Source organism: Maniola jurtina, chromosome 17, assembly GCF_905333055.1.
Source record: "Maniola jurtina chromosome 17, ilManJurt1.1, whole genome shotgun sequence".
Taxonomy (NCBI): Eukaryota; Metazoa; Arthropoda; class Insecta; order Lepidoptera; family Nymphalidae; genus Maniola; species Maniola jurtina.
In genome coordinates, this window is record NC_060045.1 from 7,834,521 (window position 1) to 8,314,780 (window position 480,260).

Consider the following 480,260-nt stretch of genomic DNA (forward strand, 5'->3'; position numbering starts at 1 on the left):
GAAATAGCATCGACACTCAAATCGTACCTAGGCCTTCATTTAAAATATGGTCATATAGACAACCGCCTTTTCCAAGGAATGATATAGTGAGATATTTAGCAAAATTATATGGGCAGTAATCTTGCTTACCATACCATACTTGTATAATATTATGAACCTAAATCAGCGATAGCTTCTATTTGTGAGACAGGTTCGAATGTTAAAATTTTATACGGTTATTCATACCATAAAAGCAGTGACTTTAGCTGAACTGATTCCACCTAAACTTCCTATATGGGATGCGAGGATATTCTGTACATACTTGCAGGTAACAGGAATCAAATAAAAAAGTTGATATAAGAATCCTACTTTTGGTATTATAAATGGAGATAATTTTATAATAATTTTGAATCTGAGCTGACCTTCTCCTGATTAATCTTTTTATTTTAATATTTGTTTTTAACAGATGATCTCCAACTAACTTATTAACTTGAGAGACATACAGGCCAGATAGTTAAGCTATTATTTAGCTAAGTTATATATTATGCTAATATTTAACATAACTAAGTTGGGTTTAGAATCTATTGTCCGAAGCTGTGACAGACTAAATCAAATAGCTTTCAATCCACAATGCCCTCCTTTGGGCTTAAGATTATTCTATTAATTATTCTAAAGCAAGTTGGTGGTAAAGAATACATTATCATAAAAAGACAGATTTCAAATCTAAGTTCCTTATTCAATGTTTTCCAATATCGAGTAAAGTTTTACTACCAAGTTTCAGTTTTCTGTTATCATGAATTATTAGGAGTGCGAAATCGAATAATAATGCGAATAAAGTAGTGTAGATATTCAATATTTTCCAGTATCAAGAAAATTTTACTATTATCATCCATTAACAGTTATCGGTTAAGGATTACTTACATATATGGTTATTTAAATATCTAATACTAACGTTTTTAATTTACATAACATAAAGTTATCACATTGTTGCGTTTTTCCTTTTCACAAGCCACCAGGAGATAACAAACAGGTCTCTTCATAAATGGACTTCGGACGTCAAACGGAACACATAATATTAAAATTTTACCTTGAAATAAAATTTCTATTATGTTTCCTAAGACGTCCGAAGTCCAGATGATGTCTTCCTGGTGCTACTATTATATCTTACCGTACACATCATTAATCATTATGAACCGAACAATGACGAAATATGGTGGCTTGTTGTGGCTTGTGTTAGTTAGTTCACAGAACGGCCGTTGGCGGCGTTGGAGGCACGGATTGCGTGACGGAAATCAACGACATCTAGCGAAAAGGCGTGGAAGGAGCGATGTACTCTTCATAAATGGACTTCGGACGTCTTAGGAAACATAATAGAAATTTTATTTCAAGGTAAAATTTTAATATTATTTGATTTAAGATCTTTAATACTTATTTATGCACTTTCTCAAAAGCTGTAGCAACGGCAAAACTTCATTTTTTTTGTTCTACCAGTCACCTTTTGCTAGTAAAGAGTTTATTAACGTACATACAACCGACGTTTAGCTAACTTCACTGCGATACCTCTTTTCCTCTTTCTACTTAGAAAGACTGACATCATCGTGGCCTCAACAGAAGCGTAACTATATTCAGGCTGTACAGGGAACAGTGTCCCAGTGGCTCAGCGGTTAGAAGGTGGCATCCCAACCGGAGAGGTCGTCGGGTGGAGGTTCGTCCGCGTCCGGCGGGTACTGGTCAAAGTTGTGGGTATCTACGGCTGATTTTACAACGGGCGTGATTGGTGGATCCAAGGTACGCTGCGCCAGACCTTCCCAGTTGAAGCCATCGAACCATCTGGAATGTTACATTTTTTGTGAGGCAATATTTTATTAAATGACCAGCTACAGTTTTATTGTAATTATAGATGATTCATGAAGCATAAAGCTTTTTATAGACTCTTGGGCTCTACCGCCAAAGAATAGCTCTGGTGCTGCAAATGCTCATGAGAGGCGGTAATCACTTACATCAGGTGAACCACCTGCTCGTTTGCTCGCTATTTTTTTTTTATAAGTCACTGTGCCTTTAACTTCCCCAAAACACATGACGAGATAGCAACTTAATATATGTATTGACTTCTTCTTAACTGGACTTCACTAAATTAAATGAATATTAAATTAATTGTTGGAGACCTGGTGTAAAATTTTTACAACAGGTCTTCCGTGTTCTTAATACATCCTCCTTACTAGATCATACGATACACACGCTCCCAGTTCAGGAAACGTTTGATTTCTATAATTGTAGACATGAACTGCCCACTGCCATTATATGAACTGTCACTTTTGAACCTAGTCAGACATATTATGTAGGTTAAGTTATCTGGTAATGTCTGGTATAGTTTCTTAGCACGTTCCGCACAATTTTCCACAGGGTCTTCAGGATTTCGTAAGTATAGCAGGGTCTTACTTGTGTTTCTGTATCTCCGTGATGCCGCCCCGCTGGTAGCCCAGGCGCTCGGCAGGGTTGTCACGACACAGCTTCTTGATGAGGTTGGCCGCGTTCCGCGTGATGCTGCGAGGGAACTCCACCGCGTCTATTCCCTTTAGGATCTTGTTATAAGTCTTCATAGGATCGGTACCCGTGAAAGGCGGAGAACCGGTGAGCAGCTCAAACATTAATACACCTGGGTGGAAAATACTCATATTAAAAATATATCCAGAAAAAGTGTGAGTGTGAAAACTATTCTTCGATCCAGTGATCCACTTGCGAACTAATTTTATAAGAGTCAAGTAAAGGTTGAAGCTACTAGCTAAATGATCGTTTTTGGATATAATAAGGGTACCTATTGCTTATGCTTTTTTAATGTTGACAAGGGTCCTAGGGTAGTTTGTGGTAAAACCGGTGATTACCCTGTTTTTCATACACATAACCCACCCAATGTCTAAAATGGCATCTGTCAGAAATCCAACGAATTAAAAATCTGAATAGAGTCTTGATACTGTACCTGCGGGTTATGATTAATGGGATTTTATAGTATGAAAAAGTTGTATTGAATGGTCATGTTACCTAAGGACCAGTAGTCGGCGCTGATGTCGTGTCCGCGGTTCATGATGACCTCGGGCGCGACGTACTCGGGCGTGCCGCAGAAGGTCCACGTCTTGCGGCTCGCTTGCAGTTTCTTCGAGAAACCAAAGTCCACTAGCTTCACGTAGCCCTTCGAGTCAAGCAGTAGGTTCTCTGGTTTGAGATCCCTAAAGACAGAGGTCAATGTTAAATAAAATAAATAACTGAAAAGCCTTTTTATTTGGAAGCCAATTAACAGATAAATTATTCTAGTTCACTGCAAAATTAATAAAAAAACCCGTCAAGTGCGAGTTGGACTCACACACGAAGGGTTCTGTACCATCGTCCAAGGTATACCCTAACACTTTATGTGAAATAATTAGTTAATTATTTTTTTCAAGAAGATTTTTTTTTTAAATAATAAGAAAACTAGCAGACGGGTCACCTGATTTAAGTGATTACCGTCGACCATGAATATTTGCAGCACCAGAGGAACAGCCGATTCGTTGCCGGCCTTTTAGAAATTTCTTGGTAACCCCTTGAATAGCTCCATGGTCATTTTTTGTGATATTGGTAACCACAAATTTACGGTTTTCGGATTTTTTCCTTTACTTATACTATAAAATCTATCTACCTGCCTTTCATGATTCTAGGTCAACGGGAAGTACCCTATAGGTTTTCTTGACAGATACGACAGACAGACAGCTAATAAAGTGATCGATCCTATAAGGGTTACTTTTTTTCTTTTGAGGTAAGAAATCCAAAAAAAAAAAGAGTTAAGCTCACCTGTAAATTATATTCCTAGAATGTAAATAGTGGAAAGCTTCAACAACACACGCCGTGTAGAATCTTGTGGTTGCATCGTCGAATTGTCCTGAAATGTTACTTTTATTTAATAACAATTCATATAAATCGTTAGCCAAACCCTTGGTATCTAAAGCCAAGTTTCCTTTTTTATTGATGACTATTAGCTGGTAAAAATAACCGTATCTCTAATGATTTGAATTAACACTTAAACCTGTGTTTTCAGTCTTATACTCCCAATTTAATATCCAAAGCTATACTATAGTTCAAGGTAGTAAGTACATTATGAGGTCCTTGACCGTCTTGTACAATGTCAATTGTCAATTTCCGGTTTCCAACATAATCCCTGTTTTGACATGATGTACTATTGGTACATTGTCTCAACTTCAATAGCCATCTTTATCCGTTTCAGTGTAAATGACTACGTAACCTGGATATAAATTAGCCGATTTAAAATATACAGTTGTTAACAATTTCTGACCTCTATCCCTCAGTATAGTCCACAGCTCCCCACCAAGGCAAGTCTCCATCAGCATGTACAAGTACTTGCGATCCTTGAACGTCTTGTACAACTTTACAATGAATTCACAGTTCATTTCCGACATGATCTCCTTCTCTGACATGATATGTTGCTGCTGCCTCGTCTCTACTATTTGAGCCTTCTTCATCTGTTTCAAGGCGAAGGACCGACTGGAGTCGCCGTGGATCTGGACCAACTCAACGCGACCGAAGCCACCGATACCCAGGGTCGCGATGATTCGGAGGTCTGAGAGTCGGAGATTCGCGAACTCTTCGTTAAGTCTGCAATGCAAAATAATTAACGTTAAGTATGGATAATGGTAATTGATGCTGAGAAAATGTGTATCTTACTATCTTATTGGTTATTTGGTAATTCGTCAGTGTTTCAGAATAGTTTTGTTCGATGGTGTACCCAAGAAAATATCTTTGTTTTATAATTTACTTATTACATGTTTATTACATCACAGATTAATGTTTTTGCAGTGTTTTGGTATTGGTGAAAAATGTGTTATGTCTGGTATTTTGCTTTTTCTTTCTTTTGTTATTACTGAGTGCCAATGAGCTACCTAATTGAACTACGATCTAGCCATTAGCCTAATTTTTGGCTAATTAGTAGTTTTACTTTAACCTAAACTTATTTTTACTTTAAAAAGAGACATTGAACCAGTGCCAAGATGAAGTACTGTTAAGATTTTTATGGTTCAAAATGGTTCAAAAATATCTGATAAGCGACGAAACCCAGTTTAGATTATCTAGGTAATCTTATCCTTTCCCCTTAAATGGCGAGTTTACTATATATTGAGCTCACTGTATTGTGGAGCAGCATTATCTACAGCCGCGAAAGCCAATTCTTTGGCGTTTCGCAACGGAGCCGTGAACAAAGGCTGTTACTAAGTATAAAATAATCTTGAAATCCATTAGACCTTGTTTTAATTAGTCGAAAAATAAAGTACAATCGCCCACAATCAATAGTCGTTTATCACGTACCGAAGTGCGGCTGCATTGTTTCAGTTGACAATACTGCGATAAAACCGCGAGAATCATCAATTGTGCCGGCTTTACAGCAAAAAGGTTCAAGTTTCTATGCCAAAGAGGAAAGTTAATAACCCGCGATTTACTTCCACTGTTCAATACTAATTTCTTTCACCATTGCGGTTGATTGATAGTGAAAGTGATAAGCGCTGACTATAACGTTTGATGGTTTCGTAATTTATTAGGAAAATATTGGTTTAGTGTAGGTAAAATTCAACGTGTACGTTTTTTACGAGTTTGATTTTTATTACCGAACTCAATTTCTCAAAAAAAAAAAGTTTCTCAAAAATGTTTTCTGTAAATCTTCCTACTATTAAAGAAAATAAACTATGTTAAACGTGGTCCTATCAGGACCTATCCCATCAATTGAGCCTGAAGCTTGTGCTAGAAGTAGGTAAGATAATATAATAGTGCAACTGTCGATTACTTGGATTCCAATCCATTCTTTAATCATTGAGTTTTCAGATTAGCGAAAACATTGGGTTTAGGTTGGGATTTGGTTGAGCTCTCGAGGCTTTGAATTTTCTAATCCATTATAACAATTATATTTTACATTATATTTTAAATATGCAAATCACTTACCGTAAAAATATCCAAGTTTGCATTAACAGAAATACGTGTTATTCAACGGTCAGACAAAGGCGAACGCCCAAAATAGTAACGTTTCAAAATAAAGCACAAAATACAATAGCATGTGTGAGTATAGACTGTGGTCGCATTCTTGTGAAACCTATTGTTGTCCGTATCGGTCTTAGATGGGGTTTTTGTGAACTTGACACAAGAACTTAATGTTAATGTACGAGCACAATGTATGGCGAGCATTATGTGGCCTGGTTCCTACAGCATATTTCTTTATCTATCCAAATGATTCTACGACAAGGACCTCAAGAAAGTCATGATAAATTTAATTCCGTCCTGTACCGTCTTCTACTTTGATTTTCAAGTAAATGGTAAAATAATCTCTTTTTATTAGTGACCGAACCAATCAGATTTTATTCGAAAATTTTTAACTAACAGTGTTTACTTTTAAATGATTTAACATAGTTGAGCATGACAGAAAAACCAATGTATCTAGTATAGTTATTAAGTTTATGTTAAATCGCTAGTAAACCATTAAATAAAAATAAAATAAAAACAGGCTATAGTGTGATCCATTTTATCTTCTGCTACGTCAATAAATAATGTCGGCTTTTTAGCCATAATTAATCCGTTTGTTTTTTATTATTTTAACAGGTAGTTAAGGAAATATCGACGCATCTTCATCGAGTATAAATGTGTAGTCGAATAAGTGTAGTTCTGTTACATGCTATGCTTTGAATAATATGATAGCTGTTACAAATTTTCGGATCTGCAAAATGACCTTACCTTTGCCTATCATCACCCTCGTCCTTGTATTTGCTACGGATCTCGTCCAAGGTGGATATGAGCTGGTTGAAGGTCTCCCGGTCAATAACTAGACAAGTGGTGCCGTTCGGAGAGTCGCAGATGATGTTCGCTGTCCGCAAATCGTCCCTGAAAATTTTGCCAGTCGTTATTTAAAATGACGTACGACATATCATGAACTGATGCCAGTTCAGTTTTTGGGTCAACCTATTAGGTCAAAGGAAATTTTTTTTCATACAGTATCAGGAATCTAAGTCTAAATATTGAGTCTAAGTCTAAGTCTAAATATGGAGTCTAAGTCTAAGTCTAAATATTATATTATAATGTGAGCTTTAGTCAGAAATATTTGTAAAGTGATAGCCAAGCAATCCAACTGAAGTTATAATTAGTCGCTGAAAATATTGTATTATTTCATAAAGCGCGTTCAAACAGACTGTCATATTACATAATCTTATGATCGTACTGATAAATATCTATCTAAGTAAACCTAATTTCAGTCTCAGGTTCTAGTGAGGAGTTGTACTCTAGACGATATCGTATCGTAAAGTAATATGTATTTAGGATACTTTGTGTAAAGTGGAAGTATTTATCGTTGCTGAAAATATTGGATAATTTCAAAATATAACGAGTTCCAGATCATGACTACCATTATTCATTTACCTATTAATCGTTCGCACTGATTTATCATTCAAGCACAAACGTGTCATCGTATAAAAAGTTAAAAACCAGAGTCATTTACCCTTGTAATGCTTTCTCGCCAAAGAAATCGCCTTTCGTGAGAGTTCTAATGAATTTCTCATCGTTGCTATTTGGTTGCTTCTGAGTTACTTTGACCTGAAACGAAGAAAAACATAACATGAACAAATTGAACAACAATATTAATTGATCAAAACAAAGGAAACTGGATTTCGTAATATACAGTATACTAGTAGTGCCTACTTGTAATTACGTATTTTCCGGTCTTAACCCACATTTCATAAGGTTGAAAACTGAATATATCTTGAATGAATTCGATACAAAAACAATTTCGACAATTTTACTTTTTTCCTTTTCAATGTAAATAGACCAAGCCGACAATCTTTTTGTCACAAATTTCGGTCGTCGTACACGTATCGATAGACTTTTTTAGACCGTAAACAATACTTACAATATTATCTTTGACCCTAATAAGTAGACTTATTTGAATAAACCAAAACAAAGAATGATAACAGCTAACGGGGCACTGGCGCGGTCAAGTTTCGAGTATTGTAACCAATTTTCCTAGTAATTAGAAGTTACTGATGTAGGTACTTACTACATATTATTCTACTATAAGTCGTAGACATCGAAAATAAATTGTTATTTTTCATCAGTGATATAAGTAAGTAGGTAAGTATGATTTGAGACTTAAATATGAGTCAAGAGATGAAATTCAGGTTTATAGGCGTTAAACAATATAACTTATTCAGCACGGATGTACCTATTATACACATAATATATAATATGCATGACATGTATAGATACACCTAGTAGTACCACTTTTAACTATTAGGTACATGTATGAGAAAAATAAGGATGATTACGAAAGGATGTATAAGTGCTGCAATGCATCACATGTACTAAGTTTAATATCTTTTAAATATACAACATAACAAAGAAGATAATAAGATGATACAACGCAATTTGAGTCACGGTTACAGAAAAGATTACATAACTTGAACCAATAAAGTTCGTAAAAACTGCAAAATGTCAATCAACAGCACCACTGAACAAAGTTTTGGTTACTTTCCTTTTGATACAATTTATATTGATGTAATTTCTTGATGCAATTTACGAGTCGCAGGTATTTTATGATTATCGATTTCTCTTTTAAATGTGCTATCACAAAATTTTGTCAACTCAATTTGCAATTCTCAATGTGTGTAATCAATTGATTTGTATGCCTTATAAGTAAAGACTTATACAGACTTGGGCGCGTTTGGAACCCTCGTAGCTTTAGTTTTAAGTAACGTAATTAATTATCACCACTATATCGTACAAGTTTAACAATTTCGACCATCAATTGTACCTACTTTGAATAAATGATTTTGACTTTGACTTTGTCTTTGACTTTGCTAGATATTATTACTCGTATTTTTGCGATAAAACTCTAAGTATTTTCCGTATTTTACATTTTATGGTGATACGATTCTTTCTAACAGATAGATACAGCATATCACTCGATATGTGGAAACATCCCAAAAAGTTCCGAAAATACAACAAAATACGTTAATTACACGGTAGAGGAACAATAGACAAAAGCAATTAAGTAGGTAGGTACATAAATACACCATGAACGCGTTAACCAAATAGGTACATCCTGGTTCGCTATATACCTATGTCTTGTATTGAACCTTCCCAAAATATATATTTTATCAATCAGTTCAGGTACAGAAATTAAACTTCTCTCATGAATCATGTTTTCTTCTAATTTACATTTTCAGAAACCACATAATGAGTCCTTTCACATGGAATCAAACTTCATTTATCGATCTTATTTTTTCATCGTACATCTTTTATTTTATTTCTTTATTTAAGAGTTTACTAGCGATATAAAATAAAAACTTAGTAAATACATTGATTTTTCTATCATACTCAACTATGTTTAATCATTTGAAAGTTAACACTGCATGCAAATTCCGTACAAATACCAAGTTACAAAGAGGTAAAGTATAGTTCGTCCTATTTGTCATATTCGCCATATTGGATTTGTCATAACTGTCACACGGTCTATGACGTCGTCTAAGAGAACAACCCTTGCACGCTCCCCAGCGCCATTCACACAAACGTAGTTTGGCTCTCATTTAACGACTCATACTACATTTGTATGAAAAACGTTGACGCCTGGTTACTTCTTTTAACAGGCAAACACCTGCTTAAACTCTATACACTCCCGTAGTCTGGTAAAAAGGGTGGATCAGGATTTAAACCCGCATCTCTCTGGTTATCCATCGCCCCGGGGCCTTTGATCAATTCAGCTACGGTTCGTCAACTCGTCCGTGTTACAAATGTTGACATAAACGACGATAGACCATTTTTTATACAAATAACTAGAATATAATAGCTAACTGTTGTTTACTTTACTGTAAGTTTTTACCAACTTGTAGTAGATAAGTAAGTAGGTAATCAGGTAGGTATTACTTTTAAGTGTCACTAGCTGATGCCCGCGACTTCGTTCGCGTGGATGTAGGTTTTTAAAAATCCCATCGGAACTCTTTGATTTTCCGGGATGAAAAGTAGCCTATGTGTTAATCCAGGGTATAATTTATCTCCATTTTAAATTTCAGCCCAATCCGTTCGGCAGTTTTTGCGTGAAGGAGTAACAAACATACACACGCACACACACACATACACACAAACTTTCGCCTTTATAATATTAGTGTGAAGTGTGATACTGTGAAGTGTGATAGTGTGATTGGAAATAAATATTCAATGCAAAACAAAAAAAGCATTGAAGTTTGTAAAATTAGAACTCAACCACGTATGAGAAGTCACAACATTTTCTGTAAGTAATTTAAATACAGGTTTGTAAATATTTACTCAGTAGGGAAAATTTTTGTAAAGAATGTATACTTAGTAGGTAATAATTAATATATTTATTATTCGTTTGTTGCCTTTTGTGTGGTATTTAAATTATGCTTAATAATTAAGATTCTTTTGTAATAGAATATAATTAGTGTGTTTTGTTTAAAAAAAGGTAGGTACTAACTTACTGTAAACATCGAATTACTTTATTACAGTTAGATACGATAATTAATATTATTCTAAATATTCTTCATAGATAGATAATAGATGGGATTCGAATCTCAATAATTGATATGCCGTTATATAGATTTCTACTAATATATTGCCTAGAGATTTCTCTTAATATATTGGTTGATATTGGTTAATTAAATTGCGGCGGTTCCTCTGATGCTGCAAAGTTATGGGCGGACCCACCTCCTCGATTGATTCATATAACCTATAAAAAATTCATAAACATTTGAGTAGCAAATTACTTTTAGGTAGGTAGGTACTTATCGATCGATTCCACAATAGTTAATTATATTTATTTATGTCCATGAAATAGGTACCTATATTTTGGGCCAAGAAATCAGTCTGTCACCGTTACGGTTTTGGGAAAATGTATATAGTATAATAGTATATACTATATAGTATAGTATAATAGTATATATAGTATGTTTTTTCGCTTAAAATGTAGCCTATGTCACCCGGACAATAATAACGAATCGATTCATCAAAATCGGCTCAGTGGTTTAGGCGCTACGGTATGTACATAGTTTGCTAAAATCATAACCCTTCCTTTTGGCTTTGCCGTAGTCGGGTAAAAAGCAAATCGTCCCATTCGCAACTCTTCATTTCCGTTCGCAACACTAAGTTGCGATAGAAAGGTTACATTGCAACAGAATCTGCATGGGTAACTCTGAGCCGGAGGCTTCACTCATGCTTGACCCTGACATGTACCGTGTGACGCAAAATTGCAAAAGGTTCATTTAGATAACCATTTTACACGCGGACGTACAGAAATCTGACCTCATATACCTCTCGTTATGGTAACCGCCCACTATAAACCATTGCAAAGCTACTGTCAAATTATTTATTTACTAATAACCGCCTGCGACTTCGCTCCTGTGGAAATTCGAAAAATGTGACCTTAGATATTCCTTGTTTTTACATAATAAAGAGAAACTGTGCACAGCTTTCTAGGTGCAAGGGTTTGGGTTAAGTGTACATCACAAGTCATCAAATATGTTGATTATTTGTAGTCACAAGGTACCTAAATCAGGACTTTTCTTTTAATTGCATTAGATTATGTAGATATCTACTTAAAATTATGCCCTTATTTCATAACTTTTGATGTGTATTTTAGGTATATTTACAGGCTGTCCAATGTTATACTATGAATTATTATGTTTTATTTATGTTAAAAATTAAATATTTATTTCGTACTATTAGTCAAGGTAAATGCATAATGATAGATAAATCTACATTAATAGAAAATAATTATGTTAATTATTTAGTTTAGAGCTAAATGTCTTACCAATTTATTAAGTTGGTATTTAAAGTCAAATCAAATTTATTTATTAAATTATAAAACTTGTTTAGCGCAGGTGGTATTAAATGTCATTAAAACTGACCATAATTTGCTGTATATTTTGTATATTTTAATACATTGTAGCATACAAATTATGCAGATATACACCAATTACGATACAATTATTTCGAATGTCTTGATTGCTAATATACTGTTCAATGCATAAATTAACATTTTATCAAACATTATAATTTATAACACATTGTTATTAATAAGTATAGCATAATATTTCTCTTGAGTTTGAGAACAGTAACATTTTATAATCAATTCGATTGCATTGCTTCAATTAGTCCATATTAACTAACGTGCATAATTTTAAATCCGCGAGAAATGTTGGGTTCTTTTTACAAGTTAAATGAGTAGTTCTTTTCCGCAGAAATTAGTGTGTTACTATTTACAAGATTTCCTGCGGATTTCTTTATAGAATAAAGTTTGTATCTATAATTTTTTTTACACTGTATTAGCACCGCTAACAAAATTTTGTAAAGTTGAAGTATGCGATGACCCTAATGTGGCCGCCCGCGCGGTGCGCTGACCTTGTAGACACAATAGCCCGACACTACAGCCTCTACAGCCTCCAATGCTTGTGTAAAAGCCTTTACACCTCTCACTGTGCTCTAAACTAGAATAATAAACATATTCCTGCCATTTATATATCGCATTTATACGGACCCCAGGTATAGTGACCTTAGTAATTAAAGCTTTACTCACATACTGACACTAGTTGAGTAAAAATGTTCCTCTCCAAATGAGTGGGTGGGTATCCATGCATGCTATTGTGGAAAGGGAAGTAGGGATAAGGCATATTTACTCGACCAGGTATTTACACCAGGTACCTATGACCTTCAAAATTTGCATAGCTGGTTCGTAAAAAATACGTGGAGGGACTGACTTAGTAATAACGATCCCAAACGCACCCGGATCGCGTCGACCTGACTCGCATAGCTGAGTTGCAAGTACAGTGCGCGACAGGTCGAGATGGCAATCAAGGTACATGAGCCCCTGCGATAATCCAGTGCGGGATAACGCGGGTGACGTGCGGGTGTGCGGGGCGTTCCTCCGCCTCATACCCCGATTGCCATCTCGGTCTGTCGCGTACTATACCTATTTAGTACTGGTGCTCTCGTCACTCGTGACCCGACACTAGAGATCTAAATACATATATACATACTTGCAAGTATTTTGAGCCTTATTAACTTAACTTTGAAGCCCTAGTATTCAGTTTTGTTTGTATTACCCATCTCTAAGAAGTAGGTAGATATATTTTATTTATCTGACCGATTGTTCCCGAATGAACTTTATATAACGTGAAATTGCACTTGTCCTTGTTGATTGGTACCTACTCTATATTTTTAACCCTCGATCCAAAAAACAGGGGTGTTATAAGTTTGACGTGTGTATCTGTGTATCTGTCTGTGGCATCGTAGCTCCTAAACTAAAGAACCGATTTTAATTTAGTTTTTTCTTGTTTGAAAGGTGGCTTGATCGAGTCTTCTTAGCTATAATCCAAGAAAATCGGTTCAGCCGTTTGAAAGTTATCAGCTCTTTTCTAGTTACTGTAACCTTCACTTGTCGGGGGTGTTATAAATTTTTAATTTACACTTGTATAATCACAGAATCTCCTCAGTCAGTGTGAAAGGGGGTTTATTCACAGTGACAAGAACAATGTATTGCCGAGAATGTTTACACGATGATGATTATAGCCTGTCTGTCTGTAGATATGTATTAGCATAAATGAGATAGAAAGTGTAGTGGCGTATTATTATGAATGAATACCTATTGAATTTTTTTTAAGAGCTACTACTTTTGGTTAGTTAACGTTACTAGTGCAATTTTCTAAGCTTGTGTTTGAAGAGACTTGCTTAGAATTGATTTGAGAAAAAATTTAAACGTTTGCAAATGAATAGTGATTTGAGGTTGGAATTATATTTTCGTACTTAGGTACGTACCTACTATGTACAATTATTATCTGTGTGAACATTTAAACAAAAAAAAAATCTATTTACCAAAATTGAACCTTAATAGGTTACGTTTAGAAACAAAAGCTTATGTCATAATCCATACTAATATTATAAATGCAAAAGTGTGTCTGTCTGCCTGCTACCTTTTCACGGCCCAACAGTTTAACCGATTCTGACGGGTAACAAGCAAAATAAAAAATAAATAGCTCTAAACTTAGGTATTATTTTAGCTAGGTTAGATAAAGTTTATTTTAAAGGAACCTTTTTTCCTTATGCAGATTTTCCTAATTAAATCTATTAGCGTATCTCTCGACGACGCTCAGAATTCACGGAACCGATTGGTTGCGGGTTCAAACCGTGGTGGATCGAAAAAGGTTCTTTTTGTGATCGAAAAACCTGATTCGACATAGAATCAATGGAGTGTTGAAACTGTTATTATTTTGTTGTAACATCCGCGTATGTTTTGCATACAAAATTATTCTAATAAAATGAAACAGAGACACAATTCGGTACGGTTCGAATGGTCTTGTAGAGGACACGTTAACAATAATTATAGTTACCTACCTACTATATATACCTAGATATTTTTCTAGTTTACCTTTGTTCTCTTTTAACTTTTTATTGTGTCCTTATTGAAAAATACCAATTAAAGTATTTAATAAGAATCGTTTAAATGAATTAAAATAATAAAGTATTTTAATCCATTCAAATAAAGTTTAATTTGCAAGTGCTGTTTCAAAATTGCAAATTGTTTGTATCTCAAAGCTGACATAGGTATCGAGGCCCAGTTAAATGCCAAGGTGAACCACTTATACTTACAATCACCGTGTCTACGCGGATAATAATAAATTATTTCAAAGTCAGTTCTAAATTATAAAATAAAATTATTATTCATATGATTTAATAAAATTATTATTTGTTGTCCACTAGTAAGTTGATGTTGTTTTTCGTGTGACCAACAATATCAAATGGGTGACAGTTTTTTTTGCAGACATTTCTTATGGAAGCTATCTGTGTTTAAAAATTATCGGAGAATGTTCAGCATATAAATTATTAGCATATATTAAAGGTTTAGATAATCAGACATACAGAAACACTCGCACTTATAATGATGCGTCTCTTTTCTTTAGACTGATTTTGATCTAATTTTTATCCGCTATCATGGTACCTATGTATATCTAATAACTGTTGTAGATATCGATAGGTAGATATTAGAACTTTGGTCAAAATCTTGAGGAGTTCCGGGACCGTTCTTCGTTGGAACATGTTCTTACAACGAACGCCATATCTAGTAGAACATTTATATCGCTGATTCAATTATCTTTATTGTTTAATACAATGACAAAGAATAAAATACAGGATAGACTTGAAAACAAAGGGCAACCTTATCACTATAAATAGTGATCTCAATAATTAGGTATAGTAAAAACAATTTTGAAAGATAAGTACTGACATTAAAAAAAAATGGCGTGCATGAAACTAACAAAATATGATTGATTTTTAAATCTATGAGAAAGAAAACAGTAGGTAAGTATAGGTCACAAGTGAGATTTATTAGGGTTCCGAACCTCAAAAGGAAAAACAGAACCCTTATAGGATCACTTTGTCGTCTGTCTGTCTGTCGTGTCTGTCAAGAAACCTATAGGGTATTGGGTACTTCCCGTTGACCTAGAATTATAAAATTTGGTAGGTAGGTAGGTCTTATAGCACAAGTACAGGAATAAATCTGAAAACCGCGAATTTGTGGTTACATCATTAAAAAAAATTAAATGTGTTTTAATTTTCAAAATGAGATAACTATACCAAGTGGGGTATCATATGAAAGGGCTTTACCTGTACATCCTAAAACAGATTTTTATTTATTTTTATGTAAGTATAAGAGTTTTCGATTTGTCGTGCAAAATGTTGGAAAAAATACCCGAGTACGGAACCCTCAGTGCGCGAGTCTGACTCGCACTTGGCCGGTTTATTAGCCGTATAGTGCCCCTCGTAACCGTAATAGCATTCTAAGCAACTTCTATAGCTATCTCTATTTATATAGCTACTCATACTATCTCGTAAGCTTTAATTGGCTTTATTGTCACATCCGCTATGAAAACGGGAATTAAATTTGTACAAGAATTTCTCACTTTCATTACATAACAACAAATTGTATTAGACAGAACTAAAACTTTCGTGGTTTGTACATATCGATATACAGAGTCTACATTGTTTATTATAGTTAGCTCATCGTATAAATATACTACAATACTGAAAGCAGTATTTTTCAATATGTACTGAGAAAGTGAAAACTTTCGCAAAATGATGTCAACACATTACTTTGACGTAGATTCAACAATTAAAGAACCTAAGCTTTGTTTGACTCTTATTTATTTTATAAGAAAAAAAGGAAGAACGCAAAGATACAGGTATAATATTAAATGATCTGCCGAATACAGGATGATCTGGAAAATAATTGATTTTTCAAAATCCATTTTTAGAAGGAATCACGACTCTCAACCGTGAGCAATACGTACAACGCAAAGAGATAACGTTAGCTAATGATACCTTATGTTATTTAAATAGAAGAATATCAATTTACAACATGAACTAACTACTGAAGCTGTTCCACGGTTTATCGTAAAAGACGAGCCAGATAACAGAAGTGAGACGAATCGGATATGTACAAAACATAAAGGTACGGTCAGACTAGGGCTGCGTATCTACTGAGATGGGTGACAAGCGTTCTTTAATCCCTGAAGACATAAAAGGCTTAACACCTTAATGTCAAACATACCTATCAAAGAATGTCAAAACTGAAGTAAAAAAAAGATTAATAATAATTTTCAAACTATGTAAAGTTGAAAAAAAAAGATATTAATAATAGTTTTAAAACTAGGTTCAGGTTTAAAAGGTGTCTATTACAAAAGTTAATATGGGTACTAACTTTGCAAAGTACTTTTTATACTTTGGTAAGTAATTAAGAAGATAAATGTTGTGATTGTGATTATTTCTAAAGTATCTTAAATCATTACGTCTAAAGTAATGACCCGAGGAATCGAATGAGAGGAATTATTCCACTACACTTACATTGTTTTAGGTATTTACGCAGCACACGCCACGAACTCTCAGATAGGATGATTTTGCCAACTAATTCATTATAAGTACCAACATATTTTTGCAAAATGTTCATAAAATATAGCCTATAAATAACCGTCTTAAATGATCCCTCTTTCTATTGGTGAAAAGTAACCGTATGCATCAGCAAAGTTAATAAGATAAGCAGATACAAACAAGAACTCAGCGCGGCAGGGTACTTTATAATGTTTATAATAATATTATGTAGTGATGATGCTATAAAGTTGCCAGCCCTAAGCCAGACCAGTCTTACTCGAAAGTCGATCCACGAAGCGAAAGTGAAATTTTTCACTCTCGTGTTCGAACATCTTCACGTGTTAAACATCCAGTATTAATACATGTATGAATTCTTTACGCCTAGTCATCAAAACAAATATAAAAACCTCTAAGCACGTCTGTGAAATTGTTCGACATTTGTTAAGAAAACATGTGGTTTTCTATCAATACTCAACTCGGTCATATAATATAGATACAAGTGTAAATTAAAAATTTATAACACCCCCGATAAGTGAAGGTTACAGTAACTAGAAAAGAGCTAACTTACAAACGGCTGAACCGATTTTCTTGGATTATAGCTAAGAACACTCTCGATCAAGCACCTTTCAAACCAAAAAAAAACTAAATTAAAATCGGTTCATTATTTTAGGAGCTACGATGCCACAGACAGATACACAGATATACACGTCAAACTCATAACACCCCTCTTTTTGGGTCGGGGGTTAAAAAGGGGAAATTGATTGAATGAATCAACGTACAGCTCAAACTAGTAGGTATAAGTAGGTTCTTGAGATTTAGCACGTAGCCATAAAGAATGTCTCGCCTAGCTTATATAGGGTTTATATTATTCGTAGCTAAGAGAGGATTTTTCGAAATTCCACCCAAACGAAATCGAAGCGGGTTAGTTCGTTCTTCTTTGTTAGTTAGTATTTTTTTATCTATTTAAGATATTAAAATTACTAAAAGAAGATCATAAAAAGACAAGTGACTCACTGTGTGACTCATTAACGCCCAGCCCACACCTTCGAATCTATAGTGCCTAATTAATTTTGCACACAAGTTCCCTTTGTAATATAGAAGTAGGCAAGATTTTTAGAAACAAAACTATAATAATTCATTATATGGGTAATTTAGTGGTTTTTACAAGCTAAAAAATCTTGCCTTTAAAGTTTAATAGAGTAGGTTTACCTACTGAAGTAAGTTTGGTGAAAATCGGTTTGTAGAACTCGAGAACAGGTTGACCCGAATATCACAAGAACAAATCCGGTTAACGTTTAAACTGAATGTCCCATTAATGCCCCGTTAACGGTTAAGTTTTCATGTCCCTTTAACTCCTCAATTAGTACGTCATTTAGCATGAAATGTGTTAACTTGGTTGCAATGGGCAATAACAATCAATTAGCGTTTACGTGAATTTATTTCATGATAATTTTTTTATTATACTTAGGGCCTGTTTCACAACCTCCAGATAAACATTATCTAACGTTAAGAGTTAAGACGGTTTTTGTATTGGGAATCTGTCAAAATGACTTTATCCTTTAGATAAAGTTTAGCTGATGGATGTTTTGTGACTTTGGAATCTTTTAATAGTAACTTTAATGTTTCAATATGTTCTTTTTGGGTCTTCTTTATGAAAAAGAAATACGATTGTATACAATTTCTTCGATAGAAATAATTCGGAAATCTTAATATTATCACACTAATATTATAAAGATGAAAGTTTGTGTATATGTGTGTGTGTGTGTATGTGTGTATGTTTGTTACTCCTTCACCCAAAAACTACTGGACGGATTTGGCTGAAATTTGGAATGGAGATAGATAATATCCTGGATTAGCACATAGGCTACTTTTATCTCGGAAAATCAAAGAGTTCCCACGGGATTTCAAAAAACCTAAATCCACGCGGGCGAAGTCGCGGGCATCGGCTAGTCATTAAATAAATCTATCGTTTTTCCATTTCTTACTTGGTTCAAGCACATTGGGCCGTGAAAACTAGCAGACAGCCGGACAGACAGACAGGAACACTTTATTTATAATATTAGTATGGATTAAAGTGCAAGAACGACCAGTTTAATTAATGACTTCCTTTGAAGTTTGAAGCAATTGATTTAAAACTTGTACCCACACGAATTTCGAAACATGTTCTGGTGTCGATGCAAAATCTTATTTTAATATCTATTTTAATTAGGTTTCCCGCCACTGCGTGTTAAAAATGCCTACCTAAGTGTAGGCACCTCCCTACATTTTATCTGTTTCATTAATCCTTGAAAGTTCATTCCTATTAATTGCATATTCAACTGTTCCGAATGCATTTTAAACGAAATCATGTTTTAAATATTTGTTCGATGCAAAACTGTAACACGAATACGATGTTAAATTTTTTTTTCAAAAAGGGTAGGTACTTAATCGATTTTTTTCCACATTCGTAGTCAATGTGATGGTTAAAAAGATTTGCCTACTAACAATTATTATAAAATCGCTTTAGAATAAATTACTCAATTACTCAATATCGTAAAGGTGAAGGTTTTCTACAACTTGCAAGTTAATCAATGTTTTATGCAATGTGCTTGTGCAGATAATTTTATGTCATTAGGTACCTATTACAGTCAAATTAAATCGTTGTACTAATCTGGTAGTTCTGTGTCATAATTAGCAAAAAATTGGTACCTATAGGGACTGACTAACTCTACCTACTACAGGATGCTCTAGCGATTGTACCCTATCCATACTTAATATTATAAATGCGAAAGTGTGTCTGTCTGTCTGTCTTTCTGTCTGTCTGTCTGTCTGTCTGCTACGTTTTCACGGCTCAACCACTGAACCGATTTTAATGTTTGGTACAGACTTGCGATACATTCCGGGGAAGGACATAGGCTACTTTTTGTCCCGGAAAATTGAAGAGTTCCTACGGGATTTAAAAAAACCGAAACCCACGCGGACGAAGTCACGGGTATCCTCTAGTAAGTAATATAATAAGCTGTCACCTTACCTGTCCCTTTGAAATAATGAAGAACGTATCTCCCCTGGCTCCTTGCCTGATGATATAATCCCCGTTCTGGTAATGCGTCTCTTCCAGCACGTCAGATATCTTAATGAGCGTATCTTCAGGCAGGTTTTTGAAGATCGGTACACTGTGGAAGATGAAGAATTAAATTATAATAATAGAGTTTAAACATACATAGATAAGAGTGGTAGCACCTACAGAAAATATTTAAAAATACTCGTTTTATTATGATAAATTACAATAAAAAGTCAATCAGTCATCCGGGTAGGAAATGGCGTAAATGAAATAATAATTTTATATCTATTGTAAATGTATGAAATGTTAAAAGTAAGCCTGACCTTAAAGTTAAGGAATTTATACGTATAGGATACCTATGTCAAACTAAATTATTTTGAAACTTCGCCAGTCACCGGTTTCAATTTCCTGAATAGTTACAACAATAATAATTTATGTCCATTATAGGTATTAAAATACTTGCTTAGCTTACACAATAAGCAATAATGCTTTTACAAGCTCAAAACTTGTGCCCAAGAAGGCCAACATATTGCCAGCTCAAAGTAGGTAGGTACCTAGTGGAAAGAATGGGTAGATGATTAGGGTAAGGCGGTAAGAAAAGCATATCTATCACCATATGATTTTAAAGTCATGTTTTATTGTTGTATAGAATAGAATAAATCTAAACCTAAAGACTGGCATATTTGTAGTAAATACTATAATCAGTGGAGAAAACCTCCTTGCTAAGAACAACCAAGTAAATATAATAAAATGCCCTGTACATTGTATAAGATTAATAAATATCAATAAAAAAATAAAAAAATGATTCCTTCATGTGGAAGGAAAAAAGAGAAGAAGACGACCAAAGAAAAGGTGGATGGATTGCGTGAAAGAGGATATGCGTATAAAAGGGGTAGATGATACGTTGATGGACGACAGAAGAGAGTGGAAGAGGAAGACATGTTGTGCCGACCCCACGTAGCATGGGACTTATCCCATGGGCTGGAAGAAGAATAAAAAATAAAAAAGTGAACAATGGTTCACAGGACTCGACACAAAATAAAATTGTACCTTCTATGATTAAACAGTTTTTGGTCTAGTAAGTATAGTTGGACTAAGAGGAGTAGATAGTACACGTAAAAAGAATGGCCACATAGCATTTATGTACATTGCGAGATTAAGAAATGTAATATGATACTTGGGTATGTTAGATATACGAGAGCATTCCGTTGGTCACGTGTGGTCAGACGTTAATTGCAACACGCGTATCAAAAATATGTATAGGAAATTACCCAATTGCTACTTAATCACTGGGGCATATCGTTACGGTTCAAGTTGGTTTACGATCGGCCCATATTAAACCTGTTCATACTTCTAATCCATACTAATATTATAAATGCGAAAGTGTGTCTGTCTGTCTGTCTGCTACCTTTTCACGGCCCAACAGTGTTACCGATTCTGACGAAATTTGGTAAAGAGTTAGCTTATATCCCGGGGACGGACATAGGCTACTTTTTATCCCGGAAAATCAAAGAGTTTCCACGGGATCCACAAAAATCTAAATCCACGCGGACGAAGTCGCGGGCATCCTCTAGTTAAACTATATTCTTCAAACGTATCACTCTCTGTTGTAATGTCTCCAGAACATTGATGCTCTAATTATTGCGTATGTATCAACAGCGTGTACCAAATAGTTAGTGTCATGTGCCATAGATTCTTTCGTTATCTCTGCTACTTGACAAACATTCAAACAGTTGAACGAATTCTTCGAAAATTGCTACGATCAATTCCGCGATCAGCTGTTTGTAGGGTTGTCAATTGAAATAAGTTGTAATATGTATCATGCCACGAAATATTTTTTTGATACACCTAAAGTCTAAACTAGGTATTAAAACTAGGTATATAATAATTATTATTACTAATAGCTGATGCCCGCGACTTCGTCCGCGCGGATTTAGGTTTTTAAACACCCCGTAGGAATTCTTTGATTTTCCGGAATAGAAGTAGTCTGTGCCAAATAATCACGTCGAAGGACAAACCAATAAACCAACAAACAAACACACTTTCACATTAATAATATGGGTAGTGATTGTTGCTTGACGCTTTGTCCGTGCTAGCAAATTGGAATGTGTGAAGTGTGGACGCATCTTATCTCAGTTAAATATTCACGTGCATACATTCGTGAATTTTTTAAATTTATTATTCAAACAAATATGTGAGAACGAAACGTCGAGTTTTCGAGGAAATGTTATCCCTTGGTTTGCTTATGGAGTATGTATTTATATTGGGACTTGGCTTATCAATTGAATGAAATATTTTGTTGCATGCCGAGAAAAATCATCAACAATCAATCAAAACCCGCGACTTTGTCCGCGTGAATTTAGGTTTTTAAAGATCCCGTGGGAACTGTTTGATTTTCCAGGATAAAAAGTTGCCTATGTCAATTGCAGGGACGTAAGCTACCTCGGCACCAAACATACAATCGGTTAAGCGGATGGGTCTTTAGGAATCCCGTGGGAACTCTTTGATTTTCCGGGATAAAAAGTAGCCTATGTCCGTCCCCGGGATATAAGCTGACCCTGTATAAAACGTCAGAATTGGTTAAACTGTTGGGCCGTGAAAAGGCCAGACAGACAGACAGACAGACAGTCAGTCAGACAGACAGACACACTTTCGCATTTTATAATATTAGTATTGATAAGCCCGTAGGTATCATGACTTGTTCGGTTTGAGAGTTATAAAATTATCATTAATGTTATCATTACAAAGGTTTTGTATATGGGTCAGTCTTACGAAGTCTACTAATTACCTACGTAATCATTAACCAGAATTGAATTTTGATTCTATTCCTTAGGCATTTCATTAAGAAATATTATTTTATTAACAAGTAAATTACAGTTGTGAAATTATCTAAAAAAAATTTTAATCTCAATCGTATAATAATATTTTTATCTTCAGTTGCTAGAGTAGACACTTGACCTTAGATCTGACCTCAAACTAATATTATTGTTTTAATACATAACCTCTTACATCACCCAACTACAGTAAAACTATGAAGGTCGCCTACATAAAGTAAACAAGTTTACTTTTTAGCTAGTTTTTGAACGCAACGTCAGCACCTTTTATCTAACAAGTGTAAATTAAAAAATTATAACACCCCCGACAAGTGAAGGTTACAGTAACTAGAAAAGAGCTGATAACTTTCAAACGGCTGAACCGATTTTCTTGGATTACCGCTAAGAACCTCTCGATCAAGCTTCCTTTCAAACAAAAAAAAAAAAACTAAATTTAAATCGGTTCATTAGTTTAGGAGCTACAATGCCACAGACAGATACACAGATACACACGTCAAACTTATAACACCCCTCTTTTTGGGTCGGGGGTTAAAATGGCTTACCTGTAGGTACCTACCTACTCTTGGAATTGTATAAGAAACCTAATTTGATATCGAAACAAAAAAATCTAATCTTTTTCTTACTTTTACTAACGTTGCTCTAGATAACGAGAAAATTCTCTGCGCTACTATACCTAAGATCGTAATGTAATGAAGTTAGAAGAATAAGGTGATTGATATTAGATAACGATTATTATTATAGGTCTATTATCATAATGAAATAAAGGCCGTGTTTGCGCCACTGTTTACGTAAGATAATAATGGGTATTTTATAGCGTCGTGAGTCGTGACGTAAATTTATATAGCCGAGACAAACATAAACCGTCTTACAATAAAGACCTAATGGTTATGTCGAAATGCAATTTTTAGCCGCGGGCGAATTCCGAAAGTTGAGACTCGTAGATTTTGTGGTTAGAGACCTTTGAGGTGCTTGAACTTTATAATTAAAATTTGAAATGTTCTAAATGGTGTAAACTATGCATTTTAAGTTATTACAAGTAAGGTAAGGCGAAACGTAGATATGCTTGTACTATTTCTTTTCTACTGCTGTTTTAACTGCAGGGGATTTCCGAAAGTTAAATATAGTTTTGTGGTTGGAGACTTTGAATGAAAATTTGAAATGTGTATAGTTGCATAGTTTGGTAAAGTTAATTAAGTTATTATAAGATTTTGCAAACAAAAAATATTTTTATGGTGAAACGTAGACATTCACACCTACTCGTATATGCGTATTTATTTTCTGCGTGTTAGTAGGCATTAAATCCGAATGGAAAACATATTATTCAAAGGATAAGAAGGAAAATGTCTTCACTGAATTAAAAATCTTTTTGCAATAAACTCCTGTTTACGATAACCAGCGTGTTATTTCAGTAAAGTGTAATTTTTCACAAACAATGTTCAAACCTATTTATTCTTTTATAAATGATAAAACTTACATTCAATTCATATGTAATGATACTGGGCGGTTAATTCCATAGAACACACCATCCTTTAACTCAATAGAAACTAATTTACAGCCATTGCAAATCTTTTTAATCAAATAATACATTGTACTTAGTCGCAAGCAGGCAAAGGCCTTACAGATAGGAATTATTGAGAAAAATCTCTTATGAAATTATGATGGGTAAAATATTTTTATATCCGCTTGCACGAGTGATTGCATAACAGTACATAGTACCTAGAAGCAGTAAATAAAGTGGCCTGATAGACAACTAGGTAATTACTCGTTGATATGTGTCGGCAATGTGTGTCGAGGCGGTGGACGCGTTAATGGGACCTCGTTGACCAATGTTTTACAACACTATTCTAGTTAGGTATATTCCTTTGGCCTACTCATAATGTCAAACTAATCTTTGAAGGTAAACCAAGGGTTTCTTTTCTGTGAGCTTTCTGAAGCGTCGAGCTTTATATGTTTCGCAAGGGTGTAATGTAGATTAAGTACTAATATTGTAGTATCAGTGTGGAGTAATTTTTTTGTATTTTAAAAGAACAGCATCTTTGATGAAAGCTCCCAGTCGGCTTGATTCCTTCCGACATCTTGAACCCTTGATTCCTGATTATTTCATGTTTTGTGTGCATTAAAGTTTTCTATCTATCTTGAACAATAGTCATTTATTTCAACAAATTATCACATTATCACAAAACAACTAACAAAACTATAAGTACGTATAAACCTTCCTCTTGAACCACTCTATCTGTTGATGAACCCCGTATAAATATATGTTGTGTCCAGTAGTTTGAGTTGTGAGTTGATAGATCAGTCAGTCAGTCGCCTTTTCCTTTAATATTTATATACCTTATTGTAAGCGCAAGACACATTTGTCGAGCTCTATTCCCACGAGTTTTTGTAATAAATAAAAAAAACCTGCCAAGTGCGAGTCACTCGCGCACCGAGGGTTCCGTACTCGGGTATTTTTTTCCAACATTTTGCACGATAAATCAAAAACTACTATACATAAAAATAAATAAAAATCTGTTTTAGAATGTACAAGTAAAGCCCTTTCATATGATACTTAAGTAAAATAACTATACCCACTTGGTATAGTTATTTTACTTTGAAAATTGAAACACATTTTAATTTTTTTTTAATGATGTAACCACAAATTCGCGGTTTTCAGATTTATTCCTGTACTTGTGCTATAAGACCTACCTACCTGCCAAATTTCATGATTCTAGGTGAACGGGAAGTACCCTATAGGTTTCTTGACAGACACGATGGACAGACAGACGGACAGACAGACAGACAGACAACAAAGTGATTTTATAAGGGTTCCATTTCTCCTTTTGAGGTACGGAACCCTAAAAAATTAATATCCATGTGATTGTGACACAACGTTTCCGCCATAGTGGCCATGACGCGTTTGTGTCCAGTCCACAATCTTCCTAGAATGAAACGAATGAAACAGTACACAGTGGGCAGTGAAAGGATCGAAAATTCAAATGTCATGAGTTGCGCGTGACATGTATTTCGTAAAGTATCGCACGAACCCTATTGGGCAATGTAGCGTTTCTCAAGTCTTTGTCTTACAATGTAATTTACGAAAAATCTTGGAATACAACGGAATACGAATTATTCGATATGTGTAACGAATCACACTAATATTATAAAGGCGAAAGTTTGTGTGTATGTATATGTTTGTTACTGGTTAACGCAAAAACAACTGGACTTTGGCTGAGAGGTAGATTATAATAGGATTAACACATAGGCTACTTATATCCCGGAAAAACAAAGAGTTCCCACGGGATTTTTAAAAACCTATAACCACGCGAACGAAGTCGCGGGTGTCAGCTAGTGCGATAGTAAAATGTCTTATTCTTTCTAGAATCTAGAAAGACCTTCGTGTCATAAATTACAAGTGGAAGAGGAAGTCACTGTTGTTACTTGTTAGGGAAAATATTACAAATGTATGCGGGACCAATGATAAAACATCAACTTCAGCTAAGTAGGTACCTATTAAATATTTTGTTTTTTTTTTGTATACAAATATATTAAGCTGAATAATTTATTGGTTATATGATCCGATTCGGAAAATTCTTTCACTCATTAATAGCTAAGTAGTAGCAATTATCTCCGACTGCTATTACATAATCCATGATTTCCTGGATAACTCAGAATATTAGCTATAATGCCAAGTTTCATTTAAATCCGTTCAAGAGTTTCATTCTGAAACGTGCAAGACAGATAGACAGATAGACTCCCAAACAAACATACAATAGATAAAAAAATACATTCGTATTCTACTCAATGAGCTTTAAACATCGATGTATAGCTTTAAACAATGATACCCCACATGCTGATGCATGGGTAATTTTTTTTAAATTATTTTATTAAAACAAAAGACAAAAAATTTATTGAATTTCTAATTCATTATTTGGTTTTGGGTCAACATTTTATACCAATTAGGTACCAAAATTTCAGGTTTGTAACTTATATCGTCTACGAGCTTGAGACCTTGAGACACGCGGACAGACAGACAGACCGACAGACTAGACAGCAAAGTGATATGAACAGGGCTCTATTTTTACCCTTTGGGTACGGACTACGGAAACCTAATAAAATGAGTATTTTTGTAAAGTTGATATAATATTAGTAACTGACCCAGTTAGCGAAACTGGGCCACTAACTGGTTACCTAAAAGTAAGAAAATTGATACTAGGTACAACCTAGAGAACCTTTTTAGAGCTAGAATAACATGATATGCTGTAGTTTCGAAAATAATTTCGAAAGTCGACCTACTAAGAAATAGACGATAAAATTATCATTTTTGAAACTGTTTTATTGTCACAATAATTTAATATTAAAGTCACGTACAAAATACTAACCTCGGCCGTACTTTTAATGTATTCCCGCAACAGACTACTTGTCTTAAGGATTCAGAGAAACGTACGTTCCGTAATATATGATACGATAAAAATATCTTAGGTACTTTCTAGAATTGCATGTAGATGCGACCACACTTAAGCAGAGCACTAAGTAATTAGAGCATAAACACTTAATAATTTTTTCTCTTAGCACTATCTACTCTCGAAGCAAAATAACATCATAATTCTGTGAAGACGGAATACGAAACTTTTCTACGATAGCAAATTCCAAATTAAAGTGGACAAATTCAAGTAACTATTTCGAAATTTGTTTGAGAAAGAAGAAAAAGAAAACTGACATACGAGTATAAGTAGCTAGCCCACCCCAGTCTACTCGCGTGGAGTTTTTGAAAATCTGTGAGAGAGTGAATTTCCAAAAATCCTGAAACAATTTTTTTATCTTTTGACCGAAAGCCTAAATATGCCTAATTTTCTTGGATAGAACTTGAAAAATAATGGACTTTCAAACAAAGTTTGATCCCTATTTAACTCCCTTACAGGTATTTTCAGAAATCCTTTCTTAGTGCACACCTTCCTCATAAAATAAACCTACTGACAAAATTTTAAGTTCTAATCCCACCGGTTTACTGTGCGTTGATAGATTAGATCGGCCAGTCAGTATAGATATCCGAACGAGTCTTACATTGCATGACTTCATATTCCTGACATTACATTTCCTCTTAATAAGTGGTGTAGACGACAATTTCAAGTCCCTACCGATGAAAGAAGAATAGGCCGTTGCACGCCCATTGAATTTGCATAAGTGCCTCGGGTCAATACCCGCTTTTAACTGTATGCTCCTTATGTAGATATCTTCTCATAGTATTTACTTTAAGACTAAATAAATTCACTAGGACTCTGGTGATCAAGTTATTTGTCGTTTATTAAGTTGATTCTAAAAGCTTAATTTTTAACCATTAAAATTAGTTCAAAGCAATTTTAAAAAGCAAACTAACGTTGTAATTATAACGAGAATAAGAATAACTGCAGAAGATACTTCAAGGCAGTGGTAAGCTATAAACACTTTAATAAAAGAACAGCCCCATTAATCTAATTTATGATTAGTACACAGCCACAGTCAATTCAAAAAAAAGTATAAAAACTAGTAGTAGAACCAAAAACATAAAGAGAAGACCGTTCGTTATTACAAGTGTTAACAACCGCGGAAAAGCAAATAGGAATCACATAAAAATAAACTATAAACAATTTTATGAACCAAACAGACCAAACTTAAAATAGGTACAGTGTTCTAAATTCACTGTCCATGTTATTGACCGAGCCGGTAAACAACATGTCTCATAAATGAACTCCAAAATAGATGTTTGAAAAAGAGTCAGTTTTTGTGACCGGATTAAAAGTCAGATATCAGTCGAGAGCTAGACAAGATAAAATATGTATATGTTTTATCTGCAAGTTCATACTTTTTTGAGCCATGACTTGTGAGATTGACATTGTAAATTAAAAAGTGAACGTTAATATCCTAGTCATTTGCAAAAGAGAAAAACACAGTGTTTTCTGTAGAAGATTTTGGGTTAACGAATGAAGTAAAAGCTAGTTTCAATTTAACACTTTGCGTGGGTTACGCAAAGGTCAATGATTTAAATGCATGCAGCTTAATAAATGTGGGTGAATCAGATAGGGTTATATCTAACAAAGGCTTTATTTATTAACTTTGCCTCGATACATCTACTTAGCATGCTAGACTTGTAAAATTGGCAGATAGGGAAATCAGAAACAGTAACTACATTGTTGTAGATCTTGAAACCGGTATTTGTCGTGAACTTAAGTGTGTCTTTAAATACTATATTATACTTATGCTTCCTCAAAACTAAGTAGGTAAGTAGATATCACAGTAAACTAAATATTAAATTGCTGTCAGAACGGAAAAAGGAAATACATATGAGTAAAATATCAGTTTCTTAAGACGGAGTTGTAAGGATGAAATTGTAATTTGTATCATCATGAATAAACCCATCGCCAACTTTCTACAGACCACGGGTCTTCTCTCAGTATGAGAAGGATTTGGCCATATCCTCTCAGCGGAGTGGATATGGCCAAATCAGTCTGCCATTCCGCACTTGGCCAGCGGGTCAAGACTTTATACACATTATGGAGAGCTCTCAGATATGCAGATTTCCTAAGACTGTTCTCCTTCACCTAATATTTAATTGCTTAAAACGCACACAGCTCCGAAAAATTAGACGCCTTCGAGATCGATACCCCGACCTCCCGAATAGTATGCGGACTTTTTAACCACTAGGCTATCACGGCTTGTATTGTATGGACTGAAATAAAAACAAAGGACTTACCTCTTGAGGAAGTCAGTGTATTCGGCCTGTCGGATGAGCCCAGTCCTCATCATGATGGTTTGGAAGCATTGTCGTTCAATGGCCCATAGACGGCAATCGGTCGCAGCCTTGATAGTGGCGGTTCTCTTGCAATTGTATAGGATTGCCAGCTCGCCGAAGACCTTTCCGGGTGCCATTGTGCTAAGGTACTTGTTCTCGCGAGATACTTCCACTCGACCCTCTGAGGACAATATAAAATCTAATTGAAATACTGAATCAAAAATGATCACAAGAGAAGAAAGATATAGAAAAAGGAGTTAAACTCCTTTTTGTACAGTCGTGTCATAAAGCCCTGAAAATACGTATTATTTTTAGGGCTCATGTAGGTATGTATGTGAGTTTTTTAGTCCACCATAACTTCCAAACGCTTGAACAGATTTGGATGTATGGGATATCGTTAGAATTACTATATCATTCCGAGTGATAACTATAACTTTTTTGAAAAAAAAAAAAAAAACAATATGGCGGCTGTATGGCCCCATTTTTAAAATTTGAATTTTTAGCATGGCAGTCGTGATTTTTTTAATCAAGTGCAAGTTGAACGTTATCTTGTCTCAGCACTTAAAGTTTTGATAACTACGTACCTACATAATTTTAATGTTTAAACTATCACGATAGTTTTACGATTTTCGATACTTTTTCACGTTTCCATTTGAAGTAGGTATAGAAACTAGTTGGGTTTACATCGACTAAATACGTGAGTGTAGCCGCTACATTCTATACGTATCTACATAATTGTTGAAAATTATCAGATATGTTATATTTACTTATTCAAATCACTGTCTATCTGCTCTAAAATTAACAAACTTAACCCACATATACCTAGTATAAGTTGTAAATTTTGATTTATAACTCAACTATGTAATCATTAAATAGATCAGTCCATAAATACATTAATTTATATTTAATTAAAATAACCTGCATAATTAAAATTAATAATATCATTTCGCAGCGATCAAAATTTTAATAACGGAACTGTTTATTGACACACAACCATAAGTGTTCAAGGCTAATGCTAATACAGAAACTAATCGTTTCTCACGATGACTCATAACCAGTCTCGTTGGAAAACTTGACAGGATATTGCAAAAAGTTTCATACTTAGCAAATCTTACAAGCACTGCAACTACTAGACAAGCAAAATAAACTATGATCGATGATTAGGAAACTGTAAAAGCTCATTCTTCATTCGCTTTAATAATACTGGAAGTTAGTAAAGGGTAAGTATGTCAGTCTTAGCATCTTAAGTTTAGCTAATGTTTAGGTAATTTTCCTCTTAACAATAATTCTGATTGCTCTCTATTTTTATCGTACTCTTCTTTTCTGAGTTGCGTAACTCCTTCCCATTAATAAATAATAATAATACAATGGTAAAGTTTTCTTAGGATATTGATGCGTTAAACTCTCAGGATGAGATCGATAGACTGCACTTTGACTTTTCTCAGACCTAAGACTAAGTTAAAACGAGATAGACTTATATCTCTACATAAACCTGTCTCATTTTAACTCTCACTTAAGCATGAGTAATGTCAATGTTCGCTTTACAGATCTGAGCTTATGCACTTTATAGATCTCTCTAAGGCTGAAGGGCATACTTTGACTTTTCTCAAGACATAAGTTTCAGTTAAAAAGAGACAGATTTATGCCAGCAATATAACACTGTCTCGTTTTAACATTATATAAAATCTGAGCAAAGTCAAAGATCGTTCTTTAACGCTCAACTTCAGATCCTTTTGCATACTGATTCTGAGTGCTCTACTTGAATAAAAGTATCTTACTATTTTGACTTATTTCTTCAGATTGAAGGCATGCATTACATAGTAGTTACATACTTGTACTTTATTTAACTTAATAATGTATGAAAGACAGAACAATTGAGTCAAGGTGACAACCGTGCGAACAAACAAAGAGGCGTGTGATATCGTTCATTGTTTTCTTCATTCTTGTTAAATCACTTCATTAATACCCTGAATTCATTATGTTGTATTAACATTGTGCCATCTTTAATAGCGAGAGTTGTTTACGTGAAAAATATATATTTATTTTATCGTAAGTTCATTAATTAGAAGACGGATAGTAACAACACTTACTCGTACATTGTTCCCTCAGTTATAAAGTTTACTTACTTTAAATATCTATACTAATAAATAAAATTGGAGTGTCTGTCTGTAATTTCGAAATAACTACCTCATATTAAGCTCATATGGTTATTTGAACGATACCAACACTGAATCATACGTTTTTAAAATTTTTGTCTGTCTGTCTGTCTGTCTGTCTGTCTGTCTGCCTGTCTGTCTGTCTGTCTGTTTGAAAAGGCTAATCTTTGGAACGGCTGAACCGATTTTGACGGGATTTTCACAGACAAGTAGAGGATTGACCAGGGCGTAAAATAGGCTACTTTTTTAACCGACTTTCGAAAAGGGAGTTGTGTTTTTCTACCTATGTACACCGAAATCTCCGAGATTTCTGAACCGATTTGCGTAATTTTTTTTTTAATCGATAGAGGAACTTTGTGACATTGTTTCATAAAAAAATTGGATTCCAACTCCTCAATCCTGATGCTGCAGGGGATCTGGCCAATCCACGCGGGCGAAGCTGCGGGCATCAGCTAGTATAAAATAAAGTCACACCTTCAAGGTGAATATGTATAACACTTCTGATAACATTATAATTAATTTAACCAAATATGTAATGTAAATGCATAGACTGATTGATATAATGTAAAATTGAATTTTAATCACCGTGAGTTTAGGAAACAACTTAATTGAAAAGTTCTGATCAAAATACAGATCTCATAACTTCAAATGGATCATTGACAAAAACGAAGGTAAATAACTGAATTCACATATTATTAAAAGTTTTTCAAGGCGAAGCGCATTCAAATTGCAGGTTGAAAGATCAAAACGCGTTTTTATACTATTAGCATATTTACTAGCTTAGCTTCGTATAAAAAATATTCTCACAATTTAATGGTTTAATTATATTAATCACAGATGTTATGCTTATCAGCAAGTATTTGTACTTGAATTATCAGCATGTGGTAATCCAATTTACGGCCGTTAACTCGATCTGATTCGAAAAACAAAAAACCGGCTTTCCTTTTATGAAATTAGACTGACAAACTAGTGTCGGAAACAGGGTTAATTCAATTAACAATATTCATTCTTCTTCTACGCTTGCATGATTAACTATAAAAGTAGGCCAATTTAGACTTGTTTTAATTTATACACGCAAGTAGATTCGTTAAGCAACGTTTAAGTAGGTATTCCAACCGAATAATTATAAGTAACTATTGCATATTATTACTAGATTTGTTCTCACAAGATCATTAAAAAAAAAATTAAAACGATTTTGCTTTGATGTATTTTAGGTATGTGTACTAACAATCCAGTGGCTAGTACTAGTCAAAGCCGAGTGAAGTTTCAAGGATGTTTAAAATGTTCGTAGATACTAGAATGAATATCTTTATCTTCTTGGATCAGATCCGTTAATTATGAAAATTGATTTATGGGGAAATAGGAAATATTTTTATTTGTTTATAATGAAATGAATTTTAGATAAATAAATGAATTACAGAGTTAATTGGTACTTCCAAAGACATATCGCATCTAATTCTTATAATCGTACACATTTTTAAAACTCTATCAAACAGCGCAATATCCTCATAACTTTTTATAGAATCAAAACGCGTTTTATTGCAGGCTGTAGTAAGATCATCGTCTATCTACGTGTCAGCATCTTATACAATATATTTGCTATATAATATAATAATCACATGAAAAAGATAAGGTGATAAAAACAAGCTAAACACAAAAATACAGTTGAGAAGATAACAAGGTTTACCTGAATCTCCATTTCGTTGTAAGTCAAATGGCTTGTTGTCTTCTAAGCGGGTAACGTCGAGCAAAATCCCAGCGTCAAGTGAAGATTCAGTGGCTGTACTATCTCGCTGACAAAGATTTCCAGTTCTCCTTTTACGTGTTCCGTATGTGTGTACAGGCACTATAAGTTTTGGTCGAGGTATAGAAAAATCTGAGTCGGACCCACTAGATGAACTTTTAGCACTTCGCGAATAAACACCGTTATTATTACTCACACGCTCTTCAGGAATACGATCTTTAGGTGAACTGAACGATAAAATGTCATTGTACCTATCATACCTATCTTCACTTTTCACTCTCACCGTATTGTATAGCTTCCCGTATTTATCCGGCTTAATTTGTCTAGAAACACCGTTAGTCCGATAGTCACTTTCTTTTCCTAAGTCGACGGAGTGAAATCCATTACTAGTTACAGGAACAGGTGGAGGTTGACTTCCACGCAACATTCCATATTGCATTAGTGTCAGCTGTTCACTCGGAGAGAGATTCCTTTTTGGTTGTGTAACAGTAACGCCATTATACATTTTACTATCATTTTCTACAGTATCGAGATAAGCTCGAAGTGGCGCTCGTCCTTCACTTTTTACTCTTAAAGATTTTGAGCGAAAACTAGGCCTAACATCGTCCGCGCGTCCGTTCCGCTCATTTTCAGGTTGCGTTATGTGCTCAGGAAGTTGTTCGCATGTAGATAACGATTCATTAATAGGGTGCATGTATATGCCTAAATCTTCCGCTTCGCTATCTATGTCGAGGTTTTTGTTTCCGGATTTGGACTTGATGGGGGTTAAATCTAAAGTTGCCATGGAATTTATTATTTGATACATAGTACCATTGCCGTAGCCACGAACGGACCCGTTCATTTTAGCATCTCCATTTTGAAGATTTCTTTCTTTCTTTGGATCTTTTTGAATTAACTTTATCTTATCGCTGTCGGTATCGTTGTTTTGTTGGCTAACTCTCGAATAGTATTCGTAATATGATTCCGATGAAGGATCTGGGGGTACAGGTCCAGGATCAGGCAGAGGATAGCAATTTTTCTTTGAGTCGGCTTTTCTTTGGCGATGAGCATATTTCAGAGAGTCTTTTCTTGGTGGAGGGACTGGAGCTTGTCTATCACTAGAACCAAAGGCTTCGATGTCCCATTCAGTAAAATTTCGTCTCTTTACTCTTCTTAAAGTTGATGGTTTATACCCATTTGGCATATCTTTAAAACTATAACTATGTTTTAACTTATTTTGCATTAAGAAATTATTGTTAGCTCTAGCTTTTTCTTCAATATCTTGTTGATATTTTGCTAACTGAGATATGTTTTCATTAGGAACATTGTTTTTGTAGTTGTGACCACGACTTGCCCGTGAGTATGTATTGTATTTTTCATCTTCTTTTTCGACGCTGCGTCCCACATCTCGACAGGATTTGCTTCTAGATATGGAATTAAATGAAGATTTATTCGACTGATTATCATCATCCTTGTAACCAAGATTGTTAGCCCCCACCCAGTTGGCGGCATAAACCAGATCCATAGTTCTATCGTTGATAGATAGCCACGGGTCCTCCATGACCGCTTTTCCCGGGTAATGTTTAATTTTCATAATGCTTCAAAATATAATATTACTTTATCATTCATGAAACTTTGCAAACACTTTCTTGACACTTTTACAACACTAAAAGATTCTTGATCCATCTTTGTAATTGAGTCAGTTCAGTTGGAAATTCGCGATTTCAGTTGTCGATTTTCGTATTGATTTTTTAAATATATTTCATATCTACATAAAAGAAGACAAGATTAAAACACAAAACTTTAACCCTTTATGCCACAACAATCTTACTTATACGAACGCCTTCAAAATATATATCTTTATTAATACACCTAACTAGGCATTTAAATGCAGTTTCAAGATATCACATTGTATTGTGAATTGATAAATATACCTATCTAGTCACTCAGATTTTTCTTTTGTCATAAAGGTTCAGATTTTGCATTTGGTATTATATTATAGGTAGGTTATTATAAAGTAAAATGACCATTTTGAAATAAAGAAGTCCAGTAGCGAATTGGTTTAAATATGTTTGAGAAAGATGAAACAATAAAGAGAAAAAGAGAGGTTTAGTCAGTAGAAGAAGAATTTTATTCACGAAATCAACTTTATTTATAGAGGTACCTAAAACACGGGTTGACATAATTTATGCGAGTGTATGAATAAAATGCCTGATTCCGATTCTGGTTAAGTGACTCAATGATTCATAAACTTTGTATGATTCATAATAATAAGGACCCAGATACCTACACATTGTTTTTTCCCTACCAACTACCAACATCGGCTGGAGTCAATAAAAATTAATTCATATATACCTACACATACTTACAATAGAAGAAAAGGGAAGTCAACAAAAGTAGAAAAGTTTTGACTGCTTTTCTAATCTACTTAAGTATTTAAATTCTACATGGATTCTAGAGGGCTTTCACTGGCACATAACTGAAGGTCTCCATATTTTGTTCGGTTGCGTATGGCAAGTGCAAACTAAGCTTGACCTTTATCAAGTAAAGTGATGAGTAATATATCAAGTTATAAGTATAGTTCATATCTTGATAGCACGCATACATGCAGAAATACCTAAATAATGCACTTATGAGCAAAGTATGCAAGAGTTAACGAAACCGTTCATCCATACTCAATATTATAAATGAGAAAGTGTGTCTGTTTGTCTGTCTGCTACGTATTCACGGCTCAACCGCTGAACCTATTTTAATTAAATTTGGTACAGAGTTAGCTAACATCCTGGGGACGAGTATAATCAAAGAAAATCAAAGAGTTCGTACGGGACTCTTAAGGGTCTATCCGTTTAACCGATTTACTTATATGTTTGGTAGGTACAGAGGTAGCATACGCCCCGGAAATTGACTTCGGACACTTTTTATCCCGGAAAAGCAGCGTGCCCACGGGAAGACCTACATCCACGCGCACGGAGTCGCGGGCATCATCTAGTAAGTACAAAGAGTTCCCACGGGATTTTGAAAGGACCTAAATCGACGCGGACGGAGCCGCGGGCATAATCTAGTCACACTAATATTATAAAGGTGAAAGTTTGTATGTGTGTGTGTGTGTGTGTGTATGTTTGTTACTCCTTCACGCAAAAACCACTGGACGGATTTGGCAGAAATTCGGTATGGAGATAGATAGTATCTTGGATTAGCACATAGGCTACTTTTTATCCCGGAAAATCAAAGAGTTCCCACGGGATTTCGAAAACCTAAATCCACGCGGGCGAAGCCGCGGGCATCGGCTAGTAAGTAATAAAATAATGCCCTTGATAGACCTGCATGTAGGATCATAAGTGACTGTTCAACTGTCGCTATACATTAGCCTTGAAAATAGTTCCATTACCAGTTTTAAGCCAATATTAATTGAACAAGTTAGTGCCTTGTTTATGCAAATAGCTATACTTCGTCGAAAGCCACACAATAGAGAGACATGTTATTCTTATTATAAGATTTATAAATGCCAGAGCTTTTATTAAAGTTCAGTCTATCTACATAACTGGTTTTCAGCGACTCTTATAAATAATTTAAATAGGTACGATTATTCCATTAGTTTTTTTTTAAGTTTTTAATTTAATATATTTTTTTAAAGTTTTAATTAAGATTTAAGTTTATTTTATAGAATTGTCAATTGTTATTATTATAACTAATATTTTTTTTTACATTTTTTTTTTACATTATTACATTATTACATCGGCAATATATTTTTTATACATACTTATGAAAATTTTAATAAAAGGAACAAAATAATGATTGAATGCTATCATTTAAAATTTCCCTACTGGCGAAGTGCATAATACTGATTTGGCCGCAGCTCAAAATAAAAGGATGATCATTTGCTTAAAATAAAAATGAGTTACAACTGTTAGCTTCAGAATCATGGAATGAATAATACAAGATAAAGTTCCTCATTTAAAAATAACGAATGCACGTATAGGTAAGTAAAGGTACTTATAGAACAAGTGTAAATTAAAAATTTATAACACCCCCGACAAGTGAAGGTTACAGTAACTAGAAATGAGCTGATCAATTTCAAACGGCTGAACCAATTTTCTTGGATTATAGCTAAGAACACTCTCGATCAAGCCACCTTTCGAACAAAAAAAAACTAAATTAAAATCGGTTCATTAGTTTAGGAGCTTTGATGCCACAGACAGATACACAGATACACACGTCAAACTTTATAACACCCCTCTTTGGGTCGGTGGTTACAATATTTGAGAGTTAGGTATTCTCCTAAAAAAGAGAGAAAATCATAAACAAAGATGGTAACACACTAATGTAATGAGCTAATTAGAGAACGTTTCGATTTTATCGCTACATAATAAAGTACAGCTTTTCACTTGTGAGAATACATTTATAATATTATAAACGAAATAACCGTCCATAAGAACGGATGCTTCACGGACCGTGGGCACGAATTGCACAAGCCATCATCCATGAGGAAACAACTGGGCCCCAAGAGTCCGTCAAATACAAACTGTACCTCGTTACGCAATAATTAGATAATGGACGAGACTTTATTCCGTCCACACAGTAGCCAGTTTCTAGGGTTGCGTACCCGTATTGCTAAGACTTCGCTGTCCGTCCGTCCGTCCGTCTGTATCTAGTGAACCGTAATAAGTAGAGAGTTGAAATTTTTACAGAATATGTACTTCTATTCTCACTATAACAGCAACATAATAAGAATTTCAAAGTGACAAAAATGTGTTATTTCTTCAACGATGGTACGGAACCCTTCATGTGCAAGTCTGACTCGCACTTAGCCGATTTTTTAACATTCATTGTTATTGCACTTTCACTGGTAGTCGTATTTACTGCACTTTGGTAAAGGCGCATGCACACGCTTCCATATTACCGCGCGATTGATTTGTGAATCATTTATACCTTTGCATAGTCATTTATGATACCTAGATGAGTCTATTATTTACAAATTACAAATAGTAATAAAAGAGTACGTTAATTTTTTTAATGATACTTTTGACGTTCTAGCCGCAGAAAAAATCTAAAACGTCTCTTCTTTAAAACTGGCATTAACTTTACCTATGCTTGTATCTCGGTCTAAAGTCTAAACTCTAAACTATTATAAACTTTTATACACTAAAACTATGCCTACAAAGTAGGTACATAAACAGGCAATTTACTTACTTTATGTGAACGGTATTCTATTTTAATTCTGTTAAAGCTACTTAATGATATTTAATTTAACTAGTAAAGAAGTTGTAACTTATAGTTTTAAAATACACGGTCTCACAAAAATCATCGTGTGTTGAGCGCCTTATAGCAATGCAGACTGCAGACATCAAAATAGTTTCACGATGACACAATGACAAAAAATGTAAAACAGCTATCAGTTTGCCAACAGCGATAGTTATTGAAACAGCAGTTATTTAACTACTAAAGTTTTCTTTTTTGGACAAGTATTTTTTTTTCTGAAACGGTACTTTTAAATAAGAGTCCGTATTCCTTGAGGAGAGTGTTCAATCTTGTCAGTTTGTAAGTACCTAACTAAACTAACTAAGTTTGTAGTTCTAATACGAATCTTGCACAAGCTGTTATCATAGTATAATAGGTAAACCTACTTAGTTCTGAAATAGAAAAAAATTATAAAAATGGTTAAGTTTCAGGAATGTAGTGTTAATTTTATCATTTCCATATTATCATTCTGTGTTACGCGTGAAGGCACGGTATAAGGCACATTGATCTTAGCCTAAAATAAACCTAAGTCTTACAAACTCCAAAAAGGTTATCGTGTTTAATCGAGCAGAAACGCCTCACGCGAAATCTTTAGCCAATCGTAGCTTAATTTTTAGCAAAATTAGGCACACAATACATCACAATAATATGAACATACTTTGCAAATTGAAGGTAATTATTAAACGCATGATCGAACTACTAGAAAACGATTTCTATATCGATAGAGTTGAAACCAGTTCAATGGTCCACATATCCATTGGACTGGCCAGCTGATACGTGAGAATCTAGGAACTTGAGAAATCTTTGCCTAGTTTATCACTCACTAGCCTTATTAAGTCCAACAAGTGATGAACAAAAACTGAACAGTATAATGCAGAAGAAAAAAGAGACATATTCAATAAGTGCGATACGGTGAAGAATAATGAAGGTAAAATTGAGCATTTGGACAAAGTACCTTACCAAGCTAAAGTAGGTACGCCAAATATCTTCATTGATTGAAAAGAAATTCGGTAATGGGTAAAAATATTTTTGAAGAGATCTTGTAGAATACCTATTTCGAAGAAAAAGAGAGGAAGGGGACAAGTTAAAACTTTCTGCAGATTCAAAATAAACAATCTAGATAAAACAATCAGTCTGATAGGAAAACGAGCAAACAATAGATAGGCATGACGCCTTGGTATGTGTAGCTGTAGAACAATAAGATATTCTAATAACAATGTTCTCAAGACACCCAAAATAAAAACAATTTGCATACAATTAAAAACTTTTACAATAAGTATCTACAGTAGCCGGTATTAGAAATTAATATAAATATTTATATACATAACTACTTGTATGTCGTATCTGTATAATTATAACAAACAAAAGAGCGATGTTACTTTCGTGTTTTCGCTGTGGCTGGTTTATAGTTCTACCATAACAATAATTATTATTATTGAATCTAATATGTTAGTTCAAAAAGTTCTCAAAAAAATCTTAAAATCGGTTTAAAACATAAACGTTATATTTCTAATACGGTTTGAACATTGAATGTCCTATTTCAGTGAAAAGGTATAGTAATGATTTCAGATGATCTGACACATTACTACTGTTTTTTTATGTGTTAGTAGCTTCACTAGATAATAAGGTAAGGTATGTTTAGGATAGTACTGGCACATGAGTAAATATTACTGGCCACTAAGATACGGGTTTTATTAGTTTAAGGGTCAGTATTCCAGTGTATTATAATTTGTACTGTATTGAGTTTCACTGATAAAGGTTTTCTAATTTTTCTTACCTAGTTTAAAAAACGAGTAATGATTTTCACCATCTTCTTTAAGAAATATTTTACAGTTACTTGATATATAGCTTAAAAACAGGTAAATTGCATCCTAAAAACTTCATCCCTCAAATCCAGACATACCAGCAAAAACAAATGCGAGCTCTATCCAGATTAAACATTCGATATCAGAATAGACTAACAATCATTCGTTACCGTCCACAAACCAGTTTAATTAACAAAAAACAGTATAAAAGATTTTTTACTTGAATCAAGTTAGTATTTAACTCACGGTTACGATTTAAACCAAACCTTTTGATAAATATCGATGATAAGTTGGAGTATAGGTATTAGAAATAGTATCACGCCTCTGTAATGTATGTATTGAGAAATGATGCAATGACTCATCAACTTAATATGAGCCACAAAAGGCAAGAATCACAGATATAAATAACTCATTCCGGATACGTTTTTCTGTAACTGTTAAAGTAGTAGACAAAAGAGACCTTTCTTCCATTGGACTCAATAATGCATTACGACATTAGAGGCATACCATGAACTGAATTTGTATGAGCTTATTATCTGAGAAACAACTGTCCGTCTTACTTAGAAAAAGGTCATTCATTTAGTTATCGAATTAATTTCGTAATGAGTTGATAATATTGTAATATAGATCAAACAAATGTCATTATAGTCTTTATGACCATGAGTTTGGACCAAAAAACATTAAACGTGTGAATGTTTGACAGGTCGTCGTACAAAACCGAATCTTACTTATAACTTGTTTTAGTTTTCCGTTCGCATTACAAGTAAATAAACTCTCTGACAGATTTCAACACTTAATTGAAATGCTCAACAAGTTCCTCTTCAATAAATTACATGCAACGACAATGCAAACGCGCCGCGCAGTTCGGTATTTTAACAGAAACTGAGTTTTCAACACGATTTTATGTAAATGTTTCGTTAGTGCAAACTCATGGTAACTAACTAAAACTTAATAGGTACCTAAATATTTATATGAGTGATGGTTTCAATATGAACACAAACAAAAGGCCTTCATACAAACTTTCTATAGCATAGTGACAGCCGTTATAGCCCACACTATTATTAAATGATAACATCGATGTTATACATGGGTTCGTATACCATGTTGTTGAACCAGTAAATCACGATCATAACATGAGACAGATGAATTTGATAAAATCAATGGTAGGTACTTTCTAATCGCAGAGAGAATAGAATGATATGCATTTGAACTTCTGTTGATAGTTTTAGTATCTTTAACCACAGAAAATAATTACAATCTATCTGTGTGATAAAAAATAAATAAGCTATGACGTGTTCAAATTAACCCAAGACCGGTTGTGTTGTATATCACAGATTAACCTTGTTACTCTACATTAGAAGTAGGCACCAGGTGCTAGTTTTGAAATACTCGTAAATGAAGTTGCCAAATCTGATCATCAAAACAGGAATATAAATCAATAGATCAATACTGGGTCAATCCGAAAAAATCTAAGAGACTGTGAGGCTGAGGACATAGAAAGCTCCGGACTTAAACATTAATATTATGCTAAAAATCTTCACCGTGAAAACAACGCTTCAAAATACTTTCACGACACATTCGGGTAATGCACGCGAGCATGACTTGATTTCAATATCAACCGCTGAGAGTGCAGTCTAGCTTACTTGATCATGCAGCGTATCACTGGGTAAAAGTTGGGTTTCTTGTATAAAGCAAAATCTGATGGTCGAAAAATACCATTTATGTTAGCACGTAAAACCTTGATTTGAATATTTTTAAATGTTTAAATATTAATGAAGCATAATAGCCTATTCTGATGCTAAGCACCAAAGTCGTAACGAAATATTGTTGTGGCATAAAGCGGATGCACGCTATCCAAGCTTTTCATCACGATAGTCACTTAATATCCTTCGAAATCTTTGTGTTGTGACAGCTGCGAGTTGCGCGAAAAAACACCTTGGCACTTCACTGCGTTCTCCACAACTTTGTAACTGTATCACTAAATCATGAGCTTGAAGAAAAACTTGACATCACACAAACCATCATCCTGAGAAATGAGATATATCGCGTCGAATTTTAATCCGAGGACATAAAACATAGAACGCAAGGCGACCAATCACGACGGCGTCGCCCCGCTTACTGTTGCACTCCGATTTTGATCAACTCCTGCGCACGTAGTGGTGACGTGAGCGAGCGAGATCAATACATAGGCAGAGACGGACAATTTTATACCTGAATTTAAAAGCTCTAAGATAGTAACAATAGACGTGATATCTTTGTTAAAATTACTGAAATATCTATAGATATTTTTAAATTATTCATTAGGAGTTAAATTAGATACATTTATTAAACTTAACGTCAAACAAAACTTATATTTTAGTAAATAATAATAATTAGAGCTACTAATAACGTGGATACAAAAAGACAAGATTAATACGATGTTTTTTCCTACTCCAAAAACATTCTTAATCAGGAAATTATCAAAATATGTAGCTATTTATGTGACGAAAATAGTATTAATCAAAAAAAAATAGAGTTTGTAACCTAATAAGAATAAGTGGCAGTGAAGCAGCAAGTCACAATGAAAGTGAAGGTCTTATCCCAACAATAATACAATAAGAAAATATTATATTGATTCTTAGAAGAAGTAAGATACGATATGAATTTAGTTACAACCAGTGCAAGGTAGTGATATTGCCCATGACCGGCTATTCGAATGCTAATTGAAGGTTACGACGAAAAAAATATTATCAGTAGGTGTTAATAACTTTACATTTAAAATTAATTATATTTGCTAGCGTTTCCCACCAATATGGTATTTTGTATAGAAATTTAACAAACTTAAATATTTTTACAGAACGATGAGCTTAATTAAAAGTATTATGAATTATGTGAAACACTCACACTTGAACAAATAGAACGACTAACCACAAGACAAACGTAAAAAGATAACATCGACATTCAAAGATTGAATGCAAGATACAAATGATTATTTCATTTAAGGTAGCACGAAAGTGATAATTTGAATCAAAAACCGTTCTAAAATCCCATTAAATGTAAATAAGCTCATATGATGGTGTTGTTACGTTCATTCTGGTTACGTAAGTTACAACATAATCCGGATAACATGGAAAGCGGCAGAAATGAGAAGGGAAAGTGCTAAATGATATTAAATATAAGTAGTATAAACGGCCTATAACAGTTTTATGAAACAGAGCATTTTAAAATGTATTAATCACTTTTTTACAGTGGTCTGTTACTTAATTTCAAAGTTAAAAATGTAAATATAACTTATAATAAGTAATTAACCGATATCATGGTGTTACCAATTATACAAGGTTTTAATTTTAATTATGCTAATACAGAACAAGTTACTAGTTCAAGAGATGGTATTATGCACACGTGTAGAACCGGTAGTCAGATTGCGATTGGATAATAAGAAGACGTAGGTTAAATGCCGAGAAATAATTATGCTAACTCGAATATAATTGTCAGATAATAGCACAAATAGACGCTATCCACAGATCTACGAACACAAATAGCCGTATCAAGTTTGCTGTGATACATTTATCATCTAGAGTCTAGATGTTCTCAGTATATTGATTTCAATAAATAAACTACAGCCTCTTCATATTTCAATAGTACATTTCAAACAAAAGCAAATAATATTATCTGGCAAGGATTTTAAGATATCGGTAGATGCCAGAAGTATGAGACAGCTGAAGGGCTCTCTATATACAGACGTGGAAATCTAAATTAAAGACCTAATAATTTTATGTTGTACAGAACAGTCTCTATTGACTCTATCAAATTTATTAAATCTTAAAAGTATTGCTCTTGCTTTAAAAACAGTGCCTACGTTACGGTATTTTATTAGGATAATAAAAGCCTAGAACTGTATGTAATGTGTTCTGAAATGGTGCCTTTATTGCAAGTCAAAGGTTATACCGTCATTAAAGTTATTATGTTCACAGTGAAACCATTTAGCCTCATACACAAATTAAAAATCGCTCATCGTGGCGTGCTATTGAGCGAGATATGTCAGAGATATGAGCTTCTCTCAGAGATCAAATCTGGAACGACGAAATTTGTGGAAGAACAAATTAGAAAACACTGACAAAAGCAAAAGTGACCGACATAGCTCAACGGATCAGCTGAAGTAAAATCAGTGGGCAGGTCATACCTGTCGCCAAACCAACGCCGGCCGATAGGAAAGACATGTTCTGATTTCTGAAATGTAGAACCAGTAAGCGCAGTGAAGAATAAGTTGGAGTCCATTGCGTTGGATTATTGACTTCGGAAACGGTTGGATCAGAAAGGCAGAGGACCACGATAGGCATCACACTCTCGAAAAGGTCTATATCCAGCAGTGGATACGTGCAAGTTGATGAAATGGAATGAAAACATTTAGATCAACAGGATTCACTTCGGTCTTCAGTTTATTTAAGTCGTAGAATAACTTTAGAACAAAACATTGATTGATACTTTCAGACGTCCTTGAATATGAAGACTTTGCAAATCGTCTCTGAAATTACTTCTGCGAGCCACTTGAACAATACCAAGTAATAAATCTCATTAAAACAAATTCATTTATAATGAAAAATACAGAAAAATGACTGTGGTAAGTTACGATAATGATTACAAATCATTATCAGGACTATGAAATGCATTTAAATACATTTTGCACTGTAAGGCATAAAATATAAGTCATGTCTTTTGACTAGCTTGAAGGAACAATGAGGTAGGTACCTAAGTCATTCCATATAAAGTTATGTTAACACTTTACAGAACTAAATGTTGCTGGTTCATGGTTGACAAGCCGTAGTAGGTTGGGATTAAATTTCTCTATACAACCTTTCAAATGACCTGTCTATAATGCGGATTTGAAAGGTTATGAAGAGTTTGAAACTAAAGTTTAGATACGTGGAGAAAGAGTAAAAATTTTCACAGGTACCTACTTAAGTACCTAGAACTATTTATTTTTATTTCTATTCAGATACAAGTTAACCCTTGACTGCATTTCATCTGGTGGTAAGTGAAGATCAGTCTAAGATGGAAGCGGGCTAACCTGGAAGGGGTATGGCAGTTTTATTAAACCCATACCCCTTTGGTTTCTATACGGCATCGTACCGGAACACTAGATCACTTGACGCCTAGGCCGGAGTCTCCCGCCAGACCAGACCAGACCAGAGAAAATTTAGAAATATTCCAAATGTTCCCTGCGGGGAATCGAACCTGGGACCTCTCAAGACTACAACGCTAACCACTGCGTCAGGTATTTCGTCCAAAGTGTCTAAAATAGTGTCTAAGCATTATAAGGGCGAACTGGTGGAAAGTTCAAGTAAAAGTAGAAATGGTAATCAAGAGGTTTCAATAGCGTATCATTTGCGTCGCAAATCAGACCGCGGTCAAGGCTGGAATCGTGGGGTTTCGCTTTCACAAATCACGACAAGGGAGCGTTAAAAAAATATCAATGAAGTTCTTTATAGCGTTAAAGATTTACTGGATCTTCCGTCTACTGGATGGTATGTCCGTCTGTCCGTCTGTCGTGTCTGCCAAGAAAACCTATAGGGTACTTCCCGTTGACCTAGAATCGTGAAATTTCGCAGGTAGGTAGGTCTTATAGCACAAGCAAAGGAAACATAAAAAAATGTGTTCATGAACAAGTTAGTATTTTCAATTTTAAAAGTAAGATAACTATACCAAGAGGCCAGAGGGGTACCATATGAAAGGGCTTTATCTGTCAATTCTAAAACAGTTTTTATTTATTTTTGTGCATAATAGTTTTTGATTTATCGTGCAAAATGACGAAAAAATACCCGAGTATGGAACCTTCGATGCGCGAGTCTGACTCACACTTGGCCGGGTTTGTTTTGTCCCATTACAAGTTAGTTCTTCAGTGCAGCGGTCTAACCTGATGGTAAGTGATGATGCTGTCTAAGATAAAAGCGCGAGCGGGTTAATTTGGAGAAGGTGAGAAAAATCTTTCTATTTATCTTGCGTTTGATACTTTAATGTGGGCAGTTAAGAGAAACCTCGACATGAACGGATACAATAATTATGGTTGCTGTCTGTGACAGTATTTCACGACCAATTAAAGAGTTAAACGGTTTACATCTAACGCCATAAAACTGTTTACCGTTGGAAATTGTTCAGATAACACTCATATTTTTAGGGTTCCGTATCTCTAGAAAAAAGAATCCTTATAGGATCACTTTGCTGCCTGTCTGTCTGTTTATTTGTCGTGACTGTCAACACCCGTGAAGGGAGCAAAATCTATAGGGTACTTCCCACAGAATTCGAAATAGTACTTCCTGTTGACTTCAATTGGATATGTTGCAGAATGTTTTATAGCTCAAGTAAAGTGAAAAGGCCGAAAACCTTTAAAAAGGCAAAAATAGTTCAATATTTACTGTACGATGGTACGGAACCTTTCGTGCGCGAGCGCGACTCGCACTTGGCCGGTTTTTTTTTTGCGGAACTAGAACGTAACCAAGAGACGATTAGCACCATGCGAAGGAAAAGTTTCAAAGAATTCGTTATGCATGTAATTAGCTACTGGATTGTTTAAGATTTGATCTATATAGCGTAGGTAATTTTCCGAGCAACTGATAGTGTTATTGATTTGAGAAATGCCGCGAATTGAATGAACAAAATGATAAAAGACTCAAACTAAAATCATATATTCAAATTGAGTACCATTTACACTTTTTGATTGTCAACCAATTTTTGTGGGTTACTTTAAAAATGACGGACTATCATGAAAATTTCCTTTCAAATGAGTGCATTATACGTGAGTGTACGTCATAAAAGGAACCTACTGAGTATAATACTACTGCTGTTGCTGGAGAGTGTCCCATAGTATACCACAGTTCACGACTATGCGTTGATAAATCAATCAGTCAGTCAGGATAATTCTATTTAAATGTTTCTAAGATTGAATAGATATTAAGGTAAGTTGTAGGTAGGTATATTCACTGAAACCGAAGGCAACCTCCAAGACATTTGATAAGCTAGTGTTGCAATTTATTTTTGCTGCAATTAATGCAATAACCGCAATCCTTCTTACTGGCCGCTTGAACTTTAGCACGATTAAATTTTAGCAAGAGAGGTACGAAAAATTTAGTGAATAATTGCAATACAACCGCTTATATGAGATCTACCGTGGTAGATTATTTTGACTATTCAAAAGCACTTGTAAAAGTTTAATTGAATATTTAATTGAATAAAAATATTTTGAATTTTATTGATACCGCCTATTTTGATAAGGTCGCCCTTTGTTTGTAAATCTTTCCTGTATTTTATTCTTTATCATAGTTTTTGAGCAATAAAGTTGTTCAAATAAAAAAGTAAAATAAAATATTTTGTGTTTAAGTTTTAGGGCGTGATAAATTCTGAGACAGGTAAATTTTCCACAGCAATTCTTTCTTAATTTACCTCCTAGCATTTTTTTTTTCTCGTCTGGCTTTACAAAGATTAGCCAATATCGAGTTTGTAGTTATTTGTAACAAGTTAGTTAAACTATACAAGTATGGACCCCGTCTGTGCCGGCGCTCGCCGACATACGCACGGCACCCCCTTAGAGCGCTTTCCAGTCAGTTTTAACAAAAAAAAACACTCCAAAAAGGCAGAGCACGCCCGCCAGCCAACACCAACACAGACGAAGTCCTCCTAGTATTTTACAGTGCGTGTACATAAAGCAATTTTTATCTATAGTAATACCTAATCGTACTTCAGCATTTCGTCATCGGCCTACATAACAATATTTCTCACAATAACCTATAGATATTAAGGCCATATTATTGGCTAATGGTGGTCACTAAGTGAGTGGAGCTAAGTCGAAAATTATCTTCATACTACATAGAAACGAAAACACGATTTTATCCCTTGTTGGCCTTGCTTTATGGATTATATTGCGGTATTAAGATGGTCTTAGTAGGACGGGATCTGCTTTTCTTCTAGCTCAATTTTCTTAGAATTTGTATTCTAGGCTTGCATTAACGTAACTGACCGTAACTGATTAAAAACTGTTTCGATTTGATTTCCATCTTTAGATGCATGTTCAATACATACCATACATACCTTACCATACGTTCCTACTTAGATTAAACTCACGGTTCGTACTTCGTAGATATTAAATTGTATTATTTAATTATACAGGGTGGTCAAAAAGTCGTGGATCAAACGCAATAGGGAGATAGAGGAGGTCATTTCCAGCAAAAAAAAAATCTACAGCATGGCCATATTTAAATTGCCCTAAAAGTTATGAATATTTTTGGGTTTTTTAACAAAATACCAGATTCTCTTACAATTACACTAATTAAAAAAAAATGTGATAAAAAACAATAAAACAAATGATGTTGTGTCATTACTAGATAATGTATCAGCACTACAAACCTTCTATTGAGGCTCTGGCTGCCAAATTAGAAGAGCAATTAATTTTTTTCCAAAACTTTTAAAGCGTTACCAAAAATTAAGTGTCACTTTAAAAGCGCACTGTGAAAAAAAAATGTACTACGGAAAAATGACCCTGTATTAGAAAAACTTGCTGATTTAATGCCAATTCAAATGAGGTATAACACATTACTCTTTGTTTCGTAATTCTGGTATTATAATCGTTTTTTCATGTCAAGGTGCAAATTTCAGTAGATTAGTTTAATTCAAGTTAATTTTGAAGGTTATCATGCTGCTAGTTTAACTGCTAGTTTTTGTACGTTGGAATGCTAGAAACATCACTGTGCTTGTCACACTTAAAATTTGTGAAAATAACAGAAACTCTTCACTACCACCACGTGCCAGAACTACCCAGAACGCCCGTCTTGCAAGTAGTTCATCTTTTCTAGGAAACAAAAGGATAAAGAAACTATGCCTCTCTTTCAAACTAATTATCTTTCCTATTTGCATTGTTGAAATAAGGATAGTTTCTTTATCCTTTTGTTTCCTAGAAAAGATGAACTACTTGCAAGACGGGCGTTCTGGGTAGTTCTGGCACGTGGTGGTAGTGAAGAGTTTCTGTTATTTTCACAAATTTTAAGTGTGACAAGCACAGTGATGTTTCTAGCATTCCAACGTACAAAAAACTAGCAGTTTAACTAGCAGCATGATAATCTTCAAAATTATTTTGAATTAAACTAATCTACTGAAATTTGCACCTTGACATGAAAAAACGATTATAATACCAGAATTACGAAACAAAGAGTAATGTGTTATACCTCATTTGAATTGGCATTAAATCAGCAAGTTTTTCTAATACAGGGTCATTTTTCCGTAGTACATTTTTTTTTCACAGTGCGCTTTTAAAGTGACACTTAATTTTTGGTAACGCTTTAAAAGTTTTGGAAAAAAATTAATTGCTATTCTAATTTGGCAGCCAGAGCCTCAATAGAAGGTTTGTAGTGCTAATACATTATCTAGTAATGACACAACATCGTTTGTTTTATTGTTTTTTATCACATTTTTTTTTAATTAGTGTAATTGTAAGAGAATCTGGTATTTTGGTAAAAACCCAAAAATATTCATAACTTTTAGGGCAATTTAAATATGGCCATGCTGTAGAATTTTTTTTTGCTGGAAATGACCTCCTCTATCTCCCTATTGCGTTTGATCCACGACTTTTTGACCACCCTGTATATAATATAATTGTATTATTTAAATTATGATATATAATTGTATGTACCACGTACTTTGAGTTCCTTTGTTGACAGATGCCGCATGTTCATTAAATAGTATGAAAACCAACCGTTGTTTTTATTTTTTTACCTACAATGACATCATGTGAGTCATTTAATGGTGATCACTGATCACAACGCACAATCACAAGTTTCAATGGCAATCAGGGAGCCTAGCCAATAGACTTCAATTATAGAAGAGAGAATCGATTTTTGTATTTTGAAAAAAAAAAATTGAAAATTTCTCTCTGTTCGGTTTTACAAATTTCGTAAAGAAGGTTAAGCGTATTGATAGAGGAATGAAAATAAAATGGTCGTTTAGCACAAAGACTATTTTGGGCACGCCTGAACGGACGGATACGGTGTCTTCAAGTCCATAATAGCTATACCCACTCTTTAAAACAGCGATTGTGTGTAATTGTGGAAAATAGAAACGTACATTATTGTAGGCATTCCGGCAGTCCAATTTATAAGAATGGATTTATTAAGTATTAAGTACCTACCTGGTTAGGTAAATTTTAGTTACCTGATTCGTCAATATTTTATGAAGCATGCCACTTATCAATAAACCGCGATAGAATATTAATTAATGAACGTAATTAGTCGCACATATCCTATGATCCTTAGTTACTGTCAAATGTCGACACATTACGCTATACACTTTCTCTTCCTAGTCTTTGTGTACACGTGTTTGTAATTACTAATTAAAAACGAGTTATGCGTAGCTCTTTATGTCTGGAGTCTGGACCTTGCATAATAATTCATAGTTTTTGAGTGCCATCTGCTATTTTTAGTTAAATAAAACTGGACTTTACTTTCTAAAAACAACTTTTGCCAAAAGTATGCCATAGCTACCTAATACCTTTACTTACTAGTCTAGCAACGCGTAGAAATTATAGGTAAGTATACATTCTTACTCATATCTTACGAATTAGGGACGTAGTTGATGTCCGCGACTTCGTCTCGGATTTCTGAATCCACACGAAAAAACCCATGGTAACTCTCTGATTTACCGAGCTGAAAGATGTACTACGTAAAAAATGTACTTTGCCTGTCGTCAAAATCGCTTCAGGAGCGGTGAAAAGGTAACAAACTTTTACATCAGTTCAAACGCGAAAGTTTGTTTTTTGTGGCTTTATTGGTTTGTCCTTCAATCACGCCGCAACGGAGCAATAGATCAACATAATTTTTGCATGGATATACAAGTAGACGGAGAGTGACATAGAACATTTTATATCCCGGAAAATCAAAGAGTTCCTACGGGATGTTTATAAAACTAAATCCACGCGAAGTTCTCTTAACCTTCAAAAATCAGCTCCGCCCGTACTCGAAATTTAAAAGCTAAGCATGTTTTAGAACTTTTGTAAAATCACTACCTAGGTATACCCAAGAAGTTTGTGATAATAAGTTGTAGGTATAAATCATTGCAAGGCCGATTGCCAAGGCTCACGTATCAATTGCTTATTGCAAATCATTTCGCAAGCAAAGTACAAAGGAGAATACTAACAATCCACTTCAGTGTTGCGATTTCCAAACACCGATCGTTTCGCACTGCTTACTAGGTAGGTAGGCAGGTATGTAGATAGGTAGGCATATCAGGTACAAATTGGCAAACAAAAATGGTAGGTATATACTAAGTAGAAAATATATCTACAGGTATCTAATGAAGTATAACCTCTTACTACATATTCATAATATCCATATGAATCACACTAATATTATAAAGGCGAAAGTTTGTATGTGTGTGTGTGTGTGTGTGTGTGTGTGTGTGTATGTTTGTTACTCCTTCACGCAAAAACTACTAGACGGATTTGGCTGAAATTTGGAATGAAGATAGATAATATCCTGGATTAGCACATAGGCTACTTTTTATCCCGGAAAATCAAAGAGTTCCCACGGGATTTCGAAAAATCTAAATCCACGCGGGCGAAGTCGCGGGCATCGGCTAGTGCTTAATAATTATTATCTATACATGTAATAAAATTGTAGAAAAGTGGTGTTTGTACAATGGAAATATATAAAAAAAAGTAGCAGGGGTTGTTATTATATCGATGCCAAACTCGAAAATGTAATTAATTTTTTTTGTCTGTTTGTCTGTGTGTTTGTGCACGTTAATATCAGAAACGGTTTATTCGATTTAGATACGGTTTTCACTAATATATTGTAGTAAGCTTCACTTAACATTTAGTGTTTATTTCATGTCAATCGGTTCATAAATAAAAAAGTTATGTCAATTAAAAGAATCACGGCGAACATTTTTAACGTACATGCTGCCCGAAAAGTCACTATTCCACGCGAACGAAGTCGCGGGCACAGCTAGTACTTATAATGTTAACTATTCACAGCACATCTGTTTAACTGGTTTTGACTTTAGACGTTAAAACCTAGATTACTTTTTATACCAGAAAATCAAAGAATCCCCACGGGATTTTTAGAAAACCTAAATCCACGCGGTTGGTATACTACTTTGTATCTCAAAAATCAGAGTTTACTATCTACCATGGGAAATACCTACAAACCAACTCCACGCGAATGAAATCATATTCAATAGGCATCATTTATTTATAGATAGATAGATAATAAAATAATATAATTGATGAAGTGAGAGTCAGTCTCTGATTTCAAAATAACTGCCTTTTCTTAAAACCCCGGGATTTTCTTAAAACCCTGGGAATTACCAACCTCAAAAAAGCATCGGAGGAAAATACTAAAGTTATTCTCTATGATTTACTCATTTCGAATCTCTAGAATTGATAATGGACCTTTTGGTTATCTATAGTTCGGTGTAAATCCCGTATCACGTTACATTACGATCTTTCAGACATTTTGATTCTAATTTTTGTAGCAACACAATTTTAGTTTTCGGACTTTTTTCTTTACTTGTGCCTACCTACCAGCCAAATTTCATGATTGTAGGTAAACGGGAAGTACCTACTTACTCTATAGGTTTTATTGACAGAAACAACAGACGGACAGACGTGATCCTTAAGTATAAGGGTTCCATTTTTCCTTTAGAGGTACGGAAAAAAGTGCTTGTAAGACTTGTTGAAAAATGTTTACTAAACTATAGAATAAAAAATGTCGCGTGATTTCTATCAGAATGCATAAGGTTTGCCTTGCCAACCTACCTACCTACTCCAGCATCTCGTAAGAAAACTTAGTGTAGTTGCTGTTTTTCCGCTTTCTCGTTGGGAGAAAGTTACCGACTACGCAAACGGGCTGAATAATATCGATTATAAAAAAACTACTGTTTAGACATAAACTAGGTAAATATATTTTAATTAGAAGGAAGAACCTATTTCTCCGAATTAGCATTTTATGTAAGTAACTAGGTATAATTTATTTGTTTAAAAAACGTTTTGCACATTTTATTTTTTCCAAAAATTTTAAATTTAACGAGATCCTTTTACGAGATCACAAACAAGTAATTATTAAAATCATTAATTTATAAATCTTTTGTTTTTAAAAATAGAAAAATTCGCGCGCTTTTTTGTTACTGTTAATTAATAAAAAATTATGCCCTGCTCAGCAACTGCCATCTATATCACTATTATTTTATAATTTTTAATAGTTCAACTACTCCTTCATAGATGACGCTACTTTGTTCAGTATGCTAACTAAACTGCCCACCGGATGGCAAAACAAAAAATATAGATTAAAAAGAATGCAATCAAATATTACATAGTTAGAATTGTAATTTATTGTAATAAAATCATATTTATCAATTCTTTTTGTGATTATAAATAGTTATAATTATAAATAGTGATAACTGCCATCTACATTTGACATTAAAAACTATTATAAGTTTCTTAATCTACTCTTTCATAGATGGCGCTTTATCTAACTCTGCTAGTCCCCAATAGATGGCGTAACCATAGATGGCGTAACTAGTACATATTAAAGTTTTAAACTTTACTTATTATATTTATAAAAATAAATTTAAAAAATAATATTAAGGTGGATGCGACATAAGGGGGCAGACCCGTCTCATGCCCCTTAATATAAAACTTCCTAGCAAGCACTTCCTTACCTTCCATGACATAGACAATGCTGCCAACATCCCCTTCCTTGATGATGAGGCTGCCGACGGCATATTCGACTGGGTACATGCAGTCCACAATCTCGCGAATCTGAGTCATCTCCAAGTTCTTCATGAAATCGTTGTCCAAGATGGCACTCTTGATTAGTTCCCGTGATCTGTAATTAATACAAACATAATAATTAGTACCTAATTTAAGTACTAATGTACCATCAACTATAATTTATATATTTATGTTTAAGTAGGCACCTGTATTTATAAAACACGACACGATAGGGTACCTAGGTAGATACCTCCTTAAGCAAGCTTCTTCTATTTCAAGGTACCTACCTATTAATTATCATTTATGACATAAGGTTATTTATCGATTACACACCATTTTTAGGGACGTACGTATGTGAAAACGCATAGGTTCCTATCACTGACATGGAAAATTTACATCGATGGTCAGTCATTACATCAGTAAATTGCAATTGTTAAGTAAGTAACGTTGATCCAATTCAGTCACTAGGTGGATGATCTACATAATTTGGAGGTCCTTTGACCTCACCGATTTCTCATGCCTCAGATAGCAGGTTAAGCCGTCGCGTTAGTCCTGCCCCGTTTGTCACTACATCATCTAATAATAATTAAAAAAACCAAACATTCTCGTAGTAGAATTGTATGAGAAGGGGTCTGGGAACCCACCACACAATTATCCCAAGAAAACTCTTACCATTATAGGTCTATACCATTATATTATAGTGATTAATAGAAAGGAACCTCAGTAATCACACTAATATTATAAAGGAGAAAGTTAGTATGTGTGTGTGTGTGTGTGTGTGTGTGTGTGTGTGTGTGTGTGTGTATGTGTGTGTGTGTGTGTGTGTGTGTGTGTATGTTTGTTACTCCTTCACGCAAAAACTACTGGACGGATTTGGCTGAAATTTGGAATAGAGATAGATTATACCCTGGATTAGCACATAGGCTACTTTTTATCCCGGAAAATCAAAGAGTTCCCACGGGAATTTTAAAAACCTACATCCACGCGAACGAAGTCGCGGGCATCAGCTAGTAAGGAATAAGACTGCAGGGAAGATCCATCCATTCTAAGATCCAAGATGTTATAATATGGCGTGTTATGAATGTTAGATAAGTCTTTGTAATTACTTCTCAAGAACTTTAATAACATCGACAATGGAAGGTACCTATCCGTAAGGTAATTAATACTAAGTGTTTATGATGACGAAAAGGAGTTGCATCTGCGATAGGATTGCATAATATTTTAATAATAGTAGGTTGCTGTTGCAGTTATCTCTGCTTTTTAGATATTATAAGACGGCAGTGGCATTAGTTTTTTAGTTAGACATAAAAGGTGGTAATTTTCTAAGACTAATATTTAAAAAAAAATCTACGTTAGGGATAACGTTTTTTTTAACCCCCGACCCAAAAAGAGGGGTGTTATAAGTTCCTATATAGCAAACTTTTTTAATTCACATGTTTTTGGCGGTAACTCTTATAGAGAAAGAGAGGTGAAGGCCAGAACTTCGTTATTAATTTATAAAAACTGAAAATCTGATCATCGTAGCTTTGGCAGATTGTAAAATCTTACGTCAAAGTATAAAGTGTATTTTGCTATATTTTTCTCCGGAATAGTATTAGAAATCACGTCATGCATTGGCCAGACACTCGTTGAAATCCATAGAGGGCACTTTGATTTTGCTTAGACTTAAGTTTCAGTTAAAACGAGACAGGTTTATGTCAGCGATATAACGCTGTCTCGTTTTAACTGTTCTTAAGTCTAAGCAAAGTCAAAGCGCGCTCAATAGATCTCAATTTTAGTATCGTGGTATCCCCCCTGCCAGACACCCTTTAGCTGGGGTTTCTTAACTTAAGTTAAAGTAAAGGAAAAAATTCGAAACCCGTGAATTTTAGGTTACATCACAAAAATAAAGATGGTACGGAACCCTAAGTGTGCGAGTACGAATCGCACTTGGCCGGTTTTTTCTTTGAGACAGAATGAGTAATTCATGTCACGACCATCACGACGCTCCGTCGTCGTGCAGTGACATTAATATCTGCCGCAGCCCAATTAAAATGACTACGTTTTTGAACCTGACATCAAAGGTCACTTTTTAAAAAGAGCAGACTCAAGTTTATTTATGTTTTATACAGGGTGTAACCAGAACGCTACCAAAAACTTAGCATTTAAATACTACCTTAAAACAACCCAATTCCAATAACCATTTGCCTGATCTTGTAGTTTTAGTGATGTAGTATTTTTCAAACCCGCATTATATAGCGTGCAAAACTCGGGTCAATGCCCCACCTAGGACGCGGCATTGACTTAGAGTGAGCTATTTACGGAACGTTCATTGACCTCTAGCGTCAGTCAGATGTTTTATTTGCAATATGTTGTGAACTTTTAAAAATACAGGATTTAACAAAAACTATTCGTAGTTTTTATGTATCTTATCAGTAATCACTAATCATCAGTACTATCATCTGTCTTCGTTTTTGCTAGCGTTTTGGTTGCACCCTGTATTTAGGTAGGTCAAGACTCAAGACTAAGGGTTTTATAAAAATGGGCACTCTTTGATTTTTTTTTATTCACTATACGCAAGCGTTTGACCACAATCACACCTGATGGAAAATGATGATGTGATCTAAGGTGCCTATTCATTCTTGTTTTAAAGATACCCGGATTGTAATTGGTAGGAAACAAAGATCGCGGAAGTGTATTCCAAACCTTAGCCATACGAATGAGGAATGATGACGCAAAACGTTTCGTGCGTGTAGATGGAATGTCGACGACATAAGGATGGAAACTCGCCCGGGAAATTTGCGGTATACAAAGCTATACTATCCGTTTCCGCAATGCAAGCTACCTATATTTCTACCAAACGACAAAAACGGTAAGTGGATGGGCCGTAAAAAAGAATTAGTATGGATAATGGATAATATATGAATTACATACCCCGATGATATTACATAGATATTGTAAAATGTGCATGTAAATATATTGTATGTTTTAAACAATAAGCACTTAGGAATAAATAGCCAGATCGTTCCAGACAAGGCTGCTTCGGTAATAGAGTTTAATGACAATAACCTTTATATTATTACAGTAAATTGATGTCATAAACTGCGCTCAAGTCTACCATGCGTATTAATAAATCTTAAGTATGTACTACCTAAGTATGTAATTATGATTCATACGTAGAGCCGAGAAAAATAGTAGGAAAATTTTCTAATCCCAATACAAAGTAGGCAATAATATCTAAAACATAATTCCCAAATTACGGGGAAGGATTCCTCATACGCTAAGGTTTGGAATACTCTTCCGCGATCTGTGTTTCTACCAATTACAATCCGGGTATCTTTAAAACAAGAGTGAATAGGCACCTTAGACCACATCATCACTTTCCATCAGGTGTGATTGTGGTCAAACACTTGCCTAATAGTGAATAAAAAAAAAGGATCATTTGAGGGGCAAGGGAGGTCACTACGTAGGTCGCTGGATGAACAGAAGTTAACAAAAAACATAAATAATATACCTACCTACGCATCTAAGAATACCAACCAATGACGGTTGAATTATTATCAGTAATATAGGTTTCTGGTGATAGCTAATCAAATACATAATCACAGTCGTAAACCAAATCTTAATGGGTTAAGAAAGTATGATAAAAATTTAACTTTAGTCAAAACGAACTGCTGAAGTCAAGCTTAAATTCTTAGTTAGATGAATAAGCTGACCATAGAGAAACGTGGAATATATTTTTAAACCTGGCTAAACTTTTTACGAAAAATTTTCACCCACGAGTTCGATCTGGACAAAGCAAATGCTCTTTTAAACACCATTTTTCCAAGTGGTATTTCGGTCAAATTATTCTCGTCTTGGGCAGTGTGCCTGTACTTCAAATAAATATTGTTCCGGTTACGCTCACGTAAAAGTTTTTCCAAATTATAAATAAGCACGCTAAAATTAAAACAGAACTGAGGGCAAGAAAATATAAGTGAAAAACATTGTATATTCGACTTCAAATTAGCATATAAAGTTTACGAGATCTAACTGAGATAATTTTGACGTTTTGAAGATGTTGTATTGGAATCGAACGATTCGGAGATATTGTATTGGAAACTTTCCGGAAGTCTGCCAAAATGGAGTTAAAGTTTATTCGGTTCGAAAAATCAGCTCATTGTAGTTGCGTAAAATTTTCATGACCATTACAAACTACCTAACAGCAGCCGCAACTAAAGTGTATTTATCACTAATTATTCTTTCGTTAGTGTATAATAATTAATGTTGGCCATATTTTGTATGTCAAACATGAACTTAAAATGTTATTGAAAGAAATTAGTCACTGTGGCCATATTGTAACGAACGACATAGCCCGTCAGCGAGTGCCATAGGCGAGGACAATCGTAAAGTTCGTTCGTAATTATCGTAGACTGCCGCGATCATACTTTGCGAACTGGCCTTAATGCAACAGCTGAATCTACTGAAAAGTAGATCAACTGATCAATTCGAGTATGCGAAAATGTATCGATGTAAAAAAAATGTGCAAATGTATGAATAGTTGACAGGTTTTTACACAGTTTAACATTTTTCACAGTAGTTATTTTTTGGTGAGTATGTATGCATGTGGACCGTACATTTTGCATTTTGGCAAAAACATTGCCGTGTGCTCGATGGAATTTTCTATCAGCAACATCTCAGGAATCATCCGAATTTTCTCAAATTCGTTTCTTGTTTTACTCCCTCGCGAAGTGAATTGCCATGAAACTGACACAGCAGATTAATTTAACTAAAAACCAAATTCCACGTTTCAACTTCTATACTTATTCGTTTTTAATTATAATAAATGACGTACCTACTTACTTCACATACAAATTTTCCTCCCTTATTTATCGCCTTAAGGGTGAATTTTCCAAAGCCCTTTCTTAGTTCTCACCTACTTCAGCTAAGAAACTTGTGTGCAAAATTACATCTGCTGCAGTCTAGAGCTACAGGCTTAAGCTATGTGCTGATTGACAGTATCAGTGTTATTTTATGAAGTAGTGTCAAAAGTACGCGATGGAACGATGGCGCGATGGCGGGTAGAGCCGCCATATTGCTGCTTAAAGGTAATTATACCAAATGGGAGCGATTGAAGGCACTCCGGCTAACACACGTCGACCTCGCTTCGACACACGCGGCGAAGAAATTCAATCACCCTGATTGATTACATTTAAGTACATTTCAAGATACTTATTAATCAGTTAAAATTAACTAAGTATGAGTCGCACGAAGCCCTTTTTCTTCTTATTTTACTTTATGGCTTTTAATAGTGCCAGTTGCCGTACCAGTAGGCGTTTACCAGTATATTATGTAGCGTAGCGTAACCAGCGTAGCCATGGATGGGTCATGTATAATAGAAATTATAATGACAATGATACGCTGAGCAGTGAGCTATGAAAATGAATCAATTCTAAGGGCACGTACTGATTACAGACCAGAAGCATCGCTTGTAATTGTAACAGCTAGGATTTGCACATTACATTGGTGAGCATTTTACAACGCTCACTTTTGTAATGAATGATTCTACTACGAATTTTGCTGTTGTGAATGCTGTAGTAAGTGTTACAAAAGCAAAAATCCTCATATCAGTTCTGCACCATTGTTATGTAATGCTCAAAATCGAATTCTAAATTGTTAAAATATATGACAAGATGCTGGTCAATACCAACCCTTATTGGGGGTTTCACACACCTACACACATCCTTCGTCAAACATTCTTGGCAGAACAGCCCATATATAGAATTATTTTTATTAATCCCTTATTAATCTAAATTACTTACTTGTGACTCTTCGGTATTTTGATCAACTTCATTTCATTATCCTGAGACAATGAAGACAAAGGTTCCGCTGATATAGCTGTCCTTTTAAGTCTCGGTTCACCAACCGGAAGTATTCTTGTATTTTCTATGCCCGGTGTTTTTACGTGTTCCTCTTCAGTGTCAACACCATTCCTTTGTATATCAAACATTTGTCTTGTTAGTGGCTTGACCACTTGTCTGAATTTATCTATTTCGTTCTTCAAATATCTTATTGTGGCATCTTTGTCGTCGATTTCATTTTCTAACAAAGCTATTATTTTATCTCTACGTTTCAATTCTTGCGTCTTCTCTATGACTATTCGTTTCATTTCTAACAACTTTTTCTGTAGTTTGTAATAGTCGTCTGTTTTACACTGAGTGGTATGTGTTTGGGCCATTTTGATCCAATAAATGACCCTAATTACACAAAAGTTACACTATAGTCATATAAGTAACACTTACGTCTTTATCAACTTATGTACTGGTCACATTATCTATAAATATATTTCATTTTTAAGCCCTGTGTTAATTATTGATATTTAAAGTAATTAATTAATATAACGAGCTGTTATCAATAGATAAATTTTACTGTTTCACTTGTGCAAACTAGCCTTAACATGAAATAAATTCACAAGAAATATTTAAGGATGTATAACGTCATAATATTTCTATTGTATTTTTAAATTGTATACAGCAGTTCCAGCGTGATTAGGTTACAGAATACAGATGATAGTAACTTGTGGACTGAGGCAGGTATTCACCTGAAGTGAAATAAAACCATTTGTGTTTAATAAAAAACCTTAGCGAAATTAGCTCAATAACAAGCTTATCGAATAAATGTTAATTTGTTTAATTAATTTTAGCAAGGACATATTTTTTTAATCTATAGCAATTAGCATCCCATAACACTTGCTGCATTGACGTTCTCCTAAATAATAAACTATGTACGTGATGTTTATAACACCCCCACTAGTAGATATGAAGCGGGATCGGATAATATTTTAAATGCACCATTATTTAATTAAATTTAAACTACGTTGGGTAAAAATCGTATTAAAGAATTGCATTTCCAAGTTTCTAATCAAAAATGTATTTATATATTTTATCTACTCTTAAATGTAATTAGGAGTAGATCACACTAATATTATAAAGGAGACAGTTTGTATGTGTGTGTGTGTGTGTGTGTGTGTGTGTGTGTGTATGTTTGTTACTCCTTCACGCAAAAACTACTGGACGGATTAGGCTGAAATTTAGAGTGAAGATAGATTATACCCTAGATTAGCACATAGGCTACTTTTTATCTCGGAAAATCAAAGAGTTCCCACGGGAATTTTAAAAACCTACATCCACGCAAACGAAGTCGCGGGAATCAGCTAACATATTATTATTATTAACTTTATTAATTAATTAAAAACATATTATTATTACTCGTTTCTAAAATATGTAGGTGGTTACACATAAGGTCGATGTATCAGCAACATGTATCAAGAAATCATTATACCTTTCAAAGCTTAAGGCAAAGGCCATTACAAGATTAATTACCAATGAAATAATTTGGGACATATTATGAGAGCTTGGGACTATGATTATGAAACAAGTAATAATAAATCAGATCATATTGAAATAGTTGCAAACATGCAATTTAGTTAATTAGTTTTAATATCTTATAACGACTATAATTGTAGATTTATCAGAAATAAAGTTCAATTGAGAAGATATATAGTATTAAAAAGTAGTAACACCGGAACGTCAAAAATAAATTGATATATTTTGGTATTCGCAAGTAAAGTTTTGCATATTAATTAAATAAATCTTCAAAATTGACCTATTTTGAAAGGTCACTGCAAGTCGAAATAACAGTTGTTACCTTAATCTTTTATTAAGTAAGTCATGCCAGTCACTTTTAACTTGTAAGTTGTATACTAATTATGATTCTATATAAATAATTTTAAATCTCAATAGCATTGATTATAGTAATTAGTTGATTGATTTTATCAGGTCTTGTAGAGCGATTATATATTAGAAATATTTCCCTTATGTTTTTTGATGTTAAAAATTAATTATGATTTTCAGAAATGCTGAAGATCATTAATTTAAAATTAAATTGAAGTAATAGTACAACAATTAACATCATAATATTATGCGTTTATCTTTGTACGTAGGTATCAAGGTAACATATATTGCATACAGTAAAACAGTAAAATTGCCACCACTCATATTTATTTGTAAATTCTGTATTTACGTAAATAAACTATGCTTTGTAAACAAATAGCAGATATATGAGGCATTTTTAATACTATATTTTAACTCTATATAATATAATACTCTCTCTTCTCTTCTATACTTTAATTTTTATATACCTAGAGGAATGTGCAGCGCCTAGACAAGTCGACAAGACTTAAGGGTGTTAAGAACCTATGTAAATATCTATGAGTAATATTGATATAATAAGTAAAATAAACTCTTAATATCTGATTAAATATGGGAGCTGTTTCTTCCTCTGTTACTCTGTAAATGATCAATTATTTTATCGGAAGTTGACCTCCAATCTGCTCTGCTTTAACAGGGCTCTCTCCGTCACTCGCTTCATACAATCGTAGTTCCAATTTCATTTGAATATTAAGCAACCGAAGTCCATGAAATTTTGCAGACATATTCTAGAAACTAATATCTGTGTCTGTGGTGTTTTAGATTTTTCTAAAAATATGTAGTTTTAAAATTACAGGGGCTCAAAGATTTGTATGTAAATTTTTAAGACTGCGTAACTTTGAAACCGAATATTTTAACAGAAATCTGGAAAACCACAGACATAGATATTAGTTTTTAGAATATGTCTGCAAAATTTCATGGACTTTGGTTGCTTAATATTCAAATGAAATTGGAACTACGTTTGTATGAAGCGAGTGACGGAGAGACCCCTCTTAAAGAATATTCGTTACATCACTTTCAATGGTTTATGCAGTTTGTAGTATGCTCTATATTCTCAATTTACGAAATACTTTTAAGGAAAAGTAAACGGGTCAAGTACAACGCGTATGATATTGCAATGGGTTGCTACTTGCTATCTTATACAACCGTCTCGGTATCGTCACTTTCCGAAAATATTATAGCCAATAACTGATGTCAATGTAATGTCCAATCACAATCTTCCAGAATTAATTCGTTAGAATTTTATATTGTATTCTATCTCTTCTGGTTTATTTTTAGAAGCTGTTATTGATAAAGCATGATAGATAAGATAGTGTATGGATTACCTATTGCCAATCACCAGAGAACGACTGCTATACATAAATGTCATAAATGTTATTTTTATGTAAAAAAAATATATATATTATTCCACAAATTATGTGGAATGTATATAATATCCACCACAAAGATTACTCACGCATGATTATGATTACAATTCTTTTAATTATTGTTAAACATTGCATATGACTTCTTGTGATATATATAGTTATTATATTATAAAAAGTTAATTTATCCATTCCACAACATAGTCAAATATTTCTTAAAATCTAGCAGATGTTACTAACCTAACAATTACATACTTTCGAAACTACTTACAAAATATATATTTGTACAATAATACGAGTGTATTCCTTTTCATTTTACACGAAAATTAGATGATAAACAATTTGTATAAATATCGAAAATGTCTTCTGTCCTAGACCTCATTTCTTCAGTTGGCCTCGAGCCCAAAAATTTTGCTATAAGTTCATTCTTAGTATTTTGACCTGTGAAAGTATTTTTAGTTTTTTTTTATAAGTAAGATGGATGCTAGGAAGGTTTACTATATTTACAAATTGTCAACTTCAAAAAATAATTTTTTAACAGTTTTTTCTGAATTTAAATGTAAGTATATATTTTTGTCGTTTTTTTTCTAAGCATTGTTAAATTTATATATGTACATAAATAAATGTAATATGTATCTAATAAAGTGGAATAAGAATTTAATTGTTCGGCATTGTTAAATAAGGAGGCACTTATTAGTTAAATTTTTCATTTAATATGACACAAAATAATGTTCTCAGTCTTACAATAATATCAGTCTTTAAATTGTTTCTGAAACCAAAAATAAGTAAATCCCCCTTCGATATCGTAATCCGTTGATTAAAAAAATAACAAGATAATAATAATCATTATAGATCGCAAACATAAGACTGCTGCGCCGGCTTGTCCGAAATGGAAAAAACTTAAAACTTGTGATATAGTAAATACTAGCCGATGCCCGCGACTTCGCCCGCGTGTATTTAGGTTTTTTAAAATCCCGTGGGAACTCTTTGGTTTTCCGGGATAAAAAGTAGTCTATGTGCTAATCCAGGATATTCCAAATTCCAGCCAAATCCGTCCAGTAGTTTTTGCGTGAAGGAATAACAAACATACACACACACACACACACACATACAAACTTTCGCCTTTATAATATTAGTGATTATTCTAGTAAATACAGTTAATAATCTTTGTAATAATGCAACTAAAAACAATTTTACTGTAAATATTACACATTAAACGATAATACATGTTTATATACATGCTGTAATTAAAGTACCTAGTGTTTGTGATTTTGCTTAGCGTGATTTAACGTCCAGGCGCGACAATTACAAAACGAATATGATAATGAACGGGTAACCCAGTACATTGTAATTATTCCGTGCTGTAATGATTACTACCAGCTATGACCAATTACCATTCCTATTATCGTAAATTTGCTACTGTATTTGTTTAGCTTCGAAATTATTGTTGTGTTACTAGAAAATTATTGGACCTCGGCTCCGACCTAACGTTCTACAATTTGTTTGAGTACTACGTACATATTATTACGATTGTAATGCAATTAGTTTACTGGATTTTATACAAAGCTGTTAGTTAGCGGCATAAATTTCGACTTTACATCTACTTCATGTCCCACTACATATATTAAAGAGTAATGAATTTATATTTTTATTTTTATTCTCAAATTCAAATACATATTCTAGAAAGATTTAATTAAAATTCATTTTTTAGTTCTGATTTATATATTTCGTCGGTTTTTGAATAATATCACTTAATTTTAATGTCTCATAAAATGAAGCTCAGTTAAGTGCGGTATAATTAGCAAAAAAGTCAGATGACCTATTTTAACCATGTACAAATTTATTATAGGTACCTACTAGTTTTTAGCATAGCTATAACAGCGGACATCGTTGCTTCCATTTTGGATAATATGGTGAGGTAACGCTTTACATATATCGAACCTGATTAATATTATACTCAACTAGCTGATATCCAGTTAACTTTATTTTATCTAAAGCCAGCTAATCTTCTTTGCATCTGACGTCATGTGACGTGCCATTTAAGCCCAATTTAGCTGAGGTTGTCAAAGAGGCTAATGCTATTTATGGAGCTTGACGTTATCACGATACCAGCAGAACAGCCAAAACCATTAGGGAAACTCTGTTAGATTGCGTAATCATGGCAACCAAAATATCACCAAGAGTTAGCTACCACAAACTTGATGTTCATATCAAACATGTATAATCTACCTTTGCTGACGTGATAGGTCAAAATGACAGAGGTGCAATTAATCAAAAACTCAATTTACCTAAACAGGAAAAGATTTGTGGAATGGATAGTAAAATATAAGAAGTCATTAGCTCAAGTACAAAGTTAGAGAGATATATGAGTTCAGCCTATTAGACCAGACAGCCAATGAAATTGCGAAAGATATGATACGATTTGAAAACAATGATCCTAATTTTTCTAATAAAGTTGAAAAGTTTAGAATAGCTATTTGTCTTATTATGATCCTCGACAAATATGAAACTACGGTAAAATCAATATCAGTAAAGTCAAAAGACGAAAAATTGAAGTCACTGGAATGTAATGCTACGCTTAATGCGTTATGCTATTTTGGTTGACATTGAAAGGCCATTTGGATGCTGTCGAAGAAATACACGATAATACGTATTACCCCCTGCACCTAAACTTATTTTATCTCCTTGTAATATTAGTGTAGAATGTAGATACATTCCATTTCTCAGAATCTAAGTAATCTCATATCGATCAATTTTGCAAAAATTTGTATTGTCACTCAAAACAAAAATACTCTGTCATACACGATAAATATATATTTTAGAGTATTTTAGTTAAAAATTTAAAAGAAATAAAGTTAAATTAAAGCAAATATAACATAAGACTCAGATTAATAAAATTCTTTAAAATTTAATGGCACATAAAATAAACCATTCAAATGTCGACGAGATATCTGCCCAAGACTGCCTTAGGGAAGGTTTATTTGCTGTCCTTTACATTAGTAATATCCATGAGTTGGTTGTGACTAAACAGCACTTTATACTAATAATATTTAAAGAAGTGGTTGAAAATTTGCAAATAAACCAAAGTGCGGTACTTAAGCTTCCACAAAGCATCTGCGTAAACATGATTTCGCTAAATTTAACTATGAGATTTAAGGACATCGCAGCAAGGTTAAATGCAGTCTTAAAAAATATTTCTTTTTAATATTATGCAGTACCAGCTGCATTTTTCCGACAGTTTCTTTGTGTGTTTTGAAATCATTATACAGTTTATGATATATTCAGCAGAAAAATTATCTCAAGAGTAAAATTCAACATTCCAACGTCCACGTTACACATTTTTACCTGTGAGCATACAAATAGAATGTTAGTAATGAAACTATTTTTTTCCTAGAATGAACCTTGACACAGAAACTATGAACAGTTAAAGTCGCTAGAGACAAGAGAAAGATTACTGTCACTTAGTGTAAACAGTTAACTAGACAATGCAAAGAAAATTATTGTTTCAATTTAATTATAGCTATTCTATTTAAACAGTTATAAGATAAAATTTAAGGTTATTCTATAAATATTACGAACCTAATAAGAAATCGTTTCCAATCTCTATTTATAGCATCTATTATAAATTTTTTGATATCCATTCACTACTACATCCGTAGATTTTCATAAAAAATAGAAAAAACATCACCTTTTTCTATTCACGGAAACAAGAATATACGTGCAAATTAAATTTAAAATACTCCTAAATTATTTTTCTCATAATTAAGTCAAAACGACCGATTAATTGCCACTTTATTATTAAATAAGACACTTTTTGAGATTTTATTACTTTGAACAATTTAAATATTTGTTGTGAATTACTTAATTTTAAATTAGTGTTCGTGAATAGCATAGTTCTCATAATATGTTTTTTATTAAAAATATTACAATAAAACTTAATGCCTTATCTTATTGAAATGAAACTTCAATTGATTTGTTAATTATACTGGAATTACTGAAATATGTATAAATGTGTCATAAACTTGATCAAGCAAATAAACCGAAATGCATTTCGTGTGAAAGTGAAGGCCAAAAGAATATTATACCTATGATATTTTTATTGAATCCTAAGTAAGTAATAATATAGACTTGACTAAGTTATAAAAAGTGGATATCCGGAAGATAGTTCCAAGGTTGCTCTTGAATCTTGATGTTACCGTAGTTGACGACACATATCGGATCAATCTACTGTACTTACAGATCACGTCCTCAACAACCATGTGAATATATGAAGGTGACTGAATGACATTCGCAGTCAAATTTCAATGACTATAGCCAAGTCTGCACTAGCAATAAAACTTGCAGAAACCATTCTGCATAAAATTAAAAATGCAAGTGACTAGCCACAGTTGACTTCTGTAAGTTTAGGTAGTGGACATTTGGTATGGGAAACATATTTTACCAACTAACTCATAATTTTGCCATGTCGGACTTTGTATTTTTTTATGAACTGCTAAACTGAATTCTGATATTATCAGGCTATTGACTTTTGATTTGATGTCACATTTTAAAGTAATCTTTGAACTATTTCAATAACTGCTGAAATTAGGTAGTAGTTTAAAATATTAAAATCACTGTTTTTAACCGTTTACTAAAAAGACCCAAGTTAATTTTGCGATTATTATTTTTCTGACACTGAAAGCAGTAAAACTTGTAGGCTTGGGCCTCGCTCTACATCACCAAGGAAAAATTGCGAGTCCAAAATAATGTAGCGAGCTTCAGTGACTTGAGTAAAGTATTGATGTATAGAAAAATCTTCCATCTGATTAAATTCAAGGGATTCAAAAGGCTAATTGTATTTGCAGAATTGTAAAGAAGTAAACCACGATCAAAACATTTAATTGCTGCCAATTAAACATTCAAGGTAGTCAGTTACTTTAAAAACTCTCTATATTAAAAAGAAAATCCTAAGATTTTCCAGTAAAACTCAAGCTAACCAAGTTTTAATGTAGTTGGAAAAGAAATGTAGTCAGCTTATATAAACAGTAATTTAAAAAAACTTTTTCAATCGTTTGCTGCTTTCGTGCTCTGTCTGTCGTCGCTTTGCAGCCATAAATGTATTTAATATTAGGTACTATGTTAACAACTACTTTATTAGATACCATTGTATTGTATAATATCTAGTTACCAAATACCAACCTAGTAAAGTCGCTATTCATCCCATAGTATTTAAAAGTGCCAAGTTAATATAAATTGAAGATATATGATAGTTGTTTGTTCCTTAAAAGTAGGAGTTATCGTCTATTCATGCTATCAAATAATAAATTATGTATCTAGTTAGATAACTAGATTGATAGCTCTAAATGTTACGATAAATTCACTATGAATGATCTGTTTCGAGTTTGTATACTCAAACGAAGATTCAGACTATAATCTGTTTTGAAATGTATGTAAAAAAAATTGGCAGCGATAACTTAAAACTATGAAATAACTAGGCCCAAGGCGCCTAAAGAAGTATTCACTTCAAAAATTGCCTCTATATTTCAGTTTCTGTAATTTTGCTAATAAATTTATATTACCCGAGTTAACAAACTAACTCGCTGACATTTTATGTGCTATAAATTAGGATGTAGAGACGTTACAGATGTATTAACATTTTAAGCTGATATAAAAATACGTTATGAAGAGTAATATATCATAAAGTAGTTAATAAATCTCTATCAATATAATTTTTTATTATTATTTATACATTAATTGATCACCGTTGAGATTTTGATCAGAATAGTAACTGTATTTATCAAGATGAGTGATTATAGATAGATGTAATAGGTAGTGAAAAATAATCGTAAGCAATAAAATGAACTTAAGTATCAAATAAATATCTGAACTGAAAAACTCCTTGAACTCGAGATAAAGAAAATATTATTATCATATTTTAATCTTATCAAGATTTCTCTTGTCGTACGATATATTTAAGTAGGTACCTATATATAAGTTTTTGAAGGTAATAAGCTATGAAAACTCGTAGAACAGCCGTGAGATTTCTTATGCACAGCAAATGGATCTAATATCATAATCATTTTAAGCTGATTATTATGAAGGATTTACGATTGATTGGTCAAAGTATTAAAAAAACACTTCCCTCTTTATTTTTTGAGTTCATTTAAAGTAATTTTAAATAAGTAAGTATCTACCTATTGAGATTTTATTCACTATTCTACTCATTACTGTTTTTCTTCCTTTCGCGTTTCAAAATTATTTGTTCGCTCGCGATTTGCATTGAAAGAGATTTCACAGTTATCTGTCATCGTTAGTTACGTAAACAGGTACGTTTCTTTTTCTATTGTTACAATACTATAGTAAAAACATTTTGCAAGTCAGAAAGTGGTTGTTATGTTACGTTTCATTTTTTAAATTATATATATGTTTGTTTTAAATACAGAAATAAATTTAAAGTCTTAATTTAAACATTAGTGATTAATGATTATACTCAGATTACTAATGTCATGCCTTTTTATGGTAAAATTAACTAATATGAGCGGAATAAGTTCAAATCATAGTTCACTTTGGATTTTAGTTTGAAATAAAAGTTTACATAAAACACCTACAGGTATGGTACATCGAACCAATAAATTTTTAAACTATTGATGACAGCTCTATGACTTCATAATACAAACAATAAAAACGTGCGAAGTGCCGATTGCATATCAACTACTAAAATATTAGTCTGAAAAAAGAAATAAGTAGAACCGGACACATCATAAAAAAAACTTAATTCAAAAGTGAAAGTTTTAAAATGAAATAAAGGTGAAATTTTTAATCACTTTCTGGATAAAATAAAAACAACGCGCGTTCTGAAACGATGTTCAGTTTTTGTAATGCGTTTGAACGTTCTGCCGGTTCGGAAGTCGCGGTTTGACTAGCTCGCTCGCGATACGTCAACGCGAATCAGTCTTATGTGTGAAGTGCTTATTAGCGTACGATCACACTGGGGATTTTTGTTCGGAAACTTTTTATCTAGTCGTCTGCACGTGACACACCTGTCGTGAAGACACTAAGCAGTGTATTAGATTAGTATTTAGCACGAATCTTTTGCAGAGACATCATTATCATCCTCAGCTCAACCCACCGCCAGCCTATTACTTAGCACAGGTCTCTTCTTAGAATAAGAAGAGTTTAGGCCATAGTCTACATTTGTAGATTTTACACACCTCTGAGAACATTGCGGAGAACTCCCAGATAGGCAGGTTAAATCAAGTGATATTTAGTTGCTTAAAATGCCCTTTACTCCGAAAAATTATAGTTGCTACTTGGAATCAAATCCTGGAGCCACCGAATAGGCTTATTTACTCGTAAATCTTCATTAAATATGGGCGAAAAAACAACAACAAATACAATTTTGGCAGTTTTATACACAGTAAAGGGTGATGGGTGGATGAGGAAGGCCGAGGATCGTGTGTGGTGGCGCGCTCTTGGGAAGGCCTATGTCCAGCAGTGGACGCAAACAGGCTGATTGATTGAAAGGGTAGTGAAAGATACAATCAGGGATCTGCATGAATTTTGAATTATTTATCAAAAGAAAAGACGATGATTGGTCCGCAAAAAGAATCACCAACACATTCAGTCACGAATATAAAAACAAATATTTCTTCTCCATCTGAATATTGAGTAAGTAATCCATTTAAAAAAAAAAAAAAATTAAAAGATAGAGTAAAAAACGTGGTCATCCGCAAGAAAACTAAAGTCACTGACGCCTTAACTTTCGCACTACAAAGAAAATGGAAATGGGCAGGTCACGTGGCTAGATACACCGACGACAGATGGACCACAAGGTCAGTTACATGGTCGGGACCAAGAGGCAATAGAGCGAGAGGCAGGCCATATGCCAGATGGGTAGACGAAATAGTGGCGACAGCGGGTCGAAGATGGCCAGCCGCAGCTACGGACAGAGAGAGGTGGAATTCCTTGGAGGAGGCTTTTACCCAAAGGGGGTCCATACAATATAACAACCTAGACTGAAGACACACACTACCAATGTAAATAAATTGTACTAACAAACTAACCATAATTTTTATTTGTAATATAATTACTAACTCACTAATCTATACTATTCTTAAGTTTATTATTATGGTATCAAAAAAAAAAAAAAACTTGTATTTAATTTAATTTTATTATTTTTTGTATGGAATTAAATAAAGCTTCATTATTATTATTTATTATTATTAATCCATTTTACTATCCTTGAACAGTAAATTGATATTTAAATCTTCTCATATAAGACGTTTGGGAATGGGGTCTGCACGCATTTGCTGGGCAGCGCGTATGTCGTGGAAAGGCCTGTGTCCAGCAGTTGACGCATACAGACTGATGGAATGGAATGGCATATGTTCTTCATATGAGTGAGCGGGATACCTAGTGAAAGGACTAGATTTAATACCTATACAAAGTGTAACAACCTATGCTTCTATTGGATGCCCACTATTTCGCTGATCTTCCTCGCATTTTTTGTTGGTAAACAGCCGTTAGCGAAATATGGACGAAAGACACCAAATAATTCTAAATATTCTGAATTTCATAACACAAATTACTGGACTATTTACCCTGTCTGTCTTCGGTAGCCTTTTGATGTCGATATGACGTCAAATAACCGTATGACGTGATTAAATGTGTGCATCTTCGTGTTTTTCCATACAAATACCTACATACTTAAGTTTTAGTAACGATAGGTAGGAACGTCTCAAGGTGCTGGAATGCCTTCGCTCAAATAAATGGTTTTGACTTAGACTTAGACTTTGATGAACTCTCTTATCCACGCGGACGAGGTCTCGTATAGGGAATGTAGAAAACGGACGTCTATTGATTGATACGATGACGACGAAGTAACTTTTTACTGAGTGACAGTCGTTAGTGTGGTCCTGTCCCTATTATTCTTATATTAATTCATACTTTAATGAACGTTGCGTTTGACCAGATGGGCGTAATTGAAGGATGTGCCTACTGCCTATTGTGTTTGATATTTTGTTGAGAACTCTCTGGAACAATAATAATTACATTTCTATTTATGGCTTTTAACTGAGTAGAGAACAAATTATAATAGACTGTTCAATTAAACCCAATGAGTCGCTACCTATTTGATTTCGTAAATATTTTTATAGCAATGGAATTGATTGATTGATTTTACGTGTTTAGTCACACGAGCTATCAAACAGTAGGTATCTTTCAATTGTTAATTTTGAAAGGTAAATTTTAATAAGCTCACTATGGCCATGCAAACTTTTAATGGCCAAACGTCCGTCCCCTTGATATCAAATTCGTTTGGCACATCTGAAGGCGAATTAATAAAAATAAGATTTATATAAATCACTATCATTTGCGACGGTTAATAGAATATGAGATGGGTGTACCTCTTAAATTAGCGCAGCCTCGTTGCTATTTTGGACACTGGCAAATTGGTTTCAGCCTTGAAATTGTTTTGCCATAAACCAGGTACACGGGACCGGCCATATGAAACACGGCTTACTTATCATACAGTTCAGCAGGGTTATTCCTTAAAATACACGACTACCTACCCTTAATTACTATATGAATGACAAGTTCAAATGAAATGAATATAATACTTTCATGGAGCCCTAAACTAGGAGAATCCGTAAAGGGATGAAACCTTCCCAAACATAGTATGTACCTAATTTATAATAGATTAATTTGATTTGAAAATATTAATAAATGTGTGGACACTAGGTACTAATATATTGAGGCTACGAATAACGAAATGGCATGGACAACGCGGTGCGTCGAATTTATGCACTAACAATATTTTGGATTAACCAAATAGCCTGGTATACCTTTTGCTATTTAAATGGATATTTTAAGGACACTCGTTTGAAGTTTTTAAATATAGTCTACGTATCGAATTATTGACTAACAAGAATCTTTCTAAGTTTATTTAAAACTAGCTGATGCCCGCAGCTTCGCCCGCGAGGATTGGTCAGATCCCCTGCAGCATCAGGATTGAGGAGTTGGACTCCAAATTTTTTATGAAACAATGTCGCAAAGTTCCTCTATCGATTAAAAAAGAAATGACGCAAATCGGTTCAGAAATCTCGGAGATTTCGGTGTACATAGGTAAAAAAACACAACTCCCTTTTTGAAAGTCGGTTAAAAAAGTAGCCTATGTTACTCCCTGGTCAATTCTCTACTTGTCTGTGAAAATCCCGTCAAAATCGGTTCAGCCGTTCCCAAGATTAGCCTTTTCAAACAGACAGACAGACAGACAGACAGACAGACAAAAATTTTAAAAACGTGTGATTCAGTTATAGTATCGTTCAAATAACCATATGACCTTAATATGCGGTAGATATTTCGAAATTACAGACAGACACTCCAATTTTATTTATTAGTATAGTATAGATTAGTGGTTACGATATCTCGATACAGAAGCTCACTCGAGTGAGAGCTCACTTCGCTCAAGAGCCCTTATAGAATAGCCGTAAGGAAGCAAAATCACTAAAAACAACCACGGATTGAGCCCTAAAAAAAGGCATTTCTGGAAGAGGTTTATTTTGTAATGTCATAGCGATCCTTCTGCATTAGTGACGTGTGCTATGGATTTTAATTTAAAAAACATTCAACTACCTATGTCAAGGTGGGTTAAATTGGAAAATTACATTTTCTACATGGTTTCTTGCAAACGGAAATTATTGTGGAGACTGAGAATCCACGTACAAACTGATGCTGTATTGCCGCGTTGCCAATTATCTTATTAGTATTAGATATGTATGGCGGTTTCTGAACTGTACGATTGCTAAACTTTGACACACAAAATTGTCTAAACTAAACACTATTAAAATATTTTTAGATGTTATTCTTATATTATTCCAGGCACGTTTACTGGATGATAACTACATAGTAACTAGATTAACTTCTTGACGATTTTTATCTATTAAACCTACTGATCCTTTACTTCGCTCAAGAATAAAAGGTCCTACTTTCATTATTATTTTTATATTCGTATAGTAAGGAGGTAAAGTTTGTAAGTTCGTTTGTAGGAAGTAGTCTCTGGAACTACTGAACCGATTTAGAAAATTCTTTCACCAGTAGAAAGCTACATGATTCCTGGCGACATAGGCTATATTTTAATTACCTCCTCCTTTTTGAAGTCGGTTAAAAATATAAAATTTTACTTTTATGTTAAGTTTTTAATCTTATAGCAGATAAATATTGAATTAAAAAAAAAAATTCTTTTGCCAGTCAGCTGTGATATATGGCTGTGATAATAAATTAGATAAATGCCTAAGTTAAAAATTTAATTAAAAAATGCACCTCTTTTGTTAGCTTTTTTTTGAAGCGCCATCTTGATGCGGGCATACTAAAATTATTTTTCTTAATAATTTCTACTCGACGACAGGTGGCGTTACAACAGAACAGCGATTTCAAGAACTTTTTGTTTCATCTTTTATAGTTTTTAAATGAAAGTACATAAATGAAATATAGAAAATGATACAATTTTTACTAAAACAAAAAATATTTTTATCCAAGCTTTTCAAATATTCAGCGCCATCTATCGTCAGTTGACCGTTTTTTTTCAAACCTTTTGTCTATGGTGGTTCTTTAAGTTTATATTATCATAATAATTTTATTTATTTATCTATTATTGTTTTTATTTAATTTACATTTGATTAGTAGGTATGTATAAAAGTTATGCTAAAAATATTAGTACTACCAGTACCTACTACCTATGAATGGGGGGCATTAACAGGGGACAATATATTACAAATGCAGCAATAAGGCCGCCAAACAAAATTAAGGGCAGCCGTATAAAATCAGAAATACCTACCTAATTATTACTGATTTTAAATCCGACACGACAGGAGAGAGATCGGGTGCAGAACCGAGGACTTTATGTGCTTTCTGAAATACGGAGTCTGGCCAACAAAAGAAAGCATTAGCCGACGTTTGCTCAGAGTGTAAACTGGTGTAAACATTGTGTAAACGCACCATGACAGCCTGCTGTTGTGGTCTACTGGGGTCAGTGCCATATAACTACTTATATATTATTATTATTATTTATATAATTGCTTGTATAGTATGGCATATTATTGTAAATTGAACAGTTGAAAAGAGCAACCGCCGAGTTTCTTGCTGGATCTTCCCGGTAGGAACGGCATTCCGAACCAGTGGTAAATTATTTTGACGTTTCAAAAGCACTTATAAAAGTCTACTTAAATAAAAAATCTATTCTATTCTGTTCTATTCTAGTGAAGGCCTCTTGGTAGGATTAAGACTTTTTCGGAAAGATATTATTATCTTTCAAAAAAAAAAAATGCGCTTGTGATTGGGCACATATTATCAACTTGTGCACTATAATATCCTCCGCGCTAATTTATTATCTGGAGATTGGCGTATTGACCGAAATTCGGCCGTGTGGACAATATTTTTACTATTTTTAGATGTGTAGGTACTTACTTAGTTTGTCTGTACCTAGCACTTAATCTTTAGGTACATGATCTGGCTCATAAACGTGTTCTTAAACAATTATTTAGGTAAGTAGGTAACTACTTACTTAATTTTAATTGGTACCAACTAAAAATAAAAAACTTAGTTAAGTATCTAAGTACTAGGTAAACAAAGATATAAAATGCAGCAACAAGCTCGCGCTGCAGTCACAAAGCCAGATAGGTCAAAATGATTGCGTGTTACTGTTGATCATGGACATGCCAGTTTGCTCGTTGACTAAAAATAGGCCACCTACTCAACGCTCGCCTTTATAATAACGTCCTTTTATTGTTCGACCAACGCAAATTGTGTGGAATTCAGCGCGAGATATAAGTCTACAAAATACTAATATGTATTACTAGATGATACGACTTCGTTCGCGTGGATGTAGGTTTTTTTAAAATCCCGTGGGAATTTTTTAATTTTCCGGGATAAAAAGTAGCCCATGTGCTAATCCAGGGTATAATCTATCTCCATTCCAAATTTCAGCCCAATCCGTTCAGTAGTTTTTGCGTGAAGGAGTAAAAAACATACACACACACACACATACACACAAACTTTCACTTTATAATATTAAGTGTGAAGTGTCATAGTGTGAAGTAACTAAATACTTAGTACTATAAAAGCATATTTGTAGTATACATACATTAGTAAACGCTTAGATGTGAAATTGCTTACACAGCTGATAAGAATTTTGTAGAGACATAGAAAATTAAAATTTAGAAAGCTTTAGGTAAGGTAGGTAAGCAGTAACTACTACCATAGATATATTCAAAAATATAGGTAATATTATATGTACAGCGGTTCTACTATCAATATACAGAAGAATTGGGTGGAATGTGCGAGACTCAACATGACATATTATGTTAAAAGGTCGTCGTGGTCGTCATTTTCCATGAAATCAAAGGCGTCGGACTACTGCGTCTCTACACTGTGGTATTAGTTACTTATACGAGTTTATACTTAGAAAACAAAATTTCCTGTCTTGTACGTAGTTGTAAATTAGATACACCTAAGTTGGCATAAGAAGTAGTTAAGACTAGGTAGGTACTGCAGTCCACTGCACTTCCCTTGACTGATTATATCGGAACTCGATATGCGAGATACCTTTATGTCCAGTTAATAAGGTGAAAAACACATGAGGCGGGTGGAATTCGGATTTAATTTATAATGAGTTGACATACTGTTTGCAAGATATTCCAAATAAGCTGTATTCAACTGTCAACTGAGGGATAAAACGTGATGAGACATAATGAGACTGTTCAATGAGTACTTTAGTATATTGTATTCCTCATATTATAAGTTACTTACTGTATAAGTGTATATGTTACAGTCATAGTGATTAAATAGCTATTATACATAATGACTGGTCATTATGTATAATATCAAAATTGACTAGACAATGTAATAAATTAATCACTTTATCCGGATATTATTCATAATAGCGGTTCAAAGTTAGCCAAAGTAATAAATACGGTCTAACTTTGAACCTAACCTAACCTAACCTAACCTAACCTAACCTAACCTAACCTAACCTAACCTAACCTAACCTAACCTAACCTATGTACCCGTTATAATACATAATTATGTCATTAAACCACGAAATAAGTCTCAAAACAGTATAATATTGCTACACATATAGTTAGGTATGCATAAGGCAAATTGAAATATAATTTTATAATATTTACCTGTAAGTACCTACTTGTTTTATTACATCATCCAAGTCTTCGAAGAAATTATATAAAATTGCTAGTTAATGTGATTAATTCTGTGTCAATTATCAGTTTATCTAAATTGGGTAGACATTATAAATAATGACTAGATAATATATATAATATCAGGATTTATTACTTTGGCTGTGACATATACACTTATGCGTAAGGAATTAAGTTAATTCTAAGTACATAGTTAAATATGATTGTAACCGCTAGGATCATTGTGCAACTTGTAATGTAGATACAAACTATTTTGAACCTTACAATGATGTAGTAGGTAGGGTTTTTAGAGTTCCGTACCCAAGGGGTAAAAACTGAGCCCTATTAATGTCACTCTGCTCTCAGTCAGTCCGTCTGTCTGTCCGTTTGTCTGTCCGCCGTTGAAAGTTCTCTAGCTCGTAGACGATATGAGTTACAAACCTGAAATTTTAGTAAGTATTTTGTGTAAAACGTTCACCCAAAACCAGGTTTTGGGTCAACGTTTTGAAATTCAATTAAATTACTTTTCAGGGGGGCTCCCATACATGCTGATTGCTGATGACTGAACTGCGGAAGCGAGGTATTGAGCGGACCAATCAGATTATTGAAAGATCAATGATACTTTTATCACCTCACCTTTGAATAATTTGATAGGTTTTTTAAACACCAATCGCTCCACTCCAATAGAGTAAACTAGAGTTAGGAAACTCTTGGTTAGACGTTTTGTTACAAGTTCCCTAACTGTAAACTGTGGATCCACTTCAGTACTTCCTTACAAGTGGAAGCTCGGGCCTTTTATATCCATTGCCAAATCTTGCGCCATACCTACAGTTTTCTCTTTTTTTGTATGTCATTACGAAATTCCACAATATGCTTCCTAGCGTCTTTATTTATCAACTGTTTATCACTTTATAAGGCTTATTGCGCTACTCTAAAATTAGAAATCCGAAGTTAAATTTAGGAAAGTGTATTAAGTAGGTACTTATTAGGACATAGGGTGGTTCCATACGTCCAACTCGCTTAGTTTAAATCCTAATTAGGATAGGGTTTCTAAATTCAGAGTAGGTTTTGTGATAAGTAAGACTTTGAAACCTAAGCCTCCATAGTATGTTTAGTAGGTAGGTATATTTTCGCTAGTTTATCCGCCAATAGAAAATAAATACTTTATTTTTAGATCATTATTCTGTGTTGCTCGTTACGACGCTACCTATTTAGGAAGAGTATATTTAAATTACACATTTACATACATAAAGTGTGTACTTAGGGCTTATTTACGTGTTAGAAATATTGAGGCAATACACGTAGAAATCAACGTGTGCGCTTTTTAATGGAATTCGACAACAATAATATACCTACTTGATGATCAAAACATTGGTATTTAGATTAGGTTTGGCTATAGGATAGTTTGTTTATATGTGCGGATATACACACAAACAAATTTTACCTCTTTACAGCATAAATAGGTATTAGTTAAGAATAAATAATTGCTTTGCAATTAGGCATTGTAAGGTCTACATCTGAGGATGCTCCGGTGTCGGGGCGAAACGTGAGTCGAGTGGTTTTGGAATCTGTGTGGTGCTGCGTGGTGGTATATATTACAGATTTGTCTGGATTAGCGGATTATAGCAAATTAAGCGTTTGATTCCTTGAGTTTAAACCTAACTAAACAAAGATTGATAAATAATTTATCAACTTAAATCAATAAATAAACGCTTCGTCAGCTCAAAGCCAAATATTATTAAGTTCATGGAGACTGTCTCAAACGAGGCGAGTGACTTGGACTTGACAGCTCGGTCAGTACTTGCCGACACCCGTAGCTTTACACATAGCTTTTATTACTTAAAGCATAAGGTTCAGAATATATCTATAAGGTTTTCTGAAAGCCGCACCAGACTAACAGGCCACACACGTAATGTGATTCAACAAGCTAACTTAGCAGACATTCTAGTTTTGCTGAGATATTAGAAAACTTTAATGAATAATATTATGTAGCTCAGTAGGGAAATAAAAACTTTACAGCGCAGTTTGCTTTGGAATAAAAAGTATACCTACTACAGGATATTTAATTAATTGGCCTTTGCCGGTATGCTGTCTCCACTCCAGAACACATCTCCAGATCACATCTCCAGAACACAACTCCAGAACACATAGTCGTCGGTTCTGCCACAGACATGACCTGCCCATTGCCACTTCAGCCTGCTAATCCTTTGATCTATGTCGGTCACTTTTGTTCTTCTTCGTTCCTCGTTCCGGATTTTAGCCCTGAGAGTAATATCCAACACAGCTTGTTCCACAGTGCACTGAGCGACTTTTAGTTTGTGGAAGAGGCCCACTGCCAGTGTTCACGTTTCCGCTTCATACGTCATAGGACACACTCGTTGAAGACCTTAGTCTTTCAGTATCACAAGTAGCTAAAACTCAGTAAGTTTGTTACGTTAGTCAGTCAGTGATTCATGAAATTTCCAGACGTTATAAAATATCAATAAATTAATTGGTATTTACGATTTCCTAGGCATTTAAACAGACCACCAAACGTAAACAAATACGTTTAACTTCTTTTCCAGGATTTTTTTAATTTTACAGCCAAGCATTTGGGAAACTGGCAAACATAAAAAAGTGCTAATGTAAAAGTGTAATCTATATTTTACGTAGGTAAACGGAAACGCCATATATTTAATTAATAATTAAACCAGGTAGGTACGAAGCGAAATATTAAATGATTTTTTCACTTAATTATATTAAGTATGAAAGTAAAAATACCTATTATGTGCTTGGAAACTTGTCCGTTATTAGGTAGGTGTACCTACTAGGCATACTAGGCATTTTTTAGGCATTTCTATAAAATTCTTCTTCGTCTAGACTCACTGGCCTGAAAACATAGATATGTACCCTGAAAACTCAATAGGCAGTCGAAGTTTTGGCTTTGGACTAAGCACTCTGGACATTCCCGAGGATTGCCTAGGCCAGTCGTAATGTGCCAGTATTTTGGCTTTGGACTACATCATTCATAATATTGTATTACACAACAAATCTTCACATTAAACAGTGCAATTTAAAGCATCTCATATTTCGTAATCGAAACTCCAAATATTTTTGCATGTGTAATTACATGCTTTAATAGGTTTGCTTGGAGAGTAATTATTAATCATTAAGTATTTCGGTGGTCCGAATTTCTCAAGTAGGTAAATTAATTTTGCGGCTTGATAGGCCAATTAGGTAATTGTTTTATTGTTATGAAGGCCGAAATTCAATGATTACCAGATAATGAAAGATACTCGTGGCCGTTACAATTTTTTTCATTTGGGAAGAAAGTATAAGTACAGCGATTCTTTTTAAGGCTTTACGATTCTTTTTTGATAACATAAATAAATATTTGTAATAAATCTTTATTAATTTTTCAAAACAGTGATTACAAACTTTAGTGTGAGGCCCTGCCTCCCGATGAAGTGAAAACTGATAACGTTTATAATTTTACTTTCTTTATTTTTGGAACAGTTACGGGAACCTTGCTAATTGAAACCTTGAAAACGTTTTATTATGCTGTAAATTAATTATTACTATAAAGATAATTTATTATTATTTAATACAAATTGGAGAGAGTTCAGACCATTAATAAGGTATTGTGAAACACAATAAACAAATAGGTACACAATACACAATTATTAGCTAAATTACTCAGTCATTAAATTAATAAATAAATGTTATATAGTTTATTTGTAAAGATGCTTGTATTTTTTTGCAAAGGAGTGTATTATCAAATGTATTCTGTATGTTTGGTTAATTGTAATCACAGTCTTTCTTCCCGGGTATGCTTGCGTTAGGGCACAATTTATTGCAGCCATCGTCTTAATTGCGACTTATGACATTGCATTTCTGCGTCGGGCTTCAAAAATAAGGAGATGGAATTTTATTGCGTTAAAATAATATAGTGAACACGCATGCAGTCTCACAGGAGTTATTTAACGTCTGAGATATTAATTACTGTCTCGGAATGAATTCGGCGCGGCATTCAAAATGAGTAATTACAAATCCAACAGAAACTGCTCTAAATTTAAGATAATACCGTTTAACAAGATTTCGTGTCTTACACATGTCGGGTTCCGTAAATCGTGATAACAAGATTTTATGTTTGTACCTACATTTATAAATTCAAAATTCTTTTTCTCAGGCAGTTTTTAATTAAAATAAATAAAAGTAGAGTAGGTAGGTATGTTTAACTTTAAAAGTTAATTGAGAACTTTAACGGGTAGAAATTCAAGTACCATGGACAATCACTATGACGATTCAAAAAGGGATTCTTAAGTTAGGTATATGCTTACGCTGCTTAACCGGTTGACCCTACCGTAGTATAATTACAAAGGGAACCCGCAGAACCACCCAAATGAGCTTGCTCTTAAGCTAATGATTGGAGATGAAAATAGACTGACTCAAAAGGAAAAATAATGATATCAGAATAGTAAAGAATAGATGTCCCCAATGGAGAACACGCTCAACATGAGAAACATCATTAAATACATATGCTTCAAGCATCCCAATGTCTCTCAGTCTTTGAACTAAATAGGTAATTGCCCTGCTCGCAACCCATTGAGTTACATCGGTTACTCTGGTTCTCCTACGGATCTCCTCATTTCTTATTTTATTGCGTAGAGAAATCCAAGCATAGCTCTCTACACCGCCCGCTCTGACTCTGAGCTTTCTAATGAGGCCCATAGTTAGCGACCATATCTCGGATCCATATTGTCATCACTGGCAACACACACTGTTTAAAGACTGGTCTTCAAGCACTTAGGAAGTTTAGACAAGAAGACATCTCGAAGCTTTCTGAACGCTGTCCACCCTTGTTAGATTTGGCGGCTAACCTCTTTCTTGGTAGTCTATACTTAGGTAGAAATAAACTTCGCTTCTGTACAATGCAAATGTTCTGGGTGCTGACGTGTCGAAATTCCCAATCACAATGTAATTTGCGGTCAGAGCAAAGAGTCAGGTAATGATTGGTTGGACTGATCAGCATTATAGGCTTGCACCGGCATTTTCAATTACGTACCCCGTACATGGGCCGTGTGACGCGATCATACTAATTTTCTGTAACTCTAAGTATCCCTTAGCAGAGGTGAAACATGAATTTCCATAATAAGTTAAGCTAAGGACTGCTTTTATTAAAAAAAACTTGTTCACGTTCAATGTTTCAACATCAAAGACATGCAAAGTGTAAATCCATACTAATATCATATATGCGAAATTGTGTCTATACTTCTGTCTGTCTATTAGTTTCTCACGCCCCATCTGCAGGTCAATTCTGGAAAACCTGTATCATTCATTATTACAATCGCAATTGTTGTGATCGGCTGAATTTATGGTAGGTACTTGTTGCAACAATGCATTGTAGCCAATAGCGAGCGAGCGTCAACAAATCAGAGGTGATGATCGTGACATTGGAGTTGTCATTCTGCCGCAATCGAGCTTCCATTTAACCGATTTTGACATTTAATACATAGATAAATGTGCCCCGGGAACGGAATTAGGCTATTTTATGGCCCGGAAAGTAGGAGAGTCTCCAAGAGATTAAAAATTTAATTTGTGGGCACGATCCACTTGATATATTGCATCCTGGAAATAGTATAGGCTACTTTTTATCCCGGAAAATTAAAGAGTTTCCACGGGATTCCACCTTAATCCACGCGGACGAAGTCGCAGGCATAATGTAGATAAGAATTAAGTCTGTGCACCTTGCTGTATTTTACTTTACAAACGTAAAAAATAACCTCTGCGAAATAATGCGTGGAATCTTGTTATGGTGTTTCTGTCACTATAAAATGTTACGATAATTACCTAAATGCTATCTAAATGCTATTAATTAATTAAACACACTACCGATAATGGTTAAGAATTTAAGGTCGCTAGACACGATCGTATTGTAGACCCATTGAATTATTTCATGGACTATCTAAGTGAGAGATTTTTCCTATTTACCTAATTTCTATTTCTATTTCCTAATACCTATTTCTTGAAAATTATACTTACAAAACTACAAGAAAATGTTAGAAGAAATGGTACTTAGTAGGTACGTACTCGTATATATCTGTGCAATTGCCCTAAGTCCTATGGGATTTTAAAACCTATATCGACGTGATCGAAGTCTTTGGCATCATCTATTTGATACAGAGATGCTTGCATCTCAGAGACGCATGTAGGCTATTTATATAAATATTACGAGCCTAAGAAAATTAGATGAAAAAAATAATTTTGCTATAATAAGTAGTATAGTTTATAACAGTCCAACGTCTATATCTTTTATTTAAAGAATTTATTTGCTGTATTTTGTATAACTAATTTTACTAAATCAATGGAAAGTTAAAGGGACCCAAAAGAGGGTAAATAAAATACGAGATAACACAACAAGTAATAATATGCCAAATAACTCTGTTTTACGAATTTTCAAAACAAAAATATGATAAAACTTCATAAATTGAACACTTAACTGCACACATTGTTCCGAATTTAAAATGTGTTGCGTTCATCGATGTATTGCGTTACATAATGACTTCATTTGTGTTATTTTGTATATTGCTTGGTGTCACGAGATGTACATTTTATGGTGCACCTACCCTTTAATCTTGGATCTTAACGATCGACGGAATAATTGGTTAGCAAATTCGTTGACACCAGTGCATGCTGACATTTAATTTCGTTTTTTTTTTTATATTATTGACAGCTGGTTTGTACTTAATCATTGTTTCACCGTAATTACAGTTCACGACAGTTATTTAACTTCTAACAAAATTCCGAGGCTTTGACGTCAATGGCAGGCGTCAAATGTTAGTACATTTTGACGCAGGTGGCCCTAATGTAGCCCTATTTTTTTCTATGATTTTACGTCACCATAGCCTAATATTTGACATAATCGATTCAGAATCTCGATAGCTCAACGGTTGAGGAGCGGACTGAATTCCGTAAGGTCGACGGTTCAAACCACGTTCAAACCCAACCGTTGCTCTATTGTCGTACCCCCTCCTGGCAGAAGCTTTACGCTTAATTGGAGGGGAAAGGGACTGGATATGCGACATGTAAGCAGAAGCAATGCAAGCAACAGCGCATGAGTTTACGCATAATATGAATTTCTATTAAAGTGGCGTGTGTTGCGTGTGTATCCCAAAAGAGGGAGAGGATCCAAGAGAGTGTGTGTGTTATTGTGCGTACTACAGGGTTTTAATTTATGGTTTTTTTTTTTTTCTTAAAATTGGTCTTTTAAAATTAAAAATTCGCGTGTGTGCGTTTGTGTGTGAGTGTGTATTGTGTATGAGTGTGTGTTTTTGTGTGAACACGTGTGTGTTTTGATGCATGTGCTATAACCAGCAAACATGAGGCATCCGCACAGGCATACATCTGGACCGTGCCGACTTAACGCTCGCGTTGAACGCAAGTTGAAAGCGCACCAGTAGTTAGACCTGATAGCTGTATGATGAAGTAGTAGTAATTGATGTAGTCTAAAGCTAGAGTATATCTAGCCGTTGTAAAGAGGTTGTAAAGAAATATGGATATTATGGATATATGTACCTGTGAACTTATTACTTGCTCGTAATATTTTAATTAATAGCATGTCATGAGCAGAATAAGTATATCGAACACAAATATAATTTTTGTTCAATTGACGAAGTAGGTAGTCAGTCGATCAATGCCCTTTCATTTCGACTGATTAACGTCAATCGCAATTTAAATAATATGTCGATCGATATTAATCATTTGTCAGTATTGCTAGATAAGAATTCTTGTACTCATTTTCACTCCGTCCACTTAAATAGCAGTAGTAATTTTATTATTTGACCACATATCATTTAGTGACATATAGTCAAAGCGTGGTAAATAAGGATTTAACTAAGCCGGTGACATCTGTAAACGATTCATTAAATATCCTTTAGGTTTTCGATCCAAAAATATAGTCCTCAATCGAATCGATCGTTTAATTCGCTTGTGGCATTGCAAGTTAAATGTTAAAAGAAAATAAGTTAAAAATCGGTCAGAGGCGAGTCGGACTCAGACACGAAGGGTTCCGTACCATGGCAGATGAAATAACACTTTTAAATTTTCATGGCGGCCATTTTTTTATGGTTGTTATCATAGCGGCAGTAGAAATACAAACTGTTAATATTTCAATTTACCTACTATGGTGCATAAGACACAGCTCCCTGATAGACAGATGGACGGACGAACGGACAGACGGACGGACAGCGGAGTCTTAGTAATAGAGTCCCGATGGCGCCCTTCGGGTGGGGATTGGGGAACTGTAAAAAGTAGTAAAATATTTACAAAATATCAAAAGAATTGTAGGTCAATCGTGAGTCGTGTGTCCAATAACCTTAACATGTTCCTACCTAAGTGAGAACAAAAATCCAAACAGCTGCTACCCAATCCATCATAATCAGTCAGAGTATTTGTATTTATATCCACCTACAATGATTGATGGTTGAAATAGACTGTGGCTTATAAGGCTGTTAAAATAAACAGGTTTTACTTTCATATTATTACGCATTTTTATACCTACTATGTAGATTGTGCCCGCGACTTCATCAAGTGATGTTTTCAAAATCCCACGGGAACCATAGATTTTTACAGGATAAAAAGTAGCCTATGTGTTAATCCAAGGTAAACTCTACCTCCATTCCAAAATTTAGCCTGATCCGTCCAGTAGTTTGAGCTGTAGGTTGATAGATCAGTCAGTCAATTGTCTTGTCCTTATTATACTCGTATTTAGACTTGATGAATTAAACAGTCTTAAGCTTAATACCATTTAAGTTTTACTTATCAAACTACAACCTATCAAGTTCAAAGTTTTAATTCACTATAGGTAAGCGCGTGACCACAATCACACCTGATGGAAAGTGAAGTGGCCTAAAATGGAACGCGTTTACCTGGAAGATGCCTATTCACTATTGTTTTAAAGAGACCCGGATTGTAAGTAGTAGGAAACTTATACACTTAACTAAATCAAATGAAAAATTAAAAACGTATCGGCAGTTATGATTAACTTAACATTTAAGATAGAATAAGAAAATCGATAGATAAGTTAAAAACCCACAATAAAAACCTTTTAGTGACACTCTTAGCTATAAACATTACTAATGAAGTACTAAACGCCATACTAATATCCTACTAAAATGATATCATGCCAGATGTCCTTCCTCCACAGCCGGCCACTTGAACAATAAAATGATTTCTCGAATAGCTCTCTTGAATCTCTTGACATACATTTTGTAAAACGGAATTAGTTTCAGCTATCAACAACAAAATGAGACTGGAATAAAAAATATCTTTGTCATATTTCTGAAATTCATCACAGAATTTAATGACGAATCATTTACCAAAATCGGTTGAGCCGTTGAGAAGTTAGAAACTGACATACTCATATACAGGTCAAAACACATCCCCTCCTTTGGGGGTGCGCCGCAGTCGGATAAAAATACGGTATAAGGGAGAGCCTCTTCAATATGGTAATAAATTGTATTGTAACAAGAAAAAGTTAAAATTCGCAAGTCGTATGATAAAGGCCAAATTGGAAAACGTGATTTCACTCATTGCCATCTTTGGGATTCGACAAGTGAACTGCGCACCTGTATTTCAACTCGGAGTGTACGAATTTATTTGTTTTGCGTGCTGCCTCTCGTTTCGCCTACTTAAGCTAGAGTTATGGCACACGCTTCCTTTTAAAACGACTTCAAACCGTGGTGGATTTACTGACATAATAAAACAATTGGAAGTCAGTGGCTGACGACAGAAGCGAAAATTTAAAACATGAAACAACATATTTTTAAGATGAATCAAGATCAAGATTTTTAAGGAATTTTCAAATAACTTTAATAACTAAAATTTCGTAATATTTTGTAAATTAAAACCATTAAAATTAGGCCGCAATTACACCTGTAAGTTTTACTCACGTAATTAGCTTACATGATTGACTTACAACAAATTTATTTATTTAAAACACTCTTATAAGACGTGTCATTTACCTTACTAAAGTTGTCAATTAATTACGTAAGCTTACGAGCATTATTAATATTATCATGTCGGTGACGCGACCTTCATTTTTTCCCATCCCAAAATCGCCCAACGCGCCTAAGGGGTTTTCACTAAAAAAAATCATTTCAGTGTAATGTTAAGAATTTAAATCTTGAATTAAATATGAATCAAAACTTGCATCTGATCCAACGAAGATTTTTTTTAAATACAGTATTAATAAAAAAGACTTTGAAACATAAATTAGCTATTATAGCGTTTGAAGTTACAACAGATAAAGAAATGTATTATTAAATTAATGAATATTATATAATGAACGAGCTATTTTTGGCGTTTGATACAATCATCGTGATTATCAAAAGCAATAACGATTACGATCTTTGATCATAATATATACCTATCAGAGATATATACGTAACATTTATCTTATCTGCCCCCTGTTAAGTAATTTATTTTAATAAATAAAGCAGCATGAACATGAATTTATTCTGCATGTACGAAGCAGCGGCATATAATATTTACATTTAGTTTATGTCTTACTCATATTCCAAGTAAAACTCCAGATACTTTATGACTTGTGTAACTCTCCCTGGTGACAATAAATAAGATTTATTTTGCATATTGATATTTTAAGTATATCTACTATACCTACTATCCTACGATCAAATGTACTAGATACATACAGACTGAGCTTTATCATGAATATGATTTATTCCAATGATATCACATACCAAATCACGGTTTTATCTTATTTCAATCTAATCTGTCACGCATGACACAGAAATACATTAAGTAAGCCGTTTGCTCGATTCTCTATCGTAGTTTTATTTACGCCTAAATAAATATACTAATCATCTTTAACAATTTTTGTAACGTTCACAACGATAGGAATTAAAATAACACTTGTATTTTGTTTCATTTATATACGTGCATGTTTATGCATATGTGTTTGATCTCATCTGATAAAGAATATTAATGTTATCGCGCAACTTGAAACAGTTAGATATCTAATTGACAGTTATAAAATTGTAGACATTGCCGAATTAGGTATATGACTATGTAACAAGACTAACCACGGAAATGTAACGCTTAAGGCTGAATACTGAAAGACATTTTAGAGCTTCTTTACTACTGTGACCATTTTTTTCGACGATTGCTATATTGTGCTCCTTCACCTTTCCACTATCGTACCGCAAGGCATGGTCAAACTCTGCACCCGTAGTCAAAATTCCATGGACACGTACTAAGCGATTTATCTCCTCTTTTCTCATTATATGAAACGCTCTTCTGGTATCATTTTCCCCTTCAGTTTTAATATAGGTATCTTCAAGTTTCAAGAGTGAAGGAATCTTCTGGACCAGAGCATTCTACCTTAGGCTGCATCATTACTTGCCAGCAGGTCAGATTGTAGCCAAGCGCTAGTCTATAAATTAAAAAACCTTGTTAAAATGAGCGTACTGACAATATCTATTCAATGAAGTTCCCAGTATTCGGCCGTTAATCATTTAGAAGTAAAAATGATTAAGAGACAAAGGTAGGAGGAACACCTTGTAAACCATAATCTACTTTGGACGCGATAGTAATACCAACTGAAGCAAACAGACCTCGTGATACTGATGCAAATGTCGAACAATTAGTACTTCTTTTGAAGTCAGCCTCGCAGATAAGGTGGTACTGCCTTTCACGCTTAAAACTTTTAATTGGGCGCGGTGGTATGTAGTTGTACATGATAATTAGACAAGTGGTACTCTGGTTACTCATTAATAGGCTCATTTAAAGAACTTTCGTACGATAAACGATTTACAAATTACAGATCTTTAATACTTACACTGAACTTTGTCCTGGAACTCAACTGTCAATTAAAAAACCACTAGTACTTACGCTCGAAACAATTTTAACGTAAATGTTAATATTAAAAATTAATTTAAATGCAAAATGACAAATCGTACATGAGTTCGTTATTGTAAATTAAGAATTATTTTTAATTAAGACACCGGATGTAGTCAATCAGATTATGAAAATTGATATGAGTGAAATTTAAGAAGCTGATAAAATTAAACCAAAAATAATATCGACTATGTATTTGGATGAATTTAGCGTGAAATGAAATATATCCAATATTTATCAATCCAAACAATATACTTATCTTGTATAATCATAAAATCACAATAATGTATATTAATTTCTTCTTCCACAATAATCTCTAAGTATACAAACATGTATAGACTGTCAATAAAATTTTCTATTGCAGTATTATGTGTTTCGACTGACCATCTTTGGATCCTTGCTCGCTATTACCCTAAATTTCTGTAACCGTAACAGTACTAAACATGCTACTGTATATAAAATCTAGCGCTATTAGGCAAATAAATAGCTTCATAAATTACACGAACTATTTTAGGTACCTACACTTATTATGTGTTTTAGTCTAGAATAGAACAGAAGTTCACGTAGGTACTAAAGCTCTAAAGACACCACGCGGTCTCCACCGAAATTTCGCGGACTCATGCGACGCAATTCGCTTCTACGTCTCTAATACGCACTGTTAGAATATCCAGCTTCCCTTTTGCCCACTAATTTCAGTATTGGGACCGTATAAGAAGAGTGAATAGGAATCTTCTAGGCAGGCGCTCTACCTTAGACTGCATCATCTTCTATTTGGTATCAAGTCAAGTGTCTATTTATTAAAAAAAAGCATATGCCTATATTGTTTGCGTTGCGTGTACAAGGAATAACGCGGATGGTTTAAAGTTTGATTGCAATATCTGTCACAATGCGTCTACGATGTCGTGAAATAAAAAGAAACTTTAAATTGAGAAAATTTAATGAATTTATCGATGCAATAAAGATGCAAAGACCCCAATTTAGATTGACATTAAAGATAACAGTCATGAGACATTTTAAATTAAAGTAAAAGTCAATATGAAGTCAATATGGTAGCTAAATAATCAAACTTTTCTGTACCCTTTAAATAATATAATTTGTATCTTTGTTTATTGTAATAATATATTTTTGTTTGGGGATATACTACATACAAATAATAATTGAATAGATGATACCTGAGAATACGTCGGCGTGGATTTGAGTTTTTCATAATCCTGTGGAAAATCTTAGATTTTCCGGGTAAAAATAACCTATGTCGGTCTCCAATTCCACGTTACTTCCACATTAATATTCATGTGAAAATCATGTCGATCCGTTTTTTTAACTTCTAATACGTCGTGATTGAATCAACAAATAAACACACATCGGCATGATCATACAGATATTTTTTTTGAGAAAATCATTGAGTTCCCGACACAAAAGATTCTCATCAAAATGTGAACCTTTATAATTTATTATAATCAATTATGTACTTGATTTAACCTTCGCATAGAGGAAACAAAATTATTTACAAATGAAGTAAAATCTCAAAGTTTCTATTATGGTCCCAATTACAATAAAAAAAAACAGCTTCTAGTACGCTCACAGCATACGGGTAAGATGTCGTAACGATAAGGCCAATCCGGGAGGCTATCTCAATACCTTGAACCGCCGTTTTTGACAATACTTTTAAACTACTAACAAATGCTAATAAGATGCCAAGGGAGTTTATCTAGATCGTTTAGTACAGGTAATCTTATAGCTCGGGAAAATTGTAAAGTCACGAAGTGTGTAATTATGTAAATCAATAACAGAGACAACTTAAGAACCAATAAATTGAGTCGGTTAAATTACATTACTTATAAAGTATAACTTTATTTTACCCGACCACAAACTAGTAGATTGAAATAATTATTACTTTATCGAAGAAAATAATGCTGTGCAGAACTATAGTAAAGCATATAACAGACAACGTTGAAAACATACGGATACTCGATTATTAACATTTCATCACCAGAGAACTACATTATGATGCTAAATTCATATTATTAGAATTTCATTAGAATCGAAGGTGAATAACTATAATTTCAATAGTGACCATCTAGGCCTCTTGCCAAATAAGATTCATTTTCTTCATTTGTGACATTATTGGGTCATTGGTTTACAGTACAATCTTTTATTCATCGTCCATACTAAAAATAACCAGTTGTTGATCCATTTTTAACCCTGAAATAAGAACACTTGCTACTTGAATGCCTTACACTGTATACATTGTTGCATTAATAATAGGAACCCTAGAAATAGGAAAATATTTAACGAATGTACTTGAAAGACATAAAATAAATAATATCCAAGTTAAACCAAAAATACACAGGTTTTTGAACTCTAGAACTTAAAGTTATTCGAACAAGTGCGTAATAATGTAAAACAGTTGTTTCATCTAAAAATGACAATGGCAATGTATAAGACGTATGTCGTTATAAATTGCTTTCCAAATTCATATGCATTAAAGCCCTCAAATATCACATTAGGCAAGCCCATAAATTTAGATAAGGCTATATAAACACTGTACCTATTGCCAAAACTCTCCCGTATCAACCATTGCGCATACTAATGACTATTTTAAAATTCAGGGTGTCATTCAGGTTTTTATCACTTTTGGGGCAATGACGAATAAAAAAGTATTGTGTAGTGAATATTAATTAATAGGTAACCACTGACTGATACGTTTCAATAGCAAACATAGCATAATTGGCCAATTTGGACAATAAAACCAATACTGCTTGGGAATTTAAATAATACTATCAATCACAGTTTATCACTAGTCTGTGACATGGTTTTGTAAAAACTCACGCTCTTGTTTGTTGTTTTGAAAGTTGAACACATCCATTATTGATTTGGAGTAACGTAGAGTATGCGAATGATTCCATGTACATAAGGTACTCGAAAGAATAAGTTTATATAATGTGTTCAACCGTACTAAAGTAGTTATAAGCTATTTGAACGATTTCATAGATTGTACAGCAATGTGTCTCATAAAGGTTGTTCAGGTTTTGCAAACAAAACCTTTCCGGATAGCAATTTTATATAAAAAAAAATTGATATTGCTATTCTTTGTCTTTTTTTCAGGCAAAAAGTTTATATTGTAAATTAGATCACGATGTAGGAAGTAACAGGTCAACATAGGTTGGTAAATATTAAGGACAACATGAATGTTGCGAAAAAACTAAGTGTCCTAAACAGGGTCAAGTATAGTCACCTTCTTATTTTGTAAAATGTAAGACGGTCAAGTTTTGTAGTGTAAGGATTATTACAGGTAATATTTTTGGACCTAGTTTCGTTAATGCAAAAAATTATAATAAAGCCTATATATAGAACTAAGATCAAATAAAGTGACTATCAGATTTTGAAACAAACCACAAAACTACTCTTCATTCATAAAACGTTGAACTAATCATCATCATATTATTACATACTAGGGGATGCCCGCGGCTTCGCCCGCGTGGATTTTTTAAAATCCCGTAGGAACTCTTTGATTTTCCGGGATAAAAAGTAGCCTTTGTCCTTCCCCGGGATGTATCCCAAGTCTGTACCTTTCATTAAAATCGGTTCAGCGGTTGGGCCGTGAAAACGTAGCCGACAGACAAACAGACAGACAGACGGACAGACAGACAGACACATTTTCGCACTTATAATATTAGTATGGATTTGCTTCGGATAACAGTAAAATAATTCTCATTTTGCAAGCGATTACAAATAATGTAGTTAAATTGGCAGGAACAATTCCATGAAGTTTCAGAATTCGAGGAACAAGGGTAATTAATTAGTGGATGACAAAACTGAACAAATTGATGATGGCTTCTTGGAAATTATCGGACATCGGTATTCTAACGTACCAATACAGGAACAAACAGAGGGAAACGAGAACATCCTCTTAATCCCTTACTCACCTCAACCAAAAATTTTTAGACATACCTGCTAGACGTGTAAGCTAAGGTGGTATTATGTATAATTATGTTTATTGCAGAATATTCTAGTTCAGTGACTTATCAGGTTTTTATTGTAAGATTGTATCACAGAAACACTAATATTTTTGGTTTATTTTCGTATTGATCCGTTCCGTATGTGTTTTAGTTTTATTGAGATCGTTGCAGTATATTATTTTCATTCTATTTTCGTACATAATACATCAGGTAACTTAATATAGTGACAAGCAGTGATTATATTTATAATAACTAGTTACATATTAACAAAATTGTAAACGCAGTTTGGTGTCTATTTGTTTAAGTATTTCATTTTTACGTATTTTATTTGTCCCCGTTAAGGAAAAGGAGGGTAATAAACACTAAGTGCCAAGTTTGTTTAAAAATGCACCACTTCGCACCCTATAAGACGCCCATAACTTTCGAGTCGGCAACCTTAAAGAGACCGTTAAACACATCGCTGGCTCTTGTTTTTATGGTTCAATTAAACCTTCAGAGGTAACAAAAAATGATAATCTGAGAATTATTTAATACACGCGGTGAAGCATAAACCTCAATTTTGTAAGTTTTGTAAAAGCTATCTCATAATTTAAGGATAACATAAAAATTATGAAATAATGTAACATAACAGAAAGTACGTAATCTTTGTATCAAATAAAATACTTTCCGCATAAAATATTAAACAGTACTAACCTAATCGCAGCTTATTTCGTTAATACAATACTGATTGTTAATGACCAACTTTTACAAGTCATAGATACAGTAAAATATGGCATCGGAACTTATGGTATTGTCGATAATAATATTGACTTTTTTAATAGAGGACTTTTTTATATTTGGTTCGTTCGCAGTTTCTAGCTTGTTAAAATATATTCTGAAATAGCTCTAATTTTGTCTTATGGGCAATCTGGCAAAATTGTAGTAAATGTTTTATAGGATATTGGACTGTGAAACTAAATAAACATATCACAACGATAAACGCAGGCCAGATCACCTGTGGTTAAAGCGATACATACGTCCGATACATTTAAATGGAACTTTCACGTCTAACAAGTGCATATTTTCTGCTAACGAAGCCAAAGCAAAGTAATTTAACCACTTATTCTATACTTAGTATCTCAAGAAAATTCTCTTACTTGTACGGGTTATAAGTGAAGATCTCGTTTAGAGATATTTATTTTTGTATAAGTACGCCTTTCTTAACGATATTATTCTTTATTTTGTTTGAATCCAGAAAAATATATATCTACCTGTGGGCTGTGAACTCATTCAACTATATCAGGGAATTGGAACATAATAGGTAATTTGATTTTATGCACTAAATCCATATTCATAGAACTGGAAACTCTGTATCTAATATAATATGTTTAGATCACCTAGAGAAATCTTATGTTGAAATTCCTTTGAAAGATCAGTCTTCAAATACTAATTTTTCAATAACTGTATGTTATTCTACTGTTAGCGATACACATGTACAACATGACGTTGGCCTTGTTTTGATTGCTTGTAATTTATAAAAGGACTGTTGCACTTAAATAATGATGAATAGCCACTATCATTGTATATTTAAACGACTTATTAGATCGATATAGGTATTGTACTGATGGGTATGATCTAGACGTCTGACAGGCTGTACTCTGTACTCATGATAAGATTATGTGTATTCATGAAACTATTTTGCAATAGGAAAATTTATATTATTTTGTATATTGCACAAATTTCATAAATCATGATGTTTATTTGATTTTGGACAGTCTTCTAGGATTTATTTTTAAAAATATACAACAGCAAAAATATACAACGCCTTCTATAGCATGGTGGGTAAAAATAGAAAACAAATACATAATATATATGTAAATAGTATAAAACGAATAAATATAAACAAATAATATTGATAAATGGTTAAAAGTTATTTTTTACAACAAAGTTATAACAATTTAGTTTCTAGATTTGCCACTTTTTTATTTTCATTTTCATTCATTTTCATTTTCACCTACCTACCTAAATAGTCGTTCATAATTATGTGCACACGACTATAATAATATTACGAATCGACAATAAATGTTTTAATGTGTCATAAAGTTAATGGTTACTTTATAATATATTGCAATTTTATGGATTATTCAATGTTTTATATATAAAATTAAGTGACAAAAAATCCGGATACTTAATGGATTCATTAAGTCAGGCAACTATTATATTTATTTTAAGACCAAAATAATTTTTTGACAAAGATTTGTGTAGAAACAACAAAAAATCAATATACAACGTATTTGGTATGAGTTTTTATTAAAAAAACTAGCGACCCGCCCCCGCTTTGCACGGGGCAATTTACTAATGAAGTAAATAAGAAATGTATTGAGATTTTCATACAAAAATACCACCTTCGATTTTTGCGGTGGATTTCCACATAACACTATCACACTAATATTATGAAGGCGAAAGTTTGTGTGTGTGTGTGTGTGTGTATGTTTGTTACTCCTTCACGCAAAAACTACAAGACGGATTTGGCTGAAATTTGGAATGAAGATAGATAATATCCTGGATTAGCACATAGGCTGCTGGAATAAACCCAGAAAATCAAAGAGTTCCCACGGGATTTCGAAAAACCAAAATCCATGCGGACGAAGTCGCGGGCATTAGCTAGTAATATTATAAACCTTGTCCTGACAATTACGACAGCGAAAAAAATGTCCAAATCTGTCAAGCCGTCTTCTCAAGTGATCTTTCATACATGCATACATGTGGCAATTGATTTTTATTTATAGATATTTTTATTAATGACTTGCTGATCCGCCTCTTTTTTCACCTAGAGGGAGGGTCCTTCCAACAGATAGACAGCTGATGACATCAAACGAGTCGCAGGGAGCGCTGGATTCAGGCGGTACAAGACCTTGGCCTGTGGAAATCCCTACAAGAGACCTCCGCCTCAGTACTGCTCGGGTAGAATTTCTGAAATTCTTTCGTTGGGGATGTACCTAGTGTTGAGACTATATATTATAAATTCTTGAATTCAGACACCGAAGCGGAAGCAAAAGTTAAGGTTGACCTCTCTATGTTTTTTAAAAGATTGATCACTTTTGGAACCTCAATCTTTGTGGTTAAAAACCAGTTCAAGATTAGTTGTTTGAACTTGAGACAGCACGTCACGGTTATTTACTTAAAAAATACTTCTGTATGAATGGCAGTGTAAATGACACAAATCATTTTCATGTTTTGGAAGTCACGATTTCAGCTACCAACATCACTGATTCTGTTTAGTTTTCTGATTATTTGCAAATTATGAGATATTCGAACTTTTCAGAACATTTAATATATTTAATATCGTAGGTATGTAATGGAAATATAGATATTAAGAGTGTTTTTTTTTTATTAGAACTGTATTATCCATAGACGTCGGGATGCCATTCCAACTCCTAAGGTACCTACTGGAATAGCGACTTCGAACTGGAAGGTGCAGTGTTAGAAGATCCTCGACTAGGTGGACAGACGACATCAAACAAGTCGCAGGGTTAGTTTAGTTAGTTAGTTGCTGGATTCGTGAGGCGCAAGATCGAAGTGGAAATCCCTACAAGACCTATATATCCAGCTATCTGTCTATTGGCGATGATGATGATGACGATTTGAAAAATCTGATGAAAAGAATTTCTAGGTATACTTATACTTAGATATCCTTACTTGTGTGTTATATGTAATTGTTATATATGATATCTAATTACGAGTAAATCGTTACAAGAGAACATAAAAATATCATTATAGTGTCTATATTAAAGTTGTGTAAAGTTAATTAAATATGATAAAATCCTCCCGGTTTCGCAATTTTTGATAAGTATTTAAAAATGATGATTTTCCTTGAAGTGTAGGGAAACAACACTATCATAAAAATTATAAAAATATGATAAAATCGATGGTTCTCCGAGGATAAAACCAAATTATTTATGTATTGAGTGAACCAGTGGCATACTCGTATTGAAAGGATAATATAGAAGGTAAGTGTTCTCACGAAGAAGTAATCAAGGGGAACAAGATGACGGTTTTATTGATATACCTAAGGATAACGATGATACATACGAAAATTACGGCGAACCCAACATTCATCAAACTAACATTAGAGCTGCTATGCGTCGATTGTTAAACGCAGGGCCGTCTCGTAAGTAACAATACCGACGTGATAAAACTGTTTTTGATGTCATAACTTTTGTTTTTCAAATTAAAAAAAAAAAGTATTATTCAAAATTACAAAAAAAAAAAAAAAACAATATTCACACATAAAATTGTTGACCCCAGCTGAAACCACGTGAATTTTAATATTGTATTGACTCGGATAGCTAATAGCTAGCATAAAAAATTTAATTATTTTTATTTTATACCAATTTTCATATGGTTGAGTATAACAAACATACTGAGGAAACAAAATTTTCAGATCTCTATCCATGTTTGTAGACTTTAGGGCTTCGTGATATATCGGTAATATTAGGTATATTATGTTATTTTAAAAAAGAAGAACGTTACAAGAACAGAATACTTAGAACAACGACACTTGAGTTAGGTTTGTAGAGCGTTAACTCTACTACTCTTGCGCGTTTTGTATTTTCTGTCTTCTTCATCACTGAGCGCGAATGTTATATACGCCATGTAAAATTAATTTCTATATATTACTAACTTTGGTTAAGGCAAATAGAAGATATTAACGGCTGTTATATAGAAATCTGTTTAAGATAATTATGTTATAAATAAAATGCCTTTTTGTTAATTAATGGAACAGTAATTAAATCATAGTAAAACCGCTTCTTAAGGCTATTAAAGCGAGTTTTCTTTTCATTTCCTGCAGTATTAATACGTCTTGATATGATAAACATTTATTATTTGACATTGGCTATATTGCCAATTAAAGATCGCCATTTATGATTTCTAATATCATAGCAAAGGCATATCTGCAGCAACGATATTATTTCTATTAAAATACTGTAAAATCAGAAACTTAGGAGGTTCAATTTCAAAACACGTATCTCTAAGTTATCTATGAAAAAGGTTTTTTTTATTCAGTTCCAAGTTAGACCTTGACTGCAATTTCACCTGACGATAAGTGATGATACAGCCTAAGATAGAAGCGGGCTAACCTGGAAGGGGTATGGCAATTTTCATTAATCCCATACATCTTTGGTTTCTACACGGCATCGTACCGAAACGCTAATTCTCTTGGCGGCACAGTTGTCGGTAGTTTACACGGTTATTTGGTGGTATGCTAGGTATACCCATACCTATGCATATAGGTATGGTTCTTTGAAATGAAACTTAAAAAAAAAAGAATATTAGCCATTTTAACCATGACTAACATTCCCCTTTCCCCTCCAACTAAGCGTAAAGCTTGTGCTCGGAGTGGGTACGACAATAGTGCAACGGGTGGTGTTTGAACCGCCGACCTTTCGGGGTTCAGTCCATTCGTGTAACCGTTGAGCTATGAGCGTTCAAGTTGAAGCCTCAGCTTAAACTTGAACTTGAAACTTTTTAATGAAACTTTGAACTTATTAATGTGTTACACGAACTAATCATACAGCAAAATATTGAGTATTGAATGATAACCAGATAACCATCATTCAATACTGCAAAGATATTGTATGCACATTGTGAAAACAATTGAAGTCAATAACCACTTACGATTGTGTAGCGATAAGAAAGAAATTGTACTTACGTTTCGCTTTTGTCGTAGATCGGGAACGTCTGATGCGCCAGATCCTGAAGCGACGAGCTCGTCTGCGGTTCGGCAGAGATACCCTGAGCCCGCTGCTTCCTGGGACCTCTGGATCCCCTCGCATATTGCTGGTACGGGAATACGCTCTGCAACTTGTCCAGCTGCGAGCGCAACTCCAGCATCTCCTGGTCGCGCTGCTTCAAAAGCGCTTCCAGCTCCCGTATCCGCTCTATGAGCGGCTGCATGTCGCTCGTCACAGTCGCATTAGCAACACAATTTTCGTCTGAATTCATCGCGCTAGGAGTCCCCATTATACCATTTAACTCCTCTCGATACGTCTCGTCTAACGCACGTCTATCACCGTTGACAGTGGGCGCCACGGTAAGCGCTCCTCCTCCAGTATGCACTACGGCCCTCGGCTCATCGTCACCAGCTGCTCGCTGTGACGATCCGAAGCAGAGGGTATCGAAACAGACGCGCATTCACTCGGCTACCGAGCACTGCACAGAATCACTAGGGATTACTATCGCACTTGGGTTAATAAGGTCCACGTTTGAACACTGGCTGGTGTAACGGTTTACAGTCACTTGGCTTGCACAGAGGGAGCTGCAGCCTGCAGGATGCGTGTGTGAATGCGAGTCGTGCGGCGCGAGCGCGGACGGACGGTGTAGTGATACGCCGTCCTACTCGCCGCGTTTAGCCCCGCGTGCCTCGGTGACGCCCTGCAAATAATATTTTTCTCATTACACTATCATCTATTTATCAAAATAAACATTGGTATATTTGTGACGCATTTTTTTTATCTAATGGAAGCATTTATTATATTATCTCATCGTATTACCTGTCGTAAAGTGGGTAATTAGTGTAAAATCTGTATTCGAATTACCTGTGTGTTATCATATGTGTTTGATAGGGTTTAAAAATATTATAGCAAGATTAGCTGTTTTCCGTGTCTCTACCCGTGTACTCTAAATTAAGTATAAAACATCTAATAATGATGAAATTTTCCATACCATAAGAGTTTCAAATGTTATCCAAAACTTGATTGTCATGCATGTATGATGAATCTCTATCTAGTATGAGTCGGTTTTCCTGAAACTTTTATATGATCAAACTATACTTGAGATAACCTTTAACATTCAAGATAAGTTTAAGAAAACAGCAGTTTTGTCTGCTTAGGTAGGTATGTACCTTCAAATTCTGGGTGCTTCATGATATTATGTAGTCTGACCTTTCAATGTGTTGTTGTTAATAAACAAAGGCCTAGCACATTTTTATAAACATTTTAATAATTTACGATAAGACATTTACGCAAAAAAATGTGTACTTAATCTATAAGCAAAATAATTATTTGATTAGACTGTTCTCTGATTATGTTATTAATCATAATATCAGTCTACACAAACTAAATATAGCATTCAGCTGGTTTGATAAGGCGCTCTAATTTTTCACCATTCGTCATTACTGTGTGAACCCTCATACATAGTAAGGTAATGACGAATGGTAAAAAATTAGGGCAATTTTTTTTTTAAACACCGACAGAACTTCTTTACAGCTAAATATTTTATTCAAAACACTTTCACATTTTATAAAATGGTTATAATGATATTATTCTATCGATCGCTTCTCTGTCAATCATTTTCTCCTTTTGTACCTATTTCAAATTTTAATTTTCAATAGCGATATGAGCTCTTTATTTTGATTTTTCATTTCATTTTATTTAAAAAGCTATATTTAAATTAAAAGACATATTTCGTCGTATTTCTGAAGTGATTTGGAACAGATAAGGCTGCAATTACTTTATCAACTGTGAAAGGGATATCAAGCTTATTTGTATGGCAATAGGTGCTGTTGATCACCTGATTGAGAGGTAGATACCACACTGGCCACATGATGCTGGCTATCTAATCTTATAATCCTCAGAATTGACACAACACAAGGTACTATCAGATAGTATTTTATTACGTCGGAGTAAAGCTTGAAAGGGATTCTGGGTTAAATATTCATATTCAAGGATATTTTTCTGTCTGGTGGGAGTTTTCGGCCGTGGCTAATCACCACTCTAGTGGCAAAACCATGCCATTAGCGTTTTGGTTTTAGAAACTGATTATAGGGGTATGGGTCCAATGCCATAACCCTTCCAAGTTACCCCAAGTTAGTTTAAAAAAAACTATGTAACAGCATTGTAAAGTCTAAATCTCCTGAGGATGCTCCGGTGTCGGGGCGAAACGTGCGTCGAGAGTAGTGGAAAAGTCTTGTGTGGTGGTGCATGTGAGTGGTGGTGGCAGTGCTTGCTTGGGAACTTGGCTTTATTGCTTGGTTGGGGAGGGAAGCGGTGCTTAGCTTGTAACTGCATGTTTGACCATACAGATTTATTCTGTTGGCGGATTATAGCAAAATAATTTTGCTATAATCCGAACTTGCTAAACATGCTAAACATGAACTTCCGCAAAGTAACGCCTGATTCTATCCAATAAATTAGTAAACCTGTATCATATTAGCCAACAGGACATAAAATTATGTTTTTTTTAATAATATAATTATTTTTAGTTTATTTCGTAGTCTTAAGCATCTTTACATAATAAAATACTTAGTAATATTTAAATTAATTGTTATACTCCACAAAATGCTAATATGGCTTATTTTATTGTCTCGTTTACATTTAAAAATATAAAATATCCATACTTAGTGCCCGCGACTTCGTTCATGCGGATTTTAAAAATCCCGTAAGAGCCTTTTAACTTTCTGGAATAAAAAGTTGCCTATGTGTTAATCCGGGGTTGTATGTCTATTCTAAGTAGTTATTGCGTCAAAGAGTAACAAACGTACAAACATAAACACAAACTTTCACCTAGTGTCCCTGTCTGCTAGATTTTCATGGTCCATCCGATTTTGACGAAAGGTACTTACAGAGGTAAGTAGTTGCATTCCGGAGACGGACATAGGCTACTTTTATCCCCGAAAAATTAAGTAGTTCTAAAGAAAAAGTAGCTCTAAAAAACCTAAATTCACATAGACGAAGTCGCGGGCATCATTTGGTAATGCTATAAAAGAGTACTAAGTAGGTAGGTACGCTTGCACCGACGATCTTATTATTTATTAGTCATTCAATAACGACATCCAAATCGTTGCATTAATTAGCCTTAACGATATTAAATCATACTGGCACGTGCTGACAAATTTTCCATTGAAAATGTTAGACCTTTAAATTCACTAAACAACCTGTCCATAAGATGTACGAGTATGTTACGTAGCGAAAGCGATACTATGCGACTAAAATAATTTAGTATATAACTATCATTGATAATATTACATTATGAATGATAGTTACTAAATCATTTTTTAAAAGCATTTTGATTTGACTATAATTTGTACATAATATATCTAGTATATCGTTTATATTGGTTAGTTGGGTATATATTATTAGCTAAGTGCAATGTATTTGTTTGAATATAATAAATAACTTTATAAAAAAGTCTTTATCCGGGTAAGTGTCCTGCAAGTCCTATTTTTTAGTACCTTCGATATATCTCACGATCAATCGATTTTAAAACAGGAAATATTAGAATCTTATTTAGATGAATAAGACTACAAATAACTTGCAAATTTTCCCTCTTTATAATATTAGTCTAGATTTTCTTTCGCAAACGATTTGATTAATATATGTATTATATCCATACTAATATTATAAATGTGAAAGTGTGTATGTCTGTCAGATTGTCTGTCTGTCTATCTGTATTTTCCCGACCCAACCGCTGAACCGATTTTAATGTAATTTGGTACACACTTGGGATACGTCCCGGGGAAGGACGTAGGCTACTTTTTATCCCGGAAAATCAAAGAGTTCCTACGGGATTTAACAAAAACCGAAATCCACGCGGGCGAAGCCGCTCTTGTTCAGAAATAAATTATAAGATTGTAATGGTAGTAATTTACCTATTATCCTGTCAATTATACTCTTCGCATAGCGTTGTCAGTGGATCTCTATCATTATAATGACGATACCGGCGACAGATGTCAAATGATGAATGCTATTGATCCATTTATAACCGTACATCCGTGCTACATGTTACGAATCTTTGACTTATAACGGCCGGTTCACACATGTCTCCGTTTTACTGTTCCGTTTTATCGTGTACGTTTTTTTTTCGTCGATGGCGTATGTAGTTGTATGAGCGACTTCACACATGGCACAGTATTCTGTATACAGTAAACAATATCGTTCCGTAAAAAAATTACATTCCGTTTTGTCATCGAATACTGGACGACGGAACAGTAAAAATATACGGTAAGGTATAATATATTATATTGATCGCGAAAAAGTAGCTATAAGATCAAGAAAATCACAATTACTTTTATCACAAGTGTAAATTTAAAATTTATAACACCCCCAACTACAAGGTTACAGTAACTAGAAAAGAGCTGATATCTTTCAAACGGCTGAACGAATTTTCTTGGATTATAGCTAAGAACACTCTCGATCAAGCCACCTTTCAAACAAAAAAAAAAACTAAATTAAAATCGGTTCATTAGTTTAGGAGCTACGATGCCACAGACAGATACACAGATACTCAGATACACAGATACACACGTCAAACTTATAACACCCCTCTTTTTGGGTCGGGGGTTAAAAATAGGCTCGCTTTTAAAATTTTTAAAAATTATATCGGTATCAACGTATACTTTCAAAAATTATATGAAACAGATTAAATTAAAATAATATGTTAATTAATTACCTAATTACTATTATGTAACATGAATATAGAAATTGAAAGCCCCATCAGGTTTTGCTATTTTAATATCATATCCAAAATTATTTTTGACATTCAATATAACGAGAATAAAATGTATACCTAAACATAAATTAATATTCATGATTATCTTAGTAGTTTTATTTGCGTAATTTATGTATTTTATCTATAAATAAATAAATTTGAGAAAAAGTTACTACTACTTTATCATGTAGGTACATTTTGTGTTGAATTAAAAAGCAAAGATAATATTTAAAATTCAATATACGTGTAATTATAATATAATACGTGGTTTGCAAAACAAAAATTAAAAAAGCAATGCCACGATAATTATTATTTGTAAATGAAAAAATACTACATATTTTGAGTGAAATATGTTTAATTGAAGGTAATATTAAATTGAAAAATGCTTTTAGATGGTAAATTCTTAAAAACCACAATCCTAGGTATTTACTATAGGTACATATTTCTTGTTTAATCTTAGTTAGTCTGGTTACTAATCTACATGGAGCGTCGAAATTGTAGTGTACGAATGAATCCACACGAATCAAAGCTTACGCAATACTTGTAAATGTAACTTATTAGTTGGTGACAGGCGTACACCACGCGCTAAATAGTTACTCAGGTGTGTATAAATTATTATTTTTGCTTTTGATTTATTGATAAACTAACGCCAATGTAAAATTTAGCTTAGCAATAAACTACAATCAACTATTTTAAAGACCGAATATTATCAAAGGCCCCCAAGTTTCACATTGAACAGTTTCCAATTTCTCAGTGTTTTCCTCTTAATTAATTTAGATTGGTCGATCAAGTAAAAGAGCCTTATAGATCAGGCGCCAATAAAGCGACTCCATGAAAAGTTTTGAAAATGGAATTTGGTTTAGAGATACCTACTTTGCGCCCCGGAGACGGGCATATGGTAGGTACCTATACTACTTGTAATCCCGGAAAATCGAAAAGCTTTCTCGTTATTTTTAAAAATCGTGGATGAGATCGCGAGCATCAGACACCTAGTTGAATAAACGGGGCCTTATATGATAACATGAATCGTACAAAAAGTTACAGAAACGAAAAGCCTCAATAGCTCAACGGTTGAGGAGCGGACTGAATTCCGAAACGTTGGCGGTTCAAACCCCACCCGTTGTACTATTGTCGTACCTACTTCTAACTCAGCTTTGCGCTTAGTTGGAGGGGAAAGGGGAATATTAGTCATTATTAGCATGGTTAATAATAATTTTTATAAAAAAAAAGCTCCGAATTAAATCTAGACCCCTGAAGTCTGAATAGTGTTACGAGTTTTTTCATTTACCTATACCACCTAAACGGCTCAGTCAACTGTACAAACAAAGACTATGAGAAAATAACTCGAAGGCGACAAACGCGGCACTCAGCCAATAATAATGGCAACAGTTTTCATTACCACGACCAAATAAACGCGGAATATAAATATATTCAATGTCCGACCCCCACAGTGCAGTCCTAACATGGATCGTGAATTTTCCATGACGTTCTATGTACAATGATCACTAAACAAAATATAGCTAGTTCACTCTCAAGTTGCAATATTTAAGAAGATTTGTGCAGGTCATAGAAACAACCTCGGCTGAGATACGTTTTTAACCCCCGACCCAAAGAGAAGGGTGTGTCTTGTTTTGCGTACTTAGTTACACAACGCTCTTGAATGATTTGAAACAATAAAGTACTTATTGAATCAAAAAAAAAATCGTGGTCTTTAAATGACCTAAATAATAAAGTTGTAATGGTTTTAATTTAGAAATTATGAAATTTTAATTATTGATACTATAATTGATTTGAAAATCCAAAAAAAAATAATTGTTGATTCTTAGTTTTAAGTTTTCACTTTGACTTCGTCTGTGTTGGTGTTAGCTGGCGGGCGTGCTCTGCCTTTTCGGAGTGTTTTTTTTGTTAAAACTGACTGGAAAGCGCTCTAAGGGGGTGCCGTGCGTATGTCGGCGAGCGCCGGCACAGACGGGGTCCATACTTGTATAGTTTAACTAACTTGTTACAAATAGCTACAAACTTGACATTGGCTAATCTTTGTAAAGCCAGATGAGAGAGGAAAAAAAAGTTTTCACTTCTGTCGGCAGTCCCCACTGAAAGCCAATTTTTAAAATTGACTGGATGAAACTGTAGGTGACTTCTTAGGTTTCTTTTTTTACTACGGAATCCTAAAAAGTCTGTATCTTAATTTACCCACTTACAATGGATAGGAACTTTAAAACACCTTGATTGTAAAGGTCATGTTCAACATGACCTCACCCTACTTATCAAAGTGGGTGTTCCTGCTCTACATTTACATAGTTCCAGTGGGTGGTTATAATAATTGTGGGTGAAATATTATAATCATCACTACATTAAGTAAAGTTAGTTCAAGAATAAGCTTAAATGAGCTTATATATACTACAAAAAGCTCATAATATGAACACAATCGCTTAAACACACAAAATGAAACTAAATGTCAAAAGGTTGAAGGATTTGGAAAGGTCGCGGTTCGAAATTCATCTCTACATGATCTCTACAAACAAAAGCATATTTTCAACTGTGCTTTTCTAGGACCCTACTAAAGTCATTTTATTCGTGATTTGTCAACATCGGTACATTTAAAATGATAAACTGACTGACTACAGCTCGGATACAAAAAGACGGATTTAGAAACTTTTTCTCAATAACGTTGATCGCTACTAAGAAAGGATTATTAGAAATTAAAGCGATTTAAGGTCAACCTATAAACTAGGTTCTAGGTATATAAAATCATGAAGCTATACCCAATTACACCTTGTCACAACGCCACGACAAGAAGTTTCTACTTAGTAAACCTTGGACCAAACTTCCGACCAAACTTCTTGGAGCAAGCGAGGAAGAGAATCAAACTGTTTAGCACAGACAACAAATACGAGTAGTTACAGACCTATTTAAATGAATGAATTAATGAAATATGCTTTATTTTACCCCATCATAAAAAGAAAGACATACAAGTAGAACAATAAACAACAAAATTAAATTAGAAACAAAATTAGAATTACAATTGGTGGCCTCATAGGTTGACCACGACGTGTATTATCAAAATCGGTTTAGTTAAAGCTGAAATATCCTTCGCGTTTCTCCGATGGGGAAAATTTCAATTCAGTTACAAATGTACAATGTACATTCATTTAAATTTTAAATTATGAGTACACTAGCTTACGCCCGCGACTTCGTCCGCGTGGATTTAGGGTTTTCGAAATCCCGTGGGAACTCTTTGATTTTCCGGGATAAAAAGTAGCCTATGTGCTAATCCAGGATATTATCTATCTCCATTCCGAATTTCAGCCAAATCCGTCCAGTAGTTTTTGCGTGAAGGAGTAACAAACATACACACACACACACACACACACACACACACACACACACACACACATACAAACTTTCGCCTTTATAATATTAGTGTGATGAATCGATCATTTCAGCGACAGATAACATGGGCTAAGATAAAGAAGACCGCTGAATTGTCGAATGAGCATCGAGATAAGAGAACTCATGCGTGCGCCGCGCGTCGCTCACAATAAAATTATGTCAATGAAACAATTACCTCAACTCTGTAATGTTTGCATAAAAAATTAAGGACGAAAAGTTGGCCTGTGCAATTTTGTGAAATTAAGTTAATTGGAGGAGAAAAAACGCTTAACAGATTTCTTTAGTATCATTTTTTTGCAATTATATCTAGGTACCTATAATTTTTATCGACAACTGACAAATAATACGAGATTAATTAATATCATTTATTAATAAAAAGTGCAATGAACTCTATAAAATAATTGGATCTGTAGCTGATATTCTGAAATAAAAAATAATTACATTTTTCAAATATTTGTATTACGTATTAATTATTATATAGCTATTGTACTTCGCTTGGATTTAGGTTTTTCAGCCTATGCCACTTTCCAGGTCTCTAATTATACCCATGCAAAAATCATGTCATCCGTTGTTCCGTTGTCCAACACACTTTTGCACTCATATTTTGGCATTATAAAGGCAAAAGTTTGTGTGTATGTGTGTGTGTGTGTGTGTGTGTACTGTGTATGTATGTTTGTAACTCCTTCACGCAAAAACTACTTGACGGATTTGGATGAAATTTGGCATGAAGATAGATAGTATCCTGGATTAGCACATAGACGACTTTTTATCCCGGAAAAGCAAAGAGTTCCCATGGGATTTTTAAATAAACCTAAATCCACGCGAACGGAGTCGCGGGCATCATCTAGTATTATTTTATAAGAGCCAGTTCCATTGCAAACCTCATCCACGGTCAAATTGATACTATGATGGATTTAGCAAGTATTAATTATACTACGTACTAGTATTTATTAATTCTATGGATACTATAGTTTATTAGATGAGATCGGACATCAATTGCACAATTATTATCGTCATTGATATGTTTCACCAAAAAAAAAACAGACATTTCTCAGGTTCTTTTAAAACATTTCTTAGGTGACTGTAAGATCGCAATCACCCAATAACCCAGCAATAAAAAATAATGAGTAAAACACCTGTTGCGTACCTATAAGTTTATTGTTGCTTTAGTCATTAACTTCCGTTTGGGGCTTGAGCTCCGGAATTCCGGTTTTGGTGTAACTCCGGAGCTTCGAAAGATTACAGGTTCGTTTGTAAAACCGGAGTTGTCTTGAACATAACCGGAGTTTCGATTTACATATTTTAGAAATAAGTCGGACTTTTTCATAGGTTACATGCGGTACAGAATCTTCATAAATTGTATATCACACTAATATTATAAAGGTGAAAGTTTGTATGTGTGTGTGTGTGTGTGTATGTTTGTTACTCCTTCACGCAAAAACTACTGGACGGATTTGGCTGAAATTTGGAATGGAGAGATAGATAATATCCAGGATTAGCACATAGGCTACTTTTTATCCCGGAAAATCAAAGAGTTCCCACGGGATTTCAAAAAACTTAAATCCACGCGGACGAAGTCGCGGGCGACATCTAGTTTAATATGAAATAGGATAAAAATCCAATTCTAGTTATCTTCATTTTTTTTAATTGATTTGTTTATTTCATATAATCTTTCTTGACTTTTCAAATCGAACGCAGTATTTGATCACATTCAATTTTTTCAATGAAGCTGCGAAACTCCGGAACTCTGAATTTGGAACGCTGCAGCATCGAAACCTAACTCCGGAGCTAAAAATAGTCCGATTTTCAAGCCTTACGAGTTACGACCCTCTAGGAAAACATTTCGCGTACATATAAAAGAATATTAATCACGCTACTTAAATTGCAAAGTGAGTTCAGAAATTCCTATGCCGTGTCGTCGAACAGAATTGACTTATGACAGGCAGTTAAAATAACTACTGTAAATAAATGGTCTCATTGTTCGATGAATTTTTTGGTAAATGGCCTTACAGAACGAATATTTAACATATTCTTATAAATAATATTGGATAAATATTGGCCTTTAACTTTTTTGTACTAAAATAGCTTATGCCCGTGACTTTGTCCACGTGGACTACACCAGACCTCTATTTTACGTCCTTAGGGGTTGATTTTTTAAAAATCCTTTCTAGCGTAACTATTTAATTTTCCGGGATAAAAAGTTGCCTATGTCAATTTCCGGGATGCAAGCCATCTCTGTACCAAATTTCGTATTAATCGGGTACTAAGCGTATGGGCTTTTAAGAATTCCATGAGCACTCTTCAATTTTTCTGGGATAAAAAGTAGCCTATGTCCGCCCCCGGGATGTAAGTTTACTCTATACTAAATTTCATCAAAATCGATCAATCTTTTGTGTCGTAAAAAGCTAGCAGACAGACAGACAAACACACTTTCGCATTTATAATATTAGCATGGATATGGAGAATACACACCCACTAACCAGAACGAATGTTTCTAGAAACTCGTTCTAAATAGGAGTTGCTTGTAAAATTAATGCGACAAATTAATCTATGCTTATAATTGCCACGTACAACTTGAAACTTAATTATAAAACCTACATCTTGTATCTCTTTACTAGACAAATATCATTTTTTGACTTGATAAATTTTGTAATATTATGCAAAACAAAATTAGAATTTTATTAATTAGCTGACGATGGAAAATTACATCCACTTCAAGGAGTTTTTACTTAGGCAGGTCAACATTAATTCAGCCTGCTAAAAATAATCGACCAAAATGGTTTCCAAGCCATCAGAGGAAAATGTAGGTGGTCTATATGGGTTAAAATTACGACTGCGTAAAATAAATACATTGAAGTCTAATTCCGAGAATATTTTATATGGCAGTTTTTGAAAGTGGTCACATGGAGCAACCTTGTTGGATTTGTACAAATTGCACTTTAATTAGCACTACAAAAGTTCACAATAATACTGTTTAAATGACGAAATAATTCTGTTGGAAAGTTATATTATTCATATTTAACTCACAATGTCAGATTTTTTTGTTACCGGAGAGCAATGGCGCTTGTTTGGCCCGAAAGGCATTATTAACTTTTGAAATCCAGAGTATGTACCTACTACCTACCTATTATGGATATATCATGGTGGGCACAGAAATACTCTCCTGTAATTTATACACATAAAATAATTTTTATACGTCTATCTATTCATTAATCTGCGTTCATCGTTTATCCGAATAAGTTGAAATTATGTATGAAATTATATTTCAAACGGCTCAACCGATTTTCAACCACCAATCAAGCCACCTTTCAAACAAAACAAAACTAAAACTAAATCGGTTCATTAGTTTAGGAGTTACGATGCCATAGATAGATAGGTACACAGATACACACATCAAACTCAATATAACACCCCTCTTTTTGGGTCGGGGGTTAGTGGTTACAATACATCATGTTACAAAATTATTATTTTACTGAAATAATTTTAGTGCAAAGTAACATTTATTTTGTCAATATATTATTATGTTTTTCGCAGTTAATGTACTATAAAGACATTCAAAAAGTCGTTATAATTAATAAAATGTCTTTTATTGCTGAAAACCAGTCTGGTAAATTGCAGTTTAATTTGAACGTTAGCGAAGCAATAAATTTTAAATGCTCTACTTTTTAACCTGAAAACGAGTTATTTTCGGTGTGTTCTTGAAGTGCATCATATAAATAACGAATACGTAGGCATAATCACCTGAATTGAAAAAGGCCTTTTACCTATTTATTTAATAAAGAACTTATTGTAAAGGTAATTCCAATAATTATTATTTTACCTAAACAACAAGTGTAAATTAAAAAATTATAACACCCCCGACAAGTGTAGGTTGCAGTAACTAGAAAAGAGCTGATAACTTTCAAACGGCTGAACCGATTTTCTTGGATTATAGCTAAGAACACTCTCGATCAAACCACCTTTCAAACAAAATAAACTAAATTAATATCGGTTCATTAGTTTAGCAGCTACGATGCCACAGACAGATACACACATACACATATCAAACTTATAACACCACTCTTTTTGGGTCGGGGGTTAAAAATATGATTATCACTAGTGAACCTTCCGAGTCTACTTCCGAACTACAGAGTCTTTCATACGAAATTCTCTCCAAATTGTCTCAAAAAATGCTCACTATCTCTTACTCTTTTCACCAATCCGTTATAATAATAGTTTATTAGGTACTAGCTGTGCCCACGACTTCGTTCGCGTGGAATAGTGACTTTTCGGGCAGCATATACACTGTATGTTAAAAATGTTCGCCGTGATTCTTTAAATTGACATAACTTTTATGAACCGATTGATATGAAATAAACACTAAATGTTAAGTGAAGCTTACTACAATATATTAGTGAAAACCGTATCTAAATCGAATAAGCCGTTTCTGATATTAGCGTACACAAACACACAGACAAACAGACAAACAGACAAAAATAAAATTAATTACAATTTCGGGTTCGGCATCGATATAATAACAACCCCTGCTACTTTTTTTTTATATATTTCCATTGTACATACACCACTTTTCTACAATTTTATTATATGTATATAGATAAGCAGTCCAATCTAGGTTTCGAAAATATTTCCACGTAAATCCTACGTCTTAAAAGCATCAATAAATCTCTAACAGTAGATAATATCTTACGTATTAATATATGTAGATTTACATAGAATTTACATATCGATATCATCTATTGTATGAAATAGTGCCTGCTTTACATGTATAAAATAACAAGTTATTTAATACTGAACAAGACCTCAACGCACGTTTTATACCACGGTCCATGTACGTTGCAAACGTTATGTAGAATTATCAATTACGTAGGTTGGAAGTTAATAGACATAATAACCGTACATGAAGTTTATACAATAAAGACTGTGGTATTACATTGAACGCTACTATGAACTAAAGGTAAAATAATGGAGCTCTTTGAGAGCGATTACAAAACAAGGGCGATTCAGAACAATTTTACGGTTCATTTAAAATGAATGCCTTTTTTGTTCGAAATGTATTCATGAATGAATTTCGCACGCTTCTATGTGGTTTATTTTTTTGTTATGGATATTTTAAAATGTATTGAATTATTTATGGAATTAAAATAAATAACGTGCCGAAATACCTGCTTAGTCGGAGAAAAATTCCCTTACCTTTGTTTTGGCAATAATAAAATTAATTTACTATGTGCAATGTGTATATGTTTATTTTAATTTCAGAATAGAAACCGAATATTGTAAGAAAAATTAAACATTTTACAACCATTTGGATTTTAGGCATTATTTCTTCAGAGGAAGATTAATTTTCAAACAAGAACCACAAATATGTTCTCAAGTCTGAATCCTTATTAAATCACTAGCCGATGCCCGCGACTTCGCCCGCGTGAATTTAGGTTTTTTGAAATCCCGTGGGAACTCTTTGATTTTCCGGGATAAAAAGTAGCCTATGTGCTAATCCAGGATATTATCTATCTCCATTCTGAATTTCAGCCAAATCCGTCCAGTGGTTTTTGCGTGAAGGAGTAACAAACATACACACACACACACACACACACACACACACACATACACATACAAACTTTCGCCTTAATAATATTAGTGTGAAGTGTGATTTTTTCGCTTAAATATAAATCTTCGCAGACATGCAAAATACTCGTAAGCAGGCATTATTTCTTCAGATTAATTGATTTCTATAGCCTCAGTTTCTCAACGGTTACAAGAGTGGACTGAATCCTGAAAGGTCGGCGGTTCATACTCTATCCGTTGCACTATTGTCGTACCTACTCCTAGCACAAGCTTTACGCTTAGTTGGAGGGGCAAGGGGAATATTAGTCTTGATTAACGTGGCTTAGGTATATGCTTTTATAAAAAAAAGAACCGCAAAGATTAAACAACCGCTACTAAAACAGATTTTTATTTATTTTTATGTATGATAGTTTTGAATTATCATTCAAAATATTGGAAAAAATATCCGAGTACGGAACCCTCAGTGCGCGAGTCTGACTCGCACTTGGCCGGTTTTTCGCTTGAAAATGAATAGGTACGCTGACATACAAGATACTCGTACCTAAGTAGCTACTAAACGATGCATATTAGTTAAGACTTTGGTTTTTTACCCAGCCATTATCGTGCAAAGGGTTGGCTCCGTCTGTCCGTTGAACCAATTATGAAACATAAGCAACCACTTAGATCTAATAAGCTTTAATGTTTATTTTAACATGACCAGCTCGGGCTATTTTTAGATTGCTCTCAATTACTTTCAATTCAACAGTGGCTGGGTTGTGATATGAACAATTGCGTTATTTACGGGTGCATGGTATGTAGTAGTTAAATCGTGGTTATTTAGAATTAAGAATAATTGATTTTTATTGGCCGGCGCGGCTTAATCAATTGTTTTGTTGATTGTTGTCTGGATTATAGTTTTGCTTCTTTAATCTATTTTTATGTCTAAATTGCCCCACATTGCTTAGTATCTTGTCATCAAGCAAGAGAACATGGCAAACTGTTGAAGACACAAGCTTTCATTGCTTTATTTGCAAAATACAGATTTTTTCTTTTACCTTATTATTTATCATACTTAATTCTACGTAAAATAAAGGTTTTAAGATGTAATCTTCTGAAATCTATTTAGGAGTTCTACACCTACCCTAATTTCAAAACAGTTGGAGTGGAGGTCGTTCGTGTTATACTTTGGGTCAAATAAGGCGCTTCCGTAGAGATGCAGTTATTAAGTAATTGAACGATCAACTTTAAGGGCTAACAGCTTGCATTTAGGACAGCCAATTTAGGGACTCTGTTAGGGCTAGCCCTCAAAATGTATTCTCCAAAAAAAATAGAATAAAATCCTTTGACTTCTATGTTGACTTGTCATTCCAAACAAAAAATTTTTGCGGGCTGCGAATCGTTTTTGCTTACAACTTGATGTCTAATATCATATTATTTTTAACTGCTTATCATTTGACGGATAGCTATAGCGCAGCTTTTTACCTATGAATCAATTCACAGGTTTTTTTAGGGCCGCGCCCCTAATCGAATATTGATTTAAAACGACTTGTAATAGTTATTTTTTATACAAGGGTACAAAGTTATTACTAGGCGTGAGTGGTTATGTTAAATACCGAGAAAACGAAGGATTCTAAGATTCAAAAATAGAATGCTGAGCGTAGCGATGGATTCAAACTTTCAGAGGCACGAGACTCAAATCAATTTTGGTAGGCACCCCCTAGTTCGTCACGTTAGAATTTCACATAACTTTACCACGCTAGCAAATAAAATGGATTTTTCTATATAGAACAATAAAGAGAGCCTTTTCGAGATTTATAACTCAAAATTTTAATAACCCCCGACACAAAAACTAGAAAAGAGCTGGTAACTTTCAAACGGCTGAACCGATTTTCTTCAATTATAGCTAAGAACACTCTCGATCAAGCCACCGTTAAAACAAAAAAAACTAAATTAAAATCGGTTCATTCGTTTATGAGCTACGATGCCACAGACAGATACACAGATACACACGTCAAACTTATAACATCCCTCTTTTTGGGTCGGGGGTTAAAAATAAAAATTAACAACCCTAGGTTTGATTTAGTTTTTCGTAGCGATACTCGTATGTTAAAGCTCGATCGCAACAGATAACGTTGATGTATACGATGATATCGCGTCGTTCGAATCAGTTTTTCTCAACATCGGTCTATTTTAGGGAATTCAACATCTGATTTGACCTTTGGAATTTCCATTTTACGAGGAATCTGAATCCATATACACGTCCATACATAGGAATTACTTACTGGCTGAGGCTTGACACTGATGTAATTGGATTAATTAGTTTACGTTCTAAGAATGAATTCTGATAATATTTTTGTTTACTTACTCATATCTACTACGAGAAAGACGCTGAACTCAATTAATTACTAAGATGTTTTATTAAAGCCTAATTAAAGTTAATTAATGATTTCCTAAAATACATTATTTAGTCGAAGTCTCCGAGTTAGATTTACTTGAAGTTTTCTTATAAAAGTTTTTATGATACTGCCAGTTTATATATTTTTGGACATCTATCATTATTTTCCACAAATAAATAGGTATATCTAATCTTTAATATGCTGATAAATATGATTTATTTAGATCTATCTTATGATTCACTTCAATAGTAAGAAAATAAGATCTAGTAACTAGCTTTACACAGAAAACGTTTAATAGATTAGGTATATTGATAGACCTCCTTTTTTGAATTTCGAAACTAAACATTTTTGAAAGTTTGATAAGAGAAAGGCTGTTTGAAACTGCATTATACAGAACTAGGGGATGCCCGCGGCTTCGCCCGCGTGGATTTGGATTTTTTGTCAAATCCCGTAGGAACTCTTTGATTTTTCGGGATAAAAAGTAGCCTATGTCCTTCTCCGGGATGTATCCCAAGTCTGTACCTTTCATTAAAATCGGCTCAGCGGTTGGGCCGTGAAAACATAGCAGACAGACAGATAGACAGACAGACACACTTTCGCATTTATAATATTAGTATGGATTAAAATATTTCATTTTGAATGCATTTAACCGGTCCGTAACTATGATATCATACTTAGACTATCATAGTTATATTTTGACAGATCCAGAGCAAACTGATTCGAATTAACAAAGGTACTGATCAGTATCGCGTCAATCACGAATTTATCACTATTCATAAGATCTTGTCAGTATCTGAACCTAGAGAGAGTATCTACCTATTATACAGGGTGTAACGACAACGCTGGTAAAAACTTAGCGTAATTATTATACTACCTTAACACAATCCAATGCTAATAACCATTTGCCTTGTCTTGTAGTTTTAGTGATTTATTATTTTTCAAACCCGCAATGTACTTACTATACATTGCGGGTGGCAGGGTGTGCAAAACTCGGGTCAATGCTCCAATGTCGTGTCGTAATACGGCATTGACTTCGAGTGGCCTATTTACGGAACGTTCGTTGACTTGTAGCGTCAGTCAGATGTTTATTTGCAATATGTTGTGAACTTTTAAAAATACAGGATTTTTTTAAATTTTTTTTCGTAGTTTTTCTATGGTATCTATATGATTTGATGGCTTATCAGGAATCACTAGTACTATCACCTGTCTTCGTTTTCGCTAGCGTTTTGGTTGCACCCTGTACATACTGCATTAGCTAAAGAGATAGGCAGATAGAAACGTAGATAACATTAAATTGTACACACATACGCTAGTAAGTAATGAATTTAAATATCATAAAGAAAGAAAAGAAACTATCCAAAAGGATGCAGAGCCGGCCTTATTGCTAAGAACTAAGAGTAAACTTATATAGATACGAGTACCTAACTGAGAGTATGTTTAAAACAAGAGTGAATAGGCACCTTCTAGGTATCATCACTTTCCATCAGGTGTGATTGTGGTCAAGCGCTTACCTATAGTGAATTAAAAAAAAAACTGAGATAACCACTGGAGAAAAGAGTTGTTTGACCAGGCCAGTATTTTGTCTTATCATAAGTTTATACTTGATATTATTATTTTGTTTTTTTTTATTATTTTTTTAATTGTCTTATTATAAGTTTATACTTGATATTATTGTTATGATGTCCAGGTACAGTATGAAAAGCATCTTTCCAAATATACTTTTTGAATGGTTACATTCAATTTCTAAATTACATTGTATAAAGTAAGTAATTATAGTTACGGGAAAACGGAAGTTCAAAATTCTTTAAGTACCTAAAATAATAATATGAATAATCGGATAATTTCAAAGAAAAGGTTGCTGGGGCCGGTTGATTGATAGTTTATAGTGAGTCAGATGTCAAATGTTGCGGTTACTGTTCGAAATGTGACATATTGATTACTACCCATGTCTCACACTTTTGTCTTCAGGTATATTATATTTTTATTGTTTCCAAGATTTAATCCACACTTTCATAATACCTATTGATAAACCTTTATACTTTTACTGAAATGTCACCTCATTTAGAGCCACTTCCACGTAGCTCTATATCTATACTAATATTATAAATGCGATAGTGTGTTTGTTTGTTTGTCTTTCTTTCCCGCCCTAACTAAGCAACCAATTGATTTGACATTTGGCATAGAGATATTTGAAAGGATGGACAGTGTATGCTACTTTTTATCCTGGAAAATCAATGAATTCCCAGGGGATTTTTAAGAGTATAAATCCACGCAAATGAATTCGCGGGCATTAGCTAGTAGAATCATATAGGTAACTACCGCTAAAACCTCCAAGATGAACACAATTCAAATAGAAGTCTTTAGTTTTGCCTTAGAGTTTCACGTGTCATAAGCTTTATTGTAGAGCATAATATGAAAGGATATGTCAATCAAATATATACGTCCTAATCGAGATAACATATAGAGGTTTTTGTAGACAAAATTCCGAAAATATTTTTACATAAATTCAAAATATAAATCATTCTTTGCTGGTGGAACACAAAATAATCAAATGAGAATTCTATAAATAGAAATTAGAATAGATAGTACTGAACTTATTACTACCATAAATCAGTTGGAGAATTGAAGATAATACAAAATCTTATGCCATTAAATGGCTTGGCACAGTTTGACTTTACATGCATAAATGCCAATTCAATTTTGTTGAACTGCCAACCTAACCCGGCCTTTGTAAAGTTCATTGCAATAAAAATTCGAAACGTATTTCATGTTAATGTACAATTAAATAGCGATCATATCGAAAACAAGTGTTTCTGGGCGGTGCCGAGATAAATCACAGCAATGGGAAAAATAAATGTAAAAAACTGTACAGGTGGTATTATTTTATTGATTAATATGCTTTAAAGGAGCATGCAGACTTAAATTTTTGTGTAGCACACAATAAGAACATATGTTAGTTTATCATTAATCATAAATTAATATTTGAAGCTGATTTGACTTAAATAAAAAAATATAGTCTTAATTTTACTCAAATTTAAATTCAATTCAAATTCAAATTCAAAATGTTTTTATTCAATTAGACTTTTACAAGTTCTTTCGAATCGTCAAAAGCATCTACCACTGGTTCGGAATGCCTTTCCTACCGAGAAGAACCAGCAAGAAACTCGGCGGTAAATGTAAAAAATATTACCTTAATTTAAATAAATTAAGTAGAACTATTTTTACAAGTCACGATACTAAAATCGTATCGTCTATAAATAAGAACTTTTGGCGATCTTGCTCCGTCAGTGTTGAAGCTTTATTAATGTTGGTCCACAGCCAAAAACTTACGAGCTACCTTACGAAGTGAATAACCTAATTCAAAAGAAGTAAACGAAATAAAATCACGACAAATAACTAATAGAGTTCGGGAGAAATAAACGTTACTAAATGGATTATGTCTATCATTTCATCGAGGAACCTGGCTACGACTTAACAATAAGCCTTGTGATCTCATGGTATAAACGTTTTTAGCTAATAGCTTGATAACGATAAAAATAATGTCAATTTTATACTATATAGTAAAGATAAGATAAAAACTAAATTACTTACCTACCACAATCTTAGTAGTTATTTGTACAGCATTTTAAATTTTAATTTTATGTTCTATTTTTATACTATTGTGTAAAACTCATCTTACTTAAAATACTAGTTTAATCCTACTTAAAATCTCATTCCATAATGTTCATAATTTACTCTGATAACAATATTACTTCTTAATTGAGGGCTATTATAATATACGTGCATGATAAACAAGTAGCTAATATTCTTAAAATAACTTTAAGATACTAAATATACTAAAGTAAATTCACAAATTAGGAACTTTTGAATATAAGTTGCTGTTATGTTGTTTAGTGTTTTATAATAATTTCAATGTGCATAAGCCTTTATGACTCGCATTTCAGGTACTTACTGAGATCTGGTAATTTGGTCAAATGAAATATTTCTTTATGTGACTGCAACATTTGTGTGCGGATCACGTAGGGCGTGTTTCGGCGACTTTAATTATAATAAAAGTATTTATTTTGCGTTGTATGTCTAGGTTATATACATCATTTTCCTTTTGAGAATTAATATTACATTTACACATATCGACATCCATACTAATATTATAAATGTCTGTCTGTCTGATAGCTTTTCACGGGACATCTGTTCAACCGACTTTGATGAGATACCTACAAAGAAAACTTGCAGCCCGGGGAAAGTCATAGACTTTTGAACCCGGAGGAGAAGAGTTCCTACGGGATTAAAAAAAGTGTAAAAGCAAATGTACGAAGTTATGAGCACCATGTACATAGTAAAAAGATAGCTTGCATCTTGGAGATGGGTATAGGCTACTTTTTGACCTGGAAAATCAAAGAGTTCTCGCGGGATTTTTGAAAACCCTAAATCCATATGGGTGAAATCGCGGGCAACATAACTGTACTGACTGTACTGTAGTAGTAATATTGCATAGGTACTTATTAAAAAAAAATTCATTATTATTGGACTGGACCCTCAGAAATGGGGTAGGAACTTACCTGGGAAAAGACAAGAGCTCCCACCACTATACCATGTGGTATCCAAAAATGCATAATAAAGTGATAAAATAAAAAAACAGTTTACATAAAAAATAATTACCGAAATAACGGCTTTTACATTTAACGTTACATACACGTCACGTATAATTATTTAATTACAATATTTAAACTGTACAGATACAATATCGTGCACATGAAATCAAAATGTCAGGGGGCAACTATAACTGCGTATAATTGCTCTATTCTGTAAAGACCTGGGCAAACAAAAAGCATAGCGGCAGCGAGGTAGTACGGCAGATTAATTACAATATTTAAATTGTATCTGTACCTTTATTTATTCATATACCGAACTACTTTAAACTAAAACAAATATGATAAAAATATGTGTACACAGGACAGCTCGTCTTTACTGGAGATAATTCTTCCAGCCCGGCTAGCATGGGCAGTAGATAAAAATTATATCCCCCGATTATATCCACTGATGTCATGGAAATCAGTGGATATAATCGGGGATATAATTTTTATCTACTGCCCATGCTAGGCCGGGCAGCAGCCCTGAAATATCTAAACGACATTGCTATGTATATGCTAATTAAATGTCTCATGGCATTAGAATATCAGGGGGCAACTGTAAGAACGTATAAATTATTGGTCTATTGATTAGTCCGTCAGAACAATCAACGTAATATGTTTAAGTATGGAGAAACTAGTAAGAAGTGAAGCCTAACCAGTGCTAAATTATTAAGACGATTCAAAAGCACGTCTTGTAAAAGTTTACTTGAGTAAAAATGTATTCTATTCTATTCCTAAGGCTGTGATCTATAAACTTTGACTTTGGTCAGATTAAGTGTCAGTTAAAACGAGATAGATTTATGTCAGCGCGATAATAATATAACGCTGTCGTTTTAACAGTGTCTTAAGTCGGAGCAAATTCAACGTTCGCTCTATAGTCTACTAGCTGATGCCTGCAACTTCGTTCGCGTGGATATAGTTTTTTAAAAATCCCGTGGGAACTCTTTGATTTTCCAGGATAAAAAGTAGCCTATGTGCTAATCCAGAGTATAATCTATCTCCATTCTAAATTTCAGCCCAATCCGTCCAGTAGTTTTTGCGTGAAGGAGTAACAAACATACACACACACACACACACACACAAACTTTCGCCTTTATAATATTAGTGTGATACCTAGATCTCAACCTTAGGGTCACGTTCCCTCGCTCTGTCCTTCCAAGCCTTTAGCCACTTACGTATTGGTCAAGGTTTGAACGGTTAGCATTATGTTTATTTATGATACAGAAATGACTTAATCTCTAAAACCTAAACATATCACTAGATTTTTACTAGGCCAACAGTTCAAATCAAAACACAATCAAATTCTAAAGACATATAACATACTTAAGTTTTTTATTAGTTATCATTTTTATCACACTAATAATATAAAGGCGAAAGAGTGTGTGTGTGTGTGTGTGTGTGTGTGTGTGTGTGTGTGTGTGTGTGTGTGTGTGTATGTGTGTGTGTGTGTGTATGTTTGTTACTCCTTCACGCAAAAACTACTGGACGGATTGAGCTGAGAATGGAGATAGATTATACTCTGGATTAGCACATAGGCTACTTTTTATCCCAGAAAATCAAAGAGTTCCCACGGGATTTTTAAAAAACTACATCCACGCGAACGAAGTCGCGGGTATCAGCTAGTGTCTAAATGTTTGTCTCTAATTAGACTTCTTATTTTTGACATTTCCACTATTGACGAAATAAGTCTTATAAGGTAAGTAACTTATCACTGTCTAAATAGGTCAGTGTCGAAGCCGTTCGAATGCTTTTAAATTCGTCGTTAATCATAGACTTAGAATGTATTATTCTTTAATTAAGTCTGTTGTAAATAATGTTTAAACTTTAATGACACATTTTGTACAGCTCTTAAAATGCTAATAAGCTACGCGAAATAAAGATTATCATTGCAGTTTTATTCGTTACATAGAATGACTGAAATCCGCTTATTCATTAGTCATAGTTCAATATGATTTAGACTATTTGAGACACTGTGTAATTCTTTAAATTTAAACTGCTTTTAACTGTTTTTACAGGCTCTCTTATTTCGTAATCGCAATTCAAGTCATAACTTTGCCTTAAAAGGCTTGAAGCTCTTTTAATCCTTTTATCATAAAGCTATTAAGGCTTTCGGGGCATTACACGAATTTATTGTTGTGCCACGAAATTATCGGACACTCGATAAAATATCTAAATGCAATGGCTTGGTCAGAGTGCACTAGAGTGTGGGAACTTTCGGTCGACGATATGTCAAATATTAGGCTATGGTGATGGAAAATCAAAGAAAAATAGAGCTACCTGCGTCAAACGTTAGTACGTTTGACGCCTGCCTGTGACGTCGAAGGCTCGACGTTTTGTTAGATGTTCCCGAAATGTCGTGAACTGTGGCTTGGTTACATTGTGAGCCGTAGGCCTAACGAGCGACCTGTGAGTTATAATAACCATGGAACTAGGAATCAGCTTAGCTTAGTAATAACTATAAGATGCAAGCTATTGAGTATTTAGCATATGCCAGTAACTATTCCAATGTGGTTAGACTGCGAAAAACTACACTGTAATAACTAAACCGGGGTGATTCGCTAACTGAGTGACTAACACTGAATGATAGCCACCCAGGTCATTTGACATTCGTTGGTCGTACATTGTTGCTTCAACGAATGATATGAAAATAATTTTACGTAGAAAACCTTTAATGGATTAAAAATAAATGTCAAACGCTAAATGATAACCACCGAGCGATGGTTATCATTCTGTGTTCGACACTGAGTTAGGGCGCCTTCGCCGAAAAAAGGCCGCGCGGATGCAGCGCGGGTGCAGCGTTGCGGCCGCGCTGCCCTTAGCGAATCAGTAGTCAGTCAGTGTTATGACCGTTTGTCTGAGTGTAGAAAAATAGACTTCTCTATTGTTTCCTGATGGGTTTTTAATAAAAATAAATAATTAAATGAAAATCATGATTTTTATTTAATTATTTCTCTCAGAAAGAGCTCAATATTATTTATTAATTTATCGCCGCAGCCCGATACAGAATAGATAGTAGTGGAATCATTCAAATATTTTGTTATGAAAACGTTAAGATGGTTTTTGTCTAGAATAAACACTTAATATTCATTAAAATAAATTAACAATAAAACATGTCTCAGCGCACGAGTTGAGCAAGTAGGTAATTAATGTAACACGTGCTGGTAAGGCTTTTATACTTTATCTAATTTAAATTTTTATTTGATTATTTTATAAGCACCACAGCTAGAGATCCATACTTTAATGTAAATTAAGTCTTGGTTGTAATAATTTAGAAATATTTTAAAGGTTATTTGTTATCAAACTCATATTTTTTAAACAATTATAGAGCTTAGGATTTTTTTGAGACGGATACTTTTTTTCGTATAAGATTTCCTATTATTTTTCTTCATAGTAGGTATAGTGAAAATGTGGCTAATTGTGTTGTACATAACCTCTTAACTATGTAAACAAAATTAACAGGTCTAGATCTAGTTCCATTGAAGCATTATGAAGAAAATACCAAGCAATACAGACGTAAAGAAAAATAATCGCTTAGATCGAAAAAGAAAATCCAAATTCTGCAGCTGACTCGCACGCGATCGAAAATTATTATATAAGCTTGTATATAAGTAGGTATTCCGAAACTCAATAATAATATGTCGACATAAAATTGTTTAATAGCCACTTGATAAAATTATGTAAAGGTCAGCAAAAAAACAAAATTGTCAATATCTTAAAATGCCATTTAAGGTATTCAAATATCGTGTAAATTTTATCGCAATAGAGATTTACAACTATTATTTTAATAGGAATCGTTGTAAAAGATAATAATAAATAGGTAGGTATACAATACTTAATAATAATATATTCGTCAGGATATTTTTTCTACTAATTAAGTAAATGTCAAAGTAATACTTGTAAATTATGCAAAGTCCTACTTATTTATCATCTGCATTAAATATACGAGTAGATGCCAACCGACATTTTTACGCAAAGTTACTTAGAACTGTCCGACATAGTAGAAGCATAAATTGCCCGATATCGTGTACCTGTACACATTTACCTATAACATAGACATGTTATGTTCTGAATATTACATGCCCACAGAAATCCAAATAATACTGCCATATGCATGCCGACCCCACGTAGCGTAGGATAAGGTCAGGAGGAAGAAGTACGCATTTCGTCTGTATATAATTCGTGACTGATGAGTGATGAGTAATGAAAAAACGCATGAGAATAGAAAAGATAGGTAGGTAGCTAAATTCTTTCTTAGCCTTTCAGCCCGATCCGTCCAGTAGTTTGACATGTGCGTTGATAGATCAATCAGTCAGTCATTATATTCCTGATATTCTGCAATCGTCTCATTCTCTGAAAGTTTCATTTTCTGAACGTTTTACTTCTACCGCGTGTGAACTGCACCCATTTAAAAAAAATAAAAATAGCGAGCAAACGAGCAGGCGGGTCATCTGATGCTAAGTGATTACCGCCGTCCATGAACATTTGCAGTACCAGAGGAACCGCCAATGCGTTTTGGGTCGGGAGTTAAAAAGGAGGAAGAATGAGATCAAACAAATCTTCAGAGCACTCCCCATTATAAAGGCGATAGTGCACGCAAAGAGAGCTTACGTCTCTGCGGTGCTCCAGGCTTTCCAACGAGCTGGTTAGTTTGGGATCGTCCATAAGTCAAACAGCCCGCCTTTGGAACTGATCAAATGGAATGAGTTGGTGCACATCATTTTTTAACCCCCGACCCAAAAAGAGGGGTGTTATAAGTTTGACGTGTGTATCTGTGTATCTGTCTATGACATCGTAGCTCCTAAGCTAATGAACCGCGTTTAATTTAGTTTTTTTTGTTTAAAAGGTGGCTTGATCGAGAGTGTTCCTAGCTATAATCTAAGAAAATCAGTTCAGCCGTTTGAAAGTTATCAGCTCTTTTCTAATTAGGTACTGTAACCTTCATTTGTCGGGGGTGTTATAAATTTTTAATTTACACTTGTTTTACTTTTAACTTATTCCATTCGGGTCAGTAACAATGTGACGAGTGTGGTTAAATTAATAAAAACAATAACGACGTCATGTCTCGTTTAGCGTGCAAGCTGTAATTGAAACCTCGTGATGCCAATACCGTACAAACTTTACAAAGTGTTACGTACAACTTCTAATTTGTGATAAAATGTTCTATACTGTGTTATATTGTTGTGTGGTCAGCCGTACTAATTTTGTTAAGAAATTTTTCGTTTTTTTTGGGTTCCGTACCTCAAAAGGAAAAACCGGCTAAGTGCGAGTCAGATTCGCGCACCGAGGGTTCCGTACTCGGGTATTTTTTCCGACATTTTGCACGATATATCAAAACCTTTTATGAATTTTATAATTTTAGAAAATGTAAACGCATTTTAATTTATTCCTTTACTTGTGGTATAAGACCTACCTTTACCTGCCAACGGGAAGTACGGACGGACGGACGGACGGACGGACAGACAGACAGACAGACAGACAGGCAACAAAGTGATACTAAAAGGGTTCCATTTAAAAAAACAAGGATTTTATTTATCACTTCGTTGTCTGTCTATCCGTCTGTCGTGTCTGTCAAAGCTATAGGTACTTCTAACGTTTTTTTTAAGTTGAAACAGTTTTTACATTATTAGTTATCATGGGTGTGATGTTACCTAAATTATCAAAAAACGAGGCCGTATTCCTGGTAACATAACATTTTTTTTGGATAAAATGATAAAACTTTTTGCCCTGTTCATAATATATTATGTCGTAGGATCTAGTACCTTACTAGTTGGTACACATTAAAAACGAGGAAGTAAAACGTTTCCTACTTAGCTAGTATATGTATATTACTTATTTGTGGAATGCCAATAAATAATACTTATATGTACATGTAAGTGTGTGAACTTCGGACCTCTGGCGTAGAATATTCAACTGAACTATAGTTAATATTACAATGCTGATTATTATCATTGCATGTACCTAATTTTAATTAAGTACTACTGTTGTTTATTTTGAAATAAAACCTCTACCTACGGATAGTAGGTATATACCTAACCTATATGTTTAAAGTTTTAAACGGGTTTAGTAGGTTAGAAATAATTTACTTCTTATGTGTCTACAAGTGTATCTATTATGACACAAATAAATAAATAAAAGTACCACAGGATGCCCGCGACTTCGTCCGTATGAATTTAGGTTTTTAAAGATCCCGTGGGAACTGTTTGATTTTCCGGTATAAAAAGTTGCCTATGTCAATTACAGGGGCGCAAGCTACCTCGGTACCGAATTTCATACAAATCGGTTAAACGGACGGGTTTTTGGGAATCCCGTGGGAACTCTTTGATTTTCCGGGATAAAAAGTAGCCTATGTCCGTCCCTGGGATATAAGCTAACCCTGTACCAAACGTTAGAATGGGTTAAACTGTGGGGCCGTGAAAAGGTAGCAGACAGACAGACAGATACACTTTCGCATTTATGATATTAGTATGGATTTATTTTAAGTTTTAGTACTTGGGACAGAAAACATCTCGACATTGTGTTTGTTCATCTTCATCTTGCCAAATTCAGATTGATATATTATTATTAAGTATAAAATATATAAAATAATTAAGTTATGACATCAAGCAACAGTTATAATACTTGCTTATATTATTTTCTAAAAATTAAAATTAAAGATTTGCCGTCTCCGTTCTTATGTCTGTATGCCTTCAGGCGGGTTGAATCACCTTAGTATTTAGGTCCAGTTTCATGACAGATCAGTAAACTTACGTAATGGTTACCGTTAAACTTTGACCACCCATAAAAAGTAAAGTGAATTGCACAAGACTAAATTCATACCTCTTTGATTGAGGTTAAAGGTAAAGTTTCGGGTCAAAATCAACGAACCCTGACTTTGCAACCCATTTTTCTTTTTTTTGACCTGTGTTTAAGTGACCTGTGTTTAGAAGTGGACGTCTATCCACGTATAATATTAGCTATGGGATTATGATGATTTGGCATTTGGCAATTATATGTACAAAATATTTTGTTTTATTTTTAAACGGCTCTCCTGTAAATTTTGTTTTTTGAGTTGTGTCATTATTCATTAAAAGCAACGAAATGTTCATCCTACGCGACTGGGTTGGCTGTCCCGATTACGATAGCCTCGTCGATCTACGACGGTTCGTATCGATAAAATGCATAACATTTCTTTTAATTAGGTCATTTCGGCCATAAAGTTGTGTTGATACGCGACTTCATTGCTTCAATTGATTTTTATGTGATCAATGTTATTAAATACGCATGTAATTCGGACTTTGATTGGATAATAAAAATCTTATTTCGCTTGTACTTACCGCGCAAAATTTTTGGAATACTCGTAAAAGTTTGACGACTTTGAGATATTTTATTTTGCTGTAAACTAGCAAATAACCGCTATTTCTCCGTTGTAAAAATTGATGGAAAAATCCACATCATATCCAAATAGGTTTGATCTCGGATTTTTGTGATTATATAGGCATTGCCTATACTTTAGCCCAGAGTTTATTTACAGGTTGCTTTGCGTGATATCTTTATTAAACAAGTTTAAATTAAAAACTTATATCACCCCCGAGCCCGACAGGTCAAAATTACCATAATATTATTGCATTGTGGTCGTGATCGAGTCCATATTAGATAATACAAGTTGCAATAAAATATCAACTGGATAAGTGTATGAGATAAAACTACAACTAGATATTTTTTACAAAAAAATGTCGTTACTCTTTCAGGATTTCTAAGTTATAAAACTCTTAACGCTGTTTTCAAGAAGTACCTAATTGGTAAATGAAACCTCACCTTAAAACACTTCGGTGTTAAATAATTTCGATAATAGTAGGAAGTTATCTACTATTTTTAGCCGACTTGAAAAACAGGTTGTTTTTTCAGGTTAACACAACACAACACTTGCACTTGTAAAATTCAATAATTTTCCGTTGTTATCTTTGTTGGGCAATGTTGTTTCAACACTCACACGGTTTTCTCGGTCAAGACTCAAGACTCAAGATTCCGATTACAGGATTAGCGGAGACGGGCACGCTTGACGCGGACGGGCGGACAATAAATTCATATTGTACAAACGAGGCACCAAGCCGTGTAGGTACGAAGTACTATTATATTCTGTGGTCATATTTACTAGTATTAACAACTTGAGATACGGGCCAAGTCATGGTTGATAGCGTCTTGGCTCGGTTAAAACATGATCCATACTAATATATAAATGCCAAAGTGTGTCTGACTGTCTGGTAGCTTTTCACGGCCTATGCGTTAACCTGATTTTAACGTTTGGTAGTGATAGACTGCGTCCCGGGAATAGGCATCTAAGGCTAATTTTTGTCTGGGAAAATGAAAGGATTCCCATAAGATTTGTAAAAACTTTGACGTAGATGAAATCGCGGGCATCATCTGTTTGGTACAGAGCTCATCTGAATCCTGATGTACACAGATAGCTTGCATTCCGTATACGGATATACCTAGGCTTCTTTTTATCCCTTGGGATTTTTAAAAAACCTAAATCCTCGTGGTCGTACGAAGTCGCGGGGACCTCCTAGTTTTCAAATAATAAAGGCAGAAATAGGTAGGTACAAAGTCAGTTTATAAGTTCTTTCGTAGATTCACATAGAGCACATGAAAGCCGGTAAATTTCAAAGTTCCGTTATACGCATCTCCAGAGAAAAAAGGAACCCTTATCTATAGGAACACTTCGTTGTCTGTCTGTCTGTGGTGTCTGCAAAGACTCTAAGAGAATCAAATCCTATAAAGCATTTCAAGTTGACCTAGAATCTGTTTGGCAAGTAGCAATACTTTCAAGCATAAGTAAAGTAAATAATCCGAAAACCGTGAATTCGAGGTTTCATCACAAAAAAAAAGTTTTAAGTATTTCGTGTGATGATACGGAACCCTTCGTGTGCGGGTCCAACTCGCACTTGGCCAGTGTTTTAAAGCAAAACAAGCTGAAATGAAATAATGGCAATCTTCCATCACTTGCACCAACATCAATCTATCACATGCATCATTCACGGAGTTACTTATCAATGTGTTTGCTCCGGCGGCCATTGGCGAGGCCGCACTAGCGTATTTTGTGACAACTGACAACTACCGGTAACGCTCCACAGCGTATAGAACCATGATTGCGGAACAAAAAAGTCGCTAAAAGCTAAAAGTTTTATTATTAATAGACCTCTGGTCAAGCGTGACTCCTTCCGAATTTACGGTTGGACAAGTTTCAAAATAACTAAAACCAATTAAAACTTTTATTCATTCCAATATTTAAATATTATTTCAGAAAAAAAATGTTCCACGTAGTATTTGGGTTGAGTTGGTAGGTTGGTAGGAGTTGGTAGGAGGAGACTTTTGAGTTGGTAGGAACGTAGATACTTATTCCAAAAAAAAATATGTGGAAAATAATAAACCTAAAAAGGTTTTGAACTTAGATCAGGGACTATGTTTTGATCCTTGTTTGAATGATTTTTGTGTCACAGAGCGTTGCGTCATGAATTGTAATGCCATCTAGTGTTGAGTAGCGGCACTAACATTTACCGACATGGGTTGTTTAATACGTTATTCATAGAGAGCGCTCTAAAACGGCATAAAAATAGTAAAAGTTTCGGAATTACAATCACATTCGATAATTTTTAATCAAATATTTACAATTTGTGGTGACGAAAGACGAGGCAATCATTAAATAAATAAGTGTTTAATTACTAACTTTGAAGGAAACTCATTACTCTATTACTTAACCTAAATAATAGGTCCGCATATGATAACTCTTGACTTTGAAGGTTAAATATCTATTTTAAAACAGAATTTAATAACAAACGGTAATTACGTATAAAATCTGAAAGATGCAGTAACTCCATAGTATAAGATAAATCGTATGCAGGTTGATTTCGGAAAACCTGCATCAATCAATATTACAATCGCAATTGTTATGATAGGCTAATGGTAAATGTTCTTGTTGCAGCAATGCATTGCAATTTGTCAATGACTTCTATGTAATGTCATTGTAATTTGTAGTTTAAATCCAGTGAGCGTTAATCAATCATGTTATATTATTAGGATTAGGATTATTAGGAAGGCCCTAGCTTTTTAAGCTCACTAGAGCTTCGCAAATACCTTATATAGTCATACCAAATACCTACCTACCTACTATACCTAAGTACATATTAATCCATATACTTACGTTTAACAGATTTTGATGAAAGGTACAGAGTTAGCTTACATTTCGGGGAATAACATAGGCTACTTTTTAGCCCAGAAGATCAAAGAGTTCCCACGGGATTCTTAAAGTCCCATTCGTTTAACCGATTTATATGAAGTTTGGTACAGAGGTAGCTTGTATCCCTTAAACTGACATAGACAACATTTTATCCCGGAAAATCAGAGTTCCTAACTTAACGAATCGCGAACCTCATCATGATAATGATCAACCTATCTCTGACCCGATTGCCATGTCGACCTGTCGCGAACTATACCTATCTATTTTAGCATTATGATTGCCTCCATCTTAGATTGCCGCTATCTAACTTAAAATAAGGCGCTCAAACAGTTTTTTATATGATTTAATACCTACCTATTATATTACGTACCTATATTGATAGGAGTTTATAAATAAATACACGTGTCTCTAGAGTGGCCTAATGTTTCCGCAGTACATTTTTAGCTCAGATAACAAACCGTGTGCCCTCGTAATCACTGGTTATTGCGAATACCTACTCCGTTATATTATTATTAACGACTTCACACACCTTTGAGAACATTATGGACACTTCACAGGCATGCACCATCTTTTCCTTCCTTCACCGTTAAATCACATAGGTGCCTAACTCCGAAAGTTAGAGGTGCGTGCCTGGGATTGAAGTCTTCCAGGGGTCTGTCATCGTCTTAACTACAGTAGGCTATCACCGCTTATGTGTCATAATGCTCTCATAATGCTCAGGCCACATTAACGTAAACGTCAATGCGCCATAATTATCGCGATAATTCCGCCGATAAAATATATTCAACGCGTTAAACTGAGTGGCCACACTTGAACAATTAACTTCTAATGCCAATTGAATAGGGGTTGAAATCGTCTAACGCCAAACGGCAATGTAATTGCTGTTGTATAGGTAGTGGCTAAACCTGCGGTTAACGGCCATTAACGCGTTTTTCAACGGCATTTCCCGTTAATGTAGCCGGGCCATAAGTCGTATAAAGACTTCAAATGGGAAATTACGCTATGAACGCTTTTGCAGTAAAACATAAAATTGACCAATTTTTGCAGTTACATCTAGAGCGGCGCTGTGTCCGAAGTTTAAAGCCGGGTCCAGACGAGTGTAACGTGTAATGTAATCCACGAAACACGAATTCTACGTGTGGACGGCCCTACGAACATTTCATGTAACGTTCGCGCCGGCTCGGGCTGATCCATCGGCTGTCGGTTTGCACGAACACAAAGGCGTGGTAGAGATTGCTCTAAGCAATAAGGCCGCCTTTGCACACAATTGTTCTTTCTGTTTTTCTTCTTTCTGTGTTGTATTCCTTTACATGTGTTTTTTGTGTGCAATAAAGTCTTTCTATCTATCTTCTATCTATCTAAAGGCGATCACAGTGCTCGTTTCAGTGCAGTAATAGATTCACGTACACAATTCGCTTTGAGTTCGTGTGCCGTCCACACTGTTGACGCTTTTACAAGTAACCTTACATTACATTCGTCTGGACCCGGCTTTAGGTAGCTAGGCACATTTCGAAGGGGCGTTGAAAAGTCGAACACTCGTGTTTCGGAACAAGATTCGGCCAAACCGGTTACACATGAGCGGGACGTTGCTCTGATACTGATAAGGAAGGTAACACTATTCAATACCAGTCATGGCTCGTGTCTTGATATTAACAGTGGGTAGATACACCTACCTGCCTTCCTCGTGCCACAATTTATTTATTACTTACTCTCAAATTAATTATTATTCAACCAACTTTAAATTAAGGAAAATAAGTAGGTAAAGATCTTATCAATAGTAATAAATTAAAATTTCGCCTGCAAATCCGCTCATTTACATAATTAAGTACAAAAAAAAACCGGCCAAGTGCGAGTCAGACTCGCGCACTGAGGGTTCTGTACTCGGGTATTTTTTCCAACATTTTGCATATCTAGTAGGTATATCTTACTTTGAAAATTGAACCACATTTTAATTTTTTTTTTAATGATGTAACCACAAATTCGCGGTTTTCAGATTTATTCCTGTACTTGTCAGACCTACCTACCTACCAAATTTCATGATTCTAGATCAACGGGAAGTACCCTATAGGTTTCTTGACAGACACAACGGACAGACAGACAGACAGACGGACGGACGGACGGACGGACGGACAGACAACAAAGTGATCCTATAAGGGTTCCGTTTTTCCTTTTGGGGTACGGAACCCTAAAAATTAAGTAAAAAAGAAAGAACATTTTCCATTACAGATCTACTTACTCGTAGCTAATCAATAAAGAGATATTAGAAGTTTGACCTTCGGATTCCAATTTCCTCTGACCGTTAAAATCGCGTCTTAACACTTTGAGCCCAATTTTACGAGCGAAAAAATACTTTAAGTGTTACTTTATCTGCGAAATTTATGCGCATTTCAAGAAGCTTTCGACATAAAATTGCTAAAAATATTATACTTTTAGCTCCTTTGTTATGTTTGAAAACGTTTAAAGGCAGAAACAACCATGTCATCAAGTAAAATAAAGTTATTCATCAAAATATTGTTATGTACTTCAAGTAGGTAGGTACTTACTTATTTTCAAGCTACTTGCTAATAACAATAATTTAATATATTTATGCTACACTACGGTTTATTCGGTGTGTGTTAATAATAATTGGAAAACAACAGCTGCAGCCTTAAGTTCCACGAAGGAATAAAAGGACTCTTATCATCATCACATGTATTATGATATTGATTAGTAAATCTTTACAAACTAATAACTTATCCTAATAAGTGCAATAATATAGCTATGTAACGAATGCTTAAGCAGTTTATCTTTACCTATTAACAGGGCTCTCTCCGTCACTTACTCCATACAATCGTAGTTCCAATTTCATTTGAATATTAAGCAACCAAAGTCCATAAAATTTTGCAGACATATTCTAAAAACTAATATCTGTGTCTGTGGTGTTTCAGATTTTTCTAAAAATATGTAGTTTTAAAATTACAGGGGCTCAAAGATTTGTATGTGAATTTTTAAGACCGCGTAACTTTGAAACCGAATATTTTAACAGAAATCTGGAAAACCACAGGCACTTATATTAGTTTCTAGAATATGTCTGCAAAATTTCATGGACTTTGGTTGCTTAATATTCAAATGAAATTGGAACTACGTTTGTATGGAGCGAGTGACGGAGAGACACCTCTTGTTAATTGAGAAATGTAGGTAATGTTATTGATACGTCAACATTATTATTCAAATGTTATTAATATACTGGCGCCTCTGTTTTAATTAAATAACATGAAAGATCTACAATTTTGTTATGACTAGTAAGACTATAATAATAATTATCTCTCTTAATTCACGAAAATAAAACATAGGTACTCAATAAAGTAGGTAACTTAACGCGTGAGTAAAAACAACATGCACTAATGAATCTTTTTTATTAATAAGATTTATATCTCTCGGACCAACTTGTTACGAACAAAGAAAAGTCAATTACTGTACTTTATTGCAGTCTTGTGTACGCAATAATTTATACTGGGTATATAAACCATTCCACTTTTCCATCTTTAACTTCTGAGAGTTACATTCAGTCACTTTTTTTTTAATTTATAGACTAGTGCTTGGATGCAATCAGACCAACTGGCAAGTGATGATGCCTTAGATGGAACGCGCTTTTTTGATTAGAAGACGCCTATTCACTGTTGACCTGTAAGTGCCGTTATTAAACGTGAATAATAATGATTTTATGAATGTAAATATCTCAGCTTGCTAACCAATACACAATACATTTGAACAAGGTTCGTGCAAGGTTTCCAAGATATTTTCCTATATTTAACCCAAACAAACCTTGATACTAAAATAATCGTAGTGGGTAGGTACCTCTATAAAATTTAAGCACAGCTGAGTCACACTAAATAGATGTCTGCTTTTTAGGGATCCGTAACCGAAGGATGCAAACGGGACCCTATAAGTCTCCGCTGTCCGTCCGTCCGTCCGTCGCGGTCGGTCCGTTTGGCGATATGGTTTACGCTAACCGAGTATAACCACATGTTTAGTATCGGTAGCTGGACTGGACGACTTGACTTTTACCTAATTCACTAATTTAATCTAGGAACTTTCGTCTGGAAGCGCTTGCATTGCTGGCGAAAAAGCTTAATTAATCCATTTCATGCTTCGTTCTTACTATATTATTAGTATTATAAATGCGATAGTGTGTTTGTTTGTCCTTCAATCACACCGCAACGAAGCAACGGATCAGCGTGATCGGACCTGGAGAGTGACATAGGTAGATTACTTTTATCCCTGAAAACCAAAGAGTTCTCACGGGATTTTAAAAACATAAATCCACGCGGACGAATACGCTGACATCAGCTATTATTACAATAAATGCAAAAGTGTTTTTTTTAATTTATAGACTATCGCTTGGCTGCAATCTAGACCCGCTGGCAAGTGATGAAGCTGCATGCCTGAGAGCTCGCCATAATGTTCTCAAAGGTGTGTGAAATCTGTCAATCCGCACTTTGGCCAACGTGGTAGTCTATGGCTGAAACCCTTCTCACTCTGAGCGGACACCCGTGCTCTGTAGTGAGCCGGTGATGGGTTGATGGTGATGATGATGACGTAGCATTGCGATTGCACTAAGTCCACAAACGTGGTGACGTTGGTGTTGTTATTGTAGTGATCTATTTCGGGACACAATATCTCTTGTGGCCTGAACTTGTACACGTATGGATGACGATGCGACTCTAATGACATTTTCGTGGCCGGTTTATTGTGGAGTTGGTCTAAGAAGGGATTAATAAAACATTTCTCAAGGCCCAGTGACCATTCTAATGAGAAATTGTAATATTTGTAACTATTTGTCCAATATCACTTATTTTCAATAACTCTACTTTCTTCTCTTTCTTTTCGAGGGCACGCTGCCTCGTTACAGTAATTTGGATGACATTTTTATGCTTTGCTTTAAAAAGTAAATTATTCTGGTTCAGATTCACCATAGGTAATACGATTTGATTAACCGTTCCAATATAGGTAAGTACACTATACTGAAAAACAATGTTCTTAATTTATTCTCTTAACAATGTTGGAAAAATGATAAAGCAACAAAATAATATCCACTGAATTAATAATCATAAAACACACAGCGCTATATTTAACCACACTGATGAAATAAACATGATACGGAGCTATTTTTAACCTGTGCAAGCATTTAAACCAATAACTTAACGTAATGGCACGAATAATTCATAAGATAGACACAATTCTAATAATAGCCCATTGTTTTAAATTAATTGAGGTGTAAAACAATTTTAAACATAATTTATTGAGTATTTTTTAACATTACCTTGGCCAAATTCAAAGAACTGATGCAAAAAGTAGGTAATGATGCTCTTAAATAATACAATGATAGAGATTAGTGTACCTAATGCAAAATCTTAATCAGTTTCTTAAATGAAGTTTGTAATTGCATATTGCTCGGAGATGGAAACCAAATGAAATGAATTTATTTCAAGTAGGACAGCATGTTCCTCTTATGATAATAATATGATTCTACCATCAATTCGGAAAACAGAGACAATATAAATAGGCAAAAAGATACATGAAACTTGGTGGTTTGATAGTTCTACATTTTCGATTAAAAAAAATATTTTATTTAAATGCTCTACATAAATTGGTGAAGGTCACAATAAAGAAACGTAAAACAAAAACCAATACTTCGTTCAGAAATATAAATTGTAAAAGAAAAAAAACTGCATTAAATGTGAGACCGTGTATGCCTAGTTCCTGAGAAAAATACAAATTTTTTAACATACTCAATAATTCAATTCTAACAATGTACAGTTTGAATCGTAAAGAAATAAAAAAAATCCTTCATTTTTGATCAGCGAGAAAAAGATTTTGTTTAGTAAACAAGTTATATGGAATAGGCAGTTTATTTTAAGAATTTAGGCGACGCGACGGTTAAGATGAGAGCTTAACAAAGATAATAAAATGCAAAAATGTGATAGTAGAGCTCTGTGTATTTGGAAAAATGCCGAAAAACAAGGCAATCTAATAACTTATATATGTACCAATAAACTTTAATCATTGGCATAACCTACATTCGAAACTAAATTCACACTTTTCTATGACACTTAAAATAAATTGATGCAATAAAACTCGAATTAGATTAAGAATTAGATAATCTACATAGTAAAATATATTATATTTATACTGTATAAGAAACTGGATGGACAAACACATTAGCCTATGCGTAAAGGTCATTAGTATTTAGTTTTCTTACATCTAGAATTCTAGACTAGCAAGTGTTCCAGATTTCGCTGTTCTAACACAAGCCTGCCGAATGGAAGATTTCACTGGGTGACTTAGAATCAACTAGCTATTCCGATTCATAGAATGTGTTCTACTTACCGTGTTCAAAAAGATCGGGCAGCGCCCTGCACGATATTCTCTCCAGCCGCGACGCGCGGCAGTGACGCGCTACTCGGTACGCGCGTCGCAGCTGGAGAGAATATCGTGCGGGGCGCTGCCGCGACGCGCAGTTCAGCTGCAGTTCATTTCGAGTGTGTGGGCACCTTTAAGCTGATGCAGAATGCCTTAAATGGCACAATTAATACACACAAATTAAACTTTTTGATGAAATTGAGGAGAGAGAGAGAACCAACTTTAACGTCAAGCTGACATGTCGCAAAATCAGCTGTTCCTTATATTTAATTTAACTTTAAGTAAATTTAAATAGAAATATGTGAAAAAACCAGTGTGAAACTGTTATTAATGATTAAGTGATTATAAATATTGTAATAAATCGTGACATGCAACTATAAATAAGCGACACAACCAGACAAAGGACTCGAGTACAGAGGGCGGCTGCCGGTGTTTGAAAATTAACTGCTTTAACCGGGGGAGTATTGCTTTTAGTACCTAATTTAATCTTATATTTTATGTATTTGAATGTTGTTTTACATAATTAGGTTAGGTACTACACTCACAACTCTCATTTTCTCGACAACATCGAGCCACGCCCCTCCACACATTAGGCAAAAACCTTTCTCCACTTACTTGACAAATAGTGGAAGTATAGTTGGAGAATAACGAATGCTGCCTCAGACAACACTAACATTACACAATACATACTCACAACTCTTCATTTTCTCGATAACATCGAGTCACGTCCATCCTCACAATAGGCAAAAACCTTTCTCCACTTACTTGACAAACAGTGGAAGTATAGTTGGAGAATAACGAATACTGCCTCAGACAAAATACTAACATTACACAACACATAATATATACTAAGTCTATCGCTAAATAATAATTTTAAAAGTAAATAGGTACAAAGTGCACACCATATTATGATATAATCTTTTGGTGCAGTTAGTGTAGGTGTAGACATACCAAATTATTTATATAAATTTTATCTCTCTAAGTCTGTGAATCTTTGTCCTTTTTTCTCTGTTTTCTAAGACCATTCTGTCTCCATATCCTGTAAACTTTTATTTCTATTTTCCTTCACTCACATATATTATTTGGTGTGTTTCAGGATTTTATATACACAATGGCACCCACAACCAGGAGGGCAGCAGTAATGGAGGAGCAAGAGAAACTAAGAACTGCCCTCCGGGAACTGAAGTTGCTGAAACAGCTAAATGAACAGTTGTTGAAGGAACAAGAGGACAGTGAAGTTGAGTTAAGAGCCATTATTGCCAAGAACACTCAATTGAAGGCTGAACTAGCTGACTTGAACAAAGTTCATACTCTGGTACTCGAGGAACGGGACCAACTCCAGGATGCAGTTGGCTCATTCAATCAGTGCATCCAAACATACGATGAGGCTCTTAGCAAGATTTCTATGTTAGAGAATGAATTGAGTAGGGCTCAGAAAACAATTGATGACCTTCAGTCTCAATTGCAAAGTTATGAAGCAAAGGACACAAATAATTTATATGACGAACTGCTCACTTCATCCTCAATAGCGCCAGTAGTGACCATCGATCTGACATGTGACAGTCCTTGTGCTAGTGATACTAATCCACTACGGGAAGATAACTTAGTAAACTTAAATAGCCATAATAAAATAAAAAAATACATTAAACTTAACAAAATTATCAGGAAAACACAAAGATTGACAAAATGTCATAAAACCTATACAAGAAATATTTCATCATTACAAAAGGAACGTTCCCAATTAGTAAATAAGCTTGATGCTTGTTGCATATCCTTAACAGAACTGCAGAATAAATATGATGTGGATGTTCAAACCCTAAATGATGAAATTTCCAAATTGACTCAGTCTCTTCATAAAGTTACCGACCTATACGAGCTGTCACAAAAACAGGTCCATGAGCAAATACTGGCAGCGGACCAATTGTTAACATTAAGTAACTATAACATGGCTCGTTTTGAGTCATTAACAAATAGGTATGATTGTTCTCCAAATGTACCTATAATTTGCCAAAATAGCCCTACAGTGCTCCCTGTGAAAGCAGATACTTGCCCAGGGCAGTGTAGCATAGATGTTAGGGTTCCTTCATCAGACAATATGAATCCCTCAACTAAGCCAATAAAACAAACTGTAATTATTTCTGACAGCTTAGGTAGAGGGCTCGGCTCCATGATGAGCTATTACTTAAAGCATTCAGTGATTAATAGATGTTCCCCTGGTGCTACTTTTTACCATTTAATTAATAATTTAAATGAAAAATCATTGGATAGCAATACAAATGTCATATTGTTGTTTGGGGACAGTTTGCAAGTCAAAAAACAACAGATTGTAAAATGCATTCAAAAATTACTAATTTTACATGAGAAAACCAAATGTAAATTTGTCTTGTGTGCCTTTCCTTATTCTGGTACATTTAATAAACAACAAAATGAGAATATACATACATTAAATTTGAAAATGTATAATCTGACAAAATATTATAGCGAAGCTATTTCTTACTTTGATATTAATAGTTTTACTAATAAGTTTAGATTGACCGGTGACAGTATGCATCTTCCAAAGAGATGCAAGATGCATATTGCTTCACTATTAGCATATAATTTAAATGATTCAGTTACAAGTGTTGTAACAAAGTCTCTTGACTCTTTTACAAACCGTACGTCTAGTACTAATATTTTCTGTATTGACTCGAGTACTTCCAGTACTAATATTTCAATTATTGACTCAAGCAATGGTTTATGTACTATTAGGAACCCTATTGCTTGTTTAAACTAGATAGTAAGACAACGGAGGAGCTCTGTAAAATGAATACTGTACATCAAAACATACAGAGCCTCACCGGCAAGGATGGTAAAATTTTTAAATCAAGTAGTAACACAACAGACAAGCAATGTATGATTAATCTTGTACACCAAAATATACAGGGCTTGTCTGGAAAAGAATATGAAATTGAACTTTTTATAAAAAAATTAGATATCGATATTCTATGCCTTACTGAGCATTGGCTCAATAGTTATCAATTAATTGTCAATCTTGGAAATTATTCATTGTCAAGTGCGTTCACAAGAAAGAAGGCTATTCGCGGAGGATCTATGATAATAACCCGCAACAACATTAATTACAAGGAACGAAAAGACATTCTTAATCTTTCGGTTGAACGCACTATTGAGCTGTCCTGTGTTGAGCTGGAGCGATATATTATAGTTTGCGCATACCGACCTCCTTCGGGTGACTTTTCTCTGTTTGAGGACGTCATGGAGGAGGCACTGAGGCGGATATGTAGGTCATCAAAAAAAATATTGATTTGTGGAGACTTTAATATTGATATTTTACTTCACACCTCCTTTACAGACAGATTACTTAACTTATTTAAAAGTTTTAATTTAGAAAACATTTTTGTTGAGCCCACACGTGTAACTTCAACTTCAGCTACTTGTATTGATAACATTTTTGGTGATTGTAAAATTGTTAAAAAATCCATTATCACCACTCTTAGATCCGACCACTGTGGACAAATGATATCTGTTCCCAGCTCTCAACAAAATATAACAAAAGTTATAAAGTATAGGCCAGTCACCACCAAAAAAGTAAGGCAATTCAAACTCAATATTTTATCTACTTTACCTACAATTGACCTTACACAGGGTGGTCCGGATGAACTCTATAAAGCTTTTTTTTAGCTGTATAAACTCCCAATTTAATTGTATTTTTAAAGTAATAGAAAAAAGATTGTTTAAAAATCTTAAATTTAGTGAGTGGGCTACTGCTGGCATTTATAAAAGTAGGAACAAGCTGTTTGACTTGTATGCAGAAAAGCAATATAATTATACTCCAACATTTGTTCAGTATGTAAGAAATTATTCAAAATTATTTAGAAATGTTTGCATACAAGCTAAGTCAATTCACATAAAACAGAAAATTATTAATTCTGATAATAAAATCAAAGCAGCTTGGGATATCATCACAGATGAAACTGGGAAACGTAAAGTGGAAAATAATAAATTGGAACTTAAAATTAACAACCATATTACTGACTCCGACTTAGAAATAGCAAACGTATTTGAGGACTTTTTTCGAAACATTCCAGTTACCACTACCAGTTCCCTTAACTCGTCGCCAACGGAAGCCTACACTATTCTAAGGAGCAATGTTTCTGAGTGCAGTGTATTATTTAAATTTGAACACGTTACCCCATATGATATTGTTAAAGTATTCAAATCGCTACAGTACAAAAAAACCGGAGACCTATGGGGAATTTCAGTAAAAGTAATCAGCAATATTATTGATATTGTTGCTCCATATCTTGCTCTAATCTTTAATGAGTCCGTAGATTCAGGATCCTTTCCAGATCTTATGAAATACAGTAAATTAATTCCTCTTTTTAAATCGGGTAGTAAAACTGACCCAAATAATTACAGGCCAATTTCAATTTTACCGACTTTTAGCAAGATATTTGAAAAAATTATGCTCAACCAACTGCTCCAGCACTTTAATCTGAATAAATTACTTCATTCGGAGCAGTATGGTTTTACTAAAGGTCGATCAACAATCGATGCGGGCGCAATGCTTTTAAAGCATATATTCGATGCATGGGAGAACTCACAGAATGCTATTGGAATTTTCTGTGATTTGTCTAAAGCATTCGATTGCGTTTCGCATGAAACTCTCTTGGCTAAATTGAACCACTATGGAATCAAAGACTCTGCGCTTAGTCTCATTGCGTCCTACCTCAGTGATCGTATACAAACTGTATGTGTAAATGATGTGAAGTCATCCGGATCAGCCTCACTAATGGGTGTTCCACAAGGCTCTATCTTAGGTCCCTTCATGTTTTTGGTATATATAAACGATTTACCATATTTCGTCCAAAATAATTGCGATATTGTACTATTTGCTGATGATACGTCTTTGATTTTTAAAGTCGATAGAAATTATAATAATTTTGACGATGTAAATAGAACCATATCGCAGGTTACTCATTGGTTTACTGTTAATAATTTGCTTTTAAATGCAAAGAAAACTAAGTGTGTCGAATTCGCATTGCCCAATACTAAGACGGCAAATGATTTTAATTTAATGGTAAATAATGATATGTTGAAAGTAGAAGAAACTACCGTGTTCCTAGGGATAACTTTAGATGCAAAGCTTCAATGGAACGCCCATATATCAACACTTGCTGGTAAACTCAGCTCTGCTGCTTACGCTGTTAGAAAGATTCGACAGATAACTGATGTGGAAACTGCAAAAATTGTATATTTTGCCTATTTTCACAGTATTATGTCTTACGGAATCTTACTATGGGGTAAAGCGGCAGATATTGGAAAAATTTTCGTATTACAAAAAAGGGCAATACGCGCAATCTATAATTTAAAACCGCGCGATTCCCTACGAGAGAAATTTAAGGAAATAGGTATTCTTACAGTAGCTTCTCAATATATTTACGCTAATATAATTTTTGTACGACAAAACATTCATAGTTACAAAAAAATCGGTGATTTCCACGACCGGCAAACTAGAAACCGTGATAGGCTCGCATATCCTACGCTCCGCCTCAGGAAAGTTGGAAAATCGTTTGTGGGAATGAGTGTAATATTTTATAATAAAATTCCACAATCAATTTTAGACTTGCCTTTACACAAGTTTAAAAAATCTATTAAAAGTATGCTCCTGAAAAAAGCTTATTATACAATCGAAGATTATGTAAATGACAAAAAAGCTTGGATTTGATGCGCTCCAGCAATACACGGCGCTGCAATTGCTTGTATACAGTATGGCATATTATTGTAAATTGTACATTTGAAAAGAGCAACCGCCGAGTTTCTTGCTGGTTCTTCTCGGTAGGAACAGCATTCCGAACCAGTGGTAGATTATTTTGACGATTCAAAAGCACTTGTAAAAGTTTAATTGAATAAAAATAATTTGAATTTGAGTTTGAATTTGAATTTGAACGCGAACAGAGAACGCGTCAAGTATCTTGACTTTGTCAGAGTTATTTCTTTAGAGCCCCAGATGCAACTGATACGTGTTATGAAATTCATCATATTTTGAGGATTAAAATGTGCTTATTGCAGTTCTTGTGAATTAGCTTGATAGAGTCTGTCTACTCATATAACAAAGAGAAAAGTAGAACACCAATAATGTTAACCACATAAAACACTAGCGGATACCTACTATGCTAAAATAATGTGCCTAATGCATTGTTTTAGTGGTCTAAAAACATATTCGTATTATTGCCTTTCTAACGAAACCTGTTTGGGGCACATTGGTCGGATGGTTCAAAACGGCTAACGGCTTAAACATTTATTGTGTTTTATATATTAGGAAAACATTACCATGACAGACTGACAGATAATCCACAGCCTAAATAGGTGGACCTAGAAGGATTCACAAATTCTTATTCCCTAAGTTTCTTAGTTCCTAAGTCTATTCATAGAATTTTAATACAAAGTTATAAAGTCAGAAGTAATTGCCAGTAATAAATATAACAAACGTGTACCATCATAAACCACTATTCTATAATAAGCAGCATTGAAGATAAAGGGACGGACGTGTGAATAATCTCATGTAACTATTTCCATCCTGCCCAGTCTATATTTAGATGACATGGTGTAAATATAACCAACCAGTTTAGTGTTGAACCAGTTATCGTATTGACCATCCCTGAGCGAGCTATATTTAGATTCAGTTAGTCATATGAGTTCATAATATGGCCATTTAAGTGTATTTAATCCGATGGGACTATTAAAGAATTTACAGGCTCGAACATTTATATTTTTAACCGTGCTGTAACAGTTACGACCAGAACGAGTTATAACAACGTTAATGTTGGATGGTAAACTAAACGAGTGGAGCGAGAATTTTATAAATGATGGCGGCTGTGGGCACTATTAAAATTATATAAGCAAAAAACGAAAGAAAAAAAAAGAAAGAAAAAAGGAAGAAAGAAACGCTTATTTTTGAAAGTTGTGCCACGCAACATCTACCTATGGGTTTGGTTATCCCGGCGTCTCTCTAATACGAAGCGCCGGAATAAACTGTGTCATCATAATATAAGTATGGATCAACCCTAAGGTCCCAACTCAACATAATGCCTTGAACAAAAACAGACCTGCAGCGCTGGTTTTCAGCCGGAACCCCGATTTGGGTGGCGCCACAGAATTCTTCATAATTTTACCTACCCTATGCTCAAAGGGGCTGGCAAACTAAACTAAGTGTAATACTAAGTGTAATCACACTTTGATCAAAATCCTTTTTTTAACCATGTTTTAGGACATAAAATACAAATCTGAACTCATTTCCAAGCAAAACTACCTAAAACTGTGCTAAAAAGTCCCGTGATTTCGATCAATCCAGATAATTTACAGTAAAGTTTTTTGGTACTTCTGTATTTGTGCAATTAGGTACGCCGATTAATTCGCTTCTCATAATTATAAAGAATTCATATAGGTTTGATAAGTTTGATATTGTGTAACCTAATTCTGTCCTATCAGTAACCGAAGTCGGTAACAACCATGAATAATGCAGGTATGCAAAAAATGTACGTAATTCTTCAGCCACTACACGTGACACGGGTGAAATAGCAGTGTTCGAGCTACCACCGTGTGCCGAATGATAAATAAGTTCAGTGTTATATTTGTTTCGTGCCCATATGTTACTACATATACGCCTACTAGAGGATGCCCGCGACTACGCCCGCGTGGATTTAGGATTTTAAAGATCCCGTGATTGATTTTCCGGGATAAAAAGTAGCCTATGTCCGTCAACGGGATATAAGCTAACTCGGTACCAAATTTCATACAAATCGGTTAAGCGGATGGGTCTTTAGGAATCCCGCGAGAACTGTTTGATTTTCCGGGATAAAAAGTAGCCTATGTGCGTCACCGGGATATAAGCTAACTATGTACCTTTCGTGAGAATCGGTTAAACTGTTGGGCCGTGAAAAGGTAGCAGACAGACAGACAGACACACTTTCGCATTTATAATATTAAGTATGGATGGTTAGTATGGATTGTAACTTAATGTGATTTAGAAACATGTCAAAATTACATGGTGGTCAAACTCATAAAGGAGTTCTATGATATGTTTAAGATGGAACTGTCTGAAAAACGTAACTATTACGTACGCCTTCAATTGCAGCCTAAATAATAAATAAATAATGAATAAAATGAACGTTTATTTCATATGTTTCCATCCATAGATTGTTAGTAGGTGTGTTAGTAATAATTTTCCTTGATTAGGTACTAAGTGTTGTAAAATCTGATTAATGAAAGTGTGCTTTGACTTCATTAATACTTTAAAATTAGAAAAGCAGGCAATCAATGTTGATAACACAGGTTTAGCTTTAAGCACTAAAACTCCTTACGTCATTCATATTTTTTCCCTCAAGCTCCTGTTTTAAGTGTACATCAATTAAGAGGGCCATCATTATATGTAATGTGCTGCGATCGCGTTGCAGCAATTTCTCAATTTGAATCCATTACAAAGTGTAAAACACACGACCTTCAGTTGTCCTGATTCAACGCGTTATTGCACAACGAGGCAAATGCGAGTTACATTTTAATGCAAAATCACGTTCCCTTTAAAACTGTTTTTCAGAGTCGAAGGATAAATATAGCAAATAGATTTTTAGTCTATCACCGCTGTTTTATCTTAACGACTTTGCCTTATTTTTTAAATAACAAGTGTAAATTAAAAATTTATAACACCCCCGACAAGTGAAGGTTACAGTAACTAGAAAAGAGCTGATAACTTTCAAACGGCTGAACCGATTTTCTTGGATTATAGCTAAGAAAACTTTCGATCAAGCCACAGACAGATACACAGATACACACGTCAAACTTATAACACCCCTCTTTTTGGGTCGGGGTTAAAAAATAGCGTGCAGGTTGTTAGGATGTGATTACCGCCTCCCGCCCATAAATACGTACTTATTTGCAGCCCCAGAAGAACCCCCAATGCGTTCCCAAAATTCTAATTCATTTCTAAATAGTATAATATTATATCGGTTCTACCTTACACGTCATGACAACAGAAAATGATAAAAATCTATAGATAACTTACCTATGTATGAAAAGATAAACTGACTGACATAAGTACAGTATACACCGCCAGTTCTAGAACCTAATATTTTACCTAATTTACCAGAAAATTTTCTTTATAAAATCTCTTCTTTATCTTCGTCTGTATTTCCCAACTATCTTTCTTTGTTTGCAAAAGTTTAGAAACTACTACACTGATAAAAATAACTAGAACTCCCTTCTTAATTACTTCTGCTACTTTTTAATAAATATTTATGTATTTCAAGTCGAATTGGAGGATTATTATTCACTAATCCACTTCATAAAGTAGGTTTTAATTCGCCAAAGTCACGAAGATTCTAGCAATGATTAACTTTTTCAAATAGCCTTCATTAAACTATTGTCATAATCCATCTTCATAATTTTTTCAAACTTCGTGATCGGAATTTACCTCCTTTGTTACGCAAGGTAGGTAAAGCATTGGACCATACTAATTTTGTTACGGATTGATAATTTACATTCAATCGATGAATTCGCAAAACTCGGTATTATTATGTACCTGGCAACGTTGGAAAACCTTCATAAATATGAATGAACCTTCTCTTATACAATCGAATGTACTGCAATTAATTTCAGCAACGGTGAGCAATAACAGCTCTTTTCGTTAAGTAATAAGAGCTATATTAGCAAGAACGTTCATTTCTGGATTAGAAGTTGCATAGGTTTGAAAATCGCGAATTAGAAATGTGGTGCAGTCTACATTTTATGTTAGCAACAATTTACAGTATCGGATCTCACAATTTATAACTCATTACTTTTGGCTTTCTCTATGCAGTTGTACTAAAATAATTATTAATTAAATATTAACAACGCAAGAAGTTGTTAAATTGAATGAAGAAGAATGTTTAAGATAAAACTTTTTAAATGATAAAAAGATTCCTATAATCTGCTCATTGTGGTTGAAAACGTAGTAGCCAAGAGATCACAAGGAAGATCTTCTGACCACCAGGCAGAAGATCTTCAATGACACTGGTGCATTCGATTTAAATACGATATGATCATTTACCACAAGATACCTACTGACTTGTAGTTCGGTCATCATAATTCTAAGTCATGATGGATTTGACTCAAGATGACTAATATAAAAGTTATCCAGAACATAACGTTTATTTTGGAATGGAAAATAACTATTCATCAGAAGAAAAAAACCGCCTAAATTTTATAATTCATGTCAAACTCCTTCACTCCTTTATGACTCTGTGAATTTTTTAATATGGACTCACTGATTTCTTTTAAGACATTTGAGGTCACGGAACCATACATCAAAGAAGCCGGCATCATTTTTTAGAATTTAATGAGACACCTTGCTATGCCAATTTTTATTAATTCGTATGGCGTATGGTATAAAATATCCGGCCTGAAATCATTTCATCACTAATTTCTTTATGCAAATCATTGATATATTTGTCTATGTTGTAAACATTTTAGTAAGATTAAAATGGTGAACCAATTTTGTTGTCAATCCAATATTAAGATCTGCATTCCCTATAATACAATTTTTTTACACAATACAGTATCTGATTCACGTAAAATGGCAAATAGCCAACTATAACTACGCTAGCCAAACGCTGGCTTATCTATTAATTTTGGCCAGGTGACAAATTTCGTCTTATTGGAACGTAAATTGTGCATTTCGACGCCAATAATGACGTTGCTATGCACATTTAGTTCCCTATCAGTTGCTTAGAAAAATAATTAAGTATAAATATCATCATGATCAACCCGTCGCCAGGCCACTAGTGATTACGAACTTAGATTAAGAATTGGTTGATTGGTCGCTAAAACAGCACAGCAGGGACCAACCCTTAATCTAAGCCTAAGAACCTAATTCCACGCCGACAAAGACGCTAAAAACTAGTTTGACATAAAATAGGTTACGTTTTAGAATCCAAAGCTAATACTTACATAATAATATTATCTAGTGTATTATTTCTGCTGTTTGCTGGCCTTTCTGAATTATTTATTATATATATTAGGTCAAGGTTAGATTGTTTTAATGGTTTTTGAGCATATTCAAATTAACTTCACATAAAATAGCATACGTTTTGAAGTTCAAAGCTAATTTCAAGTTTTCAAGCGGTGATCTTGCAGTGTACTAACCTTTCCAACTTCGATATCAGGTCAAGGTTGAATGCATTATTTTATGAAGAATAATCTATTTGAATAAACACAACAGAAAATCAGAAACATCACAAAATACGATATTGTGTTTGTCTTTCAAATACATCGCAACGGAGCAACCGGATTGGCGGGATTTTTTGCATGGAAATAGAGCTAAATACGAGAGTGACAGATAACTTTTCATCCCGGGAAATCAAAGAGTTCCCACGGAATTTAAAAACCTCAATCCACAAGTCAGAAAATATAACTACTTACTAGTACTACTACTAGATAGGTATATTGTCTAATACGTAGGAACCAGCTAAACTTCATCATAAAAATAAAAAAATAGTTTAATATGCATGATTTCACTGATATGAAAACACAATTATAAGAAGGTCATAAATATAATAGGTAACACACGTAACACATGGGTAATAAAGGTATGTTAATCAGTGCTAATTTAAATTTTCCATTTTTTTTTAATATTTATCAAGCACAGCTGCTGTTCTATTTTTTTAAGACTTTTAATTTATTATAGTTTTTACGATATTATTCATACATATGTGTTTTTTACTACACCGCCATCTGATTGAATAATTTCTATTGTCCACGGGATTTTTAAAACCACGTGAATGCAGTTTCGGGCAAAGTATATTTAATGCAGAAATAGGCATCCTGACTACTTTTATACCGGAAAATCAAAGATAATATCCCAAGGAATTTTTAAAAACTTAAATCCACGCGGACGCAGTTGCGAACATCATCAGCTATCCCTAATAAAGTTGTACTTTTTTTGTATTTATCAAATAAGATACCAATTGTATTATAAAAATAATTATGATCTATCTCTACTTTAAAAAGATCATCCTATTCGTACACTGTTGCGATTTTGTTATACAGTCGTCCGCATTTGGTCTATTAATATGATGATGTCTTATTGATATTATGATTTTGATCATAAATATCGATTGATTTTTATTTAATTGAATGTGTATTCAATATTGATTGCAGTGCTCGTTTATACATATATTACTAGAAATGGCAGCACTCTGATCTCAGAATGTTTGATCTAAAACGTATTGCCCTCACTGATCTCCATCCACATGTTTATTTATTTATCTAAACCGCGTTCTGTGATGTTTAATACAGCTGCTGTTGTGTATAATAACTGTTATTATTTATAACAGATTACACAACAAAAAGAATTGCATCATAAATTAAAATATACGTATTTAGTTTTCTTTTAAAATATAGGCCGGTAAGTACTTTGGCTTTTTCCTGTAGGTATGGCTCATTTTATTATTTAACCACACGTAAACTAATCTAGGGTATTACTGCAATGCTTAAACCTACCTATTAGGTACAATGGACGGAAAAGTTTAAAAAAGGATTAGTGTAAGTTTTCCACAAATACATTTAAACGTGTCTTATCCACTTTCTATTTTCCTAGCGCGGGGATTCAACCGTGAATAGTGGCTATACTTATTCAATATCGCAATAGTGTAAAAGGTATAAATAATTAATAGGTCCTTCGTCATCTTAACTTATCCGATGGATAAGATCTGGAGGAAATCCGCATTAGAACCAAGGTCACAGACGTAGCCCAATTCATCAGCAAGTTAAACCGCCAGTGGAAACACCATGCTTGTCGTGGAAGCGATGGTCATTGGAGCCTAAAAGTCCTAGATTGGAGACCACGTACGTACGAGTACGTAAACTAGCATGAGGTACCCTTCAGCATGATGGACTGATTTGTATTTGTATTTATTTATTCTTCGATTTAGACTTATAAAAGCGCTTACGAAAGTCAGATCAGTACAATACAATGACAAAAGACTGATGAAATAAAGAGGGCAGTGTTAAGTGGCTGGATGAGGAAGGCTGAGGACAAGGTGAGGTTAGTGGTGGCACGCAATAAGGCAGGCCTATGTTCAATACTGGACACCCGCAGGCTGTTATCATGATGATGAAATCTCCAAAAAATCGCCTTCTTTAAAATAGTTAAATATGAAGAATTCTACTCAAAACGTTCACCAACGTTTAATTTACACAGTCAACTCAGTGACTGCGTATAAATGCATTTGCATCGGCCTTGATGTGCATATTTGCATGGCTGGCACTTGACGGTAATATTAAATAGCACAAGCAACAAAAAGAAGCACTGTGCGATAACTATTCAAATTTTGTCCTACATTATTAAATGAAACAAGTTACCGGAACATAAAATAAAATTGAATGAGGATGATGCCTATGTCAAAAATAAATTATACCTTTAGAATTTTTTTTTAATCTTTTTTTTTTAATTGAAAATATTACAATAAAACTTAAAGCTAGCCTTATCTAATTACTATACAAATATTAAATAGACGGTCTTCCAAAATTCGTAAAACCCACGTCCGCTGTGAGATTTAAGTTTGCTAACCACTTTTAAGAGGGGTCTCTGCGTCACTCGCTTCATACAAACGTAGTTCTAATTTCATTTGAATATTAAGCAACCAAAGTCCATGAAATTTTGCAGACATATTCTAGAAACTAATATCTATGTCTGTGGTTTTCCATATTTCTGTTAAAATATTCGGTTTCAAAGTTACGCGGTCTTAAAAATTTACATACAAAGCTTTGACCCCGTGTAATTTTAAAACTACATATTTTTAGATAAATCTAAAACACCACAGACACAGATATTAGTTTCTAAAATATGTCTGCAAAATTTCATAGACTTTGGTGTCTTAATATTCAAATGAAATTGGAACTACGATTGTATGAAGCGAGTGACGGTGAGAGCCCTGTTAACTAACAATTTAACTAGAAAAATTCATCATTATTTTTAACACTATCTCATTCGCTGAAATATGTCGAGATTTCGCATCGTTGATTATCATTGTAAAATATGTACCTACTTAACTCTAGATTTTTTTCGTTTAATTCAACGCTTAAATTATGCTTGACAGTAATTTAAGTACTTGATGCAAAATTTATAACGGTAGCTGATAGGTTGAATTGATTAAGGCGAAAATGGAAACGAATTCGATTTAACGGCATAAACGACACTCCAATACTGACTGAATGAATAACAGACGACTCGGACCTAAATCGGAGGGTCTAGAAGAATGAAACTTCCCAGAAGAGTTCCAAAAGAATATAACGGGATTTTGAAAATTTTCAACGGGTATTAAAAACGCACAAAAAGATCGCAAGAGCGGAAGTAAAAGAGAACTCCGCAAACACGACCTCTCTGTTCAAAGTAGGTGATAATGCAGCCCAAGAAATTGCCTTTTGGACGTCCCAATATTGTGATTGGAGGGTAAAACAGAAGCCAAAGTCCACGCGGTCAAAATCACGCTAATACTTCCTATAAAGTCAATTTTAAAACCACATTTCATAAATGTTTTAATGAGAAGTTAGATCGTTTATTTACATTTTCACAGTAGAATTAAGATGGATTTAGATGGCTATCTTGTCGCGAAAAACTTTGTTTGCCTTAGAATAAAACTTGAAAAATTTATTAGGCTTGCCCAAAAATCCGTAACTTTTCCTTTGTTGATTTAAAAAATCTTTTTGGAAGAGTGAATTGGCCTCGGCACAGTTGATTGGTGCAATGAGGCGCAAAATGAGCATGAGTGGCAGTATCTATAGTAACGGAGGACTTCTTTGGGTCACTGAGCAAGCCAAATAGCATTAAAAACATTGATGTTGTGACTATCTATCAATGTAAGAACTCCAGATGGGTAAAGCTCATACGTTCGTATTTTAAAAAGTGAAGACTTTGCACGCTGCTTGTGTGAGACGTGCATGACATTCGTACACTTTTAATTGAATAAAAAATATTGACTTGAAAATGACACCTTCGAGCTTGCTTCAGAACATGGCGGCTTTGCTACCAGTCTATAGAAATCGTTGATTAGAACATACTAAGATTAGAAATGTTATTCGGAAGTAATTCCCTATTTTTAACCCCCGACCCAAAAAGAGGGGTCTTATAAGTTTGACGTGTGTATCTGTGTATCTGTCTGTGGCATCGTAGCTCCTAAACTAATGAACCGATTTTAATTTAGTTTTCTTTTGTTTGAAAGGTGGCTTGATCGAGAGTGTTCAAATAATCCAAGAAAATCGGTTCAGCCGTTTGAAAGTTATCAGCTCTTTTCTAGTTACTGTAACCTTCACTTATCGGGGGTGTTACTAAATTTTTAATTTACACTTGTTCCTTTCTTTATGTGTAAATCTTTAAATTATCCAATGATTTAACAAAATAACTGGTAATTTTTTTGACTTACCTAAACATGCGGTAAGGCTGATTAATTTAAATCGCACGATCAAGCGATCAAGACTGACATACAGTTGCCATGATACTTTAGACAAGAGGCTGACAGGCCGTCGCAGACGCAACACGTCTGATTAGAATCTTTATTTTTCAATTCATTTAATTTAATGATTAACTATTTTGTTTCTTATGCTTGATTAAAATCTACATCTAAAACTACATCAATATTCTGTCTATTACGTTGGTACAGACATTAATCTTAAACCAATCAATAATATACGTCGTACGTAAATATTCATCACCATTCTTTGGTAAATCATTCTTTTCACAATGATTTTGCGTAAAAATATAACTTTATTTTCTTGTTGATTTCCTTTGTTTTTTGTTGAAAATTTTGAATTTATTGAATGTTTTGTCTAGATACAATTGGAACAGCGCTATTAGCCTCAAACTTTACTTAGAATTATAATGAGACTTTAAAATATCTCTGATATAAATCTGTTAAATCTTTTAACTCTGTTTTTAATCTGAGCAAAACGTTGCTCAGATTAAAAACAGAGTTAAAAGTGTCTGCGCTTATATAGAAATATTCTATGTATGCGCTTGTTTCTGACATAAATCTGTCTCATTTTAAGTCAGAGTTTCTTGCTGGTTCTTCTCGGTAGGAAAGGCATTCCGAACCAGTGGTAGATGCTTTTGACGATTCAAAAGAACTTGTAAAAGTCTAATTGAATAAAAATATTTTGAATTTGAATTTGAATTTAGAGCAAAATCTCTGTCTTAAGTCTTAGCAAAGTCAAAGTAGATGATGAGATGAGAGATATGAGAGCTAAAGTATCCCTTTTCGACGCTCGATTTCTTTTGTATCTCACCATGAACAAATTGTTACACTACTGTAATTTGTAACCTATTTAAGTACAGCATATTTCTTTCTTGTAAAAAGATAATTTCGCCTCAAGGTTCAATGTCTTGTGATTAACTTTGACATTTTACGGTGCCGTTCAACATAAAGAGGATTAATTAGCACTTTAAATTAACGATTTAAATAACACCAATATGCCATTTAAAAGCTCTTTAGTTCAAGTTTATGATTAATTGGCGTTTTATACATATAAATCATTTTTTTGCAAAATGCTTAATTGGCTTATCTTGTATCGATTTTCTAAAAAAATTGCATTTAAATGTTTTGATTCTACGACCTTATGTTTTTATTCGAATAGAATGTATTTAAGATTCTAATTTATGGATAACTAGAGGATGTCCGCGGCTTCGCCCCCGTGCATTTCGGTTTTTTTAAAATCCCGTAGGATCTCATTGATTTTTTCGGGCCTATGTCCTTCCCCGGGATGTATCCCAAGTCTGTACCTTTCATTAAAATAGGTTCAGAGGATGGGCCGTGAAAACGTAGCAGACAGACAGACACACTTTCGCATTTAGGTATTATATTAAATATGGATAATGGATATTATACTGAAGTGCCATAGAGCTTTTTATTTGAATAAAATTATTCTTAGTTACGCATATTATTGGTTTACGTTTATAATAATATTACTCTTTTCATATACTTAGGTAGTATACAGTAGGTACTTAATTTCTTCCAGGTTAGCTGTCTTTATGTTAGAAGGAATTATTATCGATTTATCACTTAGGTACTATGAGATTGAAATCAAAGGCTGATATTAGGTATGTCATCAAATAAAACACAAGTTGGTTTTACACTTTATCAACTGTATTGCAGACTTGTCAAGAGTGTACTTTCCCACATTCATCTTCCGATATAAAATTTTTACCTTAGATATCAATTTATAGAACGTAATTTGACTTTGCTCAGATTTAAGACTCGGTTAAAACGAGAGAGTTATGTCTTTCAGATAAATCTGTCTCGTTATAACTGCGCCTAAAGTCTGTGTGAGTCAAAGTACGTAAAGTATTACTAAAACATATTTTAAAACAAAGTAACTGTAATTGCTTGATTTAAACTTTAAACTGCGCCCATAGTTTTGATTCCGGCTGATAATATAATATCAAGTACAACATATATTTACAGTAATAAATTGACCCCCGTGCTAACAGTATATCCACATGAAAGGTTTTAATGAAGATTTATCACCGTGAAAGACAGCTTTTATTATCTTGGTAAGTAATCTATTGATATTTTGTTTACATAATGCAAGTATAGAATTGAATAAACAGATTTATTAATAGCGAACGACCGATATGTACCTACGGAGTGCGTTTGGTAAAACACTTCCTGTCTTTTACTAAGTATATTCTTTGAAGACTCAAGTCTAAACAGTTAAAATTTGGAAGGGAAAATTAGTGATAATAGCCCACGCCAGCGGCGTCCCATTTGAAGAATCAGGGATTCGTGCACCTCTATTTTGACGGATTTAAATCGTATAACAAGCTGATGCCAACGATTTCGTTTGCGTGTATATAGGTTTTTTAAAAAACCCGTGGGAACTAATTCTTTTTTCGGGATAAAAAGTAGCCTACGTGTTAATCGAAGGTATAATCTTTATCCATTCTCAGCCAAATCCATCCAGTAGTTTTTGTGTGAAAGAGTAACAAACATACACACATACACAAACTTTCGCCTTTAAAATATTAGTGTGAAGTGTGATAGTGTAAGTTGATGAGAGATGTGTTAGGTACTGTATGGATATATCACAATTGAATTGAATTTGAAAGAAACTTATTGAAATAAGCTTTTACAAGGCTCTATTTTTTTCTACCATTAGGCGCAAAGCTTCGCGAATTCCATTTTATACTATGTCATCATATTTAACACGAGTCAAGATCGTATCGTAAACCAGTCCAAGACGAAAATAATTCTTTTTTTATTAATGAAATATAATAATATTATTTTTAGGTATATTTTATTATTTTAATGATCGCTAGCGAGTTTATTTCGCTTATCGCTATAAGATCGATATGCCCATTTATCTTGACGTCATTGTGGCGCTCTATCAAAGTTATCCGCATCGCTAGCTAATATTTTATTTGGCAGAATGTGATATGACGCGATTATCATCGATTGGCATGGCCCGGCCTCTAAGATCCCACGACCGCTAGACGTTACTTATTTTCTGAGAAATAATATGCTTGGGATAGAGACTTCAGCTGTGCTAGTGTGTGCAAGCCAGAGTGATGATAGGCCAGTTTCTAGTGAGAGAAATAAAACCACAACACTAGAAATTCAGCTCAAGAAATTTATTGAGAGGTCTTTATTTCTCACAACATAAGTAACGTCTGGCGGCACTGGGATCTTGGGCCACTTTGTTTGGACAAGTTTTGGACAGTCGTCAACGCCGCAAATCGACGCGCGTCAACAGCGCTGCAACTGTGTCTGTGAGAATGTGCAAAGGTGAACAGACGACTATTTAGCGTCTGCTACTCGTATTAGTGACCTCTGGGAACTTACTACACTATAGTACCTATCTATCATTGCTAAAGTATAGTCCGTACAAAATCAATCAAGAGCCTCAATAGCTCAACCGGTAAAGGAGTGGACTGAAAACCGAAAGGTCGACGGTTCAAACCCCGCCCGTTGCACTATTGTCGTACCTACTCCTAGCACGAGCCTGACGCTTAGTTGGAGAGGAAAGGGGTATATTAGTAATTTAACATGGCTAATATTCTTTAAAAAAAAATGACTTCTCACGCGCCATTTTAACTCTAGGTATGGGTCATCTGTCATGTCAAAAGTATCAAAAGTAAAAAAGTATACTAAAATCGTACTATTGACATAATTTTGTTGACATATAAACTTAAAATGGTGCGTGAGTACCTACTTATATTTTACGCATTACTCATAGTAATGTTTTAATATTGTCTTCACATTTTTATACAAGTTTTGTATGAAAATGTCAAAACAATATTGAAACATTATTAGGTACCTACTACCTACCTACTTAATTTAAGCGCTGGTTCCCTGATAGACGCGTTACATCTTTTTAAACTGACTTTAAAAAAAAGAAGATTCTTGTATTCCACCCGTAAATATGTACGTACCTACCTACGTATGTTATAACATTATCGTCATTATTTTTATTTTAAAGATAACGATATCTATTGCAGATAGGTATAACAAGTTCAAGGAGTCGAAATCTTTGATAGGTAATTTCACATAAGTACCTACTCTACTATCCACTTATAGCAGTAAGTACCTATTGCAATCAAGTGATAATAGAGGATCTACGAATTTTCCTTTTCTTTTAAAATAAAATTTTTGCTTTAAAAATGGGTGGAAGTAGATTCGATCGTGATTTGAGCCCTGCCCCTATGGACCCATGATGATTCTTTAACAGCAGGTTTTTGTCTTTCACATAATAATGAAGGGTATACCAAATCTTCGAATAATTAACCTTCTCGTACAAAGATTTTGACAGGAAGTTTGTGTGAAACACACATAGTAGAGACTTGAAGTCCGAAGCCTTTCATCTCGAGGTAAAAAACGACCACGACATTTATCTCGAGCTTGCCGTGCTCATAATATGAGCAAGGCAAGCTCAACATAAGGCCGCCCTCAGAATAAGCAAAACCATGGATCTCTTCTAAAATAAATGGAGCCGCTAGTTCGGGTCACCTCATACACGTCGTCCCGCACTTACCACACGATTGATTTATCTAGAGGGCTTAATTGAACCTCTGTATGTACCCAATATCATATCTTTACTTATAGTTAGGTAGTATTAATTGGCATCTGTTTGATTGTTTACTGCAGCGTGTTGAGCAATCAACGTGGAAGTTGGAACATCATGCGAAACGAGAACGCGTAAAAATGATTTAACTAGTTTGTTTTTCAGAAAGCCATTTCGTTCGCAAAGCATTCCGTGCGCACTATAATTTTGAGATTTACCGATCATACATCTAGGTATTAGACTGCAAAATCACTTACCGTTAGGTGAGATCGCAGTGAAGAGCCAAACTTGTATCAAAATAATATTTATTTTTTTCAAAATCAAGATGATGTTTCATGTTTCCAGTTTCCTAGACTATTTTAGAGCGAAAAACTCCGTTTAAAAATTGGGTAGGTAGTCTTATATTAGACACCCAGATATGTGAAGTGAATGGTCTATTGCCAGTTGCCATCTTTTTGCCACACACAAAGTCGCGTGCGCCAATGTAATTTAACGGCCCATTGAAAATAATTGACAGATCTCGATCACTTTACGTCAAAGCCATATCAGAAATGAATCTTTATCCATTTAGGTACATAAACATAACCGTAAAGTAGACACTTTATGATAGCAAAGGAACAGGATAAAAGTATTCCTTTTAAAGCAAATAAGTACAAGTTTTATTTAAGTTGAAAAGATGGGACCTTTTAAAAGGTTGAGCCAACATGTTACATTTAAATCTTTGATAAAAGGCACTTGTTTTTAATGCAAAGTAAAAATATATTCAGGACTTGTTTGGAGTACGGATTAAAGATGCTCGCCCACTGACTCATGATCCGCTAAGGCACAAAAATCGCCAGAGCCGTGAGAGATGTACTGCGATTTGCGAATGACGTAAACAGCATTGGATGTATTCTAATGCTTGAGCCACATTAAGATTAATGTCGATTCCCAACAAAGCCTTAATATCCGCCGATAATAATTAGAGCGTTAAATTGAGTGCATTAACGGTAAAATGTCCTAATTTCAAGATGGACGTTGAGTTTTTTTGCGAAGCCAGGATTATGATGTTTTTTTACTCGTGATGTAACACGCATTTTTAGTATTGGAAAATGCATGCGGCTGTTGCGGCTCTGGTGGCTCGTCGTGTAATATGCGATCATCTTAAGAGATGTTTACATACCACCATATTATTTAAATACAGAAGAAGATATTTATTTGCTCACTTTGATCATAACTTGTGTAATGTAATGCCTGTTGATATCAATAGTTTTTTTCTTTAAGTTTATTCAAAAGGTTGTTAGTACAGTTTTATTTTTATCTCGAGGCCTTACTTCTTACTATATAAGTACCATCTATTACTTATTTAAAACTTTGAAAACGTATCTATATGTAAATACGATGGCTCAACGGTGTTGTGAAAAGAGTTGTCTGTACCTGACTAACAAAACATATAAACTTCCAAGTAAGTATGCCTAATAAAAAAACTTAGGCCTCACTACTGAGTTATACCTAAGTAGATAGGTAGGTAAGAGCTATTTTAATATTGTTACTAAGTACATAAGTTAATTTTTTTTAATCCTTGTGAAATCTTTAATATTTCTGGATATTAAGCAGCTGCCTATGTCCATCTCCGCGGCCTTTTGATTTTGACCAAACGTCAAAATCATTTAAGCAGATGGGTCTTGAAAAGTTTAAAAGACAGATAGATAAACAAACAGATACACTTTCGCATTTATAATATTACATACTAGGTACTTACTAGGTATGGATTATTTTTTATCATAGATGCCAACCTTTGTCCGTAACATTTTGAAAGATTCATAGATATCTAGTTACCTATTGAAAGATTACATAACATTTTTATCATTTAGGTATTACCATGTATCTATCAGTCCATCAAATACATCGATGATCAAATCTAATACGCGAAAAATTTTATCGTTATAATAGAAAAATAGGTTACTATTGTTTGTCTTAATTTCCTATGTAAGTATATGGACCAGGTAAAATCCTTTTTTGGGTAGGTATGCCTAAATCAGGGTCCTCTTTTTTACCCGACTGCGGTAAAGCCGAAAGGAAGGGTTATGATTTTAGCAGTCTATGTACTTACCTAATATGTATGTATGTTTCAATATTAGACTTACCTTACCATGGAGGTAGGTGCATCTAACAGTTTCGATTTGACCACTTCCCAATACTTTGCTATTTTTTGTTGAGTTATGTTATAATTTTGTATTAATTTACCATGCAAATGTCTGGAGGTTCCGACCGCTAAAGTGCGACAACCAGACAAACGAAAAAAGTTTTAGATATTAAACTATAATTGCACATGGAATAGACACAATTTGTAAGTACACTATTGACTATTACTTACCTAGTAGGTAGGTACCTACGCTCAATCGACCAGCAGTAACCGACCATTTGGCCGGCCAATTAACTAAATACAAAGTTGTAACTTGTATGTACGTATGCACTAGGTACTAAGTGTCGGCCTAAAATACGAATTACGGCACTTCTAGTAGCTAGCTGGCGGGAAAAATGCACGCCGGAAAGGCATTCCACACCTTACCGGAGATGAGTAAGCTTTGGTTTTACAACGTTGACCCAAATCAGTGATGGGTGACGAGATTCATGGTATGTGGTTAGACCTGTTTGTTATTCACTATCATCTGATGGTAATACAACTCTATAATACCATTAATATTGTTCTCCTGGATGAATCATTTTCACAGAAACCAATCTCTAAAGACAGGTGCAATCTCTATTCTCTCACTTTCATAGCCCGATATGGGACGGCAATCCGATACGACCAGAGAGAAATCAGACTAAAGAGCAACGGCTTTACTTGCACAAGTGCAGTCTGTATTCCTTCAGAAGTTCAGTGTCATATTCCGATGAGAGTTGGGACAGCAATCTGACTCCATTGGAGAGAGATTAGGCAAAGGACATTAATAGTAATACAGGCTCTCTGGGGCACGTCGGGACGTCTCGGTGCACCAACAACTTCCTAACTCCAGGCTTAGAAAAATAAAAATGATGTCCAGAAAACTATAATAAGTAAGTAACCACCTACTAAAAGTACCTTTGATTGTTGGTCTTTATTTGAAAACAGGCATTTGCCCGCGACTTTGTCCGCTTACCATAATATATAGTATTAATTTAGTTCAATCAGCGAATGAAATTTCAGAATCGGATATTACAAACTTTACCTCTTGATAACATATTTGTAGATGTCTAATACTAAGGCTAAGTGTTCAACGGGAAACTTTATTACAGAGTTGCTATTATTGCCGTGTCAATGACATTTTCTACAAGTTTTATATTTTTAAAAACTTGCAGAAATTGTCGTTGACTATTGAAGTATTTATAGAGTGCAAAAAGCCGTTTTCTGCAAGAAATTGCAAAAGATACATGCTAGTGGACACGTAGCTTAAGGTAGGGTAACCATACTGTTTTGGTATGCTTTCGCGTGACTTGCTAAGAGATTTAACGGTAAAAATCCGGTTCTAGATTCCACTTTTGACTTTACCATTTTTCAAAATTGGTAAGTAGGTAGATCGATAACAAATTTATTTTATTGCCTTTATACGTTCAACTACTTTCTTGTATGACTTAAAGTTCAAGTCTTAAACGATAAATTCCAATAAAAATCAATCAATCAAAGAAACTTGGTTTTTAAATACAATAATTATTTTATTTAAGTTTTTATGCAGTTTTTATACATTTTTATGATGAGTGCAATTAATAATAATTAAGGTACCTACCTAGTGAAGTGATATAATAAATTAAAATAATATTTAGTAAAAATAAAATGTAAAAGTGACAGCTTTTAACCTACTTATAATATTATAAACGCGAGTATTGTATAGATGGATGTATGTTTGTTACTCTTTCACGCAAAAACTACTGAACGGATTTGATTGAAAGGAATGGAGGCCGATTATACCCTATTTTAACACATAGGCTACTTTTTATCCCGCAAAATCGGATTTTTAAAAACCTATATCCACGGGAACGAAGTTGCGGTCATCAGCTACTGTAACATTAATAAGCCTATCATTTCTTTTTAAAAAATACGATTTCTCTATTAGGATGCACCTACACTAAACATGGTAGGTGATAGTAGGTATGTCTAATAATATTAGTGACTACTGCAAAAGCCGTATTTGGTCCTACGTCACTTAAATTTAAAACAAATCTGATTTCCATTTGATGCCTACCTACCTGTCTAATATATAAATTTTGATATACTACCTACCTACATTTACCTAGCTTTACCTACATTACATACATACATTATGCTAGCTTACATTTAGCTGTACCTACATTTGCAGGAAGTAAATGAAAATAAGAAAATAGATCATAGAACTATGAATTGAGCTCTATATTTTCATAAAGTTGGCGCAAAATGTGTACCTTTCAAATATTTACATTACGTATATAAGACAATCTCCGACTGTAAATACCTACCTAATAGGGCTTTAACTTAGAGCCAACCACTGATTAATCTAACCGCCATTACTGTGCGAGTTATTTTTAGATTCCGCACAGAGATCATGACTTTATCTGCCTTAATGTAAATGAATACCGACTGTTTGTGTGAGTCGACAGTGGAGCCGGCACTAAACAGTTCGTGTGTTATCTAAATGACATAACCTATAAGTAACATCTTACTTAAAACAAAAGTAGAAAACCTTTCTCACCGAATTCACGTCGTAACGGCTTCCACATTTCCCAAATCATCGTTATATTTGCACTAAAAAGTATATATTAGACAAAATGAGGTTATGTTAGGCCGATGTCACATAGTTTTGACAGGTGTAGTGCGACAATACTGCCACCTGCACGCGCAGGCGGGCACACGCGAATCAGTTCCTGGTTTCGCGTATTATTTTGTTGGAATATTATCATAGTTTAGGGTCCGGAGAGGAGCACGGCACGGCTTGGCATCGCGGCCAATGAACGGCGCACGCCGCGTCAAGGTCACTGGAGGCGAACTAGCGGCTCGCGACGCCAACAGAGGGCAGCTTACGATGGATACGAGTAGCTACCTCGCTGCCCGTATGGCAACTAAACAGAGACTGTACGCAGTGTAAGCCCCAGCATGATGCGCCGATAAGCGGTATATGGTATAAATAAAAACGCCGCGTCGTGAATATGAATGAATGCGCACCAAGTTTACGTCATTTGCCCATTATTTCAATGTGGGTGAAAACTATTTAGAATCTTGCCCCTATAATATATTTTTTCATCCATCGCATCGCTTACAGCTAGAATGCACAGTCTATCAAATCAAAGCGAAACTTTGCAGTTTGAATTGTTCAATTAAACGAATTAAGTAAGTAGGTATTGTTTTCGCTGTGGATAAAAGATATACTTACTAAAATATACTTATCTTTCTTTCGAGGGGGAAATCTGAAGATTCCCGCTCGGTTTATGTGGGATTTCTACCCACTAAAACCACCTCGGTGGTCCTCCTCAGCACATATTGGGAAACACCGGGAAAATATAGGTACCTATATCTTAGTTCTTGACTTCAGACTGCGTAATACAATACAGCTAACGTACTGCATTACCTGCGTCTTCACTCCACTGCGGTTAAATAAAATATAGAATTACCTACCTATATACAAGTCATTCCGGACCTGTATCTCAGAAAATACCCAAAATTATTCTATTGTTATTATTTCTATCTTGCCATTACGTACCTTGTATCTAAATTAATAGAGCTGTTTTAAAGATACTTTTAATTAATCATCTGGGATTATACTCGTATAATATACTCGTAGTAAAGGCACGTTGATTAAATTATTTGAAAGACCTGCTTTGGTTCATTGTTAAAATAACGGTAGAAATAGTTTATTGCAGGCACCACTAAATTCACATTCATACGAAAATTCCAAATAAACTTTACTGGTGCATTTGAATCTGTAACGAATTTATTTTAAATCTGACGTCAGTTTAGTCTTGTTAGTTAATGTTCCGATTTCAGTAATTTAACTGTTAAGAATATATTATAGTCAATAGTCAATTATAAACGCTCCAATCTGAAGTAAAGGTAAATATGAAATAATATAGTCCTTAAAATTTGGGATGTTATTTTGGTAACCCTAGTTAAGTACTGTATAGTTTCTAATTTGACAGTTTCCCGACCATTATTTTTATACTTACGATGTAGGTACCTTGTTGGACTTCGTCTGTATTGGTGTTAGGCGGCGGGCGTGCTCTGCCGTTTTGGAGTGTTTTTTTTTTGTTAAAACTGACTGAAAAACGCTCTAAGGGGGTTCCGTGCGTGTGTCGGCGAGCGCCGGCACAGACGGGGTCCATACTTGTATAGTTTCCCTAACTTGTTATAAATAACTACAAACTTGACATTGGCTAATCTTTATAAAGCCAGACGAGAGAGCAAAAAAAAAAGGTAGGTACCTTGTTGTGAATTGACATCAACTAATTATATTATTATCGCTTTCTTTTGGGTGGCGGTACGTAAATAATAAAATCATTTGACGTTAGGTGATCCACCTGCTCATTTTCTCTATATTGATATTTAAAAAACTTAAGTAGTTTTAGTTTGAATTAAAACAAAAAACCGGCCAAGGGCGAGTCAGACTAGCGCCGTGAAGGTTCCGTACTCGGGTATTATTTCCAACATTTTGCACGATAAATCAAAAACTTACATAAAAATTAATAAAAATCTGTTTTAGAATGTACAGGTAAAGTCCTTTCATGTGATACCCCACTTGTATATAGTTATATATAGTTATCTTACTTTGAAAATTAAAACACATTTTAATTTTTTTTTAATGATGTAACCACAAATTCGGGGTTTTCCGATTTATTCCTGTACTTGTGCTATAAGACCTACCTAACTGCCAAATTTCATGATTCTAGGTCAACGGGAAGTACCCTATAGGTTTCTTGACAGACAGACAGACAACAAGACAACAAAGTGATCCTATAAGGGTTCCGTTTTTCCTTTTGAGGTACGGAACCCTAAAAATTATTAAAAAATACCTTTTCTTTATTATGTTTAGTTCAGCTACTACACGCATGAGGTCACTACTCACTAGTATCTTTAATAAAAGATGAATAGAAAATATACCTACTTATTACAAATTATGGTTCCTTCACAAATTACCATATTATATCAAAGTAATTAAATATATCGAAACAAGTATATTTTTGTATTCTTGAATGAAATCTAAAATATACCTAGGCGTATTAAATTTCAATCAAAATGAAAAAAAAAAACCGATAAGGTTTTTATTATAATCCAATGATATTCAAAATATAAATTAATGTAGATGAATATTTAAAATGTGTATGAAGATTACAAATAGCATCTTAAACCACTTCTTATCTTAAATCTAAGTGCTGCTGAAAAAAGTGGTTCCTTTATTGCATCCGCGTGCTGAGGTATTATGTTACATACCTACCTACCAACACAAAATTAATTCTTATCCTAAAAGAATTCGCGTGCCACATTCATCATCATAATTTTTAAAGTAATAATCTACTCGTGCTTGACCAGTTATTTTGAAACAGACAGACAGACGGACGGACGGACAGACATACAGACAGACAGACGGAGTGATTTGTCTAGTTTAGCGGATTATAGCAAATTAAGCCTTTGGTTCCTTGCCTTCACACATGTCTGAAACCGATTTTGTGTCAAAATGATCTGCCACTGGATAATCCGATTAAAATTCGGGCCCGACAGCCGGCAAGTGAGAACGGGCTGTAATAATAAAATATAGCCATGATTATTATCATCATGATCAACCAATCGCCGGCTCATTAAAGAACACGAGGGTTCTCTCAGAATGAGAAGGGTTTTTAAAAAAAATAAGAATATTAGCCATGCTAATCATGACTAATACTCCCCTTTCCCCTCCAATTAAGCGTAAAGCTTGTGCCAGGAGTGAGTACTACAATAGTGCAACAGGTGGCTTTGGCCATAGTCTACTACAATTGGCAGTTATACAATAACTACAACAATAATTGAGATTATCGCATATCTCGATCAGTCTTCCTTTCCAGTCGTATCTGGAACAGCGAATACAATTTCTGGAATTAAAATAATTAGACGATTGCCAGCCGTCGTCCTCGCATGATTCACGAGACAAAAATAGTCACCGATTATCTCGGTGATAACGAGATCACCGACCAAACCATACAAAACTCGAGCCCACTTCCTCATTCTATTCTGTTTGAAATAATAATTAATTAATTAATTATTATGATTGTTCTCTCTCTGTGCCTCGCATTCTTCATTGCTAATTAGTGTCGTAACCCCTTACCTTATTTACCTTATTGCATACTTAGTGATAGGCATTTTCTTGGGATAGTTCCCAGATCCTTCAGCTTACAACTGCTCCACTAATAGACTCAACAGGCAATGTTAGCGTCAATGTACAATCAATATTACGTCCTAGATACGTCTAAGACTTAAATTACCTAAGAAAATAAATTACCTAATGTTGTAAGTAAGTAGGTACCCTTACCACTACCAGTACCTACTTACATCAATTACATTATTAGATTTTTTCACTTATGTGTACCTACTTTGGCCTTTTAAGAATCTGCCCTTATTAGAAGCTGTCTTTCTGAGAACATTCTGAATAAAGGTTATTCTATTGTCATTGTCATCGTCGTCGCTAACCGGATACCGATAGCCGGCCACTACTGGATAATAGGTCTCTTGTAGAACTCCTGCACGGTCTTGCGCTGCATGGATCCCTCGGCTCCCTCTATATTGTATGAAATTACTGTTTCTTTCTCTGCTCTCTACAGTCACTTTTTTACCACTGATTTAAGTTATATCGTTTAGTTCGTATTTAAGTTGTCGTGTAAAAAGCACTCATTAAAGATATCTCATTTGAATACACAATACGAGTATGTACTTGTAAAAAAACTCAATCCGGCAATTGGATGCAGACGAAAAATCATCAGACCAAGGAATTTGGTCTGAGAAAAATCATTTACTTACACAATTTTGGAAAGACTTCGTATGCTACGAACGGCTATCAATTTTCAAATTCCTTGACGGACGTTAGTAAAAAAAAAGTCTGGTATGCAAGTATTAAAATTAAACAATAAATCTTTTCAAGTTTTATTTAAAAATAAATTATTGTAGTACAACTTGCACCAATAACAACAAAATTTTGGTTTAAACAACTTGAAACCGTAACGTTAGCTCAAAGCATGAATCAATTATTTATCAATTGTCTTAATGTGAATTAGAAATAGATACTTAGTCTTAATTAACGAGAATACAAAATTATCTACAAAGTGCGATAGTAAGCCCTACATGCCTATTCGCTGTTCACTAAAATGTAGGTTCATAGATGTATCAAAAGTGACTTTGACAGCAAATTTACGAAGGCTATAATAATAGTTATACTCGTTCAAAACACGCTAATATACGTATAGTTGAACATCTATGAACCGACCAAAAACATCGAATCTTTAGATGTAACGCAGACGGTCAATTTTTATCTGTGACCGTTTTTTTATTTAAAAAAAATTTGAGAAGTCCTCTAAGTCCTTCGAAGTCATCTAATTCGTTCTGTTAGTATGTTAATTCGATTGATTAGACAATGTTGAAAAAACCGGTCTATTCGATTGCTGAGTCTAACAGATCGGAAACGTAATGTTTTTCCGTCTTGTTAGACTGTTAGTGCGATTGTCGAACAATGCGAAAAAAAGAACGATAACTAATTGTATTATTTTAACTAACGTAGGTAGTTAGTCTACATACTTTCAGGAACGTTTAAGATTAGTTATTACTCTTTTTCCCGAATTTTTTCACAATCAGTCTAACAGTCTAACCGAACGGAAGTGTACCTTCCGATCCATTAGACCGAGCAGTCGAATAGACCGGATTTTGTTTCCATATAGTCCAATCAATTGAAGAACACAATGGAATAGAGTCTATTCAATAGACAGTTCATTCTCTTTATTCCGTTTCGCATATTCTCGCCTCCTATTCGTGAAAACCCTGTTTTCATCAAGGGTAGTTTTTGTAGGCGCTTTTCTTTGAGAGACTAATCGTTCATCCATTTATTGATCGTCTGCGATACCTCGTCCGTAACAGTACGTCCAATTGAATATCTTCACTTATCAAAGAACTTTCTTCTAACTCAGACACATTCGTATATTATCTTTCTCCACGTGTTTAATTACTGATGCAAACTAAGCTTCAGCGGACAAGTGACTTATTAGTCTTAGTATAAGTATTTTAATATACCTTTATATACCTTTATAATAAATCCCATCTCAACCACACAACCTACATGAGATTCACCCTCTAATTTTATTTATAGATACACCTTTGCACAACATAAAGAAAATAATAAAGGAAAATAATCTAAAACACTTTCCTAATAACTGAAAATAACATATTTTACTTGATGCTAAAATTATTTAAGTATAAAAATGTTAAAAGGCACAGCGTAAAAGTACACTCGCCTAGAGTATTGTTTATTTTTTCATTACCGTTCTTCTTATAAGTTATAACGTAAATGGATTGGCGACCGTATTGCTAAAGAGCTTATTGATAACTTAAAACTGTACATAATTATTATTTAGACTAATGTAATGTTTAATGTCAATTTACATACAATTATTCATATTATTACCTACCACGCTCATTGTACCAACTATAGTTATACCGTTTCATTGAAACAGCTCGTAAGATAAAGACTAGGGTGAGAGAGTGACAAGGTCTTGACGCAAAATTCAAAACTGTCGCTGTCACCCTTCCGCAACCCGTAGGTCGATTGCGGAAAAACTGCATCAATCATTATTACAATCTCAATTGTTTTGATTGGCTGAATTTATGGTATTCTTGTTGCAACAATGCATTATAGCCAATAGTGAGCGAACGTCAACCAATCAGAGATGGTTGTGATCATAACATTATAGCTGTCATTGTATGAGCTACGGCATCTTACCCCACAAGCTGTCTCAGTTAAGCGGTACACCTTTAAACTAAATGTTTAAAGAAAGTATATTGTTTAAACGTTAAACGTTTATTGATAAGTATTGCTACTAAATTCTTTTCTATTCAATTGCTATATTTTAAGTCATCATGCGAATCGTGTACTCTTCAACGTTTCTCAAAGAATAAATTGATATAAAAGAATTCCCTACGTTACATTTAGACTATAAATTATTTTTATCTACTTCAAAAATTTGCATTTAATTCCATAACACTGTATTTGAAGGCTTTTTGTTAAAAAATCAGTGGTTTTATGGTTTTTAATTAAATCTTCAGATCGATAAACTTAAGCAAATCATTAGGAATATTAAAAAGAAGTTAGTTAACGTTCTGATCCTTTTTACTAGTTTGAATTCCAGTATCGCAACCCGAATAGGTAGGTATAGTACCTATAAAGTATATTCATCACTAAAAGATGTAACATAATATACCTAGTAAAAAGTTTAATAATAATTGACTAAACAAGAAATCTTTAGTTTCTTTATTTATTGGCATTGTAAAAATGCTACATGTGACGGTATGACGAACCTAATTCTATAGTTATAGGTTTTTAATAATGTTTTAACTTACAAGAATTTGTCTAGACTATTTAAAGTCTACAGTTTTATTATTTTGAGCGGGAATATACCTTCAGTTTTCTTTTAAAAGCATGGTATAGAACCGTAGACGGAATAACTACTTTATATATAAATATAAAGTTAATTTAAGGACTTTTAATAAATGTTTCTTGAAATAGCACTGAATACTCATTTATGTTAAGGTTATCTTTACAATTATCTCTCAAACAGATTTCAGCAGGCTTACTATAAGATTTTACATCTCAACGCTAATAGAATTCAGGCATTGAAATACAATAACGTTCGTTAGAGTAAAATGCACCTAAAGTTGCTTGATCTAAAATTGAAAATTCAGTAGGTACTACCAATTTAAACTTCGTGAAGTTTCCGCTTGGTGCGCTGGCTGTAGATATATGGAACAATTTGAGCTTTGAAACAAAGTCCATTTTTTCAATGCTCGAATTCTATCAACGTTGATAAGATGTAAAATCTTATATTAAGCGGCCTCATAAAATGTTGATCCATAAAACCGAAAGGGCAATTTCCTTAGAATTAAATCATAGACAATAATGTAATTAAATGACTTTAAGCTTAATCCTCCTTACTATATCATTAGAATACTTTGCTAATCAAACACAAGTAGCAAACTAAAAATTCAAACATAAATTGCAGATGGTGCATACAATATGTTTATTAATTTCATTATAATTACAATTTACAAGTCCAATGACGTGATGTCATATGTACACTTGATAAGAAAAGTGTTACGCTACCATTATAAGTGAATGCTATTGTTATTCGAGTTTTTTGTACATGTCGTCGATCTGGGGCTTGAAGTAGTTCCTGATTTCTGGACGTTTCGCCTTCATTGTTGGCGTTAATAGACCATTCTGTACAGAGAAGGGGTCCGGGTGTAGGTAGATATCCTTTACCTGCAATAAAAAAAAAAGTGATACATCTCATCAATTTCCTACCTCACCGTTCTATCAAAAACAGCAAGAAGCAGTGAGCGTTAGAATCTAGAATTCTAATGTGGTTGACCTACTCGCCTAAAACCTTTTAATTCTAACGTTTCTGACACATGCCGCTAGGATTGCCCTGTTGGCGTCAAAGTAGCTACCACGCAAAACTTAAATTACTTCAAGGTGAGTGTGAATAACCATCTTCTATGCAAGCGCTGGGAGATAGCTAGAACTCATCACCTTCCATCAGGTATAATTTTTTCGATGACATCTTTTGTTATCCCTTGACTGCGATTTCACCTGGTAGTAAATGATCATGGAGTCTAAAATAGAAGAGGCTAACATGGAAGATAGGAGTATATTATGGCAGTTTTCATTAAACCCATGCATAATATTATCAAAGGAATGTACTTGTTCAAAGGTTTTAAGGCCAGCGGTTTTTCCCCACTGAAGCATGTCCTCCAGGATGACGGTCTTGATGCGTTCGTCTTCGCAGAGCGCAGAGAATGTGCCCTTGATGCCGTTCTCCAGCGCCCAGCACTTCACCACATCGACGTCTGGTACCACAACCGCTACTATGCATGACTGGAAAATGGGAACAATCGAAAATTTAACAGACGGCGTCACGCACCTGAGTAAAGAAGTTAGTATAATGTTCTCTGTGTTATGTAATCCCATACAAATGATAGAGACAAAAATCTCAGTGGGTGCTAACAATTTTGAGACACCAAGCAATCACAAACGAAACTACGTTTCTAATTGAATTCCGAATGTTTTTTGAATTGACTTACGAATGTTTTGGAAAATATGTTTGTGATTGGTTGGTGACTCAATATGGTCACCAACTCAATATGGTATGGTTTAATATTAGGTACATCTGAAAAGAGCAACTGCCGAGTTTCTTGATGGGTCTTTTCGGTAGGAAAGATATTATGAACCAGTGGTAGATAGTAGATACATTTGGCGATTCAAGAATACTTGTGAAGTTAATTGAATAAAACAAAATCTGGTTCTATTTCTATTACGAACCAATCGTGATGGATAATAATGCAAAATATTAATATGACTTAAAGCTGGCTACGAATCAACGGTCATATTTATTTATTTTATCAAAACTGTGCCAACTTTTATCTATCATAATCGTTTTGGATCATTTATTCAATAACACGATTTGTTAGCGTGGATGAGTTTATGAATTACACACCAATGAATATTAATGGTTAAACTCATGTTGATGCAACAACCATTGAACTAATAACGAATAACAACATTATTTATAGTAGGTATATTTTGTTTAAATGCTGCTATAGAACATATTATTGTTTACTTTGTAACACCATATACATAATTTGTAGGTCTTGTCCGTGAATTCGTCTGCGTAGTTTTAGGTTGTTTTTCTGGAATAAAAACTTTCCTGCCTCTATCTTAAAGATTTCTGTGCCAAGCTTGGTTGAATCATTGAGGTAACAAACCAGAAGATGGGCACACATTTTTTATTATTTTATATTACTTCTACCTATCATATGTTCATTATATATGCCTATCATATGTTTATTATGTATGTATAATTTATTACTATGGTACAACATGTTTTGAATTATTTGATAGTATTTCCAATACAAGATGGTTTATACTGCAGGGATTTACTTTATCTACCTATCTGATAATATTATTATTAATTTATCCAATTTACCTTTAATGATTCGCCATGTACGAAAACTTGCTCGACGTATTGACTTCTAATGTAAATATTTTCTATTTTTTCAGGAACTATGTATTCGCCTTGTGACAGCTTGAAGATGTGTTTTCTTCTGTCGATAATTTTCAAGGTACCATTCTGAAAGTATAAAAAAATTTCATTTAAAAACTTGCTACACACTTAAATGATAGGTACTATCAGACTTTACGAACTTTTTTCTTAAATTTTCTTTCTTTCTGTATAATTTAATATTAATAAAATTATCGTAAAATTTATGGCTGCCTTTTATTTTTAACAACCTCGCATTTATGATTGAAAGATAGTCACAAGACATTTTTTTTAAGCTCTCCTTAATGTACGTCCTGCACGCACACCTCTCCTTGCCCCTGGGTCAAGTAGTACTCCATTTCTGGGACCCTAAAAATACTCACAGACATCCACTTTTCAACATCACCGGTGTGGTGCCAGTTAGCTTGGTTGATGACCTGAAACGTCTTGTCCGGCTCCTTGAAGTAGTCCTTGAAAAGTTGATGTCCTGCACACACACCTCTTCTTGCCCCTAAGCCACATAGTACTCCATTTCCAAGACCCTAGTAAATACTCACAGGCATCCACTTTCCAACATCACCGGTGTGATGCCAGCCGTCCTGGTCGATGACCTGGCGCGTCTTGTCTGGCTCCTTGAAGTAGCCCTTGAACACGTTGGCACCCTGCACGCACACTTCGCCTTGCCCCTGCGCCGCGTAGTACTCCATTTCTGGGACGTCCACTAACTGCAGAATAAATATAATTAGCATTTTGAATCTCCACATGAGCGAAGTGTGTCTTGATGTGACAGCACATGTTAGCCCATTGATCTAAGTCGATAAATACCTCTAGAAATTGGAACTAAAGCCTCGATGACACGGGGCGAGTTTACAAGCTGCTAGCGAACTCGCTGCCTTGTAACTTGTAAACTCGCCACGTGTCATCGAGCTTTTTCACAATCTGCTTTTGATTATCAGATTGTAAAAACGCTGCTTGAAAAATAGAAAGCCGGGCTAATTTACTCGCCATTCGCTGGCTTGTTGGCCTGTAAAGCCTCGATGACACGGGGCGAGTTTACAAGCTGCTAGCGAACTCGCTGCCTTGTAACTTGTAAACTCGCCACGTGTCATCGAGCTTTTTCACAATCTGCTTTTGATTAACAGATTGTAAAAACGCTGCTTGAAAAATAGAAAGCCGGGCTAATTTACTCGCCATTCGCTGGCGTGTTGGCCTGTAAGCTAGCTAGTAGCCACGTGTCATCATCACTGCTAGTAAACTAGTTGCGAGCATCTGCGTTTTGGCAGTTAAAAGCTAAAATGTCAACACGCTAGCTAGTTGGCTACTGAGTGAGTGGAATGTTTTGTGTGTCATCGACACTCGCTTACTCGCTCACTCGCTAGCTTTTAAACTCGCCGACTAGCAGCTCGTAAATTAGCCCAGTGGCATCGAGCCTTAAGCTAGTTAACTAGCCACTCCTAGTAAACTAGTTGCGAGCATCTGCGTTTTGGCAGTTAAAGCTAAAGTTCCAACACGCTAGCTAGTTGGCTACTGAGCGAGTGGAATGTTTTGTGTGTCATCGACACTCGCTTACCCGCTCACTCGCTAGCTTTTAAACTCGCCGACTAGCAGCTCGTAAATTAGCCCAGTGTCATCGAGCCTTAAATCTCTAGAATTTTATATTAGAAGAAGGCGTGAGTGCTGGAGAGTTTTAAGAGAGCTTTAAAGGAGTTTGTAAAGGCAAGTCTAAAATAATTGGTTGTGGAATTTTATTATGAAAAATTGTACTCATTCCCACAGACTTTTGGACTTTCTTGAGGTGGAGGGTACTAGTCGCAAGCTTATTAGTTTGCCTTTTTAAAGATGACAGTAATGATGATGAACTAGGACGACAGAATCTAGCCAGAAAGATTTTGTCCCAATGATATTAATATTTTCTAGGTACCTTCACTTTGCAACAAGCGACGGGAGGCCCGACGTGTTCAGGCACGTGGTCGCCCTGAACCGTCAGAGTGACCGGCGCAGTGCACTCCGTCTGACCGTAGCCTTCCACGATCTGCAAGTTAACAGAATTTACTTAGCTGAAAAAATTGTGAGCGTGCCTAGTATGTAATAAAGTAAATGGGAGTTGTAAAATTGTTGCATTAAACAATTTTACTGTGAGTGATAAAAAGAGAGAAGTTATCCTGAATTGTGGCGTTGTTATTAATTAGACCCGAGATAGCCGGCAGTTGTAGTGTTTACGTTGCGACAGGCTGGGATGAAAGGGCACTTTTTACATCCTTGTAAATGGACTAATCAAAACGGAGGAAACTTGAAATAATAAGCCTTATTTTTTTGTTTGCTAGATAATCCTCTTTATGTAACATTATAAATGAGAGAGGGTCTCTGGCAACTTTGTCTCCGGGAGAAACTTATTAGTTCTCGTAAGAAAAATGACATAAAGCTGCGAGCAAAAGCTAGAGCATGGATGTACTTAGTCAAAAATCTGGAGTACAAAACAGGCTGCTTTTTAACCCTGGAAATTCCCACGGGATATAATATAAAAACCTAAATCCACGCAGAGAAGTTAATCCAGTTTTACTTTAAAATTGTGAGAGTTATACATAAATCATCAGCTTCCACTTAAAGTCAGATGATTGATAACATTTCCTGTAAACGTGCCATCAATTTCAAGAAGTGGAATATTCCTAGATTTATAAACTCACAAGATTATTATAATTTACTTCGCGATCGACAGATTTCAAATCTACCCAAATAAATATTGAACATTTACGTAATCCTAGGAAATCGAAAGAATAACAAACATTTTACACAACTAAATTTAATGGAGTATATAAAGCGACCTTGGCGAGATTTTCATACATGCGGAAATAATATTTGTTATAATAATAAACGAATATTATTCCAAAATTCACGTGAAGATTGAAATCCAAAATGCGATCAAAATATCTCAGTTATTACCGGAATATTCAGATATGTTCCTAGTTCTAGCAATAGGTTAGGTATCAATAGTAAAGAAAATAATCGTAATAACTTACAAAACTTGGGCTATTTCTAATTTAGAATGAAAAGCCACGGTATAACTCCAAGTTGTAAGATTATTGGATAGTTACAAGACCACGCGACTAAGAATGAAAAAAGAGAACAGACCACCAACCACCACCGAAACACCAACGAAATAACTTAACCAACTGAAGCAGTCCAATTTGTGCAAGTTGTACATAACCGCAAAAATGACCACCGAAAGAAGAAAATGGAAACATGCGATCCACCCGAGTAAGAGTTAGATAATGAAGTAATGGTGGTCCCGTCAGGATTTTTCTAGGACTATGATCTTAGAAATGAATGAACGACTAGTAAAGACTTACCAGACATCCAAGAGCGCATCGCGCGAAAGTGAGGACGTTGCCAGCAAGCGGTGCAGATCCAACCACCATAATACGTAACCGTCCTCCCATCCCTTCACGTACTTTGCGAAACACGAGCTTGTCCCAGATCGAATCGTGGCGGATTATTCCCCTATAAAACAAACAAAAAATAATTGAGCAAGTCATTAAGCGAACTAACTAGGTATCGATATGGGTGCTAAATTATACCTGCCTATATTTTTGTTTGTGTTCTTTCTGTATTGATTTTGTGGTGTACAATAAAAATATGTTTATTCATTCATTCAAACTCGGATTGAGTGTCTTTCTTTCTAGTTCTAGGTTTAGAAGACATTTCTTTGCTTCCTACAGTGATCGCAAAACAAGTAGTCAAATCTGAACACGCAGCGCATGACTGTGCAGTGTACAGACAGGTCGCGGGGCTTGTGTCCTTGGCTGTACCTGCGCAGACCGCCATGTGGAAATTTCAGATCGGATTGCTTGTTTTACGATGACTGTAAATGCTACACAGTAAGAAGGAGTTGAAATTTCTAATCTATGGTTTCGTATCTAAATTCTACTTATCATTGTTATGAGAAACATCATTTATCCAATTTTAAAATGATCAACCAACCTCTTTAATTCTGACTCTTTCGCAGACAATGCCATACTGAAGAGTAATTTCTTGATCTTTGAATTTGATATTTCGCTCTGTGCCTTGTCATATAATCTGTTCAAAAGTCTCGGTACAGCCGGCATCATTGTGGGTTTCAGGGCACTTAGGTCATCGCCTAGTCGTCTAATGTCTCCACTGTAAAAACCGACAGCCCCGCCTACCATGTATAGAGCATTCTGGAAAAAATTAAATACATCATTTATACCTATTGATTCGAGTAAAATAAAATCCATTTGAAAATGGTCGCAAGACATTTCTCAAAAAATCTTTAGAGAAGTAGAATCTTTCAAACTTACAATGTCTGTCATTTCCTAAAAACCTAATGAATCGATTTTGGGGTGTTGTATTTAATAACCTAGGTATCAGAGTAGGTCTGGACAAGTGCTCTTTTGTCTGACCCTTGTGCACATGCCTTGAAGCTTACCTAATCCGAAATCCTTACTTGGGTAGTAGTAATAAATGTTTTACAGTAAAACACCATCACCCATGAGTTTCTTAAGCTTCATAACTTTTATCAGTAAATTACAAACCTCACAACACCGCTCCAGCATATGTGCGAGAGGTAGGAAGGATATCATTACGTCGTGTTTCATTGGCCGATGTTCCCCAAGCTGCATGATGACGCTGCACATGGAAGCCACCACATTTTCGTGTGTCAACATCACACCCTTTGGCATTCCTGTCGTGCCTGATGTATAGCAGATTGTGCAGAGATTGTCTGGTTTTGGTGGCTGAAAATTTTATTATACTTCGTTATTAACATCATTCTCTCTACTCTCTTCTTATTCATTACTAGATTTTAAGATATCATCATAATCTAAAGTTATAATGAAAATATTTATAACATTTTTTTGCAATCGAAATCCAAAAATAAAAATGATTGCAATAATTTGCTCAGTTTAAATAATAAAGACATGAATCCTGAATGAGTAATAGTTCTTTAAGAGAATTACGTATTCGGTAATGCAATAACATTATTGTAAAGTGTGAATAGTGAAGTAATCATACAGTTTTAGCCTCATATTAATATTAAAACTTAAAGAATTGATAATGCTTATTCAAAGTTGTTAAATTTATGTGCTTAGGACTTAAAATACTGCAATACTGACGCAAGCTTAGCGATAATCCTAACAGTCATAACGTTAAAAGTCTTGTTATGAAATCTACTTACAACGCAAGGATGATCTTTCTGCGCTCCTAATATCTCGACATCGCTGAATTTAACAATTTCCACACCACGACTTTTTGCCCTTTGATGTGTTGACGGTGAAACTTCCTTTATCGTGATGAGCTTTCGCAAGCACCGTGGAGACTGGTCTAGCAGAAGGTTTGCTTTTCTCTCGTCTTCACATACAACCACTGTCATTTCCGCTGGAATGTGTAATAGAATTTCATTAGCCCAAATCGTTCCTTGTTCCATTCTTATACGATATATTAATGGCAACACAGTTAATCTAGAAATGGTTATTTATAATATTATCAGAATAATATTATGTAATCCATTGTCTAGAAGATTTTATTATCAACCTTATTGAAAAAACCTAAACAAGCGTTCAACGCCTGTTTATTTTAAACTAAACTGAATTGGTTATTTAGTGAAAGACAGGTACATAATAATTAAATGACGAGATGAAAGCCAACCTCCAATATTTGAGAGGTGCGAGAAGAAGAAGAGTGAATATGTTGCTAACCAATTAACTTACTTTGATTAATAATGAAGGCACATGCATTGGCTCCCAAGGTATCATACAACGGTACTATAACCATTGAGTAGCAATAGGCAGCTTGTTCTGTCATAATCCATTCTGGACAATTCTGGGCATATATACCTGGAAATTACAAAGCATTGAATTGACTTAATCTCAAATTGTTATCAAGATTCCATAATTGAGTGCTATATTTAAAAAGCACACGCGGAAATAATGATTGTCAAGTCATTTACCAACAAAGGTGCTTTGGCCCGGGGTGAGACCTTGGCATATAAGACCTGAACCAAAGTTTTTCGCTCGCAGCAGGGTCTCATTGTAAGTCTGCCACACATACGGCTTATTTGGTCCCTCGCGCCAACCAAGACAGTTGCCATTATCTGCAAAAGAACATAATTATTCGTCATTTTTTATACTTAATTGTTGACATTTAAGAGTTGAAATGTAAGAAAAAGAACATATTGATGTTATCAGTGAATAAGTAAGATGTTAATCGTGGAATATTCCGTGAATTATAATTAATATTTTGTTGCACAGCCTAAATATTCTTTTTTCCATCATCAGCGTAGGTAGTTTACTGGTTTTAAACAAATAAAACGACATCAACTGTCTCGGCTACTCTGTTAGCACAAATTACGTTAACTGTAAACCCCGTGTCGTAAACCCGTCTTTGAATAATGTTAACATTATTCTGTAATGTGTAGATTATCGCATTTATCGCTAATGAGCGGAAACGCAATGGAGAATGAGATGGGCCCTAGAGTTATACCTTGAGGCACTCCTATGCATGCAATTGTATAAATACCTTTATTTAGACTGATGTTTACTTAAAAGACATACTTCAGAATTTTAACGTATAAATCAGCGATTTGAATATTTGCAGGGTTTTCAAAAGTGGCTTGAAAAATGAAAGCAATGACCTTATTTCATTTTTTTTAGAATAAATATTTTTGTTCTACCTAAGTTAAAAAATCTTTTCGAATCTTTTTTAAATTTTTTGATGACATGAGATCTTAATTATTATTTTAAATATTTTTCAATCGTTATTGAACTTTATGTTCAATAAATTGAAGTTGTTGATATTATATTATATTATAAAACTTATTTTTCATTTCGTAATAAGAAACAGATGTGTATGTGTGCAAACCTGGCCACTAAAGCGATGCCATTTTGTTCGTGATCTGTCATCTATACCTTTTTTTTTTCTCTCTCGTCTGGCTTACAAAGATTAGCCAATGTCAAGTTTGTAGTTATTTGTAACAAGTTAGTTAAACTATACAAGTGTTGACCCCGTCTGTGCCGGCGCTCGCTGACATACGCACGGCACCCCCTTAGAGCGTTTTCCAGTCAGTTTTAACAAAAAAAAAAACACTCCAAAAAGGCAGAACACGTCCGCCAGCTAACACCAACACAGACGAAGTCCCCATCTATACCTTCTATTCTACATAAAACTGGGTACTACTTAAGTACTTACTATAAGTTTTAAGTACTTACTTGATTCTTTGACACCTCTACGAAAAGTTTCATAAAGTGTGCGCGTGTCGTCATGTAGATATCGTAGGTATTTCCCGTTTTTTGCTTCCTTGTAGAACTTTGACACGCGAACCATTTCAGGTCCCTGGAACAATAAGTTAAGTAAATAGAGGTTTCAAGGCCATCAATCAATTTGTATTGTTAACAGAAGTTAACTATTAATTTTTGGGGTGAAAAGTTGTAGACTTACTTATTTACAAGATTTTGAAAAAATCATTCTTTTGTTCTTTATTCTTAGTATTTAATATATCTAACGATATTAAAATTGGCCTTAAAATTGTTATTATTTATTACATATTTAAGGTATACCTACCAACATTGCAAGTAGGTAATAATGTGTTAAAATTTTATTAAAGACAAACTTTATACTAACACTTTAATCACGTGAGATACAGCTAGTTTCCTTAGTCGTCATAACAACTATAACTGTTGTCTACAATATTATCTTATCAATGACACGTTTAAACCGTATCTAGTAGGCATATTAATTTAAATTTATTACGCATACTACATCTTCCGCTTTAATTTGATTTGTCATAATAGCTAGAGTTCATTGCCCTGAATCCTTTCAGTGGAAGGGAACCTAACAAACAATCTCTGGTAATCTTTTTAACGCTACCGCTTCGTACTCATTCACGTTAACAGATTAAAATAGTATGTACTAGTCTTTGCGTTCCTTTCATAAGCATAAATAGTGCCTAGTCTTTTACTAGTCCCATTGACCACTTTACATCGACACTCATGCGCTAAAAGCTTATGTAAATAAATTCCGCTAACCCAATGACATATTTGGCCTACAAATTCTGTTTTCGACTTCAGCACGTAACACTTAATACACGTGTCGATATCCATACTTAATATTATAAATGCAAAAGTGTGTGTCTGTCTGTCGGCGAGCTTTCACTGCCATCTTTTTAACCATTTTTGACAAAAGGTCCAGGGATTGCTTGCATCCCAGGAAAGGATATCTATCCACAGGGTCCAAAATGTCCATTTCAGGGATGCAAGCTATCTATGTAGCAAACTTCCTCAAAATCGGATACACGCAAGGGTCATGACAAGCAAGCAGACAGACAAATAGACATGTACCGTTTAAGCCGTTGGATTTATAAGCTAGGGATTTGACACGTTGCCTATTACGCTTCACAATAGCAATAGCTGTAGTTATGATCTCAAATAACGACGTTTAAACAGTAGTTTTCACAGGATCCCTAAAGACTGGACTCATTAAAGCATTCCATTTATAAACAGGAAATATAAGATGTTCATATGTTTCGTTTAAAATTAAACAAGGTTAAAAGGAAACAGAAGTTAAACAGAGATGTACAGCGACAGTCGTAAGGTTAGGCGACCGAGTATTTATAACAGCGGTGACATAACGCACACGTTGTCCGAGATATTTTGGGACACGTTATGAATAAGCCCTGACAATATGAGCACTTTAATTAAATTACTTAGGCCCAATTTCACCAAATGTGGCGTTCTCCGAGAATAATTATGCCAAGAATAAAATTAACTGCTACATTTACTCTTGGATAACTTATAATATGATTGAGATTGAGATGTTGGTAACCTTAGATTAGCTATTCTTTGAAATAGCGTTTTTAGTTGTGTACGGTAGGTTTGAATGAGTCAAAAGTAAATGTCAAAAACTGAGATTATACGTCAGTTTAAAGTTTGAATACGTATCTATCCATATCAACTGTCATGGATTGTCTTGTTACTTGTCTACCGTAAGCCATTATACAAAATAAGAAGAAGAAGTATTATGGTTAAGTGTTTCACATCAATTTGATTTTGTCCAAGGAATAAGTCCAATATTCCTTCAAAATTGGCGGTATAGGAGTATTCTCGTATATCTTATTTATTCTCAGGTAAAGTATTTGGTGAAATGAAAATTTAGTTATCTGAGAATAACTTAAAACTCCTGGGTATAAAATGTATTCTACGTTGGCGAAATTGGCCCTTAATGATCGTGATATTGTCTTTTTGCTGGTTTAAGTCAAGCGCTACCGTAAACGAACTTTTATCTCATTAATCAATTGCGAAGGTCATTCATGGGTGGAACCGGGACGAAACCTTCCTGTTACTCAAAAATATTTATAAATTCTCATCATTATAGGAAAGTTTGGCCGGCACCATCTATGCCGGCGCCATATTCCCGCATATCACACACACCCTAGAGCTAGAGTGTTCAGAGATGTAAACAAGATTTAAATAAAATGACGTTTTGTAAACAACATATAGCTGTCGGTAATAGGATGTTTTCAAATAACATTGTTTATGATGATTCTCATTTTTTTATGATAAGTAGATGCTAGATTATCTGGCACAGCATAAGAGCAGGCAAATCTTTTTCATTACGTAAACTCTCACTTAGCATCGATGCACTTAGCACATAAGTATTAGCTCTCGGCATGGAAAAGTATCTTTGCAAGTATTTTCTTCCGCTTCAAAGTTCAAAATTAAAGCCTTTTATTCAAATTGGGTATCATTATACACTTTTTGATTGTCAATTATTTTTGCCAGATAATTATTGATTGATGTGATGGTGATAATTACGTAAACTTACAACTAAAACTACGAGTACTTAATAAGTAATTCTTAGTCCTCCTAAGTAGTGTTAGAAACTTGGTTTAAAGTTCGGGCTCTTTGAAGCCTTCCAGAGTTCTGGGATGTCTATTGTCTTCTAAAACAATGCCTTAGTTAATCTTAGGCTGATACAAACTTTTTATTAAATATTTCAAAAAAATCTAAGATATGGTGTGTGGTGTGCTCTATAAAACAAGCTTTATTTTCTTTGTTCTGTTAGCAATACTACTTAAAATGATAAATTTTAAGCGAGTCGCTGGGAGCTGCGAATGGCTGGCACTGGACATATTAAGTGGCAGCAGAAATTCCATGCGAGACATCTACGTTCACCAGTAGATGACTATCGTAGCGACTTTGTAAGAACGACGATGATAAATGTCAAATAAGTATTATTCTAAAATAGCATCAAAATACCGACAATATTTTTACCATAAGGAATACAAAAGAGGTGTATACTGTATAACAAATTAAATGTGTTAAGTAACAGCAATAAACCGTCACTCATGAACATTGTTTTAATGATAACGATAGATATTTTGGCAAAACACCAAATATGTCACGAGATAATATTACGTTTTGTTTACATGCAATTTACAAACAGACTACAAACTCAGGCAAAAAAACCACACAACATGTAAATAATAATTGTTTCGAGTAAATGAAACGCGGTCACCTAAAAAAGACTGAAAAGCAAAATTGCATAACTAATTTCTTTATAGAAAACTTATTTAAATAGTTTTATTTTTCATTACTTTGATATATTTGTAAACAGATGATGTGACAGGTTTTCCTTTACTTTTCAGAGTTATCCCTGATGATGCAGGGTACAGCACTTATAAAATATGTAAAGAGATTCATCTTGAAATAATATTGTTATTGCCACGCATAGACTTTATTATCGAATTCCAAGTCCCAACTCGTCAATCCTGATGCTGTAAGATACTGAACGCTTAAGCCGTAGGAATTAAAGGACATTTTGAGAAAGAACATTTTGAGACAAAGGCATGTTGAGAAAAAGACTGTATGAGAAAAAACATTTTGAGACAAAGGCGTGTTGAGAAAAAAACTGTATGAGAAAGAACATTTTGAGACAAAGGTGTGTTGAGAAAAAGACTGTATGAGAAAGAACATTTTGAGACAAAGGCGTGTTGAGAAAAAGACTGTATGAGAAAGAACATTTTGAGAAAAATACATTCTGAGAAATGACAAAAAGGACACTTTGCGAAAGGACATTTTGAGAAAAGGCCATTATGCACTGAGACGAAATAATTGTGACACATACTTATATCACATATCACACATATATTATTACACATAATAATTGTATGTTGTTTTCTAGTAGTTTCCAGAAAATTGAAAAGTAATTGAACACCATAATGCAAAAATAAAAAATATTGATGAAACTAACGTCTTTTCAGCAGAAACATGACGTGTGAGTGACATGCATACTCAGATTTCTTACGATAGCCATGACATAGAAATTAAATACTTGTACTGTCGATTCTAAATTACGTTATACAACGGAAATTATTATTATTATTAAGCCTTTATTTATTCCTTATCTTACAAATTTTTCCTTATGTATAATCTTAACTATTACAATTTAGTTTCTTAACCTAATTAATGTTAGTATAATATGCTAGTGTTAGTCTATATACATTTATTTTATCGATAAGGATCCCTCATTGGGTATAGGCCTCCCCCAGTTTCTGCCATTTAACTCTATCCTTTGCATTTTTTATCCAGTTTTTACCCGCTATGGGTACTAAATCGTCACACCAGCGTGACCTTGGTCTTCCCACTCGTCTTTTTCCTGCAGGACCAGGCCATGTTGTAGTTGTGAATGTCCATCTTTGATCAGTCGTTCTAGCAAGGTGTCCTGTCCATCTCCATTTCAACTGTAATGCTCGTTGCAATGCATCGGTCAGTTTCGTCTTTTTTCTTATATTTTTGTTTGTGACTTTATGCAGCCTGCGTAACTTTAAAATGCTTCTCTCCATAGCTCTTTGGCAAACGGCTACCTTCTGCTTAATTTTGTTGGTGTAGACCCAGGTTTGACTGGCGTAAGTTAGCGTAGGGAGTATGCATGTATCCATTATAATTCTTTTTATATGCATACTGTAGTCTCCTTTCATAATCTCTTTTTGCGCCCAGTATTTGTTCCAACTTAATGTAATTCTTCTATCTACTTCTTCTTCTGTATTTAATTCGCTAAATGAGACTTGCTTTCCCGGATACAACGGAAATACAAATTAAAAATTGTATTGACTGAGTGAAACTGATAAACAACGTCAGATGGTTATTTTCACATTTTTAAATAAATTACTTCTTCATGCTTCTTCATATTATGTCTACAATGATGTAATAAGTACAGAAGAGCCAAACATTAAAAAATCATCTAGAAATAACACCATTAATCAATTCTCATTTCAAATCAATCACTTGTCAACAAAGAATGTATCAGTAGTAACATCCGGATAGCTTTACCGTGTACCTACTTCTTTGTCGAGATAATTTATTTTGTAACATAAGAAAAAGAAATTAATTGAAATCGTTTCAATAACAATTATCTCAAAAATGTACATCATCCCCAATCTCTTCAACCCATCGTCGGCTCACTACTGAACACGGGTCTTCTCTCAGAATGATAAGGGTATGGCCATAATCAACCACGCTGATCAAGTGCGTCTAGGCTGACTTCACACATCCTTGATAGAATTATGGAGTAATCTCAGACATGCAGGTGACCTCACGATATTTTTCTTCACCATTAAAACAAGTGATATTTAATACGCTTAAATTCTAATTCTAATTCGAAATATTTTTATTCAATTAGTTACAAGTTATTTTGAATCGTCAAAAGCATCTGCCACTGGAAAAACGCACATAACTTAGAAAAGTTAGATATGTGTGCCCGGGATCAAACCTCCGACTATCTGAATAGGAAGCCTCTTAGCCATTATTTCGACTATCACTTAACAACGCATATTTTTAAGATATATACGAAAATACTTAGGTATACTCGTTTCGAAAGATGAAAGACATATTTCCAGACGCATTAACTTTAATCAATTTAAAGTGACTCAACGCTAATCATTAGCAATCTGTACAAAATGTTGAACCATGATGTGCGTAAAATTTTAGAATTTAGAGTATCTTCATCCCGTGACTCGTCTGGAAAATGTGCCAAAAATTTAAAGACTTAAACATGCTTTCCCTAATGTCACATGTCGACTTTTAAATCGGTTGCCATGCAAGCCATGTGATTTTGGAAACTTTTAGCGACTTTTAGCTACTAACGATTTTGGTACATTTAGATTTTTTTTATGTCGTGAGAATATTTTTCATTTCCCGAGATATAAAGTATGCCACTGTCTAGGTCTTTAACAGGCAAGTTGAACAGAAAAATCAAGTCAATCCGTGGCTCCCTTGTGTTGTAATTGAAGGACAAACTAATAAACAAACGCACTTTCGCGTTTATAAGGTTTGTTTACTTTAGTTACGAAATACGATAAAAATCTGCTGATGTGTTCCAAAATGTGAAGCAAATTGGAACTATTTCTCGATAAAATTGACTGTCGAAACGCCTTTAAACTCTAGTTTTATTACTGAAAGACTGGTCATAAGCTTTGCTTTACAGTTATGGCACATAATTATAAAATTTACTAGACATTTAACTGCCCCTGCGAAGTTGCCATAAAGAAACAAACATTTTGACACAGGATAAATAACTATCTTTTACACACTCTACTATAACAGGGTGGAAGTGTCAATCATTTGCTACTGGTACCTAATGCATACTTACAAACCACAGTACAAACTCTGGTTTTGCGTTTGACGTTTTCAAGAGTCGTAAATCACTTGAATGTGTTAAATGCATTACCATTACATAGTTTTGAGTTATAGTCGAGGATAATGGAAGGCATAGGCAAAATGAGCTTAATGCAATAAACAATTTTATTACTTGACTAAATTAATAGAAAATTTTAATATTTTAGTATATTTTCCTGGTAAAATGGCATGGCTATCGGTAAGTTCTAGAAATATTTTAATGAATTAGGTGAAGTTTACCTACACAAATTTTTCCGCAATCAAGTTGTAAAGTAGGTCCTAGGACTTTCTAGAACTAGCTTTTATTTCAAACAAGCCGTAAAAATAACAAGCAGTAGATAGCAAAAAACTCTCAAAATCATTGCGTTTAAAATGCAACCAAAACCCAAATTCGTATTATCGAAAATGCCTATCGTTATCTCAATCTAATGACAAGAAACTTTGCCAACAATCACAACTCGATTAACAGCGACTCAGACACGGATTACAATAATTCTTTTTTTACACTTGTTTGTGGTGCCTACTATGTGGCCAGCTTCTATTTTTTCCATTTATCTCTTTCTAATAGTTTTTTAACCGTAATATATAGACACAATATCATGGGCACTGTGCCTACCCATTCTAACTTTCATCATATTTTTGTCTTTGATATCGGTAAAGAGTATGTAACTAGTATCGATCAATTATTCAAAATCGAACAATTGCCTATATACACTTTAAATGTTAAAGGCATTAAGAGTGTAAATAGTATAATGATCTTATTTTAATCCCTCCTTATGATCTATTTGTAAGGATAATCTTACTTTCAAAGAATCCGATTGATCACTCAAAAGAATAGGTGGCCGAATCGGTGCAACACCGATGCAACAATTGCAGCACGCCATAGTAGCTGTCTTTTATCACTTATTCACTGGTTATCATCAACTTCATTCACACATCACTGATTAATTGCGCAATCAGCATTGGTCATTGCATTTGATATCACTTCCAATATAAGTGGAGTAACGCTCACTTTTGTTACTGATGCCACAAAGCCTACAAAAACTCAGAATGAGATTTTGCCCTAATAAAACTTGAGGTCTGAGTCAACCTCGTCACTTTCGCTAGAGACTTCTGAATACTGACATGAGAGTAGCAGGTTGGGCAGCTCTTGGCACAATGAGTTAAAAATACCGCTCGAAGATGCTCTCTGCCAATTCAAAGTGCGGCTGTTTGGTTTAGGTCATCTTGAACTTTGATGCTCAGATATAAGGAACAGAACCGTCATAACCACATATTATGATGCATCAGGTGCAAAATAGTATTTTATACGAATTAATACATTTTATAGTTCTAGGTTATAAGAATATACCGTTCATTGACCTTTACGTTGACATTCAGAACAATTTTAATTTTTGCTTAAAGATTTGCAAGGCTTTTAAAGTAATTTAAGTTTTTCATTTAAAAAAAAAAAACATTTCCTTAAAATGTGCGGTAGTATCAACAGAAACATTTTTGTTTTTATCTTATTATCACACGATTAAAGTTTAAAAAACGAAGTTTTTTATCGATCATTACTCTTTTAATGTCTATCATGCAAAGAAAATCTTTATCGGTTATGGACCTTTTTTTAATCTAAGACTTACGAAAGTTAAATTACTCAATAGCTTACCGCATATCAATAAAGTAGATACGTTTTAAATGCATGACCACATGTGCCAGGCAATAAATGCCACTGAGTTTTACTTCCTGATTTTTTTGCAGCAATAAATCAAACACTTAACATTTAAAATTTATAACTTAATAAGTAAACCAATATTACCACTCTTTAAACGAATATTTTGTTAACCGAAAAATTTTAATTTTGATTATGATTTGATTTCAATTTCGTAGCTTTTTTCGTCAGATATAATTTAAATTATAGCGAATATCCGTTGTTCAATTCGGTTAATAATTTTGATTATACAAGTAGACAAATCATAGTGAAGTTCTAACAGTGCGTAAGTCAAATTACAGGAGAGTAACATAACTGTTTAAAATAGTTTAAACAGTTAGCAGCCCTTGATGTTTAATTTAAAAAAGACCTTTTTTACGATTTTTAAGGCCGACTCTTTTTAATGGATATCATTAATTTCTCAACCCATCGCTTGCGCTCTACTTCTCATATTATAGAAGGCTTTAGGTCACAGTCTACCAAGTGCGGATTTTGAGTTCATTATAGAGAATTTTCAGATTTCTTCACAATATTTTCCTAATGTTATAGATGTAGTATAGGATGTTTTCGCATTACTACACTTACCGGCTCAAGTAAGCTCTGTTCGTGTAGGGTGACCAGGGGTTTCTCTGGTTTTGGCCGTGTGCTGAGATAAAAGGCCGAGGCAGCCGCAACACCCGTCAGCGCCAGGGCCCCCGCTGATCCACCGACCATCCATAGGTACTGGTCTATTTCGCTTACTGAAAGAAAAAGAAAAAAAATCTATTCAATCTATCATCTATCTAATCAGAAGGAAATTTTGCGTAATTAATCCTAAATCTTTAACCATTTCAAGATCATCTTTTTTGTTCCTGGATGACGTTGGTGAAGCATTCCGACGTCTACTCATCCAACAGACATTTTAAAAGTTCAGTTTTTTAATGAACTGAGCATGATATGGCTACATTCCACACGTAAGTATAAAGATAATATGACACGTAGCAACAAAAAGGTATATACCGTGTCCGCTTTAAAATCCAGACCTGACAAACTATTCATCTGACATCTTGGCATCTCCAAATCAGGAGATACGATAATGACAGTTCTCATTAAAATTACTATAAGGCTTACTCCGTACCTTGTACTTTCGATAATGATCGCGACCTCTCTTGTCAATCGCTAGATTACTAATGAACATGCACTTCTACTCGTATAATGAAAATAAAACTTTACGAAGGATCATACAGTTCATCGACCTCAATATAAAATTGTTTAAACATTATATTTTTATTCTATATACTGGAAGAATATCGTAAATACAATAAAATTAGCATAAAATCACAGAATCGCGTCAATTGCAATACGGAAGACACATCATTTGATAATATCAACTGCATTTTGCTGTAGAAGCTCAACGATAATAAAATGCATTTATTACTAATTGCATATAAAGAATCAAAAAAAAAAAACAATTGAACAAGCACGTTTCAGTTGGCTGATAAAGTTTTTTTATTATTCAGCTAATAGATTAGGAAAGACGGTATTTCCAACAAAGCAAGACAAACATCGAACCACAAACAAGGAAGTGTAAACAAATTACATCGTGTTGAAAGAACAAGCGCATCTAATATAAACATGTAACGTGTCATAAAAGCTGCCGCAATTGGACGTTAAGTTTCCTGATCTTCAAGACAAGGAAACGTCTTAGACAACTTTCATGCAGTCTAGAGACTAGTTCCTGGAACATAAACTGAGAGTGCGGCTAGTTTAGAAAGTGGATACCGGGGTGCTCAAACGCCAGCGTCGTGTTAGCGTGTAGATTTCACGGGATTCTCTCGCGCTTTCCACTGACACACTTTTACGTTGCTTGTTGTTGTATTTACGATGTGAATTGTTATAAGTAAACTCTACCATTAAAAGTATTTAAGTCTTCTAAGATTAAGTTAACCGTTCACATTGCATTTTTGAGTTTTATCGTATTCGATTAGTTATTATTTCTTCTTGAAAACAAGTACAGCGCAATGGTAGTTCACACCGCAATTAAGGTTATGGTTGGCAAAAGTCAATGTCGAAATTCAACGTTTATTATTATTAGAAGGGTCCACATATTATTTGAAGGCAACGTTTAAGGTCGCGTCGTTAGCCTCGATTATTTGTCGTTGAATAACAGGAGGTACTTGGTTGATTTCAAAAGTTGGAACCTTGGTGCTCTAATTTCCCCTCATTGTAGATTCAAAGAGCGTAACAAGCGTGACGGCCCTTCAAGGGCCAGTTGGTCTTGCAATAATACAATCGAATAACCTTTTATTCTAATCGATAAAAAATCAAGGCATAAAGGGCTGAGTACAAATTTAATATAGTACTTTATATTATTGCTGAGTTTGTCAAATTCAGTCTTGGTAACAATATTATTTGATTGATAAAGAAGAGCTTTTACATTCCAAATAACGTAGTTTGAGTTGAATATTTGAATATTAACAAATGATTGTGTAGTAGACGTTCTGACACCTCATATCAGTTTCTATGGTTTGCCAAATTTCCGTTCAAATATTTCTAAATCATTGAGTTTAATTGGTTAATATTCAAATAAGAACCACACTACGTTTGTATGAAAAGAACGAGGAGCGCACTAGGAAAACTTCTCTTAACTTATTATGCAAATATAACCTTACAGTAGTTACAAATATACTGTTTATCGGATGATATAGGAGCTATCAATTACAAATCATTTTCTCGCCAGCCATAGGCACCGTGTTTCCACAGCACCTTCCTACTAAATAGTTTAAATTACTTACAACTGCTGCATTGATTCCACCAAATCGTCTTCTCCTTTGAATTAGATTCAGTCTTCTGTTTATCAGTCTTCTTAAGTTTTTTCTGTAGCTTACGGCATTTTTCCTTAACACTAAACTCAGTCTTATTAGCCTCTGTTGTGTTGACTTTGTCTTTTTTACCATTCAGTCCAAACTTCCCGCTTCCCATTTTATTATTATTGTTGCACATATTTAACAATTTATTATCACTTTTGTTTCCGCATTAACATTCTTATCCTCATTATTTATTTACATGACTCGAGTGCCTAGATTGTAAACAAACTTTAAAAATAACACTACACTTTATTCAGTATCCATCTGCTAGTATTCGATTGCCATAAAGATATTCAATATCGATTATTTTGTTGTGGAATGAAGCTGAATCCATAAAACTAAAAGGTTTTATAGATTCATTTCGAGGAGGCCTTTAGCCTTGGAAGGGTCATTAACACTGCCAGTTGATATCTGAATACTAATCTAGCTCCTGATTTCATTGGTTGGCTTGCTTATCTATTTTGTAATGATAATATCAAAACATAGGAAATTATGAGTCAAACGTATAGCAAAAATTATTTGCTAATAATCAGGACGAATTTTCATCTGGAAACTGCTTAGATGAAAAGAATTAAAATAAGTACGAACAGTGACATATAACTCGACAGCCAGAATGTAGCCATTACAAGATACAATGTGGTTGAACAAAAGCAAAAACTTGGGAACTCTACAATATGACGAAGTTTAATAGTTTTATGTCCTTGTAATTAAGATTAATACCTGAACTGAATAAATCTTCCGACATTAATGACAGACACTTCAATTATACAATTAAAGAGCAATGATATATGGCCAGATTGTATTTAAACATTAATGGCTGTCTAAATTAGCTCGTCATAGCTATAACTTTTGATTACCACTATTTCAGTACCGATGATATTAATTTTATTACGAGTATGAGTCTTAATAAGTTTATGAATCAAGTTATACTGGCCTCGTGAAATAAACTTTAAAAAAAGCAAGTAAATGCAAGAAGTTTAGGTACGTGTGTTGCATTACTTAAGCTTTATAAATTTTAACATATGACTATATCAAAAAATATAGAGAAGATAAATATAGAATTGGAGATATTCAAACAAAATGCTTGTGTAAATTCAGTATAATGTATCAGTATTGATGATTAATTTCCCATAACACAGTGATTATAGTTAATCATAGATCATTATACTAATACACATCTGTACTGGTTCCTAATGGTTTTTTAAACCTGATTGGATCAATTGACATATTATTACTATCATCTTTCTCTCTATTATTATCATCTCTCTCATCCACTTTCAACGTGGACCCTTACAAGATAGGCTTTTCAGAAATTTCACCCGAGAGAAGCCGGGGTTGAAACAGCTAGTATGAAAACTAAATAAAAAGCATACATCCGTTATACTAACAATGCAAAATAAACTAACAAATCGCAATTTCCAGAGAAGTAGGTAGCGGACATTTCTGTCCTATTGAGCATTGTAAACATCAAAATGTAAATCATGCAGGCAATGCAAACAGTCATAGATTGACAGATAAAACGGCAACACGCAATTGAAATCTAACAATGGATTATAATCCCCAAGCCGTATGCAGCGTATCGTGTTGACCCAATAATTTGAAAGTACTAGAGATGGACATTTCACAGATGGCATGTGAAAAATCACGCGAATAGCCTTTTGATATTATGTAACACTTGCTACCTTACTCAAAATAGCCTGTGAAAAATCACGAAGAAAAACCTCACAAAGTTTGAAAATAGTTACATTTAATCCCGCTTTATTGCTTAAATTTCATCAACCTGAACTAAATAGCGCACGAGCAAGAACACTTCGTTTGCGAATTTTCACACTTAAATCATAAGTTCGAAAAGTCACTTTCCGTGAAAACCGACCTACAAAATCACTGTGAAGAAAAATAATAACTGCACCAAATGAAAATGATTACAAGTGTAAATTAAAAATTTATAACACCCCCGATAAGTGAAGGTTACAGTAACTAGAAAAGACTGAAAATACCTGATAACTTTCAAACGGCTGAACTGATTTTCTTGGACTATTCCGCGCCTACGATCTAAAGTATCTGAGTTTTCCAAAACATCATTTTCAAATAAATAATTATGTATTTAGGTAACGTCCATCTTGACAGCTTGACATTTGTCAATTGACATAATATTATGAACCTAACGGTTATCTAACCTTCTTTTCTACAAGAAAACTAGAAAAGAGCTGATAACTCTTAAACGGCTGAACCAATTTTTTTGGATTATAGCTAAGAGCACTCTCGATCAAGCCACCTTTCAAACAAAAAAAAGTAAATTAAAATCGGTTCATTCGTTTAGGCGCTACGATGCCACAGACAGATACACAGATACACACGTCAAACTTATAACACCCCTCTTTTTGGGTCGGGGGTTAAAAATTAGCAATCATGCCCATCTCTAGAAAGTACAAGTGGGTTTAAATATACCTTAAACTTCAATAGAGGCACAGACGCTGTGATTATCAATTTCTACCTCGAATGATGTCCGGTCGCAAAGAAAACCTTCAAAAAGCAAAGCTTCAATTCGTAACAGCAGGGAAGGCTGGAGGTATATTATAAGCTCTTTAATATTCAACTAACATCAGTAAAGAAGTTTGAACTAATATCTACATTATATTAGTAGGTATCATTAATATTATTTGTTTGTCCCTTACGTTCTTGAATTTGGATGAATGGTTACTCATCAGATTGCTAAGAAACTTTGAACAGTTGTTGTTGGGACTTGCGGACTACCATCACTATATGGTTGACGCTCGAGTCTATCATACAAAGAAGCATTAGAACGCATGCCGGGCATTATCTAGTGGGTCATAATGTGTAAGAACCATAAATATATCAATTATTGGTTTTCCTAAATATAGGTGCCTATAATACAATGAATTGTACGAAGTTATTAGTTACGGATCGTAAATAACGTAAATGCCATTGTGAGACAGAATGAATGGGACCTGTAATACACAACTAACAGTGATTTCCGCTATCGGAACGTTCACAATTAACGGTAGTTCTGGTAAATCTGGTACACGAAATAATAAAACCACTGTTCTTGAAATTCATTGTAGTCAGGACTTGGTAGGTAATATCGTTATTCAAAAAAGCGGCCAAGTGCGAATTGGACTCCTTACCATCGTACAAGAAGTATGTGTACCTACTTGCGTTCCCTACTAAGCAGTTTTAATTTTTTTTAAATTTTCATGGCCCATTTCGAAATTCGCCATCTTTGTGTTTTATTATTTTTGTTAGAGGGAGAGACGGACAGCGGAAGCTTATTAACAGGGTTCCGTTGGTACCTTTCGGGTACGGATTTATGGAACCCTAAAATGCCGTGTCCAAAGTGCCGCGGACGAAGTCGCGGACTAAAACTAGTTCATTTATAGCCATGTCAGGTTAGTGCCTTATAGGTAAACGCTCCCTGATTACCCTAAATGCTACAATAGTGAGTGCAAAATATTTGACACACTTTCCGAGTTGCTAGGCTATTTCGAGGTCGACGAACTCTTCTAAGCGTGTTTTGATATAGCCGTCAATTCGCAATCTGCCAATTTTTTACCAAAAGTACCGCGGTTACAGTTAAAATGCTATAAGGCTTTCGTGGACCGTTTTAATTACTTCGTAGTCACGCCGTAGTAAAATTTTACCGCTACTCGAAAGAGATATGACAAACGAAACAGGATTTTGGATGTTAGATCATGGATCGGAAGAAGTAATTAGAGATTTCATCTTCGGGTTCAACGCTTCTAGGAGTGTTTATTATTAGGGTCATTGTCAAAGTTTGCGTAGGTAACCGTGACTAAAAATGATAAGATTACGAAAAAAAAAAAATTTTCTTTTTATCTACTGAATAATTATGGTCTGTTACAATCGGCCGCGATACTAACGCTTTAACTATGATTTATTCAAGATTTCGAGGTTTGGGGAGAGAGAGTTTCGGGGTTTGGTTCTCACAACAGATCGTAGGGCATCGAATGAGTCAAATATCGATTTTATTAAACTACCTTCAATAAATTAATAAATAATTTTATATCATTTCTGACAATTCAAATCAATTTTTAAAAATAACCTAACACGCCTTTTTTCAGGCAGTCGTGTAGCCCAATGATAATATACAAGTTCTGAAATCGAAAGTAACGCTCTGAGGCACTAATCAGTTCAATACAATTCGCGCACGGCTTTCCGCGCTGTTACATGCACTTCCTAGGCAATGCGCCTGCGCATACCAAATGAGATTGAGGCGGTACGACACAGGCTGAGTCACGTCCGCAAACCGCAGTCGCCACTCGATTTGTACACAAATGTTACTCTATTATACCTAATCAAACAAATAGATCAATGTTGTATTAATAACATTTTATAGCGCACAAATTACCTAGCTAGATTAAATAAAGTTTCTCAATCAGTCATACTATATTATTATAAATGCGACAGTGTATCTGTCTGTTTGCCTGTCTGTCTGTCGGTCTGCTACATTTTCACGGTTCAACCGCTGAATCGATTTAAATGTTTGGTACAGACTTAGCTTACATCCCAGGGACAGACGTAGGCTACTTTTTATCCCGGAAAATCAAAGAGTATATTCGTTTAACCAATTTATATGTTAACCAAAAATTAACGCGCATTGTTTTATATGTATAAGTACTTCTAGTTTTTGCTTCTAGTTAGTTTTCTAGCTTTGCATGTGTTTGCGACTTAGGTCGCGTGATATTTTTAGTCCTAAAGCACTCGAAGATCTATCTACCAGTGAAAAAAAAAACCAAATCGGATCATTACTTAGAAAGATTATCCCTTGAATGCAAACAAACAAATGCTTCTTTATAATTGTGGTAGATTATTTTGACGATTCAGAAGCACTTGTAAAAGTTTAATTGAATAAAAATATTTTGAATTTGAATAATAATATCAAAGAGAATTTAAAATATCGGCGTTGTGGCTGAGTATGAAGATGATTGCCAATATTATGCTTCTCATTAAATGCATAACGAATAACACGTTTAAGGAAAAAAGGATGAATAAAAGTTTAGTACCTACATATCATACTAAGCTTAAAGTTCTACGATAGGACAGGCCCAGACGTCCACAGGATGCATTTACTGCTTCGTGGAACGCACTGACTTAAGGTACATGAGACGTGTCTGCCCGCGAAATTCAAATTTAATTTGGTTTTTCGCAATTTCTAAACTAATACGACAAAGTAGGCTTATGGCATTTTAATTGCGCCAATGGCAGTATCATCCTCACGGGTATATATAAAAATCTTTACTTGAAAGGGTCCAGTTTAAGAAATTAGCTATAGTATCGACTAATTTGTGAGTAACTCATGTCAAACTCATTATATTGACAAATTTCTTAAACTGAACACTTTCAAGTAAAAATTTTTTTGTAATCCTGTGAAGATGATACTGTTATTGTCGGAATTAGAATGCCATAAGCCTACTTTGTCGTATTAGTTTATAAATTGCGAAAAACCAAATAAATTTTAAATTTCGCGGGCAGACCCATCTCATGCACCTTAAGTGAATCGCCACAAAATGGTTTTCCTTTTTTTTCTTTTAAGCTTTTAAGTATATTTCAAGCACATCACAGTGCGTATAAAGATACAAGGTTAAGTAGGATTGGAAGTACGCATCCACGGTTTTACTGTCCGTAAGTGCGATCTAGTTGCGATCTAATATTTATGATATGAAAGAATTCTTATTGCGTTGGTACACCATACAGGTTTATAGTCTGGCATTTACATATTCATCATGAGCATTTTCCTGATTTTAAAAATTACCCTCAAACGTACATTGAAAAATACATCTAAATCAGAGCTGATTCTGCAGATTCTGAGAAAAGAAACCTCAGTTTTCACACTATCTAACACTCACTATCGAGTAGTGAGGAAATACTCGAGTATATCTTGAAATTCTACGTTTCAAATTCAAATTCAAATATTTTTATTCAATTAGACTTGTACAAGTACTTTTGAATCGTCAAGAGCATCTACTTATTATATCTAGTTTGTTCAATTATGGTTCAGTAACCGCTTCCAGACCTCAGAGCTTGAAGATCAATGTCTTTTTACAGTGCATGTTGCTAAATGACAATATGGATCCGAAATGTGGTTACTAACGATGGACCTCATAAGAAAGCTCAGAGTCATTCACTGGACAGAACTGTGCTTGGAGTTTCTCTACGTGATCAAATCAGAAAGATGAGATCCATAGGAGAACCAGATAATAACCGACATAGCTCAACTGGTGGCAAACCTGTAGTGGCAATGGACAAGACACATTTCGAAAAATCGATAGACGTAAACGTAGATAGAATGGGTAGGTAATAGGTATAAATTCAAAATATATTTTGAGTTGCTACGCCTGACATAATATATGACTGTAATAATAAAAGCTTCTAAAAGACGTACTGTATCTCGTTAAGCTTGAAAGAGGAAAGATACGACAGGATTGTGCATCCGTAGGATGTCTTTACTACTTCGGGGAACGAACGCTCTTGAGTGACTTTAGATACTATGGATAAATTATTATCTTTTTATTTATGAGAGAAATTGCATTTCAGCTTTATTATTGCTTTCAAATAAACTCCCTATAGATACTACTTTTGACTTAAATATTTAGTTTAGTTTTTGCAGATTTCCTTAAATTGCAAAACTTACCTTCTTATTTTTATGATTGCCTACTTTTCCTGTTTCTTTCTTTTCTTAACCTCAGACCCAAAAAGAGAGGGGTGTTATAAGTTTGACATGTGTATCTGCGTATCTGTCTGTGGCATCGTAGCTCCTAAACTAATGAACCGATTTTAATTTAGTTTTTTTTTGTTTGAAAGGTTGCTTGATCAAAGTTCTTAACTATAATCCAAGAAAATCGGTTCAGCCGTTTGAAAGTTATCAGCTCTTCTAGTTACTGTAACCTTCACTTGTCGGGGGTGTTATAAATTTTTAATTTACACTTGTTTTATTTATGGTATCTGTCTCGATAGATCAATCATTTCGAAAACAATAACTACTTACAAATTTTCCAATCATCTTCTGCTTAACGTAATCAATAATTTCGAATCTGTCACTAATTTCCCAATACATAATTTGCTTTGTACATAAAACATTACGAATTTAAAGCATCGCTTGAGTGCACTTTGTTTTCAATGGTGAAACCAAAGTCACTTATAAAATGTGGTCCATTATGATGCAAGTTAGTTTTAATTCAAGGCTAATGTCAGGTTATTATGTCAGGGAGGGGTTTTTGTACGAAACACGGTCGGTCTTTCATTACGCCTGTCAGCTTAGAAACGCCTTTATGGTGAAGTCTAATATTCAGAACTTCTAAAGCCTTAGACTTTAGATCATTCAACTCTGAGTGTTTTATGTTCTAATAAAAGACTAGTACTTTGTGAAGTAATGCGTGGTTTATTTTTATATATCCTGGCCTTTGTGGCTATGGGAAATTGTGTATTTTTAAACCGACTTAGCTCTCGCAAGGATTCTGAATCCAGTGTGTATTTTGATGCCAATTTTTTCAGCCTTCACAAACGTTTAAAATTTTACAAACTTATAAGAATTGCCGTTGCAAAAAATATTTTCATTATATCTACGATCATTGCGAATTTTCTTAGACTGGTTCGTATTAGTTTCTATTTGAACTTTTTGAGCCTATATTTCGCTTTTCAGGATCGTACACATTCCTATACTTTGTTCTCTTTAGCTGACTTAAAGTTAAACATGGTACTTAGCTTCTCGCTAAAATGCGGAAGAGACGCATTATACGCAACCTCGTTACCGAGAACTGACAATGAAATTATGATACGAGAGAAAACGCTAACTCCCAGAAAGTCAAAAGCGCCGGAAATCGCATCCGTTACGCTTTTTGCCGATGAAATTTAACTGCGATTTGGTTATCTTTTTAGCAAACCAAGGAAAAACTACTATTTCTAATTACAAAACCTAATTGCATCAAAACATTCTCAATAATGCGCTGTCTGTTAGTCCAAAGCCATTTATCAAGCCGCACCAGACAAGCACACAGATGGTATAAAAGCGCTTTCATCTAAGTACGGCCTACAGTATTCTAACATTCATGTTCCATTCATACGACAAATAAAGCAATTCGCTTTCTTAAGGAGCTCTCTCATGGCGTGTGATACTACGAGCCGCTGATTCTCAGTTTGTATTCGGGCAAACTTGTTCAAGGCTTTACTTGCTCAGACGGCGCAACTTTACTGTGCGAACTAATTTGATAAATTACGTCTTAAACTGACATTGACATGGCCCGTAAAAATGGCTTCTCACGATATAATCACAAAATAGGTGGTTTACATCTTTACTTATGAAAAATTCAGCTTCCATATGCTTGTATCCGCCAAACTCGAAAAGTAGTCGATGTATTGGCTTGAATAATATTTACACAAAGTTGCATTTCTATATAAGAGTGTTTTTATATATCTACTTTTTATCCTGAAGGTCCGATAGGAACAGAAATTATTTATTTATCGATTATAGTATCAGACTGAGCCACAGTGGTGTATGGTTGAGTTTAACTAGTGCTGCAATAAAGGTGTATGTAGCTCGCAACAGCGTAAGCTTACACAAATTAGTAGCAAGCGTGAAAAAGACTATCGCGATTCACGACCCATGAGAAGGCAGCAATATAATGAACACAACAAGAAGCCTTTAAGAGTCGTGTTCTGAGTTCTGACCCACAAAGGTGCGGATCAAATTTCCTCCCATAGACCAAGAATCGTGATCGCCTTAGGCACGATCGCAATCGTTTATACAACAGTTGTTATTAAAATAATGGTTGCCTGCACGAAGCCTTTTCAAGTAATAAAATGCATTATTATACGGTGGAGCGCCCGCGCCGTTGAGATGTGACATGAGATTGCAAGAATATGAGTTGTAAATAGAACCTTTTTCATCTCGGAAAGCGTACAGTCATTTAGATATTCGAGCATGCAAATAGGTTTACATACCCCGTGTGCGAAATTAATTTAGATGCATTCCTATAGATAAAGAGATGCACGTCTTTTATTTGGTTGCAGAAGTTAATGTAGGTTTAGGTTAATGAACAAGATAAATTAAAACAATCGGCAAAAGTCCGCTTAGTTCCGAATCTGTTTGGAATCCATTTTGGAAAAATATAGTTTATTTGGAATTCAATCATGTAAATCCAACCTAATATTACAAATGCGAAAGTGTCTGTCTGTCATCTGCTAGCTTTTCACGGTCCATAACTGATTTTGTAGAGAGATAGCCTTGCAACTTGGGAATGGCGATAGGCTATTTTTATCCCGGGAAATCCAAGAATTCTCACGTTATCAAAGAAAATTTAAATCCACGCGGACGAAGTCACGGGTATCATCTAGTAAGTTAATAAACCGTAGCGCAACATTGATAAGTAGTTTTTATGCAAATAAGTTTTTCCGGAAGCATGATTTCGATTCACACTTTACTGAGTTTTTTAAATAAAAAATAACATAAAGTTAGTAAGAACAATCCTTGATGAATCTGTATAAATAAAAGGAAAAGCTGACTGACTGACTGACTAATCTATCAACGCAAAGCTCAAACTACGGGATGGATAGGGCTGGGCATGCAGATAGCTATTATGACGTAGACATCCGCTAAGAAAGGATTTTTGAAAATTCAATCCCTAAAGGGGTAAAACAGCGGTTTTGTAATTCGAGTAGTCCACGCGGACGAAGTCGCGGGCTAAGCTAAGTCGCATTAAACAAACAATCTCTTAAAATACACGAAAAAAAGTATAATGGGTGGATTGGATGGATAGATGGATGGAGAACCCTATTAGTTACTATTTATTAACTCACAAAAAGACCACCATAACCTACCAATTTAAAAAAAATGTACGTAGGTAGATGATCCCTTTCAAGTTATGGTAGTGCTTTGTTAGTGCTTTAAGGAGTAGTTACTATTTTAAGTACCTACCTATCTCCTCAGAATTATTACCGTCTAGACATAAGTAAGTGCTATGCAGATAGGTAAATGATCTCACCTGCCTTAAACATTTTGCAACGCCAAAAACATTGCCCAATGCAATCAGATACTTCTGCTGAATAATATATTTATTATTATCTGGCTCTAATTCATATAAGTACTATTAGTCATGAAGTTATGAAAATTTTCATTATTATGAGTGTGATTTAAATCCTATTGGTCAATGACGGCATCTACGATCTTTACAAGCAGAGGCTCCGTAAAATAAACACGTTCGCATTTATAATGTTAGAAGAAGTTCATACTTCATAAATGCGAAAGTGTTTCTGTCAGTCTGTATGCTAGTTTTTCAAAGCTTTTCAAAGTTTAACAGATTTTGATGAAATTTACAATTTAAGGCTGTAGATTAGCTTGCAATCCGGGGAAAAACATCTACTTTTAGTCTTGAAAAGCGAAGAGTTCACGGCTTTTTAAAAAAACCTAAATCCACACGTGGATGAAGTTGTGGAAATCGTCTATTCACTAGTAACTTTATAAAATAGAGCCGATTATTTTAGAGATTCAATTTAATTCAACAGTTTTTTTTTTTTAGTTTATAGACTATCGCTTGGCTGTATCAGACCTGCTAGCAAGTGATGATGCAGCCTAAGATGGAACACGCTTGTCTAGACGAAGAAAATGCCTATTCACTCTTTACTTGAAGGTACCCATATTAATTATTATTATCAACAAGCAAGTGGGGCATTGTGCTAAAATTTTAATTCAGCGGCCTGCATTATAAAGGGCTGCAGGAAGTAGGAAAAAGAAAAGTTCATATTAATAAGGCTACATCGAGATGAAGCACGGAAGTACCTATAGCTTTCTATCTGTTTTAAAAAATCGGGGCCTCCAGTAAAAAAAGAAACAACTCAACACTTTTCTGGAGGGACAATATACCTTAACTTTTTAATATTAGTATATCGCTGTTGAAACCATAACTCTTTTTATTGAATAGAATAGATTTTTATTCAAATAAAATTTTTACAAGTGTTTTCGAATCGTCCAAATAAATTTACCACTGGTTCGGAATGCCGTTCCTACCGAGAAGAACCAACAAGAAAATTTGATGACAAAATTCTAAAAAAGTTATGATTTTGACTGAGGAATACTATATAAATCTTTAAAAAGTTATAATATTTCTTGTCTCCCACAAAAAGAGTCGTATTTGAATTGTTCCCTTATTTACTGGAGGCGCTGTAATATCATTGCATATCAACGCGGTTGAGTGTAATTAATATTATACTTAATGTGAATTGTTCTGTTCACAAACATGCAGCCCATTGGAAGCGAGACGGTGAAAAACTCAAGCGGCAAACATAGATACGCAGAGGAGAGCACAACAAAAACACGACATCGAAAATCGTTACGACATTCCATCGAACACGTTACCTACGGAATTTACACACTGCGGTTTTTATCGAAGAGGTTTTATCGTCACACGTACGTATCGTGTCGCGTACGAGTATGTCGTATAGGTATTCGTGGTACGATGCGCGTGCGCCGGTGAACGCGCGGCCGATACGGCGGCCTGGGACAATGTGACTCCATGTACAACGATGCCTCCCCAGCAGAGCCTAACCGCCTCTCTCTTTCAAGTTAACGCAGCTTTACTTCAGCGCTCCAATAAGTGTTCTTTTACGCTCGGTACTCATGAAATTAATAAGGAGGCATTTTTCTTCGAAGCTAGCCTCTTATAACTTAAATAGCCAAGCTAAGTTAGATTAGGTTATCTAAAATAATAGAGTAATTAATATTAATGTTTCTAGTAAATGGTTATTCCTATTACCTTACTTGGTTAGTAAGCTTAGACAAGTGTGCGTGTATACAGGATTTTTAACAAAAATCAAATAGATACAGTTGGATATACTTTCTCTGGAAGAGGTTTTCATGTCAAACAAATCAGTCACATACACCAATTTAAATTCGCTCGGCGAGCTATGGATAGGGCTATGTCAGGAGTCTCTCTGAAGGAGATTTTAGGATTGATTAAGATTCAAAATGAAGAAATCCGCAGGGGAACCAAGTTCACTGACATAGTCCAAACCATCAAGCAAGTTGAAGTGGTAGTGGGCAAGCCATGCCGTAACAGCGAAGGCTGGTGGAGTTGAAAAGTTCTAGAAAGGAGATCGCGAATTATAATAATATTATTTTAATGACAACATTGTATTCATGCGTTATTGTATTATTGGATGCCGTAAGGTAGAATTTGGCAGAACCTAACAAGATCTGTAAACTAACCCAGATTTGCAATGAAAATAATTGAATTGAATTGAACAATTAAGTTTATTATGATCGACGATACAAAGAGGATAGCGAAAATGGCTGAATGGGAAAAGCTGAGCAACGTATATGATGGCGATCTTTGGAAAGAGTTTAGCAGTGGGCACCCGCAGGTTGATGGGGATGAAGTGATATCACAGAAGGAATTTCCACAGAAATGACCCTAAACCTTGTATCTCTCTTCATATCTTGAGAGCTGTCGTCGCATAAGTAGGTTCAATTTCCAATTCAATATAAATCCTGAAAGCCATTCCACGTGTAAACACAGTAGGTACGCCTACACCACGACAGGCCCCGTTTTATTACATACGAAATTGTTTTGTTGCGCATAAAATGAGGTTTGTTTGAGATACACATAATTGTATAAACTTTAGTAGCAACGCGGGATTGTGAAGCCCATTATCCTTCGTGTGGAACCACAGCATTCTTGTATATGTTACTCAGTTGGAATTATATGCGGTAACACTGCACTAGTTTATGTTAAAACTACATTATGCCCGCAGCTTCGCCCGCGTGTATTGGTCAGATCCCCTGCAGCATCAGGATTGAGGAGGAGTTGGAATCCAAATTTTTTATGGAACAATGTCGAAAGTTCTCCACTATCTTTATTAGTATAGATTGGCAAAATCGCTACGCAATTCGAAACTTGCACTAGAAATATTGCAGCGTGCTTTGCTAGGTACAGGTAAATAGGAATCTAGGCTAGGGCTTTGTAAACAAATCTCGTTGACAAAACTCCATTTAGCGCGTTGAAACATGTATGTACTTCAACATCCTTACGAAACAAACCTAAATATTGACGCGGTCAGAACATGTGAGAGAACAAGAATAAACAGTGCAGTGCACAAGGGCGTCGAACTAGAACGAGTAAATTGGCACTGCCAAAGCTGCAAATTGAATTACAGAAACTAAACGCATCAATGGATTGGATGATAAATACAACGAAGTTCTGTTTTAGTTGACAATGACCACAGAGTTTAGACTGCAACTTTATTCAATAGAATATTAAGAGTTAAGAGTAACGGGGATGACTAGATGCAAGAGAAAGACAAAACTGTAGTTTTTGGCATAATGCCTAGAATCGATATGGCATGATCGTGTAACGATTTTACGTTAGTCCTTACGTCACTCATATTTAGCCAGTGGCAAAAGCCGGTGACGTAACAATCGTGCCCGGACGAGACATGGTTCAAAGTATTGTATTAAAACATTGTATGGAGTAAAATAGTCAGTAGAGGATTCGTTGAAGAATCAAAGTAACTAACAGCTCAACGGGTCACTAAACTGAAGTGGCAATGGGCTGGGCAGAAAAGAACCGATAAACGTTTGGGTTTCAAGATGCTGGAATGGCGACCTTGCATCCAAAAGCGCAGCCTTGCTAGACCCTCGAATATGTGGACGGAATAGAATAGAATATATTTTATTTATGTAAGCTTTAAATGTAGTATAGAAGTAGGCGTTATTTTGCGGAAGTCTATGACATACAAGGAACCAAAAACTTAATTTGCTATAATCCGCCAAACCACAGAAATCTGTGCGTGTGGCTTGCTTGGTGGCTTTTCCTGCCTGTTTGTCAGTGGGAGGGCGGGCGGTCCATGTCGCATGCTGCATGTTGCACCATACAGATTTCTTTGGTTTGGCGGATTATAGCAAATTAAGTTTTTAGTTCCTTGCAAGTAAGCTTTTACAAGTGCTTTTGAATCGTCAAAATAATTTAGGACGGTATCAAACGAGTCGCACAGAGACGCTGAAATCCAACGGCAAAGTGTGGCGTATGTGTGTCCCTACAAGAGACCTTTATTTAGTACCCATTCGTAAATTATACCTAAAACAAACTTTTTTCCATGGAACATTATTACAATATACTATTTCTATGACTTTTGGGAAAACCTTTCATTTAAAAATAATCAACAATAATATTTTGTACGATAAGTGGTCCAATGCTAAACAAAACGTTATTATTTTGGTGTCAGAGTAAAAGTATAATAAAGTGAATAAAAAACTACTTTTCATGACTTTAATCTTAAAAATCTCGATTTGCTGGCACGATTTGGCTATAAAAGTTATGTACGCAATTTTGTGTGCCTATGTGTTGTAGTCCAAAGCTAAAATGCCGGTAAATCTGTTTGGTCTAGGCAATTCTCTGAAATGCCGAGGGCCCTTAGTCTAAGCTTTAGGATACCTTCAGGGTAAGTTTTCGGTCCATTGACGGAGTGCCTGAATTTGCAGAACAAAGTGGAAACTCAATTTTGTTAATTCGACTATGAATAAGTGCTTTCGACATTCCTGAGGATTACCTAGGCCAATCGCAATGTGCTAGCATCTGGATTTTGTACATAACATATGAAAAGAAGAATATTATAATCGGTCCATTTACGTTATTTATGTTTCAAATAGCTGACAGTCTGGCCTACTTATTTAATATTATTTTGTTAGAAACGCAAAATCATACGAACAAAATAGGTATATTTAGACCAAATATTCCAATAAACATGAATGAAACTAAAATTTTGAATCATCACTATTACGCACATTTGACTCAAAAACAAAACTATTTTTAAGTGTCCTAGGTATTTTTACAATGGACGCTATTTTTGAAATCACTTTTTCATTCCAAGGTTTCAAATAGGTACTTTTGCGCTTATCTGGTGACGACTAACTGAAAATATTTAGGCGTACATTCATAGATATATACCATAACATTTACAAAGTACGCTAGATATGGATTCGGATCGCCCCACCGAGTCGGTACCAGGAATCAAAAACAATGTTGGCATAATCACTATTTGTTTAGTTCGGAGTAAGCTCACATGAGCATGACAGAATCAACTAGAGTGAGGAAAGTCTCGGTTTGATCTTGAATCTACATCTGTTAAATATTAGGCTAGGGGTCGACATAAAATCAAAAGTCCGTTTCATGGCCTCCATGGTTTTTTAATAGTACAGTATAGGCAAACGCCTAAACACAATCATATCTGATGGAAAGTGAAAAAATCACTGTCATTTTGTATCGCGCTCCTTATCTAGCGTACTATCTAAATATTTTATTACATATCTATCGAAACTTCACATAGTTTTATACACTTCGTAAAACGCAAAAGTTTAACATTAAGGTGACAGCTATTATCATTAATTATGTTTAGGGCGCTCCCAAATATTCAATTTAGATGTCATTTCTGGATGATGCTTGCCAACGACTCTGTCATCGTGTTATTTCCTCGTAGATTAATTATTATTATTAAGATATAAAAATACTTAATAGATTTTTCATAATAATCATATTCACGGCTAGCAGCAGCTTCGCACAGGAAGTATACCTAATAACGATATTATAAATTCGAAAGTGGGTTTGTTTGTGTTTGTCCTTCAATCACGCAGCAACAGAGCAACGGCTCAGCGCGATATTTTGCATAGATATAGTTTAAGAACTATAGAGTAATATAGGGTACTTTTCATCCCGCAAAGTAAAGAATTCCCACGGGATTTTTAAAAACCTAAATCCACGCGAACGAACTCCCTAGCGATCTAGTATTATTATATAAATACAAAAGCACAATCGCTGAGATATAGTACAGTAACAGCTTGTATTCTGGATATTTATACATAAGACACTTTTTATCTCGCAAAATCAGAAAATGCCCGCGGGATTTTACAAACCTAAATCCACTAAGTCAAAGAACTAAGTCAAATTACTCTCTATATGCCTACGCCTAAGTAACTGCTAACAGCAAGTAGGTATACTATAGCTTCTACGAAAAGTTATTTGCACTAAACAATATTTGCTTGCTAATACGCGACAAAAAAGTAAAACTGTAAAATTACTGTATTATGTATACAGTTCGGGAAACCGGGTTACCTTCAAGACAATCCTCTTTAAAATATTACATAAACAAATTCCATCAAGTGTTATTGTGGTCATGTGCTGTCACATTAACCTTAAATTGTTATTAAAGAATGCATATTTTGACCGATATATTAATTTTAACCGTGACATCGATAAACTCGCACCTTAGTGTTAAGAGGGGTCCCTCCGTCACTCGCTTCATACAAACGTAATTCCAATTTCATTTGAATATTAAGCAACCAAAGTCCATGAAATTTGGCAGACATATTCTAGAAACTAATATCTATGTCTGTGGTTTTCCAGATTTCTGTTAATATATTCGGTTTCAAAGTTACGCGGTCTTAAAAATTCACATACAAATCTTTGAGCCCCTGTAATTTTAAAACTACATATTTTTAGAAAAATCTGAAACACCACAGACACATATATATTAGTTTCTAAAATATGTCTGCATGGACTTTGGGTGCTTAATATTTAAATGAAATTGGAACTACGATTGTATGGAGCAAGTGACGGAGAGAGCCCTGTTAACCGAATATAGGGTTACCTACCAAACGATGTTTTTCGCGAACGTTCTAATAACGACGGTCTATATTGGGAAAGAAAACGTGAAAAACAAACTTGAAAATGACGGAAAATGACAATTACAGAGATGGGTACCTCATTTATATAAGCAAAAAATTATTTACATACTCTTTCTTTTCTTTCTTCTTTCAAGCAAATTGAGTTCGAAAATATTGTGGCTGAAACATCCATTATCTAGATTACTATTTTCTGCATACTTATTTATTCATGTATATTACATATATTATATTTCTATTATATAATATATAAGATTATAACTGTTTATTTATATATATGTATATATATACTTATATTATTAATTATTATTATTTATATATATATATTATATATATATATATATATATATATATATATATATATATATATATATATATATTTATGTCTATACACGCATACTACACATATTGTGGTTAAAGTTATTTTAAATTAAATTATTTTTTTTAATTTACTCACTGTTGTGACTGTGGCGTCACCCGGGTCACAGCTGAAAATCAGCGTCCTGCATATGATGCAGGACATAATGCTGAGCTGTACACCCATTTGGGGTGGTGTCACAGATGAAAATGTATATTTGTATACTTTGTTTTTATCTGTGACACCAACAACAAATAAATACATTTTCTTTCTTTCTTTCTTTCTTTCTTTCTTATTTTATAAACTACATACACGTCTTTCACTGAAAGAAACTCGAAGCCCATCATTTCGTGAGAAAACTTATACAATTCGGAAAAATCAGCGGTCATCACAGGTGCAATCTCTATTGCTTCACTCTCATAATCCGATGGGACGGAAATCTGACACGACCGAAGAGATGTCAGGTGCAGGACCGAGGGCATTACGTGTTCTCCGAGGCATGGAGGTGATACACTGCCAACTTCCTAACTCGGGGCTTATACCTACTGAGCATTTCTTAAAAGAAAAGTCCAATACTTGACTATTTTTGGCCCGACCGCGACCCGGGAATCCAAACCCAGACCTCCTCATGCAATCGAGCATTCCAACCGCTAGACCAACGAGGCAACTAGCCTAGCCTAGGTTCCATTTTATTATTAATTTTCAATTTTTTTTTTTTTTTTGGGAACTTGAAGAATAAAAAGTGGGACCCCTGGGTAGGTTGGCAACATAGAGGCCCTGACGGAGAGTGAGGGGTGTTTTTGAGCGGTGTAAGATTTTTGGGTGCTAGAGGAATTAGTGAATATAATGTGATTAATCAATGTTTGGAGTTTTATTTTGTTACGGCTAAAAAATAAAAAAATAATCACACTAATATCACACTAATATTATAAAGGAGAAAGTTTGTATGTGTGTGTGTGTGTGTGTGTGTGTGTGTGTGTGAGTGTGTGTGTGTGTGTGTGTGTATGTTTGTTACTCCTTCACGCAAAAACTACTGGACGGATTAGGCTGTTTAGAATAGAGATAGATTATACCCTGGATTAGCACATAGGCTACTTTTTATCCCGGAAAATCAAAGAGTTCCCACGGGAATTTTAAAAAACCTACATCCACGCGAACGAAGTCGCGGGTATCAGCTAGTAAATAATAATCGAACCTTACGCTATATATCCTAAAACTCAAGAACTAACCCTCGCAATACACATAGGTAGTAGCATACAATTTCCACAAAGCGTGGGATCGTGCGTCAGTATTATCGGCACCATTGGATCAAGTCATGCGGTTCTGGTGACGCATTGTGGAATGCATGTCACATGCCCACTTGTCTGTCTGAGAGAGGCGATAGATTCTTGCACTTCGAGTCTATTTGGATTTTAGGTGATGAAAAGTGAGGTGAAACCACCTATATTTATATTACTTATATTTACTAGCTGACGCCCGCGACTTCGTCCGCGTGGATTTAGGGTTTTCGAAATCCCGTGGGAACTCTTTGATTTTCCGGGATAAAAAGTAGCCTATGTGCTGATCCAAGATATTATCCATCTCCATTCTGGATTTCAGCCAAATCTGTCCAGTGGTTTTTGCGTGAAGGAGTAGTATTATCACATCACACTTATAATAATATTATGAAGGCGAAAGTATGTTTGTCTATTTGTCTGCTAGTTTTCCGGCACATCCAATTTTGATGAAATTTGGTACAAAATGAGCTTGCATACTTTGGCTTTTGATCCCAGAAAATCAAATAATTCCCACGGGATTTTTGAAACCCTGAATCCACGCGGACCAAATCACGGGCATCATTTAGTACATTATTTAATGAAGAGTGAAATCGATATCTGTCTTTTATATTATTAGAACAATAAAAAAATGAATTAATTAAGTAAGCGTCCAATACGTTTGTATGGAGAAGCGCGTACTGAACGTAACCTTAAGAACTGATCCCACTGGTTATTTGAAAAAAGTATTAATTTAGTACTTGAAAAATACATTTCGTTAAGGAAATAAACAGCAAATCTATTCAGAGAAACCGTATAGGAACTTATTTAAAAGATTCGCGAAACATTTCAATTAATATAGGTACCTACAGAACAAACAAGTCTCAGACGTTTAATTGCGTAGGAATTGGTCTCGGTTAATTCTACATTTTAGCTTTTAAAGTTAAACATTAAAGCCATTTCTTTATTCGCGAGCGTTTGCGTGAAGTAGGCACGAACAAAAAGGATTATGACAGTCGCTTTTAAAAGCTTCCTGAATAATAAACTTTACAAATAGTAATAAAACTTGACAACTTACCGTGAAATGCTGAAATATCAAAAATAACCACGATTTTATATAAAGTAGGTATGATATGTAGACCTATACCTACCTATTTTTAGGGTCGGCACAGACATAAAGAACAGTAGGTATGTAGCTATGTACCTAATTAAATTCGCAAGTTTTTAGGGTTCCGTAACTGAAGGGTGCCAAACGGGACCCTAATTACTAAGCCTCCGCTGTCCGTCCCTCCCTCCGTCCGCCTGTCAGCGGGAATCCTTTAATGGCCGAAATTAATAATAATCAATCCTATCTGTAATCTGTCAATAGGTTACTCTTACTGGGCAACATTGTAATTTGTCAAAAATTGTATGGTCCTTATGACATTGACAACATTGCTAAGTAACTTATCTACAGATTAAAGATAGATTGATTATTAATTTCGGCCGTTAGGTACAGGGCTTATATTTTCACAGAACGTGTGTTTCGGTGTATGTCGTTATAACCACAAATAATAAAAATTTCAAAATAGCCGACATGAAAATTAAAAAAAAAAGTGTTATTTCTTATACGATGGTACGGAACCCTTCGTGTGCGAGTCCGAGTCACACTTGACTGATTCTTTTTTTATATATCATACTGATTGCAACTGTGTAATTCTTTTTTTTAAAGTATTATAATTTCAATTTATTTTTAACTTTTACAATGTATGGTACTAGTTATAAAATTTTATTCAAAACGACTTGATGTTTTAATTTTAATGTTGATTTTTCTGGTTTTATATTTATTCACTTTTAATTATTGTTGTCGTTCAGCCGTTTATAATAATTTCACATTTTAAACACTAACTTTTAAATGACTGTATAACAAATTTATCTAAGTAAGATTCTAAATCACAGAAAACCCGTGAATAATTTCAAGTACTCTCTGTGTATTGAATTGAATGATGAATTTGAATTGAAATTTGAATTGAATTGAAATTTGAATTGAATTATGAATTATTGTTCTTGGCACGGATTTATAAATTTGCTAAATGAGTCGTAATTAAAAAAATTAAGAAGCACGACCACGACTGCCTTGCAAAAAATAAATTAAAAAATTCTCATTTGAAAATGGAATGCAGAAACTCACATACATGCATCCTGAAAACATTAACACTTCCTTTTTTTGGGCAGCGCTTAAAGCTATTTATACGCTGCCCAAAGTTTTGCCCTCTCAGGACTTTTTAATCCGTCATTTGCGCCGGCACCATAGCAACATATATTACGTAGGCCTCATCGGCAGGTGGTTTGCAGAAAATAAAAGGATAGGCCATATAACTCGCCACAATAGTGTCATTAATCCTTCATGGGTTCCCTGACCCCGGCTCGCGAGTGATAGACAATGGTGGTAGTCGGTTGTGAGCTGAATTAATGCGTATGCACATGCAATGGGAAGCGGGAGGCGACCAGCCTTGAACTTGCCTGCTGCAGTTCGTCGCAAGCTATGAATGCGAAAGCGACCGCCATTTCTAGGAGCCACTTCATGGTGCCACCACACGGAGCCTAACTGCCTACTTCTCTCATGCACATGACCAAGTACGTATTCAATTTATTCATGTAAACATTTTATTGCCTATGCTTTATTAATATAATATCACATGTCCACGTCTTTATGAACATGACATCTCCTGCATGTTTTATACATTATCATGAAGAATAAAGTCATAAAGTGGTATATTTTAAGCGAGCATGACAGATACTCGTTCTTCGTATTGCAACTGAAGAGCTACTAAGTACACTCTTCAGCGTAGTATTCTATATCTAAGAAAAAATGCGTTGCTTTGGATGCTAGAGATGAAAAACCATTTTTTCCAAACCTGCAAAATCAAAGGATCTTGGCAGGATTCTCTAACAGCGTTTATTACATTGGATGGCACTCAATGAAATTTAGCATATCAAATTGGGCCAATGCGTAGGAGTTTTATAAAACTGTACCTTTATTAAAGTCCTCTATTAACTTCGAAAATCTATAGGTACACAACCTTTTCCTTAAAACCAATCAGTTAAGGTTTAAAACATTGTATTTTGACATAATAAAAGCTGCAAAGAAATCAGGTCAGTAGTTTTTCTACTGATATTATCAGCTATCCTATTTGGATATTGGCAATCCATTGTCTTTAATCGGGTGGGCGGAAATTCGGTGACATGTTATAAAATAGCCGAAAAAGCAACACGTTTTTATTTATGACTACCATTCCATTGTTTGTGGAAAATAAATTAGCTATCACGTTTTTCGGATCAGTGGGTAAGCATCTACTACCCTGCAAAATATAGCGGCTTGAGTTGACGAGTCATAAATTACGGCACACGGTGTACACCCTGCTGTAAAACTTGAAGAAAAATCATTAGTATACCTAACTCTTCTGAGCTGCGTTTATGTTTGCTTGGTAACTATTGAAACCCAAGTTGATAAGCTAAGAAAAGTAATAAAAACAGATAGATTTATGCAAAATTATCTAGTTATTATGTTAACAGTTATGGACTTCCCAAAGAAAATTGTGCAAATGCGAACTTGTTACTTACTACTATGCTCTTAATATAGCTAATATAATATAATATAATAATAGCTGGAATTTCCTATCAAAATAATAAAAGGTAGTCAATGCAGATACATGGGTACCTATCTACTTTTGAAATATCAATTAAGGAGCTGGAGGAGCAAACAAAACGGTGTAATTGCACAGAATAAAATTTTACAGTAAGAGCAGAAAACTGTTGAACCTTTACTGTACATTGTACCGTTTTGATAAAAATCACGAACTTTGGACTCAATTTTAGCACAGTTATAGGCCGTTTTGCTTGAAAATGCGTTCAAGTTTGTATTCAGTGATGGAAATTATAAAATTTGGATTCAATTTCAGTACCATTTTAGGTCATTTTGCTTAGATATGAGTTCAGATTCAGTAGGCCAAAAATGTATGATTTTGATCATAAGTGTAATTACAACGTTTTGTTCATCAGCTCCTCAATTTAGTTCTTGCCTGCATAATGGACCACAAAACTAAGCGCACAAACGAACAAAGCGTTTGAAACAAAAGTTGGAACTTGGAAGTTTAACCACAATTAGAAGTTTCGTTTCTACAAAATGTAGTTTTGAAATAATAACGATCAGACGTAGAAAGGAAATGCCTGTGTGATAGCACCATTACACCTGCATAATGTGACTCGCAATTACTGTTTTCCTGCTACGGACCGTGTCGTGCTGAGCCTATTATCGGTGACAGAACAGAAGCTACATAAGCGATAAGTGTGTCCCTCTGTGCACGCTTGTAGGAAAACTTCGTACGAGTCTTATTTATATCGTTAGCGTCCGTACAGACGAGCCACAACCACACCACAGCGGCATGTTCGTAGTTTAACCACCGTTCGAAGTTTCGTCCCTACAAGTTATAGTTTTGAAATAAGAGAGATAAGACGTGGATATGCCTGTGTGATAGTATTATTACACTTGCATAAAGCAGCTCGGAATTACTATTTTCCAGTTACGAGCCGTGTCGTGCTGAGCCTATTATCAGTGACAGAAAGAAACTACATAAGCAATAAGTGTGTCCCTCTGTGCACGCTTGAAGGAAAACATCGTACGAGTCTTATTTATATTGTTAGCGTCCTTACAGATGAGGTTTAAGGCCGATTCACACCAATCACGTACACGTGCCATGTGCCATGTTTCATACAGTTCTATTACATAATGGTACGCGCTACGTCTACGCTTTCCCAACGCTTACGCAGCCTGTGTGAACGAGCTATAAACTACACGACAGTGGCAAAAATATAGCCGAGCACAAAATTATATGTGTGGTTTCAATTAATCGTACCACTATTTACAGGCGCGTGTATTGCCCACGTGAAACGTGTGGTCAGTAACGAAGAGACCTCGGTTACAGTCGCAACCACTAGCAGTACTCACGAACTAGCAATTGGCCACATTATGACAACCATAGCAATCTTAGACTGAGATCTAGAGCGCGCTGTAACGACATAGATTTATATCTCTCACACACCTAATTTGAATTCTAAGTAAAGTGTGAGTAAAGTCAAAGTACGCTGCATATAGAAGCCTTAGTAATTTGTGGCTGGGAAAGTACAACTTCAGGCAGAGGCCGCGAGACCATTCGGTCCACATACGTGACAAGACCGCTTTGGTGTGGTCCGCCTTAATAGACACTAACACGCAGACCGTCTCGGTCGTAAGTGCACCATTGAAATAATAAATTCTGTCGTTATTTACATTTCGCTAGGGAATTTTAATTAAAGATACTCGAGTCTTGTTTAAGGAAAGTGAGTGAGTTTGCTTATATTTGTTTAGCAGAATGTCCTTAAATATTACCGCCTGGGGGAGGAAACGTTTTCATTTTTCACGCACTAAGTCTTTTCATTGGTCACTTTCTGTGTATAAATGTAATATTTAGAAATATATAAACTTTGTGGTTTAAAAAATTGTCCTATTTAAGATTTGATTTTAAATACTTCTGACAAAGGAAATTTCAGGACAGCTCTTTTTTGTTAATATTACATTATATTTTTAAAAAATTCTATAGAAACTGCAGTTAAAAAAAAAACCGGCCAAGTGCGAGTTGGACTCGCGCTCCGAGGGCTCCGTACTCGGGTATTTTTTTACATTTTGCTCGATAAATCAAAAACTATTATGCATAAAAATAAATAAAAATCTGTTTTAGAATGTAAGGGTAAAGCCCTTTCATGTGATAACCCACTTGGTATAGTTACCATACTTTGAAAATTTAAACACATTTTAAATATTTTTTTAATGATGTAACAACCACAAATTCACGGTTTTCGGATTTATTCCTGTATTTGTGCTATAAAACCTACCTACCTGCTAAATTTTATGATTCTAAGTCAACGGGAAGTACCCTATATGTTTCTTGACAGACAAACAGACAGACAGACAACAAAGTGATCCTATAAGGCTTCCGTTTTCCTTTAGAGGTACGGAACCCTAAAAATAAGGGATAGTTTATACATAGTTTAGCTTTCATTTGAATGCTATCCAGTCAAACTCAAATAAAATCGATAGGTACGTTTTAAAAAAAAAAGTGTATACAAAGATTTCTATACAAATCTTTAAAGCCGTATCCTAACCGTTAACCTAATACATATTATAAGGGAAACTTCTCTTAAGAGAATTCTTAAGAGTGTTGTTATTATGGCCGAGAACGGTTCTCGAAAAATTTCGCAATTACTCGGAATATTTTTCCGAAAATCCCATAAGTTTGATAAGCAATTTGCGAAATTATTATAATAATTGTTTTATGAGAATAGCGAGATGTCGAGAGGCAGCCAGTAGGTTGCGGGGTCGATGGCCTATCAACCGGTCGCGCTTTGAGCTTAGTCGAGCGAACGGGGCAAGGCGAATTTGGCCCACTTTTGAGAATCTATGCTTTATTATAAGGAATTACCACACTATGACGAAGTCAAAAAGTCTAGAAAAAAATACTGACTACTGTGTTCCGTGTATTTCCATGTTCTATGTAAAAAAAAAATAACAAAATAAATATTTTTGTATATTTTTAGGGTTCCGTACCTTAAAAGGAAAAGCGGAACCCTTATAGGATCACTTTATTGTCTGTCTGTCTGTCTGTTTTTGTATTTTATGTAAACTACTATCGGATTTGGATATCTATTAAGTAGATACATACATCTACATGCATATTATAAAGCTTCACATTCAACCTTTCAACAAATGCATTCAAGACATACAAGGATGAGCAAAAGCAAGTGACAGAAAAGATTCCGAAACTGGACTGGTTACAGCCTGGGAAGGCCTACAAATACACTCTACAACAACTCTTTCCATGGAATAATAGTTCCATGGAAAGATTTTATAGAAGGCAAGAGAATGCCTACAAATTAATTCCCGAGGATTAAGGTTAAAATCCCGCGGGAACTCTTTGATTATTTGGGATAAAAAGTAACTTATGTTCATCTCCGAGAACTCCAAGAAGCACCTCATCGCTGAAACAAACATTAAACTTCAAAGTTCAAAGTTGGTTGAAAATGTAACAGACGAATAGACATACTTTCGCATTAAGTATATATTTTTAAAATAGGTCACTTTGAACCATGTACCTAGTTAACAACTAAAAACTTTTAGTACTGAGGAACTGACAACTTACATACTCGTTAAGAAAACATTAGGTACTCTTTATTTTGGAATTGCCCACAGTCGGGAAAAAATGCAGTATTAACTGTTTTTTTGTATTATAGATAAAATAAAAAGTATTAGAATCAAACTTTAGATCTACTTAATAAGTAGGTACCTAAAATCACGCACATTTTTAAACTTCTTCCGAACCTACGAACTTTTTAATTTAATTTATGTCACAACATTAAAATTTGTTAGGAGAAATTTTGTTTTTAGAATTTCTTGATCAAGTGGGTCTATAAAAACCTCCAAAAACATGTTTTTAAACTACTTAATTTATAGATCAACGCACGAATTCTAAAACGCCTATATGTATTATTTGTTACTTAATTAAGATCGAGCGTCCCAAATGTTAAGTTTATGTTTTTTGACATGGACAGTATGCTTAAAACCACGTCCTTAAACATTAAGGGACTTTTCTTTATTCGAACGTAACGTACAAAACGTAGGTACATACATATATTGAAACCTAAATATTAAATAGGTATTTCTAATATGCCTTCTTTATCAATTTATAGGTTGAATCTTTTGTTCTGATGGTATGCTATGGTATGAATTACTTACATTAGTCCATCCAATTTTCCACTATCACGTAAACTACGTGATAGCTATTTATAATTTTACTATAATGTACCTTAAGGAAAGTTTCTATATGTTTATAACGTGATAACTTTCTATTGTAGTAACTACAGATAAGTACTCACTAAAGGTTCTATTTCTCAATGATTAAAGCCTACATTGTAAGCAACACAACAATGTAAGGCTAGAATATATTGTCTCCTATCTATTCCGCCCTTTATGCGCCGGCGCATATTTGTTACATTAATCTCCCCTTCGCGGTTACTGTGTCGAGTAACGGTGCACAGCAGATGGAGTTGAGCGTATCTACTCACTGACAAAGATTATTTATTCAAGAAGACATTTTATTACCTACTTCATAAATGTATTACGGTTTAAAACTTTATACTATTAAGGTTTTTAATCAAATTCAATATCAAATATAATTATTCAATTAGACTTGTACAAGTACTTTTGAATCGTCAATCTACCACTGGTTCGGGATGCCTTTCCTACCGAGAAGAACCAGCAACAAACTCGGCGGCGGAATCAAAAAGTAAATGTTTTTTTATTCGTTGACAAGTTTGCATTTGACTAAATTAGCAGGCTAATCTTGAAGACGTACCTATGAGAATTGGACCTTTCTTACTAGAACAGACCTAAACCAATTTAGAAATGGTAAATACCCAATTTATTCTATTTTTATTTAGGTTGGGGTGTTGAGCCCCAGTTGGGGTGTTAAAGACTTCTTTTTCTGTAAAAAGGTATGTATACCAAAAAACAAGAAAAGAAGAAGAAGTTATGTTTGTCTTTTAAATAAACTAATCATAGAATTTTGATCTTGGCAAATTTTTTCTAAGAGCACTAGGTATTTCCCTGCAAATTGCATCAACTCCATGACAGGCCTACAGATTGCTTTGAATTTTTGCCTGCAACCTACAAATCAAAAGAATTGCACGATATATTTAGTACTAATCGCTGCGATGAGAGACTTGACCTTTTGTCAGTGGTAGATGCTTTTGACGATTCGAAAGAACTTGTAAAAGTCTAATTGAATAAAAACATTTTGAATTTTGAATTTTTGAATTTTATTGTTATTCATCCAACCGCAAAAATTTGCCTTACGTTTTCTATCTGTTTCTGTGATTTTCATTTAATCTTTGTCCGTTCTATATGGAAGCTTTAAGTACCAATATAGCGGCTCAACCCGCCTCGCACACTTGTGACATACAAAAATTCTGCCGAACTTTGAGTCCCTACTTCGCCCTACATTCACACTGTCAGAAAAATTACGTGTGTCGCTACGACGCAATACTTAGAACGTATGAATTGAGTCCACACACTGAATACGTTTTTCTCCGTCAAAATATAGGTTGTGTCCCGGTGATATCGCTTTCGAGATCTTTGGTGCGTGATCTGTATCTTCAAGATAATACTCTTCTTTAATCCCACTTTAATCCCACAAATATTTGTAAACCAAGTTGTGTCCGTAAACCAAGTTAGACGTATCAATTTTTCTTCATTTATTTTTTATGTTCAATGCAAGTTAAATTCAACAAGTTCGGATTGTGTTTGGATATTGGAGCAGATCGGTACTTGGAAGATTCGGATTGATCGTGCGTATTCGTACGTGTTCGCACGAGTCAAATTCGTACGAAAACGCTGCCAACGCGTCGGTCTAAGGTTTAAAGCGATGACCATATTGAACTTGCGGTGTGTTGTGTCATGAGCAGTTATGCGATGCTTCTGACCCAGATTTTTATAATTGAACAAAAACACACTAGACCATTGTTCACTGCGTTATATTCCTAATCGTTCTCCCATACACCTAATTTGACTAAAACCCCGCTCACACGGCCTTAATACCGCATGTTTTTTACCAAATATACTTGATAATGCCCGTGACTTCGTCCACGTGGTTTTTTTAATCGCATGGGAACTCCTCGATTTTCCGGGATAAAAAGAAACCTATGCCCAAGTCCGGCATTTAAGCCATCTCTCTTGAGATGCCCGCAACTTCGTTCACGTAGATTTAAGGTCTTTTGTGAATTCCATGGGTATTCTTTGATCTTCTGAGACAAAAAGTTCCTAAGTCTTTGTCTTTCTGGTATGCAAGCTGCCTCTGTACAAAATTTCATCAAAAATTCTTAGAAATGTGGGCTGTAAAAATCTAGCAGACAGACAAACAGACAAACACATTTTCGTGTTCATTTCAGTATGATTTTGTTTCTCCATGGTCTATTTAGCTCAGTGAAAAAAAGCGCACAATATATCATGCTCATGCGTAAGGAAACAAAGGTATTATACGGGTACTTAATTAACATAACGAGACCTGTGTACTTTTTAGTCATCAACAACCGTCATTGGTAGATAATAAAAAATGTACCGTTTCCGACACCGTTGTTGTTGAAAATGGAGACAGGATTTCACATAATAAACGCAATAAGCATTTTCAGGTTATCAACAACCTACTCATATTTCCTTTAGCTATGACAATACAATACTTTAACGGTTTCTTTACGATCCAGCGATAAAATTATAATAGTATTTACTAGCTGATCCGCCCAATTTCGCTCGTATGTTTGATATATTTACCTACATACTTAACTACATAATGTCATGACTTCATCCGCGCGGATTTGAGTTTTTTTAAAATTCCTTGGGAACTCTTTGAATTTTCGGGATAAAAAATTAACTTATGTCCGTCTTCAGGAGCTATCTCTGTACTCTGTACCAAATAGATGTTGCCCACGACTTCTTCCGCGTACATATCGGTTTTTAAAATCCCGTTTGATTTACCGGGATAAAAAGTAGTCTATGTCCGTCCCCGGGAGCAAGCTATCTCTATCCCAAATTTTGACAAAATCGTAACAGACAGACACACTTTCGCATTCATAATTTATATTAGTATGGGTTGTTGTTTTTCATTTTTCCAAACTCAATTTCAAGGCAAAAAATAGATTTATCGCAAAGCAAATGTATTTACAAGCTTCGTAAATCGTAGCTGTAGTTTCGTTGACGTTTTGAATAGACCAAACTCCATTTCTAGCCATAAAAAAATGGTTCGATAACGAATCAAACGTAATAACCTCGATTCGTCAATGATAAAAAATATCTTTACAGTTATCTATCGAATCATATCTCTTGTGGGCCAGGACCGGATGACTGCGGGGCACAGATATAAACGTATAAAAGTACGCTAGATAAGGCTGGTATGCCATACAAACTGACAGTTTTTTTTTTACTGAGCGTACTAGGAATTAAAATTAGACATTTTTTGTCAATTAATGGTCTTCGTGTTGACTACATCACTAACATTTAGTTCCGAGTAAGCTCTCATGATACCTAGTCAGTGTTGCTATCAGTGCCAGTGCGATAATCAACTTGCTTTGAAAACAGGTCGGCAATAGCGAGTCCAGCGTACCTGTGTATTAGTAGAGGTCAGTGCTGGCGGGTCAACAACCCTTTCATCTAATGTTTTTGGTTCGGCGGTTCAGGGAATTAGAAAATATCGAAGAGCCGAAATAATAAAAAAAGGCGGCGGCATTGTTGAAATCCCGTAGATAGTTCGTTCGGTCTTTAGCATTGTCTCAGTTTTGGTTTGTTTTGTTCAAGCGCTTCCCATATTCTTAAAGAAATAAAATAAAAGAATTAGGTAGTATAGACAGAACTACCATCTAATATTATAAATGGATAAATGTGTATGTCTATCAGTTAATATCTTTTCGCAGTTCATCCGCTTAACCAATACTGACGTTTGAACAAATATCTACTGAAAGCTTCCATTCCAAACAAGAACGTACTGTTACTTTTTATCCTGGACAATTTAAGAGGTCCCACAGAATTTTTCATACACCTAAACCCACGCGAACGGAGTCGCGGGCGTCGTCTAGTTTTTTTTTTTAGATGGATATCTTTTCTTTTGTTGTCTTCGAATTGTTAAGACCAGCTCGCATCGAAGCGATTCTCTGAAAAATTTTGGGGACCTATCAAGAATCTTTGCTTTATTTTGACATAGCAAAACGTGAACCATGAATTTTAGACAAAGGAATTCTTTGCGAATACCTTGCGAACAAAAAATAAAATACCTACCTACGTATGCCTGAGAACAATAAACGGGCAACGAATTTTTTTTTCTCTTTTAACTAACGATATATGGATAGGAAAAGTTATGAAAATCTGATAAACTAGCGCTGGAAATTGTACTTTTTGGTGCTCGGAGAATATATAATATAATATGGAGAGAATAATAATATGGAGAATTCCAAATCATCCGAATTAATGGAACTTGAAGAGGACAAGACAAGAGAAGAAAAATAGACGACAGGTTTCTTTTAAGCAGGTAGGTACTTAATCTAACAAAATGAATAAATAAATCTATTATTTTATTGTACACTAGCCGATGCCCACGACTTCGCCCGCGAGGATTTAGGTTTTTCGAAATTCCGTGGGAACTCTTTGATTTTCCGGGATAAAAAGTAGCCTATGTGCTAATCCAGGGTATAATCTATCTCCATTCCAATTTTCAGCCAAATCCGTGAAGTTGTTTTTGCGTGAAGGAGTAACAAACATACACACACACCACACACACACACACACACACACACACACACACACAAACTTTCCCCTTTACAATATTAGTGTGAAGTGTGATTAGTGTGATAGTGTGATAGTGTGAAGTGTGATTGTGTGATAGTGTAAAGTGTGATAGTGTTACTACCACAAAAATCAGTAGGTAAGTTCAGAGAACAACACATAGAAATTAAAACAAAGTATGAAAAATGTAAAATTTCGGTTATATTATTACTAGGTATAAATACAACAGCAATTCATCATCATCATCAGCCCACCCCCTACACTACCTACCCACCGCCAACCACAGAGCATGGATCTCCTCTCAGAGAAGGTCTTGGCCATAGTCTTCCACGCTGGCCAAGTGCTGATTAGCAGACTTCACACACCTTTGAGAACATTATGGAGAACTCTCAGGCATGCAGGTTTCTTCACGATGTTTTCCTTCACCGTTAAAGCAAGTGGTATTTAATTACTTAAAACGCACATAACCCCGAATAGCAAAGAAATTACCTACTAAAAAAATCAATTAGAGAATTTGTTTTCCCTGTTAGAAAACTCGTTTAGCAAGCAAAATTAATATATCCAAATCCAAAAAAACGGATTTACCCATCTAAGTTAATTAAATTTGCTAAAGAAATGTAGATACCGGTAAGTCAATGTCAACGACCTTTTACGTCACGTTTCTGACACTGACTTTACGGCTCTTCCATCCGCTTTAAATCTACATCACTTAATAAAGGTCTTCTCACATTACACAGGCTTAACACCAACATTCTAATTTTGATGAAACTTTACACTTCGTACACTTCTTTCAATGAAATATGTATTGAAAATTCCACCGTAAGGAACACGATAATCTAAAGCTTACACTTCCAAGCTTGCTTCCATGCGTGTCGGAGTGCAGTCCGCATCGAGTATGCGGAATGTGCGAAGACCTTTATACCCACAATTATATTCCTACATTCGAGAGCTGTTTGGAAATTTAGGAGAGTGCTTGATTAACTTTAAAGTGTAGTGCGTAATAATATGAGAAGTTACGATTCTCATGTCGTCGACATCTACGCACGAAACGTTTTGAGTCATCTTTCCTGATGCGCATGGTTAAGGTTTTGAATACTCTCTCCGCAATGCGGGTAACTTAAAACAATAAGGAATAGATGATTTTTCAACAAATTCTCTTAAGAATCTTAGTTTTCGTCTATGTAAAACTAGCGTGTGCTACTACGTTAAAAAAAAAAAACAACACTCTAATACCATCTTCTCATTATTGCCTTTCTAATAAAATCGGTTTGAAGCACATCGATTAATGTTTTCAAAGTTATAACCGACACAGAAACATTTTTGGTTTTTATGTATACGCAAAATAGGTACCACCGTACACTTTGATTGACGGTTGTTGCATTTGCTAGATAATTATAATAATGGTTATAAATGAAAATTAATTACGTAAACTCAAAACTAAAGCTACGAAGGTTCCAAACGCGCTAAGTAACTTTCAATATTTGTCAAGCACTTCCTCAAAGTTTTCCGTGAGCTCTTGGCCTATAGACATATCCGGTCGCATGAGAGCGACCCACAAACCCCGTGCACCGTTCCAGCTGACCGACAGAGCCATCGTACGTCGCTATAATTGCTTCGGGTGCAATGAACACCGACATTTTAGTCACGTTGGTCATAACGTGATAAATATTATACCCTACTAGAGGATGCCCGCGACTTCGTCCGCGTGGATTTAGATTTTTATAGATCCCGTGGGAACTGTTTGATTTTCCGGGATAAAAAGTAGCCTATGTCCGTCCCCGGAATATAAGCTGACCCTGTACCAAATTTCGTCAGAATCGGTCACATTGTAGGGCCGTGAAAAGGTAGCAGACAGACAGACAGACAGATAGACAGACAAACAGACAGACAGACAGAAGCACTTTCGCATTTATAATATAAATATGGATGAATACAATGCGGAGGAGCGGGCGATGGAGAGAGCTAAGCTTGAAGTTTCTCTACGTGATCAAATCGGCAATGAGAACCAGAGTAAGCGACATAGCTCATTGGGTCGTGAAGCTGAAATGGCAATGAGCAGGTAATAAACTGACAACTGACACGTTGGGGTCCCAAGGTGCTATAGAATGGCAACCTCGATAGTGAAAACACAGCTTTAGAAGACCTCCTACTACGAGTAAGTGGACAGACGTCATCAAGCGAGTCGCAGAGAGCAGCTGGATTCAGGCAGCGACCATGGCGTGTGGAAATCCTTACAAGAGACCTATTTCCAACAGTGGATGTCCATCGGTTGATGATGACGATAATGACCTGAAAGTCATTAAATAAAAGAAAACCGGTCAAGTGCGAATCGGGCTACAAAGAGTTCCGTATCACCGTACAAGAATTAACACTTTTCATTTGCATGGCGGCCACGTTAAATTTTTTTATTCTTTGTTGTTATAGCGGCAATGTAAATATAGACTCTGTGAAAATTTTAACTCTCTTTATTCTTTCTTTATTTACATTCATATCTTACATCTAGTCTCATCTCTCTAGTCTATACCTATTACGGTTCATGAGATACAGCCACGGACAGACGGACGAACAGCGGAAATCCCCACAAGGGACCTATAGATGTCCGGCAGTGGACGTCGTCTATACTCTATCTTTTGGTTGAAAATGATGATGATGATGACAATGCGCAGTCTTACGCCTCGTATTCCGATTGGACTACTTGTTTTGAGTGCATTATAAAATTTGACACACTTTTTGTCCGTAGGTCTTGGCATAAAAACCAGAATGTGTTGCCGCGTGACCCACAAACCCCGTGCGCGGGCGCCGATCGAGATGACCGAACTCGAGTATCCACTATAATAATTGCATCGAGTGCAATGAACGCTGTTGAGCTGTTTGAGCAGTCACGTAGGCTTGTACCTACGCTTAAGTTTTACGTTTTTACACTGACAGCCCCAAAAAAGGCGTGTAGACCAGTCATGTAGACCAAAAAGTAGTTCCTTCATTCTCCATATTTGACTACCAGCTCGTAATTATATCATGCAAAAACCCATGTTGCTCCATTGCAGCGTGATTGACAAACAAACACACTTACGAATTTACAACATTAATATAATTAAAGAAACCCAAAAAATTAGAACCCTCGTAGCTTTAGTTTTAAGTTAACCTAATTGATTATTATCACTACTAACTACATCATTATTTAACAATCAGAAAGTGTACAATACAGTAAAGAGTACCCAATTTGAATAAATAAAGTCATTTAATCAAAGACTTTGAAATACTGATCATAATTTAAATATTACATAGATACTTATTCAAACTTACTAAGAACTACTCAATCAATTAAATGAATGAATAAAATTATTATTAATATCCCTACCCTATCAATTAAAAATCAAACAAAGAAACGGTTGAACCCACAATTTTATAATAATTTTATGGCTAATTTATTCAAAAGAGCTTGTACTTTAAAGGGCTTTTAGTACCTAGTGCCCTAAACGTTAACATAAATAGTGACTCAGCAAGCCGTGCCTGTAGCATTATTTATTGAGCGATGTCTACCGGTTACAAACAGGTAAAAAGCCGCCCCTAATCAATACATTTTCATCAATGTCCGTGATACTAAAGGTGAAACTGGTGCGTGACAGTTGTTTGATGTTTCCTACGCACTACGTAACGTCAACGTGTGCGTTAAACCTTGTATTGTCAATGTGCTTAACAGGACTCTCTCCATCACTTACTCCATACAATCGTAGTTCCCATTTCATTTGAATATTAAGCAACCAAAGTCCATGAAATTTTGCAGACATAGTCTAGAAACTAATATCTGTGTCTGTGGTGTTTTAGATTTTTCTAATAATATGTAGTTTTAAAATTACAGGGGCTCAAAGATTTGTATTTTTCTTTAAAAAAAGGCCCAACTTTGTGCTCGTTTTTCTAGACAATGGAGCAATTTAATGAAATTTGGAAAAACCACAGACCTAGAAAATTTAATGAATATTATGTAGTAAAAAAATTATCGTTATATATTTTATATTGTTATAATTGAGTGGGAACTACGAAAACCAGAAATTACACCCAGAAATCTTGAAAATTTCGTGCTGTCTCGATTTGTGCAAGCGGGGTGGTGAAGTGCGGGGGACGACACGTGAAACTGACAGAAACTGACAGTCTAAACACACGGGCCACATTTAGACTGCACCCAACTCCAAACTTGTCGATAGGTCTAACTAAATACACTGGTACATTTCAACTTGCGTTAGACGTATGCGTTACCTACTCAGACGTTGCCTGTAGATAAAAATATGTCTCATGTTTGCTGGCAATAGCGCATGCATCAAACCCTGCAAGTTGCAACTCTCTTGCAACCTATTCCTCACGCAATACGCACAGCTTTAATATTATAATTTTTGACAATGTATACTATATGTAATGCCATATCACAGGTCACTCTCTGATTTATTGCTAACAATTTACTTCCAAATGCAAAGAAATCTAAGTGTGTTGAATTCACACTGCCCAATACCAGGACCTTAAATGACATAAATTCATTGATAAATAATCATATGTTGAAAATAAAGGAGAACCCCGTGTTTCTCGGTATAATGTTAGATGCAAAGCTTCTATGGAACACCCACATATCAACACTTGATGGTAAACTCAGCTCTGCTGCTTACACTGTTAGAAAAATTCGACAGGTACTGACGTGGAAACTGCAAAAATTGTATATTTTGCCTATTTTCACTGTATTATGTCTTACGGACTCTTGCTATGAGATAAAGCGGTAGATATTGAAAAAAAAAATGTATTACAGAAAAGGACAGGACGTGCAATTTATAATTTAAAACCGCGCGCTGCTATACAATAAAAATATAAGGAAATAAGTACCTTATCTATTATCTTATAGTAGCTTTTAAATATATTTACAACTAGCTAATGCCCACAGCTTCGCTCGCGTGGATTTAGGTTTTTAAAAATCCCGATCCTTTCATTTCCCAGAACAAAAGTTGTCTCTCCGTAATAGCCCGTCCCCGGGATGCAACTTGTTTCTGTATCACGTAAGAATATTTAAACGGATGATCCTTTTTAAATCCCGAGGGCTCACCAGGATTTAGGAATGCAATTTCTTACAGCATCCTATACCTTCAATATCAATTAATAATCGACACTTTTTAAATCCCATTAGCTTTAGTAGTCAGGTCCCCTGCAACATCAGGATTGAGGAGTTGGAATCCAAATTTTTTATTGAACAATGTCGCAAACTTTCTTTATCGATTAAAAAAACTACCCAAAATTACGCAGTTAGGTTACCTGCCAAATTTCATGGTTTTGAGTCAACGGGTACCCTAGAGGTTTTCTTGACACACACGACAGACAGACAGATAGACAACAAAGTGATCCTATAAGAGTTCCGTTTTTCATTTTGAGGTACGAAACCCTAGAAAACGTAGGAACGGCATTCCGAACCAGTGGTAAATTTGTCTGACCATCCAAAAACACTTTGAAGTTTACCTAAAAGTTTACAGGAATAAAAATTTATCATTGTATTCCATTCCATTTCATTCTATTCCATTCTGTTCAAAGATAAATAGATAATAAAATTATTTGTCACCGAAACAATAATTTACGATACATCAACCAATATAAATTTTACTGATGACAATCTGACTATTACCAAAGTGAACGACTACTATAATATCTATTATATACGACTAACATAATATGTATTATAAATTGTGTGCCGTTTGCATTCTCACTAGGTTCTCATTAAGTTTGTTTTATTTGGTTAAACTTTCTGGCATTTATATTGTTATGACGTTTAATTGGCAAACAGTCTGTTTATTGGCTCAAACTCAAAAATTCAGCCAATCACAACAAAGAAAATATTGTAATAATGATTGATGCAGCTTTCTGTAATTGAAAACAAAATATTTGACATTAACTTGAATGTGACAGTGTTTTCCGAATAGGGTTGCCAGAGGCCCCGTATTTTACTGGTTACCCCGTATTTCGGGATACAGAAACCTGGCTGGCGAAATCAAACACTGACGTTATGTCCAGTAGAAAGAATATTTTCCTTTTGCGGCAATGCGTAGCCGAAACCCACTCGATATTGATCATGGTCGTAGCCAAGGCAGCGGGGCTTGGTTTGAGGATGTAAGCCTTTTTTTATACAAGTTAGCCCGTGACTTTAATCTTTTCTAGTGGTAAGTGATGATGCAGTCTAATTTCTTGGCCGTTAGGGCCATAGTAACCATATAACTAGCCATGACCGAAGCCTCCCATCAGACCAGAAATTTAGAAATGGCGACTGCGCCTGGGAATCCGTCAAAAACCTAAGCCTAAAATAATACTTACACTATTTCTTGCATTTGCTTACCAATTTTTTTTGGAAATATATCAAACATTTCGCGCTCACTTCACTCGCGCTTTGAATTTGTATTACTTGGTGTAAACTCCGCAATTTCGTTAGCATGAATTTAGATTTTAAAAAATTCCGTGGGGGATTTTCCGGGCTAAAAAGCCGCCTAAAAAAAAAATGTCTGGGATGTAAGTTACCTCTGAATAGTAAGTACCAAAATTTTGGTAAAGAAGATGGGCCGTGAAAGGGTAGATAGGCAAATAGATATACTGTCGTATTCGTAATATTAGTATGGATAGGAAGCTTTAAAAATATAATCTTGCTATGGCTAAACTCGTTTCCCTTTCACTTTAATTTTTTCTGTATTGAACCAAAAACACTTACGCTCACTGCGCTCGCGCTTTTTTATTGTTGTATTTTATCTCACTGACAAATTGAAAGGTGAAATTTCACTAACCAGGTAATTAGCCCATAAAGTTGAGCGAATGTTTTTTTCCTCATGACAGGATTCAGTTCCGGCCCTGATAAAACCTCTCCCGCAATCGATTCCTGGCTACGGCCATAGTATTGATACTGTGAAGGTGGAATTACAAATTAAATGTAATTTTAAGTTAAAATGAAAAGATTGTATGCATGAAATGTATAACATTTTGCTTTACAAAACTTAAGAGTTTTTAAAAGCTATTTAAATAAATAAATCTTTTATTTAAAACCACATTGCAAACACAGTTCACTAATCAAGACACGGCAACATACGGAGAAAAAATACAAAACTTACAAATAAACTAAAATATCTAAATAGGCTTTCCATGCATTTCAGAGAGAACCACCGCCTATTTCTTTAAATACTTCAAATTTTCAAATTTCTTCAAATCTAAACCCCGTATTTTTGATGGTGGTAGCCTGTAAATCAAAAAGAGGCAGGTGGCAACCCTACTACTTCCTAGACAGAATTTAAATTTTGTTTTCATTACTCGGTATGCCTACTGCCATAGTGTGACAGAAAGTGTGACGGTAGTTGTGACCTCTGATTGGCCGACTCTCTTTCACTATTTGCTAAAATTGATGATTGCAACAACAATTTTTTCTTTTTTGTAATCGAAAACAGAACACGGACGTCAAACAGGTTGACTAATTGCAATCATTTCTGACCGGCTAACATTGTTCCGCTAGTGGCTAAAACTCACTGTCGCAGCAAGAACATGGTAAATTCAGCCAATCACAGCAATTTCAATTGGTTATCACAAATGTACCGATCTAGGAACCGAGAATGCACGAACCAGGGCAGATAGAGATAAGAACAATAATATCATACGTAGGAAATCGACGGGGGATCGTTGACAACGATAGCCTTAAGGCCTCGACACACAATACGAGCGACCGCAGCGTGTTTATAGCTGGCGACTGATCTATATCATTTGAATGCAATGTAGCCTACTAATATTATAAACGCGAAAGTATGTATGGACGGATGTATGAATGTTTGTTACTCTTTGACGCAAAAACGACCGAACGGATTTGGCTGAAATTTGGAATGGTGTTAGATTATACCCTGGATTAACACATAGGCTACTTTTTATCCCGGAAAATCAATGAATTCCTACGGGATTTTTAAAAACCTATATTCGCAGGAACGAAGTCGCAGGCATCAGCTAGTGCTATAGTGCTATAGTTAGTTAGTATAATCAATAGGTACAATACAGTGAACCGAACTACTTGCCGCGAGATTCGCGTTAATTCTAACAGACCTCATAACGTAATCAGTTATACGCTCATTATGAATGCTACGATACGACACTATTTTAGGTCTTCTATCTTAACGCGGCTCTGGAAGTTTTAAGTCAAGGAACTAAATATACGATTTAGGTTTTTCAAAAATCCCGTGGGAACTCTTTGATTTCTAAAAAGAGTCCATTTCGTTGGATTAAGGATGCAAGCTAAAATATGATGTATGCTATAGGATGTAGGTACCAAGTTAAAATTTATTAAACTGATGAGACGTGAAAAAGTACTGCAGGAAACACACACATACTTTCACATTTATTAAATTAGTACTTATGGATGTCTGCAACGCTCGACGATATGATGTGAAATGCAATTTAATCTATACATATAATAAAATTGTACATAAATATAATAATACATTTCATACATAAACATCTGATTCAGAGCACAGACCAGACGGGCTTCGGCATAAACGCTTTGTGTCTATCAACGCCTTTAACATTATATTGTGCGTGATACTTAGCAAATAAAGCACCCAACGTTTTCCTGATTTATGTACACGTTTTTATCAAACCCTGGCAACACGTTTCCTTACCATGATGAAGGAAAAGCTATTTCCATGATAAAAGAACGAGACTCCAAGGAGCCAACAAACAATTAATTAATTATAATATGGGTAGGTAGATACTAGATAGTGACGTGAAAAGTTAGTTTGTAGGTTTGTCCTACAATCATGCCGCAAAAGAGCAACGGACCAACGTGATTTTTTGCATAGATATAGCTAAAAGACCTGGAAGTGACATAGACTACTTTTTACGCTTTAATTTTCCAGCTATTCCGGAAAAGCGCGCCAAAATTAAAAAAAAACCGCAGTCATAGGTCCCGATCCCTATGCCAAACGTCCGAAACTTCGCTTCAAAATTTATAAGAATCTACGGTCCGCATTGCGGTAGCGTCTCGTTTTTGATAAAATCCAAGATCCGAGACTGTCATCCTCTTGAGGACCTAAAAAGCTTTTACATTCTTTCATGTTATTATTAGCCTATCAATTAAAGCGTCCCTTAAAAAATATCAAAGGTTTCCTTCACTTAAGGATAACTGGTGTAGTCACACTTAATATTATAAAGGCGAAAGTTTGTATGTGTGTGTGTGTGTGTGTGTGTGTGTATGTTTGTTACTCCTTCACACAAAAACTACTGGACGGATTTGGCTGAAATTTGGAATGGAGATAGATAATATCCTGGATTAGCACATAGGCTACTTTTTATCCCGGAAAATCAAAGAGTTCCCACGGGATTTCGAAAAACCTAAATCCACGCGGGCGAAGTCGCGGGCATCGGCTAGTAGATAATAAATTCTTTGATTCTTATAATCTCTCTCTGATTTGAAAATAGAAGGTTTTTTAAGCGTGATCTTTGTATAATATAGAGTTATAATAAAAATCACGTGATTTTTCGAATATAATCCGCAGGTGCTCCCATTTTATTTAAAGGTGCCCACGCACTTGACCTGAACTGCAACTGAACTGCGCGTTCCGCTGCAGTTCAGTTCGAGTGCGTGGGCACCTTTAGTCTTTAAAATCAATCTGTTTTACTCTTCCGGTTCAGACAGTTTAAGATAGAAGTTTTCAAGTTTTTTCTGGAAAAAGGTTTGACGGCAGCCATTGACAGATAGGTACTTTTACTATACTTACTTATATCTCTACTCATGTGCCTAGATATTTTGATACTTAGACCCGGCTTACTAAATTCAGTAACACATTCTGAATAACTAATGATCTTCAAGATTAACGTTAATTAGATGGCACCTAAAGCCCCGTATCTATAATGTACTTTATAATTAGCTTAGTTGAGACAAAAACCGAGTCCATATTGGCGACAATTCTTACTTCGACCAAATCGCGCATTTGTCGGCTAGAATCTCTGAACTTTTCGCATTTTAAAAGTAAAATGAACATTGTGTAGTTTAGTACCCCAAAAAACCTTTCACAGTTAAACTAGAAATAATTGGAAAATAGGCGATAGATTAAATAGGTAGGTGAAAAAAACCAACACGACTCATGATTAGCTTGTCAAAGATACGAAGCTAAAGCCGTTTAATGGGCTAATGCCACAACCTTCAGCCTTAGCCGAAGAATGACCCTAACAAATTAAATTCAAGATTGGCTAAAAGTGAATAAAATAATGGTTTTTAGGTATTGACGGTTACACGCTCTTGAGCTTTCATAATTATCTAGAAATCTTCGGCTTCGGTCAAAAGTTCGGCCTATCTTGGCCGAAGTCGAACGTTCTAACACTAGTTAGTTTTGCTACACGATTTGCACATGAGCAATTATATAAATTAGTTTAGTGCGTGCATCCATCTCTAACAAGTTAACTCAGTGCTTTAAGTTTAAAAAATTTAAATTGGCGCTTGCAACTACGCATGCACGAATCGCGCACATGCGCAAAAAAAAACCAACACGACTCATGATTAGCTTGTCAAAGATACGCACTATGGTAACTTGCTCCTAGACTTAAGGGGCAAGCGACGGGTCTGTCTGTCTGTGAGTTTATGAAGTTAGTTCTAGTATCGACTAGTTTGTGAGTTATAGTCGATACTATAACTAACTTCTTAAACTGGACCCTTTCAAGTAAAGATTTTTATATAAACCTGTGAGGATGTTACTGCCATTGTCGCAATTAAAGTGCCATAAGCCTACGTTGTCGTATTAGTTTACAAATTTCGAAAAACCAAGTAAAATTTGAATTTCGCAGGCAGACCCGTCGCTTCCCACCTTATTGAATAAATTGTACTCACATTTTGACATAGCTCCGGCCGGGTAATATCTTAATCAGCAAGCTAGAACAAATAGAACGATTAATTTACTTAACACATTAATAACAACACAGCGCGGAGAAACTAGAGCGTAGCCCGCCAGGTTACTTGTTCATGTGATAAGGTTCAGTTTGTTTATTTACTTTAATAGCTTATTGCTAAACATGCGGCTATGTTCGCCTAAAAACAGAATTATAGAACGCGTGAATTATTACATAATATAAATAGGTAATCTCATGTTCTATTTAGTATTTTTAGGGTTCCGTACCTCAAAAGGAAAAACGGAACCCTTATAGGATCCCTTCGTTGTCTGTATGTCTGTCTGTCTGTCTGTCTGTCCGTCGTGTTTGTCAAGAAACCTATAGGGTACTTCCCGTTGACCTAGAATCATGAAATTTAGCAGGTAGGTAGGTCTTATAGCACAAGTACAGGAATAAATCTGAAAACAGTGAATTTGTGGTTACATCATATAAAAAAAAATTAAAACGTGTTTCAATTTTCAAAGTAAGATAACTATACCAAATGGGGTATCATATGAAAGGGCTTTACCTGTACATTCTAAAACAGATTTTTATTTATTTTATGTATAATGGTTTTTGATTTATCGTACAAAATGTTGGAAAAAATACCCGAGTACGGAACCCTCAGTGCGCGAGTCTGACTCGCACTTGGCCGGTTTTTTTACCTTCATTTCATTTAATTTCATTTATTTATTTGCGTTCATGTACCGGGCTGTGAAAAGCTAGCAGACAGATAGACGAACAGACACACTTTCGCATGTATAATAGGGTGAATATATATATTATTATACATGCGATATATTTATATTAGGTATATGAATATGTTGGTATGGAAGTATGGATATACGAGTACATACCCCATACATATTTTTATTATATACCTATACAATGTACCTATAGAATATTACACATGTCTATCATTTAGAAATTAAATTACTGAAATAGACCTAGGTACCTATTTAAGTTCCTAGGTATATTTCTCTTTCATAATCCTGATTTTCAGTCACTATTACATGAATATGATATCTCTCTGATTAGATAGGTACTGCCCTATGTACTTACGAGTAGACAGTTAAACCCAACATTCTCAATCTATTTTTTATTTCGAAATTAGTATAGGTCCTATACCTACTTACACAACTTTAGTCCAGAGGGTGTCCACTTTAATCTTGAACCTTTGGGATTTCATCCCAACCATTAAGCTACTGAGGTATGTAGGCTTTAAATATTTACATTAATAATAATTTATTTAAATAAAATCACATACTGACAATGAAAAATATTATACACATAATTGCTAATTAACATACAAAGGCCACATAAAGAAAAATAACTTTTTAACTGGGTTTATCGTAATACTCGGGTGTTGGTTTGATAATGCATTAAATTGTGAATATATTTGAATAAAAAAAAGATTGGAGGAACTTACCTTGCAATTTTCGATATAAAGTAGGTATTTACATAAACATAATTTTTTTTTACAAAATATGATTACATTTATTAACTTAATCCATTTTTGATGAAACTTTAATAGAGATGTTATCCAGTTGGATTTCGTATACAATTGAATTTTAGGCTATAGCCTACACAATTATAATTGTAACAATCACAATTTAGAACACAATGCATACGATTTTGTTGTTGTTGTTATTGTTTTGGATTGGGAGCCCGTAGGTTTTAGCTACAATTTTGCAAAACAGACATCAACAAGGGACATCTGGAGGAATTAGGAGTCAGTCGCCACTCAAATATAAAAATTGAACCTCTACAACTTTCAGATTTGCATTTCTTTCCTTCAGTCTCTAGTCTTATCTATACATAAAGTATAATTGTAGAAAAGTGGTGTCTGTACAATGGAAATATATAAAAAAAAGTAGCAGGGGTTGTTATTATATCGATGCCGAACCCGAAATTGTAATTAATTTTTTTTGTCTGTTTGTCTGTTTGTCTGTTTATCTGTTTGTCTGTTTGTCTGTGTGTTTGTGCACGCTAATATCAGAAACGGCTTATTCGATTTAGACACGGTTTTCACTAATATATTGTAGCAAGCTTCACTTAACATTTAGTATTTATTTCATGTCAATCGGTTCATAAATAAAAAAGTTATGTCAATTTAAAGAATCACGGCGAACATTTTTAACGTACAGAGTACGTACGCCTCGCGCCTGAGCGTCCGTGGCTATATAAAGCGCGCTGAGAGCTATTCCACGCGAACGAAGTCGCGGGCACAGCTAGTACCTCAATACAATACGACTTTGCTTTCGCTTCCATCGATTGAGATTATACTATTGGAAAGAAGCCAATTTCAGAAAACACTAGATACTTACTAGTTTCGTTGCAGCAATGGTTACAGACATTGTGAAAATAAATGCAAAGAAGCTGGGGAAATTATTAAATTTTCTTTTATCCGTGTGTACTATTAGGCCATTTTGACAAAATCCTCTTTGACATTTCGATGACTTCTAACTCTACCATTCAATTCTTTATCATGGACGGAAGTGTAGGAAGTACCTATATAAAAGGTCTTTGTTCTTCATATCGCAATGCAAAATGCCTTCGGATTTTTACCTTTACTTGTGACTGGCGACCCGCCCCGGCTTTGCACGGGTGTTCCGGGATAAAATATAGCCTATACGGATACGGAAGATTCCCTCTAAGTAATGGTAAAAGAAATTTTGAAATCGGTCCAGTAGTTTTGAGCCTATTCAATACAAACATACAAAAATACAAAGGTTTCCTCTTTATAATATTAGTATAGAGTATAGATATAAGACCTAGCTACCTGCCAAATTTCATGCCGGACGGACCGACGGACCAGACAGACAGGCAAACAGACAACAAAGTGATCCTATGAGGGTTCCATTTTTCCTTTTGAGGTACGGAACCCTAAAAACGCTGTATTAAGTCTCAGGTCCACTAGGTCGCTGAATCAAATGGCTGAGTTTCTATTTCCCATCACATGCGCGTGTGATTTGGCTCTGGATTGCTGATGCTGCGTTTTATTGTTGATGGGGCGGCTGTGTAATAAACATACTAGGGAGGTGAATCATTTGCCATTCGATGCGGCGACCTAGTGGATGTAAGATTTTAACCGTACCCTAAAAATTAAACCACCAGCGAGGTTTCCCGCTTATTGCGGCTGGCTAGCATACTAGGTACCTGAAAGGAGGAGTACTACTACTAGATTATAGCCTAAAGTGATACTAAAACCGTTCAGCTATATTGTACCTAACTATCGTATCGTTACTATAGAAAGGCAATAGTTAATTTTTGATTTTGGGTTTATAAAACTACATATCCATCGTAGTCGTAGTTGGCAAGAAAAACTAAGTTCAATAAGAATGCTAGATCAAAATAAGTACCTAGGTAAACATTTAAAACTTAATTGATTCAAGGTAATTATCAAGATTCTCAAATATCAAGATTTTGCAGAAATTCAAGAGTCGTGGAGTCCGTGGAGTCAAATGTCCATTTTTCCGTTGAAATTGTTTTTTGTTAACGTGTACAACAGCAGTATAGGTAACAAAAGTGTTTATGAAATGTGAATTGATATCACAATGCATACCTAGTACTTATAGTTATTTAGGATAGGTATTTTCATACAGAACTTACGGCCTTGAAGGCGTCTAACCCTTGGACCGCACTTGGCTCTATCGTGACGAACCATCGTGAAACAGTTACATGGGAAACCTCCACGTAAAACCTTAAATTCCTACAATCTAGTCGATAGTCAGTTTAACCTTTTTAACCCCCGACCCAAAAAGAGGGGTGTTATAAGTTTGACGTGTGTATCTGTGTATCTGTCTGTGGCATCGTAGCTCCTAAACTAATGAACCGATTTTAATTTAGTTTTTTGTTTGAAAGGTGGCTTGATTGAGAGTGTTCTTAGCTATAATTCAAGAAAATCCGTTTGAAATACTGTAATGTTAACTTGTCAGGAGTGTTATAAATTTTTAATTTACACTTGTACATGTATAGATAGTGTGCAATTTGATGTAAACTTACTAATGAATTGCTGAAACTGAAACCCGTGAAACTCATAAAAGATGAAAACTGTCTTACTGTGAAACCCGACCAGGGAATGTATTATTAGAAAATATACAAAATACGTATAATAGTCCGGACATTGCAGAAAGACTACGTACGTATGGCAGCTGAAATTCAGCACTGTGTGTCATCATTTAAATGGGACTCAGCAGCTGTTGGTTTTCCTTTTCTCTATAATCTAAATATATAGATGGAAAAGGTGACTGACTGACTGATCTATCAACGCACAGTTCAACCTACTGGACGGATCAGGCTGAAAGGCATGCAGATATCATATACAATTATGATGTAGACATCCATTAAGGATTTTTGGAAATTCAACCCCGCAACTGGTCAGGGAGCCTGCTTCCCGGGAAAGGACAAAGGCTACTTTTTAGTTCGGAAAATATTATCTTATCCACAGGAAATTTTAGAAACTAATTCCATGCTAAGTCATGGGAAGCCTTCGATTGGTACGAGGTGTGTAAAAGAATTTCGGAGGTAAGTATAGAGGTAACAACTCGAGCGATGTACCAAACTAGAACTAGCCGTGGTTAATAAAATAGTTGTGGTAGGTATTTCATAGTAAAACTAAAGTAATATTTATGATACTCAAGCTAATAAGACCCGGCTACGCATTAGTGGCCATTAATATGTTATTATTCTCCAACATGGATTATCTATCTACCGTGAAAACGTGAATGAAATCTCTTACAGCAATTTTAGCGCTTTTCAATAGAAAGATACGGCGTGGACTAAGATTTATAATAGGTAAAGTAAGGATGATTAATTACTTAAATTGTTTTTATTATGGTGGTTTTAAAACCACCATAATAAAAATTATTGGGAGAGAATGAGTGAATAAAACAATACATATTAATTAAACAATATTAATGTTGCAAATTAAAAATATCAGCAATGCAGATATTTAAAAAATGTAATAACAAGGCAGTATTTTTCTACTCTACAACACTCTCCTATATACAGTAGACAGTTGAAAAATAAATAAGTATAAAAATGTTAACTTACTAGGTTTTTATCAATAAATGTGTCCAAATATATTCACATATCACAAATTGCGTAGATTAATATTTTATTCCTAGGTATAGTATAACTTATCTACGTCACACAATATTTACAACGATTAAAGCTGTAGGTGTCCTTAGAGGAGTTCATAATTTGTATAGCTAAATTGTAGGAATTTATGTTAAACTACGATCACAGAAAAAAAACATTAGGTTTGCTAACAGCAGGGTGCCGTGACGTGACTAAGGCTGTAGTTTCCCATAACATGCCACGGACTTTTCACCCTCAAATATTCATATACGCATGCGTAAATTTTTAAGGTTATTCTTTGTCCCGTTCTTCCCTTAAATAACAAAAAGAGTAGTAATATTTAGGGTGACTTGCGCAGTGTTATTGATGGACATAGGAGGGGGTGATTACCGTAGATGACCACTTTGTGCTACGAAAATGACTTCGACGTAGTCATTGATGACTCCTATAAAAAGTTAATGGAGTCGAAAGTAATTGGAAAAATCAGTAATCTTTAGGTACCTAGGCTAACTAAGATTAAATTTTGATGTTTTCTTATCATATAGAATAAAGTTTTCACCTACCTATCCCATTGCTATTAATATTATACCTAATACCCAAAATACCCATCTAGTAAGGTAGCCTCGTAGCTGTTGTAGGAAGGTTACACGCGTATAAACGGTAAAGGTACTTATGGGTAGTTAGGTACCTACCTATACCTTCCTACGACAACGCTCCTGAATTTTGAAGGCAGCTTTGAAATATCTATCCCAAAATTAGTCAGACAAATCAGTAGCCAAGGGAACGCTTCAGAAAAACTCTACAAAATCTATAACAGGCAAACAAACAAAATGGACTAGGAGTCAGCGCGTGGTTATTCGACCTTCGTTATTTTATAAAAGCTGAAAGTTTCTCTGCGAATTATCTCCTCTCTCTCCCTAAAACACTTTAGAGCTTAAGCACATAAGTATACACTTCATAATTATTAACACATACCTGCCGAGGCTACTTTTTAACCCGAAAAAAAAAACAAAGAGTTCCCGCGGGATTTTTTAAAACTATATACACGCAGACGAAGTCGCAGGCATCATCTAGTTTCAAATATAATTAATAGATAGGTAAGTACAAATTATAATTTCACATATATTCAAGAAAATGAAATTTATTACAATAGAGTAACTGAAATGTAGCAAAAATCTCGAGCGTATGCAAGGTATGTCACTGATCATTTATTTCAGATTCTATCATCGGTAATATGTCACATTTCATTACCTACCAAAAGAAAATAATAGCTATATGTGGCTAATTGGCTATATGTATAGGTTAGGTACTAATAGATTTACAGGTCTATAAATGATGTCGTGTGTCGTGTACTCTCGAATAGTGCCATCTATCTAAATACCAGTACATTTATTTGCGCCCGGAGGTTCCGAAGGCTTGTAATGCGGTGGATCTGGTTGCGGACCAACTCGACTGCGCAAAGCCCTAGTTAGATGCCAGCACCTTCCGTAAACCGGCTTCTGACGCAACTCACTATCTTTGAGACGCCATCCGTACTCGAAACCAGTGCTTTCAGCGAAATAGTATTTTTTCTCCGGCGCAATTCTGCTGCGCTTTACCAAATACTGCTCTCTTCCAAACTCCGGTTTAGGTTTGTATATCACGCCTTTTACTTCGGGATCAACTGGACGCATTATTGGATCAGCAGTTAGATCGTCGTCGGGCTTTGCGAGTCTAGGATCCTCTTTCGGATCACCGAGACCTACGTCGACTATGGAGTGCCCATGTCGGAGATGTTTAACACCAGGTATGAAGGTTCCGTCACGTATAGGCACTTTGCGTCTGTTGTTGCCCGCTACAATATGATCTCTTGTTATAGTCGGCAAGCCCTCAACCATGCCGTGGGCTATGACATCAGTCTCGAAGTAGTTAGTAGGCTCTCTAGTGAGTGTAGCGGCTTGCTGAATCTGTTCCCAATTCTTGTGGATCCAGTTAAGTCGTAACCGGTTTTCTTTCTCATAATTTTCGATCAGGAATATGATGACCGCGGGATTTGTTATATCGAGTAAAGGCATTTTTCAAAAATAAATTGAATGTGTGTCTAAAAAATTAATATGTAATTCAGAAAACGTACCCTTTGTTTGTGATGTGTTAAAAATAATCGAATTCAAAACTTCAAACTATAAATGTCACTCCACTCGTCCGCGCCAACTGGCCAATTACAAAATTACATCGAGATAAAAATATCATGCCGCGTTCCAAAGAAACTGGTCAAGCTTGATTTGTACTGGCTTTCTAATTTTCTTTTTTTTAAACGATTATGTGGAAATTAGTATTTAAGTTCTAGAGAAATAAGTACGTACAAATGACCTCCAATACCTTTTCTCTTTGATGGCAGGTCTGCCGATCTCACCTTAGGTGTCTATTAGACCATTGTAGACGATAATAATAAATAGTAGGTATCTCCATCAATCAATTCCGTCAATCATACCTGATGAAGACAGACCATAGAACTAATATACATATACAAGTACCTCCTACGAAGTATAGTACGTGACAGGTCGAGATGGCAATCGGAGTGTGGGCGCCCCGCACACCCGCACAGTCCCCGCGTTAACCCGCTGCGGCATAGCACAGGTGCGTGTGTCTGTGTGCGGCCGTCCCCCCGCCTCATACCTCGATTGCCATCTCGACCTGTCGTAATTCCATGAGGCAGACGTCTGATGGAGACAGGTAAAATCCATTTTACTGTTGGAAGGCGCAGAGATTTATCCAAATGTAGATTTATTCAGTAGATTTATCCAACGCTGATTGATGTTGAGGTCACAAAGCTCTGATAAATGTTGGGGTCTCAAAGCTTGGGGTCACAAATGGCGACCTTGCATCGGAAAGCGCAGCGTTGGCAGACTGCCCACAAGAAGACCACGCGACTTTCAGGGAGCAGCTGAATTCAGACGGCACAAGACTGCGGCGTGTGAGCCTCAACGAGAGACAGTCTACGATCTTCGATCAAAATGACGTCTCAACAATCGATCGCGATTAGTATATGAATTTGATAGACCATGGATAGACCTGAAAAATACATCTTATCGAACGATAACTTACCGAGCCGACTGTCGAGTGTTCTGAATCGCCCGGCCGGTGTTTTTATCATGCAAACATCGCATTAGAGCATTAACATGCATTATTTTTAATTCAGATACAAGTTGACCCTTGACTGCAATCTCACCTGATGGTAAGTGATAATGCAGTCTAAGATGAAAGCGGGCTAAGATGGAAGGGGTATGGCAGTTTTAATTAAACCCATACCCCTATGGTTTCAACACGGCATCGTACCGGAACGCTAAATCGCTCGGAGATACCGCTTGCCCTAGAGTAGCCACGGCCGGAGCCTCCCACCAGATCAGACCAGACATTTCGAAATTATAAATTTCCAATCCCCCGCCGGGAATCGAACCCGAGACCTTCCACTTTTAAGACCACAGCGCTTACCACTGCACCTGGGAGGCTGTCAAATCTTCAAAATGGTCAAAAGGGAGGTAAATTAATCTTCAGTCACAGGTCACAGCTGTTGTGACAAATATGACTATAAGGCGTAGGTATAGTGCGCGACAGGTTGAGATTTCAACCGGGGTGCAACGCTTCGCACACCCGCACAGTCCCCGCGTTAACCCGCTGCGGGTGTGCGGGGCATTCCCCGGCCTCATACTCGGATTACCATCTCAACCTGTCGCGAACTATACCTATTATAGTAAACGCAAGAATTTTTCGTCAATGCGATCAGTTCGACCAACTCTGTGATGCGCATGTTCAGTAGTGAAAAATGCGTTGCAGCGCTTCTGACGAGTCGTCCCCCATATACGATCACCTTTCTCTTTATATCTTCTTCAAGAGAGCCATTATACCAAAGAGTGGTACAATCTTAATCTATTGCTAACAGACGTAGTTGTACGCCTCCTGCTCACTTCACTCGCTACATTGTTATGTTACAGACTACTAAAGTACAACTACATCTGTGAGTAAAGTCAGTGGGAGGTCTCAAACCATGCCTGTTCGGGCCGGCACAAATATGACGGAGCACAGCGCAGAGCATGCCCGCGAAGTTTTCTAATCGCGTGACACATTACGCGAATTTCCACCAGAGAATGCGCGGCACTGCGCGCGGATGCGCGAGTACCCGCACGGATGCACAATTGATTTTAAATATCATTTCAATGAGCACAATGTCGATAATATTTTGACTGTGAAAAATGCTCTGCGCTGCGCTCCGCCATATGTGCGCCGGCCCTTAGCATTTATAAATATCTACAAATGGAATGGAAAATGGCTTCAATCTAAATAAAAGTTTGCACATATTTCAAAATTTGTTTATTCATAAATAAATAACATTTTTGTTTGGAACAAAACAACCTCCATATTTTATTCACACAGCATCCAACTCGTCATATTGAATTACAATTATTAATTATCTAATTACTTTCTAATAATACTTACAGCAATCTTAAAATTTACGTTGTACATATTTCATTACCACAATTAATTTGAGATTTTTTTTAATGAAGACATCTAATGTTTATAGAGAGAATTATATCAATTAGAAAATATGATTCATTTAAGTATATAACATTCTGCTATGGAACAATAGTAATTGGTCGAATCTTGGACTACGTCCGTAGACAATCGCCTAAATATATATAAAACGATAGAGACCCGATTTAGTTTTCTAAAATTAAACGGGACAGATCTAAAATTTCATTGTAAGATGACGACGATGATTAAATTTAGATCTATCTGATTTAACCGCGACTTTAGACGCCGAAACGCTAAACACATGTTTATTTTAATTGACAAGTCGCACGTTTCAGTAAAGCTACAAGCACATTACTGTGTTTTGGTGGTGTGTGGGATACAACAGAAGGCAATCATTTGGAGTATAGACTAAGATATAGATATTACTTCATAATATTATGGACCCAGTCATTGAACAAACAAATGGCACTGATTCCTCAGTGCTAAAATGTAAGAGGAGCACCGAAACGAACTGTGACGTCTGGATTTTAAAACGCGAGCAGAAGTTGCTCTTGCTAAAATGCCGAGTTCATGAAGAGATGGATGTGTTTAAGAGATGGCGCCGATTTATTTAGTGATTCATGATTATTTTAGTGATTTTATTAGTGATAAAATTTATTCGGACGACCATATCTTCATAATCATAATAATCATAATTTATTTATTGCAAATACACGTTATACAATAGGTGGTACATAAGGTTAAAGTTACAAGTTTAAGTGTAAGGTGAATGACAATAAACGGAAATTGGAAATTATTATTTAACAAAGGAACTACATTTTTTTATGAATAAATCTAAACTCAGCAAGAATATAATCATAAATTAATTCAATTAAATTGCTTAAAATAAATTTTTAAGAAAATAGAATGTCAGTAAATAGAAATGTCTTGTCAATTATATCAATGATTTATAGTCATACATTTTTATGTGACGACGTACACACGGTGTTTTGCAACACACTGGCGCGACGATTTATTCATCGATCCAGCGTCAGTGCGCCAGAGCCATGACAGATCAGTGTACACGCAGTATACGTACATACATACATAAATGTACGTTTCCAATCGCCTTGTCACAACACACCACAACACAGTAATTTGTCTGCACCTTTAATTAAACGGGTATTTACCGGCGCCAGTAATTTTAAAGCTTTAAAAGCAATCTGGAAACATGTTTTTTAAACGCGATTTTTAACTTTTTTAATTAAAAGATTCGTAGACATTTCGAAATCGATTACGAGTAAAAATTTTTTTATCTTTTTTCTATTTTCTTATCTAGTTCTTAGTATCGATGGTTAAAAAGTAGGTAGTCAAAATTTCCAGAAAGCTGTTGCAATGTTTTCAAAGCTTTGATAAAACATTTTTAATAGAAATTAAGTAAAGTTAGCGTCGATATTCAGGCGTTTAAAGCGCATATTTCTTTACATAAACGAATCTCGAATAAATTCAAGTACAAAATAAGCGAGATTGAGAGTTTTGATTAATTTCAGATATTTCAGAATTTTCATTGTACATATGTATAACCGGCTATATTCATGTCGTCATTTTTTTTCAAATTCAAAATTCAAATATGTACCTAATTGACACTTTGTTAACCTAAACACGTTCTTGATCCGCGTAATTCGGGTTTGACCGATTTAAAATGTGAATAATTTTATTCAACTTCAATGCAGTTCTGTTAACTGCTCGGGCAGAGGCATTAATGCTAAAGGAATTAAGACAAAACACATTGGTAGAAAAATATGACTGGAATGGATATAAACTGGTACCGTTATTAGTTTGCGTGCACGATAATATAATAACTAAACCCTTTCCCAGTAGCGTCACTATACAATGCGTAAAAAATGCACTAATGCATTGAAATCTGAAATGGATACAAAATGCGTTGATATAAACGATAAATACGGGCGCATACGGGGAGACGCGAACTTTTGCAGTCTCATATTATTGTGCACGCATTTTCTGAATAATAAAACGATAGCGCGAGGCAGCGGTTCCTAGAACAGACAAAAGGGAAGTGACTGCGACTGATTAAGACTCTTTATAAATAAGTACTTACCAAAACAAATACGTTAATTTCGTTAAATTGTTATTTACAAAAGAAAAAAGAAGTTGTGCGATCAAAACCATAATTTTATTGTCCACAAACAAATACACAATATCTTATAACATCTCTTGCTCGAGACATGGACATTTAGAAAAGGTATAGCGCATGACTGAGGAAGCGTAGTGATGCGGGAGAGTGACAGTTGCCTAAGTTGACGACTCACAGTACCTCAGTATAAGATTCCCCTTCTAGTTGATAGTATTTGAGATTCGAACAACTTTAACGCTTAAAGTAAAATGGCCCTTAACAGCCTTGTTTTAATGCTCAAGTTTGTACGTATATTTACAGCCTGCGCTACAAGCGGAAACGTTGCGAAATTAAAATCAATGGTGCTGAATTTTTGACTTTAAATCAAGGCCGCTAAGGTCCATTTTACTTTGACGCTATGTTGTTTCGACTCTCGAATACTGTCAAAGGTGAGAAGTAAAATCTTGTACTGAGGATACTGAACTCCCGCGTGAGGTCGTACCCCCCCCCCCCCCCCCCCACAACTTTACTACCGCAGGAATCTACTCAGTTAAGCGTTATACCTGTAACTTATTCACTAAAAACTAAACGTTATCCTAGTGCAATTTCTATAATCACAATATGTACTCAAGCTTGCATTTCCTCGGAATCGATTAAAGAATAATTTAGTACAATACCTAACTATATAAGAATTTTTGGTATCTTGGTCATTTATTTACTAAATGTCACGTGAGTTAGGCCCTGATATTTAATCTGCGATTAGTCGGATTATATTACTATAAATTATACAAGTACAGCCGTGTTAACAAGAGCTGGTACGTACAACACATTCACACATTGGGCGTGTACGAATAAGTGCAAGTGTCATGAAAATTTATTTGTCTCTCTCGCATGCGGTCAAGCTAGTGAGCGTGAAAGAGAATGTTATTTTTTTCTTTTACTACTATAATGAAATACAGCGTGATGTTTTGTTTTTAAGCCCATCAGTCAGTCAACCGATAACTGTTTATTTCGAGGTCAGAATAAAATGCTTTCTGGAAAATTTGGATCTAGCATCTAAGAGGACAACCTCGTGAAATAGTGTTGTGTTACAACGTTTTTACTATTTCATGCATCACAATAAAAACAGTGACGGGTGTAATTTTTTTTAAGGATTTAAAATTAAATTTAGAGGAACAAGTACATTATTTATAGCGTAGAAATGATATTTATCTCAAAAATCGCATCACGCCGACTATAGTTTGGGCGCAACCTCATTCAAATAATATAAATAGTTTTTTTTTCAACATGCCGTATAATAAAATTGCGTTAGTGTGATTACTGTGAACGTGCCAGCTCTTGCAAACCGACCTGTATCTTAAATGACACAAAAAACTAGCGAATCACACAAAAAAATCTTCATGTTACACGTAGTAGGAATAGACGAATGAGGTAAGTAAATACGAACATTTACATACGTGATCTCCCGTAAAAAAATGTAAAGCTACATGATTTGTAAAATAAAATAACGAGAACATGGTCAATGGTCATGTCGGTGAATCAAACTATTAACGCCTTGCGTTAGATGAATTTGAAATTCGACTATCATCTATATTACACGAATATCACACAACTCTCAACGCAAACACACACACACACACACACACACAGTACCATTATTCTGGACCAATAGGAACACTGAACAACAATAGTTGTAACAGATCTGTTCAATATAGAAACTATTACCATCTATTTGACGGATGAAAATTAATGCAAGGTTTCCTGTAACATGATAATATAACCCACTTCAAGCTGAAAAATAGTTTAAAAATGATTTTGTCGTCTATATCAACAATTTTCTTTTAAAACTGGATGTTCCTCTTTCTTTACGTAAAACTAAACTTTGGTCAAAGTGATGCGAAATTCGTGCGGTATGCGATATACGAACAAACGCGAATAGCAAATGAATATATGGTTTGTTAGCAAGTCGTCCCTTTCACAATAGCTCGTCCTCGTCCCATTCGCAGCTCGTCCCATTCCCAACTCGTCCCTCTTATATAGAGAGACTATTTAACACGCCATGGGAGCTTTTAACATAATACTCAATAATTGGAACATGCCCATAAAAGGTCGTAGATGCATTCGGCGCAAGCGATTTGCTTATCGCATACCAAGCGGATTTCATCGAAGTTGGCTAAAGCTTAAACGCAAAATTCTGCTAGAAGTGAGTATGACAAAACTTAGGCAGAGAATTATAGAGCACACTTTGACTTTGCTCAGGCTTAAGTCACGACAAGTATACGACTGGCATAAATCTGTCTCGTTTTAACTGAAACTTAAGTCTAAGCAAAGACAAAGTTCTCTCTATGGATTTCAACCTCAGACTCATATTTATAATGATTACAGATTAACCGCACGGCGCACGCACAAGAAATGCGGATGATATCATTAGTACAGTTCGCTCGCCCTTTAGTGCAGACCGGGCGACTTATTGGCGTTATTCGTACTTTCAGTACTGAAATTTAATAGCCTTTTTCTCGTGCCGCTCGTTTCTTGGTGCATATGTATGCAACGCACGCACGCTGCATACGCAATACACTGACGTATCACTTTAAGCGGTTTTAAGCATTTTAAACAACTCAGCACAATTTGATAAGTATTCGACATATGCGTTTTGTACGTTGCATGTATTCGCTGCATTCATACGCACCAAAGAACCCTCTAACCACAGAGTAAGGATAGTATGTTATAACCACAGAAGTTTGACGAAGCCATCTAGACAATGATCGTTCGGAAAGGGAGCCGAGACGGCCCTAGTAATTCCGGGACCTATATTGAAGATTCGTCGTGGTAGCCATATACCAGGAGATCAAAGGCGTCCGTGTGCCTCTCCTTATACTGTGCCCTAACTATACCTTAGGTATACCCCTTGCTTGTAACAAAACACTACAACCATAAACATTAATCCTTATTTCCACTATTGGTCTCAGAAATGATATATTGGACGTAATCCTTCAATTCAACTCGTTGAGCTGACAAATTTTTGGATCTTTCGGTAGCGCCAATGTGTTGTTACAGACGAGACCAACGACCGGGTTCTCTAGGTTCTCGAATTTGGAGTTGGTTTCTGAAGACAAGCTTACCGCGCCACTACTGTCGCCTTCATACGTGTTTTCTGTATCATCTACATGTGAGCTGGTACTAGACTTGTCATTTCTCTCTGGTATTTGGTCTAACGCGTAGTCGTATTTCTCTCCGCTGTCGTTGTTAGCCAGCTCGATCCAATGCGCCCGATTGATCTTCACCCGATCGAGCATTGGTTGTAGTGATTGTGAAAGGACGGCGAATGCCTGTAAGAAAAGTATTGTTTCAAAAAATGCACTGGCTAGGGCTAGGGCCCTTCACTTTTCTTGAAATCAGTTAAAGATATTTAAAATAGCACCGAATTCAAAACCTTCTTTTTACGACACCGGTTGAATTGAGTTGATTACGATATAGTAGGGCTTCCAGTTCAAATAAAGCAGCAGTAAATAAGAGTTAAAGAGAGAGACGCATCTGTCTTTCTAACCTGGATCTCAAAATTACTTTCAAAAGTCAAGCGCAAGCCAATTTTGCATAAAACAGGTGCAATCTCTTGGTCCTAAGGTTTATAAGCAGAATACAGTATTTTGTGTGGTTAGGACGTATATTCTTGTAGGATTTGGCTTACGAGTTAACTCACCTCATAAATTGGAAGGCAAATAGTATCGATGAATTTGACTTGCATAGCAGGGATTTGATCTTCTTTATCTCTGTTCATTATGTCCTGGAAAAAGAAAACATAAACTCAGTCACTAAAGCACTATGTATTAATTATTTTAATCATCATCGGTTTAATCCATTATCTTTTTTTGATTGAATGCCAACGTAATTCAATCAGTAGGTACGTCGTCAATTGCGAAAAACCTGCATCAATCATTATTGCAATCGCAATTGTTGTAATTGGCTGAATTTATAGTATTCTTGTTGCAATAAAGCCTTATAACTAATAGTGAGCGAGTGTTGCCCAATGAGATGTGATTACAATCGTCACACTGTAGTTGCTGTCATTCTACTACATAAATCATTTCATTTCAAATCATTTCATTTCTACTATAATCAAGCCATATGTTTCGAATCCACGCTTAATTTTACAATAATTAGAAAAAGACGAAGGTACAGTCTACCATTCAAGGTCACCTTAACTTTGCAATGAAAAAATTTGCGTCTTGCTGTGATTTCTCGCCGAACCGTCCACGATTTCAGATTTGGTAATTGCAGCCTAATCATACCGACATCATATTGCCCGGAGAAACCATTTTCATTTCTCACACCCTTTTTAGAGCTCCAAACTTATCCCTTTATCTACTGTGCTATAAAATAAACAGATACTTACGATAGGAGTGAGGTTAAAGTTCTGCCATTCAAGGTCACCCTGGTGAAAAACTCCCCAGCAACCAAAGTTGCAACCCGTCGCTCTACTGGCCAAGGCTTGGTGATAGCAGCCAAGTCCCATTTAGTCATCAGCATAGTTCGAATCAACCCTTTTTATCCGCCATTTCCTTTTATAGATCTCCCAACTACTTTAACTAGCTTCTGTGTTATAGAGTAAACAGATACTTACGATAGGAGTAAGGTTAAGGTTCATCCGTTCAAGGTCGCCCTGCCGGAAGAACTCCCCAGCGACCAAGGCTGCGACCCGTCGCTCCACTGGCCAAGGCTTGGTGATAGCAGCCAAGTCGCATGCTGTCATCAGCATCGCTCGGAGTAGCCCCCGTCGTTCCTCGCACTCGCCCCAATGCGGCGTCACAGCTCGGTCTTTGCTTACTAGCTCGATAAAAGGTTTACGTTTACTGGAAAAAGAAACAATAATTCAAATTAAATAACAATAAGTGTAATTTAAAAGTTTATAACACCCCCGACAAGTGAAGGTTACAGTAACTAGAAAAGAGCTGATTGAGAACTTTCAAATGGCTGAACTGATTTTCTTGGATTAAAGCTAAGCACACTCTCAATCAAGCCACCTTTCAAACAAAAAAATCTAAATTAAAATGGTTCATTAGTTTAGGAGCTACGATTCCACAGACAGATACAAAGATATACAGATACACACGTCAAACTTATAACAGTGTGCCTTGTACTTAGGGGTAAAAACACCTTATCCATCTTAATAGTTGCCTTTAAGGTAAATTTCATCAATGATTAATGATCTTCAAGCATTACTTATAAAAGTATTCATAATTCTTGAAGCTATTTTTCAACTTTATTCATGTCGAAATTCTCGCGAACAAACATTTTATTAAACTCTAAATAGACGTGATATCTAAATAAATTCATTTATCATATTTTTCACACATTTATTATAGATTAGACTCTAAATAAGATTTTTATATGTTAAATGAAAAGCAATTTAAATGTGAGTGCTAATGAACAAAGTCAACATACTTTAATGCAATACTACCAAGTTCAAGGCTACTAGTACATTATTCTGTTAATCATTTTGACAATACGCAAAATTGTCGAGTCAAGCCCTTAAGCTCAGTAAAAGAGTGTAAAAAACTAAAATTTTAACAGTCACAGGTTTCAACAATAATAAAATCGTTGGCCAATCTATCATTTGTAACAACTCTTAAGGGAAGTTACACACTTTGTTAAACACACATACTCGAGTCTTTATTTTGCTGGTCCTTTACAAAACTTCGATTGCACAAAAGTCGCTTTCAAGTTAACGGTTTTGTATGAGGAATGGGCATGATAGTATGAAACTGAAATCTGCAATGTTTCTATATGCCACTAAAAACGCACTGTTAGACTAGGAAGAGATACAATATAGGTACATAACAGAAATTTTGTCATGGACGCGTAAGTGTGGTATCGTGGCCTAACTTCGTTGGCATGTGCACAAACGTTCAACATCAAAATTTTAAGTCAAAGGCATTACCGTCAGTCCAAGAACTTAGACCGGAACGGTTCAAATCCCGACAGTCCCACAATTTCTGACTTATTATATTTCAAACTAGCTGATGCCCGCAGCTTCGCCCGCGTGGATTGGTCAAATCCCCTGCAGCATCAGGATTGAGGAGTTGGAATCCAAATTTTTTATAAAACAATGTCGCAAAGTTCCCCTATCGATTAAAAAAGAAACGACGCAAATCGGTTTAGAAATCTCGGAGATTTCGGTGTACATAGGTAGAAAAACACAACTCCCTTTTTGAAAGTCGGTTAAAAAAGTAGCCTATGTTACACCCTGGTCAATCCTCTACTTGTTTGTAAAAATCCCGTCAAAATCGGTTCAGCCGTTCCAAAGATTAGCCTTTTCAAACAGACAGACAGACAGACAGACAGACAGACAGACAGACAAAAATTTTAAAAACGTGTGATTCAGTGTTGGTATCGTTCAAATAACCATATGAGTTTAATATGAGGTAGTTATTTCGAAATTACAGACAGACACTCCAATTTTATTTATTAGTATAGATTTGAAATGTCACTTTTAAAACCTTACCTAAAATACACAGCTAAATCGGTGGACAGTATAGCGTCTTCTAGGACTTTGACGACCTTCTCATAATCTTCCGAGGACAAATTGGCCAGCACCTGGTTGCCAGGCGAGTTGAGGATCATGAGACACTGGTCGAAATGGTGGTGCTCCATCGTGGACGTAGAGTACAACTGGGCCAGGGGTGAGGATGCCCTGAAACCATAAAATGATGATGAGCTGGAAGTATCTTGAAAAGTGTTCTTTTAAGGCCTGAATTCTTAGCATGAGACGTATAGAGTTAGATATAGAGCATACTTTATAGCAATCTTTGATATGTATTACAAAGAACTGTTCAAAACATTATCACACTGCAACAGTTCGGCTCTAGCAAGTTGTAGAGCACACTTTCGGCACAGTTCTTTGTATTAACATATTCGTCACGTTATGATCGCTCATAACGATGTCTTTCACTGCCAAAATTAATAAAATCAATCTACCCATCCGTAATCTGTCGATAAGTTACCTACTTGGCAAAGTTGTTAATTGCCAAAAAAGGCAATTTTTAATTTTTGGCAAATAACAAAGTTACTAAGTAACCCATCGATAGATACAGGTTTGTTTATTAATTTCGGCCATAAAGCGTTCAAATCGAATCAAACGGTCAAGTGAAAAGATGACATCATGAAAACTCATGCAATTAGGCTTTGGAGTTATGAAATAATCTTACTTGATCTGAAAAGAGTTATTGGTCCCCCGATGATCAAGGTCGTGGCACAAACAGCCAATAATTAAAGCCAAACACTCCAGCTCTCCGAATATTTTCCACCACTGGGTCTCCTGAAAATAAAACTATTTCAAAACTAAACCCAGAAAGTAAACAAATCAAAATAAAAAAAAAATACCGCGTGTAACCAGAACGGTAGCAAAAACTAAGCCTTATACTAAATTAACACAAACCAATGCCAATAACCATTTGCCTTGTCTTGCAGTTTTAGTATTTTTCAAACCCGCATTGTGTTGCGTGTAAAACTCGGCACTGTCTTCGAGTGACCTATTTACGGAACGTTCGTTGACCTCTAGCGTCAGTCAGTTGTTTTATTTGCAATATATTATGAACTTTTAAACAATACAGGATTTTCTTTAAATTATTTTCGTAGTATTTTAAATGATTACTTATCTAATTATCAGTAACTACCTACTGTTAGCATCTGTCTTCGTTTTTACTAGCGTTTTGGTTACACCCTGTATAAGTGAAAACTGTTTTGCGAGCGCAGCCCAGCCTTTCGATTGAGTGAGAAAAACTTATTCACCGTAATCTTAATCAGTATTAAATTCCCCTTGATTGGCTGTGAAAAATGTGATAAGCGAATTTAACCAATCAAGGAGAAGAATTTTCAGTCGATTACGATGAATGCGTTTTTCTTACAAAATCAGTGTGCTGTTCAATAAATTACATCCTGGCTACTCTACTTTTTAATAATATAATTGAGGAGCTGGCGAATAAAACGATGTAGGTAATTGCACAAAATAAAATTTTAATGGAGGAGCAAAAAACTGAATTAAAATTTTTGAAACTTTACAAGTTTACTGTGTTTGCAGATACCGTTTTGATCGAAATCACTTTGGAACTTTGGACTCGATTTGAGTACAGTTTTAGATCGTTTTGCTTGGAAATGAATTCAAGTTTGTATTCAGTTTTCGAAATCATGAAAGGACGCAATTTAAATCACGTCATTTTGCTTGAAAAAAAAATTAGATTTATATTTAGAGTGCCAAAAACGACCGTATTAAACCAAAAATAGAAATGTTTGTTATAAAATAAGGCTTCCCAGATATAATTTTAATATCCTTAAGTAGGGCCTCATGCCTACAGCCAATTTCAAAGAAGATTAATCAATCAAAATTGGATTGGGAAATAACTTTAAATACCTACTTCTGATTCCCTTCATTATCGTTTATACTTAAAAAAAAAAAAATTGAACTAGTTAGCAGATATTGAGTCCAATAATAAACATAACTTGGGGCATTTACCCTAAATTTTGAAAATGCAAAATCCTTATCCAATTATGGTTAATTGGCAATTTTCTCCTACATATAATTATTTTCGGGTCTAAAATACACTGTTTAAACAGCTTACTAATAATAATTCATATAAATATACTACGGTGTAGGTAGCCAATTTCAACAGTTAATTAGCCAAAATGTGATTGAGAAATTACTTAAATTACATAATAAGTAATGAGTAAATTTATTCGATTTATTATCCAGTACATTTCGTCAAATAAAACAGATTGAACTGGTTAACAAATTTAAAAAAATGCGCTTATACACAAATTGCAAATAATGTGACTGAAAAAAATGATTCAAATAATGAACGATTTACCTACCTACGTACTATGGAAACCGATTGGGGGCAGAGTATGGAATAATATAAACTGCCATACTCCTTCTAAGTTAGCTCGCTTCCATCTAAGACTGTATACTTAACATCCCATCTATGTGAGATCCCATCCCAGTCAAGTGCTAACTTGCTATCTAACTTAAAAAAATGGCTAGCTACAAGCCGATTAAAATCGTTACGGGAGGAAATTATTCAAAAAAGAATAAGAATGTTTTCTGTCAAGTCATGGTAAAGCGCAAAGCTAATACTTACAGTAAGTATCGCGAACATCATCTGTGCTACGTTGAACGCGTGCCTCCAGTTATGGTAAGTTACATTGCGGTAATTCTTCTTAACACTCAACAGCCACCTGCACAGCACGCTGTAATCTATGTGAAACCTCTCCACAAAGTCGAGGTCTAAGAACATCCGCAAACACGCTCGGAGGGTGTCGTCATCCGTAAGGTCTATATCGTCAAACGCTAGCTCGTGTAAGTTAAAGTGGGCTGACGAGGGTATCCTTAAGTTCTGTAAAAGAAAGAAAAATATATTAGAAAAATAAAAAATCGGTTCAGTGTGAGTCAGGCTCGCACAGGAAGGGTTCCGTGCCATTATACGAGTAGGTACGAGAAATAACACTTTAAATTATTTTTTTTAATTTTCATGGCGGCAATTTTGACATTTTTAGTAGGTATTTGTTATTGTGGCGGCAATAGAAATTCACATTCTGTGACAGGTCTCTAATTCTCTACCTATCATGGTTCACGAGATACAGCCCGCTGACAGACAGACAGACGGACGGACGGATGGAAGGAAGGACAGCCAGCGAAATCTTAGTAATAGGTCCTGTTGGCATCGTTCGGGTACGGAACCTTAATAAATGGTTTATATTTACACAGGTGTTTTCATTTACGGGAAAATGTGGTCTTATTTTAGTCGCTCGTGTTTTATTTACCTGTACCTAGATGGGTAGCTTTGTCCGGCTTATGTAAATAAAGGAAATTTTTCTGAAAGACCCTGCCTAATGGTATTATTATCTACTGGGAGAAACTTTAATAAAATCCGTTGAGTGCTTTGAGATTAAAGCTCTCAAGTTAAAGACGTAGCGCAGTGTGCTGACTTAATTTTACACTAAGTATACTTAGATTTTTTTCACAGGACAATTCCAAATCACTTTCTAAAAGATCATTTCAATAAAAAATTTTTCATTGTATTAACATCACTCCGTTTGTGAGTAGGTACATAATAAAATAATGTACATATACAGACCTTGCACTTAACTCGGAATTATCCAGTTTTTTTATTTTAATAGAAAGTCAATATCTTCATAATATACATATAGTAAAGTATACTATGGATTACATATTCTACGGCTGATCACTGCACAAATCTTTATATTTAAGCTCGTTCCCTTTGTCGTTCCGAACACTAACTGGCTGTTTTTATGTCATTTTTCATATTATGCAGAAAATACCACGAATCAAAAGAGATAAGTACCTAATAGTTTAACATCTTGGCATAAATCACACTTAATAATAATGACGTTCTTATACGAATTAAAATACGTCTGTGTCCGGTCGTAAGATAATCTAGGTAACTATTTAAGATTATTACTGTTCGGCATTTTAACCTTTCCCTTTGACGAAATACTAGTAATTCAGAAATGTACATCGACATTACATAAACGTTATGCATGGGTTGTTAAACGGAAACCATAATATCACGAAAGGTGGACTAAATAAACAAAGCCGTAATGGATTTCATCGTAACGAACGCATATCGAATAGCGTCATAACTAAGCCGATGGCTATTCCGCGTATTTCTGCAGAGGAGTTTTAATGACGTCAATCCTGACGTCAGGGTCAGGCTATAGTGTTACAAGTGTCAGTTTACACCCGAGAGTCCGCAAGCAATTTTCAGGAGGTGTTTCTAGTCTTTTCTGGGTTCATAATTTTTAGGATAATAACTCCAGGCAGAATCGCGTGCCTTTTTTGCTTTTATGTTCACAAATTTATAGTAAATTTAAATAGGTAATATTAACCAGAGCCTAGCAAAAACTTAGGGTTATTATTATACTACCTACACAATATAATGCCAATAACCATTCCCTTATCTTGTAGTTTTAGTGTATTATTGTATTCTTCAAACCCGCACATGCAAAACTCGGTTCGATGCCCCACTTCGCGGCATTGATTCCGAGTGGCCTATTTACGCAACGTTCGTGGATCTCTAGTGCGAGTCAGATGTTTTATTTGCAATATATTGTGAACTTTTAAAAAATACAGGATTTTTTAATTATTTTTTTCACGTTTTCTTTGGTACCTTATCAGTAATCATTAGTACTATTACCTGCCTTGGTTTTTGTTAGATTTCTGGTTACACCTTGTATTTTAGCGACATTGCGAACTTACAGATGTTTGATTAGCAGGTAAAGTAAAGCATACCACAGACAGGTTAATACAGATGAACCACTTTATAAACTTTCTGCCACCATCAAAGAACCTCCTCAAAATTCCCTATGGACTCTCTGGCAACAATGGTATTTGTTTGTGTCTACTTACTCTTAACCGCTGGGCGTCGTCCAATGAAGCGGACGCGTGGTAACTTAATACCTGTAACGTGACCATACATTTATTAGACCGCGTATGAAATTAACGAGGTTACAGAGGGTTAATTATAGCCCTTCAGCAGTAAATGCAATTACAATGTGGATTGTAGTTCATCTATTTCTGTACGTGATTCTGCCTACACATTTCTTATTTATAGCACAGGCATCATTCAATTAATAGTTACAACACTGACAAAGTCGTATCGTCAGGCGATTTTAGCTTTTGGATACGATATTGCCTGTAAATAAAGTAGAGGGCAAAAATGACGTACGAGTATAACTTCTCGATGTCAGTGGGTATCCATCTTAGATCGCACATCAAACACCAGACGAGATTATGGTCTACAATCACCGACATCTATTGTACCTACGGGTACTGCAATAGATGTCTACCATTAACTTTTTATTTTCATATATAAGGACTTATGAAAAACTTCCTAGCGCAGTAGTGAGCGCTATGGTTTTGTAAGTTGAAAATTACCCCAAATTAGAATCCTGAAATTGCCACTCCCATTCTATTTCAAAATTATTATCTCCGGTCTGGTCTAACTTGGGCTGTGGTTAGTTAGCAGTGAGAACTCATCGGCAAAGATGTACCCACCTACAGTTTTAGGGTGCTTTCGACTAATCAGGTTATTGAGAGATGAGAGATAAATCTATCCGTCATCTAACTGATCAGTTGGGATCGAGCCCAGGTTTTCTTGAATACCAGGCCGACGTCTTAACCGCTAAGCTATCACTGCTTTTTTTATTACGTAGACATATAACTTGGGGTAACTACGATTTCTAAGTATACAAATTTAATTAATCCTTCCATACTAATATTATAGATGCGAAAGTGTTTCGGTCTGTCTGTCTGTCTGCTATCTTTTCACGGCCTAACAGTTTAACCATTTCGGTGAAAGGTACAGAGTTAGCTTAGGTACATTCCGGGGACGATAGGCTACTTTTTATCGCGGAAAATTAAAGAGTTCCCAAGGGACACTTATATTCGTTCAACCGATTTATATGAAATTTGGTACAAAGGTAGCTTGCGTCCCGGAAATTGACATAGGCATTTTCATTATGGAAAAGCAAAGAATTAGGGCATCATCTAATATAAAGTAAGTGGCACTTACATCGAGCGTCACGCTCTGCTTGGCCATCGCAGTGATTGCCTTCTCGTACATGTGCGTGTTATGGATGCCCATCCCGCAGAATATCGCGAACGCCTCCACGAAGTTCTCGTCGTTCTTCGTGAACAGAAGATCGTCGAATTTGTTTACCAACTGAAATAGAAGAAGAAACATTTCCATCGGCATACTCAGGCTAACACACAAACTCTAGAGACACAAACTAATTTATCGCCTGCTATGCAACTGAACCTTAATCCATCTTAAACATAATGGTGGAACAAAAGCGCGCACAATTTTCTCACAGCCTTTATCTCAAGCATTATATTAAAAATCTAATTTCCCTCGAGTAAGGAAGTTTTCAGCCGCCAAAATTAGCTACTAACTAGTCTTTGTGCCAATTAAAAATACAAACAACGTTTTCTTTGTAACTTTTGGAACTTGAGGCGGTAATATTCGCTTGGCAGTAAACGCTGTTTCAAACGAGCGTAATTTTGTAAGTTCTTGAATAATGGTTGAGTGATTTTAGAGTCGCGTCGCATTTATAACGTTACGATCCCATGTCGAAAATTTTTCTTTTAATTTATAGACTAGCTGTTCGCCGTAATCAGACTTGCTGGTTAGGCCGTAATCAGACTAGGATCCTAAGATAGAGCGCGCTTGCCTAGAAGATGCCTATTCACTTTTGATTTGAAGGTATCTGTATTAAAAGTGGAGGGCAAACGCCGGAAGGCCGGAAGGTTTCTAATTCAAACCGCCTAGCGGTTTGAATTAATTGAATTAGAAACGAGGAGGCAAATCGCTTTCTACGTATTCATGGAATTTCGACTACGTTCGGATGCAGATCCTGAAGATGCCTTGTGGTACAATAGCAGAAAGGTGTAGGAGGAACCAGGTATAATCACAGAATTACATTTCGTTGTAAACCAAATCTCGATATTACTCGTACCTATATCTGGGTCAAAAATTATTCCTTTCAAACGCATTTTCAATGTCGCATTGTTTCTGCCCGCAATGCGCAATGTGTAACCAACATTATTTTGTACTGTTTGTCGGAGTGTGTGTGTGTGTGTGGCTGAATTTTTCATTAATTCGCGGAAGGTTCTCTTTGTTGCAACATTTTCGACTCGACTTCGGTAATTTTATTACGTTCCAGAATCCGTGGAGAATTATTTTCACGCTTTTGCTCTTTCCTTAGTTACATTTCCGTATCGTCGAATAAATTCAATTTTCATCAAATGGAATTATGTTTGCCGCCCTCACTGAATGACGCCTGATGGACGCTGTAGTCTGATTAAAGGAAACTCCTGGGTTCGATTCTTGGTAGAGGCAGACTGAAAATTCATGGTTTAAGTATAAATTGACTCTGTTCTGGTCTATTGTGGTTTCAGCTGTGACTAGTTACCACCCTACCGGCAAAAATGTGCCGCCAAGCCATTCAACGTTCCAGTACGATGCTGCGCTGGTTTAATATAAACTACTATTACCCTTTCCAGGTTAGCCCGGTTCGCAGTCAGGGGCTCAAAATTTTTAAAAAGCGGACATTCTATATTATAGTGGCTATATAAGTTATATATATAGTAGGAATATAAGTTAGAGTCGGGCACTGTCACTATTCTTATGTTTCAGATTCAGATTTCGATAGTTTAACACAGGATTTCTGAACAGTGGTAGGAATCAAATTTAAAAATTTACTTTTCTATTTCTGATTGCTAGGTTAGGTAGGTAATACGGAGCCTGCTTAAGGGCTATTGTGAGCGAAACGACTATAAACAAAAGCTCCCGAGCGACTAATGCGAGCAATAAACCGTTAGCCCACTTTAGACTTACTTAATAAAAGATGTTTCGGAAATTTTAACTAAGTTATGGAATAATTAATTAAATTAATTTGCAAGTTTCGTGCCACAAATGAAGTGGAGAAGGGGACTTTAATGTGTATAAAGTTAGATTAGGTGGGTACTTCAGAGAACAGACGAAAATATACGTACATCAATTCAGAGTAAAGTTTGAACAGAAGACAGTTAAGTCAATATAAATATAATATTATATGACATGAAATAGAAACAAAATTAAATGAAATGCATTTCACGTAGAACAACTCGAGCCACTTATGACGTTATGTTAGGACTCAACAACTGCCGTTCAGAAAGTTGATTCCTCTGAGGAGTGCCGGCAATAAATGTATGTAGGTATTTGAGACATAATCTATAACAACATAATATCTATCATGTATGGTATATTATTGAAAATTGAACACTTGAAAAGAGCAACAGCCGAGTTTCTTGCTGGTTCTTCTCGGTAGGAACGACATTCCGAACCAGTGGTAAATTATTTTGACGATTCAAAAGCACTTGTAAAAGTCTACTTGAATAAAAATCTATTCTATTCTATTTTAACTTTTAATAGAGATAGATATTTTGCGTTATAACGATGATACAACCACTCAAACCACTAAAAAACTTTTAAAAAAATCTGAGATCCAATAAGTTACAACTTTAGTATCTGGAATATTATTGTACATATACATATATATAATATACAATTTTATTTATTTTTATATATTTATAATATATATATATATATATAATATACATTCCAAGCTCCCCCACAAGATACACGCTTCTTTATTGAGGAAAGTAGAAGAAAGAAGCCTTGACATTTTTCATGAATAAATGAATAACGCAATGCAAATTACTCGTAAATGACCATGATATTACTCAGACTTTCTGCACTATCAGTTGAAGCAGTAAACGATACCACTGTTCACGACAGTAAGGGCTCGTTCACATAGGCTGCGTAAGGGTAGACGTAGCGCGTACCATTGCGTTGTAATGTATGGAACTGTATGAAATATGGCATATCGCTTGCGTGGCGTGAACGTTCACGTAGACGTAATGCGTGCAGTTAAGTCAATGGGTACACGCGCGTCACTACGCAAGTGTCAAGTGTACGTGCTGCATACGCAATTGGTGTGAATCTGGCAGGTGTCAAATGCCTCTACATTTGACGCTAGGAAGCCTATTAATCGCCTATTCTTCTTTGATATCACGTCACCCATAGCTTCATATTTGACATATCGTCGATTCAGGATCAAACCGAGAGTTCCCTCACTCTATTTCACTCCGACGATACACAATATGACGAAATAAATTGATAGGACCACCATAGGTCGTTAACTTCACGTGGCAACGTATGCAAGCCATAGAAACGAATATTATCAATGAACTTCGACCGTCGCTTTCGGTCGTACAGTTCCGCATTGACCGGTATTCTTGTCAGCCATGATGTGGTCACTATCTATCTATGGTAACAATATCTATTATATGTCACCAGGAAATTACAAAGTCTCCAAAATACTATCGCATGAACAATATGTGCAATCTCCTATTAATTTTGTTCTCGTCGATTTTCAATCGAGGCAAAAAGGGGTCCCAAATTACGAAAAGCTTTTCCCTGTTTCTAATAGTTGACTGGTACTACTAACTGCTAGTAGGAAAGTGGAAGTAAAGAGATTTATTACTCACGGAGCCTCTATTAATTAAGAAATCGGGGTTATGTGGGATTTCCACCTGCTGAATCCCCCACAGTAATCATCCTTAGAGCATATAAAGAGGCTCCGGGAACTCTTAAGAATGTGCGCCGGTGCTTAAAGCTTTGGCTCCAACAGCCAAGCGATGGCTGTTGGAGCTAAAGCTACGCAATGCTTGGCCCACTGCCACTTCAACGTGCTGATTAAAATGCCTGCAGCTAATTAATTATTATCGTCAAAGTTGCAAGATACTTACTTGAATAACACCTATAATTCTGCCCTCAGAGTTTTTGATCGCCATACATAATATGGTGTTGTGTTTGAACCCCGCGCCTTCGTCCACTGAAGGGTCAAAACGAGGGTCCATATATGCATCAGCGATGTTCACTGTCTGCGAAATAGACAAATATATTAGACACAATTATTCTTTCATGTATTCAGAAAAAGGGTACCCATATTAAAATGCATGATAATCAGTATCAAAATACCTAAATTAATCTATTAATATAGGGAAGTCAGTTTAAAATTTATTCGTTAAGGTCCGAACGCACTTGAGCTGCGCGGCGCGGCGCGGAAAATATATAGTTTATATGAGTTGGTATGGACTATGGAGCAAGGCACTGCCGTATCGCGTCGCGCAGCGCAGCGCAAATGCATTTGGACCATTAGAGTTAAATACCTAACATAATAAGAAGTGTCTAGATGGCCACAAGTGGTCGTTTAGTAAAAAGAAATATCCTGCCACTAGTGGCGTATTAAATAAATAAAGGTTTTTTTTAGCTGTGTTGTAGTTTTTAGTTTTTTCATTCAAGTTGTAACTAGTAGTTTCATTGTTTAGCTAAAAAACCTTGAGATTCAACTTTTAGTGAGAATGTCAAAAACCTTTTTAGTGGCCGTATGTTTTCGATAGCCGGCGTACCTACGTAGCCCGAAACGAAATCTGATCACCCCGTCTTTGAAAGTTTGAATATTAACTTAAGCAAACTCAATGAAATTTTGTGGACACGCTCTACAAATCCTGTTATGCTAGTACTTGGTTTATTGGACTTCCGTAAAATATATCTATTTTTAAAGTTATTACGCCCACATACCTATACATATTTTATGTAAATCTTTGAGCTCGTGTAACTTTCAAAATACATATTTTTACGAGAATCTGGCAAACCTCAGACACAGATATTGATTTGTAGAGCGCGGCGTGTCTACAGAATTTCATTGGGTTTGATATTCAAATAAGAATAAACTTCGTCTGTATTGAACACGCTCTTAATACACTTCTCTTAGGACATACCTGCTGAATTTATAGGACCTTACGATTAAAGTGGAGTAAATATACCATTAAAAGTAAAATCAGTTATATTAAATGCTGAAAAATATTCCAATTGGTACCTATTGAACTAAAGAAAAGAACTCGTGATCCGAATAGGAAGAGAGTTGAAATTTTCACAGAATATGTAGGTATTTCTATTGCCGCTATAACAACAAATACTAAGAAATTCAAAATTTTCGCCACGAAAATTATTGTGTTATTAGTGTTATTTCTTATGGTACGATGGTGCGGAAACCTTCGAGTGCGAGTCCGATTCGAACTTGATCGTTTTTTTTTACATCTCCTAGTTACTACAGAGCGATTTGAATGGCAGGAATCAGCTAATTATTTATTATTTAAACTTATTGTTTAAAAAATTGGCGGTTGTGCACTAATTCGATTCGTATTCGATCGTAAAAATACGATTCGAAGTGGCCGCCATACAAAACGTATGGTTACGCGTCAGTGCACTCATTTGATTCGTGTTTTGACGGATCTATAGGTATAATGAATACAAATCAAGTTAGTGTCCAAAAGCGTACGTACATTTTGTATGACGAATCGTATTTTTACGAAAACGAATACGAATCGAATACGGATGAGTGCACAATAGCCCTTACTCTCTCAAAATGATGCTGTAACAATAAACTTGATGTTTATAGCTGTTTGCGTTCCGAATTGTCCGTTATGCAAATTGATGACTCCCAAAGGCCAAATTCGAATTTACTCCTACCTACTATTCGTATTAAATACTAATTTGGTTATCATGTGGTGTACTTAAACAAATAAACCATATTTTATGTATTTTGCGTTTACTAACTCAATTTGGTAACAATTTACCTTTACGTTGGTAGATACTAGATAGTTACATTATTTTATCGTTAAAACATTTTCGGCAGTATGATTGACTGAGACCATTGTAATTATTGATGGCAATCTAACTCTTCCGCGATCTGTATTATCAATTACTATCCGGGTACCTAGCTATCTTTAAAACGAGAGTGAAAAGGCATCTTCTAGGTAAACGCGCCCCATCTTAGGCCACATCATCACTTTTCATCAGATGTGATTGTGGTTAAGCGCTTGCCTATAATGAGTTTAAAAAAAACATATCTTTGCGGAGTGATCCTTCTGTACCAGAAAGGTAGTTAAGTATTCTGTTGTACAAGCAAGGGTAACAACCGTTGCAAATCACTGACATTACCTCCCCAGTGGTCGCGACGTAGCCCGTGATGCCGATGTTTATGGGGAACCGACTCTCGTACGGCGACGTCCGCGGCGTACCAGGCTCTTCATCGTCACCAGCTTCGAGATCAAAAACCCGTGAGAAACTCCCCTTTGACGCTTCATGCACCAAAAGGATCTGGAACAATGAAAAAAAAACTGTAACTACATAACTACTGATTTTCATAAAGTTCTTTCAGTAGGCTTAGTATACGATTTTACATCACACCAACCAAAAAATAGAATTCGAGCGTTGAAACGCAATATTAGCGTTAAGTAAAATTAATCTTTACTGCCTTGTTTTAAAGCGCAAGTTCGTCCATACATCTACATTACTTTACATTACATTTTGTTAACGGCTTGGAAAAATAAAATAAAACAAGCCTATACATTTTAGATATTATTCGAAATATGTCTCTGCAGCTGCGGCCATGAAATTCTGAAATTCAAAATGAATCATATTTTACGTAGTGATGTGCACTCCAAGCACTCCCATGGTGAGTGAGTGACTTAAGTATTTTGACTTATGAGTGTAATAAACTAAATGATGCCCGCGACTTTGTCCACGTGGATTTAGGTTTTTAAAAATTCCGTTGGAGCTCATCGATTTTCCGAGATAAAAAGTAGCGTACGCCCTTCCCTGGTATGTAAGCTAACACTGTACCTTTCGTCAAAATCTGTTAAACTTTTGGGCCGTGAAAAGTTAGCAGACAGACAGACATACTTTCGCATTTATTATATTCGTATGGATATAATTAGTAATTAAAAAGTTATAGCTATGAATATAAACGAGGAACTGGTGAACAAAATGATGTTGTAATTTTTACAGCAAAAGCAAACAACTGAATGAAAACTGTGGAAACTTTAATAAATTTTGATCGAAATCACAAACTTCGGATTCAAGTTTAGGTCGTTTTGCTTGGAAAATTGGCAATGAGTCCAAGTTTGTATTCAGTAATCGGAATCATGAACTTTGGAGTTGTACCTACTCTATTTTGGGATACTTAAGCTTAGGCCGTTTGCTTGAAAAACGAGTTTAGATTTGTATTCAGTGAACCCGAGTGCCCACTGAATTCGGATTGTTCGCTAGCTTCTCAAATATATTGTAATTTTCATATGGCTTTTCAAAAAAATTTTATTTTTACGGATGGCGGTAAAGCCTGTAAATGAAGTGAGCGCGCAATAACAGGCTCCCTCCCTCCCCCCTTTTTTCACACGTTTTTACAGCGACACATTGCTTATAGTAGTTCACTTATTTTATGTTTAAAGTGTTTAAACTGATCTTGATGATAGAAATACTAGCAAAAATTCTGAAAGGATACAAACAGTACAGTGCTGTGGTGGTCTTGTATGGCATTTTTATGTTCTGGGCAAAATTACTTTAAAGAAGCTTTCATGAAGGATTATAATTTCATCTCAGTAATATCCGGTACAACATAATCGAGCGTTTCGTCGAAAAGATTATGGTTTATGAGCAACTGCGCTGTTACAATTACCTACTTTAATCACATGCATTACGTTCGCGACGGCCCTAATGACTTACGCTTAAAGGCTCGTACGCTAACATTAATAAAGTAATTTCTACAAAATATTATATTACTAAAACTACCTTATGCTCGCGACTTCACAAATTACTACTCAAATTTCAAACCCCTATTTTACCCCCAAGCCTTAAAACAAACATTAATTTATAAGCATGTGCCAATAAGTTTGAATCGTCAGAAGTTAGCCTGGGACAGTAATATTCTGTAATATTCCGCAACGAACATTGTTTCCACAAACTTTTTAACTCAATAAGTTGCTCTTGGAACGCGGGACATGTGCGATTTTTTTCATAACACTCATTCAACTTTATGAACACTATGTAAGCTTACTTACAATGTGATTTTCTGTTTGTGTTTTCTGTAAGTTCAATAAAGTCTTCTTTGATATAACCATTATAATATATTTATTTATTTAACCCACTTTATTGCTTAAAACTATGACAAACTTATCACTAAAGTGATCTCTCCCAGGCAAACCATACTTAAAAACTTATAGAACGACGGGAAGTCGCAATGCAGTAGGTACGTATACATAAACATACTTTCTAATAGGTACATAGTATAACATATAATTATATATATTAATATAATAACGCGTTGCTTGAAATCATTCCATATTACCGAATGTTACTCAATATGATATATGACAATAATATATCTTATTATGTATATTTTTGAACAGAGATCGTTTGACGTTTCGTACGTTTACATTGTAGCTACATTTATATTCTGAGTTTTTCCACAATATAATTGCCGTAGCAATTCAACAAGAAAATATATATTCCACTTTGCCTGTACAACGGGATAATACAAGAAAACGCAATTACTTTTTGCGTTATAAATAATAATATGTTTTCTTATACTTTATTGAAGCAAACGACTAGGCTCCTCAGGGCATTGTACAATGTACAGCCGACATTAAAGTGTCTGGAACTGAAAATGTGCGCATTTAGTGAATTGTGTAACCATTGTGTAACACAGTTTGGTGCTTGTAAGGGGAAATAGTAGACGTCAACTATTTTTATCATTGCCCATCTGAAATAGACTGAAGAGATTCAGTACTCTTCTCATTGACATTGGAACTTTATCACAATTTTAAATCGCATGTTTTTTGGGTACTTGGGCTTTGATTTGTGGAAAAAAGAAACTCTTATAGGTCTGTTTGTCAAGACCCGTCATGGAAATCGAAACCTAAGGGTACAATCCCGTGGACTTAGAATCATAAAACTTGGTAAGGCAGGTAAGTAGCAATGCCTTATAGCAAACTGTGAATTTGTGGTTATGTCGCAAAAACAATTAAACAGTGTTATTTCTTGGAACACTTGAGAATGGAACCCTTCTTTGAAGCTATATATTTTGAATTTTAAAACTAACAAGTGTAAATTAAAAATTTATAACACCCCCGACAAGTGAAGGTTACAGTAACTAGAAAAGAGCTGATAACTTTCAAACGGCTGAACCGATTTTCTTGGATTATAGCTAAGAACACTCTCGATCAAGTCACCTGTCAAACGAAACAAACTTAATTAAAACGGGTCATTAGTTTAAGAGCTACGATGCCACAGACAGATACACAGATACACACGTCAAACTTATAACACCCCTCTTTTTGGGTCGGGGGTTAAAAACACAATCGGCCTGGATCGTCTCCGGGAAGTACTACTGGAATATCTTAATTAATAGGTTTAAAGACGCCTAGATAACAAATTGTAATAAAAGTAAATACGCTTTGTATCAACTTCGAGTAATTGTCGAAGGGGCCGTATAATCCATGAATTTAAATTGGCAATCGCCGAACAACGCTTACAGCGGGGGTGTATGTAATTAAATTTCGATACCGGTTTACAAACAAAGTTAATTGGATCTGCTCAAAATTTGCTACAGCATGTAGATTAGCCTCCTATTCGAGGGCAGTGGTTCGATCATCTTACCTTTTCGTAATTCAAATTCAAATTCAAATTCTTTTTATTCAATTAAACTTTTACAAGTGCTTTTGAATCGTCAAAATAATCTACCACTGGTTCGGAATGCCGTTCCTACCGAGAAGAACCAGCAAGAAACTCGGCGGTTGCTCTTTTCAAATTACAATTTACAATAATATGCCATACTGTATACAAGCAATTGCAGCGCCGTGTATTGCTGGAGCGAGTCAAATCCAAGCTTTTTTGTCATTTACAATATAATCTTCGATTGTATAATAAGCTTTTTTCAAGAGCATACTTTTAATAGATTTTTTAAACTTGTGTAAAGGCGTCTAAAATTGATTGTGGAATTAAGTATGAGTTGAACTATAACGGTGAACGAAAACATTGTGAGGAAACCTGCATTCGTGGGAGTTCTCCATGTTCTCAATGTGCCGCCAAGCGATTTACCGTTCCGGAATAATGCCGTGAAGAAACCAAAAGGGGTATGGGTTTAGTAAAAACAGCCATACCCCCTTCCAGGTTGGCCCACTTCCATCTTAGACTGCATCACTTACCACCAGGTGAGATTGCAGTCAAGGGCTTACTTGTATCTGAATTATTATGCTTAACTGGCTGACTTACATAATATCAACGTACAGTTCAAACCAATTGGTCTAGAAACTTGTGATTTTGCAGGTTCTCCATTACGAAGACCCAAAGGAGAATGTTTTTCATCAAATTACTTAGAATATATATCTTTATTCCGTCCATGAAAAACAGATAAGTAATAAGAATTTGCGTTCAATTTGACGTCAATGCTCGAGTCTTGGGGGTTCCACAGAAGTCAACGTATAACTTCCATTAGAGGGTTTCGTCGGCTTATTTCCACATTGTTCTTACATAATTGAGTTTTCCTTGGGAATGATCCAATAAAGTATTGCTAAAGGGAATTTCGTGTAGATGCTATATTAATCGTCATTTTTGATCTAATAATGGACTTTTATAAATATGTATTTAAACACGTTTTATGAATATAGTAGTTAGGTTCTATTTCTATAACTATTCCGCCCGGCGTTTCTTGAATATTTATACAAAATTATTAATAAATAACCCTAAACGAGAGGTCTACTAAAGGTGGCATACTTAATCATACATACATCAACATCAGATATAGAAAATGTGGGTAGGTACAAGTTAATTTAATATTAACGAGGTTCTGCCACTCATGACTAGCAATTTTTGCAAAACGATGTAGACACTTTACGTTTGGATATAAAAATAACGCGATCCATTTACGTGCGAACATGGGGGTGGGAAGTGTTGCGTGCGAACATGCGATGGAAATAAACATCAACATATTGCCCGATAGCCAGTAGGGAAATTTACAGTAGTCTGATAAAGTTGAAATTGTTCAAGTGATGGTGGTTCATTTGCGTTGCGTAGCAAACTAGATCTGGCATCGGACCCCTTATCGGAAAGTCATGGTTTAAAATAGATTTTAAAATTTGTACCAATCAGACAATCTAACAAACAGACAGACAAGAAACCGAATTAATATTGAACTGTCAGCCAGTTTCGGTCTTTAAAATTTTAAGTCTCATCAGCAAGTCAGTTTAAAATGGATTACAGAATTTGTATCAAACATACAAACAATTAACTACAGACTAAAACACAGACAGACAAGAGAACGAGTTAATAAAAACGTGTTAATTAAAATATTATTAGGTATCTGGCCAACCCACCGCGTTGCAGCCGCAGATCTATTTTACCCTATTTACAAATTTCCCAGTTTTATCAAATCCTCCTCAATATTTCCTACAAGCTCTAGGGTTATATTTAAAGTCAAAACACACAACTATACTTTGCTAAAGTCAGTTTCAGCGAATTCACATGTACTGCGGGTTGTGTAACTTTAAATTATTTTCACGGAATACGATCTCATTTTATGGTGCCAACAGCAAAACACAAACTCATTTACCAGATTAGAATGAACATTTTAGCTGCACATAGGAATGATAAAAACTTTCCAAAGTTCTGGCAAGCAACAAAGAGACTACAAAGTAAACCCCGGTTGCCACATAGTGTTGAAAATATAGTCGAACAGAGGGGAATTTCCGAATTATTTGCTAGTCATTTTAAGGTGCAACCACTTTATGTCGAAGGAGTGGAGCATAGCACGGATGACATTTCCCCGTCGGACCCGCTGACTGAGACCCTACAATTCTCACCTAAGGATATTGTTGACGTGATAAGAAAAATGACACGTGGGAAGTCTCCAGGTCACGATGGATTAAGTATTGAACATATGCTCTATGCCAGTGAGGATATTAGTCGAGTTCTGTGTACGCTGTTCAATTTATGTATCAAGTTTAATTACTTACCCAAGAATCTTATGAAGACCGTGGTGGTTCCAATCCCCAAAAACAAAACTGGAGATTTGTCGAAATTGAACAATTATAGGCCCATATCACTGGGTACTATAATTGGTAAAATATTTGAAAGACTTTTACATCCGTTTCTTAAAAATGTTAGTATCAACGATGCGCAATTTGGTTTTCGTGCCGGTGTCTCAACTGATTCTGCTATTTTCAGTCTGAAAAACACTATCAAATACTATACTAACAGAGACACTAGTGTATATGCCTGTTTTTTGGACCTAAGCCGAGCTTTTGACCTAGTAAACTATAATTTGCTATGGTCGAAACTCAATAAGCATAAAGTACCATCTAATGTTATAAATCTTTTGAGATATTGGTACGAAAATCAAAGCAACAAGGTAAAATGGGGCGATACACTTTCTAACGATTATAGGTTAGAATGCGGCGTACGCCAGGGTGGATTGACATCGCCGGACCTTTTCAACATTTATGTGAACGACCTGATAGAGGAGCTGAGAAGCACCAAAATCGGTTGTCATGTCGGCGGAGTTTGTATTAACAATTTAAGTTACGCCGATGATATGGTGCTACTCAGTCCCTCTATCAAGGGGCTACGGAAGCTGTTAGATATTTGTGAAAAATACGCTTTAAGTCATGGACTTAAATATAACGTTTCCAAAACGGAGATGATGGTATTTAGGTGTGGAAAAGGTCCGGACATTGTCCCTCCAGTGTATATGAATGGTGTGGAAATTCGGAGGGTGGCGACATTCAAGTATCTCGGTCACATCCTGACGGAGAGCCTCAGTGACAATAAAGATATCGAGCGTGAGAGGAGGGCGCTTGCCGTAAGATGCAACATGATCGCGCGTAGATTCTTCCGCTGCAATGAACAAGTAAAGAACACTCTTTTCAGAGCATTTTGTCAAAACCTTTACACTTGCCAGCTATGGTTTAACTACACAAGACGCTCGTATAGTGCCATCAGGGTGCAGTACAATGATGCCTACCGCATCCTGATGAAACTACCGCGATTTTGTAGTGCATCGAACATGTTCGCATCGGCAAGAATGCCAGACTTCTTCGCGATTATACGTTCCCGAATAGCTTCCTTTTTGGAGCGATTAAGTCACTCAAATAATGAGATTCTACGGACGATGTATGAGCACTTGGATGTCGCCATTTTCCGATATTGGTTGACGCAGCATCGCAGTGCGAATCGAAAATAAAGATATAAATATAAGACGGCAATACATTATTGTACCTACGTATTTTTGTCTTTATTTTATTTAGATCTAAGCTTTTATATATTTTATATTCGACTTTTATAACTTTGTTGTATGGGTACATTTTTACCTGAAATAAAGAATTATTATTAAAGTCAAAACACACAACTATACTTTGCTAAAGTCAGTTTCAGCGAATTCACATGTACTGCGGGTTGTGTAACTTTAAATTATTTTCACGGAATACGATCTCATTTTATGGTGCCAACAGCAAAACACAAACTCATTTTACGAGTGCTGGCAAGCTGCAATTTTCGTATAATTTTAATGAAAATGGTTACTTTTATAATCAACAGTTATTAAAACTAGTAACCTAGATACATATTGTGTGTATAGGTGGAAAAAAGATACCAAATTCGATATTATACAGATTTTAGTTAGTTTCGGCGAACTCTTCCAATTGTTTGATGTTGTATGTCTACCAACTGAGGATCATGTAAACGCTGCGCTTCAATAGCTCAACTGGTAAAGGAGTAAACTGAAAACCGAAAGGTCGACGGTTCAAACCCCGCCCGTTGCACTATTGTCGTACCTACTCCTAGCACAAGCCTGACGCTTAGTTGGAGAGGAAAGGGGAATATTAGTCACTAGCTGACGCCCACGACTTTGTCCGCGTGGATTTAGGTTTTTCGAAATCCCGTGGGAACTCTTTGGTTTTCCGGGATAAAAAGTAGCCTATGTGCTAATCCAGGATATTATCTATCTCCATTCCGAATTTCAGCCAAATCCGTCCAGTAGTTTTTGCGTGAAGGAGTAACAAACATACACACACACACACACACATACAAACTTTCGCCTTTATAATATTAGTGTGATTTAACATGGCTAATATTCTTTTTTATTAAAAAAAAAAAAAACTGCCCTACCATATGCCACTTCATCTTTGAACTCTTTGAGCGATGATGATGACTTACTCTGATTCTTCTATGAATCTGCTCTTTTCAGATTTCTGATTTGGTTCACATAGAACACGTAGGTACTTCGTATTTCGAGCATGGCTCCCTTTTTACCCGCTAAGTGACTCTGAGCCGTCTTATGAGGCCCATAGCGACTATGCCTTGGATCACCATATCACCACTAGCAAAATGGTTCAAAGACAGAGACACTGAGGTATTTCAGACAAGAAGACAATTCAAAGCTTTCCGAGCACTATCAAATCGATAACTAGTAGAGTCATTGAAACATCGAAATAGCTCTATCATAATTCCTATCTTTCATCAGCTTACAAGTTCCGCATTAGAATACAAGCGTACAACGAGTATTTTAGTCACAAGACTGTTGATATGGCTTGATTGCATAAGAATATCAACACTGGCACTGTAAATATAAACATATCGACTCATAATATGACTGCAAGTGTAGCTAATGACAAAAAGAAACGCGATTGGTGCAGGTCGTAGACAGTTTTGGCGTGAATTCACGTTGCCCTAATGTTCTCAAACCTGTGTGTGTATGTGAAGTCTGCCGATCCGCACTTGGCCAGCATGATAGACCAACCCCTTTTGGGATCCGTCTTAGTAGTGAGTCGGCGATGAGTTGATAAGAATGATGATAATTACTTAAAACCAAATCTAAAGAGACTTGGAAGATGGAACTTTGAAACCATTATTATTTGATTGAAATACAAGGAAAAGTTTTTAGAGTGCAGTTGCATGGAATTCCAAAGACCCTCAGATTATAAGTAGGTAAGCCGTTTTCGTCGACGTTTCAACTGATAGACGTTCATGTTGGACATACTCAGGGTGAGATTTATAAAGCGCACTTTGACTTTGCTCAGAATTAAGATTGAGTTAAAACGAGACAGATTTATGTGAAAGATATACATCTGTCTCGTTTTAACTCTGGCTTAAGTCTAAGCAAAGTCTGAGTGCGGTTTATAGATCTCACCCTTAGAGGCCTGCTGCAAAAACTTCCACAGAACATGATCTTTTGCCGCTTGCGTCTAACTGCTACTGCGACTCGCTTAAGATCAATCATCTCCTAGAGGAGTTATTTAATTAATAAGCCTGTTTTCGTCTTCTGCTGGAAATGCGCCTTCCCGAAAGCGCGCCACATCACACAGTTCTTCGCGTTCCTCATTCACCCACTTCCCGCTTCTTTTTCCAGGTCATCAATCCAGTGGGTTGGAGATCGTCTCGCACTGTGGTTGCTGGTACGCGGTGTCCCGAGAAGTTAATTAGACTCCAAGATGATAGTAAATAACCACAAATTACCTTGATATGTTTACGCAGTATTATTTAAGCCGTATTTACTTATGTAATCAACAAAGAATAGCTTAGATATAAATAAGGTTAAGTAAAAAGAGAACAGTAGCAATTTCTGCATTGGCTCTGTTAAAATAAACACAAAGAACATTTTGCCTTTTATATGTATAGTCTGTATTTTAAGACAGTATCACTGTACGTATCGAATTCGGAAATGCTGGCCAAGTGCCAAGTCTGCAATACATGGTTGAATATTGTTCTTTCTTAAGAATCAGCCAGAAAGTGATACGGAAGAGTGCCAGACTGTGTCCGAACTAATAAAAATCAAGTAACTATTTAGCCTTTAGTTACAATTTACGAAAGTCGATTGCATAACGTACCTATATCGTAAACTAAAAAGTGGGTAAGTGGTAAACGACAATAGTGCAGCGGGTGGGATTCAAACCACCAACCTTTCGTAATTCAGATCGCTCTTTAACCGTTAGAGTTATTAAGGCTTTTAAAAGTATATTAAGATTTAGATAATTTAGCTTAGTTTAACTTAACTTTACTTTAACTTAATTTCCATCTTATTATATTCTTTTAAAATTTATAACTTAGGCATTTTTTCATAGTCCTTAGGTTAGCTATATTATATTTTATATTTTACTGTACGACTTATGTTTATGTTAATGCACGCTGTGACTGCCCGTAAGTGGAGTTGCATAAGAGCCCTAGAATTTAAGGAACAACATGTATAATTTAAATGTGTAACTCTGTGGGCGGTACTATAGTAAATAAATAAATAAATAAATATCCGAGGGTTGGTCAAACCGTGATATTGTCATGAAACTCTAGGAGTAAGAAAGTGGAAGGCGGTCTGATCGAGATCAGTGGTAAACTAGAACAAGGCAAGACTCACAAAGGGATGTAGCGCCAAACGCATAAGTGGTCATAAAACTACTGTAAAACAATAAAACCTGTTTGCATCGAACATGCTCGGTACGATCGCAATCTCCCTGTCTATTGAAAGTTGGAAATATCAATTAGCATTCAGTTGTTTGCCCGCTGATCTCGATAAGGCTAGATACGGCGCCACCTCCGGGCGACGGCTCAATCATCATTACATGGTGTCTATTAAATAGAATTTACCGGCGTCGGATAGGCGGACGAGTTATGGCGCCAAGAATTTATAATAAATCCCGATATCCTAAGGCGATATCAGAGAGATCAAAGATAGCGGGTATTTTAAAGTGGCATGAATATCTAATTCTTGGCGCGTGAATTTATAGTCCAACTCGAAGTCAAAACAATTTTTACACAAATAGAATAGTTGGATTTCAGGTCCTTTTGAGTCGACAAATCTTTGTATTGGTTTCTTTGCTATTCTCTGTACTAAAAATATTCTAAATGCGAAAGTGTGTGTGTGTTTGCTAACTTTTCATGGACCATCCGTTTAACCAATTTTGATGAAAGGCATAAAGATAGTTTGCATCCAGGGAAAGGACATCCCTTAAAATCAAGTTCCCACTGGATTTTTAAAAAAACGAAAATAAAACGGACGAAGTCGCGGCCATCAACTAGTCTAGTTTGTAATAAATCTCGATATCCTAAGGCGATATCATACAGCTCAAAGATAGCCGGTATTTTAAAGTGGCATGAAAATCAAATTCTTGGCGCGTGAATTTATAGTTGAACTCGAAGGCAAAACAATCTTTATACAAATAGAGTTACTTTCAAGCTCTTCTGAGTCGACAAGTCTTTGTGTCGGCTTCTCTGCTATTATACAATGCTATTCTAAGAATATTATATTAATATACTAAGAATATTTTAAAAGCGAAAGTGTGTCAGTCTATTAGCTTTTCGCGGTCCATCCGTTAAACCGATTTTGATGAAAGTTACGGAGGTAACTTACATTGCATGTGCTACTTTTTATCCCGAAAAATCAAAGAGTTCCCACGGAAATTTTAAAAACCGAAACTCACGCGGACGAAGTCGCGGGCATCATCTAGTCATAACTATTCTAACGAAATTTTGTTAGCAACGAATCTAATCAAAATGTTGGCGTACAGAAAATTTAATCAAAATTCCTGGCATGGCTAGCGATGAACATGAAAGAACTAACTTTGTTACTAACTTTAATCTACTTTTACATTTAGATTCAGTTGACCATACCGTACGCTATTTTAACGGGCCCTAAAACTCGTAGCTCCATTAGAAATTTTGCGAAAGATCAAAACATTATTTCGTACTGGTAAATGTTATATATTTCCATTCCAACCATATTTCTTCAATGCTTAAAAAACCGACCAAAATATAATTGGAAGAACTCCAAAAGCAGGCTCTGTGAATGTTTCTGTTCCCGTACTATAGGACGAGAATATATACATATTTCGATATTTTATTTCAATGGCATACCCGAATACAACAAAATATAGAACTGCCATGCAAATAAGTGGAAGCAAAACAAAGCTGTTGTGACCTATATACATACAAGTGTAACATACGAATATATACTAAATAGACATACAATTTAATTACTAAATAAATAGTAATTTTTTTTTTTTTGGAAAGAGACCTATAGTCTAAAGTTTTAATACTCATTCAGTACATATAATGAATAAAATACTTAGCTAAATTAAAATTACTACTAGTTATACCTAGTCGTCAAAATGACCACCCCTGGTTGCCCCTGGACCAAAAGTGCCCATCAAGCTGGCAGCATTGCCCCGCTGAATGGCGATGGACAACCTTTGGACCAGGTAGGCCCCAGAGCGTGGATCGCAGCCTCTTTCTCTTAGACGACGGCCAATGTCGCGCACAAAGCCCCGCGCCTCCTCACCCCAGCAGCCCATCGTCTCCACCGCCAAAGGGACGAAGAAGTATTTGGCCATGAGTGGGGCGTATTTAGTCTTTTTACGCGTGGCAGCGGACTCCGCGGCGGCGCCGGCAACTCGCGACGTTCGGCTGAGATGGCTTGGCGCGAAGGTGCAAGAGCACGTCGCATCCCACAGAAATAGTAATTATATAATTACTAAATAAATAGTAATTATATAATTACTATTTATTTATAGAGTATAAGATAACGTAGCACAATCGCGGTTTTCTTTCGAGGTTACGTATCTATATTCAGATCATCGATGGGATAAAGGTATCATGGAATGTAGTGTTTTTAAATAATTTAACAATTTAAATTTATGTTATACCTTATTTGGGTTCCGCATCTCCAGAGAAAAATGGAACTCTTGCAGGATCACTTCATTGTCTGTCTGTCTGTCAAGACCCTTCAAGGGAATCAAAACTCTAAATAAATAATGACACGTGCTCCTTGCCTTGGTGGAAGTTTCTAAGCCGCGACATTTTTCCGTGACTAGGCGTTCTTCTGCATGCATGTTTTTCTGCGTTATGCGTGATAATATGAGGAACATATTGATGCTTGATTTCTTGGTCGTATCATCATCATCATAATCAATATCACCGGCTCACTACCGAGCACGGGTCTCCTCTAAGAATGTGAAGGATTTAGCTATAGCTAGTCTAACACGCTGACCAAATGTGGATTCGGAGACTTCACACACCTTTGAGAACATTATGGCGAATTTATCAGGCATGCAGTTTTCTTTCACCATTAAATCAAGTCATATTTAATTGTATACAAGTGTAAAATAAAAATTTATAACACTCCCGACAAGTGAAGGTTACAGTAGCTAGAAAAGAGCTGATAACTTTCAAACGGCTTAACCGATTTTCTTGAATTATAGCTTAGAAGTTAGAACACTCTCAATCAAGCCACCTTTCAACCAAAAAAAACTAAATTAAAATCGCTTCATTAGTTTAGGAGCTACGATGCCACAGACAGATACATAGATACACACGTCAAACTTATATCACCCCTCTCTTTGGGTCGGGGGTTAAAACGCACATAACTTTGAAAAGTCAGAGGTGCGTGTGAGTAGGAGCCAAGAAACCCAGTCTTAACCTACCGTCTGTTCTAGTGACTATCAGCACTTGGTGGTATACCATGTACTTAGGTACTATTTGTTTTTATATACTTTGCCATTAAATTTTTAAGAGAGACTTTTCCAATGTTAGAAGTATCGGGACAGTATAGTACTTCTCACTACTTCATTAAAATATATTTCATCGAAGAGCATCAAATATAATTTTATATTTCTCGTTACTATTTGAAACGTGAGCTTTAATTATTTTTCTATATTATATTTCTCTTCAAGTGACTGTCTGAAGGATCTATTGAAATTTGTATGCTATTAAATATCTAGAATAGCTTTCTCTCTAGAAACGTCTCAAGTAGGTACCTTTATTAGATTTGGTATTTAGCGCAAATAATGCCTAGTACGTGTATGTGATTAGAGTACGGTCTACGTTTATAATAATTTGAACAGCAAAATACAGTCACATTCAGATTTACCTAATCCGCAAGGCTGGTGCTCAATATTTTAGATTTTTTTTAAAGGTAAAAATGTGGCTAAATTGTATTGTACGCCAACTCCAAACTAAATTAAATGTATTTATTGCTACTTGTTCCATAATGCTCCCTGAGGAAAAGGATCGTAGCACTACATTTAGAACTGCCAATTATAGTTTAGAGGTTGTGAACAACAGAATTATCCATACTTAATATTATAAATGCGAAAGTTTGTCTGTCTGTCTGTCTGCTTTCTTTTCACGGCCCGACAGTGTAGCCGATTCTGACGAAATTTGGTACAGGGTTAGCTTATATCCCGTGGACGGACATAGGCTACTTTTTATCCCGGAAAATCAAAGAGTTCCCGCGGGATTCCTAAAGACCCATCCACTTAACCGATTCCGAAGTAGCTTGCGTTCCTGTAATCGAAATAGGCAACTTTTTATCCCGGAAAATCAAACAGTTCCCACGGGATCTATAAAATCTAAATCCACGCGGACGAAGTCGCGGGCATCCTCTAGTAATTAATATTATTATTAGCCTTCATATACTATTGCAGATTTAGATTTATTTTTTGTTTATTTACGAAAAATATTCACATATTTGATTACAACTCTGATGTAAGCTAATCATAAATTCGTTTGAGTTTTGCTATTTACCCATTTGAATTGTAGTACGTCCTAGTTTACAACTACATAGTTGGATGATGGACGCGACTTTGTTAGGTTTTCAAAACCCCCGTGGGAACTCTTCGATTTTCCAGGATAAAAAGTAACCTTTATCACTCTCCAGGTCTTTACTTACTATACCCATGCAAAAAACACGCAATCCTTGGTTCCGTTGCGACGTGATTGAAGGACAAACACGCTTTCGCAATAGGTATTTGTAGTGAAATGTAAGCATACTCTGTAAAAGTGATAAAGGTAGTGAATGTGAGCTATGTAAATACTTTGTATTTATTTTTTCCTTGGATTATTTATGTTTCCTGGGTAATTGATAATAATGATAATGTCAAGACGTCGTGGCAGATTTATTAACCTCACAATGAGATTACTAGGCAGAGGTTGTAAACATAAATAAATAAACTATAATATTGTAAAGTCCCATTCATTATATAAACGCGTTGCATTTCTATTATTATTGAGTAAGGAAGTTATTCGTAGCATAACCTATGCAAACTAATTCGTAAGTTCCAATTTTGAAGGTGTGACGTCGTATCGTAGGTTTGTGTTTTGAGCACAAGCCTATGGTTAGGCCCAGTAGACCAATCACATTACGGATTAGATGACGCGAAACAATTATCACGTCATTTCACAATAATATGATTGGTCTGCTTAACACATCTCCACCCATCTCCGCTCTGCCCGGCTAGCACGGGCAGTAGATAAAAATTATATCCCCGATTGTATCCACTGATTTCTATGACATCAGTGGATATAATCGGGGGATATAATTTTTATCTACTGCCCATGCTAGCCGAACTGGTGGATACCGGGGCTTAAGGTGCATCGGTCTATCACGCATACAAGTTATAGGTCTTACGATATACAATGTAACGAAAATAGTACGATACACCAATATGATATAAACATGGACCCAGCGTAATATTTCTGATGCTGACTGTACATAATTCACACAAAACGTTCGCAATTGCGTATTTGTTGACAATTGTTACCTTGTTAGAGAATATTAGTCAATAGGGGTGAATTAATACGGTCAATATTATGTTCTTATTAAACTACGTAGTACATACTAATGTGTAGGTACTTGTGCGTGGTAATAAATCTCTGAATAGTTTTAAAAACACAATGCGTGTTTGCCTGTGTATTCCCTTATCACTCCTTACCTGTTTGAAGGATACGTGTGATATATGTGATTAGCGACTAAGTAACTCGTCCTAGTTTCGCTTTAGTGAATTTTCTGAAAATCCTTTCTTAGTGGAGGTTTATGTTATAAGGAAAACGAAATCCCAAGTTTCTACGCCTAGCGCTTTAGGCCTGGTATCCACTAGTGAAAATAGCCGAGGATGGAGGAGCAGAACAACCAAATTATTAATAGGACGTATAAATCCAATAAGGAATGTTTTTTTTTTAAATTCAACCACTTGGGCGCCATCTCCACGGACGAGAAAAACGCGGCGATAGCCTTGCCGTGCCACCAAATTCCATACAACTCTTAAAGGCCAATCTCCACAGGGCGATACTATCGCCGATGATAGTAGGTCGGACGCGTTGCGATTCTCTCCCCCGTGGAGATGGTGCTTAAGGGGATAAAATAAGGGTTTGTAAATTCCAGGCGGACGTGGTCACGGGCATAAGCTAGTTGAAGGAAAAGTTCTTTGACGTACCTGTACCCGTTGACACTGTATTAAGCTTTGCGTGTGCGTCAGTATCCTCAAGACCATGTGCTCTATCGTGCTCTGTTCCTCGAAGACCATCCTCGCCAGGTCCAGCAGCACCTGGTTCCTCTTCACCTCCAGCTGTGAGCGTTCATACAGCTGCGCGTTCCGCAGGCCGATGCCGCAGAACTGGAGGTAGGATGAGAAGACCTTCTCGTCGTACGACGTGAAAGGTCCATCGCTCTGTTTATTTATCACCTGGAATCAAAATGTCCTTTTAATTTTTTGTGGAATTCCAGAGAAAAAAGGAAATTCTTACAGGATCACTTCGTTATCTGTCTGTCTGTCGTGTCTGTCAAGACCCGTCAAGGGAATCAAAACCTATAGGGTACTTCCCATCGGCCTAGAATCATGAAAGGCAGGCAGCTATGGAAAAAATGGAACCCTTGTAGTGAAGCTTCATGCGTCTGTCCGTCACAGCTGTTTATTTATCGTAATAATTGATACCTGTTCAAACGGTAAAAGGAACATTTTCCGTTTATTGAAAATCATTCGTTTCTTTTGCCAAAGGTATTTGAAATGGTTCTGACATTACATTTACCAAGATACCTACCAATTGTAAACTGAAACTTTCTTTTCCTTTGATAAAGATCAACTCGAGAAATAAACGAAGCTTACTTTATTTCATTTTGTTTTTGCCGGCTGCCGTGGTGATTTCAATTTGTATTTGAACACGTATTTTGTTATAAAAATTGTGTATTTAGAAATGAAAACGTATTTTACAATTTTATCTTCAATATTTCAATGATAATTTTATACGATTAATGAAATAGTTTATTCAGGTAGTTAAACGTACCAACGATAATTACTCACAAAACTAAACTAGTTAGGAATATGATATTTCGGTATATTATGTACCATATTATACTGTATTTAAACAAAAAATACTGAAAACAACGATTTATAAAATAGTTTGTAAGCTGTGACCAAAACTGACGAACATTTTTTGGGGGTTTCTTTCACGGATTATTGCAATATTCTAGCTCAGAAAAGAAATAATACATATTTCACACACCCAAAATAAGATGTTCATAATTATATAACCCAAAAGAGCGAGCGGTTTTTTCCTTTTGAGAAACCTAAAAACCCTAAAATACAAAAAAAGTTCTGTTTATAAAACCCTCACCTGTGCAACTCCAATGACTTCGCCATTGATGTCCTTGATAGGCATACATAATAGTGATCTCGTCTTGTAACCCGTTTGCTGGTCGATGTCGTGGTTAAACCTTTCGTCCTAGAACAAAGAAACATTATTATTAATCCACTGGAAAAAAAATCCAACCTAGATTTTTTTTTAATTATATAGACTAACGTTTGGCTGCAATCAGACCTGCTAGCAAGTGATGATGCAGCCTAAGATGGAGCGCGCTTGCCTAGAAGTTGCCTATTCACTCTTGACTTGAAGGTACCCATATTATAGGCGGAAGGGAAAACTGACGCCGGAAGGGCATTCCATATCCTAGCGGTTCGAATTAGGAAAGAGGAAGCAAATTGTACCTTGGACTGCAGTAGGTATTATCACAGGGGACACTTGTTAAATAGCAATGCTTTAAAAACGTGAATATTTTATGACCTTCCTAGCACAGTGGTAAGCGATTTGGTTTTATTAGTGGGAGGCCTCGTGTTCGATTTCCGGCAGGGGTTTGGAATTTTATAATTTCTAAATCCGTGGCTTTACCACGATAGTTACCAACCTACCGGTAAAGCCGTGGCGTCAAGCGTCTTAGCGTTCCGGTACGATGCCGTGCAGAAACCAAAGGGGTATGGGTTTAATAAAAACTGTCATACTTCTTCCTGGTTAGCCCACTTCCATCTTAGCCTGCATCATCACTTACCACCAGATGATATTACGGTCAAGGGCTAACTCGTATCTTAGACACTGGACCCTGCTATTAACTCTACCTCAAAAAGCAAAATAACAGTTTTCCGACTCGAAATGTAAAATAAATAAAGTAAATGGAACTCGTTAAACAAGGTTAAGGATTTTTCAAATTTTAATAAGTAACATAACATAATATATGTATAGGTAACATATCATCAACGAAAGTAAAAATAAAATTATTTTAAAGCAAGAAATAGCCCGCTATTTCTACCTAATATTTAATATCTAGAGGTATTTTTTGTGCTTTAAACGTTTTTAAACCGTAGCATTCAATTTCCTTTTTCATTCCCATTTTTCGCATTAAAGTAGAATGTTTGCGGAGCTAAGAACCAATTAGATCAAGAGCTGCTCTCTCGGAAAGAGATGAAAGGCCGCTGGAGATCTGTGGTCAGCTTCATTTCTAGATTTCGATTACACCACCCGGATCATGTGAAACAGTGTAATGTGAAAAACTAGTCAAACCTTCGACCTTTTATCGAAAAATGTGGTTAAATGTGTAATTTTTAACAATTTGTTATGCTGGGAATTATCATGTTACTACAATTTAAATTAGAAAAATATCCGATTTTACATATTTAGATAATAAAAACAAATAAGGCTATAAAAGGCTAGTTTTAAGTTTTATTGTAACATTTTCAATTAAAAAAAAACCCGTACTCATATTACAAATGCGAAGGATAGATACATAGATAGATAGAACACTTTATTGCACACAAAAACACATGTAAAGGATCACAACACAGAAAGAAGAAAACAGAAAAAACAATTGTGTGCAAAGGCGGCCTTATCTTAAAGAGTGTCTATGCTGGCTCTTAGTCCATCATACTTTTTAATTCCTACCCAACACAGAGAGGAACGATCAGCAACTATGAAGTTTGGATCATGGTGTCTGTAGGAGATTACATGTAATAAAGGCGTAAAAAAATTTACGTCAAGGTATAGTCTAATTTTTTTAATATTTTCTTTAGAATAGTATTAGAAATCACGTCATGTGCTGCCTGACACTTAGTGTCGTGGCAATACTCTGCCAGACACCCTTAAAATTAAACAATTAATAGTTTAAGGGTTATCTTCCTAACCTGTTATCTCCCAAAGCCACCATGATCCAAACTTCATAATCGCTGATCGTTCCTCCCTGTGCTGGGGAGAAACTTTCAGCTTTTATAAAATAACGAATGTCTGGCACGCGCTGGCTCTCTCTCTCTATAATATTGACAACAATTTATTGAACGAAAATTAACCAATAATTATAGCCGATAAAGGACATTACTCTAGACATGAATTATTTAGGTTGTTACAGCCAAAACGGTATAATTGATGGCCCAATAGCGACCGTCGGTACAGAGAGCAATACATCGCCTCGTTTTAATACGTATTTTGCTGCTGAAAGTTTATCTATTTATCTTTTTGCTACCCGATATTATCTAGTAATACTTACATGAAACTTTTTTTGTGATATTTCGACCACTTTATCATACAAGTTTATACCAGTTTCACGATTCTCATAGACCTAGGTTCCTTTATTTCACATGGTGTATTTATCATTTTATTTATTGGAATTCTTTGAATAGGATAGAATAAATCCGAAATTAGTTTAGTTTACTGAACTTTATCTAAGTAATATTTCATACGCCTATCTACTAGTCTACTAGATAATATAGTATATACTATGGTTCGCTTATACGAGCACTTGATAGATTTGTCATTCTGACCACCGACCTCCACTAATACAAGTACACTGGAACCTGCTTACCGACCGAAGCAACTTGATTTTCGCTATTTTGGCGCTAATAGCAACAATAAGCGTCATTTATGAGCGTACTCGGAACTATATGTTAGTGATGAGACATCTGTCAACATAGTGTCAACAAGAAGACTATTTTAGACAAAGAGTCAATTTTAATTCCCGGTAAGTTAGGTGGAGCGTTTCGAATCCCTTCAGGCTCAAAATGTTGAATTCCTAAAATTGGCACAAAAATTACTGTCAATTTGTATAGCAGACCTATTCTAGGGTAGGTATACCTACTTGATTTGTCCATTTCAGTGGTTCCGACTATCGTATTTGATCAATCTCCAAATTACTGGCTTTGTGTATAACAAGCCACGTGTTACCGATAGATCACTCTATGCAGTATTGCGGTTACTCATCAATACCATAAATCTGATTAAATCCTAGGCCACGAACAGACTAGTATATTTTGTCGGGCGCGTGCGATTTTCTATAGCTTATTTCGGACAAAGGCCCATCGCGTGCACCTTAAATCTTTTGTTTTTTACATATTATGTCGTGATACTGATTGACAAGAAACGAAAACAAAATTTTGATGCCTAACTTAACGCGCATTGGTACATTTAGAGCCTCAACAGCTCAACGGTCAAAGAGCAGGCTGAAATTCGAAAGGTCGAAGGTTAAATCTTGTTGCAATATTGTTGTAAGACTATGAAATTGTTTTACCACCCCTAGTTGAATGTCGTCAGAGCAAAGGTCTTTTATTAGACTTACTTACTAGACTTAAAGTTAAAAATCGGTTCATTAGTTTAGGAGCTACGATGCCACAGACAGATATACAGATACACACGTCAAACTTATAACACCCCTCTTTTTGGGTCAGAGGTTAAAAATGCAAGAAAGCATTGCAAAATTTAACTAAATGAGTTTAACTATCCTAATGCATGTGGGCTTCAGCCTTCTTGAAATTTTGATTTACTGGAAGCTGTTGTCAATCAGTAAAGCAATTTTATGGTCGAATATTCGTACCTACTCCTACTATCACAGACTTTACGCTAGTTGGATGTGAAGGAGCATTTTACTGACGCGACGCACGCACGCCCAACAAACGCGTAGTACGTTCGAGCCGTAAGTCTTTAGCAGATATACCGTTACAAGCTGAAACTATATCACCCCCGCCTTTGGCTTGCAGCCATCCCTTCAGCAAACCAGACATGTCCATGCACTACATCTTATTGTAAGGCTACTGTATAAAGTTATAAATTACCCGATACATATCGACACCCATATATTCTTAACCATTCGCAATAAGCCGACGCGACGCTTGGTTATTTTGTGAAACGATATACTCTTCCGTCGGATGTTCCGCGCTGTAATTTATTACAGCGTAGAAAATTGTTGAATGGATTACATAAAATTCGCTTTATGTTATACTAGCTGATCCTCGCGCTTCATCCTATATAAAAATCTATTTTTCGAAAATCCCGTAGAAACTCTTTGATTTTCCGGGATGAAAGTAGCCTATGTCACTCTCCAGGTCTTTAAAACCATGCCAAAAATTACGTTGATCCGTTGCTCGGTTGTGGCATGATTGTGCGACAAACCGACGAATACCAATAAACCAACAAACAAACACACTTTCCTTACAAACTTGAGATTTTGTATATAAGCATAAACCTCCAATAAACCCTTCAAAAAACCTTAATCCATAGACATAACTAGTATCTATGTCCTTCATACTAAATAAGTATTATAAACGTACATAAATAGGTATGAAATAATATGAAACAGAAAATTTAATTCGTAGAAGCTTCAGTTAGGAACAGTTTCATGGAATATATTCAGATACAAATGAAAGGAACAAACTTTCAGCTTGTGGTAAGGCATGCCGGACAATTAAAGCACATCGACACAAACTACGTATTTAATAACTTCCACACGCTGCTCGTAAATGTTAGGTTTTGCATGGATTTAAATGTTTAATGGAGACCTTCAGTTCCATTAAATTCAAGGAAAATAGACATTTTGCAAAGACTTTTGATAAAATAGTTGATTTTCAGAAGTGGGATGTACCTACCCGAATTTCTACAACGTATATACCTACTTAAGAATTAAATAGTTAGCTATCTGCAGATATTTTTATTGACTAACACCAAACTTTTCCATACGCCAACTCAGTTTTGTGCGAACCGATTCTGACATGCAATAAAAAAATATCTCTTTAAAAACTTCCTGCAGCCTTCAGGTATGTACATTGTTATGATAATGGTATGAACATCTTTTGTTGTATTTATATTCAACTCGAAAATCTTATGAAAGAGCATGGTTGTTATCAGTGACAGTAAATGATACGATTATTATCAGTTATTACCGCCGCCCATGACTGTAGCGCCAGACAGATCGCCAATGCATTGTTGGGTTTAGAATTTGTCTATCCAACTCTTGATTAGTCCCATATCGTGTAGTTTTGGGGACAAACAGAAGGTAGAAGTTAGTTCTACAATTTGCATGTACTTGGTCAAAATGACCTGGATTAATAGAAGTTAGGAGAATATCTGACATCCAGATATCTGGCTTGTTTCTACCAACGAACGTGAGATTTTAAGAGTAATTCCATAACATACTCGTAACTTTGCGCAGTTCGCACTAATTTAAAACTTCTTATTTCTAAGTTTCAAGATTTTAAGCCGGAAGATGAATTCTTCCAAGGAGCTGTACTACCAACGCTTCCCCCAATTATACTATCAAGAGTTAAATAAGATTTTTTTATTTAGGACCAATTTTCTTGCATATTAATTTATTCGTTTGTATGTACTTATGTAGTTTGTATGCCACTTATCTGTGTATGTAAATTTCTGTCGCAAGACATACAAATACAAGTACGTTCTGGTATACATAACTGGTAATAGGTACAAGGCCGAAATTTTGGAAGTCGGCCAGAACTTGTATGTGTTGCGCCCGAGTTATGGTGTCGTGTGGATAATTCATTAATATTTATGAACGATTAATTAAAATTTAATATCGATTAACTTGAAAAAGGATCTGGTGATACAGGCATAAAACCTATAAGCATAATAATTTGTTTATTATTGAAATCAGTAGATCAGAATATATATCAGGCTTAATTATTCGGAAAATGTTACACAAAATGTAACAGCGTTTCTACATTATTCGATCCGATATCTGAACGATCCTGTTTCATTATATTATCGCACCAGAATACTGAAATTTCTAGTGAAACAGCAGCCTTCCAACACAAAAAGAGTTGAAAAAATTTTAAAAATATGGGCCCTTGTTTTATATAAGATTTTCAATTGTAATTCAATGGGGATTATTCAAGCATGGTCAAGTGGTTTTTCATAATCACTTCAAAATAACCACATAAAAAACTCTTAGACTTGACGACCTCTAGGCTCAGTGGTGAGCGCTGTGGTCTCTTAATCCTAAAGACCGGGTTATGATTCCTAGCGGAAGCAATTTTAGTATTATTGCTAAATTGCCTCCGTTTTGGTCCCTGATAACAAAAATACCCTTTATAATAACACATATAAGCTTGTAGATGTATCAATAATTCATTAGCAAGGCTCCTCACTCATATACTTACATAATTTCGCAACAAAAGGCAACCTCCATCACGGAATTCATGAAGTGTGTGAAGATGGATAGCTTAGCATTTATTTAGAGGGCTTGGCATTCCGCACGAATTATTCATACGTACACGTTTTTGCTGTTATTGACCTGACATTTTGTTAGTAGTATTTGAGAAAACAATCCAAATAACTTAATGTTTAAACAGTTACTTCATTATAATAATATGTAACATTTATTTTTATCCATCATACTACTTTAGGTATTAGATAGGAAAATAGTTACAAATACCTGATAGATGAACATAGGTACTATCATTGATAAAATAATTCAAGAAAGCTTGTAAAAGTGTTTCAAAAATATTTAGTAAATAGTAATTTATCATTATCATATCAGTCTGCGCACGTTCACTGTTGAACATAGGCTTTCCTAGAGATCACTGATCGCCAACACAACCTGTCCTCTTCTTTCCTCAACCAGCCGCTTCCCACCATCCTTTTCATATTCCATCGTGCCTCGCCTCTGCAACAAGCAAGGCCGTCCTCTGACATTGGCCTTAAAGATCGTTTGGGCTTTTTTCTTCAACATATTTCCTCGTTCCGGATCTTATCCTTCATGAAACGACTAAAAACTCAAAATTCTAAAGCTTTTTTATAGCTCGCTTAGCGACTTCGAATTTATGGACCAATTCGCTTGTTAGTGTCCACGTTTCAGTGCCATAAGTTAAGACGAGAAGAACGCGTCGGTTAAAGTCTTAAGGCATTGAGGTATTGTCTACGAGAATACAGTAGTTAGTTAGTAATAAAGCTCTAAAAAGTCTGCATGAAAACAATTACCTAAGCGAGGACGTAACTTTAGGCAAAATGTTGCTATTAAGAGACCGTTGAATTGAAATAAATAATTTCATTCACTCAACGAAATAACCGATTCCATTCATTCAAAGAATAAAACACACTTCGTTGTACGTAACTGAACGCCGCGCAGACCCGGTAAATAAAGCGCGAGCGAGGCCAAACAAAAGCGAAGCGCGCTAGACGATGATAAAATACCCGCGTCAAATTTTTTGCAGCTGTGTTCACGCCCTCTTCATTTTAAACTTTTCAAATTAATGGCCTCTCCTCACTTCATGCGCTTTGAAAAACTAAATGGACGTGCGTTTTACGGCGAACGACTGCTGGCACTTTTGCTCTTTAATTTTGTCTTTCTTTTGCACTGCGGTGAATCTCTACACATGCCACCTCCTGGAAGGGGTGACTAGCCACATTCTATGGCTTCTCTTATTCGTATTACGAGGCTATGTACAACGTACCTACGCGCCGAAAAAAATGAATAACTGCATTTCAAACATAATTGTAATTTAAAAAAATCTGCTTTGTCTGTCGACTGATCACAGATTATATACGATAAAAAAAAATCAAGCATTATTTAAAAAAAAATGTCATGTCTCAAATTTCTTTTTCAGGTATTCTAGTATACCTTTTCCCTTGCCGTCATACTATGGGACCGTGAGGCATCGTAAGTGTTAGCTCCCTAGTTAGCTGAGATTTTTGTAACCTATACAAGTTTTGCTTTTTTCGTTTCATTGCAGAACAACAGCTTCGGACTTCCATTTTTTCTGCCAACTATAATTAACATATCTTCAAACAAATCAATTCAATCCATGTTAGACTATTATCATAACTTCGAAATAGGTGTGATTGCAGTATCGAGCTAGTCTAATTTTTTACAAGAAATATCTATCAACCCATAATATCAGCATTATACAATGTATATAAGCCAATAGCCACGTGCTAGACTTCTGATGATTCAGAAAAAGTAACTTAACAGCTTTATTATACGATAAGTTTATTTTACGGTTGAATACTTTATCAATTAGTTTTACATAATTTCTCCATTACTAGAATATGAATAAGATTCGAAGCGATTTTCAGAAATGCATTTAGGTACATTAATCAATTTGATTTAGCTTTTGATGATAGTACAATTTGTTTGACATTTTAGATTTAGATCCAGCCTGAGGACCAGCGACTGACAAATCTGGTCTGAATAATCCTACTTTGTCCGCGTGAATTAAGGTTTTTTACCAATCCCATCCGGAATGAAAAGTTGCCAAGGTATATGAATTTCCGGGACGTATGCTACCTCTATAGTCTGTACCAGATTTCATATATAAATCGGTTAAACGGATGGGCCTTTTAGAATCCCGTGGAAATTCTTTGATTTTCCAGGACAAAGTAGCCTATGTCTGTCCCCGGGACGTAAGCTAAGACATTATATATGGATTAGAGGATGCCCCGCATGCGTTGCCCCAACTTTGATATCAATGTTTTAGTGTAACAAGTGTAAATTAAAAATTTATAACACCCCCGACAAGTGAAGGTTACAGTAACTAGAAAAGAGCTGATAACTTTCAAACTGCTGAACCGATTTCCTTGGATTATAGCTAAGAACACTCTCGATTAAGCCACCTTTCAACAAAAAAAAAACTCAATTAAAATCGGTTCATTAGTTTAGGAGCTACGATGCCACAGACAAATAGACAGATACACAGATACGCACGTCAAACTTATAACACCCCTCTTTTGGGGTCGGGGGTTAAATATTAATTTTGACATAACAAGTGTAAATTAAAAATTTATAACACCCCCGACGATCCAAAGTATCAGAGTTTTCCAAAACATCATTTTCAAATAAATAATTATGTATCAAGGCAACGTCCATCTTGACAGCTTGACATTTGTCAATTGACATAATATTATGAACCTAACGGTTATGTAACCTTCTTTTCTACAATAAAACTAGAAAAGAGCTGATAACTCTTAAACGGCTGCACCAATTTTTTTGGATTATAGCTAAGAACACTCTCGATCAAGCCACCTTTCAAACAAAAAAAACTAAATTAAAATCGGTTCATTCGTTTAGGCGCTACGATGCCACAGACAGATACACAGATACACAGATACACAGATACACAGACACACAGATACACAGATACACACGTCAAACTTATAACACCCCTCTTTTTGGGTCGGGGGTTAAAAATACATTATTTCGGAAAGTAAACCCGAAAGTAATAAAGCGGTACAGCCGAGCTCCGAATAAAACGCCATACCGTGACGTTGTATAAAGAACCACAATTATTTGTTCGTAGCTGGTAGAGACCCAAAAATGTTTACTGAAAAGCTACAGAAAAGGGTGTGAACATTATTTTTTATAGGCGCATTGCGAGCGCTGCCGTTCCAAACGCTGGAGAGGGTTTTTAACGCTCTCAAATGCGAAGTTTCATTACGGAAGGTATTTTAGGAATTGCGAGAGACGTTAAAATGATGCGGTTTTTTCAGAAGACCATGTTTTATGTTATTCCAGACACGTAGACCTTATAAGCGAAAATTGAGTGTTTACCATACATTCTTAGTTTATTAAACTTTTTTAGTACGCGACAGGTCGAGATGGCAATCGGGATGGCGCCAGGAGTGGGGAGCGGGTATGCGTACAACTAGATAATACCCGCGACTTCATCTATGTGGATTTAGGTTTTTAATAATCCAATATAAATTCTTAATTTTCTATACTCGGCTATCTCTGTACTCGGCAAAATAATTTAAGCCAATAGGCTGTGAAAACGTCTAACAGATAGACAGACATTCTTTTGAGTTGATTGTGTTAGTATGGATTCAATTAGTATGAATGCAAATTAGGGTTATATTATCTAATTAACTGTTGCAATCAACTGAGAAAGAAAATTAATTTTGCTTTTAGATGCCTTGATTCTTGATAATTTTTTAAACAATAAGACATTAATTTTTTGCGTTATTCAAGAATCTCATTTGAAAAATCTCCAATTAGTGAGCTCTGGCAAGTGAACGAGGTGTACATTGAAAAGGAGAACGTTTGGTTTGAAGGGAAAATGAATAGCATTTCATCAGTCAGCCAGGTTAAGTTGCTGGAATTAGCTCGCTTCAAAGTTAACCGCGTTTCAGCTACAAAATATGAAGCAGTTTTAATGAAGCGGTGTCTATTGAAGTTTCCGAAAAAGATTTGACGGTAATTATTTTAAACAATAAACTACCGGGTAATAAAAGGTCACCCTAAATTGTACAACAAAATCAAAATCATTCAAATTAGGTAAGTACCTACTATTGTACACTTTCTGATTGTTTATTATTTACTAGAGGATGCCCGCGACTCCGTCCGCGTGGATTTAGGTTTTTAAAGATCCCGCGGGAACTGTTTGATTTTCCGGGTTAAAAAGTAGTCTTGTCCATCCCCGGAATATAACCTGACCCTGATCGGTTATACTGTTGGGCTGTGAAAAGTAGCAGACAGACAGACAAACAGAAAGGCGGACACACTTTCGCATTTTTAATATTAGCATGAATCTAACAATGATGTAGTGGTGATAGTAATTACTTAAGTGGTGAACGTCATTTATATTAATGTTCCAGTAAACATGTTTTAATGTGAACGTTCGGGGAGTGTTAGAATGGCGATCCTGCACCAGAAAGAACAGCGTCGCGTCGGAAGACCCTCCACATGACGTGGACAACCCCGCTGGATTCAAGCGGCGCAATACGTCGGCTTGTGAAAGTCCCTACAAGAAACCTATGTCCAGCAGTGGACTCCATCGGTTTATAATGATGATACATAAAGCTAAGTTCAAGTGGTTATCAAATCAAATCAAAACATTTTATTTGCTTAAAAATTTGCTTATCAAAAAGAATCGACTCGATTCCACCCCATCTGTATGCCTCAGCCCTCAGACTTTGCAGAAATAAGCCCAGTATTTGTGGCAACTTGCAATGGTACGTTTATTTGCTGAAAAGTCTGCGTCATATGGCCAATGACGTGAACAGATTTGACTTTTTCCCATTTACGTCTAGATTTATTGCCAGCTGCAGTGCAAGTCCGCATATTAAATTCCATAAAAAATTTAAACCACGGAATAAAATGCTCGCAATGGAAGTGGAACTGCCGCAATCCGAATTGAACTTTTAGGTTTCAACAGACAAGAAACGGGATTTTAGCAACGCGCGATGACACTGGAAATCATCAATTTATTTATCCATACATTATAAATGCGAAAGTGTGTCTGTCTGTCTGGCTGCTACCTTTTCACGGCCCAATAGTGTAACCGATTCTGACGGGTACAGGGTTAGCTTATATCCCGGGGACGGACATAGGTTACTTTTTATCCCGGAAAATCAAAGAGTTCCCGCGGGATTCCTAAAGACCCATCCACTATACCGATTTGTAAGAAAGGAGATCATTCTAGCTCCATACATTTTTGGGCCTTTTCTGAAAGTGCCGGCCAACGAAAAAAAATGGTACGGATCGTTAGAACTAGCCATTTGGAGTAATAGTTAATATGGCAGAAAAGTTGTAGGATTGCTCTGAACCAAGTTATACAAGGTCGAAGATTCGTCATTTTCATACATTTTATTGATTTCTAAAAGTGCTGGGAAACATAAAATAATGTTAGATATTGCTAGAACTAATGATTTGAAGCAATTATCATTATGACCTGAAGGCTGTGGGGCCATTATATGTCGTGTTATACAAGTTATATAAAAAATTAATATACTTTGTATAATTAATTGCAACCGATTTTATGATTTTGTTACTGTTCTGATTGTTTTATACGAATTTGAATACACGTACAATTATTTTGACTCCCACGAAGTGCTGGATCAGCTGCAATGTGGACAAAATTCGTTTATACATACCTGGATTGTATGCGGCCTTGTAATACTAGGTGATCTCATCCAGCCATCTCCCAAACTTCTGCCACTGGGAATTGGGATATCTCCGGCGAGCTCTGTGATGAATGCACCATTTGGTTATACGTACTGTTCACCATAGTAACTTTGGGCTTGCTTCAGTCGATAGCTGCCCAAAGCAACCTGCGTCGATTCTTCTGTGAATCTAGGAAAGTCATTGAACGGAGGATGTTGGCTTCCATAGCCTGGAAATGAGCTCTCCTTCTATTATAATTACATATTGTTTGTGATAACAAGTTCTGCTGAACTGTTTTGCTCACTGGCCGTTCATGGATTACGTCAAGAAAATCACGTGCATGCACGTTGTTGTCTATCAGAAGATGATAGCCGTTCAGCAATGCTGACAAAATCCTGAAATAATCGACCATGTTACTTAATGTCTGGTTACAAATCCTGAATAACCCTGAGTAAACAAAAATCTCTTCCAAAGCGGTCGTTAATCATTTACATTATCCAGCAGCAAATGATAAAAAGTCTAGATTTATTGGCTTCGTCAGTAGTTAGCTGGGTTTTTACTGATGTTTTGTTACTGGCATTTATGCCATATAACCGCACACCTCAAGAAAGAAAGATTACCTCAAGATTGTTTATGGTATCTGCAAAACCATGGACTAAGATAAAAATCCAGTAAAAATCTTCTATATCATTTAAGGTATCATTTAAAATCTAGGCATTGTAAGTTGCTGCAGCGTGTAGATTATTGTTCCATCGCAACAAATATAAAGGCTTTTAGTGGTTTCGGAACTTGTGGTTAGGGTATGATTTTCACTGAAAAAAGTAATTAGTGCTTTTCTGAAGATATATGTACATGCCTGTATCTGTCTGTACATGCCCTTTATAGATAGCCTTTCTTTCTTGAGGCATGCGGTTATGTGACACAAATGCTAGAAACAAAACATTTAAATGAAACCCAGCTAATTACTGACCAAACCAATAAATCTAAACTTGTTACCATTTGCCGCTGGATGGTGGAAGTGATGAACAATTGCTTTAAAAGAGATTTTCGTTTGCTCAGGATTGATCAGAGTGACCGTGCATTAAGTAACGTGATCGATTATTTCAGGATCGCGGTAACATCGCTAAACAGCTATCATGTTCTAGCATAATAACGTGTACTACAGACGTGATTTCCTTGACAAAATCCATGAACTGGTCAATGCGCAAAACAGTTTAGCAGAACTTGTTATCACACACAATAATTATAATAGAAAAAGAGCTCATTTCCAGGCTATGGAAGCCGACATCCTCCGTTCAATGACTTTCCTAGATTCACAGAAGAATCGACGCAGGTTGCTTTGGGCAGCTATCGACTGAAGCAAGCCCGTAGTTACTATGGTGAACAGTACTTATAACCAAATGGTTCATTCATCACAGAGCTCGCCGGAGATATCCCAGTGGCAGAAGTTTGGGAGATGGCTGGATGAGATCACCTAGTATTATAAGGCCGCATACAATCCAGGTATGTATAAACGAATTTTGTCCACATTGCAGCTGATCCAGCACTTCGCGGGAGTCAAAATAATTGTACGTGTATTCAAATTCGTATAAAACAATCAGAACAGTAACAAAATCATAAAATCGGTTACAATTAATTATACAAAGTATATTAATTTTTTGTATAACTTGTATAACACGACATATAATGGCCCCACAGGCTTCGGGTCATAATGACAATTGCTTCAAATCATTAGTTCTAGCAATATCTAACATTATTTTATGTTTCTCAGCACTTTTAGAAATCAATAAAATGTATGAAAATGATGAATCTTCGACCTTGTATAACTTGGTTCAGAGCAATCCTACAACTTTTCTGCCATATTAACTATTACTCCAAATGGCTAGTTCTAACGATCCGTACCATTTTTTTTCGTTGGCCGGCACTTTCAGAAAAGGCCCAAAAATAATGATCTCCTTTGGTACCGAAGTAGCTTGCGTCCCTGTAATCGAAATAGGCAACTTTTTATTCCGGAAAATCAAACAGTTCCCACGGGATCTATAAAAATCTAAATCTTCGCGGACGAAGTCGCGGGCATCCTCTAGTTATTCATAACCACACGAGTTTGGAATACCAGAAAGTTATGCCGAACACGTATGATTTTATAATACAATAAAAGGAGTTGTACTATGAAGTACATTACATACAAGTACATTGCCGTTGCCGATGTTACCGTCATAATTTTAATATTTTCAGGCTTTTTTTTAGTATGCACCTACAGGAGAATATCTAAAAAGAATTATATCACCCCTCAAAGTAAAAAACGAAGCCAAATGAATTCTACGTTAAGAAATAATAAATCTAACGTCTATTCGATATCGCTGTTTGAATAGGGACGTTCATCATTTTCACTTTACTGAATGCCTTTCGAAATGTGAAAGACAATTTCTCCGCGGCCTAAAGCCCGAACAATTTTAGCACTGAACCATTCATCAAGTCTGACTTATGAGCCAGTTAGAATTTATCGTGGTATTTGTTCTATATTGCAAGTTGTGAGGGAAATATTGGTACATTGTGGCGTTTTAAGCCCTGGGCAAAAGACATCATCATCATAGGATTCAAATTCTAAAAAATGTTTCCCCCGTCACAAAAATGGTCTAAAACTAACAACCTTGACGGTAAGTCTTTTTTTAGGTCAACATTTTAGGACTCAACATTTTGCAAATTCAATATTATGAGAATTCAACATTTTAGGAATTTAACATTTTGAACCTGAAGTAATAAAATATAGCCTCACGAACCATTGGAAACGTTAAACAAACAGTTCCATTTATACAATCACGAATCAAACAAAAGCGAAATATTGAGAGAAAATTGAAACAAAGCCTTAGTTTCAAAGCCAATTCAAAAAGTTTTGCTCAATTTATTTTTCAGAATAATGTCGTCTGTATCGAAAGAAATGTGTGTTCACAAAATAATTCGAAATTAAAACGTGCTTCGTCGATACGTCTGGAAGTTTTTCCGCAATAAAATGCAAAATCTGGCACACTATGTTTTAAAATGTAGATTTCGACTTTTGCATTTTCACATTGCGATATGATTGCGATGTTGGTATGCATTGCGTTGATATTATTGACTTACTAGCCGATGCCTGCGACATCACCCGCATAAATTTAGGTTTTTTCAAAATCCCGTGGGAACTCTTTGATTTTCAGGGATAAAAAGTAACTTATACGCTAATCCAGGATATTCCTATCTCCATTCCAAATTTCAGCCAAATCTGTCTAGTGGTTTTTGCGTGAACGAGTAACAAACATACACACACACATACACACAAACTTTCGCCTTTATAATGTTAGTGTGAAGTATGATATTATACCAGATAATGCCCACGACTTCATCCGTGTAGATTTTGATTTCTTAAAGATCTCGGGGGAATTGTTCAATTTTTTGGGATAAAATGTAGCCTATATCCGTCTCCAGGATGTAAGCCGCCTCTGTACCGAATAAATGATGTCTGCGACTTGGTCGAAGTGAATTTAGGTTTTTTATGAATCCCATGAGAACTTTTTGATTTAGTAAGTACAAAAAGTTACCTATTTCTGTATCAGCTATCTTTTTTTAACTATATAGGCTTGCACTTGACTGCTATTACACCAAAAAGGTGAACGCGCCCGCCCATAAGGTGTCTATTTACTTTTCCTTATCCCTCTCTCTGTACCAAATTTTATCAAAATCGGTTTAACAGATGGGCTATGGAAAAGCTAGCAAACAGACAGACACTTGTAATATTGGATGAATATGGAAATTATTATCATCATCAACCCATCGCCGGCTCACTACAGAGCACTGGTTTCCTGTCACAATGAGAAGGTTTTGGCCATAGTCTACCCACGCTGGCCAAGTGCGGATTGGCAGACTTCACACAACTTTGGAAGTATTATGGAAAACTCTCAGGAATGCAAGTTTCTTTCAACGTTAAAGCAAGTGATATTTAATTGCTTAAAACGCACATAACTCTGATATGGAAGTACAGTACAACCAAATTAATAATGCGCATAGAAATCTTCGTCACTGTTCGGCAACGGTCGTATGATACACATGATATTGACTCCTATTTGTTTATAACAAGGTGCAAAATTCGTCGTATTCCCAGAAACACCCGAATCGTAAGAGCCCTAAACAATGCACTTGCATTTTGCACCTTGTTATAAACAAATTAGGAGTCAATATCATGTGTATCATACGACCGTTGCCGAACAGTGACGAAGATTTCTATGCGCATTATTAATTTGGTTGTACTGTACGGATCTATGTTTCACACTAGGTTTGAAGGAACCTTCACCTTTTGCCGTTATTCTTTGTCTTACAGAACTCCTTACCTTATAGGCATCAGGTATGTTGACGGGCTCGCCGCTCTCGGCCACGTAGCCGACGATGCCGCTGCCCCACGGTATCCTGATCTCCTCCAGCTGCTCCATCTGCTCCGGCGTCGACTTGGAGCACACGTCGAACAGCTTCGACACCAGACATCTGCCAACAATAAGTTTAATTCACCTGAAAGTCAACGGGTTGTGAAGCTGAAGTAGCAATAGGAAGAGAACATAGTTCGGAAAACCGATAGACGTTGGGATCCTAAGGTGCTAAAATGATGACCTCAAACTTAAAGCCTCAATAGCTCAACGGTTAAAGAGCGGACTCAAATCTGAAAAGTCGCGTGTTCAAACCCCACCCGTTGCCTCATAGTCGTACCTACTCCTACCACAAGCTTTACGCCTAATTGGAGGGGAAAGGGGAATATTAGTCATGATTAACATGGCTAACATTTTTTAAAAAAACCCGGAAGCCGCAGTGTTAGTAGACCTCCCCACTAAGCGGACAGACGACATCAACCGAGTTACAGGAACCCGCTGGATTCAGATGAGCGGCGCGGCGCGGCGCAAGACTGTGGCGTGTGGCAATCCCTATAATAGACCTATGTTCATCGACGTATACCTATCGGTTGACGATGATAATGTCGGGTGAAAGAGTCGGACTCACACGAAGGGTCCCGTAACATCATAAAAAAATAACACTTCATTTTTTTGCATTGCGGCCATTTTGAAATTTTTATTTTATGTTTTTATAGCGGCAATAGAAATAAAGACTGTTATTTGAACTCTGTACGTATTATGGTTAAGGAGATACAGCCCGCTAATAGACAGACAGACAGAGAGCGGAGGCTTAGTAAAAGGGTCATTGACCCTTCGTGTATGGGACCTAAAAATGGTTCGAAATTATTCAAATTAAAAACTTGCACGTATATTTGTCTGAAATACCTATTTTTGTAAAAACTATTCAAATATTTCACAAACTATTTTTGAATGCAGGTCCATTTATCCAAGCGATATTAAAAATGGATGTGCATGATGATACACCTTCTCATAAAAATGAATAATGCTTATTCGTATTTGATTTATAATGCAAATTTTCTACCTAAGAGCAGGGATTCGAAATTTATTTATTACTTTATTTGTAGAGATTCAAGTACAACAACCTCGTACAATGATACTTAAGTGTTCACATCTATAAACGTTCATAGTACATTATACATAATGTATACCTTTAAAAATAAAAACCTGAAAGCTACAAAACGCGCAACGACCAGCTAGATACTAGCCAAAAACGATATTAAATAATAAACTTGTATTGTACGTATGTAACTACTTCCACAACTAGTTTTTCTAGTGAACAAAAACTGGCAACAATAGACAATATATTAAAATCTCATTGGTGTAAACACTGAGATTCATGGAACGCATTTGACTAAGTTAAAACTTAAGACAGTTATTAAAATGAGATTTATTGTATGTATGTTTATATGCAGAAAGTGAAAAATCTAAAACTGTTTAATTTTAACTCTGTTTTTAACCCCCGACCCAAAAAGAGGGGTGTTATAAGTTTGACGTTTGTATCTGTGTATCTGTCTGTGGCATCGCAGCTCCTAAACCGATGAACCGATTTTAGTTTAGTTTTTTTGTTTGAAAGGTGTCTTGATCGAGAGTGTTCTTAGCTATAATCCAAGAAAATCGGTTCAGCCGTTTGAAAGTTATCAACTCTTTTGTAGTTGCTGTAACCTTCACTTGTCGGAGGTGTTATAAATTTATAATTTACACTTGTAACTTTTAAGCACAAGCAAAGTCATAGCACGCGCGTAGAATCTCAACCTATAAGTGCGTATCGATCGAGATTCAAGCTCCTGATAGGGGCACAATCAAATTCCAGTTGCCAATGGAATTTACCAATCGGCGAATAACAAGAAGGATAAGTTTAATAAAAGAGAACGGACGACACGTGCGGTCAAAGAAACCGGGGCAAATAATTCTTGTACGAGTTCCGTCCCTGTCCAATGGTCCGTCCGTCCGTCCGTCTTTATGTCAGCGGGCTGTATCTGATGAACCGTAATAGATGAAAAAGGGAAAAAATACCTATCAAAAATTGTTATTAATCTATTTATAAAAACAAAAGTAAAACGTTTTTATAAGTTTTCCTTAACGTAAACTTCAAGAAAAAGGTCTTGGGCTACCCATTCCAAATTGAATACGTGGTAAAAGTATCTAATTTTTAACCGACTTCAAAAAAGGAGGAGGTTCTCAATTCGTCGGAATCTTTTTTTTTTATGTATGTTCCCCTATTACTCAAAGACCCCTGGATCGATTTGAAAAATTTAGTTTTTTGTTTGAAAGGGTATACCGTTAATTTTCAAATGTTTTTTTTTTTTTCAAAATATACTAAGTGTCTTGTCACGTGTTCTACTTGTGGTACCATTTTAATGTCACAACGATTAAGGGCCCAGGTGAGCTTACGGGTATTCAAGCACAAATAAAAGCCTGGCAAAAATAAATGAAAAAACAAGACCAGTGATTTAACATCGCCGACATCAAGTATTTACTATTTGCCGTTGGGGAAATCTGGCAAGCGAAATTCAATTATATACTGCCATTGTGAGTCCGTCAACTCGTCAACTGTTGACTGCGAACCAATTTACCTACTTCATTAAAAAAATTATCGTATATACAGCGTGTTTGATAAATCGTATAATATTACAAATCAATGAGATATACTAATGTAGTACAAAATAGTTAGTGCTGTAGATTCTTTCGATATCTTTGCTACTTGACAACCGTTCAAACGGAGTCACATAAGTTTTTACGAGTCAGTCAACGAGTCATTTCATAATAATAACTTCTTGATTTTTCATATTATAACCTTTTTCCAATTAGTTATTTTTCTGTAAAATTAAGTAGGTAATTTATTTGTTATATATTTGAACGTGAAAAAACTCATCTAATGAACGCAAGATTGTATTTAAATATTTTAATTTTGATATTATAATCTTTAACAAAAATATCTGGCAAGAGCACAGCATGAATAATTTGATAATAATGGCTTGTTTACAACAACAAGCTATAATTTTCAAATTAAAAAAAAAAAAAAAAACATTTTTTCAGTCTAAATAATTAATATTTAATACATTTTAACCTGATCCCGATCCTAAGATCTAAATAATATTAACACTGTTAATCCGATTCCGACTAGCAAATGACAATTTCCCTATTCATTACTTTATCTTGAAGGAATCCCGATATTAGCCGTGAAAGTGTAGGGGTCTGGAATTAAGTGCTCATTAAGAACATTTACGCTATCTTGCGACACTATTCTCATATTATGAGATCAGATTATAGTCAACTAGCTGATGCAGGCGTCTTCGTTCCCGTGGATATAGGTTTTTTACATTTGTTGCATAGATAAAGTTAAATACCTAGAGAGCGACATAAGCTGCTCTTTATCCGGGAAAAAATGGTAATATTTAAACCCAAATGACGGAGTCGCGGCCATCAGCTAATACTAATGAGTCTGAATAAATCCTATACATAGTAATTAGCTCAAAGGTACATAGTTATTCCCACTGATTGAGTATTGAATGTTTTACATCACGATAAAATATATTCTTGAGTGATGTAAGCATTTATATTAAGAGGAAAGATATTGCGAATGACATAGACGATTTCACCTTCAAACTAGCAATTTTGACATGTCATGACCCTCTATTGACAATTAATCAAGCAGACATTTCAATCTGCGAAATTTACGCGGACTTTTAGTATTTTGACGTAGGAGGGTAAAAGATCCAGTACATGAACGAATAAGGACTACCCTGACATTGACCTAAAATTAAGGTATATGAGAATCGTTCTATATATAATTTTTATATTTTGTGTGTCTGTACACAGTAGGTATACACTCTTAAATTATTTAAATATCAAAAAATCAAATAAAAATATAGCCTATACGGATTCGGAAGAATCTCTCTAAGTAATGGTAAAAGAAATTTTGAAATCGGTCCAGTAGTTTTTGAGCCTATTCAATACAAACATACAAAAATACAAAGGTTTCCTCTTTATAATATTAGTATAGATTGGAACTACAATACCTATGCTCCTAAATGTATCTTAAAAAACAAGTCTCATTCAGCGTTACAAGTGCAGAAGAGGAAGTAGACAGACGGATTAACATCAGTTCGAAAAAGTACTGGGCACAAAAGTAAAGAATGAAAGGAGCTTACCCAGTACATCTTAAAAGATCCGTTACAGATACATGCATCCTGCCATGCCTCACCTATGCCAGCCAAACATGGGTCCAGACAAAGAATATAAAAAGAAATAGTGACTTGCTAAAGGGCGATGGCAAGGAGCATAACTTAAGGAAAAAATATTCAAAGTTCTCACTTTCTTTCTTATGTCTTCAATTCTCATTGAAGACATAAGAAAAAAGACAAAGCCTACAGACACCTTGAGACATGCCCTAAAATTGAAATGCAAATGGTCATATTGTATCGATTTTTACAGATGAAAGAAGGACAGGAAAAATCTCCCCTTGGCCAGGTCCAGCAGGTAAAAAAAAATAGATAGACCGAAGACGCGTTGGTCTAATGCTATTGTGCAAATCGCGAGAGAAAATTAGCTTGATAGTACCAAAGACAGAGAGAAATGGGGATACCCAAGAGGGATCCTAATCCAAGAAAGAAGAATACCAGAATAAATATTTTAAAAAAATCTAAAGAAAAATTAAACCGACTTCAAAAACCACAAACACTAAAAAGTAAAAATAATTTTAGTGATTGTGGTTTTTGAAGTCGGTTTTATTTTTCTTTTGAAAATTTTTTATTTCAGAATTTTTAGTGGCCCCACTGTACTATAATATGCCATACCCAGTTAAAACCCTACTGTTTACTAAGATATTACACTGATCGCGAGCAATTTGCTCTTATCCATTGTGGAATTCCGTTCTCCATCTCGGAAGATATTCATCAGATCTTCATCAAATTTATATGGGACCACCTGCGAAGACCCTATCAAACAAAAAAAAATCCAAATCGGTCCAGGCGTCTTTGAGTAATCGGGGAACATACATTAAAAAAAAAAAGATACCGAGGAATTCAGAACCTCTTCCTTTTTTTGAAGTCGGTTAAAAATATACTAAGATTTACTAACATGGTGTTATACCACAGAGTAGCGAACAGAGGCAAAGCTTCTAAGAAGCGAGCAAAATTTATAACTATTTTGGTAGGGTTGGCACAGAAGGATACAATTTAATAAACAATAGGTATTTGTTCAACAAGATGGCAAAGTTTGTTATTGTTGTGATTGCTTAGTTTAAATATCGATCGATAGATCTAAATATCGATTTTGAACGAAATCAGTCACTTTACAAAGAATTTTAAATGGTGCCAACTTTTTTAAATTTTGGTAACAGTTTCCTATTTTGTGATCCCAGGGAGCTCTAAATATCGATTTTGAACGAAATCGGTCAATTAACAAAGAATTTCAAAATGGCGTCGACTTTTTTAAATTTTGGTAACAGTTTCCTTTTTTGTGATCCCAGGGAGCTCTAAATATCGATTTTGAACGAAATCTGTCAATTAACAAAGAATTTCAAAATGGCGTCGACTTTTTTAAATTTTGGTAGCAGTTTCCTTTTTTGTGATCCCAGGGAGCTCTAAATATCGATTTTGAACGAAATCGGTCAATTGACAAAGAATTTCAAAATGGCGTCGACTTTTTTAAATTTTGGTAACAGTTTCTTATTTTGTGATCCCAGGGAGCTCTAAATATCGATTTTGAAAGAAATCGGTCAATTAACAAAGAATTTCAAAATGGCGTCCACTTTTTTAAATTTTGGTAACAGTTTCCTTTTTTGTGATCCCAGGGAGCTCTAAATATCGATTTTGAACGAAATCGGTCAATTAACAAAGAATTTCAAAATGGCGTCGACTTTTTTAAATTTTGGTAACAGTTTCCTTCTTCGTGATCCCAGGGAGCTCTAAATATCGATTTTGAACGAAATCGGCCAATTAACAAAGAATTTCAAAATGGCGTCGACTTTTTTAAATTTTGGTAACAGTTTCCTTTTTTGTGATCCCAGGGAGCTCTAAATATCGATTTTGAACGAAATCGGTCAATTAACAAAGAATTTCAAAAAGGCGTCGACTTTTTTAAATTTTGGTAACAGTTTCCTTTTTTGTGATCCCAGGGAGCTCTAAATATCGATTTTGAACGAAATCGGTCAATTAACAAAGAATTTCAAAATGGCGTCGACTTTTTCAAATTTTGGTAACAGTTTCCTTTTTTGTGATCCCAGGGAGCTCTAAATATCGATTTTGAACGAAATCGGTCAATTAACAAAGAATTTCAAAATGGCGTCGACTTTTTCAAATTTTGGTAACAGTTTCCTTTTTTGTGATCCCAGGGAGCTCTAAATATCGATTTTGAACGAAATCGGTCAATTAACAAAGCGCCTGTGCTCACGCACACACGCGCCTCAAGCTTGTAGTAGTATACCTATCGTAGCGCGCTTGTATGAAGCTTTGACTCTGTTCGCTACTCATGTGGTTATACAACGCAATACCACACTCACAAACACTCGTACAAACATACAGACAAGTATATACTCACACACACTCACACACACACACATGGACGCACTCGCACTTTTGAACGGTTTGAACGGAACACGGTTTTGAAATTGAAATTGAAAAAAGTGTAAGAATTTGTAAGAAAATATTTAAAAAAGGTATATCAGCCGGTTTTTTATTCCAGCTCTTAATACATGTAAAAACGTCCAATCTGTTCATTTACTCGAGCCTTTACCCTAGTACCTAATTATATCGACCGCCCCATATCAAAACAAAGTAAATGTCATTTTTCCGAAAATCGTTTTATGTCATAAGCCTAACTTTCATAGTATGTCCCGTTGTATTGTAAGGACACCCACATTAAAGTAAAATTAAAAGCTAGTAAGTCGCTTTGACCATTTTAAAACATAGTAAGTCTATGAACTGGCTAGGTTTTTTATAGATTAATGCGCCTTACTAAGTTTTTAAAAGGAATTAGATTAAATAAAATAAATATCACCCATTATCTAAATACCATGTCAAAACAGTAAATACTTAATAATGCATTAAAGAAAACCGATAGGGTATTTCCCGTTAACCTAGAATTATGGGCAGGTAGATAGGTCTCAACTCTCATAGCCCAAGTAAAGGAATAAATCCGAGAACAAATTTCGTGATTCTAGATCAACGGGAAGTATTGTATAGGTTTTCTTGACGGACGGACGGACAAATGGACAGACAACAAAGTGATCCTTTAAGAGCTCCGTTTTTCATTTTGAGGTACGGAACCCTAAAAAAGAAAATGATGCACATGTAATGAATAAATGTGTAGGCACATGTAATGTGTGTTCACACTAAAATATTTAAACCCCTTTAATTTAAAAACTGTTATAGCCTAGTGGTTAGAACGTCCGCCTCCTAATCGAAGGTCGGGGGTTCGATCCTGGAATCACGCACTACTAACTTTTCAGTTACGTGCGTTTTAAGCAATTTAATATCACTTGCTTAAACGGCAAAGGAAAACATCGTGAGGAAACCTGCATACCTGCAAATTTTCCATGTTCTCAAAGGTGTGTGAAGTATGCCATTCCGCATTGGACCAGCGTTCTAGACTACGGTCTAAACTATTCTCTTGAATTTAAGCCGCTTACTAGGTTTTGATCTGAGAAAGCTGGAATGCCAGATTTGACATTAATTGACAAAATTGAGAGACCTAAGCTTGTATAAGAACACAGAAGTGTCATAATTCGTGTTCACTTTGCCTAACGTCTCTCAGAGAGCAGAGAGAGATTTAAACTGTTTCTTATAATCACTGGCCATATTTCAAATGCGAAAGTGTGTTTGTTGGTTTAATATTCAATCACGCTGCAACGGAGCAACCAGTCGACGTGGTTTTTTGCATGGATACATTTAAAGACCTTGAGAGTGACATCTCTCTCCGCATCGTATTCTTTATTGCTGAGGGTTGTGACCTCTTTCCATTATTCCTACATCTAATGGTAGGTTTTCTTTGGATAATAATGCGGTGGGTTCAAATAGCCTTCGGAACTCGACTAGAAAAACGAGATTTTGACTCTTAGATTTAACGGTTATGAATTAGTTATTATTATCAGTGATAAAATTGATTAGGGCTGCCAGGTAAAATGACATTTATCTCGGAAAATCAAAGAGTTTCCACGAGATTTTTTCCAAGTTTGCGCTACTAAGTACATATATTATGAAGAGGAAAGGTTTGTTTGTTTGTTATCGATAAACTCTGAAACTACTGAACTACTTGCACTAAAGACATAATCATCAACATCAACCGACAGACGTCGACAGTGAACATAGGTCTTTAATAGGGTCTTCCACATGCTACGGGTTTGCGCCGCCTGAATCTTTGCGCTTGCGCTTGACGACAATCATGCTTTAAAGAAAGCAATGATGAGGTCCAAGTTGGAGCACGCTTACCTAGAAGATGCCTATTCACTCTTGGCTTGCAGGTATCTAAGGTATATATGGCAGGAAACACGGCCGCCGAAATGGCGTTCCACCCTTTAGGCTCTCCCCATTGCCCGCAGCATGAATCTGAGCTTTCTTATGATGGTTATATTATTATGTACATATAATATCTCATAAGAAAGCTCTAACACACAATCCAGCTAAGTAAGTCCAATTTCGAAAAAAGCTAGGCTAGCCGACAAATCTAACTCAGGCAGCCTTCGGGAACCTTCGTGATGTCTCTCGTCCAAAATTCCTCAATGCTTGAAGACCAGTCTTTGAATACCTAGTGCATATTGTCAGTGATGAAATATGGATCCGAAACATAGGTCTTTTTTTTGTACACAGGAAATGCCTGACGCATACCCCTCCGTCATGTGGGGCTTGCACCAAACTTGCATTACTACGAAATCCATTTCGGAACACGGCACCCGGAACGAGGCGCGCTATCTCCTAAAAAACATAGGTATAATACCTATTTAGAACATTTACTATCTGTCATCATAATCTATGACAACCTCCGAGTATTTACCTGGTAAAACCGTAACTTTAGAATAAATTTTAGTATATAAGCAGGCTTCATTTAGAAATGAAAAAATCCCTATTTTATTTTTCAACGATTATAAACACAACTTTCATTCAAAAATAATAAGCTTAAATTCATTTTAAATAATATTTTGCGACGAAATGACGCGCACAGTCCTTCCGCCATGACAGTCCAGTGGACACTGAATTCCATAGAGCGCCTGCAAGAAAATAAATAGCACAGGAAGTTTTTTGGTTAGTTTTAGATTATTTAAGAAATGAAAAACATTTAGTATAAAACTAACAGTTCAAATTTATTGCTAAACCTAAACATATCATTTTCTGGAGGTTGGCTTCAAAGTATCAAGATGTTAAAGAAAATTTTTACAGAACAAGTTGCGAACAGCAATGTTTTCAACTTGTTTTTTTTTTTTATTGGGATAATGTATACTAAATTAAAAGAGGCCCTTATAATCTTCACAAACTGAAGTTTTTAATTGCATGTATTTAATAGCTGTTAATGCTTTAGAAAAATAAACAATTTACTTCAAAATACAGCATTTTTGCGATTAGTCAAATAGGTCTTGCCTTAAAGCCGAAGCCAATAAATAAAACATCTCAATATACATATTATATACGCAATCTGATCTACCTACGCAAGAAATTATAGAAACAACGTGGTTAATTAATACGTATAATGTATGTACGCAAGTAAATTGTACTGGTATATTATTAAATTGTGGGACTTGGGAGGCCTCAACAATCTCAACAGTATCTTTAGGCACAACGCCCACAGACGAAACAGAGTGCGGTCGAGGCACGGATTCTTTTTTTACCATTAATCAACTTAAACTCAGCTACTGGCATTCAAAGAAAAAATTAGAGAGATCGTGGAAGGAGGGGGAAGATTTAGGATGACGTTGGGAAGAAGCCGCTCTGAGACTCTGCTTAAAGCCACTCGCCACGACTTGATAACACCAACAACACTCGCAGTCACTTAGCACTCGGTCTGCGCTGGCCCTAAGAATTACTTCAAACACAATAAAATCACCTGAGTACGTACCTCGCCATCCACACTGATGTAAATCGAGACAAACAATTTTGATACTTAACAGGGCTCTCTCCGTCACTTACTCCATACAATCGTAGTTCCAATTTCATTTGAATATTAAGCAACCAAAGTCGATAAAATTTTGCAGACATATTCTAGAAACTTAATATATCTATGCCTGTGGTGTTTTAGATTTTTCTAAAAATATGTAGTTTTAAAATTACAGGTGCTCAAAGATTTGTATGTGAATTTTTAAGACCGCCTAACTTTGAAACCGAATATTTTAACGGAAATCTGGAAAAGCACAGGCATAGATATTAATTCCCGAAACGTTTCTACATAATTCAATTGAGTATGATTGGTTAGTATTCCAATGAGAGACGAACTAAGTTTGTATGGAGCGAGTGACGGAGAGACCCCTCTTTATTTCAAAATACCGGTTACTACAACATAAATAAATATTCATCTGTGATACATCAAGTTTTATCAACCATGTAACTTATACGATAGGTATACAAGCAATAGCTAATGATACTCTAGTGGCACGTGGCAGATTTATTGGACGAGTTAAAAAAAAGTAAAACAGTCATTAACATTTTATTAAATTTAAAATCACTCATGAATTTTAATGAATGGAAACACGGGTATAAAAAATTATACCTAATAAGTATATCATTCTTCAAAATAGTGTAAACCAGTTTTTTTTTTAAATTATGATTATAATTAACTTAGATATTATTTTCTAGAACGTATCCACAAAATTACATTGTGTTTGATTCTAGGTTATAAAATCAATTACCTAATAGAAATCAACTCATTTTATTACACACTGATGTTAAAATAGTTCGCAAAACCAATGTGCTAGAATGGGAACCCCGCATAGGAAAGCGCAGCATTGCCAGGTGTGCATTGGCCCTAAAATCTATCCTGATTCCTGAATAGCAAATGAAGCTAACAGTATCAATCGGGTTTCCGGAGCAATCAGATCGGGCTATTGTTGTCGACCAGTGTCCGCACTCTGCCGCAATCCCCTAAGCTTTTATCAAAGTTGCTTTTTCGTACTTTGACAAAGGGGGTTGAATAAATTGTTTTGAGTTGAATTTTTAAATTGAATGAACTTTTAAATTAAATGGAAAGGGGAATATTAGTCGTGATAAAATGGCAAATATTCTCGAAAACGAAAACAATTATTTAAATCATACCTCCCCTCTCTTGCAGGGAAGGAATCAGGAAAACATCATTATTCTTGATCTTAGGTAAGGACTACAAAAATAAAAGTTGATAGCTAAAATTTTCAATTTTCAATGCGATATTAGGAACAAATTCAAATAATTTATTCAAATTGGGTGCACTTTTCGATTGTCAATTGTGGAATTTGTAAGATAATGATGTAATGGTGATAATTTAAATAATTACGTAAACTTACAAGAGTGAATTAAAAATTTATGACACCCCCCACAAGTGAAGGTTACAGTAAACAAAAAAGAGCTGATAACTTTCAAACGGCTGAACCGATTCTCTTGGATTATAGCTAAGAACACTCGATCAAGCCACCTTTCAAACAATAAAAACTAAATTAAAATCGGTTCATTAGTTTAGGAGCTACGATGCCACAGACAGATACACAGATACACACGTCAAACTTATAACACCCCTCTTTATGGGTCGGGGGCTAAAAATACAGTAGTTTGGTAGGATGACAACTACAATGTCACGATCGCAATCACCAGCGATTGGTTGACGCTCGCTCACTATTGGCTACTATGCATTGTTGCTATGAATTTTTCGCTTTTTTATACGTTCCGTACCTTTAGGAGATAGATAGGCTCTATCATCCTAAATTATAGAAAATAATTGCGCTTTTGCGTATAAACTTAAATTTAATAAATTTTTTGTAATGCTGTCACTTTTTGGTTAGACTAGTGCGTATTAACTGCAAGTAATCCTTAAGCATGTGGGTTCTATTCTTTAAATCAGAACCACAAAGCTCCTAAATCTTTATCGAAAGAAATAAAACCTCAAAATAGATCTCCTATTTGATAGTGTTTTATATCTGCCAAGACGCCAAGTCACGATAAGTAAACCGCTTTTTGATATACTATTCTAGTCTTAGCTTGAAAATGGAAGCTCATTTAAGTGAAGGAATGAATTGATCGCGGCCATTATTCTCGGGATAATGCCCAGCTTCTATGTAGAGCCGCCGAGCGCCACAAATCTTACGGCCAGAACACTGCCATCAGTAACAAGATTGTAAGACAAGAAGCTCTTTATTAGGACGCTCGTAATTCGTAATATTCGTTATTATTGGTTGAAAGGCTTATCTTAAGCCGGCTCTACACTCGCACGTGAAGTGGCGCCGTTATTTCACGCCGTGAATGTATACTGTGATCCACGCGTGAACTGTGTCCCTCCACACTCGCAAATCTTCACAGTCTTGTTCATGACTATGGACGAAACCCTTTGTCGCGGACCAAAAACCGACACTGATTGGGGAAAGGTGCGAAGCGCGAACGCGAACGCGTGAACAACATCTACACACGTGATTCGCAGTTGTCGCGGGCTTTCGCGCGGCCGTTCGCGCCGTGAGTGTAGAGCCCACTTTATACTAGCTAAAGTCCGCGACTTTGTCAGCGTAGGATTTTAAAACCCCTACGAGTTCTCTTTGATTTTTCCATATGAAAAGCAACTTATATACGTCTCCAAGGAGCAAGCTATCTCTGTGTGAAATGTCATCAAAATATGCTCAATAATTTTGCCGTTCAAAAAAAATAGACACGCTTTCGCATTCATGATAAATAGTTAGGTACGTAAAGTATGAAATGAAATCGTATTTGTATGTATGAGTAGCTCGATTCCTTAAACCTGCATCAATCATTATTACAATCGCAATTGTTGTTATTGGCTAAATTTAAATATCATCGAAAAACATTGTTCCTTATTCCACCCCGTCCTTGGAGAATTTGGCGCATGATTTTTCTATTTGAACGTGATTTCCCTGCTCCCCTCCCTCTCCATCCTTTTTCTATTCGTCCATGACCTTAACCGCTAGGAGTCGATTGATGAAAGTATTTCGATAAATTACTCGGTCTTTTGAAGCTACGATTGTGCGATTTCTGCGAAGTATAAATACAATATATATTTCGTTATTTTGAAATTAGATTTAAATTTTACTTTGCTTCCTCTATATTAAAGGAGATACTAACTAACTGCCATATCAACTTATATACATAACTCACTAAGAAATAATTTTGAAAAATTACAAAGGGATTCAAAATAAACCTAAAAGTCGCGGGAAACCTCGTGCACGCAGGCCTTGGTCAAAAATTATCTCATTTTATTACTAGCTGATACCCGCGACTTAGTAGATCGTACTGTTTATAAAAGGGCCTTAAATCCATACTAATATTATAATTCCATGGGGATGGACATAGAATAATTTTTAATCCAGAGAAACAAATGTTCCCATGGGATTTTTGATGAACTAATATAAGAAAGACGTTTGAATAAATAAGTAGGGAGCATGTCGAATTTATTGTGAGGTACAAGTAACAAAATTGAAACGAATATACCTAAACATCTTTTTTTTACGAAGGGAGACATCTCCATGAGGTTCGTACTTCGTATCAATATTATTATCCCTTAATAATCTCAATGACAAGTTCGCGACAAAATTCGATACACAAAATCCCGCGGGGCGCATACAAAAGCGACGTTGAGAAAAAAGTAAAGGAAAAGGTTGGGGAAGTAGCTTCTAAGAAGTTCCGAGATAAAAAAATGTCTCCTAGGTAGAGTAAATACTTGATCATTTTGGATAACTTTTTCTTCAACTTTGTATTAGGTACGCGTATAATTTCCTAGAAGAAAGAAAAGTGGTTTCTAGGCATTCCTGAGGTAAAGACCAAATAAAGAAACATATTGAAAACGTCTATATGTGATCTCAAATCGAAATGAAACTGCTTTTTAAGTAATCAAAACCCAAAAACCCATTTTTTAATTTTTGCAGCTAATATCCGAAACAGCTGATCCTATTTTGACGGAACTTTCACAGGTTGGTAAAGGATTGCCGTTCACTATATAGATTATAGACTGTCACTATGCTGGGAGTGATCTAAGCTATTTTTATCTCGGTAAATAATGGAATTCTATGGGATTTTCAAAAAACTAAATCGACTTATACAGAATCGCAGACAAAAGCTTGCCACGTTGCCATTACTCACAATGATGTCAAGCGTATACAAGGCGCATACGTGAATTCAATTAAGACTAAGTGTTCAGATAAAAAAAAATGTCTAGACTCTAGACAGTTCATAGAACAGAAAAAACGCAGCGAAGAAAGTGCGAATGTCTTTCTAAACGAGTGGTTGACAGGTTCTCTTTAGGAAATTGTCTCCAAAAAGATTCATTACTTTACTTTTCTTATATTGCACAGCAGTTTTGATTTAATCTTATTATTTTAATAGTCCAACTAGCTTTTTCTGGCGGCTTCGTTCGCGTGGATTTGAATTTTCTTAAAGATTCCGTTAGAATTTCTCAAAATCCTCTTCCCCCACGGAAGCGACCTATTGTCAACATTTCAAGTCTCTGATCCAGCGGTTTAGGCTGTGATAAATCAGCCAATCAGTAAGACAAGTGTTTCATTGTATAAAGGTAGCTTATTACAATTTTCGTAGGGATCTCTAATTATTTCAAAATAAAATATAGTCTGTCACTCAGGAATAATGTAGCTTTCTACTGGTGAAAGAATTTCCAAAATCGGTTCAGTAGTTCCAGAGATTACTTCCTACAAGCAAACTTACAAATTTTACCTCTTTATATGTAATATTAGTAGGTATAGACAAATACCTAGAGCCTCGATAGCTCAACGGTTGAGGAGCGGACTGAATTCTGAAAGGTCGGCGGTTCAAACCCCACCCGTTGCACTATTGTCGTACCCACTCCTGGCACAAGTTACGCTTAATTGGAGGGGAAGGGAGAGTATTAGTCATGATTAGCATGGCTAATATTCTTATTAAAAAAAATCTCAGTCCTCAACATACGTACAATGATTTAACGATTTAATTTTGAACTTTTTTTTGCGGAAAGTAATATAATCCTGTGACAATAAATTCTTATTTATACTGGATTCCATAATGAAAGGGCTTCACTAAAATTAACATGCAAACAACGCTACACACAAAAATCAAATTTGCATATCCTAAAATAAACAGATTGCGAACTTAATTTAAATAAGGGTTAATCTATATGAATATGCAACGCTAGGGAATTATATCAAGTTTAATCTAGGCCAGACGAAATATTTTAAAAATCCTTTAGCTGCTAAAAATATATTGCAATAAGCGGGTATAAAATATTTCGCGAGATTAATTAAACTGCTTTAATTAAGTATTTGAATGCTAAGGGTCTACCACAAAAAAGTAAACAAGTTTAAATGTTTTTTAAATTAACAGGGCTCTCTCCGTCACTCGTTTCCACTCGTTTCATACAATCGTAGTTCCAATTTCATTTGAATATTAAGCAACCAAAGTCCATTAAATTTTGCAGACATATTCTAGAAACTAATATCTGTGTCTGTGGTGTTTTAGATTTTTCTAAAAATATGTAGTTTTAAAATTACAGGGGCTCAAAGATTTGTATGAAATTTTTTAAGACCGCGTATCTTTGAAACCGAATATTTTAACAGAAATCTGGAAAACCACAGACATAGATATTAGTTTCTAGAATATGTCTGCAAAATTTCATGGACTTTGGTTGCTTAATATTCAAATGAAATTGGAACTACGATTGTATGAAACGAGTGACGGAGAGAGCCCTCTTAAATTAAACGATAAAATTAAATTGACGTTTTGGCATTTCTTGAATGGGAAATCTGTCAGATAAAAACACGCGTTTAACGCTTGCTTAATTTTTTTTTTAAATTAGATCGCGCCTGTTTCGAGTTAATCCAATCAAGATTTTTTTTCTTAGACCGCTCCTGCAGACAGCCGCTTTTTTAAGAAACTGATTTTTATTCGACAATTTGCCGCCTATAGTCGGTGAGAAGAGGTGTCCGATTTTAAGCCGACTTCGTTTCTATATAATATTATTATCTCTTTTGGCGCATATAGGATCGAGTCAGCGAAGTAACTTAGCTAAATGGTACAAATTATTATTGGCAGAGCGTTAACTCTTAAAGCGTATAAGTTACACACGCAGCACGCGACTGCAGCGCGGCGAGACAAGAGTGGAAGTTATAACTTTAGGTTTAGTTTATAGTGCAAGTACAACAATCGCCCGCTGTACAGATAGACCACATACGGCACTAGAACCGCACGTTTTCTCCAGGTATTTTTTATTCGATATTTTTAAAGGGCTTTTCGGTGACCTTTATGCCAGCCTCAGAAATAACAGAAATATAACCTATCGTTACACACAAAATTAAAGTCAAAATACGGTCAAATGAGGTATTTCATCGAATCCATATTGGAGCATGCTATGCTGATGCTATGGTTCGGCCGAGGAGTGTGCGTCCAACATCAGCGTCTTCCTCTTCCTGCGTCGTTTCCTCAATTTTGAGGGTCGTGGCTCCCCTTTAATGGAATCCTTGCTACGATGTTCTTCCATTGCTCTCTGTTTCTTGCCGCGTGGATTGCATCGCAGATAGGTGTGTTGACCGCTTCTTTTATTTGGTATGACCAACGTCTCGGGCTACGTCCGCGGGGTCTCTTTCCTTCGATCTTACCAGTGACCATGAGTTTTTCGATATTGCTGGCGCTCTTCCTTGCGATGTGACCGAAGTACCCAAGGGTTCTCCGTAGACAGATGTTAGATAGCCTCATCTTTATCTTAAGATTAAGTATTGAGATGTTGGTTCGGTGTTCAGTCCACGATATGTTGAGCATGCGTCGCCAACACTACATCTCAAAAGCATCGATCTTTGTTCATCTACATCAGCGTAGTAGAATTTCAATTCGTATGAGCCGCGCTCCTGCGCTGCTACGCTCTAGACATTTTGTCGTCGCAAGTCGCTGCCGTCGCGCTTTGTCTGTTAAAGCCTTAAACAGTGTATGCGGTAAAATGAAGCCAAGGATGCGTCTTGTTTATCTACGCTTCTATTCAATGAGTCACAACTCAAACGAAACGCTCTTTGCAGTACAGTCAGTCATGAATATGATAAAGTTATACCTATTATCTTTTGGCAGCGATTTTGACCGCATTGACATAGTTTTTTTAATACCGTAACTACCAGCTTTTCTTGTTTTGGGGCAAAAAAAATTTAATCCACAGCAGTCTCCGTTCTCCATAAAGTTCTCAAAGGTGAGTGAATTGTAAAGTCAATCCGCACTGGACCAGCGCGAGCGTGGTGAACTATAGCCTAAAGCCCTAAGCCGTTCTCATTCTGAGAGGAGATCCATGCTCAGTAGTGGGCCGGCGATGGGTAGATGATGATAATGATGATGATGATGCGTCTTCTTTTAATCTTAACTGTCTCATATTCGCAAAAACGGAACACACTATTGTTATCTAATCAGTCATTTCAATATTCATATTCCAAAAATTATGTTCAGGTTTATTTCTGTATATGTATCTACCTTATTCCTTTAACTGTACTTTATTTCTTTAACTGTTAATATCTCTTCAGATGTTTGAGACATAAGCAATCATTGGCGTGTCATGTACAATAAATACCATACTTACAATATCTGAGGCTGACTGTACAGTGAGATACATGATTTGATTCGGAAAATACGCGTGTGGAAAATATTTGGAGAGATAGAAATACAGAAATAGGTTAGTTAAAAGCGTAACTAAGTTGTTAAATTCAAACGAGTATGTCAAATTCAATCTTAAACAGATTCTCCAAACGTTTTCCAAGCATTTTTGCCATCAGGAACGCTAAGTGTATTACGATAAACAATTCCATAATCATCACAAAAGCTTTAACTTACTGGGTTCAAAATTTTGAGATTCTGCATATTATGGCCTACAGGTTTCTCAATTTCACCACAAAGAAAGAGTGTGTGTGTGTGTATGTAGGTATATCCACGCGGCTGAAGTCGCGGGTATCACCTTGTATTTTATTATATTAGAAATCACTAATATTATAAATTTGTAGAATCGGTTTTTTAATTGAAGCAAATAATGAAATTCTCCACACGTTTGCAAAAGCACGTGGCAATGTCTGTGCGCAAGCAGGCGTAGGTAGGTATACATAATAATATGTATGTACCTTTTAATCAATCGACGTCATCCTTGGAAATTACTACATGAATGATAGCGTTTATGCTAAACAGTTACGTAGTTACATAAAACATTCGTTTAAGATCTAAACACTATTTATACCGATATTAAGCGCTAGCTAGGCACCTCGGTTGGGTTTGAAACTAGTCGAGTTGAGTCGGGTCTAAAATGTAGGTAATTCTACCAAAACTTTAGAAAATTATAAAGCTACATAAGAAAACTTTCAAATCTATTACTTACCTATACATATATACCTTTCGTAAATAATTTCTGAAATTAAGTTTTACAGAATTGAGCTTTTACGAAAACGTATCGACCAAAGACATTTAAAATTAATTTGGAGTTTTCAGCCGAATATATACCAAATATATATCCTGCTGGCTAGAGGTCGGCTTTAAAATCATTTATTTCATTCTTTTTCAGGGAAAAAATTCAGTTTTAGGTTCAATTGGATGGAACAAATGTGGAACTAATTACCTGACCTACTTACGTTCTACGTGGGCTCCCACTAAGAATAGGGCATCAACACAGAATGTGTGTAGGGGAACTATTTTAAACGATATAAAAGCCACTAGCTCACCAAACCCACCGTGGGTGGAACTTTTGATAATCCTTTCATATTTAGGGGCTTTTTTTTAAAACAACTTTATTGCTTAAAACTATAATAAAAAATAAAATACAGGAAAGATTTACAAACAAAGGTCGAGCGTATCACTAATATTTAATGCAGACGAACCAATATCAAGTTTCTGTTCTCATAAAGCACCTACTCAAAATAATTTTCCACGAGCTCTTGGACCAATAGTGATCATTCAAGGGACTTTACAAATTGTTATAAAATATCATAATTTCCTTTTAAAACAGACAGACTTTAACTTAAATGTAAATGCTGAGTATCATTACCATTAGTTAGTACAATGCGATTTACCTACTCTGAAATGAGTTATCCTCAGGGATATAAATGTTCCACTAGATGTGGCGCTTCATAGTAACATGTTCCAATGAACATCGTTGTCCGCACTGATGTCAATCGTAATCCGCTTTATACTTGCTTCCCACGGTGCTTGATAGTACGGACGGACGCTGACCAGCCCGCACCATGGGAAGGGCAACGTCTGAGGTAGCGCAGACACGGCCGTCGCGGTGCGTCCGATCTGAAGGAGTCGGTTACTTCAGAATAGCTTCGAAATCTCAAGATTCACACAGACATGCACCGTTGGAAGAGCCTTGTGCACGGTACGTGCGTGTCCGTGGTCATCCAGTCATCCGGCCGTGCGAGATAATCCGCACCGTGGGAACGCATTCCCTTTCTACGAACATAGATAAGTTAGGACACACTATAGGTAGGTACTAAAGCTACCTATACCTATTCAAATGTGATAACATGAATAATTTAGAGTTATCGCGCTAGTTTAATTAATACAAACAGACTGCGTCTAAAGCGGGTTACGATTGACAGGAGTGCGGGACACCAAAATGTTCCTCGGAACATGTTTTCTCTATGAAGCGCCGCATCCAGTGGAACATTTATATCGCTGGTTATCCTGTAATGTTAAAATGTGTCTTGACAGGGTCGCGGGGAGGTCAGCACGTGTACAGACACGTGTTTCCGCTTCTTTCAGGAAGTTGCCAACAATAGGTTGCTTTATTTGCGGAAACAATGCGCAGGGTTTACAGATCAGTTGGTTTGAAAGCTTTTTTGAGGCATTCATACTAATATCATATCGTACATCGTAGGAGAACCAGAGTCAATGGGGTGCGAAATTGAAGTAGCAATGGGCAGGGCATGTTGGGGTCCCAAGGTACTAGAATAGCAACTTCTTATGGGAAAGCACAGCGTTAAATGGTCTGTGGTTTTCCAACTTACGTGGTCTACCCACTGTTACTTTAACGTGCTATCTTTGAAAGCTAAATCGGATATTCTTTCTCGGATCACATTTTATTCTTCTAATAAACTCCAAGCATAACTCTTCCAAATAACACGCTAAGCGACTTGAAGTCTATTGTAGTATTCGTGGTCACGAGTTTGTATGTGCAATGAAAACAATGCCTCAAGACCGACAGTCCCTACAGATTTAATACAAAGAGTAATAACCAACCGACGCCTAATATAAAACTCCCCAAATATAAGGCAGTAAAATGACCTTTATTTGTGCGTTTGTGGCCTTGGAGATGTCCTGAGGGCATTTTGCGACTCCATATTCCCAACATTGCGAATGTTAACTGTTTACCCCAGCCAAAAAATCTCGGTTTCTCTGGGCTTCATATAAAACAGTTTGTACCGTTTTATTCTTCGCAATATGAAACTTAGTAATCCTCTGAAATACTTCGGAGTGGAACAAAGACATTGCGAGGTTTTGTCGCATGAAAGTATTATAAAATGTAAGTACACGTTTTATTATAACCACGGTTACAATGTCGCAAATGGTAAAAAATATAACAGAATGTATTCATAGGGTTGCTACATTTTTCCACGGACTTCGACAGAAAATTTTATTTTAACCGATTAGATTTTTATTAGTAAGTAAGAGATACTTATTGGACATAATAGTATATTTCATTACAAGTGCGGAAAGGCTGTCATTGCAAAGAGTTCCGACAAATGTCTACCCGAGCCGAGGCGTAGCTGAAGGCGAGGGTTGACAGTCGGAACGAGTTGCAATGACGGTTCCGCACGTGTACTGAACGACTATTTTTAATACAGTTGCGAAAAAATGAAGCAATTTAATAAAATAATAAAAACACAATAAACTCAACTAACTTAATTTAATTTAAAACAACTTTATTGTTTATAGATATAAAAAACTAGGGTCGAAATTACTCATTTTAGGCAACCAACAACTAAACTCGCAAAGAAAATTTCTGAAAAATGGCACCAACCGTAGAATATAAGCAGAGTTTTTTTTTTTTTCACCCATTCTGGTAGGCAAAGGGAACTATGCCCATACAGCCAAGTCTTCAGTAGAAGTTTTTTATTGATATGAAATGAAAATGAAATTTAATGAGATGAAATGAAATAAAACCTAACCAAACTCATTCAATCAAATCATTCAATCTGATATTGAAACAAATTAGTAGCTTCTTTTTAGAAATATACGTATTTGCATGAATCATAAAAACTTCTATGAATTTTTTTAGTAAAAACTTCATGGTTAGTTTTTCTTTTTAATATTTTGACAGTTGGGAAAGAAAAAGCACGAGTGCGGGAAAGGTAAAAAAAAAGCACGAGTATGTAATAGCCCACTTCCCGAACGCTATACGTCCCTGCAATACGCCACTTTTTGAGCAACTGTATTAAAAAAATCTTTTTCAAAACATGCCTCTTCAACGTCTTCTGGATCAATGAGAATCGCCATTAGGAGCCATTTTGAACACAGTCTGAGTAACATATTATATTGTGTGTGTGTATTTACTGTCCTTCAGTACATAGCTACTAAACAATATTACGAAACGCCAGAAGCGCGATAGCGGGCGGTTATGGCGCAAGAGGTGAAAAAAAAAGTAAACAACGAATTTTCAAGATTCAAGATTTTTTATTTGCAGAAACATTTTTTACAATGAGATGTTACTAAGTACATATTATTACATTATATAAATTACAATACATAAAATGCGCATACCGTATTCACTTGAAAGATTCATCCTGTGTAAGAGCCTCTAAAGAAAAATTAAAAAAAAAAAACGATTCATCCGCATTACCGTCAAAACGCCGCGGTCATCAAGGCACCCCAGGTTAACGCTTAAAATAACATTTTTATGGTACACAAAGTCAAAAACTTTAAACTACTCTCCTGTAAAATAGCGGACTTGTAGATCCAACATTGTTGATAAGACGGTGATATTTTGACGCCGCGACCGAAAAGACTTCACCCGTGCTCGGCTCGTAAAACGTAAACGCAGCTTACAACGTCGCACAATCGGAGTGAAACTTCCGCTAGATTTGTTAGCGCTAAGATAAATGGAGGAGCTGGCAACAAAATGGAGTTGAAACGTGAAACTTTTCTGTAATTGTACCATTTTGATCAAAATCACCAACTTTCAACTCAATTTGAGCACAGTTTTAGGCTGTTTTGCTTGAAAGTGAGTTCAGATTTGTATTTAGTGATCGAAATCATGAACTTTGGACTCAATTCTTTAGGCCGTTTTGTTTGCAAATGCGTTCAGATATTTGATTAGTGCATTCAGTGGACACAATGTCTGGATCAAAGAAAAAAGTATTTTGATCGGATATGTGACTACGCCGTTTTGTTCACTAGATCCTCAATGTAGCTCTAAGCACAGCTTTACATAACAAACGGCTTAAGTTAACGCGAGGAAATATCCCAATGGTAGACCACAGGCCGTGATGTACATGATATCTTACACCATTGCCTCAGTTAAATGGAGTGTGTAACCGGAGACAGATTGCGTTGAAACCTCTCGTCCGACCCCAACGGGATAAACATGGCCCGATTAGTCAAGTTACTTGGATTACGGCCAACAATCATCGATAAAACTGGATGTATTGGCTCGAGAAAAAGATCTATTGAAGAGCGTAACCTCATTTTTTCTTTATTACTTTTTATTACATACTAGTTTGTGCCAGCGACTTCGTCCGCGTGTCGCCTATAGTACTCGGGATAATATAGCTAGAATTAGAGAAAGAATTTTCGGAATCGGATCATAGTTCATGCATCCAATTCTTTATAATATTAGTAGGTATAAAAAGATGTTTTTTTAATAATTTAACATGATTTATTGTGGAAATAGATGGGAAATAGAGGGTTAATTATGATTTTAAGCTAGCTGACCCCCTGCTTTGCTCGGGTGAAGATTCGACTTTAATGAGATCTACTTACCTTACAGAGGTTTAGAATCTACATGCAAAATCTCAAAAAACCAGCAATGCAAGCTGTACATTACAAAACACATAACTCTCTTTTTTGACTTCGCCGCGATAGGGTGAAAAGCCTATAGGTACTAGTATAGCTAGGACGATATTTCAACAATTGAGGTTTTAATTATGTCAGTCCGCTTCTTATAGATTCTTTAATACATTGAAACCGTTACTTACCTAATTTGCAAACAAAGATTATATCGAGAGGGTATCGCTGGAGACTCATAATCTCATCGTTCAATAATGTAATACCTTATTAGTATTCTGCTAACGATCTATTTTCGTTTTTAGTGGCATTAAATATCTAATTTTAGAAATAAAGCTTAAGACGGGATCGCGTCGACCGGGTGATATTCAAATAATAATTATTATAAATTATATTATTTATTATATATATTTAAGAAGTCAATTAAATTACGTGTTCTGCATCAATCAATTCCGTTAATCCTCATGAGTTAGCAGAGTATTTTCCAAACATTAGCATCGAGATTTCTCGTCTAAAATTCCTCAACGCTTGAAGACCCAAAGTCTTCGAATATTGCTTGCTGCCTGTGAGGACTTTGGTCTCTAAGCACAGAGAAACACATTTTGTTTTGATAAAAGTTATTATTTTAAGATGTGCCACATAAAAATCTAATCATTATTTTACCGTCTAAAGTTGCCTTCAAACTACGGAAATATAATATAATATAAATATATAGCTCACCCTACGTTTAAATGTCACTGTTCACACTTAGATGTAATAAAATATTACATCAATATACAACATATTTAAAAGTAGGGTGAGCGATATTTATATATTATATTATATTCCGTAGTTTGAAATCAACTTAAGAATGGGTGCTAGAAAATCTCTATAATGTATTTTTTAATATTATTTAATTAAGTAACGTCAATTTAGTCGATATAACTACACTGGGTAAGTATGAAAATAAATGTGACAGAACAAACGTACGGCGTTAGCTCATAAAATGTGGTCTAAAGCGGATGTACAGCATTCTCGAGTGGTATGGACTTCCGATTCTCCTTTATCATGGTCTAATAATGAAACAAGTCTAATAAAACGATTCTTGAACAGATTTTCATTTTATCTGCAAAGGACATGACTTATCTCGAACTCATTTTCCACCCAATTAATTTATCTGAAATGGCTTTTCATATTTCCTTTGAAGCTTTTGATCTAAGTTGTGGGAAGATCGAAATTACATTACAAAGATGCTCAAATTAATTTGTACAGGTTGTCGAATTTTCCTGTCTCTTTCCGTGATTTATTTCTGCTACTCTTTTATATAAAAAAATCTATATTATTATTGAGTCGATTTTAAAATCCTGTGTTTTCTTCTATGTGAACCTCCGTAGTTGGAAATAAGATTAATGCATAGAATAATGTTTATTAATCAGCATACGTGATACCAATAAAAATATTAAAAAATATACTTATAAAGTACAAATACGTAAATTCGTTGTAATACACAGGGATACATGATCTAAGTTTTTTTAACTAAGACAAACTATCAAAAAGCATCCTTTGCCTACAACGAGTGAACTATTTTCAAATAATATTTTCGTGCCACCATAACAAGGACCTACACAAAAGACTCGAAATCCGTTTTGATGGTCTAAAAATAGAAAAATGAAGAAACCTCGAAAAGATACGTCTCGCGTAAGATGAAATGGAAAAAAAGTGGCAATGTCGGTTCCAAGCGAAACTGCCTGAAATATTTTATGAACACCTCTGCCCCTGCTCATGATATAGCGTATGCAAACAGTATTTTTAAAAATGTAGAAAGAAATTTATCGTCATACTGATGCAAAGGCATATTTTTATATACCTATTTCTAGAAGATGCCTGCGATTTTCGTGGGAACTCTTTGATTATCGGGATCAAAAGTAGTATACTTATGTCCTTCTCCGAGATGCAAGCAATCACTCACGATGATTTAAACTTTAAATTCTTATTTATTCACAGTCTTATTCATAAAAATTTGTAGAAGCTTTATTAGCTTGTTATAAGCAAAGTTCTCAAAAACATGATTCATAAACGTTCAATAGTGCTAAAAGTGTTCAATAACGGCTCCATAACTTATAACAGGCTGAACCCTACTATAAACCCTTATTAAAGAATAAGATGGCCGCCGTCTTGTTTTAACAGCTGATAATTTGTTTGGAAGTGAGGTTATTTTGTTTTGGTTGATTCTAGTGTCATTGCATTGTCATTATTATTTGTACGTTATTTAGTATTTAAATCAAAATCTAGGAGGACCGCCGAGAACATTTCATAAACTATACAATGAGGCGACATGGAGGAAATGAAATCACCTCTATTGCATCTAGTGCGACTTTACTCGTAAGCTTGGCCACGACTCGGGTGACCATTTATTATGTCTTTTTAGGGAAATAACGTTGTTTTTTTTTTTTCAGATACAAGGTAGCCCTTGACTGCAATCTCAGTCAGTACTGAAGCGACTGCTACTGCCATCTAGTAGCGACACTTTGCAGCTATCGAAACTACTTCCCAAGGTCCATATTAAAATGCAGCTCTTTGAACGAAAAATGACATATTGCTTTATTACTATATTTTTATAATTTTCGTGATAGGTAGTGTTTTACCTTCACTTCAAGGTTAAATAATTTTTAAATTCGATAATGAGATTTCCGACTTTGATGAGTCTTGAGATATCTTGAGCCCGTAAGAGTCAGACCTTCGTTATTTTATAAAAGCTGAAAGGATCTATGAACATTGTCCCCAAAACAGAGAAGAATGGTCCGCGACTATGAAGTTTGGATAATGATGGCTATGGCATGGTAACGAAGGTCTGGCCCTCACAGGCTCTTTCTCTTTGAACCGTAACAGAGAAATAACTCGTTTATGTAAAACGTGTATGGATTATGGAACCGAATCGAAACTCTACCGGAGTCCTCAATGCCACAACAAGGATGGCGACCCTAATGCAGACGCAATAAATTCAGATTACTAGCGTCGACTTGCAGTCAAGTGCAAATTCTCATTTCGATTTCGACGTCAGTAGACTCTTTCTTTTTTATTGATGCGGTTTAATTACTATTCATTCCATTAGTGCCGGCTTGACATGACGCAATACCTAGATGTTATCGTAAAAATCTTGTCCTAGGCTAGTGAGGTGCGGTGATATTATAAGCGATGATACCTAGTGGTTACGACGTCGGTCTTCTATTCGAGAGGTCGGGGGTTCGATCGCAGGGACGCATCTCTGACTTTTCGGAGTTAGGGCTAACATATCGTGAGGAAACTTGCATGCCTGAGATTCTCTCTGTCTCTAGTGACACTGGCGATAAATGTTTTAAAAAGAAAAACAATTTGGCGACTGCATGGCGCCCTTTTGAGCTGTAAAAAAAACTTTAGTTTGTTTTTTGCAGAGCAGTGGTGTTTTTTATTTTTAGAGTTCCGTACCCGGGGAGTGCTCACGGGATACTATTACTAAACCTCCGCTGATTGTGTATTCCGCTACACTCAACAAGAAATATCTACCTTATAAAAAAATTAAAATGACCGCAATGAAAATTAATAAATGATTTTTTTTTACTTTTTGCACAATCCCTTTGTGTGCGGTTCCGACTCGCACTTAAACGATATTTTTTATAACGACTCATGTAGTAAATTATTTTTTTACCTACCTTCCATTCTGCGGGTGTGGGGAGGACGCGCGCTCGCCCTGCACCAGAAATAGAGAGCCTCGGTCCGCGTCCAGGAGAATTGACACGTTCTGGAGAATCTTGTGACACAGCACCCGTACCTCCAGCTCATTGCATATATCTTTTACCTATAACAAATAAAACAAGTGTGTTATACTCACAGATAACCAGAAAAAAAATCCATATTACTCCGGCAGGATTTGGGAACCCACCGTATTATTATCATACCAAGAGGAATGAACCATTATCTGAGTAACAGAAAGGGGTCACAACCCTCAGCAATGGGGAATACGAAGAGCGAAAGCAATTTCTGCTTACCTGGCCTGACTGACATATCAAAGTAACGCTCGGTCAAAGAACTTGGAATTTAGCATTTTGCAAGATTACCTAAGAATCTCAACTTATAACCTAAACCCAACTAGTAAAAGGCTTTTGAGAAACTTTAACGAGATCTTTAAAAACCTAAATACACAGGAACGAAGTCTTCGATACAAGTATTTGACAGTTAATTGCATATTCAAGAGAATCTGTGAAGTGGGTTTGAAAAAACTAACAAATTCATTAAACGATTACCTTGTGAAAAAGAATGCTTAGTGAATGAATGAAAATTAACTAATTTTGAGACTCTTCACGCCTAACAAAGACCTATAAATTAAAAAAAATGCAAGAAGCTGTCACAAGAAAGGTTGGCAAACCGACCACTAATAATAATAAAGCTTCTTCAAGCAAGAGTACATACTTTAAAATCATAAAATCCAACTTGATTGCTTGGATGTAGTGCCCTGGGTTGTAATCACAGCTTTTATTACAACTGTAATCCTAATCTAACAAAGCCATAAACACATAGGGCTTGATTATTCAGAAAGTTTAGATTAACACGTCGTCGTTTTGAGTTTACGTATTAATTAAATTCCAAGTCTCTAATCTAGAGCGGGTAGGTACCTAATGGAAATACTATTAATTAGTAGATGGGGTAACCAATTTATAATTAATCTGTAAATAGCATAAACAAAGCTTTAATCAGAGTTCGCTGTTTATACGCTTACTAGCTAACCCGCCCGGTTTCCCTCGAGTTGTGAAAGTCAGTGAGAGGGTGGAATTGTCAAAAATGATGTACCTATTCTGACTACGTTATGTCTTCGGTTGCTAAGAATATTGAGTATAAGCTTAGCTTTAAGCCAATGCAGACCTAGGTATTGAATTTGGATGAACGGATTGACGTTTGATTGTATAAATATACAGTCCGTCATCGACTTTCAAAAGAACGGAACACGTTTTTCTAGCTTTCAACAGAATCTTTCGTTCACTATTAATTTGAAGTAAATATTTGGATAAAGCTTCAGCATATCCTGACAAGTGATATCTATGGTAACACCATAACATGCTAGGTTAGAGATAGATACAAAAGATAGCAACGATGTGGATAAAGACCCATAACCCACATTCTATAACACTGACGCGACGTCGTAACGTCGTAAAGGGCGGCTTCACTTATTTCCGGACTAATTTCCGTTCGAATATTTCCGACTTGACCTACTGTAATCACTAGGCGAGGATCGCACATGGCCGCAAAGCCCGCAGGGAGCGTGAGCCGCAACTTTCGGTACTGAAAATACGAGTGATTTCGTTACAGCATCGGGTGTACCGTAAATGCATGAGTAGCAGAAATGGCCCATAACCCACATTCTACACTGAGACGTCGTAACTTGCAGGTCGTAAAGGGCGGTTTCACTTATTTCCGAACTAATTTCCGTTCGAACATTTCCTCCTTGACCTGCCGTATCACTAAAGGAGATCGAATAATGTCTGCAAGACCCACTGAAGCTTTTCCAAGAGGCGCAATTTTCAGTACTGGAAATGCGAGTAACTTCAACAGCATTAGGCGTACCGTAAAAATGCCTGAGCAGAAGCAGACCAGGGACTTCGTCTGTGTTGGTGTTAGCTGGCGGGCGTGCTCTGCCTTTTTGGAGTGTTTTTTTTGTCAAAACTGGCTAGAAAGCGCTATAAGGAGGTGCCGTGCCTGTGTCGGCGAGCGCCGGCACAGACGGGGTCCATACTTGTATAGTTTCCCTAACGTGTTACAAATAACTACAAACTTGAAATTGGCTACTCTTTGTAAAGCCAGACGAGAAAGCAAAAAAAACAGCAGACCAGGCTCACTTGGTCACATGAGCCGGGAAATATACCTCCAGGCGGCGCCCCATTCGACGGCTCGAGAGATGGAGATATATAGAGTTTAGTATAGAGATAGAAAGAAATGTCATTTATTAAAAGGCTGCAATGTTGTGCATTTTGTTGTGCATTGCATTTTATTGCGTGGTAACAAAGTCTTTGTTACTCCGCAAAGACGTTTAAATAAATGTCTTTGCGGAGTGAGCCTTCTGTACAGAAGGTACTATTAAGTATTCTGTGTTAGAGGTCACGGCGCATCGGCCTGTTACTAATGTCATCAGCATGCTGAAAATTGCGTTACGTGTCCCTCTTCCGACGTTGTGACTCTGCCGGCTCTCACACATCTAACGGTACCCTTAGAGAACCTTAAAATATAACATGTATGCAAAATAATAATATCAAGCATTTAGCTATGTAATTAGATATCCAAATATCCAACTGATAAATGCTGAACTTTTTGAAGGATGTCATTAAAATTGTTTGATTTCTGTCATTTTGTCCATACAACAAATTATTTATTAAACAAGGTAAAGTTGAAAACTAAAACCCGACTGCGATCGTCTTAATAAACGCTGAAATACTATAGTCAAATTGTTTTTCCGTCGCTTGGTATTTTTTAAGGTTGTAGTAGGTACATTTATATTTATGAACTCAGAATTTTCTCCTCTTTCATTTGACACCCCACTCGATACAATGGCAAAAAAAATTTTGGAGACCCCCACATTTTTTCATGTAACACCCGTTAGGTCAATTTTTTTGTATAAAATGTAGCCTATGTCACCCCGGATCTTTACGACGAATCGATTGACATTCATTTATCAAAATCGGCCCACTAGTTTAGGCGCTACGGTCTACACAGAATCTAGACACAAACATACACACCCACATACTTAGACTGCTAAAATCATAACCCTTCCTTTTGGCTTTGCCGCAGTCGGGTAAAAATAGTCACTTAGCGATTGGCTCGTACATTGTTTCAGGACTCTATATAGAGCCGCTCACGCCAGAGATCGAACTGAAAGAATTACTTGAGCAAATGAAATTAAAATCCCTTTTATAAGAGTTACATTTTCTAACTACTTTTAGCGTTCAGACGGAAAATCTTTTTCATTTTATCGCACAGTTTTCCCAACTTCACACCGAATTAGATCGAGTTTATGAAAGTAAATCGGTCACGCAAGAGTTTGTGTAAATAACTTGAGTAAATCCAATATAATATAAAATAAAAAACCGGCCAAGTGCGAGTCAGATTCCTGCACCGAGGGTTCCGTAGTCGGGTATTTTTTCCGACAGTTTGCACGATAAATCAAAAACTATTATGCATGAAAATTAATCAAAATCTGTTTAAGAGTGTACGGGTAAAGCCCTTTCATATTATATCCCACTTAGTAGGTATAGTTATCTTACTTTGAAAATTGAAAATACAAATTTATTTATTCATGAACACATTTTTTTTGTGATGTAACCCCACAAATTCACGGTTTTCGGATTTTATTCTTTACTTGAGCTATAAAACCTACCTACCTGCCAAATTTCATGATTCTAGGTCAACGGAAAGTACCCTATAGGTTATCTTGACAGACAAGACAGACGGACGGATAGACAGACAACCAAGTGATCCTATTAGGGTTCCGTTTTTCTTTTTGAGTTACGAAACCCTAAAAATTTATATTAAAATTATACGAGTTCATATTATTTTTCTTAATCGAACTTAGCTTGACACACGATGTGTCTTGATGCGTAAAGTTAAGAGTAATGTATAAGTTTAACATTTAAATATTATCCGAGTTCTCATTATGAAATAATGTCGACAATTTCAATATTACCTGCACTGAATTTTGCCACTCGTAATGTAGCTGAACACATTAAATTAATTAATAAACGTATTTATACTGTTTTTCATACTTGCAGTGTGGTGATAAATAACAATGTTCTCTACACCTGTGTAAATAATTCTTCATTTACATTATTATTTTCATAAATACATTGCGAAGCTTTCAACAAATTAAAAATACAGACGTTCAAGCGTACTTTTACGTACGCTTGTAGCAAAACCAATATTTACCGTAACTCAAAAAATTTACAGTATACTACAAAATGTAATATTAATTTCAGGACATAGACTCCTTTTTGTCCAGGAAAATTAAAGAGTTTCCATACGATTTTCAAAAAACCTGAATCCACACAGAGTAAATCGCGGGCATTGTCTATTTGCAACAGAAATAGCCTTGAATTTTGTACTGAAAAATCAAAGAACTCCAACATATTTTGGAACATTCATGAACTCGAGGACATCATTTAGTTTTATGTTATATCTTAGATATTTACGATACTTTATCCACAGATATAATAAATAGCTTCGCTTAAAACAGAAAAGATAAGTGTCGTCTACTAAGTTATACCGAGAGTCTCAATCATTTTTCCGGACAATAATATATTTCAAAGAGAGTAACTTTAGGAAGGTCTGCTGCGACACCCCAACCATTTGTCTAATCTACCGTAGCAATATATCCATGTCTTGATGGATACAGGAACAATTCGAGTCGAACATGTCAAAATAACCTATCGTAATTCACTCACATGGGAAAATATATCTAAAACATAAAACCCTAGAGTTGAAAATCACCTGATACGTGTTCGTGTACTAATTTTTAAAAGTTAAGTCCTTTAGGAGCTTGCCGCAACTCCCCATACTTTTAAATATAGTATAGTCAATCGCATTACGGTAACAATTTCAACCACTTGGTTATCCGATTATACTAGATACATTTTGTAACTCTAATCCTAGATGATAAATATATACACTTAAGCCGCTTTTTCCTCAAATAAAATACAGCCTCATTTATAATATAAGAAATACAAACGCCACTATCGTTTCGTTTCCAATCCCAACAGAGAGAGCGACTCTTGATCATATTTTTCCACACAATCTATCAAAAAGAGCCATCATATTTTAGAGGGTCCAATGCGATAACTCAAACATTTATTTAATCTAACGCAGCAATATATCCTCGTCTTGATTGATACACAAAATAATTAATAACAGAATTTGGACCGAACATGGCCATATGGAATTTACGATACATTGGAAAATATGTTTTAATATTAAGCCCGTGGAGTTTAAAATCTTATTGTATACGAATCATTGAATGTATAATTTTAAAGAAGATACCTTCTACCTAGAGAAAGTAGTAGAGAAAGAAGAATAAAATAATATGGTACACCATACATAAAATGCGTTTTAAAAATACACCATTTATTACGAAATCATGACATTGTAAATTTAAATGTTAAATTAAAAGAGAGCTAGTGAAGTAAATTCAAGTAAAGCATAATTAACAGTTTAACTTTGTTTAGGGTACATGTATATATTCATGATCATGAAGCTCGAAAAGTTGCTTCCTCGCAGAATGTGTCCTTTTCGGAGATTCTTTAACCCGGTTGCAAACTGTTAACACAATTTTCACGAGTAAATTTAAAGCCGGCAAAAGTTCAGACCGGCTGAAAGTCAGACGTTGCTAGCAAGCTAATGAAAGTCGGTCCACGGTCAATCTTGTAATGATCAAAAGCGTCTTTTAAGTGTAAATTGTATTATTTAGTGCCTTTGACTGAATGAAAGAAAATACCTACGTATTTCTTAGACGGCATGTGGTCGTCTTATTTTAAGAGAGTGTTATTTTACTCGTTGGAAATTAAATTAAACTCAGGCATTTACGTCACATCTCGTTTTAGACCAGATTTATAGCATACAGAGACAAATATTGTAATTTTGTAGGTATTCATACATACGATGTCTGGGGAGCATATTGCGTCTTTAACGTATACCAAACTGTAAAAATGATAATATTTATATTTTATATGCTTTCCATTCGTAAGTAAAATGCAAAAATTACAGAAATTAAGTAGGCTGAAGGAAATTGATCTCTTGATAAACTTATATCCGCAAGATATCCGAATACTGCTCCATTTTGAAAACAATTTGATTCTTACGGTTTGTTGAGCGGCGATGAAGTAATTTTATTATCTTTGCTAAATCTGCTAAACCCTATACTGCAAAATGAACGTCCCAAGAAGCTGTGGGTAGGTAGTATCACTACCCATATTACAAATGCGAAATTGCAAATGTGTTTGTTTCTTGGTTTGTCCCTCAATCACGCCGCAAAGGAACAACAGATAGACGTGATTTATTGCATGAATATAGATAAAGATCTGGAAAGTTACACAGGCTACTTTTTTCTCGGAAAATTAAAGAGTTCGCACGGGATAAATCATCAGCATAGGCTATGCTTTGCTGCATAGCATTTGGGCATCCACATTATTATAATTATCAAGTGAACATGGTGAACACCGCTATTATCAGTCGACCTCCCGGTCCAAAAGCCTAAATTGGTACATAATACACATGTAAACAGTGTGCTTCCCTATAGTTCATTGACTGTTGTGTTCCGAAAACTTTAGACAGCTGATTTGTGATGTAACTTGTAAGAGATAAGGGCTTTGTTCAGTGCCTGGTTGTGTAAAAATCATAAATCATACTATTTGTGGCGTAACGAAAATGAAAATCATGTGATTATAGAGGTATACATGTAAAAACATGTACCTAATCTGGCAAAAGTGAAGCATAAACAAAATGTAAAATTACAGAAAAAATAAGAAATTTCGAACTTAATTTTAAAGTTAAGATCACGAAAGTGCAATAAATACTCGTATTTAATTTATAAAAGCGCAATCAATGTTTATTTTAAGCTCAAGCTTTCTGAATAGCAATGAAGTCATACAGTATAGAGACGCTAGCCTTTTCAAAGCGTAAGTTCCCAAAGAGCTTTCACTTTTGAACGATTTAGTCTGAACGTTAACCTTCTGTCGACCTTTTTTCACTTAACCAATTGACCGATAAACCCACACAGGGTCTCAAGAGGATACAGTACTATTTTCATTAGGGATACCATGTGTGATGTTAAAATTAAATAATGGTACACAGGGTACACAGTAAACTAACACGGTTGATGCGAAGTGTTCCCTACTAGGTAGACGACATCGCAGGGAGCCGCTGGATTCAGGCGGCGCAAGACTGCAGCAGCGTGTAGAAGTTAAAAACAGCTAAGCATTTTCCTATACCAAAGAATAATATAAAACGAAAACAATAGTAAACAAAAACAATTTCTTTTGTAGGTAACAAATCGAAAACATCAAAATAGTACCTAATAAATCCAGAGTTCAAGACGTGTTTGTTAACTTTATTGATATTTTTACCTTTCCTGCTTGCGAACCGAAGTTTGTGGCATTGCGAAGCTTGTATTTCAATATTAAAGAAAATATAAATACTCTAAATATAGCAGAACCGCTGGCCCGTAAGACTTGTTTGAATTTGTACACTGCTATCAAACAATACTTGACCACGGAAACCAATTACTTAAATAACAAATAACCACGGCTCGAAAAACAAAGTTTGATTGTTAATTTACTTAATTTGATTGCAATTACTTTGTGTGTTCATATATCTATAATATGTAGATCAATAAATGTATAAACTGACTGACTAACATAAATCAACGTACAGTCTACGTCGGCTCTAAGTCTACGAACTAGGGATGTTTCAAGTAGCATCTAAATCTATACTTATACTAGCCGATGCCCGCGACTTCGCCCGCGTGGATTTAGGTTTTTTGAAATCCCGCGGGAACTCTTTGATTTTCCGGGATAAAAAGTAGCCTATGTGCTAATCCAGGATATTATCTATCTCCATTCTCAATTTCAGCCAAATCCGTCTAGTAGTTTTTGCGTGAAGGAGTAACAAACATACACACACACACACACACACACACACACACACACACACACACATACAAACTATCGCCTTTATAATATTAGTGTGATTGTAAAGTGGAATAGTTTGGAAGTTTGTTTGTATGAAGTAATCTCTTGAACTACTGAACCGATTTTGAAAATTCTTTTACCAGTTACATTATAACGCTACATTATTCTTGAGTGATATAGGCTATATTTTACTATCATAAAATTAGAAATCCTTACAAAAATTGTAATACGCTACCCGTGCGAAGCCGGGGTGGCTCGCTAGTATAATAAAAAAGGAAAACCTGACTGACTGACTGATTTATCAACGCATAGCTCAAACTACTGGACGGATCGGGCTGTTTGGAATGCAGCTATTACGCTGTAGACATCCGCTAAGAAAGGATTTTTGAAAATTCAACACGTAAGGGGATACCTAGGGGTTAGAAATTTTGAAAATTTAGTCATTTAGTAAAATACTAAAAACAGTTGTAACTAATTGCGTTCAAATTATTTCAGTAATACCAACGGCGCTTGGTTAAACGATGCTATCAATTATTATTATCATTTATTTTTGTATAATTATTTTAATTTCAACATAACAAATCGCCCGGTTCGAAGATAATTTTATGTGATAATAACACAAAATTATGAAATGTTTTTGTTAAAAAATAACAGTGCTTCAATAGTTACTCGTATGTAGCAGATATACGTAACCTTTTTTTAGGCCCTAACATAATAAAAGACAATTATGTCTGAGATACAGAGCAATGATGAGCAACACCAGAGTTGACAGCCATTAGGTCAGATGAGCAGCGGTCAAGAACACCTGAGAAGACCTCTCACTCAGGAAATGAGATATCCAGTTGCAAAAACCAGTGAGTATTTCGTATGCTGGGAGGCTACTAAAAACTGTCGTGACAGACCCGGTCCAAATCCTTTGAGATATCAAGACACATGGTGCAACTGTCGCAGCTCGTGCCGCGACTGTCGTTGCGGTCGTGAGGTGGGTGTGCTGTCGGCTATCATTACCAATGGCTACAGGAAGCCACTGGTATTACAGCTCAAAAGTTTTCCTAGTTAACGACACTTACTAATTCAAATATAAGTTCCTTTTCGTCCAACTGTCGCAGCTCGTGCCGCGACCGTCGTTGCGGTCGTGAGGGCGCGGCGTGTGGCGGCTGGTCGCCGAGGAAGGTGGGTGTGCCGTCGACTGTCGTCACCAACGGCTTCAGGAGGCCGCCGCGCTCGAACTCGTGCGCAGAGATCTTCCTGTCGGAAAAGAAACTGGTTTCAGGTGGATACAGAGGGCCGCGCATATCTAAAAAAAATTCAGCGCTGTCGATCATCAGCGGTCACTGGTTAGCGGTATGCAGAACGCTTCATAGTAATGAACACTTATTTTTACCCGACTATAGCAATGCCAAAAGGAAGGGTTATGATTTTATCAGTCTATGTATGTATGTAGGTATGTTTGTGTCAGATTCTATTATACACCGTATTATATTACGATACCTATTACAATATATCAAGTCTAAAAACATTTTTATAAAATGAAAAATGTTTCTAAGGACTTCCAGTAATAAGATATGAAAATACTATTTCTTGGGATTGTCGTAATGTACCTATTTTTAGACTAACATTTACAATACTAGCTGCTAGCTACCATTTGCAGGGAAAAATCCACGAGGCATTCTGAAACGTGAAAGGCGTCTCAAAATAGTAAAGCTTTTTAATTCAAAATTATCTGTTAAAATATTATTTTAGATGTAGCCTAAGCTTTATTAATCTGTGACTCGTACCTACTCATACTAGGCGGTTCACTCCCCAACCATTGCATTATTGTCGTACCCACTCCTAGCACAAGCTTTACGCTTAGTTGGAGGGGAAAGGGGAATAAGTCATGAAAGAATTTCGCTTTACAAACAAAGCACTTTGTTTGTAAAGTGGTTCGAAACACACATCCCACACGTTCTGTTATTAATTTACTTAATATATTATATGGATTACTTCCGCATCGGATAATCCGGTACATAAATCGGCTAAATTGCCAAATAATATGCTAATTAACAATTCCGCTATGAACTATGTCCGTGGGCGCAATATATTGGATTAGGAGATTACAACTGGATGTCTGACCACATAATCTACTGACATGGACTTCAGGAATTAACGTTGACATGAGAAAAAGCGGTGATGCCTTAATTATATTGTTGGTGTTAAGACGTAGGGTTTAGAAAAGGTTCGATTCCTGACATCGTCTGTACCTGTATAATCTTATCCGAGAGGTACGGTCGGCCTCAGAATTCGAGTAGCAATTCCGCGAAACTATTGCATCAAAAACCTGTCGCACTTATGACCTTTTTAACCCCCGACCCAAAAAGAGGGGTGTTATAAGTTTGACGTGTGTATCTGTGTATGATATCTGTGTATCTGTCTGTGGCATCGTAGCGCCTAAACGAATGAACCGATTTTAATTTAGTTTTTTTTGTTTGAAAGGTGGCTTGATCGAGAGTGTTCTTAGCTATAATCTAAAAAAATTGGTTCAGCCGTTTAAGAGTTATCAGCTCTTTTCTAGTTTTCTTGTAGAAAAGAAGGTTACATAACCGTTAGGTTCATAATATTATGTCAATTGACAAATGTCAAGCTGTCAAGATGGACGTTGCCTAGATATACATAATTATTTATTTGAAAATGATTTGTCGGGGGTGTTGAAAATTTTTAATTTACACTTGTTCTATAAATACACCACACGCACCTAACATGTGCACAACCGAGCCACGCGAATATCATCATTAAGGTGCCAAACGACTTACAGCCTTTGACTGTACGTTAGAGGTAGAGGTACGTACCTCTAACTTTTCAGAGTTGCAATTTTAGTAGGTAATAGATATATTATTTATAGGTTTTAAATAATGGACTTCTAAAAGTATGGAATATGGGGCCTTAAATTTCCAAAATGCTAATGTGCTTAGTGTTATCTATTAGCTTTAAATATTAATAAAACGCTTAGTATGCAATATATAATATATAAATATAGTTGTTCCATTAGGTACATGCCATTAAGATCGTTTAGAGATACGATATAGTACCCAGCAATCTTATCCTGATTAGTTATTATAACATAAATTAGAAAGAATCGATGAACTAATGGTTCATCGATTCGACGTAGTCTGTTAATTTGCTGATAAAATAGATGCTTTTGAGCACCTTTTTTATATTCTGCATCTGTGAAATATGCATCAATTATATTAAAACTTATTACTTAAGTAGTTTTTTTTAATACGTTTCGATATTCTGCATATTATACCTACATAGTTACATAATATGTATTTTTAAATGCAAAACACTGGCCAAGTGCGAGAATTTTAAAATTTATGCTACAACTACTACAAGAAATCTGTGTCCAAACTTCTTTGGCAACAAATTACTAACTAGTCTACTAAGTTAATCCGATTGAAGTTAAAATTTTACTTCGAACAATGTTCGCTTCGCACCTAAAAAGACATTCCGTGTTAAAGTGCCAAGAAGATTTTTTAACTGAAACTTACAAAACTTATTTCTTACTTAACTTCGGTAGACCGAGGCGACGCCAAAATGTCTCTGTCTACAAAAATACCATTTCCGTCTCTGCAGACACATTTCATTTAAGTATGAAATTCAAACTTTCAAAATTCGCTTTTTAATGTTTTTCAAATAAAAGCAAGTTGTTAATATCAAGTGCATTTTTATGCTACCTAAGGCCTCATTCGCACGAGAGCGTTTTTTAACGCGCACTTTGTATTATCAGCGCAACGCCGGGTTTTAACGCAGCGCTTTTTTAACACTCGTGCGAATCAGGGCTAACTCTAGCGGTTCTCTACCTTCACGTTTTATTCTTGTGTCGAAACGAGTGTATATCCCCTACCATCATCTACAAAACCGGTCAAGTGCGAGACGGACTCGCACACGAAGGGTTCCGTACCATCTCACGATATATGTATATTACTGTACTTTTAATTTTTCTAATTTGCATGGCAGCAATTTTGAAATTCGCCATTTTAGATTCTTATCATTTTTTGTTATAATGGCAATAGAAATACACACTGTGAAAATTTCAACTCTCTACCTATTACGATTCATGAGACACAGTCTGCTGACAGACAGACAGACGGACGGACGGACAGATAGATGGACATCGGAGTCTTAGTAATAGGGTCCCATTGGCACCCTTCTGGTACGAACCCCTAATAAGTATGTCATATTTAGTGCCCGCCATGTTTTATGTTAATTAATGTGCACTAACAAATAACATTGCAGAAGTCCGTCACTTGCACTGTATAAACACTCGCAGCAAGTCAATTTCTGTAAGTTTTCCATTGGAAAAAAAACTTCCACTATTGCTAATGGATATTTGGGCAAGTTTAAATGGTGATTTCTTTCCTGATCATTCTTTTGATATATTTCTCAATCCACACATTTTATGCTATTAAATTAAACATCAACAAAAAAGTAATGCATAATATAGAAATATGAAGGAGATATTTCGTAAGTAGGTATAATAGGGTCGACAGAAGATTGATGGAGGCTACAGCGAGTTAGAGGGGGATAAGACCGTTACTAACGCTCCAATGATAAGCTACTATAAATTTATGTGCCTTCCGAATGACAGGAATTGATAATGAGGAAAACCAAACACAATAGCGGAACATATTTCAAAAAAAAATTAACCGCCGCTGTAAGGATTCCGCTGGTGTAGATACGGAAATGGGAATCAACTTAGCTCATTTGGGCTGAGAAACCAAACCATATTAAATAAAAAATAGCCAGCAAATGAGCAGGCGGGTCACCTGATGTTAAGTGATTACTGCCGCCCGTGAACATTTGCTGCACCAGATGCACCGCCGATGCGTTGTCGCCCTTTCAGGAATTTATTGATATGTTTGACGTTTGATATGTTCATTTTATTTTACTTATAATATTTAGTGCAATATCCTATAATATGAGTTTCTTCATTGAACTAAACTTTGTTTATCTACATATTTACAGGTGTTCCCGGACGTTGAAAATATTTTTAAAAAAACGTAGTCCTAGTCAGATATACTTTAATAATGTTTATTTTTCGACTCATTTTAAATCGTCCAAAGGGCTTCGAAGATTTTGGCCTACCTTGTAGTCTGCCATTTTTCTTTTAATGCGTAGCCACTGTTTTGGAAATAAAAAGATAATGGCGGACATGTAGATAGGCCAGGTCCTATACTAAAATATTTAAACCCCTTTCTCAATAGGCTAGGTGGCTAAAGTGCGGTACGATAACTTATCGAGGCCAAACGGTCATCAGAATAAAAATTAAATTTTGTAATGCTGTCACTTTTTGCCAAGAGTATAAATTCGGTTGCTAAAAAGTGTGTCTTGATGATAGTGAGCCTTAATTCTTATAATGGCTAAACATCTTTCATATTCTTTCAACAACAGGGGCAAGTTTCGAAGCAGTTCAAGTCAATTACCCCAATGTGCCACCGCTCCAACTAAAAGGCACTTATCAAGTTATGATTGCCTGTAATAGCCAATTACCAACTTAATTCCTTTCGGCAGGCTCTCCAGTTATTATTTAAGAGCATGTAGGTATAATTTTATAATGGTTTTCCATTCCATAAAATGTATGTTTAAAATAACAAGATTTAATAACGAATTTATTTTTAGCCACCCAGAAACACGTACTTAAACCTATTTTAAGTGGTAGATCGAGCTCCCACTATAAGGATGTCTGCTCACTGGAGCGGAGCGGAACGGAGCGGAGATGTGTGTCTGAACAGACCAATCACATTATTAAAATATGACGTGATAAAGTGCCACATGATCTGTCAATAATCTGACAACATGTTTCGGGTGCCTGTCAGATGTACCGGAGTAGAGCGGAGGAAGAGTAAAGCCACACGATGTGTTGCGTTGGCAATGTGGCGCCGCCGCACCGCACGCGCAGTGATCTTGGGATCAGATAGACGAGGTAGGGAGGGCTGGTGCGGTGCAACAGCCATACTTTCTACCGGAGCGGCAATGCAGTGCCCGTAAAGCTTTCAATACTGAAACTCACATCGGTCGGGCGCCGCAACGCACCGGAAACGCATCATGTGGCTTTAAGTCATATGCATAGTCAACCAAACAGATTTTTGAGACAAGACGTAATATTTTTACCACACACCTTTTAATAATGTGAGTGTTCTATTAAACTCATCTCTGCTCTGTTCCGCTTCAGTGGATGGGCCACCCTTAGTGAATATTGGAAACTGAGTTCCAATAGTTACAAGTATAATAAATTGCTTAGTAATAGCTTGTCTATGCCTGCGATACGTCGTCCGTGTACTCTCATAAGTCTATTGCCAGATTTTGATCTAAGCAGGAGACGTGCCTACGCCACGTCTCTGGTCGTTTCAGACATCAATAATGACTAAAAAACCGCATTTTATTACCTGACAGGTGTAGTAGCGCCGGAACCGGATCCGGCTCTCGAGGGGGACGCAAGTTCAGCGCTCGGCGGCGTTGCATGTGACACCAACCACGCGTCCACAACCTGCCGCGTTGCCTTCCTGATGACATCACAATACATTAACAAGTGTAAATTAAAAAGTTATAAAACCCCCGACCAGTGAAGGTTACAGTAACTAGAAAAGAGCTGATAACTTTTAAACGGCTGAACTGATTTTCTTGGATTATAGCTAAGAACACTCTCGATCAAGCCACCTTTCAAACAAAAAAAAAACTAAATTAAAATCGGTTCATTAGTTTGGGAGATACGATGCCACAAACAGATACACAGATACATAGATACACAGATACACACGTCAAACTTATAACAACCCTCTTTTTGGGTCGGGGGTTATTAAAAAGGATTATAATCTTTAAAATTAATTTCTGATCATTATTCTCTTCTCTCTTCTATTTCCTGACAACACTACATTTTAATATCATTGTAATCTGTACCTCATAAATCTAAATAGAGTAATAATGGATACTAGCCGATGCCCGGGAATTCACCCGCGTGGGTTTAGGTTTTCCGAAATCGCGTGGGAACTCTTTGATTTTCCGGGATAAAAAGTAGTCTATGTGCTAATCAAGGATAATATCTACCTTCATTCCAAATTTCAGCCAAATCCGTCTAGTCTAAAGTAACAAACATACACACACACATACACACAAACTTTCTCCTTTATAATATCTTAGTGTGATAATAAGGAACATACACACTAGTAAACCAACCATACATTCCATATGCTTTGCAACAACTAACAAAGTATTTACAGTAAAGTGTACCTGAGTCAAGACTTTACGACTATAACTTACACCATAAAGCAATCACGGTAACTTTAATAGCTTCATTATAAAACTAACTTTATTCTGTTGCATTCCACTGGAAAGCAGATTAATCCGCCTTTAAAATGAAACAGTTTACGAGATTGTCTTGTCACGATCATCGCTAGAACTTATTTAAGCTTGCTTCCTTATTGGCCATGGTCTGTATTTATGGACGGAGTGCCCGGGAGGGCCAGACCGTTATTTTATAAGAGCCGAAAGTTTCTCTGCGTATTTCCCCATCACAGGGAGGAAAAATGAGCGACTATGAAGTTTGGATCATGTGAGCTTTGGCAGATAACCGGTAACGAAGACGTATAAAATCTTTCGTCAAAGTAAATAGTCTAATTTTTTTTACATTTTCTTCGGAATAGTATTACAAATCACGTCATGTATTCCCAGACACTTAGTATCGTGGCAACCCACAGACACCCTTAAGCTTTAACAGTTTATTAAATTTCAAGCGAAAAGATGAGACAATGCGAAATCGAGATCAAATCAAATTCGAAACGAAATGAGAGCACGAAGGCCAAGGAAGAACTCTAAATGCAAGCTAGATTTCAAAAACAGATATCGAGAAATCTTTTCTACTCTGCAGGAATTGAGTTTCAACTGCAACGCAAAATTGTTCTATTCCTGTACACCATTTTATACTGTTGTTATTCTATACTTTGTATGCAAGATAAATAAAGCAGTATCAAACAACAAAGATTACATCGAACACATATGATGATAATACATAATAATATTATATACTATATGTTACCGGAAATGCATATAATTCAGTGATTCTATAGAACACCTAGTCATTCCATGAAACATAAGGCATGCTTTGGTAAAGTATTAAAATATGCAATCTACCGTTGACCATTACATATAGATATTTATAAATAGAAGTAGATAAGAAAGAACTAAATCACATGTTCTACCTCGCATTAAATCCTTCTCCAATGACGAGGACATAACATGACTTACAGTTACATAACATTATTTTTAACCCCCGACCCAAAAAGACAGATACACACGTCAAACTTATAACACCCCTCTTTTTGGGTCGGGAGTTAATGAACGTAACATGTCTTGCATAGTCTTTGGTGTCAAGGAAAATACGGAACCCTAACTAAGAGGAATTTAATACACCATCCGGCACGGGTTGGAATGAAGCAGATTTAATACCTACGAACTGAAAGCAAGGAAGACTTTGTAGTCATCATTATGGCCGTAGCATCAAAAGATGCCGAGCACGTTCCTTACATAGAACAAACGGTTGGAACAATGTAACGAAAGTTCAAGGAGATTGTAATTTTGGAAATATAGCGAGTTTATTGTTTTTTCATCTTATAAACGCCCGCACAAATTGCCAATTAACAATTAATACTTTACTTAGTTACCAATTCTATAATTGAGCTAATGTGTTCGCGCGGCCTTCATCCGATTGAGTTCAAACTTTGTACAGTAGCTGTTAGGAATTGCGGGAAGGTTTTTGGCTTAGTACCAACCGTGCAGTAGGCGTTGCATTGCAACATTTTATAGTTGTACCTAGTAACTAGTTAGACATAATAAGAATATCAAAAAGTGGTAAATTATTTTGACCATCCAAAAGCACGTGTAAAAGTTTATTTGAATAAAAATATATTCTATTCTATTTTATAATTATTGTGAATTGTGATAGTATAATATGACTGTAATTCTACTGGAAAACTAGTAAAAGACGTCATCACAAGTAGGACACACTCATTGAAGACCCTGTATCGACGATTCGAAGACCTGACGACGTAGCTTAAAAATTCATAGAGCATAAAATGACCAGGATAAATACGTTATCCGGTATAGTTTGGAGCTCAGGAGATTTAATCCAAACGAAACACCAACTTCCTTACGCCGCCGCGCCGTAACAAAACATGCGAAGCACGTAGCAGCGAACGGAGAGGGTGAAGCAAAGTATCCCAAATAAGAGTAACAATAAATAAAGCCAATGAAACCGTTAATTAACTCATAACAAGTGTAAATTAAAATTTTATAACACCCCCGACAAGTTAAGGTTACAGAAAACTAGAAAAGAGCTGATTGATAACTTTCAAACGGCTGAACCGATTTTCTTGGATTATAGCTAAGATCACTCTCGATCAAGCCACCTTTCAAACAAAAAACAAACTAAATTAAAATTGGTTCATTAGTTTAGGAGCTACGATGTCACAGACAGATACACAGATACACACGTTATAACACCCCTCTTTTTGGGTCGGGGGTTAAAAAAGATCGGTAGTATTGTTCTCTAAATAAGTATAATAATATTAATTCTAATCAGAATTGTGGGAAGCAGTAAAAGAGCAGAGTGAAAGTAATTTTCAATACGTTCGGTTCGTTCGGTTCGTTGGCTAATGAATGTCAAACTTTGCTGTTCCCACCGACTTGTGTAAATGAGCTAAAATAAACTTTATTTCTCCCCCATTCCGCTCCGAGCTGATGAAAGGGGCTTATCAGATCATAAATTCAATGCAAACTTTTATTTCATTTCTGTTAAGGAAGATAGAGACGATATCTACTACCTACCTGTCTATCCACTTCCATGATGCAAGTATTCCGGTAGGGGTAAAATTTATTGAATTTATTTTAGGGTTCCGTATCTCAAAAGGAAAAACGCTTTGTTGTCTGTCTGTTCGTCTGTAGTGACTGTCAAGAAAACCTATAGGGTACTACCCGTTGACCTAGAATAATGAAATTTGGCAAGTAGGTAGGTCTTATAGCACAAGTTAAGGAAAAAATCCGAAAATCGTGAATTTGTGGTTACATCACAGAAAAAAAAAAATTAAAATGTGTTTCAATTTTCAAAGTAAGATAACTTTACCAAGTGGCGTATCATATGAAAGGACTTTCTTTACCTGTACATTCTAAAAGAGATTTTTATTAATTTTTGTGCATAATAGTTTTTGATTTATCGTGCAAAATATCGGAAAAAATACCCGAGTACGGAACCCTCGGTGACTCGCACTTGGCCGGTTTTTTTAGTTCAGTTCCTGAAATTATTCTTTTTAGCCTTAATTTGACCAACCTTAGGAAGTAATCGTGCACAAACTCCTGGTTCTCATCGAGCCAGGCTTCTGTTCGGGCACATTCTGCATCGTAACAGGTTGGCGCGGGCATACCGCCGCCCGCGCCACCCGGCGGCTCCTCTATGCTCCGCAGCTGTAGACCTGTAACAATAGAGAAGGGGTTCAGTTCTCTGCTCGAGTACAAAAATGACATCCATTTAGGACTCCACCACATAATTTTGATATTGGTTTGGGCACATTTTACTTTATTGGTTAGGTACTAGATGATGATTTGAGTTTTTTTTTGATTTTTCGTGATAAAAAGTGTTCTATGTAATTTTCCGAGATGCAAGATGTACCAAATTTCATATAAACCGGTCAAACGGATGGGCTTTAAGAATCCCGTGGGAACTCTTTGATTTTCCGGGATAAAAAGTAGTCTATGTCCTTCCCCGGGGCATAAGCTAACTCTGTGCCTAATTTCTTCAAAATCGGTTAAACTGTTGGGCCCGTGAAAAACTAGCAGACAGACAGACAAAGACAGATGCATTTTCGCATCTATAACTCTCAGTCAAGCTATTTCGAGTAACCTTCGTCCTTTCGATAGGATTAGGGTTGAATTTTTAAGTACGTTGACAAGTGGCAAAATAAGCCGTTGAAGTCTTAGCATGAAGTTATTCCAAACAATTCTACTTGTGTAGAATGCAGCGATATAAATCCATGTCTGTGGATGTATAACTGTCATAAAGTAACTTACATGGAACTTCTTTAGACCGCCAATCACAACAACCACAAGAAAATAAATCCATATAGGTGTTACTTAACTCGAATTAAATAAATAATAATAAATCTACTAACAAAGCCAAGGATAGTGAAAAACCATTGAAAATCTCATGAAAAATATATAAACCTATGATATAAACACTGCTGTCTCGTCAATAACAAACATGACAATGACACACTTATGACAGTTAATTTTTAACAGATTTTAACTGAAAGAGATATCACGACAAAGGTTTTCCTCTAACATTCGAAAAATGTTGGTCTCTCTCTCTCTCTCTCTCGCTCCTCACTCCACGCATAACTCTAAACACAACAAAAGATCCATGCTTTATATGATAGGTACATTCTGATACCTGATAGTAGCGCTTCCAAATCGATGCCTGATACTGATTGTATACCGGTAAAATACCTTCAACCTCCTTCCTTCTTCCCCCTTAGATTAAGTGCTTCAAATAAACCTGTTATACTTGAGCGATGTCATTCTGTTTATGATCAATCGTCTATAGTCTATACCTACTACTTCTATAGGTATCAATGTTTCTACATTACAAGTTGGGTATGAAAAAAAAAAAATTAATATTATGCGCTCATGCGCTACGATTTCTGTCTTTGAAATAGGTCATGACTAAGTGGGTGGATATTAATACGCCTAGAATTTTCTGTTCAAAGGGGCGATGTTTACATTTCGCTATTTCGCTGTATCTATTTTGCTATTAATACAACAAAGCTTTATTTCAAAATACCTACTACGCAGCTTTACTTTTTAAGATTAGCTTCATAATATTTATACACTCTTATCTATCCTGACAATTCAGCATTCTAGCGCCATCCAAGCTACGAGTATAATCATGGGCAGGTAGAATGGTCGTATAGTACAAGAAAAGGAAAAGATCTGAAAACCGTGAATTTGTGGTAACATCAGTGTCATTTTTTCCCCTACTGATCAAGTCCAAGTTGACAAGACATGGTCTTGAGATGACCAGGTTTTTAAGCAAAGCGACTGCCAATAAGACAAGACAACAAGTGTAAATTAAAAGTTTATAACACCCCCGACAAAGTATTTGAGTTTTCCAAAACATCCTTTTCAAATAAATAATTATTATGAACCTAACGGTTATCTAACCTTCTTTTCTACAAGAAAACTAGAAAAGAGCTGATAACTCTTAAACGGCTGAACCAATTTTTTTGGATTATAGCTAAGAACACTCTCGATCAAGCCACCTTTCAAACAAAAAAAGTAAATTAAAATCGGTTCATTCGTTTAGGCGCTACGATGCCGCAGATACACAGATACACACGTCAAACTTATAACTCCCCTCTTTTTGGGTCGGGGGTTAAAAAGTTGTGAGACAAAAGTCCCTATTCAGATGGTGTGCTTAATTGCAAACACGCTCCTATCGGGCGATCGTTCATCGTACGCGATCTCGGAGCTCGCAATTAAAGCAGCAAGGCGTAATTGCTTTCTCTAATTGAAATCGACACGAACTATTAACAAACCGATAAACACTGTCTACTACACTGCACTGCAGGACAATTATTTGCCTTGCGAATTTTTTTTACACCTATACAACAAGGAACCAAAAGCTTAATTTACTATAATCCGCTAAACCAGAAAAATCTGTAATATGGTGCAACACACAGTATGCGATATGCACCGCCCGCCCTCTCACTACTAAACGTGCAGGAAAAGAAAGCAATACGCACCACCACCACCATCACCACACAAATCCCAAAACCACTCGACGCACGTTTCGCCCGTCAAGTTATTGGCTAGTTCGGCTATTTCAGGTCCAGCGTGTATTACTATTAATAGAGGTCAGTGCTAAAACAGCATTCAAAACGATACCACGTACACTCCTAATTATTGTCGAAACACAAACATTTCCATTTATGCGGATTGTGTATTTGCATGCGATATTTCGTGTCAATTTCAATTAGGGAAAGCAAACGTGCCTCGCCGCTTAATTGCGAGCTATGAGATCGCGTACAATCGAACAATACTCATCCATGCATGTGAGTGTGCGAGTCGCAGGTTGCAATTCAGAAATTATTATAGAACTACTGATGATGCCCGCGACTTCATCTACATTGATTTAGGTTTTATGCAAATCTTGCATAAAACCTAAATCGATGCAAATCTCTTTTATCCCTAGCCTAGCTGAAGCCTAGTTAGGTAATCACTCTCTTGATAGTTTTTTTATTCGATCACAAGCTAGCCCTTGACTGCGATCTAACCTGGTGGTAAGTGGTGTCTGATGATGCAGTTTAAGATGAAAGAGATTATCGATTTCTGCATGGCCCGGTACCGAAACGCTAAACCGCATGCAACTGCAGCATGATTGGAGGACAAACAAACAAACTAAACACATTTGCTCTTATAATGCTAACCGATCAACCCGGCTTCACTCTGGTAAAAAATATACCTACTATCTATACAATACATATTAAGCATATGTTACTTCTGGATAAAGTAGCTCTCTAATGGTGAAAGAATTATTAAAATCAGTTCAGTAGTTGCTGAGGTCTGTTATCGATTACAAACAAACAAACGAATCCTTCCTCTTTTATAAATGAGTAGTGACGCTACGAGTATATTGTTTGTCGTCGGGTTAGAACTCATTTAATTATTTGACTTCATGCCAGCTGTGCGTTTGTTGTTATTGTGTTTAGACTTTAGAAACAGTTCAAGCCAATGCACACGTGATACTTTGCAGTCGCAGTCTGAAAGCCGATGCGCATACTTGTGCCAGAGTGTTACGCGACGCGTCCGTCGCGTCGCAGCGGGCTAAGCGGCGCCATACATTTTCATAATGTTTAGTATTGTCGCGTCAGTTGCGGCGCGTCCGATGCACGTTAATCGCTTCGGCCATGGTCTACGGGCCTTTGCCTAGCTTCCCTTTTTATCAGTTTAATGATATAACTTCTAGAAGTTGGACATGTTGCGATTTGGCATAATGCATTGCCACTGAGTCAAACATACGCTTTTGTGCGGGATGCATAACTGCATTTTTTCCGCTGGTAAAAATGCAGTTATGCATCGCATCGCTGCAGTTGCACGTTAAGTGCATTCTTTGCTTGAGCGCGAACCACGACCGACGCAAAATTTCATAAACGGGGCGTTTGCAAGGCGATCCACTCGCGAGTGAAGAGCGGGCTTTAGATGTGTCTTAACCCCAAGTCATTTTCCGATAGGAAGTAGTTAAGTACACATGGTATGAAATCAGCAAAGTTATTGAGTTACGTAACAAACTATCAAGCCGTCCATCCATCATCCAATGTTTACTCGAGGAAGCAATATTGAAAAACTAACAAGCAAAAAAATGCTGGTTCAATTCTTAACTCAGACTCGAGGTTATATTATGAATTTATCATTATTAAGTACGTAAAATATACGTATAGTAGAGCCATTCCAAATAATCTAATAGCTATGATAACAAATGTAAATTAAAAATTTATAACACCCCCGACAAGTAACCTGATAACTTTTAAACGGCTGAACCCATTTTCTTGGATTATAGCTAAGAACTCTCTCGATCAAGCCACCTTTCAAACAAAAAAAAGTAAATTAAAATCGGTTCATTAGTTTAGGAGCTACGATGCCAAAGACAGATACACCGATACACACGTCAAACTTATAACAACCCTCTTTTTGGGTTGGGGGTTAATAAACAAAAAAATTATGACTAAAAAAATTATGTCTGTCACTCGGGATGTTATAACGATACCTACCTCTACATCCAAATCAATTCAGGCATTTAGAAGTTATGGTGGATTTACAAATAGATACATGAACCCTGAAAACATTACACTCCTTTTTTGATGTGTAAAAAAGGGAAGAATCCTTGAAGCTATTTTTGATTATAACCTATAAAATAGTTTCAAAAGTTTGGCACTTATATTTATATCAAGAAAAATTTGCTAACATAAGGTGAAAAGAATCCCCGAGCCTTGTGTTATGTAAATTCAAACTATCATACCCTCATTCCCTGAGGATTTTACGCAAACTACCTACACTTCGTGAAACAAGTACTACCTACAATCTACATACTCGTATGTAAAGTATGATAAGCAACTTAGTAATTTGTTAGGGTTAATCATTAATATGTAAAATTAGTAACAATCATTAGGTATTGTTAATGTGACGTGTTGTAGAGCTGATAAGAATTTACGTTGGTAAGTTTATGCAAGTGCAATACGTTTTTAGGGTTCCGTACCTCAAAAGGGAAAAAGGAACCCTTATAGGAAGGATCACTTCGTTGTCTGTCTGTGCGTCTGTCAAGAAAACCTATAGGGTATTTCCCGTTGCCCTAGAATTATGAAATTTGATAAGTAGGTAGGGATTATAGCACAAAGGAAGAAATCCAAAAACCGTGAATATGTGGTTACATCACAAAAAAAATATGTTCGTGAACAAATAATAATTTAGTATTTACTATTTTCAAAGTGACAAAATTATACCAAGTGGGGTATCATAATGAAAGAGCTTTACCTGACAGATTTTTATTTGTTTTTATGCATAATAGTTCTTGATTTATCGTGCAAAATCTTGAAAAAATACTCTAGTACGGAACCCTTGGCCGGTTTTCTATTTTACGCATCTACGGATTTCTAGCTATTATTCTTGGAAATTATCAAGATAATTGAATAAAGTTCCAATCGGTTTGGTTTGCCGTTGGATTAGAGACAATTCTCAAAATCAACAACTATTGAATCAATCGGTTTAGCCTGTTACAATAGATAACAATTCAAGCACACTGCCCAAGCTTTCAGAATCGCTGAGTTAGCGTAGATTATGCGATCCAGGGTAAATTTACATTAGTGAAGCCAAAGTAAACTTTGCCAAGCCTTCCTCTATATTATCACCAGGGAGAAGTCATATTACTAGAGCATCAAATCAGCCGTTAAAGTTCAAAAATATTATAGAACTTGCTCCGGTTCTAAAAGGCATTCCTGTTTTGATTTTGCGGGTCACTATTTTGTCCCGCAAAATCAAAGAGTTCCCATTAGATTTACAAAACGCGGACGAAGTCGCAGGCATCATCCAATATTATGACAACAGATAATTTTGACGACAAAGTAGCAGATCTACAAGTAGCGTCAATTTACTGTTTGTTCTTCAACGACAATGGATCGAGGTGGATGGATGGAATAACAGATCGATGTGACTTTTTGCATGAATATAGTTAAAGACCTAGGGAGTGACTTTTATTCCAGAAAATCAAAGAGTTCCCATGAGATTTTTTAAACCTAAATCCAGATAGATGAAGTCGTAGGCATCATTTTCTATTATAGGTATAATATCTATGACTATCTAATGCCCGCGACTTCGTCCGCGTGGATTTGAGTCTTTCAAAATTTCGTGCTAACTCTCTAATTATCCGGGGATAAAAAGTAGCCTATGTGCTAATCCAGGATATTATCTATCTCCATTCTAAACTTAAAATCCGTCTAGGAGTTTTTGCGTTAAGGAGTAACAAACATACGTGACATACACATACACACAAACTAAAGAAAATCAGTAAGTAAACGCTGAATCGGTACTTTATAACTTAAGCAATATTTAAACGCTGCTGAAAGACTGGAATGGTCGTGTTTATGTATGCATTCAAAAGATTAGAGTTATTTTATGCGTCTTGTCTTGAGTTCACGCTTGGCTGATGCCGTAGCAATATTCAAAGCTATTCTGACATGCTAGACGCAATTCTACGTGACATTCATTGGCGAAGTGCATTGTGCTGGTGTGGCACTACTAAAAGCCATTAAACAAAATAAGAGGAAGATGCTAGACGCATACGCTGGAACAACAAGTGTAAATTAAAAATTTATAACACCCACGACAAGTGAAGGTTACAGTAATTAGAAAAGAGCTGATAACTTTCGAACGGCTGAACCAATTTTCTTGTATTATAGCTAAGAACATTCTCGATCAAGACACCTTTCAAACAAAAAAAACTAAATTAAAATCGGTTCAGTAGTTTAGGCGCTACGATGCCACAGACAGATACACAGATACAGAGAAATACAGATACACAGATACACACGTCAAACTTATAACACCCCTCTTTTGGGTCGGGGGTTAAAAATTTAATATCACTTCGCATGTGGATGTGAGTATAAGCTAGTGGCCCAGACGAAAGAATAACTGCCCTGCTGAATCGTATATTATTTTGCTTAGGTAGTCACATAAACCAATAATGGACCGGGATTGCCTACGTAGGTACCTACTTTTCCATTTGGCGAAAGACAGGAAATTATATGATGAGATGACGGTCAACCTCCAATAGTGGAGAAGCATGAGAAGAAGTCACATGGATTTATCATAGTTGTATTGACGTCTAACTGCAGAGTATCTTGTCGGTGCTTTTCAGTAAAATCTGCTTTCCGAACCGGTGGCTGATTCCTGATAGTTATATCAAAAGTTGTAAAAATTGTCCTACGTGAAATAATTTCATGGATGTCTGAAAAAATTATGTAAATGTAAGAAAGAAATCTGAAACACAATCTCACAGGATTGTGAACTTGTAACAAAAAGTCGCGGCTTCGACGTCATTCACTGGCAGGCGTCAAATGTTCCAACATTTGACCCTAGGTAGCCTATGAATCGCCTATTTTTAGGGTTCCGTACCTCAGAAGGAAAAACGGAACCCCGGAATAGGATAACTTTGTTGTCTGTCTGTCTGTTTGTCTGTCTGTCTGTCCGTCGTGTTTGTCAAGAAACCTATAGGGTACTTTCCGTTGACCTAGGATCATGAAATTTGGCAGTTAGGTAGTTCTTATAGCACTAGTAAAGGAATAAATCCGAAAACCGCAAATTAGTGGTTACATCATTCAAAAAAATTAAAATGGGTTTCAATTTTCAAAATAAGATAAAGCTATACCAAGTGGGGTATCATATGAAAGGGCTTTACCTGTACATTCTAAAACAGATTTTTATTTATTTTTATGCATAATAGTTTTTGATTTATCGTGCAAAATTTAAAAAATACCCGAGAATCCGTTCTCGGGTATTTTTTACCCTCAATGCGCGAGTCTGACTCGCACTTGGCCGGTTTTTCTTTGATATCATATCACCCATAGCCTAATATTTGACGTATCGTCGTTTCAGGATCAAACCGAGAGTTCTCTCATTCTACGAGTAGTTCACTCTGGCCAACATGTCGCATGTCGCATGTTGTTGCTCCAGACACGCTACTCCAGTGTAAAACATCATGGATGGGAAAGGTATCATCTTTCGAAATTAAGTATTTTTTGGTTTTTGCTACTGAATAAATAAACAACACAGTGAAAACAAAATCTAATAATTAGTACGATTCTTAGAAAAGCTCTCACTAAATGTAATTGAAGAATGCCAAACCGAAATAATGAACTGACAAAACAATTCTTCCAGCAAAAAATGGTAATCTTCTAAACGAAAAGCAAAAAGACATAAATGTCGTCCGCAAACAAAACAACTTAGTCAGCATAGTACATAGTGGTGGACTAACCCCCCATGTTGCTGATATAAAATTCACGGATCTACTTCAGAGCCACGAAGTTCAGTAAACTCTGGTATTTACATACTGAAATTAATTCTCTCTGACGCTGCTTGAACTCTTTGTACAGTGGTCTTCGTATACTCTACACTAATATTATAAAGAAGTTAAGTTTGAAGGTGAGTTTGGGTAGAATAGAATATACATTTTTAATCAAATAAACTTTTAAAAGTGCTTCTGAATCGTCAAAATAATTTACTACTGGTTCAGAATGCCTACCAAGAAGAACCAGCAAGAAACGCTGCGATTGCTCTTTTCAAATAATCTTCTTCTAATATATAACATCCTTTTTAAGAAAGAGGGTAGGAATTAGGGAAAAAATAAATAAAGATAGGCTCTACATTATCCCAAAGTGATATAAGGCTATGAATTATACGAACAAAGCAGTAAGAAAAGGCTAGTCTAAACTAAGCTAACTCACCCCAGCTTCTTAGGACTTCATCCATTGATGAAGTCCTAAGAAGCTGTGTTATGTACATAATATAAACCGTGCTCGTGAAATTTACTAAATGGGGCTTAGACCTTAGTCGACTTAGGATCTATTCGCAAAATGACCTGTTGTCGTACAAGGGCTTATTCGTGATAGGCCCTATTCTGAAAATAGCCTATTCGGGAAATAGCCTACTCTACATTAGTCTGTGCTATAACTAGAGTACTATTAAGTATAACTAGGTAGAAATATTTTTTCTACAAATTATTTAATATCATGGCCTTCAATATACATAATTATAATTTAGGCCCTACTGAAAATTAACAAAAACTAAAAGGAACAAATTATTCTAACATGATAAGCATCAAAATAAGTAGTAGTTAAATCTTATCTTTCATATCAAGTATCTTTTACATTAGAAGTTGTAAATAAATCTTTACGAAGATTTTGTACACTGTTATATCGTGTGTATGTAATCTTGTCAATATTTTTTATTCCTCTTTGTTAAATGTGATGTCCGTATTTTTTTTAACCATTACAATAGGTATATTTGAACATCTTATTATCGTCTATAGACTTTTCCAAAACCTCCCACATAATTCTGTAATGGGAATCTGAAACATCAAAACTAAAATATTTGACGCTGACTGTATCCTGAAACTGTTGGTTAAACTTCCATATTAGGTACCGGCTCGCATACATTATTATCGTTTAACTTTTGAGATAATTGTTTTAAAGAAAACGTCGATTTTCGATGTTACAATTTCTATTCTTACGAAATATTTTATACAATGTAGCAAGATTGTTTTAAAAGCTGCTCTCTAAAACAAACCTAGTATAAAATCTTATCATTTCTTGAAAATATAATTTTATCAATACAAACAAGATATAAATGCGTATAATATTGCTGGACGATCTGTGCGTTAACTTTTCAATTTTCATACATAACATTATCGGTCGGGAATAATTATGTATATCACCATTGACTCGTTCCAAACAGCAGATACCTATCTCTACTATAATTTATTCAAAGACGAATAATCAGAATCTAGATAATAATAATTGTCGCCGTATCTTTTATATCCTGTCAATAATTCCTACGAAATTAACACACTGGCTGGCATTTGAGCACGTGCCAAGTTAAGTGACTGAACTGGTTCTTAAAATTAAAGCGAAACACTCGTAAAAGTGATTGAAATATACGATAACCATTAACTCGACGTGGCCTCTCAAGTTCGCGAATTAATTATTTTATGTATTGGAATCAATTAATTTATTGTAATAGCGTCGGCCGTCGATGCGTAAAAACCCGCAAGTCACAATCGATGTCTACTTAATGCATACTTCCATACTTAATATTGTAATTATGCGAAAGAGTGTCTGTCTGTCTGTCTGTCTGCTACCTTTCCACGGTCCAATAGTTCAACCGATTTTGACGAAATTTGTTACAGAGTTAGCTTATATCCCGGGGATGGACATAGGCTACTTTTCATCCCGGCAAATGAAAGAGTTCCCACGAGAATCATTTAAGGTCCGTCCGTTTAACCGATTTTGAGGTTTGTTACAGAGAGAGCCTACATCCCGGAAATTAAGATAGGCTTCTTTTAATCCCGGAAAGTAGCACCATAAGTGTTCCATTTTTATCATTTGATTTACTGGTAGAGATATTCTGTTACGTTAACCTGTTTGATCTTTACTAATATAGATAAAGCTGATATTTTTCAAACAGTGTTAGATGGATCAAAGGAAACCTAATACCTCACCTTACATCACTCTCCATGTTAGCTTAGCACGTGTATGAACCATGTTACTTACTCGTACAAGATATTGGCGATATTGAGGACGCATTCTAACAACACCCTGTTTAGGCACTTGTCCCAGCTGTATCGAGTAGCTATCGACTATTTTCTCGCTCAAGAAACGTACAATCAATATAATATGATTCCATCTCAATGAAGAGATAAAATAAAAATAAAATAAGTAATAATAAATAAGATAAAATAAGTAATAATAAAATAAGTAATAATAAATAAGAGATAAAATAAAATCTCAATGAAGAGATATAAATAGGTGATCGATGATTGTGCATACTAGCGGCAAGAACTCTCTCTGCACTAGTTTATCGCAGCGACAAGAGCTATCAAACAAAAAACTTACTCAGTGACGCTCTCTTGAATATCGAAACACACGGTTTGCGCACGGATAAAAATGTATGGTCTCGGCTGCCGAATATTTTAATCGTCCGTCGCACACATATACTCGTTCATGGCCCAGCAATTTAACTATCCCAACTAAACAATCGCTTCTCGTTGCTCGCCAACTCGTTCCTAGCTTTTAACTTGTTTCTTGCCAATAGTCGGCAGTCGGACAAGTGCCTTACCAGTGATAAAGGCTGACTCAGTGTTTAGTCACCTTTTTGCAAAAAAAACGTGTTGACATGTTACGAAACGTGACACGTATTCCATCACACGTATTTTTTTCAACTTTTTCTTGCTTTTTCTTACAAATGTTTGTTTTGTAAAACCCATTTTCATAAAAAATCGGTGAGGTGCATTGGGGCAATTCCGATAGAAATTTCTGCGAGATGACTAGAGGTGAACATTTCATTTGATTATTTGGGAATGCTCTATTTTACGATTCTAACTGTTTTAGATCTGCATAGATATTGAAAAGCCTTTGAAAAGCATAAATTATATTTTTAAATATATCGTTGGATTTGCTAAAGAAAGTGTTTTAAATAAAGAACCATATTTTTGGGTTATAATGGATAATTGCGAACTATCGCGGGGTAATTCCGGAAGAACTCAAAAGTCGCCTTTATTGCATTTCAGCCAGAGTTTACATTACATTTTCCATCGTAATTGCCCCATAGATTTTGATATTGTAAGTTTTTTAAATAATAACCGTTAACTTGAATTCCTATAACTTTGTATTACGGAATTACCCCAGAAAAACCTTGATGTTCAGACATACGTGACAGTGGTTCTCAACATATCATTTAAGATTTTAGGAAATTTACAACTGCACGATGAATAAACAAAGTTATTTTTAAGTACTTACTTATTTTCTTAATGTCTTTTAAAGAATGTCAATAATAAAATAAAACAAAAATTCAGTGAGATCAACTTTTATTTTTATAAGTAAGTACGTAATTATGTAGATATTCTTAGCATATGCGGTAAGCTCCCCATTTCTTACTTTCTGTATGGCAGTGGCTAAATCTTGAGAAGTGTATGTTTTATTTTTCTTTTTTAAATAAGTACGAGGCATGATGACACTGAAAAAAGAAATAACTTTTGTCAACACAAAAAATGCAATAATTAAGCAATAACTGAGGAATACCATAGACATACAACTGCAGAACCGTTATACACCATTCAGTGTATTAAGGGGAAAAATGGTTACGGTTTTGAAATCGGTATCCATAATAAGGGATTGTGAGAGGGGGGGAGGAAGGGTATTTTTTGAAAAGTGGGGGTGACTCTACACTTCTCCCTCATCACTCCTCACCTCTCACAACCCCCATTATGGAAACCGATTTCAAACCCAATCCAAAAAAATAACTAGCAAAGTCGACATGGTACAAAACAAAGTTAAGAATTTTAATTAAACCCCGACCTAACTTTCATCACACATATCTAAGAGCATTCCCATTAATTCACATTTCAAAGAAAACAAAAAAAATTAAAATCCGTTCATCCGTTGGGCAGCTACGATGCCACACACCACACACACATACAGAAACGTCAAACTCATAACATTCCGTCATTTTTACGTCGCGGGTCAATAAAACGATACACTTTGAGAACTATTGGCAATTACAGTAGGAAAACGTAAGTGGGGTTATTGCGAAACAATCATATCGAAATAAACCCGGAGGGGTAAATCAGAAAAAAAATAAAAAACACAGTTGGAACCTTATATTCCTATTATCATTAAGCACAAAACAAAAACCTATCATAAAAACAAACAAACATTGAAATAACTTACCAGGATTTCGAGAAAACTATCTTGGGGTTATTACGAATCACCAAAATTCGGCGCGAAATCACTTCTCTTGAATAATTTGACGACACTCGCGTGATGTTAGCGCGAGCAACTCGCAACGTCTGTCGCGACAAGTAAATCTAAGATGGCGCTTTGCCTAATGTTGCCAGCAGGAATATATTGCTGCGTTTGGTAGATTTTTTGCACTTTCGGAATATACCCATTTTCGAAATAGCCCCAATGCACCTTGCCCTCAATTTCAAAACTGTCGGTCGGTATCGAAATATTTCTCAAAAAATGTTTAGGGTTCGAAGATTTCTGAATGATTATAATCCAAGACAATGCCTTTATGAATCTACGCCACTGAATTTCCCTTTTAATATGTATTTTTTGGCGTAGAAAATGTAAGCTTTTCCACTTGATTTCCAGTAGAGGTGAATGACTCTTGATATACTTACAATAGATGTGAATGACACCAATATTATAAGGATTCACGTGGACTAAAGCTCCCAAAGGAAAATTGCTAGCAATAATAATAATAAATTGTTCTATACTTCATTACTAATCCCTCCCGAGTCCCGTCTTTCCAAGTACCTAGCAACCACAATGTTCTTGTAAATATCGCAAAACATTTTAGCATTAGATTAATAGTTTTAACTAAGTTGAAGGGTCTTAACTGGAATAATACCTGTAAGTGACATTGTTTAGCAATAAGAATTTCCATTTTGCCACCTCGGACAGAGCACGTCGAAATCTATACGAGTAAAACTAACAATTATCAAAACTTCCGGAAACGTTCCAGGTAACCCCCTTTTTGAGCACTAAATGTCTGTGCTACTAAACAAGAGCTGATCACATTATAATATCGTGTTGTTTATATAACTAATGGGTAGGTGCTTAAATTGTCGATCGACATCGCTCCCTCAAACTGGTCACTGGTAATAAATTACGTTTATGAGTTTGAACGCTGACGCGAGAGCGATTCGGGGCCGGTCGCCCACACATTGACGTACCACTGATGTCCGATAGTGAAACTGATAACACTTCTAATGGGTAGTAACATACCTAACTTAAAACAGGTATAGATAGTAGGTAAGGTCAGAGAAGCTACTAACAAATCGTTGATAGGATAACGACCCTATCAGGTCCTATTAAGTATAGATATATAAAGCTCAAATATTTCGATGGGCCTCACCAAACTTCTTCATATTTAATCACGCCAACAGTTTGTATAGGAAAGTAACTAAATAATGAAGTATATTTTTTTTTACTCCTTGTCTAATTTCATGGTACCAAACATATATGGAGTATATTGTATTGAATGTTTACATTGAAGGAAAAATAATTGGTAAGAAAAAGCGTGCACATCGGTGCGGCGAGTTGTGGTGGGTTTCAAAAATCCGTTTTGAATTTAAATCAATCAAAATCCGGTGATCCTACTATGTAGTTCTATAGTTCACAGATTTTGCGGGATAAAACGTACCGTTTGCCTTGGTTGAAATCCAAGTAGAAACTCTAAGGTAGGAACGTCACTTTAATATCCTTTTAAAATTTTACTGGAGACAATTTTATGGCGTATAAAAACAAACACCGTTTTACGAGGCAGTTTCTTTGGGCATGACGTTATCTAGCCAAGAGTCTTCGATACAATAAACTCTTCAATCAATTGTTGGAATTTAAAGCGCTGTCATAATTACTTGGGTCATTCCTTATTTCAATCAAGCCCCACCTACCATTAAACACTGCGAAAAACAATGTCATTTAATTACTGTTAGTAAGTACCTACCCACCTACCAGGCACTCCATTTTAGAACAGACCTCCAATACAAAACGGTAACGCTTTATATCTATACATATAATAAAATTGTAGAAAAGTGGTGTCTGTACAATGGAAATATATAAAAAAAAAGAAGCAGGGGTTGTTATTATATCGATGCCGAACCCGAAATTATAATTGACTTTTTTTTTATCTGTTTGTCTGTTTGTCTGTGTGTTTGTGCACGCTAATATCAGAAACGACTTATTCGATTTAGATACGGTTTTCACTAATATATTGTAGTAAGCTTCACTTAACATTTAGTGTTTATTCATGTCAATCGGTTCATAAATAAAAAAGTTATGTCAATTTAAAGAATCACGGCGAACATTCACTATTCCACGCGAACGAAGTCGCGGGCACAGCTAGTTTGTACCTATAAGTATAAGCCTCCGCTGTCAGTCTGGAATCCTAAAAACCAAGACTTTAGGTTTCGGCTTTAGGTACTAGAAACATAATATTTAGTAAATCATTTCAACACTGCTTGATATTTAGTTTTATGTATTTTTTTGGTTCAAATTAAACATTTAAAAGCAATAAAAGAAACATTTAATAATCTTATCTTTAACATGATTAAACTATCGTCCTATAAATTTAATTTCCATAAACCGATACAATATTGGAACGTGTAAGATCAAGGCCTTAAATTATTTACATGTATAAATAGTGGGTGTGCATTCAACTTCGTTTCAACTTGCTTACAGGTTAGGCTTCAAACTTCAGTGAAGTCATTTTTGGCGGGTTTTAACATTTTAATGCCATTCGATGTTCATGCGCTTTCATTCGGCCAATTAGAAAGAAGATAGCAGTCCGTCAAAAACTTCATTTAATCCTTTTTCAAAATATTATATATCAAAGGTTGCTAACGAATATTTTACACTTTTTTATCTCTACTGTAAAGAAGACTTTTTTGACACACGCACTGTTAGAACTGCACTGAAGATGATGGGTCATATTATTATCAGCCGTCGATGGAAGGCATTCAATAGCTCATTACGGATTTTCAGAATATGCGTAGCATTAGAAAAATAGGTGTTTTGGCCATGTCTAAATACCTATTAACTCAATAAAACAGTATTTTAATTCGCCTTATTAAGGTCTAAATCCTATAGATAATCATACGAACAATTAATTACGTCATAATACGTACATACTTACATAAGTATTTAAATAGGAAATTACATTGGGAAGAAAGCAAACGAAAACAACACCTAACATCAAATCTCGTATCACAAAAATCGAGAAAAAGAAGAAAATGTAGCTAAGTAGGTACATAGGCTGCACTAAAAGTATCGGGAATGGAATATTTCCACTGTCCCTGTCATATTAAAATCTTTTTAATTGAAAACTCCTTGGTTTTAAAAATCGAATACCATTTATTTATTTAAAAAAAGATTCTCGGTCTTTTCACAATGTCTTGTCAAACTTGTTTAGTCGTTGAGAAAATGGAATTGACTCGAGAAAATTCTAGAGCGATGATTTATTATGACTTTCGAAGTGGTTTAACACAAAAATAGTGTGTTGACCGGATGATTTCTGCATTTGGTGCTGAAGCCCCATCCAAAACCACAATTTATCGTTGGTTTGCTGAATTTCAACGTGGACGTGTCAAGCTCAGTGATGATCCCCGTCAAGGTCGTCCAAAAACTGCAGTCACCCAAGAAAACGTTGATGCTGTGTGTAAGCTGATTGAGGAAGATCGACATGTGACATACCGCGAAATTCAGGCAACTTTAGACATTGGCATGAGTCAAATACAAATATTCTTGCATGAACAATTAGGTGTAAAAAAGTTGTTTTCCCGATGGATACCGCATTTGCTCTGTGAAGAGCAAAAAGCGGCTCGCGTTACTTGGTGCGTCAGAACTCTCGAAAGATTCCACGCAGGATCCTCAAATGCTGTATACAACATCGTATCAGGTGACGAATCCTGGATATACGCGTACGAACCCGAAACAAAAAACTAGTCACGAGTTTGGGTGTTCGAAAATGAGTTAAAGCCAACAAAAATTGTTCGTTCACGAAGTGTTGCAAAAAAAATAGTGGCCACGTTTGTCTCCAAAACCGGCCATGTTGCGACTATTCCTCTTGAGGGACAAAGAACGGTTAATGCAGAATGGTATGCTAGCATTTGTTTGCCACAGGTCGTTTCTGAACTCCGTAAAGAGAACTGCAACCGCCGCATCATCCTCCATCACGACAATGCGAGTTCTCACACCGCGCACAGAACAAAAGAGTTTTTAGAGCAAGAAAACATAGAATTATTAGACCATCCGCCGTACAGCCCCGACCTAAGCCCTAATGATTTCTGTACTATCCCTAAAATAAAGAATACATTGCGTGGTCAGAGATTTTCATCACCTGAAAAAGCTGTGGACGCCTACAAAACGGCCATTTTGAAGACCCCAAATTCCGAATGGAATGGTTGCTTCAATATTGGTTCCATCGTATGGAAAAATGTGTCAAATTTCGCGGAGAATACTTCGAAAAGCAATAAATACATTTTTAAATAGTAATGTTGTGTCACTTCCTTGATTCCCGAAACTTTCAGTGCCGCCCTCGTATAGAAAGAAAATTACAGAGTTGCAAACGGTATTTCTGTTTTTCTCTATCAAACGCAGTTTGAAATGTCTTTTTACTAACAAAATAAAAGTAACTATTCGTATCAACTCAAAAGTTTGAAAACAAAAGTTTTTTGTTTTCATATACTTAATAGTCTAGGGCTTCTGTTAGAAACTTCAAGAGATAAGTTGTTTACTTTTAAGTTTTTAGTTCTAAATAAATGTGTAAAAAAACCGGCCAAGTGAATATAGCCGTAACAATCTAGACTTGTAACTATGGGCTAGCTATAGGTATTCAAAGGTATACAAATATTTTATTATTTTTGTTTTTTGTTTAGTGCTGCTAATTGCAATTTAATTGGAAAAGTTTTATAAATTGACTTCAGAAAGGTCGGGAACCTTGTCTACGTGCACAAGTAGTAACTACGTCAATGAAAGTTTGAGACAACGACCGCGAAATTACAAAGCGCTGCCATTCAATTCTGCATAAACTTCGCAAAAGGGTTGTTGGAGAACAATTTACAAAAAAAAAAGTAAATAATTGCTTAACTACACCGTTGATGTTATTGTAACTTGCATGAATATTCAAGCAGTTTCAAAGACAAAGCTTGCTTTGAAAACTTTCTTTTTAACGCGAAAAATAATATTAGCAAAATTAATAACGGTGAAGGAAAAGGTTAAAATAAATACTGACGAACAGAGTTTTTTTTTTTTGAGAGAAAAAATTGAAAGAAAATTATTTCGATCAAGATTTTTTCTCAGATAAAAGCTAGCCTTCCGCTGCGATCTCACCTGATGTTAAGTGATGACGCGGTCTAAGATAGGATTGAGCTACTAAAAGGGATATTTTTTAACTACATATATATGCTTACGCTTGACTGCAATTAAACCAAACATTAAGAGATGATGCAGACTCTGAAAGATGCCTATTGACTCTTTTTAGGGTTCCGTACCTCAAAAGGAAAAAGGTAAGTACCCTTATAGGATCACCTTGTTGTCTATCTGTTAAGAAACCTATAGGGTACTTCCCGTTGACATAGAATCATGAAAGGCAGGTATGTCTCATTAGGCGCACTTAAGGGGAAACATCCGAAAATCTGTTTTGATGAATTTATGGTTACATCACAAAAATAATTAAAATGTGTTCAGGAAAAATAAAATTAGTATTTTCACCTTTTGAAGTAAAATTAATATACCAAGTGGGGTTTCATATGGAAGGGATATTTTACCTGTACATCCTATGTTACAAAACAGATTTATTTTTATGCATAATAGTTATTAATTTATCGTGCAAAATTTCGAAAAAATACGACTGCATTGCGGAACCCTCGGTGCACAAGTCTGACTCGCACTTGGCCGGTTTTTTAAAGGTACAGAGAGGTAAGGTAAAGATTAAGGTTTTCTTCGTCAGTCCAAAGTTTACAAACGCAGCGGTTAATGCTTATTTTAGACTCATTATTTATTTATTTACGCAATTATTTATTTATTCCGTCAAAGAACCGCTACAGTTGGAGAGAAAATCATAATTAAGAACAAGTTGTTAAAACAAATCATAACAACGAAAAACAGAATCGCAGCGGTCTATCAACAAAACATGGGCAAAAGCAAGACGAGATGAATTCATGAACTACCTTAATGTCATACAAAAACACTGCATAGAGCTTTTGTAGAATAGCTAAGAATTCTCTTCAACAATAGGTACTGAAGTTGATTCTGCGAAGACATATTAGTACATGTTTCATCTTTCCAATAACATTATATGGAGCTATAAGGGCCTCAAGTTTATACAACACAATACTAGCCTTATATAGACAGTATTACTTCAGAGAAATCAAGTTCATAACTATAAAGTAAAATCATTAGGTATCAGGGAACAGCTATCAATATATAACCTTAAAACGAAAATAAAAACGGTCAAGTGCGAGTCAGAATCGTACACAAAGGATATCATCGTATAAGGTATATGTGCATAACACTTTTATGTAGAACACTAAGTTAATGACGGACTGCGCCATCTTTATGTGTGATTTTTTAGTAAATTGATTTTTTCGTGCACACACTTTAATTTTTTTAATGATTTAGAAATTCATGGTTTTCGGACTTTTATTGTGTTATTTACCTGCCCATGATTCTAGGTCAACGGGGAGTACCCTATAGGTTTTCTTGAAAGGTGCGAAGGACAGATAGACAAATAGACAACAAAACGATCCTTTAAGCCTATAAGGGTTCCTTTTTTGTTTTTGAGGTCCGGAACCCTAAAAAGTCTAATAGTTATAAAAAATTTTCAAAAGAAAAATAAAACCGACTTCAAAAACCAAAAACACTAAAAAGTAGAAAATAATTTTTGTTTAGCTACACATGTAATGTACCTAGGTATGAAGTCGAGCGAGCATATTAAAACAAAATTAGAAATCCAAGAGTGAAGCTTTCCCGACTTCATACCTAGGTACATTACATGTGTAGCTAAACAAAAATTATTTTCTACTTTTTAGTGTTTTTGGTTTTTGAAGTCGGTTTTATTTTTCTTTTGAAAATTTTTTATTTCACAATTTTTAGTGGCCCCACTGTACTATAATATGCTATGTCCAGTTAAAACCCTACTGTTTACTAAGCTATTACAGTGATCGCGAGCAATTTGCTCTTATCCATTGAGGAGTTCTGTTCTCCATCTCCGAAGATATTCATCAGATCTTCACCAAATTTATATGGGACCACCTGCACAGTATACCCTTTCAAACAAAAAAAAAAATTTCCAAATCGGTCCAGGGGTCTTTGAGTAATCGGGGAACATACATAAAAAATAAAAAAAAAAATAAAAAAAAAAGATCCCGACGAATTGAGAACCTCCTCCTTTTTTGGAAGTCGGTTAAAAATACATAAATATAACTAGATGATCCTTCAGTTCCAAAATTAATTCATAGCCTGAAGTTTTCACTCGTGATTTTCTAATCTGACTTAGCAGCCACTGAGAAATAATTTGCTAAGTTTAAATTGCTTTGTGAAATTGTTTGTTAGTCAGAACTTTATAATAAGACATAGTCTTAAGACTCTATAATAGTTTGGGGTGCAGGCCGCAGATTATGGAGAATTTTAGGTGCACAAACGCATACCTACTTAGTTGCAATTATTATCGTCTTTGAAAACTAATAAAAGTTTAGATTTAGTTAATAACTTAATACTTAGATAGTTTAGTTAGTTAGTTAGTAGTAGGTATATTTTTGACGTGACAACGTCTTATAATTCGATAGAGCCGGCTGCACGCACGAAAAAACATGACTCATGCGGCGTTACCTCGCTCTGAGGCGTTCCATGTAAGGCTTGAAGTGCAAGCGAGAGCGCGGAACGAGCGACAAAGAAGCACAATCGGCCTTTGTTGTCACGTTCAACTATCGTCAGTAAACCGACTTTACAGACAACCAAGTTTTTTCAATACTCGATTTCTACGTCGACTAAGCTAGGCTTGCAACGGTCCTTAGTCGCTTATTCTGGCGAAAACCTAGACTGACGCTGTTTGTACCTATATAGCGTAGGCACTGCGATTAAACATTGCTCAAATAATCGCTTGCAGTAGTGGACGGCACTAGCTTTTACTCGCTGATAAGGTTGATGGAGAAACATTGTTGAAATTGATTCATATGATAAGAAACGAAAGATAAAATGAACAATTGTTGAGTATAAGTACGCCACTTTTAAAGGCTTAACAGGGCTCTCTCCGTCACTCGTTTCATACCATTTCATACAATCGCAGTTCCAATTTCATTTGAATACTAAGCAACCAAAGTCCATGAAATTTTCCGGACATATTCTAGAAACTAATATCTGTGTCTGTGGTGTTTTAGATTTTTCTAAAAATATGTAGTTTTAAAATTACAGGGGCTCAAAGATTTGTATGAAAATTTTAAGACCGCGTAACTTTGAAACCGAATATTTTAACAGAAATCTAGAAAACCACAGACATAGATATTAGTTTCTAGAATATGTTTGCAAAATTCCATGGACTTTGGTTGCTTAGTATTCAAATGAAATTGGAACTACGATTGTATGAAATGGTATGAAACGAGTGACGGAGAGAGCCCTCTTAATGCCAATCTTGATAAAACTAGTTCCATGAATAGTGTCAATATAGGAAGAGTAGTTATAGCGGACTATATCTATGTTTATTGTTTTATTTTATCATATCACTTATCGAACTCAATCAACTATGATCTCGATAACTGGTATCACCTACTACTTTTAAGCTCTGTAAGGTTAGATCGTCAATCTAACATAGCACCTTTACAGAAAAATCGACATCTAGGTATGTTTCTGAATCATAAAGGCAGAACTAATTTCTAATAATCAGATTTTTCGTAAACGCGTCGTCGTCATTTTCATCAAGGAGAAGAGCTCCATTTTAATTTAGAATATCTGTCTACTTTAATATTGGATTGGTTGCTATGCGAGAAAAATCATCACTAAACCCCCGATTTATCAATTGAAAGAAATAAATTACATAGATATGAGAAAGTTATTACGATTATTACTATTAATAATAATAATTAATTAGTAGGCATGGACGCGGTATAATATATTAACACTAGTTGTGCCTTGTTCACAAGTAGCAATCTCAATATATTTACCGGCGTTTTTTAAAAATTTCATAACTGGACTTACAGTGTTATATGGCTAGGTTATGGCCAATAAATACGATATAGGAAGTAGCCGGGCATACAGTGAGTAATAAATACAACTATCAGTTGCCTGTTTTATAGCGTTGTAAACCACGTAGGTAGTTGCCTAGATATTATGCTCACGTATCGTATAAATGGTAACTGGTTGGATACACTCATTTCTGTTGATAATAATGATTTTAATCGATTTTATGACGTCCTTTTACGAGGCTGTTAAAACGCACCAAGGTAGCGCTGTTCAGAAGATAGAGTTGCTTTTTTGCGTTAAAACAGCTCGCACAAATAGTTGAACAATTTTTTTTCTAAACCCGCTGAACAGCTGACTGATGAGCTTAAGGAGCCACCTCCTTGAGCTCAGGAATTGGGCTGATGAAGCGAAGGACCGTGTGTGGGGAGGGCACGATCTCGGAAAGGCCTAAGTATGTCCAGCAGTGGAAGTTACGGTTAGCCTCTACTACTAAACATAGATTGATGATTGCTACTGATTGATAGGTTGATACGAGCAACATATATAAAAACTAGTTTTTACTCGCGACTTCATCCCACACAAATTTCAAACCCCTATTTTATCCCCTTAGTGGTTGAATTTTCAGAAATCCTTTCGAAGCGGATGCCTTCGTCATATTAGCTAAAAGCCCATCCCGATCTGTCCAGTAGTTTGAACTGTGCGTTGATAGATCAGTCAGCCAGCCAGTCAGTCAGTTTTCTCTTTTATATATATATATGTATACTTAATAGAGTTACAAGGTAGAAGAAGAGAAGAAAAGAAAAATAAAGTGAGGCGTAGTGAGTTTATGTAGAAAAAGGCGTCGTGGTTGCGTAACTAATAGAATTCTCTTGAGACAATTGTTTAGAAACAATCTCGATCAGATAATTGTTTGATTGATTGCATCTATTTGACATCTGTGCATGGATACAGGTCAATCATCAATTTCCTCATTCAGTTCAATAAAAAATTAGATAATTGAGTTTCTGCAAATCGAATTCTTTTATTCGGCTTATTTTTTCAACGTTACTTCCTATACTTCACAGCTCCTTCAACTCTTTGAAAGAAACACTATGCCTTCAAGCTGATCCCATTAAAAGGTGAAGATCTAATTAGTTACTAATTAACATTTAACTTTAAATAAGTAAGCCTTCGCCAAGTATGCTGGTCAGTTTCAAACTGATACGTATTACGTACATTAGATCACATAGCTTAAATACACAGTGATCGCAAAACAGCAGTCCAATCTGTAGTTGCAACATGGCGGTTTGCGCAGGCCATAGACTAAAAGGATGACATACACTAGTTCGGCTGAAATTTGGCTTTGTACAATGCGCAGTAGCCAATAACACTACGGCTACATTAAGGTTAACGTCAATGCCCAACAACGCCATAATTATCGTGATAATCAACGCGTTAAAATGAGCGGCCACACTTGAATGATTAACGTCTAATGCCAATTGAATTGGAGTTAAAATCGTCTAAAAATGCCGTTTTACGTTGATCGTGGCTACATTTACGTTTAATGAGAAACGCCGTTGAACATCGCGTTTTTGGCCGTTAATGTGGCCGGGCATAATACACCTTATGTTTAGAGTATACTACTTGTTTTGCGTGCACTGTATATAAAACGATAATAGCCCGTAGTGATGCTATAAATAGTGCTGTGACAAGTATTTAAACGGTCTAATATTAGCTTTCACTGCCTCGGTCAGATGTTTGTGTATTCAATTGGACGTTTGATGGAGTTACTTTTACATTCTTCAATGGAAGATTCCTTTCTCGTCATTGCCGCTGCTATGAATTATTTAATGTGCAGGCCAGTGCGAGTGATGGGACTGCCAAATTCTTTGTTACATAAAGTGATTACGATCTTTATTTTGCTATCAGAAACCGTTTCAAAATTTAAAACATCTGACACTTCACATGTCTTGTTTTTATCGACTCTTGAACTTGAGTTATGGATATTATTCACTAATAATGTTAATCACTAACATAATTAACAAAAGAGAATGATTGACTGACTTACCATTATACAGCTCAAACAGATGTTTCCAGAAATACTCTAAAACTCAGCTAATCCTAGTATATCCGTATTGAAAGTACTTCTTAGGATTCCGTTGTAAGGAACCGCTGTAGGGACCATTCTATAGTTTCGCCCAGTCTATCTATCCGTCTGGTGTCACAATCATTTAAAAATAAACTACCATAAAGTTGAAATTTCTGTTATACTTAGAAATTCCATACTGCTATATATTCAACTACCATGCGACAAATCACGCTGATCCGTTGCTCCCTTGCGGCGTGATTGAAGGACAAACCAACAAATTAACACACCAATAAAACAACAAACAAACACACTTTCGCAGTTATTATATGGGTATAGTGATGCAAGGCAATGCTGAGCTGTATGTACACCCATTTGGGGTGGTGTCACAGATGATAATGTACATTTGTATGCTTTGTTTTTATCTGTGACACCAACAATAAATAAATGCATTTTCTTTCTTTCTTTCTTTCTTTCTTTCTTTCTGATGACTTCATTCACACCGCCGCGTACGCAAAGAGCAATGCAAAAAGCTCTATGCAAAGACATGTCAATCGTACAAAAGGACCTAGATAAGATACGTACTTTTCTTGTGGTGTAGACATGATCCGTGAAGGCGGCACATGCTCGCCGTCTGCCCCATGCGGGCGCTACCGCTTACTCGAACCCATCCGCGCGCTGCCGCACTCACTGACACTGCATCCCGATATCGATCACCGATTCATCGACTGTCGACACTTCATTTCACTTCACTATTTTGTTCAGCACAGCTTTTTTACATCTTTGATTTAAGACTTGATAGTTTGAACTTTGATACTAACTGTCGAAACATAATTTTAAGTTACAGTCATCGCAAAACAAGTAGACCAATCTGAAGTCGCAACATGACGGTTTGCGCAGGTCATAGACTTACACTGAATTGTTCTAAACAAGTTCAAAAATTAAAGAGGAGATTAAACTAATTTAATCACGAGACTATAGAATCTTGTAAATAAAATTAAAATAAGTTTTATCTCCACTTGATTTTTTGAATTTGTTTCGAATAACTCAGCATAAGGCTGAGATCTGTCGAGCATTGACTTTGCTCAAACTTAAGATAAAATTAAAACGAGACAGATCTTTGTCAGCGAAATAAACCCGTCTCGTTATAAGTCTATGTAAAGTCATAGTACGGTCTATAGATCCGAGGATTAAACACACAAGCCCGGCTGAGATCTGTTTTAGTAAAATGCGCAGTCATAGTCATCATGTTCATACTGGACTACTTGTTTTACACGCTCGATTTGGAGTAAAATTCTCTTGATTATCCCATAATTAATTAAAATATATTACGCAAAGAAAGTTTTTGCACAACCACAAATGCTGTAATTTAAGTAAGTAAATCCCTAAATTTCATCCTATAGTAATAAACGCGACAATCACTTCTAAAATACAAAACATCTACCTAGCTGAATTTTCAAAATCAAATTTAAAGTCGTCTCTATAGAATTTCAAATAAAATATTCAATAACAAAATGGTTTCGACTCGAAAGCAAAAATCGGCCGCGAAGCATCTCTTTAGGGGCCTCTTAACAACAAAGGCATCAGTTATGCAGATTTTAATCTTCTTAAAAATGGGAGCTTCGGATGTTGAGGGGTACCGGCGAAATGTCCATTAATATTCTGCTCTTTTCGTCAATATACCTAGGAATCTACTTAAAAGCTAGAAAAAATCTTTTGTTGAGGTTGTTTTTTTTTTTTCGCCACTTTAGGACCCAAATACCACGATTTTTTAAGCAACTTCCAAAAAAGGTGACCAATTCGACCTGTGATAAATACCCAGGTATGATCGCAATTTTCTTACTTCTGGCTAAACCGATTTCAAACCAGTTTTCAGTGACGAATAGCGCGACAAAACCTCGATTTTCTCGGCTTATTTTTGCGGAAGATTGTGCTCAAATAACTGTAGCCATAGCAATACGCTTGTGATGTGAGTATCAAATCTCAAATCGCTCTAACAAAGAGGTCGGTCCCATTGACTTTTATGTTTTTTACTCGAATAAATATAATATTATCAAAAGATCCTCGGATTCGGTTAAGTCACGGATCCGAATACATCGGCTTATCCTTTCGGGAATTTACATTTGCTCTCTAAACAGAATATTAATATCAAACTTAAAGCGCCAATGTTGCATCTCAACCCGCCGCGTTCAACACGTGTGAGGCATACGAAAAATTGAAAAAGAAATTACACTGCCAGAAAATTAATGTAACGCAGCCCCGTGGAAATCATAACAACATATTAACAATCTACGCGCACATTGGATATATTTTCAGGAAAATTAAGTATACTGGGGAAATTGATCAAGTGATCAATTTTCCCGGCAATCGGCTGTGCAGAGCTGGTTCCGTCCCATAGAACGAAGTACGAACGCGTCGCGTCGGTTAGCAATAACAAAATAGCTATCATTTATCAGTAAAATATTTTCTTTATAATTCAGAGCACAACTTTAAGGCAAAATTACAATTTTGTCCTGCTCCTTTATCCAACTGTCTTTTATATAAAGACACTTTTACTTATATCCTTACAAAATAAAAGAAGAAAACCAACTTCAATAAAAATGCTAATCGGAACGGAAGCCAGTGTGTCTCAGATTTCAAGTTTACTTAAACACTACTGAAACCAATCTTGATGAAATTTAAATGGACAGGCACAAAGCGCGACGGCAACTACATACACGAAGTCACACTGATCGCGTCATTTCTTGCCGTGTACCTAGATTTCCATGTACGATTGTCGTGTATGATTGCCGTGTAAAATTGCCATGTTTGATTGCCGTGTATGATTGCCGTGTACGATTTCCGTAAACGTTTGCCGTGTAGGATTTTCGTATACGATAGTTCATATACAAGTGTAAATTAAAAATTTTAACACCCCCGACAAGTGAAGGTTACAGTAACTAGAAAAGAGCTGACAACTTTCAAACGGCTGAACCGATTTTCTTCGATTATAGCTAAGAACACTCTCGATCAAGCCACCTTTCAAACAAAGAAAACTAAATTAAAATCGGTTCATTCGTTTAGGAGCTACGATGCCACAGACAGATACACAGATACACACACATCAAACTTATTACACCCCTCTTTTTGGGTCGGGGGTTAAAAATAATGGCTATAGATCTTAACCGTGCCCCGACCGTGCCCCGGCCGAGTCACGGCCGGCCCCGGCACGGGTAACGTAAATCGGCCTCTATAGTCATGTGTACACGCGCTGAATGACGTTCATGAATGGAGTTTGTAGTAGTATATCACTGTATGTTCTTATATGACACGATACGATCGGCTGCCATATGGTTTGGGATACGATGCCAAATGATCACGATAGGTAGTAAAGACTGCTGAGTCACCCAACTGATCTTATCACCTGATATAAATGACATCTACCTTATTTTGGTTATTTCTAAATTCTAACTACGCTTTCAGCAGAATTCCGAGAGAAAAAGGATGAGCGCAAACTTTAGTGTTGTTTTAAGATGGTAGCTGAAAAAAAAATGATTTCACACAATAGCAGATGTATATTTTTAGTACCTTTTAGCTTATCACCTACCATTTATTGGAACAATTATTTCTGATTCTCCTCTACTATATTATTTAAAAAAAATGGCATGTGGGTGAACTATTATAAAGTCGTTTCGATCGCTCTATCGAATCGCTTCCGTCTCGTGGTCGTTTAGCTTCAATACGTGTAATGGCGATCGATGTAACCTCGCTCTATGGTGCTATGGCTTAGTAAATATTCGCCCAGTCAATGAACTTTGGACAACTTTTTTCTGTTTTCACTACTTACTGAATATCGCCAATTGATAGTTAGTAGAACTTTTTTCAAGAATACTATGAAAATACGAGAGTAAAACAATAGATACCGCTAGGGCACTTTTTATTGCTAACCAAATTGATAAGTACTAAGTACGATGAAGCGAAATCAAAACAAATCTTAGATCTAGATAGATTCCTAGATCAAAATAGATAAGTTTAATATAGAACTCAATTTAGAAGATGGAGCACGTTCCCAACAACTCAAGTGCCATACCAAACAGCATTTGAAAATCGGGGGTTTCTCCCGTGGGGGTTGATGTGATAATTCAACAAACTACAAGTAGAGGTCGTATTCCAAATGGTAAACGTGGTTTGATAAACACGCGAGTTAAACTTGGCCTTGGATTTTAGTTTTTTTTTTTTTTTTTTTTTTTTTTTAAATTGTATAGACTAGCGCTTGGCTGCAATCAGACCTGCTAGCAAGTGATGATGCAGCCTAAGATGGAGCGCGCTTGCCTAGAAGGTGCCTATTCACTCTTGACTTGAAGGTACCCATATTATAGGTGGAAGGGAAAACTGACGCCGGAAGGGCGTTCCATATCCTAGCGGTTCGAATTAGGAAAGAGGAAGCAAATCGTTTCGTACGTGTTCGAGGAATTTCGACTACGTACGGATGCAGACTTTGACGATGCCTGGCAGTACGATGGTAGAAAGGTGAAGGAGGAACCAGGTCAAAGAGTTCTTGTGCACACTCTCCGAAATATATCCTGTAGAATACCGATAGACTGGCAACTTTACGCCGATGTTCTAAACTTTGGAGTTTAGTATTCATCAGTGCTTCGTCACCAATGAGTCTTCTAGCTCGGCGATCCACCGAATCCAATGCTTCGAGCTGGTACTTGGCAGAGCCATCCCATAAATGGCTGCAGTACTCCATGCACGATCGAACTTGAGCTTGGTACAGGGTGAGAAGCTGTTCCGGCGTGAAGTACCGCTTGACTTTGTTGAGGATGCCAAGTTTCTTGCCAGAAAGTTTCGATATAAATGATGGAAAGATCTAGTAAAACATAACGGATATAAGTTAACATAAATATCTACTCACAGATTTTGTAGTATTATGTATCCCACCAAAAACATTTCATGTAAAATGTTGCCAAGACTCACAAGTTCATAATGCTTTCACTGTTAAAAAGTTATGAGATCTCTAGTAGAACCAAGCCCCTAGCTGAGCTTAGAATTGCGCTGCCCATGGGACCTGTCCCAAGTCCAAAGTATATAGCTCTTAAATGCTCTTGAGTGTATCACATTTATAACAATAAAGAACAAATAACTCTACTTACAAGCTCTGATTTTACAAACCCTAAATCTTGGTTAAAAAAGGACGGCTTGGCCGTTTAATGTTCGTGGTACTTTTATCTGATATGACATTTAAGCCCGGAATAGCTTGTGCGACAATCATGAAGAATATTATAAATTAGTAATTGTCGAACAAACTATTCCTTATGACCTTAATATTATAATATGTTATGACATGTAATAGTTTCACGAACATTAAACGGCCAAGCCGTACTTTTTTAACCAAGATTTAGGGTTTGTAAAATCAGAGCTTGTAAGTAGAGTTATTTGTTCTTTATTGTTATAAATGTGATACACTCAAGAGCATTTAAGAGCTATATACTTTGGACTTGGGACAGGTCCCATGGGCAGCGCAATTCTAAGCTCAGCTAGGGGCTTGGTTCTACTAGAGATCTCATAACTTTTTAACAGTGAAAGCATTATGAACTTGTGAGTCTTGGCAACATTTTACATGAAATGTTTTTGGTGGGATTTCATTTCTTTTTGGCAGGTGCCTTAGATTTTTTTTTTGGATCTATTTTTTGTAGGTACCTACATCATTTTCATGGCCCGCTCTCTATCGTTACCTCTTTTTTTAAAAGCTTTTATTCCACTTGCAATGTATGTAACTATGTTTGTTTGGGTGGAATCTTGCAACTCAATTTTAAAGCAGATATATCAAATTTCAGTCTTTTAGGACTTCAAGAAACACATTTTTTAAATGTACAGACTGGGAAAAGTTTATTTTCCTGTTGTTTGAATGAAATCCTTAGCCTACATACCAAATTTCAGTCTTCTAGGACTTAGGGAAGTACTTTAGAACTTTTGACTAGAGGGGTTTTGAATGGCAATAAATCTGAAACCATAACAGGTAGAGAATTGATACTTGGTACGTTTGATAGGTCTGTCAAGGACATATTATCCTGAAAATATCAGCATTCTAGCGATAGACTTTACAAATAATTTGCTTCCCCCATACGTGGGAGTGGAGGGGGAAAATTTTGAATTTCTTAATTTTCCTGTAGTTTGTATGCAATTTCTAGTGTACACACCAAATTTCAGTCTTCTAGGACTTCGGGAAGTACCCTAGAATTACAGACTAGAAGTTTTGACTGTCAATAAATCTGAAACTATAAAAGCTAGACAATTGATACTCAATGCGTTTAATAAATCTGCCAAGGACATCTTATCCTGAAAATATCAGCATTCTAGCGACAGAATTTACAGATTTGCTTCACCCATAAGAGGCGTAGAGGGGGGGCATTTCCAATTTCTTAATTTTCCTGTAGTTTGTTGTCAATTTCTAGTCTACATACCAAATTTCAGTCTTCTAGGACTTCGGGAAGTACCTTAGAGGTTTTGAGTAGAGGTTTTGATGATCATCAGTGAGGGACGAAATCGGCGTATTTTAGGTATCAATAAATCTGTAACCATAAAAGCTAGATATTTGATACTTGGTATATTTGATAAATTTGCTGAGGACACCTTATACTGCAAATTTCAGCTTTCTAGCGTCATCCAGACCGAAGTTATGACGAGTCGAAAATACGGCGAAACACTTCGAGAAAAAGGTACGTAGCGCCCCGGCCGCCGTTTGGCTCGTCTTGGCGGGGGCACTGCCGTGCCCCCTGATATGTAAAACTTGCATGCTTATGAAATTATTAAAGTAAGGCAAGGTTAGAGCCTTTGTCGGCATAGAAAAAGATTGACATCTCATTCATCAAAATCGGCTGAGTAGTTTAGGCGCTAAGGTGCAACCCAAATAAATACAAACCTACATACATACATAGACTAAAATCATAACCCTTCCTTTTGGCTTTGCCGTAGTCGGGTAAGAGCAACACAAAATTATGGTGACCCTAGGAGCATTTAGGCCAGCCCGAACATATGACACAATGCGCGTAGGCAACACTAAACGACTATTAAGACCGAGTGCATCACAAATTGTAATTAATGACTTCTAAGGTTACAAAAGCTGTACGTCTCATCCTACACATAACGAACTGTTTTGCGTTTCGCTTGTTACAATAGTAAATTGACCGTATCTCTAACTGTACCTACCTATGTGTCAGTGTATAAATCACGTACTTTATCGAACTAGACATCAACTAAGTAATTTAAAAATTTGTACCTAGGTATCTTGGATATACAGACTACTTATAAGTAGGTTTGGCCCGATGTCATCTTCTAGAACAAGGTTCTTAAAAATGGTGGGTTCCCAACGAGTCACGCCAAACCGAGTAACAGTGTGACTCGTTGGGAATTTTTCGAAAACATGGTGTCTGTTTATACATAGATCACTCCTTATAACTCTCGACCTGCCTGTCGAAGGTCTATAAAATCGGTTCAACCGTTCCAAAGATCAGCCCGAACAAACAGACAAAAACATGTTGGAGATATTTGGGTACCAAGATTCATGGAAAATGATAGGCTTTCATGAACACTCTCATGCGCTTATTGAGTAAATAAGGTTGAATTTCCAAAAAATCCTTTCTTAGTATGTGCCTATACATTATAACTCATAATTTAAAAAAACTCCCGACACAAAAACCTCTATAAGAAAACTAGAAAAGAGCTGATAACTTTCAAACGGCTGAACCGATTTCTTTCGATTATAGCTAAGAACACTCTCGATCAAGTCACCTTTCGAACAAAAAAAAACTAAATTAAAAATCGGTTCATTCGTTTAGGAGCTACGATGCCACAGACAGATACACAGATACACGCGTCAAACTTATAACACCCCTCTTTTTGGATCGGGGGTTAATAAAAGGAGCCTAAAAATTGTCAAAATTTCAAGTTCCTATCCCCATCGGTTTGGACTGTGCGTTGGTAGATTACTCATCAGTCAGTCAGTCAGAACAACTCTTTGTATATAATTACTTACCTATTTAGAGATTTAGGTACCTAAATCTCTAAATACTACGTAATCCTGTTTATTTAAAAGAAATTCAAAATTATATTTTTGGATTCCTATTTCATTACCTTCTTACAATCAATAGACAGATACTTTATTATGGCACTTAGAATTTTTTTGATTATAACGAGAATTCATACCTACCTAACTTAATTTATGGAAGCCATATTATGTAAGCGTGTTCTATATTATAAGGGCTCATGAGATTTCTACCATGTTGTATACTTGTATGGATTCTCCCATAGTCTATTAAAGTATTTTATTTAAACTGAAAAAGGATTTAATTAAGCAGGCTTAATGTCAGCGATCCTCACTTTATATAACAAATTAGATTCTGTCACATATGGATACTAGTTGATGCCCGCGACTTCATCCGCGTGGATTTAGGTTTTCAAAAATCCCGTGGCAACTATTTGGTTTTCCGGGATAATAAGTAGTCTATGTCCGTCTCCAGGATGCAAGGTATCTCTATAACAAGTAGATGAAGTTCGCAACTTCGTCCACGTGGATTCAGGGTTTTAAACTTTTCGGGAACTTTTCAATTTTCCGAAATAAAAGTAACCTATGTCCTTCCCCGGGATGCGAAATATCTCTGTACCAAAGTTCGTTAAAATCGGTTAAACTGTTGGGCCGTGAAAAGCTAGCAGACAGACAGGCAGACACACATTCGCATGTATAATACCTATTAATATGGATTATTGCATGATTTATAAATGGCATGATTTGCAAATGTCGGAATATTGTACAAAGTGTAATAAAACTTTTTATTAGCCGAGTTAACATGTTATGGTCTAGTATGCTAATAAAAATATACGTACAACATAATAAATACGAGAATTTATCAGCGCTAAGCATACATAATATTCTTAATTTAAAATCAAGTAACCAAGTAGGATATTATATAACACCATTGCTTTGAATACAATACTAAAGTAACTTATTATTACCTTGATTCATAAAGAATATTGGTTAATTTATGGTCAAATAGTAAAATATGGGCTAGTTATTAAACACAGCGGTCTATGTTTATCATGGTTATCAGTGCAGATAAGGAGAAATTCAATACAATATAGCGCCCACGCTTTTAGTGCCTTTACCGACATCTGTAATATACCTACTTAAAGCACGTAATGGAATATATCATTCATTGTCATCATATCAACCGATTGCTACTCCTGCGGTCCACTACTGAGAACGGTGCAGTATGCAACGGGTTTCCCGAGGCGACAAGGTAACGCAATCTGTGGTGCCAGCTGCGAATACTAAGCAATTGAAATCACCAACATTATCCAAAAAGAGTAATAAATACCCTTTTATAATATCGAATATACTGTAATATACTCAAAGCCAGTAAGTAATGAGATTCAATTTTCAAACATAGGAACACAAATCAATTCCACACAAAGACCTCAGTATAATTTTGTCCAGTAATAGACTACAGGCCCATGTTCAAAAATGGATGGGTCATATGAACCACCAGGTGACGTATACAGGACGATATAAGAGCATAAAATAATACGATTCAGCACTATGCCGTCATTTGTAAGCTGTCCAACAGAGTGCTGGTGAGAATTCAAAAGTGCAGGTAGAGTGAGTACATTTTGGTCATATATTTTTGTACGGCATTTTTACCATCGATAGATCCATGAAAAATAATAAGAAAGCGCGCAGTGCCGTAAAAAAATGGTGCGCCACAAAGTCAGTAAATTTTTTGATTTTCTGACCTTTTCCGGGGTAAATTTGGTCATTTAATTCTGTACGGCACTAGTTTCATACTGTTTCAATACAGCCTCTAATCCATTATTCCGCAACGCCGTACAAAAATCATGCGACAAGGAGAAAAAATTGAGGGTAGCAACCCCCTCTCTTTCCGTGGTCCGGGGGGTGATTTGAAAAAGTACGGCTTTGGTTCCAAAACATTATCTAGCACTCAAAAGTACTATTAAAAATAATGCCGTCAAAAAATTAGTGTTCATTTGAATGTGTATCAATAATTATCTTAATTTCATGGTATACTTGATTTTTAAAGCTGTAAAATCATTTGACTCTGTACGGCAACTTTTTTTTTAACATGATAGTGTAAAATACTATTGTTGTATAGTATTGCCGTTCAAAAGAAACTGTTCTAAAAAAAATTATAGAGAAATACAAAAACTGAAATTTTTCAAATTATTGCAAAAGTTTAAATATTCATAGATTAATAAAATATAGCAATTTTCTACGCTTTTCCCTTGTTTTAAATAGTATTAAGATAAATAAATTAGGAAAAAATTATGCCGTACATTTTAATGCAGACCATATCTTTTAGGCTGATGAAAATGACGCTACCATTTTAAGGGTGTAGTACTTTATGGCCATCTGATACTGTACGGCATTAACATATTTTTGAAGAGAACAATTGATAATATGATAAAATCACTATGCCGTCTAACTGAAGTGAACGGGTGTGTATATAATATCCACATCCCCTACAAACCTTTGGACCAACGAAAATGTACGGCATGTAAAAAAATATTATCTATGCATAAAACACTTTCAAAATAAATTAATTTTATGTTGTTTCAAATCATCCCCCGGACCACGGAAAGAGAGGGGGTTGCTACCCTCAATTTTTTCCCCTTGTCGCATGATTTTTGTACGGCGTTGCGGAATAATGGATTAGAGGCTGTATTGAAACAGTATGAAACTAGTGCCGTACAGAATTAAATGACCAAATTTACCCCGGAAATTGTCGGAAAATCAAAAAATTTACTGACTTTGTGCGCACCATTTTTTTACGGCACTGCGCGCTTTCTTATTATTTTTCATGGATCTATCGATGGTAAAAATGCCGTACAAAAATATATGACCAAAATGCACTCACTCTACCTGCACTTTTGAATTCTCACCAGCACTCTGTTGGACAGCTTACAAGTGACGGCATAGTGCTGAATCGTATTATTTTATGCTCTTATATCGTCCTGTATACGTCACCTGGTGGTTCATATGACCCATCCATTTTTGAACATGGGCCTGTAGTCTATAAATAAACCTACGCCTGTTGTACCTTCTCAGTAATATCTTGGATGAATTAGTGTTAAATTCATCCAACAATAATATACACAAAACAAGTAATGAGATTCGTAATTCGAATGCTTCCGCGGTGCAGAATGCAATGGGTCCCCGAGGCGACAAGGTAACGCAATCTGTGGAGCCAGCTGCGAATAATAAGCAATTCGTTATGTATTCATCCGGGAAAAATCGTGCGCCGCCCGCCCCAGGTACACGCCTTGAATTAGGAATCGACACTGAAATGGACATACACAGTTGGACATACAAGTACGCTGGAAGAGTGCGGTGAATATAAACTTAGTGATACCCGCGCAACCGCCAGTCCGTTGAGGAACAAACACAGGTTTTAGTGTGTGCAAGCCCCACATAACCCCTCCGTTTCCCCTGACGGAAGGGTATGCGTTAGGCATTTCCTGTGTATAAAAAAAAGTACGATGGAAGACGTGTGCTATACAAAATCACAATTATTTTTGTCCCAATTCGAAGCGCTCCAACGAGCGCGCTGGGAACTAAAATTGACTGTTTCTATCGAAATCGGCTACATGTTGACACTATGTAGACAGATGTCTCATCAGCTCATCATTAATACTTTGTTGCGATTGCGCTCACGTGAAATTCAAAATCAAATTGCTTCAAAAAGAGGTCGGCAATCCCAGGTCCAGCGTGTATTTATAGAGGTCCACGGGAATCAGTGACAACGCTTTGGTTTCACATATTTCATATACGTAATTTCTTTTTTGGTTCACAATAATGATTATAATATCTTTAGGGCTGCCATAGAAATCTTTTTACGTTGATACATTACACAGGATTTTAGGCCCAATTTTGAAACTTACCTACTTATTACAAAAGTTTTAGACACTTAGACATTTTCTGAATTTAGGCGTTTGTTTTATAGATAAGAGACACTGTGGGGAGGTATTAACTGAAACTTTATAAAATATTTGCAGTCTCTCAATCTCCACCTTTTACGCTCTTCGATTTTACGAAATAGTAAAGTAATCTTGGAGCAATATTTACTAATCTTCGGATTTAGGTTACCAGCTACACACACATTTAATTTTAACAAATTCCATACGATTTAGTTAAAATAAACCACTGGCGCGTGGAATAATTTACGAGTATATCCCTGAAGATACCACTTCTTGGCGCCAGAAGCCATAAATTTTGCGAGTCAAAGCATTAAAATCTCGTTAAAACGCTATCCAGTATCGGCAGACCCTGGCACCTAGTAGTTACAGCTCGTCGACTCCGACTGTGGGTAATGTAACGTAATGAAATAACCCAGAACGCACGATGGACCCGTCGCGTCGCCATCGCCAAAGCGCAACAAGTGTGTTCACTCAACAGATCGCTAAACTAATCGGGCTGGCTAATCGAGTGGAACGCAGAAAAATGCAAAAAATTAGCGCGTGAGCTTAGCTGTTCACCGTTTGTTTACTACTCATATCCTGTCTGTGTTTTTATTCGTATAACATAACTTTAACTCGTATAACATAACTCTAAAGAGCAGATGTACAATTAATTGGATAAATTGCTGTATAAATTAATGCTTCTCATGATATTTTTTTGGTTATACAATTATACATATATTACCTTTATGATTTTGATTATTTCATCGCCGGCTCATTAAGTGATTACTGACCGAATGTCTCCTCTCAGAATGAGATTTTCGTTATATGTAACGTAACGTCCGAAACGGTTCCTTATTCCAAGGTCCTTCAGCCATCATAATATTTTGACCTATGATCTCCAGTCCATACCTACTAATTATGGACCTAACCAATGCTAAAGATGCTTGCACTATTACTACAAGTAACTGGTTAGGTAAGAGATTTAAAGTCAGTCAAAAGTCGCAAGTGATCTAATGGGTCTCGCAGTATTTAACTGGTTTCACTCGTCCAGAAAATGATACAGCATTGGACAACATAAATGCTTAAATGCAGGCACATGATGAGGCCTCAACAGACTGTTACCGAGTGGTTATCAATAACACAAATAATAAGTTGCTCAAGCTATTTTCTCACTTGTGACATGTTTCAAAGCAGTAACCAGTTAGAAATTATATTTTATTAGATTATCTAATTGGTGTTTTATAATGATAGCTTTTAATAAACGAACCGTTAAACTTTTCGTTGATTATTATTTTTAATAAATACGTTGTACAGTATTTTTTTAAAGATGTTCAACTTTTTATGTATTTTCACGTTAGTTACCACATTTAATACCTCTGTGAGTCTTAAACAAATACAAGTAATATCGAGCATATAATTTATGCAAACTTAAAAGATACGGAATATCATTAAACGTATGTAAAAAATATGTATGACTTTATTCATCATTTTCAAGCGAACCTGAATATAAATGACCTGTTACTGCAAACCAACACAGTTCAACTATATACTACAAGCCATATAGCTATATTCCGGTTCAGTTTGAACCTATCACGGAAACTGCAGTGTAGGAATGTAGGTACTAGCTACTGAGAATCGAATGAGTCAGAGTCTGGATGCATTCACGTTTAAAACTTCTTTTTATTTTCTCGTCTCTACTGTAAAGGAAATGTTGTATTACGCTCGATTGATCCGAGGATTTGTTGAGGTAAGGAAAAAGTGAAACTTGAAAAGCATCCTTGAGTTCTATAGGCCGAAAAGAATTAATGCCATTGTCAACGCAATTTACCAAGACAATGGACAATGGAGGCCGTGTTTGGATGACACCTAATACGTTATACATCGATTGTGTGATGCGCATTGTTAGTTATTTATTGTTTTTTTAAATGTTTACTTAGACAGAAATCATGTTCGTGTGACAAACAATCGAGCAGGCTAATTACATGAACTCATGAAGATCTATGAGCTCATAGCTAGAGCAAACTTAATACGTCACCGACTATTGAGGAATTAGTTTATTCCCCCTTGAATATCCCCCATATCGTAATTCGTAGTTTTGAAGGAACTCAGTAGCTAATAGTAATGCTGTGATTACATAATACTACCGGGTTAGATATTATTAACAGTAATTTGAGAGTAATTTTATCGGCAAGGCTAACAAACAATCAAAACAAACCACGACTGTAGGGATTTTGATCGATCAGACTATAACGTGACCAGACAGCGGTCCAAAATAATAATCATGAAACAACGACTGGACTTCGGACATAGTGCATTCATTAAAAACGTGATATATAACGAATCACCTCAATTAGTAAATAAATGAATCGATCAAATTGATTAAAAAATATCGACTCTCTTTACCTTGGATATAGTCTAAAGAACAGCGTTTGCAACAGTAATCAAAATACAAAAATAAAAACTAATTAACAATATAATGTTATAAATCAGAAAGTGTCTGCTTGTTTGTACTTTTTGTACCAATTCTTTATTCAAACGATTTCAACGTTATATCAAATGTACTCGATATAAAATACATAGTATTCCATGCAAAATAACGTATTAATCGAGAATTAAAAACTAGAAAAGAGCTGATAACTTTTAAACGGCTGAACCAAATTTTTTGGATTATAGCTAAGAACACTCTCGATCAAGCCACCTTTCAAACAAAAAAAAGTAAATTAAAATCGGTTCATTCGTTTAGGCGCTACGATGCCACAGACAGATACACAGATACACAGACACACAGATACACACGTCAAACTTATAACACCCCTCTTTTTGGGTCGGGGGTTAAAAATACTAAATCTAAGCGCACGAAGTGACGGCATTAGCAATTGACGAAATAGAAACTAAAATTGAAACAATGTCAAACATCAGCAAGATCGTATTGCTTATCAGTGAAATCCCTCAAGAATATTCACTATTTCCATCATATTACATAATGTAGAGATACACACTAATAGACGTCGGCTAATCGAGCAACAAGAGCAAGGAGCGAGCTAATGCCGCGGAATGCCGCCGCAAGGTCGGGAGCATTCATCAACCGACGCCCGTCTGAGGTTTCCACGATATGCCTATCCTTACTTAGAGCCTTACTACTGATAATAATGAATGAACGTACAAATAATGTCATCGATAGCTTTATTTTAGTCAATTTCTAAACTTGGTTCTTTATTATGCTTTTTCTAAAAAATTGCTAAAAGATTTATAAAAGGATTTAAACGTCAGAACCAAATACATAAATTTATTTTTGAAAAATCATGTAATGTAAGTTTATACCAAGTTTTGGAGGTATTGACCGTTAAAAAGATGTCGTATGAACAGACAATTCTGGAAGTAACATTAGGGCATATTTGTACAACGTCAGTAGGATAGGATGACGACTTGGATGAATTAACCACAGAAAGTACTTTAATGATCGATGTACGTAAATCAAGGGGAAGTAACAATTGGGCCTGCAAAATTTGAAATAAACTAATTAAGAAACTAACAAACTAACTTACCCTAAAAAGGAGGCTTAGTACAATAATTGATTCTTACTTATAGCTACGTTTTTCTTTGTAAAAAAACACTATTCAAGATATAAACGAAGTACAGAAATACATGAGTTATCATAGCAATCGACTGAATCGTTTATTCATTCGAATAATATTATGATGGCAATTTATGAAAGTGGAGGAAAATACTGCAAATGCCACTCAACAGACTTTAAACTCAGCAGACGCGGTTATTTTTCAAAACAAAAACAATGAACGTTTTCAACGTTCAAGGCTGCGCGCAATTTTAGTTCTAATGACTGGAATTTTCCATTATTAACTGATCATTATTTAAATTTAACCGCGATCAAGGTGTTGATTAAAAAAATAAATTATGTAAATACTATCATACTTATATTGCAGATAAAATAACACCAGTTTGTTAATAGATCAAAGGTTCTTGACAGATCCTTTATTTTAGCGATATTTATTATTCGTAATTATTTATTTAAATTTATTATAAGTACATGGTTATTCCACTAGTTTAAGTATTTTGGTTTTTAATTTTGATGTTCAATGTTTTTGATACATAAAAACCTATTCTAATGTTACCACGTCGTAGCCAAATGGGTAAGAAATAAAAATTAAAGCAGAAATAAAAGAATACTATACCGAAGCATTTTCTAACGAGTGGGCAATTCATCAAGTACTTCCAGGGTGTGTGCGGAGGATGTTTTTTCTTCTTGCAGCTCCTATGCGAGGGGTGGTGGCACCGCTCAGGGGCCCTGCTGTTCTTCGTGAACATTCCGAGTACCCCCTGACACTTCCATAGACTGTCACATCACTGGCACCATTGACACTACTGACTGGCAAACACTACGCGCACTACGCGCACTAGTCGCCGATTCCAACCACTCACTACCACTAATCACAAAGAATAACCACTAAAAGGTCATCTGTAGCCATCCCCCGCCCAGCCAAACACTACACGGGTGCAGCGGGCATTAACTGCAAAGAAAAGAAAACAAAAAAATGTAATAACACCCCTCCCCAAAGAAAACAAAAATAAACAGGGTAATAAGACTGGTAATAAAGTAGGACAGACATATTGAATAGTTCTCGTTAGGTGTTCCATAATCTAAGCTTCCGCTGTCGCTCGTCATGAAAGAACGAAACAAAAAATATACGGCAGCTACTTTTTGTACTCGCAATGCGCCGTTATGAGATGAAAGTGAAGCATGTCACTGTTCCACCAACGTACTGACACGATTTTTTATCAGTGTACACGATCTATTAGCGTCGTGTTAAACTTGAGTATCCTTCAATTGGCTGAACAAAGACAGATATTGGCATTTCGAGGAATCGAAATCCGTGACATTGAATTCATACTTGAAGTGTTACACGCAAAAACCGATACAGGTTTTAAATGTGCAAAACAAATTGCACATAACTTTCATGTTACCTTAGCAAGTTAAGATGGGCAGATGCTCGTTGGATCTGGTTGTGGTTACATCGAAGGAGAAACAAAAGTAAAACCAGTTTAGATACCGTTTTTAAGTCAAATAACTAAGGGGCGCGACGTTAGTAGTACGAAAAATCAGCAAGGTCATTCGTGTTAGTGATGTTTTTGGCTAGCCGAATTGTTTCATAATAATTACAAGTCAAATTAGCTCGATTAACTACAACATATGAGTATGTTAGTAATAATAATTATCGTGTTAGAAGACTGTTGGTATGAGTACGAGTAACTGACGTGAACAAAAAATTTAAATACAAATTCTTACATACTAATGAGTCGTTCGCACGTTTTTAATGGACGTAGAACAGCGTAAAATAGCTATAAGTATGCATACTGTAAGTATAATATCACTCTACGCTGGATCTATTAAAGAGCGTACTTTGACTTTGATCAGACTTCAGACCCAGTTAAAATGAGATAAAATGCAGCGATATGTTTCGTTTTAACAGTGCTCTAACAGTCTAAAGTATCAAGTAAGATCGCTTTTACTTCTTACGCATCAACGTGCAGCTTAAACTGCTAGGTCTGGAGAGATATTGCAGAAGTAGATTCCCTCTACTGATTTTAGGCTTCGTTGTTAAACGACAAAAAATAACGTAACAGGACCAAATTTATTTTAAATCACCATATTAATTAATATGGTGATTTAGAATGGCCGTTATTTACATTATGATTGATTCCCTCTCTAATAAATTACACTATTTCCTAACGTTCATATTACATGACTTATTTAATTCATACTCATTCATACTCGATGATTAATGATGAGACTAAAGATACAAAACACATGAAAAGAAAAGAGACAGCGCTCTACCAATGTGACAAACGTGTCGTAGTTAAGTCTTCAATTTAGAACCTAATTAACGTATCTAATATCTACTTATTCTATGTCTAATATATCTTATTCTTTGATATACAATATGAATTTTTAATGGTCGTAATATTATTGTTACTAACGTAGGAAAGGGTTTTGCGAAATTCCAACAAGTTTTATAAAAAAAAAAACGTCAACGGCAAGAAAAAATCTAGTAATCATATGAAAATCGCCAGCGTATTTACCATGTATTTACCGTTCATAGCAACAATGACAGACATTAGAATTTAGAACATACAGGAGTAGGCACGTCAGAAACACTATTTGGGAAACAAGTCATTTGTCGACGGACTTGTTTGCATGCGGTCACAGAGAGGACTGTAGAAGGTCAAGGCATCTCCTAGGATCTAGACCATAGAACACAAAACCTACCACACTCAGGCATGGATTTCGTACCGTTATGAGCATGTATCCATTGTAAGATATAGATAACTAGATAATGCCCGCAACTTCGTCCGCGTGGATTTAGGTTTTTTAATAATCCCGTGGAAACTTCTTGCTTTTCCGGGATAAAAAGTGGCCTATGTCCGGCCCCGAGATGTGAGCTAACTCTGTACTATCGGTTAAACGGATGGATCTTTAAGAATCTCGTGTGAACTCTTTGATTTTCCGGAATAAAAAGTAGCATATGTCCTTCCCCGGGATGTAAGCTAACGCTGTACCCGTCAAAATCGGTTAAACTGTTGGAACGTGAAAAGCTAGCAGACAGACAGACAGAAACACTTTCGCATTTATAATATAGTATACAGTATAATAGTATGAAGTATGGATTAACAGAATCGGTGAAACAGGACAGGAATATGCCTAATACGCTCTTAGAAGTTGTGATACAAGAAACTGTACTGTTTGAAGGTGTTCACACTGCGTCATGCGAATAAGTACTATTGCCGCCGCGCACAATAGAGTAACATACTATTCCTTGTATTCCAACATCCTGAAGGAGAATTAGAGAGCAGAATACACAACTTCAAGTCTTTCGAAAGTCATCAATGCATGCAATGATTAATTTTTAGGGTTCGTCAAGTCAACGAAAAGTACCATTTAGGTTTTCTTGACAGACACGACGGACGGACGGACAGACGGACGGACGGGCGGACAGACAGATAGACAGACAACAAAGTGATCCTATACGGGTTCCGTTTTTCATTATGAAGTACGGAATCCCAAAAACCTACTGTTATTTCATAATTTTAAGTTTTCCTGCTGTCCATACTGACTACCGTTTTTTTTTTCAAACTTCCAATTCTGTATAAGTAGATGTGGCCCTCATGTGCTAAGACCATTTTCCTCGAAGATGCGACTTGCGAGGCCTATCGATTAGCTTCTTATAGCCTTGTATACTTGTATGGAGTTATATAAGTACAGGCTCGACCAGGATGATTCACGTTAGACCAAATACGGTGGTCGTTCCAATGTACGACCTTTTGTTTTTGCAAGAAACCAAACCGGATTCAAGGCACGCACTTCTCTACCTATATCTTTCTCCGACAAACTTACAAGAATATTTTTTGTACTAGAAATGATTGTTTCTAATTATATTATCACTGTCTGAATTCTGATCTCCTGATTGAGATTATAGATTATGGATCGGAGAAAAGAGACCCCGCAGACGTAGCATGATAATATGTCTGTCTGACCAGATGTAAGAAACTGTCGATTCTGTTATACCTTCAGTACGGCCTCCAATAAAGAAACCTGGCGCAACATCGTGAAGGAAGCGATATCTCAAGGGAGCCATGATCCTCAAAGCTGAGGAATCGACGCGAGAAAAAGAGAAAAAATAATATATCTGTTAAAATAACCAACCGCCCTTTGGTATCTCTATATATATAGCCTCTACCTAGTATCAATATCTCAAATGATTTCCTGCTTTGCTACAGATTGCACTAGTAAAGATTGTTATTATTTTTCACTGATTCAGTTAATTTAAGGACTTAGTTGTAAAAATAAAATCACTACCCATATTTTATAAATTCAAAAGTGTGTTTGTCTGTTAGTTTATCGGTTCGTTGGTTTGTCCTTACAGAATAACGGATCGACGTGAATTCTTGCATGGATATAATTAAAGACCGTAAGAATGACATATGCGTCTTTTTATCCCGGAAAATCAAAGAGTTCACACGGGTTCTTCAAAAACCTAAAACCACGCGGACGAAGTCGCGGGCATCAGCTAGTCAACCATATTGAAACATAACTTAACATCGCGTTCATAATTTCCAACACTTAATAGACAATGAAAATTCAATACAGACAATATCCCATCCCAGACACAAATAACGATTTCCGAGACCACACAGATGTTGCGGCTTCGATAGCCAAGCTCGTATAAACTGACCGTTAGGTGGAACTTGGGAGTTGGGGGGTAGATGTTCATTCATCTGAAGAGTGACGTCATAACGGGGTCGTGCCCTCGCAGTTGGCGACAGAAAATAAGCGCCGACAAAGGACTTAGAGCATGGAAACTGCTCCATACATATCAACCTAAACGTATTAACATCTAAACTTCTCAATACTTTAGGAGAATACTTTCGTAAAACCGTAGACGGTGGAAGGATTGTAGCGGATTTTTATCAGGCTAATGCATTTATAATGTTCTTTAAATGCATCCGTCGTCTCCGAGACGCTAGTCAGCTGTACCAAAGCACTTTCAATTGCGCTTCTATGTATGGAGAATAGTCGCTGGATCGGGGTAACTTGATATTGCTCCGTTTTAAACCTAAAGTTTTACGTAAGATGCAAGTATTTCTTTGCACAAAACTATTTTTCTAACAATACTCAATTAGTTACCTATCTAGTAACAAAAAAAAAGTAGGTATTACTTACCTACTTTTTTTATTTTTTTTATTTCTCGTTTAAAGAGCTGGGTCACTAGTGTGACCATGTGGCTCTGGTAGGTCCATACCATCCTATATCAAATACCTACTTGCTGGGTTTTATTCGAAGCAATAGTTTCTAGCTTTCTAATGAGGTAAGGTGGCTTTTATATATAGAGAATAATCGCTGGATCGGGGTAACTTGTTATTGTTCCGTTTTAAAGCTAAAGTTTTACGTAAGATAGTATTAACTACTATTGAAAACTTTAAAGCAAGTTTTTCTGTACAAAAATACACTTGAAACAATACTCAATAGTTTCAGTTACCTATCTAATACCTACTTGCTCATTTATTTTTGATGAAGTTTGGGTTTTATTATGAGCAATAATTATGAGACCTAAGCACTTTCAATTGCGCTTTTATGTATAGAGAATAGACAACAATACTCAATAGTTTCAGTTACCTATCTAATATCTACTTGCTCTTGTATTTTTGTTCCTGTTTGGGTTTTATTAAAAGCAATAATTACAAAGCAGCTTTGATTAGGCGAAGAGATAGATATTGTTCGGTATTAAACTCTTTAAAGTATAACTAACTAGTAAAAATTATATTATTAGCTACATTTCAGATCCTAAGCTTTTCCAAGTGACAATGACAGAAAAAAAGCGGCGATAGTAGACTCTTTCAAGTTAGTGCGATAAGTAACTAACTGGTAGGTATACTAGGTGCCTTTACCTAAAGGATTTCCAGTTGACAATGATAAAACTACAGTAGGTACATACGCGAAAACTAATCGGTTCGTAGAGCGATAAAGTAGCACCGGTGATAGTGTTTGTAACAAAATGTTTCGACGAGGGCGTATCGATTGAATTAATGAGATGTGGGCACACGTGTGGTCCGTGTGTAGAGTTGTGGGCGCGATTACAAACGACCAACTTATCGAATAAGACTGTTTTTACGACCGCTTCATAGCGCAAGTGTGACTAGAACAATAGAAGATTTTTTAAGCGTTGTGCAACATTTTTTGGCTATGTACTACGGCTCCACTATCGGTATTGGGCAAATGATTCAAGTCCGGGCATACGATGGTTCGGCATTCGGCAAACCAACTGGCCACATTCGGGATATTTGAACACTCGTCAAACCCAAAACATACACCGTTTTGGGTTTGACGAATGTTCAAATAAGTCGGGCAAATCAGTCGGCCGGTAGATTCGATATTTTGTGTTCTTTCAAAAACACGAATAGTCCTGTGGTATATTATTATATATCCTGGCAAAACAAAGAGTTCCCGCAGAATTAAAAAAAAAACACTAATATCTATCTGTGGTTATTGCGGCGCATAATGTAATAAAAATGCCATGTACATTCATTTTATAAGTTTAATAAATATAAATAAAATAAATAAATCAACGCTTACCTATAATTATATTATACGCTATTCGAGTTAGTGCGAATGTACGTAATGATCGATTGCCGCCGGTCACACAATTCGCGAATCACAAATCATTGGACGAATTCCGATAGTGGTGCCGTACCATTAGAATAATCGCATAGCTAATGCGTGTGTGAGTATTTTGGACACGTAGATGATAAAGACGGAAAAAACTAAGTGTCTGAATACAATCCAATGGATGGAAGGTTTTCTTCGACTGAGGCACTCTTATTAGGATAATTGTAATGAAAGAATGGACATACGAGTGTTATAGCTCTGTCAACAATAGGCCGATGAATTGCTTTTAAGTAAGACATAATTGTTATGGCACCTACAATAAACTTAAGTGTAAAGAATAATTGGATGTATTGGATTGGTGAGCGAAGCAAGCGATATAGCTGTTCAGCAAGTGATAATAATATGTCCTGTCCTGAGACCGTAAAAGCCTTAGGAGGAGAATACAATTTGATGTTTCAATGATGCCTATTTAAAATCAATACGCAATCACTACTTACCCATATTATAAATGCGAAAGTGTGTTCGTTTGTTGGTTTGTCGATCAATCACGCCGCAACGGAGCAACGGATCAACGGGAGTTTTGCATAGATGTTTTCGTATTTAAAGACGTCATTATAGGCGGCAAATATTTGTCCCGAAAAATCAAAGAGTTTTTAAAAACCTAAATCCACGCGGACGCAGTTGTGGGCATCAGCTAGTATAAGATAGGTATTAGGTAAGTACATAAGTAATACAAATACGCAGAAACTAATTTATCAATAGGTACCTACTTAAGTAATTGGAAAAGTATTACATTTACCATCGATATTTAATGAGAAAGAATGAATTATACAATTTTAAATTGTAAATGGCGTCTAAATCGACACGTCATTGTAAAACAGCAATAACTGTTGATTATGTAGTTTGTAGGTATACATAATATAATGACGAAGGAGGCTTGCCGCGATAACGCGAGGTCAAACATCCAATAAAACAGTACACAACGCCACTTTATTCATTAATATGATTTACCTACTTTCCGAGCCGACTGACTGAGCTCTCATTTAAGGAATGTTTAAAACGATCTCTTTAACGAGACCCAGACGAAATTTCCGCTTGGCATGCGACAGTGGAAATTTTATTTTATTTTATTCAAATACAAGTTAGCCCTTGACTGCAATCTCACCTGGTGGTAAGTGTGATGCAGTCTAAGATGGAAGCGGGCTAACCTGGAAGGGAGTATGGTAGTTTTTACTAAACCCAGTATACCCATTTGGTTTCAACACGGCATAGTACCGGAACGCTAAATCGCTTGGCGGCAGGGCTTTACCGGTAGGGTAGTAACTAGCCCCGGCCGAAGCCTTCCACCAGATCAGCGGGGTAATTTGCTAACTCAGTGTCTAACATTGATTCTACATTGCTGCTTCACTGAGCGGTATTTAAATAATTTTTCGTAGAAAATCTTCAATGGATTAAAAATAAATGTCAAATGAGCTGCTTAGTTGCTATCATTCAGTGTTAGAGACTGAGTTAGCGAATCAATAGGCAAATCGGAGATTTAGAAATTATGAAATTACAAACCCTTGCCAGGAATCGTACCCAGGACCTACCACTAATAAAACTAACAAGACAGCGCTTGCCACTGGCGCCAGGGGGGTCGTCAAAAATTCCACTTGGCATGCAACAGTGGAAAAGCTGAGCAGAAAACGTTTTGATTTAACTTAATATAAAATTCCAGTAAAAAACAAAGTAAAAATTAATAAAATAGAGTCGCAAGTAACAACAATTACTATTCCAGACGAAGGTGCTTTGAACGCAACCAGGGTTATTCACCTTTAGGAATTAATGGTGTGCTTTACTTAATGCTTTTATTGTGTCGCTTCGCAAAATCCTCAACTAAATGAAAAAGTGATCCGATAAGGGTTCTGTCTTTCCTTTTGAGGTACGAAACCCTAGAAAACCCTAGAAAAATTGCGAGTTTGCACACTAAGGGTTCCGTAGGTACCATCGTACAAGATATAACACTATGAACTTTTTTTTTGCATGGTGGTCATTTTGTTTTTTTTATTATTTTGTTAGAGTCCCGTTGGTAGACAATTAATCTTTTCTCTTTATGATATTATTAGAAAGATTTTATTATATTGAAAATTCTTTAGCCTGTTGTTAGGGCCAAGTCAAATATTTAAGCTAAATCATGATAAGATTGGTAGTGGTAACAATTTTTTGATGCCAAGAATTTCTTTTTATCTTCTTAATTAAGAAACTGGATTGGAATATGTACCTACCTACTTCGATTTAAGTAATGTCGTATTTATAACATTGCGAGTTGCGATATCCAATAGGTATAAGTAAGTATTTACTTATATTATTTTTTATCTTACAAAATCAGTCAGAAGCTTAATGATAAGGCTCAGTCAAATGTTTTAATCGAGATACAACGGTACGTATAAAACTTTTTAATTATTAGCAGATACCAAGTAGGTAAGTATGTAATTACTTCTTATCTATAAAATTAATGCTTAGTTTTAAATTAAGTAATATGTGCGGATTTAAACTGATACGAAACCTGTAGCAGATTTCAGAACACAACTTTACATTGCAAAATCATTCATAAACTTATACCAATAAAATAAGTTATCAAGATAAGACACAAGGTACAACTTACTTAATCCCCATCATGCTAAACTTAAGTAAAACTTGTTCAAAAAAGTTATAATTTAATTAATTAGTACTTAAATTTAAACTTAATTTGGATGTAAAAATGTAATAGATTGCATAATGTATTACAAAATCGTGCAACTGCTTCTTGACGAGACCCAATCAAATTACTATAAATATTCTGAAATATAAAAATCAAGATAATAGACTACAGGCCCATGTTTAAAAATGGGTGGGTCATATGAACCACCAGGTGACGTATACAGGACGATATAAGAGCATAAAATAATAAGTTTCAGCACTATGCCGTCACTTGTAAGCTGTCCAACAGAGTGCTGGTGAGAATTGAAAAGTGCAGGTAGAGTGAGTACATTTTGGTCATATATTTTTGTACGGCATTTTTACCATCGATAGATCCATGAAAAATAATAAGAAAGCGCGCAGTGCCGTAAAAAAATGGTGCGCCACAAAGTCAGTAAATGTTTTGATTTTCTGACAATTTCCGGGGTAAATTTGGTCATTTAATTCTGTACGGCACTAGTTTCATACTGTTTCAATACAGCCTCTAATCCATTATTCCGCAACGCCGTACAAAAATCATGCGACAAGGGGAAAAAATTGAGGGTAGCAACCCCCTCTCTTTCCGTGGTCCGGGGGGTGATTTGAGAAAGTACGGCTTTGGTTCCAAAACATTATCTAGCACTCAAAAGTACTATTAAAAATAATGCCGTAAAAAAATTAGTGTTCATTTGAATGTGTATCAATAATTATCTTAATTTCATGGTATACTTAATTTTTAAAGCTGTAAAATCATTTGACTCTGTACGGCAACTTTTTTTTTAACATGATAGTGTAAAATACTATTGTTATATAGTATTGCCGTTCAAAAGAAACTGTTCTAAAAAAAATTATAGATAAATACAAAAACTGAAATTTTTCAAATTATTGCAAAAGTTTAAATATTCATAGATTAATAAAATATAGCAATTTTCTACGCTTTTCCCTTGTTTTAAATAGTATTAAGATAAATAAATTAGGAAAAAATTATGCCGTACATTTTAATGCAGACCATATCTTTTAGGCTGATGAAAATGACGCTACCATTTTAAGGGTAGTACTTTATGGCCATCTGATACTGTACGGCATTAACATATTTTTGAAGAGAACAATTGATAATATGATAAAATCACTATGCCGTCTAACTGAAGTGAACGGGTGTGTATATAATATCCACATCCCCTACAAACCTTTGGACCAACGAAAATGTACGGCATGTAAAAAAATATTATCTATGCATAAAACACTTTCAAAATAAATTAATTTTATGTTGTTTCAAATCACCCCCCGGACCACGGAAAGAGAGGGGGTTGCTACCCTCAATTTTTTCCCTTTGTCGCATGATTTTTGTACGGCGTTGCGGAATAATGGATTAGAGGCTGTATTGAAACAGTATGAAACTAGTGCCGTACAGAATTAAATGACCAAATTTACCCCGGAAATTGTCAGAAAATCAAAACATTTACTGACTTTGTGGCGCACCATTTTTTTACGGCACTGCGCGCTTTCTTATTATTTTTCATGGATCTATCGATGGTAAAAATGCCGTACAAAAATATATGACCAAAATGTACTCACTCTACCTGCACTTTTCAATTCTCACCAGCACTCTGTTGGACAGTTTACAAGTGACGGCATAGTGCTGAAACTTATTATTTTATGCTCTTATATCGTCCTGTATACGTCACCTGGTGGTTCATATGACCCACCCATTTTTAAACCTGGGCCTGTAGTCTATAAGACAGCCGATAAAACGTTTTAAATTTTAATTAATTTAAACAAGACCAAGAAAACTTTTACTTTATACTATAATTTTATGCTTATTGCAAAATCCTTCAGCAATCGCTTGAAAAGGATTACATAAAATGTTGTTACAAGAAAATCAAGATTAGATCGTAGATAAAATACGTATAATTATACAATCATATCAAATCGCAACACCAATATTTATGATCAAAACCTCATTTTTTTATCTGTAGTTTAGATCTAAACACCTTGTAACTCGTAACTACTATTATTTTATATCGTGTGTTTTAACGAGAAGTAATGGCACTAATTCAGAGCGCAACAAAATTTTAGAGTATTCGCATCTTTGTCTCACCAATGTAATAAGAACAGGACAGACAAACTTAAACTAATTTAGAACCATCAAACCTCGTGACTTTAGGTGCCAGTCGTGAGATTTGTAGAGTGCATCATTAAGTCCTTTTTAAAAATCATTTTCCGTCCTTTTTAACCCCGATCCAAACCCAAAAAGAGGGGTGTTATAAGTTTGACGTGTATCTGTGTATCTGTCTGTGGCATCGTAGCTCCTAAACTAATGAACCGATTTTAATTTAGTTTTTTTTTGTTTGAAAGGTGGCTTGGCCGAGAGTGTTTTAGCTATAATTCAAGAAAATCGAATCAGCCGTTTGAAAGTTATCAGCTCTTTTCTAGTTACTGGAAACCTTCACTTGTCGGGGGTGTTATAAATTTTTAATTTACACTTGTTAGGAATATTAAAAAGAAAAAGATGCAGATACTCTAAGTTTAGTTTAGAGGAAAACATCGGAATCGATAAGTCTAGGATTGATGTAATTTAAGACAGTAATTTATGTTGTAAAATTAGCGCAAAGTATAATTGCAAGACATTCTACTTTTTCCACGTGACCGTATTTAAAGTATATCTATAGCACGTGCTAAAGTACTAGTTATCTGGTGAATGTGTGTGTTAAGTACACTGGTAGTGGTAATTGCGTATCTTAGCCGGCGGAGGGGGCGGGGCGCCGCACGCGAACTGATAATAATTATTAGTCTAGGGCAATTAAGAGGCGCCAGATATACGCCATGGATGAGATAGTAGCGAGCTGCTGGAAGAACACAAATTCATAACAAGATACAATTTATCTGAAGATCCGGGTGTAGAGGGGTCTCTCCGTCACTCGCTCCATACAAACGTAGTTCGTCTCTCATTTGAATACTAACCAATCATACTCAATGGAATTTTGTAGAAACGTTCCGGGAACTAATATCTATGTCTGTGGTTTTCCAGATTTCCGTCAAAATATTCGGTTTCAAAGTTACGCGGTCTTAAAAATTCACATACAAATCTTTGAGCCCCTGTTATTTTAAAACTACATATTTTTAGAAAAATCTTAAACACCACAGGCACAGATATTAGTTTCAAGAATATGTCTGCAAAATTTCATGGACTTTGGTTGCTTAATATTCAAATGAAATTGGGGCTACGATTGTATGGAGTAAGTGACGGAGAGAGCCCTGTTTTAAACTAGATGCGCTTGCGAATGAGTACAATCTGGCATGATTACAAGCGATAATGAAATTGAGTGTACCTACATAACGTAAAAAGGGGACGCCCGCCGTCCTGAATAAAACCTATTCCACCCGAATCCCCGTTTTTGTAATAAACTAACGAAATACTATGTCTAATAATAATAGTCGAAATAAATATATAAGGGAACCAAAAAAATTACTCTCAACTTCTTGTGCATCTCCAGTATTAGAGGTCACATAATTTCAAGAAACTGGGCTACGATGGCTCGTAGGCGTTATTCAGGTCCATTCTTGGATGTTGAAGTCTAGGACTAACTTGTATTTGAATAAAAAAATCAAAAAAACCTACTCTCATACTCTCAACTTAATTTAATTAAAAAGAGACAGCTGACACGGATATTCCGTAAATAATGGAACAGAATATGATTGAGTAAAAGTGAACTACAAAGTACCTATAAAATCGCAAATCACAATTTTTTTAACCAAGTGCGAGTCAGACTCGCGTACCGAGGGTTCCGTACTCGGGTGTTTTTTCCGATGTTTTGCACGATAAATCAAAAACTGTTACTTAAAACTAAATAAAAATCTGTTTTAGGATGTAAAGGTTATGTATCCTTTCACCCACTTGGTATAGTTATGTATGCTATAGGTAGCCTATAGGGTTTTAACATACATGACAAACAGACGGACAGACAGATAACCAAGTAATCCGATAAGGCTTCCTTTTTTGCTTTTGAGGTACGAAACCCTAAAAATTGTAAAATATGCTTCAGTGCCTACTGAATCAGTAGATCAATCAACAATACACTGCCTCATTGAATATAATATACATATACATACGCTTTGTATCTAGTTTGTACTTATACATTCTCGTCTCTAAGGATCGGATCTTAGATAAGCAATTTTGCAATTGAATAAGCGATTGGTTGGAACAATCACATGCTTGTAATATATTGTTTAGTTTATACTTCAACATGCATATGTGTGTTCATGAATACGTTAACACGCATCACTTGTTGAGCCGAATGGAATAATACTAAGAATTGTGGTTAATGTAATTGCAATTGGCTTTTAGAAAATATAAAATGTTCATGAGATAACTCGACAAACAGGAAGTTTTGTAGTAATTTGTCATTATCATCATCACGATCAACCCATCGTCTGCCCACTACTGAGCATAGATTTCCTGTCAGAATGAGAAGGGATTGGGCCACAGTCTACCACGCTGGCCCAAAGCGGATCGGCAAACTTCACCATCTTTGAGAATATTATCAGAATTCTTACTTCTTTCTATTCTTCTTTCTTCAATGTTAACGGATTGCAATAATGTTCAGCACATGCTACAATCAACTAAAAGAATTGGCAATTGTAAATTTTTGTTTCAAGATCTACGTTTTATTTTTTTTTACTTAATTTTATTGTAACTACCTAAGTAAATGTAATGATAAGATCCAAATACAATTATCTTGATTTACAATTAAAATTGTTAAAGATAACCGATGTTTCGCAAGTAGGTAAGCAAACGAACTCGAAGTGGAAAATTTACCACGTATTGTTGAGAGCTACAAGCTATCGCGTGACGAGTTAAATTACGTACATTCCTATAAACTAACATTACTGAAGAAGCATCATTATATGTTTTTCCGTATTAGAAAACTACGGCATCATATCATGCTCTCTTAATAAATAACAAGGGAAAGTTTACAACTATAACATAAACAACAATACTGATTAGATAAAGAGTATGTAACTAGCTAGTAGGTACGACACTCGTTGAAGACATATGTATTGCGTTCATTATCTTCACAGATAATATTAGCCAAGTTCTAATCGAAGAAGCGTGTTTTCAATAAGTTAACTTTTATGATAATCCCAAATTCATACGTAGCTCAGGTTTGATACGAAAAGTTCTTCTTTGTATTCTTTATTTTTTAAATATTTCTGAAACGATTTCGTATTCAACATATTATCATTGTTATGTTTTAGTCCTAGATCTTAATATTGTCACTATTATTAGTTTCCCACCAGGTTCCATCATCAAAATAGGGCGCGTCATCAAAAATCGCTTAAGGATTTTATCAAACAATCAATCAACTGAGAGCGTTTTCATGATAACAAATTTCTTTGCGAACTTTACTCCCGACGTTTTATCAATTATTATGACACTATCAAGGTAGCTACTTATCTGAACATCTTATAAAATACTAGATAATGCCAGAGACTTAAAAAAAAAAACGAATATTAGCCATGCTAATCACGACTAATACTCCCATGTCCCCTCCAATTAAGCGTAAAGCTTGTGCCAGGAGTGGGTACGACAATAGTGCAACGGGTGGGGTTTGAACCGCCGACCTTTCGGAATTCAGTCCGCTCCTCAACCGTTTAAGTTTAAGTTTTTTTAATCTCTTTCATTTTTCTGAGATGTAAACTATCTAAGATGTCTATCCAGTAGGTATCCATACTTACTAATACTAATATAAATGTGAAAGTGTCTGTCTGTCAGTCTGCTAGCTTTTCACGGTCCAACAGTTTGACCGACTTTGATCAAATTTGGTACAGAGTTATCTTACATCCCGGGCACGGACATTTTTTATCCCGAAAAATCAAAGAGTTCCCACGGGATTCTTAAAGACCCTTCTGTTTAACCGATTTATTTGAAGTTTGGTAAGCATGCGTCCCAGAAATTGTCATTTTTATCCCATAAAATCAAGAATTTTTATTTTTAAAATACCTAAACCCACGCAGACAAATTAGTTGCGGGCATCACCTAGCACTAAATAAATGATGCCTGCGACTTCTTTGGTGTGAAGTAAGGTTTTTAAAAATCCTGTGGGAACTCTTTCGGGGTGCAAGCTATCTCTGTATATCCTCAAAATCAGTTAAACCGATAGGCTGTGAAAAGCTAACATATAGACAGACACACTTTCGCATTTATAATTTTAATATGGATATGGATAACATTGTATTAACCTATTAGGTCTTGTAAGAGTAAGATCTTGAACGCCTAAAAAAAATCCACTTAAAAAATCTCACGAATCTCCTAAGATATTTTGAAAAATGTAAAATTGTTATAGATAAATACCTAACGACTTAATTGAAAGGAATTTTCTGTTAAATAATTTTTAGTATCGTTTTTGTGAAATATTTCTTGTAGCTACTTGAATAAAATAATTTTCCTAAAGTCAATATTGAACAAACAATACAATCCCACCAAAAACATTTCATGTAAAATGTGGCCAAGACTCACAAGTTCATAATGCTTTCACTGTTAAAAAGTTATGAGATCTCTAGTAGAGCCAAGCCCCTAGCTGAGCTTAGAATTGCGCTGCCCATGGGACCTATCCCAAGTCCAAAGTATATAGCTCTTAAATGCTCTTGAGTATATCACATTTATAACAATAAAGAACAAATAACTCTACTTACAAGCTCTGATTTTACAAACCCTAAATCTTGGTTAAAAAAGGACGGCTTGGCCGTTTAATGTTCGTGGTACTTTTATCTGATATGACATTTAAGCCCGGAATAGCTTGTGCGACAATCATGAAGTATAATAAAAATTAGTAATTGTCGAACAAACTATTCCTTATGACCTTAATAAAATATGTTATGTCATGTAATAGTTTCACGAACATTAAACGGCCAAGCCGTACTTTTTTAACCAAGATTTAGGGTTTGTAAAATCAGAGCTTGTAATTAGAGTTATTTGTTCTTTATTGTTATAAATGTGATATACTCAAGAGCATTTAAGAGCTATATACTTTGGACTTGGGATAGGTCCCATGGGCAGCGCAATTCTAAGCTCAGCTAGGGGCTTGGCTCTACTAGAGATCTCATAACTTTTTAACAGTGAAAGCATTATGAACTTGTGAGTCTTGGCCACATTTTACATGAAATGTTTTTGGTGGGATTTCATTTCTTTTTGGCAGGTGCCCTAGATTTTTTTTTGGATCTATTTTTTCTAGGTACCTACATCATTTTCATGGCCCGCTCTCTATCGTTACCTCTTTTTTTAAAAACTTTTATTCCACTTGCAATGTATGTAACTATGTTTGTTTGGGTGGAATCTTGCAACTCAATTTTAAAGCAGATCTCTTCTTAGTCTTAGAGTCTTTTAGGACTTCAGGAAACACATTTTTTAAATGTACAGACTGGGAAAAGTTTATTTTCCTGTTGTTTGAATGAAATTCCTAGCCTACATACCAAATTTCAGTCTTCTAGGACTTAGGGAAGTACTTTAGAATTTTTGACTAGAGGGGTTTTGAATGGCAATAAATCTGAAACCATAACAGGTAGACAATTGATACTTGGTACGTTTGATAAGTCTGTCAAGGACATATTATCCTGAAAATATCAGCATTCTAGCGATAGACTTTACAAATAATTTGCTTCCCCCATACGTGGGAGTGGAGGGGGAAAATTTTGAATTTCTTAATTTTTCTGTAGTTTGTATGCAATTTCTAGTGTACACACCAAATTTCAGTCTTCTAGGACTTCGGGAAGTACCCTAGAATTACAGACTAGAAGTTTTGACTGTCAATAAATCTGAAACTATAAAAGCTAGACAATTGATACTCAATGCGTTTAATAAATCTGCCCAGGACATCTTATCCTGAAAATATCAGCATTCTAGCGACAGAATTTACAGATTTGCTTCACCCATAAGAGGCGTAGAGGGGGGGCATTTCCAATTTCATAATTTTCCTGTAGTTTGTAGTCAATTTCTAGTCTACATACCAAATTTCAGTCTTCTAGGACTTCGGGAAGTACCTTAGAGGTTTTGAGTAGAGGTTTTGATGATCATCAGTGAGGGCCGAAATCGGCGTATTTTAGGTATCAATAAATCTGTAACCATAAAAGCTAGATATTTGATACTTGGTGTATTTGGTAAATTTGCTAAGGACACCTTATACTGAAAATTTCAGCTTTCTAGCGTCATCCAGACCGAAGTTATGACGGGTCGAAAATACGGCGAAACACTTCGAGAAAAAGGTACGTAGCGCCCCGGCCGCCGTTTGGCTCGTCTTGGCGGGGGCACTGCCGTGCCCCCTGATCAAGTCTATCAATTAGTAACAATATTTTTTTAATTGAAACACCGAATGCAAACTACGAAATAATTTTATTCAACGCCAATATGAATACACTCTTCAAACTTTCGAATATTCATTTTATTCATCACTTGCACTATAAAACATTTTTATTAATTGACAGTTACAAGTGGACATTGCAGTCAGTTTCAAGGAGGTCACGCTGTATTTTCTCCCGTCCTTAATCTTTTCTAGTAGATAAACTGTAGGTATGTATGCCTATTGTGTGTATTGAGCTTGGAAAAGCACTTCTGACTTTTCGGAGTTAAACAGTTCCCACGGGATCTTCAAAAACCTACATCCACGCGGGCGAAGTCGCGGGCATCCTCTAGTATTTTTACAATAGTCTGGTCTCATTCTATACCGAAGACTAAGTGCTGTCAGCCTGTCTATCAGGTTACTAATGGTATAAACCTTTCCCATACAAATGTATTTGTTTTGAATACCTTTTCAAACATGGGACGCGTGCCAAAATCAACATAAAGTAGGTACCTACTCTAAACTTAATTATTCTAGAATGAGCTAACGTAGCATCGTATAAGTACTTAATTTCGAATATTGAACTAACTTGGCCTCGTCCACAGCTTTAATAAAATCGCTCAGCTGGGTACAGCTGCTCGCTGAGTTCGTTCAGCGTCTCTCTTAGGCGCCATCTCCACGAGAGAGAGAATCGCGGCGATAGTCTCGCCGTGCCACAAAATTCGATACAACTGTTATGGGTCTATCTATCTCCACAGGGCGATATTATCGCCGCGATACGACGAGTGACTCTGGACGAATTTAACGTCACGGACTCCTCGCATCTTGCGGCGATACCATTGCGTCTCGCGACGATACGTCAAGTCTCACGGTATCGCCGCGTTACCACACAGTTGAGTGGCCCAACGGCGTTTCGGTCACGTCACGAGGCGATCCGTTGCGGTCTCGTGGCGTTTTGTTGGCGGAATTATCGTTGTACCGTGGAGATTATCCGACGATGGGACTCATTGCGATTCTCTCGCCGGTGGAGATGGCACCATAGCAATAACATTCTTTTCCAAAATCTTTCTTGATTTCTTTTAGGTAAGTATAGACGATATTCTATTTTCATCCCCACTGAATGGTAAATGATTAGTCTCTATATGGTTTTATTATAAGAAATCCGGAGAGCTCTGCTCTATAATAATCCTGATTAGATAGAGGGAAGACCACCCGTAGCTACCTTCATTCAATATTGATACTAAATACCTATCGAGCATAGACCTCATAACAAAATTCAGGTCTCAAAAAAACGACCATCCAAACTCCAAACATAAAATCCATACTTTAAATGTAAAATATATTTTAAAATATCCAAATAAAGTATATTTAAGTATTTTATTTGTTACTCATAATAATATCACATTCAGAGATAAATAAATTCATTCATACAAAAAGCTGATACATTATAATATCTTGACCAAGCTGACCTCGAAGATAGGGTCTCCATTACTCATTATACACTGAATAGGTACAAACATGTGTATTGAACATTTTATGGTTGGACAATAATTGAACATAATACACAGTCGCTCGGTCTATAACCTAGGTAGGTACCTACATAGGTAGTTATAGACCGAGCGAGGCGCGAGGTCTCAGTCTGAAATCTACAGAGCGTACCTACTTTGACTTTAATCAGACTTAAGTTTTAGTTAAAACGAGATAGATTTATGCCAGCAATATAACGCTATCTCGTTTTAATAATGACAAGTCTGACCGAAGTCAAAGTGCGCTCTATAAAATTAAACCTCAGAGTCTGTAGGGTAGGAGTAAAAATCTTGGGTGACTTTGCATTTGTCCGTCCGTATGAGCCTACTTTAATTATTTCAAATTCCCAAAAAATGTGCAAATCGATGGTCTCAAAGCTAACAAATACATACTAATTACTAACTTTAGTCAACGTCAAGTATCAAATAGAAATATAATTTAAATTTTAAAACCCCCGACACAAAAACCTCTATAAGAAAACTAGAAAAGAGCTGATTACTTTCAAACGGCTGAACCGATTTTCTTCGATTATAGCTAAGAACACTCTCGATCAAGCCACCTTTCAAACAAAAAAAAAACTGAATTAAAATCGGTCCATTCGATTAGGAGCTATGATGCCACAGACAGATACACAGATACACACGTCAAACTTATAACATCCCTCTTTTTGGTTCGGGGGTTAAAAAGTACACTTTTTCCTGCAAGAGATGAATTACTATGCTTTCGAATTTCGAATGTTATTTGGAAACAATTTTGAATTGTGTCGAATGTTTTTTTAAAGCATGTTTGTGATTGTTTGGTGTCTCAAAATAGTTAACGCCCACTGAGATTTTTGTCTCTGTCATTTGTATGGGACATAACAGAGAGAGCGCTGTAGAGGCACTAGTAAATAGGCATTTTAGAGGCTACGCGTGCGACGGCGTAGCGAAATTGGTTAGTTGCCCCTAGCCTCTTGTAGCGTGTTGTTGTTTCCAAAGAAATTGTAACTTTAAATAGTGAATTATAATATATATTTTTTTAGTGTTCATTTCTTTTGTTTTTATTACTACCCTGGTAGAGAACACGGCGCTACTATATATCCAGCAACATCAGTCGTACATTGAATATATATACATCAAATATCTGTACAAATATACCTGTACATTGGTGACTCGGACTTTGAACTACCAGGGTAGCGCGTGTTAATTTTATTAAAATAAAGTAACGTAACGTAAGCTAGGGCAACTCAAGTTAACACGTGCAAGGAAGTGAAAAACTAAAAAACTGTAAAAATGGCGCAACCTACGACAGTAGTGAAGGACGAAGACACTTATCTAGCGTCGATATCTCTCACGTCGAAGATCCCGGAGTTTTGGACCGACCAACCTAGGGTCTGGTTTATCCAGCTGGAGGCAATACTGGCACCACAAAAACAAGGAGACGCATCCAAGTACAATATAGTGGTATCCAAGCTGGGTAAGGATGTCATTCAACAGGTGACGGACATCCCGATCAATCCTCCGGAGGTGCGTAAGTACGAGGTACTTAAAGAAAGGTTGCTGAACATATATGAAGAGTCGGAGAACCGTCAAATACAGAAGCTCATCGGGGAGATGGAACTGGGTGATCAGAAACCCAGCCACCTCCTCCGAAAGATGCAGGGTCTGGCCAGGGGTAAAATTAGTAATGAGACCCTAAGCGTTTTATGGCAGAATCTGCTACCAGCAGCAGCACGAGGCGTTCTGGCTGCAACAGAAGCCAAAGATCTAGACAGACTAGCCGTGATTGCTGACAAAGTAATGGAAACTATGAAGTCCCAACCAGTAGCAGAAGTGGCAGCAAAGGAGGCGGTACCCGGAAATTCTTCGATGGCAGCTGAAATAGCCAGGATACATGCAAGGTTGGACCAGCTGGACAAGTACAGAGACAGTTGGCGAGGCAGGCGAGGTCGCGGAAGGTTCCGTGGTCGTTCGCGTTCCAGAGGACGAGAGGACAGCAGGTCCAGACGTACCCCGGATAGCCCGGACTGGCTCTGCGTGCATCATTTTAGATACAGGCAGAGAGCTAATCGCTGTGAACAGCCGTGCACCTGGAATACGAAGCAGGAAAACTAGTAAAGATGCAGGTGGAACCGGTGGGTACCTGCGTCGAATTAGGGAACCACCGTTTATGTATTACGGATAAGGACAATGGCATACGTTATTTAATAGACACAGGTGCGAACATTTCAGTGTTGCCTAAAAGTTATAAATCAGTGTGTGATAGTGCAATGAATAATAAATACAAACTTTATGCCGCGAATGGTAGTGAAATACAGACTTACGGAACAAAGACTCTAGTGTTAAATTTAAGATTGCGTCGTGCGTTTAAGTGGACTTTTGTGATAGCCGACGTTAAACAACCCATTTTAGGAGCGGATTTTTTAGCTAAGTATAATTTGTTAGTAGACTTAAGAAACAGACGATTGTTAGATCAGGAGACTAACATGTATGTAATTTCCACTATAGTAAACTCGGAGCATTCATCTATTTTTACTATAGCCGAATCGCATCCATGTTATTCTCTTCTAAGTAGGTTCCCGGAATTGACAATGCCAGCGACGTTCAAAGAACCACCACGTCACAGCGTAAGACACCACATCGAGACTTCAGGTCCTCCGGTGCATGCGCGTCCAAGGCCACTGCCGCCGGACCGATTTAAAAAGGTAAGAGAAGAATTTCGCCTTATGCAGGAAATGGGTATTTGCCGCCCGTCAAAGAGTGCGTGGGCGAGTCCTCTACACGTTGTACCTAAAAAAGATGGTAATATAAGGCCGTGTGGAGACTATAGAGCGCTGAATGCAATTACGAAGCCTGATAGATACCCAATTCCTCACATAAAGGATTTTACGTTTATTTTAGCCGATAAGAAAGTATTTAGCAGGATTGATATTAACCGAGCGTATCATTTTATTCCGATAGCAGAGGATGACGTGGAGAAAACAGCTATCATTACACCTTTTGGTTTGTTTGAATGGCCATGTATGTCTTTCGGTTTAAGAAACGCAGCACAAACGTTTCAACGTTTCATGAATAATTATGTTTTACAGAATTTAGAGGCAAATTTTCAACAAAATAACCCGGATTGTGCGAATTATAAAGCAGAATTTGTTTTTTCATACTTAGATGATTTAATAATAGCTAGCGAAAATAGTTCGCTCCACGAAAAACATTTAGAGACCGTTTTTGAAAGACTACAACAAGTTGGGTTAACTATTAATTTAGCAAAGTGTGCGTTTTTGCAGGATAAAGTTGAGTTTCTGGGTCATGAGGTCTCAGCCAGTGGCTTAAGGCCGTTGCCAAGCAAGGTCCAAGCAATTGTAGACTTTCCCAGACCGAAAACGGTAGAGGAACTTCGTAGATTTCTGGGCATGGTAAATTTCTATAGAAGTCATTTGCGTCAGGCAGCCGAATATCAAGCTGAATTAAATAAGTATCTTCACGGAGCAAAGAAACGTGACAAAAGTAGTATAGTGTGGACAGAAAGTGCTGTTCAAGCTTTTGAACAATGCAAGTTGAATTTACAGAACGCTGCTTTGTTAGCGTATCCGATAACAGGTCAAGTGCTTGCTATAATGGCAGACGCGTCAAATAGTTGCGTTGGAGGCACATTGCAACAAAGAGTAAATAACGAATGGGTTCCGTTAGGTTATTTTTCGAAAAAATTGACTGACACGCAACAAAAGTACAGTACCTACGACAGGGAGTTACTTTCGCTTTATTTGTCAGTGCAATATTTTAGGAACATGTTCGAAGGTAGAGATCTCGTTTTGTATACAGATCATAAGCCGTTAACGTTTGCGTTTAAAAAGCTAAGTAGTAGTAAAGAAACGCCGCGAAGGACCCGTCAGTTATTATTTATTAGTGAGTTCACGACGGATATACGCTATACAAAAGGCGAAGAGAATGCGCCCGCGGACGCGTTATCGCGAGTTGAAACAATTTCGTGCCCGTCAGTACTTGACTTCACAGAAGTGGCTATTGCGCAAGCGAACGACAAAGAGCTCACAGAATTGCTAGGAACAAAAAACGGTAACACGAGACTAATAAAAATAGACTTCCCGAGTGTAAATAAGCCCATTGTTTGTAACTTGCGAGGCGATAAGGCTAGGCCTTACTTACCAAAACAGTTTAGGCGTATCGCATACGAAACAATACATAACCTAAGCCATCCTGGCATTAGAACAACAAGGAAAATGGTAACTAATAATTATTTTTGGCCTGGGATGAATAAAGATATAGGTATTTGGGCTAGGTCGTGCATAGAGTGTCAAAAAGCAAAGGTTCACAGACACACTATGTCACCTTTAGGGCAATTTGCAAAAGTAGATAGAATGTGTCATTTACACATTGACATTACAGGTCCATTCACTATTTCAGAGGAAGGCTACAGGTATTGTCTTACAATGATAGATAGAGAAACAGGTTGGCCGGAAGCATTTCCAATTAAAGATATTTGTGCGAAGACAGTAGCCAAACTCGTGTATGAAGGATGGATTACTAGACATGGGTGTTTTATTAATTTGAGCTCAGATCAAGGAAAGCAATTTGAAAGCAGTCTCTTTAGACAGTTAATGAAATATTTAGGGGTTCATAAGTTTAGGACGACACCGTACCATCCACAAAGTAATGGCATGATCGAACGATGGCATCGTAGTTTTAAGGCCGCCTTAATGGCGAGATTAAAGGACAATAGATCGTGGGTTGAAGAAATGCACACCATTATGATGGGACTACGTGCAGCACCACGCAGTGACACAGGGGTAAGTGCCGCGGAATTAACCTTTGGGCGAACTCTGAGGCTCCCTGGAGAATTTTTCGAACCATCGGATAGTAAGATAACGGACGGTGAGGAGTACCTAAAGCAGTTGAAACAGGTAATTAGTAATTTAAGACCAAAACCCGAGACACAGAGAGACTCTCGGACTATTTTTGTGCACCCTGCCTTAAAAGACTGTAAAAAAGTTTTTGTTAGAAACGATGTAATGCGTAAGTGTCTACAACCACCATATGACGGTCCCTATGACGTCATAAAGCGGTTGGAAAAAGCATACTTAGTACAGTTACCCAATAGACAAGCACTAATTTCAATTGACAGGTTGAAACCAGCTTTTGTCCTGGATATCAAAAATCCACGACAAACGCTGGTTGAAACGACATGTAAGAAAAAATGTAGATTTAGCGACGATGACGTTTTGCCGACTCATACAATCCGTACTACTCGGAGTGGGAGAGTCAGCAAAACGCCCGTTAGGTATCAGTAGAATAATTCGAGTAGTAACTAGCAATTAAGCAAATGAGTATTATGAAATAAGTATTGTAAAATGGCCCCGATCCGCATATATTATTTTTTATTAGAAGTCATAACTAAACCTTATTATTGAGAGTGTTAGCGTGGTTGACGATTGTTATAGTTTATTGGATAGTGTGTAAATGTAAAATGTAATGTAACAAACATTCGAAGCGTTGAGTGCAACGAAGGCTGGATGGCGTGGGAATAGCAACAATTGTAAGTGGACTTGCCACAGCGACCCCGTCGCCACCCGCTCAAGTTCTAGTGACCTCATCTCAAGTATAATGTGTTAAGAGATGTACCATGCATCGAATCAAAGGAACACTTTAACTGGGTGACGTGTTTAAATTATGATTTGTTGGGTAAGCGGATCGGAAACATTGCTAGGGTTGTCGAAAAATGAAGAACGAATATTGTGAAATAAAATTAAGGTTGCGGAAATTTGTATTTGTTTAATTTTTATTAAGATAAAAATTTGGGGTGGTGTGATGTAGAGGCACTAGTAAATAGGCATTTTAGAGGCTACGCGTGCGACGGCGTAGCGAAATTGGTTAGTTGCCCCTAGCCTCTTGTAGCGTGTTGTTGTTTCCAAAGAAATTGTAACTTTAAATAGTGAATTATAATATATATTTTTTTAGTGTTCATTTCTTTTGTTTTTATTACTACCCTGGTAGAGAACACGGCGCTACTATATATCCAGCAACATCAGTCGTACATTGAATATATATACATCAAATATCTGTACAAATATACCTGTACAAGCGCTATACTAAACTTCTTTATATGAATAGAGTATAGGTATACTAGAGTATACCTACATCACCTACATAGTGTCGCTGCGACGCTGACGACGCTGACAATGCTGAAAATGTCGCACTACCAATGCCTAGTGAGGTAATACGCGCGACACCGAAGTAGGTACGCGTCCGACATCAGTATACCTGCCTACGTGAAGAAAGAATATGCTTGACCGTTCACATGCACAATAGAGAATTTGATAATTTTTTGGAAAACGAACAGACCGACGGACGAATTAACGACGTACGATCGAACCGACATCATTCAGCTATTGTTCATTATACATAATTAAGTATATAAATAATTATGTGCTTAGTTAGGTATATTATGTACCTGTTTCAGTGAACCGTGATCGCCACTAACATCCTTGAACCGCTTTTTATGCAAATATCATGAAGTAAGAAACTACTTAAGTACAAATCGTCTAAAACAGCATTACGTACCCTAGCTACATTGTAATTCACTGATAATTTAATTCTGACAAAGCAAATTTATTAGTAAAGAATACAGTGAAATCCATAGGAATAGGTTTACAATTATTTATTTTCAAGTCACAGTAAGTAGGTAGGTACAACACAAGATGATACAGACAATCGTTCGTACACATACAGTCGCTTGTACACATACATCACAATATATACCTACGTATAACTATAGGCGCACGTATCATAATGTTCTCTCGCTCACATGCTGGCAATAGTCATGGTTACAGAGTCGAAATCAGCTTGCATTTGTTTGAGTTTCGAAGTTACGTGGGATAATCAAGAGTGAATCTTATTCGCTCAAAGTTTATACAGCTAGTATCAAAGCAAATTAACCGAGGTCATACTTACAGATAAACGTGTCACGGGTCCTACGGATGAGTTTAATCACACAAATGTTATCCGTCAACAAAAACACAAGAGATGTGATGCAGGCGCTGCACGCAGCGGCCGTTAACCCGGCTGGCGAGCTGCGTTTCGAAAACTTCGCAGCGAAGCGTTTAGTGAATATTCAAAAATAGACCGACGGGCTCTGAAACACGCGCGACTGTGCATGTAGAAACGTTCTGACACTATGTACGGAACACAGCAAGGGTGGCGATGTACGCGCCGATGGGGTAACTTGGCGAAAATTGCGTTCAAAAGTTTCCAGTACACAAAGTTGTGATCGAGAGACAGGGCTCAACGCGGCGATTACGCGGCAGCCCCACGACGTTTCGAACTCAACTGGCGGCGCTCCGACCGCTCCGCACCGCACGTCAGAGGAGCACCCACACAGACTCAGCGCGCGCACACCGCCGTCCAGCACACAGAGATCTTGCCCGCGACTCCACACTCCACACACACACGGCCAGAAACTGATAAACAGCTTAAAAACACAACACAACGATGCAACTGCACTTACAAACATATCCCGCTTTCCTGCCGAGTGCCGACACGAACTTGCGTTCGACCCAAACACGATGCAGATAGCAGGCAGCTGTTGTTATCAAAATCTAATGAACCTAATAAATCCCGAAAAGTTAACACAAACATAAGAGATATAGTTAGAAAATGAACTATGTATTAATGACCAGCAGATGTCCAAGATGCCGGCTTACCTAATGGACGTGACATTCACTTTATACGCAAAAAGTTTCTTTCTGAAGTCATTATTGTCATTATAGAGCCATGTCGCCTCCCAAACTGTACTCAGACTCTCATCAAGTAAGAAAACATACAATTTCACCTATATTTAAGCTATACCTAAGCATTTCTTCTGAAGCTTTTATATTTACGAACACTAGACAGACATTAGCGATGAAGAAATCTAACATTATCACGTATTTGAAGGTTCCAATCAAGTTCTAGCTAAGATCTAATAAATTATTAGTATACATCGATGTTAGTAAAACATACATTTGATGTGCTTATTTATACATCAACAAGACCACGAGCAATCGGGTTGTCGAGTAAAAAGTTATTGCTTTCATAGATATAGGTATACCAGCAATACTTACATGTTCTTTGAAAGGTCAGCCAAGTTCTGACTAAGATCTAATAAGTTACTATCAAAACATAAACATCTGACCAATCGGGTTGCCGAGTAAAAGGCATGCTTTCATAGATTTATACCAGCAATACTTAAGAAGTTAATCTACCGACCTAAAAGAGTCATTGATTACATTTTTGGGTGGAATGACTGAGGTTAGTCATTTGTCTCTCCCCTTGCATGATAAGAAATCAAATGGAAGAACACGCGCTTCCGAGAAAACTTACTTTGTGGTGCACGAGACGTAGAGAATAAACCAGGCGGATCCAATTTCAAAACTCCAATACTAGCCAAGCAGAACGTTATAGCAAAATTTTAAATTACATATTATTATACTGTATTCCAAGCTGGGTCCAAGGTCTCCTTTATGAATTTTTACATAAAAAGGTTGTATTGAGGTTTATAAAGTAGACCTTGGAGCAGTGTTTTCTCTGTTCCCGGATAAAACAGAACCACAACGAAATCTCACGGGTTTTGATTATTTTATAGCTTGGAGAGTCTCGAGACCCGTTCAGAGTAATAAAATAACATCTGCCACGTAAATAAAACGTTTTATAGGTGTTCTTGTAACCAACACAACTAGACTATAAATTCTAGAAACCAAGCAATTAACTTATTCAGAAAATATGGAGAATATATTTTGCGCTGTTTGGTGTAGACTGTAGACACCGCGTATCTAGATAACCGGGATCCATAATGAGAAAATTCTAGCTTGTAATTTTCATTACCAAAATAAATCAATCTGCGACAGCCAGAATTTCATCGCACATCAGGCTATTCAAATAAGAGCGCCCATAATATAAGGATTACATGAATCAGTCATGATACACGACTGTCTGTTTGAAGCTGTGACTGCATAGCGAACTGCAATAATTCTTTCATTGTCAATACACGAGACTGCTCGATCAGTTGTGACGGCTCCAAGCAGTCACGACGAATGGCGAGGAAACATTTTTAGCAAAGTAATGTAAATGCATTTCATTTCTTGTCGACACAAAGTAAAAAAACTATAATAAAGGAAATAGAAAAATACTCACTTGAATGAAATCCATCGAATTTCCGCACCGTATGGAAATTACCTGAAATAAAAAACACTATCGGAAAATTTATAATGCAAACAATTAAAACATAAAATCAAAGGCAGAAATAATGCGACAAAGGCAAGGTATAATATTATGTGAAACAGCCTGTGAAACTAGCAGTAAACAATGTCCGAAAACATCAATATTTTTGAAAACCAAAGGTTGACGAAACTATTGTTGAAACTTTGAAAGTATTATTGTTGAAAGTAGTTACATTAAATTATTAGTTACATTAACTTGAAGAGATTCAATGAAATCACGTGTTCCGTGTAAACTTTTCCCCGATGGGTTCCGTAAACTTCGAATGAAAGCGATAGAAACAAAAATGTTTCTATCGGTTTTATTCGACTCCGATACCTTGATTGCTCCTTTATCGGTGTCCCTTGAGGGTTCGAGGCTCTCAAATAACGACCTCAGTATCAGACAACTGTTTACAAGACTGATAAAATACTAATGCTATATAATACTACAACTGAGTAAGTACTTTCAACGCAAGAAACCAATGTAACAAATTAGATTTATGGTTTAAAGGATTTGAAAGTTCACAAATATGTGCAGTATAATGAATAAAAGGGTTAAAATATAATCAAAGTAAGAAGTAGAGAATAGGACGTTAGTGACAAAAAACTGGAACAACCCTATAGTTTCACAATAGTGGGAGCTTTCATTGACCTACAAGTAAAACGTTTAAATAGAACACTAAAATTGGAACATACTGCAAACTGCAGTTTTTATAGGCATATTTTTAATAAATTCTACCGCATCAGGATTCCAGCCAAAATCCAGATGAGAAACAAACACAAATTCATGTTGGCAATGCTTGGACGGTTTATCATTCAGCTGGAGTCTTTGCCAACATGAATTGATCTCTATCCGAAGATATAGTATAAAGAACACGGTAGCTATACGTGTGTTCTGTATGAATGAAGCATTAATAATCACGTTGCTACATCACGCAAGTGGGTGTGCTCTGATGTCGGAAGCAAAGACGAAAGACAAAGAGAAAGATTCTAAAAGAAAGATTCTAGTAAAAGTTAGTTGCCATAAGTTTGGTATATTATTGTAAAATGTAAAACTGGTCATGTGCAAGTTACATTCGCACACCAAGGGTTCCGTACCAAGGTATAACATATAACACATTTAAATTTTTTATACGATGTGCCCACAAATTCACGATTTTGGATATTCTTGGTCAACAGGAAACACCCTATAGGTTTTGAATCCCTTGACCTTGACGGGACTTGACAGACACAACAATTGACATTCGTTGTCTGTCTCTCTGCAGAGAGAGTGATCATAATAAGGGTCCCTTATTCCCTTTTGAGGAATGGAACCCTAAAAATCATAAACGCTCGTTAGTGGCCAACCAATATTGCGATGTTTCCCCTTGAATTCGTAATAATTGTACTGAATAACTAAATAATCCTTAACGCGGGTTCAGTGGAGAAAGGAAGATAACGAAGAAATACAAAGTGTGCTCAGTATCTCGATGAATAAAACATGAACAATCATGAAAGCTCCGACACATAGATGGGCGTGAAATCAAGCATTGAATTCATGACAACTATTGAATAATCCTTGTCACGAATTGGACGGAGATTCAAAGAAGATACGATATCATAAGTGTTCTTTATCGTAATGAATAATCATGGGAAAGCCGGCGGGTGCGGAATTAGCGATCCAATGCCGGAGTTGAATGCTGTTCAATGAATTCGTGACAACGATGAATAGGATATATGAATAACCATGGAAACATTCGTGCGAACGCACTCGTTTGGAGCGGGCGCTTTCTCAATAATTGATAAAAGTTTTTTGTTTACCCACACCAAAATAATAAAATGGGAATATGAGTGAATTTAGTAAGGAAATGGAGTGCGAACGTTATATTTCGTGTGAAAATGAATTTGACGAAAGTGTACGATGCGAAAAAAGGCAACGGGAAAAAAGTTTGCGTGACAGTAGCGGCGCGAGTATTGACGAAGAAGGATTTACAATGGTAGCGCGGCGGCGTACCAAACGTCTCGCTGTATGCAAGTCGGGTAGTAGTGATTTGAATGATGACATCGATATGATGGGACAAACACAAGAAAATGAGAAGATTGAGGTGAGTGTTACGTCAAAGGAAATTTTGCCTAAACAAATGGCACTAGCGAAACTATTGCGATCAGAAAATATACTAAGCATATTGAGTATTAAATATAAAAGTCCTTTTAAAGTTTTGATAGAGTTTGGTGACAAAGAAAATGCTCATAAACTACTAAGCAATAAAAGGTTTGCGGAAGCAGATTATAGATGTCAATTAACAGAGGGGTTGCAAATGATATTCGGTGTAGTACGAAATATTGATTTAGATGTTCAAGAGGAAGAAATGCTCGCGAGTTTTGAAAGTGAATTCGAAATTTTATCTATTAAGAGATTAAGGAGATGTTTAGAAAATGGTGACTGGATTGAGAGTGAATCAGTAAGGGTGTGTTTTAAGAGTCCTACCTTACCCTCGTATATACTGATATACGGGTGCAGATTTAAGGTGGAACCATTCACATTTCCTGTCACGCAGTGCTCTTCCTGCTGGCGCTATGGCCACACAAAGAAATTTTGTCCAAGAAAGAAGGATTTTTGCCCAAAATGTGGAGAAGAACACTCAAATTGTGAGACCAAGATATATTCTTGCATTAACTGCAATGGGAATCATATGGCACTTGAAAGAATGTCCTGTCCAGTATTTCTCAAAGAAAAGGAGATCAGGAAGATTATGTGTGAGGAAAACTGTAAATATCGACAGGCTTTGCTTATATATTATGATAAAAAGAAATTAAGTGATAGACGTCAGCGTTATAATATGAACGAAACAAATGAAGAATTCAACAATCGTAACGTAAATTATAATGAGACGAATTTGAATAAGACTTATAGAGATGTTCTAGTTACTGAAGCTGAAATTCATAATGAGAAGAAAGAAGAGTCATCAGATAGTGAAATAGAAATGGAGAATATTGAGACGGTACAGACTGGGTCACAGAAAGAAAAGAAAAGGAAGAAAAAAGGAAGTAAGGTAGAACGTGTAGTTGGTGATACAGAATATATAGCTGAAAACACAGAAAGAGAAAGACGCCAAGGGGAAAATAGAGAAGAATATGAGAAGAGACGTAAGAGATTTGACTTTGTAAGGTTGCTATTAAAAATTAAGGATGTGTGCTTTTCACAAACAAGTTTGGAGAATAAAATGAAATTAATTTTTAAAGTTATCATAGAGGAGATTAAAATGCTAGTAGTTGGATTGATCAATGATAATGACATGCTGAAAAATTTCTTGAGTATATTTCACAATGGATAGCTGCAACAATAGGTGCACTTTAAACATTATGCAATGGAACTGCCAGAGTTTGTAAATAGTAAAATTAGTAGAAATAAGTTAGTTATAGCATTTAGACTTAGATCTGGACACGTGCCGTTAGGCAAGTTTAAATATTTAATGAGGAAAAGGGATTCTCCCAATTGTGAAGTATGTGGTAACGTAGATGATGTCTCACACTTGCTACTGGCATGTGTTCGGAATCACAATTTGAGAGAAACACTAATGTGTGAACTAAATTTAAATTTTACAAAAATATTGGTATTTTCAACTGTATTTTAAACAAACCTTTGAGCGTTTCGGCAATGAAAGTGTATGAATTTGTTAGTGATTCTCTCAAATTGTTGTAGTTTTAGGTATATACCTAGTTTAATTTTAATTTAGATTGTACCGATGGGGCTGGCATATAGGACACCTATAAAAGCCCCTTAAAAATAATAGAATAAAAAAAAAAAAAAAAAAAACCATGGAAAGTCCGGTACCCAATTGACCAATAGATTATTCGTATCAAACTATACAATTTGAGTACGCAATTCGTTGAATTCATTTATCCATGGCTGAATTAGTGACAGGAATGTCAACGAAACTCATAGCTGGGTATAAGAGATTCACGAGGCATTGGTTTGTGTGGTGGCGCGCAGTCCATCCGTCCGTCCGTCTGTTTGTCAGCGTGTTGTATCTCATGAAGCGTAATAAATAGATAGAGAGTTGTGATTTTCACAGGCCATAACGGCCATTTTGTAATTTAAAAAGTACATATAATCTTGTACCATGGTACGGAACCCTTCGTGTGCGAGCCCGACTCGCACTTGGCCGGTTTTTATGATGTCACGTTGCATGACCCCGTCTCCCCACTTCAAGCTGAACCTTATTTATGGATGACCCTTGATGGAAACGTTAAAAAATTATGACAAGTTTCCGAGATTTTAATGACCACTCCAGTGATTTATATCAGCGGAAATTTATTTCAACCATTTTTCATAGGTTAGATAGGATTTCGGCCAAAATTTCGAGGCACTTTTTTAGCTAGACTTTTTAAAAAATGGGTGAAGTTGCAAATTTTTGAAGCACTTCTACTAATTCATTAAGAAAATACAAAAAAATGTCAAGTGCAAGTCGGACTCGCACACGAGGGATTCCGTACCATCGTACAAGAAATAACACTTTTTTTTTAAATTTATCATGGCGCCTATTTTTAAATTTTTATCATTTGTCTTTATAGCGAAAAATACACATTCCGTAAAAAATTCAACTCTACCTATATAGATTCACGAGATACTTACGGTCCGCTGACAGACAGACGGACGGACAGACAGCGGAGGCTTAGTAATAGGGTACCGTTGGCACCGTTCGGGTACGGAACTCTCAAAATTAAAGCAGCTCTACAGAGGTAGAATTACAAAGTCGTTAATAGTCCTATTAAAAGCAATAAAACTGTTTACAGTAGTTAATAGATCTGTTTATAGTGGTCAATTTACAGTTCAGCACTACAGCGCGCTTCATTCGTTTGGATTTTTCATGAGTAAACCAATGGGGTTTTTTGGATCACCCAAGAATCAAGATCCTAAATGTTGTCTGTCCTTCCTGGTATTATGGTAGAATAACGTCCATTCTACGAATGAATTTACCATCAAACTAGCGATCCGCTCCGACTTCGCACGGATAGTAGGTACTGATTATCTTAACGCGGGATGACTTCTGGACTCTATAGTGGGCACAGTATAAGTTCCTAAATTGCTACGGCCGGGAATCGAACCTGAAACCTCCCACTTATAACACCACAGCGCTCACCTTGCGCCAGGGAGATAATCTGTCTGTCTGTTTTGACTTTTGTAATATATATGTACATAGAAGCGTGCATTCTGGGGAAGGTCATAGACTACTTTGTATTAATTTAACAGTAACGTAACTTTAACTAACTTTTTTAACTCCAACATAAAACTTCTTGAAATTAGAAACCTGTCCTATCTTCGTTACAATATTTATAATTAAGGTTTAGTCCCTGCTTTATTTTGTAACGTCAAACTTGACGGGAATTTAATATTTGCTAATTAAATAAACTTTCGGCGCCAACGCAAATACTTTAGGAGATGTTGCACCAATTATGGATGATATAGATTTCAATTACGGTGAATTCTAACTAAAATGTATGTTATCTTAAAATATTTACTATAATCCATATACATACGTACACGTTAATTACTACCGCGAAAGTCTAGTGTCTATTAATTCTTTTTATCCAGAAAAGTCAGAGACCTAATTAGACATGTATATTTTTATTTTGTAATTCTTCAAAGTTCAAGCATAGTAAATACATAGAGAAGAGCAAAATACATACCGGAAAAAAGACCCCGTAGTTTAGCGATATAAATGACGTATCTCAACCAACGACCCAAAAAGTTGTGGGGTGTTATAAGTTTGACGTGATTATATGTGTATCTGTCTGTGGCATCGTAGCTCCTAAACTAATAAACCGATTTTAATTTAGTTTTATTTGTTTGAAATGTGACTTGTTGTAATCGAGACTCGAGAGTGTTCTTAGCTATAATTCAAGAAAATCGGTTCAGCCGTTTGAAAGTTATCAGCTCTTTTCTAGTTACTGTAACCTTCACTTGACGGGGGTGTTATAAATTTTTAATTTACACTTGTTATGAAATGTAGAAAAAAGTTTTATAACATTAACAACTTCAGTTTAATATAAACCTGAATATTTGAGCATAAAAATTAGAAACGATTGCAAAATATGTATATTTGAGACCTCTTGATCGACAATGAATTTTAAATTATTCGAATACGTATTCCAAATGTGAACATACGAGTAAATATAGTTTATTTGAGTATTTTTAAATGAAATGAATTTTTGGATCGCATTTGAAGCACTTATTTCATTTCTAGAGCATTTTATTTCTGTGTCTCTTGGACTAGAACTGATTTACTAAGGGGCCGAAATATATAACGTCTGTCAAGGCATCTCAGTTTACAAGGCTGTAGGAGTTTGAGTTGGAAACAATATCTTTTAAACAAATTATTGCCATTTGTTCCAACGCCCGGGTAAATCTTTGTCAGTGTTTTAAATGAATAATAAGTAAACAGTTGTTTTTGTTGCTTACATGAACCAAAATTTTAACAAGCTAAAGCTGGTAATAAATAACAGACGACCTTTTTGGGACAGGCAAAATTAAATGTAGAGAAGCGGAATACAATATAATATATTTTTTATACCATCTGGAATCAAATTATAGAAAAGTCAAGATACAAAACCTGAGGGATTTCTATATTTACTTATATATATTTAACTAGAGGATGCCCGCGACTTTGCCCGCGTGGATTTAGATTTTTATAGATCCCGTGGGAACTGCTTGATTTTCCAGGATAAAAGTTGCCTATTTCGATTACAGAGACGCAAGCTATTTCGGTACCAAATTTCATACAAATCGGTTAAGAGGATGGGTCTTTAGGAATCCTGCGGGAATTCTTTGATTTTCCGGGATAAAAAGTAGCCTATGTCCATCCCCGGGATTTAAGCTAACTCTGTACCAATTTTGTCAGAATCGGTTACACTGTTGGGGTTAGACAGTCAGACAGACAGATAGACAGACAAACAGATAGACAGACAGACACACTTTCGCATTTATAATATTAGTATGGATTTATAGACTAGCGCTTAGCTGCAATCAGACCTGCTGGCAAATGATGATGCAGCTTAAAATGGAGCGTGCTTGTCACTCAATTTTTTTATTTGCAATAAAACAAACATTTCATTGAACCCATATTATGTTAATAATATTCTTAGAAAATAATAAAAATCACTCTTTAGGGTTCCGTACCTCAAAAGGAAAAACAGAACCCTTGTAGGATCACTTCGTTGTCTGTCTGTCTGTCTGTCCGTCGTGTCTGTCAAGAAAACTTTAGGGTACTTCCCGTTGACCTAGAATCATGAAATTTGGCAGGTAGCACAAATACAGGAATAAATCTGAAAACCGCGAATTTGTGGTTACATCATTTTAAAAAACATTTAAACGTGTTTCAATTTTCAAAGTAAGATAACTATACCAAATAGGGTATCATATGAAATGGTATAATAGTTTTTGATTTATTGTGCAAAATGTAGGAAAAATTCCGGAGTACGGAACCCACAGTGCGCGAGTCGAACTTGGCCGGTTTTTTTAAGTTCCATACGAAAAAACATTTAGATTTGTCATAATATTAATTATCCTCCTGCGTCATATCTTTTATCCAGAAAGCAGCAGAAAAGCACACGGATATATATACAAAATCTTGAAACTGCTACATACCTAAGTAAGCAGGTACTACTTTGTTGAAAAATTTATAATTTATTTAAAAAAAATTTCAGGAAATGTTGACCATAAAAGTCGAAAAAATGCTCAATAATGGTAATAAATAAATTTAAAACATTTATACTATGATGGGGTTATAATGTTTTTAACCCCCGACCCAAAAAGAGGGGTGTTATAAGTTTGACGTGTGTATCTGTGTGTCTGTGTATCTGTCTGTGACATCGTAGCGCCTAAACGAATGAACCGATTTTAATTTAGTTTTTTTTTTGTTTGAAAGGTGGCTTGATCGAGAGTGTTCTTAGCTATAATCTAAAAAAATTGGTTCAGCCGTTTAAGAGTTATCAGCTCTTTTCTAGTTTTCTTGTAGAAAAGAAGGTTAGATAACCGTTAGGTTCATAATATTATGTCAATAGACAAATGTCAAGCTGTCAAGATGGACGTTGCCTAAATACATTATTTATTTGAAAATGATATTTTGGAAAACTCAAATACCTACTTTGGATCGTCGGGGGTGTTATAAATTTTTAATTTACACTTGTAAATTTATTTATCGTTCTTATTCTGAAGTCTTGTTGGAGTCCACAAAATTGCTGTAGTAGGTATAGTATTATTGTTCTCGCAGTTTCAGATGCAATCTTTTTGTTAAATGTCTTGTTTGTGATAATATCTTCCCAAATTGTGGATTATGCGGTCTCACAGCCGCTGGCAATTTGCGAGGAACAGATAGTGTGTAGTGTAAGCCATACCGCATAATCTGCACATAGGTTGTATTGCAATATTAGCATATCTAACTCGGGTATTTAGCTGTTTAATTAATAGTCAAAGAGCTTTCTAGATAAGAGATTACTACTTAGAACTAAGTACTATAATTAATTTATCAGGTTCTTTTGCTTTACGGCATACCTATTAATTTAAATTAATTTTCTTCTGAATGAACCAGAATAATTTTAAGATTACTTATAACATTCACTAATCTATTTGCACAGCAAGACCTGGTAGAATGTGTAAGGTAACTCAATTAATGTAAGACCTACTTACCACACACATTCCAGCGAATAAGCCATTATTTATAGTATTTATTTATTTATTCTTCTTTATTACTAACTAGCTTTAAGTAAGTATTTATTTTTTAAATTTTCATGGCGGATTTGTTGGCGGCAATAGAAATGCACATTCTGTGAAAATTTCAAGGTATAACCTATTAATTATGGTTTACGAGATACAGCCGGCTGACAGACAGACGGACGGACAGCGGAGTCTTAGTAATAGGGTCTCGTAGGCACCTTTCAGATACGGAATCCTAAAAAGGGGAAAATTGGCCTAACCTTGACTCACATCTATAGAAGGAAATCATTATTCCCAAATTGCCAACATTTGCGTTCAGACAGGCGCTCACATTACCGCAACAGCACTACGTGAGCCGTTGTCACGTTTACAGATTTGAATATCACGTTATTTGGGACAACTTAGATTTTTCTCGCATTCCTGTAAATATAAAAGTACAACTGACACGCGTAATAAACCAACGTCTTTTATTTTAGACAGCAAATCGTATGTCTCGGTTAACACCAGGGTCCTATTTCCTGCTAAAACTACTTACCGTGATGCCAATCCAATCCATTAGCCTGTAGGCATGTGTAGTTTGTACACTGCTGGACATAGGTTTATTTTTTATTTGTACAAGAAAGTCGTAACAATAAAGAGAAAAAGAAAGAAAAAGTGGACAGGGAAGCACTTATCTCTATAAGAGATCTCTACCAGTGACTCTTGTCAGTGCGAGAGGTTGTAAAGTAATTTTTAAAAGCGCGCCACCAAACATGGTTTTCCGCTTTCCTCATTCACCCGCTTCCCGTCACATTCTTCAGATCGTTGGTCCAGCTACTACTATTCCACTACATACAATTAAGTACTGTCATTTCGAAGACCTTGGTCCTTTGCTTGATTTAGGTAGGTATATCAATCCACTGTTTTCTACAGCCAGCTTTGGGACCGTTCACCCAGGACTATGAGTTAAGGCATCTGCGACTTAACTTCTTTTGAGACCAGCGCAATACGTTGCTGAACCAGTTCATGCATAAAATCATTTAAAACCAGGCAGAAAATATGAATAGAAATTCTAATATCCTGTGCGTGAATTTGCATCTGAGCTTGATATTTAAAAAACTAAATTAAAATCGGTTCATTCTTTTAGGAGCTACGATGCCACAGACAGACACACAGATACACACGTCAAACTTATAACACCCCCCTTTTTGGGTCGGGGGTTTGGTTGGCTATAAAGCTATAAGATCTAACAAGTGTGTACGTTCCAAGAAATGATAAAGTATCTCCGAGGTATTCAATAGACAGTAGACACGTGATTCTCAAAGATAAATTAAATTTATATGGTGTCATGTCAAACCACTCTCACAACCTGTCGTTTATTCAATCTGAATTGCATTTGCTGAAACTTATTTCTAGACTGCATTCGGAGATTGTATATTTAACACTGAGTAGTGAATGATAAGAATCATTTTCGTTTGAATACTACATTTGCAAGTTGTTCAAACGTACGACGGATGTGAAATTTTCCACGGTTGCTTCAGGATTGTTCGGAATTGACGGTTTTCGTTCATTCACGAATGTATTTTTAGCGTAGCGCTCGCTGCGATTCATGCCAGGCATATGGAATTGGGTGACCGACCTCTACAGTATAACACAAACAAACAAGTGATCGATGCGGATCCTGACAGCCTTTCAATAGTTTTTTTCTCGTGATTTATGACTCACCTACGTCCTAGTTCTAGATTAAAATAAAAAAATCATGGTGTTATTTTAGTTTTACAGGGAGTTAGCACCCTCGAGGGAGCTATTTTCCCCAAGTTACTCCTGACTCCTGAAGTCCTCAATTACTTCACACAATATACATACATATCTTTAAGGATCGGAATTAACTGTTGAGAATCCTTCAATAGATGATTGATCATCTTTCGATGACTGTAAAATCAGTCTCAAACGCTAACGCCACAAAAACGTAGTCCCTACTAATGACTGAGTATTTCTCTAAATTCCATTTATTACTACTATGTATTTTGCTAGTCGCACCAGTATCCTTCAGATGTAGACCTTAAACTTTTTACGGGCAATAATGTTAGTATTAGACTTTGTAGAATCCATTGATCTCACATAATCGTTATCCGTAAATCATAAAACGATTGACTCAACGTACTCGGAAGCTGTAAAATCAACTTTGTAATGTTTATGACTCAATTTTTCCAGTTTATAGTATTCTCGGGAAATGGAAATGATTTTCTTATTATTCATTCGCTGAGTGTTATTTGGCACGTATCGATTTTCTTTAGTTACCACATACATACTCTGAGCGAAACTTTGATGTTTCATAGATTTCCACGAAATAGCTTTTTCAATTATTAACCATAACTACCACATACCATAATTATTACATAGACCAAAGTAACTGACAAGCATGGGCTTTTTCGGTAGTGAACGTACTTCATTAACCGCCTCTTGAATCAGTTTTGAGGAGACAACTGGTGGAAGTTAGCTCCACAATTTGCATAACCGCATAACCATAGCAGGAATAACCTGGTAAAATAGAAGATTGAAGGTATCTTGAATAAACCTAGCACAGAACAGCTATAAATTCTAGTACAGTAAATTAGCAACAATTTTTATTGCGCATATATCACCAAACATTCAACGGTGGCGTATTCTATCAGGATATATTTGGCTAGGTTCGCGTATATCTTCTAAAAATAAAATAAACTGGCAGTTTATATAGGTGCGCTTACGTGAATTCGTATATAAATTACTAGTGATTCATCCAATCAGTCGAGTTAAGTTAACTCGAATTGATAGTTAACTCAGTTAACTCTATCAACAGTGATTTTTGCCGGCTTCTTCTTTCAGAGTTTGAACTGGTACCAAACTCACTTCCAACTAGTCTACACATATAAACAAACTATTAAGTATTCAATATAACTTACTTTTATGAATTGATCGTAATATCTATAACTCTACTGAACTATATAACGGTATTTTTTTATGTTTTTAAGCCGAAATTAGTATGTTGAATTAACATACATCTAGGAGGCGTTTCTTTAATTTTTTAAAGTTGAAAGTAATAATATGTCGCATTATGCATGTAATGTGTAAATGTAGGAAATCGATTAAATTTGAGCTCAACCGATTTTGACGCGAGTAAACTTTCAGGCAAAGGTATCAAAAGGTAAAAAAACAAAAAAAAATTTACTTTAAAAGTTATTTCTTGTGTACGATCTCACTTGATGATAAGTGATGATGCAGTCTAAGATAAAAACATGGCAACCTGGTAAGGTTTTGGCAAACATATTGTACACCTTAAGGAAGCTACTCTAACTCCAGTCAGGAAAGTGCTGTTGTACCTGGCACCCACAAGTGTTGACAAGGAACTTTCAAATTGGTGGCGATCACAATAGATCGGAGACGGTCGAAGTAATGCAAGGATTTTAAAGGACCTGCACATAATTCCTATCATCAACAAAAAAAAAATAGAAAGCAGAAATACCCAAAAAAATGAATAGTATTGGAATCTAACGTAACATAATTATAACCGGATGCGTTTTATCGGCTTGTACGAAGCGCTGACTGAGGGACGAGTGTTTGGTTTGGTCGGCGGTCGCCGGTAAAAGACGTCACTTGGAATTATACCGCAACAACACAGAAGCGTTACCCTGGAGTGTTTCGATCGACTTAAATTAAACAAGCATGGAATTAAAATAACCTCCAACATATGGGATGGTAAATCCTATAGGTAAATACGTATTTACCTATAGGATAATACGTAATCACAAACTTTATTCGTAATAATCTATGGTAATAATCAGTTACCATAGATTTGTTGTTTATGTTATTTTATTTCTCTTTTGTTTCTGTTATTTATTGATTTTGTTGTTGATGTTATTTTATTTTTTGTTGTTTCTGTTATTTTTTCTGTTGTTTTCGTTATTTTATTGTTTAAAAATAGCATAAAATGTGATAAATAAATAAATGAGAGAATTAAAAAAGTTACCATAACAGACAAATCTAGTTCTCGTCAAGTTGTGATCGAAATACAAAAGTCGTAAAAGTTTTTAAACTAAGATCAACGAAAAAACCGGCCAAGTGCGAGTCGGACTCGCACACCGAGAGTTCCGTACTCGGGTATTTTTTTCGACATTTTGCACGATAAATCAAAAACTGTTATGCATAAAAATCTGTTTTAGAATGTACAGGTAAAGCCCTTTCATATGATACCCCACTTGGTATAGTTATCTTACTTTGAAATTTTAAACACATTTTTTTTTTAATGATGTAACCACAAAATGGTTTTCGGATTTATTCCTTTACTTGTGCTATAAGACCTACCTACCTGCCAAATTTCATGGTTCTAGGTCAACGAGAAGTACCCTATAGGTTTTCTTGACAGACACGACGGACAGACAGACAGACAACAAAGTGATCCTATAAGGGTTCCATTTTTCCTTTTGAGGTACGCAACCCTAAAATACCCGGCTGAGTTTATGGTGGCGTTTGGTTGGCGAGATTGTGGACTTCTTTTGGAACACTTGGAAGCTTCGTAACTTTAGTATTAGTTCTAACTTGATAAAAATACTCGTACTTATATTTTCAAAAGAACTTTTCAAAATCCATTTGAATAAAAATCATGAGGTTTGAGGTAAAACCCAGTTTATCTACCCAGAATGGGCGCATTTTGGTACCTACCGATGTAAAAATAGCTTTTTTACCCTTTACAAATCTAAAGTAAAGTAACTTTTTTACAACTAGCTTTTTCTCACAACTCCGTCCTATACCGTGTCCGTGCTGTACCGAGTTATTTTTCCCTATCAGAGAAAGAAGTTTCAGAATGAAATCGTTAGTTCTAGAGACTACCAGATTAATATGTAGGGCCGCAAACTAACAAATACTCTTTATAATATTAGTATCTATAGATATTTTTGAATTGTGTGAACCTTTGATAATTCCATTAATGTTAAGTCTATGGTATTGCCGTACGGTGTATCGATGACGTAGGTAACGCTGATAATATTACGGGTATCTATCTACGTTAAGATTACGGAAATAAGGTTTGCGCACGCTACGGGTTTCCATAATAAAAACACAATGACTCAGTTTACCATGTGATGCAGATATATTTATTCTTATTGGTATGATAATGTTTTTATTTATTTTTGTTACTTCGGTATGTATTATTTTGCGCTTTATTGGGTAATGACCTCAAGACATCCTCCAGTTTTGATTGGAAAAGGAACTTCTTTCATCCAAATACTTGAGACTTTTACAAAATACTTTTGAACACACAGTCAAATGAAAAAGCCAGCCTGTAATTCAGCGGTTTTATTTTTCATTGAAATAATTGCGGAGATACATACCTACCTACATACATAATATAAGTCAAATATATAACCTATCATTTTTTAAGACCGTTAAAAATTATATTAAAGTGCCCAAAATCAAAGGGTTAACTTTTTATAAGCGTAGAAATTCATCGATTAATTTATCATGTACATACTTAGTGTCAACATTGGAAAATGAACAAACAAGAATTATTCGTAATCGTAATAAATTCCAAGACTAAGTCATTAATTAAAATCGCCATAGACGTTCGCGCCTAGGTTGGGCATGTAACACGTAATTAAATTTTCCTATCAGTAATCAGATGACTAACATAACACTCTTAACGTAGATAGGTACTTATATATTCGATTTTTTGGATTTAGGTATTTACAATTTTTATTGGCATAGCTAATATTATTAAAAAAAAGGAACTCGGAATTGAACACCATTGAATTCGGAACGATTCCAAAATCCTGCTGGCCTCGGCGAACTCCGGAGGTCATTTTCACTCCAGAGATATCAATACCGAAACACCTCGGAGCATCAAGCTCCGGCCCTCGTTTTCCACCATAGTTCCGAATATAAATACGGCACATGTTGTAAATACGGCCCATGTAACATATATTGTAAAAATACACAGTGTAAATATGTGAGCAGTTTTATTTGTGCACCACGCTGCCACAAGGGTCCCATAGCTGCGCTTTCATTATCATCCCAAGAAAACCACCGTCATCATTTGATGAATGGCAAACGTCCATGACCTATAGCAATGAGGAATTCAACGCTTCCTTTCTAGGACTAGCAGCCAGTACCGAAAAGAAAAATTAATATAAAATAATAACATATTACTGTCGCGTCACTGACCATAAGGGAAAATGCATCATTTCATACTCTGCTTCCACTTAACCGTGCCGATGATGCTCAGTAATTAAGCTAAGCTGATTCCGAAATCGGAGCTCCCTGCCGAAGACAATTGCTTTGCCGATGCATATAGGAAATCACCAAAAAGATACGCTTTAAACCCAGTGTGGAGCGGGCTTTAGGTGTTGGAGAACATTAATTTATCAGTACATACATCTCTGTCAGCAACCATAAGCGGTTTTCTGAATACCTACTGTACGTTAATTATCTACTAAGCTGGAAACTATGTGCATTAGCGCGGTGAATCATTAATCAGAAATGGCAAATAAACAACGTAGCGCCACTTCTATTAGTTTAGTGTACGTTTGTTGTGTCTCTGGGGCGTGTGTGTAGCCATGCGAGTCAGTAATTATCGGCCAATTTCCATTTATCCACTAGGTCAAGTAATAGACGTAACTACAAGGGCTAACTAACTAAAACGAATCGCGTTAGATAATAATTGAGGACCTGGCAAAAAAAAAAACAGAAAATTGCACAAAATAAAGATTCGAAGAAGCAACGAGATAAAGTTGAAAACTAAAACCCGACCGTGATCGTCTTAATAAACGCTGAAATATTGTAGTGAAATTGTTTTTCTGTAGCTTGGTATATTTTAATGTTGTAGTACATTTATATTTATGAACTCAGAATTTTCTCCTCTTTCAATTGACACCACACTCGATACAATAGCAACAAAAATTTGGAGACCTCCACTTTTTTCATGTAATATCCGTTAGGTCATTTTTTTCGTATCAAATGTAGCCTATGTCACCCGGACCTTTTCGACGAATCGATAGACACCTCATTCATCAAAATCGGCCCAGTAGTTTAGACGATACGGTGGAACACACAGAATCTGGATACAAACATACACACATTCATACATAGACTGTTAAAATCATAACCCTTCCTTTTGGCTTTGCTGCAGATAAAAAAAATCGGTCAGGTGCGAATCGGACTTTCACAGGTAGGATTCCGTATCACCGTAAAAAAAAAACATTTTTAATTTTTATCATAAGAGAAATCATTTTTTAAAGAAAATCTAAACGATTTCGAAGTATGTAACAACTGAACAAATAAGTTTATAGCGAATATGTTTAACTACCATGACCATATTCTTATGAAGACAAACAATAAAACAATAAATATGAAAAAAAAAACGACCAAGCTCGATCATAAAAGTAGATATTATATTTACAGAAAAAAACATGGTTTCAAAATGTTGAAATTACTGTGAACATGGAACTGTTTCATTTGACAACTTGGATTGGACCGATATCGTTCCACTATGGGACATAGTTCCTGGAACTATTACGATCCGCACCTACACATTTTTAAATACTCCTAGTTTAGAATTAGTCGAAACGTCTATTCTATTCTAGGCACTGCACTGTCAGTTGTCAATGAAAGCGCTAATTAGTTTAGTTCCGAAGTGGTTTTGTAGGTCATGTTGCTATAATTAACCGTTAACATAATGTTAGTGTAAATTATATACTATTCCTTGTACAAATACAAGTTACAAGCTACAAATTGTACCTATCCGCCTATATTTTGTTTTGCTTTGTATGTGTTTTTTCTGTATTAATTTTGTGTCATTTACGTTCTTTTTTAAATTTTTTACCTATCTCCATTCTAAATTTCAGCCCAATCCGTCCAGTAGTTTTTGCGTGAAGGAGTAACGAACATATACACACACACACATACACACACACACACACACACACACACACACACACACACACACACACACACACACATACAAACTTTCTCCTTTATAACATTAGTGTGATTTTGGAGGGTGTTTCTATTTGTTATCATTTTAACACGTAGAGTACAAGTATTTTTATTTTATTTTTTATCTTAAAATAAAATAGGGGTTTGAAATATTGTGTGGTCCACGCGGACGAAATCTCGGTACATAAGCTAGTTAGAAATATATTATTAAGGACTTATTCTATTTACATTAAAATATACAGAGAATATATGAACGAATTGACTAAGAAGCTTTCAAGTAAGAACTTGAATGAGTAAAGTACAAGTTTACTCAAACTAAGCTAGTCTTTATAAAAGCGAACACTTGGAATTGATTAATAAACTTTCTTATCATCCATTAGAGTCGTGTCAAGAGAAACGGCAAACAATACCGCAGGCCAGCCTTTGCCAGCCTTTATTCCATTAATGGTGATGCCTATCACAAACAAATTTGCAAAGTCCTGCCAATAGGGTTGCCACACATACCTTTTAAGATTTAGGACAAAAGGGTGCAGGAGCAGCTAGTCGATTCACTAACTCAGTGTCTAACACTGAATGAGGACTTCGTCTGTGGTGGCGTTTGCTGACGCGCGTGTTGTGACTTTTTGGAGTGTTTTTTTGTTAGAAGTGGCCGGTTTTTGTGTTCTGCTTGTGTTTATTGCTGGTGGAACTGACTGGAAAGCGCTCTAAAGGGGTGCCGCGTGTATGTCGACGGGCGCCGGCACAGATGAAGTCCATACTTATACATATAGTTTCCCTAACTTGTAAATAACTACAAACTTGAAATTGGCTAATCAGTGTAAAGCCAGACGAGAGAGAAAAAAAAACACTGAATGATAGCCACTGAGGTTGGTTGGTGCTACATTGCTGCTACACTGGGTGATAAAAAATATTTTTTCGTAGAAAATCTTCAATGGATTAAAAAATGAGCTCGGTGGCCATCATTCAGTGTTAGACACTCTGTGAATCCCCCCGCCGCACTGGAACAGTAAATGAATCGTTCCTACAAAACCTTTGTTAGGGGACGTTAAGTAACGGTACACTTCTTACAGCAAAACTTTGCCAGCTTTTATTCCATTATACATATAATGGCGATGTCTATAACAAACTTGGCAATGCCCTGGGGACAGGGTTGACACATCTAACCTTTAAAATACAGGACATAAGACTGCGAGACCCGGAGCTGAAAAATAAATTATAAACAACCGTTCAAGCTATTTCATAAAAGAAAAGCACCCCTAGCTAGTCGCTTGTCAACTTTGGAATGTCGGAAACTGGCAAATTACGGTTATCAAAACAATAAACTACGAAATAATTGACAAAAGTTTTCCAACACGCAATGTTTGCAAATATTCATTAGGGGGCATCATTAAAGTAACAATAACTATAAAACTCCATTGTTAGATGCTATCAGTTGATGGTATTTGATGTTAGTTTAGAAAGGCTGCCTAATATACACTAGCTATTAGGTTCGATGGTCATACCTTTGGGTGGTTTGGTTGATCAAAGGGTTAACTTAGGGGCGGGTACTTTTGGCAGCGGTTGGCCGAGCTCGTCTGTCTTTTGCTGGAGCGGCTTCAAGCGCTGACCGCCAGCCACAGACCGATCGTAGCAATCCGACCGGACCTCGAGCTCTGGACGGGGCGGAAGCACGGTGCTCTCTCTTTCAACCTCGTGTTATTAAGGTTTTTCGCCGATGTAATTAGTCCAAGCTGTGATAGCCTAGTGGTTAGAACGTCCGCCTACAAATCGGAGGTCGGGGGTTCGATCCCGGGCACGCACCACTAACTTTTCAGTTATGTGCGTTTTAAGCAATTAAATACGTATCACTTGCTTTAACGGTGAAGGAAAACATCGTGAGGAAACCTGCATGCCTGAGAGTTCTCCATGTTCTCAAAGGTGTGTGAAGTCTGCCAATCCGCATTGGGCCAGCGTGGCAGACTATGGCCTAAACCCTTCTCATTCTGAGAGGAGACCCGTACTCAGTAGTGGGGCGGAAATGGGTTGATCATGATGAATTAGTCCATGGTGTGCATTATGCGATGCAGTTCTTAATGTGATCAATTTTGTGCTCCCGCGGACAATTATCCCGCGCCTGCGTAACTACGCAGGCGAGGTAAGGAACTCATTATTACACCATTTAACAGACTTCAAAAAAGGAGGAGGTTCTTCAAAAAGGAAGTGGTTCTCAATTCAATTCAATGTATGTGCACCAAAATCGAGGTTTCTGAACCGATTTGCTAAATTTTTTATCTTTATAATTTCTTGATTTTAAAAGTAACGTACAGATACCTAAGAAAAAAATGAGGTATAGGTAGGCCGGTATGCTTGGAAAATAATCAATATTATAATATTATGTGCGGAGTTTAACGATTCTTGAAACGTTCTAAGAAACCATCGGTTTATATACCTATTTTAAGTGTGCATTATTTATTATAATTTATCGTTTAAGGAAATCGTTAAATGAGTCACAATTTACTGAGGAAATGTATTTCTCCGAGATGTAAAATGAAGCTCGGACAGTTCTCTTAGCTACCCCGATATTTTATAAACGGGAAGAAAATTTATTGCATTTAAATAATTCCTTATAATAAGGTTTAACTATATACCTACGGTAAAAGCATTTAAATATCGTCAATACAATAGGTACTGCATATAATTATTATAAGACTAATTAATTTAGATTTAAATATTATGAACTTTTGTAAGTATAAAGGATAAACAAGAAGGCTAAAGAAGATTTTAAATAACTATATGATCCAGGTACTCTTATTGTATTTTTTTGCTACGAACCACTTGTGACGTGTAGTTTAAACTAAATCTATTAATACCCAAAAAATATCTTACGTTATATAGGTACTTAATTATCATAGAGTTATATGATATTTTGTAAAATTTCGTTTTTCTTCCTTTAGGTACTTATCACACTAATATTATAAAGGCGAAAGTTTGTATGTGTGTGTGTGTGTGTGTGTGTGTGTGTGTGTATGTGTGTGTGTGTGTGTATGTTTGTTACTCCTTCACGCAAAAACTACTTGACGGATTTGTCTGAAATTTGGAATGGAGATAGATAATATCCTGGATTAGCACATAGGCTACTTTTTATCCCGGAAAATCAATGAGTTCCCACGGGATTTCGAAAAACCTAAATCGCGGGCATCGGCTCGTATTTTTTTATAAGGAAGCATTTGGAATTATTTTGTCAATATCTTAAGACTTTAAGCTACAGATTTACCGAGAGAAAGCTTACCAAAGAAATTATGTAAATCTAGTATTCAAATGTATTATGTAAAGTCACGCACAAACAATCCAATGGATCAACTCCTATGTCTATAAATCATACATATTTTGTTGTAAGAATTTAAAGCTGAAAAATTATTTTATCGATCCAATATATTTACAAGCAAAGCTTTTTGACGGAGGTTTGGGATAGCGACCAGAATGAAAAGAAGTTAAACAAACGAGAATGTATCTTTATGAAAAATCCATTTAAAAAGGTCTCCGACATTTTGCAAAACCAGTTCTTGAAATATTTTTATTAGTTACTTACTTTATACATATTTACAGTGAAGCTACGATACATGTCACACCTATTTTTAACCGACTTCCAAAAAAGGAGGAGGTTCTCAATTCGTCGGGATCTTTTTTTTTTTTTTTTTTTTTTTTTTTTTTTATATTTTTTATGTATGTTCCCCGATTACTCAAAGACCCCTGGACCGATTTGGAAAATTTTTTTTTTGTTTGAAAGGGTATACTGTGCAGGTGGTCCCATATAAATTTGGTGAAGATCCGATGAATATCTTCGGAGATGGAGAACAGAACTCCTCAATGGATAAGAGCAAATTGCTCGCGATCACTGTAATAGCTTAGTAAACAGTAGGGTTTTAACTGGGCATAGCATATTATAGTACAGTGGGGCCACTAAAAATTGTGAAATAAAAAATTTTCAAAAGAAAAATAAAACCGACTTCAAAAACCAAAAACACTAAAAAGTAGAAAATAATTTTTGTTTAGCTACACATGTAATGTACCTAGGTATGAAGTCGGGCGAGCTTCACTCTTGGATTTCTAATTTTGTTTTAATATGCTCGCTCGACTTCATACCTAGGTACATTACATGTGTAGCTAAACAAAAATTATTTTCTACTTTTTAGTGTTTTTGGTTTTTGAAGTCGGTTTTATTTTTCTTTTGAAAATTTTTTTATTTATTAGAGTAGCAAACTAGCAAAGTCCTACAAAAAGTGTTGTGAATCCATTTACAAAGTGTTATGTTACAAAATCCATATGACTGTCATTGTGCAAGAGGGCCTTAAATATTTAGAAACAGATATGTTTAATCAAGCCTACGTCTTTATAATAATTAGAAGTCAACATGAATAAATCTGGTACTCCATGATGTAACTCTATGACACTACCTATTTACAGACTACAGTTATAAATAAATAGTTAAGTTTAATAGTGCCAGGCTATAAGATATCGTCTTTATAAGAATCGTCTTTATCACTCAAGAAAGATGAATAAATTCTGCTACTCCATGGTCTGACTCTATGGCACTACCTATTTACAGTACCTACAGCTACTCTGTGCCTACAGTCTGCGTGTTTGGAAATGACGTGTCAATTTCCCCTTTGATAACATGACCAAGCAACATGCAATGTGGGTGTATTGTATTGAAGGAATTGAGGATGGTCTTTATGAGGAAATTGCTATTCATATCAAATAGTTTGCTTAATCTAATGTTTCGTTGTCGTGACATGAAGAAAATTTAGAAGCCTCTACCTACACACTAATTATTGTTGTAATCGCAAGGCTATTTGGGCCGTGATGACCTTTCGGCATCGCGCATAAAGCATTCTACTCACGATACTGCGACAGGACCGATTTAGGAGGCAGCTAGATTGGAGCAATCTAGGGTGGACCCTACACATGATAGCCGATCTAGGATCCGACTTAGAATGACCCTACACACGACATGTTTAAGAGGAAATTTGGGATCCTCCCCACTTTTTCATCGGCTCTACCGCAGTGTCGTGAGTAGTAGCCTTAATGAAGGCCTACAAGGTTCTACAACCTTTTCTAGTTCGACGATCTCTAACTAATACCTATACATTCCCCGACACTGGTGCTTCAACTGAAATGGACTCTTAAACCTACCCTGGAAACAAAATGACAGTAATTTTTGTGTTGATTCAAAGCAAAAAACAAATCTCTGCTTAAATCGTGCGAAAATTAGTTTACAATTTTTTTTAAAGTATTTATAGTTTACATAAATTGAGAGAGAAAATCTCAAGCACTCTGCTTATGCACTTAGGGATGGGTCAGTGAGCATGCAACATGGTTTGGTTCCTCCATTTCAGTATTAAAATGTTTGTTACTAGTAAAGTGCTTAAGATTAACAACTAGTGAATACTAAATCACTAAAACTATAAGATGAGGAAATTTTTTCTTATTGTCTTTAGATTGTGTTAAGGTAGGTAGTATAATAATAACGCTAAGTTTTTGCTAGCGTTCTGGTTACACCCTATATAAATTAAGTAGTTCAAAGTAGGTAAGTATTTAGTATAATTACCTGGTTTCCTCCGCACCCGCCACTGCACCGGCGGCGGCGCCGGGCTGCCCGAGCCCGACGAAGCCAGCTTAAAGCCGTCACTACACCTGGAAAAGAAATTCCTTTGAAATGGCATGTATGTCTTCCTTTCTCTTGACAAAATCTTACTTACTACAAAAGTTACGAACTTCAATACCTCAGCATTGCTTATTAATTAAGTAAACTTTCAACAACAACAGCTGATAAGTAGTTAGTAGTAATTTCCATTGATAGAGTCTACAGCTAGGTGGATAGATGTGTAATTATGAAGGTGCTCCGCGCCTATTAGGTACCTTCCTAAGTTCTTTCATGTAAGGTTTTCAATGCCGTTATGCGCACAAAATATCAGTATAAAATATAACACTAAAAGATTAAGGAATTCATTATCATCATCAACCATGATGTTTGTTGTTGATATTTAATTTGTTAAAATGCACATAACTCCGAAAAGTTTAACCTAAAACTTAATTAAAATTAATTATTTGTATGTCTGAGAGCTCACAAAATAACTTGGTGCGACATCTGTAGGTGGCACTGAAAACCGTTGCGGGGAAAAATGTGACCGAATGGTTCTACGGAAAGCGCTTTACCGTGTTCTTGGTTTTGTTTTTGTGTAGTGCACGGTCGCTAGATGGCGGGAAAATGAAATTTTCCACTTCCGGCAGAATTATTATTAGCGTCATGTCTCCAACTTTGTTTTTAATTTTTGTCATAGCATACAAAGATATATCGGTATGTCGGAGTAGTGCTAAAAATAAGAATGTAAACATCACAGCTATTTGGCGATTTTAACATAAAAGTTCTATGACATAGGTACCTAAAGATATTAAATAGGAAGCTTGACTAAAAACTTTTAGGTTCATAAAAGTGATACTTATTTATCAGATTAATATGTATGTACATATTATTATTAAAAATAAACTTACTATAAAAAATATATTTATAGGTACATGCTAATAAGTTAATGGAAAATAGATAGGTCATAGAAAATAGGTTCTCAGTAACTTTGTACCTACTTAATAAAGTTTAGCTCCGTCTCGTCACAGAATTACTCTTAACTACGGATAATGGAATAATGGACTGAATGGATTTGAGTATAACACAATTATAACGCTCCACTCACTCTGTACGCTAAAGGGAAGCTAATAACGAATTTAAAGCTTCTTTTCAGGGTTCCGTATCCGAAAAGTTCTAACGAGACCCTATTCCTAAGACTTCGCTGTCCGTCCGTCTGTCTGTACACAGACTGTACAGTGTACCTATCTCATGAACCGTAATAGGTAGAGTTGAAATACCTATTCACAGAGTGTGTATTTCTGTTGCCGCTTTTCAAAAAATAATAGAAAATCTAAATGGCGAATTTCAAAATGGGCGCCATGCAAATCAAAAAAGTATTTATTTTGTACGATAGTACGAAACCCTTCGTGAGCGAGTGGGACTCTCACTTGACCGGGGTTTTTTTTTCCGTCGCGTCGTCCATCCCATTTATTTATACATAATTATAAAGCTTTGAACATATTTTTCTGAAAAAAATATTAAATGTAAGTGGGTATAAGTACTGATTACGTCGAAGAAATTTTCTAAGAAAGTTTTCCAATTCATCACTAGGAATTTTATAACGTAATCTCGAGCCATCCATCAAACGAGAAGTTAGAGCTAAGTTGTTACTGTACAAAGTTATCAAAGTGCTCAATCTAATTGTTGTGTGAAGAAAGCCTCGTTACTCGATCGCGAACACCCTTGAAGTATTGTTTGATATTACGATAAATGATCTACCTTCATTCGTAACTTTTACTAGCACTCGCTAACTTCATTACTAGTATCTAACTAACGCAACGCAACAAGACAATACCTGACTGCTAACTGCGAACTGCCGTTAGATAGCGATAGATATTTTATTTACTACAGGAAAATCTACAGCGAAATATTACAATAAGTTTCTTAAAGGCTAATTACAGAGATATGACCAAATACAGATTTTCTCAAAAAAAATTAACAATTTGTGTAAGTGAGTTAAAAACATTTCGTAGTTAGAGTAGTCGCTTGCTTCAGACGGCGCAAGACCGTGGTGTTTGGAAGTTCCTACAAGAGATCTGTTCAACAGTGAATGTCTATCGATTAATATAAATATCGATAATGATGCCTAAGAAAACTGCATTCACAAATATATTTATATGACTTAACTGTTGTCCGATGATGAGATCCGTCTTCATCCTAAAAGATGATGAATTGATGAATTATACAACAGTTTTACGACATCGTAAAAGTGTGGTTATAAAAGCTTAAACTATCAATATACCCTGAATATGATATCAGATTTAAAAGCTTAAACTATCAAAACTTTCTATCTTATTAATGACTAACTTTTGCTCGCGACTTCCGATAAAACTTACAGGCTCACACCAGGATAATTCTGAAAATTTTTCGGACATTATCCTCTACATAGCAACTAACTACATACCTATTATCTCCTAGATTAGAAATAGACACTCCCACTCTTTTTAACCCCCGACCCAAAAAGAGGGGTGTTATAAGTTTGACGTGTGTATCTGTGTATCTGTCTGTGGCATCGTAGCTCCTAAACTAATGAATCGATTTTAATATAGTTTTTTTTAGGGTTCAAAAGGAAAAAACGGAACCCTTATAGGATCACTTTGTTGTCTGTCTGTCTGTCTGCCAAGAAACCTATATGGTACTTCTATGTTCTAGACTAATCTTTATAAGACCTTTAACATTTCCAATGATGAAAGCAAATATCATGAATTTCAGTTCATTAAACACATAGAGTGTGGAAGTGGGACGAACAAACAAACTCCCTTTCACATTTACATAACGTCATGTACTTATAGGTATCATTTAGAGTTTCAAACTCCAGCGAATATTAAATTCCATTAGTGAAGGATGTTACAGCCTGAACACACGAGGCGCGATGGCGTCGCGATGGTAACGATTCGCGGATCAAACCATTTCATCTGAGAACATACACGTGTACGAATTTTTAATACAAGTAACTTTATGAGAGTCGAATGGAGTCGCTGGACACAATACTTAGTACTTACTAATATTATAAATGCGAAAAACTTATTTTGTAGAATTCACTGCTAATTATTATAATCCAAATTACCAGAATACACAAAGAATGGAAATTTTTATTAAAAAATGTTCAGAAATGGACGTTCTTCGATTGAGAGTTGAGCTAGCAATAATTGTAATTTCAATGATTTTGAAATGTTGCAATACACGGTACTGTAACATTTTTGATTTTGAAAAGAGAGAACTGCTGAGTTTTTATGGATTTAAGTAGATTCTGATTTCCAAACTGGTGTTAGTAGTATCAACTATCAGTCTTGAGCTTTGACGTCATACATGATTCAAGCGTGAAATAATTAATTTGTTCCGTTTTTATTTAAATATATAAGCAATTATATAAGCAACAAAAATTTGGTAATTAGGTACTTACATAAATAAATTATAATGTTTGTGCTCTTCATTCTATTATATTCAGGAGAATAGAGATGTTCATTTGAAACGGAAAAGCAAATTAATTATGCCCACAAGGCCGGTTTGCTGAAAACGTGAATAATAAACGATACGGGCACCGAAATAAAATGACCACATAATGGTTAACGTTGTAAACAAACAATAACAGCTTTGCTAATTATGAACCACCTTAGCACGTCTATGTTTACAGAATTTGTAAACTCGGTTCCATTTAACCTACTTTTGAAGCAACATTTAGGGTTTTCATATTTTCTACATCCTTCTTCTTGAAACTTCGATTTTTTTTGCGCTTAAATTTAACAGTGCCATAAGATTTGACACAATTTCCTCACGTTCCTTCGTTCTCTTTCAAAAGGGAGAACTTTGCCTTTCCCGATTTTAGATCGATTTTGAAAGGAGTTTCGCAGTTTTCCGGTTCATTAGGGAATCGATAAAGGAAACGGTCTCCCTTTCAAAAGGAAACGCTTTTCGAAAGAGAAATTCAAAAGGAACGTCTCAGTGGCCAGTGCAGAGATTCGCAAGTAGTTAATAATCCCGATATTTTTGGAACTTTATTAGATCCACATGAATAATTTTGTACTTGATCACCAACCCAAAAACCGGACTTCGTCTGTGTTGGTGTTAGCTGGCGGGCGTGGTCTGCCTGACGGCGAGCGCCGGCACAGACGGGGTCTACACTTGTATTAAGTTTAACTAACGTGTTACAAATAACTACAAACTTGACATTGGCTAATCTTCGTAAAGCCAGACGAGAGAGAAAAAAAAACCCCAAAAACCATGATACACAATATTCAATATTCGATTTACAAATAATGTATTCACGTGCAAATCATATAGGTAGCGGATCGGTAAAACAAAATTCTGAAGGCGTAAAGGATGCCAAAGATTGTACGTGTTCCGGGCGTGCTTAGAATCAAGTCGATTCTTTGTTGTCTTTGTTCAAACAACCCATACGTATCCTGAATATTCAATATCTTAACAAAACAACGTCAATGTATTATAAGTATCGCAGCCGGAAATTTCCAGATAAACAACTAGTACCGGAGAGAAGGTTAACTTGGAAATTGTAATTTACGAAGTAATATAATAAGTCTATGTTGTAATTAGTTTCTAATTTGACGATGTTTAGCGATTAAGCGTTCCGATTTCCGAACCAATGCACAATGCTTTTTAAAACGCAAAAGAGTTATCTTCTGTTATAATATGGATCTCTAAAGAATTACTGTCATCCATACTAATATTATAAATGCGGAAGTGTGTCTGTCTGTCTGTCTGTCTGCCACCTTTTCACGGCCCAACGGTGTAACCGATTCTGACGAAATTTGGTACAGGATTAGCTTATATTCCGAGGACGGACATAAGCTACTTTTTATCCCGGAAAATCAAAGAGTTCCCGCGGGATTCCTAAAGACCCATCCACCTAATTGTTTTGTATGAAATTTAGTTCCTAGCTTGCATCTCTGTAATCGATATAGGCAACTATTTATCCCGGAAAATCAAACAGTTCCCACGGGATCTTCAAAAACCTAAATCCACGCGGATGAAGTCGCGGGCATCCTCTAGTTCACTATACATTCATTTTACCATCAGCATCCAAGCGCAATCAGTGCGACAATACTTTCTCTCGGCATTTTTAACGACCAAGCGTTGCAAAAGCTGCGAGATAGTACCTACCTATTGTTTCCACCACCATTCAATGTGTTGTCATAATCAAGCGCTGACCTGTCATTGATAAAATAATTCCTCAATTCGGTCATAGATTGGAGGAGTCTTAAATTCAATAGCAGCTGAAAGATCTAGATCACCTACATAAGTTTGGAGCTCAATACAGATAGGTATATCGAGTGGGCAAACATTTTACGAGGTAGCGAGCATATTGCGAGCGTCACGAGCGCGAATTTTTTTTTGTTAGTTCAAAATGTTATTTGAAAATTTATTTCTTTGATTGGAATACTTTTTTTACGCAGTCTACGGTTACTAACTACAGTATGCAAGCTGCCATACCTCACAGCATGATGCGAGCTATTTATTCCCTTTGGGACGAGTTTAGTGGGTGTCGCGCAGGAGGGGCACTCAGAGTTTCATAAGGTAAAAATCCTTATATTATTTGTTTTATTATTTACATAAGGTCGATGTCTTGTCTTGTCATAAAAAAGATAGGGTACTATACTCGAAATTTCAAAGATCTCTCCAATCTTGCAGCTGCCCTCTTAAAGAATAGTAAATATCAATTAAGTGGGATTAGGGGTGAAATCCGACAACTTTTATTATTTCAATATAGCCCAACCGTATTGTGTCGTTACTCCTCTGCGCTGCGTAAATCCGAAGGTAATAACAGTAAAGTCGCGCAATAAAAGGAGAGCCGGAAGCTATAGATAGCACGAGAATGGAAGCAATTTACCTCGGCGGACAGCTGAGTGCATTTGAATGGAAATTCTACAAACCGCACAATTCATCACTACAAGTCATCACGATCAACCCATCGCCGGCTCACTACAGAGCACGGGGTTCCTCTCAGTATGACAAAGGTTATACTGAGAGTATAGTCCATATACTGGCCAAGTGAGGATTGGTACAGTTCACACACCTTTGAGAACATCATGGAGAACTCTTAGGCATGCAGGTTTCCTCACGATGTGTTCCTTCACTTTTTATTTTCTTGAAACGCACTCCGAAAAATTAGCGGTGCGTGCCTCCGAGAAGTGCGTGCCCGGAATCGAATCTTCGACCTCCCGAATAGAAGCGGTCATTCTAACCACTAGGCTATCACGGTACCTAATAACAATGAAGTCGCGCATTAAAAGGAGAGTCGGAAGCTATAATAGGTAGGTAGAAGGTACCTATAGCACGGGAATGAAAGCAATTTACCTCGGCCGACAGTTGAGTGCATTTGAATGGAAATACAGCAAACCGCGCTTCCAGAAATAGTGAGTAGTTGCTGACATTTATTTACATAATGTTACATAAGGTAAAATTAAGTAAGCACCTAGTAGGTCATAGGTCTAGTTATCTAGTAGGTCCAATGATTGTCCGATAATTTTACTTCCTACTTAGCATCATCAGCACGTGATTTTGTTTGTTGGGACCAACAATTTGCGTATAAGTAGTTGTGACAATATTTGAGCCTACGTATTATTTAAATGTTACTTACACGATTTTGGGATAAAGAGCCTCGATAACTCAACGGTTAAAGGAGCGGACTGAAATCCGAAGGCCGTCGTTTCAAACCCCATCCGTTCCACTATTGTCGTACCTACTCCTAGCACAAGCTTTACGCTTAGTTGGAGAGGAAAGGGGAATATTAGTCAGTATGATAAACTTGGCTAATATTTTTTTTTAAAAGGGAGCGCTGAATTAACACCCCATAAAAGTTTTAAAGGCTTCAATGAATTATTAAACAATACACTAAGTACTTACCTACTTACCAAGTTTGGGATTTTAAGAAATTCGGTCTCTCCGGTCTCTTGTTAACGAACAATAGTTAAGCAATTTCAAAGTCTAGACACATCGACCCACCAATTTGGTTTTACATTTAGATGTTAGGTGCGACATCTGTTCCTTAGAGATAAACTTAATTTTGAATTAAAAGTTTAGAATTATGATATACACATTCTAATTCATTCAAAGATTCAATATTATTGTATGTCCTGGGAACTAACGCGGAAGCTGTGGTTATGATAGCGGCAAGTGTTGGAATTGGGTTAATTATGGTATTCTTACTGCGATGGTGCATTCTAGTCAATAGTGAGAGTTTTAGTTTATTTATTAGAGGTGATTGCGAGAGAGCCACGGTTGAAAAAAAACCTATTTTTGTTCCTCTGATAGGATGCTTTGGCCGTGGCTAGTTACCACCCTAGCCGTGAAGCCAAGCAAATCCGTGTTCCAGATAGTGAACTTTCGATTTGACCTGAATAGACGATAATGTGGCAAATATTAGGATACGGATTACATGAAATCAAAGAAAAATTCTCGTTTCATATCCTGTAGGTAACATTTGACGCCGGCCTCGACGTTTTGTTACAAATTCCCTAAAGTCTCATTTAAACGAGAGCTTTTCTAACGTCCGTTAAAAAAGCGTCCACATGAATCAAAATAATGTACCTACCTATTCAAAAGTTATGTTCACACGTCAACGCTTTTTAACCGACTTCAAAAAAAGGAGGAGGTTCTCAATTCGTCGGAACCTTTTTTTTTACGTGTGAACAGATACCTGGGAATGCATTAATTGTTCTATTTGTATTTTGGACGCGTTTTTAACGGACGTCAAAAAGCTCTCGTGTAAATGAGGCCTGTGAACTGTGCTACGATTGCAATGTATTGAAATAAATGAATCTCTATAGGGAAGGGCTATGTCCAACAGTGGATGCCCACAGGCTGATGACGATGATAATGATGATGAAATAAATGAAAGCGTTACATTAAAAATAATTATGTATCGGAAAACTCGGAAATGAATCATGCTCGTCTAAAACGTCTACGACACTTTACGAGCTGAAACTAAATGTACATTTGGCACCGCGATCGATACCTAACAAGGAGACAGTTCCAAGCAGAGACTGCAAGCTTTTAGTTACGTAAGTTACTTGGCCCGGAACTCTTTTTCGGGTTCCGTACCAGAATGGTGCCAACGGGACCGTATTACATACTAACACTTCGCTGTCCGCCCGTCTGTCTGTCAGCGGGCTGTATCTCGTGAATCGAGAAGATAGATAGTTGACAAAATATATATTTCTATTGTCGCTATAACAACAAATAATAAGAATTTCAAAATGGTCGCCATGAAATTCAAAAAAAAAGTGTTATTTCTTCTACGATGGTACGAAACCCTTCGTATGCAAGTCCCACTCGCATTTGACCCATTTTTTGTGACAAAATGGGTGAACAGTTCCAGGCAATGCAGTGTTTTAGTTACATAAGGCCGTAAGTACTTATATTTTTCGTGTAGGTAAGTATTTGATGTAATTCCCTTACAATATACTAACTAGTTTTATATAATAATATTATCTACCTCTCTTGGGATCGCCTCGTGTTTCATGTCTCAAGTTGTATTAGTAAGTAGATACTGATATTGTTTCTGTTTAGGCGGGTTCATATTAAGCGCGGCAGGATAAACTGCGCGTGGCGTGCCACCGCCGTTAATGCGTGCTTCCCGCGGTCGGCCGTTCTACTTCAAGTCCACAATTCACACGCTCTGCCGAGTAAAGTAGAACGCCACGAGATTACCCATATACGTAGTAAGTAAGTATAATCAATACTGCTTATGCGTCAAGTCGTATGCGGAAGGATCTGGGAGCCCACCGCATTATTATCCCAAGAATACATAATGTTACATAAGGTAGGTACTATTATGTGATTAATGGAAAAGCCTCCATCCTCAGTATTGAGGAATACGACGTAGAAATAGATTGCTTATTCATCACAGGTGGAAGCGCGTACAGGTAGCATGGCGTTCGCCATATCAAAATACTTTACACTTGACATAAAGTTGCGAAGAACCGTTGAATCAAGAGCGGCGCCAAATCATAAAAGCTGTTACCCACACTCATTCTTAACTAAGTCGGAGAAAAAGTGTGGACTGGGGAGTGTAAACCCTACTAAACACAAAGTTTGTCTTATAGCTAACTTCGCTAACTTGTTGAATGTTTATGCTTTATTAAGAGCCCCCGCATGTAGTAAACTTTGGGTTGGCCGATAGTTCAGTCGGCAGCTAATGAAGTATGAAGGTACTCGTAATATTATAGGAGAGTGCGCAAATTCAACGATTTGTTTTCAGTCAGATACCTACCTATCTCAAAATCGACTACTGAATCGTCTTTGTGATGTAAACCAGTCTATTACACACGAATCATAACGCTTGATAGGATGATACACTGAACGCGCGCGTAGGGGTGCACGATATGTACATAGATTCATCTAAGGATGTGTATTACAATTTACAAGAAACCGCTTGAAGCACTTCAAACTGCGACGCGTGACTGCCGAAACGCGGCTGCAACATGCTTCATTTCTTTTCTTACAGTTCCTCCGATGCGCATTGTGTGTGCTTCAACTTTCATCAGGATTATACATCGCAGAAATACCATTACGGCTGATAGCTATCGTGACAGGGCACAGACTACAGAGTAGGTACAGTTGTACGTAATTACACAAATTGCTCCCACTATTGAAGTAATGGTGATGATACCGCTTCGGTATCGGCTTTGGCGCTTTCGTAAGTCGTGACCTACTGGTAAGTGGTAACCATCTTTGGAGGTTCGAAGTCAGCCTAATATACTTACGTCTTTTCCATTGTAACTCGTAGATCACGTTAAAGCCTAGGTCAAAATAAATGATAGGTACTTTATTACTCTTTTGCTTTTTAAGAAATTAACTTATAAAACAACTCGCTAAGGTGAAGAAAAACTAACTTTGTTGTTTTTTTTTTTTAAAAGAATATTAGTCATTTTAATCATGACTAACATTCCCCTTTGCCTTCCAACTAAGCGTTAAGCTTGTGGTAGGAGTGGGTACGACAATAGTGCAACGGGTGGGGTTTGAACTTCCGACCTTTCGGATTTCAGTCCGTTCCTATAACCGTTGAGCTATTGAGGCTTGTTTGAAGCGTTCAAGTCTTGTGTGAAGTTTGTCAATCCGCACTGGACCAGCAGCGGTGGCGGCCTATGGCTTAAAGCTAAACCCTACTCTTTCTGAGAGGAGACTCAGTAGTGAGCCGGCGATGGGTAGACTACGAACACGATGATGATGATGACTTTACGGCGAGTAGTATGGTAAAGGTTCGCCCAACGCATTGCCCCGTGATAACCCTTATCCATCATGTTATTAGTAGGTAATCGTCACGACTTAGGTAACTACTTAGCAATGGGAATAACGACTAAGAAAAAGAGGTAAGTTAAAAAATAAATACAAAAAGTAACTAAGTATTATTGCAACGTAAGGCACGAGTAGTATAAGCGATAAGTAAATATCGGATTTTTTTATTGCAGCAAGTTTTTATATCAGGTACGGCGCCCGCGTCGGCCTTCTAATATAAACAGCACGTGTAACGGGTGAGCTATTGAGTGCAATGCGTCATCGATCTCACCGGACTTGTGCCGCCTTGTGCTATTAGCTGCCTTTACTACTCTTTCACGCGTGAATCGGAAAGAGCGCGTATATGAGCAAGGAGATAAAGAATGGCCGCTTACTCGCGCAATCACTTGTGCTTTCAATTCTGCAAGTCTGTGCACGTCAAATATCTTTAGACTGACTGACACACTGACTGAATGAATGACTGACTGACTGACTGATCGACTTTATACGAGAACTCTTTCCTCTTGCGTTAAAACTTAAAATGAATGTTAGAGAAAAATAAGTCAATATGTTCAATACTCAAATACCTAAACATACTCTTAATCTGTACCTTGGTTGCTAGGTACACTTGCTGAATAAAATTAACTAGTGTTTGTACATTTTCCTTAATAAAATACTTGACTTGAGTGTTATGCTCTATACAACCTATATCGAATCTAGATAGCCGTGAACGAATAACCAAATCAGCTATGTCCGTGAACCAAATCAAATAAAGACTGGTTTATTATTTAAACCAGATCTGACCACCTAGTACCTACTAACATTTCGCACGGAGCGCGGTTGTCCTGTTAAAATCTATATCTTTGCTATAAAACTCAATATTAATCTCTCCATTAGCTTTGGGCTTAGTTTTCCACTCAACTTTTACGATGCTGAATAATTGGCTAAATAAACTTTAATAAGTGCTTTGAATCGTCAATATAATTTACCATTGGTTCGGAATGACGTTCCTACCGAGAAGAACCAGCAAGAAACTCGACGGTTTCTCTTTTCAACTGTTATACTTATAATAATATTCCATATTATACAAGCAATTGCAGCCCCGCGCATTGCTGGAGCGAGCGAGTCAAATCCAAGACCGACCCAACACTTGCTGGACGAGGACATCAAACAAGTCGCAAAGAGTCGCAGGGTCAGGAAGTGCTTATTCTGATACCTATATGGACCTCTATCGGTTGACGATGAGTGGAGTTAGGAGGAACTGATGGTCATCGTCTTATCATTTGGACGGGGTAATCTATCAAATCAATCTAAAGCCGCTCCTAACGCCATTTTTACTGATTACTTCGTGACAGCGCGCTAGTAGGATTAATTGCTTACAGAAATTACTTCCAACTTCGCAGGTGGAGTTGTTGTAACGTCTCCTTGATACGACGACTAAATTACGTCATCTGTATACGTTACATTGTATACATGTGTTCGTAGCTTTAATTACCTCCACGTTAATATGAACGTTTAAATTAAAGTCAATTAAGCGCGTGTTTGTCTTTTTAGTGACCAAAAGTCGTCTGAGTTGATAAACGTTGAAAAAAAGGTTTCTATGAATTACAAGGAATCTGATTTTCAACAAGCTTTCCACTTATTAATAGAACTTACATTAAGGTAATTGCTATTTGACAAATCGCAAAAATGCTGTACTTTGAAGTAAATTGTTTATTTTTCTAAAGCATTAACAGCTATTAAATACATGCAATTAAAAACTTCAGTTTGTGAAGATTATAAGGGCCTCTTTTTATTTAGTATACATTATCCCAATAAAAAAAAAAACCAAGTTGAAAACATTGCTGTTCGCAACTTGTTCTGTAAAAGTTTTCTTTAACATCTTGATACTTTGAAGCCAACCTCCAGAAAATGATATGTTTAGGTTTAGCAATCAATTTTAACTGTTAGTTTTATACTAAATGTTTTTCGTTTCTTAAATAATCTAAAACTAACCAAAAAACTTCCTGTGCTATTTATTTTCTAGCAGGCGCTCTATGGAATTCAGTGTCCACTGGACTGTCATGGCGGAAGGACTGTGCGCGTCATTTCCTCGCAAAATATTATTTAAAATGAATTTAAGCTTATTATTTTTGAATGAAAGTTGTGTTTATAATCGTTGAAAAATAAAATAGGGATTTTTTCATTTCTAAATGAAGCCTGCTTATATACTAAAATTTATTCGAAAGTTACGGTTTTACCAGGTAAATACTCGGAGGTTGTCATAGATTATGATGACAGATAGTAAGTGTTCTAAATAGGTATTATACCTATGTTTTTTAGGAGATAGCGCGCCTCGTTTCGGGCGCCGTGTTCCGAAATGGATTTCGTAGTAGTGCAAGTTTGGTGTAAGTCCCACATGACGGAGGGGTATGCGTCAGGCATTTCCTGTGTACAAAAAAAGACCTATATTTCGGATCCATTTTTCATCACTGACATCATGCACTATTCAAAGACTGGTCTTCAAGCATTGAGGAATTTTGGACGAGAGACATCTCGAAGGTTCCCGAAGGCTGCCTAACTGAGTTAGATTTGTCGGCTAGCTAGCTTTTTTTGAAATTGGACCTACTTAGCTGGATTGTGTGTTAGAGATTTCTTATGAGATATTATATGTACATAATATAACCACCATAAGGAAGCTCAGATTCATGCTGCGGGCAATGGGGAGAGCCTAAAGGTTGGAACGCTATTTCTGCGGCCGTGTTTCCTGCCATATATACCATAGATACCTGCAAGCCAAGAGTGAATAGGCATCTTCCAGGTAAGCGTGCTCCAACTTGGACCTCATCATTGCTTTCTTTAAAGCATGATTGTCGTCAAGCGCAAGCGCAAAGATTCAGGCGGCGCAAACCCGTAGCATGTGGAAGACCCTATTAAAGACCTATGTTCACTGTGGACGTCTGTCGGTTGATGTTGATGATTATGTCTTTAGTGCAAGTAGTTCAGTAGTTTCAGAGTTTATCGATAACAAACAAACAAACCTTTCCTCTTCATAATATATGTACTTAGTAGCGAAAACTTGGAAAAAATCTCGTGGAAACTCTTTGATTTTCCGAGATAAATGTCATTTTACCTGGCAGCCCTAATCAATTTTATCACTGATAATAATAACTAATTCATAACCGTTAAACCTAAGAGTCAAAATCTCGTTTTTCTAGTCGAGTTCCGTAGGCTCTTTGAACTCATCGCATCCCAAGAAAACCTACCATTAGATGTAGGAATAATGGAAAGAGGTCACAACCCTCAGCAATAAAGAATACGATGCGGAGAGAGATGTCACTCTCAAGGTCTTTAAATGTATCCATGCAAAAAACCACGTCGACTGGTTGCTCCGTTGCAGCGTGATTGAATATTAAACCAACAAACACACTTTCGCATTTGAAATATGGCCAATGATTATAAGAAACAGTTTAAATCTCTCTCTGCTCTCCGAGAGACGTTAGGCAAAGTGAACACGAATTATGACACTTCTGTGTTCTTATACAAGCTTAGGTCTCTCAATTTTGTCAATTAATGTCAAATTTCTTTCTCAGATCAAAACCTAGTAAGTGGTTTAAATTCAAGAGAAGTTTAGGCCGTAGTCTTCAACAAGAAACTCGGCGGTTGCTCTTTTCAAAGATTTGATATACAATATTAAATTGCTTAAAACGCACATAACTGAAAAGTTAGTAGTGCGTGATTCCAGGATCGAACCCCCGACCTTCGATTAGGAGGCGGACGTTCTAACCACTAGGCTATGACAGTTTTTAAATTAAAGGGGTTTAAATATTTTAGTGTGAAGACTGGCCTACACATTTATTCATTAGATGTGCATCACTTTCTTTTTTAGGGTTCCGTACCTCAAAATGAAAAACGGAGCTCTTAAAGGATCACTTTGTTGTCTGTCCATTTGTCCGTCCGTCCGTCAAGAAAACCTATACAGTACTTCCCGTTGATCTAGTATCACGAAATTTGTTCTCGGATTTATTCCTTTACTTGGGCTATGAGAGTTGAGACCTATCTACCTGCCCATAATTCTAGGTTAACGGGAAATACCCTATCGGTTTTCTTGACAGACACGACAGACGGACAGACGGACAGAAAGACAGACAACAAAGTGATCCTATAAGGGTCCCGTGTTTCCTTTTGAGATATGCAACCCTAAAAACATTATGTAAGTATGCAAAGTATTTCCCTTGCAAACCATATTTAACAGTTGACATGTAGAGGTCATTGACTTTTCCTATCTTACTTTTAAGTTTTAATGCATCATTAAGTATTTACTGTTTTGACATGGTATTTAGATAATGGGTGATATTTATTTTATTTAATCTAATTCCTTTGAAAAACTTAGTAAGGCGCATTAATCTATAAAAAACCTAGCCAGTTCATAGACTTACTATGTTTTAAAATGGTCAAAGCGACTTACTAGCTTTTAATTTTACTTTAATGTGGGTGTCCTTACAATACAACGGGACATACTATGAAAGTTAGGCTTATGACATAAAACGATTTTCGGAAAAATGACTTTTACTTTGTTTTGATATGGGGCGGTCGATATAATTAGGTACTAGGGTAAAGGCTCAAGTAAATGAACAGATTGGACGTTATTACATGTATTAAGAGCTGGAATAAAAAACCGGCTGATATACCTTTTTTAAATATTTTCTTACAAATTCTTACACTTTTTTCAATTTCAATTTCAAAACCGTGTTCCGTTCAAACCGTTCAAAAGTGCGTGTGCGTGCGTCCATGTGTGTGTGTGAGTGTGTGTGAGTATATACTTGTCTGTATGTTTGTACGAGTGTTTGTTAGTGTGGTATTGCGTTGTATAACCACATGAGTAGCGAACAGAGTCAAAGCTTCATACAAGCGCGCTACGATAGGTACACTACTACAAGCTTGAGGCGCGTGTGTGCGTGAGCACAGGCGCTACGTCGCGTACGGAGAGAAATCGGTTTATACCGGCTCGGCCTGTGCTCAAGCTCAGGGGCTGCAGTACACGTCGCGCGTCGTGTTTTCATTTAATTTAATGTTAATGATAATAATTTAAATAGTGTTTAAAATCTATTTTCTTGAACTGTCATAGATTTTGTTCAAAATCAATATCTGAGGATCCCTAGGATCACAAAACAGGATATTGTTACCAAATTTAAAATAATCGACGCCATTTTGAAATTCTTTGTTAATTGACCGATTTCGTTCAAAATCGATATTTAGAGCTCCCTGGGATCACAAAATAAGAAACTGTTACCAAAATTTAAAAAAGTCGACGCCATTTTGAAATTCTTTGTAAATTGACCGATTTCGTTCAAAATCGATATTTAGAGCTCCCTGGGATCACGAAATAAGAAACTGTTACCAAAATTTAAAAAAGTCGACGCCATTTTGAAATTCTTTGTTAATTGACCGATTTCGTTCAAAATCGATATTTAGAGCTCCCTGGGATCACGAAATAAGAAACTGTTACCAAAATTTAAAAAAGTTGACGCCATTTTGAAATTCTTTGTTAATTGACCGATTTCGTTCAAAATCGATATTTAGAGCTCCCTGGGATCACGAAATAAGAAACTGTTACCAAAATTTAAAAAAGTCGACGCCATTTTGAAATTCTTTGTTAATTGACCGATTTCGTTCAAAATCGATATTTAGAGCTCCCTGGGATCACAAAATAGGAAACTGTAACCAAAATTTAAAAAAGTTGGCACCATTTATAATTCTTTCTAAATTGACTGATTTCGTTCAAAATCGATATTTAGATCTCATCATCATCATCATCATCATCAGCCTGTGGACGTCCACTGCTGGACATAGGCCTTCCCTAAAGAGCGCCACCACACCCGGTCCTCAGCCTTCCTCATCCAGCCACTTCCCGCCAGCCGCTTAATATCATCGGTCCATCGTGCTGGAGGGCGTCCCACACTACGTTTGCTTAAACGCGGTCTCCACTCAAGGACTTTCCGGCTCCAACGGCCATCGCCTCTACGACAAGCATGGCCTGCCCACTGCCACTTCAGCTTGCTAATAGTTTGGGCTATGTCAGTGACCTTACTATTTAGATCTATCGATCGATATTTAAAGATCGATATTTAAACTAGGCAATCACAACAAAAACAAACTTTACCATCTTGTTGAACAAATAACTATTGTTAATTAAATTGTATCCTCCAGTGCCAACCCTACCAAAATAGTTATAAATTTTGCCTCTGTTTGCTACTCTGTGGTATAACACCATGTTAGTAAATCTTAGTATATTTTTAACCGACTTTAAAAAAAGGAAGAGGTTCTGAATTCGTCGGTATCTTTTTTTTTATGTATGTTCCCCGATTACTCAAAGACGCCTGGACCGATTTGGATTTTTTTTTGTTTGATAGGGTATACTTTGCAAGTGGTCCCATATAAAGGTAAAGATCTGATGAATATCTTTGAAGATGGAGAACAGAACTCCTCAATGGATAAGAGCAAATTCAATTTTTTTTTTAATGTATGTTCACCGATTGCTCAAAGACGCCTGGACCGATTTGGATTTTTTTTTTTTGAAAAGCTAGGTATACTTTGCAGGTGGTCCCATATAAATTTGATGAAGTTCTGATGAATATCTTCTGACATGGAGAACAGAACTCCTCAATGGATAAGAGCAAATTGCTCGCGATCAGTGTAATTGCTTAGTAAACAGTAGGGTTTTAGCTGGGCATGGCACATTATTATAGTACAGTGGGGCCACTAAAAATTTTGAAATAAAAAATTTTCAAAAGAAAAATAAAACCGACTTCAAAAACCACAATAACTTAAATTATTTTTTACTTTTTAGTGTTTGTGATTTTGAAGTCGGTTTTATTTTTCTTTTGAATTTTTTTTATATTTATTCTGGTATTCTTCTTTCTTGGATATGGATCCCTCTTGGGTATCCCCATTTCTCTCTGTCTTTGGTACTATCAAGCTAATTTTCTCTCGCGATTTGCACAATAGCATTAGACCAACGCGTCTTCGGTCTACCTACCTGTTCTTCTTTCATCTGTAAAAATCGATACAATATGACCATTTGCATTTCAGTTTTAGGGCATGTCTCAAGGTGTCTGTAGGCTTTGTCTTTTTTCTTATGTCTTCAATTCTCACTTTGAATATTTTTTGCTTAATTTATGCACCTTGCCATCGCCCTTTAGCAAGTCACTATTTCTTTTTATATTCTTTGTCTGGACCCATGTTTGGCTGGCATAGGTAAGGCATGGCAGGATGCATGTATCTATAACGGATCTTTTAAGATGTACTGGGTAAGCTCCTTTCATTCTTTCCTTTTGTGCCCAGTAAAACAAGCATACTCGGGCTACTTTGAGAACCCATTAGCAGCTAACAGCAAGGCCTGGACTCCAATTTTTATATGTGGAAGCTGTATTTCCTCGTTGCGTTTATGAGCAAATAAGAATAGTTAACTACTTTTACTAAAAAAAAAATTTTATAATTTGGCGCGAACCATCTAAACACCATGATGATTATTATTTCTGCGTTGTGAATATTACCAGAAGAAACAGCAAAAAAAATTGTTCCAAGCGGCTCTATTGTAACTTGCAGTCTGCAATTTGAACGATTCTGACTTCTGGTGATAAATCTGTACCTCAGCCCCAACCCAGTACCTCTAATCTACCATTTCAAGAACTTTCAGAAGGTAGTGACGATGTAGTGACTTTTTTACATCTCAACTTAGACCATTCAATCAAAATTATTTGGATCACTTAATGAGAGATCTTAGATTGTCTAAAAAGCATCAGAACATGTGGCTCAAAGGAACAAATCTGATAACATCAGACACTTGTGTTACGGTATATTATTCTCACTACTCTTAACACATTCAGTAGCTGATGTTGCACTTCCAGCGACTTGGATGCAACAAGAGCGTTAAGTTTCATTTTCTCTGTAGTCATTTGGACTGTTTTCCAGAAAATTTAGGTGACTTTCAAACTAAGATAACTATACCAAAGGGGATAATATCATATGAAAGGGCTCTATTATACATTCTAAAACAGGTTTTATTTATTATTATTATGTAAAAGAGTTTTTGATTTATCGCGCAAAATGTAGAAAAAAATATACATTAAGTCAAAAACTGAAAATCTGACATTTTTTTTAAATTCCAAGCCGAAAATATACTTAAGAATTTATTAATAGGAATCGAGAGTTTATGCACTAGATAGAGTTTGTTCATTCACTGAAATTCCCAGTTCATTTACTGGCAATTTATCCTTTTGTTAAATAAAATAATTTATAATAATTAATACCACGCATTTTTTTGCGTTTTTGATATTTAAATAATTTAAGAGTGTATACCTACTGTGTATAGACACAGATAAAAAAAAATATAAAAATTATATATAGAACGATTCTCATATATCTTAATTTTAGGTCAAAGTCAGGGTAGTCATTCATTTACTGGATCTTTTACCCTCCTACGTCAAAATACTAAAAGTCCGCGTAAATTTCGCAGATTGAAATGTCTGCTTGATTAATTGTCAATAGAGGGTCATGACATGTCGAAATTGCTAGTTTGAAGGGGAAATCGTCAATGTCATTCGCATAGGTTTTCCTCTTAAGTTTATGTAACGCATAATATAACTCGGAATTTACGAACCCTACAAATACAACAGGACCAACAGGTAACTTTTGCGTTATCTATGGCAGGAGCCGTTTGTTTTGCAGTCACTTGAATTTTATTAAGTTGAATAAACTGGGTTATATATATAGCTTATAGAGTAACTTTCAGGAGTCCAACTGGGCGCAAATTACTTCACTAATGTCACGTAGAGAAGACACATAAAGGAGTTTAAATACCACTCACTTTATGAAGAAGCTCTAAGGGCCAATTAACCAGGGCCAGCGATAAATACGGAAATTGAAACTAAACTAAACTTATCATCTTAGTTAGAGATAAATGATGGTACATCAAAGGGAGACTCTCATTACCTAACACTTGTGTTACAAAATCTAACCTAGATTTCACAGATATTCTAACTCGGAGAGCTGCCTCGCATAAATTTGATTACCTCTTGTAATTTTATGAAAGGCACAGGCGGGCGTAATTACATACCGGTTCTATTATCGGAGTAAAATTAACCTCTCAAATTTCATACTGGGACAGTATGAGCTCATCTACGTGACCTAATTGCTTTGCAGATTTATATTACTTACTTACACAGTTCTAGGCTTAGTACTCTGTGATAAAATGATGACTTTATAATTTGTATATTGAATGTCAATAGAAAGTAATGGGCGAGGATAATATTATTAATGATATTATTATGTATGCTAACTACGTAATTGAGAAATTGGATAAGCAGCTCTTATCGTGTATCAAATACCTATCATTTTGCAGTAATTATACCTACTATAGTTTGTTGCGTCGGCGTCGTAATATTTGAGAATAATGCATAATGCTCACGTATATAATTAGTAAAATATAATTCACAAACTTGTTCAGGTGATGAATCTGTCATTTAGTGAGATCATAAGAATCATAATAACAGATTTCTATGAGTGAGCTTGTACTTACTGCATTTAAGACCAGTTTCCTTAGAGCACTCCCCAGCGCTTACCATACAAACGTAGTTTAGCTCTCATGTGATAACTAATGAAACAAACACAATAAAATTTTGTAGACACGTTCTAAAACCTAATATCTGTGTTGTTTGTCCGATTTCTGTAAAAATGTAAAGTTTTAAGTTAAACGGGCTGTTCTTAAATGTTCAAGCTCATGTAACTTTAAAACTACATACACATTTTAAAATAAATCTTGAAAACCACTGAGTCTATATTTCTTTTTGATTGGTAAAATACATTCAAATAGGGACCAAACTACGTTTGTTGTAAGCGCCTAAGACCTCTAACAAGACGAAAGCAAGTACTCAAAGTCAGTCATTTATTCAAATTAGGTACTATTGTACACTTTCTGATTGTCAAACAACGATGTATTGGTGATAATTAATTACGTTAACTTAAAACTAAAGCTACGAGGGTTCCAAATGTACTGAAGCGCAAAGAGAACACTAGGTCATATTGCTCGTATAAGCGTAAAAGTCCTTAATGGTACAGTGTTTACAAGAAATAAAAGGTCAATGTCAGCCTTGACGTAGGTTACTTCAGGGGCTCGTACGAGGGTAATGCAAGGATTTAAGTGCCTTGCACGCAACGACCCTTGAAGAGATTCGTTGCACGCCTTCTTCATACAATGCTTTTAATTTGTACGTCCATACTCCACTTCCTATTCTAATCAAAATATGGATCTTAAAACTTAGCTCATAAAAACTATTAAGATACTCGTTTAGCGTAGTGAATTCCGGTGCTTATTAAATTCGTTTTTGTAAAATTATTCAATCTTTTCTTTTCCGCGCATCTATAAAATCTTTAAAGAACCTTGGACAATATTTTCTATAGTCAGGATTGACTCAGTTGCGTATTGCGTTTGTATTATCTACATTCTAGACAGATTTTTAAGACCCATAAAAAATCGTGTTCGTTTTCTTGTCGTATGTTTCGTAGATATTTGATAGAAGCTAGTATTCGGCCTAATTTTATCAATGGATTTTTTCTTTGGTTACAAAGCACATTGCCTGCCTAGACCGTTAATTGTATGGCCAAAGATATCATAATATGATATCTATGTTGAATTTATTATGCTACCTATCAATATAGGTAAGTAATATGCTTTGATTGTGTAGAGCAGCGTCTTTAGAATATTTTGTGCCTAGGATTGTTCATGATATTTAGTGAACTTCCATACAAAGGTATTGGGGTGGAAATCCTTTTTGTCAAGTACACAAATTACTTCTTCACTATATAGAAGTTTCTTCTAGGTTACAGCTGTTATGAGACGTAATTTATTGGATTCAGCCATGTTACAACAGATGTGAGATGTATTCAAATGTTTATGACATATTTATGTTGTAAAGAAAACGCAAAAGCAATATTTTACTTGGCAGAAGTTTACCGATTCGTTTCTGTTCTTTATTATTGCGTAAATATTGAAATGATGTCACAAGCCAGCGCTTTTAAAATTAAATATTTCTATCAAATCTTTTAGTTTTGGTATTTGCTGTTTTATTTAGTATTATTTATGGGTAGAATATAATATGTTTGTACCTTTTCTTTTAAATCAAATAACTAAGTGCCCAAGTAGATAAGTAAGTTCTTATACTTAAGAAGATCGTTTAGTTGTAAAACATACAAAAAGCGACAGCGTGTTTCTCCCCATAAATGTAGTCCAATATTCATAACTTTTATAAATCTTGTAGATATGATGAAGAAATATGCTCGTACGTTTTAATTTTAAAGAAATATTGCTTATGTTAAATGTTACTAGCGTTTAAATATTTTTATTTTTGAATTAAAATCTTTTTATTAATATTTATATTTTTTTTTTAATGTAGATAACTAAACTAAAATCTAAAACAAGTGTAAATTAAAAATTTATAACACCCCCGACAAGTGAAGGTTCAGTAACTAGAAAATACTTATAACACCCCTCTTTTTGGATCGGGCGTTAAAAATAAAACGTGCGAGTCTAGATTAAGGTAATTGAATCTAATGAGACCAAATTTTTTTAAATGTAGGCAAATGCCTACTGGACTTTGAAAAAAATTGGAAAAATTTACAACTAGACTATTCTCTTAAGAGGGCTCTCTCCGTCACTCGTTTCATACAATCGTAGTTCCAATTTCATTTGAATATTAAGCAACCAAAGTCCATGAAATTTTGCAGACATATTCTAGAAACTAATATCTATGTCTGTGGTTTTCCAGATTTCTGTTAAAATATTCGGTTTCAAAGTTACGCGGTCTTAAAAATTTTCATACAAATCTTTGAGGCCCTGTAATTTTAAAACTACATATTTTTAGAAAAATCTAAAACACCACAGACACAGATATTAGTTTCTAGAATATGTCTGCAAAATTTCATGGACTTTGGTTGCTTAATATTCAAATGAAATTGGAACTACGATTGTATGAAACGAGTGACGGAGAGAGACCTGTTAAGTTTGTAGTATAGTCAGAGTGAACTATAGGAGCATAGGTACCAACGTCAAAATGTCCCTGTCGTCAGTGGATGTCAAGGCAGCAACCGTGACGTCTCAGCAGTCCGAGCACGTTTACTTTCACGCTCGGAATATTAACACAGAACTTCTGATGTAATTCGATCTGTATTGCCTGTTTGAAAGTTTGGTTTGGTTGGCTAAAGGCTGATTTTTGGGTCCATATAGGGTCACTTCGTTGTCTGTTGTGTCTGTCAAGACCCGTCAAAGGAATCAAAACCTATATGGTTAAGGGTATTTCCCATTGACCTAGAATCATCAATTTTGGCAGGTAGCAATTTCTTATAGCACAAATAAAGAGAATAATCTAAAAACCGTGAATTGTGGTTACAACACAAAAATATGACGAAAAGTGTTTACTATTTTTTGTACGATGGTACCTACGGAACCCTTCGTGTCCAAAATTGACTCGCAGTTGACCGGTTTTAGGGTTCCGTACCTCAAAAGGAAAAAGGAACCACTAAAGGATCACTTTGTTGTTTGTCTGTCTGTCAAGAAGCCTATAGGGTATTTCCCGTTGACCTAGAATCATGAAATTATACACAAGTAATTACTACATCGAGTAGGACTTATAGGACAGGCAACGGGAAAAATCCGAAAACCGTGAATTTGTGATCACAAAAAAATTTAAAATTGTTATTTTTTTTACGATGGTATGGAACACTTCGTGTGTGAGTACAACTTGTAGTTCATAGGTTTTTCAATCGTAAGATAATCTAATTTTCATTTTCATATTGCATTTTCATATTACACAAAAACTATTGGCCAACTAAAAGGAATTTATTCATAGTGCGCTTCAAACGAACATATTTGGTTCTCATTTGAATATTAATACGTAATTAAATTCAATGAAATTTTGTGGATACGTTTTAGTAACTAATATCTCAGATGTGGTTTTCTAAATTCAGATTAAAATTATTAATTAGTCTCAAAATTACACGGGCTCAAGGATTTCCATAAAAATCTTGAAAGTTTAATTCCGTGCAACTTTGAAAAAAAATATTTTTATGGAAATCTGGTGCATCCTGTAGACAGACAAGGATACACTTAGTTCCGGAAAATCAGCGTTCCTATGGATTTTAAAAAACCTAAATCCATACCGATGCCGCGGGCATCAGCTAATTATAATTGCCTACATTTTCTCGTAGATATTCATGTCACAAGACCAAGTAAATACATACCATTTACGCAAATCAATATTTACTACGTTGAGTATGACCCTTATATACTTTATTTATATAAAGCACATCAACCAATTTAGTTAATCATCCATAATAATTAGTAAACGAAAATAATGAAGATTGTCATTACCAAACAACATTGTTATTTTAAGATATTTTTTCCTTGTAATTTTACACACTTTACGTCTTCGGTTCAACTCAATCGATCATATTATTATTAGGTATTCCTCATCAAGATATAGTATGTTATATATGTGTATGTACCTAATGCAAACAAAAAGAATAACAAAAGTCATGTTTTTATAATAATAATTATTATATTATATTCCATTCAAAAACAATTATATTATATCAATTATCATATCTATTTTGCTTTTTAAAATTTGTGTAAATTCCTCTTTTTTTAGTTTCTTTATTTTACCTGTACTTTTGTTGTTATTTAATATTTGCTCCCTACCTAAAGCAATATTCGCAAAATATACAAAAATATGGATAAATTTTATCTCAATGAGGAAATGTCAAAACCACGAACCTTATTCCAAAAAAAATATCGTCAGCCATTTATCGGCTTACGTAGATAAGAGCAGGATAACACTCGGCGATACGGTAAATGTTATAATATATTAAATACTTTTATCTTCGGCAAACAATTAGTATGCGATAGCTTCCTCTTAGTACCAAATCTGTTTCGACCCAGGAACAGAAAACTCGCAACTAGCTTTACTTTTACTATACAATACCCAAACCCATTCAAGGCATTGATTTTTACATTTCTTCATTTGGGTTATAGCACCTGTACAAGATGAACTAACAGTAAAAAATTTTTTAACTTTTGTCGCAATTATTTCGCATAACATTACTGAAATTTTAAGGTACTGCAGCGAATTGCTTTATGTGGTCGTGATGTCATAATTGGCTAAATTGCCTGGAATTTCGAAATTTCAATTGCTCGATACCAAAATTTTATGTGATGCTAGACTTTTAGCTAGGTACCGTACCTACCATGGTAACACAATACCAGTTTAATGAAATTTTCCATTAATGACGATAATATTAATTTCGCTGTGTAAGTACATAGTTTAAATTAAGTAAGTGTTTTCTGACTTAACTAGTAAAGGATTTTACCGGTACGGACCTCAAACGTAAATCTTGAAAGCTTCATTGGCTTTCTAAACAGATTTTTCCTGTAAACCGAACACCAAAATCTAGTTAGTCTTTAAAATAAAGCCAATCAATATATTTTTGAGTCGTAAGTATTTGTATAGAGCGCGTGGGACGGAATTATATTTCCCTTAATTTCCAATGATCAAATAAAAAAGTTAACTTCTCCCCCACGACTTTCACGCTTCCTCGAGAATTGAGATCTGGGGCAAATTGAATTTAAAATTGAGATGTCTGTAGGGCTATAAATGTAAGTCCCTTTTCCAATTAAGTAGTGACGTTGAGGCGTCGGCAATAAGCTAAGTATTTGAATAAAAATAAGCCGAGAGTAAAAAAGTAGAGAACCTACTGATATTTTCAGGAGTGCCCTGAGAGTTCTTCTAATTAAAAACTTACAAACGAGTCACATTAATCTGCTTTTATAATGATGACTACATTAGCTCGTCCAATATTATTTAATGCCAAAGTGTGTTTGTTTGTTGGCTTGCGACGAAAAAAGTGTTATTTCTTGACCGATAGTACGGAACCCTTTGCATGCGAGTCCGACTCGCACTTGACCGATTTTTAACTCCCGACCCAAAGAGAGGGGTGTTATAAGTTTGACGTGTGTATCTGTGTATCTGTATGTGACATCGTAGCTCCTAAACTAAAGAACCGATTTTAATTTAGTTGTTTTTGTTTAGCTACTTAATCCAAGAAAAGTTCAGCCGTTTGAAAGTTATCAGCTCTTTTCTAGTTACTGTAACCTTCACTTGTCGGGATGATGTTATAAATTTTTAATTTACACTTGTTAGATATTTAAATAGTATCAGAGTATCAATTTAGAATTATCAAAGCAAGTCCTTAAACACAAAGTCCTTCAACATCAACAGCGTGGGTTACGGATTTCCGATATTTAGAAAAAAAAAACCATTCCTTCAATTTTAAAATGAGATTTTTGTGGGAGCCATTATCATCCCTCAACATGTGACGTCGATCGAGTGGGTTACCTACCTACTTCCAATCGTTAATGGAACAGAAGGATCGAAAAGCTCTGTGATCTGAATTACAAGTTACCTACTTCAATTGACCGTTTCGAATAAAAATTTAGCACAGGTATGTACCTGTGAATTTTGCCAATGGAATTTCTGCAAGGAATACTAAGTAAGTACCTAATATTTCGGAATTTTTTACCTTTTCCGCAGTATGATGCACTGCTACGCTTTTTAATAAAATTTTGTCGTTGCAGTGGTGAAAGTTAGAAATACCGCTGTAGAAAAAGTTGTGGTTTTATATTTTACCTCTCGGATTTTCAGATTCCAAAACGATAAAACAAACTAAACAGTGCGATTGCAACGTGACGCGACGGAAACGTGTCAAACTCAAATTCTACTATCTAGTACCTAACCTAACGTTAGAATAACCTAAGTAGTGTCCTATCTACCTGTCAGAATGAGACTTGAGAGTACAGAGTGAGGGAACTCTCGGTTTGATCCTGAATCGACGATATGTCAAATATTAGGGTGTGGGGTGACGTGATTTCATAGAAAAAAAAACCGGCCAAGTGCGAGTCGGACTCGCGCACTGAGGGTTCCATACTCGGTTATTTTTTTCGACATTTTGTACGATAAATCAAAAATGATTTAGAATGTACATGTAGACCTATTTCATATTATGATACCCCACTTGGTAGAGTCATCTTACTTTGAAAATTTCAACACATTTTAATTTTTTTTTTTAATTATGTAACCACAAAATCACATTTTTCAGATTTGTTCCTTTACTTGTGCTATAAGATCTACCTATCTGCCAAATTTTATGATTCTAGGTCCATGGGAAGTACCCTATAGGTTTTCTTGACAGACATGACGGACAGACGGATGGACGGATAGACAGACAGACAACAAAGTGATCCTATAAGTTTTTCCTTTTGAAGTACGGAACCCTAAAAATAGGGCTACCATAAGGATGCCTGCGTCAAATATACATTTGACTAGCATTTGACTCCTGCCAGTGACATCGAAGCCTCGACGTTTTGTTAGAAGATGAACTGAAGTTACGGAAAAATGACAGCTAAGTACAGTGTGACGATCGCAATCGCCTCTTTGTTGACTCTTGACACTCGCTCACTATTGGCTACAATACATATCTATGGCTACAATGCATTATTGCAACAAGAATACTATAAATTTAGCCAATCACAGCCATTGCGATTGTAATAATAATAATTAATTGATGCCGGTATTCCGGAATCGACCTGCCGATCGGGTGAAACTTTCTCGCTATAGGCTGAAATGCATTGTTGAAGCAAAAATACCTACTATAAATTCTGCCAATCACACCAATTGAGATTGTAGCAATGATTCAATTTTTCGAAATCGACAGGGCATTCAGTTCGTTGTACCAACTCGTACATAACGTTCTAAGTCCTGAGTTCTGACGTCCTGTGGAGCGATTTCCATTTTCCGTCCGGATTCACTTTGCCATGAGTCATGTCCAGACAGACTTCTTTGTCCACAATCATTTCGCCTGTGTCAACTAATGGAAAAGACAACAAAAAGATTGATCGATTGTGCTTTTTCATTATAATGTCTAACCACTGGAAAATTACACATTTTTTCTACGCCATTGTCAACGAATAAAATCGCTTCATGCAAGAGAGATTTATTTCAGATTTCACAACCACGGCCCTACTGGCTAATGAAGACTTTATTAGTAAGCACTTGGATTCTTTGTTGGGTAACTAGCCTCAATATGTCCAACTTCTTTTCTTCTTTTCTTGTTTAGTTGAGCTTTTCAAAGTGACCAGCGCGATAGGCTGGTCATTTGATTACCTTCAGTCAAGCATATAATAATGTACTTATTATCTTTGTTGCCCGCGTTAAATTTTCATACACGTAAAATTGATGTATCCATCTCCACCAAGTATCCGATAGCCAAGAAAACAGCGTTAAATCGGTACAGTCAGCAAAAAATAGTACAAGCTACTATGGACGGTTGCATTAGCTTTGTTGCTGACTGTACTATTGTAAAATATACGCCATAAAAGCAAATGGCCTTGCCAGTTCAACAAGTTTAAACTAATGCAAATAATCCCATTGTTTGGCGGCAGATTTTCGTAACGCGTACGTCAGCTCGCATGGCATGATGTCATCGATACTCGAAACTGAACTATCCACATCAAATTATATTATTCTTATTTGCCCATATCACTCGTTTATCTATTGCGTAGAAATTTTTACCCCGTAGTTTACTTCACGTTAGATATTGGTAATTCTATGCTTTTTCAATAAATAAATAAATCTATCTACAACATGTGGATGTCAGCATTTTCTCACTCGTTACTTAAGTACCTACACATTTTTCTCTGTATATTTACTTAATTAGGAAGGCTACAATTACTTTACTAAAACTCAGGATATAGAATTTCCAAATTACTGGATAATCCGGATTATCCCTAACGAAGTAAACCATACAAGTAGGTATGCAATTTGTGGAGGACGTACACCGTCATAAACTCATATCAAACTAATTAGCAGATGACAGAGGACTCTCCGTTACTCCATACAAACGTAGTTTCATTCCAGCTTTTAATACATAATAAGAACAATGAGATTCACTTTACAAAGGTAGAATGACAGTTACAATATCACGATCGCAATCACCTCTGATTGGTTGACGCTCGCTCACTATTGGCTACAATGCATTGTTGCAACAAGAATAACATAAAAGTCAATAACAACAATTGCGATTGTAATAATGACTGATGCAGGTTTCACGGAATCGAGGTACTGTATGATTAATGTACTGTATGATAAATTACTGTATGTCAAATCACGACGTTTATTCTTTCATAATAACTAATAGACTGATATTATTAGGCAGATTTGCAACAACGCTCAAAATTATTACTGTACCTGCCTCTAACATTAGTACCTATATAACATAAGTAACTTAAATGTTACCTTAATTATTTGTTAATTACCGTAATTTGTTTGATTTTTATACAAACAAATATAATAATTAAAGAGTTTCGAATACTTAAAATAATAACTAGGAATATTTATCTTTTGGTTTAAGATGTCGTCATGACTACTTACTACACTGATATAATATAATATTATAAGTTATAACCGCCGTCTATGTATGTAGTTATATAATACGTAGCTAATATATCTAGTATATATGAACTAAGCCTGTATTACCACGCATATTATACAAAACTGCATTAATTATGGTTCTATTCTGAATAGTCTATTCATTTATGTTGACGTAAATGCTGCATTATTTACAAGCGCTGCGAACTGGCATGTATTGCCCTAGGTTTTCCTGTCTGCGACTGAATTACCTACGCTATAATATCATTAATAAGAACAAACATGTGATCATTTTTATTCCACTTTGACACGCGAGTATTTTTCCATTCAATAATAATCATCCTTCATCCAAGATAATAATCAAGTTCATCCATTATATTGACATTCATATAAGTAACTATAGACCGTTTTTCTTAAGATTAACAAATTGCAGAAACATTGTCGTAAAAACGCATAAGCGACGCGATTTCCCCGGCGCTTTAGACGTTCTGGACTTAGGTTTTTCATACGTATCATGATTTCTTTGTCAGTTCGTGGTAACAAGGTCGTATAGTGCGCCTGCGCATTTCAACGAGAAGCTATTTGTTTACCTTTCACGTAAACTTAAGGGAAACTAAAGTATAGATGATCTGCAACCTCATCTGCGTGGATTTGGTTTTTCGAAAATCCTATGGGAACTCGTCGATTTTCTGGGATAAAAAGTAGCCAGTATACGGGATACAATTTTATCTCTATTCTAAATCGATGATGCCCGTAACTCCTTCTGCGTGGAATCAACTTTTTTCAAACGTTTTTTTTTTGCGTGAAAATTCTTGAATTTTTTGGACAAAAGCAGCTTACGAGTATATCCATCCCCAAGATGCAAGCTATTATAGTTTGTTCCCGTCAACGTCGGTAAAACGGATGAGCCGCGAAAACTAACAAACAGACAAACGCACTTTCGCATTTATAACATTAATATGGATATGATGATATTCAAGGTAGGCAAAAGGTATAAAAACCTACATAAGTCGGTTATAGTTAAGGACCGGTTGGATCAGTTTAGTTATGTTTTCTAAATTGGAGACACCGGTCCAACAACCACCAAGAAAGGGGTTCGGGATTCAGGGTTTTTTTAACCGACTTCCAAAAAAGGAGGAGGTTCTCAATTCGTCGGAATCTCTTTTTGGCTGAATGAAAAATGTCTGGATATTAATGAATTTGTTATTGTTCGCAGGTCCAACCATATCAGCACAGCGGAATTCTTAAGAAAATCTTTCATGGTAGAGTCTATATCTCCTGATGCTCCGGTGTCAGAGTGAAACGAACGTTGAATTTTAGAAGATTTAAGTAGTTGTGTTGGTGGTTGTGCATATTGCTTGATTTACCTGTTGCTCTAGTAGTGGTACCATATACGAGTACATAGATTTTTCTGTTTTGGCGGATTGCTTGTTCCTTGTATGGACCTCCGCAAAGTATCGCCTGCTTCCAACGATTTTGTTATCACTAACATTTGATACCTACTACTCAAACTTCTTAGGATATAAGAAGCCAACGAATTATCATCCCAAGAAACCCCTACCATTATTGTGATTAATAGAAAGGAATTCTGCTCAGCGATTAGAAGAACACAACTCAAGAGGGATGCCGTTTTAAAACTCTCTGTGCCTACTAGATTGTAGCAGGAGCTACCTCACAGGTTAGTCCGTTTCCATATTTAAATTTATCATACTACTGATATCAGATACCAAAATCAGAGATTTCGTTTTATAATAAAGTTAAAAAATATAGTATCCAAGTCGTATTTAGAAGTACTGATATATTACAAGTGTAAATTAAAAATTTATAACACCCCCGACAAGTGAAGGTTACAGTAACTAGAAAAGAGCTAATAACTTTCAGACGGCTGAACCGATTTTCTTGGATTATAGCTAAGAACACTCTCGATCAAGCCACCTTTCAAACAAAAAAAAAACTAAATTAAAATCGGTTCATTAGTTTAGGAGCTACGATGCCACAGACAGATACACAGATACACGCGTCAAACTTATAACTCCCTCTTTTTGGGTCGGGGGTTTAAAATCAAACATTGTTATACTTAAATTGATTAATTTACTGTCATAATTACAGTGGTAGCGTTACATATCTATGTAGCGTGCTTTTAATTCCTCAGCTTCCTCAAATAACATAATCCACAGTTCACACACTTCGTGGAAAAACCGGTACGATCATTAGGTACTCACTAATGGATTGCGTTATTTGAATTCCTTTATAAACGTCCCAGTGCGATGTAAACAAATGCATTGGTAGTTGGTATTATGGCTCCAGTGCACATTGAATCAATGCATTCGGCGAGTGCCGGCAAACGTATTCGGTTGCATTGATGATGTCTGTTTTTCCAAACTATATGCCCTGTCCATTTCCACTTCAACTTCGCAGCTCTGTTAGCGGTTACTGTGGTACTTAGGCTTTGAATGACGGGTTCGGAATTGGATGTCGGGCTTTGATGTTGGGTTCCTATAAAATGCGGCTAGCTGGAAAGCGTTGGCCGCACGCAAATATACGCTAAGTGCTGTACTGTACACATTCGACGAGTACTTACATTGGCAAAGCGCGGTACGCCAATGTGTACTAAGCTTTATAAAATAAGATAAGCATTTATTGACAATTTTACATTGTACCTCATAATTTTATCTACTATTTACAATTATAAATTGATAAACACATCGATAAATAAATAATTCTTAAGTCTTTTAGCGTAACCTCTAACGTAGGTTCTATTTCATAATAAGTAACTATTGATTCGTCGTCAGTTTCACAGGTAGACGACGCGTCGGCTTCGGTTTCGGCCAAAATGGGCCCAAGTTTTGAGCGAAATCGAAGGTTTCTAGCTAGCGCCGAAATTGAACGAATTGTTGTGAGTTGTTACGAATGCGCAAGACCTCCATGGAAGGTGGGAAGCGAGGGTCAAACTGCGTTGCGCCACTAGCCGGGCCGGCCGCCATCGACAGTAGTATAAGTATGTAGTAGAGTAAAAGTAGACTTAAAGAGACGTAGAATCAACATAAACTTAAAAAAAAACTATTACTTACTTTATTCACTTTTAGCTAATCTTGAACAGTTTTTTTTAATTTGTCAAACCTTCAGCTTCAGATTCGACCGAAGGTTGTGACGAAAACCGAGTAATCGGCTTGACTTCGGCCAGAAATTGAGCTTCGATCGGAAATTACCGTCCAGTCTTTAGTGCACTAGTCACTCAGTGCTAATAAGATTCAGGTCGATGTATTCAAATCGGCACGTGAATCCAATGTCATGCATTCATTGAAACTGGAACTAGTTTCTTTGTAAAATAACTAGTTTTTTATGTATACATTTATATGGAAATATAAATGTTTTAATTAAGATTTACGAGCAAAGTCGTTTATCATGTCAACTAATCATGAATTTCTTCAAATCTGTTACATTAAAATAAATCTATAGAGATGAGAAAAAAAAAAACATTTTTTTGACCGCTAACCACCGTTTTCCTCTGTGACCCTACACTTATAGCCTAATATTTAACATATCGTCGGTTTAGGATCTTCCCTCACTCTAGTTCACTCTAGCAACGCTATCTCGCGGTTTTTGTAATATAACGTTTTCTAGAGATGTGTCACACTGATTGTGCTCGGGCAGGGTGTTAAGATTTTGCGTGTAGAGTTCAAAATTCGCATATCGTTCTTCCAATACGAATACAGTTCTAGGTTATCTTATCTCACAGACAGAACATCTCTATATCGGCCAGCCGACAAAACGCACATTCGTCTCGACCATTGCCAAGTGGATATATTTGCATTCTAATGACGAAACAACACAGGTACCCATACCTACTCGATAAGAATACAGTGAGCATTATAATAATAATTATGAGTCTATAACAATGTTGACTTATTAATGTAAGTTTATATTATATACATTATACATATAAAACTAGCTGATGATGTCTGCGGCTTCATTTAGATTTTTTTAATCCCATGGGAACACTTCGATTTTGGGATAAAAAATTGGCTATATCCATGTCCAGGATGCAAGATATCTCTGCACCAAATGCATATGTGACACTATCCACGTACATTTAGGTTTCTAAAAAATCCAAACGCTTTGATTTTCCGGGACAAAAAGTACCATGCAGCCTTCCTTAGGATTCAAGTTTTCTCTGTGCCACCGTTGCGGAGATGGGCGGTGAAAAGCTAGAAGACATATTATAAGACACTGTCTACAGTTTTATTATAAGTAGAAATTGCAATACGGAATCTGTAATGAGTGTACGAAATTGATCTTCGCAATGTTTACTGAGGGTGTTTATTCTGTTACCACACCCACTCGATCAACGTTTATCGATACCACTGATCCATAGTAGAATTAAATCAGTCAAGCAAGTCGTCGACTCATCGCCAGTTCCTAAAGATTACTAAATTATGATTTGTATGGGGTAATCTTTAGTAAACAAAATGTTTGTTTGACTGTTGTAAAGAACTATCAGGTTCCCTCACAATATCCTAGTTCGGTCCCAGTTTATATCCGTATTTTCACGGGCTCGGATCGGATGAGTGCGTAAACGCTCTAATCCTATAACCGCACTCATGCATTATTTAGTTAGTTGTCATCAAATAAGTAATAAAAAGTTAAGTAGGCATTTACTTAATTTTGATAGGATTAAGATTTATTTCTGTGGGAATCCATTTAGCCCTTTCACGAAACAAACGAGTCAATTCGCTCCAGGTAGTTTTAGGTTGACATACCTAACTATTTACCTACCTACTCGTATTGTTTCTTCCCCACATAATATTGAGACTTGAGCTGTAAAATAAACGTAAAAAAATACAAATTACTACGTACTTACTAATACCATTTTATTATTTCGTACATCACGTTTCACGGTGTTACAGGTTTACGCTGAAGTAAAAGAGTGCTTTTAAAAATAAAAAGTAAGAAAGTGTGTCACAGTATAAAGCCAAACATACACAGTTTAATACCAGGCCCGCCTTTTATGACGGTAATAACAGTAATGATGGAAGTGTCTTAAGTAACAAAATTCGTTTCATTATCTCCGCGAGGCTAAGTCGGTCGTTTACGAGGTAAGTATTTAGGGATACTTGGATGGCTTAATTGAACTCCCATTTTTCGAGGATTAATCCTTATTGCAGATAAAATCGCTATGAATGTGAGCTGTTAGTCTGATGGGTTCTTAATCAATCATCCAGATGTCTATTTTTAACGACCGATCCAAAGAGAGATCCAGAGGTGTTATAAGTATGACGAGTGTATCTGTGTATCTGTTTGTGGCATCGTAGCTCCTAAACTAATGAACCGATTTTAATTTAGTTTTTTTGTTTGAAAGGTGGCTTGATCGAGAGTGTTCTTAGCTATAATCCAAGAAAATCGGTTCAGCCGTTTGAAAGTTATCAGCTCTAGTAACTAGAAATTACTGTAAATGTAAGTTGTACATGTAGATGTACCTATGTGACAACATTTATATCGCTGCACACAACATAGTGAGGCAGATGGGCCGAAATCCCACAAGTAAGTAATTACGCTTTAAACATCAGACAACGAAGCCGAAATCGATGTACATTATTTCCTGCAGGGCATTGTACTAGAAATTTCACAGTAATAAAACTTCTAGGTCCTAGGAGCTGCATTGTAGACGTTGCAGCTGGTCCCCCATGATAGCATAAAAATTAAATGAGGATAAAAAAGAAAATAAACGATATCCAAAAAGTTGAATAAATAACAAGTTAGTGAATAAAACTGGTTTTTGATAAAGACATGATACCTACTCAAATATCTTTAAAAAATTGCGACGTAAAATCTTATTGAAATGAGCAGATCTGCAAAAATTTAGTTATGACGAAAAAATCGGTTAAGTGCGAGTAGGACTTGACACGAAGGGTTTCGTACCATACAAGATATAACTATTTTGTAATGTTCATGGCGGCCATTTAGTAATTTTTAAACCCCCGACCCGAAAAGAGGTGTGTTATAAGTTTGACGTGGGTATCTGTGTATTCTGTGGCATCGTAGCTCCTAAACTAATAAATCGATTTTAATGTAGTTTTTTTTTGTTTGATAGGTGGCTTGATCGAGAGTGTTCTTAGCTATATCCAAGAAAGTCGGTTCAGCCGTTTTAAAGCTATCAGCTCTTTTCTAGTTACAGTAACCTTCACTTGTCGGGGGTGTTATAAATTTTTAATTTACACTTGTTATTATTTGTTGTTACAGGGGCAATAGAAATACACATTCTGTGGAAATTCTATCGAATAACGTTCACGAGATAAAGTCGGACGGGTGGACGGACAGCGGAGGCTTAGTAATCGGGTCCCGTTGGTACCCTTCGGGTACGGATCCCTAAAAACTCTCAGCAAATTCCAAGATCTGAAAGTAACAACACCGCGACGGGGACAATGAAGAGACATTCGACAGCTTTTGTGGTTGACGACCTCAATATTATTGCTAGTACTCGACCTACTTACGTCTTTATCGCAAAAATTACGATATTGTTTGAAAACCGTTCCTAGGCGGTCAAATAATAAGTTATTGTTTGGATTTAACAGTTAGGGAACTTCTAACAAAACGTCGAGGCTTTGAGGTCACTGGCAGGAATTAAATGTTATTTATTTACTAGACGATGCCCGCAGCTTCGCCCGCGTGGATTGGTCAGATCTCCTGCAGCATCAGTATTGAAGAGTTGGTATCTAAATTTTTTATGGAACAATATCGCAAAGTTCCTTTATCGATAAAAAAAATACACAAATCGGTTCAGAAACCTCGGAGATATCAGTGTACAAGGTAGAAAACACAACTCCTCCATTTTTCAAAGTCGGTTAAAAATGTACGTTAAGTTGTCGTTTGAAAATGTGTGTTACTCCTGGGTTAATTTTCTACTTGTCTGTCAAAGTCCCATCAAAATAGGTTTAGCCATTCCGAAGATTAGCCCGTTCAAACAGACAGCCACTTCAATTTTATTTATTAGAAGAAGTAGGTATAGATATCTCCTTTTTTTCTCCTCTGTCGCCCGGTGGTCATTGTAAGCGAAAAGAACTGTAACTTGATACTTAGTTAGCTTGATTCGTATTTCGTACGTGATTTAAAAAGGTAGTCATTATATAAATGACTCGCTTTAACCCGTGTAAAGACTGGGATAGCGATATGTAGGTCAGGTCAGGGCGAGAACGTGAAAAATATCGTTTAGCATACTTCATGTGTAAAAAATCACATTTGCACCGAACAAAATAGTGGAATTTTTTTGGACTGAATTCTAATAGCTCTACCAGACTAGTAACTAGCTGATGCACGCGATTTCGTTCGCGTGGATGTAGGTTTTTTAAAATCCCGTGGGAACTCTTTGATTTTCCGGGATAAAAAGTAGGCTATGGTCTAATCTAGGGTATAATTTATCTCCATTCTAAATTTCAGCCCAATCCGTCCAGTAGTTTTTGCGTGAAGGAGTAACATACATACACACACACACACACACATACCAACAAACTTTCGCCTTTATAATATTAGTGTGATTACTTACTTAATTAATTTTCCAAAACCGAGTCGTGTACTTACATTTTTAAAGGACCTGTCTACTTAAGTACTTACTATTTACGAAACCGATAATAAATATTTACGAATCCTAGCGAGACAGCTACTTGTGCAACCAAGTAAGTACATAATACCTACTTGTACGACTGAGTAGAAGAAAACTTGCACCTACATTAGTACAGTACCTACTCAAGAAAGTTTTTAGATCAAAAATATTGATAATTAGACGTTAGTAACATTTAACATAAGCAATATTTCTTTATAATTAAAACGTACGAGCATAGTTCTATATTATCTACAACATTTCTAAAAAGAATGAAAATTGGACTACATTTACGGAAGAGAAAAACGTTATCGCTTTTTATATGAACATTTAGACAATCCTCTTAATGAAGGAAAATAATATCAGTAATATTAATATGCGCATTATCAAAGGCATTATTTTTTTAATTTCGAGAAAGTTCGCGGAGCACATATCCTTCTAATTGTGCTCCTCCAACTTTCTCCTTTCTTCGATGAAGAGAATAAGTAATACAGCTTAGTATTTAATTATTAAATAGGTACATCGCTTAAATTACAAGTGTAAATTAAAAATTTTCAACACCCCCGACAAATCATTTTCAAATAAATAATTATGTATATCTAGGCAACATCCATCTTGACAGCTTGACATTTGTCAATTGACACTTGAATATTATGAACCTAAGGGTTATCTAACCTTCTTTTCTACAAGAAAACTAGAAAATAGCTGATAACTTTTAAACGGCTGAACCAATTTTTTTGGATTATAGCTAAGAACACTCTCGATCAAGCCACCTTTCAAACAAAAAAAAAGTAAATTAAAATCGGTTCATTCGTTTAGGCGCTACGATGCCACAGACAGATACACAGATACACAGACACACAGATAACACAGATACTCACGTCAAACTTATAACACCCCTCTTTTTGGGTCGGGGGTTAAAAACCCACTTTCACGACCTTCGTTTTCTTGATAACATAACAAAAACTAAATAGGTACAATATATTTTCTACAAAACTTATCACTACCACGCAAATATGTAAATTGAAACCCACGTGTTTCAGAGATGGGAAATAGTAGATATTGCGTATTAGAGCTGATATCGTGGAAGTTATCAGTAAATTACCTAACTGATTGCACTGATAACTTTATTATTGTTGTACTGAAGGTGTATCTTATGTTCCTTAAGTTTAGTGTACACACACAATTCAAGACCTAGTCCTATACATGACATTATAGGTACGTAATACGACATCTACTCTAATCAAGGGCCTTTATCAGTCATAGAAACAAACTAGTTGTAGTTATAAGTGAATAGAACCTACTTGGTTCAAGAAAATTGTAAAACTCAACGTAATTATTTCTATGACTTTAACTAGATTTAATTATTTACATAAGTACGTAAGTAATTATGTAATTATATTGTGTGAAATGATTAAACACCACAAGAAAATTCCATATCGGGTCATCTCTCGTTTTGGAGATCGAAATTGACTGTAAAGTTAACTAACTTTTCGTGAGTTTTTTAGGCCACACGACTTAGAAGAAGTACCAACCTATGCAACTAACTACCTATGCCTTCTGCCTAACTTGCATCTTTTGCACATTTAAGTATATTTGATTTATTATTTAACGTCTTTGTTCAAAAACCATTGTGAAGACAATACCTTAAGGGAATGATTGTCGACTTTAAAACGAACAAACACAACACAGTATTTAAATAAATGATTTGTTAGTAACATATACCGTAATGCATAAGTCGTGTCACTTCTTTTATTTTAACTTGTTACTCAAGTAAACAAGTCTGTAAGTTTCATGGTAAAATGCGTACTACTGATTTGGCCTAGGTTCAACACTACTAAAATTCATACGATACGACAAAAGAAAAAAGTAGTCTACAAGGTACATGAAGAAATATACTCGTAATTTGGCTTAGTTGAACGTTTTCAATCTTAAACGAGTTAGGCACCTTCTAGTATAGGTACAAATTGCATTTTAGTTGAACTAGAACAACTTAAATAGGTCATGTCAATCGCAGGTTCGCTACTGATGTAGAAGAGTCAAATAAAGACCGGATACCTAGGTACTTACTATCATGTATAGAAATGGGAAAATGTTACGTACTCTAGCCAAAATACCGCAGTATTGAACGCGTTCAATTATTTACAATCCTAGGAATATTAATACTAATTCCTACCTAAAATTTGGCGCGGAGACAATAATATTGTTCCATCAGTTTAATATTAGGTATGTTAAGCCATACCCGTATTAAACACTGATATCTAGTTATAATCTAATCGAAATAGAAACATTTCGATGAATCTAATGTCATATTACGTTTTCAAGTGAAAGGAAGATTTCCCAAGATTGGGAAAGACACATACGAGTATTTTCAAGGTCTTGTTATTTCATCTACAAGATCCAAAATGATTTGGCCGAAAAAGCAAACGGCCCAGCGTTGTTTCGGCCATCTGAAAAGTTATCAATAAATGGCTTCAAAATTTTAAGGCTTATCCCCATTTTCTACTAACAAACTAGCACAAGGTTCTTAGCAAGAAAGTTCTTCTCGAATTCATAGAAATTGGATCACGAAGTTTTAGAAAGGAATTAAAAGGAAAAGTTTTTATTAAGTTTACATTTTGTATGCCCGTGGGTATCGCACGCTCTTTAGAATTCCCGGAGCATTGCCATCGAGGGGATTTTAGTGGGTAGAAACCTCACATAACCCGATCTCTCCCCAAAGAAATCTCTTCCGTCAACAAGAATGGCAAACGTATTATAACCCGTGGTACGTGTTGCAGAACAAGTCACAGGGGTTCATATTTTTAACGACCCTTTGACTTGAGTCACTCTCCAGGTCTTTAGAAGGTCTTTAGCTATGTCCATGCAAAAATCACGTCAATCCGTTGCTCCGTTGCGGTGTAATTAAAGGACAAACAAATCAACAAACAAACACACTTTCGCATTTTGGGTAGTGATGCAGTCTTGCAATATTAGGCTCAAGATGGATAATCGTAGCCAAACAGAAATTTCTTTGCCCAGGATCCAATATGCAATTGGGTAGCCAGTGTGATTCCTGGCAGTAGCAGTGTAATTAACTACTTTTTTATTTTTTTTATTCTAATATTTTTAAGGGGCTTTTATAGGTGTCCTATATGCCAGCCCCATCGGTACAATCTAAATTAAAATTAAACTAGGTATATACCCAAAACTACAACAATTTGAGAGAATCACTAACAAAATTAACTACTTATAGTACCTACTATGAACTTGGTAAAACGTACCAACAAGCAACTGGTTATGTCGAAACAAACAATTTGATTGATGAAGCTATGTATTACATTTATCAGATAGGTAAATGTTAGGTGTAAAGTACAATCAATTTACTCTCTTATCTATAAGGGTTGGATACACATAACGGGCAGCGACAGCGAAACGTTTTTGATTTCTAGTTGTGGTAGTAGGAAGTACTTAGGAACCGCGTGCGTGTGTAACATCCTGAGGAGTGAGTACTAACTTCATACAGATATGCCTTGTTATTTGTACATATTACATTAGTTGATGCCCGCGATTTCGCCCCCGTTGATTTAGTTTTAAAATCCTGTGGTAACTCTGATTTTCCGGGATAAAAAGTAGCCTAGGTGTCATCCTCCAGGTTTTTAACTATATCCATGTGGACAAAAGTCCCACAAAAATTGAGATCTAAAAATACTATATTTTCGTCAACTATGTTGCGTGATTGAAGGACAAAACAAAGGTATTGAATACAAATCATACATTAAGCGCACGTTCACTCAACTGCGCAGAGTAGTCTTGCATGCCGTTCAGATTTACGCGGTGCATCGCTGCCGTCGCGCTTCGAGTGTGATTGAGCCTTTATGGGCTTATAACCTCTTATCTTAGGAGATAGCGAATCATAAGCCTATTCCTACCTATTATCGAGCACAACAAAGATATTGTGGATGTAGTACCTAAGTACCTACTAATTTGCGGAATAATTACGAACTTGACGATTTTAGGTGTTGTGCAGTCTAGGTATTTTTGGAGCATTTTGGGGTCGACTTTGTGATTCGACCCTAATATTTAGAGCTTCAGAAAAATAAGGTCTAGCCATAACTATTGTCTCAACTGCCTCGTTAGCCGTCGCTAGTAGGTTCGACTGCGGATGACGAAGTCCTGGGTTCGATTCCTGGTTTGGTCCAGTGGGTACCTATTGAGTTTTCTGTCAAGAAATTCTCAGTAGCGCTGGACCGATGACCTAAAGAAGATGGCGGAGAGCGAGTGAATGAGGAAGGCGGAGGACCGTGTTTGGTGGCGCGCTCTTGGAAAGGCCTATGTGAGGGAGCGTCAATCAATCAGAGGTGATTGCGATCGTGACATTGTAGCTGTCATTCTACCGCAATCGAGCCCCTGATATCTTTTCGGTCATGTCGGATGTCTGGCCCATCCCATCGGACTAAGAGAGTACGGGAATAGGAAGTAAAGCTGTGCTCACGCATAGCCCTATGTCTGATCTTTCTCTGGTCGTGTCGAATCTCTTTCCTATAGACACGGTTTTTTTTTTTTATTGCTTGATATGATAGTCTTGTGCTTGAGGGCAATCGTGCATTAAAAGGCAATGAGGTCTGGGTTAGAGCGCGCTTGCCTAGATCCCTTTTTCTTTTGAACCTGTGTTTACGCTCAATCCTATGCCTGATCTTTCTCCGGTCGTGTCGGATTTCCGTCACATCGCGTGAACCTGTTTGACGCACACACTTGTTGCTTATGCACTATGCCTACCTACATAACTAATGCGCAGATGGCTAATCTCAGTGGACTGTGGAGAGTGGCCGCCGCGTTACCGAAATTCGGGCGGGAAGACATTATTGTCTCAAGATTTAAATTAGGTAAGTAATTAGAAAAATCTCCAATCTTGATCCTCGAATGATTTTATATAGGTATGTAATTCATAGATTCTCTTTGTATCACACACGTAGTTAAGTAGTTAGGTAGTTTTAGGTAAGTAGCTATATCTACTATTACTTACTACCGATATCGACCTCTATCCATTATCACTTATCAGTAAAGCGATTAGTTCGTTAATCGTTACATATTAATTTAAAACACGAGATAAAAACTTACCTTACAGTTAGTCACAGCAACAAGTTCACGGTCGTCACCCACACAAACTGCACAAAATCAAACAATGCCAACTTTATAAACACCACTCACACACACGCGGTCACAACAGAGATCCCGTTCCGGAAAAAAAGATGAATCAAAATCGATTCTACCAATGTTCACTCTTACACTATTCGACTAGGCCTCTCGGTTCACTCGAATTCACAACTTGCCAGTGAAAGTTTCCCGATAACAACACAACAATGGGGTTATGTTATTGTTGTACTGCAAGGGAGCGTCGACTCCATACGAACTCCGCTTGATTACTGAACGAAACGAAAAGCGGACGCCGAACGCCGAACAAGTAGATTGCGGGCTGCGAAATGATTTCAAACGAAAATATTTTAAGACGAGCTGATGCCCGCAGCTTCGCCCGCGTGGATTAAGGTTTCTAAAAATCCCGTGGGAACTTTAGATTTATCAGGACAAAAATAGCCTATCCGTAATAGCCCGTCCCCAGGAAACAATGTATTTCTGTACCAAGAAAAACATTTAAACGGATGATGATCCTTTAAAAATGGCAATGCGATTCCTTACAGCATCAGGGTTTAGGAGTTGGATCTTCGAGGTCAACGATAAAGTGTTTACTTGGTATAGATACCTTCAATATCAATCAATTTATAACCGAAAGTTTCTAAATCCCATCAGTTTTGGTGGTCAGGTCCCCTGCAGCATCAGGATTGAGGAGTTGGAATCCAAATTTTTTATGAAACAATGTCGCAAAGTTCTTGTATCGATTAAAAAAATTACGCAAATCGGTTCAGAAATCTCGGAGAGTTCGGTGTACATAGGTAGAAAAACACAACTCCCTTTTTGAAAGTCGGTTAAAAAAGTAGCCCTGGTCAATTCTCTATTTGTCTGTGAAAATCCCGTCAAAATCGGCTCAGCCGTTCCGAAGATTAGCCTTTTCAAACAGATAGACAGACAGACAGACAAAAATTTTAAACCCGGTTGATTCGGTTATGGTATCGTTCAAAGAACCATATGAGCTTAATATGAGGTAGTTATTTCGAAATTATAGACAGACATTTCAATTTTATTTTATTAATAAGTATAGATTGCGATTATTGCGCTTGTAAAGGTAATATCAAATATTATGTGCTGCGCCTCATCCCGCGCTTTATTGCGAGATTCTGCTATGATTTTACGTCCGTGTGATAGGTAATAATTTTGCTATGCCATCATTTTTGGGGATGAATTCTCGTCTAACTCATGGTATGTGGTGTCATTGGATACTTCGGTGTATAAAAAATATTGCGGATTTGTGAAAACCATTTTTCGATTCAGGGATGCGTTTGCGAAATATTAAGCATTTAAGCACGTGCTTGTTGGAGTAGTATTCCTCCCCCTGGCCCCTGCAAGACAAATATGTAGCGTCAAACCCCCATTGCACTATAGTCGTACCCAGTATTTTTTCTTTCTCGCGTGAGGAAAATCCGTCATGGATACCACCGACCGGCCACGGGAGAGCACAGTGGTTATGTGGGACTCTTACCGACTAAAAACCTCACAAAGTTCCATCCCACCGCCTGATGACGGAGCACAAGGGACCGTCAACAGCTCCTTACTCCGCCAACGGATGCCCGCCTCAGCGGACCCACCACTGAGACACTATGTGCCCCAAACATCATTAGAGGTATGCCGGAACTACAGCGCGCCAACCAACCCGAGCACCCCGTGTCCATCACCCACAGATCCTCTCGAGAGCTAGGGTTCGTGGGGAGAGCAATTCCCTTTCCACATTCCCCATCCTCAATATCTCCCTCGCCCGTCACCAAACTGGACAGGTGAGAGACCGGTGGGGCAGCCAGTGACTGGATGGGTGATGAAACCTCATCACCAACCACCCAACACAGCCACACCCTCCGGGCTATGCCCCATGGGTGCGTCTACTGCGACCTCTGCTAGGGACACTCAGAGGGACGCGCAGACAACACCCCCTCGCTGCCAGGTCAATTAGCCAAGGCTAACAATATCCTATGAAGAGAAATCGTTAACCATGCAACCAGGGTACATCGGCCCAAGTACTGCTGTTACCTGCAACACTCAGGCACTCGAGGAGGTTACCTGGCTGGTACCCTAGTTGTACCCAGTTCTAGCACAACCTTTCCCTTAATGGGTGGAGAAAGGGGAATATTAGTCATATTAAACAAGACTTATATTCTTTTTTAAAAAATACACGCACGACATACGCCTGACACACGCTCCACACATGCGCACTCACGCTCCACACGCACCACAAACGCGCAACAGACGCTTAAAAAACACTTCACACTTCCCCTACACACGACTCACACACGCACCACACATGCTTAACAACTTCGACACACACACTCCACACATGCACCACATACGCACCACACAAGACTATCCATATGTGCACCACACGGGCCCAAGACTCGCCTTACATACGTACCACACACGATTCACTTACGCTTCACACATATGTTGCTTACACGCACAACACTCACTTCACACACGCTTCACAGATGCACCACAAACGCTCTTCACACGCTCCACGCATGCTCTATGCACGCTTTACATAATATGCTCCACATACGCACACACCACACAAGCCCAATGTGCGCTCCAATCTCTATAGACGCATCACACTCACGCAACATACGTTTCATACACGCTTCACACTCAGTCAACACATGTTTCAAAAAAAAGCGCACCACACACGCTTCACGCACGCTCCACAGACGCACCACACAGGCTCCACATACACACTTACGCACACACACATCACACACACACCACGCACGTTTCACACACGCTATACACACGCTCTGAACACACGCTACAATCAAGCTCCAAATACCCTCCATTCACGTTTCACAAAGGCTTTACAGATACGCCACGCATTTAACACACACGCGCAGCACACGTTTCACACACTCGCCACATACGCGCAATACACGCTCCACATGCGGTTTACAAAAGTTCCACACTCGCGCACCACAATTACGCTCCACCACACAGTCCACACACACGCCACAGCACACACAAAACTTTCGGAAATAGGTAGGCTGACTTCTGGGACTGATTGTTAAGCATAGAGATAGTATAAGTTGTTAAGGTTGTCTGTGTTCAAAATATGGTTTTTTTTCTCTCTCTCGTTTGGCTTTATACTGATTAGCTAATGTCAAGTTTGTAGTTATTTACAAGTTAGGAAAACTATACGTATATGTATGGACCTCGTCTGTGCCGGCGCACGCCGAAATACACGCGGCGCCCCAGCGCTTCCCAGTCAGTTCCACCACCAATAAACACCAGCAGAACACAAAAACCAGCCACTTCTCACAAAAAAACACTCCAAAAAAGCACCGCACGCGCGCCAGCAAACGCCACCACAGACGAAGATCACATATATGGTTCAACACCTTGACAGTGACTTGGCAGTATTTCCACTTTTTGGGATTTCGCCCTATCTTAGGATGAAACGGCTAATCAGATACGGCTTAGGGCTTTTTTTTATGTCGACAGGGCTTTAGGATAAGTTGGAGTAAAGTGGAAGTTGAAGTGGTGACTGTTTTTTTACCAACCCAATCATTCTGATTCAAACTAATTTTATACTTTCTAGATTCATCATTCAGGTTAGAATAAAAAAGATTTTCACTTCACATTGTGGAATAACAGCATTTTTATCTTTTTCTATATAATATGTAATTGTAAAAAAATCTTACTACCCTGACAAAACTGATCATCTATCAACGCATGGTTCAAACTACTGGACGTGTCAGGATGAGAGCAGGGCTGGATTATGACATTTAAAACATCCGTACCGATCAGCCTAAGTATCAATTGAGACTGAGTTATTAACTAGTTATGTTAAACTGGAAGAAAATAATAATTATCACCCAATTATTTTCTTCGTCACAAGACTTAAAATTTAGAATCGTGAAATGATATTTAAACACGTGAAATGATATCGTACTTTAAAATACTTAATAAATTATTATTGTAACAAAGTATTTTAGGGTGAAACCAAAATAATGAATGGCAACTCTGCATAGTGATGTCAACTGTCTCAACTGTCATGTTTGGCCGTTGACATCTATCTTTCAGTTTAATTTTAAAAAGTTGTTGATTTAATTTATAAACAAAAACACTCATCAACGATAGAAGAAAAATTACAAAAATGATTAAAACAGAGCCTTGGACTGGTGGCACCGACGAGGAGTATGAAACACAGCATTTCGGCTTCGGCGCCCAACGATTCAAGATAGCAGTGCGCCAAATGATCGAACAGAAAATTCAGTCCGGCGTAAAGGACATGGAGTCTTTTCTTAAAAAATCAGTGAAATCAACCGACGAAGACAACGTTGCTTTAACAGAAGCTTGTGAGAAACTTGTGCGCATGTACTGTGAGAGGGCAGGACCCTGTCTGGATAAAATAGATGAAGAAATCACGCTTATGTTACAAGTGCCTCATAACGTGTTATTACCTGAAGATGAGATTCAACTTGAACAGATAACTGATGAGGATTTTGAAGAGCTGCAGAGGGAAGTCCATAGTTTACAAAGGAGGGTCGAACAGAGTGCACTAATGGCAGCTTTATTAACAGCTGAGGAAGAGGAACTGTCATCAGTTGAAAAGGTATGTGAAGTAGCCAAAAAAGACATGGAGGGGCTTGATGTATTACAAAAGAATCTAGAAGGAAGCGGGAATGTTAAGAATCTGTTGACTGAACTTCAGTTTCTGAGTGCTAGTATGCCGTTGAAACAGGAGTGTAATGATGACATTTTAGATGACTAAGATAAGATTATGAATGTCATATTTTGTGTCTGTTCTAAAAAAATAATTTAATAAGTATATATTCAGTAAACGTTTGCAACTTGGTTACTAGTGTGTCTAATTTCGAACATTCTCTATAGATAAGTTTCAGCTCACTTGGCTCTCTTTACATTATACAGCCCTCTGGAGATTATTTTAAGTTTGATGTATTAGCATCTTAAGTTTTTTCATATAGTGGTGAATAGATAGTTCAGTTTAGAATGAGAGAAGATTTCTAATGCTAAGTTTAATGTAATTCTGGAAGAAGGCTCTGCATCCACAATATGCAATAACCTTTATTATGGTACTGTAGGGTAATATCTGGTTACTACATCAATTTCGTCAATCAATAAGATATAATTTAGATCAATTATCTCACTACATATTGGGGTTCTTCTTCTTCTCTCTGGGCTGGTTTCCGCACTTAAAAAATAAATAAAAAATATTGGGGTTATGTCCCTGTGCAGTTTGGGCTTTATATAGCAAAACTATGACATCTTAATAATAATCTTTTTCTCATAATAGCTGCCTATTATGAGAAAGCTGTATGCTTATATTAAAACAATCTATTCCCAGCAGTAGTAGCTTGGGCAGGATTTGGAGAATGACTTTTGAAATCCAAGTGACTATAACTCTCCAGATAAGAAAAGCTCATAGATATGTATTTTAAAAAGTGAAGATAAATGTGTTTTTTACACACACATCTTCTAGTGGGAGGCTACAACTGTGGCTAGTTACCACTTACCACTCTGTGGGCCAAGTCATTTAGCATTAAATAAGGGTTATGGGTTAAATAAAACTGTTATACCCCTGTCAAGTTAGTCTGCTTCCATCTTAAAGTGTATCATCATTTACAATCAGATGAGACTGCAGTCAAAAGCTAACTTGTAAAACAATAAAAAATAAAAAAACACATGCATGTAGTGGTATGGTCCACATAGATGTTAGCATTTAGTTTATGCACCTTTGGGTAAAACTACACCTATGAGCAAGCTTCAAAAATCTCTTTAGCAGCTCTTATACAGTATATATAGAAAATATTTCCCAATCTGATATGTGTGTGCTTTTTTTAGGCTTCCGTACCTCAAAAGGAAAACAGAACCCCTATAGGATCACTTTGTTGTCTATCTGTCTGTCTGTCCGTCCGGTTCGTCTGTCAAGAAAACCTATAAGGTACTTCCCGTTCACCTAGAATCATGAAATTTGGCAGGTAGGTAGATCTTATAGCACAAGTAAAGGAATAAATCCGAAAACCGTGAATTTGTGGTTACATCATTTAAAAAAAATTAAAATGTGTTTCAATTTGCAAAGTAAGATAACTATACCAAGTGGGGTATCATATGAAAAGGCTTTACCTGTACATTCTAAAACAGATTTTTATTTATTTTAATGCATAATAGTTTCTGATATATCATGCAAAATGTCGGAAAATATACCCGAGTAGGTACGGAACCCTTGGTGCGCGAGTCTGACTCGCACTTGGTCGGGTTTTTTTAAATTAAGTAAATGTTATAAAACTTAAGGTATCAAAATAAAACATGCTTCAACAGTTATTCTTTTATTGTAAAAACACAACTTACAGAATATTTTTTTCTATAACCAAATATTGGAAACAACATCATACTTGTCACATTGATGTAGTTGTACCAACTTTTAATATTGCATAGTATGGTCTGTTTCAATAATGACTAATTTATTGGTCAAATTGGGGATTTGGTATAATATAAACTACTGATTTATTAAATAAAGAGCTCCCTATTTTATTAGGACCTGCGTAATATTATATTGGACAAAATCAATGTTGTTGTTTATAGTTGCTGACGAATTTAATTAATACTTTATGAAAAATATACATCTAAGTAAAATAATAAGCATTTTTAAGTTCCATAATATGCTTAGGACTCATTCCTTGTAATTTTTAGTATAGATCACAATATTATTTAAATTAAATATTAACATTTTATTATGAAACAGAGCATACATTATACAATATAATATACGGGTACACATTTAACGATGGTAAGTAATACATAAAAGATGGGATCAAAATCTTGGCACAACAAATCTTAATCTCTATACACATTTAAACATTAAGATTTTTAAAAACTAGACAGTTATAACCATAATTATTACAATTAAAACTATAATACCTATAGCTAATCATTACTTGATATCACATTTAGACTTAAACTACGTACATCTTTTTGGGATCAATGAGCTTGGCTTAGCCAGAATTCTTAATACATTACATTAATCACACAACAAATAATACATAATTAATTGTACTGACAAATCAAGATAAAATAAGGTTCTTAAATAAATACAAGTGTTTTTTTTAACAATAATGCCAAAAACACTAAGGCAAATAGTATTTCTGAGATCAATAATGGTACATTTTTTATTGAAGGTTTAAAACTACACATTCAGAATTATTTAAATATATTGTGATAATTACTAAACACTGAGTATTTCACAGAAAATATTTTTAAGTTACTAGAGGCTGTGCTAAAAATAACTTTAAGTATGACAAAGTAAATCTTTGATTTGATGAAAAAAAACAGATTAAGAACAGATATGCCCTGACCCAAAAAACTATGGCACCTGTATTGGCAACTTAACACTACTGAGAGATTACTGTGATCTCTTTTTCTGCTTTCTAAATTAATAAAATCAGTCTATCTGTAATCTGTTGATTTACAACATGACTGTACTTAACAAAATTGTTATTTGTAGAAAAATACCATATTTTTTTTGACAAAAACAATTTTTTTAAGTACAGATGGATTAAAGATAGGACTGATTATTATTAGGATAGGTATTAATGTTGACCGTAAGCTAACACTTACTATCTCTTAAGTGAAGTAGGTGAGCACATTTTAATAACTCCGGATACAAGTGTAAAAGCGATGGCAAATCTAAGGATTTAAATCTTTGATCTATCACTATCACAGATGAAATAAACAAAAGCTAACATCTAATTTTTATTTACAATTCTTTAGAATTCATGCTTTGTGATTTTCATTTACAATTTATTAATGTCTAAATATATAAAATATGATGTTGTAATAATATCATTTATTTATTAAGAATAGGTAACTTTTTATAAAATATATGAAGTAAATATTAAATATAATAAAACCTTTTAATTAAAACATAACAACTGTGTAGGTAATTTTATTGTCTGTTCAAACATGAACACTCATTAAATATTTTTTATAATATAATATAAGTACCCTAATATATAACAATGTATTTAATTTTAAAACCCATATAATATAACATTTAAAGTATTTATGTTGGTAATTACACATTAAATAAAATACCTAATTAACTTATTTAAAATATTCTTATGCTGATGTGGGATCTAAGAGGATTGCCTTAAATATTGATTGACATTTCAAAATGATCATGGCCCATGGGAAGATTCGTTATGAAAGTCATTAGGTAGGTACCCAATACTCACACAATTTATTAATTGTATTGATGTCAATAATCGAGTGTTAGGTATATTGTTACATTATCTCACACTGGCCTTTAAATAAAATCTCTGAATATATTTAAACAAAAAGTAAATTTAAATAAATAGGTAGGCCTATCCATAATATTTATTTTATTAAGAAAACATAAAATATCTTGCTGCTAATTCCCGAAATTATTGACAATATTAGTGTGCAAATTTTTACTGGTCTAGCCTTGGATTTGAATCCTTTGTTCAAAATATATGACATGATTTATTAATTGAATTATAAATTTACACTGATAAGGAATTTATAAAAATAATGATTGTTATTTATTATTTTGTACTTATCTTCTACAAAATATTTAACATCTAATATTACACTTTCTTGTTTATTTTTTTTGTTTAATCATACACATTCAAAATAATACCTTGAAACAGTAAAAATAATATCAGTAAAAATGTAAATGTTTAACAAATCCGTTTGATATGATTTACTCTCTCAAATCTACATAGGTAGTAGGTACTATTATTAATTAAATAATTCGAATCACTTTACGTTTTTAAGAAAATGGATTCTTAGCTAACATGTTGCCACAATATTTTTATGTTATCTTTGGTTTTAACACATTTTATATTATAACCACCCTTTTTATGTGAAAATATTAATAATATGTTTATTGTTTAATATCCATAGAAGTTAAAAATAATAATAATTTAACATTATGAAATCCCTTTAATAAATATATTTTTAAACAGCATATTATATATCTATCTATCTAAAGCATTATTGACTAGATTGAGTATAAGTAATACACAAATAAGTTTCAGACTAAAGTTCTAAACTATGGAATGGCAAGTAGGTACTGTATGTGTTAATAATTGTCAACATCTAAACACTATTTTCATTAAACTATTGTATGTCATAAATGTAACTATGGCTTTAATACTACAGGTCCAGACTTTCGATTTTGACGACAGCAATATTTTACTATATTCACAACTATATCTGTAACTATATAGAAGTTAGTTGGTTGTGTCTCACAACCTTTCTAAAA

At 35.6% G+C, this 480,260-nt stretch overlaps 6 protein-coding genes and 3 long non-coding RNA genes across 30 annotated transcripts; 3 read left to right on the top strand and 6 right to left on the bottom strand.

Moving 5' to 3' along the window:
- Positions 1 to 1,426: 1,426 nt before the first annotated feature.
- LOC123873603 (cGMP-dependent protein kinase, isozyme 2 forms cD4/T1/T3A/T3B) lies at positions 1,427 to 161,494 on the bottom strand. Of its 5 annotated transcripts, none has more exons than XM_045918491.1 (12): positions 161,114 to 161,494; positions 98,996 to 99,717; positions 54,142 to 54,308; positions 29,504 to 29,723; positions 19,931 to 20,072; positions 7,493 to 7,587; positions 6,736 to 6,882; positions 4,301 to 4,620; positions 3,802 to 3,889; positions 3,019 to 3,203; positions 2,419 to 2,635; positions 1,427 to 1,809 (listed from the first exon to the last, which is right to left on the bottom strand). In XM_045918491.1, exons 2-12 carry the CDS (start codon positions 99,475 to 99,477, stop codon positions 1,644 to 1,646), a joined length of 2,229 nt encoding a protein of 742 aa, XP_045774447.1. In that variant the 5' UTR covers positions 99,478 to 99,717; positions 161,114 to 161,494; the 3' UTR covers positions 1,427 to 1,643. The 5 variants fall into 5 exon arrangements, with proteins under 5 accessions (XP_045774447.1, XP_045774448.1, XP_045774449.1 ...); XM_045918492.1 differs by lacking the exon at positions 161,114 to 161,494 and adding an exon at positions 127,526 to 127,806; XM_045918493.1 differs by lacking the exons at positions 98,996 to 99,717; positions 161,114 to 161,494 and adding exons at positions 59,974 to 60,511; positions 70,088 to 70,169.
- LOC123873620 lies at positions 62,341 to 75,867 on the bottom strand. The gene is made up of 3 exons (XR_006797721.1): positions 75,858 to 75,867; positions 65,951 to 65,955; positions 62,341 to 62,418 (listed from the first exon to the last, which is right to left on the bottom strand). It is a non-coding gene; the product is annotated as an uncharacterized LOC123873620 (long non-coding RNA).
- Positions 136,579 to 139,347, top strand: LOC123873610. Its single transcript, XM_045918530.1, has 2 exons — positions 136,579 to 136,845; positions 137,396 to 139,347. Exon 2 carries the CDS (start codon positions 137,458 to 137,460, stop codon positions 139,117 to 139,119), a length of 1,662 nt encoding a protein of 553 aa, XP_045774486.1. The 5' UTR covers positions 136,579 to 136,845; positions 137,396 to 137,457; the 3' UTR covers positions 139,120 to 139,347.
- Positions 161,495 to 165,509: 4,015 nt separating the features above from the next.
- Positions 165,510 to 235,814, bottom strand: LOC123873607 (long-chain-fatty-acid--CoA ligase 5). 5 transcript variants are annotated; one of them, XM_045918522.1, is made up of 15 exons: positions 235,567 to 235,814; positions 230,474 to 230,515; positions 186,639 to 186,793; positions 177,899 to 178,022; positions 176,641 to 176,784; positions 176,402 to 176,527; positions 175,870 to 176,069; positions 175,229 to 175,429; positions 174,657 to 174,874; positions 174,026 to 174,176; positions 172,600 to 172,710; positions 171,236 to 171,403; positions 170,625 to 170,768; positions 169,343 to 169,516; positions 165,510 to 168,901 (listed from the first exon to the last, which is right to left on the bottom strand). In XM_045918522.1, the coding sequence occupies exons 2-15, from the start codon at positions 230,481 to 230,483 to the stop codon at positions 168,764 to 168,766; spliced, it is 2,064 nt and encodes a 687-aa protein (XP_045774478.1). In that variant the 5' UTR covers positions 230,484 to 230,515; positions 235,567 to 235,814; the 3' UTR covers positions 165,510 to 168,763. The 5 variants fall into 5 exon arrangements, with proteins under 5 accessions (XP_045774478.1, XP_045774479.1, XP_045774477.1 ...); XM_045918523.1 differs by lacking the exon at positions 235,567 to 235,814 and adding an exon at positions 232,839 to 232,934; XM_045918521.1 differs by lacking the exons at positions 230,474 to 230,515; positions 235,567 to 235,814 and adding exons at positions 188,828 to 189,111; positions 200,290 to 200,423.
- Positions 204,507 to 228,484, top strand: LOC123873621. Its single transcript, XR_006797722.1, has 3 exons — positions 204,507 to 204,533; positions 210,535 to 210,537; positions 228,386 to 228,484. It is a non-coding gene; the product is annotated as an uncharacterized LOC123873621 (long non-coding RNA).
- A 902-nt stretch (positions 235,815 to 236,716) lies between the features above and the next one.
- Positions 236,717 to 237,769, bottom strand: LOC123873615. Its single transcript, XM_045918540.1, has one exon. It carries the CDS (start codon positions 237,645 to 237,647, stop codon positions 236,967 to 236,969), a length of 681 nt encoding a protein of 226 aa, XP_045774496.1. The 5' UTR covers positions 237,648 to 237,769; the 3' UTR covers positions 236,717 to 236,966.
- Positions 237,770 to 239,925: 2,156 nt separating this feature from the next.
- Positions 239,926 to 471,264, bottom strand: LOC123873604 (dual 3',5'-cyclic-AMP and -GMP phosphodiesterase 11). 14 transcript variants are annotated; one of them, XM_045918497.1, is made up of 21 exons: positions 470,927 to 471,264; positions 429,413 to 429,498; positions 407,122 to 407,163; positions 379,420 to 379,755; positions 339,486 to 339,627; positions 335,554 to 335,670; positions 330,199 to 330,376; positions 321,122 to 321,267; positions 294,268 to 294,418; positions 278,101 to 278,208; positions 276,924 to 277,172; positions 260,836 to 260,994; positions 258,579 to 258,713; positions 254,800 to 254,949; positions 253,635 to 253,685; positions 251,347 to 251,601; positions 249,421 to 249,542; positions 248,718 to 248,906; positions 246,837 to 247,065; positions 245,916 to 245,999; positions 239,926 to 245,544 (listed from the first exon to the last, which is right to left on the bottom strand). In XM_045918497.1, exons 4-21 carry the CDS (start codon positions 379,550 to 379,552, stop codon positions 245,209 to 245,211), a joined length of 2,934 nt encoding a protein of 977 aa, XP_045774453.1. In that variant the 5' UTR covers positions 379,553 to 379,755; positions 407,122 to 407,163; positions 429,413 to 429,498; positions 470,927 to 471,264; the 3' UTR covers positions 239,926 to 245,208. The 14 variants fall into 14 exon arrangements, with proteins under 14 accessions (XP_045774453.1, XP_045774451.1, XP_045774455.1 ...); XM_045918495.1 differs by having other exon boundaries at positions 407,122 to 407,178; XM_045918499.1 differs by having other exon boundaries at positions 249,421 to 249,530; positions 407,122 to 407,178; positions 470,927 to 471,263.
- Positions 351,322 to 352,438, bottom strand: LOC123873622. The gene is made up of 2 exons (XR_006797723.1): positions 352,201 to 352,438; positions 351,322 to 351,487 (listed from the first exon to the last, which is right to left on the bottom strand). It is a non-coding gene; the product is annotated as an uncharacterized LOC123873622 (long non-coding RNA).
- Positions 471,265 to 475,017: 3,753 nt separating the features above from the next.
- On the top strand, positions 475,018 to 475,814 carry LOC123873616 (protein MIS12 homolog). Its single transcript, XM_045918541.1, has one exon. It carries the CDS (start codon positions 475,110 to 475,112, stop codon positions 475,725 to 475,727), a length of 618 nt encoding a protein of 205 aa, XP_045774497.1. The 5' UTR covers positions 475,018 to 475,109; the 3' UTR covers positions 475,728 to 475,814.
- The last annotated feature ends 4,446 nt before the right edge of the window (positions 475,815 to 480,260 follow it).

Bases quoted from the DNA above. Each gene is read 5' to 3' on its own strand.
- LOC123873603 (XM_045918489.1), bottom strand. From the start codon at position 35,015: ATGAAAATTAAACATTACCCGGGAAAAGCGGTCATGGAGGACCCGTGG. The intron at 7,588-19,930 runs GTAAGGTGACAG...TCTTCGTTTCAG, and splicing joins TCATTATTTCAAAGGGACAG to GTCAAAGTAACTCAGAAGCA. The intron at 3,204-3,801 runs GTGAGCTTAACT...CTCTGTCTTTAG, and splicing joins TCTAGGAATATAATTTACAG to GGATCTCAAACCAGAGAACC.
- LOC123873610 (XM_045918530.1), top strand. From the start codon at position 137,458: ATGGCACCCACAACCAGGAGGGCAGCAGTAATGGAGGAGCAAGAGAAA.
- LOC123873607 (XM_045918521.1), bottom strand. From the start codon at position 189,035: ATGTGCAACAATAATAATAAAATGGGAAGCGGGAAGTTTGGACTGAAT. The intron at 186,794-188,827 runs GTAAGTAATTTA...TTTTTCTTTCAG, and splicing joins GTGGAATCAATGCAGCAGTT to TAAGCGAAATAGACCAGTAC. The intron at 171,404-172,599 runs GTACCTAGAAAA...TTTATTCTGCAG, and splicing joins TCGCTTGTTGCAAAGTGAAG to TTAGTGGACGTCCCAGAAAT.
- LOC123873615 (XM_045918540.1), bottom strand. From the start codon at position 237,647: ATGCCTTTACTCGATATAACAAATCCCGCGGTCATCATATTCCTGATC.
- LOC123873604 (XM_045918498.1), bottom strand. From the start codon at position 379,552: ATGTTCACGAAGAACAGCAGGGCCCCTGAGCGGTGCCACCACCCCTCG. The intron at 254,950-258,578 runs GTAAGTATCTTG...CTTCTATTTCAG, and splicing joins GAATTATAGGTGTTATTCAA to TTGGTAAACAAATTCGACGA. The intron at 249,543-251,346 runs GTAAGTATTAGC...GTTTTGAAATAG, and splicing joins TGATGTTCGCGATACTTACT to TTTTATTTTCAGGAGACCCA.
- LOC123873616 (XM_045918541.1), top strand. From the start codon at position 475,110: ATGATTAAAACAGAGCCTTGGACTGGTGGCACCGACGAGGAGTATGAA.